The sequence below is a fragment of the Lygodium microphyllum genome, chromosome 11 (assembly GCF_053477565.2).
Source record: "Lygodium microphyllum isolate KBCC chromosome 11, Lygodium_microphyllum_v1.1.10, whole genome shotgun sequence".
NCBI classification, from domain to species: domain Eukaryota; kingdom Viridiplantae; phylum Streptophyta; class Polypodiopsida; order Schizaeales; family Lygodiaceae; genus Lygodium; species Lygodium microphyllum.
This window is the reverse complement of record NC_141145.1, coordinates 64,346,002-64,922,717: the sequence shown is the minus strand read 5'-3', so window position 1 is coordinate 64,922,717 and position 576,716 is coordinate 64,346,002. Positions and strand designations below refer to the sequence as shown.

At 42.6% G+C, this 576,716-nt stretch overlaps 1 protein-coding gene across 5 annotated transcripts; it reads right to left on the bottom strand.

Annotated features, from left to right (window-relative positions):
* Positions 1-249,579: 249,579 nt before the first annotated feature.
* LIG6 (DNA LIGASE 6) lies at positions 249,580-500,884 on the bottom strand. Of its 5 annotated transcripts, none has more exons than XM_087687656.1 (21): positions 497,850-500,879; positions 484,095-484,212; positions 483,336-483,417; positions 456,385-456,487; positions 451,048-451,144; positions 450,793-450,895; positions 435,050-435,169; positions 386,991-387,038; positions 365,235-365,332; positions 330,851-330,916; positions 324,273-324,432; positions 324,061-324,168; positions 319,959-320,008; positions 319,843-319,877; positions 319,443-319,504; positions 308,442-308,603; positions 250,984-251,072; positions 250,734-250,833; positions 250,435-250,552; positions 250,152-250,352; positions 249,581-249,990 (listed from the first exon to the last, which is right to left on the bottom strand). In XM_087687656.1, the coding sequence occupies exons 1-20, from the start codon at positions 500,620-500,622 to the stop codon at positions 250,165-250,167; spliced, it is 4,680 nt and encodes a 1,559-aa protein (XP_087543782.1). In that variant the 5' UTR covers positions 500,623-500,879; the 3' UTR covers positions 249,581-249,990; positions 250,152-250,164. The 5 variants fall into 5 exon arrangements, 3 of the variants coding, with proteins under 3 accessions (XP_087543783.1, XP_087543782.1, XP_087543784.1); XM_087687658.1 differs by having other exon boundaries at positions 249,584-249,990; positions 500,139-500,872; XM_087687657.1 differs by lacking the exon at positions 330,851-330,916 and having other exon boundaries at positions 249,580-249,990; positions 497,850-500,880.
* Between the last annotated feature and the right edge of the window lie 75,832 nt (positions 500,885-576,716).

The window sequence follows — 576,716 nt, the reverse complement described above, 5'->3', positions numbered from 1 at the left end:
AGTTTTTTCCATTTTCCTTGCATCCTCCATCCATTTTGCATGACCTGTCATGTGGTTTGATGCACCTGAGTCAACATACCACACATCGTTGCTTTCTTCTACACTTGTCACAGAATTGTTCATGTGCTGCACCATAAACAAATGCTCATTTCTGTCATCACCCTATCTACTAGAAGATGCATAATTCCCTTGTTGCAATTTCCCATGCATGATGTCATTTTGCTTTTTATAGCAGTCTTTAGCCATATGACCCATTTTACCACAGTAGTAGCATTCAACATTGCTGTTTGCATTTTGGCCTCTTTGCCATCCACCACGACCTCTTTGGCTCCCCCTGCCTCTAGAGTTACCACGTCCTCCTCCATAGGATTGGTTTTCTTGAGTTTGCTGCATATTCTGATTTCTACCACGGCCTCCAAATCGGCCTCCTCTACCTCTGCCTCTACCTCTTCCAACATTTGAGTAGAAGATAGCTTCTTTTGAAGTTCCTCTTGAAGAAGATGCACCACCATTTCTCTGATCCTCAGAGATTAGAAGAGCAATCAACTCCTCAAAATCAGGAAATCTTTCACGGATGGAAATGGATGTTCAGAACTGTGCATAATCCTTTCCTAGACCATTCAAGGTCACTGAGACTAAATCATCATCTTTCATTGGCGACCCAATGGAAGCAAGTACATCTGCAATCTTCTTCACCTTCATGTGGTAGTCATTGATGCTCATACTTTCTCTTTGCACATTGTGCAACTCTTGCTTGAGCTGCATTTTCCTGGCTTGCGTATTTGTGCTATACATTTTTTACAAAGTATCCCATGCCTCCTTTGGCGTACTTGCATCCTGAATACGCACATTCATAGAGTCTAAAATGCTTATAGACAGCCAATACATAACTTTCTTGGCTCTCTCATGCCATGCTTTAAATGCCTGCATTTGCTTTGATTGGGAACATCAGGAAGAACTGGTTCTTCTTCATTTCCTCCAACGAATTCCCAATATCCTTTTCCGATAAGGAAATTCGTCATTCTAAACTTCCATGCTTGGAAGTTGTTCTTATCAAGATTTTCAGTGACAATCTGTAAAAGAGAATCAGGCACCATTCCAGAACACTACAAAAAATTCTATCACTGCAAAGAACACAGCTTCAGCCTCACAAGGGCAAATCTGCAAAATTGACGAAAGTGGTATTTGACCACACAGTCACTTTCTAGTGACGATTTTGCATAAGCAGAAGCCAAGGATGATTCTGTAACTCCCAATGTCTTTGTACACAAGCATACGATGCAATTTCTGTGGTAACTTTTCACCGACCTGTAGAATAGTGGTTGCACAGCATAAAACAGGGCCTTTTCCTGAGTGCGTGCAGAAAACTTCCGCCTCCAAAACAGGCCCTGAAATGGCCTCAAATAAAAAAAACAGGGTCACCATGGGCTAAAGCCCTCTCCTGTAGCATATACTGCCCTCTTGCTTCACCGCGAAGGGCGTCTCAACCTAAGACAATGCACTCTTGCACTTTCTGGCTGTGCTACCTGTAGAGACTTGCTCCCAAAACAGAAAATGAAAGCAACACTGCTCCTCTTACCAGAACACTGCGAACTTGGCTTGCTTTCTTGAGCTCCTTACCATGAACAAGGCTCTGATACCATGTCAAGATTTTGGGAGAGAAGGAAAGAGTCTCACTTGTAGCTTTCTTGCTTGCATAATGGGGGAATACACACAAGGGTGCAGGCTGAAAACAGTTTTCCTCTTCTTAGTTGTGGAAGCCAAAAAGAACTCAAGTACAAAAGAAATAGAAGAACCCTATATATGGGTTTCAAACCAAACTCAACTAACTAAGGTGGCATACTAACTGAGCCACGAACTAGAGTAGATAAGGGTAGCTGTCATCTAGCTATTATTCATGGGTGGTGTACCAACCGCATCTGCAACTAACAAGTCGGTGACATAAATTGCACAACGGTCACCCTGGCATATCACGAGTGGAGCTCGATATCTCAACAATGCTAAGTTGCGTGAACTGGTTGTCAGGGAGTGGGGCAGGGCTCATCCTCGAAAGGATAGACCATAAAGGGGAAAGGTTTATAGGAAGGGATGGTACCCTATCCACACCCTCAAAGATGTTGGTCACAGCTTCCTACGGTGGTGACGAGGGTTGCATGCTCTCCGCTTGGAGGTGGGAATGGTCACACAACTTCTAAATGTGTGGTGAGAGGAGGACCTGAGAAGCTTAGCCCGCTGAACCCAACTCTTCTCCCTGCGCTTGACTATTATTGCTTGTGTGTGTTGATAGTGTCTATACAGGGTCACAAAATGCATTGTTTATGTATATACATATCTATGAATCCATGTCACTTCACAAGGATAAAAGCAAATTTTAGAACTCCGGATTGTATTGGAGCATGGCACACGCATCTAGTACTCGTGGTAGCTTACTCAATACCGATAGATATTTTGCAACATTGAGTAGCATGGAACCTTGTCCGAGTCTATTGGCAACATGTAACTCCTCCTCATCAGTGAGAACCTTATCAAACAGAGAGTTGTCTTGGCTAGGTTCAACTAAGTCCGCTCCTCGAATGGTAGTTAGCACACTCGAAAGGAAGTTGGTGCCACATAGGTTGGGTCTCATTGAGACGCCATTTGGCCAATCCCTCCTCTAAGACTGTCATGATCTGGGCTCCTAGTTCGCCGTTGCAATGCGTTTTTCACACCAACATTGCTCAAATTCACTTCGACCCTCTGATAGTCGCTTTAGTTGCTCTATCTCTAAGAGGTTTGGTTGGCAGAGCACATCATTGAATGTGATAGTTAAGTGTAGTTCGTCGGCTTCCTCATTAGAGATGAGTCACATGCGTTCATACAGGAGCCTATTATAGTGCTCGTCAAGATGTTCTTGCTCTTCCCAGGATAAGGGTAATGGCAAGTATTCTTCAAGCTACTCTTTAGGGAATGTGCACATGTCTGCGAGGACATAGACACGTGTGAACACTTTGAGCTTAGCATCCAACTCGGTTAAGCATTCTATGGCAGTTCTATGTTCAACGAGGGCTTGCTCGGTTGCTATCTCATGCAAGGTTCTAGGAGTTTGCCTAGGCTTTAGCGTAGTTGGGGGCTCAGGCCTCAACGAGCAAGTTTGGCCAACGCTAGGATTTCTTATGCTCTTAGAGTTTCCATGTTTCTCCTGAGGCTTTGTCATTGCATCATGGTTCTCCTTAGATGTGAATGGTATAAATTTGTCACCTTGTTGTGACAGCGTTGTATCTACTCTTGAGTGGTCAATGTGAGTTCTATTGTCGGTGGATTGAGTATTGCAAGCAGCCATTGATGGTAACGACTGCTTTGATTTTTTAGAGCACATGGATGTGTCTAAGGTTTCACTGCTATTAGGAGAGGCATCAATTGGACTCGATGCTTTATTCCTCAGCTCTCTAGTGCTCTTCATCTCAATGTTCTTGGGGTCCGCAACCACCTGCAATTGCTGTTGTTTTCGTTGTTTTCTCCTCTTTTTTCTTGGTCAGTGAAGGTGTATCTCTCAACGACTCAGGACCCTGGACCGGGTCAACCATTGATATGCTTGGTTGGGCCTCATCATTCTCTTTCTCTAGTGTGTCCTTATGGGACATAGCCGTGGCCTGCTGAATAGCCTCGCCAGGTTGTGAGGGTACAACTATCTCCCTTTTGGGAGAGTCTAGCTCTTCAGCCAATTCCCTTGTGTTTAACTCCTCCAGCCTAGGCTTTAGGCACTTTGGAAGTGCTGGAGTTGTCAAGGAAGTTGGTTGCGACACCTCCTCCACAGGTAAACTACTAAGGACACGTTTTGCAAGGGACATTGTCATGGCCAAGGGTTGTGACTACTGTAAACCCTGATTGGAAGTAGTAGCAACTAGTCCAGTGGGTTGGCTACGCTTGGTGGATTGCGGTGTCAAGTCCCTAGGGTGATCAGAAGTGGTCGTGTCTTTTGTTGCCCTTTGACCATTCATCTGTGTAGAGCATGAATTGATCTGGTCACATTTGGTTCCACAAGAATATCCTTGGGTCAAGAGCTACGGCTAGTGTCATGTCCCACCTCTTGGATATTTGGAAGCTTTGATGGAGATAGAGATTGGGAGTGAGCAACCACCATTGACGACCGCTATTGTGCTTCCTGTGTCCGTTTGGAAAAAGAGAATATAGGAGATCTAGGACTCTTAGGTAGACTTGGCATTGAATGATTTGCTTGAGGCTATTAGACGATTGTGCCATTTGCTTTGTTGAATGATCAACCTTGCTATGAGCAATGTTGTGCCTATTATGCTTGTTATCCTCTTGGGAAATCAAAGGCTCTTTGGGCACTAATGGCTTTTGTGCACGCTCAATGGTTACATATGACATTTGCTTATTAAGCATGCTAGATTGAGGCTCTTTCTTTCAAACACTCATGTCTGGTTTCTTGCCTCGAGACCTGGAGTTTCTCTTAGATTTCCTTTTGTGCTTCATTGCTTTTGATGCAATTTTGCCTTCAGCTGATAGAGGTGGTTTAGCAAAGGATTTTGGTACCCAAATCCATCGATTACCTTCATAATACCCTTGAGCACATAGCAACGCATTGGATATCCTTCGCGGCGTTGTGTTGACCCTCCATCGATGCCTGTGTCTATAATGCTTGGGCTTCTTTTGGGGTCTTCTACGATATTTGTAAGTCTAAAGCCCGTCCTTGGCCTTGTCTCTTGACCTTCTTGTTTCAGGCATGGTGTCACTCACTGGTTCTCATTGTTTGACCTATGCTTGTATCAACTCTTCCAACAAATCCTTGCTCTCGTTTTAGTAGGTTTGACTGTTATGTCAACACCTTCCTTGACTTTCCCTCGAGGTTTGATGAGGTCACCCTTGCTAAAGGTTGTGACTATCCTCACACCCAGTAGTGTCACGTGTATCCTCTGTGCTACATAGTCGGCCTCACACTTGGTCGCCCTTTTGAAGGGTCTTCCTAGGAGGGTTTCTTTCCCACAGTTAGCACTATTTGGAGGAACATGAAATAGGATAGGAAAGCTTTCTGTTTCAATTGTCACAAGGATTTTGCACTTCCTTATGAGTGCTTGTGGGTGTCCCCCGTAAGGGCTAAGAGTTGCATTAGTCGGTGTGAGCTCTGGTTGGCCTAGTAGGGTCCATGATTCATAGGTCAAGATATTAAAATTTGCTCCTTCATCAATTAGAGCATCGATAGTATGCTCTCTTTTCGCGGTGAGTTTGACCCTAAGATAAGCAGGTGGTACTATGTCTTCGTCTTCCAGGTCTTGGCTTGTAAATTTAAGCCTTCTGACAAATGCCCTTGAGTCCCCAACTCCATGACTAGATGTGGATTCTCCACTAATGTCTTGGATCGTCAGTGCAGTGCCATTCAAGGAGCATCTATTGTCAGGACTGTCATGTCTAGTCATCTTCACATTTGTAGCTTACTAATGTTGCATTTTGCTCTGAGTAGACACGATTCGAACACAATGTCTTTGTGTTCTCATGGTGTGGCCTTTTTGCCCTTGATGGCTAGTTTGGCCCATTGATGTTCTAGGGTCTTTGTTTCTCTCTGTTCGAGTATGGGCTTTTGGTTGCTCTTTCACAAGTGAGGATCCATGCTCGTGTAGAGCCATCACTACACTAGGGTATAATTTGGAGGACCTGTCACGTCGCGTGTTTTCTCTCCAACCTACTTGGGGGAGGTGCGGAGGGAGCAGACCCCCCTCTGCGGGGGTCTAGGGGGGGCAGTCTCCCACGACCTGTAGGGCCATTACAGTAAACTCCATGCAAAATTTGGAGGACCGTTTATAGCCAAATTTTTAACTACTTGCTCTAAGTTTCAACCTAGTGATGGATCTATGATGTACCTTTAGCTCTATGTAGCCTTCGGGGTCAATTTCGGGGTTTAGATGCGTCAAAATTTGTGTCCTAGATACCTGTCCAATTTTGACAGTTTTCTATCTGATTCTCAGACGTCCGATTTTCAAGAGTTTGATTATCAGAATCGGACATCCAATTTTGGGTTGGTCCGATTGGCCTAGTGGTCCGATTTTGGTCACATCCGATTCTAGGGGTCGGATCAAAAAAGTGGTCCGATTTTTGAAGTGATCCGATTCTAGGACTCGAATTGGACAAGGTGGTCTGATTCTAGTAGTCGGATGGGTCCGATTCTGGGAGTGGTCCGATTCTGGGAATCGGATCGAAAAAGTGGTCCGATTTTCGGAGTGGTCCGATTTTCAGAGTGGTCCGATTCTGGGATTGGTCCGATTCTGGGAATCGGATCGGAAGGGTGGTCCAATTTTTGGAGTCGGACGGTTTTTGGAGAGGTCCAATTTTTTAAGTCAGACGGTTTGACTCTAGAGATAGGGCAATCCTATTTTGGGACTTGGACAAACTGGTCCAACTGCACAGCCGACGACCTATGAGCTGCACATGACACCTCTAGGTTGACGTCTACTTCACTGAATCGTGTCCTGCCGCCTAATTAGATGCAAAGCCACAGAGGGAAACGCCTGACGTACTTGAAAATGGTGTGGCACTCAAATTGATCAGCACGCTGACGATCTCCCTACAAGTCTCTCTCTCTCTCTCTCTCTCTCCCTGGCCCTCAAGCTCACTCTCTTCTCAGAGGGCAGGATGTCAAATGTGGCCTTTCCAGGTTCCCTGGGCCTCTTATTGCCCCATTCTTGCCTGCTGTGACCTCAGAGGTTAGTCCCTCATACTCTTCCAGCCACAAATCCGAATCTGCGCCCCTATTTCCCTGTTTCAGCATGTTATACAACAAAAAACCCTACTGTTTTCCTTCTTTTTTCCTATCCTAACCTTAACCTAATGCAGCAAAAATCAAAACCAGAGATGGAGATGGATGGTCCTACTCCAATATTCAATAACAAATCAAAAAACTACTTGCTAAGGAGATCGAATACCTCTTCAAACTTCCTCGCTTCCTACCTATCTATCTCAAGCACCGATTCAGGGAAAACCCTACTCCAATGCTCGATTCAAAGCGCCCAAGTGCTCAAGGCTTGAATCCGTTGGTCCCGACAACGGAACCAAAATGTGGGAGCTTTCGCTCAACCATCAAGACCCTCAGACTGCTTATTGTTTCAAGCATTCCAAGCGGAGCACTAATGGCTACCTCTCACATAGCTGATGCGCAATGCCTACTTTACGGGTGTAGTGAGCTTACTTCCATGTCGATCGAGTTACCTCCTCTCCCGTGCACTTCGGTAGCTCCACGATCCAAGTGCAAGCTTCAAGCAAGCTCCATCCTCAAGCTCCGCGCTCCAAGCTCCATCACCATGAGCAAGACAAGAGAAGAGAAGAAGAGAGGAGAAGATGGAGAGCTTCTCCTCCCCGGTCCCTCACCCTCACACACTCACTCCTCACACTCTCACACTCCCTCTCTCAAGCACAAGCTCAAGCAAGCAAGAACAAGAAGAAGAAGAAGAAGAGGAGAGCCACTTTTGGCCACACACAAGAATGAGGTTCTCATTCACTTTTCAACTTTATATACAAAACCCTAAATCCCTTTTGGGCAATCATCCCCTTATCCCCTTTTTTACATGGCCGGCCGTGGCCTAGGCCCTTTTTCCCATTGTCCTTTTATCTTCCTAGCTTCCTTTCCACTGCCCATCTACATTTACAAATTGCATGGGTGAGAGCTCGGCGCTCCTTAAATTAAATCATGATGCGCTTGCGCTCTTTTACAAAAGTAGTGACTTGCGCTTTTCCTTGTGCGCCTTTCTCCCTTATTTAGGACTTTTCTCCTTGTGCGTCTTTGTCTTCCGTTTCACTTTGCCTTGGCCTTTGTCTTTTGCTTTAGCTTTTCTAGATTTTCCATCTTGTTCGTTTGAAGGTTAACACATAGTATCAAAAAGAAAACTCTTGAATGCATAGCATCAATATGCCTAGTTGTTATCAACATTGATGGTGTGAGAATTCTTTGCTATAGGGTAGCACAATGATCTTTAGGGACATGTTTTGTGAGGTTGAAATATTCCTAGATCATTATATACATCATTAGAGGATCTTGTCATATTTATTATTTATGTTTGAGATGGTCTATCTTGGGGCCAATCCTTGGGATGTAGGAGAGTTGTAGGAGCCACAAAATTGGTTGGGTGTGCTCTATTTGTGTGTATAATGAGGTGTTAGTCACTTATATGTATGGGATACTCCCTCTACTTGGGGTCAGATGGACAATATATTGGACTATAAGTTGAAACTCATATCTACAAATACATTCGTTAGATAAATCATTTCATAGAATCTACATGCTCCTATTTGTGAGGCCATGGGGATTGTTTGGTGTGTATAGGAGCTTGACTAGAGCCTTAGAGCAATGTTAGGATTGTTTTTTATCCCTACAAGTGGTACATTTTCTAGAGCAACTATGCCAAAAAAGTATTGAGGCAGATCCAATTTATCCTGATAGAAACTATCAAGCTGAGATTCAATGTCAAGAAAGAGCTAAAAGGGATAGACAGAGGATAGAGATCCTTAAGAGGTATTATCCTAAGTGCAACAATCTGATATCACTAAGAGTGAGAGATCTTATTGACCCAATTAATATCTTGGTTAGACCATTAGGGGGAGGAAACTCTAGCATTCCCGTTTCCCCAAAAAGTCAGTCTACTCTGAGTGGAAGTGTAAACCCCCCCCAAATAGATATGAAGCCTTATATGTTTGAGTAGAGTTATCTCACTCCAGTAAGGCAATAATAACCTGGGCCAGTGAATCGTTGTTTAAATGATGCAAATCCTCAGGTAAAGGGCCCTGAGAAAATCTTACAAAGGGAAAATCCCACCCTAGAGAAAGTGCCCAATAGGGTTAGTCTGGTAGAGGCACTTCCATGACCTTAGTATATGCAAAGCCCTCTTAGATCCAAAGGTGTTTTAGAGGAGCCCTTGGTTAAGAGCAAGCATAAGTCAAAAGTGAAGGAGGTTGTTAAGGTTGTCAAAAATCCCAAAGAGAGGATGGTATGGCAAGAAAAAAATTGTTGCAAACTTCTATGAATTCATTCTAGTAATGCTCTATGTGAAGTCAACCAAATGTGAACTTGCTACAATTAATATAGTTATTACCTAATGTTCACAGCAAGGAATTCAAGAAAGCCCTATGAATGAGTTATGGTGTAGAACCCACTATTGTCAATTGAGTGGGCAATGAATGGTGGGAACATGTGGGCAAACATTGCCCTAGGGTTTAGGTTTATATTGATGGCATCTTGATGAAAAGTGTTGCCTTTTGAGCTAATAGAGACTCTTTTTGAGAAATTGATGCATCTAAGGAAGGAAAGTCTAATCTTTCATGTTGAACATAATGAATGGTGCTCACTGGTTGTGATAAGGAAGAAGAAGAATAATCAAATCCACCTATGCATAGATTTTAAGGAGCTAAATAAGCAAATAGTAAAGGACCACTACCCTTTTCCCTTTATTCACCAGATTTTAGATCAATTGGCAGGGCAAAAACTGTACTCCGTCGTGGATTTCTTTGCATACTATAATCAGATGGCCATAGTTGAGGAGGATAAGTTGAAGATGATGTTCATTACAGTATATCTCCCCTAAAGAACTTAAGGTTATTATAGATTATTTGGGAGAAGCTACCATAACTCGTAAGCAACTCATTGTTCTATGTAAGTTCTTTGAGCATTATCATGAGTATTGCATAGCATTAAATCCTCGAAAGTGTGTATTTAGGATTCCTTACAACTTATTATTAGGTCACATTGTGAGTGCAGTTGGCTTTGCCACCACTAATCCTAAGAAGGTAGTAATAATTGTGGCCATAACCCTACCTACCAGCTAAAGGAAGTGAGCCCTAAAGTGGAAGCACAAAGTGAAAGCAAAAGCTATGGTGGAAGAAGCACGAGAGAGAGAGAGAGAGAGAGAGAGAGAGAGAGAGAGAGAGAGAGAGAGAGAGAGAGAGAGAGAGAGAGAGAGAGAGAGAGAGAGAGAGAGAGAGAGAGAGAGAGAGAGAGAGAGAGAGAGAGAGAGAAGATGTGGGAACTCTAACAGTCATAATGTGTGAGTCTTTTTTTAATTCAAATATCACTAAAAGAATAAGGAATAAAGTAACACTAATGGGTGATTGCCACTTGTAGTGTATAGATGTGCAGATAACTAATACCTGGTGTGGATACTATTAGTGTAACTAATATATGAGTGGCTAGGCATAGGTGTCTTTATCCCCAATGACTTCCCAATTAAAGGTGAATGTATCCCTTATGAGTAGAGAATAAGAAAAAAGTGACAAAGTACAAATGTATATAAGTACAATAGGATGAGGAAAGATCTCATCTCATCTAACATCCATCAATTCCTAAGGAAGGCAAAACGTTCTGCTAAGAGACTTTAGTGAGCAAATCTACTAGATTTTGGCCCGTTGAGATCTTAACAAGCTCAATGGACTTATCCTCAACAACCTCTTGAATAAAGTAACATACCTCAATGTGCTTCATCTTCATATGAAAGATTGGATTCTTGGCCAACTGAATAGCACTCATAGAATCTGAATGTAGTGTAGGAACCTCATCAGTAATGCCAAGGTCTTACCACCAAACAACCCTAACCAGAGAGCCTCTTTGTAAGCCTCAATGGTTGCAACATACTCTGCCTCTCTAGTAGTAGATAGGGCTATGCATTTCTACACCGTGGATATCCAAGAAACAACACCTTCAGTAAAGGTGAATAGATAGCTAGAGGTGGACTTTCTACTATCTACATCTCCTGCATAATCAAAGTTAGTGTATCCCATGACTCATGTATCCTAGCCACACCATACTAAATGCACATATTTGCTATGTTCTTCACATACTGTATTATACCCTTAGCAACATCCCAATGTTCTTTTCCTCTAGATGTAGCCATATAGTATACAATAACTCCCACTACAAAAGCTATGTTAGGGCAGCTGCCTATCATGGCATACATCAAACTACCCACTATGGATGAATAAGGGATCTTGGCCATCTTGGTCTTCTCAGCATATTGTAGACAATTGGCCTGACTAACCTTCAGATGAGAAGGTAAAGTACAATCAATAGACTTAACATCCTAAGATAAAACCACTCAAGGACCCTTCTAGATGTATTCCTGTGATAAGTAAAGGAGTCTCTTAGAAGGATTGCCCATAATGTGCATCCCAAGAATATATGAGACATGTTCCATGTCCTTTATCTCAAATCTCTTCTTGAGCTAACCTTTCAAGGTATATAGCTCATCATGAGCACTCCCAGCAATCAACATATCATCCACATAGAGAATCAAGATCATAAGTCTGCCACCATTACGAGCCTTCTTCATATATAAACACATATCCATATTACTACGAAAATATCCCTTGAATACATAAAAGCATAAAACTTGTGATACCATTCCCTAGGTGCCTACTTAAGATCATAAAGGCTCTTTCTCAATCTGCACACTAGGTCCTTGTGCCAGGTTTCGCAAATCCCTAAGGTTGCTTCATGTAAATCTCATCGTTGTCGTGATGCTATGCAGACACAGTGTGAAAAAGCATGGAATGCATCAATATCTGTCTTTCTTATTGATCAAGAGAGTCAATGTGATCTAATTCATTAGTACTAGTGTGAGTGGCATGAATGGTCCAAAATACTAGATTTTTGGATAATTTTAGCTTATTTTTATATTATTTATTGTAAAAATGTGAAAATTTTAGAAAAGCTTCTAGATTAGGATGGCATGCAAAAAGCAAGTTGCTTTTACAATCAGTTATGAGATTTTTCATAAAAAAGAAAGATTGGAGAAATCGCGGGGGTTGTAATTGCTGTTGACAGGCTAAAAATTGCACTTGGAACTAGAAGAAGAAGAAGGAGTAAACTAGGACATTCTGGATCAGGTGTTCTAGGGTTTTACCCCCTTTCAAAGCCAACAGAGCCATCAAATTTGTGTTCCGAGGAGCAAAAAATGAGCTATTATTTTGATCCACATTTTTGGTCTACGAAGGAGCTCCACTAGATCTAATGCCTAGAGATTATGCCTAACAAAGGATTTCAGGTTCTATTAATACATATTGATTCAATTCATTGTGCTTTGAATTTGATGTGTTTACCTCTTGTCTATTATTTTTCTTCTCTTCCATCTCCTATCTCTACTTCCTTCTATCTATGATCCCCGCTAGATACGACCTTTTGACAAAAACCCCTCCAACATTGGTGAACCTAACGCGTGAAAGGTCGTCAGAAGGAAAGACAAGATGGGAGAACCTTTGAGTACAATTTCTATTGATGTTTTGCAACAGGTGCAAAATATGAATATGCTTATGTAGATACAACAACAACAATAAGTAATGCAGGCTTCTGCTGCAAACAGAAAGTGTTGTGATGAATGCTTTGCAAGCAGTTGAGCGTGAGATAAAGGTATTGAATGGCAGTAATGTATCTACATATGTACATACCTATGCTCAAAAGATGGAATTATTTGGAGTGGCTCAACTTGCATGGAGCCATTATTTTGTATGTGTTACTATACATGAACTGAAAGCACGAATTATTGAATTATACATGCAGGATGTTGACTAGGTAGCTTTCAAGAAGACACTCAAGGAAGAATTTTACATTGAAGATACTAGTTTGATTATGCGCAAGACTTGTCAAGAGTGGGTTTTACAACCCAATAAGGGTCTTGTGGCTACAGAATTGCTAAGATAATTTGAAAGTCAAATTGAGTAGTTGGATCTTGCAAAACAACAAGCTCTTACAAGTCGGAAAATTGAATTGTTTCTACAGGTAGCTGAGATCCTGAGCTTCAAGAGAAGCTTGATGATTTGCTAGAGGATCAGACTATAGAGACAAGTTTGAAAACAGAGTGGAGACATATCAAGGAAGTTGTTACTGCACTTGTGAAAAAGCATAGAAGAAGAGAAATATTACACAGCTCTAGCCTGCCCACTATTATAGGCAAGACAATTGATGTATCCAATAAGCCACCCACTTCTGTAGCTAATCCTATGGTTGTACCTTCTATTGTTCCCTCTGTTAGGGAAGATGTCTTGGATGAATTGGTCAAATGCGCATATGAATTATCTTCAATTGAATGTTACAAAATTAGATGAAAAAGGACAATACAAAAGGGGACGGATAGCAGCCCCTAATCCAGGAAAAAGGTGTATGTGGTGTGATAGTTTGCAGTATGAGAGAAAGGATTGTGCTGCTTATCAGAAGGCCTTGGCACGACAGCTCATCTTTTGGAAAGATGGCAAGATCCATGCATAAGAAATGGGATTGCCTCTTGATTTTAATTTTGGAAAGGGAGGTACACAGAAGTTGTTGGAAGACTTGATTGTCCAAAATGCTTATGCGGCTATATATGCTTCTACTTTTGGTCTACAATTGGATAGAATGCATGGCCAAGTGATGGTCGGTTCCAAAGGCTTAAATATGAACACATGCTTTACATGCAACTGAAAAGAGAAAGGTTACTGATAGTGAAATGTCTCATGCAGGGCAAGACATTCATGACATAACTGGTTGGGAATCACCGGTACATGCATATTCAGTGTATGCATATTTAGCAAAGGTACAAAATGCGAATATACTTGTGGAAGAAAAATGAAAGAGAGATGAAAATAATGTAGGGAAATCTAAAAGAATGATAAGAAGAAGTATGTGGATCAAACTAAAGCTACAAATCAACCACCTCTTGAGCATGTTATGGAAGAGGGTCAAGAGAAAAAATAGGATAATAAACAAGAGGGAAAAAAGAAGGGCAAGCAACCAAGATATAAGTTATAGTCTGACATTGAGACTGCCATAGATCTTAAGAAGGTTCTTGAAGAATGAATCCTAAACAATCAGGTGGAATTCACCTTGGGAGAGGCACTTGGCATTGCCAAGCGAGAATTTCATGATGAGATCATTGACGTAATTAAGAGGAAGGCCCAGTTTCTTGGTGATACCACTAGTGCATTGCTACAATTTGAAGAGGAAACTAGTTTGTTGGGTATTCCAATTGAATATAAGCATGAAGTAAGTACTAGATTATCTATGGATGATGCTACTAATCAGTAGACATCATGTGAAAAAGAGAAAAAAGTGGCTGAAAATGCATTGTCTTGTAGCAATATGCATGGTCGAGTAAGGCAGGTGCAACAATATGGGGAAGAGACTCTAGGATTTATTCCTCGAAGTCATTACACAAGAAATCATTGGGCCAGGCTACCACTGAAACAGTAGTGAAAATAGGGGAACGTGAGACTCCTTGTGTTGCTTTGCTTGACCATGGGTCTGAGATAAATGTCATTGAGAGTGGATTGTATGAAAATGGTGCATGGCTTGTAGACACTAATCATGGTTAGCGTATGAGGGCTGCAAATAATTCTTTGGGAGAACTCTATGCTGCATGTCCTAATGTAAAAGTGACGATTGGTGATGTACAAGAAGAGAAACACTTCTTTGTGCAAGATAATTCCTCATATGCAGTGAATTTGGGACAACCCTATATTATAGGAGTGCGTATGGAAACAAAGGTGCTTAATGATGGTTCTGCTTATGTAAGAGTTAGAAGCAAGGATGGAAGGAAAGCAGTTTCATTTCTTATTGTTTGTATTAATCATCCTAGAAATCGGGATATGCTTTGAGAGTCTCCTTTGCCTCCAAATGCAAGGGAATTCAAAATCTTGGATTTTCATTAAGCACTGCTATAATGCGGGGCTACAGTAGTGCTGTTTAGAGGATGTACTCGCCTCTTGATGGAATGAAGCATGTACTTACTATTGGTTATTCTTAGTTTACAACAAACAATTCATGTTGGTTTAAGCCTATGGAAGCTATGTGCAAGGCTGAACGCATATCTATGAAATGGGCTATTAAGGAACTGAAAGCATTGGGACTATTAGTTGAAAATGAAGACATTTCATGCATCTTTTATGGGCTGAATATTAATGACACTATGGCTGAAATTTCAGCAACTATACATGTAAAAGGCATTGGGTACAAAGAAGCTTCAAAAGTTTCGAAGCTTACTTGGAGTTGCAGAGATGCAGTTGAGCTTGAGGGGGAGTGTTGAGATGACAAGCTCAACACATGCAGACACTAATGATGGACCGCTTGGTTAGATGGGTCCACACATCTACACTTAGCACGTCGGTGGTCATTATGACTGTCACAAGGCCACTGACACATTACTTATTATATTCAGGTTGTTACACCTATTTATAGCTGGCATAGTTATAGCGCCAGTCGACTAGTGTAGTCAGTTATGCATTGTTTGACTTAGTAGGCCACTTTCCTTTATATTGTATCTTATCTATACTTTGTGTACATTGTAAAGTGTGTGGAAGAAGAAGAAGAAATAAGCAAGAAAATGTTTTTGGTCTCCATCTCTCTTCTTGTCTCTTGAGTGAGCTTCTCCTTGTGCATTCTATGTGTGTTCGGCGCAGCATCTTGAGAAAGTCCCCCCACCACGCGATTCTTAATAGGCAGTGTGACTAAATCCACAATCCACTTAAAATGAAGAGACAATGGATATGTGGGCTGCAATCCATCCCGATGTCTCACATATGAATACGTTTGACATGTTGTACATGTTTCCACAAAGTGAGCAACATCCTTATACATACCCTACCCCACCAATATCTTTCTTTGATCTTTGCAAAATTACCCCAAACACCTCTATGACTAGACCATAAGCTTTCATGAAATTCTTGCATAACATTTACTTGTGAAGCTTTGTCACCCAAAACTCGTAATGGCATACCCTGTTTCTTTTTAGCATGTTTCCATAAGTATCCATCTTTTAAGAAAAACACATAGGCTTTCCTCTTTATCTTCTTAAACTCCTCATCAGACCATTCATCTCTCTTTGTTAATGTACTGAGATATTGATCAATCAGTCACTCTCATGCATATTTGTCTTCTAGAAACACTACACGAGATGTAAAACATTTAAAGTGTCTTCTCTTTGTTGTCCAACCTTCTGTTAATGCTGTAGCAATACCTTGCATTGCTAAATTCACTCTTACTACATCATTTTTAGCCACAAGAAAGTCATATTCTTCCTCCTCATCCATCATCCCTTCTTCATTCTCATAATATGCTCAAGATAACATGTCTGCCACTAGGTTATGTCTTCCTACAATATGCTGGAATTCAGGGTTCAAATATTCAATGTATGCAATCCACTGGAGCATAGCAATGTTTGAGGTAGCACAACTAGTAATCATACCCAATACCAGTAAACAATCGATCTCAATGACTACATGAGCACTCATAAAATACTTGCTATCACATTTAAGGGCTGTCACAATTCCCTATAATTCTCTTTTAACCTGTGGATACCTTCTCTGTCGTTCAGTCAATACTTTAGCACCAAAACATATTGTAATATTTGCCCTTCCTCATCATCTTGCTCAATTTCCCATCCAATTCCAAGTGGGGTTGTATCAATAGTAATAATGATAGGCTTTCCATGTGAATAGTTAGCCTTTCTCAATGTAGGAGCATATTTTCAGAGCTACTTCAATTTCTTCATTGTTTTCTGATGCTTCCTTTCCTAATGAAATCTCTGAACTTTCCTCAAAAGTTGATATAGAGCATCATCTACATGTACAAAGTGAGGAATCCATGTCAAATAGAACACACATGCACCCAAGAATCTACGCACATTTGATACATTCGTGCATACATCTTGCATTCTATCAATCGCATCTATTTTTGTTGGTGATGGTCTTCGCCCATAGGGCCCATACATATGCCCAACAATCAAAGCCTCTTCAACTCCAAAGACAGACTTTTGTCCAGAAAGAGTTGAATGCACCTCTTCTAGACGCGTCAAAATCCTCTCACAATCCACAATATGTTATGCAACAAATTGTATGCACCCATGAGCATCCATCTTTTCATTCCTTTCATCCCCACTGCACACCCTTTGATTGGAACATCATCCAAGAAGGTCATTGTCAATTGTGGTATAAAATCCCTGAGTATCCTATTCATAGCATTTGTAATGTGTGTCACTGAGTTTGGTGCACTCTGTGTGGGAGAGTACGCATTCGTCCTAAACCCAAGGGAGTCTTCATGGTTGTCATATCCTTGCTTTCAATTGCAAGTTGAAATTGATCATACCCCAAGTAAAGATCACCCAAAGAATAGACTGCTCTACTTGCAAAAGCCTCTGCAAATTCATCAACCATAGGACCTGCACCCACACTTCTTATGGTCACTTTTTTAACCAGTTGCATGTCTTGAATAATTCTCAAAGCCCCATTCTTTTTGGGCACAGTAAACCAAAAATTTGAGTACGTGGCTGAAGAGGGCTCTAAGATCTTCATGTAAATCTTTTCATTTAGCAAATCCATCATCTTTGGCAAGTAAGCTTTAGGCACTGGAATAGGCCTCAAGTTCCATGGTATATATGGCACAATAAATATTACCATAGGAGAGACAACATTTGGATCCACACAACCTATTTCAGTTGGCTAAAATGCAAATGGCTTTCCATGCCTAGCCAACATCTGCATAAAACAGTCTCTCTCAGCAAGAAAAAGAAACCCTTATGCACCAACTGAGATGTTTCAGATGTTTACGACCTATATCTTTAGGATTTCGTAAGCTTGGCTGCCTTGACACTTTTTTATACAAACCCTCACTTTCTGGTGGAAGTGAAGATGTCAGCTATCTGATCCTGTGTGCTGACATACACCAAGTCAATCTCACCTACTAGTACCTTCTCTCTCACAAAGTGGTAGTGTACCTCAATATGTTTTGTCCTGGCATGGAACACAGGGTTCCTAGCCAACTGTATACTACTCATGTTGTCACAATAAATGACAACTGGACCTTCCACTTGCACATCTAAATCAGCCAATAACTTTTGCAGCCATATTACCTCACATGCTGCAATAGCAGCACCTCTATACTCGGCCTCTGTACTCGACAAAGCAACTGTAGATTGCTTTTTGCTACTCCAAGTAACTGCTGGACTACCAAGAGAGAACATGTATCCACTGGTAGATCTTCTATCAGATATACTACCAGCCCAATCTGCATTTGTGTATCCAAACACCTGTACTTTTGTACCTACCTCATAGAAAAGTCTATAATGTAATGTGGACTTCACATATCTCAATATGTGTCTGACTGCATCCAAATGTGGCTTTCTAGGTACTTGCATAAACTGACTCAAAAGACCAACAGCGTAGCTCAAGTCTGGCCTTGTAATGGTCATGTAGATCAAACTCCCCACTATCCTCCTGAACATAGTAGGGTCTTCTATCTCATCCCCAACATCAATACTCAACTTTACATTCTGCTCCAACGGGACTGAAAGTGGTTTGCATGCTATCATACCATACTTGGACAACATATCCAAGCCATATTGTCTTTGGGACAGCCATATATCATCATCACATCTGATCGCCTCAATGCCAAGGAAGTACCTTAGCTCACCTAAATCCTTCATCTCAAACTTTTTCTTCAAAAATTCCTTGACTTCAGCAATCCCAATATCACTATCACCTGTAATAATCAAGTCATCCACATAGATGACTATGATGACCAAACCTCCATCTCCCTTTCTCACATAAAGTGAGTGATTAGCATCAGAAACATAAAAGCCAATATTGACAAGTTACTCTTTGATCTTGTCAGACCATGCTCTAGGTGCTTGCTTGAGCCCATAGAGCGCCTTCTTCAACCTACACACATACGTGGGATGCTCTAAATCTTTATAACCTGCTGGTTGGCTGATCCATATACACTTCTTCCTGCAAATCACCATGCAAGAAGGCATTCTTCACATCCATTTGCTGCAACCTCCAACCTTTGGTTGCTGCCAAAGCAATCACACATTTGACAGTTGCCATCCTAGCAGCTTCCAACCTTTGGCTGTTGCCAAAGCAATCACACATCTGACAGTTGCCATCCTAGCAACTGGACTAAAGGTTTCTTCATAATCTATGCCATATGTCTGGGCATAGCCTTTTGCAACCATCCTAGCTTTGTACCTACTAATAGAACCATCTGCATTGTGCTTAATCTTATAAATCCACTTACATCCAATAGCTTTCTTGCCCTTTGGCAATGATACTAGATCCCAAGTCTTATTGGCCTCTAATGCAGCCATCTCCTCATTCATCCCTGCATCCCAATGAGTATGACCAACAACATCCTCAAAACAAGTGGGCTCAACATACTCAACTAGTTTCACCATATAAGCATAATGGTGAGCTGCATAACCTTCAAAACCAAATCTTTTAACAGGATATCTAACCTTGCTAGATCTGCGTACCACCACCGGATCACTCAATGAAGCCTTTGCATTACTATGAGCTCTCTGTACACCTGGTGTCCTGATAGAAGGAATACCAAGCTCATCATCCAAGCTCTCTGAGCCACTGAAGTCTCCATCAAGAACTACATCAATGCCATCTGACACTTTATTCTTTCCTTTGTCTTTACCTGTAGTGCTACTAGATGCACATGAAGATGTAGAGCTACTCCTTCGTCTCCCAGACCAAGGACTACCAGATGATGTCTCTGGTCCACTAAGAGTCCGTGATTCTTGCTTTTCAGCCTGCACATGAGTGTCATGATCATCATTGTCATCTAATGCATCACCACTAGATGCATACCAACTACTCATTTCATCAAAGATGACATCCCTACTCACTCTGAACTTACATGTGACAAGGTTATAACAACGATACCCTTTCTGCTCTAAAGAGTATCCAATAAAGACACATTTTTCTGCCTTTGGATCAAGCTTCTTCCATAGCTCGTCTGGCACATGAACATATGCAACACAACCAAATACTTTCAAGTGTGAGACATCAAGATTCTTACCTGTAAAACATTCTTCGGGGGTCATACCATGAACTGTTGCTGTGGGAGTTCTGTTCATAATATAAACAACAGTATGAACAGCCTCAGACAAAAAATGCTTAGGCATATTCTTTTCAGCCATCAAGGCACGTGCAACTTCTGCAATATGCCAGTTTTTCCTTTCTGCAACTCCATTTTGTTGTGGGGTATACCTGCATGTGAACTGTCTTTGAATCCTATGAAACCTCAGAAAATCACTGAACTCATTTGAGAGGTACTCTCCCCCTCCATCTGACCTCAAGCACTTTACTTTCAAGCATGTTTCTCTTTCAACTGCAACCTTGAAAGTTCTAAAGTGCTCAAACACTTCACTCTTTTCCTTCATAAAATATACCCACAGCTTTCTAGAACAATCATCAATGAATGTGACAAAGTATGAACTGCCTCCAAGAGATACATTTTATATAGGCCCCCAAATATCTATATGCACAACATCAAGGATATTTCTGCTTACATCTGTGTCATGTGAAAAGGGTTGTCTTGCCTGCTTACCAAGCTGACATGCTTCGCATACCTTATGAAATTTTGCAACTCTAAATGTAGGCAAACCTGTAACCAACCCTTTGGACTGCATTAATTTCAGCCTTTGTACATTTGCATGTCCAATGCGTTTGTGCCAAATTTCAATATCTGCAACAACACTTTTCCTTTGGCATACATAGCAGCATTCATACTAGGAATTCCAGCATCCAAAGTAAACATACGTCCAACTCTACTTCCCTTTGCAACCAACCTACACTTGTCATTGAAGTCTTCTACAAAGCAGCCCTTTGCATTAAATTTGACTTGCAGCCCTTACTCTACCATCTGACCTACTGACATCAAGTTCTTCGTAATAGATGGCACATGTAATACATCTGAAAGACTCTTTGTCTTACCATCATGCAAGGACAAGGGAGCTTTTTCAATGTGTGAGATTGGGTAGCATGAATCATCACCCGTCTGCACATAACCTGTATTTTGCAAATCCTGCATCTCTCCAAACCATTCTGCATGGCTGGTCATATGATTGGATGCACTTGAATCAACATACCAAACATCATCATGTGTTCCCTTTCCTGTAACAGCATTCAACATATGCTGCATAACAAACAGACGTTCATTTTTGTCTTCATTCTTGTCAAGATTGTGGGAGAGAAGGAAGGAGTCTCACTTGAAGCTTTCTTGCTTGCACAATGGGGGAACACACACAAAGATGGAGGCTGAAAACAGTTTTTCTCTTCTTAGTTGTGTAAGCCAAAAAGAACTCACGTACATAGAAATAGAAGAACCGTATATATGGGTCTCAAACCAAACTCAACTAACTAAGGTGGCATACTAATTGAGCCACAAACTAGAGTAGATAAGGATAGCTATCATGTAGCTATTATTCATGGGCGGTGTACCAACCGCATCTGCAACAACTGACAAGTCGGTGACATAAATACACAACGGTCACCTTGGCGTATCACGAGTGGAGCTCGATATCTCAACACTCCCCCTTGAGCTCAATCCCAATTCCTGCACACCAAGCAGGTCTCTGAACTTGCGCAGCTTTTCTACGCCCAATGCCTTCGTGAATATGTCAGCTACCTAGTCCTCTGTGCTGACATAAACTAGATCAATAAGACCTAGTAAAACCCTCTCCCGCACATAGTGATAATGCACCTCAATGTGCTTTGTTCTAGCATGATAGACTGGGTTATTTTCCAAGTGTATACTACTCATGTTGTCACAATAAATGACAACTAGCCCATCTGTAGACTGATGCATATCATAAAGTAGCTTATGCAACCAAGCTACCTCATATGCAGCCATTGCTGCACCCCTATACTCAGCCTCTGTGCTAGACAAGGCAACTGTAGCCTGTTTCTTGCTGCTCCAAGTGACTGCATCACTCCCACAAGAGAACGCATATCCACTGATAGATCGTCTATCAGAAATGCTACCAGCCCAATCAGCATCAGTGTATCCATGCAACTGTATCTGAACCCCAGTCTCATAAAATAGTCCATACTGCAATGTGGACTTCACATACCTGAGTATGTGTCTAGCCGCATCCAAATGCGGTTTCCTTGGAGCCTGCATAAACTGACTTACCAATCCAACAACATAGCTCAAATCTGGCCTGGTAATAGTCATATAAATCAAGCTTCCTATTATGCATCTGTACATAGTAGGGTCTTCCAGAAGCTCACCTGCATCTGCGCTCAGCTTCACATTTTGCTTCAAAGGAACTGAAATAGGCTTACAGCCTGTCATCCCATATTTGGACAGCATGTCCAATCCATACTGCCTCTGCAAGAGCTGTATCCCACTTGGTGATCTAATCCCCTCAATGCCCAAGAAATAACGCAGCTCTCCTAAATCCTTCATCTCAAACTTCTGCTTCAATAGCATTTTCACATGAAGGATATCTTCATCACTGTCACCTGTCATAATCAAATCATCAACATAAATGACAAGTAGTATAATACATTTCTTTGTTTTTCTCACATAAAGTGAGAAATTTGCCTTGGAAATCTGAAAGCCAATAATGACAAGATACTGTCCTATCTTGTCAGACCATGCTCTAGGTGCTTGCTTCAAGCCATACAAGGCTTTCTTCAATCTGCAAACAAACTCAGGATGAACAACATGCACATAACCTGGTGGTTGCTCCATATAGACCTCTTCTTGCAAATCACCATGCAAGAAGGCATTCTTTACATCCATCTGATGTAAAGACCATCCCTTTGATGCAGCCATAGCAATGACTGCTCTTACGGTTGCCATCCTTGCAACCGGACTGAATGTTTCTTCATAGTCAATTCCATATGTTTGTGCATACCCCTTGACTACTAATCTTGCCTTGTATCTGTTCACAGAACCATCTGCATTGTGTTTTACCTTATAAACCCACTTACAGCCAATTGCATTCTTACCTTTAGGTAAAGGTACCAATTCCCATGTAGTATTTGCTTCCAAGGCATCCATTTCTTCATCCATGGCTTTCTCCCATTTTTCTTTTCCCATGGCTTGCTCAAAAGAAGTGGGTTCTGGTTCCTGTATCACTTTGACCATATATGCATAGTGAATGGCTGTAAATCCATCATATTTCAGCCTATCCACAGGATACCTAGCCCTCGTAGACCTGCGCAAAATAGGTTCACTCCCAGGTGCTCTCAAAACATCTCTGGTCTTCCTTACTCCAGGTGTAACAATAGAAGGAATACCCAACTCATCATCAATGCTCTGTTCTGAGCCACTGGATTCCCCATCCACATAAGAGTGACCTGCATTCACATCAAACATGGGCTGATCAACCTTCTCTTTTCCTTTTTGTGATACCTGTATACCACTATCTGCATTGCTTTGAGAAGATTCTCCTGATCTCAATCTGCCTGTCCATGGCAAAGAATGTGAACCACTGCTAGAGGACGCTCTAGGTCCACTAATATTTTGTGACTGCTGCTGTGAATTCTGTGCAGCATTACCATTTTGTGCATCTACATCATCAATCACATTTACTGGTTTATACCAGCTACTCATCTCATCAAAAACAACATCTCTGCTCACCGTAAACTTACAAGTAGAAGGGTTATAGCATCTATACCCTTTTTGCCGCAGAGAGTAACCAATAAAGATGCACTTCTCAGCTTTTGGATCCAACTTGGATCTCAACTCATCTGGCACATGTACATAGGCAATGCAACCAAAAATTTTCAAAAAAGAAATATCTGGTTTTGTACCAGTATACCTCTCCTCTGGAGTCATCCCATGTATTGATGCAGTGGGAGTCCTGTTCATTATGTAGACTGCTGTAGAAACTGCTTTAGCCCAATAAAAATCTGGCAGGTCTTTTTCATTGAGCATGGCACAAGATACCTCTCCAATATGGATGTTTTTCCTTTCTGCAATTCCATTTTGTTGTGGGGTATGACTGCATGAATATTGTTGCTTTATGCCATGCTCCTGCAGGAACCTTGCAAACTCATTTGAGAGGTACTCTCCCCCTCCATCTAGCCTTAGGCATTTTATTTGCAGACCTGTTTCTTTTTCAGCCATAGCTTTAAGAGTTTTGAAATGCCCAAAAACTTCACTTTTCTTTTTCATAAAATACACCCAAACTTTTCTGCTATAGTCATCAATAAAAGTGACAAAATAATGATAGCCTCCAAGAGATGCAGCTTTAGTAGTCCACACATCAGAGTGGATTAATTCCAATGGCTTCTTACTCTCTTGAACATGTCTAGGAAATGGTTTCCTTGCCTGTTTTCCAAATTGACAGGCTTCACATACCTTATGCATTTCTGCAACCTTGAATTTAGGCAATCCTGCAACAATATTTTGGGCCTGCATTGATTTAAGTCGCTGTACATTAACATGACCAATGCGTTTATGCTAGATATCAATATCTGCAACTATACTGGTCCCATGTGCAAACATTGCTGCACTCAATTCAGACATGTCTACATCCAACGTAAACATTCTGTCCTTCTTCTTTCCTTTTGTATCAAGCGACCTTTATTTTTCATATTCTCAACAAAGCATCCATGAGGATTAAATCTGACCTGCAAGCCCTGCTCAACCATTTGACCAACAGAAACCAGATTCTTGGTGATATTCGGGACATGAAATACATCGGACATGTATTTCTTTTTCCCATCCTACATAGACAAAGGAATTTTTCCAATCTGCACAATAGGATGTGCAGTATCATCACCAGTCTCCACAAATCCTGGTTTTTCCATTTTCCTTGCATCCTCCATCCATTCTGCATTACCTGTCATGTGGTTTGATGCACCTGAGTCAACATACCACACATCATTGCTTTCTTCTGCACTTGTCACAGAATTGTTCATGTGCTGCACCATAAATAAATGCTCATTTCTGTCATCACCCTGTCTACTAGAAGATGCATAATTCCCTTGTTGCAATTTCCCATGCATGATGTCATTCTACTTTTTATAGCAGTCTTTAGCCATATGACCCATTTTACCACAGTAGTAGCATTCAATATTGCTGTTTGCATTTTGGCCTCTTTGCCATCCACCACGACCTCTTTGGCTCCCCCTGCCTCTAGAGTTACCATGTCCTCCTCCATAGGACTGGTTTTCTTGAGTTTGTTGCATATTCTGATTTCTACCACGGCCTCCAAATCGGCCCCCTCTACCGCTGCCTCTACCTCTTCCAGCATTTGAGTAGAAGATAGCTTCTTTTGAAGTTCCTCCTGAAGAAGATGCATCACCATTTCTCTGCTCCTCAGAAATTAGAAGAGCAATCAACTCCTCAAAATCAGGAAATCTGTCAAGGATGGAAATGGATGTTCAGAACTGTGCATAATCCTTTCCTAGACCATTCAAGGTCACAGAAACTAAATCATCATCTTCCACTGGCGACCCAATCGAAGCAAGTGCATCTGCAATCTTCTTCACCTTCATGTGGTAGTCATTGATGCTCATATTTTCTCTTTGCACATTATGTAACTCTTGCTTGAGCTGCATTTTCCTGGCTTGCGTATTTGTGCTATACATTTTTGACAAAGTATCCCATGCTTCCTTTGGCGTACTTGCATCCTGAATATGCACAATCATAGAGTCTAAAATACTGATAGACAGCCAGTACATAACTTTCCTGGCTCTCTCATGCCATGCTTTGAATGCCTACATTTGCTGTTGATTGGGAACATCAGGAAGAACTGGTTTTTCTTCATTTCCTGCAACAAATTCCCAATATCCTTTTCCCATAAGGAAATTCGTCATTCTAAACTTCCATGCTTGGAAGTTGTTCTTGTCAAGCTTTTCAGTGACAACCTGTGAAAGAGAATCAGACACCATTACAGAATACTGCAAAAAGTTTTGTCACTGCAAAGAACACAGCTTCAGCCTCACAAGGGCTAATCTACAAAACTGACGAAAGTGGTATTTGACCACACAGTCACTTCCTAGTGACGATTTTGCATCAACAGGCAACAAGGATGATTCTGTAACTCCCAATGTCTCTGCTCACAAGCATACGATGCAATTTCTACAGTAACTTTTCACCGACTTGTAGAACAGTGGTCGCACAACATAAAACTAGGCCTTTTCTTGAGTGCGTGCAGAAAACTTCCGCCTCCAAAACATGCCCCGAAATGGCCTCAAATAAAAAAAAGAGGGTCGCCAAGGGCTAAAGCCCCTTCCCGCAGCATATACTGCCCTCTTGCCTCACCGCAAAGGGCGTCTCAACCTGAGACAATGCACTCTTGCAATTTCCGACTGTGCTACCTGTAGAGATCTGCTCCCAAAACAGAAAATGAAAGCAACATTGCTCCTCTTACCAGAACACCGCGAGCTTGGCTTGCTTTCTTGAGCTCCTTACCACGAACAAGGCTCTGATACCATGTCAAGATTGTGGGAGAGAAGGAAGGAGTCTCACTTGAAGCTTTCTTTCTTGCACAATGGGGGGAAACACACACAGAGATGGAGGCTGAAAATAGTTTTTCTCTTCTTAGTTGTGTAAGCCAAAAATAACTCACGTACATAGAAATAGAAGAACCCTATATATGGGTCTCAAACCAAACTCAACTAACTAAGGTGGCATACTAATTGAGCCACGAACGAGAGTAGATAAGGATAGCTATCATGTAGCTATTATTCATGGGCGGTGTACCAACCGCATCTGCAACAACTGACAAGTCGGTGACATAAATACACAACGGTCACCCTGGCGTATCACGAGTGGAGCTCGATATCTCAACAATTCTGTCGTGAAGATGATGCATAGTTTCCTTGTTGCAACTTACCACTACAAATATAATCTTTCTTAACATAACATTGGGCTGCAATATGACCTGTTTTGCCACTGTAGTGACACACAATACCAGAGTTGTTAGAACCTCTGTTCTGCCATCCACCTCTTCCTCTAAAGCTCCCCCTGCTTCTAAAGTTACCACGACCTCCTGAAACTTGCATATCGCCAAATTGCTGATTCAATTTGTTTTGTTGGTTGTCACTACCACGTCCTGTACCACGGCTTCTTGAAGAGAACCTGCCACGTCCCCTTCCTGAACTGGAGTAGAAAGCTTGGACCTGTTCACCACTTTTTTCAGATGTCTCACTCTGCATGTTGATCTCTTCAGTGATCATAAGGGAGACGAACTCATCGAAATCTGGAAATGGCTTTTTGACATATACGGAAGTTACAAAAGACTTCCAAGCCTTTTCATTAAGTCCACCCAAGGTAGACGACACCAAATCATCATCATCGGGAATTGCATCAATCGCTACCAAGGCATCTGCAATGCTTCTTACTTTCAGTGCATACTCATTGATAGGCATCTTCCCTTTCTTCAATGTATTCAACTCTTGCTTGAGTTGAATCTTTCGTGCCTTTGTATTTACGAAAAACATACTTTCAAGTATGGTCCAAGCTGCATATGAATTCTCTACATTTCTAATATGTCCCAGCATATTATTGTCAATTACTGTAGACAGCCAATACATGACCTTTTTGTCTTTTGCATTCCATTCCTTCTGTGCCTTTGTCTCTTCTGCAGTTGGAGGATCACTCACCTCTGGCTCCTTTTCTTCACCTAAAAATAACTCGTAGAGGCCTTTTCCAATAAGGAAGTTCGTGACACGGAACTTCCATGAAGGGTAGTTGTTCTTGTCGAGCTTCTCAATGATGGGGTTTCCACTGTTCTCTACCATTATCACAAAACTGATACCAAACAACAAGCAAATCTTCTGCAATCTTTCACAACATGTGCACAGCACTACACTAAGCAACCTTTTTCACTGATTGCTCAATAGCACATGTAATCTGCAACCTGTTTGCAGATAAACCTTATGTTTGCTTCCTGCAAACACCTAAAAAATTACAGATTCGCAATCTGTAACCTATGTACCCACTTTTGGTCAATACAACTGAAATCACAGTGTACCCTGAAACTGCTGTCCGCAACCTTGAGGCTCTAAAACAGGGCCTGAAATGGCCAAAATAAACAGCGCTCTTTGCACACACCAAGTCTAACTGCAATCTGAGATTTTTGCTCTTCCCTGCTTCTGGTGCCTCCACAGGCACTGTCCAAGAGAAAGAGTGGAAGAATGAGAGAGCTTCTTACCCATGGCTTGCTTGCTCGAACCTTGCTTCTTCTCCTTCACTTTAGCCTTCAAAATCAGCCTCTCTCAGTGGTGCGGCTCTGATACCATGTCAAGAATTGCATGCTGGGGGGACTTGCTCAAGTTGCTGCGTCGAACACACACAAAATGCACAAGGAGAAGCTCACTCAAGAGACAAGAAGAGAGATAGAGGCCAAAAACGTTTTCTTGCTGATTTATTCTTCTTCTTCCACACACTTTACAATGTACACAAAGTATAGATAAGATACAACATAAAGAAAAGTGGCCTACCACGTCAAACAATGCATAACCGACTATACTAGTCGACTGGCGTTATAACTATACCAGCTATAAATAGGTGTAACAACCTGAATATAATAAGTAATGAGTCAATGGCCATGTGACAGTCATAATGGTCACTGACGTGCTAAGTGTAGACGTGTGGACCCATCTAACTAGGTGGTCCATCATTAATGTCCACATGTGTTGAGCTTGTCATCTCAACAATGCCCAACTACAGGTCTTTGGCAAATGAGATATCTTGTACTTTCGCATGAAGATTGACTAATCAAGTGGAAGGGAGAGCTCTACGTACTAAGAAAATAAATGCAGTGTGTACTTTTCTCTTAGAAGAGATCATTTGTCGATATGGCTGTGTGGAAAAAATTACATCATATATAGGGGTGAGCTACATGCAGAAGAGGCTCATAATTTCTTTCCACAATTGGGGATAAAGTTTGCTTTAACTTCAACCTATAACCCTGAAGGAAATGGAAAAAGTGAAAGAGGTCATCCACCTATTGTGAAGGCATTGGCAAAAGCATGTGGAGAGAAGGTAAAAGAGTGGCCACGATTGCTCCCTTATGCCTTGTGGGTTGACAGAACAACTCATAGTGCTGTTACAGGATATATGCCTGTAGAATTTATGTATAGTCAAAAACCTATCATGCCAATTGAAGAGATGACAATCACATGGAGTGTGCTACCTTAGGAAGAAGAGTTGAATCGAGAGGATTTGTTGGCCTTACGCATTAGACAGTTGGAAAGAAAGTCAGAAGACATAGAGGCAACAATTGCAAAGTTAAGGGTAGCAAGGATACAGAACAAGAAATGGTTTGACAAAAGATATAGATTGAGGCCAAGAATCATACAAGATGGGGATTGGGTTTTGGTTTATGATAGCAGTTTAGACAACTAGCATAGTATGTGGTAAGACAGGTGTTTGATAATGCTACTTATGCATCAAATGAGCTGGATGGGACAGCCATAAAACTTTCGGTAGTAGGAAAAAGGATTAAATTATTCAAGAGGCAAGAATCTAATGCCTATGAGTTGCCAAAATTGGAAGAAAATAATGGCCATGATATAGGGGCTAGTCAGGAAGATATGGAAGCTGAAGAAGCAAAGGATATGGTTGTAGAGGATAAGGAGGACTCAAAATCTAGTGACAACTAGGTTTTTTGGCACATACCGGAGGATGTGCAGGTTTAGAGGGGGTGGATGTCGTAATGCTATGTGGACACAGTGTGAAAAAGCATGGAATGCATCATCATTTAACTTTCTTATTGATCAAGAGAGTTAATGTGATCTAATTCATTAGTACTAGTGTGAGTGGCATGAATGGTCCAAAAATACAAGATTTTCTACCAATGTTGGCATATTTTTTATATTTTTTATTGTAAAAATCCAAAAAAGTTAGAAAAGTTTCTAGATTGGGATGACATGCAAAAAGCAAGTTTCTTTTTCAGCTAGTTATGAGATTTTTCATAAAAAAGAAAGATTGGAAAAATCGCACGGGTCACGATCGCTATTGACAGGCTGAAAACTACACTTGGAACTGGAAGAAGGAGTGAACTAGGAGATTCTGGACTAGGTTTTACTCCCCTTCCAAAGCCAATGGAGCCATCAAATTTGGGTTTCAAGGAGCAAAGAAAGAGCTGTTATTTTTATCCATGTTTTTGGTCTATGAAGAAGCTCCAGGAGATTTAATGCCTGGAGATTGCTTGTGAGTAGTGCCAGACAAAGGATTTCAGGTTTTGTCAATACATATTGATTCAATTCATTGTGCTTTGTCTTTATCATTTTTACCTCTTATCTATTCTTTATCTTCTCTTCCATCTCCTATCTCCACTTCTTTCTATCTCTGATCCCCGGTGGATACGACCTTTCGACAAAAACCCCTTCAACATCATGCAAGTCCCGTAGAGAAAAGTTGTCTTGACATGCATCTACTAGAGATCCAAGCAACCAAATCCAATACCAAGTGTAGAATAGTCATCTTTACAATAGAAGAAAAGACTTAATCAAATTCTATACCATGCTCCTACTTGAAACATTAGTAATCAATCTAGCCTTATATGTTGGCTTAGGATATCCAAGGGTGCTTTTCAACTTGCATACCCACTTGCATGGCAAAGCACACTTTTCACTAGGAAAAGAAACCAAATTCCATGTATGATTTTTTTATAGTGAGTCATCCTCTGACTACATGACCCTCTCTCGAGAGTGACTATCACCTCTCCGCATGGCCTCATCATAGATAAGAGGATTACCAACATCTATCACCATAACACAATCCATAGAGAGTTCAAACTATGTAATTTGTCATCTATCTCTATTAGACTACCTCAAAACAAGCTATGGGGGAATGTACATCCTATGGAGCATCAAGAACATGGGCGATGGGAGCATAAGCCACCAACACCACTATTGTAGGTTGTCTAGCTAGCTGTAAAATAGTAGGAGACCTCTTAAAATATCACCTTGTGAACCTCAATGATATGCTCACGCTGCTTATACCTTTTTTCTCATGAAAAATAACATCATGGCTATGCACAACCTTCCAAGCCTATGAATCCCATAGGTGATAGCTCATCTCACCTATATCTCCATAACCAAGAGAGATGTATTTCCTAGACTTAGGATCCATCTTATTGTACTTATCCTTGGGATAATGGTAGTAAGCCTCACAACCAAAGATACACAAATGAGTATATGAGGGAGGTTTGCTAGACCAAATCTCCTCCACAACCTGATAGTTAAGAGTAGTATATGGGGACCGATTTATCAAGTATATGGCAATAGTAACTGCCTCAGCTCAAAAATACCGTGATAAGCCTGGGTGACTTGATCCTGAATTATCCTATTCATGCACTCAGCTATACCATTCTAGGGTGGGTTGTATGGGGTGGTCAATTGGTACTGAATACCCCTTTCATTACAAAACTAGTTAAAGACTTGATCCTGAATTATCCTATTCATGCACTCAGCTATACCATTCTAGGGTGGGATGTATGGGGTGGTCAATTGGTACTTAATACCCCTTTCATTACAAAACTAGTTAAAGGCTTTGGAGACATACTCACTCCCATTATCAGACATGAGGTATTTCAGCCTATATCTTGACTAAAGTAAGCTAATACTAGAATATAGCTAAGACTTCCAATCGTTACTTATTAATAGGATATTCCTAGACCTTATATGTATAGTCATCAATGAAGGTAATGAAATACTTTATGCCATCTAATGACTTGCAGGGCATGGGACTACATAACAAGAGTTAAAGGCTCACCCATGCATGTCATACCAAACTTCTTATGTGTATTACATGTCTGCCAGCCATATAAACAATTATCACAAGACTCAAAGAACTTATAGTCAAGGGAAAAAAGATACTACAAATGGGTAAGTATTTTTATTCTTATTAAGGACATTAGTCCAAGGTAATGATGTGTAACGTGTCCACCTGTTCACTCATAGGACATGTCTTAGCAGCCCATCGGGAAGAGAGTCCAAATAGTGCCGCCTGGCACTCCCACGGAATGTCATGGGGTTTGAGATCTAGGTCCTCCCGAGTCTACCACGTAGCAGAAGCATTCCGACTGTTCCCACTTAGGACCGACCTGAATCAGGGTTTTCCTAGTGGTCAAATTCCTAGAACGGTAGCTAGCGTCGAACCCCAGGTGAACTACTTTATGCAGAAACATCAAGGTCGAAGAGGATTCATGCCGCACTTGGTTCAAGGAGAATGGGAAACGAGAGGGATGCAAAGCTCGACCTCTCTGTCCATAAGGCATAGTCCCATTCCATTCCCCTAAAATAGCATAAATCGGTACTCTAGTACTCTAGATTCTAGATCATCGTTCCTTGCTGTCAAATTCCTTCGAGAAAAGTTCCCAGCCAACTGGGACCACCCTTCCATAGGATGAATCCATGGTTGCATCCACTGCACTTTCCTCGGGGTTACTTTAGTTATCTAATTACCTACCACATTTATTTTGACATGCAAAAACAACTTCCTTAAATAGCCAATTAAGCATGGATTCCATCATGTAATCTTAGCACTAACATAGAAAAACGATGTCAAATAAGTTCCTTTTCAGCAATTGATCTTAATTATCAATCTTTGGAATACATCATATAATCTAGACCAAAGGCTAATCCATAAATCCGCCCGAAGAAAATTCCATAATCCGCCTGAAGGCAATCCATAGTCCACCCGGAGGCTATTCCAGCAATCCTCAGGGATCGCTATTCCAAGTTTCTACCCATAGACTAGTATGTGGGCCTTGAGATCCAATCTCAAGTCATGTCGGCCCCTTGTGTAGGACCCGAAGGCAAGGGCTTTAGGGCCAGAGCCCCCCTGGCACCCAAGCGTCCTCCTGCTCCAAGTAGCACCCACGGAGAGACCTCTCACGGTGGGTTCGGTCCACGTACCCGGCACGGCTAACAACCCCCTTGGATAACTGATACTGCCTCTTCCTCCAGGCCTTCAACCTGAAGCATTAATTATTTTTTTCCCAGCTTTAGTTCATTGAGCAAAGAAGTACAAACAGCGCTCCGAACTGTACAAACACAATCAATCCAATGGTCGTTTGTTTGGCCAACTGCTAAGGTGTGAATCCTTCTCTCCGAATGCATCCGACATTCGATCCGAGATCAATTGTGACTTAGCAAGATCCCCAAGGGTTTCATTGCTTGTTTACCCTTTTAACCTTGGGTTAGGGTTTATACCCTATTAACCCAATTAACAAACACCTCAGGTCTCCTTATATTAAGGTCAACAATTTCCTGGGCAACCTTGTCGCCCTAACTTGATTGGTCAATTTCTTGCTAGGCAATTTATAACTTCCCTAACTTGGCAAATCAGCCCAAGGAAGGGTGATGTAGTGGGATGACCACTCATCCTTTTTGCAAGTTAGACTTGCACTTAGACTCGCCAACCTTGTTCCAAGAAGTGGCAATTCTACTTTGTGATTTAAACACATCCTGCGATGTTGCAACTTGTTGCATAGGTGTCGCATGTGGCTTATGGGGTTATTTCTCCCCTCGCACGGTATTCCTTGGTCAAGGATACCTTGGTCAAGATGTAGCTGATGGTATTCCTTGGTCAAGGATACCTTGGTCAAGATGTAGGGTTTGGGAGTCTTCTTGACCTAGCCCAACCCTAACCCTACTAGGCTGACAACGTTTTGCCCTAGGGTTTCTAAACTCAATCAGAAGTATTAGGCTGATAAATCCTTCGGGTAAAGACCCTAGATCATTCTTGTATAGGCATTCAGCTAGCCCTAACATTCTGTGAATGTGGGCAGGATCTTTGGGATTGGAAGTCTTGTCTTGGCATTCCAAGTGTGATACTAGGCAGAATTTTAACATGGCTTAACTCTACCTAGTGTATTGAGGTGATCATTGCTTGAGTTACACCTTTGCAAGCGAATTACCTAGTCGATCTAATGGTCTTGTGACAAGAGGTGATCTCTTCTTAGAGATGCAAATACTTTATCCTAAAAAGATGTAAATAATTTCAAAATACAACATTTCATGCAATTATGCGGTTCATAGACTTTTTCCTTCTAAGTAACTATGAGATTTACAATGACCATTTCTTTTCTTTACCTAAACTATAAAGATTAACAATTTAGGGCTAACTCGTATAAACCCTACGTTGAATTTCAACAAGAACTATGCTCATAACCCTTCGCTTAATGCATTGAATTCAAGCTTTAATATGAAATGCATCTTTTTCTAAAACGACTTCGATAAAAGAGTTCATGCATGAGCGAATGTCACAGGACTATTATTGACTTAATCTGTCCTACAGCATTTAACCCAACCTAGGATGTAATTAACATTGCATGCAATATGCATGGTACATAAATCCCTTTCATGCAATGCAACTACTTTGACAACATTTTATGAATGTCAACGATTATTTCCTACGAATCACATCTAGGAAATCATTACCTAAATACATTGTGCGCTGTTCTTTTTCACGAGGAAAACAAGGATACATTTTGACAAATCCACCTTTTTACTTATGCAATATGCGTTTAGGATTTTCAAATTGGAAGTGCAAGCAATTTGAAATGCACATCATGCAACTAATTCTTGTACGTTGGCGAGCAATTAAAATTTACAAATATGATTAAACTTGCGCATGAGAATTAGACATGCCTAGTGCATTCTTTTCATGCGGAATCAACTTTTAAGAACCTGGGCATGAGGATTCGCAGCGTTGTCCATGCATGAACTTGGGTTGGAGGCTCCCGCGTGTGTGCCTTGCATCTTTAGCTTTGGAGCCATCGATGACGTAGATCCTTGACTCCGCAAACTTGTCCTTGCCTTTATGCAATCTCCGAAATTCCTCCCGGCTTTGGCAAATCAGCCTGAAAACCCGTCTACTCCCCCTCGTGCAGGAATTACCTTTACAAGATGTGGTTTTAAGAAACCCGGAGAAGGCCGTGTGTACAAGGCTTATAGAAGCCTTGTTTAGAAGCTTCTATTTCACAATAGAATGATGTGGAGGGGGAAAGAAATGATTGGTGGAGAGGATGATGGGCAGGGCGATGACGATGAGGAGGATTACAATGGTGATGGTGGCCATTGAGTGGCGCAGCACGGTAGCAGGTGGCATGCGTGGCATGGTGGATGGCGATGGGCTGGGGCAGCACGACAGCCCACGATCCTCTCTCTCTTCTCTCCCATCCCTCAAGCTTGGGGAGGGGGTGGTTTTATAGGGCTAAGGGGGGGGGGGGGGGGGGGGGAAGATTGCCACACACGTGGCTCTTCATGCCTCCTCCCTCCCTCATGCACTCCACCACTCTAGCTTCACTCCCTCTCACACTCCTCTCCCCTGCCAAAAATTTGCACAAAATTTAACCATTATCCATTTACCTTTTCCCGTGAAGGGTGTTCTCATGTGGCCTACGGGTTTTTAGCCTCGGCCTCCTACGCTCGATGCAGTGAGGTGTTTATTGAAGCATGCGGGGTAAACACTTAGCCGCCAACATTATTCCGTTGCGGGAGATTACTTTGCACTGCTTTGCATGAGATGTGTGGGGTTTTAGGGTCGATTAATATTTCAGGAGGAAATATTATATTCTCTTCCCCTTAGAGGAATCGAGATGTCCTCATCTCGAGAAGAACTGGGGGTATTGTCGTTTGAGAGTACTTTCATCCATCCAAGTGGCATCCTCTTTGGGATAATCTTTCCATTGGACTAGGTATTCTCTCAAGGTTCTGGATCTCAATTTCCTCTCCCTAACATCCAAGATCCTGTCAAGCTATAGCTCAAGGACTCCTTGGCTAGGCATTACAATTTTTTGATCATCAAGCACGTGACTAGGGTTAGGTACATACTTTTTCAATAGACTGATATGGAATACATTATGAACTTTTAGATTCTCAAGGAGTTGAAGTCTGTAGGCATTAGGCCCTAGGCACTTGAGAATCTTGTAGGGTCCACAATACCTTGGACTTAGATTTTTGTATTTCCCTAAAGATAGGGAACTCTTCTTGGGACGTACGTGAATGAAGACCATGTCACCTTCAACGAAGGATCTGTCTTCACGTTTTAGGTCCGTGTAAGCCTTTTGTCTATCCTTGGCGGCTTGGATGTCCCGTCTTATTGATTTGATTTGGTCATCCATGTCTTCTAGCATCTGCTTTGAGGCTTCAACCCTCAAGGTTGGATCCGAAAAGTTTAAAGGACTACGACTTTCGTGCCCATACAATGCTTGGAAAGGAGTCATCTGAATGCTTTGTTGGTAGGAAGCATTGTAGGAAAACTCAACCAGTGGCAAATATTGAATCCACTTTTTGGGTTTCTGACAGTAGTGTGCCCTTAGCATATCCTCAATGACTTGGTTGACTCGTTTCATTTGACCATCGGTTTCGGGATGGTAAGTTGTACTGAAAGAGAGTTGAGTCCCAATGGCTTCAAAGATAGCCCTTCAGCAATGTGATGTGAAGAGAGAGTTACGATTACTAATGATTCTTCTGGGCAACCCATGCAATTTGAATATCTCCTTGATAAATAATATTGCAATGTCTGAGGCTTTATAGTTTGTCTTAACAGGGATAAGATGTGCAACCTTGTTGAGCATATCAACCACAACCATAATGGAGTTGTATCCTCCCTGAACTTGGGGTAGGCCAACAAAAAAATCCATAATAATGAATTTCCATTTCATTTGGGGCAAGTGGTTGCAACTTCCCTAGCATTTTGACATGTTCAGCCTTAATGCACTGACAAGACAAACATTCCATGACATATTTGAGAACGTCACCTTTGAGCCTTTCCCAATAGTAGCTCTTTCTGACTGCATTGAGGGTCTTGGCATAGCTGGGATGTCCTGAAAAAGGGGAGTCATGAGCTTCCCAAAGTATCTTCTGTTTGAGTGACTGGCTTGCCGATATACATAATCTCGTTCTATAGTAGACAAGTCCATTATTGATAGAGAATTCTTGATACTTTGCCTATAGCTTCGGGTCTTGATCCTTGATGGGGATCTCCCTTAGCAATTTCTGATAGGTTGGATCATGGCATGCCTCCTCTCTAGCTAGCTCAAGTATTGGGTTGTTTGGCATGGATACCTTTGTGGCTAGAGATCTAGTTGTTGATGGATTTTGCAAGATTAGAGAATTTAGAAATGCCTTGCGACTGAGTGCATCGGCAACTACATTATCCTTTCTAGGCCGGTATTTGATTTCAAAATCATATTCCTCCAGCACTTCAATCCATCGACGCTGCCTCATGTTGAGCTCATTCTGGGTAAAAATCGACTGAAGACTTTTATGATCCATCACTAGGGTAAACTTGTTACCCAGCAAGTAGTGTCTCCAAAGCTTAAAAGCATGGATGACAGCTAACAACTCTAGATCGTGGGTAGCATAGTTCCTTTCGTGGCTTTTCAATTTCCTTGAAGAGTATGCTATAGGATGACCTTCCTCCATAAGCACACATCCTAGGGCAAGTGTGCTAGCATCCATTATAACTTAAAACTCCTTGCTAAGATCTAGAAGTTTCAGGATAGGTGCTGATACCAAGCTTTGCTTTAGTTTATCAAAGCTGGACTGTGCAGTATGTAACCATACAATTGATGTTTGCTTCTTCAGTAGATCGGTCAGTGGCACTACAATCAAAGCATAGTTTTTGATAAAGACCCTGTACCATCTTGTCAATCCAAGAAAACTACATATTTGGAGTAAATTGTTGGTGTTGGCCACTCCATAATGTCTCTGACCTTGGTCAGATCCACTGTAATTCCTTCCATTGATACAATGAATCCCAGATATTCAATCTATCACTTGAAAAATGCATACTTCTTCTTTTTGGCATAAAGCTTGTGTGCTCTCATTGTTTCAAGGACAATGAGAAGCTGGGGTTCATGATCTTCTTCCTGTTTGGAGTGGAATAGGGTATCGTCAAAGAAGACAAGTACGAAGTCATCAAGATATGGCCTAAAGATATCCTGCATTAGCCTGTTGAAGGTAGTAGAAGCATTTGTTAGCCCGAATGACATAACTAGGAACTCAAAGTGTCCATATCTTGTGTTGAATGCCGTCTTTGGGATATCTTCTTCCTTGATCCTTATTTGATAATATCCAGACCTAAGATCAATCTTAGAGAAGATCTTCGCACCTTGAAGATGGTTAAGAAGTTCATCTATTCTTGGAATGGGGTATTTGTTCTTAATGGTCAATTGATTCAACCCTATGTAATCAATACATAGCTGAAGCGTTCCATCTTTCTTCTTCTAGAACAGCACCGGAGCTCCCCATGGTGAACTGCTAGGGCGGATGTAGCCTTGGTCTAGCAGCTGCTTGAGTTTCTCCTTCAGCTCAATCACTTCCGAGATGGACATTCTATATGGTCTCTTTGCGATTGGTGTAGATCCTGGTGCTAGCTTGATCACATGATCAACTTCCCTTTGAGGAGGAAGTTCCGTCAGCTCTTCAAGAAATACGTATGCATACTCCTTTAGCCATTACGGGATAAGGGAGGTATATCTAGCAAGGGATACACAGCTATTTACAAATCTCTTTACAGGAAGATGAAGGAAGCTAACCTACAAGTATCGATATTGCCAAACCCAACATCACTCAAAAGAATACGAAAACAAGTGAATGATCAAGTTTTACAACTCCTAGGAGCTTCATTTCATATGGAAAATGTGTATCATTTGGCACCAAGGGAGGGGATGGTTTACAATAGATAAAACAATATATTTTACAACTTGGAGGCCCTACAGTCATACTCTATTCAATTATTTGAGGTGACATATGATGAATGTAATGGTCTCTTGAAATTTGTACTCAACCTCAATGAGTGCTAGATTGTGAAGGATAAAAAGCTAGAATGGGTCACCATCACCTCGATGATGGATAGGGCACTCGATCCAAAAATTTCAAAGCACAATAAAAAATGGTTTAATGTCGAGTATAAGAATAATATATTCTCTCTAGGGTCCATTGAGGTGAGTAATATATTTTAGATTGGAAGTTTACTTATGCTAATACTATTATTGTGTCACATGCTTATAATATGTGTGTATTCTCGGTTATGTCCAAGAATTTTGAAACCTTGCATTGTATTTCTAAGAGAAGAATTCAAATATTGGGGAATTGTCGTGGGGACAAGTGCCAAATGACGAGAATCTAAGGTGAAATTTAAAGCTCGATGGAAGCGAAAGATGCATATCTGACAATTTTAAGTGGTTGTGGAAGACATGAATTCAAATTACTTCAAAAGATGGACCTTGCAGTGGTTGTAGATTTTTCATAATTTTTTTGAGTACCAAATTGAAGTAGGACAAGTTCCAAGTAGTTTGAACTTCAAGACAAATGAGTAGAAATTTTTGGATCACAAATCAAGCACTGAACACGGAAACTGCAAGTAATTGAAAATTTTCAGATCACAAATCGAGCACTGGACACGAATTGGAAGAGGCATGGCCTTTGGCCTTTGGCCTTTGGGGGGTTCTTGGGCCCCAAAAAATTTGACAACCGAAGGGGGGGGATTTTGTTTTCAATGAATGCATGTAGAATGGAGGTGCCATGACGTTTTGGAGATGAGGGGGGTTGTGGGGTTGAAAGTAAGCCTATTGTTTGACCGTACAAGCTTGCTTTACCATTTTTCACTCTCAATCACCTGTCTTCACATAGGAAATGATGGCCTAAAGAGAAAGAAGAGAAATCAGTCTTTCTCTCTCCTCCTCTCTCCTCTTAAGGGATGTTCATGTGGGTGATTCTTTGAAGAGATTGGAATAAAGACAGGTTTTTTCGGATCAGACGGGATCATGTGTATGCTAAGGAATGATGGCCAGAATGGTTTGATGATCCATGTAGTGTTTGATGGTGGCTGCTCGAAAATGAAATATTAATTTTCAAAACCTAAGAAAAGGTGGTAAGCCATTTTTCAATGAAAATTCGAATCTTTTATGACAATTTATGATGCAATTCTTGTTCAGGTGCAACAAAATTTTGTTTAATGCTTGGTTGCAATATTTTTGAGGATTGCGTGTCATAAAAATCAGAATTTGTACTCGTAATCATGACTTATTAGTTTTTGAAAATTTAAAAAATCATATTTTTTAAAGAAAAATGGCATTTCCATCTTTTCACGCAACCAAATTGTGTTCATGTGGGGTAAAATTGAATGTCAAGATGGATTATAGTGTGACTTAATTTGTTAACTTAGAAAAATTTGAGAAATATAGCAATTTATTTAAAATAAATCAAGAAAAATAAAAAATGGATTTTATATGAAAAAATAGATTTTATATGCTAGAAAATTATGCAAAATTATAAATGTATATGTGGATATTTGGTAGGATTGAAGCATGAGGATTAGCCTCAGTTTAGCCGTATTTCTATGTTAGAGTATATATGTATTGCTTTCCATACAAAAAAATATACATTGAAACATTCTACACCTACCACTGTTAAGCATAACATTAAACAATAGGGAACGGGAGGGTCATGAGTGCCAAATATAGGCTGAAATTTGATTTTTATAATATATTTTACATATAGGATACATTTATTTTAAAAGTTAAAGGGTTCAGTAGCACCAATATGCTCGAGGCTATCCCCTATGCAATATAACAAATACGCTAGTAGTATAAAATTAAGAAAAGAATTGGTTGTGCACATCCATATTACTGACTTGATTAAATAAATGATTTGTGCACTCATGGGTATTCACCTTTGCATTGCATTCCATATACATAGTATCAAATAAGTATTAGCTTCTGGATTGCATAGCACTTGGTTTCATAAATGCTAACCCACTTGAGAGTGTAAGAAGTCCCAAACTATAGGTTTAGTACGTTCATATCTTTGGGGATTAATTTAGTGAGGATTATATTTTATCTCCTCAAATGATTTTTATAAAGAGAGATCTATATATCGTACATGTTATATATTTGAATAGCGCATCTTGGGGCCAATCCCCAAGGTGTAGGAGAGTCCTAGTGGGGCCATAACAATCAAAACCAAGGGTTGCTCCCTGTGTATGTAATACAATATGTATAAGCTAGATTAGAGAGTGTATCCTCCATACGCTCCTATGGCTGCAAGGCCGTAGGGTGTTTTGGTGAGGCATAGAGGCATGGCTAGAGCCTTAGAACTAATGTTGGGTCCCCTTTTTTGTCCCGACATGTGGTGCATTTGTCGAGTGCTACTAATAAGTAGTGGTTTTCGAATCTTGGTTAATAGGGACCAATTTTTCAATGTATGCCAAAAGGCAGAGAAATAGATCCAAAAGATCGTCAAAAGCAATTGGCACAAATCATTAGGAGGTATTCTCCTCAATGGAGCAACTCGATATTTCTACAAGGGAGGGTCTTAGTAACCCTAGTCCTACCACAAGTAGCTCTTTAGGAGGAGGAGGAATCTCTAGTACTTTCCCTCTCCCAATAGGTTAGCCCACTTTGACTGGGTAGTAGTTTCATTAGTACAGAGACCCTTAGCAAATCCGATGGTCATGATTGTGCAACCTATTGCAATTATTACAAGGACGCCAAATCGTCCAGCCACTTAGGATTCCATCTACCCATTTTTAATGGGTTGGAAAATGAAGATGGGGGGCTACACATTAGTGAGTTCCAAAAGTTAATGTTCAACTATTGAATCCAAGATGAGGGACATATGATATATGTTCTTTAATATGACTTTAAAAGGAAGAGTTTTACTATGGTATCATAGCCTAGAAGATGGAACCATAACTACACTTGATCTATTTTTTGCGGCCTTCCAAAGAGAGTTTTCCCCTGAAAGAGGTTATCAGTATGGGCTACATGTTCTTAATGGAACACGTCAAGAACCTCATGAGAATGTTCAAGTGTATGCCAAGAAACTAAAGGAAAGAAGGTAAAAGCTAAGAAGGAGGCACCAAAGCCTATTCAGCGGACCAAGAGAAAGAATGGTCTGGCAAGAAAAGAGTTATCATAAATTTGATTTAGCAAGTTTTCTTTGTGAGGTAAAGCTTGATGTGAATCTCCTACAGTTGATCAAGTTATCTCTAGGAGTGCATAAATAGTTCAAGAAGATTCTTTGCAGTGGGTCTATCATTGAGCCCTTTGGAATAGCTCGGGTGGGAGGTGATTGGTTCGAACACGCCGAAAAGCATTGCCCAAGGGTAGCAGTATACGTTGATGGCATATTAGCGGAACATGCCATTGTGGATATGGGATCCTTGATCAACATTATGAGTTCAAATTTGATGGAAAGATTAGGATTGGAAATCCAAAAGGATGTCTCCACAATTCTCCAAATGGATCATGAGAGCTTAAGAAGACAACGTGAAGGTTGCATTAACAAAGTCCGCATGATTGTTGCTACTATGGAATGCATTGTGGACTTTAGGGTTATCAAGTTTGTAGGGCAGCCAAGCTATTAAGTATTGTTAGGAAGGCCATTGATCTTACAATCCCGTTGTCAAGTTGATATACCCACTTATTGTCTAGTTTTTGGTAGAGGTTCTTGATGTGTGGGAACGGATGAATATCCTGAATCTCCTCAAAGTGAGAGTACATTTATTGTCATCAGAATTAGATGCATTAGAGGATCCATCTAGTAGTGGGACTTCATCAAGTGACGAATCAAAAGAGGGGCCCAGTAAAAGGATATCTACCAAGTGACTCTAAATGAGCCGATATAAGCTTAAGATAGAACAAGAGATGCAAATGTGATTGAGTTGGTGAACCTCGGTACATTGGGAGATCTATGACCAATTAAATTAGGGTCTATTCTCATTCTAGAAGAAAGAAAGGACTACTGTCCTTGATCCAAGAATTTCATGACATTTTTTCCTAGAGCTATGATGAGATGAGGGGTATTCCTCCCAGTTTAGTTGTGCATACCATTCTCTTGAAGAAAGGTAGCTGCCCCTATGCAACAAAAATTGAGGCATATGCCTTTTAAGCTAAGGGACGAACTATTTGAGGAGTTGTAGAAATTGCGAAGGCTGGCCTGATATTTTTTTTACAACACACGGGGTGGTATTCATTGGTAGTTATCAACAAAAATAAGAATAATCAATTTCGACTTTGTGTAGATTTTAGAAAACTCAATAAGCAAACAATCAAAGATTACTATTCATTACTACCATTTATTGACTAGATTTTGGATCAAGTAGCGTAGGTAGGGATATCTATTCATTTATGGAGTACTTTACTGGATATAACCAAATGGCTATTATAGAAGAAGATAAGTTGAAAATGACATTTATTATTATATTCGAAACCTTTGCATATCATCTTATGGAATTTAGGTTATGCAACGTGCCAGGTTCTTGGTGGCAACATACAGTTGTGCTAATAAGCTTTTTGGTGATATTTGCATAGAGGAGTTGAAAATATTTATTGATGATCTAAGAGGAGCCACCATAAGGGAGAGACAATTGATTATTTTAAGAAAATGTTTTGAGTGTTGCAAGCAGTTTTGTATTGCTCTTAATCCAGGAAAATGCATATTTGAAGCGCCCTATGGGTTGCCGTTAGGACATATGGTTGGCTCAGCTGGTATTACGATTAATCATGAAAAGGTAAAGATTATTGTCGCTATGAGTTCACCACATACTCCTAAATAAGAACATAGCTTTTTGTCATCTGTGGGATACTATCAAAGATTTATCAATGCACTGGTAGAGAGGACATTGCTATTGATGAATCTACTATCCTTTAACTATCGGTTTGTTTGGAGTGACCTATATCAAGTATCCTTTGAGGATGTAAATCATGAACTAGTGAAAGCACCAATCCTGAAAGCATGCAAAAGGGGCGAGGTCTTCCATATATTTTCAATAGCCACAATGTATAGCATTAGCTATGTTGTTTAGCCGAGATTTGTGGGAGGAAAAGTGGTATCATCCAATTGCATTTACTAGCCATAAATTGGGGATATCTAAGACTAATTATACCTACATGTAGAAGTTGTGCCTTGGGATGGTATTTGTGACAAAGAAATTCAAGCATTACATTCTCTATGAAAAGGTGGTATTTTATACAAAGGTGGAGGGGCTAAGGATATTGATGAATAAGTTATAGCCACGTGATCGTCTAACAGAATTGCTGATCACCTTGCAAGAATTTGATTATGAAATTAGGAGTAAGCCACTGAAGTTGCAAGGAAACTTTGAATGACTTGTGGATCTCGAGGAGTCGAAGGACATATTGGCTGAAGTTAGTGATCTTAAGGGTCTATTCAAAATTGATATGCCCTCCATCCCATCTTGGGATGCTACCATAATTCATTATCTATCTAAGGAGATGCTGGAGCTACTTTATCAAAGTCTAAAAGAGGAAAATTAGGCAAAAAGCCTTGAAATTTACCTTGATCGCAGGAATACTATATTGGCAAGGTGTGGATGATGTTTATCACTAATGTGTCCTACTTGATGAGGTCCCATTTATCTTGGAGGAGTGCCATGACTCTGCTTATGGAGGACACTTTGTTGGATGGTTGGCTGCATAGAAATCTTTGAGAGCCAAATATTAGTGGCCATCCATTTTCCAGGATGCTTTTGTGTGTGTCAATAAATGTGATACATGTCAGAGACATGACAGTAGGGAGAATATGAATCACCCACTAACTCCTATCATGGCTATACTACCATTCAAGAAGTGGGATATCAATTTTGTTGGACATATACATCCTTCGTCAACTATGTCGAAGCATTATATCATTGTGACAATAGACTATTTTGAGACTACTTTACAAAGTGGTCCGAAGCTTGAGATAGGATGAAGGATAATGCCAAGGAGACAGCTAGTTTTATTATGGAAAAAATTGTTTGCCATTTTGGTCCACTGAAAGAATTAGTGTCTGATCATGGGACACACTTTTCTAAACAAGGTCATAGAAGCCTTGACAGAAGCCCTAAAAATTAAACACAATAAAATTATCCCATATAATCCCCAAGTGAATGGACAAGTAGAGAGTACTAATAAATAGCTTGTGGGGATTTTATCCAATACAGTATCCGAGGGGGTAAGCACGATTGGGATAAGAAACTTCATGTGGCTATTTGGGCATATAACATGACATTCAAGAGAGCAACATGCCACACCCCAGTCAAGTTGGTATATGGGGAGGAGTGTGTCCTACCCTTGAAAATCAAGTTACCCACTATGAGGTTTTCTCTAAATCATTCATTGGGTGAGGCAGAAGCATTATAAGCAAGGTTCATTTCTCTTATGCATCTTGTTGAAATACAATTGCAGACTTTATTACATCAAGAAGTAGGGAAGAAGAGGATGAAAGCAATCCATGACCTTCAAGCTAAAAGGTATAAATTTGTTAAGGGTTAGTTGGTGCTATAATATGATGCTCGTTGCGTGTTATTCCTTGGCAAACTAGAACCTAAATGGGATGACCCATATAAGATCATTCAGATAGGAACGAATGGCTCTATAGTGCTTTTAGTAGATTTACAAGGGGTAGATTTTAAAAATAAAGTGAGCTTTAATAAGTTGAAGCCTTACTATGTGTAAGGGCTTATGTCATACTTGGTGCCTTTTTAGGTCTTCCAAGATCTAGCTTAAAGGGTAGTACCAAGAAAATCGGATGGGAAAAATCATTTCACATCTTGAACATCCGTATTTAGAGCAGCATTGCCACCAAGATCAAGTGATTTAGTGAAGTAAAGGTTATCATATCATTGAGTGGCAAGATAGATCTTTCACTTAGGATATTAAGGTCTATTGCCACCATTTTCATAGGGTTCTTGTTAGCGTCTCTATTGAGTTTGGTGAGGAAGGAGGGATTGTACTTGTTATACATCCTCTCTCTTGGCTCTCAGCTTTGGCTATCATAAGTACGAGTAGACTGATCGGTACGGTGCGGCCTATCAATGAAGAATGAGTCTATACTCTATATTTTGACGGAGCTTCTCGAGGGCCCACTAAACATGAGAGTGTGGGGGTGGTCACTAAAGATCCTCGGTAGAGAATTGTTATGAAAATGGGAGTATATTTAGGAAAATATTTTACTAATAATATGGAAAAATACAATGTCTTATTCATGGGGCTGAATATATCCATCGTTTATTAGTGAAAGGTGACTCACAACTAGTGATCAACTAGCTGAATGGGACGTATAGTATGAGAGATCCCATTCTGTAGATGTACCATTATGCAGCCTTGGATAGCAGGTGCCCCCTCTTTACCCCCCCTCTCACTACTATATAAATAGGGGTAGAGCGTCATGTGAAGGACACACAACAACCCATGCAGAAGTCCCTCTGATGCTACTAACGTGATGAAGCTCTGCCACAATCAAATGACTCTCTCTCTCTCTCTCTCTCCAACCCTACACAAGGAAGCGTTGCCCGAAACCATCAACCTCTTCCATGGCTCCCAAAAGATGTCGAGGCGTTGAGCAAGATCATGCTCAGAGAGCTCCCCAACACGAGAAAATGGCCACTACTACTGAGGAACACAATGCTAAAGCACAAACGGAGATTAACCCCGAACCCATCCAAACCAAAGGACCAGCCATCCCACTACAAATTGAGGTTGGGGCCATAAATCATAATGACTATGGATGGCCGAATGAAGATAATCAGGTATTTGATCCCTAAAAAATGGAATCACTTTGTGAATTCCCTGGTCAATTATTTTTTATTTAAATATGTCTTTTTTAGCTATGGTCCCAAGGAGCTCTTACAATTATCTTGAGATATTAGCCCATGACTACTATGGGGACTTCTTACTGACATGTTCTATTTTGACCAGTGATCGTGGCTAGTTTGGGTAATGAGTCAAGTAGCACTTGATCACCTTCATGTTTTGTTGTGGATGCATAGGATCATTCATCATCATATTTATTGAACACCCCTTGCCATGTATGTAGGGGGTTGGCCAATAATTTGATGCACTTAGGGTAGGGCCTGAGCAACCCATATCCTTGGTCTAGTGTCGTGCTTCAATAGAGTGATCTGGGGACCAAAGATTTGTTTTCAGCATTAAGCTACTGAATGATGTGGTTAATGTTTTATTTCATTAGGCCAAGAGGGCCATGTATTTGTTTAATGCATGTGCAATTAATATTTTCTTGTTTTAGTGTTGTACTAGAAGATAGATTTGATGGAGTACCTGTAGCAATCCTCTTAATGCAGTTATGCTTCTTGTGGCCAAGTCTAGGTGATATCCTTCCTTTATGAGTTCTTTCCCTTTATGCTAAATGGTCATGTGTATGTGGGGATGACTATTCTAAGAACTATTTTAGAATATTATCCTAGTGACCCTGTTCTGCTAGCCTACTAGGCAACTGTTTCTGGGATTTTCTACTAGTTGTGATGCAACTAGACAAGCCTACCAAATAAAAGAAATAGAAGAAACAATGCATATATTTGAAGACTATAGTATATGAAGGTGTATAAAAAGGGGTTCTAACCCTGAACAAAAGGAAATGAAATGAAATGAAAGAAAAATCAAAGAACAAATAATCATCACCTTCTTGTGAAGGCTTAGTAGGTTTCTGTGGGGATAAGTAAGACCCAGGGCCTGATGCCTTGTCTTCCTAGGGGTAATATCTAGTTGAACAAAATAAATAAGGATGGTTGGAGAGAAAATAAAAGTGGGCGGAAGGAAAAAATGATTTAGTATCGCCTCGTGAGGGCTTGGTAGGTTCTTGGGTACTAAATGAGGACTTGAGGCTAATGTCCTGGTCTCCTTGGGTCACTATGCTTAGCTCCTCTTTTTTACATACTAGAGTATCAAGTCCAGAAGTATTAAAAAGTGATGAATCAAAAGTATTTGGTCAAGCTATAGGAGTCCTCGCCTAGTAGGAGCTCCTAGTCCGCTTGTCCTAGGGTAGGCAGGTAGTTTAGACCACCACTTAGGATGACTTCTCTTATAGTTCTTTTCAACCTGTTTATGTGTTGGAGTAGTTGGTTGGCGACTAGCTTTGGATATCTATCAGATTATACTGGCCTATCCCTTGTGGATCTTTATGCTTTGATTTGGTCAAGGGGTAGGATGAGAGGTGTATTTATGTTGCGTTATGTATTTTGCTTTGAAGCAGCTTGATGCTTTTTATAGTTTTTATGTGCAGATCAGTCTGTGGATTCGACAGGTTGAGTCACCCTATCCTGTGGTTGTCCATGAGAGTGAAGTTTAAACACCAAGAAAATGCCAAAAAACTGCCAAATTACGAGAATTTAAGGTGAAAGTTAAAGCTTGAAAGTGGAATACGTAGATCCGAGACAATTTTAAGTGGCACTGGAAGACATGAATTCAAATTACTTCAAAAGATAATCCTTGCAGTGGTTGTGGACTTTTTATACTTTTTTTGAGTACCGGATCAAAGCAAGACAAGTTCCATGTAGTTCATGACTTCAAGATAGATAAGCAAAATTTTTTGGATCACGAATTGGGCACACCGGACAACACGGAAGCTACAAGTAATCGGGCAATTGGGAGGTCAAATTAGTTGGAGGATTGGAAGAGGCATGGCCTTTTGCCTTTGGGGGGGCCTTGTGCCCCCAAAAATTGAAGACTTGGAGGGGGAGGGGGCCAAATTTTCAATGGACACATGCAAAATGGAGGCACCATGAAGTTTTGGAGATGAGAGGGTTTGTGGGGCTAAAAGTAAGCCTATTGTTTGATCATACAAGCTAGCTCTACCATTTTTTCGCTCTCAATCGCCTGTCTCTACACGGGAATTGTTGGTATGAAGAAAAAGAATAGAAATCAATATTTCTCTCTCCTCCCTGTCTCTCCTCTTATTTAAGGGATGTTCATGCAAGTGATTCTTGTAAGAGCTAGAATGAAGATCAGTTGTCCGAGGCTTGCGCCAGATCATGATGGGATCATGTGGATGCTGGAGAAATGGCCATCATGGATTGAGGATCAATGGTAGGTTTGGTGGCTACCCAAAAATGCAAATATTAATTCTGAAAATCTGAGAAAAGGCCATTTTTCAATGAAAATTCAAATCTTTTTTGACAATTTATGATGTAATTATCCTTTATGTGCAACAAAAATTTGTTTGATGCTTGGTTACAATATGTTTAAGGGATGCGTGTCATAAAATTTAGAATTTGTACTTGTAATCATGAATTATTAATTTTCAAAAATCCAAAATTTGTATTTTTAAAGAAAATTTGTGTTTTAATCATTTTGGACAATCAAATTGTGTTCATGTGGAATATGTCAAGATGGATTGGAGTGTAACTTAATTTGTTGAATCATAAAAATTAGATAAGTACATCAATTTATTTAAAGTAAATCAAGAAAAATTAAAATAAGTATACTTTATATGAAAAAATATATTTTATGCTCCAAAAATTATGAAATTTTATAAATGTGTTCATGGATGTATGATAGGACTAAAGCATAAGGGTTATCTCAATTTAGCCCTATTTCTATATTAGAGTGTGTATTTATTGCTTTCCATACAAAAAAAAATACATGAAGCACTCTCTATACCTACCACCGTAAAGCATAACATTAAATAGTAAGGAGGGGAGGGGTCATGAGTTCTAAATGTAGACTGGAATCTAGTTTTTATAATTCACTTTACATATCAAACATGTTTATTTTAAAAGTTAAAGGGTTTAGTAGCATGAGTATACATGGTATTGTCTCCTATGCAACAAAAAAAATACACTAGTAATATCAAAATCATGAAAAGAATTTGTTGTGCACATCTACGTTGCTGATTTGATTAAATAAATTATTTGTGCATTCGTGGGGGCATTTACCTTCGCATTGCATTTCATATACATGGTATCAAACAAGAATCATCTTCTGGATTGCATAGCACTTGGTTTCATATAAATACTGATCCACTTGAGAGTTTGAGAAGTCCTAAGATATAGGTTTAGTACGTTCGTCTCTTTGGGGATTAATTCGGTGAGGATTATATTTCATCTCCTAGAATAATTTTTATAAAGAGAGAACTTTATATCGTATGTGTTATATGTTTGAATAGCACATATTGGGGCCAATCCTTAAGGTGTAGGAGAGCCATAGTGGGGCCACATCAATCAATTGAGGGTTGCTCCCTATGTATGTAATACAAGGTGCTAGGCACTATTATGTTTGGGTACTCCTTGTGAGGAGTTGGAAAGGGATTCATTGGACTATAAATAGTATGAACATATGTATAAACTAGGTTAGAGAATGTATCCTCCACACGCTCCTATGGCTACAAGGCCGTGGGGTATTTTGGTGGAGCATAGAGGCTTGTCGACTAGATCCTTGGAACTAGTGTCGGGCCCATTTTTTGTCCTGATAATTATCCACAAGACAAATATACCCCAAATCATGAGTGAGCAAAGGAATGGAAAAATTTTGGACATGGAAGGATTTGGAAGATTCAAAGTAGAGTGGCATCTAGCAGGTGATTTGAAGACCCTAAAGTGCATGTATAATGTCTCAAAAAAAGTGGCAATTCGAAGAGCTCATGAATATATTGCATATATGCTCCAAAGGAACTTGGCAGAAGGAATTGGAAAAAGGCACTTGATACGCACCTTAAATATCTAAGTTTGAGAGCACTTTTAGATATTTCATTGTCTCAAATCCATATCTACAACACAATGCATGGCCTATGTAGGATCATTCACTACAAGATACAAGCCTTATACCGATGTTTAAAGCGACGAAAATGTTCATAAAGAAAATTTCCCCCGTCGTCGCAAAAAACGTCGGTATTAGCGATGCCATAGAATAGTCGGTATCAATGTCGCTATTTGCGTCAATATCAGAGTCGCAAATCGCAAATGCGATGGTGATATCGACTGTAATATTTCCGCAATGAAATATTAACGACATTTGATCCCGCGCAAGAGCAATCTCGAATAATCTCTTGTGACAAAAAAAACCTTGGGCTAAGTGTCCCTCCGCGTGCATCAATAAACACCAGCCCCACGTAGTGTATAAGAAGCCGTGGCTAAAAACCCGTAGTTCACCGTGGGAACACCCCTTCATGGGAAAAAAAGGAGATAATACTTTTTGCAAATTTTTTTATGCATTAAATCCCTCCCCTTCAGCTGTTGCATGGTGGGGAGAGAGAGTATGTGTGAAGCTAAGTGGTGGAGGTGCATGGGGAGGAGGCATGCAACCTGCCACTTGTGTAGCTATCCACCCCCCCCACTCTCCCTTAGAGCTATATGAACCCCCTCCCAAGCTTGAGAGGGGGAAGGACATTGTGCTGTGGAGCTGCCTGCCTGCATGCTGTCGCCGCCAGGACTGCTGTCGCCGCCGCCTGCTACTGCGCCCCATCGTCTTCATCTTCACCCTCATCATCATCATTGTCGTAATCTTCACAATCATCTCCCCATCCACGTCATCTGCCTATGTACAAGAACTTGGAAGCTTCTATTGAAGCTTCCCTAGGCTTTGTTCACCCTATGTCCCCAGTTTTTTTTAAAAACTGTGTCTTGCAAGGCCTGTGTCCTGCGAGAAAGAGGAGATCTCGGACAGAGTGACTTTGAAACGTGTAAGTGAACCAAGGGAGAGTTGCTAAGGCAAAATTTACTGCATCAATGGCTCCTAAACAAAAGGCGAGAGGAGCACACGCGGGAGCTTCCACCCCGAGTACGAGAGTGGACAACGCCCCGACTTTGAATACCCAGGTTTCAAAAATTAATTTTGCAAGAAAAGGATGCATTAAGCATGTTTAATCCTCGTAGGCAAGTTTAAATACATTGGAAAATTTATATACTCGCTCAAATTACAAAATTTAGTTGCATGACGAGTACTTGCAATTGCTTGCACTTCCATGGTCAAGGGTAGTCACATTTTTAAAAGTGGGATGTATAACTTAAAAGATGATATCATGCTGAGACCGCATCATTGTCGCATCGCAAAGGATAGAACACATAACACATAATGCACTTATGTAATAAACTCTTAGCTGTGACTTGTATATAAAACAATCATAGACGTCCATTAAATGATGTCCGAATAGTTGCAATGCATGGAAAGGATGTATGTACTTTGCAAATCGCATGTGATGGTAGTTACATTCTAGGTTGGGTTAAGTGCTAAAGGAAGGATTAAATCAATGATGGACTCATGGCATTCGCTCATGCATGGAGTTCTTTTGTCAAGTTTGAATTTGGGAAAGGATGCATCTTTATTAAAATATTAAAGCTTTGAATTCGATGCATCGATGTAGGGTTTATAAGAGTTAGCTCTGAATGTCAATCATTATAGTATAGGGCAAGGAAAAGAAAGATCTCTAGTTGCATAAAGGAAAAAGGTATATGGTTTTGAAATTGTATATTCGCATGGAATGATACATCTTGCAGTTACTTCCATCTTTTAAGGAAAGTCTTGCGAACTCTAGAAGGAAGCATTTGCATCTTTAGAGGAAAGATCATTTTTAATCGTGGGTTGGTTAGATCAACTAAGTAATTCACGTGTAAATGAGTAACCTACATGAAACTCATAAAGGTGTGATTAGTTAGCATATGACGATCACCTCAATGTTCTAGGTAGGGTTAAGCTATGATAAAATCCTACCTAATATCGCACTTGGGATGCGATCTCAAAGGTCCTACCCACATTCTTGAAATGTTAGGATTGTCTATCGCTCATGCAATAATGATCTAGGGTTCTCACCCTAAGGATCAGTTGACCAAATGCTAGACCTCTATAAGGAATTTAGGAACCCTAGGGCCAAAACATTATCGGCCTAGTAGGGTTAGGGTTGGATTGGGTCAAGAGGACTCCCAAGCCCTTATCTTGATCAAAGGTATTCTTGATCAAGAAAGACCGTACGAAGGAAGATATAATCCCACAAGTCAGATACTGACACCTATCTCGTGCAATAAGTTGTAATGTCTTATGCTCTTATGTCTAAATCACAAAATAGTATTGCCACTCCTTAGACCAAGTTTGGCGAGTTCTAAGTACAAGTCTAATTTTCTAGAGGATGAGTAGTCATCCTGCTACATCACTCTTCCTTGGGACTGATTTGCCAAGCTAGGGAAGTTACGAATTGCCAAGAAAGCAATTGAGCAACCAAGTTAGGACAAGGGGGTTGTCTAGGATTTATTAACTAAGACATAAGGATACCTAAGGTAGTGACAATTTGGGTCAATAGGGTATAAACCTTAACCCAGGGAAAAAGAGTAAACAAGTAACTCAGCTTATGAAACCCTTTTGGGATCTTGCCAAGTCGCGATTGATCCTGGATCGAATGTTGGATCTATTCGGAGAGAAGGATTCACACCTTAGCAGTTGGCTGTATAAACGACCACTGGAATGCTCGTGATTGTACACTTAGGAGAACTGTTTGTACTCTTTGCTCAAGAAAATAATGCCGAAAAAATAACTAATGCTTCAAGTTAAAAGCCTAGAGGGAGAGGCAGTATTAGTTACCTCCGATTGTCTGCCTAACCCTATCCAAGGGGGTTGTTAGCTGCACCGGATACGTGGACCAAACCCACCGCGAGGTCTCTCCGTGGGTGCTACTTGGAGCAGGAGGACGCTTGGGTGCCAGGGGAGGCTCTGGCCGTAAATCCCTTGCCTCCGGATCCTGCACAAGAGGCCGATGTGACTGGAGATGGGATCTCGAGGCCCGCATACTAGTCAACAGGTGGAACTTGGAATAGCGATCCCTGAGGATTGTTGGAATAGCCTTCGGGCAAGTTATTTGATGTATTCCAAAGACTGATAAATAAAGATCAAATTTTGAAAAAGGAACTTGCTTGACATTGTTTTTCTGTGTCAGTGACTAAGTTACGTGAAGGAACCAGTGGTTAATTGGTTAATTAAGGAAGTTGTTTTTTCTTGTCAAACTAAATGTGGTAGGTAATTAGATAACTAAAGCAACCCGAGGAAAGTGCAGTGGATGTGACTCTGGGTCCGTCCTACAGAAGGGTAGTCCCGGTTGGCCAGGAACTTTTCTCAAAGGAATTGACAACGAGGTAATAATGACCTAGAATCTATAGAGCTAGAGTCCTGATTTGTGTTGTTTTAGGGGAACGGAATGAGACTATGCCTTACGGGCAGAGAGGTCAAGCTTTGCATCCCTCTCGTTTCTCATTCTCCTTGAACCAAGTGCAGTATAAATCTGCTTCTACCCTGATGTTTCTGCGTAAAGTGGTTTCGACGCTAGCTACTTTCTAGGAACTTGACCATTAGGAAAACCTTGACTCAAGTCGGTCCTAAGTGGGAACGGCCAAATGCTTCCACTTTGTGGCAGACTCGGAAAGACATTGATCGCAAACCCCGTGACATTCCTTGGGAGTGCTAGGTGGCACTTTCTAGACTCTCTTCCTGATGGGCTGCTAAGATGTGTCCTACAAGTGGAAAAGGGGACATGTTACATCAACGCAAATAGCAACACTGATAACGACACTTTGCAATGCATGTTGTGATGCTAATAGCAACGTGTGCAGTAAATTTGCGATACTAATAGCAACAGTAACAGGGAAAAAAAAATTGTGGCAAGATAGCTTAGCACTATGTGCTTTATTTGGACCATACAAAATAGTTCCAGTAATGTGTACAATGTTCGTGTAAATAAAGGCAAAGTGTACTTGATTCATAACACTGATACATAAAATAAATACATGATTGCATAATAAAAGCGACAATACAATCATGGCAAGATACTACTACTGCATAGAAAATGCCTACACAAATCATGTAACCAAAAAAGAAGAGTGTGTGAGCTCCAGGGATCCAAGGGCAAGCTATAGATCCTTGCCATCCGAAACCTCATCCCACCGCAAAGGAGCATCGAACAGACTTTGCAAAAAAAGAAAAAACTATACATCAATTCACCATACAATAATGCATTTTAATTAGACTTAGTAACTATGGACAAGAAAGATAAGTGACTTACATGGCTGCCACATCTATGCAATCAGTCGATCAATGCAATGAGACCATGTCTCTCCACATATCGAGTCTCTAGGCCGGTGGGATCACGATTTGTAATGGAGTGCTACAAAGAAAATAAAATACAACTATTAGAAACACGATTGTCAGTACAAGGGATATTGCAAAAAAATAAGCAAGTAGAACAAAAGAAAAACTTACAAAGTCCTCCAGATATGTCATGTGGCTGCCACTCCCAGGATGATGGACCACTCCTGCCTCTAGTTGTGCCCTCACCACCTTGAGCTGTTGTCTCCAACGTCCTGGAGAATCTATAGCCTCCTCCTTGAGTCGGTGCCAATTGTCCACTTCTAGCCACTCGGGCTTTGAGGCTCCACTCTTAAGTGCCTTGCATGCATCCAATTGTTTGTGTGACATGTACGCACACATGGACTCCATCATCCAGCCTGTGGAAAACCTATCTGCTATGGCAGGTACTGGAAACTCCTCATGCAAGGGATGCTACTATGTAGTCCTTGCTCCCCTCCGGTATGTTCTTCCAATGATCCAAGACATTGTGCCAAAAAAATTGTTGACACAACTCTCTCATACGAGCCATCACCCTCCTCCCCTCATCATTCATGATGATGGATCCTATCCTATCATCTACAAGGTATCCATACCCCTTTGGGGTATGCCTAAGATGTGTAATTGAGTAGGTGGATGCTCCAAGTATGAAGTACCCTATGGTCCCATGTCAATCTCTCCTGACACAACTCCGCATACACTGGAAGGTCAATAGACATGTCACCACAAAAGTATGAGTCCATCTTGTTCTCAAAGAATTCTTGGACTCATGTATTTCCATCATTGTTATCTGATTCTGGCTCCTCTACATGCTCCAAGCTTTCAGTGTCCTCCACCCCTTGCAATATCGACCCCTCTATTTTCATACTGTCCTCATCTACACTTGGAACATTGCTTTGATCATATACTCTTGCACTTCAGGGAGCTGAAGGTATAATATACCACCATCAAGGGTGTCGGGGGTTTGGATAGAAAATTACCTATTCAAAATTACATACAAGAGAGATTTAACTTTTATGACATGTACCATGTCGTAATACAATTTAAAAAAACATGAGTTTATGCATGTGTTCACAATGGGCCGGTAGCACAAACGTGTCATTCAAATCCATCCAGTTTTTTTCGAAATCTATTTTGAGAAATCCAGATGGACCTCATCGAATTGTTGCTCCAACTCCTTCAAGTACCACTTTGAACCACTGCACACATCAAATAGGATCATGGAGAAGCTACAATAATCCGCCATGACAATACTTTGCAAGTTTCCAAAACAATCCATCTCATCTATAACCATGTTTGGATCAGTTGCTCGTCGTTGGCTCTCTTGCTCTCGAACTTTGTCATGATACCACAATCTATTGTGGAGCGCATTTTGTCAATACTCTCCACGTGGAAATACCGTCCCTGCGACCACATCACACTATATATTTTGTACTGTACATTGAAACACTCAATTATTTGTCGCATATAAAATATAGATATGACAAACCCTAAACTTATCATCTTTGGACTACATCCCCTCGATAATTTCCACTCCTTAGTTAAGACCTCCGCCCCTTCGCGAGACATCGTGATCAAAGCTCCATGCAACCATCGCATTGACATAAACCGCAGCATCTTCTCTATGCCCTCAGGATATCGAATCAGTCAATGGCGTGTACTACGTCAAAATTCAAATCACGCTTCATCCCAATTTTTCCTAGCTTACTGGTATCTAGCGAGCCACGTCTCCATGGAGACATGGTGCAACATACAAAAGTGATTCACTTTCTCCTCCATTGCAACATCCATTCTTTTTTCTATCCCATTTCCAACCACCACATCTCTGATTAGTCTATCATCGTCCTTCGACCATAGCATACTATTTTCTGAATCCACCATTGGTGGCCATTGTGAAATATGCACTAACGCCTCAGACACCAACCAACCTTCAACCATGCTACCTTTTGGCCGAGCTCGTTGTCGCACAAAGACTTTTAGGGTTTTCATGAAGCACTCCAAGAAGAACATCCATTGCGTATGGACAGGTCCAACAATCTCCACTTCATCTATAAGATGCACAAGAAGGTGGATTTGTATCGTGAGCATGTTGGTAGGTAGGTATTTCTCAAAGATATAGACTGTCTCCATTGCTCCCCGCCTTGCAGATTCAATAGAGGATGCCTTAATCTCCTTCTGTGAGATCCATTGCACTAAAGTTGACAACCAGTAAATCTCCCTGCGTATTTCTTGAGTAAGGTATCCTGCAATCACGATCGGTACAGTAGTACAAACTGCCACAAACAAGGAAGCATTATGAACAATGACTACACTCCAAATAGCAAAATATGCAGGCCACTTATAATCCATTTTTAGTACAAACATGACATATCTTATGCCAATCATGGGATTTTAGCCCTGATAATTGGTCGTCTTTAGAAAATGCGGACCTGAGAGAACGCATCATACCCGTCGGAGTGCGAATAGACTTGACTATTTGCTTCACAATGCACTCTTGTTTAGTTAACAAAACCCAAGGAGCGCGAGGTAGCTGCAAGCAACCATCAGCACTCGACTGCGGCCAAAGCTCCTCCATCTTTCCTACCTCCTTCAAATCCATTTGATGTCTCTCTTTCCTGTGATGTGGTCCCATAGTAAGCTGCCCATATTCTTGAAAATATGCATGGGATCCAACAAGTGGTTGATCTGTAAGTGGGTCCAATATGGCAACTCATAGAAAATTGAGAACCGTTGCATTCCATTTGGATGTGACTTCGTATGGACCATTTTTAGCTCGTACCGGCTTTGGGCATTCATACGTACTGGAGGTTGTCCAAGAAAACCTTCCCTAAGTTCATGACCCTCTGGCAAGAAAGCGGCGTGTCCTTGATATACCATATTCTTCATGGATTTTGACCTTTGGGAGTCTAACTGTGGCCCACACAATGGAAATGCATGATAACTTGAGGTAACCAGACCTATCTCAACACCTCTATCCAATGAATACAAACTTGAACAAGCTATGATAGATATTACCAACGGGAATAGAAGCCTACTTACCTGAGCACTCTCTGAATCCCGAAAAGTCATGCATGGTCCACATGAGAATGGCTCAAATATTGGCGGACCGCCTCGATCATCGCACATGCTCATATCTTCCACGGTGACCCCCTCCTCCCACAAAATCTTAAGCTCATCAACTAATGGAGAAAGATACACATCCATATCTTTGACTTTGTAGCGGCCAAGAATGAGCAAGCCAAGGATGAGATGTCATTTCTTCGTAGAAAGCCATGGAGGGATATTGTAGTTGACAAGGACTATAGGCCACACACTATAAGAAGTTGAGTGCAAACTGAATGGATTTACGCCATCCATAGCAAGATCGAGTCGAAGATTCCTTGGCTCTCGAGCAAAGCTTGGGAAGATAGAGTAAATGTGGCTCCATGTGCGTGAAACCACTGATATTCATTGAACTCCATATGTGCTACACATGCCACATTGTCAAGCTCACCATGCTGGATGTACGAAACATGTGGTTTATGCGGGGGATAAGCAAAAAGTGTCTAAGAACTTTTTGAGGGATGGTTTGCCCTTGCAAGTCCTATCGATATCTGTGAGAACCACACTTTGGACATGTCTTCATAGTCTCATATTATCCTCGAAACAATATGCAATCGTTGGTACATGCATAGATGCTGTTGTAGTCCATGACAAGCTTTTGTAAAATATGTCACGCATCATCATGAGACTCAGGCACGGTATTTGTAAGTTGTAATATATAATACTTTAGGAACCTTTAAAAAAATCATAAAACACCTTGAAAAAGCACAAATGTTTTTTATGATAGCGCCAAAAAGAAATCAACAAAGTGTACATACAAGGTACCTGAACAACTCGGTCACACTCGCATCGCTCCACCCATATTTTGCTTGCAACACCATATTGGGGAATATGGGTATTTCCCATAAGTTTGAGACATGTGGTCAAATCTTTGGATTTGTCATAACTTGAACACTATAACTCCAAATTGAGTGCTCTTTAGCTCAATATATTCCATTTTTCAAGCTTTTTCCAATGATAGGTCACATCATATGGTTTTGAGAAACTTATGGACATGTTATCTGGGTGCCACCTTTTTAGTATTCAAAAAATGAGAATTGGGAGATTCCCAAACTCACTAATATTGTGTTTTGCACACTTAGTAGTACAATCAATGTCTTCAGGCAAGATACTTGGCACCCATCATATAATGGTATGGATGCTTCCTCTCTAAGCGTATCAGATGTCTTGACATCCATGGGCATCAATGCGTCGATCATTGCCTCCATCTCAGACTCCAAGATTGTAGGAAAGTCTGGAATGATGCCTGTCTCCTCTAGTATTGACGGTATAGATTGGGTAGTACCTTCCAAGTGGTGGATTGGCTCAAGCACTCCATCCATCACACACCCATGAACTCTTCTAACTAGCTGCAAAGGGCGCACTCCTCCTTGGGACGAGACGTCACCTCCCTAGATAGGAAATTGTCCAACCACACCCAATGTTTTTGTATATGATATTCAATTAGCTTGTGAATACAATGTATGATTGATATACACTTTTCTTACCATTTGCTCAAAATCTGAGATAGCTTGATCAATGATCTCTGATTGAAACTCGCCGAAGTGTCGTACATGTTCTCGCATAGGTGTGGAGAGAGAGAGAGAGAGAGAGAGAGAGAGAGAGAGAGAGAGAGAGAGAGAGAGGTTTGGTTGGTTGCAGCAGAGCTTTGTCACATCAATCAACAGAGAAACTTTTGCACAGGTCGTTGTTGTGTCTATGTGTGTTCTTGATGCTAGGGTCTACCCTTGTTTATATAGTAATCAAAAGATAAAAAGAGGGTGTTATCTATTTAGCATTGTTGATTATTTCATTGATAACATCAAGGAGGGGCTCCATTTCTGTAGTGTGAGGATACCAATTTAATGAATATATGGGCGAGCACCACACATCTCATCGTCAGGTAGTGTCACTCCAAGGCTCATGACCAAGGCGATGACCAAGGCATAGACCTTGGCATCTTGGCCTTGGCATACTTGGCAACGGGCTACAAAGGCTTCATTGGCACCATAGGCTATACGTAAGAAGCTCCCATTAGCTTTATAGGAAAATCTTCCCAGGAGGTCACCCATCCCAGTAGTGTCATCATCCAAGTGCACTTATTGCCAAGTGACTATCCACTAGGCTAGTTCTTTTTGTTGTTCTATACTATAAACATAGTCGTAATAAGGTAGTCTTGGGAGGGTCTCCATAGTCTTTCGTCCATGAACTGGCATATAATACCTCATTAATAATAACAATTATCTTTATAATGAGAGTCAGTTTCATAATTAGAGTTACTTTTTAAAAATGTGAAACATAAATCAATTTTCTTTAGAATGTATATACACATTAAATTAAACTACGTAATGGGGACATTACATGACCTAAAAGAGATGTCTAGAGTATGCTAAGAATGGACAATGCCCTAGTTTGCACCAAGGATGGAGTTAGCCGAGCCGACATTCTAGACCCCGAGGTCAAGCTACAAGGTGAAGAAAACCCATGCTTTGTTCTCTAGTGAAAGGTACAACGCTTTAATGAGAAAGATTGGGTGCCATTGCTAGAGAGCCTCGTGGCCAAGTCCTCAGACAAAGTGAATTGGAATGGGTATGTGCAGAAAACCATTGAACCTTTAGCAAAGGCACTAGCCATAGATGCAAGACCTAGCAAGCGGGGATTCCATGGCTTCCACAACAAGGAAGGCATGAAAGAAACCACTGGCCAAGGCCCGAGCATAGGATTTGGAGGTTTTCTATACACAATTATTTAGGAGGTTGTTGGAGACCTTGAAAAACCTAAAGCAGTATAAGAGAATCCAAATCACTCCCCTGCCCATGAATCACCAGCTCAATCATCACTGTAGATGTAAACTCTAGTCTCCTTCCCACATGAAACCTAGGAGACAAAGAAGCAATAAGGTTGCAAAGAGAAGAAGCTGAGCAAGTTGCAAGAAAGAGGAAGTAGCTAGAGGAGGAGGAGGAGGAAGTAGCTAGAGAAGTGGCTCTTGAGACTGTCAATTGAGGAGGCCTCCTACCCTCCTTGAGAGCTAACAGAGAGAAGCCCAAGGGAAGAACCAGGACCAACAAGCAGCACTGTTGCAGAAGAGACTACTCAAGAACGCGTTGTGATGGGCAAGGGAAAGGCCCCACTACACCCACAATCTCCAATCTTTATTGTCACACCTACCGCCACTCAAGAGACCTCAGAAGTCCAAATGGACCAAAGCAATGTGGTGGTTTAGGTGCAATAATTTTTGCTGAGCTAAAGAAATAGCTAGGCCTAATGCCCAATGGTGGAGCTCCTATGATAAGGACAAAGAGGCCGCTCATAGGAGATGCTGAATCTAGAAATGGTTGAAGGGGCCATATAGATCTCTAAGAGGCTAGGAAAGTAGTGGCAAGATAAGAGAGTTAAGAAAAGTCAAAGGTTATGAGTCCTAACCTAAATGGCATCAAAAGACCTAGGACAACAGTTTTGAGGCATGGATGGCCTTTTGTAATACTCTCCCATATGAAAGGAATGACCCCACCTACATGCCTTGCCCAAGGTGCCACGGTGTGGATTTTGACTAGGGGAAGCGTGGAAAGTATGACTTTCCCTTAATCTATAATGTCAACACCTCATTTTTGGAGCCCAAGATCTCCAACCTTCCATCACTCACTTATTAGATGAATTCATAGCATGCCCTAATCACGCCTTCCTTACCACCTGTAATTACCTTTGTCTCTTGCAAATCCTATTAAAATGGAAGCGAGTACCACAGAAAGAGTGCTTGCCACCACTCTACTTTGACATCAATGCTAGAATAGATAGTTGTGCAATGACTCGTCTCATGGTGGCGGCCACCCTCTTGCCAGTATTTTGCATGAGTCTCTTAGATGATATGAGTGATAGTAGGTTCTCAAAATGTAACCATCCCTTCCTCTCTACTACCCCACTCAACCTAAAGATTAATCAAAAGGAATACATGCTAAGCCTAAATTCCTTAGCAAATCCCTCAGGCCCCCTGGTGAAGCTCCTAAGGAGTATGAGGATGACATGTAGCTTGTCTCCTCCTACTTGTATCAAAAAGAAAAAAGAAATGAAAGGAAAAGGAAAAAGAAAACAAATAAATAAGAAGAAAATAAAAATAAAAGTGAGAATGAGAAAAAGGAAAAAGAATAAATGAAGTCCACTATAACATCAAAGTGCCACAACCATTGTACCTAGGGGTTCTCAAGTCAGGTGCATCCAATGGCCTCAATCGGCCCCCCTTTTGTTCCCCCACTTCACACTTATGACTCATCAAGGGCAGGACACACCTAGGGAGGTCACACTTAGACCTATCTCCCTAAGCAACACCCACCACACCTTTCCTTTTGTAATATTCCCAACATAACACTTCATATTAAAAAAATGAATTTGGGCTTGAGGCGTTTTAAAAATTACTCGTTGAGCTATCACATAAGTGACTGCATGTAATTTCTTGATATCAAGTCTCGCATTAAATCAATTTCACAATCCGACATGAGAAGACGCCTCAATGTTCCCAGTCAATAAGAAGCAAAGATGCCTTGTAAATAATATTACGACAGCTTGATCATAATTTTTTCCACATTATATTTGATTTAGTATTCCCAATTTCATTTAATGCATCAAAGATCGCATTGATTTTATAACCGCTAGACAAATCACAAAATCCTTAATCAGTAGACAAAGAACGTGCAAGAACGAGCATGATATTGAGTAAGTTAAGTATCAAATAGTATGGCATGACATTATAAACTAGATAAGTCATGAGGTAACTTGGCCAAAAACCATGAGATGAAGTCATTTTAAAGAAAAAAATACGTTTTTGAAAAAAAAGAAAAAAAATGACTTTTTGACGTCTGAAGGGAGAGAAAGAATTTTAAAATCATCTCCATGTCACCATCCAACAGGTTGGCAATCAAAATGCATTTTTTATAAAGCTTACTTAGCTCTTGACAAGTAGCCAAAAGAATAAGTCAACTGTATGCTCCCCCTCATGGTTATAAATACACCCCCTCTCCTTCACAAAGAAAGCAAGAAGGAAGACCTCCTAATGATGGAAAAATTTCTCCACTTCTCTTTTCCATTGTAGCTTGAGCTTGGAAGGAGGAAAATACCCCTCTTCTACCTCATTTTCATTCTCTCTACCCCTTGTTACGCCTTCCTACCATACAGCTAGATCGCTAAGCAAAATGCTGGCAAAAAAAATTTTAGATGACCACCAACTCTCCCTAAACTACCACATTAATTTCGCCTGACATCCATGGCTCCACGAGGTCACAAAAATTCAAGAAGCCCATTTGAAGCAAGAGAAGCAAAGAATGCGGCCAATGGAGAAAAAGATTTGGTAGGAATTGGCGAAACCCCCATTACTACAAACCTGATAGAGGTAACATCTCATTGATTTGGAAAAAAATATTTTTTAATAAGCTTATCGCTATATTTGGCTTTAAATGATTATAAATGCATTCTAAAGAAAATGCATATGAACTACCACTTAGAAAAATAGCCTAAGTACTATAATAATTAACTTTTCAGTGAAAACACTCTTTCACTTGAAAAAAGATTATATGCTTGTCATTAAAAATTTATTGTAATTATGTTTTATTTCATGATATTTATTGTTATTTCATTAATGATGCATGTGATCATAATAACATAAAAAATGTAGTCGGTGTTAGGGAAGGGAATATTTTATAAATTTTTCCTGAAAGTGGCTATCTCCATTTCATTTTGCTAATGATAAATAGATGCATATGAGTTTTATAGTAATCTATAAAAAAATATTTAGATAATATCATAAAATAATCATGGTATTAAATCAACAAAAAATTGCATAAGAAAATATATACTAGATGCACATAAATTACATGTGTGAAAATATAATTCAATGTATGAAATATGAAAGAAAATTTACACTTATGATTTTTGCATTGCTTAGAATAAATTTTTCATAAAAATAATCAATATTGTACTTAGGACATAACTAAATGAAAATTGATGTTTCTAGATAATATTGAAAGTTCGACAAACAGTCAGACATTGTCAATTAAACCATAGAAAATGAGTAGAAAAAAATAAAAATTATTTTCCTGCTAAAAATACATGTAATTTTAATATTAATGATTATATTAGCGAGAGTATCAATATCATGAGTTGATCCACGTATGAGTCAGCGAGGAATCTTACCTAAAATATCAAGAATGTTGAAGCAAAAATAACTATGAAATACTCAAGAACCCTGAAACTATCAGTATCAGGAAATTAACTAAATATTGGAAGTCTATAAGACTTGTTGGACATTGATAAGAATTAGTCGATATACAAATTCTAAAGTCTAAACAAACATGGAAAAGCATTTGAAATCCTACTGAGCAACCTAGGTTAGGACAGGGCAGTGCATGAATTGCCTGTCATAGATATAAAGGTCCATGTTATCTTTTAGGGCAGAAATACTAAATTTTTTCATAAGGATAAAATAGACTTCAGATTCGCGAAATAACTTGTGGATCTGGAAAAAGAGTTGCAAGTAGGAAGAAAAACCCGAAGAATAAGATGGGACCTTAAAAGAGAAATCCTAGACTTGGATGGGGCTACTTCCTATGCTAAAAACACTTGTTGTTTCTTTTTTTATTTGTGCATGCATTAATGGTTGCATAGGAAAGATTGATTCTGCTTATAGCAGTTATATCTGATTGTAAATATATATTCAGGATAATAAGAGAAAAGATCATGTTATGCCTCCCCCACAGCTAAGCGTGGAACCCTGCTCCAAGGGGGATTATTTTGTATCGCGCCGAGGAGCTTTAGACCAGCCCCGACGGGGAGAGGTCACTCGATGATGAATCTATTATAGGTAGGAGGAGGCGGGAGCGCCAGGGGGGCTCTCACTGTAAATCTCTGGATCACTTCTAGGAACTACCTAATCCTCATGAGAATTAGGATGGGATCCTGGAGTCCCCACTACAGGTGAAGGGATAGAAATCTTGGAGGATTTGTTTTCTTCTACATAGATATAAGGGATTTTCCAGTGAATAGAGGTTTTTCTTTTGCGTAGGCATAAGGAAAAAGGCATTGTAAATAACTTCGTGAAATATGTTTTGCCAAAAGACTGTTTTATCTGCCTTTGTGTTGTGCCGTAAAAAAAACGTAAAGGAACCTATGATAATGGGTTAATCAATGAAGTTACTTTCATATGTCATAACTTAATGTAATAGGTAATTAGAAAACTAAATAAAACAATTTGTGGGAAGTGGGTGGGCGAGATCCCTGATGGATACGTCCTATGGATGGGTGGTTCTGGTAAGCTAGGAGCTTTTCTCAAGAGATTGAACAAAATGTTAATTAGAAAAAATTAGGTAGAGCCAAGTGTTGACTTACCTAGGGTCGTATCTTAAAACCTTGATCACTAATTATCTTAGGGGAAAGATGCGACGGATGTGCCAGAACTGCGTTAAGGTTAAATCCTAACCAGTTGTTGGAAAGAAGCGTTGCAGTCCATGAACCAAGTGTAACTACGATCACTCCAGTCGGACAAGAAGCCCTTGTGGGACACCTTCAATGAAGCTAGTTGGTGCATCGAGACCTCAGTTGTCAAAATAGGACCCCAAGCTTGTAGGTTGATCCTCATGGGGACGATCGATACCTTTTGTTATAGGGTGGACTCTGGGAAACCTAGACGATAGACCCTGTGCATTCTCGCAAGTGTCGAGCAAAGTCGTGTAGGATAGTTTCCCAATGGACCAATAAAACGTGCTACCAGGGAATTTTTAGGTAGACATGTGACACATGGTATCAGAGCATAATTGAAATTAAAAATATCCATGGTTTTTAATACCAATTTTTCTAAGGAATAATGAGCATGCTAATTGTTAAGGGATAAACTTTGGTAGAATAATGAAGCTTGGAACTAGTATCTTATTTTTTGAGCAATGTACACATCTGTGTTGAACTCCACGGATGACGAGTAGAGAAGAGAAATGATGAGGATATTCGATCGCCTATACAATCCATCCCCCATGAATCACGAAAGAAGATGGTTTTGGGATGAGCGTTATTGCTACATCGAGGCTGCAACATGCAAACTAATCTGAAACGCCTTGAATGGATGGAAAATTTAAAAGTAGTTGAGGCATTTATCTTTTGTCCATCCAGAAGGAAACCACTTATGTCTAGACCTTTATGTCTATGACAAGGTACTGAAGGTAATCCCAATCAACAGCATTATAATCCAAGGACATCGCAAGTATTGAGATTTTCGTATCCATCTTTTTCGAGATATGTCATTTCCATAGTATAGGTTTTTGGACATAGACAAAAATTGGCCTACCTTTTTCTACATGAATGTACTTGATATCCATCCCTGAAAAAGAAAGATATAATGATATCATGTTTTGAAAATGTACATAGCATGCAGTCTATCCTATCGATGCTGATGTATCTCTACTTGTAAACATATGTGCCATTTGTAAATATCCCTTACTTGTAAAAATCATAGCATATGGCTACTGATAATAAAAGATAAAAACGACTAGATTTTGTAAAAATATAGTGCTCTTTGGCCCATCATTGTTTTACAAAACTAATAAGGTATACTAATGTGGAAATGAAGCTGAAAAGTTTAAAGCACTAAACTAATTTGTGAAACTTATGATAACCCACAGTAATACAGCTATTGCTAGTCTGACTGAAATTCAGGAGAAGAAGTATCTCCTTAAGTAGGTTAAGAAACTAGAATTCGATGGCAAGGGCAAAGACATTGAAATCAAGGCAGAGATTTGGATTGAGTCCATGGAGGACTACTTTAATGTCGCAGGAACTACCCTTGCTAATCAAGCTATGATCGCCAAGTTGAAATTGACCGGTGAGGCACACATGTGAAAACAATGGTGTAAAGACCAAGGACTTGCTGAGATAGCTACTACTTGTGAAAGAAGCTATGTGTGGTTGATATTTGCCACCAGATTATTGCACACTAAAAATGAATAAGTTCTTTAACTTAAGATAGCTGAGAATGAGTTTAGAGGCATATTACTCAAAGTTTATCTCAATGCTTAAATATATGTCTTCCATGACTATTGCTCAGCAGGTGTCTAAGTTTTGTCATGTATTGAATGATCCACTAAACATATGCATTGAATCTATGTGCCCAACTAATTTGCAAGATGCTTTGATTCACATAGCTTCTCTTGTTCAAGAGATTCAGTCAAAGCCAAGGAATAATAGACTTTGGAATCAAAACAAAGGGACTTCACAGGGCTATTTTAAGCAAGCCCAAGGTCAGCGTTCGCTTGGTCAAGGAAAGAGGGCCAAAACAAATGCTATGGGGAACTTCATACCTACAGGAAGTAATTTAGGAGTACCTAGGTGTTTCCACTGTAATGAGCTAGGTCACTTTAAAAGATAGTGCCCAAAGCTTGGCCAAATTCCTCACCAAGGAAAGTACAGAGGTCAGAACCAAGCTTCAATTGCAAAAGGAAAAGCATTTGATGTAATTCTTAAAGAGCTTGAAGAATAAGGAAACCCCACTATGGAAGCCAATATGGAGAGGGCATCAGTTCATGCCACCCTCCACAGGAAAGGCCCAAATTGCCAGTTTTCAGTGATTCAAACACTAGCAAAATATCAGAGTAAGTCGATTGACTATGGAAGCACACACTCATTCATGTCACCAAAGTGTGCAAATAAATTAGGTATAGGCACAATATCTACATCTAGGTTGCTTGTGGAACTTGCCAATGGAAAAGAAATCATGTCTACTCAGCAAATTTGCAAAGTGACATTTATCTTGGGAAGTAATCTCTCTAAAATGGGATTTAGGATTATGAATTTAGGGGCCTATGAATGTCTATTGGGTATGGACTGGCTAATCCCCAATAACGCACATATTCAGTGTAGGAAAGGCCATGTGACTTTTCAAAACCTAAAGGTGGAAAAAGTGATGGTGAGGCAAGAAAACCCAAGGTTCAATTAGCCAAATCATCTTGCATAACAAAAGGGTTAAGAAAAGTATTACTTGTGTATCTCGTAAAATTAAATAAGGTTTAGTAGAATAATCAAGGCAAGGGAGAGCCATATTGGCTGAAGGAATATGATGACATATTCCTAGAAGAGCTAACTAAATTACCACATTGAAGAGAAGTTAATCACGAGATCAGACTTGAACCAGGAGCCACTCCAATCGCTAAGAATCCTTATAAAATGTCTATCCCTAAGGCAATTGAGATAAAAGAGCAACTCAAGCAATTATTGGATCAAGGATACATCAAACCTGGTAATTCCCCATGGGGAGCCCCAGTACTGTTTCAAAAGAAAAAGGATGGAACTCTTTGCATTTGCATTGATTACCGAGGTTTAAACCAGGTAACAATCAAGAACAAGTATCCGATCCCAAGAATAGACGAGCTACTTGATAGGCTACAAGGGGTGAGAATCTTTTCCAAGATTGATCTCCGATCAGATTACTACCAAATAAGGATCAAGGAAGAAGATATCCCCAAAATTGCCTTCAATACCAGATATGGTCACTTTGAATTTCTTGTAATGTCTTTTGGTCTAACTAATGCCCCTACTACATTTAATAGATTAATGGAGGAAATTTTTCGACCTTATCTTGACGAGTTTTTCCTAGTCTTCTTTGATGACATCCTAACATACTCCAAGAGAGATGAAGACTATGAGATACAATTGTGCATTGTGCTAGACACAATGAGGATGCACAAGCTCTATGCGAAGAAAAAGAAGTATGCATTTTTCAAACAATAGATGCAATATCTCAGATTCATATTATCTGCTAAAGGAATCTCTGTAGATCTAGTCAAAGTTAGAGATGTTCAAGAGTGGCAACCTCCAATGATAGTTAAGGAAGTGAGAAGTTTCTCAGGGCTAACTGGATGGTATAGAATTTCCATAAAAAATTACACCCTAATAGCTGCACCTCTCATTGATTTGTTGAAAAAGAAAACTGCTATTGTGTGGACGTCGATTGAGCAAGGCAGTTTTGAGTAGCTCAAGAAAATTTTGGTAACAACACCCATTTTAAAGCTACTTGTGAGAGTTTGAGGTCATAATAGATGCAAGTTCTCTTACACTAGGTTGTGTGCTTATGTAGCAAGGTCATCCAATAGCCTTTTCCTCAAGGAAACTAAAAATCCATGAGAGGAATTACACCAGCCATGATCTCGAGTTATTAGCTGTGATCCATGCTCTCAAATTATGGTGACACCATCTTCTTGGAAGCAAGTTTACTTTGGTCACTAACCACAAAAGTCTCAAATGGATATTTACTCAACCAGAACTCAACATGAGGTAGTGTTGATGGATTGAAGTCTTGCAAGAATTTGATTTTGAAATCAAGTGCAGACCTAGAAAAGAGAATATGATTGCCGATGCATTAAGTTGTAAAGATTTTCTAGATGCACTTATCATAAAAGAGCCATCTAAAGGAGAGACTTTAGCTACCATGATATCAATGCCTAGCAATCTAGTCATTGAGCTAGCCAAGGAAGAGGTAAACAAGGATCCTAAGTATCAGAGAGAAATCCTAGTTAAGGACACTGATCCTAAGCTCACAGTCAAATACCAAAATTTCACTATGAATGATGGACTTGTCTGTTTCACGACAAGGCTCTACATTCCCCTCAATCAAGTATTGAAAAAGAAGATATTATGGGAAGCCCATGACTCTGTGTTCTCAGGACACCCTACCTATGCAAAAACTCTTAATGCAGTCAGGAAAAGTTAAAATTAGGAAAGAATCAAGCATGATGTACTCAGATATGTTACTAAATGCCTAAGTTGCTAGTGGGTGAAAGTTGAGCATGCCAAAATGCTAGGCAAGCTCTAGCCACTTGACATTCCACATATGAAATGGGAGTTCATCAATAGGGATTTTGTAGTTGGCTTACCTTCTATTCAAGGAGGGTATAATTCAATCATGGTGATTGTGGATATTCTGACAAAGGTCACTCATCTTATCCCAATCAAAACCAACTACAAAGCTTCAAATATTTTATGACTATTTGTGAAAATATTTAGGCTTTATGGATTGCCTAAATGGATCATTAGTGACCACGACTCTTTGTTTATGTCACATTTTTGGAGAAGTCTATTTGAAGCAATTGGAACTCAGCTTTGCTTTAGCACAGCTTACCATCCCCAAACTAATGGTCAAATAGAGCGGTTTAATCAAGTCATTGAAGATATACAGCTTACCATCCCCAAACTAATGGTCAAATAGAGCGGTTTAATCAAGTCATTGAAGATATACTTAGAGCTTACTATTCCTGAGAACCAACAAGGTGGATACAATATTTGCCCTTAGTAGAATTGTTCTACAATGCGTCATATCACCAGAGTATTCAAATGACTCCATTTCAAGCATTAAATGGGAAAGATTTTTTGATACCACTGAATTTCTCTGATCCAACCCTAAAGGTTGAGGCTTTTAAGAAAATGTTAGAAGACATGGATGATCAATTTAAAACTATCAGACAAGACATCCAAGCTGCCAAAGACTGCCAAAAAGCTTATGCTGATCTAGGATGGCAAGAGCGAAACTTCCAAGAGGGAGACATGGTTTTCATCCGTGTATGCCCAAAGAAGAATTCTCTATCATTGGGAAAGTTCAAAAAGTTGAGTCCAAGGTATTGTGGACCATACAAGGTTCTCAAATGCCTAGGAGATAATGCCTATAAGCTACAACTTCCTGATCATGTGAAAGTCCACAATGTATTTCATGTTAGTCTTCTGAAAGCTTATGTGGCAAATCAAGATCATATTCTTGATGACCGGCAAATTGTAATGCCTATTCAAGGAGCCCTTGAACTAGAGCCTGATAAGATCCTAGATGCAAAAGAGAAACCTCTGAGAAACAAAACCATTAGAGAGTATCTTATCTAGTGGAAAGACTATCGTGAGGAGGATGGTACCTAGATAGAAGAAACATCTCTCAAGAAAAACAACTTCCCTAGTTCTTTTCGAGATGAGAACATCTCAATTCCTCTAAGGAGGAGATGATGTAATATTCCCACCACAACACTTCATAACAAAAAAATGAATTCGGGCTTGAGGCATTTTAAAAATTAATCATTGAGCTATCACATAAGTGACTACATGTAATTTTCTTGATATCGAGTCTCGCATTAAATCAATTCCGCAATCCAACATGAGAAGATGCCTCAATGTTCCCAGCCAACAACAAAAAGCAAAGATGCCTCATAAATAATATTACGACGGCTTGATAATAAAATTTCCTGCATTATATTTGATTTAGTATTCCCCATTTCAATTAATGCATCAAAGATAGCATTGATTTCGTAACCGCAAGAAAAATTGCAAAGCCTTAATTGGTAGACAGAGAACGCTCAAGAACAAGCATGATATTGAGTAAGTTAAGTATCAAAGAGTATGACATGACTTTATAAACTAGATAAGTCATGAGGTAACTTGGCCAAAAACCATGAGATGAAGTCGGTTTGAAGAAAAAAAAACATTTTTGAAAAAAAATGACTTTTTGACTCTTGGAGGGAGAGAAAGCATTTTAAAATCATCCCCATGCCATCATCCAACAGGTAGGCAATCAAAATGCATTTTTTATAAAGCTTACTTAGCTCTTGACAAGTAGCCAAAAGAATAAGTCAACTGCATGCTCCCCCTCATAGTTATAAATATACCCCCTCTCCTTCACAAAGAAAGCAAGAAGGAAGACCTCCTAATGATGGAAAATTTTCTCCACTTCTCTTTTCCATTGTAGCTTGAGCTTGGAAGGAGGAAAATACCCCTCTTCTACCTCATTTTCATTCTCTCTACCCCCTGCTATGCCTTCCTCTTGTACATCTAGATCACTAAGCAAAACACTGGTGAATTTTTTTTGGATGAGTACCAACTCTCCTTGAACTACCACATTAATTTTGCATGACATCCATGGCTCCACGAGGTCGCAAAAATTCAAGAAGCCCATTTGAAGCAAGAGAAGCAAAGAATGCGGCCAATGGAGAAAATGACACGGTAGAAATTGACTAAAAATCTAATAGAGGCAACATCTCGTCAGTTTGGAAAAATTTAATGTTTTATAAGCTTATTGCTATATTTGGCTTTAAATTATTATAAACACATTCTAAAGAAAATGCATATGAACTGCCGCTTAGAAAAATAGCCTAAGTAATATAATAATTAACTATTCAATGAAAACACTCTTTCACTTGGAAGAGGATTATATGCTTGTCATTAAGAAAATATCGTAAGTATGGTTTATTTCATGATATTTATTGTTATTTCATTAATGATGTGTGTGATCATAATAACATAAAAAAGGTAGATGGTATTAGGGAAGGAAATATTTTATAATTTTTTTCTAAAAGTGACTATCTCTATTTGATTTTGCTAATGATAAATAAATGCATATGAGTTTTATGATAATTTATAGAAAATCATTTCAATAATATCATGAAATAATAAAGGCATTAAATCAACAAAAATTTACATAGGAAAATATATACTAGATATACATAAATTAGGTGCGTAAAAATATAATTCGATGTATGAAAGATGAAAGAAATTTTGCACTTATGATTTTTTCATTGTTTAGGATAAAGTTTTCAAAAAAACAATTAGCATTGCACTTAGGACATAGCTAAATGAAAATTAATCTTTCTAGATAACGTTGAAAGTTTGACAAATAGTCAGACATTGTCGATTAAACCATAGAATATGAGTAGAATAAAATAAACATTATTTTATTACTAAAAATACATGCAATATTAATACTAATGATTATATTAGTGAGAGTGTCAATATCATGAGTTGACCCACGTATGAGTCAGCAAGAAAACCTTACCTAAAATATCAAGAATTTTGAAGCAAAAACAACTATGAAATACTTGACAATCCTAAAACTATAATTATTAGAAATTTAAATAAATATCGCAAGTCTATAAGACTTGTTCGACATTGATATGAATTTTTCGATACAAATTCTAAAGTCTAAATAGACTTGGAAGAGCATTTGAAATCCTGTTAAGCACGGGCAAGGACAAGGCAGTGCATGAATTGCTTGTCATAGGTATAAATTCCTAAATTATCTTTTAGAGTAGAAATACCAAATTTTTTCATAAGGATAAAATAGACTTCAAATTCGTGAAATAACTCATGGATTCGGAAAAAGAGTTACAAGTAGGAAGCGAAACCCTAACAATAAGGTGGGACCTTAAAAGAGAAACCCTAGAATTGGGTGGGGCTACTTCCTATGCTAAAAACACTTGTTGTTGTTTCTTTTTTTATTTGTGCATACATTAATGGTTGCACAGGAAAGATTGATTGTGCTTACATCAGTTAGATCTTATTGTAAATATATAATTAGGATAATAAGAGGAAAGATTGTGTTCTGCCTCCCCCACGGCTAGACACGAAACCTTGCTCCAAGGGGGATTTTTTTTTGTACCATCGGGGAGCTTTAGCCTTGATGACGAGAGGTCGCTCGGAGAGGAATCTGTTAGCAAGAGGAGGAAAGAGTGCCAGGGGCTCTGGTTATAAATCTCTCAATCGTTCCTAGGAACTGCTTGATCCTCACGCGAATCAGGATGGGATCGTGGAGTCCCCAGTACTAGTGAATGAACAGAATTCTTGGAGGGTTTGTTTTCTTCTGCATAGATAGAAGGGATTTTCCGGTGAACGGAGGTTTGTCTTATGCGTAGGCATGAGGGAAAAAGCATTGTAAATAACTTTGTGAAATATGTTTTACCAAAAGAATGTTTTCTCTATCTTTGTGTTGTGCCATAAAATTACGCCAAAGGAACTTGTGATAATGGGCTAATTAACAAAGTTTCTTTCATATGTCATAACTTAATGTGATAGGTAATTAGAAAACTAAAGAAAACAATTTGTGGAAAGCAGGTGGGTGAGATCCCTCAAACAGATCCATCCTACGGATGGGTGGTCCCTGTAAGCTAGGAGCTTCTCTCAAGAGATTGAATGAAATGTTAATTAGAAAAAATTAGGTAGAGCCAAGCATTGACTTACCTAGGGTCAGGTCTTAAAACCTTGATCACTAATTATCTTAGGAGAAAGGTGCGACAGTTGTGCCAGAACTCTGTTAAGGTTGAATCCTAACCAGTTGTTGTTGGAAAAAAGTGTTGCACTACATGAACCAAGGGTAACTACGATCGCTCCACTCGGACAAGAAGCCCTTGTGGGACACCTCTGATGGAGCTAGCTGATGGATCGACACCTCACTTGTCAAATTAGGATCCCAAGCTTGCAGGTTGATCCTCGTCCAGCCGGCCTGGTACCTTCTGTTATGAGGTGGACTCTGGGAAACCTAGATGATTGACCCTGTGCATTCTCGCAAGTGTCAAGCGAAGCCGTGTATGATAGTTCCTTGATGGACCAATAAAACGTGTTGCCAAGGAATTGTTACATAGGCACATGAAACCTTTACACAAATCGGATCCTCAAGCATGGATAACACCCTAAACTTTGACCCAACTCCCACTTTCACTGGCATGGACACAATGCTTTGCACGACAAGGTAGACACACCCCCCAGGTAGTGGTCCTTCTTTTCCAGAATTTGACCAATGCAAAAATCCATCAACTTTGGAGACCTTGTTACCTCCTTAATCTACTCTCGGTCTCCACGACCTCAATCATTTTGATATGCTTCTTCTCCGTTCCCAATCTCCGCAATGCCCCATCATCGACCTCCATGACAACCCTTCCACCACTCGAGCGCTCATTAACAAAGCCCATAAGTGCCATGGGATTGGCACTAGGAGGGAGTAATGTTAATCCTAGTGTAAGAAAGGGAAAAAAAAGAAAGAAAAATAAAATTTAAAATATAGGGCAAAGTGGAAAAATGTGGTCAAACAACACAAGGAAGAGGGAAAAAGGCCAAAAGCACAAAGACACCTTAAAAACCCAAGGTGAGTGCAAAAATGGAAGAGGCGCATTTTAAAATATAAATGCACCCCTAAATCTTTGTAAAAGAGCACTAGATTCCCTCCTGTGCAATTTTTAAAGAGGAGATGGGCATGGGTGAAGCCACTATGCAAATAGAAGGGAATAGGAAAAGAGAACCTAGGCTAAAATCGTCGGTCATGTAAAAAAGGGATGGGTGCCCAAAAGAGATTAGGGCATGTATAAAATCCAAAAAGTGATTACAAAATCTCATTCTTATGTGTGGACAAAAGTAGGTCTCCTCTTCTTCTTCTTCTTCTTGCTCTTGCTTGCTTATGCTTATGCTTGAGAGAGAGTGTGAGAGAGTGTGAGGGAATGAGTGTGTGAGGGTGAGGGACCGTGGTGGAGAAGCTCTGCATCTTCTCCTCTCTTCTTCTCTTCTCTTCTCTTCTCTTCTCTTCTCTTCTCTTCTCTTCTCTTCTCTTGTCTGACACACACATCAATGGAGCATGGACCTTGGAGCTTGAGGATTGAGCTCACTTGAAGCTTGCACTTGGATCATGGAGCTATCGGAGTGCTTGAGGGAGGAGGCAACTTGATCAAGCATGGAGGTAAGTTCACTACACTCATAGGTGTGAGAGCTTGTATGGCTATGTGAGAGGTAGCCATTGCACTTGGCTTGAAATGCTTGAAACAATAAGTGGTCTATGGGACTTGGCGGTCAAGTGTGAGCTACCATAATCACTTCAAGAAGTACTACCCTCTAATGCATCCATTGCATGAGCCTCCAATGCTTGAGCCACCTATAAATGTAAAAGTTTCCACTATCACTGAGAGATAGAGGATGAGGATAGGAAGTATTAGCACTTGCCTACTTGTGCATATTAGTCACTGGCCACAAGATACATGCCTTTGATGCACTCATTAATAAGGAAGCTAACTTTAATATTCTTACACATGACCACCATTGGACCCTCATTGGTTAGCATCCCTAATTATAGCCTACTAATGCTAAACTCAGCCCATTTAGGGAGCCTTCCTACTTATTGTTGGAAAAGTTCAAGTTAGCGGTCTCTATTGAGATTGAAAGCCTACCAATGCTCTTCTACGTGTTGCTTAACACTAAAACCATTGGTAAGGAAATAGTGCTAGCACATACATTCAAGAAATAAGCACATTTCAATATCGATTATGAATTGCAACATATTTAACTTTCCATTGGTAATATTCAAATAGTAATGGCTTTTAGCAAGGGCAACGAGAGTCTGTCCAAGCCCATAGTGCCACTGGTACAAGAACCTATTGCCAAGCTTAAGGAGGGAAGTCGTGACTTGTTCCACCCCACCACAACAAACTGGCAACAACCCCCAGTAAAGGTACCCAAGTCCATTGATCCGCAACTCAAATGGGTACCCAAATGACAATCGCCACCATCTAGGAGCCAACCCACAAGAACTCATACTTCTAAAACCTCACACTCTAGACCTACAAGACAAAGTTGGCACTACAGAAGCAGACAAACAACCAAGTCGTGATGGGTTCCCAAATCCATATCACGACTACTTTGAATGCAACCAATGGATTTGGTCGCCCAAGGCCATGGGTGGCATGCATGTCCCCCCTCAGACGTTACCTTTCGATCCATCTCCACAAGATAGTAAGCCAGCTAGGAATGAGAAATCAGTTGACCCAAAAGGTCTCAAACCCGTAAGACCACAATAGGTTTACCAACCAAAATTGCAGCCCTCTACACTGAAACTAACTTAACTTGACACTTCTAGTGTCCCAACTATCCCCCAAGTGGAAATCAACTTACCAGTTAAGCCATAAGACCAACTCATTGTATAAGTGGCTGACCACCACCCTCCTGGTAACCAATCCATGAAGCAAGCATCAATTATTAAGTTATCTAGTCTAGTCAAAACTCAACCTCTTGCAAGCCTTAGGCCCTCCTATGAGGGGAGATCTATTTTTACTTTGGGCTTGGACCTAGCCACAAATATGGGGGGTGACCTACTCACTTGCATCAGATGCTTGGATGCCACCTTCATCATATTTGCTGAAAACTATGAACTGTTGGATTTAGTCTCTGATAGGAGCCATTAGCAATGGATGTATGCTCCTTGCCATGCACTTGGGAAGAGTATGAATTCATGTTTTTCAAGGTTCCCATGATAGCCAAGGAATTGACTGCCAAAAATGAGATTTATTAGAAGCAAGCTCTCAAACAATGGCCTTGATCACTTCCTACAGCAAGAGCAAAGTTTTTGCAACAAACTAGGTGCTAGAAGAGCTAAAAAAGCTAGCAGAATTTGACTCATCCTTCTTGCGAAAATGGTATGTTCTCTGTCTCCAATGGGAACAAGAGGGCTGCCAAATTATGACCAACATTGAGTAGAGACATGCAATCAAAACCTTTTAGTAGAATCCAACCTATGTGCCTCCCACCTCGTTTAGGGTCTTGTCCATTGCTTGCAATCAACCATTGGAAGATCATGTTAGGGCCCACCTCTATTTGGACCATATCCTCATAGAGGAAGAACTACACATCGCTAATAGTAGAATGAACTCTGGTGACTTCCTAATTGATTTCTTAACCTACATAACACGTGTAGGCATTAACCTATATGACATGGACCATCATACCCACTTAGAGCATAACCCGTAGTTCTATGATTGGCTCATGAAGAAGTAAAACCCAGCCAATTGGTGTTGTTGATTCTATTAACCCTTCATTCTCCAATCCTAGGAAGGATCTTCATCATTCCTAAGGGGTCCCCAACCCCGATATTAGACTGCATGCAAAAATTATCCATGCATTGTTTTCAAGACAGATGTACAATGCCTTGATGATGAATAGGATCAAAGTGCTGCTACTTGAGAGCCTTACAACTAGGTTCTTGGATGAAGTGAATTGGAATGGCTACATGCATAAGATCACCAAGTCTTCAATAAAGGTGCTAGTCATGAGCCCTAAAACAATAGGTGGAGAATCTTCAGCTTCCATAGTGAAGATACGACAAGAAAGAAACCAATGGCCAAAGCAACCAACATAGGGTTTGAGGGCATGCAAGCCGCCATAATCTAAGAGGTGGTGGAAGATGAAGACAGGAAAGAAGTGGTGGAAGAAGTTTGTGAGCACTCACCAGCCCATGGGTCACCAGTGTATTCACCCATTAAGGAAGAAGCAAAGTGAGCTATAAACAAGAAGGAAGCTCACCTCCAAGCCCAATGACAATAGGAGGATTTGAGCAAAAGAACCATCAATGAGCAAGGGGAGGAGGGATCTGTCCCATCAAGCCATGGAGGAAAGGAAAAACTCATGTTGAAAATTCTAGGCAAAAAGAAGGGAGCTACAATGGAAGAGGACAAAGAACCTGCACAGAAAGAATCAAGGCAGCTAGAAGAGGAACAAAGAAGGAATCAAAGAGAGGAGGAGGAAAGGCTCAAAAGAGAAGATGATGAGCAGATGTCTCTCGCCATTAGATTCTCAATTGATCAATCCTCCCATTCATAAGAGCTGGCTAGGAGGAGCCTAGAAGATGCACCAAGGACTAGCTTTGCAGTAGTAGAAGCAACTCAAGGACCTCAAGTGGTAGGTAAGGGGAAGGCTCCATTATATCCAACATCACCTATCATGGATTCAATGAATACCACCATATAGGAAACTGTAGAAGCCTTAGTGAACCAAAGCAATGTGATGGCATGGGTGCAGTACACCTAGTCAACACAGTGCAACAACTTGGCCCAACGCCAAGTGGAGGAGCTCCAATGCCAAGAACAAACAGACCAGTGGTTGTGGATGCAAAGTCAAGACCTAAAGAAACCCAAAGTAGAAGCCTCAAAAACATCCATACCCTTAGCTATGACAGTGCCAAACAAGTTGCGATGAATATGTAAAAGAGTTGCTAGCCCAATTGGAAAAGGCAAAGGAAGAGAGGAAGGTAGTGTTGGTAGAGATGGAGGCAGAAAGAGAGGCATTCTTAGCTTATTAGCTAGAGAAGACGAAGTAGATAGCCACCCAAAAAAGGCAAATAAGTGACCAAAAGGATATGTAAGTGAAAAAGGAAGAATAGAGTGCAAAAGAGCCCCATGATACAAAGACAGGGGAGGAGATAGGGCTAGAGATGGATTTCTCAGCTCTCTTACAACAAAATAAGAACATGGCGGAGATAGGGATGGAGATGGATTTCTCAGCTCTCTTACAACAAAAATAAGAACATGGAGGAGCACCATAAGCAATTGAGGAAAGTTAGAGGTGAGGTCATTGAGGAGCTGGAAAGAGTAAAGACCCAAAACTATATAGAGTTTTGTAAGGAGAAACATCAAAAGGAACAGCTTAAAGAACTACATGAGGCCAAGGAATAGATATACAAGGTGTCATCCAAAAGACTGACAAAGGTGGAAAACTGACTCCATGTGCCACTTCTAGAGCAAGAAAAACTAGAAGAGTAGTTTAACTGCCTCTAGATAGCAAAAAGAAGAGATGCTAGAGATTTGGAAGGAGGAGGAATAGATGATAATGTCACTATCTTAATGTCAAAGTTAGAGCATCGAAAGGATGGAGGAGAAGGCCAGGGATTGGGAAGAAATGATTGCTACTAGAAGGCTCAAGGACCTTGCCAAATGCCTTGCCTTGGTAGAAAGTATGAGTCATGGCACTAACAAGGGCACAAGTAGTGGATGCAGGTATAGAAGTCTAGTAGCAAGCCTTCATGAATACCCTGCTGCTATGCATGTGACCCCGGCTAAAGGTGAGGACATAATAGAAGGGCTGAAAATGAAATCATAAGAAGAGCCCTAAGGTACAGTCTCCAGGAGCACACCCTCATAGCTAGCACTTGCCTAAGCACAAAACATCAACAATAGTACTTAAGGAAGATTGATGGGCTCTTGACAATGGAATCTTGACAAAGGAGCTAGGAGAGTTAGGGTTCAAAGAGCAAGAGTAGTTGACATAGTGCCAACTGAAGAGCCAAGAGAACTAGTGTAGGAAGGGGGGCCATGCCATGATGAGGAAGAGCAACCACATGAACCTAGCCCACCACGGCGCACAATATGCCAATTCAAGATCTTGAGGGAAACACCATTCCAAAAAGGGTGGTGGAAGCAAGAAGGAAGAGAAGAGAGATGGTGGAACAATCACAAAGGAGGCTAAGGGCCCAACGTAGAAAGTTCTTGAGGTCCAAATCCAGCAGGAAAAGAATGCTATCCTGTAAAGTAGGCCCAAGAACTAGCTGTCTAGAAGTAGCAGAAGAACAAACACCAACCTTTCGAATTATCCTTCCATTACCCTCGCTTCTCCTTAGACATGGTCTTGTCTCTAAGAGTGGTGAAGATGGTGATCAGGCTCACCCAATGACCCAAAAATAGATGGACAGAGGAAAGAGTAGGATACCCTACAAGGTGGCAGGACTATTGGTAAGATAAGGTTTGGGAGATCCCAAAGACCATCAGTAGATACAAAGCCCAACCAAAATGGCAGTGACATGTCTGGGGCTCAAACCTTGATTCTTGGATGGCCTTCTATAGCACCATATTGGAGGAGTGCAATGATTCCACCTACATGTCATATCCACAAAGAATAGGGGTAGATTATAAACCGAATGTGCATGGCATGCATTATTTCCCAAAGATCTATAATGTGAATGCAAGGAATCTAGAGGAGTGCTTAATTTTCACTAAGTGGCACATCTGCCCATCCATCACACACTTCCTTAATGAGTTGTCATCCTACGCCGACCCCACATTTATCACTACCTATAATTATCTTAGGGTACTTAGGATTTTGCTCAAGAAAATCCCACAGTGGAAGAGGCCTAGCTATCACCATTTTTTTAAAATCTCAAAGTAGGAATCAATAGCTACGCAATGGCTCTTCGTCTTATGATGAGGACCATGCTCCTACCTTCCTTTTGTATGGCAATCCTTAAAGATATGAATGATAGCCACTTCACCAAGTGCAATCACCCCTTCTTGTCCAACAACACCCCTAATGTACGTATTAACATAAAAGGCTACTTGCAGAGTAGACCCTTCCTTACCAAGTCTCTTAGGCCTCATTGCAATGTAGCTCTTGAAGAGCATTAGGATGATGTCTAGCATGCTTTCTCCTAATGTATTAAATATTTTTTTAAAATGAGAAAAATAAAGAAAGAAAGAAAATAAAGGACAAAGACAAAGCACAAGAAAAGGAAGAAATGGATTTTTCATATACTATCAGAGTGCCACAAACACTACACCTAGGGACAGTTGTATCCCTAGCTCCTTTCCCCACTTCACACTTAGAGCATATCAAGGGTAGGACATACCTAGGGATTTTACACTTGCCTACGGTTATAGACCTATCTCCTTGAGTCACACCCATAGTACCTTCTCTTGCACCATCTAGGTCCTCGAGTGTGGGACTACACCACAAGCATATGCCTGAGGTTCGAACCAACTCTCAATTCCATTGGCATTGATACCATGCACTATATGGTGAGGTAGGCATACCCCTAGGTAGTGCATTTCCTTTTCCTTTTCAAGTACATTCGATAACCCACAACCAACCACCAACCTTGGAGGCCCTCATTACCCACTCAATCTCTTCTTAGCCTCCACAACCTCACACCCATTTTTCTATGCTTATTTTCCATGGCTAATCTCCCAAAAGCCCCATCATCAATCCACATGGTGAACCTTCAACCACCTGAGTCCTGATCACTCAATGTGACTCTTGAAGTTTCCACATCTTCTCTCTTTCTCTTGCTCTTGTTCCTTCCACCATAGCTCTTACTTTTGCTTGCATGCTTTCACTCAAGGCTCACTCCCTTCAATTATTATCAAAGCCATTGCATCATCATTGAGGAGCTCAACCTAGAATAGTTTTGAATACCTACAGATCAAGGTTTCAAAAGGACAACCATGGTTTAGATTGGAGTGGGAGTGGTCCAAATTGGTGCTCTTCTCCTTCCTAATAATTAAAAGGCTTGTTGCCAAGCCGTCCCCTAGATACATTGAGCATTGCTTTGGACCCACTTGTGGATACCATAAGTAGGAACCCCTCCATCATTAGTCGGTGTGTTTGTGCCTGTTTGGGCACAACATCACTTATCTCCTTGGTAGCTTGGAAACCTCTCCTGCCTCTCATGTGGCATCTAACACTTGGTTGGCCCTTGGTCTTGGCCCTTGGGCAATCATTATTGGCATATTGACATTTATTATTGGCTCTTGCCATTGGATTTGAGCTTCCCCATTTTAGCCATTGACTGTGTATTTACAACAGTTTTGTTTTCTTCCACTTGTGGACACTAAGTATTGAGCTTGCCTTTACTTATGTGATTCTCCCAGGGCTTGACATTGATGCCCGAATGGTAGCTTGATGCATGGGGATTCTTTTGGGCTTCCATTGAGCTTGCATTTTCCTAGTTTGACTATCATTTTATTATTGTAATATAGTGGATAATAAGTAGTTATTTGGTAAAGATTATGCTTATTGTGCTTTAAAGCTACTTGGGTACCACATATTGGATGTATCAATATTTTGATTGTCATGCATGCCTATGGACATGTTTATGATATTCTCTTAAGGTGAGATTGGAGCTTGGATCCTTTGACATTGGAAATCATTCATTTCATTGGATACTATTGAATGCTACATTTATGAGCTTGAAGATCTTTACAAGGTTTGATTGTCTTTACTTATGCTACATGTATCTTGGATGTATGGATGCTATTCACTAGATGTATTGAGCTTGTTGCTTAGTTGGAATTTGACTTTTGTTCAAGTGGAGAGCCGCTTTCTTGATATTTGGATGTTACATAGAGCATTTGGATTTATGCAGTTGATCTTGAGCTCATTTCATTGAGATTGTGGGATACTTACTTTATGCTCTCTAGATGCTATATGGATGTAGCTTTTGCCTAGTGGGCTGATTTTATATTTACTTTGAGCTAGCACCTACCTTTTCCAATAGTGTGTTGTTAGTGATGTATACATATTGCTTGGCTATTTACTAAGATTCTATTACATTTTCTCAATTAGTCATGTATATGGCAATTCTCTTTTGTTATCTGTGAGACCTACTAAATGCATAACATTTATGCCTATGGGATGCATCTCTATCTAATACATTGAGGTTGATAGTTTTTTGTATTAGTTGCATATTTTGTGACTGCTAGTTGATCAACATACCCAAATTGTGTAGGATATCCCTACAGTCCCTTCCTTCATGCAAAGGCAATTGTTTCAACTAGTAAATTTGAGATGCACGACTTTGCTTGTCATAAAGATCCTTCGCTTTGATTAAAAAATTATATGTAGTTTAATTTTGAATCACAACATTGTATCAAACTTTCTTAGAGAGTGATAAAATGATTGTGGACTTGCTTAGCTCATCTAGTTCATCCCAATCCTTGGATACAATGTTTTTGGGTTTGGCACCCTCATTTTTGAGTGGTCTAATTGCAATTTTTGCACTAAAACCTACCATGTCTGGATCTTCTAATAGCTATAGTTGGTCCCATCTAGTTTCTCAATATTGAAGATAGCACTATTGTGAGATCAACTGTAATGAGACCAAGCAAGTGCATATAAGGGCAAAACAAGTTGCTAGAATATCCTACAAGTCAGTCCCAAGACCACTACTCAATCAAGCTAGAAATGAGAGGTACTAACAAAATTATGAGCTATCCACAAAGTGTACTCAATAAACTATCAAGACAAGGTAAACAATGCATAGAACCACAATTACAATATGTTATAAATAGAGTACATTAGTAAATGTTGTCCTTGATAAACTTACAACATTTGAAAGAGTTTCATTCCATCATGAGTAGTTGTTTAGCTTTGTAAGAGATTGAGTTGAAGCATCATTTTCATCCTTTATTTCTACTTGGTACTTTACCTTGAGTCATGGGACACTTTTCATATAGCTCTATGTGGTAAGGATGTGCTGAAATTATAAGATGTTGAGAGTGCCCTCTTGATAAAAGAGGTGAATAGAAAGAATGTAGATGCTTCCCGTACATCACATGCATGGCCTATGAGAGCGTGTAAGGATGGAAATGGCCATGGTAGAGACTCTCAAAGGCCTCAGTCTAAGGCATGTGGATAGTCTTACAATAAGTGTCGTGGCTATAAATCCCATCTTACTTTTCATTATTTTGGGAAAGTAGGTCATTTTCGGCCATAGTGCCATAAAATGTGTGAAGACAAGTGCAAGGAAAAGGGAAAGGGTAAAGTGTAAGAAAAGAATATTGATTGTAGAGCTATTTCTCGCAAGTCTAGTGTCAAGATTCAAGAGATTAATGTGGTGTAGCCTTGATATATCTCATGATCTTATATCGGCAGCCTCTTTCTTAGATGCTTCACAGCTAACTCATGCTTTCTCAAGATATACTCAGTATTTTTTTATAGATTCCCCTCATAGGGAGTGGTTTCACTTCTATTGTAGTATGACTGGATCTATCCATTTGGGTAATGGCATGGTATTGGAGATAGTTGGTATTGGTGATGTCCAATTGATTTAAGCAACATGTTTACTCTTCATCATGTATGTCATATATCAACTCTGACAAAGAGCCTTACCTCTATTGGAACCTTGGATGATGTAGGTTATATTGTCTCTTTTGGTGATTCCTCATAAAATATTACCCATGAAAATCTTATTATTGCATGTGGTGCTAAGTCTAGTATCCTCTATTCCTCGCTTGTATCTAGGTTAGTTGACTATGTTTTGGTTTTGGCTACTGTTCCACATGTATCTCTTTAGCATCTTTTCCTTAGGCCCATATCTTTAAAAGAAATGAAAATGCTTACCAATTTACAATATGTTTTTCCCCTAGACTATAAGTATTTGACTCTTATGATCATTGTTTATATGGAAAACAGACATGTATTACACATAAGAAGTCTAGTATGAAGCACATGGGTGAGCCTTTGACTCTTATTCATTTAAATGTATGTGGTCCCATGCCATGTCAATCGCATTGCTAGGTGGTGCGAAGTACTTTTTCACCTTCATTGATGATTACTCACATAAGGTATGGGCTCATCCTATTGAGAAAAAATTGGATGTCTTGCTTACCTTTTATCATTAGCTTAGTCTTATTGAGAACTAGTTCAAGTATAGGCTAAAATGCCTAATATCCAATCATGGGGGTGAGTATGTCTTGAAAGTTTTTGAGCAGTTTTGTGATGATTAGGGTATTAAGCATCAATTGACCATTTCTCCTTATACCCCTCCCTACAATGCTATTGCCGGTATGAATAGGACAATTCAGGAGAGAGTCTAGCTAGGCAAACTTACCATAATACTTTTGTGCCAATGCAATTACTTAATACTACTAGACACTTTATTAATAGGTCTCCTTGTACTACTATTGATTGCCAAGTTGTAGAGAAGTTTGGATTGGGAAACCTCGATCATATACACATTTGTACCTCTTTGGTCATGAGGCATTTTGTTATGTTCCCAAGGACAAGTGTAATAAGTTGAATCCTAAGTTCCTAGAATGCATATTTCTTGGTTATAGGGATGTAGGTGAGATGGGCTATTGCTTATAGGATCCGCAGGCTTGCAGGGTTATGCATAGCCATGATAAAGTTATCCATGAGGAAAAGTTGCATAAGCATCCTAAGAAAGTAGTTGAGGTATGCAAGGTGACCTTTTAGGAGGAGCCTCCTACTCCTATATAGTCAGAGAGATAGCCTATAGTAGTTGATCTCTTGTGGCCCAAGATCCACATGTTGTGTAAGATCAAGCTATTTTGAGATGCTCTGTTAGAGCCAGCAAACATCAACTAGAGTGCTTTACACCCTCCATGGATTACATTATGGTGATAGATGTAGGCGAGTCTCTCTCTTATCATGAGGCCATGCACAAATATGATAATGACTCTTGGGACAGGGCTATGTAGTCAAAGTTTGACTCCTTACACACAAACTATATGTGGGATTTTGTTTCTTTGCCTAATGGTAAGAAGACATTGTCATGTAAGTGGATATATAAGTTAAAAAGTATCATTGGTGGATGCCCCAAGCCAGCTTATAAGGCCAGATTGGTGGCTAAAGGTTTCAAGTAGGAACATGATGTTGACCTCGAGGAAGTCATTTCTCCCATGGTCTAAATGATAACCCTATGCTTGGTATTGGCATTGGTTACTCAACTAGATTTGGTAGCTAAATCAAGACCTTTATCAGATGGATGTAAAGACGGCTTTTCTACATGGGGACTTGCATGATGAGATTTATATGTAGCAGCCTAAGGGCTTTGAGGAGAAAGGCTAGGAATACTTAGTGTACGAGTTGCAAAAGAGCCTTTATGGCCTTATGCAAGAACTTAGGGAATGATACCACAAGTTTGATAATTTTATGCATTCATAAAGATATATCTATAGTGGTATGGATCTGTGCCTATACAAGAAGAAGGATCATGATGGAAGCCTTATGATTTTGGTACTCTATGTGGATGATAAGCTTATTGCTGGGAATGCTCATGATGAGCTAGATGCCTTGAAATCTTAGCTCAAGAAGAGCTATGAAATGAAAGACATGGGACATGCATCACATATTCCTAGGATGCGCACCATGCATGATCACTCTAAGGAGATCCTTTATTTGTCACACAAAAGGAGTATATTGAGAAAATCCTTGAGCGGTTTCATATGCAAGATGGTAAGCCTATTAACTATATTTTGCCTTCTCATGTGAAGGTTAGTTAGGCCCATTGTCCACAATCTAATGAGCAAAAGGTCGAGATGGCTAAGATCGTTGATGTATGCCATGATAGCCACTTGTCTTGACATAGAATTTGTAGTGGGAGTTCTGACAGGCTATATGGCTACACCTGCAATAGATGGCAGTGGGATGTTGTGAAGGGTATTATGAGGTACCTGAAAAAGTTCAATAGTGTGAGTATACTCATAGTGTTATACCCTATGCAATGAAGTAAATGTGTTAGTATGAAAAGCATAAAGAGAACTTTTTGTGCACTGTCACAATGCTATTTTGAATAAATAAAATGGTTGAGCACTACAAATCATTCACTTTTTCATTTCATTCATTGCATAACATTGGAAAAATATATCCTAGATGCATAGCACATGCTTTTATGAATGTTGACCCACGTTGAGTGTGAGAAGTCCCAAGCTCTAGGGTTAGCGATTCGTTTCCTTTGGTAAACTTATTCAGTGAGGATTATACTTCATATCATGGAAATATTTTTATAAAGAGAGGAGTATGTATCATACGTGTTGTATGTTTGCACGGTGCATCTTGGGGCCAATTTGCGAGGTGTAGGAGAGTCAAAGTGGGTGGCAGTAGTCAGTCAAGGGGTACTCCTTATGTATGTGCTATGAGATGCTAGACACTGATTTGTTTGGGTACTCCCTGTGAAGAGTTGGAAAGGGATTCATTGGACTATAAATGATACAAACAAGTGTCTAAGTTAGATTAGTGTGTGTAGCCTCCAGATGGTCTTAGTCCCAAAAGATTGTGCGTTTTTTGAGAGTTACTAATAAGTAGCACTGTCTGAATATTGGTTAATAGGGACCAAATGACTAGTGTATGCAAAAAGGTAGTTAAATAGATCCAAAAGATTGTTAAGCCAAGCTTTGAAACCAAAAAAGAATTGAAAGGGCTAGATGGAGGGCCAAAATTATTAGAAGATATTCTCCTCAATGGAGTAGTCCAATATCTTTACAAGGAAAGGGTCTTAGCAATCCTAGTTCTATGAGCAGTTCTTTAGGTGGAGGAGGAAGCCCTAGTACTTCCCCTCTCTGAGTTAGTCAGCCCACTTCAAGTGGGGTTATAGTTCCAAAACCTTTAGTGAATCCGATTGTTGTCATGGCACAACCCATTGCAATCCCAAAAGGGATGTTGGATCTACTAGCTGCCTTAGGATTCCATCTACCCATTTTTAATGGATTAGTAGAGCAAGATGCAGAGCTGCAAATTAATGAGTTCCAAAAGTTAATGTTTAACTATCAAATTTAAGATGAGGGACATCTGATGATGTTCTTAAATATGACTCTGAAAGGACAAGTTGCAATATGGTATAACAACCTGGAAGCTAGAACCATTACTATAATTGATCTATTTTTTGCAGCCTTGTGAAGAGAGTTTGCCCTTGAAAGAGGTAGTCTGTAGGATTGGCTATATGTTCTCAGATGTAACATGCCAAGAACCTCACAGTAATGTTCAAGGGTATGCTAAGAAATTGAAAGAAGTGTTTTGTAAATTACATACTTATATTTCCATTCAAGTTGTTGCTCAATTACAATACTTTTTGCATGGGCTGGACGTTAATATCTAGGTGGAATTGAGCAATGTTGCTCTTGTCAACATTGATACGACTATTACACAAGCAGAGGAGGTAGAGTCACAATTACAAGCAGCCTATGCCTCTAAGGAAAATTTAAAATTGAGTTTAGGGCTCAAAAATAATTTGGCATTGACTAGTGGAAGTCCCATGACCAATTTGAATGGGAGAGGAAGCATAAGTCAAAGTGTACATATGCTACCAACTTCCTCTAATGTGACTATGACAATAGTTAACCATATGGCTCCACTGAATAATGAAAGACAAATGATAAACCCTAATGTCATTCCAATTAATTAGTAGTAGTAGCCAATCTCTAATTAGCTTATTAGACCGATTGAATGGCAAGTGGATGATCATAGCTATGAGTCTAGTGTGTCAAATGTTCTTGGAGAAGTTGGGGAAATGATGAAGCATTATACCGACATGATAATGGAACAATACAGACAAACAGCCATCAATGTTAATTTCCTAAATAAGAAACATAACTTGATAGGAAGTCGATTCCCTAAAGAGGGTGGTCCATCAAGATGTAGTTGTAAGTGGTGTGGTGGTCTCAACACTTTCTAAGGAACCACCCTAATGTCGAATGTGACATATGTAGGAAGTTCAACCATTTAGCTAGTACTTGTTGGAGTAAGACTAGCTCTCTTTAGCAAGGAATTAAGCAACCATGTCTAATAAATCATTGAGCAGAAGGGAACAACCTTCAATGAGATGAGGGACCAAAACAAATACTGCGAATAGAAAAAGCTACCATCGAGGAGCTACCCAGTGGTAGTGGTGTTAGCATTATCGAAGCTGCGCGTGTTAATGCCACCAAGGCTTCCAATTTGCAAGCCATTACAAGAGGACAAAAGGCTAAAGAAGGTGATAGGGATAACATAAAATTTGTCAAGAAAAACCCTAAACAGGATGATAAGGGGATACAAGTCCTTAATAGGATGTGGAAGTCGATCCTCTAAAAGCTGTTGATGATGGAAAAGCCAACCCCAATAAGGAGCTACCAAAGAAGAAGGCAAAAGCTAAGAAAGATACACCAAAGCCTATTCAATGACCAAGAGAAAGAATGGCCTACTAGCGAGAGAAGAGAACCATTGTTGCTAGCTATCATAAATTTGATTTAACGAGTTCTCTTTGTGAGTTAAAGCAAGATGTGAATCTTGTGTAGTTGATCAAGTTATCTCCAAGAGTGCCCAAAGATTTCAAGAAGATTCTTCAATCTAGGTATATCATTGAACCCTTGGGAATAGCTCAGGTGGAAAATTATTGGTTTGAACATGCTAAAAAGCATTGCCCAAGGGTAGCAACGTACGTTGACAGCATATTATTGGAACATGCCATTGTGGACGTAGCCTCCTTCATTAATTTTATGAGTTCAAAATTGATGAAAAGATTAGGATTGAAAATCCAAAAAGATGCCTCTACAATCCTTCGAATGGTTGTTGATAGTTTAAGACAACCTCAAGGTTGCATTACTAAAGTCCAAGTGACTGTTGCCATGTGGAATGCATTGTGGACTTTAGGTTTATCATGTTGGCAAGGCCAAGCTATCAAGTATCAATAGGAAGGCCATGGATCTTGAAATTTGACTATCAAGTTGATAATCCCATGGGTCATTTGAATTTTGGCAATTTTTGGCAAAGATGCCTGATGTGTGATAATAGATGCATATCTTGATTCTCGTCAAAATGAGAGAGTACATTTATCTTTATCAAAACAAGATGCGTTAGAGGATCCACTTGGTAGTGGAACTTCATCTAGTGATGAATCAAAAGAGGGATCCACTACCGAGGATTCCTACTAGGTGACTTTAAATAAGCCAATAGAAGCTCAAGATAGAATAAGAGACACAAATGTGATTGAGTTGGACCTTGGTATGTTGGATGATCCACAGCCGATTAAATTAGGATCTATGCTCAATCTGGAAGAAAGGAAGGACTACATGTCCTTGATCTAATAATTCCATGATATTTTTTCTAGGAGTTATGATGAGTTGAGAGGTACTCCTCCTAGTGTGGCTATGCATATTATTCCCTTGAAGGAAGGTAGCCTCCTTGTGCGACAAAAAGTGAGGTGTATGCCTTTCGAGCTAAGGTATAGACTATTTGAGGAGTTGCAAAAATTGCATGAGGCTAGTCTGATATTTTTTGTACAACACACATAGTGGTGTTTTCTAGTAGTTATCAAGAAAAGGAAGAATAATCAAATCCAACTTTGCATAGATTTTAGGGAGCTCAATAAACAGAAGGTCAAAGATTACTATTCGATGTCATTTATTAACGAGATTCTAGATTAGTTGGCGAGAAGAGATATTTATTCATTCATGAAAGCTTTGTTGGATATAACCAAATGGCTATTGTAGAGGAAGACAAGTTGAAAATGACATTTATTATTGCATTTGGTATCTTTGCATATCATGTTATGGCCTTTGGGTTATGCAATGCACCAGGTTTTTCGCAATGTACAACTTATAAGACTTTTGGTGATATTTCCCCAAAGGAGTTGAAAATCTTTATTGATGATCTGGGGGAAGCCACCACAAGGGAGGGACAACTCGTTATTTGAAGAAAATATTTCAAGCACTACAAGCAGTTTTGCATTACAATTAATCCAAGGAAGTGTGTCTTTGGAGTTCCCTATGGATTACTATTGGGCCATGTGGTGAGTGGGATACTATTGAAGATTTATTAATGCACTAGCAAAGAGGATGCTGTCACTAATGAATCTACTATCTTTTAACTATTGGTTTGTTTGAATGACCCATGTCAAGTCTCCTTTGAGGATATAACGTAGGAATTAGCAAAAGTGCCAGTCTTGAAAGCACCCAAAAGAGGCTAGGTCTTGTATATATTTTTAGTAGCTACAAAGCATAGTATTAGTTGATTGCTATTTAGCCTAGATTTGTGAGGAGAAGTGGTATCATCCAATTGCATTTGCTAATTGTAAATTGGTGATATACGAGGTTAATTATACCTATATGATGAAGTTGTGCCTTGGGATGGTATTCACGAGACAAATAAATTTAGGCATTACATTTTGTTGAGAAGGTAGTATTTTATATGAAGATGGAGGGGTTGAGGCTATTAATGAATAAGTTGCAACCGCCTGATAAAGTGGTTAATCACTTTGTAGGAGTTTGATTATGAATTCAAGACTAAGCCACCAAAGTTGCAGGGCATCATTGAATGTCTTGTGGATTTTGGGAAGCCAAAGGAAGTTTTGGATGAAGCTAGTGACCTTGAAAGTCTACTCAAAATTGATACGGTCTCCATTCCATCTTGGTATGCTGCTATGACACACTATCTATCTATAAGAGAAACTGGAGCCACTTTATCAAATGCTAAGAAGAGAAAAATTAAATAGCATTCTTTGAATTTTTCATTGATTTTAAGAACATTATATCTGCAAGGGGTGGATGATATTTATCGCCGATGTGTTATGCCTGATGAGGTTTCATTTATCTTGGAAGAGTGTCATGACTTCGCCCTTGTGGAGGACACTTTGCTAAACGGTTGAGTGTCCAAAAAACTTTAAGAGCCAGACATTGGTGGCCATTCATTTTCTAGGATGCATTTGCGTATGTCAAGGGATATAATGTATGTCAAAGACATGATAGTAGGGAGAATAGGAGGCAGCCCACTGACTCCTATCATGGCTATATTACCATTCAAGAAGTGGGGCATCGATTTTGTGGATCCTATTACCCCATCATCCTCTATACAAAAGAGGTATATCATAGTGGAAATTGGTTATTTCCCAAATTGGTTAGAAGCATGAGCAACAAGGAAGGATGATACAAAGGAGATTGCTAGCTTTCTACTTGAGCAGATTATCTATTGATTTGGTCCACCAAAGGAGTTAGTGTTGGACCGCATAACACATTTTTTGAATAAGATGATTAAGAGCATGGTTGAATCATAACAAATTAAACACCATATATGACACCTTATGATCCACAAGCAAATGGCAAGTTGAAAGTACCAATAGAGAGCTAGTGGGTATTCTATCAAAGATCATACGAGAGAAAAAATGAGATTAAGATAAGAAGCTATATGTGGATGTGTGGGGATATAATACGACCGTTAAGTGAGCTACTAGCCACACCCCATTCAAGTCAATTTATGGTGAGGAGTGCGTACTACCCCTAGAGATGGAGTTACCAACAATTATAAGATTTGCAATTAATCGTTCTTTAGGGACTGAAGATGTACTCTTTGAGAATTGTATGACTCTAACACACCTCGATGAGCTAAAATTGCAGAGTCTGTTACATCAAGAGATAGCTAAGTGTCGGATGAAGTAGCTTCATGATTTAAAAGCAAAGAAGTACACCTTCAAGAAAGGGCAAATAGTTTTATACTATGATGCATATAGGGAGCTGTTTCCAGGAAAACTAGAGCCTAAGTGGGATGGTCCCTAGAAAATAGTTAGAATTAGGAAAAATAAGTCCATAACATTACTAGTAGATTTGCAGAGAGTTGAGTTTAAAAACAATGTTAATCTAAATAAGATTAAACATTATTATCTTTAGGCACACTGATGAGATAATTGTCTTGCAGGTCAAGGCTCGTGGACTATTTTGAAATCTACAAGAGAGATTAAAAGTGCATGCTGATGGGCCAGCTAATTTCCTACTTAAAACACCCATACTTGGAACAAAGATACCATTAGGGAATACTTGTCTAGTGAAGTAAATGTTATAAAGTGATTGAGCAAGAGGATGATACATTTTTTTGGGAGATCAAAGTCTTCTGCCATCACTGCTCAAGGATTTTGATGAGCATCCATTTTGGATTCAATGAAGAAGGTGGGATAGGTCCTTTGGTTCATCCTTTGAATATGCTGAAATTTGACTATCATAGTTATGAATAAAGGAGCCAAGATGCATAAACTTTTATGGACATATACATTATATTTTGATGAAGCATCCAAGGGTCCCAATAAGAAAGGGAGTATTGGGGTAGTCATTAGAGGTTTGCGGCATAGAATCACAATGAAATTAGCTACCTACTTTGGGGTAGGATTTACTAATAATATGGCAGAATATAAAGCCTTAACCATGGGACTCAATATTACTAGGAAAGGTGGTATTCGCCAATTATTAGTGAAAGGGGATTTCCATTTGGTTTTGGATCAATTGAATGGGATGTATATAATATGGAATTCCATTCTTCGTATGTATTATCGCACTATTGATGAATTTGAGAGAGTGTCTCTTTAGCTGGTTCCATGACATTGGAATTAGTTTACCGATTCCTTGGCAAATTATGCTTATGAAGAATACTTCTTTTTCAACTGTGGTTCTAGTTTAGATATCTCCATTGATGATGAGATAGCACTTGATCAATTATGGGGACTTTTATCACAATATGCTTTATATGGCAAGTGATGGTTAGCATGGGTAATGCAAAGAGTAGTTGAAACCCACTTACCATTGTTATCCTGGACCCATAGGGTAGTCAAACAACATTTTGTGCATACACCTCTTGATGTATATACATGAGGTATGTGTCATAATCTAATACATCTAGTTTAGGGCTAGGAGGCCTCTTTTCTTCTTAGAATGGGGCATCTTGTTGTATGTTAGTACTACTCCAAGGAGGGGTACCATATAAGCTATATTAGTTTTTACTTTAGGCCAAGAGGGCTGATTGTTTTGGATATATAATGATCTATTTCAATAAGACAAGAGGGCCATGTTTAGTGCATGCATATTTAATGGTTCTCTGTCTTAGTGTTGTATCAAATAGGTTTGACAGCATGCTTGGAGGGAACCTCTTACTGTGCAGATGCTTCTTGTGGCCAAGTCTAGGAGGTGATGTCTTTCCTTTATGAGTTATTTCCCTTTATGCTAAATGGTTCTATATATCTGTGGGGATTTTTCTTTCTTTGTTGGGGACGGATGATGAAGGCATGAAGTCTCAAAGTTTTTGTTATGTATGTTTGGTAGGAGGCCCAAGTAGTTATCTTCCCCCTATGAAGAAAATATCGAGCACTCTAAGAGTTGTTTTAGAAGGTAGTACTAGTGACCTTGTTCTACTAACCTACTAGGCAACTAGTTTTCTAGGTGTTTCTATTAGTTGTGAGGCAGCTATAGCAAAGTCTACTAAATCAAGAAAGAGAATAAATAATGAATTATTTTGGAAAAACTCAAAATATGGAGGTGTATAAAAAGGGGTTCTAACCCCTACACAAAAGAAAAAGAAATGAAATGCAAGAAGCATCAAAGAGCAGATAATCATCACCTTGTGAAGACCTCGTAGGTTTTTGGGGATGAGTCACTCGGGCTGATGCCTTATCTTCTTGGGGGTGAAATCTAGCCGATAGAGATTAATTGAAGATTTGGTTGTCCACGCATTAAATTTTCATATATCAAACATGTAATTTACCAATATATCTATTTTATGAAGAAAATTTACTTGTTTTTGACAATTTATGGTCCAAATGAAGTGCATATGTAATGAAAATTTGTATGAAGCTTGTTTGACATGTCTTTGAGGGTTGCAAGTGATCATATGCAGAACCCATATTAAATGTGGTCATTTTTAATAATTCAAAGAACTGAAATGTACTATTTAAGTAGAAAAATAAGAGTTTTCTTCATTTCGGGTGGGAAAATCATGTTCTTATGGAATGAAATGAAAGGTAATGATGAATCTCAATAATCCTAATCAGGTTGAATTAGAAAATTAAAAAACAATAGCAATTTATTAATAAATAAATAGAGAAAATAGGGTTTCAAATTGAAAAAATAATTTAATGTGCCAAAAAATTTACAAAAATTACCAATGTGTTTGTGGATGTATAATGGGTCTAAGGCATGAGATTTAGCCTCAGTTTAGGCTTGTTTTTGTGTTATAGTGTTGTGTGATTTTTCACATATCAAACAAGAAAATGACATGAAACACTCTCTGCACCTACCATCTCAAGCATAACATTAAATGGTAGGGAGAGGAGGTATCATGAGTGTTGAATATAGACTAAAATCTAAATTTTGTGATGCAATTTACATATAGGGCACATTCATTTTGTAAGTTAAAGGGTTTAATAGCATGAGCATACTTAGTATTATTCCCTATGCAATGAAGCAAATGAATTAGTATGAAAAGCATGAATAGAGCTATTTGTGCACCATCACAATGCTATTTTGAAAAAATAAAAGTGTTGAGCACAATGGATCATCCACTTTCGCATTGCATTCGTTACATGGTATTGGAAACATATATCCTGGATGCATGGCACCTACTTTTATGAATGTTGAACCACATTGAGTGTGAGAAGTCCCAAGCTGTAGGGTTAGTGATTTGTTTCATTTGGGAAACTTATTCAGTAAGGATTATACTTCATCTCTTGGAATAGTTTTTATAAAGAGAGGACTATGTATTGTATGTGTTATATGTATAAATGGTGCATCTTGGGGCCAATCTCAGAGGTGTAGGGGAGCCGAAGTGGGCCGCAGAAATTAGCTGAGGGATGCTCATTGTATATGTGCTACAAGGTGCTAGAAACCAATCTATTTGGGTACCCCTTGTGAGGATTTGGGAAGGGATTTGTTGGACTATAAACGATACAAATGTGTGTCTAAGTTAGATTAGTGTGTGTAGCCTCCAGACACTCATGGCTACGAGGTCATGGGTGTTTTGGTTGAACATAGAGGCCTAGCTAGAGCCTTAAAGCCAGTGTCATTTTTGGTCCCAACAATGGGATACACTGACTCTAATTATGTAGGATATGTAGATACTGGAAAGTCCACTCTGGCTATGTCTTCACCTTTGCTAGAGGTGTTGGTTCTTGGATATCCAAGGTGTAGAAATGCATGGCTCTCTCTACTACCAAGGCCGAGCACGTTACATCCCCTGAGGCTTGCAAGAAGGCTCTCTGCTTAGACTATTAGACCTTAGTATTACTCACGTGGTCCCTGTACTACTTTTGGATTTTGATCTTCCATTTGAAGACAAATCATATTGAGGTCCATTACCACTTTATCTGAGAGGTCATTGAGGACAAGTCCATTGAGCTTTCCAAGCTCTCAAGTGACCAAAACCCTATAGATCTACTCACCAAAAGTCTCTCTGTGGAGTATTTTACCTTCCTTAGAAAGTTGATGGTGGGCTTTGGATGTAATGAGGTATTTCCTCATCCTATTGTAGTTATATTCATTTTTATTTTGTCACTTTTTTTGCTTTCTCTCCTCACTAGGGATACATTTTCCTTTAAGTGGGAGGTTGTCGGGGATTAAGGCACATGTGCCTAGTCACCTATATATTAGTTACACTCATAGTACTCGCACATCTATACACTACAGATGGCGGGTGGCCATCATTTTCATTTCAATCTTTATTCTTTTAGTGACATTTGAATAAGGGAAGGCTAGTTACACATTATGACTTAGAGTTCCCACATCTTGTGTCTCTCTCTTTCTTGCTCTTTCTTCTTCCAACATAGCTCTTGCTTTTGCTCATGTGCTTCTACTTCAGGCTCACTTCCTTAAATTCATTGTAGAGACCAACATGTAGGAGAACACTACCAATACACAAAGGAAACATGAGGATGAAAAACTTGACTAAAAATGCAAGTTGCAAAAGCCTATCCAAAATGAAACATGGCCTATTTGAGGAAAAAAATGTGCTACCTTGCATATTTAGTGAAGGTAAATGTTGGGTCTTGATACATGTTAATGATGCACAACTAGTTGTAGATAGGACAAATACTCCTCTTTGAAGACTTAGACTCCCAACTCGGTGAATGATACAATGTGAGAGTGCATAGTAAAAAGGAAAGAGAAAGCAAAGAGAAGTAGGAGAGTGAATCAATTTAAGAATGAATGACCAAACTAGTTGAAATGGCTAAAGGGTTGGTGAATTTGGTTGTGGTGGTAGTTGAGAAAAATTGCTTGAATGGATCCTAGGATTTCTTGGAATAATATTTTGACATAGGGTTTTGGAATTTCCCTTGAGGAGTCCACCTTATAGAACATGTAAGATACCACGTGAGTTCAAAAGAAAGGGTATTATATTTAGTAAAATTTATAAGATTATATTTACAAAAGGGGTTTTTAAATTACAATTTGAAAAAAAATCAGTAAGTTTAGTAAAGTAAAATGGATCCTTTTAAGACCTTATAGCATATAAAGAAAGGGTGTTTCTTAATATCCTTTGAACACATGTTATATAGATAATTTCTTACAGGTGGACCCCCCGGGGAATTGCCTATGGTAGCACTTTCAATCTCTCTTTATTGCATAGGCAATGGCTCATTATCATTCCCCTTAGGATTGGTGGCCTAAACAATGGCACATGGCTACCACTCTTCTACTTGGGTGATAAAGGTTTGGACTAAAGAGAATTGGGGAATTCAATTGGATTAGCAACTATCATTAGTCATTGCTCATTCACATTTAATCCTTTTATTGCCTCCTTGCTAGACTTCTCTGGGTTGTAAGAATTAGTATCAATGGGGCTTGTTACTTTTGTCCCTTCTTTTGAAGAAATGGCCTCTCAAACCCTCTCAAATTCTCTTGCAAGTTACTAACCATCTCAAGTTATTGCTCCTTTACAATACAATGCTTTGGGTTCTTTCTCTAATAGATGAGGACAGGCTTTTCTTTAATTGGATTAAGTGGTCTTGATTCTAAGATTGGCTTAGTCTTCGACCTATGTTTGCATTTAGGTCTAATTCTCTTTCTTTGAAGCACATTGAAACCCTAGCATCAATTAATAGAGTTGTTCCTGTGGGTGGTCTAGATAGCCATAACCATTGGTTTCTTGCATAGTCCCCTTAAGGGAAATAAGGTCTTAGGGACCCATTACTTCTTTGTGCTAGCTCTCCTTTGACGTTTACAATCGTATATTATGAGTCATCTCCTTTTTTTTTTGGGAGCCTTGGTTGTGATGGTCTCAAAGGTCATTATTGTGCTTGTCTTGTAGCATTAATCAAGCAACTTATCTTGCACATCAAACAAATCTTCGAGTACTTTGTATTTTCCTCACTACAATTTTGATTTGACTTAGGGGCTCATCTCTTGCCATTTCTTTGGGAATGGGTGAGATTGCCTAAAATAAAAGGTGTGATTATCTTAACACCTTTGGGAGCATCAAGTGTATTTGTTATAACTTGTAATCGATGTCACATTTAGTTCCATATTTGAAAGATCATCCAAGTAGGACTTTCTTCCCTAAAATATTTTGATTAGGTAATATGTAAAGCAAGGTTGGCACGCTTTCAACCTTAATAACCATGATAATTTTGCATTTACATCAAATGGTGTACATGGATCCTTTGTAAGGACAACTATAGTGTATGTGCTTGGCTTTTCAATCTTAGTGTTTGTGCCATGAGATAGGAGATTACAATTTTCTCCATTGTCAATGAGGGAATTTGTGATGCATTCTCCTTTTTGGCAACTATTATGATCCCAAGGTAAAAAGTTGGTATAAGCTCTTTGCGTCATTCGGGACAACATTGGTAGCTTCAATTTTCTAGACTAAATGTTGTGTCCCATTGCTCCAGCCAAAACCACTATTGATTTCTTAGTTCCTAGAGTAGTCCCAACATATGTGCATGTTGTCATACTCATAGCATCTTAGGCTTGGGGGGTCACTATGTATAAATCCTATATATCATATGTATTCATGGGATGTTTTATATATCCATATGCAACCTTTTTTGTGACATTTTCTTGACCCTATTGTGACTTTTTACTATCACTAATCTTTATTGCAATCATACTTTTTTCATAGAAGAATTTAATAGATCCTTATGTAATATATACAAAACACTATTTTTATCATAGAATTGATCAGAAACTTGCTTTTAAAGCAATACAAAAGAGTCTTAATAGTTTTAGTAATGATAGATATAATCATAGGGCCTCAAACCTTCATGTCTCCAAGATTGGGGCAAAGATGGATGAAGGCATGGGTCTCCAAGTGTTTTGTACTTGAATGGATCTCCATACACAACAACAATATTGTGGATATGTCTAATGATGTCTAATTAATCTACTAGCAATGCGAGCAACAACTTAGCTCTATAGACACAATTGCTCAATATGTGTTTGATGACATCAATACTGTATGTTTTCCAAGACGAAAGCAACTAGTAAGGTAGCATGTTCCAACCACAACACAAGTGTAGAACCTCCAAGCTAACCTCTAGTAGTGAAAACACAAACTTTTAGTATAGGCAATAATATAGGGGATTTCTAGAGAGGGACTAGGTGGCCTATTGAAGTAATAACTACAAATTTTGAGAGTGCTAGAGGTAATAGGTAAACTAGAATTAGATATGCATGTAACCTGCCAGCTATCCAAGCATGTTTTAGTGGTCCATTGAGAAACGAATCTAAGAGTCACCACCCGGCACTCCCAGGGAATGTTTTGGGGTTTGTCGCCTAGAGTCCACCTCGCAACGGAACATTCATGGCCAAACTCACTAGGATTGACCTAAAATCTGGGTTCCTAGGGCCAAGGTCTCCTAACAACTTTCTAGTGTCGGGTTTTGGACATCCTACTTTATGCATAGATACCAATCCAAAGCAGATCCATACCACACTTGGTTCAAAGAGAATGGGAAACCAGAGGGATGTGCCAGTCAACCTCTCTGCCCATAGGCCATAGTCCCATTCCGATCTACTAAAATGGCATGAATCAGGTTCTAACTTAACAATACCTAAAGTTGAATGGCGATAAATCCTTGTGAGAAGCCTCCCAGTTCTCTGGCACCACCCTACCATAGGATAGACCCGTTGGGGGTTCCATCCACCCGCTTCCCTCAATAGGCATTCTTTACTTATCTTATTAGGTCCTATCACATTTATATGTGACATTTAAAATCATCTTCCTTAATTAATCCTTTAGGAAATAGGGTTCGTTCACATAATTTATAGCACAGACACGAAAATAGAGCAAGCAGACCTTATGACAAACAAGTTTCTTAACTTATCTTCAAGTTAATCATTGTCTCCTACCCATATAAGAGAAATTATGTATCCCTTCTGTCCAATAGAACTATCCACTCCAAATCACATAGCACCAAAATTTCCATCCTTTATCTAGAATAGGATCTTCCAATACCCTAGATGTTCGGCTCACGGCAGTCTACAATTCCGTTCCGGTCTAGGCAAGGGGAGTCCAGAGCTCTGCTAACCCCAAGAGACTTAGGAGTGAGACACAACTTTCGTAGTTGTCCTTTTCACCACTCGACCTTCGGCTTGTGAATTGAGCAGTGCCCTCTTAGGGTAATCTACAGATGCAATCTTGGAGATGATCCATCTGTGCAAAATATCTTTTCTTAATTAAACCAATTAAGAATCAAGCATAATCAAGACAATCAGCCTAATATCATCTTCCAGTAAAACATTCCTTTATTTCCCATGGCTACTTGTCATTACTGACCTTTGCTATGCTTTTACCATCAAACACAAGCACTTGGAATATTTATCCAAATCACAATGCAACAATCAATTGATTGTAAAAAGCATTTAGGGTGTTGTTCAATCAACCAACAAAATTAATTGTATTTTTTTCCAAACAATACAAGAATAGACATGATAATAATTTCATTGCATATTTGCTCTCACCCTTGGGATCAAAGAGCAATTCTATGCAAATTTTACTTAACACTTGTATGCACAATTCTAATGTTATTCCTTTTACGATTATGCTATTCATAACCCCTGACCAAATGCTCTATCAACGAATAATTCATACGTAACTAAGTGCAATTCACTTCCCTTGATACATGCACTTTGCAAACTCCATCTTTCGAATATGTGAGAAGAGGTCTATCCCTTTCCATGACCTATTCTTGTACATCATAGTATGGAGCCTAATGTATGTCATGTGAGAATCAAAGCAAGAATCTATCAATTTAGGAATACATTACTTATGAACGAAACCGCGGTTGGGTTGGTAATGATGCCCTAGCTCGAGGCTCCATTTCTTGTTGAGGGATTTCCATCTACGCGTAACATTTTTTGCTTAGGGAGCCATGATCTTCTTCTCTTTTAAATACGACTTGCACAAGACTTCAACACAGCCACTTGCTCGAGAGGAGGGAAATCGGGAAAAATCAGCTTGGGGAAAAGGAAAAGAGAGAATGCGTGTGGCCACCCTCTAAGGAGGGGGAAAGGGAGGAAGAACCTTCTCTCTCTCTCTCTCTCTCTCTCTCTCTCTCTCTCTCTCTCTCTCTCTCTCTCTCTCTCTCTCTCTCTCTCTCTCTCTCTCTCTCTCTCTCTCTCTCTCTCTCTCTCTCTCTCTCTCTCTCTCTCACTCTCAGAGCCTCTCGGGGTCTCCTTGTGCTTCCTTGTGCCTCCCCATGCCTTATATTTATAATGAATTAGAGAAGAGGGAATGCGGTTGAGAACAAGAGTTCTTGGTGGAGGGACTCTTGAAAAAAACCATTGATCCGATGCCTAATTCATAAATTTGATGGTCCCATTGGCTCCAAAAGGGGGGTAAAACTCCAAGAAACTTGATTAGAAAGCTTTCAGATCACTCCTTCTTTCTCTCTCTGTTTTCAAAGTGCTATTAACTGCATGTAGACTATGATCGCGGTGCATGCAATTTTGCCAATCTCTCTCTTTATTTTTTTCTTTTTATAAAATCTAAACTAACTAAAAAATTGAGCTTGCTTGAGAATGGAGCTTGCTTGAGAATATTACAACAATGCTCCATTCGAAAGTTGCTTGAGAAAATCTAAACTAACTAAAAAATGGAGCTTGCATGGAAATATTACAACACAACAATCAAATAGGTATGCAATAGCTAAGGAGTGTCCCAAACTAGCAAGGCATTGAGAATATAGTAGTAGGGTGGCTCGTAATTAGATCACCCAACATTGTAGTGGCTGTGGATAGCAAGGCATCACTTCAACAAGGCTCCAATAGTTCATTCAAGGGAGCTCATCATTTTCACCATAGGTTGTTGTTAACCCTCAGACAAACAAGGTGAAAAATCTGAAAAACCCTCAGACGAACAAGGTGGAAAATCTGAAAAATCTAAAGTAGAAGACAAGGCCAAGGAAAAAGTGAAATGGAAGACGAAGGCACACAAAGAAAAATATGGAAACACAAGAGGTGCAGAAAAGTCCTAAATCAAGGAAAAAGGCGCACGAGGAAAAGCGTGAGTCTATAGTTCTATAAAAAAGCACAAGGTGCACCATGATTTATTTTAAGAGTGTCGGGCTCTCACTTGTGAAATTTGTAAATGTAGATGAGCGATAGGAAGGAAGCCAGGCGGATAGGAGAAAAATGCAAAAAAGGGCTGGCTATGTAAAAAAGGGGATAAGGGGATGGCTGCCCAAAAGGGATTTAGGGTTTTGTATATAAAGTTGAAAAGTGAATGAGAAGCTCATTCTTGTATGTCGCCAAAAGTAGCTCTCTTCTTCTTCTTCTTCTTCTTGTTCTTGCTTGCTTGAGCTTGTGCTTGAGAGAGGGAGTGCGAGAGTGTGAGGGAGTGAGTGTGTGAGGGTGAGGGACCGGGGAGGAGAAGCTCTCCATCTTCTCTTCTCTTCTCTTCTCTTCTCTTGCTCGTGGCAACGGAGCTTGGAGCGTGGAGCTTGAGAATGGAGCTTGCTTGAAGCTTGCACTTGGATCATGGAGCTACCAAAGTGCTCAGGAGAGGAGGTAACTCGATCAGACATGGAGCTAAGCTCACTACACCCATAGAGATGGATAGCGCATCAGCTATGTGAGAGGTAACTATGTGCTCGTCTTGGAATGCTTGAACAATAAGCGGTCCATGGGTCTTGGCGATTGAGTGTGAGCTCCCTCCCACATTTTGGTTCTGTTTTCGAGACAACGGATTCAAGCCTAGAGTGCTTGCACGCTTCAAATCAAGCATTGAAGTAGGGTTTTTCCTGAACCGGTGCTTGAGTAGATAGGTAGAAAGCGAGGGAGTTTGAAGAGGTATTCAATCTCCTTAGCAAGTAAGTTTTTGGTTTTCTAGATTTGGAAAAGTAGGATGGAGTAGTGTAGGTATTTCCTTTATGATTTTTGCTTGCATTTAGGAAGGATAGGAGCAAAACATTGGAGCACATAGTAGGGTTTTTTGTGCAATATAACATGCTGAAACAGGGAAAAGAAGGGTTTTTTTTTTGGGTTAAATAATGGTAAGGGGAGCAAGACTAAGGTGAATTCAGGCCCAGGTAGAGTTATAAGAGGTTAGGAGTGGAAAGGAAGACCACATTTTGCATTGCAAGGTTTTAGGAGAGCTAGAGAGAGAGGGAGAGCTTCATTACATGGACCTACTTAGATCTTGTTGTCAAGGAGCTCTTTGCCCACTACAAGTAATTCCACACCTTCTCCTACATGAGTAGCTAGGATGTGGAGGTGCTTGACTAGTAGGAAGGCCTCGATCAGTGGTGGGTGTGACAAATTTGGTGCAAGTCCATTGAAAAACGTGTCACGTTTGGCCCATCCGAGTGATGGTGATTCTGGGCCGAGTCCCAGAATCAACCCTCAGCCCACTTGACTTAGACCACCTAACCACTCGGCCCACTTGACTCAGACACTCATTGCTCGGCCCGTCCGAGTCAACCATTTAGACCAAACGGATATTTGGCACTTGTCCCTTGCACATCGACCCATCCAAATATACCATTTGGCTCTGGTTGGATTCGGCCCTTGGCCAACTTGATTCAGTCCAAACCAGCTCGGCCATTTCCACTCGGCCCTTTTTGACTCGCCTCGTTCGAACGATCGACTTGGCCCGATCGAACAATTGACTCGGCCCACTAACCTAACCCGACCCTTGGCCACATCCATTCGACCATCTGAGTCGCATACTCATTTATTGTTCCTATTTGGCCCTCGGCCATCCAAATCCACGACCCTTGCAATTCAGACGAGTTGGGCTGAGTTAGATTTTTGCAAATTTTTTGGATAATTCTAGCGTAAGGAATAGGAAAATTTGCAAGACGTAGTTGCTTAGTAGCTTGAGTAGGTTGTTGAGAGAGCCAATGCCTTAACGGCAACCAGTGGAGTCGTAGACCCTGAAATTGACCCAGAGACCATACACAGCCAAAAGGAACATCATAGATCTATCACTAGATTGAAATCTAGAGCAAGTAGTTCAAAACTTGGCTACGAATGGTCCTTCAAATCACACACGATGTTTAGCTTAACAGCCATGTGGGTTGGGGGGGACGCTCCCCCCCAAAACCCTTGCAGAGGGGGCTCTGCCCCCTCTGCACCTCCCCCAAGTAGGTTGGAGAGAAAAGGAACGCCGTGATAGGTCTCCAAATTAGATCCTAGTGTATTAAGGGCTCTGCACAAGCATAAAGTCTCACTTGCAAAACAACACCCAGAAGCCCATACCCGTGAACAAAAAGCCTAGAACCTCAATGGGCCAATCTAGCCAACAAGGGCAAAAAGGTCATACCACAAAAACATGTATATGTTGCATTTAGACTACATCTAGTCAAAGCGGAATGGAACAACATCAAGCTACAACTGTGAGGATGACTAGAGATGAAAGTCCTGATGATAGATGCACCTTGAACGATACTACACAAATGACCCAAGACATCAGTGGAGAATCCACATCTGGTTGTGCAGTTGGGGACTCAAAGACATGCATCAGAAGGCTTAAATTTATGAGCCAAGACATGGAAGATGAAGATGTAATACCGCCTACTTGCCTTAGAGTCAAACTCACCACAAAAAGAGAGCACACTGTCGATGCTCTCATTGATGAAGGAGATGATTTTAATATCTTGACCTATAAAGCATGGACCCTACTAGGCCAACCAGAGCTCACGCCGACTAATGCAACTCTTAGTCCTTACGGGGGACACTCACAAGCACTTATAGGGAACTGCAAAATCCTTGTAACTATTGAAATGGAAAGCTTGCCTATCTTATTCCATGTTCCTCCAAATAGTGCTAATTGTGGAAAAGAAACCCTCCTAGGAAGACCCTTCAAAAGGGCGACAAAGTGTGAAGCTGATTGCGTAGCACAAAGGATACACTTGACACTACAGGGTGTGAGGATAATCACAACCTTTGGTAAAGGTGACCTCATCAAAACCTCAAGGGAAAGACAAGGAACATTCCAACATGCCATGCAAATCTAGTAATGAGAGAAAGGACTTGTTAAAATAGTCGATACAAATGCATGTTGAACAGAGAGAACCAACGAGCAAGGCCATGCTTGAAACCAGAAGATTAGGAGACAATGCCAAGGGCAAGCTTTGGACTTACAAATATCATAGAAGACCACAAAAGAACATAGAGAACCAATGAGCAAGGCCATGCTTGAAACCAGAAGGTTAGGAGACAATGCCAAGGATAGGCTTTGGACTTACAAATATCATAGAAGACCACAAAAGAAGCCCAATCCTTATAGACGAAGGTATAGATGGAGAGCCAGCACAACGCCGCGATGGATGTTCAAAGCATTGTTACATGCTCAAGGGTATTACATAGTTAACCAATGGATTTGGATATCAAAACCCCCTGCTAAACCACCTCCGTCAGCTAAAGGCTAGGACGTATCAAGGGTGAAGAAGCACCAAAGGAAATCTAAACAAAAAAACAAGTCTCGAGTCAAAAACATTGGAGTGACCGAGCCCCTCACGAGTGAAATCAAGAAACCAATGAGACTATTCAAGGGGTAGCTCCTCAGCCTAATGTGCTTAACAAGTGCATGCCATATGTACCCGTCAAGTGTACACAAAAGCCACTAGTGCCCAAGGAGCCTTTGATTTCCCAAGAGGATAACAAGCGTCTTAGGCGCAACATTGCTCATGATAAGGCTAATTTCTCAATGGAGCAAATGGTAGGGTCGTCTAACAGCCATGAGGAAGTCTTTCAGTTAGTACCAAGCCCACCTAGGAGCCCCAAAGCTCCCACACCCTCTTTCCCTAACCGGACACAGAAAGCACTCCAGTAGTCGTCAAGCGCAGCTGCTCAATTCCAATCTCTATCTCCATCTAAGCTTACAAATGTTCGAGAGGTGGAACATAACACCACCTTGAGCTCTCAATCTAAGGATATGCTTGTGCAATCCATTTTGACTAGCTCAATTGATGTTTGATTTGCAAAAGTGAATGCACAAAGGAAAAAAAAAGACATGGCTACTTTTAATCTGCTCAAGGACTTGACATCATAGTCTACCAGCCTTTGGCCATGATGATGCCTCTTGCAAGATGTGTCCTTAGCGATTCACCAGTTGAAGAGGTGTCACAATCAACATCCTTGACACCTCTAGCACTACCAAAGCACCTAAAGCCTAGGCTTGAAGAGAAACCTCTCGAAGATGTGGCGAAGGAAATGGCACATCTTACCAATCAACCTAGCAAGGCTGTCCAGCATGTCGCACCTACGTCCCATATGGATGCACCAAAGAAAGAGAAAGTTGAGGCCCAACCAAGCACATCAACGATTGACCTAGTGCAAGGTCCTGAGTCTTTAAGGGATACACCTTCATTGACCAAGAAAAAAAGGAGAAAACAAAAAAAACAATGGTAGTTACAAGTGGTTGTGGACACCAAGAAGACGGAGACCAAGAGCATGGAAGGGCTTGGGAATAAAGCATTGAGTCCACCCACTAAGGAACCCATTGCCATCTCTCCTAACAACGGTGAATCCTCAAACACATCTGTGTGTTCTAACAAGTTAGAGCAACCATTACCATCAAATATTTCTTGTAACACTCAATCCACCGACAACAGAACTTACATTAACCAATCAAGAGTGGATACAACACTGTCACAACAGGCTGACATAACTATGCCAGTCACATCTGAGGGAAACCATGACACAATAGCAACAAAGCCTCAAGAGAAACACGAAAACCCCAAGAATAAAAGCAATCCTAGTGTTGATCAATCTTGCTCATCTAGGCCCAACCCCCCAACCATGCTTAAGCTTAGAAAAACTCCCATAAGCTTGCAAGAGATAGCAACCGAGCAAGCCTCCATAGAACATACAAGTGTCACAGAATGCTTGGCTGAGTTTGTTGCTAAACTCAAAGTATTTGCATGTGTCTATGTCCTTGCAGACATGGGTGCATTCCCTAAGGAGCATCTTGAGGAATACTTTTCATTTCCTCTATATCCTGGGAAGAGCAAGAGTATCTTGACGAGCACTATGACAAGCTCCTACATAAGCATATGCAACTCATCTCTGATGAGGAAGCTAACAAACTATGCTTAACTATGACATTCAATGAAGCACTTTGCCAACAAAATCTCTTAGAGATAGAGAAACTTAAGCAACAATCAAAGGGTTGAAATCAATTTGAAGAATGTTGGTTTGAAAACCGCGCTACAATGGCCAACTAGGAGCCTAGATTATGCAGCACTCTCAGAGGAGCAATTGGCCAAATGGCCATCTCAAAGAGACCCACAACCTATGTGGTGCCAATTTCCTTCTGAGTATTGACTAGTATTCGGGGTATGGACTTAGCCGGAACTAACCAAGAGAACTCTCTGGCTGATAAGGTTCTCATTGAGGAGGAGCTACATGTTGCGAGTAGACTCAGACAAGGTACCATGCTACTCAATGTTGCAAAATATCTATTGTTATTGAGTAATCTTCCACGAGTACTAGATGTGTGTGCCACACTCCAGTACAATCTTGAGTTCTACATTTGATTTTTATCCTCACGAAGTGGCATGGATGCATAAATTATACATTGATAAATGAACAATGTGTTTTGTGACTGTGTTTTTAAAAAAAAGCAAAGCGAGCACACACATAAGCAATGATAGTCAAGTGTAGGGAGAAAAGTTTGGGTTTGATAGGTTGAGCTACTAGGGTCCTCCTCTGGCTACACATCTAGAAGTCGTGTGACCATTCCCGCCTCCAGGTAGAGGGCATGTAGTCCTCATGACCGCCATGAAAAGCCCTGACCAACAGCTCTGAGGGTGTACACAAGGCACCATCCCCTTCTACAAACTTTCCCCCATTTCCAATCCATCCTTCTAGGGACAAGCCCTGCCCCATTCCATCACAACCAGCCCATGAAACTGGGAGTGAACAAAGATATGCTACTGGCTGGAATACGCCCCACAATCAAGGTAGGACAAACATCATCACGAAGGTTGTCCCTCTACAATGACCACTGCATGCCTCACCTCACCCTTCCTCATCATATGTGCTTAGTTATCCACTTTTTAATCCCTTTCATGCGAAAAATTCTATTTTGCCTCAGGGACTAACCCTTGATTCACATTTTTTAGGTTCCCCCACAATAGCCATCATGGAGCACACAGTGCAATTAGCCTACAAAGAAGCTCTCCACCCATAGAAGAGAGCATACTGCACAAGCATCTCCACCAAAATGCTATGTGCCTGCCCTTAAGAGGTATGCAAAGAAATGAGGCCTTGAGCGACACCACCTAGGATGCAGGCCAAAAACTCCCTAGGCCAAGGGGACAAAGGCTCAAGGGAACACCTGAGGGGTGGCAACCCCTACCACTATGCAGGCCCTCACCAAACTCTTGAGCACCAAGTGCTCAAAGGAAGAGAGGGAAGCTAAAAACAAGAAAGAATTTGATGAATTATTTAAAAGCATTCCTGAAATGGCAGTGGCTAGGGACTACACCATTTGGGTCCTAGCCGATATCTCTCCTGCTCTACCTGATAGGAGCCCCTTAGCAGCACATCCCCAATTGCCGACCACCCAAAATCACCCCGCCTCATACACATAGAATAGCCCTTATATGTATAAGCGACATGCCAAATGCCATCGTGCCATACTTTTTTGTCCTTAAAATGGTTAAAGGGGCAAGCTCCCCAACTGTACAAACCTCCCTTTCCTACTACTAATACATGTCATGTCTTTGCAAGCGTTGGTGATATGCATTGTAGTCGACACCCTAGGATTTAGATAAAGTAATATATTTTTGTGTTGCATCTATTCATTATAAATGACGCATGTGACTTGCATATACTCTCACGAAGTGTCAAGTGGATGCAAGATTACACAAGTTGTTGTACGAAAGTGTTCAATGTCCAAGTCACCGCATGACCACCAACCTCACCAAGAGCCATGACGAAAGCCTCACTGCCGAAAGCAAAAATCACCCTTAGCGACTGCCCACGTCGCATGGCCCAAAGCATGATCATTGGCCACTCTTTCCTTCTAGGGCCAAACTTTACGCTTGGATCATGGTAGTTAAAACTTCAATGGTACACTGACATCGAATGATAAAAATGTGTTAGAAAATCTCATGTGTATCTCCTCATCTCAACAACGGTCCCCCCTCACAATGAGGCTAGTACCACAAGCATGGGTGTACTATCCATCTTCACAACCTTGAATATCGACATTTCTTAATCCAAAGGAAAGGCTGATAGCCTCAACACATTGCAATGGTTGTATTCATTTTATTGAGAGAGAGAGAGAGAGAGAGAGAGAGAGAGAGAGAGAAAGAAAATTAAAAAAAGAAAAAAGAAAAGAAAAGAAAGAATGAAAGAAAGAAGGAAAAAGAAAAAGGCACTCACGATCACAGCACAGCCCCTAGGGGTCCTCAAATTAGGTGCATCTAGTGACCTTGGTCGGCTAGCTCCGTCTGTAATTCCCTAGCCCCTTTACACATCCCCCATAATTTTTCAGTGCACATCAAAGGCAGTACATGCCTAGGGAGCTTGCCTCTAGACTTGTCACCCTGACCCACTTGCACGATTTCTTTCTTGCATTCCACTTCCATACAATTGCAATCGATTGTGGTAAGCAATGCACAAACGGCCATGGAAAGTACACCATACTCATTGAGCAAGCCCAATAGCTACCAACTACCAAAAGTTAGGTGTCAATGTGTTCAATTATGCTACATTGTGTTGTCGCACCGCCAAGGATGTCTCATACACCTTCTTGTGTACTTCTCCTCAACATTCAAAACTTTGCTTCATCCACATGTTGCTACGAGGAACCAGACTAGCAGTTTTCTAACAACGTAATATCTAAGTATGCACGTGCACTCACATAATATCTACACCACAATATATACAAAATTTGACCTGTCTCCCAAACTAATCAAACTCCTTCTTGTGCACAATAAGTAGACTAGCACTACCCCCAAGGAGAGACCACATCTAAAGGTTTTCAATTGTAGGTATTGCAAACTCCAATGATAGTACCGTCGGCTCCTCATCAACACTCCACTCTAAATTATTATCCTTCATCATCCTACAAGCCCACCAAAGAATCATTGCCTGCCCCAAAATCCCCTAAACATCAATACCTTTGCCAACCCATGAGTGCAACTCCCAACAAAAACTGATCCTATCCCCAATTTAACAACCCTATCACCAACCAAGCTGGCCAACCAAGTGCCCCCAACCACCTTCATCCGCACCACTACTAAAACTCCTCCAAGGCCAACCACCGCAGTCCCTTCCACCCATGTCTTCTTCGGTGCATGCCAAAGCCTACTACCTACGACGGTGAGTTCCATGGGACTGGCACTCGTCTACGAGGGGGGTAATGTTAACCCTCAGACGAAATAGGTAGAAAATCCGAAAAACCCTCAGACAAACAAGGTGGAAAATCCAAAAAATCTAAAGAAAAAACAAGGCCAAGGGAAAAGTGAAACAGGAGATGAAGGCACGCCAAGAAAAATATGGAAACACAAGAGGTGCAAAAAAGTCCTAAATCAAGGAAAAAGGCGCACAAGAAAAAGTGCAAGTCTATACTTCTGTAAAAAAGCACAAGGCGCACCATGATTTTTCTTAAGAGTGCTGGGCTCTCACTCGTGCAATTTGTAAAGGTACATGGGCGGTAGGAAGGAAGCTAGGAAGATACGAGGACAATGGGAAAAAGGGCCCAGCCATGTAAAAAAGGGGATAAGGGGATGACCACCCAAAAGAGATTTAGGGTTTTTGTATATAATGTTTAAAAGTGAATGAGAAGCTCAGTCTTGTGTGTGGCCAAAAGTAGCTCTCTTTTTCTTCTTCTTCTTGCTTGCTTGAGCTTGTGCTTGAGGGAGGGCGTGTGAGAGCGTGAGAGAGTGACTGTGTGAGGATGAGGGACCGGGGAGGAGAAACTCTCTATCTTCTCCTCTCCTCTCCTCTCCTCTCCTCTTCTCTTCTCTTCCCTTCCCTTCTCTTCTCTTCTCTTCTCTTCTCTTCTCTTCTCTTCTCTTCTCTTCTCTTCTCTTCTCTTCTCTTCTCTTATCTTCTCTTCTCTTGCTTGCGACAATGGAGCTTGGAGTGTGGAGCTTGAGGATGGAGCTTTCTTGAAGCTTGCATGTTGAATCATGGAGCTACCGGAGTGCTTGGGAGAGGAGGTAACGCATCGTGAGAGGTAGCCATTACTGCTCGGCTTGGAACACTTAAACAATAAGCGGTCTGTGGGTCTTGGGAGTTGAGTGTGATCTCCCTCCCACAGTCGTAATCATTGCTATCCATGCCACCACACCTTGGGAATACATATTTTCAAACACTCCTCCATGAGCTTCTCTTATCAAGCCATATTTTTCATACATGGCTATCCACAAAATGATCATTATTATCCAAAATTTCCATGGCCTCATGGTTTCATGGAATGTCTCAAAGGATCCTAAGGTGCTTCAAACTTCATGCAAAGAACATACATGGAAGCATCTATAGACAAATTGCATCCATTTAAAGCAACCAATTAGTTCCTTATCACACCCTTGTTTTAGAGTACCTTGCAATTGACAAACTGTTGAACATTTCTTTAAATGGAAAAACCATTGAAAATAAGTGAGCCACATTTGTCAAGTGGGATTGTAAAAGGATGTCTTAAGTATGATAGTAATTTTTGGAATATCAAATGAATATACCAAGTTTATGGAGTTCTTTACTCTATACTATTTTAACAAAGAAAAAAAAGGGTCCTCTATGTTGTAAAAATATTCAAGGATGTAGAATAAAAGTGGAATCCTCAATGAAACTTTGTCTATTTCATAGTGAACTTGAAGAATATAACATGTAATAGTTCATTCAAAAGAAAACTTGGGTTATACCTTTCATGGAAGGGTGGATGGATATATGTAGGTATCTTAGAAGCATTTAGTTTCTATTATAGGTGAAACACCATATTGGGGAATATGGGAATTTCCCATAAGTTTGGGACACGTGGTCAAATCTTCGGATTTGTCATAACTTAAACACTATAACTCCAAATGGAGTGCTCTATATCTCAATAGATTCCATTTTTCAAGTGCTTTCTAATGATAGATCAAATCATATGGTTTTGAGAAACTTATGGGCATGTTATCCGGATGCCACATTTTTAGTATTTAAAAAGGAATAGGGAGATCCCTAAACTCACTAATATTGTGTTGTGAGCCTACTCTTCCTCATCATCATCACCATTCTAATCAAATAAAAACATCAAGGGTATCTTATGATCAAAATATCAGTTTCCTTTTCTTTGCTTTACTAGATCCTTCACTTAGCTCTCTGCTTGATTCACTAAACCCTTGTAAGAAGCTAGAAAGAAGATATATTTTAGTGTGGAATTATTAATACCTTGTCACACTAACAAAGCTATAAAAGGAGTGAGACATTTAAATTTTCAAAAATTTTGACATTATTTATTACATTTATGGTCTCTTACTTCACCTCCTTGTTCATAGCTTCTATGCATCAATCTTTTCTCTCTCCTATGCTCTTCTTTCTTTCACATCTTAGTTCTCTTCTTGACAAGTGGTATCATAGCATAGGCTTTTGGTCCATTTGATTTTCTCATTTTCAAAAATATTTTCTCAAATTTTCCACCATTGAATCTTGGATAGCAAGTACAAGAGACACATGGCAAGTACTTGCAGGAGTTCTACTTGGATGTGAGGTGCCTTCCCATCATCTTTCCAGGCACTCTTTTAGCGGTCTATCAAGAAACGAATCTAAGCATCGTTGCCCGGTACTCCCAGGGAATGTTCTGAGTTTTGTCGCCTAGGGTTTTTCGAATCTGCCTTACAACGGAACGTTCACGATTGAACCCACTAGGATCGACCTGAAATTCGGGTTCCTAGTTGTCAAGGTCTCCTGTTAGCATTCTAGCGTCGGGTTTTGGATATCCTACTTTACGCAGAGATACCGAATCGAAGCAGACCCATGCCGCACTTGGTTCAAAGAGAATGGGAAACGAGAGGGATGCACTACTCAACCTCTCTACCCATAGGGCATAGTCCCATTCCGGTCCCCTAAAATGGCATGAATTGGGTTCTAACCTAACAATACCTAAAGGTCGAATGACGATAAAAACTTGTGAGAAGCCTTCCAGTTCTCTGGGACCACCCTGCTGTAGGAGGACGGACCCATTGGGGGTTCCACCCCACTGGCTTCCCTTAATAGCTTTAGTTTTCTAACTAGGTACTACCACATTTATGTGTGACACTTAAAGTCAGCTTCATTAATTAATCCTTTTAGGGAATAGGGTTCGTTCGCATAACTTATAGCACAGACACGAAAACAGAGCAAAGCAATCTATTGACAAACAAGTTCAATCAAGTTCCTTAACTTATCTTCAAGTTAATCTTTGTCTCCTACCCATACAGGAGAAATTATGTATCGCTTCTGTCCAACAGATGTATCCCTTCTACCTTGCAGAAGTAACTGGTCCAATTCACATGGCACCACAAACTCGATCCTTTATCTAGAATAGGATCTCCCAACATGCCCAGATGTTGGGGGCCACGGAGGTCTTCAACTCCATTCTAGACCTACCAAGGGGTGTCTAGAGCTCCAACTGACCTACAAGCTATCTAGGAGCGAAACATCATTCACGTGGTTGGCCTTTTCACCATTCGACCTTTGGCCCATGAATCGAGCAGTGCCTCTTGGGTTAATCTGCGGTGCGATCATGGAGGTGATCCACCCATGCAATATATCCTTCCTTAATTAAATCCTTTAAGAATCAAGCACAAATAAGGCATTCATCCCTAATATCATTCTCCAAGAAAACATTCCTTTATTCCCATGCCGACTTGTCATCACAGACCCTTGCCATGCATTTACCATAAATCACAAGCACTTGAAATAATCATCCAAACAACAACTAACAACCAGTTGAATGTAAAAGCATTTAGGATGTTGTTTGATAAATCAACAAAACCAATTCCATTCTTTCCAACCAATGCAAGAATAGACAATATAACATTTCCATCGTATGTTTGCTCTCCCCCTTGGGATCTGAGCAATACTATGCAAAAATGTTTCTTAACACTTCCTTCCTTCGGTTAGGGCATATGTTAAGGGTTCAAACACTTTTCATGATGTAAGTTCTATAAGTCACTTACCTTGATTGATAATCAAATCCTGAATTTGGATTGGAAAAAGTCATCGTTATTTGACGGAACTCAAGACATCTTAGTTTTAACCCTTATGATTAATTTCTTGTACTAACTCTAGGCAAGTCATGAGGCAACTAGAAAATTATCCTCATATATCAAACATGTTATAGGCATAACGTGTGAATACTTAATAAGATAAGTGCAAGATGATCTCAAGTAATTAGACTCCAATAGGCCTTGCATTGAGCTAGAATCTAGTTTTTTTAAATATTTGGGCTCTTAGGCTAAGTACTTTTAAAGTATCTAAACTTTAAACTAGTACTCTCTATTCATGATTCTTAATGTCATATTCTTTTAGCACTTATGCTATTTATAACCCTTGATTATACTTTAATCTAGCACTTGCATGCCCAATCTTTTTATATTGTTCTTTTGATGACTATACCATTCATAACCCTTGGTTAATTCTTCCTTGTAATTGCTCTACCAACAAATAAGTCATATGTGACTAGGTGCAATTATCTTCCCTTGATATATGCACTTCACAAACTCCATCTTCCAAGTAGGTGAGATGAAATTTATCCTTTCCCATGACCTATACTCGTGCATCGTAGTATGGGACCTAACGTATCTCATACTAGAATCAAAGCAAGCATCTATCAATTTGAAAATACATTACTTATGATCGGAACTGCAGTTGGATTGACATTGATGCCTTTGCCCGAAGCCTTGTTGCTGGTTGCACGATGTCATTGGCACGTGACATTCTTCGCATGGAGGCCATCGTCCGCAAGTAGTCTCAAGAGATTAAGAAGGTGGAATAGATTCAAGATAGGAGAGCATAAGAGAAGATGGTTAGGTCGAGGATCGAGATAGAGGGAATTGAGCTAATTCTCTTCCTTGCAGCCTCTCGGGGTGACTCTTCTCTCTCTCTCTCAAGCTCTCTTTCAAGCTCTTCCTCACAATCTCTTGGAGGGGTATCCTTCTCTCTACCTCTCTCTCATAGCCTCTCGAGGTCTCCTTATGCTTCCTTATGCCTCTCCCATGCCTCATATTTATAGTGAATTAGAGAAGAGGGCTTGTGGTTGAGAAGTGGAGCTCTTTGTGGAGGGGAATCTTGGAAAGATTAGTGATCTGATGCTCATATCATAAATCTGATGGTTCCATTGGCTCCGAAAGGGGGGTAAAACCCCAAGACACTTGATTAGAAAGCTCTTAGTTCACTCCTTCTTTTCTCTGTTCAAAATGATGTCCACTGCCTGTGTACTACGATTGTGGTGTGCGCGATTTTGCAAATCCTCTTTTTTTTTTCTTTTTATAAAATCTCTAAACTAACTAAAATATCACTTGTGTTTTCTTTTAAATGACATCCAATTCTAAAAATCTCCATATCTTTTTTTAGGATAATATCTAAAATAACTAAAATATACTAGTTTTGCCCAAAATCTAAATTTTTGGACCATCCAAACTATACACATTAACCTAGTGATTAATATAACTCATAAGTCTCGTTCACATTGTAATTTACGTAAAGGGTGGCTACGGTCCTTTTCAATCCGAGAAAAATATCAGATTTATAACTCTCAATTTTTCTAAATCAAATATTTTAAATTAAATAAAAATATTAATAATTAACATTAATTAGTTTTTACCTTAGTTAGTCTTTAGTTAGTAATCTTACTAACTTATTAATTGACTAACTAACTTTCAAACTAACCAACTAACTTTTATTGTGAGGAAATATTACATTGGAGGAGAGACTAATCTTGGAGCCTTGAAAAAGATCTTGGAGAGATTTAGCTAAATTGTGGCTAAAATGGCAGCTTATGCATCCATTACAAGCTAATTTGAAGGTAACTTGGTAAAATGGGGGTTAACCAGACTTAGGAGAGGGACAATTGTGGTTACTTTTCAAAGAGAGGGTTCTCTTTCCCCTTTTTTGAAGCTTCCATGTAGGTCTCATGGAGTTCTCAACCAAGATCCTTTCCTACCTCTCAAGCCTTGGTCTATCCCAGTCGTTATACACTTGAATCTTCTTCTAATATTCATTCTCAGTAGTAGTAGGAGTACCAAAATTGCAAAGTGCTGAGCAATAGGGAGGAGCACCAAATAGCCCCAAAAATTGCGACACAATTTTTGGCATAATTAAGGAATGATCACTCATATTGATGGTCATCATCAAGCTTGAGGATTTAGTGTTGGTCTTTGGCAAGTAAAAGCTCAAGTAAATTGCTAAGATTGTTAGCATTCTCTTCTTCTCCAACTTTTGAGAAACCCTAGCCATGGAAACCATGAAAGCTTCAGTCCAAGCTTCAACTTCTCTTAAATTCCTTGAAGATTCTTCATCATTTCAGCCTTGGGATTCATTCTAGTGAAGATTCCTTGAAGAAATTGCAAGGATTAAGCATGATTGGCCAAGATTCAACTTCAAGAGCTTCCATGGAGTTAAGATTTGGAGGAAATGCATTCAATGCTTCAATATCAAGCTTTTGAGATCTCAAGATTGCTTCTATGCATCCAATGAACAAGGATTGAAGGTTATTTCAATAACATTGAGCAATTGGAGGCTTAATCAAGCATTTGGGGATCATTCAAGCCTTCATCAACAAGCTATGCAAGAGGTATTTCAATTAAATTCTTGATCTCTCTCATATATCCAATTGTCCATTTGATTGAGAGATTAAAGAATTGAAAATTTCCCATCAAATTTCAGCACATCATTGGTTAAATAGGCCCGTTCATGGAGTGCATTGGACACTTGATTCAAATAGTGAATTAGAAGCTCTTGCTTGAGTTTTTGGCATAACATTCAATTCTATTTGTTAATGACTAATTGATTAATTAAATTGCTCACTCTAATCCAATGATTTGGTGATGATTGTTTGATTCATGGAAAATTATATCATAATCCATTGTAAAGGGTAAGTCAATAGTGAGTCATTACATAGTAAGATCCTCTCCCTATTAATTTTTCCAATTTCAATCCTATTACATCTCATGGAATGAGCTGAATGAAAATTTTAGTAATGCATATCATGTTGATTGATTAGAGTAGTATGTCACTATAGTGTTGAGACTCCCACCAAGGAAAAATATGGATGTCAAGGAGATAGTGGGATAATAGAGAGGTAAACCTTAATAAAGATCCAAGGAATGCAACCAACCGACCCAAGGAGAACTTTGCCCACCTCCAGGTGATTCAAACCTTGTGTAGGGAGTCTATCCTACTGTTTTATCCCTCACACAAGTACCACAAGTGAAGAATTGAATATTCAAGCACTCTCAAAGATTCAAGTATCTTGAAAATCAAAATAGGGTAAAATAGGTCTTTTACACGTGTGGGAGCACTTAGTCAGCTGCCAAGACTCATGGACCACTTATTGTTTCAAGTGTTTCAGGCCAAGTGCAATGGCTACCTCTCACATAGCTGTGTGCACTCTCCCACCTATGAGTGTGGTGAGATTACCTTCATGCCCGATTGAGTTGCCTCCTCCCATGAGCTCTTCGATAGCTCCACTATCCGATGTGCAAGCTCAAGAAAGCTTGATCCTCAAGCTCCAAGCCCCATTGCCATGCGTGAGACAATAGAAGAGCAAAGAAGAGAAGAAGAAGAGAGGAGAAGATGGAGAGCTTCTCCACCATGGTCCCTCATCCTCACACACTCCTCAAGCTCTCCAAGCTCCATTGCCACGCGTGAGACAATAGAAGAGCAGAGAAGAGAAGAAGAAGAGAGGAGAAGATGGAAAGCTTCTCCACCATGGTCCCTCACCCTCACACACTCACACACTCACTCCCTCACACTCCCTCTCTCAAGCACAAGCACAAGCAAGAAGAAGAAGAAGAAGAAGAATAAGAATAATAATAATAATAATAATAATAATAATAATAAGAGAGATAGTTTTGGCAACACACAAAAATGAGCTTCTTCATTCACTTTTTGCCTTGTGTACATGCCCTACCTCCCCCTTGGGTGCCCACCCCTTTTTTACATGACTAGCCATTTTAGCCTAGGTCCTCTTTCCCTATTCCCTGCCTATATACAGTGTTCCTTCACTTATGCCTATCTACCTTTACAAATTGCACAAGAAGGAGCCTGGCACTATTTTAGGGTACACTTTTATATTTAAGATGTGCCTTTTCTTTTTTGCACTCACCCTAGACCTTTAGAGCTACTCCTATTCTTTTGGCTTTTTTCATTCTATTTTTTTAATGGCCCGCCTTTTTCTACTTGCCGTATATCTTTTGATTTTCTGTTTCACTTTCTTAGGAGGAGCCTTCTTCAGCTATCTTATCTTCTAAGAGGCTAAAGAAAAAACATTATCAAATTAAAGTTATCTAAATGTGACGATAATAATAATAATATAAAGGGTCATATGTTTCTTTTAAGAAAAGGTGGGGTGGAGTGCACTGCTAATTATATACCTCTCTCTCTCTCTCTCTCTCTCTCTCTCTCTCTCTCTCTCCTTTCTTCCAATATACACACGTTCTCTTCTTATTGTAACACCTTTAAGTGAACAAGAAATCAATTAGTAAGGCTTGACATGTTGAAGCCCTATTATTTTGACCAAATGCTCACTATCATATTTAGCTCCAAATCAATGACATTATAGTGTTACAAGTCATTACATTCATGGCCTTTGCTAACTTACACTTAAGTGATCCTTACACAAGCAAGAAAAAACCCATAGCTCGTGATCTTGTGTTGGTCAAGTACTCCAATTGCTTCATGGAAGACTTACCACTAGGTCTTTCCACATGATATTTTGGACAAGCTCAAAAGATCTAATATCTTCACCAAAATAGATATAAAATCTAGTTATCATCAAGCTAGGTTTTATGATCTTGATATCTTCAAAACCTCATTCAAGACTTAATTAGGGCACTAGTCTTGCCGTTTGGTTTGATTAATACACCAACTACCTTTAGTCCAATGATGGATCCTAAATTCTTACCACATCAAGGTAAGGTAGTAGTTTTCTTTGACGATATCATGCTAGGACTCAAGAAGAATACAAAGAGCATCTACTTAGTGTTTTCTCTCTTACATGAGAATTAAATTTTTTTTATGAAAGGATTTGATTTACATGCATAACGAAAGGGAGATGGTAGAAGATATGGAGTCTCAATCCTCCTCCTTCTTCTTCTTCTTCTTCTTCTTCTTCTTCTTCTTCTTCTTCTTCTTCTTCTTCATGATGCACATAATGAGTATCTCCCAAAGTGGATAGATACTTTGATGTTAGGAAACTTTATACACAACCTCTTTTCTACTTTAATACAAACATACGAAATGACTTGACCAAATATTTCTCAATACTACCTCTTAAGCTCAAAATGAGCTTGTAGATATAATATCCCAAGTTCACTTTAAAGCACTCAAACTTATCTTTACCTCTAATACTTTGGTAAAGATATCTATGACTTGGTCATTGGTTTGGATGTGTCCCAATGTGTACCAAGTTTATCTCTCCATTCATGACTTTATCTCTGATGAAATATCATAGTGCACTTCAATATGCTTTATTCTTGCATGATAGACTAGGTTCTGTGCAAGCATGATGCTAGCATGTTGTCACAATACATAATAAATACACTATCTATTACGATCCTCATATCACATAGAAGTAGTCTTAGCCATGTCTACTCATGTGCTATTGAATGCTATTCCTCTATACTCGGCTTGTGTGCTTGACAAAGCGACTATGGATTGCTTCTTGATTTTCCAACTCTCCATGGTTGAAAAAAAATGAGAAATTATAACCACTGATGGATCTACTATCCATAATACTTCCTACCGAGTTTTATTTATGTATCCAAATATATTAGGCTTGATCCCTTTCTCATAGAATAAGCCATGGCTAACTATATTCTTGACATACATCAACAATCTATTTACTGCATAAAAGTGCAACTACTCCCAGTGAATAGCTCAAGTCTAGTCTTGTTATGGTTAAGTAGATCAAGCTATCCACCATCTTCCTTAACATAGTAATGTCCTCAACCTACTATCCATTATCACAACTATCTTTATGTTTTGGTCCAATGGCATATCAAGTGGCTTACATGATATCATCCTATACTTCTCTAACAATTCCAATGAATATTGCCTTTACACTATCCAAATTCCATGTGAAGTATCAATCACTTTAATGCCCAGAAAGTACCTCAATAATCCAAGATCTTTGATATCAAAATCCTTATGTAAACCATGCTTTAATTCAAAAATTTCTCTTTCAAGTGTACATGTTATTGTAAGGTCATCAACATAGATCACAACAACCACCATTGATGACCCCTAAATATGTGCAAAAATAGGCACCAAAATGTGCTCAACATGGAAACATCTTTTATGAAATGGCATTTGGCTTTTGTACTCTCTTGTAAAAAATCAAATATGAAGCAATGTAAAATGTGTAGTCCAAAAGAGACACACTATAAAATATTGCTAGGAAAAGGAAAGGTCAAACCCTTTTGTCTCATTCCAAAAATTGAAAGGTCCTTAGACCTACCATGTATGCAAATTTGAATTTTATAATGCAAGAAAAGGAAAAGGGTGGTTGTAGCCGTGGGATTTGGGGAGGTGGGAGGTTGAGGTGGTTACACCCTCTCTCTTCCTTTATCTTCTCCTCTCACAGTTCATTTCTCCCTCTCTCATTTTGGCACAACACTTGCCTTCTTGTTCTTGCTTCCCTCTCTTGTGCTCCTTTGCAATATCTAATGGAGAGTGAGGAAGAGGAAGAGGGTGAGGATGGAAGAATTGTTCAATTTCTTGTGTGCCTTCCTCTTGTGTGTTTGGAGAGCATGGTTTTTGGTGAGAAGAAGGAGAGTTTTCTTGCAGGTTTTGTGGCCAGCAAATGTATTTGTAGCCTCTCTTGGCCGGTTTGTGGTTCTCATGGTGCCGTGGCAGGGTGCTCTTCAACCATTCCATTATTTGTGTGTCTAACATAGAGTGAATCATTAGTCATGATTTGTTGAAATCCCAAGCTACATAGAAACTTGTTGATCCTCTCACATCAAGCTCTAGGTCCATGCTTCAACCCATGAAGTACCTTACTTAGATTGCATACATAATGTAGATACTTAGGTTCACATATCCTTCTAGCCATTCCACATATACTTTTTATTTCAATATTCCATTCAAGAAAGCATTCTTGATATCCATTTGATATTAATTCTAGCCATAAATTGAAGCAAAGGTGGTATTTGATCTCACTGTAGTCATCTTTGCAACTAGACTAAACATCTCCTCATAGTCCAGTCCATATGTTTGTATACATAATACTTTGTAACTAATCTTGATTTGTATCTTTCCAATGAGCCATTTGACTTGCACTTGACTTTATGAACCCACTTGTAGCCAATTTCTTTCTTTCCATAAGGCAACTTAACTAAATCCCAATTCTTAGTCTTGTTCCATGCATCTATTTTCTCATCCATTGCATTCTTCCAATATTTTCTTTCAAGACCTTTTTTAAAGCAATTAGGCTCTACATCTTACACATAAGATACCACCAAGCATAATGTATCTTCATAAATTCATTGTATAGCAACCTATCAACTAGATGTCTTTCTCTTTCTAATCTTCTCAAAATTTGAGGTACGCTAGATGGTATCTCAACCATTCTTGCATGTGGTGTTACATGCTTCCTTGAACTCTTTATATCTAGAGTTCTAACATGAGGTATCCCAAACTCATCATCCATAGACTCATCCTTTGAACTCTCACCTATAGGCTTCTTTTCTTATACCATTTTCATATTCTTTTATACACTCATCAACTTGCCACACCATGGACTATAACTTTCACTACTTTTTTGATGGTCTTGAGGACCATAAATGTCCTCAATATGCTGATTTCTTTGAATATTATTTTCTATAATTATTTCCATAACTATCATCATCAATACATTTATAAACATTCATCTCAACTGTAGCTTTACATCTATACCATGACTCATATTCACCAAACCTTGCATCCTTGCTTATGTAGACCTCTCTAGTGACATGATCATAGCATTTGTAACTCTTCTTCTCTTCTAGATAGCCAAGGAAAGTACATTTGATAGCCTTTGATTCTATTTTACTCCTCAAATCATCAGGAACATGAACATACCATACACATAGCATACACTACCAAACACCCTGAAATATGCAAATATTGGTGTTCTTCCATACATCTTCTCATACAAGGATATGTGATGTGTCAATGCTAAAGGAGTCATATTCACAATATGAACTAAAACATGTACTACTTCAAGCCAATAAGTAAAATGCATATTCATTTGGTTCATCATAGCTCTTGCAACTTCTGTAATGATCCTATTCTATCTTTCTGAAATAGCATTCTTCTATGGTGTATATCTACATGTCTCATATCTCTTAATTCCATGATCTTTGAAATAGTCAAAGAACTCATTTAATAGATATTCACCTCCATTTAATCAAATTTCAAGCACTATATGTAACTCCCAAATTACTTTTCTACCATAGGTTTGAATTTCAAATACTTCTCAAAAGCCTCACTTTATGTTGCAAGAAATATACTCATATCATCCTATTGAAATCATTAACAAATGTAATATAAAAACTGCAATCTCTCACTCAAAGAAACATTTTGACATGGATCCCACATATCTAAATGTATCATTTACAAAGGATATGCATTAATTATTTCCTTGTTTGGAAATGGGAGTCTAGACTATTTGCCAAGCTGACATGCCTCACATATATGATCATAGTTGACATAGCCTTGCAGAAGGCCACAAACAACCTATCTAGACCAACCTTTGTAAATTAGCATGCCCGATTTTCCTATGCTATAACTCAATATCCTTGTTTTGTCCATGTCTAGTCTCCATATACATAGAATGTTATATGATAGGAGTACTTGCATCCAAAGCAAACAACCACCCTTTCTTTCGGCTACAAGTAATCAACTTGCTAGGTTTTCCATGTCTAAACTCTTTAGTGAAGAAATCATATTTATTAAGCCTTACTTGTAGCCTTTAATCAACCATTTGTCCAACTAAAGCCAAATTTTTAGTGATGGTAGGCATACTCAAGACATCTCCAAGCTTATTCTCTATCCCATCTCTAGTCACTAAAGGTTTACTAAAGGAACACTACCAATGTGAGTTATCTTATGCAAGGTATCATCTCCCATAGCCATATACTCCTCACTTTGCATTTGTTACTTCCTATCAAACCCTACTACATGATGTGTCATATGGTTTGTAACTCATGAATCAAAAAACCAATCATTCTCTCTAGGGGTATGTGTCATGCTACCAAGTATATGCTCCATAGCAAAACTATGATCTTTATGTGATGAACCACCTCTAGAAATATAGCATGTGCCTCCGTAACCATCTTCATAATGACTGTAATGTGTTCTTTTACTTTCTTTAGACATAACATTATACTTATGGTAGCCTTCTTTCTCAAAATGACCAAACTATCCACAATAGTTACAAGTGACATCTCTACAAGGAATAGACCATTCTTTACCTTTGTATTAGCTATGATCACAAGAAAATCTATCTTTATGGCCATATGAAGGTCCTCTAGCTATAGATTATCTATCATGACCTCTCTAATGGTAAAATATACTATCATGACTAGCATTTTTTTCATTGCTAGATGCATTTAAGGCCCAATTTTATTTCTTTCATAAGCAACAAGGTAAAAAACTTCAAAGTAAGCTACTTCTCATAGAAAAACAAGTGCTAAGGGACTTATCTACCAGGACAAGTCCGTTAAAGGTAACAAAAAACCAAATCATCATCATCCACAAGTGCATTAATTGAAGCAAGGTCCTATGCAAGCTGCTTTATCTTTGTAATATAATCACTAATGCTTCAATTTCCACACCGTACATAATGCAATCTCTGATTAGCTATATCTTCCTTGTCTCTATGTAAGTGCTATACATTTTCTCAATAATATCCCAAGCATATTTACATGTCCTATCTTTCTTAATGTGCGAGATCAATGTCTCTGAAATACATATACATATCCAATGTAAAACCTTATTGGTTTTACCTATCCATTCTTTTTAGGCCTTCTTTTATTCCCTTGTGGGATCTTTAGGAAGTTCAAGGCATACATACATCATACATATATCTAACTATTTCCCAATATATTTGTACATCATACACACATGGCATACATCAAATTCTAGTAAGAAACATTGAAAACGGGCTCAAACAGTGCCCATATGGTCCAAAAAGTATTAAAATATGGGTCTACGACTGACAGATTTTCATGCTATTTTTCTTCATTTTTTTGTGCAAGAATGAAGTCCAAAACAAGTTCATTTGACAACATTCCTCAAATTGGCACCCAAAAGTGACATAAAAACTATATTTTAGTCCTTAAAATAGCTAGTTCTTTCCTATTGCAATGTGAACAAAAAAAAATTGAACCAATTCACCAAAATAGCTAGTTCCATATTTTTCTAATGTAAAATAAATTTTGAAAATAACCAGTTTAGTTTTCTCTAATGTGAACACCCCTTAATAGCATCAATTCAAGACTTTTGAGTATGAAATGGGCTAGATTAAAGGGGGCTAAATAACAAAGGTTTATTAAATCTTATCAAATAGTTCATTTAGCCTCATTGTGGCTCTTTTTGAGAGGCAATGATCATGTGAGGCCTCTTATGTGCATTATCATAATCAAATCAACAAAGAACCTCCTCTTCTCCTACTTGATCTAGTTCATGAGCTTAAGCTCTATTGTAATCCATAAGTAATGTCTTAGAAATTCTTCTCATTCTCTTCTTTTTTACTGTGATATAGTCCCCCCCCCCAAACATGCTTCTGGGCAAGCGTAAGTAGGCCCCTAGCTCAAGCAAGCCCCATTGAGCTTAAGCAACCCTTGAGCTTCAGGCATACAATACCTAAACCAATTTGAAACCAAAAGCAACCAAACCATTATTATAATCCATTTTCGCATCCTTCAATGGCATCCCAATTACATCTAGAGCAAGGACTAATGCCTCAAATTTAAGCGACAATGGCTCTTCAAATCTATGTACTTGTTTTAGTTTAGCAAACAACAAGCTTTGAATTTGATGGAGACTTTAATTCATCACACTCCTCAATTCGACTCTTGACTCCCATACTCTCACTCTAATACCAACTGAAAGGATTCGATTTAGATGCACAACGGAAGGAGATGACACAAGATATGGAAGCCATTCCATCTACACACAAGATATGGAAGCCATTCCATCTACACACAATACTCTCACTCTAATACCAACTGAAAGGATTCGATTTAGATGCACAACGGAAGGAGATGACACAAGATATGGAAGCCATTCCATCTACACACAATGATTATATCCCAAAGTGGGTAGATATTTTGACTTTATGTCACTTTACCCATAGCATATTTTCATACCAACCCTAAGAATAACAATTTCTTTGAAAGGACAAAGTGAATATCTGAAGTGTATCATTTTTAAAAATACACTAAGATTGATCCCCAAAAGATAGAAACAATTATTGATTGGCTCTATTGGAAAGACATCTACAAGCTTAGATTTTTCTTAGATCTATGAGCTTAGATTTTTCTTAGGTCTATGAAGTTTCTATCAAAAGTTTATTATGAACTTTACCCACAAAGCTCATTCATTGACTAAGCTTCTTTGAGAGAGGCTTAATTTTACATGGGAAGAGTATTACACGATCACAATAGCTTTCAAAAACTCAAAGAAACTATGACTCATGCACTAGTTTTGGCCTTTCCCAAGTTCTCTAGACCCTTCTTTATGGTTGTTGATGCTAGTGGCCAATGTTTTAGGATGGTTGTCATGCAAGGTAGCTACCCGATTGCATTTTGATCTAGGAATCTTTAGCTAGTCATAGCCAAATACTTGACATATGACAAACAATCGACTTCTATGTCCACACTTTCAAACTCTAGAATCATTATTTGATGGGCTCAAATCTCCTTATTGAAATTGATCAGCAAATCTCTCCTTACCTAGCTATTGATCTTTCACTATTATATCAAAGATCTACTTTTCCTGATAGGTTTAATCCTAGATATAATATTAACTTGGGAATAAAAATGTATCAACTAACATATTGAGTCAATATCCTCTTATAAAAAATATCTGAGTACTTCAAGGCTACATAGCCCCATTTCCATGACTACCATTGTCATGGTTTTTGTTGATGATGCCCCAACCCCTTGTCAATACTCATGCTGCAACTAGGAAAAACCTTATTTATTGGTTAGATGCCCCATGCCCTTAGAATATGCCTCCTATTCCAATCTCAATAGCAAATTCCCCTTGCCCTCCATACTTGATCGCCAAGCCCCTTTCTTTTACCTTTGGAAAACTTCCCTCCTATGCATGTATATCCCTGAGCAATGCCTTCCCAATAATGGAGCTTTCTTGATGGATGAAGAAGAGGGTCTAGCCCCAATGATTTCAAAGCATATGAAGAAGAAGTGGAAAGAGGGAAAGAAAGAAAAAAAGTGGATGATATAGAAGATTCGGAATCAAGAAGAGAAGGGCTCAAGATTTCCTTCCAAGCAAAGATGGAAAAACAAGTTGAGGATGTAGAGACAGAGAAGATCCACTTCCTTCTATATCTTTGATCCAATCCTTGTCATAGCCCTGTGAACAAGTCCCACCTCCTTCCCTTGATATCACTATCCTCTCCACTAGTCCTCCCACTTCCTCCCTGAATTATATCATTACACCCTATGTGGGGAACAATGCCTAGCATCAAAACCCTGAGGTCTGGTAGGTGTAATGACCTTGTATTTCCTATTCCCTTTGCTTTGAACCCTCCAAAGCTACTAAAAAGGCTAAGCGAACCCTAGACAAACTCTAAATACAATAAGGATGCAAAAATAATGAGACAACTACTTACCATAATAATGTGAGTTGCAAAGGAGAAATCATGTACCTACATCCCTACAACCATAGAGTCCCATTCCATGGAATTAACACAATTTAATAAATACGTCACTTCAACATAGTATCCAATCTCTACGTTGAATCCCTCCCTATTTTCTAGCTAACTTGAGAGAGCCATCAGGACACGAAGTGCAAGCAAACTAGAAGAGCAATCACAAATTGTACTTCAAGCTAGAAGAAATAATGCAAGAGATGCTACACCTCTTGCATCTAAAAATAGAGAGTGAACATGAGATAGATACCCTCCAAAGTCAATTGTGTCAAGGCCCTCCTCATACCATGTGCCATCTCCCAAAAACTGCTATGGGTCCAACACCACATTCAAAACAAAGAGAGAGAGAGAGAGAGAGAGAGAGAGAGAGAGAGAGAGAGAGAGAGAGAGAGAGAGAGAGAGAGAGAGAGAGAGGTGATGAATCCTAATATGGGAGAGAGAGAGATAGAGGTGATGAATCCTAAATGAGAGAGAGAGAGAGAGAGAGATCCAAATGTCCTAGCACCCACATTTTAAGCTTGGCCACTAACATCACTGCATAAGAGAGACCCATTGAGAGAGAAAGTGATGATGACTCCTATTGAGAGAGAGTGCGTGTGTGTGTCTATCCTACCATGCCAACTTATCCCACCAAGATACTTTGGCTTGAAGCACTTAACGAGATTTAGGCTTTCTCTCTCTCTCTGTCTCTCTCTCTCTATCTCTCTCTCTCTCTCTCTCTCTCTCTCTCTCTCTCTCTCTCTCTCTCTCTCTCTCTCTCTCTCTCTCTCTCTCTCTCTCTCTCTCTCTCATGTAAAAGATGGCTAGATGTGATAGCAGCTAAAAATCATAATTAGTTGCATGAGCTGAAGAGCTATGGGCAGGATGTCGAGCACCCATTGGAGCATGATTTGAAGGCATGAGTTGAAGCAATTCTATGGGAAACATGTCTAGTGGCCATTAGAGCACAATTTGATGGTGTTGCAAGGTGTCCATTGAGCTAAAGCAGGCCACCCACAACATTTTGACTCATCATTGCTTCTTGAAGTGGTAGCAGCCACCCAAGGATGTGATCAATTTGCTACTCTTCTATGGTGGTGGTATTGCCTACAACACATACATGTACCTCCTACTTATGGTCTTAGAGAGAGAGAGAGAGAGAGAGAGAGAGAGAGAGAGAGAGGGGAGGAGCACATGACCTACTTAGGAGAGAGAGAGTCTCTCTCTCTCTCTCTCTCTCTCTCTCTCTCTCTCTCTCTCTCTCTCTCTCTCTCTCTCTCTCTCTCTCTCTCTCTCTCTCTCTCTCTCTCTCTCTCTCTCTCTCTCTCTGTCAAGTTGCAAGAGATCAAGTGTAGGGGATGTGTCAAAGCTTGGGTATAGGGAGCTATGAAAGCTTATGTAGGAGGATATAGATGAAAGGAGGTGGGGACATAGGAAAGGACTCAAGAGATGGGGAGCCTAGTGTGAAGAAAGAGAGAGAATGTGTATACAAGAAATAGAAATGATGCCCCTATAGCTAGAGCAAGAGGAGAGAGAGAGAGAGAGAGAGAGAGAATATCTCCTACTTCTTGCCAAAATGAGTCTTTCAAACTTGATTGATCTCTTTCAAAACTTTTCGAAGCACAAAAAGCTTTCCTCAAGTCCGAAAAAGCTTTTGGTGCTTTGAAAAAATAGGTTTGGTAAACCTTTCATTGATATATAAAAAGGGTAATAAGTAAAGAAATAATAACAATAAGAAGGCTCTTTAATAATAAAAGTAGGTGGCTAGTGGAACATCAGCAATTGTGAAGGGCCCTGACAAGAGAAATGATAAAGAAGAAGACAATAAGTACATCAAAAGAGAATGGGATCATATTGCTTGCACTATCCTACCCCTTGTCCATCATGCCTATTGTTCACCAAGGATCAATGACCTCTTATCCATCATCATCCCCAATAATCCCTTTGATTTTATTCCAACATCACCCTTCTCTCTCAACCTAGGCACATGAGAAAGTTTCACTAGAGAGCCAACATCATTTCTACTTGATGAGGGCTACTAGAAACATGGGCACATCTAGGGCGATATTTGCCCACCTCTTGCATGAGTTTTCTCTTAGTTATGGGCACATATTGGATCTCTACTGTTGGTGCAATGGTTAAAAGGTGGAGAGGAATAGAGGTAGTTGTACATGATTGGCTATTCGAAAGCTACTTTACTCTGCCTATCGGTACATAGAGGTATCGTTAGTTAGAAGGCTAAGGTTAGGTTTTTGATATCCCTTTCGATTGGAAAAGTGGAGGGACCAATTGCCAACTCTAGAATCCCTATGAAAACCTTGCTAGAAGTCCTACATGTGCCCAATGTGTGTATCTTCATGCCCTCAATGCCCTTTGGTAGACTCAAGTGTGAGACCTTGATCCTCCAAGTTTGTGCACTCCACAATTTTATCTTCACCTATCCCTCCACATTGTAGAATTCTTCATCTCCCCAACTTTGAGAGTGATTTGTAGAAATTACAAAGTGTGATAGACAAAATTTGAGCAAGGAGTAGAGAATACAAATCAAATATGAGAAGAATAGAAACTATTTTAAGTTCAAATGAATTGATACAAAGATGGCTATATCCACTCATGTGCTTCCACTATGAAGCTTAGATGATTATCCAAATAAATGATAAGTGAAGAGCTTACAAATAGCTAGAAGAACTCTAACTGGGTGAAAGATAGATTGATCATGGCTTTGGAGAGGTCTTCCTTTTACAGTTAGGGAAGGTAATCTAGTCGGCCTATCCAACCATATAATGAATCTTCCCTAGGTTAGTGGCAAGGGAATATTCCCTTGACTATCGAGCCAAGGGCATTGCCCTCAAACCCCCATCAAAGGGGCCACTAGCACCCTTGAGCCCTCTAGCTAAGGGCTGCTTCAATGGTCCCTAGACCCCAAAATAGGGGTCTATGATAACTCCCACACCTCACAAGTCGATGCATTGTGTCTTCAGTTGCTACACCAACATAAGTACTCCATCTAACCCAAAGGCTAGATCCACAAAGGGTCACCTTTTTGCAATCCGATTGCATAGACCTCATCTGTCATACAAGTCAAGACCCAACTACACACAAGGCTTGCGCTCATAATGGGTGCCTTACAACTTAGAGCACCATGGATCATCAATGGCGCCTTACGAGGGTGGGGGATTGAGCATATCTAACATGATTCCCCTACACGTAGCACCATAGTTCCTTATTTCTTCCCTATCCTGAATGCCCCATCTAATCCTAGCTCTTAACCTTAATTATAACCTTAGTAAGACATTCAATTTACTAACCTTCATTTCCAAAGAAAAATTAACATCGTAAAGGAAATCTCATTGAAAAATTTTAAAAGAAAAATTATATAATACAAAAATAAACACATAAAGGTTTACCAAAAGACATAAGAAACTATATAATTAAAAGTGTTTTCCTAAGTTGTACCCTCTTTGCCTACTTATCTCCCTCATTAGCCTTACTTCTTTATTAAAGATTTCCATCCACCTCATTATCAACATCATTGATTTCCCACATGACCCCAACATGTCCCTCCCCCCCCCCCTCCGAAACAAAAAAGGATCTTTGTGGATATACAACACATCCACATTAACCTTTTAAATAAGGCTTAAAACAATTACTATAGAAACATAGCTTGTAGGAAAACTCAAGGCATGTTTCCATGCTTTCCTCTCCCCCTAGCCAAAGATTCCTTTATCATGGAATATCTCCCAAGTCATAGTTGAGAGGGAGTCATTATTCTTCCTATATTGTGCAAAAAAGTTGTTCATATGATTCCTTATTAGAGATTGAGCCCTAACTTTTGGAAAATATGCAAGTTTTACAGTGTGTGAGTGATTGAGGCATGATTTTTCTTACTCTAGAAGTCATGGTTGTGGAGTCCCTATACCCTACCATGGCTTGTTTTCATCTTCATCAAAATCATTTTACAGTGTGGAAATGATTGAGGCACAATTTTTCTTACTCTGGTGGTCATGGATTTGGAGTCCCTATACTCTACCATGGCTAGGTTTCATCAAAGTCATTTTACTAACATTTTCATAAATGTTTTGTATTTAGCAATGGTTGTTCTTCTATATGATTCTTGAGGATGCTTCACATCTCAATGTAGGAGAAAATGATGACACCCAAAGAAGCAAAAAATAATTACACAAAATTCCTATCATAAAATATATTTTTATATTTTATAGAAAGAATAATAATCGCATTGTTGCAAAAGCACTAATATAGACTCTACAAGAGGGGGCCACATCCATCATAGATCAATGATATGCATATGAGTATATGAATGTGTATTCATAAGAGCTAGAAAGAATCAAAACATAAATACAAATCCTTATAGAATTCAAGCATTTCAATTTTCAAAGAAATTATAGAAATATGAAGAGTCACATGTATTCCTTGGAAAAAGATGGAGTAGAGTGCATAGTTGATTATATGCTCTCTCTCTCTCTCTCTCTCCTTTCAACATACACACATTCTCTTCTTTGTGTAGTGCAAAAATTCTCTCTCTCTCTATCTCTATGCAAAAGTTCTATTTTTCTCATTATTCTTTCCTCTTTTCTTTTGTGTAATGGGGATAGATATGTCTAATGAAGATAATAAGTCTATTCATTATTAAGAGTGAGATTTGTGTTTTCTTTTATGCAAAAAGACCAATGGCATAGCCATGTATATAGATTTTGTGTGAATTTTTTTTATTTTTTGTTCATTTTCTATTGTGGGAAGGTTGTTGTTAGCCCTTGGTCATTGTTATTTCTTTGTAGGTTACAATAGCTTGGATAGCTATTCAGTATCATCTCTCAATTAGATGAGTGTTAATAGGAAATATGGAAGTCAAAATCAAAGTAAAATGCAAGTTGTCGAATTTATTTTTTGAAGGATTATTATTTTTGGAGCTTTAATGTATTATTTTTTGATACATGTACTACTTCACAAACATGTCACTATTATGGTCGTATTACTTTATGAGTCATCTCGTGTATATTTTATTATTGCCTACAATGGTATTTTGTTGAGATGGAAAGCTCAACACATGTGGACATTGATGATGGACCACTTGGTTAGATGGGTTTGTACATAGCACATCAGTGGTCCTTATGATCATCACATGGTCACTATCTTATCACTTAATATATTTAGTTTGTTGCACCTACCTACAACTGGAATAGTTATAGCACCAGTCAATTAGTTTAGTCAACTATACACCATTTAACTTAGTAGGCCACTTTCCTTTATATTGTATCTTATCTATACTTTGTGTACATTGTATTGTGTAAAAAAGAAGAAGAAACCAGCAAGAAAATGTTTTGGTCTCCATCTCTCTTCTTGTGTTCTTGAGTGAGCTTGCTCTTGTGTGTATGGTGTGTGTTTGGCACAGTAGCTTAAGCAATTCTCCCCACCACCCAATTCATGACATGGTATCAAAGCGGTGCCACTAAGAGAGGTTGGTTTTGAAGGCTAAAGTGAAGGTGAAGAAGTAGGGATTTGAGCAAGTAAGCAACACGTAAGAAGCTCTTCCATTCTTCTAATCTTTCTCTTGGATAGTGCCAGTGGAAACACGAGATGAAGGGTAGAATGAAAATCTCAAATTGCTACTATTTCAGGCCTCTTTTTAGAGCTGCAAGGTTGTGAATAATAGTTTTAGGATATACTACAATTTAAGTTGTGTTGACCAAAAGTAGGTGCATAGATTATATATTTTGAATCTGTGAGTCTTGAGGTTTTTTTAAGGAAGATAATACAAGTTCTATTTGCAAACAGGTTACAAATAACATGTAATATTGAGTAATCAATGCTATATTATTATGCAATTGTTGTGAAAGGTTGCATAAGACTTGCTTGTTATTTTGTATTAATTTTGTGATAATGCCAAAGAATAGTGAAAATCCCATTATTGAGAAGTTGGACAAGAACAATTATCCATCATGGAAGTTCCATGTCATGAATTTTCTTATTAAAAAAGGCCTTTACCAGTTCATTTTAGGTGAAAGAAAGGAGCTAGAGTTGGTTGACCCTACAATTGCACATAAATTCAAGGCGTGGAAAGAGTGGAATACAAAGGACAAAAAGGTGATGTCTTAGTTATCTGTAGTTATTGACAACACTATGTTGGGGGATGTTAGAAATGCAGAAACTTTACATGCAGCTTGGACAATCTTTGAGAATATGTTTTCAATAAATGCAAAGACATAGGAGATTCAACTCAGACAAGAGTTAAATATGTTAATGAAAGGAAAGATGTATGTAAATGAGTATGTTTTGAAAGTGAGAAGCATTGCAAATGCCTTAGCAACTATTGATGCAATGCCTAATGATGAAGATTTAGTATCATCTACTTTGGGTGGCCTTTACAATGAAAAGTTCTAAAAACCATTTGTCACTTTTGTATATGTACAAAAGTAATTTCTAGTTTTTTATGAGTTGGTCTCTCTGATGATCTCATTGAAGAGATCAACATATATGGTGAATCATCTAAAAGAAGTGGTAAATAGGTCCAAGCATTTTACTCAAGTTTAGGAAGAGGATGTGCAAATCCTCTTCAACAGGTAGTAGTATAGGACATGGTGGTGATAACTAGCAAAATAGATTAAAACATGAGTTTGGTGAAATGCAAGTTTCAAGAGGCCATTGCCGTGATGCTATGCGGATACAGTGTGAAAAAGCATGGAATACATCATTATCCGACTTTCTTATTAATCAAGAGAGTCAATGTGATCTGAGTCATTAGTACTAGTGAGAGTTGCATGGATTATCCAAAAATACTAGATTTTTTGATAATTTTAGTCTATTTTTTATATTATTTATTGTAAAATTTTAAAAAAGTTAGAAAAGCTTCTAGATTAGGATGGCATGCAAAAAGCTAGTTGCTTTTTTAGCTAGTTATGAGATTTTTCATAAAAAAGACAGATTGACGAAATCGCGTACGTCACGATAGTTGTAAATAGGCTGAAAAATGCATCTTGAACTGAAAGGAGTGATCTGGGAGATCCGTGAACAGATGTCCTACAGTTTTACCCCCCTTTCAGAGCCAACGGAGCCGTTAGATTTGGGTTTTGAGCAACAGAGAAAGAGCTGTAATTTTGATGCACGTTTTATTCTACGAAGAAGCTCCAAGAGATCTCATGCCTAGAGATTGCTTCTGAGTAGTGCAAGGATTCCAAGTTTTTTTAATACATATTGATTCAGTTCATTGTGCTTTGTCTTTGTCGTGTTTACCACTTGTGTATTCTCTTTCTTCTCTTCCATCTCCTATCTCTACTTCCTTCTACCTCTGATCCTCGGTGGATTCGACCTTTTGACAAAAACCCCTTGGACACCATGGAAACTTTAGAGGTAGCAAGAGATCTAGAGGAAGAGGTGGATGGTGAGAACACCTAGAAACAATGCCTAACATTGCAAATTTTTAAAGCAAAATTGTATACATTGGCACATTGTTACCAACTTTTTCCATTAATTTAATGCAAATGTAGTCAAGCTTTTGTCTTTGGAGGACATGCCTCTACAATCCGACAAGTGGAAAATCTTGGTTCGAAGGAATTTTGTGCTAGAGGGTGGACTTAGGAAAATACCAAGTAGAACTCGATAGTTTTATCTAATACAAAGGGACTATTTTTTAGTAAGTGGTGTTAATGACATGGATATAACAATTAGTGGACCATGAGTATTTGAGTTAATGTGATAAGATACTAACATGCTTACTTATCCATGAAGAAATAAATGCAAATCAATATTGAGTTGTAGTGATCATCCGTGCACTTGCCACCAATTTGATGTGCAACTTAGAGATTGGAGTTTGGAGAAAAAGGGTCACTTGCATTATTGTTTATAAATGTATTTACAACAAAAATGTGCAATAAAAAGGTCAATTGTTAGTGGAAGAGGAAGAGGAAGGGGAGAGGAAGCCCAAAGGTTGCCAATTGGAGAAGAGGAAGGGGAAAAGGCTAAGTGGAAGAGGAAGAGGAAAGGAAGAGGAAGTCCAAAGGCTAATTAGTAAAGGGGAAGGAGAGGAGTTAGAGGAAGTCGGAGAGTCATGAAAAGAGGGGGGAGATACCATCCTATAAAGAGGGAGAGAGAGCAAACTAAAGAGAGAAGAGGGTATCGTCATCAAGAAGGGAACACTAACATCCTGAAGGAAGCACCATCAATTGGAGGAGGAAAGAGAGTGAAGAGGTTTTCAAGCCATCCAAGCAAGAGGATTTGAAGAAACAATTGTAGTTGGAGAGGGCAAGAAGAGAGAATTGAAGCCCATGCCTCTTCCATAGCCATCGCTATATCTTCTCCTTCTACCTCCATTTTGGAGCTTCAATACTCTCCTCCCCTCTCATATAAAACCATGGAGGCTAAGCTCTTAAGCTTGAAATTAATCAAGATTAAGTCTTAAAAAAAGTTACAAGTGGCTATTCCCATGGCAACAATGCAATTGGCCAATGGATCTCTTGGGAGAGGGGAAATGATGAGCTCGCTATTGGGAACAACTAGATAGACTCCCCTTGGATGGACTGCAAAGGACACGGTTCCCAAAGACGCAATTGCGATTCTTAACTCGTTTAACAAAAAAAAGCAATTCTAAATAAATATTTCTTTGGTTTGGAATTTTTGAAAATGTATTTGGAGCTTAATTTCAACTTTGGATAGTTTTTAGAATTTATACAGGTCTGATTTTTATTTCAAAAATCAAAAAACCGTTACAAAGGCTTAAAAATGGCATAGATAAATTTTTATAAACTATTTTCTTAAACCATTATGAGATGTGATATTTGTTTTGTAAAGTATGTATTGTTGAAAGTATTTTGAATTTTTTTTCAAAATTTTTAAAATATTTTTACTATACCTTAAAAATGAAAAATAGTTATTTTTTAATGAACATCTCATTATTTTTTAATAAAAAACATATTTTTAATTCAACAAAAATCAGAATCTTCTATAGAAAACCTAAGAATATAGTTGTGGATGTTTTATGAAATGTTCTTGGAGTTAGAAAAAAAAAAGATGTTATTACTTTGAACATTATTAATATAAAATATGATGTGTCTAACTTTATGCAAATTAAAAGTATTGACGAGATATTAAGTTATACCAATATTGGACAAGGAAAATATTTTTAAAATAAAATTAGAATTTATGGGCTTGAGAAATGTTAGTTGATTTGATAATGAAATGAATTAAATAGAACTATTGGTCAATGCTCTGAAGTTAATTCTCGAAGGGATAAAAATCATAGTTTTAGTATTTTAGTGTCCAGTATAAAGATAGAGACGAAGTGCAAGATTAAGTAAACTTACTGAGTTTTCAATATTAGATTAGTTGGACTAATATGAATGAGTGACATAATTTTTTAGGAAGGCTAGAGTAAATCATAAAAATTAGTTACCAATATCACTTATTCAGTGCAACAACTCCTAGGAGTTAGCTTGACAACCTGGGTAAAAGTGGCTTGGTCTTTGGCCACAGTCAAATGGCAGAATAGAGATTCTAAAAATTTTGGCATTATTTATCATTGTTGTGGCAAAACAGATCATATTGCAGCAGCCCACTATTATGCTAACAAGGATAATATCCATAGTGGTAAATTGTAGTAAGCAAAGTATGCATTATCTTCATGACAGAATGAAGACAAAAATGAGTGTATGTTTGTTATGCAGTATATCATGAATACTGTAACAAAAAAGGGACCACATGATGATGTATGGTATGTTAATTCAAGTGTATCTAATCATATGACCAATCATGCTGAATGGTTTAGAGAGATGCAAGGTTTACAAAATCTAGGTTATGTGTAAGCAGTCATGGCATCCAATTTCACACATTGGAAAGGTTTCCTTATCCTTGTAGTATGATGGTTAGACAAAATCAATCAAATGTATTGTATGTACCATCTATCACAAAGAACTTAGTATCTTTTGGTTCGATGTTAGAGCAAGGATTGGAGGTTCAATTTAATGCAAAAGACTTTTTTGTGAAATATTTTAATGATAAGTGTAGGTTGCTCGCAAAAGGAAGTAGAGTTTGCCACATGTTCACCTTAGATACAGGAATTTCTCCTATGAATGTTAGTATGTATGCTAAAGGCAAAGGAGTGGTTACAAACATTGAAATATAGCACAAGCATATTAGACATGCAAATGTACAAAGGTTAAAATTAAGGCAGTCCAAAGGATTGCTTATTACAAGGTTCCCTACTTTTAGAGTTAAAAAATTTTATGAATTATGTGAAGCATGTAAATTTAATAAGCAAAAAAGATAACCTTTTTCACATGATAGAGATGTGAGTAGGAATATACTTGATGTTTTGTATATAAATGTCTAGGACATACAGAAAACATATCACTTGGTATATTTTGTTACAATTATTGATGATTATTCAAGAAATATATCTATATATTTTATGAAGCAAAAGAGTGATATATTTGAGGACTTCAAAACCTTCAAGGTTATTGTTGAAATAGAAATAGGCTTGAAATTTAAGTGCTTAAGGTCAGATGGATAGGGAGAGTACCTCTCTTGAGGTCTCATGGAATAAAGAGACAGTTTACTTGTAGGTATATCCCACAGTAAAAGGGGATTGCAAAAAGAAAAAATTGGCATATTATGAAGTTGCATGTCCATTAATGTTTGAAAAGAATATGCCAAAATATTTTTGGTATGATGTTATTCATACTATTTTCTATATTATGAACGCAACTTCCATAGTTATAGTTCATGGGATGACTGATTCTATAAGCAAGAAGCCTGATGTGTCACACTTACAATGTTTTATTATATTGCATCTGTTCATGTGCTAGTTAGATGAGTTGCAAAAGAAGCTTGATCCAAAGGCTAAAAATTGTATTTTTATTAGATACTCTTTAGAGTACGAAGGATATTGTTGCTATAACCCTATCAAAGTGAGTTTAGAGTGAGCAAGGATGTTATTTTTTATGAGATGAGCGGTTGGTATGCATCTAATAGTGATGCATTCGATGAAGATGGTCATGATACTTATGTGCAGAAAGAAAAGTAAGAATTACGGAGCCTTAGTGAACCAAAAACATCATCCAATAGTACATCTATAGTTTGGTCTAGGAAACAAAGGAGTAGTCCTATATCTTCAAGTGAATCTACTAGTGTTGCACGTAAATACAAAGGGAATAAGAAAGTATTAGATAGTAATAGTGCATCTACTAGTTATTTGGGATTCAAAGGAGACTCCAATGGTTTAGAGAGTTTAAATGATGAGCTTGGTATTCCTTCAGTCAAGACATTGTGTGTAGAGAGCACATGGTAATGTAAAGGCTCCACCTAGTGATCTAGTGGTACAGAGGTCAAGCATGATCAAATACCTTTTTAAAAGATTTGGTTTTGAAGGTTATGGAGCTCACCAATATGCTTATATAGTAAAGGTGGTTAAGGATGTTGAGCTCACTTATTTAATGATGTTATTGGTCATGCTCATTGAGATGCAATAAAATGAATGAGGAGATAGATGTATTAGAAGCCAATAAGACTCGGCATCTAGTACCATTGCCTAAGGGCAAGAAAGCTATTGGCTATAAGTGGGTTTAAAAAATCAAGCATAATGTCGATAGTTCTATTAGCAAGTATAAGGCTAGGCTGGTTGCAAAAGGCTACGCTCAAACATATAGCATAGATTATGAATAGATATTTAGTCCAATTGCTAGAATGAAAGCTATTAGATGTGTGATTGCTTTGGCAACAACCAAAGGCTGGAGTTTGCAGCAAATGGATGTCAAGAATAGCTTATTGCATGGTGAATTTCAAGAAGAGGCATATATGGAGCAACCAATAGGTTATGAGGATTTAGAGCATCCCACATATATGTGTAGGTTAAAGAAGGTGCTCTATGGGGGCCGAAAAACAAGCACCTAGAGCATGGTCTAACAATATCAAAGAGTATCTTATCAACATTGGATTTTATGACTTGGATGCTGATCACTCAATTTATGTGAGAAATGGAGATGTAGGTCTGATCATCTTAGTCATCTATGTGGATGACCTAATTATTATAGGTGACAGTGACATTTGGATTGTTGAAGTTAAGGACCTTTTGAAGAAAAAGTTTGAGATGAAGGACTTGGGTGAGCTTAGGTAATTTCTTAGTATTGAGATGATCAGATGTAACAATGGTATATGGTTGTCCCTAAGGTAGTATGACTTGGACGTGTTGCCCAAGATTCTTAGTATTGAGGTGATAAGATGTAATGATGGTATATTGTTGTCCCAAAAGTAGTATGACTTGGACATGTTGTCCAAGCATGGTATGATAGCGTGTAAGTTTCTTTTAGTGCCATTGGAGCAAAATGTGAAGTTTAGTGTTGATGTTGGAGATGAGATAGAAAACCCTACTATATTCAAGAGGATAGGACGAAGTCAGATTTACATAACTATCACAAGGCCAGATTTGAGTTATGCTATTGGACTTGTCAATCAATTTATGCAAATGCCTAGGAAGTCTCATTTGGATATAGTTAGACATATATTAAGATATGTGAAGTTCACTTTGCATTATGAACTTTCTTATGAGGTAGGTAAGAATATACATGTGTTTGGATAATAGATGTAGATTGGGCTGGTGATAGAAGATATACTAGTGGATTCATGTTTTCCCTTGGTAGTGCAACAATTTTGGATGTGTCATTCACTATGACAACATGAGCAACATACAACTAGTTAGGAACCCAGAGTTTCATGCTAGAAGAAAACACATTGAGGTGCATTATCACTTGTGAGAGAGAAGGTAGGAGAGATTGACTCAGTATATGCCAATATACAAGATCAAATAGTTGATATTTTTACAAAGGCATTGGATATGCAAAGAGGCTTAAAATTTTTCAAATCTTACTTGGAGTTGTAGAGATACAATTGAGCTTGAGGGGGAGTGTTGAGATGGCAATCTCAATACTACGCACAGACATTGATGATGGACCACCTACTCACATGGCCATTGACTTATCACTTATTATATTTAGTTCATTGCACCTACCTACAAGTGCATAGTTAGAGCATTAGTCAATTGGTATAGTCAGTAATGCACTATTTGACTTAATAGACCACTTTTCTTTATGTTGTATCTTATCTATACTTTGTGTATATTGTATTGTGTAAAAAAGAAGAAGAAGAAACCAACAAATAAACATTTTGGCCTCCATCTCCCTTCTTGTATTCTTGAGTGAGTTTTCTCTTGTGTGTATGGTGTGTGTTTAGTGTAGCAGCTTAAGCAAGTCCCCCTACTACATGATTTATGACATATTTAATGTATCCATAAATATTGTGCCGGACGAGTACATGCAAATACAACTGTAATAGAATAGGCTAAGTGAGAGATGGATATTAAGGCTCACTTTGTGTGATTTTAGAGCATTTTTTATGAATCCGTAAGGCACTTTCAATGGAAATGAAAGATTTAAAGCTTCAAAGTGACCATTTGTGCAAAGTGTTAAGGCCTACAATGCAAGTTATTTTAAAACTAGAAGTAAACTAGAGTGCAAAATCAAATCTAAAAATAAGGAAGAAGTGTCTATTGGACATTGATTCCATGTGTTTGAGGCAGAATTTCATACCAAGAGAGCCTTGGAACATGGAATGGACAGCCTAGGAGGCTAGAAAAGGGCCAAGATTTAAAGGAGTGTGGACCAAATTTAATGGGACATGCGCCAAAGGCTGAAGGGGAACTTAATGTATGGAATTTTTTCATACATGAATCATGGATAGAGAGGAGCATAGATCAAATTTAAAAGTGGGTGCCATATTTTTTGGATTTCGATGATTCTTGCACACGAGATATTTTCCTTTTGTTGTGAAGAATTGAAGAATGGATCCCCCCCTCCATCCTCTATGCAATGATGTTAATCTTGTGGCTTGATTTGAAGGAAATAAAATGCTCATTTTTATGATCCTTTTACTTTACTAAACTTACGAGTTTTCTACAATTGAACTCACATGGTATCTTACACATTCTATAAGGTAGACTCCTCGAAAGCTAGTCACTCATGGTTGTAGGGCCATGGGGGTTGATTGTGTGAGGTCTACACCAACAGTGAGCTTAAAGTGTGTGAGAGTTAATGTTGCCCATTTTAGGTCCCACAAGTGGTGCATTTGTTGAGAATCTTTAGGATTCTTGTAAGGGCCTAAGACTTGATTTTTTAGTATACGATTCTTTTTTCAGAAGCACAAAAAGAGCTATTAAGATAATAATACGATTAGGGGCTAGAGAACTCTCGAATTAAACAAGAGCAATGTGAAGAATGCATAACGAAATACACAATTTTTTTCTAAATATTCCTTAGATTGTACTAGTTCTGTATCCCTTAAAATTAGGGATCTTATAGTCCCTCATTGTAAGGGCAGACCCAGCAAACACAAAGGTGATAGTTTACCCTTAATACCTAAAGCTAGGTGATCTGCTCCTTCAAGGACTAGCCAAAGTAGTGGATCAAACCTAGCATCTAATGGTGCCAATAGTAGCACTGTAGTTGTCCTTTTTAAGCCTATTTATATATCCATAGGGATGGCACAACCACCCTTAATATCCCCTCAAGCAATTCCAATTCCAATTGGCATGACAACTCTGCTTACTTTAGGGTATCCGCTTTCTATCTTTAGCAAAAGTCCAAATAAAGATGCAAAATTACATATTAGAGACTTCTAAAAACCTATGTTTAACTATCGAGTCAATGAGGAAGTACATCATTTGATGTTCTTCAATATGACTTTGAAGGAAAATGCAGCCTAGTGGTACTACCAAGTTGTGAAAAATTCGATTGCTACTATGCAAGCATTCTACACTCCATTTTGTAGGGAGTTCTCTCCTAAAAATGAGAGTTAATATTAATTGTATGCCCTAAATGAGACTCAGTAAGATTTCAATGAGAGTATAAAAGCATATGTTCAAAAGCTAGGTGAAGTTTTTTGTACTATTCAATTACTCCTAACCACTCAATTGTAGTTTGTTGAGATAGCAAGCTCAACACATACATACATTGATGATAGACCACTTAGTTAAATAGATCCACATGTCTACACTTAGCATATAGGTGGTCATTATGATCCTCACATGGGCACTAACTTATCACTTATTATATAAAATTTATTGTACATATCTATAGCTGGCATAGTTATAGTGCAAGTTTATTAGCACTATTTGACTGAATAGATCCCTTTCCTTTATTTGTATATTATTTATACTTTGTGTATATTATATTATGTGAGAAAGAAGGAGAAGAAACTTGCAAGAATTTTTTTTGGTCCCCATCTCTCTTCTTGTGTTCTTAAGTGAGCTTACCCTTGTGTGTATGGTGTGTGTTTGGCGCAATGACTCAAGCGAGTCCCCCCACCACGCAATTCATGACATGGTATCAAAGCAACACCACTAAGAAAGATTGTTTTTGAAGGCTAAAGTGAAGGAGAAGAAGCAAGGAATGGGTAAGATTCAGGTCTCCTATTCTTTTACTCTTTCTCTTGTTGGATAGAGCCTATAGAGGCACAGAAAGCAAGGTAGAGAAAAAATCTCAAAATGCTATGAGATTTGATGTGTGAGTAGATCATTGTTTATTATACACGGAGTAGCCGCTTAGTGCTAGTTGCTACTTTTTTGGCTATGTGAGGCCATTTCAGGCCCCATTTTACATCAAAGGTTACAGATAGTAATTTCAAGGTATACTACGATTTCGGTTGTGTCGATCAAAAGTTGATGCATAGATTACAAATTTTGAATCTATAAGTTTTGAGGCATTTATCAGGAAGAAAACATAAGTTTTATCTACCAATAGGTTGGAAATTACATGTATTGTTGAGTAGTTAGTAAAAAAAGCTCATTCATATATTACTATGCACTCATGAATGATTGTAAAATACTTAATTGTTGTTTTGTATCAGTTTTGTGATAACGATTGAGAACAATGGAAACCCCATCATTCAGAAGCTAGACAAGAATAACTAGCCATCATGAAAGTTCTATGTGACGAACTTCCTCATTGGAAAAGGCCTCTTCGAGTTTGTTTCAAGTGAAGAAAAGGAGCCAGAGTTAAGTGACTATGTGCCTGTAGAATGAATTAGAGACATGGAAAGAATGGAATGCAAAATACAAAAAGGTGATGTATTGGCTCTCTACAATCATTGATGACATTATGTTGAGACATATCACAAATGCAAAAACTTCACTTGTAGCTTGGATAGTTTTTTAGGGCATATTTTCAGTAAATACAAAGGAATGAAAGATTCAACTCAAGCAAGAGTTGATTACTTTGAAGAAAGAAAAGATGTTAATAAATGAGTATGTTTTGAAAGTGATAAGCATTCCAGGTGTCTTAACAACTATTGATACAATACCTGATGATGATGATGATTTGATATCATCTACTTTGAGTGGTCTTAATAATGAAAATACTTGAAAATTGTTTGTTACTTGTGTGTATGTACACAAGCCATTTTCAACTTTTGATGAATTAGTCTTTTTCATTATAACAAAAAAGATCAATATCGAGGGTGAATCATCTAAAAGAAGTAGCCAATAGATCCAAGCATTTTACTCAAGGTTAGGAAGGGAACATAGTAGATCCTCTTTAAGAGGTTGTGGTATGGAATATACTAGTGATAATATCCAATAAAACAGGTTTAGTGAAATGCAAGTTTTAGGAGGCCATGGAAACTTTAGAGATAGGGGAAAATCTAGAGAAAGAGGTGGATGGTAGAACAAAGGCTTTAGCAATTCTGGTAATTTTTATCATTATTATGGCAAAAAAGGTCATATTGTAGCCCATTGTTATGCTAAGAAGGATTATATCCGTAGTGGTAGATTGTAGCAAGAAAACTATGCATGGTCTTCACCACACAATGAAGACAAAAATGAGCATCTATTTGTTATGCAACACATGATAAACACTATTACAAGAAAGGAGACACATGATGATATATGATATGTTGATCCAGGTGTGTCTAATCATATGACCAATCATGCTAAATGATTTGGAGAGATGCAATATTTACAAAATCAAGTTTATGTGCTAATATGTAATGATTCGTATCACCCAAACAGGCCTAATTTTCTTCATTTGAATGAGGAGGGGAAGGGGGTCGGATGGATTTGCTCAAAAATTGGTAGCTTTGCATGTATCCTTTTAGATTCATGTGGACGTGGAGAGAAGTGGTGGAGAGGAAAGGTTGATTGCACCTAGTGAATTGGCTGTCATTCATATCTTCTAGGAGGGCTAGGAAAAAAGAGGGGAGGAGACTAGCCCTCATCATAAGACGAGCCACGGCGCAGCTGTCAATAGAGTTAGGGTCAAAGAAGAGGGGAGGTAGGCCACGCTCTTGTGGAGTCGAGTCCTGCTTAAGGAGTAGCTTAAGTAACCTAAGGTAATTACAGGTTGTTACAAAGGCGGTGTCAGGGCATGAGGAGAAATCTGCAAGAAAGCGTGTCGTAGAATCATCTAGCTTTCGAAGTTAAAGAGAAGGGCATGCTCGAAGGATACTACATTAGAGTTATAAATAATAGGGAAGTCGTACTGCCCGTGGAGGGTGGCATCAAAATCCACACCTATCCTTCGAGGATATGCCATGTAGGTGGGGTTGTTCCACTCGAATGGCAGGGTGTTACAAAATGCCATCCAGGCAAGCATACTGATGTCGCGTACTCGCCTCCTCCACAGGGGTTGGCCTTTGTAGCCCTGTACAGTGTGTGGAAGTTCAAAAACTTTGTTCTACCAATAATCAGCCGCTTCTGTTCCCCAAGAGGTTTTTTCTCACTCTTCTAGCCACCTTTGCGCCAACCGGCCACCAATCACGATCACCTCATCCATCACCTTGAGTGGCAAGATGGTTTGGCTCTCAGCTATTTCCTAGCTTCCTCTACTAGCTTTTTGCGTCTTTCCCTAGATGCGGCTTGTCTTTCTGCAGAGACGGGTCCTCCTGTGGTGGCTCTTGAGACTGCGGCGAGGGGGGTTGTGGGACTACATCCTCCTTGAATCGGTTTATGTTGATCTCAAGTTCTGCTTCCTCTCCATGCCGTTCTCCCTGTGGTGCTTCCTCTTCGAATCCGAGGGCGTCGATTTCCTGGGGGGTTAGGCAGCAATAGGTATTTTCGTTGCTCGTCCAAGCTCAGCCTAACCTCCGCAGGTTGGGGTGGCATCTACAATCCAGCATGTAAGGCTCTGCGTGCGATGCTGAGCTTTCTTTGTGTCACCTCCAACGACTCTCCTTGCTCTGAGTGGGTGGTGTCCATGATGGTGTCGAGGAAGGCTTTTTATTGGGCACCAAAGGCCACTTGGGTAGCTTCCGCCTTGCTCTCTGCAATGATTTTCTCCTTCTCTACTAGAGCAAGGCACCGTGCCAGTGTCTTCACCCTCTTTTCATTATGCACAGCCCACTCCTCTGCTCTCTTGTTCATTTCCTCCATGCTCTCTCCTTGCTTCAGGGTTAGTTTCTTCTTGCTGCTCCTCTATGTCTTGTTTTCTCTCCTCATCTCTGGCATTCATCTTAGCCATAAGCGCATCAACCTGAGAAAATTTTGTAATGAGCTCCTGGTATTGCACTATCAGGAGCTTGTACACTCTTTGCATCTTCACTAGCTCCTATGTTTCGTTCTCGAGCTGCTATCTCTAGTGCTCCTCCCTGTCATCCTTAACCTTTATTTCTTGTTTGAGATCTGCGATCTCCCTTTATTGCATGTCTATCATCCTCATTTTATCCAGCTGAAAGGTGGCTACTGATTCCTTCTCAGCTGCCAACTCAGCCATGGTTATCTTGCGTTCCTCCTTAGCTTTCTCCAATTGGGAGAGCAGCTCGGTGACGTACTTGTCGTAGTTAGCCGATGGCATCATCGTTGTGCGGATGGGTGAAGTTGAGGCTTCCACCTTTTGCCATTTAGGATCTTGCCTGGATTCCGCATCAGTAGGCTGGCCTCTTTTGTCCTGTGGCCGTGGTTTTTGTGCTCTGTCCCTGGGCCATCTCTTTGTTGATGAAGTATTGCATCCATGCCACAAAATTTGACACGTCGGCACTAGTCGGGATGCTAGGGGTGATGGTGGTGGGTTCAGTGGAAGGCACTAGGAGAGTAGGAATTGGATGAATTGGGGCCTTGCCCTTGCCCTCAGTGTGACTGCAGGTGGCACGATCTCCGGCATCTATGTGCTAGATCCTAGCCCTTCTTCTCTATGTGGGCTCAAGTTCCCCAATTCATCAGCTGGGCTTTGTTGCTCGATGGACCGGCGTGTGGCTTCAGCCAGGTCCTCTTCCTCCTTCCTTCTTAGTTCATCCTCTTCCTCATCAGCCTTTCTTCTCCTTTCCTCCTCTGCTTTTCTCTACTCTTCCTTCTTTTTCTCTTTTTCCTTTCTTTTCTTCTCCTCTGCTTCCTGTTTCGATGCCTTCTTTGCTTTTTGTAATTCTTCTTTCTCCTTCTCTTCCTCCTGTCTCTTCTTCCTCTCTCTCTCCTTGGCCTCTTTTAGGGACTCTTTCTTTGCCCTTTCCAAGTCTTCTCTCTCCTTCTTTCTGCCTTTGTCATCCTTCTTCTTTCTCTACGTTGTCTTCTTTTTGGGCTTCTTGGTTGTCTTTTTGCTTGTCTGTTCTTCCCCTTCTTCCTCTGTCTCAGTTCTATCGGTGAACCTATTCTTGTCTTGGTGAGGAGGCGACCTTTCTGGCTTTTCTCCTTCTCCTTCTTCTACATCTTGTGCTTCCTTCACTGCCTCCTAGATGAGCGCAGTCAAGACACCTCCATACTTGATGAAGAGGCTTTGGAGGAGGCTTTCTTTCTTTCTGTAGCTTTAGAGGCTGGAGATTCTCCTCCTACTGGCACACTTCCTAGGGCCAATGCTTTGGCTGCCTGGTCGATTGTTTTTCGCACATACCCATTCCAGTCCACTTTATCTAGGGTATGGGCTGCTACATTCTCCAACACAGGTACGCTAATTCGATGCATCAGTGAGTTGTAGCGCTGGCTGGAGATGAGCACATGTATCAACTTTGCTTGCATCCTGGCTTCTGCGTCAGGGATATATTGGATGCTTATGCCGTCATTTGTGAGCACATATTCCCTCTTCATTTTAAGTATGGCATAAGCATCCCTTTTCTATTTCCTCTCCATCTTTGGCTCCAACCCCAAAGCCTTCTCCACCAAGGCTAGGTCTAAGCGAACATGTACCTACTTTTTATTTTCTCCTCTGCCCACTGTCACAGTGCCACATTCTTGATCTGGGTTGTACATTCTGAGGAACTCCATGCACTTCAGGTGGTCTGGCTCTTGCGATAACTTTTCAAGATACTTCATGAGGTTGCATTGTTCAACCACCCTCCTAGCTGCTTCTTCCTTGGCCACCACAACTTCTACATTGTGGATGGTTCGAAACTTAAGCTAGATGAAGGCGTGGTTCTCTAGGTAGATGTGGTACTGCTCTCTTTCCTCGTCGGTGAACGGGAGTCGGTGGGCACGGTCTTGCTATGACATTTTATGTTCATGCCATAAATCGTAACTTTCATTAGTGCTTTTCACATATTAATTCGTTGATTGCTGGAAAAGAAAAACTCTATGCTTTTTGAATGAATTCATTAAGAAGCAATGTAGATTTTTCTTTTCAGACTTGGACATTTTGCCCTTTACTTCAAAGTTTTCATGCCCATTTTTCTACCCCATCCATTTTTTCATAATATATGTTTATGTTTTTCACTGATTTGCTTTGATTTACCCCCTTTGATTCATTTCTCATCTAATTCATTTCACCTTACCCCCTCCCCTTCCATCTTGAGAAGAATCCTTCCTAGGATTGAGGGTCAAAAGGTCAAGGGCTTTCGGCATGTTGGTGTAGGAGTTACTTGTGAAGGAGCCAAGTATAGAAATTTGGATTGTATTCCAATTGAGCTTCACAGTCCAAATCAAAGGGTCAAATTCCCACGTGCATGATGTATGTGAGAACATCTGTAAGGAAGTCACCAGAGTCAACATGGCTAGCAATGTGTAACTCTTCCTCAGTCAACAAGCGATCGAGGTAGGGGTGTCCTTTGATGTGTTCTTCCATGGGTCGGCCCCGAAGAGTGGTTAACACTCTATACGAGGTGGGCGCGATGTAAGTGGGATCATACTCTGCTATTTTGATAGTGCGGCATTGCTCAGCATTGGTCATTATGCGACATCCTTCAACTTCCCATTGCAACCTAAGAGCGTACCACTGCCTCAAGAAAGGTGATCTAGTATCAGTGAGTTGTGATAACTCCACGATTTCTTGGTCAGTGATAGAAAAAGTGGTTCGTGGATCGTATGACGTGATAAGGCGATGTTTCATGGCTTGCTTCTTAGAGATTTTGCTATAAAGCAACTCAGCACAGCAGAGCGAGAAGCTTTTGCGAACACAAATTCAAAGGTTTCCCAAGAGCAAGGCATATTTTTTACTTCAGTTGCAAAGAGTTCTTCTAATAGACCTAAGTCCAAGCAGTTGTAGCTTACCGCAAGTGATACGAAAGTGTCATCTAGTATTTTAATACAATCCACCACGTCATCCTCAGTGTCCTCAGCGAGGTCAACGACTAGCGCTAAAAAGGATTTTCATTCATAGGAGGGCGTAAGGCTGATAGGTGGTTGAGGTTTGACAGAACAAGAGCTTTTGACAACGAAGATGGGTGGTTGGGAGGGTTTGTGAGTTTGTGGTTGGGCCGCTTGGATATTGAGTGGATTAGGAGCAGCCACGATGGACGGGCTGTTGCATTCAAGTTGGAGTTGGGGAGGCGGATTGACTTCGACGGGTGATGACTCTTGTGACAGAGCCTATGATTTGGGCCGGTAGGCTTGTGGGACTCTCTTGGGCCTAGGCGTGGATGAGGTGGATGGTTGTGGTTCAGGAGAGCACTACGGCTTGTGGTTTTGAGGGTTTATGGACATGGTTTGATCAAGCTTGAGGGTGGTGTATGAATGGTGCCTTTGGCCATGTGGGCCTTAGGGATCCACAGCTAGGTATTTCCCTCGTAGTAGCCTTGCGCACGTAAGAGGGCTTCAGGAACCCATCTTTGCTTAATCATGCGGCACTTTCTGTGACTGCGTCTTGGCCTCCTAGGTTTAGAGTTTTTGGTCTTATGAGGATAGGAGCATCGACTCCTAGGCGGTGATTGCAGCTGCTTAGGCTTGTTGAGATATCAAACTCCACTCGTGATATGCCAGGGTGACCGTTGTGCATTTATGTCACCTACTTGTTAGTTGCAGATGCCGTTGGTACACTGCCCATGAATAATAGCTAGATGACATCTATCCTTATCTACTCTAGTTCTGGCTCAGTTAGTATGCCACCTTAGTTAGTTGAGTTTGGTTTGAGACCCCTATATATGGTTCTTCTATTTCTATATACTTGAGTTCTTTTGGCTTACACAACTAAGAAGAGGAAAACTGTTTTTCAGCCTCCACCTTTGTGTGTATTCCCCCATTATGCAAGTGAGAAAGCTACAAGTGAAACTCCTTCCTTCTCTCCCACAATCTTGACATGGTATCAGAGCCTTGTTCGTGGTAAGGAGCTCAAGAAAGCAAACCAAGTTCGCAGTGTTCTGGTAAGAGGACCAGTGTTGCTTTCATTTTTCTGTTTTGGGAGCAAGTCTCTGCAGTAGGTAGCACAGCCGAAAAGTGCAAGAGTGCATTGTCTTAGATTGAGACGCCCTTCACGGTGTAGCAAGAGGACAGTATATGCTGCGGGACCAGGCTTTAGCCCTTGGTTGCTCTGTTTTTTTTATTTGAGGCCATTTCGGGGCCTGTTTTGGAGGCGGAAGTTTTTCGCAGGCACTCAGGAAAAGGCCCTAATTTTGTTGTATGACCACTGTTCTACAGGTCGGTGAAAAGTTACCGTAGAAATTGCATTGTATACCTGTGCATGGAGACATTGGGAGGTACAGAATCATACTTGTTGCCTGTTGATGCAAAATCGTCACTAGGAAGTGACTGTATGGTCAAATACCACTTTCGTCAGTTTTGTAGATTTGTCCTTGTGAGGTTGAAGCTATGTTTTTTGTAGTGACAGAATTCTTTGCAGTGTTCTGTAATGGCGTCTGATTCTCTTTCACATATTTTCACTAAAAAGCTTGACAAGAACAACTTCCAAGCATGGAAGTTTAGAATGACGAATTTCCTTATGGGAAAAGGATATTGGGAATTCGTTGCAGGAAATGAAGAAAAACCAGTTCTTCCTAATGTTCCCAATCAATAGCAAATGCAGGCATTTAAAGGATGGCATGAGAGAGCCAAAAAAGTTATGTACTGGCTATCTATCAGTATTTCAGACTCTATGATTGTGCATATTCAGGATGCAAGTTTCAAAGGAGGCATGGGATACTTTGTCAAAAATGTATAGCACAAATATGCAAGATAGAAAAATGAAACTCAAGCAAGAGTTGCATAATGTGCAAAGAGAAAGTATGAGCATCAATGACTACCACATGAAGGTGAAGAATATTGCAGATGCACTTGCTTCCATTGGGTCGCCAGTGGAAGATGATGATTTAGTTTCTGTGACCTTGAATGGTCTAGGAAAGGATTATGCATAGTTCCGAATATCGATTTCCGCCCGTGAAAGATTTCCTGATTTTGAGGAGTTGATTTCTCTTCTAATCTCTGAGGAGCAGAGAAATGGTGGTGCATCTTCTTTAGGAGGAACTTCAAAAGAAGCTGTCTTCTACTCAAATGCTAGAAGAGGTAGAGGCAGAGGTAGAGGAGGCCGATCTGGAGACCGTGGTAGAAATCAGAATATGCAGCAAACTCAAGAAAGCCAGTCCTATGGAGGAGGATGTGGTAACTCTAGAGGCAGGGGGAGCCAAAGAGGTCATGGTGGATAGCAAAGAGGCCAAAATGCAAACAGCAATGTTGAATGCTACTACTATGGTAAAATGGGTCATATGGCTAAAGATTGCTATAAAAAGCAGAATGACATCATGAATGGAAAATTGCAACAAGGGAATTATGCATCTTCTAGTAGACAGGGTGATGACAGAAATGAGCATTTGTTTATGGTGCAGCACATTACCAATTTTGTGACAAGTGCAGAAGAAAGCAACGATGTGTTGTATGTTGACTCAAGTGCATCAAACCACATGACAAGTCATGCAGAATGGATGCAGGATGCAAGGAAAATGGAAAAACCAGGATTTGTGGAGACTCATCATGATACTGCACATCCTATTGTGCAGATTGGAAAAATTCCTTTGTCTATGCAGGATGGGAAAAAGAAATACCTGTCAAATGTATTTCATGTCCCGAATATCACCAAGAACCTGGTTTTTGTTGGTCAAATGGTTGAGCAGGGCTTGCAGGTCAGATTTAATTCTCATGGATGCTTTGTTGAGGATATGAAAAATAAAGGTCGCTTGATAGCAGAAGGAAAGAAGAAGGGCAGAATGTTTACGTTGGATGCAGACATGCCTGAATTGAGTGCAGCAATGTTTGCACATGGAACCAGTGTAGCTGCAGATATTGATATCTAGCATAAACACATTGGTCATGTTAATGTAGAGTGAATTAAATCAATGCAAGCCCAAAATATTGTTGAAGGATTGCCTAAATTCAAGGTTGCAGAAATGCATAAGGTATGTGAAGCCTGTCAATTTGGAAAACAGGCAAGGAAACCATTTCCTAGACATGTTCAAGAGAGTAAGAAGCCATTGGAATTAATCCACTCTAATGTGTGGACTACTAAAGCTGCATCTATTGGAGGCTTTCATTATTTTGTCACTTTTATTGATGACTATAGCAAAAAAGTTTGGGTGTATTTTATGAAAAAGAAAAGTGAATTTTTTGGGCATTTCAAAACTCTTAAAGCTATGGTTGAAAAAGAAACAGGCCTGCAAATAAAATGCCTAAGTTCAGATGGAGGGGGAGAGTACCTCTCAAATGAGTTTGCAAGGTTCTTGCAGGAGCATGGCATAAAGCAGCAATATTCATGTAGTCATACCCCACAGCAAAATGGAATTGCAGAAAGAAAAAACAGGCATATTGGAGAGGCATCTCGTGCCATGCTCAATGAAAAAGACCTGCCAGATTTTTGGGCTGAGGCAGTTGCTATAGTAGTCTACATAATGAATAGGACTCCCACTGCAGCAATACATGGCATGACTCCAGAGGAGAGGTATACTGGTAGGAAACCAGATATTTCTCATTTGAAAATTTTTGGTTGCATTGCGTATGTTCATGTTCCAGATGAGTTGAGATACAAGTTGGATCCAAAAGCTGAGAAGTGTATCTTTAATGGTTACTCTCTGCAGCAAAAAGGATATAGATGCTATAATCCTTCTACTCGTAAGTTTACAGTGAGTAGAGATATTGTTTTTTATGAGATGAGTAGTTGGTATAAACCAGTAAATGTGATTGATAATGTAGATGCACAAAATGGTAATGCTGCACAGAATTCACAGCAGCAGTCACAAGATATTAGTGGACCTGGAGCGTCCTCTAGCAATGGTTCACATTCTTCACCATGGACAGACACATTGAGATCAGGAGAATCTTCTCAAAGAAATGCAGGTAGTGGTATGCAGGTATCACGAAAAGGAAAAGAGAAGGCAGATCAGCCCATGTTTGATGTGAATGCAGGTCACTCTTATGTGGATGGTGAATCTAGTGGCTCAAAAGAGAGCATTGATGATGAGCTCGATATTCCTTCTATTGTTACACCTGGAGTAAGGAAGACTAGGGATGTTTTGAGAGCATCTGGGAGTGAACCTACTTTGCGCAAGTCTACCAGAGCTAGGTATCCTGTGGATAGGCTGAAATATGATGGATTTACAGCCATTCACTATGCCTATATGGTCAAAGTGATACAGGAACCAGAACCCACTTCTTTTGAGCAAGCCATGGGAAAAGAAAAATGGAAGAAAGTCATGGATGAAGAAATGGATGCCTTGAAGCAAATACTACATGGGAATTGGTACCTTTGCCTAAAGATAAGAATGCAATTGGTTGTAAGTGGGTTTATAAGGTGAAACACAATGCAGATGGTTCTGTGAATAGATATAAGGCAAGATTAGTAGTCAAGGGGTATGCACAAACATATGGCATTGATTATGAAGAAACATTCAATCCAGTTGTAAGGATGGCAACCGTAAGAGCAGTCATTGCTATGGCTACATCAAAGGGATGGTCTTTACATCAGATGGATGTAAAGAATGCCTTCTTGCATGGTGATTTGCAAGAAGAGGTCTATATGGAGCAGCCACCAGGTTATGTGCATGCTATTCATCTTGAGTTTGTTTGCAGGTTGAAGAAAGCCTTATATGGCTTGAAGCAAGCACCTAGAGCATGGTCTAACAAGATAGGACAGTATCTTGTCACTATTGGCTTTCAGATTTCCAAGGTAGATTTCTCACTTTATGTGAGAAAAACAGAGAAAGGTATTATGCTGCTTGTCATTTATGTTGATGATTTGATTATCACAGGTGATAGTGATGAAGATATCCTTCATGTAAAAATGCTATTGAAGCAGAAGTTTGAGATGAAGGATTTGGGAGAGCTGCGTTATTTCTTGGGCATTGAGGTGATTAGATCACCAAGTGGGATATGGCTCTTGCAGAGGTAGTATGGATTGGACATGCTATCCAAATATGGGATGACAGGCTGTAAGCCTATTTCAGTTCCTTTGGAGCAGAATGTGAAGCTGAGCGCAGATGCAGGTGAGCTTCTGGAAGACCCTACTATGTACAAACGCATAGTAGGAAGTTTGATTTATATGACTATTACTAGGCCAGATTTGAGCTATGCTGTTGGATTGGTAAGTCAGTTTATGCAGGCTCCAAGGAAACCACATTTGGATACAGCTAGACGTATACTCAGGTATGTGAAGTCCACATTGCATTATGGACTATTTTATAAGACTGGGATTCAGATACAGTTGCATGGATGCACTGATGCTGATTGGGCTAGTAGTATTTCCGATAGACGATCTACCAGTGGATATGTGTTCTATTCTGGGAGTGATGTAGTCACTTGGAGCAGCAAGAAACAACCTAGAGTTGCCTTGTTGAGCACAAAGGCTGAGTACAGGGGTGCAGCAATGGCTGCATGTGAGGTAGCTTGGTTGCATAAGCTACTTTATGATATGCATCAGCCTACAGATGGGCCAGTTGTCATTTATTGTGACAACATGAGTAGTATACACTTGGCAAATAACCCAGTCTATCATGCTAGAACAAAGCACATTGAAGTGCATTATCACTATGTGCGGGAGAGGGTTTTACTAGGTCTTATTGATCTAGTTTATGTCAGCATAGAGGATCAAGTAGCCGACATATTCACAAAGGCATTGGGAGCAGAGAAGCTGCGCAAGTTTAGAGACCTGCTTGGTGTGCAGGAATTGGGATTGAGCTCGAGGGGCAGTGTTGAGATATCGAGCTCCACTCGTGATATACCAGGGTGACAGTTGTGCATTTATGTCACCGACTTGTTAGTTGCAGATGTTGTTGGTACATCGCCCATGAATAATAGTTAGATGACAGCTATCCTTATCTACTCTAGTTTGTGGCTCAGTTAGTATGCCACCTTAGTTAGTTGAGTTTGATTTGAGACCCATATATAGGGTTCTTCTATTTCTATGTACTTGAGTTCTTTTGGCTTACACAACTAAGAAGAGGAAAACTATTTTTCAGCCTCCACCTTTGTGTGTATTCTCCCATTGTGCAAGTGAGAAAGCTACAAGTGAGACTCCTTCCTTCTCTTCCACAATCTTGACAAGGCTTCCATTGAAATCTAGGCTGTTGAGCCTTATGTTTTGCTACTATGGACTGTGATTCCTGAATTCTGGGAGGTGGCGGCCGCGCACTACCCCCCTCCTTAGATTTGGTTATGGAGAATTCTATGGGTGGCTTTGCGGATAGTGATGAAGTCGCGCAGCCCTTGCTGAAAGCTATAACAATGCGAACATTGCCTATTGCGAGGTGGATGCGCTGCGACTCATAATCAACATTGTAGTAAGTCTACTTTTTGAAAGTGCGCCCTAGCAGCAACTCCGTGCTTGTGTCTTTAACATTTGGCAACACGTAAAAAATCATTGCGACAGTCTTAGACTCGATAGAAACGGCTACTTTTCACTTGCTGAGGAGTGCGTAGGAATGGGCCCCATATGGGCTTAATTTAGCATTCGTGGGCTGAAGTGGGGGTCTGCCAAGTTTGGTCCAATGATTGTGAGTTAGGACATTGAAGTCTACTCCCTCATCGATTAAAGCATTGAAAGCGCAGGTTTGTTTTGCAGTGACCGTTATATGGAGGTATGCGGGCTCTATGGCTTCCTCATCCTCGTCATCAATCTCAGTGATTGTGGCCACTCGTACTTTGACAGGCGGTTCTAACATCAGGTGCTCGTGCAAAGGATGGGTGGGAGGGTAGTACTTCTTGACACAACTGCCATTGAAGAAGCCTATTCCCTCACCGTCTAAGGTTTCGAGTTCAACATTGCCTATGCGGCTGATCGCACGAACTTTGAAGGGTCCAAGGCCTTGAAATTTCATTTTCTGTTTATGTCCCTTAACGGAGTAGAGGAGCACTAAGTTGTCCTGTTCAAAGTCACGCTACTTGACATGCTTGTCAAACTAACTCTTGCGACGGGCCTTCTCACATATAAGTGCATGGGTGGCTAGAAGACAGGTCTTTGATAGGCGTTTAAGCTCAACCAGGTGTTGCGTCCATGCCTCCTTCCCTTCCCATCATTCTTGAAGGGCTATTCTCAGGCTAGGCTAGAACAAATAATTCTAAGGGTAGGATTTCTTATGTTCCATAGGTCAGCTTGAACAGGGTTTGACCGTGACAGCCATTTTATAAGCTGTACGGTAAGCCCACAAAGCTGCCATAAGCTTGTTGTCCCAATCGCTACGTGAGGCTGAGACTACTTTGGTCAGGACATTGATGAGAATCTTATTCGTGGATTCTGTCTGACCGTTCGCTTGAGGGTAGTATGGCGATGATTTGCGATGGATAATGAGAAAGGTGGACAGGAGTTAAGCTATCACTTCGTTGATGAAGTGCGTGCCTTGGTCACTGACCAGTTCGATGGGGCAGCCGAATCGCGAGATCACTTGCTCCCATAAGAACTTGGCAATCATCCTAGCGTCATTTTTACGTGTGGCTCTTGCCTTTGCCCATTTCGTGAGGTAATCCATGGCCACAATGATGTACTTGGCTTGTGAGTACTGCACCGCAGGATTGATGGGTCCTATGAAGTCGATTCCCCATTTTTCGAAGGGTTGTCGAGCAATAATTGGGATCAACTCCATCAGATCCTTGCGAATCAGGACTTTTGTCCATTGGCACTTGTCACAATGCTTGACGAATCGCGTGGCATCGCGAAAAAGCGTGGGCCACCATAGTTGAGACTGCAGCACCTTCCGTGCTATTGTGTCTCCGCTAAAGTGTCCTCCCACAATGCCGCTGTGTGCCTCCAAGAGCACATCGTGCATCTCATGCTCACATATGTATCTACACAGCAATCCGTCTTGCCCCAGCCTATAGAGTTAGCTTGCAATCAGCTGATAGGGCTGGATCTTAAGGATTAATCGCCTAAGTCGGGCTTTTTCTATTGGTCGCTCGGGTAGTCCATGCTCAAGCACTTGGACTATGTCATCTACCCAATATGGCGTTAGATCAGCCTTAAATAAATCTCTCTCGCTGGATAGGTGGAATAGATGGGCGTCGAGTAATTCATCAACGATGCCTTGTCCAGCGGCTTCTCCCGTGGGAATGCGTGACATATGGTCAGCCATGTAGTGCTGTTTTCCTTTCCACACAACCACGGAGAAATCGAATTCCAAGAGCAGAAGGAGCCATTGAGCTATGCGTTCTGTAGCACAAGGTTTGTTTACTAGATAGAGCAGGGCTTGATGGTCCACAAAAAAGATGAAGGGTGTGGCCAATAGATAATGCCAAAATTTCTTCACAGCGAACACCATGGCTAATCCCTCTCTTTCTATTAATGAGTAGTTCATTTCCATCTCAGTGAGTTGTTTGCTAGCAAAGCTCACTGGATAATCTAAGTTGTGCTCACTAGGTTAGCACAACACTGCCCCCATGGCAAACTTAGAAGCATCGATGTGCACGTGGAAGGTAATGGTCCAATGTGGGGCTCCTAGAATTGGCGCTGTGGTTAGAGCCTTTTTCAACTCTTCGTACGCTCGTTGGCATGCCTTGGTCCACTCGAAGACAATCAGCAGCTTGTACAATGGTCTGGCGATCAACGCGTAGTTCAATACAAACCGTCGATAGTACCCCGTATGGCCTAAGAAGCATTGAACTCCCTTGTAATTAATTGGGGGTGGAAGGTCAACAATAACCCTGACTTTCGAGAAGTCAGTGGAAATTCCGTTCTTTGACACCACGTGCCCTAAGATGCATCCGTGCTTTACCCAAAACTAGCACTTTAAGGGGTTCAAGGAGAGAAAAAGAATGGAAAAATCCGAGTGTGTCAATTACAAGAAGGTGAACACTGCTATAAAGAGGGACAACTATCCATTGCCATACACTGAGCACATGATTGAGAGGGTGGCACGCAAGGAAGCCTACAATTTTCTAAACGGCTTCTCAGGGTACAACCAGGTGCAAGTGCATCCTGCGGACATGCACAAGACCGCCTTCGCCACAGAGTGGGGCGTCTTTGCTTACATAGTCATGCCCTTCGGGTTGACTAATGCCCTTGCCACTTTCCAACGCCTCATGTGCACCATCTTTAAGGACATGCTTTGTAAGGAGTTAGAAGTCTTTGTTGACGACCTGTGTGTCCATTCGACCTGGATCGAATATTTAGACAAACTCCGCGCAGTCTATGGGTGATACCCAGTCTGTGTGCTCAATTTCGTAAATGAATCCTGCTCTCATCAGCTTGTCAATTTTCTCATTGACAGCATGAGCATGTTTTGGATTCATAGGGTACGGTCGCTACTTGACTGGCATTGCGACTGGCGTCATGGGTATGTTGTGAGTCACGATACTTGGATCTACTCCCTTAAGCTCTTCCAAGGACCAAGCGAATACGTCTATATACTCTCGCAAGAGAGCGACAAGACTAGTTTCTTCTTCCTCACTCAAGTCATCAGCAATGAAGACTGGTCGGGGTGTTTCCCCTTCTTGGGCCAAATTCACCTCCTTGACCTTGGCTGGTGGTCTCTCGATTGGTTCATTGGTTTGTCCTTGACGTTTGGCACCTAACAAAACTACTACCCTATCCCCTTTTTTGAATTTTGTGAAGCGCTTAGGGAGGTCTTGTGGTTTTCGTTGTTCTTTCGTTCGTGTATCCCTGGGTTGTTTTACCTTTTCCTACCTTAACTATCTGCACCTCAGGTGGACGGGTAGGTCCCCCTTTGTGCCTCTAGTCGTGGGCGGCCTAGGGATTTCTGGATCACTGTTCGAACTAACCTCTGACTCAGAGTCAAACTCCTCGTCTTCGCTAGAAGAGGTAGTCTCCCCTGGTGGACATAGCTCAGATGGTGATTCTGTCCTAGGGACTCGTGTTCTGGCTGGGCTATGTTGAGATGACAAGCTCAACACATGTGGACATTGATGATGGACCGCCTGGTTAGATGGGTCCACATCTCTACACTTAGCACGTCGTGGTCATTATGACTCACACATGGCCACTGACTCATTACTTATTATATTCAAGTTGTTACACCTATTTACAGTTGGCATAGTTATAGCGCCAATCGACTAGTGTAGTCAGTTATGTATTGTTTGACTTAGTAGGCCACTTTGCTTTATGTTGTATCTTATCTATACTTTGTGTACATTGTAAAGTGTGTGGAAGAAGAAGAAGAAATCAGCAAGAAAACATTTTGTCCTCCATCTCTCTTCTTGTCTCTTGAGTGAGCTTCTCCTTAAGCATTCTGTGTGTGTTCGGCGCATAGGATCTTGAGCAAGTCCCTCCACCACGCGATTCTTGACATGGTATCAGAGCCACACCACTGAAAGAGGCTGATTTCGAAGGTTGAAGTGAAGGAGAAGAAGCAAGGTTCGAGCAAGCAAGCCACGGGTAAGAAGCTCTCCCATTCTTCCACTCTCTCTCTTAGATAGTGCCTGTGGAGGCACCGGAAGCAGAGTCAAGCAAAAAATCTCAGATTGCAGTGAGATTTGGTGTGCGCATAGAGCACTGTGTATTTTGCAGATTTTCCCTTTAGGGCTCTTCCGCAGTTATTTTGGGCATCTGAGGCCGTTTCAAGCCCCGTTTTAGAGCGGCAAGGTTGCGGACAACAGTTTCAGGGTACACTGTGATTTCGGCTGTTTTGACCGAAAGTGGGTGCGCAGGTTACACATTGCAAATCTGTAATTCTTGAGGTGTTTGCAGGAAGCAAACATAAGGTTTATCTGCAAGCAGGTTGCAGATTGCATGTATTGTTGAGCAGAGAGTGAAAAAGGTTGTCTGGTGTATTGCTGTGCACTACAAGTCAAAGATTGCAGAAGATTTGCTTGCTGTTTGGTATTAGTTTTGTGATAATGGCAGAGAACAGTGGAAGCCCCATCATTGAGAAGCTCAAAAAGAACAACTACCCATCATGAAAGTTCCGTGTCACGAACTTCCTTATTGGAAAATCCTCTACGAGTTTGTTTCAGGTGAAGAAAAGGAGCCGGAGGTGAGTGATCCTCCAACTGCAGAAGAGACAAAGGCACGAAAGGAATGGAATGCAAAAGATAAAAAGGTCATGTATTGGTTGTCTGCAATAATTAACAATAATATGCTGGAACATATTAGAAATGCAGAGAATTCATATGCAGCTTGGACCATACTTGAAAGTATATTTTCTGTAAATACAAAGGCACGAAAGATTCAACTCAAGCAAGAGTTGAATACATTGAAGAAAGAGAATATGTCTATCAATGAGTATGCACTAAAGATAAGGAGCATTGCAGATGCCTTGGCAACCATTGATGCAATGCCCGATGATGATGATTTGGTGTCGTCTACCCTAGGTGGACTTAACAATGAAAAGGCTTGGAAGTCTTTTGTAACTTCTGTATATGTTAGAAAGCCATTTCCAGATTTCGATGAGTTGGTCTCCCTTATGATCATTGAAGAGATCAAGATGTAGAGTGAGACATCTGAAAAATGTGGTGAATAGGTCCAAGCTTTCTAATCCAGTTCAGGAAGGGGACGTGGTAGGTTCTCTTCAAGAGGCCGTGGTACAGGATGTGGTAGTGACAATCGGCAAAACAGATTGAATCAGCAATTTGGTGATATGCAGGTTTCAGGAGGTCGTGGTAACTTTAGAGGCAGGGGGACCTTTAGAGGAAGAGGTGGATGGCAGAACAGAGATTCTAACAACTCTGGTATTGTGTGTCACTACTATGGCAAAACAGGTCATATTGCAGCCCAATGTTATGCTAAGAAAATTAATATTCGCAGTGGTAAGTTGCAGCAAGGAAACTATGCATCATCTTCACGACAGAATGAAGACAAAAATGAACATCTGTTTGTTATGCAGCATATGCTGAATGCTGTTACAGGAAAGGAAACACATGATGATGTTTGGTATGTTGATTTAGGTGCATCCAATCATATGACTAGCCATGCAGAATGGTTTGGAGAGATACAGAATTTGTAAAATGCAGGTTATGTGCAGACGGGTGATGATTCATACCACCCAATTTCACACATTGGAAAAGTTCCCTTGTCCTTGCATGATGGTAAGACAAAGAGTCTTTCAGATGTATTACATGTGCCATCTATTACAAAGAACTTGGTGTCAGTGGGTCAGATGGTAGAGCAAGGGCTACAAGTCAGATTTAATGCAAAGGGCTGCTTTGTAGAAGACTTCAATGACAAGTGTAGGTTAGTTGCAAAGGAAAGTAGAGTTGGGCCTATGTTTACTCTAGATGTTGGAATTCCTACTATGAATGCTGCTATGTATGCTAAAGGAAATGGTGTTGTTGCAGATATTGAAATTTGGCACAAACGCATAGGACATGCAAATGTACAAAGGCTGAAATTAATGCAGTCCAAAGGGTTGGTTACATGTTTGCCTACATTTAGAGTTGCAGAATTTCGTAAGGTATGCAAAGCATGTCAGTTTGGTAAGCAGGCAAGACAACCCTTTTCACATGACAGAGATGTAAGCAAAAATATCCTTGATGTTGTGCATACAGACATTTGGGGGCCTGCACAAAATGTATCTCTTGGAGGCAGTTCATACTTTGTCACATTCATTGATGATTGTTCTAGAAAGCTGTGGGTATATTTTATGAAGAAAAAGAGTGAAGCATTTGAGCACTTTAGAACTTTCAAGGCTGCAGTTGAAAGAGAAACAGGATTGAAAGTAAAGTGCTTGAGGTCAGATGGAGGGGGAGAGTACCTCTCGAATGAGTTCAGTGATTTTCTGAGGTCTCATGGGATAAAGAGACAGTTCACATGCAGGTATACCCCACAGAAAAATGGGGTTGCAGAAAGGAAAAATAGGCATATTATAGAAGTTGCATGCGCCTTGATGGCTGAAAAGAATATGCCTAAGCATTTTTTGTCTGAGGCTATTCATACTGCTGTTTATATTATGAACAGAACTCCCACAGCTGCAGTTCATGGTATGACCCCCGAAGAATATTTTACAGGTAAGAAGCCTGATGTCTCACACTTGAAAGTGTTTGGCTGCATTGTGTATGTTCATGTGCCAGATGAGTTGCGGAAGAAACTGGATCCAAAGGCTGAAAAGTGTGCCTTTATTGGATACTCTTTAGAGCAGAAAGGGTATCAATGTTATAACCCTGTCACATGTAAGTTCAAAGTGAGCAGGGATGTCATCTTTGATGAAATGAGCAGTTGGTATGCATCTAGTCGTGATGCATTGGATGATGATGATGATCATGGCACTCATGTGTAGGCTGAAAAGTAAGAATCACGGACTCTTAGTGGACCAGAGACATCATCTAGTAGTCCTTGGTCTGGGAGACTAAGAAGTACCTCTACATCTTCATGTGCATCTAGTAGCACTACAGGTAAAGACAAAGGAAAGAATAAAGTGTCAGATGGCATTGATACAGCTCTTGATGGAAACTCCAGTGGCTCAAAGAGCTTAGATGATGAGCTTGGTATTCCTTCTGTGAAGACACCAGGTGTATAGAGAGCTCATAATAGTGTAAAGGCTCCATTGAGTGATCCGGTGGTACGCAGATCTAGCAGGGTCAGATACCCTATTAAAAGATTTGGTTTTGAAGGTTATGCAACTCACCATTATGCTTATATGGTGAAACTAGTTGAGGATGTTGAGCCCACTTGTTTTGAAGATGTTGTTGGTCATACTCATTGGGATGCAGCAATGGATGAGGAGATGGCTGCATTAGAGGCCAATAAGACTTGGGATCTAGTATCATTGCCAAAGGGCAAGAAAGCTATTGGATGTAAGTGGGTTTATAAGATTAAGCACAATGCAGATGGTTCTATTAGTAGGTACAAAGCTAGGCTGGTTGCAAAAGGCTATGCCCAGACATATGGCATAGATTATGATGAAACCTTCAATCCAGTTGCTAGGATGGCAACTGTCAGATGTGTGATTGCTTTGGCAGCAGCCAAAGGTTGGAGGTTGCAGCAAATGGATGTGAAGAATGCCTTCTTGCATGGTGATTTGCAGGAAGAAGTGTATATGGATCAACCAGCCGGTTATGAAGATTTAGAACATCCCACGTATGTGTGTAGGTTGAAGAAGGCACTCTATGGGCTCAAACAAGCACCTAGAGCATGGTCTGACAAGATCAGAGAGTATCTTATCAATATTGGCTTTTATGTTTCTGATGCTGATCACTCACTTTATGTGAGAAAGGGAGATGCAGGTTTGGTCATCATAGTCATCTATGTGGATGACTTGATTATTACAGGTGATAGTGATAGTGGGATTGCTGAAGTCAATGATTTTTTGAAGAAGGAGTTTGAGATGAAGGATTTAGGTGAGCTAAGGTACTTCCTTGACATTGAGGTGATCAGATGTGATGATGGTATATGGCTGTCCCAAAGACAGTATAGCTTGAATATGTTGTCCAAGTATGGTATGACAGCATGCAAACCACTTTCAGTCCCGTTGGAGCAGAATGTAAAGTTGAGTGCTGATGTTGGGGATGAGATAGAAGACCCTACTATGTTTAGGAGGATAGTGGGGAGTTTGATCTACATGACCATTACAAGGCCAGATTTGAGCTATGCTGTTGGTTTTGTGAGTCAGTTTATGCAAGTACCTAGAAAGCCACATTTGAATGCAATCAGACGCATATTGAGATATGTGAAGTCCACATTACATTATGGACTTTTCTATGAGGCAGGTACAAATGTACAGGTGTTTGGATACACAGATGCAGATTGGGCTAGTAGTATGTCTGATAGAAGATCTACCAGCGGATACATGTTCTCTCTTGGTAGTGCAGCAGTTACTTGGAGCAGCAAAAAGCAATCTACAGTTGTTTTGTCGAGTACAGAGGCTGAGTATAGAGGTGCTGATGTTGCAGCATGTGAGGTAGTATGGCTACAAAAGTTATTGGCTGATTTGGATGTGCAGGTGGAAGGTCCAGTTATCATTTATTGTGACAACATGAGCAGTATACAGTTGGCTAGGAACCCTGTGTTCCATGCCAGGACAAAACATATTGAGGTACACTACCACTTTGTGAGAGAGAAGGTACTAGCAGGTGAAATTGACTTAGTGTATGTCAGCACACAGGATCAGATAGCTGATATCTTCACGAAGGCATTGGGTACAGAGAAGCTTCAAACGTTTTGAAGCTTACTTGGAGTTGCAGAGATGCAGTTGAGCTTGAGGGGGAGTGTTGAGATAACAAGCTCAACACATGCGGACATTGATGATGGACTGCCTAGTTAGATGGGTCCACACGTATGCACTTAGCACGTCGGTAGTCATTATGACTCACACATGGCCACTGACTCATTACTTATAATATTCAGGTTGTTACACCTATTTACAACTGGCATAGTTATAGTGCCAATCGACTAGTGTAGTCGGTTATGCATTGTTTGACTTAGTAGGCCACTTTCCTTTATGTTGTAACTTATCTATACTTTGTGTACATTGTAAAGTGTGTGGAAGAATAAGAAGAAATCAGCAAGAAAACGTTTTGGTCTCCATCTCTCTTCTTGTCTCTTGAGTGAGCTTCTCCTTGTGCATTCTGTGTGTGTTCGGAGCAGCATCTTGAGCAAGTCCCTCCACCACACGATTCTTGACAGGCTAAGCCTGCTTGTTCAAGGTCTATGGCTCCTACATGTTCCAACCAGGCGTGGTCACATTCCATGTGCATGACCCCTCGCTCTATCCTAAAGATATTTCTTTTCTGCGGCTTGGAGTCTACTCATATTTGCTCTATTTCTTGTCCTTCAGTGTCGTATTCTATAGTATCTACTTCACCCTTAGTTTCATCACTGAAGGATTGGCAATCTTTGTATTCATCGTTAGAATCCCCTTCATCAGAGTGCTCGTCATCTCCTAGGGCTTGGTACGCCTCTTGTCGTTGTTCAGGGAGTAGGGCCCAGTTACACATGAGGTTTAAGTCATGCACTCTGGTCCATTGCCACTTGGATTCACCTAAGAGATCATGGAGTGGTTTGAAGTTTGTAGCTGAATTGCCAGCTAGCTTGTCTATCAAGTATTCCAGCATCTCTTGGAGTTCCCTTTTGTTAGTTGGGACTTGGAAGTTGACAAGCTTAGGCTTTCCCCAAAGGGTTTCTGCCATCGTGCAGACTGGTACGAAGAGTGTGTCGCTAGGCTTGCCGATCATTTTGATGGTTTGCTCATACGCCTCATGATCTGAGAATGGCAAGTTGATTGTAGCAAGAACGTGCATCCAATCCCGCTCATCCTCTGGGCATGGGATATACTTGGTCAAGGGCCCATAGGACTCCTTGACCTGAGTGTTACCCTTCAGCATAGCAGAGATGGCGTCTAGGTCGACTGGTGAGGTCTTCCAAGTATCCATCTCTATCCTTACGGCATCCATTCTATTGCCAAGAAAAATCAAACCGTTACCCCAATCTTCGATGACTCTAGCATTGCGCATCCAGGATCGGCCTAATAGGATATCGTAGTCCACTCCCTTCATGACTATAAAGTCAACAGAGAACTAGACGCCTGCAATCTTCACTGGCCAATTCTTAAGTATCCTGAATGGCTTTACTCTCATACCGTTTGCTAGTGTGATATTAAACCTAGCAGTTTCGACAGGCGGGTTTTCCCAAGTCTGAAGCACTGGATGGCTAAGCACACCAACCCCAATTCCTGTGTCTATGATTCCCTTTCTTGTTGTGTCACCTAGGGCTAGGACCGGTAAGACTGTGTGCATCTCAGAACCTTCCAAGAAGGCATTGACGTGCAAGGATTTAGGCACAGAGTGCAGCATCAAACTCGGTATTTGCATTTCTGTGTCGTGGTCTTGAGGGTCTGCCGTGACCTGCTCTCGTGACCCTTCGTTAAGATCTTGTCATAGGGTAGGATGCTGCCTAAGTAGATCTCCTATGCTAAGGTGTTACAGGGGTAGTCACTAGCGTGGTCAGGAGATTGTTGGATATTCGTCTCTCCCCTAACCTAGATTGTCCTGGCCAATGGCCGTGACTGATCTGCGGCTCTGTAGCATCAAGGCTTGGTCTTAGCGGCACTATTTGTGGTGCGGTTGCTTCTGTCGACTTAAGTTAAGGCAGTGATATTGGCGTGCTTACACTGGAGAGATCATCGATCTCGTCCTCTATGATGGGCTCAACATCCTTGATATGCTCTTGGGCCTCCTTCACCCATTCCTTCACCTTTTCTATGGCCTCTAACTGTCGCTTCAGATGCGGGTATTCCCCTACCTTAGCGCTTCCCTTTTCGGCCGTCTTAGGGCTGAAGTCTCTACCTCTGCGTCTGAAACCTTCTTTCTAGCAAGCAGAGTCGTAGCACTCTCAGTTTTTAGTGCGACTTTAGCTTCTGATCTCTTTTTTTTTCCGCCTGTGGCTTTTCTTCCCTATCGGGGCTGCATCAAGATTGATAGGTCATGGCAAAGATATGCCGGCCTATTTCGTTTGGGCTCGGGTCATGACCCACAATGGGATAGGTGTGGCCTCCCCATCAAGGTTTTCGACACCAAACAGCCCCAATGGGATAGATGGTACGTTGGCTAAGCTAGAAGATGGCTTTTGCTTTGGGCAATCTACGAAGAGACGGGTGATTCTGCACTTTGTGCACCTTTGGTCAGCCTTGTCTCTGTTTTGCTGCTCTCTTTCAGGGCAACGTGATGAGACATGACCAGGGTGACCACAATTCCAACAGATGATTGGATCCTGCGTCTGCCCTCTTAGGCCTCTACCTCGTCCTCTTCCTAACGCCATCACCGGCATAGGTCGATAGTCCATGAGGACAGTGTTGCCCTCATCTTCATGCAAGACGTAAGGGTATATGTAAGTTTCTTCCTTACTTGGCTCTTCCACGTAGTGGATTGGGGCATCGCTTGGTGGATGGGTAACGTAAGGACCAGGCAGTCTAGGGATGCCCGTAGGATTTATTTCCATCCTAGGAACAGCTGGCTTCATATCGTTAGGCACGGGAAGGGGCAATGGGGCTCCCCTTCCAAAGAATGGCTACGCCTATTCGCTAGGTAAGGCTGGCTGTAGGGTTGTGAGTACGGAAGTCTTCTTGGTAATCTACAATGCACGATGTCATGGCCAAACCTACTACAGTTAGCACAAGGTCTTGACCTAGGGTGTTGACACTCGGCCGGTAAGTGATTTCCGCCACGGTACACGCATTGGACGTGCGGGCGCATTGGTCATCTCAACATGTCTTGCAACTTGGCTAATTCCATCTTGACATCAGCCAAAGCCGTGGTCTGTCTTGGTGGCCTTCCCCTTATCTTGGGATGATGGGATTGATCACTCACGAGAGGCTGACGCTCTCTCTAAACCTCGAGAGTTGGTCTCCTCCACGTTCGAGCTCCTGGGCTAATCATCGACTCTGATGGCTTCCTCAAACACTCTAGCTATCACATCTTGCTATAAGCTCGAATTGCCTGCCAAAGCCTTATATAACTCCTCGTCTCGAATTCCGATGATGAATATAGTCAAAACTGCTCTTTCAGTTGGTTGCTCGCCCAGAGGGATTCTCTTGAAGAGACTCCTTACATGGGTTACGTAGTTGCGAATGTCCTCCTTCTCTTTCTGCTTGACATTCATCAAGCGTACTAGTAGGTTATCAGAGTATCTCAGCTCGGCAAATCTCTTAATGAAGAGATCCTTGAGGCCATTGAAGTTGGCTCACTCTACAGCATCTAGGCTCGTATACCACGTCCTACCCTTGTCACCTAGGCAAAGCTCGAATGCTTGCGAGCATTGAGTTAGGTCGTTGAGGCTGTTGGCTTCGCAGACTTGCTCAAACTGCTCAACAAAGCTGTATGGGTCGTCATGGGGTTGGTACTTGTCGAGTTACTTGGCAACGATCGGTATTTTGGACTGGCTCTTTGAGCCTTGGTTCGCCCCTAGTCTTGCGAGCAGCGATGTCGCTAGTGTCACAGCACTTTGCTCTGTAGCCGTGTTATCTAGCAGTCACTTCATGAGAAGCTTGCTCAACATCAAGTCTCCCTCTAGGGCTCTCTCGTGATCTGTTCGGTTCCTACTTGCTAAGTTCAACACTCGCTGCACCTCACGCAACTCCGTACTTTGCCTTTGGCTTCTAGCCTGCTGATCCCTATTGTATTCGACTATGCTTTGCAATGCTTTGCGGGCTAGATTTCTCTCCTCTTCTAGATCTGCGATGATAGCGTCTGCTGTCCTACCGTGGTGCTCATACCGGGAGTGTGCGTCGTGACTGCTTACCAGCTCTGCTCTACTGAATAGCATCTGGGAAGACGTTCAAATCGAGTTTCTCATTAGACCTACGGTCTGAGCTTTCCTCTGCCATTGTCGAGTTGTCTTGCTCCACCAAGCTGTCGATCAGGTTCAGTAGACTTGTTAAATCCATGTCATTGGTGCCCCTTGCTTGGTCCTAATCTGCGCTTTGATGGTTTGTCTATGTCTTGGGTCCTCTCCTATTGTTGGGTTCCTTGAGTGGTTTATCTGAGTGAGTTCCTTTAGTTATTGAATACAAACCTCAATTTATGATCACTCAGTGCGTGTGTCATTTCTCGTGCACTTGTGCTCAATCAGTCTTTCATCTTAAGTGTACTTCAAGTGTGGAAATTCAATGTGAGTGCAACAAGCAATTCCTAAGCATCTTATGCACTCTCACTTGTTTCGGGCCTAATAGGCTTGTAGATCAATTTTCTGGCCGTTTTGTCAAGGTTCAAGGTTTTTCTCATATGTTGCCTTCTTCGTTTTCAGTCAGTCAGGTCTTATAGCTCAGCGGTTCGCATCTAAGTTCTTGGGGTCTTGCAACTGCCTACTTCTAGCTGCTAAGCGACTGCGCACTACGATTTTTTCCTATTACGTGTGCCAGAATCAAGTTCTAAGCACCCGAAGGGTTTCGATAGTTTACGCTACTGCATTTTAGCCGAGTCAGGTCAAATTTCTGAAAAATTTGATAAAATTTTGCACTTGGACCAATTGTTCCGAATTGCAAGGTCCGAGTAGGTCACTCGGACGGGCCGAGGCACGGGGCCGAGGGCCAAATTTCAGGGTTTGACTCGGACGGTTTTGATTCGGACGGGTCGAATGGCGAATTCGAACAAGGTGATTCAAACGGGCCGAGGCACTTGGGCTGAGGGCCAAATGTGGAAAGTGGCAGAGGGCCAAATTTGAGACTCGGATGGGTCGTTCGAATGGGCCGAATGTGTCACATGGCCGAAAGTTTGACTCAGATGGGCTGAATGAGTGGACTCGGACGGTTTGCCTCGGAAGCGGTCCGAGGGCCAACTAGGGTGGGCTGAGTGGGCTGAGTGACAGGGGTCGAGGGCCGATTCTAGGACTCGGCCCAGAAAAGGCCACTCGGGCGGGCCGAGTGCGGTGCACGTAAACAGTGCGAACACAAATTTGATCAATTCACAAGATTTAAGCAAGCACAATGGCCATGCACTTCCAGATCCTATCTAATGGAGTAGAGAGAGAGATTCATATACCTGAATGGGCAGGTAAGCACGTCGGTGATGCGATCAAATCGATTCAAGCTAGAGCTCTCTATCTCTCTCTCTCTCTCTCATTGAAATGGCACAAATGAGCTCTCCCTTGGCCTCTTGGCTCCTATACTCTTCCCGGGTGTAGTGTTGATGCCCCCAATCACTCACTTGCCAATCTTAGGCATCACTAGCGAGCGTTTTACCAATTTTTGCACGATTTTTGCCCTGTTTTGCCCTGTTTTGAAACAGTAAACCCTACCTTTCTCTGGTTCGATTTCCTAATTCTAACCTACACTAAATGCAACAAAAATCGAAGGCAAAAAACTGAAACAAATTCTCCATGTTTTCCAATCATCAAACAACCAAAATATCCCAAAATACTTGTTTTGAAGATCAAAAACACCCAAACTTCCTACCTATCTCAAGCTCCGTTTCAGGGATGAATCCCCTACTTCAATGCTCGATATGAGGCGCGCAAGTGCTCAAGCTTGAATCCGTTGGTCCGGCAACGGAACCAAAATATAGTGGGAGCTCATGCTCAACCGCCAAGACCCACGGACTGCTTATTGCTTCAAGCATTTCAAGTGAGCTCTAATGGCTATCTCTCACCTAGCCAACGCGTCGTCGATCCTACGAGTGTAGTGAGCTCACCTTGATGCCAATGTGAGTAGCCTCCTTCCTCGCACACCTCGGTAGCTTCATGATTCTTAATGCTAGCTCAAGCATCCTCAAGCCTCCTCCATCTCCAAGCTCCATCCTTCATAGCCGCGCACGCGAGAAAAGAGAAGAGAAGAGAAGAGAAGAAGAGAAGAGGAGATGGTGAAGAGCTTCACCCTCTTGATCCCTCACTCCCACACACTTACTCCCTCACACTCTCACACTCCCTCTCTCAAGAGCACACACAAGCAAGAAGAAGAGAACAAGAGAACAAGAAGAGAGCTCTTGTTAGCCACACACCAAAGAATGAGCTTCCATTCACTTTTTGAACTTTATATACAAGCCCTAAAATCCCATGGGCACCCATCCCCTTTTTTACATGGCCGGCCATTGTGGCAAGGTCCTTTTTCCATTTCCCTCTTCTAGCCTTATGCCTCTAGCCTATGCCCGTCTAATATTTTACAATTGACATAGGAGGGAGAATAGCGCTCTTTTACAAGAGTTTTCTAAGTTTTTTGAGGTGCCTTCCATTTAAAATTGTGCCTTTGGTCTCGGCTTAGCTTTTAGAGGTCGCATGCGTGTCTTTGCTCTTCTTCCATGCTTTTTCCGCTTTTTCCTTCATTTTCCGCTATCTCGACTTGGGGTTAACAAAGGCTATGGGATGGAAAAAGTCATTCCTTACCTTGAGTATCCATACTTAGAGTAGTGTTACCACCAAGGTAGAGTCATTTGGTATAGTAAGGGTTATTACATTATTGAGTGGCTAGATGAATCTTTCACATGGGACATCAAGGTCTATTACCCTCATTGTCATAGTATTTCTTTTAGTTTCCCTATTGAGCTTGGTGAGGGAGGAGGGATTGTACTTGTCACACACACAGAGAGTCTTGGATGGAATTTGACTTATTATAAGTACACATAGGTTGATTGGTATAGTGTGGTACATCAAAAGCCTTGGTCTATACATTGTATTTTGATGGAGTTTCCTAAGGGCTTTCCAAGTATGCAAGTGGAGGGGTTATCATTAAGGACCCCCATTGTAGAGTGATTATGAAATGGGAGTTTATTTAGGCATCACTTTCACTAATAATATAGCAAAATACAAGGCCTTACTCATGGGGATAAATTTAGCTAGATATGGTGATATTTTTCATTTATTGGTGCAAGGCGACTCACAGTTGGTGATCAACCACTTGAATGGGACCTATAGTGTGAGGGACCCCATTCTACAGATGTACTATTATGCAGTCATGGACATGCTTGAAATCTTTGAGTCAATGAATTGTTAACTAATTCTCCATCAATGAAACTAATTTGTGGATTCCTTGGCTAATTATGCCTTTGTTAAAGATGTGTTTCTTAACTATGGTCCTAAGAGTCTTCTAGAATTACTCGCTGCTATCAACATAGGCCTCCTTTGGAGATTACTTGTTAACATGTCATACTTTGGCTATCCATGGTTAGTATTGGTAATGAATGAGGTAGAAATTGATCAACTTTTGATCCTTTCATGGATGCATCAGATCATTCAACATCATATTCATCAAACACCCCTTGCTATTTATGTAGGGGATTTGGCCAATGACTTGGTGTATCTAGTGTAGGGCCTAAGTAGCCCACGCCTTGGTCTAGATTTTGTTCTTTAGGAGAGATTAAGGAGATCAAGGGTTTAACTTAGCTTTTTTTTCTAATGTTTTTTATTTCTCAATATATTTCATTAGGCTAAGAGGGCCAATTTCCTTCCCTTGGTGCACATGTTTTTAAGCTGTGGACTATTGTTTGAGTTTGGTTTTGTAGGCTAGTCCAATCCAGCCCAAGATGGTGTTTTGTGCAATAATGTGGACTGTTCTTCTATATGACGTGCCTCTATCACCTTGTCTCTTGTTTTTTTCTACTTTATGTTTTGAGAGGAAGGGGTAGGGATCATTTGTATATCATCTTCTTTAGATTTGAAGCTAGGACTTGGGCTCATGATTGAGTGTCCTTGATGAGTGGAATGTCTTGATTGTGAGTTTCTTGTTGGAATGCACACATAGGATGAGCTGAGGTGTAACAAGCAAGATACATAGAAACTAGGGGTTAGACACCCAATCACACTGATCGGAGTATATAAGGTGTAAGAGTCCCAGATTAGGGCAACTAGTGATTATGAAGAACATACTCTTCACCTTCATCTTCAGTTTATATGGCTTCCTCCTTCTTCCTCCCCTCTTTTCTATCTTTCTCTCTCCTCTTTTAGTCTTCCTTTCTCTTCTTCTTGCTCTCTTTCACTCTCTTCAGCTCTTTCTCCTCTCTCTTCTCAGCTTCATTCATTACAAGTGGTATTAGAGCATGAGGATTTGGTCCTTTTCTTTTTTCCCCTTTCTCCCTTTTCAAATCTCAAAACCCTAGTTACTGAGGCTATAGGTATAGGTACAGCAAGCAAGACTACAATTGGTCTCATCAAATTTTAAGGGTTCTAGGCCAAGTCTAGAGTCTCATGGGTTAGAGGAGAACAAAATCTCAACTACTTTTTGCTTCAGCCCTTTTTTCTCTCCTCTTAGGAAAATTGCCATAGCCACACAATAGAGAAGAACCCTTCTTTTCCCTTAGAGCAGCCATGGAAGTGCCTAGTTAAAGCCCTAGGAGTCATCCTCATTTACCCCTGAACAAGGGCAATACCTTGTGAAGGGTTACAACCAGGGAGAGAGCCAAGGGAACATCTCGTAATGTACGGTGCATTTTGCACTATTGTTCCGTGCTCTTGCTACCCTCCCCTAGCTCAAACCCAACCCTCCTACACCTCCCCCATGGCATTGATAGTCCTGCTTGCTTCTCTTTGACTAGGTCTAGACCTCCTTGCTTAGCATTTGAACTCCCACCCCCCCCCCCCCCAAGCATGGCTCAGTTTTTTGCTATACTCTGCCATGAAGAGCCATTGAAGCTCAACCCTAGCCTTGAATTCAATCCACAACATATGGAAGCTTAGCTTCTTCAATTGATCTTTCAACCTCTTTTTCTTTCCCTTACCCGAATTGAAGACATGGAGCTTAGCATGCATGGGATTCTTGTGGGCAGCCATGAAAGCTCCATTTGAATCTTTCCATTTTTGAAGTTCAAACTCAGGAACAAGCACGGGATCCCTCATCATCAGTAGAAGCATTTGAATGCTTGAAGTCTTCATCCATGGGAATGCTCCAACCAACCATGCTTTCGTGATGGAGCAAATGGGCATCATGATGGTCAACCATCTTCCCAAGCACTGAAGAGGTATGCCAATTTGATCTTAATCTCTCATATTTATCCACTTGCTAAGCTTAATCCTTTTTTTGGAGAGATTAAAGATTACATAAGCTTTATTAGTTCAACCCTCTTTGTATGCACGAGTGTATTGAAAGTCAATACTCTATTTGCCTCTTAATGCATCATAACTAATCATTTGTAATTGCTAACCTTAACCCCTCTTTATCTTGTGTGCCTTGGATAAATCTCAAAGAGAATCATAGACCTTTGTAAATGGGTAAGTAGCAGCAAGTGAGTCATTGGACTGCCACCATGATAATCCCTATCCAAGCTCTTGTTCATCCTTGCATCTCATGAAATGGCCCAATTTTTCCTTTCCATGTATACTCTAGCTAAGGAAAAATGCCAATGCTAGGCAAGGTGGTAAGACAAAAGAGAGGTGACCCTCCCTTACCACACTGAAGACCTTGAAGGGCTGCACAACCTACCGCTACTAGGAGGGAACTTTGCCCACCTCCTAATGCTCCAGAGCCCAATACTTGTATGTAAGTGTAAGTACTCTCCCATTATCACCACCTCTTGTGATGGAATGATCCCCCTTGGTTGGTGGTGGACACCCTTTCAATGCTAATGGCACCCATGTATGACACTTGAAGTGCATGCAGTCAGAAGAGATGTATGGCAGTAAACTTCACTTATGCATTGATGACAAAGTAGATGGAAATGCAATGATACTTGGGATACTGCTCAGTATGCTCACGATGCTATTCATGTTGTTGGTCAAGCCTGTCAATATATAACTCCTTCATATAGTGCTTTTGCACTAAGGGAAAGACAGTGTTTTTGGTCATAGTCAAGCAGGACAGTTATAAAGATCCAATCGCAAAAAATTATATATTGGACCTGGGAGTAAACTCTATATCTCATCTCAAATAGGGATTTGTCCCCTCCAGTTTAAATAAAAAATCTCCCCAATTGGAGATATGATCTAAAAGTTATGCCCATTTTTGTGCACTAGGGTGATGGTATGTTACTAATGGCTAGCATGGCAATCATGGGCATGTAGCATGGGATAAATTCACGACATGGTACGTATGGGTAGCAAGGTATGTATGGACATCATGGGATATATGGACCGGCACGGTTTCATGGGCAGTAAGGCCCTCATGATCTACATGACAAGATTATCCTCATTAAGTACAATGGGAAATCTCCCTCACCATCAAAATTGGAGGAATGGACATCCAATTTGGAGTCCTACTTCAATATCTACCACCGCACTGATGATCAGAAAATTATCTTTGCTTCCCTCCACTTGGAAGGATTTACCTACACATGGTGGTACTATATCAATCGAGAGAATCATCAGTTCATTTATTGCAAAGAATTTAAAATGCATATGGTTCAAGTATTTGTGTCCCCTGTGGAAAAAGAGCATTTGGCAAGGCGATGGTACACTCTCGACCAACGTAATCTCACTATACATGAGTACACCAATCAGTTTATGAACTTGACCATGTATGTGAATAGAATTAGCGATGATACTAAATTGCATAAGTATATCTATGGGTTGGAACCGAGCCTATCTCGACAGATGTCCTGGCCCAAAAGTCTACCACACTATTTGAAGAAATTGAATTGACTGAGAGATATACAAGGAAGCACTGTAAGAATGAACATTTTCAGCAAGGTTCTAGATAGCCCCATATCCCTTCAAGATCACCCCCATACGGAGGTGATTTCCAAGGCATCCCTAAGAGGCAAATGAACATTTTCAGCAAGTTCTTGCTAGTCAAGAAAAAAGATCGATCTTTCTGCATGTGCATCGACTTACTACAGAGACTTGAACAAAATCACAGTGTAGATCCACTACCCTATCCTATGGATTGATAACTTTTCGGACGAGTTGAAAGGGGCTTGCTTTTTCACTAAGATTGATTTACGCTTTGGCTACCATCAGATTCGTACGAGGAAGGGAGATGAGATCAAAACAGCCTTCAGTACTGATCATGGGCTTTATCATTTTCTAGTGATGCCTTTTGGGCTGACTAACATCCTTGCCACATTTAAGAGCCTCATGAACAAAATTCTTCAACCCTTTTTATTCAAATTTATGCTTGTTTTCTTTGATAACATCCTCATTTACAACAAGTCACAAGAGAAGCACTTAGCACATGCCTGAAGGGTATTGGACATATTGAGAGAGCATCGACTCTTTGCTAAGGAGAGCAAATGTATCTTCATGCAAACATCTGTGGAGTACTTGGGACACATTGTGAGAAAAAATGGCATACATGCTAACACAAAGAAAGTGCAAATTGTTAGGGATTTCTGGCCCATCCCATCCATCACCACTTCATTGCATGGCTTCCTTGGTCTCTCTTTATTCTATAGACACTTCATTAAGCACTATGCCACCATTGCAGTACCTTTGATTGATTGATTAAAAAGTGTATCATTATTTTGGGATGCAACTGCTGATCATAGCTTCAAGTAGTTAAAGGATGTGCTTACTTCCGCCCCCATCCTTATTTGCCTTGATTTCTCTAAGATGTTCACCATTTACTGTGATGCCAGTGGCAGGGGTATTAGTGCAGTATTACTAAGAGAGCATGGTGTGATTGCATTTGAGTGCTGCAAGCTTGATGATAAGAAGATCCAAATGAATGTATATGACCATGAGATGTTGGCCATCCTCCATGCTATCAAGAAATGGCACCACTATTTGTCTGGTAGTCGCTTCTAAGTAAAAAGTGACCATTGCATCCTTTAGTACTTTGTGACTCAGTCCACATTGACTCCTAAGAAAAGGCGATGGGTGGCAACCTTACAAAACTATGACTTTGATATTTCTCACACTCATAGCAAAGATAATATAGTGGCCGATTCTCTCTCTCGGATGTGGGCATGCAGAGTATCCTCTATTTCAGAGTTGCATAGTGATTTGATTGAAGAGCTTCAAGAAGTTTATTTGTTGAATGATAACTTCAACCACATCTTTCAAAAATTACAGCATGGGGTCATGGTTGAAAACTCCCAATATTAGCTCAAGCATGGCCTTATTTGGTCGCATGCTAAGATCGTCCTCCCACACACTTCCCCCTTCACACAAAAGATCATGGAAGAGACTCATTCTTGTCCCACTACTAGTAATTTGGATGTTTTCAAAACATATGATAGGATTTCCAAGAGCTTTTACTGGAAGGGCTTATGGAGATATGTCAAGGACTTTGTGACCAAATGTGTCCCATGCCTACAGAACAAGGACAATACACTCAGGCAAGATGGCCTCTTGTAGCCCCTCCCTACTCCTAAAGGGAAATGGACTCATATCACAATGGACTTCATCATTGGCCTCCTGTGACCAAGAAAGGTTGGAGCAGTATCTATGTTGTAGTTGATCGCCTCACCAAAGCTGCCCACTTTATCCCCACTAAGACCCAATACACTGCCTCTCTGGTGGCCGCACAGTTTATGGAATATGTCTTCAATTTGCATGGCTTACCACAAGTCATAGTACACGAAGGGTACTCAAAGAAGCTCAATAGCAACTAATAACATTGACATAGCATCCCCAAGTGATTTGGCATCAAATAGACATCTTGAGAACATAAGTGACCTCTAGACAATGATGTAAGGGCCATCCCAATGTGTATCATAGCATGTTGCCCATTAGTATATAGCCAATGTAAGATATCTTTTAGCTCAATAGGAGTATTCTAACCCTTAATGCCAATGATAGAGGGATGCAAATAATGCCTAGTGATTATTCAAGTATCCCAACAAGCTATGAGCTACCATGTGTGATGTACAAGGAGCCTGAAGAGTATGTGTACATCACGCCGGTTATCGTCCTATTACTACTGCCTATGTTGCCCACAATAGGGCCCTAAAAAAATCTCAATGTGGTTAGGGGAAGTCTTGGAGGAAACCTCAACAAGCCTTTGATCATCATGGGAAGGAGAAGAGTATCAACTCATACCTCTCTAAACTAAGCCATGGTTGCCATGAGACATGTGAACTATAGGTATTCTCCATAAGCTAAAGTAATGCCAAGTTGAGCTCCTAAACACCAATACAATGGCTCTAATACCAATTGAAGAGAGTAAGTCTAGAGTGGAAGTATGTGAGAAAAAGAAAGAGCTATGGTAGAAGAAGCAAGAGCAAGACACACACACACACAATGTGAGAACTCCAATAGTCACAATGTGTGACTAGCATTCCCTTATTCAAATGTCATTGAAAGACTAAAGAATCAAGTAAAAGTGATGGGCTCCCACCACCTACAGTGTGTAGGTGTGTGGGTACTGTCAATATAACTAATACATGGGTAGCTAGGCACACACACATTTACACCCAACAACAAGAGGGCCCCAAGTAATAAAGCCTCAACAAGCCTTTTTTTATCACTAGGAGGGAGAAGAGCACAACTCATACCTCTCCAAGCTAAGAGCCATGGCTATCCTTAGAACCTTGACATATATGTATTCCAAATTGAGCTAAGAAATGTAGGATTGAGCTCCTCAATGATGATGCAATGGATCGGATACTAGTTGAAAAGGAGTGAGCCAGAGTGGAAGCACGTGAGAAAAAGTAAGAGCTATGGTGGAAGGAGCAAGAGTAAGACACACACACACACACACACAGAGAGAGAGAGAGAGAGAAGATGTGGGAACTCCAATAGTTACAATGCGTAACCAGCCTCCCCTTATTCAAATGTCACTAAAAGAATAAAGAATGAAGTGATAGTGATGGGTGCCCATTTTCATTGTATAGGTGTACGAGTAGTACTATTAGTGCAAGTAATACATAAGTGTCTAGGCACAACATGCATGATTCTCTACTTGTTCTTTTTCTTTCCCCCATAATCTAGTTTTGGCTTCTTGGTCAACCATGTTTTGCAACAACCGAGGGAGTGTAACCTAACCTTAACCCTATTTTTGGTATATAAAAGGGAGGGAGGTCTCAATTCTATTCATCCTTTTTTATGCATCCATGATATGAAAACTTTGTTACTATAACTATTGAGCATTCATTCACTTCTATTATGTTATCTTATCTTCATTATTGAAAGTGAAAAAGCAAAAGTGGAGAGTTGTGTTGAGTAAGGAAGTGGGGGAAGGTGAAGCTCTACATTTTCTTCTTTCTTTTCTTCTTCTTCTTCTTCTCATTCTTTGTAAGAGGTTTGAGTTGAGGTTTTGAGATTGTGAGAGTGTAAATAATCTAGCAAGGTGAATCACTTATGCATTTTCTTTCTCTCCTTCTTCTCTATCTTCTTCTCTCATCATGGGCATGCTTGCTGGTGGATATGAAGAAGCAATGCCATTGGATTGTGTTTCTTGGATCATGGAACCATCTTCAAGACTTGAAGCTTTTAGAATACAAGGCAAGAATTTGATCATTTTTACTTGTGACTTGCATGCTTCAAAATGTGCACAGCTAGGGAAGATTTGGTTGGAGAAAGAGAGAAGAAAGAAATTTCAAGCTTGGAGGAAAATTAAAACATGAGAAAACATCAAGGTTTAAAAAAAGAGAAAAAAATATAAAAACACACAAAGAATCTCAAACTCTTACATCATGGTGGGCATTGGATGTTTTAACCAAATTGGATGAAGAAGGAGGGAGCAAGGTATTTCAAACACGATAAGGGATTTTAGAGAAGTGACCACAAAGGTTTGCCTAATGTTGGCTACCAAAGGAAGGAAGGGAACATCACTATAAAAGGACAGGTGTAGTTTTAGATTGTTCTCTTCATCCCTTACAGCAAAGGAAAGAAATAAGGATGCACTCTCTTCATCTCTTACAAATAAGCACGAAAACCATGGTAAGCATCACACACTTGATTCTTCTTTCATCTCCATACTACTATCATTCAACATCTTATGCTTTTATTCAATCATGTTTGACGTTTGTGAAGGATATAATTTCTAACTTGCTCATTAGCCTTCTAGGACCCTTGTTGTTTTACCTTCATGCAATGGTCATGATGGTTGACCTTCGAGTATTAGCCATGATGTGGCTTACTAGTGTTTGCTATCTTTATCACTAGTTGACAAAAATATGAGTACTACATTAGCTTAAGCTGGTAGCACAATCAACTATATTTTACATGTGGATGTGCATTAATTCCTCATCATCATCACATGGATCAAAAATATATACATATCATAAGCAAGGTTGAAGCATTGATGTGTTTATTGGAGTTGTTATTGTGAGTGCATCCATAACATTGTTAAGCAATTGACCAAGAGTAAGCATTCCAACAAACGTGGTTCCAATGATAATTGTGCTTGTCCTTGATGTGAGTGCTTGCTCACACTTCACCAATCACCACCATTTAAGGTAAAGATGGGTGTCATTTCCTAGTAGTGGTGTTGAAACATGATGCCTTATGCTACTAGAGTAAAAACATACTCTGTTGATGGACATAGACATTGTTCTTGCTCCAATAAGCCATAAACCATTTGTCCCAATAATGGAACCAAAATGTTGAGCTAAATGCACAACATTTGAGACTTTGGATATACTTTTGTTCTTTAAAAAGCTACAACTTTCTTTGGCAACAATCTCTCACATTTTATTGGTCGGTACTCCACTCTAACCAACCATATATCCTCATCTCTAACACGGGAGAGCAAAAACACACATGTAGCTTCAAGGTGTAGTAAACTCAATAACTTACCTTTCCCCCATTATAATTCGAAAGATTCAAGGCTTGAAGATGGTTCCACAATCCAAGCAACACAATCCAATACTATTTCACCTTTGCATAGACCACCAAATATGCCTATAATGAGAGAAGAAGAAAGAGAGAAAGAAAATGGAGAAGGAATTCATCTCATTGGATTTCTCACTTTCTTGAAAATTCACAATCTCACACACATTCTCAAACTCAAAAATCTTAAGAAGAACATGAAGAATAAGAAAAGAAAAAATATGATATAAAGCTTCACCTTCCCTAAGTTCCTTGCTCAACTAATAAAATAGAAAAGGGAATGAATGCTCAACAATTGCATTAATAGAGCTTCTGTACCATAGATGTATCAATAAGGATAAATACAATTTAGACCTCCTTCCTTACATAGATGAAGGATGGATTTTAGGCCCTGGAACGTGCCTAAAAATAGGAGAAAAATATGGAAATGCGGGGGAAAATGCTCAACCACGAAGGCGGCAGCTCGACCTAGGACGATTTTAAGCATTAAGTGCTTGATGGGCGCCCGTGCGACACTCCGTGAATTTTCATAATTTTTCCGTGCGCCCGTGCCAGTCAGTGAAGCTGCAAGCCTGTCCGGGATGTTGAGACGAGCTCACAGGAATTTTCAGATCGAAGTTCGGAGTCCGGGTGCGGAAGATGGCCCGAAACCGACCGGGGTGCCCAAGAGGGGGCCCAAAAGGGAAATTTCAAAAGGTGTAAAGGAGGGGGGGTGACCTTTGGCACCCCCCCCCCCCCCCCCCCCCCCCCCCTTCAAAAAATCGTGGATATGGAGGGGGGGTGGCGGCTGAAAACAGCCGCCGAAAAAAATGCGCCCCCCCCAATCGATTGCAGGCTTGCAAAGCAAGCCATAGCTATGAACCCCCAGGCCTGATCAAGACATCGTGCCGAGTGAATCGCCGGTCTCCGCTCCCGCAATGGTGGATTGGTTGGAGAGAGAGAAAATCAGTCTTTCTCTCTCCTCCCTCTCTCTCCTCTTAGCCCCCGTTCGTGCTTGAAGGAATAGGATGGAGATGGACGACCGGATGGATGCCGATTCTTGACGGGATGAAAGAGCAATGCAAAACCATTGTAGATTGCTGATTCCAAGCAGAATTCATGGCTGGAAATCAATCGTGGGACGTGCCAAATTTAATGAAAAACCCGCAAGACACGGTAATAATTGTTTTTACAAAGAAAATGGTCTTTTGATGCAAATTTGGTTGATAAAAATGTGTTCATATGGATTGAGTTTTGAGTATGTCGTGCTTTGAGTTGTTTTCTAGCTGTTCATCATTTAAAAATCAGAAAAACATGTATGGGATAGCAGAAAATAGAAAACCGAGACACGAAAAACCATAAAAATGAAGGAAAATAGGGTTTTGGGCTAAAAATGATGCAATAAATTAATCCACACCTACTGAAATTTCTGTTTCTGCTGAAATGAACTAAGGGCCACAGCCCATAAACTGAACTTAATTTTTAGCAATTAAAAAAATGGGAGAAAATGGGAAAATTTGCAAGAAAATGATGGAAAAACTCTAAAAAATAGGGAAAATTTATATTTTGGGCTTCGGAAAATTGGGAAAATTATGAATAATGTTCGTGAATGTATAATAAGGCTGAGGCATGAAGATTTTCTTCAGATCAGCCTTGTTTCCATGTTTTAGTTTGTTGTTTTCCGCTTTTTATATGAAAAATAATGGGAAAATCCTGTAAAATGACATGCAACGAAACAATATTAAACCGGGGGAGGGCAGGGTAGTTGAGAAGTGTTTAAATACTGGTGCAGTTAATGATAAAGTTGCTGATTTCCATTGCATAAGCATTTAGGACGAGGAATTAATTAAAATTAAGGCCTAGTAGCACGAAGAACACTTCGGTGCTAGGTCTTGCAACGAAGCACAATCGTTAGGAAGGAACCATGAAAAGGATGTTTTGCACTTGTGCACGATACTGTTTTGCTAAATGTTTGAGCACTAGGCATCCACCAAATGCATGGAGCATGAAAAAGAATTTAAAAGCATCAGTGATCAGCTCCTGGACATGCATTGCAATTGGTTTATGAGGACATGACCTACGTTGAGAGGCAGTGAGATACCCATGCTGTAGGCTAGTCGTGGGATCCTAAAGGGGAAATCAAATAAGGACAATGGTACATTCCTGGACACGCTTATTGGGTACCTTGAGCGACGTTTGTGCGAAATGTCTAAATGTTGAGCGACTCATCGAGGGGCCAATCCCCAAGGTGTAGGAGAGTCGCAGAGGGTTGACGGCATTCAGCCGTAGGAGGAACCCCATGTGTATGTGATTCGAGCCTTTTGGCTATGTGAAAGGGACTCCCTCTGAGGAGTAATATTGGGTTAGGATCAGTTGGACTACAACATATTACAAACGCAATGTGTAGGAAGACAGAGATTTTGATAGACGCTCCTGGCCGCGAGGCCGAGGGGTTTTCTTGTGCATAGTGACGAGGTCCGGCTAGTGCATGAGCCAGTGCCGGCCCGTTTTTAGGTCCATCAGTGGTGCGTCTGCCAGGAGCCGCTTAAAAGTGGCGGTTCTCGAATCCTGGTTGTTTAAGGACCAACTAGCAGTTTATGCCAGAGGATACTGAGATTGATCCGTTATTTATTGATAAGCATCGTCTAGCAGAAATCCAAAAGCAAGAAAGAGACGAAAGAGCTAGGTGACGTGTTGAAATTTTTAAGAGATATTCCCCTAAGCGTAGCGGTGCTGAACCCTTACGAGGGAGTGGATCCAGTGGTCTTAGGACCACAAGCAGTAAGTTAGGAGAAGGTGGAAGCTCTAGTGCTCCCCTTCCTTCGATTAGCCAGTCCATGTCAAGTACGGGAGGTGTAACTCCACCGTCCCCTATTCCTAGTGCAAATCCAATCCTCGCCATGGCGCAGCCTATTGCAATTCCAGCAGGAACGACGGATTTGCCGGCTCTAGGTTACCCGCTACCCATTTTTAATGGGCTAGTTGAGGAAGATGTAGAACTCCACATTAGGGAGTTTCAAAAGCTGATGTTTAACTGTCGCATTCAAGAGGAAGGACATTTAATGATGTTCTTCAATATGACTCTCAAAGGAAGAGCCGCTATATGGTATCATGGTTTAGAAGCCGGAACCATATTGAATATTGATTCATTTTATGGAGCTTTTCGAAGGGAGTTTGCCCCTGAAAGGGGTGGGCAATATTGGTTGCGTGTACTTAACGTGACCCGCCAAGAACCACACGAAGATATTCGTGCTTATGCGAAGAAGATAAAAGAGGTTTTCCGTAAGTTGGACACCTCTATCCCTATCCCCGCAGCTGCCCAATTGCAATATTTCCTACATGGTTTGGACTTTAATATCCAATTGCAGTTGAGTAGTGTTCCCTTGGGGGATATAGATACTACCATTACACGAGCACAAGAGGTGGAATCCCGACTACAAGCAGCCTATGCTTCTCGAGGCAATTCGAATATAGGTTTAGTGCTGGGAAACAATATGGAAATAGCTAATGGCAGTAGTGGTCAAGGGATAGCGATGGCTAACCCTAATGGGAGAGGGAACATGATGCAAAATGTGCCTTTATTACCAGCTCCCCCGGCATGTCGATGCCTACGGGCAGTCAAATGGCTTCAAGTGGTGGAGGCCAGGCGGTCAATCCTAATACCATGCCTGTGACTCAACAACCTGTGCCTAATCGAATTGTTAGGCCGATTGAACGACATGGTAATGACCAAGGCTATGAGTCGAGTTTTTCCAATGTTCTTGGCGAGGTTAAGGACATGATGAAGCATTATACCGACATGATTACGGAACAGTATCAACAAATAGCCGTTGATGTCAACTTCCTTAAAAAACAACAAAATTTAATAGGAAGTAGATACCCAGAGGAGGGTGCACCTTCGAGGTTTAGTTGCAAATGGTGTGGTGGGCAGCACTATCCAAGGAATTGCCCAAATGTTAAGTGCGACATTTGTGGAAAATCTGGCCATTTAGCAGCTACTTGCTGGAGTAAGATCAGTTCCCTCCAGCGAGGAAGTCGGCAACCAGGGCCTGTTAATCATCGTGCCCAAGGAAATGATTCCCAGCCAGAAAATGGGCCTAAACAAATACTTCAATGACCAAAGACTACAATAGAGGAGCTACCAAGTGGCAGCGGGGTTAGTTTGATTGAGGCTGTACGCGTTAATGATGCTGAAACCTCTAATCTGCGAGATGTCCTTACAAGAGGTCAAAAGGGTAGAGAAGCCAACAAGGATAAGCCTGTCGACGGAAACCCTAAACAAGGCGACAAAGGAACGCAAGTTCTGGATCTTGCCATGGAAGGGGGACCTTTGAAGCCCGTAGAAAGTAGAGCCGATAAGGAACCACCAAAGAAGAAGGTGAAAGTTAAGAAAGAGGCAATAAAGCCAGTTCAGCGACCTAAAGAGCGGATGGTTTGGCGTGAAAAGCGAGCTCTATCAAACTATCATGAATTCGATTTGGCGAGCTCTCTTTGCGAAGTCAAGCCGGATGTGAACCTCTTACAGCTTATTAAGCTTTCCCCATGAGTACGCAAGGAATTTAGAAAGATCCTACGTACCGGGTATATTGTAGAACCTTTGGGTATTGCGCGAGTTGGTGATGACTGGTTTGAGCATGCTAAGAAGCATTGCCCAAGGGTTGCAGCCTATGTCGATGGGATATTAGTAGATTATGCCATTGTCGACACGGGATCATCTGTTAACATTATGAGTTCTGAACTGATGGAAAGGTTGGGTCTTGCGATTCAGAAAGATACCTCCATAATTCTCAGAATGGCAGATGACAGTTTGAGACAGTCGGAAGGCTGCATTACTAAGGTCCATGTCACTATTGCAAATGTAGAATGCATGTTGGACTTTAGGGTGATTCGTTTTGCAGGGCGGCCAAGTTACCAAGTATTACTTGGACGACCTTGGATCTTGCAAGCGGACTGCCAAGTAGATATACCCGCTGGTCGACTGATATTCGGCAGAGGTGCCCAGCGTGTGGTGGTTGATGCTTATCCTGAGTCCCCGCAGAGTGAGAGAGCTCCTCTATCTTCTACAGAATTGGAGACATTAGAAGATTTATCTGGCAGTGAGGCATCATCGAGCGATGAGTCCAAAGAGGGATCCACCACGGAGGACATCTATCAGATCACTTTGAACGAGCCGATAGAGGGCCAAGATCGTATAAGAGATGCAGATGTTATCGAGCTAAACCTTGGTACGCTTGATGATTCGCGGCCAATCAAATTAGGGTCCATGCTCAGTACAACAGAAAGGGAGGACTATGTGGCCTTGATCCAGGAATTCCGTGATATCTTTGCCTGGAGTTATGATGAGTTGACAGGCATTCCTCCTAGTCTTGCTGTTCATACAATTCCGTTGAAAGAGGGCAGTCGTCCTGTACGGTAGAAAGTAAGGCGTATGCCTTTCGAATTGAGGGACGGCCTGTTTGAAGAGTTACAGAAGCTTCGAGAAGCGGGTTTGATTTTTCCTGTGCAACACACGGAATGGTGTTTGCCAGTTGTGATTAGAAAGAAGAAGAACAATCAGATCCGTTTATGTGTAGACTTTAGGGAGCTGAACAAGCAGACAGTTAAGGACTATTACCCGTTGCCATTTATTGACCAGATTTTGAATCAATTAGCAGGTAGGGAGATATATTCGTTTATGGATTGCTTTGCAGGATATAACCAAATGGCAATTGCAGAAGAGGATAAGTTGAAAACAACTTTCATTACTGTATTTGGTACTTTTGCGTACCATGTGATGGCCTTTGGTTTATGCAATGCGCCTGGTTCGTGGCAACGAACAACAGATAAGACATTCGGTGACATATCTCCTGAAGAGTTGAAGGTGTTTATTGATGACTTAGGGGCTGCCACCGTGAGAGAAAGGCAGTTGATCATTTTGAGAAAATGCTTTGAGCGCTGTAGATAATTTTGCATCGCCCTAAACCCACAGAAGTGTGTTTTTGGAGTACCTTATGGGCTATTGTTGGGTCATGTGGTCAGTTCGGTAGGAATTGCGACAGACCCCGAGAAGGTCAAAGTTATAGTTGCCATGGGTCCACCACGCACTCCGAAAGAGGTTCATAGCTTTCTGTCTTCGGTTGGTTACTATCGTAGATTCATCAACGCCTTAGCAGAAAGAACGTTGCCGCTTACAAATTTATTGTCCTTTAGCTGTTCGTTTGTATGGGGTGACCCTTGTAAGGTAGCATTCGAGGACGTGAAATAAGAGCTAGCAAGAGCGCCCATTTTAAAAGCCCCTAAAAGAGGTGAGGTGTTTTATGTATTTTCGGCAACCACCATGTATAGTATCAGCTGCTGTTTAGCCCAAATTTGGGAAGAGAAGTGGTACCACCCAATTGCTTTTGCCAGCCGGAAGCTGGGGGTATCCGAAATCAATTATACTTACATGGAGAAATTATGTCTAGCGATGGTCTTTGGGACCAAGAAGTTCAGGCATTACATTCTCTATGAGAAAGTCGTGCTTTATACGAAGGCGGAGGGACTTCGACTATTGATGAATAAGTTACAGCCGCCTGATCGTTTAGCGAAGTGGTTAATCACTTTGCAGGAATTTGATTATGAAATCAAGAGTAAGCCACCAAGGTTGCAAGGCATTGTGGAATGTCTTGTGGACTTTGGGGAGCCGAAAGAATCTGTGGCTGAAGGTAGTGATATGGAGTGGTTATTTAAAATAGATACGGCATCTATTCCCTCCTGGTATGCTGCAATAACGCATTATTTATCAACGAGAGAGGCGGGATCCGAATTATCTAAGGCTGAGAAAAGGAAAATTAAGCAGCAAGCGTTAAAGTTTGCCTTGATCGTAGGTACATTATATCGGCAAGGGGTTGATGACATCTATCGCCGGTGTGTGATGCCTGACGAGGTGCCATTCATTTTGGAAGAGTGCCATGATTCTGCTTGCGGTGGCCATTTTGCTGGACGGCTCACAGCACAAAAGGCTTTAAGAGCAGGTTATTGGTGGCCTACCATCTTCCAGGATGCATTTGCGTATGTTAAGCGATGCGATATTTGCCAACGACATGATAGCCGAGAGAATAGGAAACGACCACTCACCCCTATTATGGTGATACTTCCATTTGAGAAGTGGGAAATAGACTTTGTGGGTCCTATTACTCCGTCATCGACTATGCAAAAGAGGTACATCATTGTCGCAACTGACTACTTCACAAAGTGGTCAGAAGCACGTGCAACAAGGAAAGATGATGCTAAAGAAACTGCTAGTTTCCTTTTAGAGCAGATAATATGCCGGTTTGGTCCGCCGAAAGAATTAGTGTCGGACCGCGGAACCCATTTCCTGAATAAGGTGATTAAAGGTTTGACAGAGATGTGGCAAATCAAGCATAACAAGACAACCCCATATAATCCGCAAGCCAATGGGCAAGTTGAAAGCACCAACAAGCAGCTTGTGGGCATCCTGTCCAAAATTGTGTCGGAAAAGAAACGGGATTGGGATAAAAAGTTATACGTGGCAGTGTGGGCCTATAATACGACCTTCAAACGAGCCATTGGCCATACCCCGTTCAAGTTAGTATATGGGGAGGAGTGTGTCTTGCCTTTAGAGATTGAGCTGTCGACTATTCGGTTTGCCATCAATCATTCTTTGAGTGATGAAGACGCTATTTTTGAGCGCTTGACGACACTGGCACATTTAGATGAGCTTAAGTTGCAGAGCTTATTGCACCAAGAAGTGGCGAAGCGCCGAATAAAGCAGCTACACGACCTCAAAGCCAAGAAATACACCTTCAAGAAAGGACAGCTTGTTCTGTATTATGACGTACGACGAGAATTATTTCCAGGCAAGTTAGAGCCCAAATGGGATGGGCCCTATAGGATCGTTAGGATAGGAAAGAATAAATCTACAGTATTGTTAGCTGACCTTGAGGGGATAGAATTTAAAAATAAGGTTAATCTTAATAAGATTAAACCTTATTACTTCTGATTGCACTAATGCTATGACTGCCTTGCAGGTCTAGGCAAGATCGATCAAACATCTGCAAGGAAATCGTGATAGAGGTTGATGGGTCATCTAATCCCTTATTTAGAACACCCATATTTAGAACAGAGGTATCATCAGGGAAAGCTCATTTGGTGGAGCAAAGGATACAAGGTGATTGAGCAAGAAGGTGGGACATTTATTTGGGAGATCAAGGTCTTCTGCCATCACTGTCTACAAATATTGATGAGTATCCCTGTTGAATTCAATGATGATGGAGGGATGGAGCCTACAGTCCACCCGTTGAATATGCTGAATTTCGATTACCATAATTACGAGTAGAGTTCTGGATGGAGGGATATGTAAACCCTTTAAGGACGTACACCTTGTACTTTGATGGGGCGTCCAGGGGTGCATGCAAAAAAGGAAGTGTAGGAGTTGTCATCCGAGACCCCCGACAACGTATTGTCATAAAGTTAGCTGCTTATCTCGAGGTGAATTTTACCAATAATATGGCAGAATACAAAGCCCTGATTATGGGTTTGAATATTGCGAAGAAGGGTGGTATCCGCCAGTTGTTGGTGAAAGGGGACTCTCAGTTGGTTTTAAATCAACTCAATGGGACATACATGGTACGGAATCCCATCCTTTGTATGTACCATCATACTGCCGTAGCCCTGCTAGACGAATTTGATAGAGTGTCTTTTCAGCTGATTCCACGGAATTGGAATCAGTTTGCTGATTCATTGGCTAATCTTGCGTATGAAGAGGACCTCTTCTTTAATTGTGGCCCTTGTCCCGATATATCTATTGATGGTGAGACAGGACCTGGTCGTTTGTGGGGTATGCTTTCTGAACATGCCCTCTTTGGCAGATGATGGTTGATTTGGGTGATGCAGAGGGTAAGCGAGACTCATCTGCCTTTATTATCTGGGACACATAGACTGATTAGACGACATGTGATGCGAACACCTCTTGCGATATACGCAGGAGGGATAGGTCATAATTTAATGCACCTAGTTTAGGGCTATGCGCCTTTGTTCCCCTGGGAATAGTATGCTTTGATGTCTATCATGGTTGTTTCCAGGTGGATGTTCTGCATAGTATTGTTTTATTTCATTAGGCCAAGAGGGCCGATGCAGTTTTGTAGTAGAGTGTTTGATTTCATTAGGCCAAGAGGGCCATTTCCCTGTCTAGTGCGGGTGCGTTTAATTGGGTTTTGTTTAAGTGTTGTGCTGGACAGGTTTTGTGTTTCGTGGAATTTGATGGAGCCTGGAGGAGCCTTTGCTGCAATGGAAGCTTCTTGTGGTCAATCCAGGTGATATTTCTCCTTTACGAATACCTTTCTTTTCTGTTATATGTGTATTTGTACTTGTCGAGGGGATCCATTTTTGTTGGGGACCGGCAACCAAGGCATGAAGTCCCAGGTTTAGGCTGAGTATATCTGAAGGAGGTCTGACTAGTTGTTGCCTCCTGTGAAGGCATTGCCAGACATTGAAAGATCTGTCCTAGAAGGCAGTTCTAGTGACCCTGTTCTGCTGACTTGCTAGGCAGCCGTTCTAGGAGTCCCTATTAGTTGTGAGGCCGATAGAGAAGCCTGCCAGAGGAACAAAAAAATGATGATAAAAAGGGGAAAAACCCTGAACACCTAAAGAGAAAAATATAAATACGAAGGTGTGTAAAAAGGGGTTCTAACCCCTCAAAGAAGAAAAGAAAAGAAAAATCTTAAAAGCAGCTGATCATCGCCTTGCGAAGGCCTGGTAGGTTCCTGGGGACGAATCAGACCCGGGGCCGATGCCTTGCCTTTCCTGGGGGTGACATCTTGCCAAAAAAAAAAAAATCATGAAGGTTGGAGTGAAAACAAAAGTGGGCATCAGAAAAGGATTACGTGTCACCTCGTGAGGGCTTGGTAGGTCCTTGGGTATCGAGACAGGTCCTGAGGCCGATGCCCTGTCCTCCTTGGGTCACTACGCTCAGCTCCCTCCTTTTTACACGCCCGAGTATGGAAATAAAAAAACCTAAAAGCTGAAATGTGATATTAAAAAATAAAAAATAAAAAAAATTATATATATATCTTTTGATCAGGCTATAGGGGTCCTCGCTGAAGAGGAACTCCTGGTTCTGTTGTCCTTAGTTAGGTAGGCAGTTCAGACCACCACTTAGGGCAACCTCTATGATGGTTCTTTTAGTTTGGCCGTGTTGGAGCAGTGGGTCAGTGACTGGCTTCAGGCTTTCTGGCAGATTATGCTGGGCCTACTCCTCGTGGATTTCATGCCTTGGTTTTGTCAGGGGTAGGGTGAGCATTGTGCTGTGTTTTATTGCATTTTTGTTTTGTAGCAGTTTGATGCTCCTATGGTTGTTTATGTGCAGATATGTTCGTAGGTTCGACGGACTGAGTCGTCCTATCCCGTGGTCGCCAATGAAGGATGGATTTTAGGCCCCGGAACGTGCCTAAAAATAGGAGAAAAATATGGAAATGCGGGGGAAAATGCTCAACCACGAAGGCGGCAGCTTGACCTAGGACGATTTTAAGCATTAAGTGCTTGACGGGTGCCCGTGCGACACTCCGTGAATTTTCATAATTTTTCTGTGCGTCCGTGCCAGTCAGTGAAGCTGCAGGCCTGTCCTGGATGTTGAGACGAGCTCACAGGAATTTTCAGATCGAAGTTCGGAGTCCGGGTGCGGAAGATGGCCCGAAACCGGCCAGGGTGCCCAAGAGGGGGCCCAAAAGGGAAATTTCAAAAGGTGTAAAGGAGGGGGGGTGACCTTTGGCACCCCCCCCCCCCCCCCCCCCCCTTCAAAAAATCGTGGATATGGAGGGGGGGCGGCGGCTGAAAACAGCCGCCGAAAAAAACGCGCCCCGCCCCCCCCCCCCCCCCCCCCCCCAATCGATTGCAGGCTTGCAAAGCAAGCCATAACTATGAACCCCCAGGCCTGATCAAGACATCGTGCCGAGTGAATCACCGGTCTCCGCTCCCGCAATGGTGGACTGGTTGGAGAGAGAGAAAATCAGTCTTTCTCTCTCCTCCCTCTCTCTCCTCTTAGCCCCCGTTCGTGCTTGAAGGAATAGGATGGAGATGGACGGCCGGATGGATGCCGATTCTTGACGGGATGAAAGAGCAATGCAAAACCATTGTAGATTGCTAATTCCAAGCAGAATTCATGGCTGGAAATCAATCGTGGGACGTGCCAAATTTAATGAAAAACCCGCAAGACACGGTAATAATTGTTTTTACAAAGAAAATGGTCTTTTGATGCAAATTTGGTTGATAAAAATGTGTTCATATGGATTGAGTTTTGAGTATGTCGTGCTTTGAGTTGTTTTCTAGCTGTTCATCATTTAAAAATCAGAAAAACATGTATGGGATAGCAGAAAATAGAGAACCGAGACACGAAAAACCATAAAAATGAAGGAAAATAGGGTTTTGGGCTAAAAATGATGCAATAAATTAATCCACACCTACTGAAATTTCTGTTTTTGCTGAAATGAACTAAGGGCCACAGCCCATAAATTGAACTTAATTTTTAGCGATTAAAAAAATGGGAGAAAATGGGAAAATTTGCAAGAAAATGATGGAAAAACCCTAAAAAATAGGGAAATTTTATATTTTGGGCTTCGGAAAATTGGGAAAATTATGAGTAATGTTCGTGAATGTATAACAAGGCTGAGGTATGAAGATTTGCTTCAGATCAGCCTTGTTTCCATGTTTTAGTTCGTTGTTTTCCGCTTTTTATATGAAAAATAATGGGAAAATCCTGTAAAATGACATGCAACGAAACAATATTAAACCGGGGGAGGGCAGGGTAGTTGAGAAGTGTTTAAATACTGGTGCAGTTAATGATAAAGTTGCTGATTTCCATTGCATAAGCATTTAGGACGAGGAATTAATTAAAATTAAGGCCTAGTAGCACGAAGAACACTTCAATGCTAGGTCTTGCAACGAAGCACAATCGTTAGGAAGGAACCATGAAAAGGATGTTTTGCACTTGTGCACGATACTGTTTTGCTAAATGTTTGAGCACTAGGCATCCACCAAATGCATGGAGCATGAAAAAGAATTTAAAAGTATCAGTGATCAGCTCCTGGACATGCATTGCAATTGGTTTATGAGGACATGACCTACGTTGAGAGGCAGTGAGATACCCATGCTGTAGGCTAGTCGTGGGATCCTAAAGGGGAAATCAAATAAGGACAATGGTACATTCCTGGACACGCTTATTGGGTACCTTGAGCGACGTTTGTGCGAAATGTCTAAATGTTGAGCGACGCATGGAGGGGCCAATCCCCAAGGTGTAGGAGAGTTGCAGAGGGTTGACGGCATTCAGCCGTAGGAGGAACCCCATGTGTATGTGATTCAAGCCTTTTGGCTATGTGAAAGGGACTCCCTCTGAGGAGTAATATTGGGTTAGGATCAGTTGGACTACAACGTATTACAAACGCAATGTGTAGGAAGGCAAAGATTTTGATAGACGCTCCTGGCCGCGAGGCCGAGGGGTTGTCTTGTGCATAGTGACGAGGTCCGGCTAGTGCATGAGCCAGTGCCGGCCCGTTTTTAGGTCCATCAATAGACCAGAATAAGAATTATGGTTTGGGTTAGACCCCCTTAGTGAATTAGAGTTTTCTATGTTTTGTTTTTAGGGTGTCCCTGATTGTGAATTACAATTTGCATCCCCTTTTTGGGTATCCTTCCCACTTTGTGGGAACTTGGTTGGTACTTCCTTAATGCACGCTTCTACCTTAGCCTAATTAGACCTAGTTTATGCTATTGCAATTATATTTTCATGTGTGCAACTTGAACAACAATTGTGAGTACATCAAATATAATTGCTGGTAATAATACAATGTGCATGGGTTTGAGCTCTCGACTCTCACAAATTAATATAACCATAATAATGACATGTCCATGAGGCTGACTTACAATTCAAAAGCTTCCATCTATCAAGTCTACTTGACGGTAGTTGGTGGCTACACAAATTCCACCATTGGAACCAATTGAAATACCTACTTATGGTTTCCATCAATAATTCTTGCAATGATAACACGATTGTGTTTTTTGTGAAGAAACACAAGGATTTCAATATTAAAGTAAACATGTGGAGCTTTCAAGCCCTAAAGTTCTCCCAACTTGCCAACTTGGAAACTATTATCAATAGGTATCCTAGGACTAGGGAGTTGGTGGCTAGTTGTGGACTTGGAAACTATGCTAAGACAAGTCACTGCCCCATTCATTTTGACATGTACTCTGATGTCATCCAAAACTATAGTCTTGAGATTACAATAGCTTTGATTGGGTACCACACCCACTTAAAGGCTAGTATAAAAAGCTTTAGGCATCCAATGGGAATCAATGAAATATAAACAACTATTTAAAACCTCCCTATTAGACCAAAGGTGGAAAGATAGACATGATGTCACTCTGGATGGATTGTTGTTCTTGGCCATTGAGGAGAAGGATATTGGAGCCATCACATAAGTCTTTTGTCACTTATTTACTTTCAAAAAATCCAATACTCATGGAGGAATGACACCCAAGGGCCTTATGGAAGTTCTACTTAAGGAGAATTTGAATGATTTTTGGTTGGATCAATTTTTGAGCCTGTGACAAGGTACAAAAGACTCTTCCCAAAATTTCTATGACAAGCAGCTCACAACTTAGGCCAAGTTGTGCATAATGAACTATGGGTTTGCTCTCACTAGGGTCATCACTACAACTTTATTGGTAATTCTCTCACTAAGGCCATCACTACAACTATGGCAATGCTCTCACTAAGGTCATCACTATAACTTTGGGAGTTCTAGAACCAGCTGTGAGTGTTGATGAAAGCATGGTCACCTAACCAATCCTACTTGTTCAATGAGGTAAGCTTCTACAAGTGAAGGCTAGAATTTGTTCAAGGTTCCCATGAAGGAGCACAATTTTTGGGCCAAATTAAGGACAAAAGACAAAGACAAGAAGTAGAGCCAAGACTAGAGAGTCTAAGTAAGAAAAAGACTCTAAAAGACACTAAGAAGGGAACACACTAACAAGAGCTCCATGACACCATTAAGGAGTTTCTAAAAGAGCTATAACTTATGAAGAAAATTTTCTAAAAGGATAAGGGAAACATGATCATAGTCTAGTGGGAATCTTATGAAGAGCAAAAGAGAAAAAGAGAAAAAGAGAAAAAGAGAAGCATCCATTCTACGATGGGTTGAGAAACAACTTACTTAGAGAGCAAAAACCTCTTGCAAAGGGAAAGAGACAATTGTTTAGGATTGGATCGAGAAAAATTTAGATATTCATGGCCACTCTCTATTTCTATGTAGGCAAAGATCACTAAGTTATATCACAAATGAGTTCATATATAGAAAAGCAACAACAACTTAAAGCGTCTACTACTAGGTCATAGGAATGCATAGGGAGAATACCATGAACTCTAAGCACTCTAAGTACTTCAAAACACTTATGTGAGGAATTGAAGTAGGATAAGAAAAAAGCTATCCAAGAGTGATTAGAAGTGCAAAGGAAGTATTAGGGAAAAACTAATCACCTATCATTCTTAAATTGCTCAGTTCAACAACTTCGTGACATACAGGCCCCAATTAAGCAGAATGGCAACAAACTAGAAGAGTTGAAAGTGAAATTATAAGAAATTTAATCTTTGTAATATTTTCACACAATGAAAGTTAGTTGGTTAGTTCGAAAGTTAGTTAGTAAATTAATAAGTTAGTAAGATTACTAACTAAAGTTAAAAACTAACTAATGTTAATAATTAATGATTTTTATTTAGTTAAAAATATGTGTAAAAAAATCGAGAGTCATAAATCCAATGTTTTTCTCAGATTGACAAGGACCATAGCTACCCTTCACGTAAGTTACAACATGAACAAGACTTTTGAGCTATATTAATCACTAGTATTAATGTGTATAGTTTGGATGGTCCAAAAATATTAGATTTTGGGCAAAACTAGTATATTTTAGATATTCTAGATATTACCTTAAAAAGATATGGAGATTTCTAGAATTGGATGTCATTTAAAAGAAAAGACAAGTGATGTTTTAGTTAGTTTTGGAGATTTTATCCAAAAAGAAAAAGAGAGGGATTTATGAAATCGTGTGTGCCGTGATCATAGTCTACATACAAAAAATAACACTTTGAACAGAGAAAAGAAGAATGAGTGAACTAAGAGCTTTCTAATCAAGTGTCTTGGAGTTTTACCCCCCTTTCGAAGCCAATGGAACTATCGAATTTATGATCTGAGCATCAGATCACTGATCTTTCCAAGATCCCCCTCCATAAAGAGCTCCACTTCTTAGTCACAAGCCCTCTTCTGTAATCCACTATAAATATGAGGCATGGGGAGGCACACGAAGCATAAGGAGACTCCAAGAGGCTGCAAGAGAGAGGTAGAGAGAAGGATACCCCTCCAAGAGATTGTGAAAGAGAGCTTGAGAGAGAGAGAGAGAGAGAGAGAGAGAGAGAGAGAGAGAAGAGTTACCCTGAGAGGTTGCACAATTCCCTCTATCTCGACCCTCGACTTAATCATCTTTTCTTACGCTCTCCCATCTTGAGTCTATTACACCTTCTTAATCTCTTGAGTCTACTTGCGGACGATGGCCCCCAAGCGAAGAATGTTACGTGTGGATGATGGCAATCCCATAACCAACAACGAGGCTTCAGATGAAGGCATCACTGTCAATCCAATTGCAGTACCAGTCATAAGTAATGTATTTTCAAATTGATAAATGCTTGTTTTGATCCTCGTATGAGATACATTAGGCCCCATACTATGATGCACAAGAATAGGTCATTCCATCTCACTTATTCAAAAGATCAAGCTTGCAAAGTGCATGTATTAAGGAAAGTTAATTGCACCTAGTTGCATATGGCTTGTTCGTTGATAGAGCAATTACAAGGAGGAATTAGTCCAGGGTTATGAATGGCATAATCATGACATTAAAAATTATACATACAAGTGTTAAGTAAATTTTACATAGATTCACTATTTGATCCCAAGGGGAAGAACATATATGCGATGGTAATGTTATCGTGACTATTCTTGCATTGTTTGGCAATAATACAATTGGTTTTTTATCAGTTGATCCAACAACATCCTAAATTCTTTTACATTCAAGTGGTTGTTAGTTTGTTGTTTGGATGATTGTTCCAAGTGCTTGCAATTTATGCTAAATGCACGGCAAGGGTGTGCAATTACAAGTTGCCATGGGGATAAAGGAATATTTTCCTAGAAAATGATATTAGGGTTGGATGCCTTGTTGTGTGGATTCCTAAAGGATTTAATTAAGGAAGGATATATTGCACAGTGGGATCACCTCCATGATCGCACCGTAGATTAACCCAAAGAGGGCACTACTCAATTCATGGGCCGAAGGTCGAGTGGTGAAAAGGCCAACCACAGAAATGATGTTTTTCTCCTAGAAAGCTTGCGGGTCAAGTGGAGCTCTAGACACCCCTTTCTAGGTCTAGAATGGAGTTGAAGACCTACCTGGCCCCCAACATCTAGGCATGTTGGGAGATCCTATTCTAGATAAAGGATTGAATTTGTAGTGCCATGTGATTTGGACCAGTTACTTTTGCAGGGCAAAAGGGATACTTCTGTTGGACAGAAGGGATACGTAATTTCTCCTGTATGGGCAGGAATCAAAGATTAACTTGAAGATAAGTTAAGAAACTTGTTTGAACTTGTTTATCAATAGATTGCTTTACTTTGTTTTTGTGTTTGTGCTATAAGTTATGCCAACGAACCCTGTTCCCTAAAAGTCTTAATTAATGAAGTTGACTTTAAGTGTCACACATAAATGTGATAGGACCTAATTAGAAAATTCAAGCTATTAAGGGAAGCAAGTGGGCGGAACCCCCGACGAGTCTGTCCTATGGCAAGGTGGTCCCAGAGAACTGGGAGGCTTCTCACAAGATTTTTTTGTTGTTTGACCTTTAGGTATCGTTAGGTTATTACCCGATTCATGCCGTTTTAGGGGACCGGAATGGGACTATGCCCTATGGGTAGAGAGGTTGAGTGGCGTATCCCTCTCATTTTCCATTCTCTTTGAACCAAGTCTGCTTTGGCTTGGGTATCTTTGCGTAAAGTAGGATGTTCAGGATCTGACGCTAGAATGATGTTAGGAGACCTTGGCCACTAGGAGCCCAAATTTCAGGTCGATCCTAATGGGTTCAACTATGAACGTTCCGTTGCGAGGTGGATTTGGGAAACCCTAGGTGACAAAACTTGAAACATTCCATGGGAGTGTTGGGCAGTGATGCTTAGATTCATTTCTTGATAGACCGCTAAAAGTGTGCCTAGATAGCCGATGGGTTAGGCACCTTACAATCTTTGAGTGACATGATTATTTTGCATGGGCATAAATTACAAATCTCATAGTGCAACTAGAGTAAGAGATAGCATGGATAATAGCTCTCACTAGAGATTATCATAGGCTCATTAGACTCAAGCTCAAATGAAGGTAGCCTTCATTGGATTGCATAAAAATTTGGGACAACTTTCATTGGTGTAGTCTATCAAGTAAAGGAAGGATCTAATAAAGCCAATAAAGAAGTTTTGTAATAATTGGCCACTCACCTTGCATGCTCCCTTCACTAGGAAACCTAGTTTAAAATTCATGTAGTAGCTTATAAACATACATTTTCTTTGCAACAAGAGCTCTATTAAAGGCCATACACACAACAACTTCTAGCATAATAAAGGATGTGGAAGCACTAAATACCCAATTGGGTCTTGCTATAAGCACCTTGGTAATACTTGACTTTAGTAGAGAACTCATATTTTTTACTTCTGATCCAAGAAATACTAGGACTTCTTGCATGACATTGGCCACATTGATTGGGAGCTACAAGATATTGACCTAGGGCAATCAAAGTCTTTTGAACCGAATGGTTTGTAGCTTTGCTAGTCTGATTATGACATCTCCTTTTGACTACATGGACCCATTAGATTTTAACAAATGTGAGGAAGGAGTTGAGGTAGTATCCATGAGCCACCACCAATAACAATAGATTTACATCTAATGCTCAAGAGCATTATGATGCGAATCTTGCAAGTCCTACTTCCTTCTACACAAAGACTGCTAGATCATCGAGTTCACATGGAAGGAGCAAAAGCATAGATGGAAGGCCTAGATTAGGCCTTACAATAGCAGTGCAAGAAGTAAAAATTGAATTGACTATAGCTTTTGACTTCAATCTATACAAGGTAGCAAAATCTCAAAAGACCTTGCCACTTGACATTATGTAGAAACTCATAAAATTTGGAGAAAATATAGCGAAGAAGTGATTGGAATAGCAAGACTAGTTGGCCTTTAAGGAAGCTTTCAAAATTTCCAAGACTAGGAGCTGAAGATATTATATCATGAAGAAACCTTGAGAAGTGTGAAAAAATCAACTATAATAGATGTATGGTATTTTTGAACTAGATGAGCTAGTTTTAAGTAGCTTTTGTTACTCCAATTAGTGGATAAATGTGCTTCATTGCCATATCTAAGAGGATATAAGTGGGGCTATTGTGCTGAACAACATGGTGGTATAAGTGTCCAAAGATTCCCACTTTTAATGCTCCATAACCCAGCAAGGTTGATATTTTCCATTTAAGAGACCTACAACAATCTTTCAATAGCTTCATCAAAATGTTCATAAGCTACCCAATTCTTTCATTCATTATCACTTGTAAGTAGTTGTGCTAGTTACTCAAGGTCTTATAGTAGCCAAAAACTCCTTACGAGAATGGACTACTTCCTTTATTCTTTCATATGAATGTAGGAATTCATCATGTTTCCATGGCTTGACTCCAACTACACATTGTACTTTTTCCATCTTACTACATAGCTTTTTCTAGAGGATATATTGGACTATTGATTTTCTCAGTGTGCCCATCCATCCTATCTGGAGTTTTCGATTCAAATTCAAGAGTTGCTCAAGTCATATCTTCTCAATAAAGGATATCTATCATGCACCTTGTAACTACTCCCTATAGGAGAGTAGCCATTTATATCATCATCATTCCAAAAAGAAAAAAAGCGACACGGAAAAAAAGAGAAAAAAAGAAAAAAATGAAAGAAAAAGATAGTAAATTCTCCAAGTTAGTTAGACATACACATATTTATTGCACCTAGGGTTCCTTAAGTTGGATATGGCCAATGGCTTCAATCAAGTGAATCTATCTTTAATCCCCTAGCCCTTCCCTCATTACATAGCCTCATGGCACTTCGTGGACACAGTATCTCAAGTTCACTTAGAAGACTCATCTCCCTAGTCTTCATACCACACAATTTCACCAATTGAGTCCTAAAGTATGGGATGACACTTTAGGCTTCCCTAGATTTTGACCCATCTCCTAGTTGCACTCATGCATACTTAAATTGCTACATTACTAAGCTAGACACACCCCTTAAGGAAAGCATCTGTTGGCTTGTAGGCTTTTGTAAAGGACCATTTGAAGACCCATTAGTGATGGGACCTCAAATGGGCCGGCACTAGCTATGGCACTAGTCGGGACCTCATGCTCGCAACAGACAAACACACCCTCATGGCCTCGCAGGCCAAGAGCGTCTATCTTCTGCTAAAGGATGAATTGTCCTAAAGTCTAATCTATGCGTTTATAGTTTTGTAGTCCAACGTTTCCCTTTCTATGAACTCCTCAGAGGGAGAACCCATACACCTTGGCAATAAATGCCACAATAATCACATACATGGGAGGCAACCTCTTGGTGGAATCACTGCGGCCTCACTGCAGCTCTCATACATTGCAGGGATTGGCCCCTTGATGCGCTGCTCAACATATAGAACAAACAAACAAACTCCACTCTTTCACTTCCAAAGTACTCCAGGAGATACCATGTGTCCTTACCAAATAATCCCCCAGGAAACAAACGTCTATCCTACGGCTTAGGATGCCTTTCCACACTCAAGCGTGGGTAATTGTCATTGAAAACAGGTATTATGCATCCAGTCTTTTTTTTCTAATACCATGGTTTACATGCACATGTAAAGTGAATGGTCCTAAAGTGCTCAAACATAATTTTCAATCAGACACGTGGTGTGCACAACCAGGCTTTTCAATGCTCATTCACTAACTCATTGCGGTGATATAAGGATAGCACCGAGACAACACTCGTGCTACTATCCTTTTAATTAAAATACAACGGCCTCTATGTCATGATATGCATCAAAAAATTAGCAAAAATCAGCACGCAAATCACACCATTCAAACATCCCAATCCCTTAGGTTTAGGTATTTCCTACATTGCACAGGTGTAGAGGTTCATTTTGTCATGTTTTGATGTATAAAAGGCAATAAATCACAAACTTTGACAAGGAGATAGGGCAAACTGAGGCTAAACCTCATGCTTTGCCACTACCACACATCCACAAACAATCATTATATTTTTCCTTATTTTTCCAAGATGTATATCTATTTTTTCCCTTATTTTCCTATTTTCTTAATTTATTTGGAAATAAAATATGTTATTTTTTGATTTTTCTTATTCCAATCACTTCAGAATACTAACATTCAATTTATCTTCCATTTCCCCACCATGGGAACACCTTTCACCCACCCGAAACGGAAAAACTATCATTTTACCGCTTAAAAACCGCATTTCGAATTTACGAGAATTAAATAAAGCACGTAAATCATTGCAAAATCAAATTTTTTTGATAAAAAGCAATTAATCATGATGCAACCAGCACATAAACAAATTTTCATCCAACAAGAACATAATTATCATAATAAACTATAAAAAATCCTTCATTTTCTTCAAAAAAATGGTCATATCGTGTTTTTACATAATTGAAGACGCCTTGAATGACTACATAACCAACAAATGGAGCCTCCATTTCTCTCAATCCAATGCTGTACATCAATCTTCAGCATCTCCATCAATCTCCATCACCATTTCCTTCATTCTCCCTCTCGATTCCTCCTTCAAGATGGTGCACATGAACAACCCATAGGGAAGAGAGAGAGGGAGGAGAGAGAAACACCAGATTCTGATCTCTTCATCCAGACAGTCGTATCTCACGCGAAGACCGGCGATATGATCAGCCAAGAGGGAGAAGTTGAGGCCCAATCTCTATTAGATAGGTTGCTTTCAGCCCGACATTATGATCCATGAGGGGAGCGCGCATTTTTCAGCGCCTGCTCATGCCATCTTCCACCACGATTCTTCACATTTTTTTTCATCAAAAAATTGGGGGGGGGAGGGGGGGGGTTAAAATCCCCAAAGGGCACCTCCCCTTTTGGTCCTCTCAATGTCCACCTTTTCAAATCTTGGCCAAGTTTTGGCCTCTTCCTCGTCCAGACTCCGTTTCAGCCTCTGAAAAATCATGCGCATCCGTCTTGACATCTTGCACTAACTTGCAACTCTTAGCAAACTGTACGATAGTCAAAAAAATTATAAAAAATCCGCAAGTGTCGCTCGGGTGTCTTTTAAAATCCGTCTTTCACTTGGTGCTTAAAATCATCCTAGCTGCAGCTGCCGCCTTCGATGTTAAATATTTTTCCCCTAGATTCTCAATTTTTTGGCAAATTGCGGGCTCAAAACTCCGCTCTCATTGGCGACCACGGGATAGGGCAACTCAGCCCGTCAAATCCCACAATAGATCTGCACAAAACAACCAAAGGAAGCATCAAGGTGATACAAAATAGGTACATACTAAACCACATCACAATGCACACCCTACCCCATGACAAAACCAACACATGAAATCCACAAGGAGTAAGCCTAGCACAATCTGATAGAAGGTCTGAAGCTAGTCACTAACTAACTGCTCCAACATGGCCACACTAAAAAGAACTATCAAAGAAGGCGCCCTAAGTGGTGGTCTGAACTACCTACCTAACTAAGGACAACACAACCAGGAGCTCCTACTAGGTGAGGACTCTTATAGCTTGATCAAGAAGTATTTTCTTTTTAGCACATTTCTTCTTTTAGGTTTTTATTTCCCCCATACTCGAGCGTGTAAAAAGGAGGAAGCTGAGCGTAGTGACCCCAGGAGAATAGGGCATTGGCCTCATGTCCTGTCTCAGTACCCAAGAACCTACCAAGCCCTCTCAAGGTGACACCTAATCCGTTTCTGATGCTCACTTTTATTTTCGCTCCAACCTTCCTTACTTTCTTCTTTTCTAGCGAGACGCCACCCCTAGGAAGACAAGGCATCGGCCCCGGGTCTGAATCATCCCCAGGAACCTACTAGGCCTTCGCAAGGCGATGATCAACTGATTATAAATTTTCCTTTCTTTTCTTTTTTTATTTTTATAGGGGTTAGAATCCCTTTTTACACACCTTTGTATATATTTATTTTCATTGAGATATTCAAGGTTTTTTCCTCTCTCTCTCAACATCATTTCCTTCTAGCAGGCTTCTCTAACTGCCTCACAACTAACAAGAACTCCTAGAATGACTGCCTAGCAGGCTAACAGAACAGGGTCACTAGGACTGCTTCCTAAAACATGTCTTTCGATGTCTGGCAATGTCTTTACAGGTGGCAACGACTACTCAGACCTCCCACATACATACCTAACCTAAACCTTGGGACTTCATGCCTTGGATGCCGGTCCCCAATCAAGAAAAGAAAATCCCCCACAAGTACATAGACGCATATAGCATAAAAACATGGTACTCGTAAAGGAGAGATATCACTGGGATAGGGCTACAAGAAGTCTCCCGTGCGACATAGGCTCCTTCTAAGCTCTTCTTTGAACCTGTCTAGCACAAGACTAAAACAAGAAACCATTAACCGCACCTGTACTAAACAAACAACTGGCCCTCTTGGCCTAACGAAATAAAGCATTTCTCTACAAAAATTGATCGGCCCTCTTGGCCTAATGAAATAAAACATTTAAAACCTCGCAAAACTGGCCCTCTTGGCCTAACGAGATCAAGCAGAAGAGCATCTACACATCCCTCCCCGAAATAGTACAGACATACAATAATATGCTCCTTTTCAAGGAGGAAAAATAGGGCTCGCAGCCCTAAGCTAAATGCATAAGGTTATGACCCATCCCTCCTACGTATATAGCAAGAGGCGTACACATAACATGTTGTCTAATCAGCCTATGGGTCCAGGATAACAACGGTAGATGGGTCTTGGCTACTCTTTGCATCACCCATATCAACCATCGCTTGCCATATATTGCATGCTCTGATAACATTCCCCACAAGCGACTGGGTCTTGTCTCATTATTGATAGCAATATCCAAACTAGGACTACAGTTGAAGAAAATGTCTTCTTCATAAGCAAGGTTTGCTAGTGAATCCGCAAACTAATTCCAATAATGTGGAATCAACTGAAGAGACACTCTCTCAAACTCCTCAAGCAGGGTCATCGTAGTTCGATGATACATACAAAGGATGGGATTCCGCATTGTGTATGTCCCATCTAGCTGATTCAAGATCAACTGGGAATCCCCTTTTACTAGCAATCGCCGAATACCACCTTGTTTGGCAATATGCAGTCCCATAATCAAGGCTTTATACTTTGCCATATTGTTAGTGAATCCTACCCCGAGATAAGCAGCTAACTTCATCGTAACTCTATGTTGGGGATCTCGGATTACTACTCCAACACTCCCTTTTTTATTAGGGCCCCTAGATGCTCCGTCAAAATATAATGTGTACGTCCACAATGGGTTTACACAGCTTGCCATCACGAACTCCTCTATTCATAATTATGATAGTCAAAATTTAGCATGTTTAGAGGATGAAATGATGACTCCATCCCACCTTCTTCATTGAACTCAACAGGGATACTTGTCAACAGTCGCAAGCAGTGATGGCAAAAGACTTTGATCTCCCACACAAAGGTTCCGTCTTCTTGCTCAATCACTTTCTATCCTTTGCTCCACCAGATAAGTTTCCCCTGATGGTATCTTTGCTCCAGATATGGGTGCTCCAAATAAGGAATTAACCACCCCATCAACCAGCTTTAAGCTCTTTTGCAAATCTCAAATCAGTCCCAGCATGGACCTGCAATGCATTTCTTCGTGTTAGCATACTTAGAAATAATAAGGTTTAATCTTATTAAGATTAACCTTATTTTTAAATCTACTCCCTGTGTAGATCAGCTAGTAGAACTGTAGACCTATTTTTTTCTATCCTGATAATCTTATAGGGGCCATCCCATCTAGGTTCCAACTTCCTTGGAAACAGCTCCCTACGTGCATCGTAATACAAAACTAATTGCCCTTTTTTAAAGGTATACTTATTTGCTTTAAGGTCATGCAACTGCTTCGTTCGATGTTTAGCTACCTCCTGGTGTAATAAGCTCTGCAATTTCAGTTCATCCAGGTGGGCTATGGTCGTGAAATGTTCAAAGAGTACATCCTCATCTCCCAAAGAGTGGTTGATTGCAAACCGTATGGTTGGCAACTCGATTTTGAGGGGTAACACACACTCTTCCCCATAAACTAATTTAAATGGAGTATGGCCGATAGCTCACTTGAACGTTGTATTGTACGCCCATACTGCCATCTACAACTTCCTGTCCCAGTCTCGTTTCTTCTCAGAGACTATTTTAGACAAGATACTCACAAGCTGCTTATTAATACTTCCAACTTGCCCATTGGCTTGTGGATTATAGGGGGTCGTTTTATTGTGCTTGATTTGCCAAGCTTCAGTTAGGCTTTTAATCACTTTATTCAAAAAGTGGGTTCCACGGATCCGACACTAATTCCTTCGATGGACCGAAACGGTAGATAATCTGCTCTAAAAGGAAACTTGCAATCTCTTTTGCATTGTCCTACCTCGTCACCCGCGCTTCTGACCATTTTGTAAAATAATCAGTTGCTACTCTAATGTACCTCTTCTGGGTAGTAGACGATGGGGTGATAGGACCCACAAAGTCAATGCCCCACTTCTCAAATGGAAGGATAGCCATGATAGGCGTAAGTGGGCATTTCCTATTCTCTCTACTGTCATGTCTTTGATAGGTATCACATCTCTTAACGTACTCAAAGGAATCTTGGAAGACGGACGGCCACCAATATCCAGCTCTTAAAGCTTTCTGTGCCGTCAACCGTCTAGCGAAGTGCCCTCCACACGTAGAGTCATGGCACTCTTCCAAGATAAAAGGAACCTCATCATGCATCACACATCGGTGATATATATCATCAACACTACTGATATAGTGTTCTTGCGATCAAGGAAAACTTCAAAGCCTGTTGTCTGATTTTCCTATTTTTTGATTTTGATAAACCAGCTCCATTCTCTCATGTTGATAGATAATGCGTGATAGCAGCATATCAAGATGGGATAGAAGCTATATCAATTTTAAACATTTCTTCGATATCACTTTCTTCAGCCAAAGTCTATTTCAGCTCCCCGAAATCCACGAGGCATTTCACAATCCCCTACAACCTCGGTGGCTTACTCTTAATCTCATAATTGAACTCCTACAAAGTGATTAACCCCTTTGCCAGACGATCAGGTGGTTGTAGCTTATTCATAACCAATCTAAGCCCTTCTGCCTTCGTATAGAAAACTACCTTCTCATAGAGGATGTAGTGCCTGAATTTTTTAGTTGCAAAGACCATCGCAAGGCACAACTTCTCCATGTAGGTGTAGTTAATTTCTGAAATGCCCAATTTTTGACTAGCAAAAGCTATCAGATGATACCATTTTTCCTCCCAGATTTGGGCTAAACAACACTAATACTATACATGGTGGCCTGCTGAAAATATATAAAATACCTCGCCTCTTTTAGGTACTTTTAAAACTGGCGCTTTTACTAGCTCCTGTTTCACATCCTCGAAAGCTACCTTACAAGGGTCGCTCCATATAAATAGACAGCTAAAGGATAATAAGTTCGTTAGTGGCAATGTCCTTGCTGCCAAGGCATTTATAAACCTCCTATAGTACCCTATCGATGACAGAAAGCTATGTACCTCTTTCGGAGTGTGTGGTGGACTCATAGCGGTTATAACCTTGATCTTTTCAGGGTTAGTTGCTATCCCCACTGAACTGACCATATGGCCTAGCAATAGCCCATAAGGCACTCCAACGACACACTTCCATGGATAAAGAGTGATACAAAATTGTCTGTAGCGCTTAAAGCACTTTCTTAAAATAATCAACATCCTTTCCCTTACAGCGGCTACCCCCAAGTCATCGATAAACACTTTCAACTCAATCTGGGGAGATGTCACCAAAGGTCTTGTCTACTGTTCATTGCCATGATCTAGGTGCATTGCACAATCCAAAGGCCATCACATGGTATGCAAAAGTACCAAAGACAGTAATAAAAGTTATTTTCAAGTTGTCCTCTTCTGCAATTGCCATCTGGTTGTATCTTGCAAAGCAATCTATAAACGAATATATTTCCCTACCTGCTAATTGATCCAAAATCTGGTCAATAAATGGCAACGGGTAGTAATCCTTAACCGTCTGCTTATTCAGCTCTCTAAAATCTACACATAGTCGGATCTGGTTGTTTTTCTTCTTCTTGATAACAATTGGTGAACACCATTCTGTGTGCTATACAGGGAAGATTAAACCAGCTTTCCATAACTTCTGTAACTCCTCAAACAGCCCGTCCCTCAATTCAAAAGGCATACGCCTTACCTTCTGATGCATAGGAGGACTACCTTCTTTTACAAGAATAGTATGAACAGCCAGGCTAGGAGGAATGCCTCTCAGCTTGTCATAACTCCAAGCAAAGATGTCGCATAATTCTTGAATCAAGGACACATAGTCCTCCCTTTCTGCTGAACTGAGCATGGAACCTAATTTAATTGACCGCGAATCATTCGACATGACAAGGTCCAACTCAATCACATCCGTGTCTCTTATCCTATATTGCGGCTCTATCGACTCGTTTAGAGTTATCTGATAAATATCCTCCATAGTGGACCCCTCTTTAGATTCATCAGTGGATGATGTTTCACTACCAGATGGATCATTTGCTGTTTCTAATTCAGTAGAGGATAAAGGAGCTCTCTCACTCTGAGGAGACTCAAGGTAAGCATCAACTATTACTCGATTAACACTTCTACCCAGAACCACTCGACCGGCGGGTATATCAACTTGGCAGTCTGTTCGTAAGATCCAAGGCCTACCTAACAAGACTAGATAGCTAGGACGTCCTGTAAATCTTATCACCCTAAAATCCAAGAAGCATTCTACACTTGCAACTGTAACATGGACTTTAGTAACGCAACCTTCTGGTTGCCTTAGACTATCATCAGCCATTCTAAGAAGGGTGGAGCTATCTCTTTGGATGCCTAGACCCAACCTCTCCATCAACTCTGAACTCATGATATTGACGGAGGACCCAGTGTCTACGATGGCATGCTCTACTATAGTTCTATCCACATATGCTAGAACCCTAGGGTAATTCTTTTCAGCATGATCAAACCAATCTTCCCCTACTTGTGCTATGCCCAAAGTTCTACAATATACCCAATACGCAGGATCTTCTTGAATTTCTTGCGTACTCTTGGAGATAATTTAATCAAGTGTAAGAGGTTTACATCTGGTTTGACTTCGCAAAGAGAATTTGCTAAATCAAAATCATGATAGGTAGCCAAAGCTCTCTTTTCTCACCAAACCATCCTTTCTTTTGGTCTCAAGACCGGCTTTGGTGCTTCTTTTTTAGCTCTTTCCTTCTTTCTTGGCACTTCCTCATCCTTCTTAGGATCGACTTTTTTGTCAACAAGCCTTAGAGGTCCACCTTCCATGCCAGGATTTAGGACTTGCGTCCCCTTATCCCCTTGCTTAGGGTTTTCCTAGACCAGTTTTGCATTATCTTTATCACTCTCTTTAGCCTTTTGGCCTCTTGTCACAGCTCATAGGTTAGAGGTTTCAGTGCCATTCACGTGTACAACCTCGATAAGGCTGACTCCATTGCCTTGTGGCAACTCTTCTATAGTGGTCTTTCCCCATTGCAGTATTTGTCTTGGTCCATCATTTTGCTGGAGGTTATTACCTTGCGCTCTATGATTAACTGGACCTGGCTGTTTACTCCCTTGTTGGAGGGAACTAATCTTACTCCAACAAGTAGTGGCTAAGTGGCCCGACTTCCCACAAATATCACATTTAACATTTGGACAGTTTCTAGGGAAATGTTGTCTGCCACACCACTTACAGCTGAATCTTGAGGGACCACCCTCTTCAGGGCGTCGACTCCCTATCATATTCTGCTGCTTCTTCAGGAAATTGACGTCAATAGCTATTTGTCGATATTGTTCAAAAATCATGTCAGTGTAGTGCTTCATCATATCCTTAACTTTGCCAAGGACATTAGAGACACTCGACTCATAGCCTTGATCGTCTATGCGTCATTCCATTGGCCTAACAATTTGATTGGGCATTGGTTGTTGACTCATAGGAACAACATTAGGGTTCAAAACTTGGCCTCCAACATTTGGTGGAGCCAACTGACTAACCATAGGCATAGTCACATTGGGAGAAGCTGGCAGAAAAGGTACATTTTGAACCATGCTTTCTCTCCCATTAGGGTTATTCATAGGCATCCCTTGACTTCCATTCATCAATGGTAAATTGCCTCCAGGTACTAGACCCATGTTAAGATTTATTCGAGAGGAGTAGGCCATTTGTAATCGTAACTCTACTCCTTCCGCCCGCGTGATGGTAGTGTCTATATCAGCCAAAGCCACACTGCTCAATTGTACCTGAATATTGAAATCCAATCCATGCAAGAAGTATTGCAATTGGGCAGCCGGCAGAATATGAATGTAAGTTTGTAACTTACGAAACACTTCCTTAAGCTTCTTGGCATAGGCTTTCACATTCTCATGGGGGTCTTGGCGTGTTACATTCAAAACATGCAACCAGTATTGGCCACCTCTTTCAGGGGTATATTCTCCTTGAAAAGTTGCATAAAATTGGTCGATTGTGGTTATGGTTCCAGTCTCTATGCTATGATACCATACTGCAGCCCTTCCTTTTACTGCCATGTTAAAGAACATCATGAGATGTCCCTCATCTTGGATGCGGTAATTAAACATTAGTCTTTGGAATTCACAAATGTGAAACTCCGCATCTTCTTCGGCTAACCCATTAAAGATGGGCAAAGGAACTCCTAAAGCTGGCAAATCCGACATCCCTGCAGGAATTGCAATGGGTTGTGCCATGATGACAATCGGATTGACAATAGGAGTTTGGACTGATGGGATCACACCCCCACTTGAAGTGGGTTGACTTAGTGGAAGAGAGGAAGAACTTGTGCTTCCTCCTGCACCTAAAGGACTATGTGCAGCAGTTGGGTTACTAAGACCACTGCCTCTTATGCATATCGGGCTACTTGTTTGAGGAGAATAGCGACTTACAATCTCCAACCGCCGTCTAGCCCTCTCCGCACGTTCTGCTTTTTGTATTTTGGCTTGACGGTCCTTGTCAGAGGACATAAATCAACTTTTGGTCCCTAAAAACCCTAAATTTGAGAATGACCACTTGTTGGCAGCTCCCGGCAGATGCACCACTGATGGGACATAAAATGGGCTGGCACTAGCTATGGCACTAGCCGGACCTCATGCTCACAATAGACAAACACACCCTCATGGCCTCGCGGGCCAGGAGTGTCTATCTTCTGCTAAAGGACGAATTGTCCTAAAGTCTAATCTATGCATTTATAGTTTTGTAGTCCAACATTTCCGTTTTTATGAACTCCTCAGAGGGAGAACCCATACACATTGGCAATAAATGCCACGATAATCACATACATGGAAGGCAACCTCTAGGTGGAATCACCGCGGCCTCATTGCAGCTCTCCTACATCGTAGGGATTGGCCCCTTGATGCGCTGCTCAACATATAGAACAAACGAACAAACTCCACTCTTTCACTTCAAAAGTACTCCAGGAGATACCATGTGTCCTTACCAAATAATCCCCCAAGTTAAGTAAGTGAGTTCATTACACCTCAAAGCTAATCTTGTATTCTTACTTACTAAGGTTGGAGAGGAGAATGCATGGTTAACTACAATAGAGTGTCGAGAAGACAAGGTGAGAGATTATCACCAAAGTAAGTTGCAGTTGATAGAAGAATAAAAGTACATCTAAAGCCTTGATTGTTGTGCATTTACCTAAATAATTAGTGGCTTGGCTCACCCATCCCTCATTGGAGTTTGTTGGAGTGATCCATTCGAGACCTCTCCCCTCCTTTTGGCCTATGGTGGCCTCTTGTTGAATTAGGCTTTCACTCGGAGAGGGGATCTTTCTCCTTGGATAGCATTCTTCATGGACAAACTTACATCAAAATTGGCACACATCCTCCTACCCTCAAGTTAATTAAATCTGTATTGGCATTTTTCCATATCGAAGACATGAGAGGAGGTGTTAGCATATATGTATCTCTTGTACAATCATCTCGTACCTATGAGCTTCAGCCTGAGTGAGAAGAGGATATTTGGAGCTCTCACATTGTCATTTTCTATCTTTTTATATTTTCTTTGCACTTTAGATAGAGGACACATCAGTGCATTTTCTTTTAAGAACTGTAGGTTGTCTTGGGTGTCCACATTTTATGCATAGCTATACTAGGAGTAAAGGTGCATGTGCCTAGCCACCCACATTTACTCACTATATACTATACCTATACACCTATACACTATAGGTGATGGGTGTCCCCATCATTATCTCTTCATTCTTTATTCTTTCAATGACTATTGAATAAGGAAGGGCTGATCACACATTGTGATTGTTGAAGTTTCCACATACCATCCTCTCTCTCTCTCTCTCTCTCTCTCTCTCTCTCTCTCTCTCTCTCTCTCTCTCTCTCTCTCTCTCTCTCTCTCTCTCTCTCTCTCTCTCTCTCTCTCTTTCTCTCTTGCTCCACCCACCATAGCTCTTGCTTCCACTTGTATATTTCCACTCGGGCTCTACCTTTCAACTGGTATCAAATCTTGGACTCAAGGAGTTTCAATTATCATTTGCTCCAACTTGTGAAGAAGCTTTAGCTCAAGGTTTCATGGTAGCCATTGTTTCTTCCTCCCATGGTATGCATCGAGTCTTCCCTTCTCCCAGCTTATTCCAACTTTCTCCATCTTGTTGAAAAGATTTCTAACACTTAGCTTAGCCTTGCTGATTATTTATTGAGCTGAGGGATGTAGCCATTCTATCCATTTTGAGTAGATATAGAGCATGCTACAAAAGTCGTGAACAACTATGGCAACCCAATAATAGCACTTTTGTATTTTGGCCGTAACTTTTGCATACAATATTGGATTCAGGTGTTCTATAGATAGAAACAAAGAGCACGAAAAGAGCTATAGATATCAGTACTTAGAAAGTTAATTTTGTACATTTTTTTAGTTTTTTTAAACAAAAAATAGAATAGTTCTAATTTCAATAGCAAGCATTTGATTGGTTTATGCTCTATATGTGCTTATAGGGAATGATTGCAATGTTCGGATGATGCATTGATGCTCCAAAAAGGATTTTGGTGGATAACAAGCATACAACTGTGATCTTCATGCTTTGAATGCCTATTGTGCCTACATGATCTATCGAGTATGCTACATATCTACAGTGATGTTTAATATTGATGTGTGAGCCTAGATACGATTATGACATGCTTTGATACTTGTATTTGAGCTACCAAGTTTGATGTATTTAGGATTTGGTCAATTGCTTTGAGCTTCAATGCTTGCTCACTTATGGGTATTGAAGCTTCATTGGACACTACACTTATGCTCCCAAATGTATTTGTAATGTGCTTCGGCTTTTGAGATGCTTTGATGTAAATGTCTTATGCTTTGCTTGCTCATTTTGCATTTTAGATTTACTTCTAGTGGGAGACTTTTGTATTTACTTGCAAAGCTCGGTTCCTTGATTTGATTTCATTTGCTTTGGACAACGAGACTTACCTCTATCAACATTTTGTCAGTGATGTATACATGCATATTAGTTAAGTATCGAGCACCATTGCTCTTTGCTCAATTAGTCATGCATTTGACTGATCTCTACAACTACACTTTAGATCTTCTACACACATTATGTATATGCTTATGAGATGTATGGTTTACTAACACTTTGAGTAGATAATACTCTTTGGTTCTAGAGGTGTACACTTACTTCTAGTTGCATTCTTTGTTTTCTGATTGGAGAGCAAACACTCCGCTTTGGCATTCTATTGATTGCAATTTGTGGGGAGCTATATAATATTTTGTTCCTATCCTTTTGCCCACCCTCTTAGATTAGTTTTGGGGTTGTTTTGTTGAATTTGCAGTAGCCCATCCTCTTATCAATGTAGACATATGTAGTCATTATGGAAGGTTCATGAAATAGTGCTATTTTCAACATTGAAAAGCTTGATGACAATAACTTTTGATATTGGAAGACACATATATAGCAAGTCTTGTTGCATAAGAGGCAAGTGAATCCATTGAAGTTAGAGGGGGTGAAGCTTGAGCTTTATGATATAATAGATAGTTGGGCATAACTTGATGAGCTATGGAAGTCCACTATCATTTTTTCACTATCAAAGCATGTATAATTTAATGTCATTGACACAAATTAAGGGTGGTGCTTATGCATTATGGAAAATATTTGTAATCTTTGTAACAAACATCTCAATTGTATTGTTGAATGTAATATACTAGTTCTCATAGCAAGTCAAATAACTGGAAATTTATGAATTACATCATACTTGCAAAGAAATATAGGAAATACACCATGTTTGTAAGGAAGCCATAGCCAAGGTAGCTAGGCATGAAATAGTATTGCCATGGAAGGCTGAGAATCATAGATGTAAGTTGCAACATGAATACTCACCTCATGTCAAGGTGAGACATGGTATGCACCCCATATCTTGGTGGCTAAGAGCATGCAACCTCTTAGTTGGTGGGATGAAGGAACCTCAAAGCATGCATTCTTTGAAAATGACAAAAAGATCCCTCACAAGTTACATCTCCCCCTTTTATACTTAATCCCTTAACCTAGTTTAAACTAAGGTGACTTATGCTTTATTACAGTCAAAGAAGCTTGTGGACCTTTGCATGAAGGAGACTATGGCTATTTCTACTAATTTGAATGAGTTTCATTCCATTTTTAGTCAGCTTGTATTGTAGGACATTCAATTTGAAGATAATATCAAGTATTTGCTTTTGCTTGTTACACTGCCTAAGTCACGGGGCACCTTTCATACTACTATGAGTGCTCATCCCCTTGAGAGTGGTTTTAAATATAATGATGTAGAGAGTGCCCTATTGATAGAAGAGGTAAATTAAAAAAATTTGATGCAATCACAAATTCTAGTGCATTGATTGTTAGAGTCATAAATGATAGCAATAATAAAAATAACCATGTAGAAACTCTCAGCCACCCAACAAGGGTAAGTATTAGTCTCGTGGGTAATCTCATAGTAAGTCCTATGGATATAAGTCCTCTTTGACATGTCATTATTATGGATTGCATGGCCATATTAGGCCATAGTTCTATAAAATGTGCAATGATAGGCATAATGAGCAAGGTAAGGAGAAAGTGTAGGATAAATGCAAAGTTTGATGATTATAGCATTGTCCCTTAGTAAGTCCAGCATGAAGATTGAAAAGCTAAATGGAGTGCAACTTGAGCCTCTGGATGATGGATATATCTCAGTTGATTTGTCTCTTCATGCTACTTAGTTGATCGATGCTTCATCTACTTACTCTCAATGTTGGCTACTTATTTTGGGGGTCATCTTTCCATATTACCTCGAATTAGGATTGGTTTCATACGTATCATAGCATTACAAGTTTTATAAGATTTTATAAGGTTGGAAAATGACATTGCATTGAATATCACTAGCATTGGGGATATAGTTTGATTCAAGCGGCTCTTTTGTTTTATATGATGTACATCATGTACCAGCTTTGACCAAAAGCCTACTCTTTGCTGGATAGTTAGATAATGTAGGATATCAAGTTTCCTTTAGTGATTCTACATTGGAGATTACCCATGGTTGCCTTGTTTTTGCTCAAGGTGCCAATCTCTACCCTATGTTTGTATCTAAGTCTATTGACTATGTATCGGTTGTGATCAATTTACCACATGTTATTAAATGTATCATCACCTTGGGAACATGTCTTTGAAAGAAATGAAAGTTTTGACTTGTTTATAGTATCTTTTGCTTCTTGATTATTCACATTTTGATTCAAATGATCATTGTCTTTACAGTTGACAAACTCTTAAAGATAGAAATTTTGTAACTTGCACAAGAAGTCTAGCTCTATGCACATGGGTGAGCCTCTAGCTCTTGTGCATTCCAATATATGTGGTCCCATACTCTCTTAGTCATTGGGTGGCACGAAGTACTTTGGGACATTTATTTATTATTATTCATGCAAGGTCTAGACTTACCTTATTAAGCAAAAATCGGCTATTCTGGCTACATTTCAGCACTTTGTTGCTCTTGTTGAGAACAAGGGTAGGTATAAGCTTAAACACCTAAGGTTTTGATAGTCAAGGTGAATATGTCTCTAAGGAATTTGAGTAGTTTTGTGATGATGAATGTGGTATTAAGCATCACTTGACTGCCCCATACACCCACCTTAGAATGGTATTACTACAGAGTGCATGAACATGACTATTCAAGAAAAAGTCTATGGTATGCTTAGTTAGGCAGGCATACCATAGTATTTTTGGGTTGAGGCAATCACTCCTATTGTGTATCTCATTAATAGATTCCCATGCACTACTCTTGGGTTAGAAAACCTTTGTCATGTGCTCATTTTTTGAGGGTCTTTGGATGCAAGGATCTCTACCATGTTCCCAAGGACAAGCGCAATAAGGTGGATTTAAAGTCTATGAAATGTATTTTTATTGGATATGGTGATGTAAATGAGATTGGCCATTACCTTTGGGATCCAAAAGCTCAGAAGATTATCTGCAGCCATGATGTGTTTCATGAAGAGAGGATCCATAAGAAGTTGGGTAGGTAGTTGAGATACATAGGGTAGTCTTTTAGGAGGAACCTCCTATTATCGTACAACTAACCCTAGTGAGACAACCTGCTGTAGTTGTTGATGATGTAGCGGTCCATAATCCACCCATTGTCATAGTGCTAGATAGAAAGGTTATGTCGTACAAGCCTCATAGCTAGCTTTGAGGTGCTTTGCCACTAGAGCTTCATGTCCTCTTAATCACTATGAGCCCTCTTTGGATTATATCATGGTGATAGACTTTGTTGAGCCACTTACGTATAAGAAGGCTGTACGCAAAGGTAACTCTCATTCTTGGGAGAGGGCCATGCAGTCTAAGTTTAATTTGTTGCAAAAAAATTATACATGAGACCTAGTCTCCTTGCCTGATGGGAAATGTGCATCGCCATGCAGTGGGTGTACAAGTTGAAGAGTATCGTTGGTCACCCTAAGCTAGTATACAAGGCTAGATTGATCACAAAGGAAGTTAAGTAGGAGCATAGTGTTGAGTTCCATGTAATCTTTTCTCTTATAGTCAAGATGACTACCCTACGCTTGGTTTTGACCTTGGTTGCTCAATTGGATCTATATCTCTATCAGGTGGATATTAAGATTGCTTTCCTGCATGGAGGCTTGCATGATGAGATTTATATGTAGCAGCCTAAGGGATTTGTGAAAAAAGGTAGGGAACACCTTGCATGCAAATGGAAGAAGAATCTCTATGGCCTTAGGCAAGCATCTAAGGAGTGGTGCCATAAGTTTGATGCTTTTATGAATTTGTAGGGGTATTCTTGTAGTGATATGGATTTTTCTTTATACACAAAGAAGTCCAACATTGGTAGCCTTATTATTTTGGTGGTTTATGTTGATAATATACTTATAGTAGCTAGGAGTGCTCATGTTGTGCTGGATGCTTTGAAGATTCAACTCAATAACAATTTTGAGATGAAGGACATGGGATAGGACTCACATATACTTGGTATGCACATTACATGCAATCACTTTAAGGGACGACTCTACTTGTTCCTAAAAAAGTACATACATAAAGTACTTGAGCAGTTTTATATACAAGATGGTAAACCTATTAGTTATCCTTTACCTTCTCATGTGAAGGTTACTTAGGCCAATTGTCCACAGTCAGATGATGAGAGGGCTGATTTGGCTTGGATGTCTATCTAGGACATAAAAATACATGGCCTTGTCTAGGACTGAGGGTGAGTACATTGTAGTCTCACTGAGGCTTGCAAGGAGGCTCTATGGTTCGAGACTATTTGGTTGTAGATATTGGTATGCCTATGAATCCTATATTGCATTCAGATTCTATGAGTGCCCATATTGATAGCCAACGCTACATGTTGGGATTGATTGTTGTATTATATATTTCAACCATATTGTAATATGCTTATTCCTTCTCTTGTGTTGATTCATTATCATTGTCTCTCTGTTAACTTTCCTTTCTGCTATACATGGAAGGTGGAGGCCAAGTGGAAGCACAAGCAAGTAGAAGCAAGAGAGAGGTGAGCTATGGAGGAAGGAGCAAGAGAGATAGAGACATAGGATGTGGGAACTCCAATAGTCACAATGAGTTACTAGTCTTCACTTATTTATTACATGAAAAGAATAAAGAATAAAGTGATAGTGATAGGTGTCTACCACACCTGTAGAGTGTATATAGGTATGCAAGTACAGTAAGTGTAGTGAATACAGAGGAGGCATAGGCACATGATGCTTTATCCCCAACAACCTCCCACTTAAAGGTGAATGTGCCTTGAGTGAGGAGTAAAAATAAAAAAGAAAAGTATAAATGTACTAAGACAATGAGGTATAGACATCATCTCATCCAACACCCATCATCTTCCCAAGGAAGGAAAAACAATCCACTAAAACTTTTAGTGAGTAGATTTGTAGGATTTGTATTTGTAGGTATCTTGAAAAGCCCAATGGACTTTCCTCAATGACCTGTATGATAAAGTGGTAATGTACCTCAATGTATTTTGTCTTCGCAAATAAAAGACCGAATTCTCAGCCAATTGAATAGCACTCATAAAATCCAAGTGCAGTGTAGGGACCACATCACTAATACCAAGGTCTGCCACCGAATAACCTAACAAGAGAGTCTCCTTGCAAGCATCAATGGCTACAATATACTCTACCTCTCTAGTAGATAGGGTCATGTATTTCTATACACAGGGCATCCAAGAAAAAATACCTCTTAAAAAGGTGAAGACATAGCTAGAGGTGTGGACTTTCTACTATTTGCATGTCTTGCATAATTAGATTCACCCCATGACTCATATCTTGGCCTCCATAACATATGTACAATATCCAATACCAAGTCATTACCATGATTTGATGATGAAAGATCATGTCATGCTATGATAGGAGTGGAACCACTCTCGATGAGAGGTAATAGAAAATGAAGCTCCTAAATCAATCAACCAATATTGAGCATAAGCAGATAAGGAATTAGTCAACTATGAAACTTTAAGAGAATAAGCTGCAAGTATGTAATCACCATCCGAATTAGGTTGCACTACATTAATGTCTTCCATCTTGATGTTGGACTTACTAGAGATAATGTTGTGACCATCATTCTTTTCCTACACTTTGCCATTTTCCTTACGCTTTTATCACACATTTATGGCACTCTAGCCGAATATGACCTAGTTTCTCACAATAATGACAAGTCAATGTGGACTTAACGGCCATGAGACTTACTCCAAAACTATCCACGTAATTGAGAACGAGACTACTAGGTATATCTGCCAACAATCGGGATATGTAAGAGTAAGTAGCGATGAAGATGCATACAATTGGTACTAAGATCTATCATAATCTCAATGTGTAAGAGAGAGATACATCCAATGGGCAAAGACATCATGCATGTAGTAGGTCTCAAGAATATAAAAGAGAATCGCCAAATGCACAACCGACTGAGCAAGGGTAATGAAGCTCAATACATAGCCAAACAAGGTATATAAAGCACTAACATCACTCTAATAGAAATAGGCGCTAGATCTAAAGCATGCATCAAATTAGTGCATTGAAAAGTAGCTGCATCCAAGAAGTATTAAGAGAGGATATACATAATTCAATGAGTCCCACTATCTCAATAAAAGAAGCTTATGCTCAACTGCATGAATCCAAAGATCAATGGAAATATCCAAGTGCCAAGTGACTCCTATTGGAACAAAACCAAATGCCAATTGATCAAGACAAGTTGAATACATCATGTACATGACATCCATCCAAGATACATGAAGCATAAGTCGAGGAGCATAAAACCCAATAAAATCTTCAAGCTTGTATTATGTAACAATCACTATAGCAACCAAAGCATGTAAGCACACCTAAGGTAAATTTCACCAAGCTCAAAATTTAAGCTTAAAAGCTCTCAAGATTATATCCAAGCATGTAGCTCAATGCTAACCATCAATGCATGGCTATGAGTACCTGAATAGTATCAAGTAGCAATAAGCATAATGTTTTCCTAATAAGTGATTGGTTGGCCTATTACACTAGTAAAATCCCTATGTAACTTGAGGTATTCCATCTCAAATTAGGGCCAATAGCACTTCAATGCATGATCATAACATCCTTAAAAGCATTGGGGTACCAAATAGGCATCAATAGGGACATGCAATAGCTCCAACTCTGAGAAAAGAAACTAACGCGAGTATGTAATAGTAGGTCTATTTGATTATTCAGCTAATGGTTGAAGTAAGGAAGCTTCAAGTGATGCCAAAACACAATCCAAGTGCTAAGAGCCACATGAGTTGTTGTGTACCACTGTCAAGCAAGGAAGTAGCCTAAGAAAATAGGTGCAAATAGCACACTATTTGCTACTATAATGGTTGTGGGTTATATCCACAAAGGATCACTTAGTGGATACTCAAAGAAGCCTTCACATTCTGGGGAAGTGGCCAAGGCTTGTCCAATGATTGCCAATTAGAGAAGGGAGTAAATGAGCTATTGATGTGTGGTAAAGACTCAAGGATAAGGTCTATTGAAAATGGTGTGAGTTTTACTGAACATACTTTTGTGTTTACTAAACCAAATGGCTACTATGGAGCCTCAAGCAAGCCTCAAACAAACCTCCTTACTACTTCAAAGAAGCCAAAGAAAATCAAGAGCAAGCTGGTAAAGAAAATGGTTCTCTCTTTAAGCTCAAGACATGGCTACCAAGAATGTGAATTGTAGGGATCCAATTTAGGCTGAAGGAATGTTGCATGAAGCCTCTCGTGATCAATGCTCTGATACAATGTAACGTACCCGTGCCCAGGCATGCTTTTAGCGGTCTATGAAGAAACGAATCTAAGCGTCACTGCCCAACGCCCCCATGGAATGTTCTGAGGTTTGTCGACTAGGGTTTCTCGAATCCGTCTTGCAACGGAACGTTCATGGCCCGAACCCACTAGGATCGACCTAAAATCTGGGCTCCTAGTGGCGAAGGTCTCTTGACAACATTCTAGTATTGGGTCCTGGACATCCTACTTTACGTAGAGATGCCCAAGGAAGCTGACCCATACCGCACTTGGTTCAAGGAGAATGGGAAACGAGAGGGATGCACTACTCGACCTCTCTGCCCGTAGGGCATAGTCCCATTCCAGTTCCCTAAAACGGCATGATTTAGGATTCTACCCTAACAATTTCTAAGGTCAAAGACGGTAAAACCTTGTGAGAAACCTTCCAGTTCTCTCGGGCCACCCTGCCATAGGACAGACTCGTTGGGGGTTCTGTCCACCCACTTCCCTTAATAGGCATTCTTTAGTTATCTAATTAGGTCTTATCAAATTTGTATGTGACATTTAAAATCAACTTCCTTAATTAAACCTTTTAGAAATAGGGTTTGTTCGCGTAATTTACAGCACAGACACGAATACAGAGCAAGCAATCTATTGACAACCAAGTTCAAACAAGTTTCTTAACTTATCTTTAAGTTAATCTTTATCTCCTACCCCATACAAGAGAAATTATGTATCCCTTCTATCCTACAGAAGTATCTCTTCTGCCCTTAGAAGTAATTGGTCCAAATCACATGGCACCACAATTTCTATCCTTTATCTAGAATAGGATCTCCCAACATGCCTAGATGTTGGGGGCCATGGAGATCTTCAACTCCATTCTAGACCTAGCAAGTGGTGTCCAAAGCTCCACCTGACCTGCAAGTTGTCTATGAGAAAAACATAATTCCCATGGTTGGCCTTTTCACCACTTGACCTTCGGCCCATGAATCGAGCAGTTTTCTCTTTGGGTTAATCCGCGGTGCGATCATGGAGATGATCCACCCGTGAAATATACCCTTCCTTAATTAATCCTTTACGAATCAACCACAACAAGGCATTTAGCCCTAATATCATTTTCCAAGAAAATATTCATTTATCCCCATGGCAACTTGTCATCACAGACCCTTGCCATGCATTTACCATAAGTCACAAGCACTTGGAACAATCATCCAAACAACAAACAAAGAACTAGTTAAATGTAAATGCATTTAGGATGTTGTTCGATCCACCAACAAAAAACCAATTGTATTCTTTCCAAACAATGCAAGAATCGTCACGATAATATTTTCATTGCATATCTACTCTCCCCCTTGGAGTCAAATAGTGATTTTATGTAAAATTTACTTAACACTTGTATGCACAATTTTTAATGTTATTCTTTTTTACGATTTTACCATTCATAACCCTTGACCGATTCTCCTTTGTAATTGCTCTATCGACGAATAAATCATATGTAACTAGGTGCAATTAACTTCCCTTGATACATGCGCTTTGCAAGCTTGATCTTTTGAATATATGAGATTAAATTTATCCTTTTTGATGACCTATACTTGTGAATCATAGTATGGGGTCTAATATATCTCATACAAGAATCAAAACAAGCATTTATCATTTTAGAAACACTACTTACGACCGGTACCGCAGTTGGATTGACAGTGATACCTTCACCCAAAGCCTCATTGTTGTTGGTTGTGGGATTGCCATCAGCGACATTCTTCGCTTGGAGGTGACAGTTCACAAGTAGATTCAAGAGATAAAGAAGGTAGAATAGATTCAAGATAGGAAAGCGTAAGAAAAGATGGCTAAGTCGAGGATCGAGATAGAGAGAATTGAGCTAACTCTCTCCCTTGCAGCCTCTCGGGGTAACTACTCTCTCTCTCTCTCTCTCTCTCTCACATGCAATCTCTTGGAGGGGTATCCTTCTCTCTACCTCTCTCTTGTAGCCTCTTGGCGTCTCCTTGTGCTTCCTTATGCCTCCCATGCCTCTATATTTATGGTGAATTAGAGAAAAAGAGTTGTGGCTGATAAGAGGAGCTCTTTGTGGAGGGGGATTTTGGAAAAATCAGTGATTTGATGCTCAGATCATAAATCTGATGGTTCTATTGGCTCCGAAAGGGGAGTAAAACCCCAAGTAATAAACTTCTAAGTAATAAACTTGGTTAGAAATCTTTCAGATCACTCATTTCTCTCCTTGTTCAAAGTGCTGCCTACTGTCTCTAGACTGCGATTACGTCGCACACTATTTTGCCACACTCTCTTTATTTTTTTCTTTTTATAAAATCTCCAAAACTAACTAAAATATCACTTGTTTTTTCTTTTAAATGATATCTAGTTCTAGAAATCTCTATATCTTTTTAGAATAATATCTAAAATATCTAAAATATGCTAGTTTTGCCCAAAATCTAATATTTTTAGACCATCCAAACATTACATATTAATATTAGTGATTAAAATGGCTCATAAGTCTCGTTCACATTGTAACTTCCGTAAAGGATAGCTACAGTTCTTATTAATCCGAGAAAAATATCAGATTTATGACTCGATTTTATATATATATATATATATATATATAAATTGTTAGCTATTAACATTAGTTAGCTTTTACCTTAGTTAGTCTTTAGTTAGTAATCTTACTAACTTATTAATTGACTAACTAACTTTCTAACTAACCAACTAATTTTTAAAGGTGTGGAGATATTACATATAAGTTGAAAGGTGGAGCAACCCAAAGTGGAAGTAGAAGCAAGAGAGACAAGCTATGGAGGAAGGAGCAAGAGAGAAAGAGATGAGATGTGGGAATAAGTCATTGAAAGAATAAAGAATGAAGTGATAGTGATGGATATCTACCATGTGCACCATATATGTGTGCATATACTATCAATGTAGTGACTATACAAGTGGTATAGGCACAAACACCTTTACCCCCAATAACACTCTCACAATGATAACATCCCTTGTTAGACATCTCCAAGAAAACGAACTTTTCTTCAAGGGGAATCTAGTATATTTTTTGAATCTTGAATCAATCTAATGAAATATGAACAAGCACAAAACTTTCCCTCATACTTTCCACCAATTACTATATGCTATTGTGGTCATGTTAACATACATAGAACCCAACATTATAAGAAGCCACAAAATCTTACAATCATTATGAGTTTTTCATAGAATCTTCATTGCTTCAACAGAAGGACATCAATATCTTTTGAGGTATATAAAACTAGATGTACGCTATAATAATAGATTGAATAATGCATGGTCTAACATTATGGAGCCCAATGGAGAGCTTCTAATCTTACAAATTTTCTCTTAGTTTTTATAAAACCCAATCTAGTTGTTGAGGAGAAACATTACATTCAAAGGGCTATTCCAAATGTTTGAAAATTAGCTGTGGTTGCAAAAGTTATCTTGGCCATAGCAAATCATGGCAATCACAAGATTTCATTGGTAAAAGTTTGAATTTTTTGAATTAGATTTGAAATCTTATAAATAGTCCAAATGCGAATAAGGTATCCATGATTTATAGATGTATATAGATAATTTTATGGCATGAAAAAAACCCATTTGCATATTCCTATTTTCAAAAAATATTTTTCACTTAATAATTACAAGACATACAACAAACCTCTACGCATTGACAAGTAGCCACATTTGTGACAAACATAAAAGTAATTGGTTTCATATTAAATGTCAATATTTTTATATAATTACTTTTTTGGTGCAACATTAACCAAACCATATTTCCATTGTATAAGTAGCCTTGTTAGAGATTTCCATTTCCCAAAACTTTTAAAGAATCATCCAATTCTATATTCCTAAAATCTTTCCAATTTGATAGCTTGAAAAGGATCAACAACTAGAGATAATGTATTCAAAAATTGGATGCAAGGATCAAAAAATTCAAATGTAAGAGATGGCATTGAAATAAACACATTTATAACATTTTGAGCACATTCTTATGCCAATTGTTGCAACTTAAAAGTAATCTAGTAGCAACATTCTTTTCGACCAAAAGGATAGATTGTTTCTTCCAATCTAGGTGCATGCCAATTTTTGGAAAAACCTTTTAAGAATCCCCTTAAATCACAAAAGGATTTTGTCTAGATCTAACATCACATTTTTGAAGCTTATGTTGTTGATCTAGTTGTATTACATTTGTTACATGGGGTAAAATGTTATGTTTTACCAAATATAAAGAATGAAGGTGACTAACTTCTTTCAAAATTTTAGTTTGATTTAGCCCAATATAGTTTTTATCTCTTCTCCCATATATGTGTACCACAAATTTCATAATCCTCTTGAACATGTAGTAATATGCATTGACTAACCACTCTAACCATGTTAGCAAAATGTAAATCCAATATATAATTATCATTTCTACATAACAATCTTTGTTGTGAAAGATAGTTGTCATTCAATTACATATAAACAAGCCCAACCACATAGGTGCATGATTTGATACTTTTAGAGAATGATATATACACCCTTTGTATGCAAGATTATCACATTGTTACACGCAAAAAATACCATCTATGAAGCCTAGCCTAATGGTTGGTTGATGCATGATGATAATTGAGACTCAGAACACTTGACACTAGGGATTTCTAAATATTTACCACATGATGTAAACTAATCAAATTATTTCATTAATGTGATTTTGTAGCAATCATTTCATAATTATGAGTGGTGTTATCATGGTGTGATGAATTATTAAAATATCCATAGAATAAGACATTATGACATACTCATAATTACTCTTCAAATGCATCCATCCATGCTAGGCTAAAGTTTGGGAAGCACAAATTGTTGCAAATTTATAAATCTCAACTTACAACATACATCGAGTCACTATCATTTGCCTTGTGGATCATTACAAGGAACAACAAGCTGCAAATCATGCATTACAAACATGTGCACATGCACATACACATACAGGATATGTGGCAAACGATACGTGTTGAAATCTCCATGCCACTATAAAATGTGTTTCAAAGTAGTGGACGATGAGAAATGATATTTCTACTTTAGATCATTGAAGTTGAAAGCAAGTGTGACTACAATAAAGCTACAACAAAAGACATCTAAAGGAGGGCTTTATTGTGCAAAGATCTACTCTCCATTTAAGTTGCAACTAGTTTTAGGCTAGGATTGGATTTTCACAAAGTTGTAACATGATTGTAATCATGGAGATATAAGTGTGATTACAAAGAAACTTGATTCAAACCTAAGGGAACATCACATTATCATTTAATGATTACATATACACGTGTGCACATGCATGCAAATAAACATGTTTGTGCATGCATATTTGATGAGTTTGTCTCTTTGGGACATTCTTTTACAATAGAAGCTCCAACATAAGCATACACCTCACACACTAGTTGACTGAGCCAAGGGTTAAAAGATGCTCACAAAGTTGGGAAACTAGGAGATCCTAAAGGTACATGTTTTCACTATTGATTTCTACCTTGCCTTTGAAGTGCATGGACCACAGAGTACGAAGCTTCTATGGATGTAGCAATGCAAGTTAAGAGAGAGAGACCGTGACATAGTATATGTGGGTATAAATATTGTACCGCTAAGAATTAGGTAAGGGTGTGTGTGTGTGTGTGTGTGACAATATAGTGCCCTAATGGACAGGCACAGGCACAATGGCCCTTTATTCCCAACAACCTCCCCCCTAAAGGCCATGTGCCTAAAGGTAGAGGAAGAGAATCAACTAAGTCTAAGTATGTACAAAGCTAAAAATCTATACCTATCCAACTCCCATAATCTATATCAATAATGAGCAAACCACTCAGCTAGAAAACCTTTCATGAGAAGGTTTACAAGGTTATTACTAGCATGTATCTTGACTAGCTCAATGCTCTTGCTGCCAAGTACTTGATGAAATGATACTTCACATGTATGTGCTTTGTCTTTGCATGAAAGATAAGATTCCATGCTAGCATGATAGCACTATGATTGTCACAGTGAAGAATAGGAACCTTTGTAATAGCAAGATCTTCAACCAGACGTGAAAGCCATCGAGCCTCTTTGCATGCCTCAGTGGCAGCCATATACTCTGCCCCTGTAGTAGACAATATAACACACTTCTCTAGCTTGGATATCCAAGAGACTAATCCCCCTAAGAGGGTAAATACATGAAGGATCTTGGTGTGATGCAAGAATATTCCCTTTGATCTATGCTTGAGTATTCGCATTCCAAGAATATAATTTGCATCACCAAGATTCTTGAAATGCAGATACTGAGGGATAGATCGAAGGGGCTTCTCTATCTGTCCTAACAAAAGTATGTATCCAAGATTTTGCAACATTTCAATATGGAGAGGGAAAAGCAATTGATGTGTTCCTCTATAATGTGTACAAAAGCCTTGCAGCCCAACACTCTCAGGTGAGGATATGAAGGTGGTTTCCCCAACCACTCTTCTTGAGGGATTCTCTCCCCTCCCTCCACAAAGACCTGTTCAATGACCGATTAATCAAGTGAACCGCTGTCATAATAGCCTTTGCCCAAAAGTCATGGGATAATGCAGCATGAGACAACATAGTATGAACCTTATCCTGAATGGTCCAATTCATACGCTTTGCAAATCCATGTTGGGGTGGATTATGAGGGGTAGTGAGCTCTCCCTTTATCCATTTACTGTCACAAAAGTCCTGAATCCAGTTTGACTCGTGTGTCTCAATGAGCCATGCCACAAAGAAACACTCAGTTGCTCGATTGCGGCAATAACATGGCTACTCACACTCGATACACGTAACGGATACAAAGTATCACTCTTTATACATCTAGCAATGACCCTATATCCCTTATAGATCTTTCATTTTCCATAATCAAAGGTGGTATGATAATCATCATCGTCTAGTTGCCCTATGGTAATCAAGCTTTTCTTGAGTTGGGATACATGCCTCACATTTTGAAGAGTAAAGAATGAACCATGCTGAAACAGTAGCTGCACATTGCCAATGCCTACAATATCACATTCATAGTTGTTCCCTAATTAGTAGACAACACCATATCTACCCCCAATGTAATTGCAGAATCACTCACAATGAGGAGTAACATGAAATGAGACACCAAAATCCAAGATCCAAGTATGCATGTCATCATCTGTATTTGCTACCAAGGCATGTGCACTAAAGTAAGAAGAGACAAAGTATATGTCATTACCACTATCGCTCTCATAGTAGACTACATTCACTTCTTCTATCTTCACATTGCTCTTCTTTGTTGGCTGACTATCATTCTTCTCATCCATGCTATCATCACTCTTCTTACCCTTCCATTTCTCTTTCTTTCATTTGTAGCAGTCACGCTGGAAGTGACCCTTCTTGCCACAATGATGGCACTCTACATCTTTCCCACGATATTTACTGCATTCTTTGCTTTTAGATTTCCCCTTCTGTTGAGACGTGCCTCTAGCATGCAAAGCACTGGAAGACTTGTAGGATGTATTGTTTTGTCGATTCATCTCTTCCATACCCAAAGCACTCTCTACATCAAAATACATTAGCATAGCATTTGTGTTGCTCATGGCTGCTCCTTGAAAGTATCCCAGCTTTCAAGTAGAGTACATAACAAGAAAGTGGCCTTAAACTCATCATCAATATTGAACTTCAAGGTAACCCGTTGGCTGAAAATGGAATTAAACTCACTGAGGTGTGTAGACATGGCTATACCCGCTTTCATGTGGAGATCTCTTAACTTCTTCAACCAATAAACTTTACTTGCAGCACTCTTTTGAGTATACAACTCAAGTCTCTTCCAAATGGCATAGGCAGAATCCAATCTTTCTATGTTAAATAACAAGGCATCAGAAACTGAAAGTTCAATGGTTGAACAAGCAAGTGCATTGAGCTCATCCCAATCCTCTTTTTTCATGTCCTCTGGTCTTGCCCCCTTTGTCATGATAGGCTTCACTTGCTTCTTCTGCACCAAGATGTTGTAACACTGCTTTTGCCAGACTGCAAAGTCATATGCCCCTTCAAGCTTCTTGATGTGCATAAGATGACTGCTGTCACTATTGCTAGCTATGATTGCAGCTCAAAATGACAAGAGAACAAGCCTAATCCGTTACACAAGAGGTGCAGAAAACCAACTTGTAGTATGCTTCCAAAATCTCAGTTCTGGTTACTGATCATATTTCAGCATGGTGACATTTCAGACCAGTAGCATGCATATAGACATCACCAAATAGCAGCACACAAGTCTAGGTACAAACTCACTGCAAATGGTCTTTTGACTGTTTACAGTATATAGTAGCAAGATATCTACACAAACTGATCTGTTTTCAGCTCAAAAAATGAGGGATAACACATCCAATCACTGCTCAAGCATACAACCCCGTGAAAATCACTTGTAGATATAGCACCTTCTATCTTCAATTTCTTACAGTCAAGACAACCTTTCCCAAGCTCCAAATCAAGTATAAAACATCTCCAAGATCACTTCCAAGTGATTAGCAGTCCTGGTATTTTTTTTTTCCAGTAGAATGTGGCTGATTATATTACTAAAAAAAAACTGATTACAACGGAGTGCTCATGCTCAACAGAGTAAACTGGAGCTGATGCAAAGTCACCACTACATCATGTATACAAGCCTCTCAAGGCGGTCTAGGGGGGATGGGGGCAAGAAGCCATGGGGGAGGGGTATATCGCCAAACGGGACTGCTTGCCTGCATCACGAAAAATAGGGCCTGGCCGCCCCAGGTACGCATGAAGTGACCACGGAGCTCCTGACGAGCCCTGGACTCACCCTGCACTTGATCCCATCGGCCGCGGAGGGAGTGAATGATGGAGGTCCATAGCTTTGCTAAGGTTGCAGGTGCTGTGAGTCTCTCACCGCGCCGAAGGCCACCTGGCATCGCGCCTTCCAAATGTGCCAACCGGTAAGACTCCCTATGATCTCCCATATCTCTGAGTGGTCTGCTGTGGGCTCTAGTACCTGTCGGATAGATAGAGCTTCCAAACCAACCACTGTGCATGGCCTTGCCTCGATCATGAAAATCGTGTCCTGCATCCTGGCCTCGAACAAAAGGCAACGGCCTTGACTAACTGCCTGCCAACAGAAAGCTCCCCATTAAATATACCCGAGGTTGGGGGCTATACGTCGAAGGAGACGGCATGCTCCTCTCCACACAAGCTGCGCCTCCTCACAAGACCAAAGGCACTGCTTTAGGGTTTCTAGAAACTGCTGTGTGCAGCGCTTACAACCTCCCTCCTTCTACATCTGGGCAAGCCAGCTTCCCACTGCCAATCCTCCATGTGCCACCAACCATAAAAAATATGACACCCGCCTTGGCCTCCAGCTATCCCATAGGCGGCGCCAGAAGGTCCGTCGGAAGGGCTCCGTGATGCTGTGCTCCGGCCAGTGCCTGCTATGTGACGGTGCCCAGTCCATATCCTCCTGCATCAGTACATGTCTACCAATCCTGGCAGCGTATTCTAGGAGCTTGGGTGGCTTTTTTGCAACCGCAGAGGCCGGCCATAGCCACTCTCCTGGGTCCCACTCCAGCTCATCAAGTGGTCTACCCTCCCAGATCCAAAGGCGCCACTCCTTGAGCTCCATCCAGAAAACATAGGGGTCCAGTCACCAAGTCTTCCCTTGAAGACCCACCCCCCGAATCCTTCTCCATGCAAGGCAAGGGTGGCAATCCCCTCATCCTGTTACCCTCTGTCAAGGGCCAGACGTCCCCTCTCCTGAACGGTAAAGAAAGTCTCCTGGGGGACGCCACCCACTCTACCTACCACTTGAAGAGGGATGCCTGTTGGAGAGAACCTGGCTGCCCATACTTCCCCGGCCTCTATCGGTTCTCGTATCGGGGGGGCAAGCCACTCCGGAGGTATTGCCGCGTCTATCTCTCTTCTTCTCAACTCCACTCCTCTCGTGCATCCTGATACTCGCTGTAACATCTCCTTGTTTGCCATCCTGTACACCTCCCGCCATGTCTTGATGGAACGAGCCGGGTTGGCCTCCCACCCATCCCACTGGATGTGGGGGTGCTCGCCAATCAGTGCCACTTCCCTATCTTTGACCTGGAGGTTCCACATCACTGGCTGACGGTCTATTTCCTCCTGGCAGCTCGAGGGGACTCTGGATTAGGGCCTTACAAAGACCCTGCCACACGTGGAGTAGGCTCCGTAGGAAAGGTGATCTGGGCGGGGTAATTTGGGCTGAAGTGAAGATCCATCTCAGGGACGGCCTCCACTCCCCGCCAAGCCTCGGTTTACAATCCTGAAGACCCTCCTACAGTAAGACCTTCCAAATCTGCCCACCTGGTGTGAGACCGCGGACAACTAGCTTGCCCAAGAGGGCCCTACTCGGATATTCTGGGTCTATGATTCCAAGCCCTCCCTCTGATCGATGTCGTATGATGGTCGCCCACATCACCTTGGCCTTGGAGTCTCTGGAGCCATTAGACCCCGACCAAAAGAAATTCCACACTAGGCGGTGAAGCTGCCCTACGCACGATGAGGAGAAACACCAACACGAGGCAATGTACCAGGCCGTCGCTAGAAGAACTTGGTTAACCACCAGTGCGCTCGACGGCTAGTGAGAGGCGAGCCGTGCTCCAGTAGGTCAGTTTCCTCCTAATAGACTCTAGAACAGGAAGAAACTGCTGAGCAAGAGTGATATCAAGTCCCACCTGAAACCCTAGATATCGGACGGTCTGCCCTCTACTCACCCATCTAAATCCCAAGTGGTCTCCCCACTCCGTGTTGGAGTCCGGGTCTGTGAGGAAACCAACCGACTTTCGCCAGTTGATTTTTGCACCCGTTGCAACACAGAACACCTCAAGAGACAGCCTCATTCTTTCCAGCATCACCTCATCGTCCTCTATGTAGAGTCCTGTGTCATATGCGTACTCTGAGTCTAACAACTCAGTCTCCTCTCTCACTGGAAGTCGGAGGCCGCGTAGTCCACTCACACGTGACCTCAAGAAGTGGAACATCGCCTTTGCGAAGAGTAGGAACAGGTATGGGGCCAGGGAGCAGCCCTGTTGGACCGACTCTCCAGCCGGACCTCCTCCCCTCGCCTTCCGCCTATGAGAACCCTGCTGGTGGCTGATCTGTACAGGCCAAAGACCCCGCGAATGCAAGCGTGGGGAAATCCTAACTTCACCATGGTATCCTCTAGGAAATCCCACTCCACCCTGTCGTAGGCTTTCTCAAAGTTCAATAGTAGTACTGCCAGTCTTTGCCCACTATGCTGAGCCCACTCTATCGCCTCAAAGAATGTAAATACATTGTCTAGGATGCTCCTATCCTGGACAAAGCCTGTCTATGTGTCATGAATGATGTCTGGAAGCACATGGCGTAATCGTCTACCAATCATCTTTGCCAGAGCCTTATAGGTCACTGACAATAAGGTGATCGGTCTCCACTGGGATAGCTCCAACCGGTCTCCCCCTTTGAGGAGGAGGCTGATAAGGCCTGCTGAGAGCCTCCCTGGCATCTATCCTAAGGTAAATATCTCTTGGAAAGCCCTCAGTAGGGGATCCTTCACCACCTCCCAATAGGTCGTGAAGAAGCCCTTAGAGAGGCCATCCTCCCCCGGGCATTTTTGCCCATCCTATGTATGGAAAGCCTCCTCTAGTTCCTTCTCTGTGAAGGGGACTAGGAGGGCGTGTCCTGTCTCCTCTGTGACGAGGGACGGGATGTGATCCCATACCTGTTGTCTGCATCTTTGTCCTCTAATTGAAGTTGTCTCCTACTGGAAGAGGCGTGTGTAATAGTCGGTGGCAATCTCCATCACCTCATCAGGGCTAGAACGGGTCCTCCCATACTGGTCCCTAAGGCTACGTATCTGCTCTCCCGCGGTGCGGGGCTGGTGCACCTGGAAGAACTCCTTGCACATCGTGTCTCCCTTCCGCGCCCAGAAGGCTGCTGAATTGCGGAAAGAGAACTCCGAGTGCATGTCCTCTAGGCCAGTAATGGCTGCACGCGCACGCACCTCCTGTGCGTGGAGGGTGGGGTCCCCTGGTGCCTTCTGCAACAATCTTTGCGTAGCTGCCACGTCCCGCCGGAGTGCTCTCTCCTCCCAGCAATGCTGCCTGGCCTGTAGGGCTGCCTCTTGGCAAATTTTGCTTGACTCGGCTAGGATCTCTGCAACCTCCTCTGCTATCTTGTCCGTCCTCACCCACTCTCTGGTCCAGATCTGCTCTATCTGTCTCGACACCTCCTCCCTCCTATAGATTGAATCAGGGATCCGACAGGATCGTGTATCTAGGGCGGATGTTGGGGGATTAAGTGCCAGGAGAATCGGGCAGTGATTGGATAGTGTGGTGCCTACCAATTGCTCAATCTGGCCTCCGCGAGAACCTCCCCACTCTCCCACATAAAACCTATCCTACCGCTCCAACAAGGCTCTGCCTAGCCGCCTATAACCCCAAGAAAAGTCCAATGACCTCTTCCTCCTGTGGAAGGCAGGGTCTTTCCAGGCATCACGTGCTCCGACTGCAAGCAAAAAGACCTCCCATGCCTCCTCCTCGTCCCCAACCATGCCTTGGTAGTTTCTTCCCCTGCCCTGTTGGTCCTCCAAAGCCTCCAGATTGTTGAAATCTCCTCCAACAATCCACGAGTCCACCTCTGGGAGTCCATCTACAATTTCCACCTAGAACCTGCTGCGTGCCCTAACCTCCGTAGGGGCATAGACATTGAGGACTCCAATACACGAGTCCCCAATATCCAGTCTGATCCATAGAGCCCTTCCTGCCACTATCGTCCTGTGGTCTCGTACACGGGTAGTGAGATTCGGACCAATAGATGTGCATACGCCTCTGCTCCTGCCGTGGGCACCTATGGCTTGCTCCCAATAAGTATGCGAGCTGCCCAGCAATACCTTCCCAACCCGCTGAGCCTGGGCGAGGGTGAGCTTGTGCTCTTGCAGTAGCAAGATGTCTATCCGTCCAGCAAGGGCAGGCTGCAGCTCCTGCCGGACAATCAACTTCCTCGAGCCACGCGCCCCACTGTAGTGGAGACTGTTCACATTCCAGGATGCAAGGTGTAGGCTCATGGGGAAACCTGTGACTCACCGAACAGGCATCTATTCGGCGTGGAAGCTACAAATGAGAAAGAGAGACTGCGAAGCATGCAGGTACGTTTTGCCGCCGGTCTGGATGGTGAGCTCCAGTCCCCCATGGTGGCCCTCGGCCGGACGATAGAGGTAATAGATGCTCTAGGTGGTACTATCAGTGCATCTATTAGCCATGCTGAAAACTGCGACTCTGTACACTGGTAGAAACGGGCCGCCTGTGCCGCGGGCCACTCAATCACATCCCTCAGCGATCCCCACTGTGGGGGGGCTCGAAAGATAATGCTCAAATGCGGAACGTCGGCGCCAGTCCACCAGTTAATGTCCATCATGCAACCTGGCCACTGTTGTGCGAACAGTGCTAGTCCATCTCCCATCCACTGGGAGATGTGATCTGCCACCTGACTCTTCAATTCCTCCTCAATCTGTGTAGTCGTCCACTCCTTTGAGAAGGAAGACTGAAAAAAGAAAGCGTAGTTTGGTCCATCCGGTGGTGCTAGTAGGTGGACCTTGCCCCTCCTTCACTTACGAACCATGAAGATCCCCACCTCTAGAGGTAGTGGAAACTCTCCGCGCTCTGCAACTCGTAGGTAAGACCACGGGCCACTGCGAAAAAACTCTTGTGGCAGCAGCTGTGCCTGTCTCGAGAAAGTATGGCGGGTAACAGGGGCAGATGAGCTAGTAGCTGTGTGGACGGGGGGGGATTGCTAGTGTGCAGAGAAGGTAGGTGTGTGTGGCTCATCACCTCCTGTGGGAGGAGGGGGAGTGGGTCTTGGGGGGTTCACCTGACCTGGGTGCGGGTCAAGGGGAGTGCTCGGTAGGAGGGGTGATGGGGGTGGAGTGGATCGCACTATGGTGGGATGGCTAGAGATGCATGGTGGGTGTGGGGAGGGGGTGGTAGCCTTGGCAAGGGGGGGCTGTGGGCCGTGGTCAATGGAGGGAGGGGGGGGATGGGATCTGGGGGGGGGGGGGGATGGGTGAGGGGCCTATGAGGGCTTCGGCAAGGCAGTCTGCGGCTCATGTGGAGAAAATGGGAGGGATCTGTCAAGAATCGCGTGGTGGAGGGGGTTGCTCAAGATGCTGCGCCGAACACACACAGAATGCACAAGGAGAAGCTCACTCGAGAGACAAGAAGAGAGATGGAGGCCAAAACGTTTTCTTGCTGATTTCTTCTTCTTCTTCCACACACTTTACAATGTACACAAAGTATAGATAAGATACAACATAAAAGGAAAGTGGCCTACTAAGTCAAACAATGCATAACTGACTACACTAGTCGACTGGCGCTATAACTATGCCAGCTGTAAATAGGTGTAACAACCTGAATATAATAAGTAATGAGTCAGTGGCCATGTGAGAGTCATAATGACCACCGACGTGCTAAGTGTAGACGTGTGGACCCATCTAACCAGGCGGTCCATCATCCATGTCCACATGTGTTGAGCTTGCCATCTCAACACTCCCCCTCAAGCTCAACTGTATCTCTGCAACTCCAAGTAAGCTTCGAAACTTTTGAAGCTTCTCTGTACCCAATGCCTTCGTGAAGATATCAGCTATCTGATCCTGTGTGCTGACATACACCAAGTCAATCTCACCTGCTAGTACCTTCTCTCTCACAAAGTGGTAGTGTACCTCAATATGTTTTGTCCTGGCATGGAACACAGGGTTCCTAGCCAACTGTATACTGCTCATGTTGTCACAATAAATGACAACTGGACCTTCCACCTGCACATCCAAATCAGCCAGTAACTTTTGCAGCCATACTACCTCACATGCTGCAACAGCAGCACCTCTATACTCAGCCTCTGTACTCGACAAAGCAACTGTAGATTGCTTTTTGCTGCTCCAAGCAATTGCTGCACTACCAAGAGAGAACATGTATCCGCTGGTAGATCGTCTATCAGACATACTACCAGCCCAATCTGCATCTGTGTATCCAAACACCTGTACGTCTGTACCTGCCTCATAGAAAAGCCCATAATGTAATGTGGACTTCACATATCTCAATATGCGTCTCACTGCATCCAAATGTGGCTTTCTAGGTACTTGCATAAACTGACTCACAAGACCAACAACATAGCTCAAGTCTGGCCTTGTAATGGTCATGTAGATCAAACTCCCCACTATCCTCCTGAACATAGTAGGGTCTTCTATCTTATCCCCAACATCAGCACTCAGCTTTACATTCTGCTCCAACGGGACTGAAAGTGGTTTGCATGCAGTCATACCATACTTGGACAACATATCCAAGCCATACTGTCTTTGGAACAGCCATATACCATCATCACATCTGATCACCTCAATGCCAAGGAAGTACCTTAGCTCACCTAAATCCTTCATCTCAAACTTCATCTTCAAATAGCCCTTGACTTCAGCAATCCCACTATCACTATCACCTGTAATAATCAAGTCATCCACATAGATGACTATGATGACCAAACCTGCATCTCCCTTTCTCACATAAAGTGAGTGATCAGCATCAGAAACATAAAAGCCAATATTGACAAGATACTCTCTGATCTTGTCAGACCATGCTCTTGGTGCTTGCTTGAGCCCATAGAGTGCCTTCTTCAACCTGCACACATACGTGGGATGCTCTAAATCTTCATAACCTGCTGGCTGATCCATATACACTTCTTCCTGCAAATCACCATGCAAGAAGGCATTCTTTACATCCATTTGCTGCAACCTCCAACCTTTGGCTGCTGCCAAAGCAATCACACATCTGACAGTTGCCATCCTAGCAACTGGACTGAAGGTTTCATCATAATCTATGCCATATGTTTGGGCATAGCCTTTTGCAACCAGCCTAGCTTTGTACCTGCTAATAGAACCATCTGCATTGTGCTTAATCTTATAAACCCACTTACAACCAATAGCTTTCTTTCCCTTTGGCAATGATACTAGATCCCAAGTCTTATTAGCCTCTAATGCAGCCATCTCCTCATCCATTGCTGCATCCCAATGAGCATGACCAACAGCCTCCTCAAAACATGTGGGCTCAACATCCTCAACTAGTTTCACCATATAAGCATAATGGTGAGCTGCATAACCCTCAAAACCAAATCTTTTAACAGGGTATCTCACCCTGCTAGACTTGCGTACCACTGGATCACTCAATGGAGTCTTTGCATTAACACGTGCTCTCTGCACACCTGGAGTCCTCACTGAAGGAATGCCAAGCTCATCATCCAAGCTCTCTGAGCCACTGGAGTCTCCATCAAGAACTGCATCAATGCCTTCTGACACTTTATTCTTTCCTTTGTCTTTACCTGTAGTGCTACTAGATGCACTCGAAGATGTAGAGGTACTCCTTAGTCTCCCAGACCAAGGACTACCAGATGATGTCTCTGGTCCACTAAGAGTCCGTGATTCTTGCCTTTCAGCCTGCACATGAGTGTCATGATCATCATCAACATCCAATGCATCACCACTAGATGCATACCAACTGCTCATTTCATCAAAGATGACATCCCTGCTCACTCTGAACTTACATGTGACAGGGTTGTAACAGCGATACCCTTTTTGCTCTAAGGAGTATCCAATAAAGATACACTTTTCAGCCTTTGGATCCAGTTTCTTCCGCAACTCATCTGGTACATGAACATACGCAATGCAGCCAAACACTTTCAAGTGTGAAACATCAGGCTTCTTACCTGTAAAACATTCTTCGGGGGTCATACCATGAACTGCAGCTGTGGGAGTTCTGTTCATAATATAAACAGCAGTATGAACAGCCTCAGACCAAAAAAGCTTAGGCATATTCTTTTCAGCCATCAAGGCGCGTGCAACTTCTGCAATATGCCTGTTTTTCCTTTCTGCAACCCCATTTTGCTGTGGGGTATACCTGCATGTGAACTGTCTCTTTATCCCATGAGACCTCAGAAAATCACTGAACTCATTTGAGAGGTACTCTCCCCCTCCATCTGACCTCAGGCACTTTACTTTCAAGCCTGTTTCTCTTTCAACTGCAGCCTTGAAAGTTCTAAAGTGCTCAAAAGCTTCACTCTTTTCCTTCATAAAATATACCCACAGCTTTCTAGAACAATCATCAATGAATGTAACAAAGTATGAACTGCCTCCAAGAGATACATTTTGTGTAGGCCCCCAAATGTCTGTATGCACAACATCAAGAATATTTCTGCTTACATCTCTGTCATGTGAAAAGGGTTGTCTTGCCTGCTTACCAAACTGACATGCTTCACATACCTTCTGAAATTCTGCAACTTTAAATGTAGGCAAACCTGTAACCAACCCTTTGGACTGCATTAATTTCAGCCTTTGTACATTTGCATGTCCAATGCGTTTGTGCCAAATTTCAATGTCTGCAACAACACCTTTTCCTTTGGCATACATAGCCGCATTCATAGTAGGAATTCCAGCATCTAGAGTGAACATACGTCCAACTCTACTTCCCTTTGCTACCAACCTGCACTTGTCATTGAAGTCTTCTACAAAGCAGCCCTTTGCATTAAATCTGACTTGCAGCCCTTGCTCTACCATTTGACCGACTGACACCAAGTTCTTTGTAATAGATGGTACATGTAATACATCTGAAAGACTCTTTGTCTTACCATCATGCAAGGACAAGGGAACTTTTCCAATGTGTGAAATTGGGTGGCATGAGTCATCACCCGTCTGCACATAACCTGCATTCTGCAAATCCTGCATCTCTCCAAACCATTCTGCATGGCTGGTCATATGATTGGATGCACCTGAATCAACATACCAAACATCTTCATGTGTTCCCTTTCCTGTAACAGCATTCAGCATATGCTGCATAACGAACAAACGTTCATTTTTGTCTTCATTCTGTCGTGAAGACGATGCATAGTTTCCTTGCTGCAACTTACCACTGCGGATATCATCTCTCTTAGCATAACATTGGGCTGCAATATGACCTGTTTTGCCACAGTAGTGGCACACAATACCAGAGTTGTTAGAACCTCTGTTCTGCCATCCACCTCTTCCTCTAAAGCTCCCCCTGCCTCTAAAGTTACCACGACCTCCTGAAACCTGCATATCGCCAAATTGCTGATTCAATCTGTTTTGCTGGTTGTCACTACCACGTCCTGTACCACGGCCTCTTGAAGAGAACCTGCCACGTCCCCTTCCAGAACTGGAGTAGAAAGCTTGGACATGTTCACCACTTCTTTCAGATGTCTCACTCTGCATGTTGATCTCTTCAGTGATCATAAGGGAGACCAATTCATCGAAATCTGGAAATGGCTTTCTGACATATACGGAAGTTACAAAAGACTTCCAAGCCTTTTCATTGTTAAGTCCACCCAAGGTAGACGACACCAAATCATCATCATCGGGCATTGCATCAATCGCTGCCAATGCATCTGCAATGCTTCTTACTTTCAGTGCATACTCATTGATAGACATCTTCCCTTTCTTCAATGTATTCAACTCTTGCTTGAGTTGAATCTTTCGTGCCTTTGTATTTACAGAAAACATACTTTCAAGTATGGTCCAAGCTGCATATGCATTCTCTGCATTTCTAATGTGTCCCAGCATGTTATTGTCAATTACTGCAGACAACCAATACATGACCTTCTTGTCTTTTGCATTCCATTCCTTTCGTGCCTTTGTCTCTTCTACAGTTGGAGGATCACTCACCTCCGGCTCCTTTTCTTCACCTGAAACGAACTCGTAGAGGCCTTTTCCAATAAGGAAGTTCGTGACACGAAACTTCCATGATGGGTAGTTGTTCTTGTCGAGCTTCTCAATGATGGGGCTTCCACTGTTCTCTGCCATTATCACAAAACTAATACCAAACAGCAAGCAAGTCTTCTGCAACCCTTGACCTGTAGTGCACAGCAATACACCAGACAGCCTTTTTTACTGTCTACTCAACAATACATGCAATCTGCAACCAATTTGCAGATAAACCTTGTGTTTACTCACTGATAAACACCTTTGAACTTACAGATCTGAAATCTGTAACCTGCGCACCCACGTTCGGTCAATACAGTCGAAGTCACAGTGTACCCCGAAACTGCTGTTCGCAACCTTGCGGCTCTAAAACGGGCCCTGAAACGGCCTCAAATGCCCAAAATCTCTGCGGGAAAGCCCTAAAGGGCTTATCTGCAGAATACACAGCGCTCTTCGCGCACACCAAATCTCACTACAATCTGAGATTTTTGCTCTGCCCTGCTTCCGGTGCCTCCACAGGCACTATCCAAGAGAAGGAGTGAAAGAATGGGAGAGATTCTTACCCGTAGCTTGCTTGCTCGAACCTTGCTTCTTCTCCTTCACTTCAACCTTCGAAATCAGCCTCTCTCAATGGCGCGGCTCTGATACCATGTCAAGAATCGCGTGGTGGAGGGGGTTGCTCAAGATGCTGCGCCGAACACACACAGAATGCACAAGGAGAAGCTCACTCGAGAGACAAGAAGAGAGATGGAGGCCAAAACGTTTTCTTGCTGATTTCTTCTTCTTCTTCCATACACTTTACAATGTACACAAAGTATAGATAAGATACAACATAAAAGGAAAGTGGCCTACTAAGTCAAACAATGCATAACTGACTACACTAGTCGACTGGCGCTATAACTATGCCAGCTGTAAATAGGTGTAACAACCTGAATATAATAAGTAATGAGTCAGTGGCCATGTGAGAGTCATAATGACCACCGACGTGCTAAGTGTAGACGTGTGGACCCATCTAACCAGGCGGTCCATCATCCATGTCCACATGTGTTGAGCTTGCCATCTCAACAGGATCGGTCCTACCGGGTGGGGCGTGCAGGGGGGGTTTGTGGGGTGCTCTGCCGAAAGGGGGGGGCTCGTCTGCTATCACTCTGCTGACGAGGTTGGGCCTAAGGGGCTGGCTGTGCCCCCCTTTGCCGTCTCCTTCTCTGTCACCTCTGGACCCTTGTGAAACCGTCAGCGTCCACCTGCGGACCTGTGGGCGGAGCCGCCTTGGCTCCAAACCGTGTGCAAACTGCTGCCTGATGCCCAAAGTCGTGGCAGCGCAAGCACTGTCCCGGTTGCCCAATCACAATGACGAATGCCCGCCTGACTCAATCTCTAGGAACTGTGGGATATCCTTGACCTCCACTGCCACACGTATCTTTGGGACCCCTGCCGCTGTCACTGCATCCGCAAAGGACGTGGGAAGGACAGTGCCGAAGAGCCTCCCTAAGTCTTCCACTAACTGGCGGTACTCAATCGCCAAGCCGGGGAAGAGGAGGGTGACTGGGTGCCGAAGAAACCTGTTGTGGAGTGCAAACGCTTCCACCGTGAAGCCACTGTACCAAGGGACCATGTATATGACCCCCTTCGTGGATGCATAAGGTGAACTGGCGAGTAGCTCGCGAGCTGCATCTGCCGAACTGAGGCGGACCATGAAGATCCCTTGGCCCAACAGGACCGCCTCCATGATCTGCGCCGAGCCGATGCTCAGCGTGGAGTGGAGCTAGTCCAGAAGCTGGGCCCTAGCTAGGGAATGTCCTACTACCTGACCATAGATTGTTGTTTCCATTAACTCCAGCTCCTTAGCTCGGACGGCTAAGAGCTGCTCCTCAAAGAGGACTACGCGCAAGGTGTTCGACTGGGGGGCACTCGGTGAGTATGCCGGCGTCTGACCAAAGGTTTCCATTGCCCGTCCCTTCTGGGAGAACCTACCTATTGCGCTGCTATGCTGCTGAATGGGGAGTTGCTATAGGGGGAGGGAGCAACTGGAGGGGAAGGGGGAAGAAGGGGGGGGGGGGTACTGTTTTCAATGGCGGCGGTGTTGCAGACTGATCGCGGGCCAAGCCTCCCGTCAAGGCAGCACTCGGGGGGGGGGACGGCCGACAGGCGGCCGTTGCACAACTTAGCGAGGGCACGCGAACAAACAAGGGAGGCGGGAGCAGTGCTGGGATGGCCCCAATCAGTCGGACAATGCGCAAGATAGTTGGACAGCGGCTACGACCAGTCGGATGGCTTGACCGAACAGCTGGCGCGACCGTCGGACAGCGGGCGAGACAAACAGACAGATGGCGCGATCGAACGGGCGATCAATTGGATGGCGCGTAGTCGGGGCGGGGGGCAAGTAGCGTGACGTGTTGGTTGAGTAAAGATTAGCAGTCCTGGTATGCATGTACATTGTTTCACTAGTACCCAAGAGATGACCCAAATGCAATAGGTATACCATAAGCCTCTACTAAGGACATTCAGCTTTGCTATAACAACAATAAAAATGACAGGAAAACTTAGTATAATCTTTGTTAAAACCAGGCCAAATGCATCTTAGACCCAAGGCATATCATCTCCTAATGTAGTAGCACCAATACATCACCATTCGGGCATCTGGTGAACCATATATGAGCTTAAACAATGAAGCAAATGACTTCTCAAACCTGTTAATCACAGACTCGTTGTATACAACAGTGAATTCACTATCAAATGAAGCTATTTTAGTGGCAAAATTAACTCCAAATCCATCCCATAATATAGGCATAGCATCTCTTAGCATTTAGGCATCAATCGACGACCAATAAGCATCAAATGTCAATGACAACAAGCATAACATCAAATGTTAATGTTGCTGCCCTATTTTACACTATCTGTAGACTGTTATAATAGTCAAGAACTGAAAGAAAACAGTCCCAAATGTAAATGCCAAGAGAAGATCCAATGCACAAGCATAAAACCAAGCATTTGAATGCTCTAACGAGCTGCCAATGAAGCCCATATGGAGTAGGAAAGCTGATAGAAACTGAATGTTTGCTGGAAACTAATCTACTGATGTCCACATGGCTGCGCCGATAGGTTTGGGAAGGGCTAGGGGTTGCTCTTGATGTTGAGGAAGGTGAGGAGGGTCCTCAAGAACCTAAACAAGCTCCTTGTTGAAGCTCAAATGCAATGGTGTGACCAATGCTTCCCAAGAAGCAAAGAGCAATGACTACCCTGATGTGAACTGGATGCAATGTCTTTTTCAAGAGACACAAATGCATTGCTTGCTCAATCTCTTGCTCTAGAATGCCAAGCTCTGGTACCAGTTTGAAGTACATGGACCATGGAGTACGGAGCTTGTATGGATGCTGCAATGCAGGTTGAGAAAGAAGGAAAGAAAGATCTATTAACGCCTCTAGAAGGCTAGGATGGCATATGAGACCAAAATCGATACAATTGGTATCATCATCTCTCATAAGAGAAAAACAAAATTATATATAGTATAGTATAGTATAGTGCCCTAATGGGCGGACATGGGCACAATGGCCCTTTATTCCTAACAACCTTTAGGGATAACTTACTAGACATACTAATGTTGATAAATCATGATTGGCATCATGCACAACTACTTGTGCATAAATAGAGCCTGGACATATTAATCATGTGGCATCAATTATGCGTTCGACAATTTTCGCTTTCTTGGCACTCTGTTATTTCTTCGGTTCCCTTTTCTGTCATATAAATACCTTTTGTACTTTCGAGTCCTATTGCACTTTCGAGTTGTGTTTTGTTGTTTTCATAATCATTACAATTACCCCATATATATATATATATATATATATATATGTATGTATGTATGTATGTATGTATGTATGTATGTGTGTGTGTGTGTGTGTGTGTGTGTATGTGTGTGTGTGTGTGTGTGTGTGTGTGTGTGTGTGTGTGTGTTGCAGTAATTCATACTTGACAGACATGTCACCTGTAGAGATGACCTGTAGGGTTTGACATGCAGTGATAGACCTACATGCAAACTCCATAGGGGGGGGCAGGCAGGATAGGAAGGGGTTTTGTACAGGGCAATGATGGGCTGGAAGGGTGCATGCAAGTAGACTTGTAACAGGCTCTAGATTTAGGATGTGAACAACGGACCTGTGTCCTGCAACCTGTTGACCTTCCTGCTACATGTGAATCTAAATTCTTGAGAGAGAGAGAGAGAGAGAGAGAGAGAGAGAGAGAGAGAGGTGTGCAGCCTGTAGATGTGACCTACAGGTAGGGTTTCAGGCACAGGTGGAAACAGCTGACAAAATAGCCTGTAGATGTGACCAGGGACTGAGGATGAGACATATGTCACATGTGCAAACAACAGACAAAATAGAGATGATTTGAACACTTGATCAACAGACAGAACAGAGATGAATTGCAACCTGACCCCGGGACTCAAGACATTACGTATGTAATCCTATGTTTGAGCTGAACACCACCTTCATCGATGAGGTGGTGGATGTCTATGGGCTGAATATAGGTGAGGACAAAATGGTTCCAAATTCTGACATTGAACATGCTGAGCCAATTGTGAAGCGCTCCAAATATGTTGAGGCCACACCTACAAGTGGGACAAATGCACTGCCTTGTGGGGAATCACAAACATTGTGTTGTGCTCTAGCATGACTGGTCAAACTTTGTCCTGTGCTCAAGTAGTTGGGCAGGTCCCAAGACTTGGATTGGGAGCATCTTTTGGATTTTGCCAACACATTGCTTGGGGAGTATGTGCAACAGAATCAGAATAATTACCATGAATTTGATGAGAATGATGTTCTTGTTACCACGGTGGACACAAAAGAAGATGCTGCAGTCGTTTTCTCCCTTTCATGAAAAAGGGGTCATCATGTTTTTTACCACCAGAATTTCTATAATGTCTTCTCTATGATCATGGTTTGAGGGGTGAAAAAGGACTGCATTGCGGACATTTTGTCAGCCCAAGGGGGGTGGGTAGGGGGGGGGGGGCGGGGGGGTTTATGAGGTCATGCTTAGATCCCCTCATCATCATGATTTGCTTTCAGGTAAGCTGTCATTGTTTTATGATATTTGATTGGTGCAAGTTGTTCCATGGAGGCCAATGGCAGACTTTACTGAACTACTAAAGCAACAATGCCCAGTCTCTCAATGGAAGTGGAGGGTTTCCCAGCTATGTATTGGCCACTTTTGCTTGCTGCCATGTCTAGGGTTGGCAAAGTGTTGGTTCCTCCAAGTACTCAAGGCATCAACAAAAACAGAATGTGCATGCTCTAGGATACCTCTCGCAAGTGTCCCACTTGGCTACGTGTGAAATTTCTTGGTATGAATTCCTTGCACTTTCCATCTTAAATGGGGAGCTTTCGCGGGACATTGCTTCAATTGTGGCTAACTAGGCCATTTATTGGAGAGTTATACGAAAAGAAAGAAGCAACAAGACATGCAAATGATGTGCTTGTTGTACAAGAGGATGGTCCTACCTCACATATGCATATAGTCACCCATCCTGTGGAAGAAAATTGGAACAAAAGAAATCAACTGCTTTCATCCCCTTCTAATGATACCCATTGCTGGCAAGAGTTGCGTTTGAAGAAGAGTAAAATGTCAGATGATGTTCAGCACATTGGATCCTTAGATGATGCAGACATGTTTTGCATACCTATGTGCACCGTAAGGATAAACCTTTGCCCCACAGTACTGGTACAACTCGCTTGAGCACTAAGACAACCTATAAATTAAAGGCCTGACAAGAGTCACATGTAATCCCCCCGTGTCTAGCTTTTGATAAATGTGGTAAAGTGATTACTCCATGGGATGACAAATACCTGCATTGTAGTACAATTGATGTGGATCAATCCTCGATTTCTAAAGTTCCTACTAATGGAGCAAATGCTATTTTTGTGTTGGCAAATCGTTTGGATGAGGATGTTTTTGCTGTCCTGGAAAATAAAGCCACAAAGAGGCCATTGCAACCTCAAAATTGATTTCCTCTCTATTCATAATGAAGTTGGCTACATGGAATGCCCTGGGAATTTGTTCCATAGCAAACAACATGCTATGCAGAAAACCTTGCGCTCTAATGCTTGAGATTCTGTGTGCAACCGAGCATAAGAGTCATGAAGACATAGAGAGAACCCTACACTGTCATGGCTTCAAGCTTTTCTGTGGTGGTGTTTCTATAGGAACACATTCGAGTGGATTGTTAATTGTCTGAGAGGAATTTCACCTAGTCGTGATTAAGAAAGATGCTAGGTAGATTCATAGTTGTTGAAATTACTTATGGTGGTAAAGTACTATGCCTGGTGGACCTGTATGCTCCCAATGATGTTTCTAGTTGTTGTTAGTTTTTTTCCCAAGAAAATAAATTTCTATTAATAGCACCTTGGTGAATAGCCTGAGGTAAAATACAAAGTACAAGAAACTCTATGAAGAGTAACTAAGTACATCATAAATACAATGGTTGTGTGAACAACCAATTTGGTGGATTGTAATGCCAAACCATATGAGGGACAGTGTGGAAAAAAGTGCTTGAACCCCATGTCCATAGAAAAGCCTCTTTTCTGTTCCTCATTCTCTCAGAGCTACCCTACATCCTCTACCATCACCCACAGAGAGTGTGAATGATCTTTGTCCGGAACCTTAATAGAGTCTCTGCTATGGATACATCCAGAAGGTTGATAGCATTGTTGCATCTCACAGTCCAAATATACCAGGCTATGATACTGGCATCAACTCCCATCTAGGGCAATGTCCTTGGGTCCATTATGCCTGTGAGTAATCTAGAGTGAGAATCCCGCTTGGATCCTGTCCAATGATGAGAAAAGTGTAGCTCCCTAGAACATCCTCATTGGGCCTCTATCTGTGACCCATGCTACAACCCCCCACATAACCACCATGGTCTCAGCTGTACTTTGAAATACCATCCTGAGGGCTCTCCTCCAAACCTCATGAACTCTTGGGCAGTCCCATAGGCAATGTCTCTGTGTCTCCACTAGATCATTGCATCTTGCACATGCTAGTAGGTCCTTGCCGTATCCAAGCCACGTGCTAACTACTTAGCTCCTGTGAGCTATAAGCGATAGGAAGAGAGAGATCTTTCTAGGCCTCAAGATATCATGTAGCCTCCTCCAAAAGTCACCTAGGAACTCCTCTGAGATTCCCTCTATGTGGCAATGGGAGGAGGCTACTAGCTATGCTCTGATCATGCTCATTTGTATTCTTCTCCCCAACCTGGTAGTGTAGCCAAAGAAGGCCACATCCCAAGATCTAAGGAACGTATCTCTCCACACCTACTCTCTTGGATCGCACTGTAATCTCTATAGATGTCTCCTCTTGTAAGCCTAATATCTCCATCCATCAACCAAGCACGTGGCTAGGTCCGGGTCAATGTGCCACTTCCTCTCAAAGTGAGCCACTACTCTGATCCTCTGTCTGGAGCATCCAATGAATGCTGCTTGGTTGAGGTCCCCTCATTGGAGACGGCCATCCTCCTCAACATAAAGGTAAATATCCTATCTCTACTAGTTGCAAACTGCTAGAAAAATGTCCCCTCTAGAGAAGAGACCGATCCAAGTCTAAGAGGTATTTGTATCTATCCGCCAATTTGGTGGAACTCCCTCCTTCATGGCCTCAATCATAACTTTGGCTACCCTGGGCCCCTATAGTCTTTGTCTTTGAGCCTCCTATGGTATCTCCTGGAATGCAGACCACTCTTCCATGGATAAAACAACTTTTAAAAAGAATCTCTCCCATGATAAGTATGACCTCTATCCAAGAGTGTGGCTAGAGTCTAATCTCAAGAGGTTATTGAAGAGAAGAGGCTGCCTTCTAATTTCTTCGGTAGTAGAGGAGGGTAGTTAGTGGAGCCCTAGTAGTACAGATCTCCAAGCTTTGATGATAGTAGCTGCGAGCCTAACCTCAAAGCTCCTCCCTAGGTCCCTGGTCCTGATCTCTTGAAAAATCCAATGGTTGCTAGGCTGCCAAGGTCCTCCGTGTGTAAGTATCATAGCTTGTAGCCTCCCTATCAGAAGTTTCTTCCAAGGCTCCTGACCTGGAAACAGACCTGTAACAATGAGCTAAGCCATCAAGGCTTTGCTTTGGCTGTCTTGGTCTATGATCCCCAACCCTTCCTTTCTATCTAGGCTGTATGATGACGTCCCGAGAAACCTTCACCGTAGCCGAGCTTCTATCTTCTCCAAACCAAATGAAGTTCTTGGTAAGGCACTTAACCTGGCTGATGCATGACTTGGAGGATGCCCAATAGGAAGTAATATACCACATAGTCACAAGGACCTAGTTGGTGATTACTACTCTCCTTGCTAGTGAGAGTCTCGTTGAGCTCCAGTAAAGAAGCTTTTGTTTTATGCTCAAGAGAAGAGGTGCTAGTTGCTACTTTGAGGTAGTGTCAATCCCCACATGGAATCCAAGATGATATCTCACTACAATCCCACAGGGAACCCATGTGAAATCTTCATGTGGTTGCCACTCTGGCTGCCTAGTGTCACATACCCAAAATCCATCGGACTTGTGCCAATTAATTATGGCACCTGCTGCTCTAGAAAATATCTCTATGGCTGATACAAAGGCTCTAAATGGTGGCAATTGCAAGAGTGTCTTTCTCTTGGAAGACCTAGACTAATCATGGGTAATTTTAATGTGTATCGATCCATTTGATTCAACTTCTCGACATGGACTTATGGATGGGCCTAAATGCTAAGATTGAAACACTTTTGCATTAGGAATACTAAAACAAAATCTATGGTCTTGATTATCTTCCCTTGACCATGGTTACACCTTTCATTCAATGCAACACTTGGTAACCTAGAGCCGTCTGGATCAGCTCTATATTATGCATGATAACTCTTTCTTGCCAGAGGTTTTGGAAATCCAGGTTTTATAGGGTTATGTTTTCTCTGATCACTTCCCCTTCTCAAGATGCAGAAGCATCATGTCCATCCTTTTTCATGACTTTTAAGAAAAATGCCTTTGTGCTTTAATTACTCTTTCCTCCCGCATGAGATATTTGATGGCTATATGCAACAATTATTACATTAGTTCTCATTGGATCTTCCATCTCAAGGGGTAACCTCTTTTGACCTGTTGATATGCAATGTGCAAATGGTTCCTAAGAAATATGGAATACATCATGCTACCCTTCACAAGAAAAGGTTGCAAGCCACCAAGAAACTTCTAGCTTTGGTGCATTATCTAAATTCCCTTTTGGTTTCTATCTCTGCAAGATTGACACAATTCATTGATACCTCCAAAAGAGATCCTATCACCAAGCTAAACTTATTGCATTATCAAAGGGATTGTAGGATAATAATTGTCAGTCACATAAAATTTATCGAGGTTTGCATGCTTTCTTTGCTAGGGAAATGTGGTCAGCCTGAGTAATCTTGAACGTGAAATGGTCATAGATCCTCAAGCAATTATTGTACATATATACATGACTATTTTATGAACGTGCTTGAATCACAATCCTCTATTTTGGATACACTCATAGTGGCTCACTCATTGTTTCATGGTTTGGTCAAAGATCAAGCCTTTCTGAATGTTCTTGACATGTTGGATGTGAAAAAAATACAATATGAGGTGATGGAAGTTTTGTTGCATTTGTCTAAAGATAAAAGCCATGGGTGGGATGGTATAACATGTTCTTTGAGACCTATGCAACTCAATTGGCTGCACCTTTGATAGCCTTATGTCAGCAGGTTCGGATGACCAAAAACATGCTACTAGACTAATTCCCAATGTGCCATCCCCTTCAATTTTGAGGCATTGCTGGCCGATATCCTTGATGGGCTCTATGTACAAAAATTTTATCAAAGTCTTCACTAATAGGTTGCAAGAATACCTTCTGGATTTTGTTCACCTTAAATAGTATGGATTCATTAAAGGAAATAGTATTCTACACAACATCTTGAACGTCCAAAAGGGGATAGACTATGCTTGCTATAGAAAGTAGGAAATGGTGATGCTTCAGTTGGATTTGGGAAAAGCTTTTGACCACTTAGAGTGGTTCTTCTTGAGCTAGCTAATGTAGTGCATGGGATTTGGTCCTAGAATGGCTAGACTTAATAACACCATTAGTGTGGAAATGGTGATGCTTCAGTTGGATTTGGGAAAAGCTTTTGACCACTTGGAGTGGTTCTTCTTGAGCTAGCTAATGTAGTGCATGGGATTTGGTCCCAAAATGCCTAGACTTGTTAACACCATTAGTGTGGATTCCACCTTTAGAGTTCTGCTCAACGGTGGAGTAAGGAAATCCTTTCCTCTTCGCCAATCTGTTAGGTAGGGTTTTCCATTGAGTCATTTGTTTTTTGCTTTGGCTACTCATCCCATTTTTACAATGTTGGGCCTAGTGGCTAATGGCGAGGTGGTCGAACTCTCACTCCCTTCATAGGAGCAATTGATTGACCAAGCTTTGGTTGATGACACTTTCATGTTTCTCAAAGCTCACTCCGATAATATACGAAGAAAAATGGATACATGGGACTTGTTTGCCCTTCCTTTGAGGCTTCGCATTAATGCCTCGAAATCAGCCCTTATTGATTGCCTTGAAAGTGATCTTCAGGCCTTGCATTGGCAAGGTGAAGTTGTGCTTACAAGCATTGTTTTCAGGCATTTGGACTATCCTTTGGGGATGCGTGTCTCATCTAAAATGCTAATGGACAAGATATCCTCAAGCATTATGGAGAAGTTCATATATTGAAGATCACAAGCTTGGCCTTTCTACGTGAGATTGAAAATAGTTCAAACCATCATGATACCAATGGTTTTATATTATCTACTCTTACTTCCTTGGTGAAAGTCTTATCTATGGGAAATCACTCAACCCATTTGATTCTTGCTTTGGAAGAAGGATTCTACGCAAAGTGGCATATCCTAGATCTCCTTGAGCCATGTTTGAACTCCCAAAAGAATGGGAGGTGGGGCTGTTCTCGCTTTGGCGACAAATATGATTGTTCTTTGTTGGTCACAAGCTTTATGTGAGGGTCAATAGCCCTGTTCTTTGATTGCCATGTTCTTCCTTCAGACTTAGGGTATTAAGAATGGAAAAGGTAATTTTTGCTTCATGGTGACATGTGGTTAATGCTGAACAACCTCTTCATCCTAAGTTTCCCATGCTATTGAATCATTTGGTCCATTCTTGGAAATCAGTCCTTGCTACATCTTATTGGCACCCATCCCAGGATTGAGAGCCGGCAAACTCCTTGAGAGCTAAAGTGCTAGCTATTTGAAAACTTCTCATGTGGCAAGGCAAACAAGAACAAAGACCGATGTTGAATAGAATGGCTCACCTAGGACTCGTCACTGTTTCTGATACTCTTCTATCTACAAGTGGGGCTGTCATGTCTTTAAAACCAGTTCCACGCTACTTTCATATTCCTAGAGGCTATTGTCATTTGTGGGACTCCATTTTAACCTCCTTATGCACTATGTAGACTCTCCCCCGTTTGGACCAAGATACCCCATGGCAAGATTGGATGATCAATGGTTTGCTGCATTTGGGACGTGCTTTAGTCAATTAGATATACCACTTGCTTATACACGATAAGGATTGGCTTGCCTGAAGGACAACACCAACTGGGGTCTCTAGAAAGTTCAAGCATGGTGGAAATCTGTGGTGATGACATGTTGGCTTGAAAAAACACCTTTCAAATACAAGGTCTTCATTTGGTGAATATTGATTGGTACTCTTCCTCTTTTTGCCTTTGCACTCTCCAAGCATCAGATTTCCAATGGTTGCTGTTTCTTTTATCACACATTTGCGAAAACCCATCGCCATCAATTCCTTTCTTGTGCAATAGCAAGGAAGGTTTGGTCATTGCTATCAAATATTTGGTCCCAAGTGGTCTGCCTATTGATGCTTTCAAAAGACTAGCTCTTTGGACATTCAAAGTTCTTGGATCCTATGCAAGCCAATATTAAAGTGCTCTTTTACTTTTTATGCTTTTGGGGTTGTTAGCTCACATGGACTGCGAGGAATGCATTCATCTTTGATTCTTCATCAGGAGTGCACAATTAAATAGTTTGCTTGAGAGGCTTTCTTCATTGGCAGCTCAACATGATTGAGTTGGTGGATATTCTCCCTAGACACAATCTGATTTCCTGGCACACTGCAGTTTCTTCAGCCCCTTAGCAGGCCATCTAGTTTCTATCTACTTTTGATCGTGCTGTATTTTTGTACTCTTGGTCATGCTGTATTTTTGAGATAATGTTTTGGTAATTAATAAAATGAGCCATTATGAAAAAAACACTTTCTTGATACCAGGCACAGAAGGCCTGTGTTCTGCAGATGGCAATAACATAACAATGTTGTTAAGGCAAAATTGAGCTTCACTCTCTCTTATAAGGTACAGTATCAATCATTCAGAGGCTTACAATCGCACATGGCCTGTGCTCTTGAGAAGCCTTTTATATTACAATTTTGTTGAAGCCAAAGCCGAGCTCACTTTGTTGTATGGTACATTGGTAGGCGCAATCAGAGTCAGAAGCAGCAAGCAGCAAGGTATGATCCTGTTGAAGCACATGCAACACCTGTACATGATCTAACGTGATGCTGTGGCTGATCTCTGATTGTATATGGTATACTTCCTGGCTCTTCAACTCCCATAAAGCTGCATTAAGAAAACAGAAAATGCACTGTCAATCCCATCATCAAGCTCAAAAAGAATCAGTTTTTCACAGTTTCATGGTGAAACGAGTCCAAGATTTCATTATTACTTGTACTGTCATTTCATTACTACTTATACAAGTCTAAAGCATCAGGAGTAGGCACCTTTGCTTGTTATCTACGTTGCTGCTACGTCAAGCTTTCTTGTCTGCTGATGAAATAGATTGGCGATTTCTGATGGTGAAGTTGCATCCTCAGGCTTCTTATCGCTTCGTTCCTTGATAAAGCGCGGAAACCTCAAGGATATACCTCGAGAAGTATGAACCAGTCCTACTGCGGCTTGGTGCACTGGAGAGATTGTCAAGTCTGTATTCATCCAGACAAAAGTCAGAGCTCGACTTTAGTGGCGCTAAAATTCAAGTACACATATTGGCCCATAATTTCATACCTGCACCCCGGATCTCCCATACAAGCTCTGGAGAGAACCAGACTTCAGGTTCCTCCAGTGTCTGATAGTATGTTGGCTTACGTTGAAGGATGCGCTTGTCAGAATAAAACTCTTTCATCTATACAAGCAGAAATTGTACAAAGTTGCATCAGGCTATGTGAAAGTTTATTGACGAGTGCAAGTGCACAGCCTCCAATCCTCATTGTTATGTTAATGAAAAGACAAATCCCTGTATCATATGATCCGTAACTTTTCTTTATTCCTATAAAATGATCAGATCAAATGCACTGATTAGTCACCTGTTTGTAGAAAGCATCTGTAAACCCAGACATGACTCGGCACACACTTTGATATTCTTCACGATCAGGATCATAACAAGCTAGTAAAAAAGGGCTGTACCTGGAGCCATCATATTTATATGCATACCACTAAGTACTGATATTGTAAAAATGTAAGCTCTGGCTATGATGCCCCTGTTTTACAATGCACATGACCTAGTCATTTTCTTTCCAGTTATCTGACAAAATACAGAACACAAACATGTCATACCAGCCAGCTTTACGGCCATTTCCATACCAAGCTCCAATTGGAACCAAGTCCAACGTATCATGTAATCCCTCTACATAGTCTCTCTTGACCTGGCATATTACATACATAAAAACAGTTCAGACAAGTTGGAAACATCTGTACCATAACAGAATCATACTTGGGCCTTTTTGCTTATATCCCTGTGCAGTTTCTACTTTTGCCCCCCCAATCATAAACTATTGAGAAGATTGACAAAGACAAAAATGTTAGTCTTCTACTAAATTGACGCTGGTAGCAGCCACAACTTAAAACTGATAATGAGGTCCACCCATAGACACATCTAATAAAGATTTTCTTCAAATTTGAGACACTACCATCACACTTATCCTATCATGTGTGAGCAATGAACACACAAAGTACCACTTACATCCACTAATATTACAGTTGTTCGATATACACTGAGAAAAGCACAACTGCTTCAATTTGCTGCTATCCTCTAGCATTCTTATTACTATGTAGACAGCCAAAATCACATGTAGATTTTGCAAGAAGCTGCCCATTTTTGAGTCATGAACACCAATAACATTATATAATTCCAGTAGCCTTTTCTGAGTCATAAGGTGGCAAAACCTTGCTCATGAGCTATTTAAACACCAGTATCAAGAGCCTACTCTTACCAGGTAATGCTAGAAATTAGAGCTGCTTCATTATTATGAAGATATAGCAAATTGAATGAATTAGTCATCACTAACAATGGTGCAGCAGTAAGCCAGGTTTTGCACTTCCTATCAGCTATTGCCGTACTTCATAACCCTATTTAATGAAGCTCTTTTCTGGAATATTACCAAAAGAAATGGAAGGTTAAACAAGATCTGGTATTTCTCTAATCTAATTTATCTTAGACAAAGGTCTTATTAATACAAGCTAGGCTTAAAAGCATAGGATCTGCTTTTCCTGTTAACTAAAAGCTCCAGAATAGCCATCCAGCAAGATTTGTATTCTTCTTCCATGGAAGTAAGAGTCGGTACATCTGTATTGCACTACAGCAGTTCTCCCTACCTACTACAGGATGACACAGAGTACTACCAAGCATAGCTACCCTCAATGGAATGTGAGACTTCAACAGACCCAGAGCCTCATACCACAGGGTGGGACACAAACATCTATAACCTACATGGTATAACAAGGAATAAGCATTGGTTGTTGCCAAAGATGATGCATGAACGATCTCTATACATATAATTGATACTATCTGAAAGAAAATAATTCTGTTTCTCACTGTTACCAGCAGTGAACACAGGAATAGTAATATGAACTCAATAGAATTAGAAAATTTGTCACAAGCTTTCTTTGAAAAACTTTCAATGTAAACACTATTCTTCATGGCACTCATGTCGACTTGAAGAGCCACAAGGGATTGTTGTACTTTTATTTGAAACTGAGCCTTCAACAACAAACGGCTTCAATCCATGCCTGGAAAGCCATCTTCTAACTAATATTAGAAATTCACTTCTTTTAAATTTCCATGTGTTTCTTGGAGACACACAAAAACCTTTCTTAAATCTATGACGTCAAAACCCAGCCTTAGTTTTGCTAAATGCTTTTGCTTTGAAACATGGTTGTGTCAAAATCACAGTGCCTAGGGCTGATTTGCATTAGTTAAAGGTCATAATATATGCCATGCTTTTGTCAAACCTTACACCACAAGGAAAGCCTTGTATTTACCCAAAGTTTTATCAACTTTAATTTATTCCTAAGGATCCACTTAGTCTCGATAACGTTCTTGTGGCTTGGATAATCCACCAAGGTCCCAGTCTCATAACCCTTCCTCTTTAAATCATTGCAATTGTCCTCAATTGCATTGCCAAATGCATCAAAAGCAAAATAGTGGATTGGAATTTCCACAAGGCATCATAGTTAACACAACATTGCGCATTGTAGCTCAACCATCCATATGCCCAACACGTGTTGAAAATTACCAGCCAATCATAATATAACATAAGACTCACAAAGAATCTTAAAAACATTGCCCGATTATCATATGACATAGCTTTTTCTCATGAGCTCTACTCATCTGGCAAAACCAAACCATAGCATAGTATAACCAAGCATAAACCATGGCTAAAACATCAATGGCATCATACATATGGTGTTATCCATGGAACCAAATATAAACCATTGAAAACTGAGCATAATCTGATCATAACCTGATCACTTGCTGATCTAAGAACTAATCACAAATTGTTGCAAATGTGACCCCCTAATTGATCACAAACTCATTGCAAAAACTGACTAGCAATCCATGCAAAAACTGATCCGAAAAGTGACCATAAATGGTTCTCGAGTTGATAAAAAACTAGGCTAAAATTGATCAAAAGATTTATCTCAAAATTGAGGCGAAATTCATGGAAAATTAATCATAAGCTGATGCAAAAGTATAGTTCAAGTGCCCGGGTGAAACTCATACTCATCTGTATACATCTCACAGTGACTAGTACACTAAGTAGTGACCTCATGGCAAACATACTATCAAGGCAATACCTTGGATGAATATTGAATACATTTGAGATCCACTACATACGAGAGTTGTCCATAACTCGAGTGGAAGTGCCACATCCCCCTTGCGCATCAGGCGCAATACTCCGAACCCTTGCTCTGTTGAACCTGACAAAGCCCGAACTAAAGTTGGCTCTAACTGAAAGGCATCTAGGTAAAGCTGCAACAACTAAGGATGGTCTGCCAAGTCATCCTCTTCCATCCATTGGTGAATAATTCTAAACTTTCACCAAGTATCTCCTGGAAACTTTACCTTTGATCTTTGTTTCCTTATATGTCAAAATCTACTTGGGTAATCTCATATCCTCTAACACATCATGAAAAGACCTCTGACAAATCCTCTGACACATCCTCATATTTCAGCAAACATATCCTCTGACACATCACCATGAAAAGGTCTCAACAAACTGACATGAAAGGCATTGTGTATCCGCTAATGTGGAGGTAATTTTAGCCGATATACCACATTGTTGATCTTCTCCAACACCTGGAAGGGTCCATAGTATCTTATACTCAACTTCAGATACAATCTTTCTCTTCCTTTCATCTTTTTCAGCCTTGCCTTTTCAAAATGTAGCAATACATTTTGAAAATGTATTGGTTGATTTAAGTAAGTCCTCCATTGTAACTAATGCTACCGCCGTCCCACCCCCGCACTGCCCCCACTTCTCCCGCCCTGTCCCCGTGGTGTGCTACATGTCCCCTTCTCGCCAAGCAAACCACACCTCCTCTCCCTCCTTGCCACTATTTCCCTTGTCATTCGATCTCTCCTCGTCTCCAAGATGCCCCTTGATCTCTTGATGACTACTGCAAGTCTCCAATGAGCCGCCGCCACCTGTGACAAACGTCGCCTCCATTCTTCCATTCCGGCATCTGCTACCCCGCCTACCCCGCCACTAGTGCTTGTAAATAGTGCCAGTCTAAAGTAATCGGTCCCCGTTGCTCCCTCCATCTGCAACAACATCCATCCCTCCCCCCCCGCCCCGATATCACATCAACTAGCTCGGTAGGTTCTCAGTAGTGACACGCAATGGAAACCTCTGGTCAGGCGCCGGTGCATTCTGCGCGAGTGCCCCCCAATCAAACACCTAAGTGTCCTCCTTTCTGAGAAACAACTCTTATCCGTCCATGCCACAAAGCTGGAATTGAAAGAAACAACAATCTTTGGTGTCGTAGGATACTCTCTATCCAGGGCCCAGCTTCGGGATTGGCTTCACTCTACGCTACGCATTGGCACAACACAAATCGCGGTGGCAGTTCTCATGGGTCAAGGGATCCTCATGGTTCGACTCACCCCTACGGATGGTGCCCGTGAGCTAGTGGATTGCCCATCTTATGCCTCCACGAAGGGGGTTATCTATATGGTTCCTTGATACAGTGGCTTCACAATGGAGGAATTCGCGCTCCACAACAGGTTTCCTAGACACCCAGTCACCCTCCTATTCCCAGGATTGGTAGTAGAGTATCGTCAGTAGTGGAGGACTTTGGACGGCTCTTCGGCACAGTTTTTCCCCTCCTTCACGGATGCAATGGCAACCGTAGGAGTCCCAAAGGTATGGGTGGTTGTGAAAGACACAAAGAACATACCTAAGTTTCTTGAGATTGAATCAAGCAAACACTCTTTCAAGTAGCATGTTATTGTGACAGGGTAGCTTGATCAGTGCCTGCGATGCCATGACTTTGAGCATCAGGCAACAGATTGCACGCATTTCAAAGCCAAGGCAACTCAGCTAACAGACCTACAGGTGGATGCTGACGGTTTTACATGGGTCCAACGACGACAGAGAGGGAGACGGCAAGGGGGCCCCAATTAGCCCCTCACACACAACCACGACAGCAAAGAGCAGGAGGGCGAGTGACGGGCCCCCGTCAAAGCACCCCGCAACACACCCCCCCCCTCCCCCCCCCCCCTCGTCCCATCTAGCAAGATCATAGGCCTCCATCCCCACTGCCCCCTGAGGTGTCATAGGCTATCCCACCTGAGATCCCCCAGCCTCCATGCCCATCCCCTCCTCATGGATTGCCCCCTGACCCTATCCCTAAGCCTCCCCCTTCCCCGCGGGCACTTGCCTCCCCTTATACCCACCTCATACTTTCAATCACCCCACCATCCCTCGCTCTTCCTCTTCCCCACCATCTCCCCCACCCATCAGCCCCCCTGATCCTCACCCAATACATGTGACCCCCCCCCCCCTTCCCCCAATCCATTTTCCCTCTTTCCATAGGGGGTGACAAGCCTCACACGCCTATATCTTATCCTGACCAACAGCCCACCCCCCCTCCCTACACAGCCACTAGGCTCATCTGGCCCAGTCGCTTGTCACACTTTCCCTCAACAGGCACAACTGCTCCCACATGAGTTTTTCCGCAGTGGTCCATGGTCCTATTTGAGAGTTGCGGAGCGCGGAGAGTTTCCACTACCTTTGGATGTGGGTATCTTCGTGGTCCGCAAGTCAAGGAGCAGCAAGGTCCATTTACTAGCACCAATGGATGGACCAAATTATGCTTTTTTCTTTCAGACCTCTCATTCAAGAGACTGGATGATGACACAGATAGAGGAGGAAGTGAGGGGCCAAGCTAAAGACCACATCTCCCACTGGTTGGGTGAAGGAGGGCTAGCACTATTCTCCTAACATTGGCCAGGGTACATGATGGACATTAACTGGTGGGCTGGAGCCGAGGTCCCACATTTGAGTATCATTTTTCGAACCCCTACCCAATCGAGCTCACCGATGGATGTGATTGAGTGGCCCCTCGCACAAGCTGCCCACTTCTACTAGTGCAAAGAGTCACGCCTCTCAGCCTAGGTGATAGATGCCCTAGTGGTACCGCCTAGAGCATCTATTACCCCCATGGCCTGCTCGAGAGCCACCATGGGGAAATGGAGTTCACCCTCCAAGCCAGTGGCAAAGCGCATTCGCATACCCCGTAGCTCTTCTTTATCAGTAGCTTCCACACCGAATAGATGCCTCGTTCGGTTAGTCAGAGGTTTCCCCATGAGTTACACCTAGCATCCTGGAACGTAAACAACCTCCACTACAATGCGGCACCTGGTTCCAAGAAATTCATTGTTTGGGTAGCAGCTGCAACCTACCCTTGCTAGACAGATCGACATCTTACTTCTTTTGGAGCACAAGCTCATCCCCGCCCAGGCCCATCGGGTAGGAAAGGTACTTCTAGATAGCTCGCACACCTACTGGGAGTACTCCATCGGTGCCCATGATAGGAGTAGAGGCGTATGCACCTCTTTTGGCCTGAGCCTTACTGCCTGTGTGCGAGACCACGGGACGATTGGGCAAGGAGGGTCATATGGATCAGTTTGGATTTAGGGGACTCATGCCTTGGAGTCCTCAATATCTATGCTCCTATAGAGGTTAGAGCAGGCAATAGGTTCTGGATGGAGATTGTGGCAAGACTTCCAGAGGTGGACTCTTGGATTGTTGGAGGAGACTTCAACAACCTAGAGGCCTTAGAGGACCAATAGGGCAGAGGCAGAGATTACTAGGGTATGGAAGGGGAGAAGTAGGAGGCATGGGAGGTCTTTCTCCTCACGGTAGGAGCATGTGATGCTTGGCGGAACCAGCTTTTCACGGGAGGGAGAGGTCGCAGGACTTCTCTTGGGGATACACGCGGCTCTGATCACTACCCGGTTCTCCTCACACTTGATGCTCTCACTTCAGCCCTTGACACGCAATCCTGTCGGATCCCTGACTCGATCTACAAGAGGTAGGAGGTGAGGAGGCACATTGAGCAACTCTGGACTAGGGAGTGGGATAGGAGGGACCGGATCGCAGAGGAGGTTGCAGAGGTCTTAGCCGATTTGAGTAAGATCTGCCACGAGGCAGCCCTATAGGCCAGGCAACAGAGCTAGGAGAAGAAGAGAGTACTCGAGACCTAGCAGCCACTCAGAGACTACTCCAGGAGGCACCACGGGATCCCACTCTCCACACGTAGGAGGTGCGCGCACGAGCAGCCCTTGCCGGTCTTGACGACAAGCACTCTGAGTTCTCCTTCCGTACCTGAGCAGCCTTATGGGCACGGAAGGGGGACACGATGTACAGGGAGTTTTTTTAGGTGCATCAGCCTCACACCTCAGGAGATCACATTCATAACCTTCGTGGTTAATACGGGAGGATTCGCTCTAACCCACATGAGGTGATGGAGATTGCAACGGACTTCTACAAATAGCTTTTTCAGTAGGAGAGCCAGTCTCAGCTAGAGTACAACATTGTAGACAATAGGTCTAGGATTGCATTTCGTCCCTCATCACAGAGGAAATGGGACGCTCCCTCCTAGACCCCTTCACAGAGAAGGAGTTAGTTGAGCCCTTCCATGCAGAAGATGGGTAAAAATGCCCAAGTGAGGATGGTCTTTCTAAGGCCTTCTTCACTACCTACTAGGAGAGGTGGTCAAGGACCCCTTACTACTAGCCTTTTAGGAGATTTTCAACTCAGGACCGATGCCAGGGAGTTTATCAGTAGGTCTTTTCAGTCTCTTCCCCAAAGGGGAAGACCGGTTGAAGCTATCCCAGTGGAGACCGATCACCTTGTTATCAATGGCCTATAAGGCACTGGCCAAGATGATCAGTAGTCGACTTTGCCCAGTGCTTCTAGATATCATTCATGACACCTAGACAGGTTTTATCAAGGATAGGAGCATCCTAGATAATGTCTTTACTTTCTTCGAGGCGACCAAGTGGGCTCAGTATAGTGGTCAAGGATTGGCTGTACTTCTCCTGGATTTCGAGAAGGCCTATGATAGGGTTAACTAGGACTTCTTAGAGGGCACCATGGCGAGCTTGGGCTTCCCCCAAGCATGGATTTGTGGGGTTTTTGCACTTTACAAATCGACTAGACACGGAGATTGAGACAGACAGTCATTACGCGCAGTGAGAGAGACAAGGAGAGTGCGAGAGAGCAGAGTATAGAGTGAACACGAGTGTACCACTTTAGGTTTTAGATAGTGTTAGATATGATCAATGCCCCACCCTCATTAGGTGCTACCAATGATCCATGGTGCTCAAAGTTGTAAGGCCCCCATTATGAGGAGAAGCCAAATGTGAGCCCGGACATTGGTTGAGTCCTGACTTGTATATCAGATGAGGTCTATGTGACCGGATGGCAAAAAGGTGACTGTTGTGGGTCTAATCTTTGGGTTAGATGGAGTGGTTAAGCTGGTAGCAACTCGAGGCACATTGCATTGAGTTGCGTGGTAAGGGAGTTAAAAGGGGCCCCTATTGTGGGGTCCGGGGGGCCGCTGGGCCCTATTGTGGGGTCCGGGGGCCGCGGAAGCGGCCCCTGGCTGGGGGGTAAAGGGAATATTCCCTGGCCGACTAGTGGAAGCTCATATGGTAGGTCGGTCAGCAGGCCGACCTAATGACCTTCGCGGGCTATAAAAGCTAAACCCCTTCGTAGCCATCTAACACTCATCTTTCACCCAGTCAGAGTTGTTGTTCCAGCTAGCCTTAAGCTCTTCACCTATCTTTTGTCTAGATCGCCATCTAAGCTTCACACAGTGGAAGCGCACGGGTGGACAGAGCCATCTTTGTATCAGTTGTTTGGAGTTAAAGAATTTACTGATTCTCCTCTTATCTGTTGTGTACTCTCTATCTCTTTCTCAGATTCTGTTCGCTGCGCCGTGTAATATTTTACAGATAGATATATGTATGAAAGTACAATGTGCCTAAGGGTGTGTTCACACTTGTGCACATATAAAAGGCACGATGGCCCTTTATTCCCAACAACCTCCCACCTAAAGGCAATGTGCCTTAAGAGAAGAAAAAGAATCAACTAAGTCTAAGTATGTACAAAGCTGAAATAAATATATCTATCCAACTCCCATCATCTGTCGGCAATGAGCAAACCGCTCTGTTGGAAGACCCTTCGTGAGAGAAGGTCTGAAGGATTATCATCTGTATGCACTTTGACAAGCTCAATGCTCTTGCTGTCAAGTACATCTCTAATGAAGTGATACTTCACCTGTATGTGCTTTGTTTTTGCATAAAAGACAAGATTCCATGCTAGCATGATAGCATTTTGACTATCACAATGGAGAACAAGTCCGTCCTTGATTCCAAGCTCTCCCACCAGACGTGAAAGCCATAAAGCCTCCTTGCATGCCTCAGTGGCAGCTACATACTCTGCCTCTGTAGTAGACAATGCAACACACTTTTGTAGCCTGGAGATCCAAGAGACTACTCCTCCTGTGAAAGTAAACACATACCCAGAAGTGGACTTCCTGCAGTCTGCATGATCAACATAGTTTGCATCTGTAAAGCCAACAACAGATGCTTTCTGCTTTCCAAAGCAGATGCACAACTCCTTTGTGCCTTTGAGGTATCTCATAATACCTTTCACTATATCCCAATGCTTCTTGCCAGGGGTTGCCATGTATCTACTAACCACTCCCACTGTAAAAGCAATGTTAGGACGTGTAGCAACCATAGCATATATCAAACTGCCAACAACTGAAGCATATGGTATCTTGGCTATTTCAGCCTTCTCATCATCAGATGTAGGGCTGTCCTCTGTACTGAGTTTCACATATGGAGGCAATGGAACCCCAATTGTTTCCCCCCCCCCCCCCCCTCCATATTGAAACGCTGCAAAACATTGGAGATATACTCATGCTGAGAAAGACAGAGTAAACCTTTAGATCTATCTCTGAGTATTGGTATGCCAAGAATGTGATTTGTATCACCCAGATCCTTCATGTCAATGCTGCCATGAAGACTTTGCTTCAATGAATCCAAGGGTATCGTTGCCAGCAATCAGCATGTCATCGACATACAAAACCAAGATAATCAGGCTGCCATCTGTTGCCTTCTCGGTATATAAGCAGTGATCCACTTGACTTCTATGAAAGCCTTGGGATTGCATGAATGTATCAAACTTATGATACCATTCTCTTGGTGCTTGTTTCAGCCCATACAAACTCCTTTTGAGTTTACATACCATTTGTTCTCTCCCTTGTTCAACAAACCCTTCAGGCTGCTGCATATATATGTCTTCATGCAGATCACCATGTAAAAATGCAGTCTTTACATCCATCTATATGAGCTCCATATCCTCAACTGCAACTAAGCCCAAAATGGTTCTCAATGTAGTCATCTTGAAGAGATTCCATCTCTGACAGCATGGCTTTATACCATTTCTTGGTGTCCTGTCTGTCCATTGCTTCCTTGAAGCAAGACGGTTCACCACAGTCTGTCAACACGACATACTCAGCCACATTAATTGCACCAAGAACAAATCTGTCAGGTTGTCTAGTAGCCCTAGATGATCTCCTAACCCAATGGTCATTGTTTACTGGCTGTTCCTACAAATTTCCATTTTCAGCATGCTGTCCTGGCATTTCAGCCTGCAAATCAGCATTTACAGCTTGCTGTCCTAGCTGTTCCTGCACATGTAATGGCTCATTTTCATGGGCAATAGCTGGCTGATCATTTCCAGCATCATTTCTTGCATTTACAGGTTGATTTACAGCAGGTATTTGCTACTGTACAACGGGCACATTTTGCTGTCCAAAAGGTATTTCTTCCCGGAATATAACCCTACAGACCTCATTAGTCTTTTCGGGTTGTTTGTGCATGCGATCTTCCCAGAAGATAACGTCATTGCTACGTACTATTTTCCTTTTCTCGAGATCCCACAATTTATACCCCGTTTCACCCTCGTCACCATATCCTAGGAAAATGCATTTACAAGACTTTGGCTCAAGTTTGCTGCGTTTTTCTTTACGAATGTGCACAAAAGCCTCGTAGCTAAACACTTTCAAATGAGCATATGAAGGTGGCTTACCCGACCACGCTTCTTCGGGAACTCCACCCCCCCCCCCCCCCCCCCCCCCACCAAAGACCTGTGAGGCATCAGAAACTCTAATTGCACACTGCTAAAACCTGCAATCTCACCTACATAGTTGTCCCCAAGATGGACAACACCATGTCGACCCCTTATATATATGGAAAACCACTCACAGTGAGGGGTGACATGAAAAAAAGCACCTGAATCAAGAATCCAAGTATGCATGTCATCATCTGTATCTGCAAGTAGAGCATGTGCACCAAAATGTGAAGAGACAAGAGTACATCACTCCCACTGTCACTGTCATGAGTGACTACATTCACCTCTTCAATTTTGACACTACTTTTCTTAGGCTGACTGTTCTTTTTCTCTTCTTTGCAATCATCTGTCTTCTTGCCTTTCCTTTCTCTTTCTTCCATTTGTAGCAGTCACGTTTAAAGTGACCCTTCTTGCCACAATGATGGCATTCAACATCTTTGCCACGTGATTTACTGCGTCCCTTGCCATCATGTTTGCCCTTTTGCTATGATCTGCCCCTAGTATGCAAAGCACTAGAAGACTTGCTGGATGCATTGTTCTGCCGATTCATCTCTTCCATAAGTAGAGCACTCTCTATATCAGTATACAAAAGGATCACATTAGAATTACTCATAGCAATCTTGAATGTATCCCAACTCTCTGGTAGAGTGCAAAGCAAGAAAGTAGCCTTAAATTCCTCATCAATCATAAATTTCAAGGCAACCAACTAGCTGAAAATGGAGTTAAACTCACTCAAGTGAGTAGACATTGCTGTACCTTCTTTCATACGCAAATCCATAAGCTTTTTCAGCCAATACACTTTACTTGTAGCGCTCTTCTTTGCATACAGTTCTTCCAGTCTAGTCCATATAGCATATGCAGAGTCCAAACCTTCAATGTTGAAGAGCAAGGCATCAGAAATCGATAGCTCTATGGTTAGCGTGCAAGCTCATTCAACTCATCCCAATCATCCTGATCCATGTCCACAAGCTTTGCCCCTTTAGTTTTGATCGGCTTTGCCTGCTTCTTTTGTAACAAGATATTGTAGCACTATTTTTGCCACACTACAAAATTATGTGCACCTTCAAGCTTCTTTATATGCATCAAATTACTGCTGTCATTGCTGCCAGCCATGGTTTTCAGCTCAAAAGTGACCAACCAAAAAAAAATGCTGGCCCAAATTATCACCCAAGTGACCAAGGTACAAACAAGTACCAATAAGCAATAAATGACCATGCAGAAGTAGGTACAGATTTCAGATCTGTAATTCAGTTTTCAGAAGCACCAATCCAAGTGCTACAGCATTATCCAACTGATTACAGCTGTTCCAAAAGGCATGTTCATCACTTTACATGAGAAATCCCAAAATTTCAGCTGCAAATTCTATTGAACGTGTACCCACGGGCATAAATTTTGACACGAACGGTCAAAAGCCCCAAAATTTTGTGCTCAAATCGTCAAACATGCATTTCCTCTGTCATGCATAGGACTGTCCAATTTTGCCAAAATAAAGAAATTTCAACAAAACTTCCAAATTATACCAAGTGTTGATGTCCAAATTGCGCCGAATTCAACCTGCATGTACATAAAATGACCAAATGCTGCACAAATTTTGCCGAAATCACAAAAGCCCCAAATTACACGGGGTCCAATGTGCCTCAATGTCGAGAAATTGGGTCAATTTGAGCCCAATTTGTGCATGTACATGAAAAGCCCCAAATGTCGAGGACAAAATATCACCAATTCCTGCAATTTCTGAGACAAATATCACTATTGTATCTTGCGCACATGAAATCTGAACAAATCCCCAAATTTTCCAACTTCTGTGTGCACTAATTTCAGTGAAATTGAAAGAATTTCACTAAAAATGTGAAAAAACCCTGAAATTTCCGGGCAGATGTGCACCGACTTTGCAATTTCTGAGTCAGATTGTCCACTTTTGTGTTGAGATTCCTAGATTTGAGAAAAGCCCCAAATTTCTGAGTCAATTTTGCACAAATCTGAGATCTTGTGCTTATGTGCGCGAAGCCCTGTCAGTGGGGAAAGAAATTTTCAGAGAGAAAAGAGTTGAATTTGTTTTTTGGGGAAAAAAAAAAACTGTCAGCCGTGCGATTTGACACACACCCGCTGGACACGACACACGCCCGCTGGACACGGTGCCTGTTCGCCATTCCGTGACCGTTGTTGGCGTGGCCTATTGCCCGCGTGTCCTCCTTCCGTGACGCCTAGTCACTGGCGTGTACTCTCGCCCGCGTGCTCTGTATCTGTGGCGCCTAGTCATTGGCGTGTCCTCTTGCCCGCATGCTCTCCGTCTGTGACGCCCGCGTGCTCTCTGTCTGTGACGCTTGGTCCACGCCTGTCGCAGAGTCACTGCCTGCAGCTTACACCTGTGACTCTCCTACTCACCTTTGAGCTCTCGCTTAGCCTGACGACCGTCAGCAAAACCTTACGCTCTGACACTAGTTTGAAGAAATCGACTAGGCACAGAGATTGAGACAAACAGTCATTATGCGCAGTGAGAGAGACAAGGAGAGTGCGAGAGAGCAGAGTATAGAGTGAACACGTTTTTGGGTACAATGAGGAGTATACCACTTTAGGTTTTAGATAGATATATGTATGAAAGTACAATGTGCCTAAGGGTATGTTTACACCTGTGCACATATAAAAGGCACAATGGCCCTTTATTCCCAACACCGGCAAGGCTGCCCTCTTGCCCCGTATCTATTCTTACTCTTTGCAGAGGCGATGTCCTACTTCCTTCGCTCGTGTGAGCGGGCTACATGGGCTTCGACTTCCGGTGAGGGGGGAGACAGAGGTGCTAGACTCAAGAGTATGCATAATCTGCCCTTTATATAGAGGATGATGTACTGATGTTGGAGAGAGTGAGACTAGCTCTGGAGGTATTTTGCACTATAACTGGAGTGAAAATCAACTGGCGAGAGTCAGTGGGTTTTCTTACAGATCCAGACTCTAGCACAGAGTGGGGTGTCCACTTGGGGTTCAAATTGGTGTAAAAGGGACAGACCGTCTAATATCTAGGCTTCCAAGTGGGACTCGTCACTCCTGCCCAACACTTTCTTCTAGTTCTCGACTCTATTGAGCAGGAGCTAACCTGCTGGAGCACTGTCCACCTTTCCTTAGCGGACCGAGCCCTAATGGTCAACCAAGTTCTCCTAGTGACGGCTTAGTACATAGCTTCTTGTTGGTGCTTCTCCTTGTCTTGCTTGGTTCACCTTCGCCGCCTAGTGCAGAATTTTCTTTGGGCCAGCTCAGACGGTTCCAAGGATTCCCGGTGTGCAAGGTGGTGTGGGGGACCATCAGCCGGCATCGGTCTGAGGGAGGGCTTGGGATCATCGACCCAGAGTTCCAGAGCCTGGCCCTTTTGGACAAGCTAGTAGTACGTGGTCTCACACCAGGTGTGCAAACTTGGAAGGTCCTTCTACAGGAGGGCCTCCAGGAGTGCAAACCGAGGCTAGGTGGTGGTTGGATGTCATCCTTGAGATGGATCTTCACGATTGCCCACATCACACCGCACAGATCTTCCTTCTTCCCCGCAGCTAGCTTCAAGTGTGGCAGGGCCTTCGCAAAGCCCTAGATCAAAGGACACCAAGATGCTAGGAGGAGATAGACCACTAGTCCGTGGTCTAGAACCCTTAGGTCACAAATCAGGACGGGATATAGATTGGCGAGCGCCCCTACATCTAGTCGGCTAGCTTGGCTAGTACTATCAGGACGTGGCGAGAGGTGTACAGGATGGCGCGGATCAGGTGGAGTTGCAGCAGGCATCGCGATGTCAGTGAGGAGCTGAGGTTGCCTAACCTTAAATATCCATTTCATCTTGAATTCCTTTGTGCTCGCATTGACTAGCGACACCCTCACTATGGTCGATCCATCTTCATCAACTACTAAGTTGTAGTACAATGACAGCCTAGACTACAATGACATTCCTAATTATAGGCAAGAGGATTTAGGAATGCAAGGCTTGGCAAGGTATTAAGTGATGACTCACACAATTGAGGTGTAGCTCCCATCCACTAGTATTCATCCTTTTCAGTATCAATGTCAAAGCTACTTGCCATATTATATGCTACTCACAAATATTGGCATCTCTTCATCTTAATTAGAATTGCAACATTTGCATGCCTCCCATCCACCAATAAAAACCAAAACTACAGTATGCTCCCACATGCTAAACTACAAATGCCCTTAATGCTTGCTCTGAGCAGTGCCATGGCTTTTTGAAGAAAGAAAGCTTGTAGCTTTGATGTTTATTACAAAGGCATCATATGAGAACCATTTCATGGCCCACCAATGACACAAATAACACCTCATATGAATACAAACAACACAAGCTTTCATATGAAAGAGGGAGATGAAATATGGTATCTTGATTAGACTTTGGAGCAACAAAAAGCTAATTAGGAAGGAGAAATAGAAACAACGCTAATGGGCAACATCATAACCTGTGCTAAGAAAAAAAATGCCATCACTTGATAAAAAAGAAATGTAAATCAAAGTGTAGAACCAAAACCACTGAGGAGACTACACTAGTCGAGTTAAAAACCAAAAATCTAGATCTTATGAATTAGTGAATGACACTTGAATCTACCTTGACTAGGGCACAAGAAGTTGAGGCAATGTGAGTCTACAAGAGAAGCCAATGGTTTCTAAAAGACCAACAAGACATAGGAAATAGCCTCCTCCTAACGATGCTTTTCAAACTAAAGAGGGAATCCCCATGAAGGAGACAAAAAATCTACCTAGTGTCACCAAGCAATAGCCCAAGGAAGTTGCTAGTGCCTTTGAGTGCCTAAAGTCTCCCAAAGGCAAGGCCCCTTTATCATCTTAGAAGAAAGAAGAATCCTAGCAATAGCAACCTAATATGCTTGCCCAATCCAAGGAAGTAGATCCCCAAAAGATAGTGAAAGACACTACCATGGAGGCTAACAATCCTTTTCTAGGCATGTGAAGAAAGTCAATTGGAGGGTCCAAGTAGTCATCTCCACACAACGAGAAGACCAAGCTTCCAAGTTTCAAAAATTGAGAAAACCTTGATAAGGAAACCATAGGAGTATCAAAAGTAGACACGACCCTAGTTATCTCTAGTTTAGTTGACTCAACGATCCCTCAGGAGTGGCTTGATCCCCCGATCCGAGAGCCGGTGGAGCTTGGTGAGGTGTGGGCCGCTAGATTCTCATCGACAAGTATCCCCTTACAGGTGGTACATAGAGTGGGTGGTGCCCCCTATGGGGCCTTCTTCACCGTGCAGGATGGGGAGCGTTTGGTCCTTGACAGAGGGCAGCAGGATGAGGAGATTGCTGTCCTTCCTTGCAGGAGGATTTGTGTGGTTGATCTCCAGGGGAAGACCTGGAGAGACTCGACCCTTATGTGTCCTGGGAGAAGTTCCAGGAGTGGCACCTTTGGATATGGGAGAGCACGCCACTTGATGAGTTGGAGTGGGACCCTAGGGAGAGTGGCTATGGCCAGCCACTGCAGTTGCCAAGAAGCCATTGAGGTTCTTGGAGTACACAGCCAAGATTGGTAGACATGTAATAATGCAGGAGGACATGGATTGGGCACCTTCGCATAGCAAATACTCGGCGGAGCACAGCATCACGGATGCCTTCCGTCGGACTTTTTGGCACCGCCTGTGGGACAAATCGAGGCGGAGGAAGGTGTCGCATTTTCTTTGGCTTTTGGCACATGGGGGTCTAGCTGTTGGGAGTTGGTTGGTTCAGATGCAACAAGATGGAGGTTGTAAGCGCTGCCCACAACAGCACTTGGAAACTCCAAAGCACTGCCTATAGTCTTGTGAGGCAACACAGCTCATCTGGAGAGCAGCTTGTCGTATTCTCCGCCTTGTGGCACCTAGCCGTGGATGTATCTCATGGGGGGATTTTTGCTAGTAGGCACTCAACCAAGGCCGTCACCTTTTGTATGAGGCCGGAATGTAGGACACGATTTTTATCATTGAGACTGGGTCTTGCGGAATGGTCAGCTTGAAGGCTTTACCCAGCTGTCAAGTATTGGAGCTCACAACAGAGCACTCTCAGGTATGGGAGATCATAGGAAGTCTTACAGGATGGCATTTTTGAAAGGCACGGTGTCAAGAGGTTTTTGGCGGAGAGTGTCTTTCAGTACATGCAACTTTGGCAGAGGTTTGGACTTTCATCATCCACTCCCTCCGCGACCGGTGGGACCAGGTACAATGCGAGTCTCGAGCTCGTCAGGAGCTCCCTCTTCACTTTCTATGCACTTGGGGCGGCCATGACCTGTTCTTCACATGATATAGGCAGGCAGCTCCAAATGGCAATACACCCCCTCTCTCCCCCCCCCCCCCCCCCCCCCGTGGCTTCTTGCCCCTATCTCCCCCCCCCAAACTGCCTTGAGCGGCTTGTATACATGATGGATTTGTGATTTGCATAAACTCCAACTAGTCTTATCCTTACTTTGCAGAATAGGTGGTACCTTCTTGCAATCCTCCACCACCTCAATGAAGCTTTGCCCGTAGAACTATGCATAGTGTTGTTAAAAGAAAGCTCAACCAAGGGCAAATACTACTCCCACTATGTCTTGTGGTCTGAATCATAACGTCTCAAAAGATCTAACACTAGAATTTACTTCCTCTAACTCACCATCTATCTGCAGATGGAAGGATGATGAGAATTTCAGTGTGATACCCATATTCTCAAACAACCCCTTCAAAAATAAACTGGTCATCTGGGGGGTCTCGATCACTAATCATGGACTTTGATATATCATGATACTTAAAGATGAGCTACAAAAACATCGTGCTATATGATTAGCCTTTATTTTCTTCCTCCCTTGAATGAAATGGGCTTGTTTGCTAAACCCGTAAATGATAGTCCATATCCCATCATTCCCTGTAGTCATAGGAAGCTAAAAAATAAAGTACATTGCAATGCTCTACCAAGGCCTATCTGGAATAGGCAAGGGCTACAACAAACCCCCCGACATCTTTTGGCTATCATGCTTTACCTTTTGGGATACAATGCATGCCTTAACAAATTGTTATACACCATGTCTCAAAGCTGGCCAATAAAAGAAATACTCCACTGCCTTGACCGTGGCATCAATACCTCTGTGTCCTACATATGGAGGAGCATGACTTTCAGTAATAAATCTAGAACTTAACTACTTTGTGACACAATCATCCATGAATCATCAAAAATCCATCTCTTAGTACAAACTGGTCATGCCTTTGGCCATTGCAAAGCTGATCATAAACATTAGCAAAGTCCGAATTAGCAACATATTGCTCTTTCATGGCATCCAACTCAGTGTGATAAACCATACTAATGGCTGAAATTTGTGGCTTAAGTAACAGTGCATCAGCCACAACATTCTTTTTACCATCACTATGTACAATCTGAAAATGAAACATAGAGAGAAAATTTGCCCATCTCATATGCTTCTCTAATAACTATGCCTGCGTCAAAAAGTACCTCAAAAGTTTAATGGTCTGTCTGCACTATAAAATCAACCCCCAACAAATAATGTTTCCACATACACAATGCATGAATTACAAGCAAGAGCTCTTTCTCATAGACTTGCAAATTCTTTTCTGCAACGTGGAGAATTAGGATCTCATAAGCCACAACTCAGCCATCCTGCATAAGAACAGCCCCAATGTTGTTACCAAATGCATCACATTGAACTATAAATGACTTCCTTATATCGGACAACATAAGCATAGGATTTGAAGTCTTCGCCTTTAACTTTTCAATTGCTGAAATGTCCACTGATGTCCATCTAAATGGTACATTCTTTTACTGCAAGGTATGCAATGGTGATGCAATTTCAACAAACCTGTGTACATACTTCCTGTAGTAAGAACATAAACCCAAGAAGCTGCGGATCTCATGCACATTCCTCTAAGGTGGCCATGATCGTATTGTCTTGATCTTTGCAAGGTCCATGGAAATACCATCAAGCGATACAATATGTCCCAAAAAGTGGATTTCATGCAAGAAGAATTCAGTTTTCTTATCATTGATAACTAGCCTATACTCACGCAGTTCATTAAACACAAGTGTTTTCTATGCTCTGCCTCGTTCTTTGAATAGATAATCATGTCATCAAAGAAACTGCCCACAAATCCTCTATGTAGCCTGAAGATACGATCCATCATCTGATTAAAAGTGACAAGAGTATTCGTAAGTCCAAAAGACATAACAAGAGACTCATACAATCTAAAAGATGTTCTAAAAGTTGTCTTAGGTACATCTTCTGATCTAATGCGTATTTGATGATACCCACTTTTCAAATCTATACGGCTAAATATGGCTTTTCCTTGCAATCTATCCATAACATCATCAATCCGAGGAATCGGAAAGCTAATCTTTATTGTGATCTTGTTCAAAGCACGATAATCAATGCACATATGCCATGAACCATCCTTTTTTTGTACCAAAAGGATTGGAGAACAAAAAGAAGATGAGTTGGGATGAATCAGCTCTTTTTCTAACAGCTCATATACCTGTCTCATAATCTCCTCATGTTCGGCTAAACTGACTCTGTATGGTGGCTTATTAGGTGGACTACTTCCAAGGATAATATCTATGCCATGATCTTCTGGCCTTTCACGCGGTAGCTGCAAATTTGGTAGTGTCTCGGATAAGCAACCAACATACATTTTCAGAAATGACATGCAATTCTTCTCTAACTTAGACATGTTTCCAACATTCTCACTATCATCTTTATTCTTAGCAAAAACCAAGCACTCTGAAAGATGATTTTTTATTACTTTAGAAACGGAAACTACAGATACAATAGGGACAGATTCACCTTTCAACTTTACATCAAGTGTGAGTACCTTTCCCTTATGTTGAATAGTGATCTTTTTTGGATCAAAATCAATCACTACATGCATCCAGTGACACCATGGCATACCAAGCAATACATCACAACCTTCAAGTGGAGCAATGAAGAACTCTTCCCTGTCCACATATCCTTGTATATGCAACCGAAGCTTTCCAATGAGCGGTGTGACAGGCTCTACATTGCCTTTACATGATATTCCAACTCCCTCCATAGATCTCATCTCATCCTCTTTAAAGCCTAGAAAAGAGGCTATGATAACAAAAATCAAGTTGGCTTGTGCTATCATGGGTACGTCAAATTTTGAGATGCTTTAATCTTGCTAGTAACATTTGATTAAGTTATTAATCAAAAGTGCAATGTTGCTTAGCACATGTGATGCACATGGCAGTTATTTCATGGGAACGGGCCAAGGACCCCGAGGATGCAGTACGTATTAAAGGCAAAAGTTATGTTAAGTTATGCCAACTGGGTTTTGGTCATTAGTTGGTGCCAGGGTGGACCCTAGGACAATTGTTTGGCCATTAAGTGTCAGTGGTGAAACTAGGGACTAGCATTAATTAATTAATTAATGCTAGCCTAAGGGCCAACAAAGGTTGGGAACCACTCCAAGTTGCAAATGGCCTAGCCAATTTCATTACAGATGGGCATGTTTAATTTTGAGCAGGGTCAAAATGGCTGAAATTAATTTTCAGAATTAATTAATTCTGAAAATTTAATTTAATGGCTGAAAATGCATTAGGAAGGCTGCCACTTTTCTTTTTGCAAATAAGGTGTGGCTAATTATATTACTTCAGAAAAAACTGGAATACAAAGAAGTGCTCATGCTCAAAAGACCAAGCTGGAGCTGGTGAAAGTCACAGATACATCATATATACAAGCCTCTCAAGGCGGTCTGGGGGGGATAGGGGCAAGAAGCCATGGAGGCGGGGTGTATCACCATCTGGGGCTGCCTGCCTGCATCACAAAGAACAGGTCCTGGCCGCCCCAAGTGCGCATGAAATGACCTCGGAGCTCCTAACGAGCCCTGGATTCACCCTGCACCTGATCCCATTGGCCTCAAAAGGAGTGGATGATGGAGGTCTAGAGCTCTGCTAGGGTCGTCTGTACTGAAAGTCTCTCTCCGCCGAAAGCCACCTGACGCCGCGTCTTCTAGATATGCTAACCAGTAAGACTCCCTATGATTTCCCATACCTCAAAGCGGTCTGCTGTGGGCTCCAGTACCTGGTGGATCGTGTCCTGCATCTGAGCCTCATACAGAAGGTGACGGCCCTAGCAGACCACCTGCCAATAGAAAGCATCCCAAAAGATACATCCAAGGCTCGTTGCTATGCGGCGCAAGAAGCGGCACACTCCTCTCCACACGAGCTGTGCCACCTCACAAGACCAAAGGCAATACTTTGGGGTTTCCATCGACTACTGTGTGCAGCACTTACAAACTCCCTCCTTCTGCATCTAGGCAAGCCAACTTCCCACCGCCAAGCCTCCATGTGCAACCAGCCATAAAAAATACAATACCCTCCTCAGCCTCTAGTTGTCCCATAGGCAGCGCCAGAAGGTCCGTCAGAACGGCTCCGCGATGCTGTGCTCCGCCTAGTGCCTGCTACATCACGGCGCCCAATCCATGTCCTCCTACATCAGTACATGTCTGCCAATCCTAGCGGTGTACTCCAAGAACCTCGGTGGCTTCTTGGCGACCGCACTGGCCGCCCAAAGCCACTCTCCCGGATCCCACTCCAGCACTTCAAGTGGCCTTCCTTCCCAGATCAAGAGGCGCCACTCCCTGAGCTCTTGCCAAAAGACCAACAAGTCCAGCCGCCATGTCTTCCCTTGAAGGCCAACCACCTGAATCCTCTTCCATCAAAGGACAGCTAACCCCTCATCTTGGTGCCCTCTTTCAAGAGCCAGACGCCCCCGTTCCTGCACAGTGAAAAAGGTCCCAAGTGGAGCGCCACCCACTCTTCCTGCCACCTGTAGGGGGATGCATGCTAGTGAAAACCTAGCGGCCCATACCTCCCCGGGCTCTATCGGCTCTCGAATCGGGGGAGCAAGCAACTCCTGAGGTATCGCTGCATTTATCTCCCTTCTCCTCAGCTCCACTCCTCGCTAGCAGCCTGATGCTTGCTTCAGCAGCTCCTCGTCCGCCATCCTGTACACCTCCCGCCATGTCCTAATGGTACGAGCCGAGCCAGCCTCCCAACCAGCCCACTGGATGTGGGGGCGCTCGCCAATCTGTGCCCCTTCCCAATCCCTGACCTAGGGGTTCCAAATAACCGGCTCACGGTCAATCTCCTCCTGGCAGTCTGAGGGGCTCTGGATAAGGGCCTTACGGAAGCCCTGCCACACACGTAGCAAGCTGCGTAGGGAGGATGATCTGGGGGGGGGGGGGGGGGTGATTTGGGCTGACGTGAAGATCCATCTCAAGGACAGCCTCCACTCACCGCCAAGCCTCGGTCTACAGTCCTGAAGACCCTCCTGCAATAGGATCTTCCAGGTCTGCCCTCTCAGTGTGAGGCCTCGGACAACTAGCTTACCCAGGAGGGCCATACTCTGATACTCTAGGTCCATGATCCCAAGCCCTCCCTCTGACTGATGTCGTATAATGGTCACCCATGTCACCTTGGCTCTAGAGTCCCTGGAGCTGTCTGACCCAGACCAAAGGAAATTCCGCACTAGGCGGCGAAGCTGCATTATGCAGAAGAAGGAGAAGCACCAACACTGGTTAACTACCAGGGCTCGGCCGGTTAGTAGGAGGCGAGCCGTGCTCCAGTAGGTCAGCTTCGTCCGAATAGAATCGAGGAGTGGAAGAAACTGCTAGGTGAGAGTGATGTTGAGTCCCACCTGGAACCCTAGGTATCGAACGGTCTGTCCTCTACTCACCCATCTAAATCCCAGGTGGACGCCCCACTCCGCGCTAGAGTCCGGGTCTATGAGGAAACCAACCAACTTTTGCCAGTTGATTTTCGCTCTCGCTGCAAAACAGAACACCTCAAGAGCCAACCTCACTCTTTCAAACATCAACTCGTCATCCTCTATGTAAAGCGTTATATCATCTCCATACTCTCAGTCTAACAACTCGGTCTCCTCTCTTACTGGAAGTTGGAGGCCATGTAAACCGCTCACACGTGACCTGAGAAAGTGAGACATTGCCTTTGCAAATAGAAGGAATAGGTATGAGGCCAGGGAACAGTCCTATCAAACCGATCTCTCCAACCGAAACTCCTCCCCTCGCCTCCCTCCTATGAAAATCGTGCTAGTGGCCGATCTGTAAAGTACGGAGACCTCGGAAATCCAAGCCTGGGGGAAACCCAACCTCACCATGGTGCCCTCAAGGAAAACCCAGTCCACCCTGTCATAGGCTTTCTCAAAATCCAAGAGTAGTATGGCTAGTCTCTACCCACTGTGTTGGGCCCACTCAAGCACCTCAAGCAAGGTGAATACATTGTCCAAGTTGCTCCTATCCTGGACAAAACCTGTCTGTGTCATGGATGATGTCAGGAAGCAAGGGGCGTAGTCGCCTACCAATCATCTTTGCAAGTGCCTTATAGGCCACCGCCAGTAAGGTGATCGCTCTCCACTGGGAAAGCTCCAACCAATCTCCCCCTTTGGGGAGAAGACTGATAAGGCTTGCCGATAGACTCCCTGGCATCTATCCTGAAGTGAAAATCTCCTGAAAGGCTAACAGTAGGGGGTCCTTCACCACTTCCCAGAAGGTAGTGAATAAAGCCTTAGAGAGGCCATCCTCTCCCGGGCATTTCTACCCGTCCTGTGTATGAAAAGCCTCCTCTAGTTCCTTCTCTGTGAAGGGGGCTAGGAGGGAGTGTCCCATCTCCTCTGTGACAAGGGACAAGATATTATCCTAGACCTGCTGTCTACATCGATGTCCTCTAGCTAAGGTTATCTCCTGCTGGAAGAGGCGACTATAGTAGTTAGTGGCAATCTCCATCACCTTGTCTGGGCAAGAATGGATCCTCCCATACTGATCTCAGAGGCTGCGTATCTACTCTCCTGAGGTCGAGGCTGGTGCACCTGAAAAAGCTCGCTGCACATTGTGTTCCCCTTCTGTGCCCAGAAAGCTGCTGAGGTGCGGAAAGAGAACTCATAGCGCTTGTCCTCTAGGCTAGCAATGGCTACTCGCGCATGCACCTTCTCTGCGTGAAGAGCGGGATCCCCCTCGTGACACCTATAATAATCTCTGCGTGGCTACAAGGTCTCGCCGGGGTACTCTCTCCTTCTCCCAGCTCTGCTCCCTGGTCTGTATGGCTGCCTCTTGGCAGATTCTGCTCGACCCAGCTAGGGCCTCTGCAACCTCCTCTACAATCTGGCCCCTCCTGTCCCACTCTCTAGTCCAAATCTGCTATATCTGTCTTGTCACCTCCTCCCTCCTGTAGATCGAGTCAGGGATCAGACAAGATCGTGAATCTAGGGGAGATGCTGAGGGATCTAGTGTCAGGAGAACCGGGCAATGATCGGACGACATGGTGCCCGGCAACTGCCCAATCTGGCCACCCCAAGAGCCTCCCCACTCTCCCACATAAAACCTGTCCAACCGCTCCAATAGGGCTCCACCTAGCCGTCTGTATCCCCAAGAGAAGTCCAGCGACCTCTCCATCCTGTGGAAGGCAGGGTCTTGGCAAGCATCGCGTGCTCCTACTGTCAGTAGAAACACCTACCATGCCTCCTCCTCCTCCCCAGCCATGCCATGGTAGTTTCTCCCTCTATCCTACTGATCCTCCAAAGCCTCCAGGTTGTTGAAGTCTCCTCGCAACAATCCAAGAGTCCACCTCTCGGAGTCCTTTTGCGATCTCCACCCAGTACCTGCTGCGTGCCCTAACCTCCGTAGGGGCATACATATTAAACACTCCAAGGCATGAGTCCCCAATATCCAATCTAATCCATAGCACCCTCCCTACCACTATCGTCTTGTGGTCTCGGACACAAGTGGTGAGACTCGGACCAATAGAGGTGCACACGCCTCCACTTCTACCATGGGCACCTATGGCGTGCTCCTAGTAAGTGTGCGAGCTGCCTGGGAGTACCTTCCCTACCCGTTGGGCCTAGGCGAGGGTGAGCTTGTGCTACTGTATAAGTAAGATGTCGATCTGTCCGGCCAGGGCAAGCTACAGCTCTTGTCGAACAATCAATTTTCTGGAACCACCTGTCCCACTGTAGTGGAGGCTATTCACATTCCGGGATGCAAGGCATAAGCTCATAGGGAAACCTATGACTGCCCAAACAGGCATCTAATCGGTATGGAGGTTGCTGATGACGAGAAGGAGCTATGAGGCATGCAGGTACGCTTTGCCGCCGGTTTGGATGGAGAGCTCCATTCCCTCATAGTGGCTCTTGACCGGACCATAGGGGTGATAGAAGTTCGAGGTGGTACTATAAATGCATCTATCAACCATGCGCAGAGTCAAGACTCTCTGCACTGGCAGAAACGAGCCGCCTGTGCCAGGGGCCACTCGATCACATCCCTCCGAGCCCTCCACTGTGGAGGGGCTCAAAAGATAATGCTCAAGTGAGGGACCTCGACACCAACCCACCAGTTAATGTCCATCATGCAACTAGGCCACTGTTGTGCAAACAATGCTAGTCCTTCTTCTTCCATCCACTGGGAGGTGTGGTCCCCCACCTGACTCTTCAACTCTTCCTCTATCTGTGTCATCGTCCACTCCCCTGAGTGAGAGGGGTGAAGAAAAAAAGCGTAGTTTGGTCCATCCGGTGGTGCTAGAAGATGGACCTTGCCCCTCCTTGACTTACAAACCACGAAGATCCCCACCTCTAGAGGGAGTGGGAACTCTCCACGATCCACAACTCTCAAGTAGGACCATGGGTCACTGCGGAAGAACTCCTGTGGCAACAGGTGTGCCTATCTCGGGAAAGTGTGACGGGCGGCAGGGGTGGAAGAGCTGGTGGCTATATGGTAGGGGGAGAATTGCTGGTGCGAAGAGAATGTAGGCGTGTGTGGCTCATCACCTCCTGTGAATGGAGGGGGGGTAGGTCTAGGGGGGATCGCCTGAACCAGGTGCGAATTAGGGGGGATGCTCAGTGCGGGAGGTGGTGGGGGGGAGGATGATCGAGGGATGGTGGGATGTACGGAAGTAAATGGCGGTTGTGTATGTGTATGTGCGTGTTGGGGGGGGCGGGGGGGGGGGGGGGATGTAGAGGGCGGTGGGTGTGGGGACTCAGGAGAGGTAGTCTGTGGCACGGGTGGTGGATGGGGGGGCCTGTGGTCCTGCCGAGTGGGGCGGGTAGGGGGGGCCTGTGGAGTGCTCTGCCGAGGGGGCGTCATACGCCCTCCTACTCCCTACCGAGGCTAGGTCTGAAATGTTGGCTACACCCCCCTTGCTGTCTCCCTCTCTATCATCTCTAGACCCGTTTAAAGCCATCAGCGTCCACCTGTGGGCCTGTCGGCGGAGCCATATTGGCTCCGAAACGCATGCAACCTGCTGCTTGATGCCCAAAGTCGTGGCAGCGCAGGCACTGCCCTAGCTGCCTCATCACAATGACCTGCTACCTCTAGAAACTGTGGGATATTCTTGACCTCTTTCACCGCCACCTGTACTTTTGGGACTCCTGCCGCTGTCACTCCATCCGCGAAGGATGCGGAAAGGATAGTGCCAAAGAGCCTACCAAAGTCTTCCACCAACTGGTGATACTCTATTGCCAGGCCAGGGAAAAGAAGGATGGCTGGGTGCCGGAGAAACCTGTTGTGGAGTGCAAACGCCTCCACAGCAAAGCCACTGTACCAGCATAGTCGGGGCGGGGGGATAGCAACGCGATGTGACGGGCGTGAACCTTAGAAAGACTGCCACTTGGCAAAATTTTCCCATGCAACTAGGGAGAAGGTAGTTGGAGAATGGTGGAAGCTAAATTGCAGCCATTCAGAGCTTGTTAGAGGGAGAGGAGGTGATCACATTTAGCTCTGAGAGGCGACGACAACTGATCGCGCGCCACAACAGGACAGGGGGCAGCAGGTTTTCTCTTCCGTCTCAAGAGAGGTGGCGGTAGAAGAGGAGGGCTTGCCAACCAAGCTGGTGTTTTACCCTCCTTTTGAAGCTATTGGTGCCATCAAATTTGTCATCAGAGCTACGAATCAAAAGATACATTTCAGCTGATTTTCTCTCTTTCTACAGTATTCACTCATCTCCTCCAGTCTATGCTCAAGCATTCTCAGCAATTCTCAGTCATTGGTAGCAGAGTACAGCCAAATTTGGTGGACAACAGAGAGTTTACTGCTGTAAACCCTAAATTACAGCAGTAATTAGGGTTTAGCAGCCAACTTGGGACCATGCCATCAGCCAAAGGCATTGTGCACTAAAATCAGCACCGGAAATTCCTGGAATTGTGAGGATTTCAGATGCCAGCCCATCTATTGTGAATTTTGGGCAGCATTTGACCAGTTGGGATTCCATTAGAGCAAGTCTTGGGTGAAAATCAAGGGGCAATTTGCCCGAATGCTTTGCTGATTATTGGAACAGCAAGGGGCTTTTGAATCAGCCAAGGAGATCGTGAAATCTCGGTTTGTAATTTATCCATCAGCAATTGAAATTAAAGAAATACCGAAAGGGGCGCCGGTGTTGGGGCCAACACGGTGTCCACTGTCCAAGTTTATGAAGGTAAAGTGAGCATTTCAGTTTATGTTCATTTGCTGACTGCTGTAATTAGGTGCTTAATCAGGTTAAACCACCCTATCCAAGAAGGAAGGCTGGTTTCATGTGCACCATTATCAAAGAAAATCAATGCATGTTGATCCTTAATTCTGCCCCATGCTTTGTATAGCTCAGTAGCATCATCATTGGTCTGATCATTAACAACATCGAGCACCTATCCTATTCATGGTTTGGGCACCAATCTCCCTAATTTTCTGATTTTCCAGCTTGCTGCCTATTGGGACAATCCCTTGCAATGTGACCCTCCTATTCACAAATAAAACATTTATTTGCAGCCATCAATTCCCTACATTATGCCAATGTTTTGGAGCCCTTTCTTTGCTGTTTTGGCCACTTTTTAGGCTGTTTTTCAGATTTTCCCCTTTTCTCAGCCTTAAACAACTTTTTATTCGGCTTCTCTCCACTCTCTAGGAATCCCGAATCCTTTCCATGCAGCAAAGCATCGGCTGTAGCAGCAGTCTCTATGAGCTGAGACAAGCTAGCCACCGTAGATTTAATGCAAAAATCCCTGATTCCTTTGGGCAGCCCATAGACATATTTTCCCACTTGCTCATGAAAGGGTTCAGGGCGATAAGAAGTAATAGGCAACATTTAACATCCCAAAACATCTTATTATATTGCTCCAAATTCTTACATTCCTTAGCATCCACCTTATTCCAAGCTGTCATGATGTCCATCTCAAAGGTACTTATCATCCAATTTGATGCAAACATTTGCTTGAATTGTACCCATCTTGATGGTACTCTACCTTGGATCAAAAGATTGGACCACCAGAGTAATGCATTCCCTTTCAAGAAAGTTGTTGCCTTTTGAATCTTCAAGGACTTTGTGAAGTTCTCCCATGAATAGACTGCATCAAACTGCTAAATGAAAATCAAAGCTTTCAGCCTATCTTGTACACCACTGAAGGACTTAAACTTCACTACTTTTTCTTCGTGAAGATAATTAAATCAAGTAGTAAATATTTACATCAAACCATCAAGTCAACAATCTCTCTGTATCTCTTACTTTCTGTTACATCACACCATCAGGTCATCCGAGAAAAGGCGGAGGAAATTGCCATATGCCAGGGATGGAAGTCCTCCGTAGAAAGCAAATCAGAACGATGGAGAAGAGCTAACTGCCAATACAACAGGCCCTTAAGCCTCACAATATGCCGCTGAACATTATAGGTGGAGTCAAACAAAAAAGCATTCCGAATGGTCCAGCTATGCCAACAGCCCCAGTATCGAAGAAAGTGATACATAAGCTTCATATGTGGCTGTGCGGGAGTAGAGTATTTGGGGCGTCCAAAAACCCAATCAAAGGGGCACAGGGTAATACCAACCACCCCTCGCCAAACAGCCGACAAAAATAACCAGATTTTCTTAGCGACGGGGCAAGAAATAAATCAGTGGTGGGCGGATTCCATACTAGTGGTGCAAAAGAAACAGGTGCCATTGGAGATTCGTCGCTTGGAAAGAGCCGAAGCAAGCGGAAGACCCCCAATCATCACTCTCCAAAGAAAGACTTTATATTTAAAGGGTGTCTTATTCAACCAGCCCTCCATCACAGTTACCCTCCACCATGACCGGGATTTACGCAGTCCCCATAAAGCATTCGCTTTAGGAAGTAGCCATTGATGATCTTTAATCAGAAGATGATACACTTGGTTAGCAGAAGCTTTGCTCAAATTCAGCCGGCCTTCTAGGTCCCAATCCTGCCAGGGATGACCCGAAGCAAGAGCAGGAAAGGGTTGTCTGCTCTGGAGCACCGTCAAAAGCTGTTCCCATAAAGGCCTATATCCACGAGGGATCCTGAAAAGCCTCCTAGCTGTACGAAACGATAAAAGCACATTGCGACTGGCAAGGGTGGCATCCGCAACCGACGACAAGCCCAAACGTGCCATCCGGTTGAGTTGTGGTCTAAGCTCATGTTTACCTTCCCACGAAAGTAAACGCGAGACTGCCAATAATTCCAATTGAAAAGAGTTAGTAGCCACGCGATCCTCCGTTGGATGCCACTGAGCCTTTTGAAGGACGTGTTTCCAGGAACATACCAAATGAGTAAGCAGCGATGAAGAAGAACTGGAGAACCGCGAATCAGCGTTAAGAACATTCCACCAAGAACTCCGGATTTGGGTATTGCCATGCAGAAGCCCATGGCCCTCAAGGAAATAACGGGCTATAGTGACCCACGGATGATGATCCAAGCACATGGCGCGGAAAAGAGACCAACGAAGTGCCTGCATGTGAGTTTGGGCATCTAAAATAGCTCCGCCACCCATGCGTTTGGGGGTGCACACATGCGACCACGAGATCTAGGAAATACCTCCATGCAATGAGTCCTTCTTCCATAGCATGAATGGAATAGACTGAGTAAGAGCATTCAGAGTCGTAGTAGTCCAGGGCAACAATGGCAAGAAATATGTGAGCATAGGCAACATAATTATCTGGGCTACTTTGAGGCGAACATGGAAGGGCCAGGCCTGAGACTTCCAATACATAAACTTAGCCACCATTTTCTGAGAAATCCACTGTAGAAGCTGTTTTGGGGGAACATCAACACCCAAAGGGTATCCAAGATGCCGGACAATGGAGCCACGAGGAACGACCAGACCCTGCCAGTCCAAGGACTGCAAATCCGACTCCGTGCAGCTTAGAATGGCTGATTTGAGCGCATTGATACGAAGGCCTGACGCCTGACCAAAGAGACCCCAAACATCCAAGGCTTTTCGAAGGTTATCCTTGTCCGCACGCAAAATCATAAAGGTATCATCCGCCAGGGATTGGCTAATGAAGTGCTGTCCTGTGGGAAGCGACAGTCCAGCCAACTGAGAAGAGGCGGCCATATGTGATAACATGGAAAGAACTGGATGTGTCACAAGGGCAAAGAATAAAGGGCTCAAAGGGCAACCGTGTCTGACAGAACGGGCGAGGAGAAAGGGCTCAGTAACACCTCCGTTGAGCATGACTCGCGACGACGCCTCAGCACTAATGGTGTAGATTAGGCGAGACATCCGAGCACCAAAGCCCATAGCAGACATAAGTTCAGCAACGAAAGACCAGTCCAGATAGTCAAAAGCCTTTTCCAGGTCCAGTTGAATCAGTACTACCTCCTGATTAGAATGCCTGGCATAATCAATGGCCAATTGGGCATTCAAAACATTGTGTAGAATATTTCGGCCCTTAATGAAACCATACTGGAGAGGGTACACAAGGGCCGGGAGATGCTTATGGAGCCGATTCGCCATTACTTTGGAAAAGATTTTGTACATTGAACCCATCAAAGAAATTGGGCGCCACTGCATCAACTTAGATGGCGAAGGAACTTTGGGAAGCAATTTAATAAGTCCTTGTTTCCATGAGGGAGGCATGATTCCCGTTTCCCACACCTGCTGAAACAACGCCTGCAATGGTTTTGCCAGTTGGATAGCGAAAGCTTCAAAGAACTCACCCAGACTTTTATCTTTGGGCAAGTGTAACAAGACGTCCATAACCTCTGCCTCACCAATATCTGACTCCATAGTAGCTTGCATGTCCTGCGGAAGCTGATTGCGGACCAGGTCATAAAAAACCAAACGGGCTTGAGTAGTTTGGGCTGAAGGTGGAGAAGCAGAACCAAGAAGGTCACGGAAATAATTCCTGCACATATGCACAATAGTCTGTGGATCCAGGATAAGGTGGCCTTCCGCATCCTCGAGTCTTGTCATATTCTCTCGAGCAGGAGAGGCGTGGAGAGCCCGAAAGAACTTATGGGTCTGACAGGCACTATCTTGCAAAGTCTCTGTCAAATGTTGCAATTTGGCCTGTTGATACGATTTTAACTGGCAAAACCAGCAGGTCCTCCGCTGCCTGTCGACGACGCCGACAAAGAGAGGCATGATAGATCCCATACTGCCGAGCAACCCGCTGCACATTAGAGAGCAATCTTTCAAAAGACGCAGTGCCCTGAGAAGAACAGTCCAAGAAGAATCTGTCAAGCAATTGCTGCATATAGCCCTGAAAATTGCATGCTTCAAGTAGGACGAGTTGAAACGCAAAGGGAGTCTCTCCAGAAATTGCTTGAAAGGTGCAATGGGTTGTGCAAGCAACTCGAACTGCAGAGGGAAATGGTCTGACAAGACATATTGCTGCAACACTTTTATTTCGAGCATCTCAGGCAAAAAATCATCATTCTGCATGATATATATACGGTCCAACCGCAACCATGTTGTTGCATACTGGCCCGCATCTGAAATGTGTTGCTGCTCTGGGCATTCGGCCATAAAGTGCCCCAACTCTCCACAGGAAAAGCAATGGCCTGCAAAATTGCCCCATTTCAGACGAAAGTGTAACGGATGCATGCCAGAGCAATTGAGGCGTAACCAAGCAGGCCGTTTCCGTGCAGTATCCCATAACTTGCACAAGCGGTTGCGATTCACAGCTCGGAGACTGGGAGGGACCAGAACCGTGCCCACAACGGCCATAGCATCCTTCAATAGCGGCCAATAAACAGCCGGAGAATTTTCCACTTCTACCCACACAGGGCATTCACGTTGCAGGAGGCGCTGAAAATCTGCCATCGGACGCCATGGAACCACATGAACCAACCGACGATCAAAAAACAAAGGCAGTTTAGACAGGAGAGCAGCACGGTGCGTCTCAGTTTTCAAGAGGACCTCAAAAAAACCTCGGGACCCAACAAAAATCTCTTCAACACATTCTCCTTGTAGCAGACTCTGCAGCCATTGGCGAATACGGGAAAGCAGCGGGATTCGACCAGTGAAGAAGAGTATCACCGCGCGATCATAGAACACCGAAAAGGAGCGCAGGACAGTTTTTGGGTCGACGGTAGCTTCCAGAACATCGTCAGGTGTGGAGTCAGAAAAGCCTTCCTGATTGTGTTGAACATATTTGCCAAGCAGAGTGTTGGCAAATTCCAGCAGATGCTCCCAGTCCATCTCCTGAGAGTCTACAAAATCCGAAGCAACCTGCGCATAGGAACGATCCTGAATAACACCTATTTCTTCCGAGGTATGCTTGGTACATTTACCCGCAGGCTGGAGGTCAGGACCCGGGGAGATCTCTTCAGTGCACGGAACCATATCCTCCGGTTCCTTAGCATCAGAATCCGAGCCAAGTGCTGCCACCGTTTGGTCTATGAAATCCAGATCAAACCAGCCATCTTGTATGACGAGCTGATCGCGAAGGAGGACTGACGCACAGGGCAGATGACTGTCGGCTGAGTTAGAAAACGGCACCCCGGTAAGCCTGTTTCGCACACGGCGGAGGACGACCCTCAGGACGTCACACGATCAGGTTGCAAGCGTTAAAAGTCGGGGGCGACCACCACGGTGGCTGATTGGCGAGGGCAGCGTCCGACAGGCGAGGGGGGCGACCGACAGGCGAGGGCGGACAGCAAGCGTGGGCAGAAGCCCTGGCGCACAAAGGCGAACGGGCGTGAATCAGACGCAGAGCCCGCAGTGCACGCGGGCGACAGCAGGGCTGGACGCGCAGCGGACGGGTCATGATGCAGGCGGCAAGCCTGTGGCAGACGTCACACGGGCGGGTACAGGCGAGCCAGTGGCAGACGTCACGCGGGCGGGTACAGGCGAGCCTGTGGCAGACGACACGCGGGCGGGTCGCCAGATGCAGGCGGCGAGTCTGTGGCACGATATGCAGCCGACAGGGCAGAACGGAAGACTCGATGAAGCAGAGCAACGCGCAGGGGCGAGACAACCAAGGCGCAGGGCCACGTGGCGGAAAGGCGACGGAAGCGCAGCCGACGAAGGACAGACCCAACAGGTCGAGCAGGACGGAGCAACGTCAGGGGCCCTTGGCGATAGGTCAACAGGGCGGCAGCAGGGCACGACGCACAGGCGACGACCCCATCTCCATCGCGTCCACTCCAAAACTCTCTCTCTCTATCTCTCTCTCTTTCTCTCTCTCTCTCTTTCGCTTGGCAAGTAGGTTTTTGGTTTTTGGATTTGGAAAGGTAGGTTGGAGTAGTGTAGGTGTTTTCTTTATGATTTTTGCTTGCATTAAGATAGGATAGGAGAAAAACATTTGAGTGCGCAGTAGGGTTTTCTGTTGTTGTATAACAGGCTAAAACAAGTAAAAGAAGGGAAAAAAAATGAACTTTTGGGTTAAATGTTGGTAAGGGGAGTAAGACTAAGGTGAATGTAGGCCTGGGCAAGGTAATAAGAGGCCAAGAGTGGCAAGGGAGACCTCAATTTGCATTTCAAGGATTCAGAATAGCTAGAGAGGGAGAGAGAGCTTGATTGCATGGACCTGGTTCGATCTTGCCGTCATGGAGTTCTTTGCCCAGTAGAGATACTCCCATACCTTTTCCTGCATGAGGAGCTAGGATCTGGAGGTACTCGACTAGTGGGAAGGCCTCGATCGCTAGGCGTGATGAATTTTGTGCAAGTTGGTAAAAAAGCGCATCGTGTTCAGCTCGTTCGAGTGATGGCAATATGGGCCAAGTCCCAAAATCGGCCCTTGGCCCTCGGCCCTCTCGTATTCGACCATTCAGCCACTACCACTCAGACGCCCACCGCTCAGCCCGTCCAAATCGACCATTCGGACAAACGCACAATATTCGGCCAACTTGATATTCGGCCCTCAGCCCAATCCCGCTCGGACAAGTTGACATTCGGCTCGGCCGAATTCACCCTTCGGACCACTTTGTATTCGGTGCACCCGACTTAGCCCTCGGCTATTCGACCCAAACCCATTCAAATGAACCACTCGGCATTCGGACCAGTTACATTTAGCCCTCGCCTATTCGGACGGGCCAAATCGGACATTCAGCCCCTACAATTCGGACCTGTTGAGACAAATTTGGATTTTGTCAAATTTTAACCTACAAACCTTGAAACTAACCCAAAGACCATATAGAGCCAAAAGGAACATCATAGATCTATCACTAGATTGAAATCTAGAGCAAGTAGTTCAAAACTTGGCTATGAACAATCCCTCAAATCATGCATGGTGTTTAGTGTACCGGCCCTGCAGGCCGGAGGGAACTGCCCCCTCCCCGCCCCCCCCAAAGACCTACGTAGAGGGAGCTTTGCCCCCTCCGCACCTCCCCCAAGTGGGCTGGAGAGAAAACACACGCTACGACAGGTCTTCCAAATTAGATCCTAGTGTAGTAATGGTTCTGCACACACATAGACTCTCACTTGCAAAACAACAATTGAAAGCCCATACTCGAACAAGAAAAAACAGATACCCTAGAACTTCAATGGGACAATCTAGCCAACAAGGGCAAAAAGGCAACACCACATGTTGCATTCGAACTGCATCTAGTCAAAGCGGAATGCAACAACATCAAGCCGCAACTGCGAGGATGACTGGACATGACAGTTCTATCGATAGATGCACCTTGAATGGCACCGCACAGATGATCCAAGACATCAGTGGAGTTTACATCTTGTTACATCAGACCATCAGGTCCTCAAAGAAAGTGACGAAAGACTATTAGGAATATGACACAAAGAGAAAATCACACTACTGGTGTAGAGCGAACAATGGCCAGACAATGGGCAGCAATGTCAAGAAGAACCAGGTTAGTTGATATCATAGAAGAAATTTGCCATAGCACTAAACCTCGAATACGGGCCACATGACCATGGATGCCCGAGACGAAATAAAAAAGAAAGGCATTTGAGTTCACCAAATATGCCATAAGGCAATCCATCTAAGGAACTAGAATAGGCAGGAATAATCAGAATGCAAAGAAGGCACGGAGGGCAGCTTTCCACCCTCATCATAGTCTTTTGCTGCCCCTTTGGGTGTGAAGTTGTCATACACTGGCTGCTGCAAAAAGGGTGCATTTGCTGAATTTACATCAAAACTTCACTACTTTTCCACCCTCATCATAGTCTTTTGCTGCCCCTTTGGGTGTGAAGTTTTCATACACTGGCTACTGCAAAAAGGGTGCATTTGCTGCATTTACATCAAAACCAACGCCAAACGGAGCATTTATATGACCAACATTCATTCCTTGAGCCCCATAAGCATTCGGGGGTACAGAAGCGGTACTAAATATGCTACTTTGTGCCCCAGGCATCTAGCCAATGCTGCTATACATAGAGTTTTGCATATTTCCAGCCATGCTCAAATACATTGGGCCTTGCACACCATGCATTGGTTGTTGCATACCATAGGGATTTGTGCCATACATTCTTGTATGTGGTCCTTGTCCATCCATAGCATGAAAATTTGTGCTTCCACCAAAATATCTTGGCTGCCCCATCATAGCATGCATGTGTGGCTATCCAAAATCCATTGGATTGGCACTTCGGTGATGGCCTTGCATTTGCATTCCTTGCCCCATAAGTACCAACTGTTTTATTTCATTAGCATCTTTGGGAGCTTCAAATGAAGTCTCTGACATTATCTTTAGTGCATCGTGCTGTCTCGAAAGGTGTAAAAGGCGTCTTCTTCTTCTTGCATTTGTTGTTTTTCTTTGGAGCATTCAAAAATCAGGTAAATTGAGGATCCTTTGACGATTCAGCAAAGAGATTTGCTGTTGTGCTCATCCAATTCTTGAACTAGTCAATCAAATTCCTCTTCACTTTGCTAGTCATCAGCCTCCTTATGCCTTGAAGGCCATGCATCTTGCCCAACAGCAACATTTTCAGCTTGCTATCCATGGTCTGCTAAGCCTTGTCCAAGGTCAAGCATTGCATTTCCTTCATTCCCATGTGAATGTTCATACTGAAGGGCATCATCACTGCTTGAGTCCATCTCACTGTATGAAGACATATTGCTGTAATTTCTCAGCTGAGAGTAAAAATCAGCACTAGCACAAAGCTTTGGCTTGCAATCACGTGCCTCGGGCCCACCAAATCAAGGGATTGAGTGGTAATCCCAGTGACGAAACCATGTAACCAGCCTTCCTCCTCGAATAGGGTTGTAAATAACCTGATTAGGCACTATTTACAGCAATTAACAAACTCACAAAACTGAAATGCACACTTTACCATATAATCTTAGACACTGGACACCCTATTGGCCCCAAAACTGAAATTCACACTTTACCATATAATCTTTAGACATTGGACACCTTATTGGCCCCTTTTAGTATTTATTTAACTTAACTGAAGAAGAAGCAAGGTTGATGTGTACGTAATGTACATAATGTACGGTACATATTTGTACATTGTTCTATAAAGATAAAATTTTTGTGTACGTAAAAATACGTATCATTGTAAAAAATATCAATCTATATGGCATTTCACATCAAAATAAACATAAAAAGATCCAAATACATTTTAAATTGTGAGAGAGACCTACAAGACAATCTAATAAGGTCTTTGCTAATACGCATTTGATTAGTAATCACAAAACCCTTGCCGCACATTGTAAACTTGTAACTCCAAAAATCAAACATCAGATACCAAAATCAACTTTCAATCAAAGATCAATCTTCAATCACCAATCACCACTCTTAGCTCTATATAAACTGATGAATCCGTGTTTACACAACAAAAGTCTCGACTCTCATCCATGTTAAAAGGCTGCAAATGCATCAAAACAAACTGAATACAATGCACATACTACATAGCAAGCTGCAACACTACATCATAGAAATGTCCTCAAAAGGCCCATAAGGGCTAGTCCAAAGTCTAGATTCCACAATGAAACGTGATCTAAGAGTCAAAACTCCTTGCCAAATGATGATGATGACGATGCACCAGAAGAGAGAAAGTCCCCATCTGTTAGGGCATTGCTCTCGTCGTCATGCGCAAGCTCTGCCATCACGGGCACATGTGATGATGTCAGTCCTCCCCTCCCCTTGCCTGCGCCAATCATCCTCCTTCCCATTCGACAACCCTCCCCCCGCCCGCGTTCGACAGTCCCTCTCCCTCCCATTTTTCCACCTTCCGTTCGCCAGTCCTTCCCTCCCCTCTCGCCAACCCTCCCCCCCCCCCCCCCTGTAGCCGCCTCCTCCTCCGCCACCTAGCTTGCAACCCCCCCCCCCACCCGCTCTGTTTGACGCGCCACCCTCGACTGCTTGGCCCTGCCCTAACAGCTCGCGCCCGCCCCGTCTGGCCGCTGGCAGCATGCCCCTCCGCCCCGCCCGTCGTCCTTGGACACACCTCTTCCATCCGCTACTAGCGTAACCCGATATCCACGACGTCCAAAACCCCCCCAAACCCCCCCCCCCCCCCCCAACCCTTCAGTTGCTCCCTCCATCTGCAGCAACTTTCCCCCTTAGGTAGTACCACAACGTGACTGGTAGCTTTTCAAAAGGGACGTGCAACAGAAACCTCTGGTCAGATGCCGGCGCACTCAACGAGTGCCCCCAGTCAAACACCTTGCGCGCCGTCCTCTTTGAGGAGTAGCTCCTAGCCGTCTGCGCTAAAGAGCTAGAGCTAAATGAAACAACGATTTATGGTCAGGTAGTAGGACATTCCCCCTTCGAGACCTGCCTTCACTCCATGCTGCGCATCAGCATGGCGCAGATTGTGGAGGCGGTTCTAATGGGGCAAGGGATCTTCATGATTCGGCTCAGCTCCACATACGCAACTCAGGAGTTACTTGCCAGTTCACCCTATGCGTCCATGAAGGGGATCATTTACATGGTCCCTTGGTACAGTGGCTTCACTGTGGAGGCATTTCCACTGCACAATAGGTTTCTTCGGCACCCGGTCACCCTTCTCTTTCCCGGCCTGGCGATAGAGTATCGACAGTTGGTGGAAGACTTTGATTGGCTCTTCGGCACGGTCCACCCCGCGTCCTTCACAGACGCAGTAACTGCCGCACAAGTCCCCAAGGTACGGGTGATAGTGAAAGAGGTTAAGAATATCCCACAGTTCCTAGAGATTGAGGCACGCGGACACTCCTTTAGGCAGCAAGCCATTGTGACTAGTGGGCAGCCATGGCAGTGACTACATTGCCATGACTTTGGGCACCAGGCAGCAGAGTGTATGTACTTCGGTGCTAGGGTGGCTCCGCCAACAGGCCCACAGGTGGACACGGACGGTTTCACACGAGTACAAAGACGACAGAGAGGGCGACGGCAGGGGGGGAGCAATGCAGGGAGCAAATGGGCGAGCGACGCCCCCTCGACAGAGCACTCCACAGCTCCCCCTGTCCGTCCCACCCGGCAGCACTGCAACCCCCCACATCCACCACCCACGCCACAAACTGCTTCGCCTGAGTTCCCACAGCCCCCACACCCACCTCACTCTACATCCCTTGCCCCCCCCCACTAAACCCCCCTTTACAAGGCCACCAGTCCCCCCATACACCCGCCATGCATCCATGTCCATCCCACCATCCCTCGATGGACACCCAGTTCAGGTGGTCCCCCCCAGTCCCACCCCCCATCCTCCCACAGGAGATGATGAGCCATACACACCTACTTCCTCCTCACACCAACAGTCCTCATCCTCCCATACAACCACCAGCTCATCCGCCCCTGCCGCCCGTCACACCTTCCAGAGACAAGCACAACACTTGCCACAGGATTTCCTTCGAAGTGGCCCATGGTCCTACCTGAGAGTTGCGGAGCACGGAGAGTTTCCACTACCTCTAGAGGTGGGGATCTTCATGGTTCATAAGTCAAGGAGGGGCAAGGTCCATCTACTAGCACCACCGAATGGACCAAACTACGCCTTTTCTCTTCAGTCCTCTCACTCAGGGGAGTGGACAACTACACAGATAGAGGAGTTGAAGAGCCACGTGGCATATCACATCTCCCAGTGGATGGGAGATGAAGGATTAGCATTGTTTGCACAACAGCGGCCTGGGTGCATGATGGACGTTAATTGGTGGGCTGGTGCCGAGGTCCCACACTTCAGCATTATCTTTTGAGCCCCTCCACAGTGGAGATCTTCGGGGGACCTGATTGAGTGGCCCTTGCCACAAGTGGCCCATTTCTACCAGTGTACTGAGTCACGACTCTCAGCATGGCTGAGAGATGTATTGATAGTGCCACCTGGAGCATCTATCACCCCTATGGTCCGGCCAAGGGCCTCCCTAGGGGACTCGAGCTCGCAGTCCAAACCGGCGGCAAATCATACTTGCACGCCTCATAGTTTCTCCTCCTGATCATCAACCTCCACCGAACAGATGCTTGTTATATCAATCACAAGTTTCCCCATGAGTTTACACCTACCATCCTAGAATGTAAATAGCCTCCACTATAGTGGGGCACGTGGTTCCAAGAAGTTGATTGTTCGGCAAGAGCAATAGCCTACCCTGCCCGGACGGATCAACATCTTGCTTCTACAGGAGCACAAGCTCACCCCCACCCAGGCCCAACGGGTAGGGAAGGTCCTACCAGGCAGCTCACACACTTACTGGAAGTACACCATAGGTGCCCACGGCACGAGTGGAGGCGAATACACCTGAATTGGCCCAAGTCTCACCGCCTCTGTACGAGACCATGCGACAATAGTGGCAGGGACGGTTCTATGGATCAGATTGGATATTGGGGACTCGTGCCTTGGAGTGCTCAATGTCTATGTCCCTACAGAGATTAGGGCACGCAACACGTTGTGGGTGGAGATCGAGGATGGACTCGCGGAGGTAGACTCCTAGATCGTTGGAGGAGGCTTCAACAATCTGGAGGCTCTGGAGGACCAGCAGGGCAGAGGCAGTAACTACCACAGCATCGCTAGGGAGAAGCAGGAGGCATGGGAGGTTTTTCTGCTGGCAGTCGGAGCACGCGATGCCTGGAGAGACCCTGCCTTCCACATGAGGGAGAGGTCGTTGGACTTCTCTTCGGAATACAGGCGGCTAGGTGGAGTTCTGCTGGACTGGTTGGACAGGTTTTATGTGGGAGAGTAGCGAAGCTCTTGTAGAGGCCAAATTGAGCAGTTTGCAGGCACCACGTTGTCCGCCCGGTTCTCCTGACACTTGAACCCCCAACATCCGCCGTAGACACACGATCTTGTCAAATCCCTGACTCCATCTATCGGAGGGAGGAGATGATGAGACAGATAGAGCAGATTTGGGCCAAAGAGTGACGCAGGAGGGACCGGATAGCAATGGAGGTTACACAGGTCCTACCAAAGTCGAGCAAAATCTGCCAAGAGGTAGCCATACAGGCTAGGCAGGAGAGCTAGGAGGAGGAGAGAGCACTCCGGCGGGACCATGCAGCCACGCAAACACTATTGTAGGAGGCACCAGGGGACCCCACCCTCCACGCACAAGAGTTGCGCACACGAGTAGCCATTGCTGGCCTAGAGAACAGGCACTTGGAGTTCTCTTTCCGAACCTCAGCAACCTTCTGGGTGCAAAAGGGGGACACGATGTGCATAGATTTCTTCCACGTGCACGGGCCTCGCAACGCAAGAGAGCACATACGCAGCCACTGGGATTAGTATGGGAGCACCCGTTCTAGCCCAGACGAGGTGATGGAGATTCCCATCGGCTATTACAAGCCCGTTTTCCAACAGGAGAGCTTCAGCTAGAGGACAAGATGTAGATAGCAAGTCTGGGATCACATCCTGTCCCTCATCACAGAGAAGATGGGATGCTCCCTGCTAGCCCCCTTTACAAAGAAGGAACTAGAGGAGGCTTTCCATACATAGGATGGGCAGAAATGCCGGGAGGAGGATGGTCTCTCTAAGGCCTTCTTCACTACCTACTAGGAAGTGGTGAAGGACCCCCTACTGATGGCCTTCCAAAAGATTTTCACCTCAGGACAGATGCCAAGGAGTCTTTCCGCAGGCCTTATCAGTCTTCTCCCCAAAGGGGGAGACCAGTTGGAGCTTCCCCAATGGAGACAGATCACCTTATTTGTCAGTGGCCTATAAGGGACTAGCAAAGATGATTGGTAGGCAACTACGCCCTGTGCTTCCAGATATCATCCATGACACTCAGACAGGCTTTGTCCAGGATAGGAGCATTCTAGACAATATATTCACCTTCTTTGAGGCAACAGAGTGAGCTCAACACAATGGACAAAGACTAGTTGTACTACTCTTGGATTTCGAGATAGCTTATGACAGGGTGGACACGAATTTCCTAGAGGGCACCATGGTGAGGTTGGGGTTCCCTCGGGCTTGGATTAGTGGGGTCTTTGCCCTATACAGATCGGCCACCAACAGGGTTCTCATAAGTGGAAGGCAAGGGGAGGAGTTTCGGCTAGAGAGATCGGTTTGATAGGGTTGCCCCCTGGCCCCATACCTATTTTTGCTCTTCGCAGAGGCAATGTCTCACTTCCTTAGGTCACATGTGAGCAGATTACGCGGCCTCCGACTTCCAATAAGAGAGGAGACTGAGTTGTTAAACTCAGAGTACGCAGATGATACAACCCTCTACATAGAGGACGATGAGTTGATGCTAGAGAGAGTGAGGCTAGCCCTTAACCTATTCTGTTCTGCAGCGGGAGCGAAGATCAATTGGCGAAAGTCAGTTGGTTTCCTCATAGACCCCTACTCTAGTACGGAGTGGGGTATCCACCTGGGATTTAGATGGGTGTGAAAAGGGCAGACCATCCGGTACCTAGGGTTCTAGGTGAGACTTGACATCATTCCTGCCCAATAGTTTCTTCCTGTCCTTGATTCTATTCAGAGGAAACTGACCTACTGGAGCACGGTTAGCAGCCTCTCACTAGCCGAACAAGCCCTGGTGGTTAACTAGGTCATCCTAGCGATGGCCTGATACATCGCCTCGTGTTGGTGCTTCTCCTCATCGTACGTAGTGCAGCTCACCGCCTAGTGCAGAATTTTCTTTGGTCAAGGTCTGATGCTTCCAAGGACTCCAAGGCTAAGGTGGCATGGGTGACCATCATACGACATAGGTCAAAGGGAGGGCTTGGGATCATAGACCCAGAGTACCAGAGCATGGCCCTTTTGGGCAAGCTAGTTGTCCGCGGTCTCACACCAAGCGGGCAAACCTGGAAGGTCTTATTGCAGGAGGGCCTCCAAGATTGTAGACTGAGGCTTGGCAATGAGTGGAGGCCGTCCCTGAGATTGATCTTCACGTCAGCCCAGATCACCCCCCCCCCCCCCCCCCCCGATTACCTTTCCTTCGCAGCTTACTCTTCATGTGGCAGGGCCTCTATAAGGCCCTAATTTAGAGTCTCCTAGGCTACCACAAGAAGATAGACTTGATCTAGAATCCCTAGGTCAAAGATCAGGAAGGGGCACAGATAGGTGAGCACCTCCACATCTAGTGGCCTGGGTGGGACGCGGTCTGGCTCGTACCATCAGGACATGGTGGGAGGTGTATAGGATGGCGGATGAGGAGGTGTTGCAACGAGTATCAGGCTGCAAGAGAGGAGTGGAGTGGAGAAGAAGGGAGATAGACACAGCAATAGCTCTAGAGTGGCTTGCTCCCTTGATACGAGAGCCGATAGAGCCCGGAGAGGTATGGGCAGCTAGGTTTTCACCAACAGGCATCCCCTTTCAAGTGGCAGGTAGAGTGGATGGTGCACCACAGGATACTTTCTTCGCTGTTCACGAGGGAGAACGTCTAGCCCTTGACAAAGGGCAACAAGATGAGGGGATTGCCACCCTTTCATGGAGGAGGATTTGGGTGATGGGTCTTCAAGGGAAGACATGGCGATTGGACCTCTATGTTTTTTGGAAGGAGCTCAGGGAGTCGCGCCTTTGGAACTGCGAGAGCAGACCACTTGATGAGCTGGAGTAGGATCCAGAAGAGTGGCTATGGCCAGCCTCTGCAGTCGCCAAGAAGCCACCCAGGTTCCTAGAGTACACTACCAGGATTGGCAAACATGTACTAATGCAAGAGGATATGGACTGGGCAGCGTCACGTAGCAAGCACTGGGCAGAGCACCGCATCACGAAGCCCTTCCGAGGGACCTTCTGGCGCCGCCTATGGGATAGCTAGAGGCCAAGGAAGGCGTCGTATTTCTTATGGCTAGCGGCACATGGAGGCTTGGCGGTGGGAAGTTGGCTTGCCCAAATGCAAAAGGAGGGAGGTTGTAAGCGCTACACACAACAACCTCTAGAAACCCCAAAGCAGTGCCTTTGGTCATGTGAGGAGACGCAGCTTGTGTGGAGAGGAGCATGCTGCATCCTTTGCCGTATAGCACCCAACCTTGGATGTATCTCATGGGGAGCTTTTTGTTGGCAGGCAGAAAGCCAAGGCTGTCACCTTCTGTATAAGGCCGGGAACTAGGACACGATATTCATTATCTAGGCAGGCTCATGCGTAGTGGTTGGTTTGGAGGCTCTACCCATCCCCAAGTACTGCAGCCCACAGCAGACCGCTCAGAGGTATAGGAGATAATAGGGAGTCTTACTGGACAACATATCAGGAAGGCGCGGTGTTAGGAGGCTTTCCGCGGAGAGAGACTTTCAGCACATGCGACCTTAGCAGAGCTCTGGACCTCCATCATGCACTCCCTCCGCAGTCGATGGGATCAAGTGCAAGGCGAGTCCGGGCTCGTCAGGAGCTTCGAGGTCACTTCATGCGCACTTAGAGCGGCCAAGGTCTATTTTTCGTGATGCAGGCACGCAGCCCTAGCTCACGATATATCTCCCCCCCCCCCCGGCTTGTTGCCCCCATCCCCCCTAGACCACCTTGAGAGGCTTGTATACATGATGTATTGATGACTTTGCATCAGCTCCAGCTAGTCTGTTGAGCATGAGCACTCTGTTATAATCAGTTTTTGGAGTAATATAATTAGCCACATTTTTACTTGAAAAAAAAATGACTTAATTATATTGAAATGTGTCAAAAGACATACGACATCAGACAATTAAATATTCCTCTGCTTGGGTATCCCCAAAGCACGATAACCTCACACGAGCTTCACATTAGCTCGGCAATACACTAATCGCTCCAGCTGAGCGGTACTAAGTCGATTGCGGATCTTCATGTGAACCAAGGAGTAGGTGCTCCAATTGCGCTCACAACCCAAGCACTAGCAGAACAATCCTATGATCACGAATCACGATACGATTTTGGAGTCAAAACCCTTAATGAATTAAACTTTAAAGATGGATGCAATTGTGAAAGAGTCAAGAGTACCTGCGAGAGGATTCGGAGAGCAAGATGAGTCAGCTTTGGAAGACCTCATCTTCCATAGCTTTGCCACCATCTGAGAGAAAATTTCATCGCCTCCTCTCTCAAAACCACTGCTTTAGCAAAGGATGGTCCTAGATTGTTCATAAAACTCACCATCTCTACATCAACCTCAAGTTGCTCATCCTCGTCGTACATTATGTTGATGTACTGGTCTTTCTGCGTGAGCAGAGTGCTCTCACTAAACAGTTCTAGGGGGGAGAGGGACTCGGCAGGGAGCGAGAGAGAGACGAGATTAATCATGTAGTACATTGGCCGCTCGCAGTTGAGAGAGAGAGAGAGAGGGTACAGTACGAGACAAAGATGCATCATGAGGGACCAAGGCCATGAGTGAGAGAGCTTGAGAATTACCTTGTTGCAATGTGCACAATGTGTAGATACAGAGCGAAACAGAGCGCTATAGGTGAAATTCCGAAATAAGTCCAAATTCGTACGTTGAAGGTCAAAAAGGGGTTTTCAAAAAAATAAACGTACGGATCAATCCGTACGCGTACAGATCCGTACAGTAGGATCCGTATGGTACGGATCGATCCGTACGTACATACGGCTGCAATCTTCAGAAGAAGTTGATGTACAATGGGATTCTCCCAATCCCTTTCAGTATTGTGACTTCCCTTCCTGTCTAAAATGACCAACAAGTCTTCAATATGATTTTCCCCTTCATTCGGGCAATCAATTGGCTTTCATCCGCTTTGATGGAGATGGAAAATTCCCCAAATTCATTCGTTTGCTGAACTCTCCATCTGAATTTAACTAAAAACAGCTTCAACCCCATTGAATCCAAGGCTTGGAGCTTCCAATTTCTGGCATGCTTCCTCAGATTGCTACTAAACCCTAATTTCTACTGCAGATTAGGGTTTAGAGTAGAGAAATCCGAAATTACTCAACCTTTGGTGATCTCAATGTTGTCATGTTTGGAGCAAGGCTATAGAAAAACTGCAAGATAAGAGAGAATGATGAGGAGATAAAATTCAAACTTTCTTCGCGAAGAACTATGCTCATTGTCTTCTATGATAATCAAGTCCTACATACAAAACAATGATTACGTAATTGCCATCTTACCTAAACAAATACAAATTAGCATAAGAAGCCCTTTTGGTAAACTTAATGTTTTTGAAAAATCTATCTATTTTTCATACAATCATGCCCTTAGGACATATTTCAACCCATACAATGCCTTTCTAAGCTTGCAAACCTTATTTTCTTGATCAAGCACCTCAACTCTTGGTGGCTGGGCCACATATACCTCCTCCTTGAGGTGTTCATTGAAGAATGCAGATCTCATATCTATCTCAAGACAAGCCACTTGTCATGAGCAATCAAATAGTGATCATCCATAGGAACATGGGATGTTATACAAGAATGGCATTGGGGATGGGATCAAGAGCAGGGGGGATGGCCAAAACCAAGGAATGGGGACCAGTTGGGTCAAAGGAGGGGGGACAGCATATTAAGAAAAGACATTTTCACATATAAAACAATTCTGAGCTCATCAATTGGACTTTACTACAATGAAATACATAAAGGAGCACAACTTAAGCTTTAAAAACATCAGTTTTCATTGTATTTTATTAGCATATTGCGTGTCTGTCCAATGTCATGATTCATGTGTCTAGACTTCAAAGACAAGAACTAAAAACAAATGTCAAAAAGACAATATAGTGAAAGTAGCTATTGGCAATAGGTCATGACATCAAATAGGCAACTTATTGCTAGGATGTAACCAGCCATAAGGCCACATACAAAATGAAACTTCAACAAGGATTAAGCCCAAATCTAGAGTGAATCATCATCATCATTTGCAGGAAACTGAGCAGCTACAGCTCTCAAAGTGCTAGCATCGTGATCATGGGTGTCAGGAACAGTCTCTAGAAAACGAGCATGCTCCTCCTACTCCATCTCCCACTAGGTAAATGGAACAGCCTATGATATAACACTTTTACAAAGCATCCTCAAATTAGCACTAACAAACACTAACTCATTTGCCTTTTCCACTCCAAAGCGATTCCTCTTCTTGGAGGCAATACGACTATAGGTGCTCCATAATTACTCTAAGCAAGAGGAGCTCAATGTCTGGCTCATGTGGATAGCTAGCTTTTGCAACTCTAACCCATCTAATTCAAAGTCCTCCCACCACAAGGGTGCCCCAAGCCTATAGTGGTCCAATTGAGCATGATCAAGGACATAAGAGCCTCATCTTCTCCTATAGGTAGCAATATTATTTCTTTACTTAAACCTAGTATCTACATTAGGCACAATGTGCTCTAGAATAAGCCTCCAATGGAGATTGACCACCACATCATTTCTTGATTCTTATCCTGGAACTCACGGTCCACAACAAAGGTGGCTGAATGCAAAGGTGAACTATAGACATTTCACCTCTCAACAAAGATTATGTATGTCCTCATATTTCCGAACCTCAAGTGCTAAATCTTTTAACTTCTTGATCATCCTATCCATAGCCTCATACACTTTGCCAATGCATGGTTGCATATCGTCAACAAGTCTCAAGAAGTGTATAACAAGATATCATGGTCAAGACTCAGACATCGAAAATCCATGATCTAATGGTATTGTTGGATCAAAAGGTCCAAGTCTAGTACCACGCGATCCCAGTGATCTAGTGTAGGACCCTTTGCATACCAAACATAGTAAATTTGGCTAGTAGGTACCATGTGGAGCCTCATTGCAGCCTTCCAATATTTATTATAGGAACTACAACTCATTGCAGCCTTCCAATATAGGAACTACAACTCAATGAGGATTTATTATAGGAACTGCAATGAGGATTTACTATCCAAATGGTTTTATTATCCAATGAGGATTTATTATAGGAACTGCAATGAGGATTTCTTGAGGGCAACCCAACCTAGATATTTATTATCCAACGAGTATATGAGATTCCATCTTTATTCTATAGGGCTAGATGGATTCAAAGTGGGCAAGAGATGTTGACCACATGCAGCTAACACCAAGATATTGCTTCACTTTGGGTGCAAGGATATCTCTTGGAGTAGTAAGAAGCAGCCCACAAGTTGCACTATCATCTACACAAGCCGAGTATAGAGCGAATCTTCTACCACATGTACAAGCATGTGGCTTCGAAGTTTATTAGGAGAACCTTGGCTATCCTGAAACATGTGCTACTACACTTCATTGCCGCTATGAGAGTTGCATTGCTTTGGCATGAAATCCTATATTCCATCCTCGATCAAAGCACATTGAGATACCATGCCATTTCATTCGAGAAAAGCTCTTGGATGAGACTATTGATGTGGTGTATTGCAAGATGGGGGATAACTTGGTAGATTTGTTTACCAAGGTTGTTCCGCCATCTAGGAGGGGGTGTTAGTGGCACTGTTATTCAAGGAGGAGCTACCACAGATGATCCAACTAGTAACTCCCCGCCATCACGTCGCAAAGCTGCCACCTCGTTGCAAAGCGCTAGTCCCCCCCCCCCCCCGGCCCTGCGCCAGTTCCCCCCCCATCTTGCGCCAGTCCTGCCCCCCCCCCAACCTTGTGGCCACTTGCCCTGCGCACCCCGCCCGCCTCCGACCTATGCCCACCCTGCGCCCGCCGCTTGCACCCCGCCCTCCCCCCCCCCCCCCCCCCCTTGCACCTATCCCGCCCGCCCCTCGCTCTGCCTCTCCCCCTGACCGCCCACTTTGGGTGCAAGGATATCTCTTGGAGTAGTAAGAAGCAGCCCACAAGTTGCACTATCATCTACACAAGCCGAGTATAGAGCAAATCTTCTACCACATATACAAGCATGTAGCTTCGAAGTTTATTAGGAGAACCTTGGCTATCCTGAAACATGTCCTACTACACTTCATTCCGGCAATGAGAGCTGCATTGCTTTGGCATGAAATCCTATATTCCATCCTCGATCAAAGCACATTGAGATACCATGCCATTTCATTCGACAAAAGCTCTTGGATGAGACTATTGATGTGGTGTATTGCAAGATGGAGGATAACTTGGTAGATTTGTTTGCGAAGGTTGTTCCGCCATCTAAGAGGGGGTGTTAATGGCAGTGTTATTCAAGGAGGAGCTACCATACATGATCCAACTAGTAACTCCCCACCATCACGTCGCGAAGCTGCCCCCTCATTGCGAAGCGCCAGTCCTCCCCCCCATCTTGTGCCGGTCCTACCCCCCCCCACCTTGCCCCCTCTCTCAACAATCCTCCCTCCCCCCACCCTACGGCCCCCTGCCTTGCGCCCCCCGCCCGCCTCCGACCTATGCCCACCCTGCGCCCCCCACTTGCACCCCGCCCTGCCCCCCCCCCCCCCCCCCCCTTGCGCCTATCCCGCCCACCCCCCACTCCGCCTATCTCCTTGACCGCCCACTGCCCCCCCCCCCCCCCCCCCCACGTGCTACCCCTGCCCCCCCCCCCCATCTTGAGGCCTAGCCAAGCGGTCACACCACCAATTTGAAAACAACAATGCCCCCCCCCCTTCCTCGCCATCGACTCCCTCCCCTCCTGTTTCTCCCTCCCCCTGCAGCAACTCCCCCCCACCCGTAGCACAGCAGCGTGATAGGCAAGTTCCCAACAGGGACGTGAAAAGGAAACCTCTCGTCAGCAACGCATTCTGCAAGTTCCCCCCAATCAAACACCTTGTGCATCATCCTCTCCAAGGAACGGCTCTTAGCTGTCCCTGCCCCAGAGCTAGAGTTGAAAGAAACAACGATCTTTGGTTAGGTCGTTGGACACTACCCATCGAGGGCCTAGCTACGGAATTGGCTCCACTCCACGCTGCGCATCGGCACAGCATAGATCGTGGAGGCAATCCTCATGGGCCGAGGGATCTTCATGATTCAAATCACCTCTACGGATGCAGCTCGTGAGTTAGTGAAGAGCTCGCCCTATGCCTCCATGAACGGGGTCATTTACATGGTTCCCTAGTATAGCAGCTTCACAATGGAGACATTTGCGCTCCACAATAGATTTCTCAGACACCAGACACCTTACTTTTCCCCAGACTGGTTGTAGAGTACCGCCAATTAGTGGAGGACTTTGGACGGCTCTTTGGCACAATTGTTCCTACCTCCTTCGCAAATGATAGCTGCAAGAGTCCCAAAGGTATGAGTGGCCGTGAAATACAAAGAATATACCAAAGTTCCTAGAGATTAAGACAAGAGGTCACTCATTTAGGCAGCAGGTCATTGTGAATGGGCAACCAAGGCAATGCCTGCGATGCCATGACTTTCCACATCAAGCAATAGATTGTACGTGTTTCAAAGCCAAGGCGACTCTGCCGACAGGCCTGCAAGTGGACGCTAACAGCTTCACATGGGTCTAGAAAAGATAGAGAGGGAAACGCCAAGGGGGACCGCAACAAGCTCCTCAGAAGCAACCTCGACAATAGCGCAGGAGGGCGAGCAACGCCCCCTCGACAGAGCACTCCGCAGCCACAATCTACATCACTTGAGATTCCACAGCCCCAATACCCACACCCCCCCCCCCCACCTCCCATGCCCCCCCCCCACTAACCCTAGCCCACAGCCCTCCCCTTCCAAGACCACCGGCCCACCCACCACGTACCTCTGACCATCCCACCATCCCTCGATCCGCTTCCCACCACCTCCCTTGCCGAGCACCCCCCCTAATCCGCACCCGGTTCAGGTGATCCCCCCCCCCCCTAGACCCACCCCCCCTCCGCCCACAAGAGGTGATGAACACACGCCTACGTCCTCACACCAGCAGTTTTCCCCCTCCCACACAGCCAAAACCCATCTGCCCCTGCTACCCGTCACACTTTCCCGAGACATGCATAACAGTTGCCACAGGAGTTCTTCCGCAATGGCCCATGGTCCTACCTAAGAGTTGCAGAGCACGGAGTGTTCCCACTACCTCTAGAGGTGGGGATCTTCATGATTCGTAAGTCAAGGAGGAGCAAGGTCCATCTACTAGCGCCACCGGATGCACCAAGCTACGCTTTTTTCCTTCAGTCCTCTCACTCACGGGATTGAACGACGACACAGATAGAGGATTTGAAGAGTCAGGTGGCGGACCACATCTCCCAGTGGATGGGAGAAGAAGGACTAGCCCTGTTTGCACAGCAGTGGCCTGGTTGCATGATGGACATTAACATTTAGGCTGATGCCGAGGTCCCACACTTGAGCATTATCTTTCGAGCCCCTCCACAATGGAGAGCTCCGAGGGATGTCATCAAGTGGCCCCTGGCACAAGCGGCCCGTTTCTACCACTGTATAGAGTCAGGACTCTCACCATGGCTGATAGATGCTGAACTGACAGCCTTATTGCACTATCATATTATATATGAATAAAGAATGAGCGGTGACATTGTACACAGGCAAGCCTAGAGGCCTTTTACCCCAACATGTGTGGCATCTTGGAGGAAGGGAAATTCATTGAAAATGGTTGTTGGGCGCCAAGAGGCTTCTTCCAGGGGTAGGCCTGGCAAGTTGATGAGGTATTCTTTAATGGATCGAGACCTAAGTGCTTATCTCACTGCTGCCCAATGATTGCCTCAGGGGTATGATGAGTGATGCCTTCTTCATCTATGGGGGGAAGTTCTTCCACATAGACCACTGAGGAGCCCATGAAGGGTTTCGGCTAGCTGACATGAAACACATTGTGGATTTTGGTGGTAGGGGGAAGTTCTAAGTGGTAGGCTAAGTGTCCAACTCTCTTCAGAATCCAGTATGGGCCATAAAAGCGATGGGCTAGCTTGTTACTGCTGCCCTCTTTGAGAGTGGAGTAATGAGACTTGGGCATTTTCAAAAGGACCAATTCCCCTTCCTAGAATTCCAAATGCCTTCTTTTCTCATCAACATAAAGTTTCATGTGTGTTTGGGCATGCCCCATAGTTTCTCCTTCTCATCAGTAGCCTCCACACCAAACAAATGCCTATTCAGTCAATCACAAGTTTCCCCATGAGCTTACACCTTGCATCCTGGAATGTGAATAGTCTCCACTACAGTGGGGCACGTGGTTCCAGGAAGTCGATTGTTTGGCAGGAGCTGCAGCCTGCCCTTGCCGGACGGATCGACACCAAAAGCACAAGCTCAATCCCACACCCAAGCCCAGCAGGTAGGGAAGGTACTCGAGGGCAGCTCACACACTTACTGGGAGCACGCCACAGGTGCCCACAACAAGAGTGAAGGGACATGCACCTCTATTGGCCCGAGTCTCACCGCCCGTGTACGAGACCACGGGACAATAGTGGCAGCGAGGGTTCTATGGATCAGATTGGATATTGGGGACTCGTGCCTTGGAGTTGTCAATGTCTATGCCCCTACGGAGATAAAGACACGCAGCAGGTTTTGGGTAGAGGTCGCAGATGGACTCCCAGAGGTGGACTCCTGGATCATTGGAGGAAACTTCAACAACCTGGAGGCTTTGGAGAACGAGTAGAGCAGAGGCAGAAACTACCAAGGCATGGCTCGAGAAGACCAAGAGGCATGGGAGGTCTTTCTACTGGCAGTAGGAGTACGCGATGCCTGGAGAGACCCTACCTTCCACAGGAGGGAGAGGTCGCTAGACTTCTCTTGGGGATACAAGCGGCTAGGTGGAGTCCTGTTGGAACGGTTGGACAGGTTTCATGCGAGAGAGTGGGGAGGCTCTCATGGAGGCCAGATTGGGCAATTGGCAGGCACCACGTTGTCCGACCATTGCCCGGTTCTCCTGACACTTGATCCCCCAATATCTGGCCTAAACAAATAATCCTGTTGGATCCCTGGCTCGATCTATAGTAGGGAGTAGGTGACGAGACAAATAGAGTAGATTTGGACCAAGGAGTGGGGCAGGAGGGACCAGATCACAAAGGAGGTTGCAGAGGTCCTAGCCGAGTCGAGCAATATCTACCAAGAGGCAGCCATACAAGCCAAGTAGTAGAGCTAGGAGGAGAAGAGAGCACTCTTTGCAACCACACAAAGATTATTGCAAGAGGCACCAGGGGATCCCACCTTCCACGCACAAAAGGTGTGCGCACGAGCAGCCATTGCCGGCCTAGAGAACAGGTGCTTAGAGTTCTCTTTCCACACTTCAACAACTTTCTGGGTGCGCAAGGGGAACACGATTTGCAGGGAGTTCTTCCAGGTGCACCAACCTCACACCTCAGGAGAGCAGATACGCAGCCTTCGAGATCAATATGGGAGGACTCCTAGCCCAGACAAGGTGATGGAGATTGCCATCGACTGCTACAAACGCCTTTTCCAGCAGGAGACATCCTCAGCTAGAGAACAGCGATGTAGACAATAGGTCTGGGATCACATCTCATCCCACGTCACAGAGGAGATGGAACGTTCCCTCCTAGCCCCCTTCACAGAGAAGGAACTAGAGGAGACTTTCCGGACATAAGATGGGCAGAAATGCCCAAGAGAAGATGGCCTCTCTAAGGACTCCTTCACTATCTACTGGAAAGTGGTAAAGGACCCCCTATTGATGGCCTTCCAGGAGATTTTCACTTCATGACAAATGCTAGGGAGTCTCTCAAGAGGCCTTATCAGTCTTCTCCCCAAAGGGGGAGACCGGTTGGAGCTTTCCCAGTGGAGAGCAATCGCCTTATTGTTACTGGCCTATAAGGCACTCGCAAAGATGATTGGTAGGCGACTACACCCCGTGCTTCCAAACATTGTCCATGACACAGAGGCACGCTTTGTCCAGGATAGGAGCATCCTAGACAATGTATTCACCTTCTTTGAGGCGACAAAGTGGGCTCAGCACAATGGGCAGAGACTGACAGTACTACTCTTGGATTTCGAGAAAGCTTATGAAGGTGGATTGGGATTTCCTAGAGGGCACCATGGTGAGAGATCAGCCCGGCACGGCTACCCCCTAGCTCCGTACCTGTTCCTACTCTTTGCAGAGGCAATGTCTCACTTCCTCAGGTCACATGTGAGCGGATTACATGGCCTCCACTTCCAGTGAGAGAGTATGCACATGATACAGCACTCTACATAGAGGACGATGAGTTAATGCTGGACAGAGTGAGGCTGGCTATTTGAGGTGTTCTGTTCTGCAGCGGGAGCAAAGATCAACTAGCGAAAGTCAGTTGGTTTTCTCACAGACCCGAACTCTAGCACAGAGTGGGGCGTCCACCTCGGATTTAGATAGGTGAGCAAGGGGCAGACCATCCGATACCTAGGGTTCCAAGTGGGACTTGACATCACTCCCACCCAACAATTTCTTACAGTCCTCAATTCTATTCGGAGAAAGTTGACCTACTAGAGCACGCCTCGCCTCTCACAAGCTAGCTGAGACCTAGTGGTTAACCATGTCCTCCTAGCGACGGCCTGGTGCATCGCCTCATGTTGGTGCTTCTCCTCATCCTACGTAGTGCAGCTTCGCCGCCTAGTGCGGAACTTCCTTTGGTCTAGGTCATACAGCTCCAAGGATTCCAAGGCCAAGGTGGTGTGGCAACCATCATATGGCATCGGTCAGAGGGAGGGCTTGGGATCATAGACCCAGAGTATCAAAGTATGGCCCTCTTGGGCAAACTAGTTGTCCATGGCCTCACAACAAGAGGGTAGACCTAGAAGGGGTCCTATTGCAAGAGGGTCTTCAGGATTGTAGACCGAGGCTTGGCAGTCAGTGGAGGCCATCCCTGATATGGATCTTCACGTCAGCCCAGATCACCCCCCTCCCCCCCAAATCATCTTTCCTACGCAGCTTGCTCTGCATGTGGTTGGGCCTCCGTAAGGCCCTAATCCAAAGCCCCCGAAGCTGCCAGGAGAAGATAGCCGATGATCTCGAACCCCCAGGTCACAGATCGAGAAGGGGCATAGATTGGCGAGCATCCCCCACATCCAATGGGTTGGTTGGGAGGCAGGCCTGGCTCATACCATTAGCACATGGCCGGAGGTGTACAGAATAGTGGATGAGGAGGTGCTGCAGCGAGTATCGAGCTACAAAAGAGGAGTGGAGTTGAGAAGGGAGATAAACGCAGCAATACCTCAGGAGTGGCTTGCGCCCCCAATACGAGAGCTGATAGAGCCCGAGGAGGTATGGGCCACTAGGTTTTCACCAACAGGCATCCCCCTACAGGTGCTGGCAGGTAGAGTAGGTGGCACTCCACCTCAGACCTTCTTCACCATACAGGAGGGGGGGCGTCTAGCTCTTGACAGAGGGCAACAAGATGAGGGGATAGCTATCCTTTCATGGAAGAGGATCCGGGTGATTAGCCTTCAGGGGAAGACATGGCGGCTGGACTCTTTTGTCCTCTGGCAGGAGCTCAAGGAGTAGCACCTTTGGATCTGGGAGGGCAAGCCACTTGATGTGCTGGAGTGGGATCCGAGAGAGTAGCTATGGCCGGCCACTGCAATGGCCAAGAAGCCACCGAGGTTCCTTGAGTACATCGCCAGGATTGGCAGACACGTGTACTGATGCAAGAGGATATGGATCGGGCGCCATCACATAGCAAGCATTGGGCGGAGCACAGCATCACGAAGCCTTTCCAATGGACCTTCTAGCACCACCTATGGAATAGCTGGAGGCCGAGGAGGGTATCGTATTTTTTATGGTTGGTGGCACATGGAGGCTTGGCGGTGGGAAGCTGGCTTGCCCAGATGAAGGAGGGAGGTTGTAAGTGATGCATAGAGTAGCCTCTGGAAACCCCCAAGCACTGCCTTCGGTCATGTGAGACGGTGCAACTCGTGTGGAGAGGAGCATGCCACATCCTTCGCCGTATAGCACCTAGCCTTGGATGTATCTCATGGGGAGCTTTCTACTGGCAAGCGGTCAACCAGGGCAATCACCTTCTGTATGACGCCCAGATGCAGGACACAATATTCATTATCGAGGCAGGGTCATGCACAATGGTCAGTTTGGAGGCTCTACCTATCCACTAGAGACTGGAGCCCACAGCAAACTGCTCTGAGGTATGGGAGATCATAGGGAGTCTTACTGGTTGGCATATCTAGAAGGCACAATCTCAGGAGGCTTTCAGCGGAGAGAGACTTTCAGTACAGGCGACCTTAGCAAAGCTCTGGACCTCCATCATCCACTCCCTCCACCGCCGATGGGATCAGGTGCAAGGCTAGTCCAGGGCTTGTCAGGAGCTCCGATGTCATTTCATGCGCACTTGGGACGGCCAGGACCTGTTTTTCATGATGTATGTAGGCAACCCCAGATGGCGATACACCCCCCCTCCATGGCTTCTTGCCCCCATCTCCCCTAGACCGCCTTGAGAGACTTGTATACATGACGTATTTGTGACTTTCATCAACTCCAGCTAGTCTGTTGAGCATGAGCATTCCGTTGTAATCAGTTTTTTTGAGTAATATAATCAGCCACATTTTACTTGCAAAAAAATTTAGGGGTGTTAGAAATCAGTTATCTACTCCCCTCGTTTCAATGTTCATTCACTATAGATTTTTGTGTTCTACTATCTCTTTCTCTCTCCCTCTTCTCTCTATATTCATTTTCTTTTAGTCTACTCGTACACTTCTACATTCGCTGCACTAACAACTTGGGGGGCTAAACTCAGATGCATCTCCTAGCCAGCTCCTTAATCATCTTTGCTACCCTTGCTACTGCATTTGGTCACGCAAATTCATGATCCATGTAATGAAGACCTCCACTACTTCTCCATCAAAAAGATTTTCTGTTGCAAGCTGATTCTCCAAGTTTTGAATTCTAGTCTAGTTTCGTCTCAGTAAATCCCAAGTTTAGCTAGCCTTGGATGTGTGTTGAATAAGAGTGACAACAGAATCACATGAGCTAGTACTGAGAATGCATTTGTGTCTCTTCTTTCCCAAACATAAAGAAGGGTTGGATTAGGTGGGATTTGGTTGCTAGGATTGCATGGATCCACTGTTGCGGTTGGTTCAATATCAATCCCTAAAATTGCATCCAAGAGCTCATATGAGACTAGGATGGCACTGATTTTTAAACTTCCATGAGATATAGTTTGTTCCATCAATTTTACCATTAGTGAAGGTAGGTGGACGAATTCACTAGGTTTACATCCGTACAACCACATTGCTAGTTTCTCACTATTGCTGTCGATGCCAATAGTTGACATCACTTCTAGCCCTTTCAAGCACAAAATTTGAATTTGCTTATATTTAGATGTTACTCAGAGTCCTTGGCACTCTGATACCATGTAAGAAAACAAAGCACAATGAAAGATAACAACAAACACAAGTACAAGAGAGAATAGGAGAGAACAAAAGAAAAGCTTTTCTCTTTTACCACACAAATACAATTGATGGGCTGAAGACTCTCTCCACCCATGCGCTTCTATGTCCTTAGATGGTGATCTAGACAAATGTTGGATGGAGGATAGTGAGTATAGATGATATGTAATGACACGCTCAATAGCTATGTTGTATTTATATATACAACAATCTCACAAAGAGGTCAACATAGGAGGTGAGAAAAAGATAGATCCATAAAGTGGATGGTACATGAATCATAATGTGGATGCTAGGTGGATCTATAAAATAGATGGTAGGTGAGGAAAAGGTGGATCTATAAAGGAAGATCCATAAAGTGAGAGGTGGATGGGTAAGGTTATTGAAAAGTTGGATATTAAATATTCTCCATCAACATATAGAATATCAAATGTCCTCCAACACGCTTCCCCTTGACTCACTGCTCACATGGTTCACCTTAACTCACCACCCATATGGTCCATTCCACCCACTCACCACCGCTTGGCAATATTCTAGGGAAAATTTCCCAAATCCCCATAACTCGTCACTTGGTGTATATAACCACCTTCATGAACTCTTTCCCACTTGATCCAATGTTCAAGTCCATATACGCCATCTAATAATCATTTCATCTTCAAGGTTAAGACCCCTTTCAATGTCAAAATTGTAAGCCCTGCCAATGACCAATGCCCATCATGGCTTCTCGTCATTAGGGGACCTTACAACATTGGACACTTGCTGCACAAGCAACTAAGAGGTGGGTATGTGAGGGACTTCCAACATGTACATGACACACGTTTCCTAACAATGCAATCACTAGATTCCTCGTTTGTTCTACATTAGAACACGTAAGTTGATATTGCTAAGTGATGAAAAGCTGTCCATATACAAGGTGGATCAATCTTCAATATGTTTAGTTCCCTTTCTTTAAAGGATCTCACACATTGAGGGCCTTCTATTTTGTGGATTGCAATAAAGAATGTGCAAGTTTTTACCTCTTTTCAAAAAAGCAATCTTTAAACATTTGTATGCAAGGCACTAAATTTGGATTTCTCATCTTGCTACAAATATGTAAAATTATTAGGCGTGAGTAAACTCACCAAAGTAATGGATGACACATTCTCTATTTGTTTTAACACATGCCAACCACCCCCCCCCCCCCCCCAAAAGAAAAAAGGAGAGGCAAAAACATATGTGGTTTAAGTTTCTTATTGCTCATTGTCTCACAATAGGAACGCTTTCATTATCCTACAAAGATGGAAAAATATGAAACTTGGACAAAACTGCTTAAATGATACATGTCACAATCAAGTCGTTTCAACAAAACATGTGCATAGTAATCATATTCTTGAAAAGTACAATTAAGCTAAGAAGTTGGAAAACATATTTAACTGATACATAACATCATACCACTCTAGCACAGCATGTCCATGATATTAATACCCTTGAAAACTGCAATCAAGCTTTGAGTTGAAATGTAGCACCTTTAGCCATGAATCAGAGCGCTTCGAGGGAACATAAGATGAGACTTGATCAAGTGCTTTAACCATGATTCCTTCACAAGATGCATTAATGGCTTCACCTAGAAAAGACTCAAGTCTCACAACGGCAGTTGAGTTCTCTGGCTTTGCCTCATTTTCTTGAATCTACAATCGCCAATACCAATGGTTGTCAAGAAGCACAAAACAATAAAAGCAGCTTTGAGCAATAAAATGAAATGCCACAAAGATTACAACCATAAGTTTTAAAGGTAAACAAGTTGTCTGTTCTGGCTTTCACCCAATCGTCTAATCAAGAAAATGTGTATAAAATAAGAAGCGAGAACTTCAAACATACAAATTTCTTGGTTGAAAGTGTACACTTGCAAGGCTGACTAAAAAGCACATAAATGCACTTGGACAAGGAACCTCATATCAACAAATACTAGGAGATCCTTTTACCTATCAGAATTTGAAAACCCAAAGGATTGAAGAACAAGTTCGAAATTCATATTACATGTGTGTGTACATATGGGCAAGGCACAAATGCATGCCAAATGGAGGACTCCACCATCAACATCTACTATCTCTTGAATGCAGAAAACTTTCACTAAAACCTTCTACTTTTATGGAGATGCCTATCACAGGCTTTGTCAAATGGCAAATCAATACCATGTAGATAAATTGTCATTGAATGTTATGGGAGATGTGTGCCAACCACTGAGAACATGCCTTCTCACAACTCACAACTTTCCAAATACTACATATGGCAAACATTTCTGGCTTTCAATACGTATACTCTCACTCTATCTTTCAGTTCAGCAAGTACACTCTACTCTCTTGGAGCGACTGACTCACTATCACTATCTCGTTTCTCTCTCCTGGATTGCTAGTCTTGTTTTCTCACAGTTGGTATCACAATAACTTCTACATGTGAATTGTGAACAACTACCATCAACCGGTGTCACTCCACCAAGGTCCTATTGCAGCCAGCCAATGTTCAACCCACCAAAAAGGAGGAAGAGCCGCCAGCAAATCCTTCAGCCCATCGCAATTGGGCCACTTGTCAATGTGCTCCAAACATAGCCACCACTACCACAGCTAAGCCACCTATCAAGCAAACACCGCCAACACCACCTGCCTAGCTCCGCCAGCCATGCTTGCGTATGCCAAGCACTATGAGCTCGTCGCCAACAACTAAGCACCGCCCGCCAGTTCTGGCAGCTGCCACCCTCTGAAATGCCTGCACTTGCGCATTGGTGTCATTTTGCCCAATACTCCAACTCATCCCAACTGTCCTTCACCAATCTGCCAGGCAGTTGCACCTTAACCCAAATTGCGCCAGCTAAAATTTGCTTGTCCTCACCTCCATCTCTGCTCACGCCCACCAACACACTCGCCACTCTGCGACACCACCCACCACCTTGCCGCAACGCTGCCAAAACCACTAGCGTCTAATCAGCTATCACTTGCCCTGGTTTATTGCCAGCAATCCCCCCCCTCCTAGGGCCTCTACTTAGCAATGCCTCCACCCATGCCCGTTGAGCCCGTTGAGTACTACCACCAAATCCCAAAGGTCTTGATGATTGTGCATGCATCCTGCGGCACCCATGTTCTTCATTGAATCGGCTTTCCACGTGCACCTTGACACTCAAAGAGCGGACATTGCATAATTTTCTTGAAATTTGTGCAAAAAATTTGGGGCATTTTGGTTGAGAGGCTCCGCCATGCATCTCGAAAAAAATATCAATTGTTGCTCCCTATTGGCACACATCTCAAGGTGACAGACTATAGAAATTCGAGTTGTAAGGTAGCAATTTCTTCAATTTCTTTGAAATTTTAGGAAGAAATTTGGGGCTTTTGCCTTGCACACACTCTTCTTTGATAGCATTGCACATGACAATGCTATCGAAGTATTTGGCTGCAATTTTTCTTCATAACTGACCGTATGTCATGTCAATGAAATAATGATCATAGCAGCATTCTTGGTGTTCACACTCACGAGGGCGAGCTTGATGGCTCCAACTACCCATTGTGGAGTTTTGTGGTCCACAACCTTCTTGTTGTGAAGGACTTGTGGGGCTATGTTACATGTGACTCACAACAACCAAGAGGTCTCACACCAAGGACACCTCAATGTCACACTCGAGGACAGGTTGCTGGTGTTGTTGCTGTTGTTGCTGCCCCTTCTATGAAAGATCAAAGGAAATAGGATTCAAAGGATGGTCAAGCACCTTGTTTGATAGCATTGTCAATAAAAAGGGCCATCATTCTCCACATTCGGTCTTGCAAGACCTCAAAATCAGCATGGGACATACGTGGGTGTATGTTTGTACCCTATCTCACTCGTATCTTCACAAAGAGTTTGCAAATGTAAACATGGACAAGGTTAATAGCGTGATGGATCACCTTACTCATGTAAAGGATTTGCGTGATGTTGACGACATTATTCAAGATACTGAATTGGTAAACATCATATCAAACTCTCTTCCAAAGTCATATCTTGGTTTCCACAACTATTTGATGTTGGAGAGCCTTTTGTTGCAAGAGGAGCAAAGTCGAAAGAATGTTGCATTATGTTCAAGTGATGTGACTATGCTTTCCAAGTTTCAAGGCAAGGGTAAAACTAAGAAAAATGCAAAAAATCAACAAAAGGGCAATGCAAAATAGCCATCAAACAAGGCTACCCAAGACTCAGATAAGTCTAAAAAGAAGGGAAAATGCCATTATTGCAAGAAACCCGGTCACTATATTAATGAATGCAAAAAGAGATTGGTTAAGGAGAAGAAGAAAGACTCAAATTTGACAATCCAAGAGGCATCAGCCAGCAAATCAACAAATGGTGATGCTTCAATCAACTTGGTAGAGGAGGATTTGCATTTCTCGCGTGCAATTACGATTTTTCTATGGTTGATTCAACATTTAATGCTATTGAAACGCAGCAAACACGGTATTTTGACAGTGGTGCATCAAAGCACATTACTTCTAGGAAGTGCTTGTTTACTTCTTTTCTTTCAGTCCCCCCTTGCTGGTAGCATGTCACATGTGTTGGGAAGCACCCTCACTATTACTAGTGCATATGGTTCTGAATTCACACATCTAGATATCTTGTTTACACTTGCCATTACAAAGAACTTATTGTCTATTTTTGCCTTCAATAAGCAAGGGTTTCAGGTCATCTTTGAGGATGCCAACTATATTCTCAGAGATAGAGAGATGGACTATGTACTCACATAGTTCAACACCCTATACAACAGTTTATACTTGTTAAACACTTATGATCGAAAGTCCCATGATGCTCTCACAATCACAAGTCTTAAGTCCACTATTATGTAGAATGCCGAGCTTTGGCATGGCCACTATGGACATAATAAGCTTTGGGAGTTTGACGACCCTTCAAAGGTGTCATATGGTAGATGCATTGCCTCCAATGTAGACTCCATCTCCTCATGCATGCGAGGGATCACTTTGATATTTGTGGTCCCATGAGAACACATGCACTTAGGGGTTGTCTTTACTTTGTTACATTTATCGATGACTACTCATGGTATACATGGATGTATGGCTTGAAGGCCAAATCCGATGCATTCATGTAATTTAAACATCTTGTGGCAAAGCTTGCGCCTGAAATGGATTTAAAAGTGCAAACACTTCCAGTAAGCTCATAAGCATATGCTCATCACAATCATCTACTTCCATTATATCAACCAAATGTGCCCCCCTTGCATCATATCTTACATATCTGGCAGCCCTTCTAGTGTGCTCAGGTAAAGGGGCATCCATTTTACTCTCATAGAGAGTTTGTGATTGTAAGCGCCCCGAACAACGTAGTATACTTAACAATTATGATATTCGCTTGTTTTCGAGATTTAATATGAAAGAGAATGAACACTTAAAGCTGAAAATGAAAATTACTCACAAAATTACAGCCATGAAAATGTAAAAGTAATGGAGACAAGATTGAGGGTTGAAGATGGTCAACCCCCCCCCCCCCCCAAGGAATGTATTTCTGCTCAACCCAAGTCCCTTAGGGAAGAGCTCAGTTACAATCAACCTGAGAGTGAGGAGAAGTAATTCTCACTCTCACAAGATCATGCAAAGATGCACAAACACACATGCATTATCTATTATGCAATGATAAGAACTGATTTCTTTACAGTATGAGAGAAGAAAGAGGGGAAATCAGCCTTTCTCCATCGTTGATCAGCAATACATGGATAGGGCTTGCTTCTTGTTGCTAAAATGGAAGAAAGAGCTCGAGAAGGAGGTGCTTTAATGAATTTACAGGCTTGCTGTCCTGTAAAACAGCAATGATAGAAGAGGGAATATGGAGAAATTTGATAATGGAGAAGTGGGGGATGATGATGGGGATGGATGGGGCCAGTTTCTGGCTATCTGTGGGTGTTGTACATGAGTTTACAGCAAAGAAAAATGATGCTGAATGAAGAAAAACGAGCTCTTATTTATAGGAGAGGGAAGAGCTAGTACAAAAGGGGAAAGTGGAGTAGCACAAGACAACTGTCCAGCCACATGTCATGAGATATGACAAGTGGTGGGACTCTTGGAAACTTGTGTGACAAGTGTCTTGACACTTGTCTCTTCTCTATGGCCTTCCTTTTTGGACTGAAGACTGTCAAGAATAGAAACAACCAAATTTAGTAAGCACAATCAAAGTACAAAATTCACTATTTTTAGAATGACATCCCTATTTTCTAGGACTAGCATTTTTAGACTAATTCGAGGCTCCTAAAATTTAGGGACCTCCTAAAATTTAGGGACCCCCCAATATGGGTGGCATATGGAAGCTTTTTCCGTGTACATCGCAAAAACCATATCAGAATCTTCATGTGACGTTTCTATGCAAAGAAATGTGCATTTCAAGCTTTCAGCCCACACATGCACATTCTACAAGCATTTCATGATCATGCCATCTTGTTGATTGTAACTGTCTGTTCTGGCAGATCTAGCCCACACTTCAAGGTATCAATCCTTTCTGTGTGCGAGTCTAATCCTGATATGCATGAGTTCTGGTCACAGGCGCCCAATCGGGCCATAAAGCTGGAAGTGTGAACTATCTTTTCTCTAACCCACCGTGTGGGTCCACCATAACCTGTGACCACTTATCAATGGCCAGCTCCAATGCACTTTTCTTTATATCTAATTAGTGCAAAGGAAATAAATTTAATAAATCATTATATAGATATATTAATGAAAAAGAATACAAATTTTGTTTCTATAGAGTCGTGACAGCCCTCTGGCTTTTATTCAACTGTTCTCAGCTGAAAAGCTTCTTGATATGGCTGAAGAATGTCTGGGTAATCCTTCATGAATTCCGGTCAAAATTCATCTTTTCCAAAGCTCTCCAATAGATACTTTGGACCCTTCAAAGTGATTGAGATAAATGAACTTTCTTATCGACTTGAGTTTCCTGCTCATTGGAAAAAATACACAATGCTTTTCACGTAAGTTTGCTAAAACCTTACATAGGACCAGAACCAAAGGAACCCATTACTGAAGATCCCCCAGAAGTTGAAGAAACTGAGCAACTCTTGGAACCTGAACTAATTTTGTTTCACAAGGATCGAACCACGAGAAGTGGCCTTGTGACACGAAAATTCTTACTAAAATTCAAAAATCTACCCACAACAAATGCACAGTGGATAGATGAAAAATTCATGAAGGACTACCCAAACATTCTTCAGCCATATCAAGAAGCTTTTCAGCTGAGAATAGCTGAATAAAAGCCACAGGGCTGTTACAACTCTATAGAAACAGAATTTGTATCCTTTTTCATTAATTTGTCTATATAATGATTTATTAAATTAGTTTCCTTTGCACTAATTAGATATAAAGAAAAGTGCATTGGAAATGGCCACTGATGAGTGGTCACAAGTTATGGTGGACCCTCGCGGTGGGTTAGAGAAAAGATAGTTCACACTTCCACCTATATGGCCGATTGGGCGCCTGTGACCAGAACTCACACATATCGAGGTTAGACTCGCACACAGAAAGGATTGATGCCTTGAAGTGTGCGCTAGATCCACCAGAACAGACAATTACAATTAACAAGATGGCATGATCATAAAATACTTGTACAATGTGCATGTGTGGGCTGCTTGAAATGCACATTTCTTTGCATAGAAAAGTCACATGAAGATTTTGATACCGTTGTTGTGATGTACACGGAAAAAGCTTTCATATGACACCAATATTGGGGGGGGTCCCTAAATTTTAGAAGGCTCAAATTAGCCTAAAAATGCTAGTCCTAAAAAATAGGGATGACATTCTAAAAATAGTAAATTGTGTACCCTGATTGTGCTTACTAAATTTGGTTGTTTCTATTCTTGATAGTGTTCAGCCCAAAAAGGAAGGCCATAGAGAAGAGACAAGTGTCAAGACACTTGTCACACAAGTTTCCAAGTGTCCCACCACTTGTCACATCTCATGACATGTGGCTGGACACTTGTCTTGTACTACTCTACTTTCCCCTTTTGTACTAGCTCTTCCCTCTCCTATAAATAAGAGCTCGTTTTTCTTCATTCAGCATCATTTTTCTTTGCTGTAAACTCATGTACAACACCCACAGATAGTAGAAACTGGCCCCATCCATCCCCATCATCATCCCCCACTTCTCCATTATCAAATTCCTCCATATTCCTTCTTCTATCACTACTGTTTTACAGGACAGCAAGCCTATAAATTCATTACAGCACCTCCTTCTCGAGCTCTTTCTTCCATTTTAGCAACAAGAAGCGAGCCCTATCCATGTACTGTTGATCAACGATGAAGAAAGGCTGATTTCCCCTCTTTCTTCTCTCATACTGTAAAGAAATCAGTTCTTATCATTGCATAATAGATAATGCATGTGTGTTTGTGCATCTTTGCATGATCTTGTGAGAGTGAGAATTACTTCTCCTCACTCTCAGGTTGATTGTAACTGAGCTCTTCCCTAAGGGACTTGGGTTGAGCAGAAATACATTCCTTCGGGGGGGGTTTGCCCAGCTTCAACCCTCAATCTTGTCTCCATTACTTTTACATTTTCATGGCTGTAATTTTGTGAGTAATTTTCATTTTCAGCTTAAGTGTTCATTCTCTTTTATATTAAATCTCGAAAACAAGCGAAAATCATAGTTGTTAAGCATACTACGTTGTTCGGGGCGTTTAGCGTTTACAATCACAAACTCTCCACGAGAGTAAAATGGATGTCCCTTTACCTAAGCACACTAGAAGGGCTGCCAGATATGTAAGATATGATGCAAGGGGGGCACATTTGATTGATATAATGGAAGTAGATGATTGTGATGAGCATATGTTTATGAGCTCACTGTTAGATGATAATGAGCCTACTTCCTTGGATAAAGCTCAACAAGATGTACATTGAATGCAGGCCATGCAAGAGGAGTTAGGCTCCATTTCCACTAACTCTACATGGGATCTTATGGGTTTTACCACCTAGCAAGAAGACCATTGGCAATAAGTGGGTTTTTAACTCAAACTAAGGCTAATGGTATAATTGACAGGTAAAAGGCACAGTTTGGTAGCAAAAGGCTATGCGCAGAAGAAGGGCATAGATTATGAGGAAACTTTTGCCCCTACATCACCTACGAGTACAATGAGAGCATATTTGGCAAACAAAGGGTACGAAAAAGGCTAATTATCATTCTTTCTGCAAATGATATGCTGCTCAATGGACCTACAAACGGAAACATTGCAGATTTTGAGACTAAATTAAAACATTAATTTGCTATGCCAAACATGGGCTGTGCACACTACTATTTGGGGATTTAGTTCACCCAAAATCAGCACGGTATCATCATGTCACTATCACAGTATCTGAATAAGCTGTTACATAGGTTAAATGTGCAAGATTACAAACCTATGTGCACTCCTATGGAGCCAAGCTTAAAGCTATCTATGCATGATGGTGAAGAGATGCATGATGTTGCAATTTACAGCCACGCTGTTTGCTGCCTCATTTACCTTTGCAACACACATCCCGAAATTTGGTATATGCAGTATCTCAAGTGAGCACATATATGCACAACCCACAAAACATACATTGGCAAGGTGTTAAGAAGATCTTCAGATACTTGCAAGGTACTCAGCCACATGCATTATTATTTCCCAAGGGGGAGACTTGCTCTTACAAGCTTACAATGATTTAGATCTCTAGGAGTCTAAGTCACTTGCTCAAATTTAATCTGAGTAATCTATTTGTGAGCCCCCCCCGTCTCTATGCAAAGCGGCATGCCAATGAGAGTGAAGATGTCTCTGCAGGAATGGACCCAAGATGGCAATGGAAGTAGAAACATGTGCTTGAGTGTAAATGAGTGAAATCAAAGACCCATGTAGTTGCATGTACTTAAGTCCATTCACTGCATAGGAGATGTACAAGGGCACCTTGGACCTTGGGTCTATGGGGCACAAAATCATCCAGCAAGCATTCATGTGAAAGGCCTTCAACAACACATATCTCTTCAATGAGATGAAAACGCCCATGGTATTAAAGATCTAAGGTTATCCATAGCCTACTTAGCATTCCTTAATACACCACATTGAATAAATTTCCATAAAGTAACCAACTGATTCCTCACTTAAAAGATATTATCTCTGCAATCAGCCCCATTCATGCAAGAATTTCAGGCAAACTGTCTACAACCTCATTAGTTCAGTAGCAAGGATTGAATCAATTCTCCTTCTTGTTGAGTCCATTTCACAATGCATTCCAACTATTGCAATCCTACTGAGTAATACAAGCTTTCTTTACTTCAGTTTCATTATCTCAACCACTCTCTTCTATTCATTGGTCTTTGACACACTTGCAGTAGTCCAATTCGACTTACGATCAATGCAGTGCTAGTTGATTGACTACATTAGTAGTGACTTTATGCAATGATAACTAGTTTGTGGTCCCACTTTTCCAACATTGTAACACAGCTAGTATTTGAGCTCCAATTTGTGCGAGTCCTCAATTGTGCATACAAAGATTAGGAGTATCTCAACTCAATTCAGTATATCCTTATTTCACAACTAGCTCCAAGTGATATATCCTTGCTTGGTGATGCAAACAAGCTTTGACAAAACCAACTACCATGCATGGAAGTTCAAAATGCAAGCTAGTTATTAATACGAATTCATGGAGTATTGACAGAGGTAAAGAAGCAAGACCAACACATGGAGGCTACTTATTGGGGCTCTTCCTACTGGAAATGTGCTGCGTGCTCATAAGATCTCTGCTGGGCGATGCAAATTCTGTACTACATGTGATGAGACACTGCTTGATCTTTTTGTCTCCTGCCCTGTTGCAAGACAGATTTGGAATTTTGTTTTCCGTGTATAGTCCTCGTTGACTCGACACCGGATTTCAGTTCATTTGTGGATTTTGGGGAAGATGATCTCCATGACCTCTTTGAATTCAGATTATTCCTGCCTTTTTCATTTCCTCAAATGGACAGCCTTGTGGCATATTTGGCGTACTCAGAATGCTTTCATTTTTTATTCAGTATCTGGGATTCATGGTCACGTGGCCCGAATCCAGGGTTTAGTGTTGTGGCAAATCACCTCTATGGTGTCTGCTGACCTGGTTCTTCCTAATATTGCTTCTCCATGGCTGGGCACTGTCTACTCCACACCAGCTGTGCTTTCAGTGTGATATTTCTGTCTGTGTAGACTTTCCTTCATGACTATTATTGTCCGTTATTTCTAAGCCGACCTGATGGTCTGATGTAAAATATTTACTACTTAATTCAATTATCTTCACGAAAAAAAAAAAACCAACTCAAGCTCAAGGCCTTATCAACATCAATGTCAATGATAGTATGGTTGGCTATATCATAAATGCAGCATGTGCAAACCAGATATAGGACATCCTATCAAATATGCTATAAATAAAGAGTGTTATGAAGATTAAAGATATTCAAGACGAACTAATGGCATTGGGACATAGTGCCAAGATGAAGAGATTGCAAAAGTTATTCATAATGGAGTCAATAATGAATATAACCTTCATTGCTATGAGGGAAATTTTTCCTTCACTTGAAAACCTTCAAGCCCTCCTTATCCAAGCAACAAAAAGATTATAAGAAGACAAACCAAGAAGAAAACAAGAATCGGCATTGATAGTCTATAAAGGAAGAGGAAGATTCAACTTCACAAGTAGAAATAGAAGAAGAAAGGCCAATATCAATACCACAATGCAGAAGCTTTTCAGAAGAAAATGAAAGTTCTAACCCATGGCAACCATGACGTCAAGCAGAAGAGGAAGATATGCGGATTCACAAGGAAGAAGCTCTTAGCAGTTTGGTCAGCTCATGAATGAGTCTGGGCATGTGCAGCTGTGGCCTGGGCATTGTAGTCTATTTTAGATCTCTTTTTGCAAGGTTATATTAGTGGTGCAAAACGAGCCCTCTAAGAATCCCTTGAATTGGTGTCTCTTTGATGAGGTAATAGGATTAATGCAAATTAAGTTTGTTGTTGGTACACACTTCTCAGTGGCACAATCCAGATGGCCACATCATTCAAAGAGAAACATAGTTAAACATTTGGCCTATCTGTTGGACTTCAACAAAGCAGTACAGGTAGCAACACACATGTTACATCCCAAGATTACAGCAAGATGAGACAGTAAAACTTGCAGCTGGTGTGGCCTCTTCCTGCACCTCATCTGTTCCAGGACGTCACTACCTATTGGAGCAGCTGTCTGGAAGCAATTCTCTTTTCTGTTTACCAAGAACCAGGAAATCATTGTAACCTTCTGATCCTACTAAGATCCTTTAGGAAGGATAAACATGAAAGGTTCCAATGCTTATATCATACGGTGGTGAAAACTTCAGGTACTTTAAGGCCAAAAGTTTTTAGTACAGAACCTCAGTTCACAGTTGAAGATAAGACATTATGAGACCTCAGATATCAATGCCTAAATCAACACGATCATCAGCCTTATTCCAAACTTCAGTCATCTCAGTCCTATAATAAAAAACTAAGATGAATGTTACATCCTTGACTTACCGTGATTTCTTTGGCAAAATCAAACCAACCAGGCTGACTCTCAACAAAGCAATCACGCATGTCTGCACAGTCAAGCGAGCTCATACGTTATAACATCTTGGCCCATGCACACCCCACCCCCCCCCCCCCAAAAAAAAAGAAAAAAATCCCCCCATAAACAAAGAAAAAAAAGGGCCCAAAAAAGAAAACAACAACAACAATGACGACAAAGATTCTATTCAATTTGACCTCAGCCATGAGCCACCATTATGCAAATACACCAAACCCCCATCAAAACATGCTATTAAAGGAATAGGCAGGTGTGACAGCCACACAAGTTGTCTATAGTCAAGGAACAAGGGCTTGTACAGATGGGCTCCAAAAAACTCCAATCAGGAGGAACAAGAGAAATTTCACTTACATTTTCGCCTGTCTCGCAATGATTGCTTTACAAGTCTGCAAAAGAGGCACACTTGAGGACATATAAAAACCAGCTTCAATTTAACTAATTTTAAAAATTTGTTAAGAGATACGTACGATTTTCCATTTACGTACATTACATCAAATACAAATATGCAAACATCCACCTGCACCATGTAAAGCCAAATTCTCAACACCCCCTCTTTACAACAAAAGTTTATCAGACATTGATATCTACCATTCTAATTTGGTAAAAAGAATTACCTTTTCTAGCTTGTTAAAACTACTTTCATAAAATATGATTCTAAAGCTGTTTCATTCTATAGGATTTGGTAGCTTGGAGGACAAAAGTAGTCTAAGCAACAACAATAAGATGCAAAATCTAGAACGCTTGATTAGAATCTCAGCATATGCATGAAGTCAAAAAGAAGCCTATCAAGTGTGGCTAAATTACATTACTTACAAGAAAGACAACAAAGTGCTAATAGGTTGGCTAGAACTGAATGTAAACCAAATCAATTGGATACAAGGTCCCTCACGGAGGCCTGTGGGGAAAGGATAAAGAAGCCAAGGTGGGGACAGTGTAAGACCACCAGGGGTTACCATCCCATAGTGTGAAGAACAGGCTGTGGTAAGACCAAGCATGAAGGATTCTATTGAACTTCCTCTAAATGGGAAGAGCCCCCATGAAGCTGCTCCCAATGGCTTCAAATGGAGTGGATAATTGGCAACCAGATCTCCATTAGAGTAGCACATACTGAAAGGCTCTCTCCACCAAGTGTTATCTAGCCACAGGTCTTCCGAACGGGCCATGCCAAGAGGCTCCCAAGAAGCTCCCACACCTCCAATCGTAATACTAAGGGTTCCAGTGTCTGTTTGCTTGAGAATGCATCCAAATCGGCCAATACACACGATCAAGCATCAATGATGAGGATCGTGTCATCCATCTCTGCCTCATAGAGTAAATGGCATCCCTAAGTAAATGTCATCTCTGAGCTTGAAGAAACACACCAGCACCACTCCCTTGGCCCCCATTCATCCCTCTCATATCCACATCTGCCACTCCTAGACATCAGCCAAGCAAGGTATTAGTCTAGCTTCCATGACTTCCCTGGCAGCCCTATGACTCAAATCCTCCTCTAAGGGAGGTTAGAGAGTGCTAGACCACCCTAGCACCATCTATCCAAGGGTAGCCCACAGAGATGACTGCACTATCCTGGCTGACAAGGAAGCAGCACCTGTGGATGAAGATGTTTTGTGGGGGGAGTGAAATGCAATCCTTCAACCAGTGGGATGTCAGAGTAGACACCGTTGACGAAGCAAAGAAATGGAGGGAGCAAAATGCAGTCCTTGAGGGTTATCGCCAAAGGAGGAGATGACCAGCAGCCCAACTGTGCTGTGGAGGCAGAAAATCAACAGGGCAGCCCGCTGAAGATCAAAATGCAGCCATAGGTGATGAAACTAGGCTCAGAATCAGCAAATGTGAGGTCAGCTGAATTAGACAACTGCTATGGAGCCACATATGGAGCCGGGCGGCTGCTGCAACTGCAAAACACAGGCCTGCACAGCCTGTAGATTGAGTCACCAGCATGAAGAAGTGGTCACCTTACTGTACAAGATGGCTTGGCAATTAAATGCACTGTAGCAGATGATGGTGATGATGAGAGACAGCAAGACTACTGCTCTAGCTGCAAAAAACACAGGACACTAGACAGCAATCAGGGCACCTCAGCCTGCAGCAGGAAACACAGGTTTGGGCAGCAGCTCTAAACAAGGCTGGATGCTCGGCAGCAGCCAGCTGATCAAGATGGCGGGTGGGCTGGGGCCCGGGGGGTTTGAGGTGATTTTGATTGTGGTGTGTCCACTCTACCTACCTACATGGGAGATACACACAGGTGAGAAGCACCAACAAGGAGTGATATACCAGTCACTAGCAAGACCTAGTTGACCAATAGAGCTCTACCAGGAGTGAGAGATGAACTATGCTCCAATATGTCATCTTCCATTGGTGGGATTCAATCACTCATATGAACTACTAGGTGGTGTGATATCAAGCCGAAAATAGAACTGAAGGTATCCCATTTTTCTATCCACTGCCCCACTGCAAATTCCCTCCTATTGCATATGAAATTTGAAGCAACCAACAACCTATTGCTAGACCCCAATAACTCATCATCCCAAGGAAGTATGAGATCCCCCTCAGCCACTAGCTATCCCATAGGCATATTTGGGAAGTGTCTTTGGAACCTAGGATCACAACATTAGGGAGAAAGTGGCGATCCTCAAGGCATCATCTCTGGCATGCCAATTAGTTGGAGACTGCCACCACTCCACGTTCAGAGTTCTAAAGGACTCCATTCAGCCAGCTCTCACAAGCACCCCAACCATGGTTACATGAGTTGTACTCCTTGACAGGGGGCAGTTCAAAGTTCAGTTAAGTTCATCCAAGCAGTCAAAGGCAGCACTTGGAACCAACCAGTTTAAGATATAATTTTCACTGGCCTACTTTGACAAATGGGGTAAGGGGAAGTACTTATCAAATACTCAGGGACAACACTGCCATTACCATCCTTTTCCCAAGTCTTCACAACTACTTTACCCCTTTCTGTGTAAGATTGGCATCACTTATGTCCATGCATGATCTTTGTTGATGTGGTTTGGAAAGGCCTTCCCTAATACCCATAGATTCGGTTTGTTGTCTGTACTGATTATATTGACACCTTCCTTGGACCATTAGGATTACCTCCATTCATAGAGGATACCTTACCCAATCACTTGGGACTCGTCACTCCAAGTGCCATGCTTTGGCTACAAGATGATGAGTTGCCTACTAGCAGACGGCCCTCAGACAGTGTGGAGATAAACCCCCTTTCTTTGGCCCCCTACTTGTACCTACGTTTTGCAAAGGTGATCTTGTAATCCTCCACTCTCAAGCCATTGGGTGGGAGCCTTAGAGTGCCAATGAAGAACCAAAATTTTTGGATTCTAATCATGCAAATGACACCACTTTGTATGTACAGGATGATATTGTGATAAATGACACCACTTTGTGCGTGGAGGATGATATTGTGATATTAGAGAGGTCATTGGCAGAGCTATTTTGCTCACTGGCAGGGGTAAAGTCAATGTATGCAAGTCAGATTGTGTCTCATAGATGTGAGTTCTAACAATGACTAGAAAGTCCACCCTAACTTTAGATCATGAGTAGGGGAGAGATAATCAAACACCTCAGGTTTTAGATGGGTCATGACATTGTGGCTGTGCAACAGTTTACCTCCATGATTCATTCCATTTGATGGAAATTGACTCATTTTGGAGCATGGTGCACCTCTCCTTAGCAGCTGAGTTGGGGTGATAAGACAAGTTTTGCTAGCAATGGTCTGGTAAATTACGTCTTATGCAACTTCTCAGCAACTTGTAGAGCTGACCTGAATTAGTTGGTGGTTCAGAACTTTCTTTGGTCTTGGCTCCAATGGGTGGAGGGATGACTGAACCAACATGCCATGTGCCTTTCACACCTACATAATGTGCTTCAAAAAACATGAATTTGAATTTTTGAGGAGGAAAAAAAGAATTTCCAAAAGCAAAAAGATGAGCATGTGAAGTCTCCAAAATCATGAAAACGCTTAGCTTTTCTTGAATAATGTAGTATGGTGGAATTTCCTTAGGCTCATGGATAGGAGTGTTCAGCCAGAAAGGGCACGCACACAAAGACAGAAGAGAAGGTGGCTGGATGGACCGGCCAGCTAGCCAAAGGGAGGCGGGTATACCAGTAGAGCGATGCAGAATGATGACAGTGAGGTGGGCTAAAGGTTGAGAAGGAGGCCAGAGGTAAGGCAGTGGGAAAAAATGAAGGCATGGAGGAGCTGCAAGGGCCAGAGCACAAGAGACATGAGGGTCTACACATGACCAACAGGGTGGGATTAGCTCAATCATTTTTTGCAGCCTTAGTCATGTTTATAAATTCTGATTTGGATTACTAATCCTTGTCCTTATAAATGGTGCATGTTTTACTTAGAAATGCCTTTTTCACCAATTGAATTCATACACTTTCCATCTGGTGACTTCCTATATGCTTTGGCATTATATGCCACCTAACTGGCTCTTTTCACAGCCCTTATACTAGACATCTTCTACTGAGAACAGCCAGATTGGAAGATGTGTATCCCTGTGTTCAACAGCATTTATTATTTATACATTGGGGGAGCCGTATGTATACCTTGATGCTGTCAACAGCAATAAGGGACCCACTTCGACCTCTTTCTCGTGTACTTAGATGCTGAAATGCCATAAGCTTGTTCTCATTCCCTCTGTCAACAGCAACTATCTGTTCAACAAAAAGGCATGTATGCACACATAGAGCATGAAAACCAAAAACAACAGGAGATATCACACGAGCTATTCATTTTTAGAAAGATTTGCAAACTCAACCTCAGCATCCAAGATTAGATCGTGAATACCAGACTGGAGGGACCTCCGAACAATATCAACCACATCAGGAAAGCGTAATGTGGTATCCTCACAATTGCGGGAAAAAATTCTGATTGTATTATCCTGTTTTATATGAACCTGCGCACGTTGTCCATCATACCTATGGAAGAAACAGACAAAGATCCTCCTTATTACAGATCCTGAGACAAAACACACTTTTTGTGTTTTTCTGTTACCATAGGATTCAATTAAAGAAGGCTATGCTCAGTGTGAGCACAGATTAAAAAACATTGGCTAACAAAAGAGAATGTTTGATCCAGATCAATACTTTGAAGCTTATAGAAATCAAAAAGTTTTTGCCAGGACACGGTTCTACCAAAGGGCTGCAGCTGTAGAGCTACAGAGATTGAAGGAAGAGTTTGTACTTGTATAGGAGACCATTGACTCTTGTGCAGGATTGGGGCAGCCTGCTCCAGAGGAGAGCCATTTGAGTCTTGGTGAGAGTTGATGGGCACTTATTGGACAATATTGTCCATTTTTACCACCTAATAGTCAACAAGATACAAGACACTTCTGGAATACCCTCAATCAAGCTTTTAGCTTGAGTTGGTCATCAGACAGTAGGAGGAGATTTTAATAGGGTAAAGGCTTGGAGGAGAGGAGGGGAAAATGCATTGACATTATTGCAATACAGGGATAGGCAGCCTAGGAGGAGTTCATTTCCCTGATCAGGGGTGGAATGCTTTGTCCATAGTGAGTTTGGCAAATTCACAGGCTCCCCCTACAGTTCTCTAGGAGAGATAGAGCTGCATAAGAAAATGTCTTCTCAAGAATTGACAGATTTTGCATGATTGGGAATGTGACACAAGGGTGTAGTTGGCATTATTTCTAGCACGACTCATTCTAGACCCCTCACCTGTTCAGATCATTTTCCTTGAGAGAATTAAGAACTTTCAAAATAAAGTAAATACACACTTCTTCCACACTACAGGGCACATACACTCTAGACACAAAGTCTGGAGACTAGGAGAGCAGAAAGATCCGTAGCTCAAGGACCACAGGAGGTTGGACAAGTGACCACGTTATTACATAGCACTACTCCACCACTAGACCCCCCTGGATATGAGAGAGAGAGATGGTTTGCAAAGCACTAAGAGGGTGGCCATTGAGCACATGACCAGATGATAGTCCTTTCTATGGAGGACCTTGCAAAAGCTTTAGCTGCTTTGCAATCAGGCAAGTGCCAGGTCCTAGGAGATTATGGGTTTGCATCGAACTGTTTCATATAGCTACTTAGATGTTCTCAATGCAGACCTTCTCGATGTTTCAAAGGTCATGGCAATAGGAGCATGCTACAGAGACTCTTTGAAGGATCTGATGACTTGTATGAGGGATGTTGCAGACACTAGGCTTGCTATAGAAGGCCTTGAGTTGCTTGGGGAGAGAGGTTGCGCCCAATAGATCCTTTGCATGCCTGAAGCATGCCCCTTCCGCTTTCCACTTTGCATCCCAAAGAGCCAGATTCTCCCTCGAAGCTGACGTTGGTGCCAACTCTTTGAGGTCCTCCAACATCTTGGGTGTGTTTCCTAACAATGTGTGGCATAAATACAAACTCTTCTCAATGTTCCAAACACCCTCGGCAACCAAGTGACCAAGGCCGCACCACTGCAATAGGGAGCAGATGCTTGCACATCCTCCGTTGCAAAAGTTTACAAGTGCGACCTCATTGCCATTGATGAACACTATCTGTTTATGTGTCTCAAGGATAGAACTTGCACTAAGCAAATGCAAAAGGCTTTTTTTAGATTTAGCATAATCTTTATGACACCAAATTCTTGAGTTTCTACAGTAAATGAGAACAAGTATAAAAATAGTGACTTACAATTTTTTATCATGTTTTATAGTGCAAAAACAATGCCTTATAATGTTCCATAACAAAGGAAAACAAGTGTATGAAATGATAAAGGACAAATGTATGAAATGAATTTCTATAACTTTCAATTTTATTTTTCAACTACATAATATAATAGATTTTGAAAATACCACGTATAATACATTAACTCGTTCCACATTGAGTTAAAAACTATAATTTTGTGTGTCACAGAGAGAGAGAGAGAGAGTGTGTGTGTGTGTGAGAGAGAAGCCATATTTCTATTTTTTTATCAAAACAACTCAATTATATGACATTTATGAAGACATTTAAACTTGCACGATAACAAACATTGATTTCATGTGTAGTTAGTGTTCACATTTAAGACTGTTGTTATTCATATTTAAAACCAAACACACGCACATATGCACACACACACACAGTGTCATTGGAATTGCTATAACATTAGGTGCTCGTATTATTGGTGTTGGTTATATATTGTCGTTGATATTCACATTTCAAAAACCAACACACACACACACAGAATATGTATACATACTCCTGCCCATCACGCCACGTTTGCTATTCCACCCCCCCGGCCTAATCCCTCACACCAGCCCGCCCACCGCCTCCTGTCAACCAGCCATCGCCTGCTCCCTACCGTCCACCAGCCCGCCGCCTGTCCCCTCCCATCCGCCCCACCTGATCCTACCTTCCCGCCTGCTCCTGCCCGTCGCCATCACCTGCTCCCCCTCGCTCACCCACCTGCACCTAGCCACCGCCAGCCCGCCGCGTGTCGCCTCCTCCTTCCCTGCAGCGCCCACCCCACCTGTTTCTGGCCGCTGCCAACCCGCCCGTCGCCTACTGCAGCGCGCCCCCACCTGTTTTTGGCCACCACCAGCCAGCCCGTCGCATTCTCCTGCCCTGCAGACCACGACCGCCACCCCACCTGCTCCTAGCCGCCCCCAGCCCGCCCGTCACCTGCTGCTGCCCTGCAGCCCCCGGCCCTGTCTGATAGACCCACCACCCGCGCTTCCCCCCCCTCCGCGCCATCGACCTCCCCCCCCCCCCCCCCCGGTTCTACTTGCTCCCTTCCCTTGCAGCAACTCCCCCCTCCGGTAGCACTGCAGCGTGATAGGTAGGTTCTCAATAGGGACGCGCAATGGAAACCTCTGGTCAAACACCGGCGCATTTTGCGAGTGCCCCCCAATCAAACACCTTGCGCATCATCCTCTCCGAGGAACAGCTCTTAGCCGTCTGTGCCACAAAGCTAGAGTTGAAAGAAACAACGATCTTTGGTCAGGTTGTAGGCAACTCCCCATCAAGGGCCCAGCTGTGGCATTGGCTCCACTCCACACTGCGCATTTGCACAGCGCAGATCGTGGAGGCAATCCGCATGGGCCAAGGGATCTTCATAGTTCGACTCACCTCTAGGGATGCAGCTCGTGAGTTAGTGGGGAGCTCGCCCTATGCCTCCACGAAAGGAGTCATCTACATGGTTCCCTAGTATAGCAGCTTCAAAGTAGAGACATTTGCGCTCCACAACAAATTTCTCAGACACCTTGTCACCTTACTATTCCTCGAACTGGTGGTAGAGTACTGGCAGTTAGTGGAGGACTTTGGACGGCTCTTTGGCGCACTTCTTGCCTCCTTCGCAGATGTAGTGACAGCTGCACGAGTCCCAAAGGTACGAATGGCCGTGAAAGACACAAAGAGTATAAGAAAGTTCCTAGATATTGACGCAGGAGGTCACTCCTTTAGGTAGCAAGTCATTGTGACTGGGCAACCAGGGCAGTGCCTACGCTGCCACGACTTCGGCCATCAGGAAGCAGATTGTACGCGTTTCAAAGCAAAGGCGGCTACGCCAACAAGCCCACAAGTGGACGTTGACAGCATCACACGGATCCAGAGACGACAAAGAGGGGGACCACAGGGGGGGCTGCAGCCAGCTCCTTAGACACAGCCTCGACAACAAGGTGTAGGAGAGCAGGGGACACCCCCTCGGCAAAGCACTCCGCAGCCGCCCCACCCGACAGGACCGCAATCCCCCACAACCACCACCCACGCCACAGCCTCACCTAGAATCCCACAGCCCCCACACCCACCATCCCCCACCTCCCACGCTCCCTCCACTGACCTTGGCCCACAGGTCCCCCTTTCCAGGACCACCAACCCCCTCCCACACCCACCACATATCTCCAACCATCCCACCATCCCTCGATCCTCCCCCCCCCCCCCCCCAAACCACCTCCCCTACCAAGCACCCCCCCTGATCTGCACCCGGTTCAGGTGATCCCCCCTAGACCCACCACCCCTCCTTCCACAAGAGGTGATGAGCCACACACATCTACATCCTCCTCACACCAGCAGTTTTCCCCCTCCCACACAGCCACCATCTCATCTGCCCCTACCGCCTGTCACACTTTCCCAAGACAGGCACAGCTGCTGCCACAGGAGTTCTTCCGCAGTGGCCGATGGTCCTACCTAAAAGTTGCAGAGTGCGGAGTGTTCCCACTACCTCTAGAGGTGGGGAACTTCGTGGTTCGCAAGTCAAGGAGAGGCAAGGTCCATCTACTAGCACCACCGGATGGACCCAACTACACCTTTTCTCTTCAGTCCTCTCACTCAAGGGATTGGACGACAACATAGATAGAGGAGGAGTTGAAGAGTCAAGTGGTGGACCACATCTCCCAGTGGATGGGAGAAGAAGGACTAGCACTGTTTGCACAGCAGTGGCCTAGTTGCATGATGGACATTAACTGGTGGGCTGGAGCGGAAGTCCCACACTTGAGCATTATTATCCCATCCCCTCCATACTGGAGAGCTCTGAAGGATGTGACTGAGTGTCCTCTGGCACAAGCGGCCCATTTCTACCAATGTGCAAAGTCACGACTCTCAGCATGGCTGATAGATGCATTGATAGTATCACCTGGAGCATCTATCATCCCTATGGTCTGGCCGAGGACCACCATGGGGGACTGGAGTTCGCCGTCCAAACCTACGGCAAAGCGTACTTGCATGCCCTATAGTTTTTCCTCTTCATCAACAACCTCCACACCAAACAGATGCCTATTTGGTCAGTCGCAGGTTTCCTCATGAGCTTACACCTTGCATCCTGGAATGTGAAAACTCTCCACTAAGTGGGGCACGTGGTTCCAAGAAGTTGATTGTTCGGCAGGAGCTGCAGACTACCCCTGCCGGACGGATCGACATGAGGAGACAGACTCAGCATTCAAAAATCATAGTTAGATAGGGCTGCCCAGTAGCCCCCTTCCTCTTCTTATTTGTAGCACAGGCCATGAGCTCCTTCTTGAGAGAGATCTACATGAGGAGACAGACTCAGGATTCAAAAATCATAGTTAGATAGGGCTTCCCAGTAGCCCCCTTCCTCTTCTTATTTGTAGCACAGGCCATGAGCTCCTTCTTGAGAGAGATCTATAGGTATCAAAGACATCAAGTTACCCATCCTCAAGTTTAAGGAGCGTCTGGATGTGGACTTTACAAATGACACATCAATCTATCTAGACGGGGATGAGAGTAACTTTAAGGCCTTTCTATCAGTCATGGAGATATTTTGTAGAGCAATAGGTGCCTTAATTAATTGGCACAAGTCCTATGGATTTTGGGTCTATGAAACTAGGCAACCACAGTGGTAACCACATAAGGATTTCATGTGGGTTCCCTGCAAGACCGCACTAAGATATCTTGGATGCCATGTGGGGATTGACATTATTGCAGAGCAACAATTGGCACCTTTTCTCTTGAGCATAAGATAGAAGCTTCTTTAGTGGAGCTCAGCAAGACTCTCACTACCAGGGAGAGTAGTGCTTGCCAACTAGGTCCTTCTTGCCACTGTGGTACACACAGTTGTCTTCATACATCGTACAATATTATTTGCACCGTACAATCCGTACGGTACTGTGCGGTACGTATCCACATGAATCCGTACATTAAAACAGGCCCTTTCTGGCCACCTCATCTATGCATCCTGCATCCCGCGTTCTCACCTGCGGCCCTGCCTTTAATCCTGCACATTCCGCCTGCCTGCATGGCACTTTTTTTGACCGTTGAACCCTCTTTGACTGTTTGAACTTTGACCCTTCTCTCATCTACAAAAGGTGCTCCTCTCCTCCATGCTTCCACACCAATTCAACAAGCATTTACCATTCTCATCTTCCTCTCTTGGATCTTGAATGGACTTGTGATTTGTCATTATCATCTCCCATCCCCTCTTTCCCGCACCCTATCAAAGCATTTGTTATTCTCAAAATCTCATATCCCATCCCCTCTATCCCGCACCCTATCAAAGCATTTGCCATTCTCATCTCCCATCCCTTCTCTCTCACTCTTCCTCTTTCAACTTTACCCAAAATAGACTGCGCACATAAAAGTATGTATGCATTAGAATCTGGAACATGGCCATAACTTACAGTCCATACTCCAACAAAAAATTTGAACCCAACCCCTTTCTAGACCCTACCTTCCCTATAAAGCCTCATATTTCACCTGCAAGTCATTTGAAATGTGTCACAAAGCCAATACTCTTTCAATATTTAGAACTTAAATTAAACAATATCAGCAAAGCCTTACAAACACCAGATGTACCACCTTCTTACATAGTGTAAGTGAAATAATTTACGTCAGTTCCCATTAAAACACATCTATGAAGACATTCTATCTCTGATCTGCAAGGGGAAATTTTATTTACTTGAATTCGCATGTAAATGCCTCCCCTTCAAAGCTCTTCAAAACATCCTGAATACAGTTTGTGATCCTACAAAAACATCTAATGATTAAAATACAGCAAGTCTAAAGATAAGCTAGATCCCTCCCTCTCTTTTATTTTCTTTTTAATGGGCAATTCTTTTTTTTCGTAATGGGTAATTATATTAATTATGAAAAAAAGCACAAGATAACAAGATCAAAGAGTACAATGGGGCTCTAGCAACTCACTCTCTCTCTCTCTCTCTCTCTCTCTCTCTCTCTCTCTCTCTCGTAAAAGGTAATTGTATTAATTACGAAAAAAAGGTACAAGATTACATGATTACATGATTACAAGAGACACGAGGGCCCTAGGCCAACGTGTGGGAAATCCCCGTACTAATGCACGAAAAAGGTTACACCAATCATGGCAACGACCCAGAGGCAATTGCCATATGCCAGGGAAGCAAATCCTCCCGAGGGAGCAAGTCGGAGTGCCGGATAAGATCTATCTACCAATGCAAGAGCCCTTTAAGCCTGGCAATATGTCTCGATACATTAGAGGCCGAATCAAAGAGAAAAGCATTGCGCATCGTCCAAATGTGCCAGCATCCCCAGTATCTGAAAAAGTGAAATAAGATCTTCATATGTAACTGTGGCGGTGTAGGGTACTTTGGGCGCACAAAAACCCAATCGAAAGGAGTTAGTGAAGACCCCACCACTGCGCGCCAGATTTGCGACAAGAGTGACGAGATATTCTTGGCGAGCAGGCAAGAAAGAAATCGATGTCGGGCCGATTCCGCAGTAGTGGTACAGAAGAAACAATTGCCATTCGAGATTCTACGCTTGGAAAGGGCCGAGGCAAGAGGAAGACCACCAATCATTACCCGCCAAAGAAAGACCTTGCATTTGAAAGGTGCCCTATTCAGCCAGCCCTCTCTCTCTCTCTCTCTCTCTCTCTCTCTCTCTCTCCGTAATAGGTAATGGTATTAATTACGAGAATACAAGTACAAGATTGTGAGAGCTCTCTCTCTCTCTCTCTCTCTCTCTCTCTCTCTCTCCATGAGCAGTTCCACACTGCACTTGAAGTGCATCTAGATTGTATCTAGTCTACATACCATTTTGTACCTACTCACCTAGTTCACTGTAACACTAGATAGTAGCTTTATTGGGACTTGGAAAACTTCCCACACATTTTGTATGTAACCTTTTGGTTTCGTAGGCCAACTTGGCCTTTTGTAGACGTTAATATAACTTTCTTTCTTTCTTTCTTTCTCTCCATAAATGATAAATTTACATAAGGCCTTCTGGCCAACCAAACAGAAAGGATACAAGTGTCACATCAGGTCTTCTACCCAGCCATGAAAGTGTCAAAACCAAAAGGCTATTTTTAAAATAACAGACAACTATCATGCAGGCTGTAGAATCGGAGTGGAGTGAACAATATCCAGCCAAGGAGCAGCCACATGAGGACCAAGTCTGCTGAAATCATGGAAGAAATCTGCCATGAGAGTAATCCTCGAACATAGACCACATGACTACGAATACTCGAGGGTGCATTGAAAATAAAGGGATTACGGGTACGCCAAATGTGCAGGAGGGTTGTCCATCTGCGGAATTCAAAACCACAAGGATAATTTGAGTGCAAAGAAGACAATGAAGGCATCTTGCCCAAAACCCAAGAACGGATGGGTGTGCGCTGCTACTATCTCTCTCTCTTTTCGTGAAGATAATTGAATTAAGTAGCAATATTTACATCAAACCATCAAGTTGGCTAAGAAAAATAGACCAAACACAAATCACCAAGACTGTAACAAACAAATATCACACAAAAAGGACAGCTGGTGCGGAGTGAACAATATCCAGCAAGGGAGCAGCAATGTAAGGAAGAACCAGATCATCTGAAACCATAGAGGAGATCTGCCATAAAACTGAACCACGAACACGGGCCACATCACCATGGATGCCCGAGGCTAAGTCAAAGATAAAGGTATTCTGAGTACGCCAAATATGCCACACAGAGGTGTCGATCTAAGGAAATGGAAGAGGCACGAATAATCTGATTGCAAGCAGACATAGAAGTCATCCTTCCCATTATCCACAAACGGGTTGATATCCGCTACTGAGTCACTGAGAACCACACATGGGAAACAAAACTCCAAATCTGTCGAGCAACAGGGCAAGAGACGAGGTGACATGGCGAGACAACCCACGAACGGCCGCCAATCGTGTTCTGTGTTGGGGTGATGTGGCAAGGCTGCCAAGGGCCGCCACAAACCGTGATGACCCTTCCTCGTGGTGACATGGCGAGACTGCTAACAGACGGCCGCCAACCATGTTTTGTGTTGGGGTGGCGTGGCGAGACTGCCGACTGCCACCAACCGTGCGTTGACCTTGGGAAAAGCTGAGGCGAGTTCTTCCACCGCCTGTCAGCCCTTCAGGATTGCCTTGTCAACCCTACCGTCAACCACAACACCTGCTCGCCAACTACCACTGCCGCCAACTCCGTGTTCCTACTGCTGCCTCACCTTACTGTCGCCTCCTATCACAACCGCCTCGTCTATCCCACCACAGCCGCCTCCTTGGCTCACAGCAATCGCCCTGCCTACGACGCCTCAACCTGCTTTGCCTACACTCCTCGCTTCACAATCATGGACACCTCCTCAACCTCCTCATCTCCCTTCTAGCCTTCATAAGATTCCTTGCACAATCAACCTCCATCTCCCCTTCCCCCACATAACCTCAATAGGCAAACCAGTAGCTATACCCTATGCCAACAGACCACAAAGCACCCACACCACCGACACATGGAGCTAGCGTATTGCCCGAGATTGCACCCGGTCCTCCACCATCCCCAAGAGGTTCTAGTGCAGCCCCCCGCATACACTTGGCTCATGCCTTTCCAGCACCAATCTACTTTGCTCTCCGGGCACAAAGTTCGCACTTAGGGAGAGAGTGTCAGCCCTAGAAGCATCATCCTTGGCCTGCAGAATGGTTGGAGATCCTCCGGTACCCCAGCTAGGATCATGCTAGTGGTGCCCCTTGGAAAGGGATGCTTCAAACTCCAATTCAGCTCACCTGAGCAGATGGAGGCAATGCTCGCTATCAGCCCGCTTGATGTCAAGACCTCAATAGCATACTTTGACAAATGGATCGAGGACCGGGACTATTCCTTGCTTGGAGATGGCACTGCCATCACCATCCCTTTTCCTGGCGTTGATGAATATTTTAAGCTATACCTTTTTGAGTTTGGCACTGCATTCGGCCACATCATACAGAGGGATAGGACTTTTGCTGACGCAGGCTCAAAAGGCCCACATAGATACCCTTCGGTCTAAGAGATAATACCCAAAAAGTCTTTGCACTGCCTTCCCTAGACTATTAGGATTCCCTCTGTCACGAGAACATGAAAATTTGATGCCTTGCTTATGTTTAATTGACATTTGATTAAAGGAATTAATCAAATGTGCAATTAAAAGATGCACATGTGAGGTGCAAGATACTTTTTTTATAGTTGAAGGCCTCAAGGACCCTGTGAAAAAGATGGGTGTCAAAGGTAAAAGTTGTAATAAGTTATACTTGTTAGATTCTAGGTGAATTTTGGTGTCAGTTTGCCCCTAGGACCATTAATTGGCCATTAAGTGTCAGTGATACTAGGGACTAGGCATTAATTAATGGATTAATGCATGTCCAAGGGTCAGTTAATGCATGGGACCACTTTGGGTTGCAAATGGCCTAGCCAATTATTTTTTGGATGGGCAAGGTCAATTTTCTGGGCATGGACAAGGGTCAGTTAATGCATGGGACCACTTTGGGTTGCAAATGGCCTAGCCAATTATTTTTTGGATGGGCAAGGTCAATTTTCTGGGCATGGTCCATCCAAAAAATAATTGGCTAGGCCATTTGCAACCCAAAGTGGTCCCATGCATTAACTGACCCTTGTCCATGGTCCATGCCCAGAAAATTGACCTTGCCCATCCAAAAAATAATTGGCTAGGCCATTTGCAACCCAAAGTGGTCCCATGCATTAACTGACCCTTGTCCATGCCCAGAAAATTGACCTTGCCCATCCAAAAAATAATTGGCTAGGCCATTTGCAACCCAAAGTGGTCCCATGCATTAACTGACCCTTGGACATGCATTAATCCATTAATTAATGCCTAGTCCCTAGTGCCACCACTGACAATCAATTTTCTGGGCATGGATTAAGGGCTGATTTAATTTTCAAAATTAATTAATTCTGAAAATTAATTAAATGGCTGGAAATTGCTGAAAATGGATTAAGAAAGCTGCCACTTGGCAAAACTTTCCCAAGCAAGTGGGGGAAAGGCTAAATAGGGCTGAAGGGAGAGGGAAATCTCGTTTTTTCATTTTGGAGTTGTTGGGAAGAGGTGTTGGATTGTTGCTGCTAGCTTTTGGGGCCATTTCCCAACCATTGGAGACCATTTTGGTGATGGAGATTGCATATTCTTGACCTTGGGAAGCTGGCAATTGCTGCTGATGCACTTTCTCCTGAAGATCACAATCTCCGATGCTCCTATTGTTGTTGGTGCATCCATTTGGGGCTGGTACAGTAGGGCAACTGCTGATTTTGATCAGTTCTTCGCGACAAATCTCAGAATTTTCTCTCTCTATAGCATTCTCCCATCTCCTTCAGCCTATGCTCAGCCATTCTCAGCAATTCTTAGCCATTCGGAGGAGATCTCAGCCATTTTTGGTGGGCTGATCTGTAATTTCTGAAGTAAACCCTAATTTACAGCAGAAATTAGGGTTTAACAATCACCTTGGGATCCGTGCCAGAGATTGAAGGCTTAGAGGACTGAAATCAGCTGCTGATAATTGAAGATTATCAAGGGATTTCAGAAGCCACCCCATCCCGAATTGATTTGGGGCAGAGCATTTGGCCAGCCAAGGGTCAAATTGGAGAAGAAGTCCTACGTGAATCAAGGGGCAAATGACCCAAAAGGCTTGCTGGTCATTTATGACAGCAAGAGCAATTGGTTAGCAGGAGGAGATTGAAGAATCTCAAGTTGTACTCCTTCCAATTGAATGAAAGCTAAAGAAATACAGCAAGGGGCGCCAGTTTTGGGGCCAACAGGGAGTCTATTGTCCAAGAATGTCATGGTAAAGTGTGTATTTCATTTCATGTGCATTTATTTATTGCTGTAATTAACTCTTAAATCAGGTTATCACCACCCATTCCAAGAAGGAAGGCTGGTTTCACCCTCCATTCACACGGGCTTTCGTATCCAACTAGTCTCTTATACAGGCCTCCCTAGTCAGTGCTTTGCTTGCACGATGATTGGACATCTCGCAGTTGAATGCCCCAAGACACGCTGACACCAGACCTCCTCCAAGGATGAGGGAGGTGGTAGACCCGAGACGTGTCAAAGGAGTGATGCAGAGCACTAGAGACAGCACAAGGCTAGACAGAGGAGGAGACTTCGCCAGCGAAGAGAGCGCGCTGCTGAGAGGCAAGGACACGAGGGTCTAGAGTCGAGACGGTGGAGAGTGATCAGGGACCTCAGACCATCAACCCATGCAAAGCCACCGCAATCCCCCCACTACTCCCATAGACGCCCCTCTGGATGCCTTAGAGCCAGAGGTCCCACAACCACTGATAGGGGCAGCACTGCATATGGATGTGATTCAGCCCACAGAGGCAATGACACTAGTAGCTTCTCAGTAGCTACAACAGGCTACAAATACGCCACAGTCCCCAAGAACAACGCCTCATTAAGTTGAGCTTCCTGAGCTTAGCCCATCTCAGGTACCCGACACAGTAGGTAGGGGAGGCCATGATGGCCCAAGACAGTGAGCAGGAGGTAGAGGACTCAGATGACTACTCTGAGGACTTCCCCCCATTACACCCTACAGTAGAGATAGCGGAGAGGACACATGATTGGGTATATACTAGGAGGCAATAGATGCAGGCATGGGCTATACAGCCACGCCAGTCTGAGAGGTTGAGACACACTCCATGAGGATACTCTCATGGAATGTACGAGGCTTCAGAGGTTGTCACTTTAGGCAGGGCTGGAGACTCATGCGACAGGATTTGCACAGAGCTCTAGTTGGAGGATTGATTGATTTTCTTATGTTACAGGAGCACCATCTTTCGGCAGACAGGATATCCTCATGTTGCGAGAAGTTGTTGCCAGGTCAGAGACACACTTACTGGGTAGTAGCTGTAGGTGCTACCGAGATACAGGCTGGAGTATGCATATGTGTTGGGGAGCAGTGGACTCAGTCGATACACGGCTGGGGTATTCTGATTCCAAGGAGAACCATGTGGGTCTCGGTGAGTCTCTACCACAGGTTGATCATCACTGGATGGTAGGGCATGACTTTAATATGGTGGAGACTCTTGAGGACAAGACAGGCAGATGCACAGAAATCATTAGGGGAGGAGAGCAAGCTGCTTGGAGGAGTTCTTATTCCACATAAGAGACTAGGACCCATGGTTCACAATAGAGTTTACCAGGACCACAGGCTCACTTCAGTTCTCCAGGGAAGACAGGGCGATAGGAGCCAGGGCTTTCTCTAGGATTGATCGATTATATGTGGATGACTAGGCCTGCAAAGACTGACAAAGGCGGCCTTACAGACAACAGACAAGCATGACTCTCTTGAACCACTCACCAATTCAGATACTTCTTTTTTAGACAGTAGCGGGACCCCATTCCTGTCAAGATTCCAAAGCACTTGTTTTATGAGGATGATCTAAGAGACACAGCAGAGTTTCACAGGACCTCAAGCTCACTTCAGTTCTCCAGGAGAGACACAGCGATAGGAGCCATGGCTTTCTCCAAGATTGATCGATTTTATGTCAATGACTGGGCCTGCGACAAAGACGGTCTTACAGGCATCATACCTAGTGTCATGAGGACATGTATTTTTAAAACCTCAATTAACATGTGGATTAATTTTTAATCACATGATTAAGTAAACATTGCACATGTGAGGTGCAATTGGGATTAAAGTAAATTTACGAGCCCAAGACCCGAAGAAATCACGCGATGTCAAAGGCAAAAGTTGCTATAAGTTATACTGCACATGTACTTTGTGGTATCTGGTGCCAGTTGTTTGTGGTATCTGGATGCATCCAAGGTACTGCGCTAACAGTATATTTGCCATGAGATCACTACTTAGTGTACTAGTTACTATGCGATGTATACAGATGAGTATGAGTTTCACCCGGGCACTGGAACTATACTTTTGCATCAACTTATAATCAATTTGGCATGAATTTTGCCTCAATTTTGGGACAAATTCTGATCAGTTTCAGCTCATTTTTTGATCGACTTGAGAACCGTTTATGGTCACTTTGTAGATCACTTGTACATCAGTTTTTGCACTAATTGCTGGTGAGTTTTTGCAATGAGTTTGTGATCAGTTTAGGGTCACATTTGCAAAAATTTGTGATCAGTTCTCAGATCAACAGGTGATTAGTTTATGATCACATTATGCTCAATTTTCAATGGTTTACATCTAGTTCCATGGACAACAGCATATGTTATGATGCCATTGATGTTTTACCCATGGTTTATGCTTGGTTTTCACTATACTAAGGTTTGGTTTTGCCAGATGAGTTGAGAGCATGAGAAATGGACATGTCACATGAGAAACTGGCAACGTTTTTGAGATTCTTTGTGAGTCTTATGCTATGTTATGTTGGCTGGTAATTTTCAGCATATGTTGGGTAAAAGAATGGTTGAACAACAGTGCGCAATGTTGTGTTGACTATGATGCCCTATGGAAATTCCAATGTCATACTTTGCTTTTGATGCATTTGGCAGTGCAGTCAACCATGATTACAAGGATTTCAAGGGGGAGGGCTCTCATGAGGACATGTATTTTTTAAACCTCACTAATCATGTGGATTAATTTTTAATCACATGATTAAGTAAATGTTACACATGTCAGGTGCAACTAGGGTTAAAGTAAATTTATGAGCCCGAGACCCGAAGAAATCACGGGATGTCAAAGGCAAAAGTTGCTATAAGTTATGCCGCACAGGTACTTTGTGGTATATGGTGCCAATTGTTGACCTAGGTCATTCATTTAGCCATAAGTGTCAGTTGGTGACATTAGAGAAGTGGCTACCTAACACCAATCTGATGGTCAAAGATGGCGCAGAGACACTTGGGAGTGGAAGATGCCTAGACAATTTAATTATAGACCAATCATATTATTGTTCAAGGCACTGAAATAATTATTATATTAATTTTCAGTATTTAAAGACTAAAACTTAATATTTAATTATGGCTAATGCTAGAAAAACCATTTGGGAAGGGCTACCACTTGTCAAAAATGCCCATGCAAAACTAAAAAACGTCTTTAGAGGCTAGGGAGAGGTATTTTTAGTGGATTCAACCTTCAAGAGAGAGGGAGGAGATGTTACTGGTCTGATTTGCAGCCATTGGAGAACCTTCTGAGGCAGGCACGGGCTGGAGAAGACCAATCAACAGCAAGTGATAGCATCTACAGGCTGTTGTGACAAGGCAGCAGCAGTAAATGATTGATTTTCTTCAATTCTTTGCATCTACAAGCTGTTGTGGCAGGGCAACACCTGCATTTGACTGATTTTCAGTCATTCTTCGTGACAAAACTCTCAATTTTTTCTCTTTACAACTTTCTCTCTCATCTCCCACCCATTTCATAGCCTTGCTCCGAAGATGTCAACATTTGGATCCTTGGAGCCTGAGAAATTGCAGATTTCTCTACTTAAACCCTAATTTCTAGAAATTAGGATTTACCAGCAGCCCTGGAAAGTGTGCTAGAAATTGGAAGCTCCAAGACTTGGATTCAATAGGGCTAAAGGTGAATTTCAGCTAAATTCAAGTGGAGGACTAGCCAGCCATTGAATTTAGGGCATTTTCATTGTCTATGAAGTGGGTGAAGGCCAATCAAGTGCCTGAATCAAGGGGCAAATCAAGTTGAAGACTGGCTTGTCAATTTGGATAGCAAGGGGAGTTTGGACTGTGAAGGAGACCGGGAAAATCCCATTGTAAATCAACTTATTCTTCAATAAAGCTAAAGAAATACCAAAAGGGGCGCCAATTTTGGGACCAATCGGGTGTGCATTGTCCAAGATCGGTAGGTAAATTTGTATTTTCAGATTTGCATTAATTGTTTGCTGCTATAATTAAGTTGTAATCATGGATTTACCACCCATCCACGGAAGGAAGGCTGGTTTCACCTAGCACAACCCTCTCGGACCACTCACCAATTCAGATACTTCTTTTTGAGAGAGTAGGAGGATCCATTCCAATGTCAAGATTCTAGAGCACTTGTTTTATGAAAATAATCTTGGAGACAAAGTCACACAATGTTGGAGATCTAGACCCTTCTTAGCTGGACGGGCAGCTAGTGACTTGGATGAGAGCCTACAAGAGATTAGTTCCCTCTTCAGAGAGGAGGCCACAAGGAGGAGACAAAGCCTTCTAGAGAAGGAAATAGCTGCTAGGGCATCAACGGTTGCCTTACAGAGGGAGGAGGAGAGATGGCCACGATGCAGATGGATAGTTGAGAGGATGCATACCGCCAGGGCAGAGATTGACTCAATGAAGGAAGCTAGATCAGAGTACACATTTCACGCAAGAGCCTCTTTTTGGACTCGGTCTGGGGACAGGGTTAATAGGGATTTTTTTGGCACCACAGGGCAGGGCCTAAACACTCTAGACATGGTGTTCGGAGACTCAGGAGAGCTGATGGATCCATTGCACAAGGCCCTCTAGAGGCAAGATAGGTGGCCACACAATACTATACATCCCTACTAGGATTCACCACTAGACCCCCTGGATATGAGAGAGATTAAGAAGCAATTTGGCAAAGCACGCAGAGGGTGGTTACAGACAGGAAGAGCAGACATTTCATGGCCCATTTTACAAAGGAGGAGTTGGAGCAAGCACTTCCAACACTACACTCAGGCAAGTGTCGAGGCGAACTAGATAAATCTTTATTTGTGAGCTACTGGGATCTTATCAAAAAAGGCCTTCACTCAGCCTTTCATGAGATTATGGCATCAGGGACTATGCCAAAGAGACTCTCTAAGGGGCTGATTCATCTTATCCCGAAAGGAAGTACAGAAAGATTGGAGATCACAGCGTGGAGACCGATCACCTTGCTTGGAACTTCTTATAAGATCCTCGCAAAGGCGATTAGTCTCAAGCTGGCACCATTGATGGCAAATATTATCATAGTTGCACTCGTACGTAGTACGAACCGGTTCGTACTATACGTTTTTTACCGTACCGTACCGTACGAATTCGTACCAAAGAACAAGCACTTTTTTTTTCTTTTCTTTTTTTTTGGGGGCGTGGTTATTGTTGTTGGTGGTGGTTTGGGTTGTTGATTGTTGTTGTTGTGGTGGTGGTGGTGATTTGTAGCCTTGATCGATCAACCAAGAAAGGGGATGGAAGCTTGATTAGACTCCTCATACATGTTTTGTTATGATTTATCCTAGAGCCTAAGGCCATACATAAGGTATTCAAGCAGTTCCAAACGTTTCTAATTGATGTCCGATCATTTTTCACAATATGTTAGTGTCATCAATAAATAAATTCAGCACCATTTGAGAATCATCAAGTAGCTTAATCCTATTGATTTTACCTTTGTTCACAGCTCATTTTGCACCACCCAACCCAAAGCATTAGTACACATTGCTAATAAAACTAGGCCAAAGGATAGCTTGGCCTAATGTATCTTCTGAGAGTACACGAATTAGTGAATGTACCATCGGTAGCTACTTTGGCCTTAGCAATGACAAACAAAACCATAACAAAATTCATAAATCTTTTACCAAAACCTTTGGTGGTTTGTTTGGTAACTGTTGGTCTCACAGGTCGTTTTGGCCTCTTGTAGACGTTAATAAAGCATCTCATGTCATTATATCCTTTGGCCTAATGTACCTTCTGAGAGTACACGAATTAGTGAATGTACCATCGGTAGCTACTTTGGTCTTAGCAATGACAAACAAAACCATAACAAAATTCATAAATCTTTTACCAAAACCTTTGGTGGTTTGTTTGGTAATTGTTGGTCTCACAGGTCATTTTGGCCTCTTGTAGACGTTAATAAAGCATCTCATGTCATTTCATCTCTCTCTCTCTCTCTCTCTCTCTCTCTCTCTCTCTTTTTTCGTAAAAGGTAATTGTATTAATTACGAAAAAAAAATACAAGATTACTTGATTACAAGATACATGACGACAATGCAAGTCATCATGCGACGAGGTGCTAAGTACTACAAGTTACAATTTCATGGCAAGGATGCGGAGGAAATTGCCATATGCCAAGGACGGAAGTCCTCCGTACAGAGCAAATCAGAACGATGGAGAAGAGCTAACTGCCAATACAAGAGGCCCTTAAGCCTCACAATATATCGCTGAACATTATGGGCTGAGTCAAACAGAAAAGCATTCCGAACGGTCCAGTTATGCCAACAGCCCCAGTATCGAAGAAAGTGATACATGAGCTTCATATGTGGCTGTGCGGGAGAAGGGTATTTGGGCTGGCCCAAAACCCAATCAAAGGGGCGCAGTGTGATACCAACCACCCCCTGCCACACGGCCGACAAAAATAACCAAACCTTCTTAGCAACGGGGCAGGAAATAAATCGGTGGCGAGCGGTTTCCATAGTAGTGGTGCAAAAGAAACAGGTACCATTGGCGATTCGTCGCTTGGAAAGAGCCGAAGCAAGCGGAAGACCCCCAATGATCACTCTCCAAAGAAAGACTTTATATTTAAAGGGTGTCTTGTTGACCCAGCCCTCCATCACCGTGACCCTCCACCAGGAGCGGGATTTACGCAATCCCCATAAAGCATTCGCTTTAGTAACCAGCCATTGATTATCTTTAATCAGGAGATGATACACTTGATTAGCGGAAGCTTTGCTCAAAGGCAGCCGGCCTTGTAGGTCCCAATCCTGCCAGGGATGATCCAAAGCAAGAGCAGGAAAGGGTTGTCTGTTCTAGAGCACCGTCCCGAGCTGTTCCCATAAAGGCCTATATCCACGAGGGATCCGGAAAATCCTCCTAGCAGTACGAAAGGAGATAAGCACATTGCGACTGGCAAGGGTGGCATCCGCAACTGAAGACAAGCCCAACCGTGCCATCCGGTTGAATTGTGGTCTAAGCTCATGTTTACCTTCCCACGAAAGTAGACGCGAGACTGCCAGTAATTCCAATTGAAAAGAGTTAGTAGCCACGCGATCCTCCGTTGGGTGCCAGTGAGCCTTTCGAAGGACGTGTTTCCACGAACACACCAAATGAGTAAGCAGCGATGAAGAAGAACTGGAAAACCGCGAATCCGCATTAAGAACGTGCCACCAAGAACTCCGGAGTCGGGTATTGCCATGCCGAAGCCCATGATCCTCAAGGAAAGAACGGGCGATAGCGACCCACGGATGATGATCATCCGAGCACACGGCGCGGAAAAGGGACCAACGGAGTGCCTGCATGTGAATTTGGGCATCTAAAATAGCTCCGCCACCCATGCTTTTGGGGGTGCATGCATGCGACCACGAGATCCAGGAAATACCTGCCTTCAATGAGTCCTTTTTCCAGAGCATGAAGCGAATAGCCTGAGTGAGAGCATTTAGGGTCGTAGGAGTCCAGGGCAACAATGGCAAGAAATATGTGATCATTGGCAACATAATTATCTGGGCTACTTTGAGGCGGACATGAAAAGGCCAGGCCTGAGACTTCCAGTACATAAACTTGGCCATCATCTTCTGAGAAATCCACTGCAGAAGCTGCTTTGGGGGAACATCAACCCCCAATGGGTATCCAAGATGCCTGACAATGGAACCTCGAGGAACAACCAGACCTTGCCAGTCCAAGGACTGCAAGTCCGACTCCGTGCAGCTTAGAATGGCTGATTTGAGCGGATTGATACGAAGGCCTGACGCCTGGCCAAAGAGACCCCAAACATCCAATGCTTTTCGAATGTTATCCTTGTTCGCACTCAGAATCATAAAAGTATCATCTGCCAGGGATTGGCTAATGAAATGTTGCCCTGTAGGAAGCGACAGTCCGGCCAACTGGGAAGAGGCGGCCATATGTGATAACATGGAAAGAACTTGATGCGTCGCAAGGGCAAAGAATAAAGGGCTCAAAGGGCACCCCTGTCTGACAGAACGGGCAAGGACAAATGGCGCAGTAACACCTCCGTTCAGCATGACTCGCGAAGACGCCGCAGCACTAATGGTGTAGATCAGACGAGACATCCAAGCACCAAAGCCCATCGCAGACATAAGGTCAGCAACAAAAGACCAATCCAGATAGTCAAAAGCCTTTTCCAGGTCCAGTTGAATCAACACCACCTCCTGATTAGAATGCCGGGCATAATCAATGGCCAATTGGGCATTCAAAACATTGTGTAGAATATTTCGGCCCTTAATGAAACTGTACTGGAGAGGGTGCACAAGGGCAGGGAGATGCTTATGGAGCCGATTCGCCATTACTTTGGAAAAGATTTTGTACATGGAACCCATCAAAGAAATGGGGCGCCAGTGTGTCAACTTGGATGGCGAAGGAACTTTTGGAAGTAGTTTAATAAGTCCTTGTTTCCATGAGGGAGGCATGATCCCCGTTTCCCACACCTGATGAAACAGAGCCTGCAATGGTTTCGCCAATTGGGTAGCGAAAGCTTCAAAGAACTCATTGGTGAGACCATCCCAACCCGGACTTTTATCTTTGGGCAAGTGTAACAAGACATCCATAACCTCTGCTTCACCAATATCTGACTCCAGAGTAGCTTGCATGTCCTGGGGTAACTGATTGCGGACCAGGTCATAAAAGACCGAACGGGCCTGAGTAATTTGGGCTGAAGGAGGAGAAGCGGAACCGAGAAGGTCACGGAAATAATTCCTGCACATATGCACAATAGTCTGTGGATCCAGGATAAGGTGGCCTTGTGCATCCTCGAGTCTGGTCAAATTCTCTCGAGCAGGAGAGGCATGGAGGGCTCGAAAGAACTTGTGGGTCTGACATGCACTGTCTTGCAAAGTCGCTGTTAGATGTTGCAATTTGGCCTGCTGATACGATTTTAACTGGAATTCTTTAACAAGATCGGCCACTCGCAGGGCCAGTGCAAGCAGGAATGCATCATCCGGAGTGTCCATCAGCAGAGAGCGAACTAAAAGCAGCAGGTCCTCCGCTGCCTGTCGACGGCGCCGACAAAGAGAGGCATGATAGATCCCATATTGCCGAGCAACCCGCTGCACATTAGAGAGCAATCGGTCAAAGGAGGCAGTGCCCTGAGAGGAAAAGTCCAAGGAGAATCTGTCAAGCATTTGCTGCATATAGCCCTGAAAATTTGTATGCTTTAAGTAGGAGGAGTTGAAACGCAAAGGGAGTCTCTCCAGAAATTGCTTGAAGGGGGCAATGGGTTGTGCAAGCAACTCGAACTGCAGAGGGAAATGGTCTGACAAGACATATTGCTGCAACACTTTTATTTCAAGCATCTCAGGCAGAAAATCATCATTCTGCATGATATATATGCGGTCCAACCGCGACCATGTTGTGGCATACTGGGCCGAATGGAAAGTAAAGCCTGGAGAAGACGGGTGTAGCCAGGACCAAAGATCTTGCTTAAGAACGGCAAGAGTCAAGTCGTGCCACATACGACTTTCTGGCGCATCCATGACCGAGTGCTCCGATGTCGACTGGGAAGAATTAACACACATATTGAAATCCCCCATGAAGAAGCCGCGTCTGCCAAGTGACAAGGAAGTCTGCAAAGTCTGCCAAAGCTCCCGGCGAGAGAACGAATCATTCGGAGCATAGAGGCCAAGTAACCATAGGATTTCCCCTTCAAATAAGATTTCGACCACCAAAAAGCGGCCATGAACATCATTTTTAATAAGAACCGGCTGATATTTGGCATGTACAATCATGAGCACACCCGAATAATGCATGGCCTGTGTTCCTGCATAGAACAAACGAAAGCCATGGCAATCCACAACTTTACCGGCGTCACTGTGAGTCTTGTGCTCAACAGCACACAGGACATCCCACTGATTCTCATACAATGCAGTCCACATGGCATGTTGCTTGTGGCGAGAACAAATGCCTCGCACATTCCAGGTGGCTATTTTCATGTGTATACAAAACACAATCAGGTACGAGGCACAGCTTGCCTTGATTTGACTTTGTCGGCGAGAATGTCCAGGACTCCCTCATCCAAGAAATCTGCCAACACCGCAAAAGAGTTCTGAGGACCAGATTTGGAAGTCGAGGGCATATCGGCTTGCTTGGGGTTGGAACGTGGGTAACGACGGTCCCACGGAGTAATGACGTTGCCTCTGGTATCAAAAGCCAGCTGTGCAGGTGGACCCTTGAGACGATCCGAATACATTTTCCTGGCGGGCTGGTGGCGGGGAGCTGGCGAAACCATAGCAGGAGCAGAGCGCTCTGACGACATCATTTCCTTCCTGCGCATATATGTTCGCATGGAATCGTGTGAGGTAGAAGGCCCAGTACTCTCCATGCCAGTACCAAACCTGTTGCCTTTTTTGGCGCGTACTTCAACCCAATCAGTAGCACGGGAATCCAGACCCGAAACCTATTGTTTACCTTTGGCCAGAACTTGGGGCGGGTGGGTAGGGTCCAGCGGCTGAGCATCACACACCATATCGTCCATGGGCGGAGCAACATGAGCTGTATCTGAAACGTGTTGTTGCTCGGGGCATTCAGCCATGAAGTGCCCCAACTGTCCGCAGGAAAAACAATGGCCAGCAAAATTGCCCCATTTCAAACGAAAGTGTAACGGATGCATGCCGGAGCAATTGAGGCGTAACCATGCAGGCCGTTTCCGTGCAGTATCCCATAACATGCACAAGCGGTTGCGATTCACAGCCCTGAGACTGGGAGGGACTAGAACCGTGCCCACAGCGGCCATAGCATCCTTTAATAGCGGCCAATAAACAGCCAGACAATTTTCCACTTCTACCCACACAGGGCATTCACGTTGCAGGAGGCGTTGGAAATCTGCCATCGGGCGCCATGGAACCACATGAACCAAGCGACGATCAAAAAACAAAGGCAGTTTAGACAAAAGAGCAGCACGGTGCGTCTCTGTTTTCAAGAGGACCTCAAAAAAACCCCGGGATCCAACAAAAATCTCTTCAACACATTCCCCTTGTAGCAGACTCTGCAGCCATTGCCGAATACGGGAAAGCAGCGGGATGCGACCGGTGAAGAAAAGTATCACCGCGCGATCATAAAATACCGAAAAGGAGCGTAGGACAGTTTTTGGCTCGACGGTAGCTTCCAGAACATCGTCTGGAGCAGAGGCAGAGAAGGTTTCCTGGTTGTGTTGAACATATTCACCAAGCAGCGTGTTAGCAAATTCCAACAGATGCTCCCAGTCCACCTCCTGAGAGTCCGCCGGATCCGAAGCAACCTGCGTATAGGAACGATCGGGAGTAACGCCTATCTCTTCCGGGGTGAGCTTGGAACGTTTGCCCGCAGGCTGGATGTCAGGACCCGGGGGCAATTCTTCAGTGCACGGAACCATATCCTCGGGTTCCTCAGCATCAGAGTCCGGGCCAAGTGCTGCCACCGTTTGGTCTAGGAAATCCAGATCCAAACCAGCCATCGTGTATGACGGACTGATCTCACAGAAGGACTGACCGACACTCTCTCTCTCTCTCTCTCTCTTTCTGCGTACAGAGCAGAGGGCACGCGATTCCGGACGCTGCCTCTCTGACGAAGGTCAGGTTTAGGGTTTCAGAGGAGCTGGGAAACAGGGCATCTCTGCAGGATGTGCGGGCGGAGCCGGGGCAGGGGGAGGCACACAGGCGAGGTGGTTTCGGCGGGGCCTTCAGGCGACAGCGGCGGCGGGATCTGCAGGCGACGGCGACAGCGGCGGGGCCTGCAGGCGCAGGCGACGGGGCTTGCAGGCGAGGGCGACAGAGCCTGCAGGAGGCGACAGGCCTGGCAGGCACGGGCGTCGACAGTTGATGTTGCGCTGCCACAAGACGGCGCCCGCGTGCAGAGGGGCGCTCACAGGCAGGCAGGCAGCGACGCGACAGGCGCTTCAGACGTCGTTCGAGGGCGCAGGGGCAGGACGCGGACCGCCGCCATTCTCTCTCCTCTCTCTCTCTCTCTCTCTCTCTCTCTCTCTCTCTCTCTCTCTCTCTCTCTCTCTCTCTCTCTCTCTCTCTCTCTCTCTTTTTCGTAAAAGGTAATTGTATTAATTAGGAAAAAGGTACAAGTTAACATGATTACAAGATACACGATGGCTCTACCCCATCGTGTGTACACACTGACTCTCTACAAGAACCAGATGACCAAAGAGTTACAAAGTCATGGCAAAGACATAGAGGAAATTGCCATATGCCAGGGACGTAAGTCCTCCCGAGAGAGCATATGAGATTGCTGGAGAAGATTTCTCTGCCAATACAAGAGACCTTTAAGCCTAGCAATATGCCGCTGAACATTATAGGTGGAATCAAAAAGAAAAGCATTCCAAATGGTCCAGTTGTGCCAACAGCCCTAATATCGAAGAAAGTGAAACAAAATCTTCATATGTGGCTGTGTCGAAGTGGGATATTTGGGCTGCACAAAAACCCAATCAAACGGGCGTAGCGAGAAACAAACCACCGCTCGCCAAACGGATGACAAGAATGACTAGATTTTCTGAGCGAGGGGGCAAGAAATAAAACGATGACGGGCGGATTCCACAGTGGTGGTGCAAAAGAAACAGTTGGCGTTGGAGATTCGACGCTTGGAAAGAGCTGAAGCAAGCGGAAGACCACCAATCATCACCCTCCAAAGAAAGACCTTATATTTGAAGGGTATCTTGTTCAGCCAGCCCTCCATCACAGTTACTCTCCACCATGACCGGGATTTATGCAATCCCCATAGAGTATTAGCTTTAGTAACCAGCCATTGATGATCTTTAATCAGAAGATGATACACCTGGTTAGCTGAAGCCTTTTCTAAATTCAGCCGGCCTGCGAAGTCCCAGTCCTGCCAAGGACGATCCGTAGCAAGGGCAGGAAAGGGTTGTCTGCTCTGGAGCACCATCAAAAGCTGTTCCCATAAATACCTATATCCACGAGGGATCCTGAAAAGCCTCCTGGCTATACGAAACGATATCAACACATTGCGACTGGCAAGGGTGGGCATTCGCGAACGACATTAAGCCCAAACGTGCCATGCGGTTGAATTTTGGTCGAAGCTCATGTTTACCTTCCCACGAAATTCACCGCGAGACTGCCAGCAATTCCGATTGAAAAGAATTAGTAGCTAAGCGATCCTCCGCTCGATGCCACTGAGCCTTCCGGAGCACCAGTCTCCACGAACACACCAAATGGGCAAGCAGAGACAAAGAAGAACTAGAGAACCGAGAATCGGCATTAAGAACATGCCACCAAGAACTCTGGATTTGGGTATTACCATGCAGAAGCCCGTGATCCTCAAGAAAATAACGGGCTATAACGACCCATGGATGATGATATGAGCACATGGTGCAAAAAAGAGACAAGCGCAGTGCCAACATATGAGTTTGGGCCTCTAAAATAGCCCCTCCATCCATGCGTTTGGGGGTGGACGCATGCGACCAGGAAATCAAGGAAATGCCTGCATACAAGGAATCCTTCTTCCATAACATGAAATGAATAGACTGACTAAAAGCATTCAGTGTAGTAGTAGTCCAGGGCAGCAATGGCAAGAAATATGTGAGCATTGGCAACGTAATTGTCTGGGCTACTTTAAGGCAAACATGGAAGACCAGGGATGAGACTTCCAATACAGAAACTTAGCTGCCAGTTTCTGTGAAATCCACTGTAGTAGCTGATTTTGCAGCAATTTGGTCAAAGTCATAGCAAGGAGATTCTCATCCAGATTATTCCATCAAAGACGGTTACCTTCTCATGAACAATCGCCTTTGTGTCACTCTTCCTGTTCGACAAAAGGTACTTAAAGAAAGTCATGAACCCCCTTATGCAGGGCATAGAGGGAGGGCAGCCACTCTTAAGTGCAATTGAGTGCTACTTTTATTGGCCAACATTACCAAGAGATACACATAACTTCATTGAGGCTTGTCTAGTATACCAAAAATCCAAGTATAATAGGCTGAAGACTCCAGGATTGTTGCAACCTCTTCTAGTGCCCAAAGATCCATGGGAATCTATCACAATGGATTTCATCTCAGGTATTCCAAGAACACCTCAAGTTCATGATATGATTTGGGTCATAATTGATTGATTCAACAAGCAATCACATTTTATTCCATGTCATAAAACATTGAAATCTGCACAAGCTGCAAGACTTTTCATTCAACATATCTTCAGATTACATGGTATGCCTTCTGAGATCATTTCAAATAGAGAGTCCAAATTCACAAGTAACTTTTGGCGTGCTTTATTTGAGAATTTGGGAACCACTTTAAAGTTCTCCTCAGCTTTTCATCCTCAAACTGACGGCGAAACAGAGGTGATGAATCTCACTCTTTTGGATATGTTCAAAGCTTATGTTAGTGAACATAAGTCACAATGGGAGAAATCTCTTCCATTATTGGAGTTTGCTTACAACAATACAGTGCACTCATCCACAGGGAAAGCTCCAAATGAAATAGTACAGGGTAAAGTGATTCCTCCTCCAATTATTCGCACTAAAGATAAGATTTTTGCTGCTCATGAGTTTGCTTCAAATTTAAAAACAGCAATGGATCGAGTTCGAGCCACTATCAAAGTTGCCCAAGAGCGACAAAAGAAGCAAGCAGATAAACGAAGAAGACCTTTCGCTTTTGAAAAAGGTCAATATGTCTTACTAAAGTTTGATAAAAGCAGGCTCAAACAAGGTTCCGGTCAAAATTCATCTTTTCCAAAGCTCCCCAGTAGATACTTTGGACTCTTCAAAGTGATTGAGAAAATAAATGAAGTTTCTTATCGACTTGAGCTTCCTGCTCATTGGAAAATACACAATGCTTTTCATGTAAGTTTGCTAAAACCTTACATAGGACAAGAACCAAAGAAACCCATTACTAAAGATCCCCCAGAAGTTGAAGAAACAGAGCAACTCTTGGAACCTAAACTAATTTTGTTTCACAAGGATCGAACCACGAGAAGTGGCCTTGTGACACGAAAATTCTTACTAAAATTCAAGAATCTACCCACAACAGATACACAGTGGGTAGATAAAAAATTCATGAAGGATTACCCAGACATTCTTTAGCCATATCAAGAAGCTTTTCAGTTGAGCACAGCTGAATAAAAGCCAGAGGGCTGTCACAACTCTATAGAAACAGAATTTGTATCCTTTATCATTAATTTGTCTATATAATGATTTATAAAATTTGTTTCCTTTGCACTAATTAAATATAAAGAAAAGTGCATTCGAGCTGGCCACTGATGAGTGGTCACAGGTTATGGTGGACCCACGCAGTGGGTTAGAGAAAAGATAGTTCACACTTCCACCTATATGGCCCGATTGGGCGCCTGTGACCAGAACTGACGCATATCACGGTTAGACTCGCACAAAGAAAGGATTGATGCCTTGAAGTGTGGGCTAGATCCGCCAGAACAGACAGTTATAATCAACAAGATGGCATGATCATGAAATGCTTGTACAATGTGCATGTGTCGGCTGAAAGCTTGAAATGCACATTTATTTGCATAGGAAAGTCACATGAAGATTCTGATACCGTTTTTGCGATGTACACGGAAAAAGCTTTCATATGACACCCATATTGGGGGGGTCCCTAAATTTTAGGAGGTCCCTAAATTTTAAGAGCCTCGAATTAGCCTAAAAATGCTAGTCCTAAAAAATAGGGATGTCATTCTAAAAATAGTGAATTCTGTACTCTGATTGTGCTTACTAAATTTGGTTGTTTCTATTCTTGACAGTATTCAGCCCAAAAAGAAAGGCCATAGAGAAGAGACAAGTGTCAAGATACTTGTCACACAAGTTTCCAAGAGTCCCACCACTTGTCACATCTCATGACATGTGGCTGTTGTGCTACTCCACTTTCCCCTTTTGTACTAGCTTCTCCCTCTCCTATAAATAAGAGCTCGTTTTTCTTCATTCAGTATCATTTTTCTTTGTTGTAAACTCATGTACAGCACCCACAGATAGCCAGAAGCTGGCCCCATCCATCCCCATCATCATCCCCCACTTCTCCATTATCAAATTCCTCCATATTCCTTCTTCTATCACTGCTGTTTTACAGGACAGCAAGCCTATAAATTCATTACAGCACCTCCTTCTCGAGCTCTTTCTTCCATTTTAGCAACAAGAAGCAAGCCCTATCCATGTACTGCTGATCAACGATGGAGAAAGGCTGATTTTCTCTCTTTCTTCTCTCATACTGTAAAGAAATTAGTTCTTATCATTGCATAATAGATAATACATGTGTGTTTGTACATCTTTGCATAATCTTGTGAGAGTGAGAATTACTAATTAGCCTAAAAATGCTAGTCCTAAAAAATAGGGATGTCATTCTAAAAATAGTAAATTCTGTACTCTGACTGTGCTTACTAAATTTGGTTGTTTCTATTCTTGACAGTATTCAGCCCAAAAAGGAAGGCCATAGAGAAGAGACAAGTGTCAAGACACTTGTCACACAAGTTTTCAAGAGTCCCAACACTTGTCACATCTCATGACATGTGACTGGACACTTGTCTTGTGCTACTCCACTTTCCCCTTTTGTACTAGCTCTTCCCTTTCCTATAAATAAGAGCTCGTTTTTCTTCATTCAGCATCATTTTTCTGTGCTGTAAACTCATGTACAACACCCACAGATAGCCAAAAACTAGTCCCATCCATCCCCATCATCATCCCCCACTTCTCCATTATTAAATTCCTCCATATTCCCTCTTCTATCACTGCTGTTTTACGGGACAGCAAGCCTATAAATTCATTACAGCACCTCCTTCTCAAGCTCTTTCTTCCATTTTAGCAACAAGAAGCAAGCCCTATCCATGTACTGCTGATCAACGATGGAGAAGGGCTGATTTCCTCTCTTTCTTCTCTCATACTGTAAAGAAATCAGTTCTTATCATTGCATAATAGATAATGCATGAGTGTTTGTACATCTTTGCATGATCTTATGAGAGTGAGAATTACTTCTCCTCACTCTCAGGTTGATTGTAACTGAGCTCTTCCCTAAGAGACTTGGGTTGAGCAGAAATACATTCCTTGAGGGAGGGGGAGGGGGAGAAGGGGGGGGTTGTTTGCCCATCTTGAATCCTTAATCTTGTCTCCATTACTTTTACATTTTCATGGCTGTAATTTTATGAGTAATTTTCATTTTCAGCTTTAAGTGTCCATTCTCTTTTATATTAAATCTCGAAAACAAGCAAATATCATAATTGTTAAGCATACTACGTTGTTCAGGGCGTTTACAGTGATTCTCACCCCAACACTGGTAGTGCTTACAATTATAAGTTTGTTTGTTTTCAGCCCTTGTATTGAATGCTTGAGCATATTTTTCTTAGAGTCTCAATGGATCAATCGAGTGCTATCCTTCAAGCCATTCAAAGTCTTAGAGAGGAGAATCAACAAATTCGTGAGCAACTTCTCAAAGTAGAAAAAGTTGAGAATCCCAAAGAATTCAAGGAAAGAAGCCCATCTGCTTCAAGGAGACAAAGCCATACCAATGAAAGGAGCCGATCAAGAAGTCCAACTACTTCTAAGAGGCAGTCCTATTCTACTTCAAGACAAAGAAAGAGATCGCGTCGAAGCTCATCCTCTTTTTCAAAGTCATCTGGCGCCTACTCTAATGGACCCTCTTCTAGTGACGAAGAGTCACACCCTTCTCGTGGAAGACCTCATCATCGTCAAAGGCGTCGACATTCTTCACCCTCGTATCCATCTTCATCCCCATCAAGCACTTCATCATCTTCAACCTCAAGATCCGGGCATGGACGAAGGCATAAGAAGAATAAGAAGACTAAGTCACTATCTCAACTTAAAAAGAAGATCAAGTTCAGTATGTATGATGGTTCCCGAAATCCTGATCTTCTTCTGAAGTTTATTTGTCAATTTCAAATTTTGTATGGTCGTGACAAGTATAAAGAAAAAGAAAAGATTAAGTTTGCAACTTTACATTTGACCCCGACTTAGCCCATACTTGGTAGACGGGGTTGGAATATGATCATGCTGCCCCAAAATCATGGCGGTCCTTTGTTCGATGATACAAAGCCAATTTCTTCCTTTTCATTTTAAAAGAGATGTAAAAATGGAATGGGATCGGCTTTGACAGAGGAAAAATAAGTCACTTGGTGACTATACCAAGAGATTTTGGGAGCTACTTTTGAAGGTCCAACATTTCAAGAAGATCAACAGTTCGGAAAAGCTTAGGAAGTTTCAAGGAGGTTTGCATTTTAAACTTTGTACTGCTCTTAATCATTATCATTGTTCTAGTCTCAGGGAACTCATTGACCATACTGAGACATGGGAAATGGAGCACAATGGCAACAAATCATTCCAAAAGAATGATAAGAAGAGAGTGGTTGATGATGAGGAGTATTCAGCCCCAAATAAAGGACAAAAACAGCGGCAAAAGCAACCATCAAATCAAAAGAAAATGAAGCCCTATGCACCTCCTAATGCTCCTCAATTTCACTCCAATCTATACCCACAAGCAAAGCAACTTTCCAAAGAAAAAAAGCAGCACTTCATGAAAGAAGGAAAGTGTTTTAAATGTGGACAAACAAGCCACATAGCGAAGCAATGTCCAAACAAAGGACAAAGCAAGGTTTCTAACAACAAGCCTAAGTCGCCAGCGAAAATCAATGCTATCAGTGATGTAGTTGCAAACACAACTCACACTCCAGAGATGCGCAAAATTATTAAAAGCTTGGGAACAGTTGCAAGGTAAGCAAGCACTATTCTTGATAGATCTTGGGGCGAATGAAAATGTCATTTCCTTGCAATTAGCTGAAGAGCTTGGATTAAAGAATGAAGAGATGGACACTCCGGCAGAAGTTCGCCAAGCTTTAAATGCCAATGAAGGTAACACAATGAAAACTGCGACACCCTACATTGGCAAGCTCAAGTTTCAAATTCAAGGCTACAGTGACGAAGATACCTTCTGTATCGAAGACCTTGATGGTTGCGATGTGATTCTTGGCATGCCCTGGAGTCATAGAGTAGATTCAACCATCTTCTCTCAGAAAAAAAAGGTAGAACTCACCAACAAAGGCAAGAAGTACGAGATCCAAGCTGGAGTTTCTGGAGACACCATACCTATGGTAAGCCATATGCGAGTATCTAGAGCAATTAAGGATTGTGTTCAATGTTGTTTGCTTTATGTCACTAATGTAAAAGATAATATGAATGCTGAAAACTAAGAGCGACTTCAGCTCTTGGAAAAGTATAAAGATTGTTTTTCGGAAGATCTTCCTTATCAGCTTCCCCCAGAAAGGTTAGAAGACCATCATATTGATATTATTCCGGGCAGTTCTCCTCCTAATATAGCACCATACCGTGTGAGCCGTCCTCAACAAAAAGAATTCAGAAAGCAAGTCGAAGGCCTACTCAACCGTGGGCTAATTAGGCCAAGTAGCTCACCATTTTGTTCGCCGGTTCTTCTTGTTCAAAAGAAAGATGGCACATTCAAGATGTGCATTGATTATCGAGCCCTCAACAAAATCACTGTGAAGAATCGGTTTTCTATTCCCAAAATTAATGACATTTTGGATCGTCTAGGAGCCTCAAAGGTTTTTAGCCACATTGATCTAAAGAGTGGTTATCATCAAATTAGGATAATACCACAATATGTACACGAAACTGCTTTCCGCACTTCATACGGTCTTTATGAATTCTTGGAGGTTCCTTTTGGATTAACCAATTGACCATCCACCTTTAATCGAATGATGGAGCACATCTTTAGAGAGCATCGACAATATGTCGGTACTTTCTTTGATGATATTCTTGTCTTTAGCAAGAATGAAGAGGAGCATCATCAACACTTGGAGATTGTTCTACAATTACTACAATAAAATCAACTCTTGGTAAATGGTAAAAAGAGTAAATTTTTCATGTATAAAATAAATTACCTTGGGCATGTCATCTCTTCTGAAGGGATTCAGATGGATCCTAAAAAGATCAAGATAATCCAAGAATGGCCTCATCTTCATGATGTACATAAGGTGCGATCGTTTCTTGGCTTATGCTCTTATTACCGCCGCTTCATCAGGCATTTTGCACATATGGCTTCTCCACTTCATGACCTTACAAAGAAGAAGACCTCTTTCCAATGGAAGGAAAAAGAGAAGGCAGCCCTCACAAGGCTGAAAACAACTCTTACTTCTGGACCTGTTTTTATCATTCGAGATTTGGTAAAACCATTTGTGGTGGAAGCAGATGCTTGCATTGTATTGGTGCAGTCCTAAATCAAGAAGGCCATGTCGTAGCCTTTGAAAGCCGCCGTCTAAATGATGTGGAGAAAAGGTATGACATTTATGAAAATGAGCTCTTAGCAGTGGTTCATGCTTTGAAGTAATGGAAACATTATCTTTTAGGCAATGAATTCCTTATTAAAACTGATCATCAAAGCTTGAAGTATTTCAGGACTCAAAAGCATTTGCAAGAGAAACATGCAAGATGGAAAAATTTCTTGTCTATGTTTCATTTTCAAATTATGTACACTCCAGGGAAATAAAACGTAGTTGTTGATACACTTTCTAGAGTGGCTCGCATTGCAACTATTACAGCGGCTCATCATGAAGATTTTCAAATGATGAAGAATACTTATGATGAAGATACTGATTTTGCAGCAATTTGGTCAAATTTACAGCAAGGAGGTTCTCATCCAGATTATTCCATCAAAGACGGTTACCTTCTCATGAACAATCGCCTTTGTGTCACTCTTCCTGTTCGACAAAAGGTGCTTAAAGAAAGTCATGAACCCCCTTATGCAGGGCATAGAGGGAGGGCAGCCACTCTAAGTGCAATTGAGCGCTACTTTTATTGGCCAACATTACCAAGAGATACACATAACTTCATTGAGGCTTGTCTAATATACCAAAAATCCAAGTATGATAGGCAGAAGACTCCAGAATTGTTGCAAAATCTTCCAGTGCACAAAGATCCATGGGAATCTATTACAATGGATTTCATCTCGGGTATTCCAAGAACACCTCAAGGTCATGATATGATTTCGGTCATAATTGATCGATTCAGCAAGCAATCACATTTTATTCTATGTCATAAAACATTGAAATCTGCACAAGCTGCAAGACTTTTCATTCAACATATCTTCAGATTACATGGTATGCCTTCTCAGATGATTTCAAATAGAGACTCCAAATTCACAACTTTTGGCGTGCTTTACTTGAGAATTTAGGAACCACTTTAAACTTCTCCTCAGCTTTTAATCCTCAAACTAACGGCCAAACAGAGTGATGAATCTCACTCTTTTGGATATGTTCAAAGCTTATGTTAATGAACATAAGTCACAATGGGAGAAATCTCTTCCATTTTTGGAGTTTGCTTACAACAATACAGTACACTTATCCACAGGGAAAGCTCCAAATGAAATAGTACAGGGTAAAGTGATTCCTCCTCCAATTATTCGCACTAAAGATTTTTGCTGCTCATGAGTTTTCTTCAGATTTAAAAACAGCAATGGATCAAGTTTGAGCCACTATCAAAGTTGCCCAAGAGCGACAAAAGAAGCAAGCAGATAAACGAAGAAGACCTTTGGCTTTTGAAGAAGGTCAATATGTCTTACTAAAGTTTGATAAAAGCAGGCTCAAACAAGGTTCCGGTCAAAATTCATCTTTTCCAAAGCTCCCCAGTAGATACTTTGGACCCTTCAAAGTGATTGAGAAAATAAATGAAGTTTCTTATCGACTTGAGCTTCCTCCTCATTGGAAAATACACAATGCTTTCATGTAAGTTTGCTAAAACCTTACATAGGACAAGAACCAAAGAAACCCATTACTAAAGATCCCCCAGAAGTTGAAGAAACAGAGCAACTCTTGGAACCTGAACAGATTTTGTTTCACAAGGATCGAACCACGAGAAGTGGCCTTGTGACACGAAAATTCTTACTAATATTCAAGAATCTACCCACAACAGATGCACAGTGGGTAGATGAAAATTTCATGAAGGATTACCCAGACATTCTTTAGCCATATCAAGAAACTTTTCAGCTGAGGATAGCTGAATAAAAGCCATAGGGCTGTCACAACTCTATAGAAACAGAATTTGTATCCTTTTTCATTAATTTGTCTATATAATGATTTATTAAATTTGTTTCCTTTGCACTAATTAGATATAAAGAAAAGTACATTGGAGCTGGCCACTGATGAGTGGTCACAGGTTATGGTAGACCCACGCAGTGGGTTAGAGAAAAAATAGTTCACACTTCCACCTATATGGCCGATTGGACGCCTGTGACCAGAATTCACGCATATCACGGTTAGACTCGCACAGAGAAAGGATTGATGCCTTGAAGTGTGGGCTAGATCCGCCACAACAGATAGTTACAATCAACAAGATGGCATGATCATGAAATGCTTGTACAATGTGCATGTGTGGGCTGAAAGCTTGAAATGCACATTTCTTTGCATAGGAAAGTAACATGAAGATTCTGATACCGTTTTTGCGATGTACACGGAAAAAGCTTTCATATGACACCCATATTGGGGGTTCCCTAAATTTTAGGAGCCTCGAATCAGCCTAAAAATGCTAGTCCTAAAAAATGGGGATGTCATTCTAAAAATAGTAAATTCTGTACTCTGACTGTGCTTACTAAATTTGGTTGTTTCTATTCTTGATAGTATTCAGCCCAAAAAGAAAGGCCATAGAGAAGAGACAAGTGTCAAGATACTTGTCACACAAGTTTCCAAGAGTCCCACCAGTTATCACATCTCATGACATGTGGCTGGACACTTGTCTTGTGCCACTCCACTTTCCCCTTTTGTACTAGCTTTTCCCTCTCCTATAAATAAGAGCTCGTTTTTCTTCATTCAGCATCATTTTTCTTTGTTGTAAACTCATGTACAGCACCCACAGATAACCAGAAACTGGCCCCATCCATCTCCATCATTATCCTCCACTTCTCCATTATCAAATTCCTCCATATTCCCTCTTCTATCACTGCTGTTTTACAGGACAACAAGCCTGTAAATTCATTACAGCACCTCCTTCTCGAGCTCTTTCTTCCATTTTAGCAACAAGAAGCAAGCCCTATCCATGTACTGCTGATCAACGATGGAGAAAGGCTGATTTTCTTTCTTTCTTCTCTCATAATTTAAAGAAATCAGTTTTTATCATTGCATAATAGATCATGCATGTGTGTTTGTACATCTTTGCATGATCTTGTGAGAGTGAGAATTGCTTCTCCTGACTCTCAAGTTGATTGTAACCGAGCTCTTTCCTAAGGGACTTGGGTTGAGCAAAAATACATTCCTTCGGGGGAGGGTTGCCCATCTTCAACCCTCAATATTGTCTCCATTACTTTTACATTTTCATGGCTGTAATTTTGTGAGTAATTTTCATTTTCAGCTTTTAGTGTTCATTCTCTTTTATATTAAATCTCGAAAATAAGAGAATATCATAATTGTTAAGCATACTACGTTGTTCGGGGCGTTTACAAAAGCGACAATCCAGCCAACTGAGTAGAAGCTGCCATATGAGATAACATCAAAAGAACTGGATGAGTCGCAAGGGCAAAGAAGAGAGGACTCAAAGGGCATCCCTATCTGACAGAGCGGGCAAGAACAATTGGCTTGGTAACGCCTCCATTGAGCATGACTCGCGAAGACGCTGCAGCACTGATAGTGTAGATCAGACGAGGCATCCGAGTAGCAAAGCCCATAGTAGACATAAGTTTGCAAAGAAAGACCAGTCCAGATAATCAAAAGCCTTTTCCAGATCCAATTGAACCAATACGACCTCCTGATTAGAATGCCTTGCATAATCAATCGCCAGTTGCGCATTTAATACATTGTGCAAAATGTTTCTGCCCTTAATGAAACCATATTGGACAGGATGCAAAATGGCAGGAAGATGCTTATGGAGCCGATTCACCATTACTTTGGAAAAGATTTTGTACATAGAACCCATCAAAGAAATTGGACGCCACTGTTTCAACATAGACGGCGAAGGAACTTTTGGAAGCAGTTTAATTTCTTCCCATGAGGAAGCATAATCCCCGTTCCCTAAACCTATTGAAACAAAGCTATCAATGGTTTCGCGAGCTGGGTGGCAAAAATCTCAAAGAACTCATTGGTGAGACCATCCCAGCCAGGACTTCTATCCTTGGGCAAGTGTAGCAGAACATCCATAACCTCCGCCTCATAAATATCTGCCTCTAGAGTAGATTGCATGTCTTGCGGAACCTGATTGCGGACCAGATCATAAAAAACTGAAGGAGTATGAGCAATTTGGCCTCAAGGAGGAGAAGTGGAACCAAGAAGGTCGAGGAAGTAATTCCTACACATGTTCACAATGGTCTGCGGATCAAGGACCATTTGACCTTCTGCATCCTAGAGTATAGTCATATTCTCTCAAGCAGGAGAGGCATGGAGAGCTCGAAAGAACTTATGAGTCTGACAAGCACTATCTTGCAAAGTCTCCGTCAGATGTTGCAATTTGACCTGCTGATAAGATTTCAACTGAAACTCTTTAATAAGATCAGTCAGACGCATTGCCAGTGATAGCAGAAATACATCATCTGGAGTATCCACCAGCAAAGAACGAACCAAAGCCAGCAAGTCCTCCACTGCTTGTCAACACCGCCGACAAAGAGAGGCATGATGGATCCCATACTACCAAGCAACCCGCTGCACATTAGAGAGCAATCTTTCAAACGAAGCAGTGCCTTGAGATGAGAAATCCAATAAGAATCAATCAATCAATTGCTGCATATAGCCCTGAAAGATTGCATGCTTCAAATAAGACAAGTTGAAACGCAAAGGGAGTCTATCCAGAAATTGCTTGAAAGGTGCAATGGGTTGTGCAAGGAGCTCAAGCTGTAGAGGGAAATGGTCCGACAAGGCATATTGTTGCAACACTTTCATTTCGAGCATCTCAGGAAGGAAATCATCATTCTGCATTATGTATATGCGGTCTAACCACGACCATGTTGTTGCATACTGGGCAGAATGGAAAGTAAACCCTGTAGAAGAAGAGTGCAGCCAAGACCAGAGATCTTGCTTAAGAACGGCAAGAGCCAACTCCTGCCACATACGACTTTCCAGCTCATCCATTACCGAATGCTCTGATGTGGCTCTCTCTCTCTCTCTCTCTCTCTCTCTCTCTCTCTCTCTCTCTCTCTCTCTCTCTCTCTCTCTCTCTCTCTCTCTCTCTCTCAAGCATACATGCCTCTTATTTGTATGATCATTCATGTATGATGTATCCACTCCTATGTATGTACTTGTAAGTTGTAGCGCATGTTGCGCATGCGGCATATGCCATAGAGGTTTTGGTGTGTTACCCTCAAGTATTCATCTTATATACTCCAATAGCATTGCTATTTAGACTTTAAACATCTGTTCTATCATCTATAGTTCAAAATAATGAAGTTAATCTTTTTTTTCGTACTAATATCGTACCATACCTTATAAAATCTTAAGGTACCATTTAGTACCATATTTTATCGTACCGTACTTTTCGTACCTGACAACTATGGATATTATACACCCCACTCAAATCAGCTTCATCTGAGAGTGCAACATCTTGGACAATATCTTCACCTTCTGGGAAACCACAGCTTGGGCACAATGCGGAGGATGGGCTTTCCAAAGCAATGGGTCAAGGGTGTAGCAGCTCTCTATTCTTCAGCACATAGCCAAGTCATGATTGGAGGGGCAAGAGGAGATAGATTCAGCATCCATAGATCTATTAGGCATGGATGTCCACTTGCTCCGTTCTTGTTTCTATCTGTAGCAAAGGCCATGAGTTCCTTCTTCAGAGACAAATCTATAGGTATCCAAGGCATCACGCTGCCCATCCTTGAATTTGAGGAGCTTCTCGATGTGGAGTTTGCTGATGATAGAGCAGTTTGCTTGGGTTCAGCATCCATAGATCAGTTAGATAGGGATGTCCACTTGCTCCATTCTTGTTTCTATTTGCAGCAGAGGCCATGAGTTCCTTCTTGAGAGACAGATCTACAGGTATCGGAGGCATCAGGCTGCCCATCCTTGAATTTGAGGAGCTTCTTGATGTGGAGTTTGCTAATGATACAGCAGTTTACTTGGATGGTAATGAGGGCAACTTTAGAGCCTTTGTAACAGCCATGGAGACATTTTGCAGAGCATCATGAGCACTAATTAATTTGCACAAATCCTATGGATTCTGGGTATGCGACACTAGACAGCAAGAGTGGCGACCACGTGAGGATTTCACATGGGTTCCTCATGGGACCACTGTGAGATATCTCGGATGCCATGTGGGGATTGGCATTACCTCAGAGCAGCAGATAGCACCCCTTCTTTTGAGCATCAGACAGAAGCTTTGTATTAGAGCTCGGTGAGACTCTCATTGGCAAAAAGAGTAGTGGTTTCCAATCAAGTTCTTCTAGTGACCGTGCGATACATCACTTATTGTTGGGCATTCTCTAGGTCATGTATTGGCCAGGTGAAGCACCTCATCAGGAACTTCATTTGGTCAGGAGATGATGGGAGTCCAGCTAGAGCAAAAGTGGCTTGGGATGTCATCATACAGCCTAGATCCAGAGCAGGATTGGGGTTCATAGACCGAGATAGTCAGAGCAAAGCCTTATTGGTCAAGCTCATTGTTAGGGGTCTACTTCCAAGTGAGGAGCCCTAGAAGAAACTTCTGATGGCGAGGCTAGAGGACTTGACACCTACACATGGAGGACCATGGCAGCTCAGCATTCACTTGATATTTCAGGAGATAAGCACTAGAGATTTAGGGAGGAGCTTCGAGGTCAAATTTGCAGCCGCCAATATTAGAGCTTGGAGATCTGTATCTCTAGGGCTCCACCAGCTCCCCCCGACTACTATTGAAGAGAAGAGGAGACAGTCTCTTCTCTTTAATCATTATTTGAGATCAAAGTCATGCCACACCATTGGTCAACAGACACACTTATCATGGGGGAGATTCTCTTTCAAAGTTGCTACATCAATGGGGGAGTGGTTTGCATTTCAAGAGTTACCACACGAGACCCAAAGGCAGAGATTACATGGTCTTAGGGGAGCCAAGGCTATGATTGAGACCATGATGGAAGGGGTTCCACCAGATTGGCAAACTGAACAGCTTTCTCTGAGACTTCGATTGGTCTTTTCTCTAGAGGGCATATCCTTCTAGCACTCATTGCATCTAGCAGAGACAGGACATTCACTTTCACAATTGAGGAGGATGGCTGCCTCCAGCAAGAGGACCTTGACCTTACAACACTCGGTGGCTGCTCCAGGCAGAGAATCAGAGTAGTGGCACACTTGAAATGGCACATAAACCCAGACCCAACCACTTGTCTTATAGATGGATGGACATATTGGACATATCCCCTTCTTTGGCTACACTACTAGACTGGGACGAAGGATACAGATGAGCAAGATTAGAACACACCCTGCAGCCACCCCTCATTACCATAGAGAGGGAGTCTCAGATGAGTTCCTATATGACTCTTGGAGGCAGCTACATGATAGCTTCAGGCCCAAGAAGATCTCTCTCTTTCTACGGCTTCTAGCCCATAGGAGTTTAGCAATTGGCACTTGGCTTGGATATTGTAAGGACCAAGTGGCATGCGCGCAATGTGGTGAGCCAAAGGACACACAGAGACATTGCCTAAAGAGACTATCCGAGAGTCTAGGAGATTTGGAGGAGAGCTCTTAGGATGGTATTCCATAGTACAGCGGAGTCCATGGTGGCGACATGGGGGGCTATAGCTTGGGTCATAGACAAAGGTCCAACATGCGGCTATGAGGACACTTAGGGGAGCATTTCTTTTCTCATCATTGGATAGCATTTGAGCAAGATCCCTACCCTAGACTACTCACAAACACAGTGGACTCAGGGACATTGTCACAAATGGGAGCTGATTTCCAGCATTATAGCTTGGTACATATGGACTGCGAGATGTAGCCAGGTCATTGATCTTCAGGATATACATCAACACTTTTCTTGAGCCACCCAAAGATCGGCAAGATTATCAGGATGGACCTCACCTAGCTAGACATCAGGAGAACATGATTTGCACCAACACATGAGTTAGGGACAAAGATGGCTTTCTACATAGAGCATCTTCTCCACACTACAAATGACGAATTTATTGTCTACCCAAAATACATGGACACCCACCTCTCACATGGGATTAGATGCATTATAAGTCACTTGTGTAACTCTTCACACCGGTTAGAGATTGAGACTAGCAAATACAGATCCATACGCCCAAAACAGCGCATATGCCAAATATGTCAACTAGAGCTAGAGACAAATGGCCAACGATTCCATCTGAAAAGAGTTAGCCACCAAGCGATCCTCCACTAGATGCAAGTGCACCTTTTGAAGAACGAGCTTCCATGAGCATACCAAATGAGTCACCAAAAAAAGAGAAAGACCTCTAGAAACGGGCATCAATATTAATATTGTGCCACCATAAAGCCCTGAATACTGATATTACCATACACAAGACCTTGTTCACCAGAAAAATGCTGACGACAAAGACGTACAGGTAATGATCAAATAGTGCGAAAAAGTGACCAACAAAAAGCCACCATACGAGTCTCATTATCCAAAATAGCCCGACCTCCCATGCTTTTCAGGGTGCAAACATGGCTCCCCAAAGTCCAAGAAATGCTTCCATGCAAGGATTCATTTTTCCATAACATGAAACAAATCTGCCTGGTAAGATCTTGAAGGTAGTTGCAGCCTAGGGCAAAAGCGGCAAAAAACAAGCATGGGTAACATCATGCTGTATGCAACTTTACAAGGAACATGGAATGGCTAAGAATGGGGTTTCCAATGAATAGTCTCTAATTTATCTATACATTTGCAAGATATGATAATACATTGATAGACTTGAAGGATAGGGGTCTGGTCTTGGACAATTTTACTATCTTTACCACAACATGCTAATGACATTGTGCTAATATGAGATACTCCACAGAACTTTCAGCAACAGCTAGATACATTGCATGTCTTTCAAGAGGTCTGAGACCTAACCATGAAACTTGCGAATCTAAACCAAGTGGATTGGACAATCAGTGTCTCAATGTGTATGTAGTGGGGAGATAATGGAGCTGGTCCAGAGATATGTCTATCTATGGGTCAGTTGTGCAGGAAAGCATTCAATATAAGGAGAGCAGCAGAGTACAGCAGGACATTCAGTATGAAGACAGCAGCAGAGGTCACAAAGATGCTTATAGACTCTTTAACATTCAAAAAAGCCACATCACTAACAGATAGACATTAAGAAATATAAATGTACTTGGGCAAAAGAATTAGCGCCATGATACATACCTTGCTAACATTGGTTTAACAGGTACTCCAGGACATATAGTGATATTCTCACGCACTGCATCTACTCCATCACGTAGTAAAGCTGGAACAAGAATGTTCTGCTTACATAAAACAAAGTCTTTACAAACTATTTAAGTCCTCAAAAGAATTGCAGCAGATCAAAGCATTCTAATCTAGAGTTTCGCCTATTGAGTGTATGGATTTCAACTTAGGGCTCCAATACCTGTCATGACTTGAAAAAGAATTGATCAAAAGTATCAAAAGGTTTTCTGCAGGATATATATGAATCACATGCTAAAATTTACTTTACAAATTTGCAAAATGCTCACAATTACAGTAAATACTAAGCTTTAAATATCAAATCCAAGTCTCAACCGAGTTTTCAGACTTGGATTGGTGTGTCAACTAGAGGAGACATCTTTATTGGCCTGATTGGGACTAGCACAAAACATGTGCGAACCATCTCAGTAGCAGGGGATGGGAGACTGATGAGGGAGGATTTGGATTAGAAAGAGTACACATGCTGCTATCACTGGAGGATCAAAGTGGTGGCTCACAATGGTAGAAACTGGTAGTTAAACCTAGACCTGATGGCTTGTCTATTGCACAGATGGAGATTCTGGACCTATCAAAGGCAATCACTTCAAAGATTACAGTGGGATCCACACGACTATGTATGAAGAGGCCCCTTTTAGTACATACCTATAGGCATCCCCTTCTTTGGATATACCACCAAACTAATGAGGGGGGTTCAGCTCAGCAAGATTGAAGTGGTGCCAGCCACTTCTCAACATTGGACCAGGTAGTGCATCTCATCTATTATTGGTAGACTTCTCAAGGAGATTACACAACTGCTACAAACCTCGAAAGATCCCTCTCTTCCAATGGTCAATTGCTCATAGGAGTTTTGCAGTTGGTGCTTGATTAAGCTAGAGAAAGGCTCCTATGACTTATGTTGGATGTGGCAAACCAGAGGAGACAAGCGGCACCATCTACGGGATTTCCATAGAGCCCAAGGGGTATGCAAGAGAGCTTTGAGATTGGTCTCCCACTGCACAATGAAATCCATGATAGTCACTTAGGGGTCAGTAGCCTGGGTCACTCACCAAGGCCCGTCCTGTGGTTACAAGGAAATCTAGGGCAGTCTATCTTTCCTCATCCTGGAGCACACATCAGAAAGATTCCCACCCTTAATGTTTCGTAGACAATTGGATTGAGGAATAGTGTCATAGATGGGAGATGATTAGCAATATTATTGCTACAGTCATCTGGAATCACCAAGATGCAATAAAGATAGTTCACACTCTTCCTGGGAGATGGCAGAGATTATAGGGTGACTCCAGGCGCATAAGCAAGAGAGATATTTTTCAACAGATGTGGATTAATGAACATTATTCCATCTAGAGTCACATGTGATCGGACATTTTAGATCACCAGACTGACTTTTTTACTTGGTCCATGTATTTTGGCATCTATATAGGGCTTGTAATGTACTTTTAACCTTCAAGTTCATTTCCTTAGGTGTTCATGAATATATAATTCTATCTTCTTTGAAACATAAGTGTATCTACATTGTCTAAGAAAATTTACAATCTAAAGACAAGTAGTGACCAGGTTATCCATTAGGTGGTGGTGTGCATTCACAATACTCAAATAAAGAGTTATTGTGGTTTCAAGATGAAAAAATCAAGATGTAGGATAGCATTCTTTACATCCATTGGATGTAAAAACTATCCCTTCACTACAACTGAAGCAATAATACATCACATAGTTACATCCTTGCACATGGTTTGAAGGTCTCCTCATAGTCTATGAAATATATTTGTCACCCACATAACCTTTTGCTGCAAGGCTAGCCTTGTACTTGCTAATTCATCAATTTGAGATATGCTTCACTTTGTAAACCAACTTACATCCAACAGTTTTTTTGTCCTCAACATGACTGTACCAAACTCCACATCTTTATGTTGACATTTCACGCAACTATTTTCTCATCCATAACTACCTCCTGGATGTCTATGACCAACAATCTCCTCAGAACATGTGAGCTCTAGCTTTCACCATATACATAAAGCTAAGTTGGATATCCATCAAAACCAAGATCAAGTATCTTACCCTAGTAGACCTATCACACCAAAATCACTTGCTAGTGTCCTTGTACCTTGTGTTTTTATACCCCAAGGTTATGGCTAGAATCTCAAACTCCTCATCAACACTACTTGAAATTGCATCAAACATGGAATGTAATTTATACACATCAGGACCACCGAGTGATTGGTCCACCTTTCCTTCTCCCTTGTGTGTAGCATGTGAATTGGCTCAATTTTGAACCTTTTCCGCATTTTCATGTGATCCTAATCCCCCAACCACACCAAACTCTCATAATACTTCATGGATTGACCACATTATTCTTATTATCATGTTCAATCCAGTCATTGGTTGATGTATACCAAGTAGCTGTTCATTTCTTAAAATACAACATTCCTCCTTACTCTCATAACTCGTGTGACATGATTGCAACAGTGATACACTTTCCACTCAAGTGGCTACCTATGAAACACATTTTTTAAGGCTCCAACTTGATCCTTGATTCATCTAGAATGTGTAATATACCATGCATTCAAACACTTTAAAACGTGATAAATCTGGCTTCCTACCATACTCCTCCTTAGGTGTCATACTATGTATTAGAACAATGGAGGTTCTATTCATTATAAAGAAACTTATATCTACAACTTTATCCTAATAATAACATTTAAGTATATTCTTCTCACCCAACATAGGACAAGTTCTTGCAATATACCTAGTTTCGTTTCCTCCACACCATTCTAATTGGATACATTCATAGTTTTTTTGTCATTGGGACATGTATTTTTAAAATATCCCTTAAGATATGGATTAATTTTTAATCACATGGTTAAGTAAATATTGCACACGTGAGATGTAATTGGGTTTAGGATAAATTTACGAGCCCAGGACCCAACGAAATCACAAGATGTCAAAGCCAAACGTTGCTAAGTTATGTCGCACTTGGTGGTATCTGGTGCCTGTTGTTGGCCTAGGTCATTCATTTGGCCATAAGTGTCAGTTGGTGACACTAGGAACGTAGCTTTTAATGGTACCTAACGCCTATCTGATGGTCAAAGATGACACAGAGGCACTCAGAAATAGAACTTGCCTAGCCAATTTAATTATTGACAAGTGAGATTATTTTTCACACCACCGAAATAATTATTAGATTAATTTTCAGTATTTAAAGACTGAAAATTAATCTTTATTTATGGATAATGCTAGAAAAACCATTTGGGAAGCCTGCCACTTGTTGTCAAAAATGCCCATGCAAGACTGAAAAACGTCTTTAGAGGCTGTAGAGAGGCATTTTTAGTGTATTCAGCCTGCAAGAGAGGGGAAGAAAATACAGCAGGTCTAATTTGTAGGTGCCAAAAATTGGAAACTCCAGGACTTGGATTCAATGGAGCTGAAGCTATGTTTAGCCAATTGATTGCCCAAATCAAGGGGCAAATCTGATTGAGACTTGCTAGTCATTTTGGACAACAAGGGGGGTTGGAATACTGAAAGGGAGTGGAAGAATCCCATTGTGCATCAACTTCTTCTTCTTCAATTAAGTTAAATAAATATCCAAAGGGGTGTCAGTTTTGAGGCCAATACGGTATCCAATGTCCAAGATTATATGGTAGAGTGTGCATTTCAATTTTATGAATTTGTTAATTGTTATAAATAGTGCTTAATTAGGTTATTTACCACCCTATCTCAGGAGGAAGGCTGGTTACATGGTTCCATTGCCGGTATATCACTCAATCCCTTGATTTGGTGGGCCTGGGGGACTTGATTGCAAGCCAAAGCTTTGTGCTAGTGCTGATTTTTAATCTCCGTTGAGAAATTATAACAATATATCTTCATACAGTGAGATAGACTCAAGCAATGATGATGCCTCTCAATATGAACATTCACATGGGAATGAAGGAAATGCAATGCCTAAGGCTTAGACCATGGACAGCAAGCTCAAAATGTTGTTGTTGGGCTAGATGCATGGCCTTCAAGGCATAAGGACGCTAATGACCAGCAAAAGTAAAGAGGAATTTAATGACCACTTCAAGAATCGAATGAGGATAGCAACAAATCTCTTTATTGAATTGGCAAAGAATCCTCAATTTATCCGATTTTTTAATGGACAACAAAGGCAAGAAGAAGAAGACATCTTCTACACCTTCGAGACAGCAAGATACACCGAAGATAATACCAAACCCTTCATTTGAAACTCCCAAAGATGGTAATGAAATAAAACAGTTGGTACCTACGAGGCAAGAAATGCAAATGCAAGGCCATCACGCAAGTGCCAATCCAATGGATTTTGGATAGTTGGGCATGCATGCTATGATGGAGTAGTCAGAATATTTTGGTGGAAGCACGATTTTTCATGCTATGCTTGACAAGGACCACATGCATGAATGTATGGCGCAAATCTTTATGGTATGCAACAACCAATGCATGGTGTGCAAGGCCCAATGTATTTAGGTATGGCTGGAAATATGCAAAACCCTATGTATGGCAGCATTGGCTTGATGCCTAGGGCACAAAGTAGCATGTTTGGTACTGCATCTACATTCCCGAATGCTTATGGGGCTCAAGAAATGAATGTTGGTCATGCGAAATGCTCTGTTTGGCATTGGTTTTGATGTGAATTCAGCAAATGCACCCTTTTTGCAGCAGCCAGTGTATGACAACTTGATACCCAAAGGCATATCAAAAGACTAACATGAGGATGAAAAAGAAGTGAAGTTTGAGTGCTTAAGCGGTATACAAGATAGGCTGAAAGCTTTGACTTTCATTCAACAGTTTGATGCAGCCTATTTAGAGGGGAACTTCACAGAGTCCTCGAAGATTCGAAAGGTAGCCACTTTCTTGAAGGGGAATGCTTTACAATCGTGGTCCACTCTTTTGATGCAAGGTTGAGGCAATATATTATATGATCATGGCCACCTTGGAGGAATGTGCATGAGATCCGTAGCTTCTTCGGTTTATGTTCTTACTACAGGAAGTACGTACGTGGGTGTACTCAAATTGCATCTCCATTGCATGCCTTGCAAAAGAAGGATGTGCCGTTTAGATGAACAACAATGCAAATTTCAGCATTTGAAAAGTTGAAGGAAAATATGACTTTAGATCCTCTGCTTGTATTGCCCCATCTAAGGAAGTCATTCATAGTTCAATGTGATGCATGTGGTAACAGCATTCGGGTTGTTCTTATGCAAAACGGCCAAGTTGTGGCTTATGAGAGTCAAATTCTCCACGGTGCAAAAAAGAATTTGTATGTCTATGAAAAGGAGCTCTTGATTGTAATTCATGCACTGTCTACATGGAAGATTATTTGTTGGGGGCTGATTTTACATTGCAGACAAACCATCAAACATTGAGGACTTTCTAACGCAGACAAAGTTGTCAGAGAAGCATATGAGATGGGCAAATTTTCTCTCTATGTTTCATTTTCAAATTGTACATATTAATGGTAAAAAGAATGTTGTGACTGATGCACTGTCACGTAAGCCACAAATTTCAGCTGCCAGCATGGTTTATCACACTGAGTAGGATGCCATGAAAGAGCAATATGTTGTTGATTCAAACTTTGCTAATGTTTATGATCGACTTTGCAATGTTCAAAGGCATGAACACTTTGTGCTAAGAGATGGATTTCTGATGATGTATGGACAATTGTGTGTCACAAAGCAATTAAGGCCTAGAGTTATCATCACTAAAAGTCGTGCTCCATATACCGGACACAGAGGTATTGATGCCACGGTCAAGGCAATGGAGCATTTCTTTTACTGGCCAGCTTTGAGGCATAATATAGAATAGTTTATTAAGACATGCATCATATGCCAGTCAGAAGGTAAAGCATGATAGGCAAAAGATGTCGGGTTTGTTGCAGCCCTTGCCTATTCCAAATAGGCCTTGGCAGAGCATTGCAATGGACTTTATTTTTTAGCTTCCTAAGAAACCTACAGGGAATGATGGGATATGGACCATAATTTGCAAGTTTAGCAAACAAGCCCATTTCATTCCAGTCAGGAAGAAAATAAAGGTTGATCATATGGCATGATTGTTTTTGTAGCATATTTTTAAGTATCATGGTATGCCAAAGTCGATCATTAGTGATCGAGACCCCCACATGACTAGTTTATTTTGGAAGGAATTGTTTGAGAATATGGATACCATAATGAAATTCTCATCATCCTTTCATCCGCAAACAAAAGATCAGTCTGAGGAAGCAAATTCCACAGTGTTAGATCTTTTGAGGTGCTATGTTTCAGACCACACAACACAGTGAAAGCAGTATTTTCCCTTGGTTGAGTTTGCTTACAACAACAGCATTCATAGTTCTACGAGCAAAGCTCCATTTGAGGTGGTTGAGGGTGGCAAGAAGATACCACCTATTCTGCAAACTAAGGATAAGATCTTTGAAGCTGATCGTTAAGTGGAAAACTTGGACGAAGCCTATGCAAAGATAAAGAAGGTACTACCTATTCTGCAAACTAAGGATAAGATCTATGAAGCTGATCATTACGTGCAAAACTTGGATGTAGCCTCTTCAAAGATAAAATATGCACTTCAAAGGTCGCAAGAAAAGCAAAAGAGGGCAACTGATCGCCACAGATATGCTTTGCAGTTTGCAAAGGGTGATTATGTATTGCTGTGTTTTAAAAAGGCAAGGTTAAAAAGATGAAAGGAAGAGAAAGATTGTATGCGAAGTTGAGTATGAGATACTATGGGCCCTTCCAAGTGTTGGAGAAGATCAGCAATGTGGCATATCGGCTGAAATTACCTCCACATTGGCGGTACACAATGCCTTTCATGTCAGTCTGTTGAAGCCTTTTCATGGTGATGTGCCAAAGGAAATGTCTGCTGAAATTCAGCGTGAGGTTGAGGAGCTACATGAGATTTTGGTACCTAAGCAGATTTTGGCACATAAGGGAAAAAAGAAAGTCGAAGGTAAAGTTTCTAGGAGATACTTGGTGAAATTTCAGAATTATTCACCAATGTATACCAAATGGATGGAAGAGGATGACTTGGGAGACCATTCTCATTTGTTGCAGCTTTACCTAGATGCCTTTCAGTTAGAGCCGACTTTAGTTCGGGCTCCATTAGGTTTAGCAAAGCAAGGGTCCGGAGTATTGCCTGATGCTCAAGGGGGAGGTAGCACTTCCACTCCTTCAATTATGGACAACTCTCGTATGTAGTGGATCTCGGATGTATTCAGCATGCATCCAAGGTACTCTGCTGACAGTATGTTTGCCATGAGGTCCCACTATGAGATGTATGCAAATGAGTATGAGTTTCACCCGGGCACTTGAACTATACTTTCGCATCAGCTAATGATCAATTTAGCATGAATTTTGCCTCAATTTTAAAACTAATTTTAATCATTTTCAAATCAGTTTTTACCAGCTTGAGAACCATTTATAGCCACTTTTGGAATCAGTTTCATACCAATTTTTACATAGAGTTTGTAATCAATTTGGGGTCACATTTGCAGCAGTTCGTGATCAGTTCTCAAATTGGTTCCAAGGACAACAACATATGTTATGATCCCATTGATGTTTTAGCCATGATTTATGCTTGGTTATGCTATACTATGGTTTGGTTTTGCTAGATGAGTTCAGCTCATGAGAAATAGACATGTCACATGATAATCTGGCAATCTTTTTGAGATTCTTCGTGAGTCTTACGTTATGTTATGATTGGTTGGTAATTTTCAATCTGTGTTGCACATATGGAATGGTTGAGCAACAATGCGCAATGTTATACTAACTATGATGCCTTGTGGAAATTGTAATCCACTATTTTGCTTTTGATGCATTTGAAAGTACAATCGAGGACGATTGCAAGGATTTTAAGGGGGAGGGCTATCATGAGGACATGTATTTTTGAATACTTAACATGTGGATTAATTTTTAATCACATGGTTAAGTAAATGTTGCACATGTGAGGTGTAATTGGGGTTAAGAGTAAATTTACAAGCCTAGGACCCGAGAAAATCACAAGATGTCAAAGGTAAAAGTTGCTATAAGTTATGCCGCACAAGTACTTAGTGGTATCCGGTGCCTATTGTTGGCCTAGGTCATCCATTTGGCCATAAATGTCAATCGGTGACACTAGGGAGGTGACGTTTAATGATACCTAACGTCAATTTGATGGTCAAATATGACACAGACACTCGAAAATGGAAGTTTCCTAGCCAATTTAATTATAAGCCAATCAAATTATTTTTCACGGCACTGAAATAATTATAAGATTAATTTTCAATATTTAAAGACTAAAAATAATATTTAATTATAGATAATGCTGGAAAAAACATTTGGGAAGCTTGCCACTTATTGTCAAAAATGCCCATGCAAGACTAAAAAACGTCTTTAGAGACTAAAGAGAGGCATCTTTAGTATCTTCAGCCTGCAAGAGAGAGGAAGGAGATGTTGCTGGTCTGATTTGTAGCCATTGGAGAACCTCCTGAGGTAGCCATGCCCAGGAGAAGACCAATCAACAGCATGTGACAACATCTACAGGCTGTTGAGATAGAGTAACAATAATAAATGACTGATTTTCTTCAGTTCTTTGCATCTACAAGCTGTTGAGACAAGGCAGCAACTGTGAAAGTAGAGGATCGAGATACAGCCAGATTCAGTAGACAGTGTGAGAGTGAGAGAGACAGAGTTGAAGCATGACACCCACCAAAATAGACTAAATGAGTGTAATCTGAAAGTACAAAGTACAACCCTTAAACCTAGGGTTGTAGGGGGGTGTTCACACCCGACACACACTAAGTGCCTAAATGTGTGTAACATAAGCACATAAGTACATACGATAATAAGACCATAAGTCTGGGGGAAAAAACCTCTCCTACCGAGAGTAAAAAGTGCCCCAGTGTCCTACTGATCACCGACACTCCCATATGAGCGTAGGCGTAAGTAAGGCGTGAGTAAAATACCCAACAAACCCCCTTGGAGTGAAGAGTGATCAAGAGTACAAGAATCATCCGCCACCAAAGGATATCAAATTTAAAGCATCGCGAAATGCTTCAAATTTGTCACGAGGAAGAGCTTTGGTGAAGATGTCTGCCACATTACTGGTGGTAGGACAATAGACAAGGCTGATATCACCTGCATGTAGCCTCTCTCTGACAAAGTGATAGTGAATCTCAATGTGTTTCGTGCGAGCATGAAACATTGGGTTCCGTGCCACTGCAATGGCACTCTGACTATCAGTGAACAAAGGAGTAGGCTCAGTAACAGATACATCCAAATCAGCTAGCAAGCGTCTAACCATATGCATTCAACTGTGGTAGTGAAAGCTGCCTTGTATTCTGCTTCACATGACGATGTGGCAACAGTGGATTGTTTCTTGCTAAGCCAAGAAATGCAAGAAGTGCCAAGAAAGAAACAATTGCCACTAGTAGAGTGGCGGTATCATAATCACCAGCCCAATCAGAATCACTGTAAGCATGTAAATGCAGTGGTCCCCCCTTGGCATAAAGCAACCCAAGAGAACGAGTACCCTGCAAGTAGCGGAAAACACGCTTAACAGCTTGCCAATGTGACATACGTGGCTGATGCATATACCTGCTCAAGGCTGAAACTGCAAACTGTATGTCCGGCCTAGTATTGCATAGATAGAAAAGGCATCCAACTGCAGGAGCATATGTATGTATATCAAACAAATCACTGTCATCATGTAATGACAGTTTCAGTCCAGGTTCCATGGGAGTACAAACTGGCTTGCAATCCTGTAAGCCAAATTTCTCAAGAAGCTGCCCAATATACCTTGACTGTGATAACCCAATACCTCGAGCAGTATATATGAACTGGATGCCCAAGTAGTAATGCAAAACTCCCAAGTCAGACATGTCAAAAGTTTGCTGCAAATTTTGTTTGAATGCTGAAATCTGATCAGCATGTGTTCCAGTGAGCAAAAGGTCATCAACATAAAGACATAAAATCAGCATAGATCCCCCTTCTTTACATACGTAAAGGGTAGACTCAGATGAACTGTTTAGAAAACCCTGACCAAGCAAGAAAGCATCTATCTTTTCATACCAAGCTCTAGGAGCTTGTTTTAAACCATATAGTGCCTTTTTTAGCTTGCATACCAAATGTTCTGAGCCTTCAATTGCAAAACCAATGGACTGCTGTACATAAACTTCCTCCTGAAGTTCCCCATGCAAAAATGCAGTCTTGATATCTAGCTGATGAACTGTCCAACCATAATGTGCAGCCAAAGCAATCATAGACCTGATGGTCGTCATACGAGAAGTAGGAGCAAATGTCTCCTCATAATCAATGCCCTTTTTCTGTGCGTAGCCTTTAGCTACCAGCCGTGCCTTGTATTTATCTATGGATCCATCTGCTTTTCTTTTCAATTTGTAGACCCATTTTGTTCCAATGGCTTTCTTCCCAAATGGCAAGGACACCAAATCCCAAGTGTGATTCTTAGTAATAGAATCTAATTCAGCTTGCATGGCTGCCTTCCAATCCACACTGTGTTCTGCATCCTCATAACATTCATGCTCTTCATTATCAAAAGTACTTGCTGCCATAATAAACTCCACAGTATGTGCTGAATCATGCAAACGAGTTTGCCTTCTAGTACGACCAGCCATGGGTGCATCCAAAGGACTATCTTGCATAGTCTGCAAATACCATCTAGGTAGCTGTCTAGCATCTTGGCTGTGTGCAAGCTCTTGCTGAATTTCTGTTTCAGCATTATGCTGAGTATTCCGATCAGCCAATGGCTGAATTTCTGCACTTTCCATAGGAGCAGCTGGCTGAACATTAGGTTCATTTTGTGAACCTCCAGCAGAATCACCAAAAGTAATGGGCAGCAGCCCTTCAAAAACATCACGGGCAGCCTGATATGTGTCCAAACCAACCAAGGATAATTCTGATGTTTCATCAAAAACAACATCCCTGCTGACAAAAACCTTCTTAGTAACGGGATCATAGAGTCTATAGCCTTTGCTCTCATTGCTATATCCCATAAAAATGCACTTAACAGCCTTGTTGTCCAATTTTCTTCTAAGTACCTGTGGAATATGGGCATAGGCAAGACACCCAAAGGTACGAAAGTGACCAACAGAAGGTTTACGGCTGTTCCAAGTCTCAAATGGTGTGATGGTCTTCAAGGCTTTGGTAGGGCATCTGTTCAAAATATGGCAAGCACACATGACTGCTTCCATCCAAAAACTATGAGGCAAGCTCTTTGCCTTCAGCATACATCTGGCCATCTCCATGAGTGACCGATTTTTCCTCTCTGCTACCCCATTCTGCTGTGGAGTATAAGCTGTAGTATACTGATGTACTATGCCCTTCTGCTGCAAAAAAGAATTCAACATAGAGGACATGTATTCCCCCCCTCGGTCCGAACGGAGAGTCTTAATGTGGCATCCAGATTGGTTTTCAACAAGTGCACTGAAAGCCAAAAATGCATCATACACTTCTGACTTCTTTTTCAAACAATAGACCCAGCAAAAACGTGTAAAGTCATCAATGAATGTCACAAAATAATAACAACCATCCAATGACATGGTCTGCATAGACCCACAAACATATGAATGCATCAACTCCAATCTGGTTGTTGCCCTGAAAGCAACATCACGAGGAAATGAGAAACGATGCATTTTCCCCAAAATGCATCCCTCGCATAAGTGCTCAGGAGGTCTCTCCAAGAGAGGTAAGCCATCCAGCATCTGAGTACGCTGTAAAAGCATCAAGCTGCCAAAGTTTACATGCCCTAAACGAGCATGCCATAACTCCGCCTGTATCATAGCAGGAGTAAGAGTGGATGTCAAGTATGCTGACTGATCTACTGAAAGAGCATCCAACTCATATAAACCATGACACAAAGATCTTGTCAAGACCAATGTCATGCATTCTTTTTCTCGAACCATGCAACGGTCATCATCAAAAGTGACCTGCATACCACAACGTGCCAAAGAAGAAATAGAAAGCAAATTCTTATTTATTCCAGGCACAAACAAAGCATCCTGCAAGCGGATAATAGAGCCATCAATGGCTGTGAGCTGAATCTCCCCAATACCACGAACAGGGTATGATGCATTATTGGCACACTGTACCGATTTCCCAACGGGAGGTGCACTAACTGAAGCAAACAAATCTCTGCGAGATGTAATATGTCTAGAAGCACCACTGTCAAAGTACCAAGTGTCAGCATCCTCTGTAGAGCTAAGTGCTCTATCGGCCCAAGAGATGTCATAACTGCAAGTGTAAAAACAATAGTCCCTGTCCACAACAAAGGACGCGGACTCACTAGCAGTGGAAGGAGTAGTAGAAACAGACATTCCTGACTCCTCCTTCTTCTCTTTGGCAATGCGCTTTCTGCACTCAGTGATATAGTGACCAGGCTTCTTACAATAATGACATTTTCCTTTCTTTGCTTACGTCCCCCCTTGTGACTGATTCTACGATGTGCCCGAAGTGCCAGAACTCTGTGGAGCATTTTTCACCTTATTGTTCTTCCCTTTCTGTCGTGCCACAAAAGCCTGCTCAGAGACTATAGCATCCACACCACTATTTTTCCGTGTTTGCTCCTCCTCTAGAAGCAAGCTAACCAGCTGAATAAAAGTGAGTGGGTGCTCAGCAATCCTCATTGTGAGGTTCAATGCAATATGAAAAGACAAGTACGAAGGAGGTAGGGAATTCAAGGTGGTGGATATCAACTGTGCATCCGAAAAATACTCATCTACATTCATGAGCTGCTCCCTCAAGTCCTGAATCTTGTTTAAGTGATCCTGTATAGAATCACCTTCATGCATCTTCAGAGTTTCCAACTCTTTCTTCAAGAAAGAGATCCGTGTCTCATTTTTTCTTGCAAACATATGCTCCAAAGTCAACCATGCATCTCGTCAAGAAGATGCCGAACAGATATGAGGTATGATGGACCGCTGAACTGCCAAAGCAATCAGCGACAAGGCCTGTGCATCACGGGTATCCCAAGCTTTTTGAGCTGCAGTTCTTGGAGGAAGTGGCTGAGGTGGAGCGGGCTAAGGTCCCCGTTGTCCACGTGCGCCATGGGGAGGAGGAGTAGCGGGAGCTACAACTCCCAGCCGAGTTTCCTCTCCACTCACATAATCCCATAAATTCTTGGCCACTAATACATTTTTCTTCATAAATGACCAAAGGGAATAGTTGTTTCCGTCCAGTCTATCCTCTTTGGATACATACGTAAAAACATCACCTCCCTGATTTGCCATGATGACAAATTTCCAAAAACAATATGAGCAATGTCAAAGCAGTTCGAACTGGAAATCTGCAAATTTCCAGAAATTGCAGCAAATACTTTTCTGCAATTGATGTGCAAGGGCGTACTCTGTCAGAAAACTGTCCTTTACTGCACGCTTCCCAAGGTGCAAACAGTGCAGTGCAACACTGTTATGAATAAATCCCCAAAATTTTTGCCAAAATCTCTGTCAAAAACAGTCATTCTGTGACTGTATCAGCAGTTTAAATGCATCTGTCCTCCAAATACACAAAAGCCCCAAAATTTCTGACCATTCAGTCCAGAAATTTGCATGAAATTTATTTTTCCAGTAGATCTGTGCCAACCGCGTGTGAACCGCCGCTTCCAGAATTTTATTCTGGGCTGGAATAACAATAATTTTGAAAATTTTACCTGGGCGTGAAGCACGTCGCGAGCTGCTGACGTGACGTAGACTGGTGGGAAGGCGGGAGCAGGTCGTCTGACGGGCTGACCAGTCGTGATGGGCAGGCGGGCTGCGCATGGACAGGGCAGGTCGCGAATCTGACGCGTGTAGGCGGGCAGCAACTCTGACGCGGGTCGGAGAGCAGTTCGTGGTCACGAGCGCAGAGGAAACTTCGTTTCCAGGAAACGGGCCCTGGCGGATTGGTGGTGCTGCTCGCGAGCTGACGAACGACTGCTGACGGGCAGGGTACTGGTGAAGGCTGACGACAAGCTGTACTGTGCTGAGGCAGCACTGAGGAACAGCGCCTGACTGCTGACAGGACTGACGACAGGCTGTACCTGTGCTGACGTGACGTCTGACAAGGTTTGACGTCAGGCAGCGTCAGACCCTGTGCCCTGGAGACACGTTGCATGGAGCTGTGTGTCAGCGGCCTGGAGCAGGACTAGCGTGTGCTGCAGAAGCTGAGTTCAGAGCTGCGCTCTGATACCAAATGTGAGAGTAGAGGATCGAGATACAGCCAAATTCAGTAGACAGTGTGAGAGTGAGAGAGACAGAGTTGAAGCATGACACCCACCAGAATAGACTAAATGAGTGTAATCTGAAAGTACAAAGTACAACCCTTAAACCTAGGGTTGTAGGGGGGTGTTCACACCCGACACACACTAAGTGCCTAAATGTGTGTAACATAAGCACATAAGTACATACGATAATAAGACCATAAGTCTGGGGGAAAAAACCTCTCCTACCGAGAGTAAAAAGTGCCCCAGTGTCCTACTGATCACCGACACTCCCATATGAGCGTAGGCATAAGTAAGGCGTGAGTAAAATACCCAACAGCAACAGTGAATAACAGATTTTCTTCAATTCTAGAAAGTCTGACTTTTCTCTCTCCTCATCAGTTTCTCTCATCTCCCAACCTTTCTATAGCCTTGCTCCGAAGATTATAGCATTGAGATCACCAGAGGCAAAGAAATTTCAGATTTCTTTGCTGCAAACGCTAATCTACAGCAACAGAAATTAGGATTTAGAAGCAACCTTGGGAAGCATACAAAAAATTGCAAGCTCCAAGACTTGGATTCAATGAGACTGAAGTTGTTTTTAGTCAAATTCAAGTGAAGGGTCCAGCAAATCATTGAATTTGGGACATTTTCCATCGCCATCAAAGCGGGTGAAGGCCAATTGATTGCCCGAATCAAAGGGCAAATAAGATTGAAAACTTGCTAGTCATTTTGGACAGCAAGGGGAGTTGGAATACTAAAAGGGATTGGAAGAATCCCATTGTACATCAACTTCTTCTTCAATTAAGCTAAATAAATACTGAAAGGGGTACCAGTTTTGGGGCTAATAGGATGTCCAAAGTCCAAGATTATAAGGTAAAGTGTGCATTTCAGTTTTGTGAATTTGTTAATCACTGTAAATAGTACTTAATCAAGTTATTTACCACCCTATCCGAGAAGGAAGACTGGTTACATTTTCTCATACATTTACTATACAACAAAGGCATATGGATATGGAATTATGTAAAAGTATTATTCACTAATAGAGTTCTCCCTTTCTAATTTATTAATTATTTAATATATATGTTGCATAATAAGAATTTTCCACTAAGGCCACCTTTAATAAGCATAGTGTACATTTTTCTTTTTTGCCATATAAAGAAAAAACTATTAGTAATAGCTTGGAGAAAAACCCCCGAGTTAAAATACAAAGTGCAAGGAACTCACAAGAGAGTGTCTAAATATACTACAAATACAACAGTTGTCTGAACAACCAATCTAGTGATGAATTGTATTCTCTCTTCTATATGCAAAGAGTTGAAGTGTTTATCACCAGTGACTGTTTGAAGCTTCTCTATTCAATGTAGACTTGTTTTCTAGGGTTGCATGCAGGCTGTGTACAACACTTCTCTCCATAGAGGGCAAAGAGTTTGCCGTAGGCAAAAGTCTTAGTCCGCATACATAGTGTGCTTTGAAGAGATTGTGCAGAAATTTATCATTTCAAGGAAAATATGGTCAATTGTAGTATTTATTTATTACAGGTCTTAGTTGGTGAGACCAAATTGTGACTTAATGAGCACACAATGCTGAACTAATCTATGAAGAGCGGATACAGCAACAAGATACTGGTAATAGTCTATTGGCACTCTACACTGAATGCATCAAGCTATAAGCTAACCCTCCTGCATAAATAGCAAGGGGTGTCTGATGAATATGGCGATAAAGGATTCTATGCATCCATAACAGAATAGGAAGGTGCTCAATTGCTACCTCACTCATAATTCAAACTAGCCATCAACAGCCAAAATAGGACATGTAAGCAAGAAGACCCCGAAGTAGTGATGGGCTAACATTACAAGGTAATTGTAAGAGCTCTCCCAGACCACAATTGAAAAAAATATCTTCAACGAAAGCATAATTGGGCAAACGCAAGTTTCCTAAGTAAAATTTCAGATTTTTGCATTCTATTGTACGGCTCTTGTAATCTTAAGGAAATATTGCAAGGGGGACCAAGGTTTGGGCCAATCTGTGTTGTGTGTCTCTAAGTAAGAGCATATTAGCTCGCCTCTATTCAGTGTGTTGATAGTTTTATTGCAGATTTCTTTTGTCAAGACAAGAGATTTCTATTAATTACACCTCCAAGAAATCCCTTGAGGTAAGAATACATGAGTACAAGGAACTTTGTAAAGAGTGTCTAAGTACATCGTGATTTATGAGTTTTATTGCAGATTTCATGATTAAGGTTAAGAATTTTGCACATCAAGTTTATGATTACTGCCCTTAAGTTTTCTAAAGGCCAGTTTCATGGTTCCATTGTTGGGATCAACTTTACCGAGGGGGTGAGTATATGGTTGCTCAGGTGCAAACACTTAAATCAAATCTCAGCAATATGTGTTTTAGATGCATCAAGTATTTTCATTTGTTCATGGCTTACGATTACTGCTGGATGTGGACCATATAGAATGGCCATAAATGGAGTGAGCAACTCATTAAGAAGAACATATAAGTGAAAGTACAAGTTGATGCATGTTAAGTGCATGTTTGGTTGAACTGAGTGTATGCAATGACTAAAGGTGATTAAGGCATCCAGTGGAGCATGATGTTTGTGTAAAGTATGTGGATTCATGCTTGGTTTTGTTTTTGGCTAGCACCGTTAATGTTTTACCGCTTGGTTTTGAGCTTTAACTAGAAGTTTTGTTAAAACAAGCAAGTGACATGAGTCAGAGTGATGTGACAATGTTTCCTAGTTGTGTAGAATGATTACTTCTTTGCAAAGGCATAATTGAGGGTGTATGCTAGTATCATAAGAGGTGTCTTTGCTCAAAGATTCTTTGCCCTGCTTGCTAGGTGCACCAGAGAATGTTGCCATTTGTGAGTATGGGAAATTATACTCAAACACAAATATGGTTGTGGAAAGATCACACGTTAGAGCAATTGCAAATATGACACAGTCTGCTATTGCGCAGTTTTTTACAGCTTAACAGATCCATGTGCTCATTACGCTGCATGCTTTAGTGGTGGACTTGAGTTAAGGCTTTTGCATATGTTGGTGTCTACACCCAACATATTGATTGTGGGTGTGAGTTTCAAGACAAATCACGCAGATGATATGGGGGTGTGTCAATCTGTCACTATGACGACTTGGCATGCATGCACCTCTAAGAAGAAAAACATATGCAGGTGTTGAGTTGGACAGCCTTTAGGTATGCCTTCTGTGCAAGTGCTTCTTTGCAGAATTTCAATCTTGGGCAAGGTGCTGAATTAGTTGGATGAGGCAATAATTTCAAGCAAATAATTCAAGGACAGCAAACTATTTCACCATCATCTAAGCATCCAAGATACTTTGGAAGTGGTTCAGGATTGAAAGCTAAGGCTGTCTAGGTTTTTGCCTAGTAAGGTGTGCTTCAGAATCACAGTGGTTGTATTCAAAGTGGGATGCAAGAAGATATGTTGGAGGCATTCAGGCCACAAAATGAGATGTACGGGAACTTCGGCTGTAGCCAAGTTTTCATAGTAGAATGCATGGCAGTTGCATGGCATTACAAGTATGCAAGGTGTCATAAGAGAGTTCCTTATGATGCATGGTCATCTTTGATGTTACAAAGCAATTGAGGCCTAGAGTTGGAGGGTCTCAATATATTGATGCTATAGTGAAAGAAGTTAAGCCTCGCCAGCTTTGACACAAAAGATGGATGCTTTTGTAGGGGATTTGCATTGTATGTAAGAAGGGACTGGGTTTGTTGCACCCATTTGCTGGTTAAGGATAGATAGTGGGAAAGCATAGCTATGAGTCTTATATTGAGACTTCCTAAAGCACCAGCAAAGAATGATAGTAAGTGGAATGTTTTATGGAGATTCAATAAGCAAAAGCATTTCATTCCATTGAGGAAGTAGATAAAAGCAGATCATATGGTTGGATTGTTCCATAAGAACATCTTGATGTTCAATAGGATACTTTTGTCTATCATCAATGATATAGATCCACATGCATGAGTCGAATTTGGAAAGCAAGATTAACTCTCCAAAAGACTTACGCAAAAACATAATGCAGCCATAGAGAACACTTGGATGTCATTGCAGTGGATTAGAGTTTGCAAAGCATGACTCCTTCTCTTGTCTGTTTTCCAAATAATCACCAACGTAGCTTATAGACTTTAGCTATCAGATCATTTTATGATCCGAAATGTTTTCAGTGTCAGTCTTCTTAGACCCTTTCAGAGAGAGGTGCTAGAGGCTGGATGAAGTTTAGCATAAAGTTGAGGAACCATATGGGATTTTGGTTCCTGAACTGACTTTGACACAAAAGAAAGGGAAGTTTCTAATGAGCTTTCAACAATATTGACCAATGGATGTGAACTGCATGGAGGAGGGTGACTTAGCAGATTCACCTCTGTTGTTGCAACAATACATCAGCAGCAAATGCATGAGTTTCTTCCTTCATTGGGGCCAAAAAAAGTTATCAGCATATGAGGCCCAATGAGAGATTGTGTTCATATATTTCAGAACTGCAGGATTCCTTATATCAGTCGACATTTTACTAAACATTTATGTTCCTTGCAAGCATCAAGCAAAAGATCGCCAATCTTTTATACACCACTGATTTCACATTCTCACCCTGAACTAAACATGGCAGAAGAAACAAGGCTGAAAACAAATAATATTGTGCCTCACTTTCGGCAGCAGAAGCAGCCAATCAACGAGGATTGTACTCCCTCCTAGCTGATTAGTGAAGAAAAGGCTGGCATGCAGCAAAGGTCCTCCAGTTACACTGTCTCATTATCATCATGATTTTGTGGTGTAATGCTTTCCAAGAAGTGCCATGCATTAAGACTCTCAATCAGTTACCATGTTGGAAAGGGTGAGCCACAGGCATCCACATTATGAAATCATGATTCACAACCTAAGTCTTGTCAATCTTGGATGCAGATACTATGTAAGGGCATAGCAGTTGGAATGAATCTGGTCCATTGAAGAGCTGTGCATGTGAGGAATCATTAGCAAAAAAGAGTGCTGGTCTGTGACAGCCGCATTGATCACACATGCAGGTCACAAGTGGTTCGTGTAAAGGCTCGTCTTTAATTTTAAAGAGATTCCATAACAGGTGCTCACCTTGAGGGCCAATCTGGTGTCATCTACTGTGGAAGAGCACTCTAGCTCTCAGGTTCTCTGTATCGCTTATTTTCTTTGCAGAATTGAATAGTGTTTGTGCTGTCAGTTTATGTTCATTGCCCTATAGATCAGATTTACAGGCCAGTTTCAGGTACCTTGCAAGCATCATAGTATAAGATGGCTGATCTTTTAGACACCATTAATTGCAGATTCTCACAATGAATTGAGGATGATAAAAGAAACAAAGCTGAAAACAAATGATATTGTGCCTCACTGTGGGCAGAAGCAGCAGCCAATGGAGGAGGATCGCACTCCCTCCTAGCTGATTAGCAAAGCAAAGGCTGGCATGCAGCAAAGGTCCTCCAGTTATGCTGCCTCATTATCATCATGATTTTGTGGTATAATGCTTTCCACTTAGTGCCATGGATTGGGACTCTCCATCAGTTACCATGTTGGAGAGGCTGAGACCCAATGACAAATTGTTTTTATATATTTCAGAACTGCAGGACTCGTTATATCAGTCTAACATTTTTGTAATGATTATGAACCTCGCAAGCATCAAGTATAAGATCACCAATCTTTTACACACCATTGATTTCAGATTCTCGCCATGAACTAGGCATGGTAGAAGACACAATGCAGGAAACAAATGATATCGTGCCTCACTTTGGGCAACAGAAGCGGCCAATCGAGGAGGATTATACTCCCTCCTGGCTGATTAGTAAAGGAAAGGCTGGCATGCAGCAAAGGTCCTCCAGTTACACTCTCTCATTATCAGAATGATTTTGTGGTATAATGCTTTCCAGGTAGTGCCATACGTTAAGATTCTCAATTAGTTACCATGTTGGAGAGGGCACGCCACAGGTATCCACATTATTGAAATCACAACCTAAGTCTTGTCAATCCTGGATGCAGATAGTGTAATATTGAAAAAAAGACAATATCCTTGTAGACTATGGCAAGACATCTCTATCAGCCAAGCAGCTATATCTCAGGTGAAAAAAAAGGCACGTCCATTTCTAAGAAATAAAGCCATAAAGTAACCAAAACTCCTAAGCATGGAGACAATGCTGCAATCTCCAAAAAAGAAGAACCACAATACTGTAGGAGGCCTACAGGTGCAGGATCTTTAGAAAGAGCTGAAGAATATTGGAAGAGAGAAATGTCCAGATGATTAAAGGGGCCAGGGGCCATGAAATAAGCTTCAAAAGGATTCTAAGGGTTTCCACAGTAGACAGCATGGTGCACAATGCTAAATAACCTATAAGTGCCAAGAGAAGTCCAAAGCAAGCAAGGCTGGGTTAGGAGATCTATACCACTTCTAATGACTATCTTCTGGTGTCGATCAGCCACACTGATCCTCTGGACAGTGCAGTCAATGAATAATTGGTAGCCACTAAGCAGTCAATGAATAATTGGTAGCCACTAAGAAAACATTGTAAGCTCATCCCAGCTTGGTGACTTTTCCTTTCAACAAATGTATCATAGTTGAATCAAACTCTCCAAATATAGAGGAGATCTATACCACTTCTAATGACTATCTTCAAATGTCAAGCAGCCACACTGATCCTCTGAACAGTGCAGTCAGTGAATAATTGGTAGCCGTTAAGAGAACATTGTAAACTCGTCCCAGCTTGGTGACTTTGCCTTTCAAAAAATGTATCATAGTTGAATCAAACTCTCCAAATATATGGAGTTATACAACATGCTTTTCATGATCCAATATTGGCTCTAATACTAAATAACTTGTCATGTTGTTGTGGTAAGTCAAACAAGGTAGATCCCAAATGCAGATCAGAACATTCCCAATCACTGATCCGCTACTCTCTTTTAAGTTCATCCATTTTGATCTTTCCATATCATATCTTCCCTTTAAGAAGAAAGAGAGAATATGCATCTTCCACATGTATGAAGCATTATGTCCAAAGTATTGGTAAGACTATGAATTCTCACATAATCATCCACAAGCCAACAATCTCCACCATAAAACAAGAGAAGCAACCTTTCTCTGTTTTGCAATAGGGTGGCTCTTTCATTGTATCTATCTTGCCAGCAAAAAGATACTGTATCCACATAGGAAAGTCAAATCCAATACTTAAATTCTGACTCCACTGTTGGCCCACTGGCAGATCTTGTCACCATGCAAGGCAGTAAACAATAGCATCAATAACATTTCAAACGCCCCATTAAAAAAATGGAGCCTTTGAATACCCTAGGGGATGACATATTTATTCTTTAACTTTTAAACGTGTCTAGGACTTTCTTCCAAAAGTGTTTTGAAGTCCAAATCCTACTCATGTTCAAACATTTTCAAAAAGGTGTCTAGACAGGAAACCATTATTATAAATTGCCCTACATCCAACATCAGAGATAAAAGTCTCTCCAGGAAAAATGTATTAAGGTCAGTTATGAGGGACAAACCAAGTTCGGTGACAAATTGTATGCCTCCACAATTGTAGCAGATGCATTCTGGAACAAGTAAACAGATCAATAAGCACAATAAGAAACATCACAGAGCTTAGATCATGATAAGTATCTATACACATTAGTTTCCTCAAGTCTTCTTTCTGCTAGAATTAATTACAGAGTTTTGGCAGTTAAAAAGCAACTACTGTCCGATCCATAGTTAAATAAAGCAGAACGAAGGTCACAATAACGGTACGCAGCCTATGAGATGTTAAGGATGTCCCTTTGGAATTGAAATGGTTCAATGAGACTTGATGCCTGTTATTTTGAGGATACTTTCCATGGGATAGACATAGCTATGTATACAAAGACACATCAATGTGTAAGTTCTAGATTACCGGATGTTGTGGGATACAAATGGGAGGGTGTTTATAGGCCTTAGCCTCCTAGGCCAAGGGAAACCAAAGGGTTGGGTGGGGTGGCTATTTTTTATCATGAGAGCCTCCAAGACATGATCCATGTGGTGTCATGAGATACGCAGGCTAGATATATGTGGGTAAGGCTAAGGATAGGGTGCCCAAGGGATCTATATGTTGCAATATGTTACTTCCCACCTGCCTATTCAAAATTTTCCCCTAGGGAGGGATCACCATTTGAAGTACTACATGAGGACATTATGCGGTATAGAAGCATTGGAGACATACTACTATTGGGAGACTTTAATGCTTGAACAGGAAGTGAGCAGTCAGCCTTTTATGATACTAAACATGAGATGCTTAAGAGTCGGCATTGGAATTAGGGCTTGACAACACATCTCAAGATAAGGACATGATAGCATATCGATCCCATTTGCTAGCATTAGGAAGTGCTCATGGATTAGCTCTATTCAATGGCTTATCAAGATGGCCGGAAGCTGATGCTTTCACTTGTTGGAACAACAAAAAGGGAGCCAGCATTGTGGACTATGTAATGCACTCGCCAATGTTAATTCCAGAAATTAAGCATTTTGAGATATCTGACAAGCCGGTTGGCCAATCTATCAGCCGACCATGCAATCCTAAAATTCACCCTAGCATGTGGTCAAATATAGGAAACATGCATACAAGTACACACATTTCTGCACACTGAGTTTATAGAGCAAACTTCGCATATCTATAGTGATGCAATACGAGATGGCTTAAGCCAACTAGACCAGCATGAACCACTAGAGGATGTCACTAAATCTCTAGCAAAGGTTTTACATACAGCAACTACAGAGGCATTCCCATGTAAGATGGGCTCTAGTGCACCACGCAGATGCACTACCCCTCAGAATGCTTGGTATGATAATGAGTGCAGACAAACTAGGACCCGCCTATAGAGGGATGTTACACTAGGGACATGCACACAAGCATGCACGGAATGTCTTCTATCGTCTTGTGTGAAAAAAGAAGAGGGATTATCTAGCCAAAGTTCAAACTAGAGTTTGAGATGTATCAGCTCTTTTTGGGCAAGGACAGTAAGAAGGCATGGAGGAAATTTCATGGTAGACAAACCCCAATTCAGTAAACATCACCTACGATATGGCATGAACATGCTAGTGCACTGCATGATCTTCCCTTACAAGACAAGATTCCCTATCCATCAAACTCTAGGCCAACACAGTGTGGATTCTTTACGGAAAAAATGGTGGAGTATGTCATTTCGAGGTTAAACAATGAGAGAGCACATGATCAAGATGGCCTTGTGGTAGAGCATTTTGCACATGAATGTTATGCATTCGCCCCTATCTAGTCAAATATCTTCAATAGAGCTGTATGTGAGGGTTTTCCAACAAGTTGGAGCGACCACACAATAGTGCCAATTTTTAAGAGTAGAGATCCATTGGTTGCTAACAACTACCGCACTATTATGATTGGCTGTATGCTAGCAAAGATATATGCCTCTATTGTGGAGCATGAGTTGAGTTGATGGGCTGAAACAAAGGGGATATGGTCTGTAGGACAAGCTGGCTTCCACAAAGGATACAATACATTTGACCATATATTCACGCTGAGGGCCTTGATTGAGGAGGGACAATCACTAAGGCAAAAAATCTATTGTTGTTTCATGGATTTCCACAAAGCTTTTGATATGGTACCACGTTCAAGACTCATACAGAGGTTGCGAACCATTGGGGTCCCAAAGTATATGCAGTGGTGTATTTATACATTGTATGAGACAGTGACATGTAGAGTATAAGTGCCTAGAGGCACAACAGACTCAGTGTCTAGCACAGTTGGTGTAAAGCAAGGTTGTCCGCTCTCTCCTTTGTTGTTTGGATTGTACATTGACAAGATTTCAAATTACATACAAAGATGGGGTGGTATGGGAGCCAACTTGGTTGGGGTATTGATCCCAATTTTGTTATATGCAAACGATATTGTGCTCATCTCAAATTCACCGGAGGGGCTACAGCGACATATGGAAGCATTGCATGTGTTTTGTGAAGAGAAAGGCCTCAAGGTTAATCTTGAAAAGACTAAAATTATGGGCTTTAACACCTCAATAGCTTGGGTGACACGCTCAGAGCATCACTTTATGTATGATAGTCAGTCTATGGAAATGGTTAGACAATATATATACCCTAGGGTCACTTTCAAAGGACCATAGTTTTCATAGCAGGAGACTTCAGAGGCTAGGCTTACATGGACATATGTAGCTTTGGGCACTCTAGAGCAATAGTGTGCACACATACAGTTCCAAGAGCCCCATACCAAAATGTGGCATACTTTAGTTATGCCCACACTACTCTATGGAGCAGCCATTTGGGGCCCGAGCCTTTACCATACTAGACGAGCACCTCTCATTGGACTATAACGGTCCTGAAGAACAAGATTATGATGGCTATGAACATATGGAGAGACCACTGGTCATGATGATACCATGTATGATAAGGCCGAAAGCCTTTGTACCACAGGAGATCATCCAAGCAAAGTTGGGTGCAGCACCCATGGTAGTGGAGGCACTATTCTAGGCAATCACCTTCCTACAAAGGATATGGTAGCTCCCTAAAGACTGATACCCTAGGCTAGCTCTAGAGTCTTCAAGACAGCTTGCAACATGAGGAGATAGACAATGTTGGTATGCACATATGAGCATGTGGTTGAACTTCAATGGCATGAATATAGACAAACTGCCACCATTCGATTATAGCCTTGATTGTCCCACTTTGAGTCTCAACCGTTCAAAGTTGAATAGAGTGATGAGAGCAGACATCACTAAAGTGGAGACAGAGAGGACTTGGTCCAAGTCCCCTTTCCCATTAGGCACAAAGATGGCACAATACCAATGTCACTTCTTGCAACTTTTCCATGATGGTTTCATAGTGAGGCCAAGATATATGGATGCTCAACTTTCTCACAGGCTTCGAGTTGCTATTGGACAGATCCGCACCTCATCACGTCAGTTGATGATTGAAACAGGTCAATGGAGCCATGTTGCAGCAAATGAGAGGATGTGCCAACTTTGTGGATGGGAGCCAAAGACAAAGGAACACTACATTTGTAGATGCATTGTATACTATGATATCCGAGGCCGCTACAATTGCCTCTTTAAGGAGGGCTTTGGACCACTGAGACACGTGATGGACTATGAGGACCAAAGACGTCTGGGCCTTTTCTTATTGGAGCTCCAACGGCCTAGAGCAACACTATTACGGGATCGAAGGCAACCCCAACCACATATACCCCTCCAAAGAGTAGTTACGGAATTTTTTAGTATAGCTGACCCCCCCAGCCACTACCACCTTAGACACTACATTATTACGGGATCAAAGGCAACTCCAACCACATCCACCCCTCCAAAGAGTAGTTACGGACTTTTTTAGTATAGCTGACCCCTCAGCCACTACCACCTTAGACACTACATCTCCTACTGATAGGCGCTATTAAGGGACATCATCAGATGGCATCATAGTAGACAGATCTACAGCATTATGTAGGGCACAATGCTCCAGGGTACCTACTCGACAACGTAGGCATGCTTATATACGACACATTCGCATCATGATTGCTTGTTCAACATAATATTGTTTTCTTCTATGATGAGAGATGATGATATCAGTCCTATTAGTTATGGTATCATAGGCCATTTTGGCCTTCTAGAGACATTAATATATCTTTCTTTCTTTCTTTCTCTCTCTGATAGATTGGGAGCGGAGGGATCTAGCCGAGGAGGGATACTGATACCAATCTTACTATATGCGGACGACATAATTCTCATCTCCAGTACACCCAAAGGGCTACATCCCCAATTGGAGGCACTACGGGCCTTCTGCCAAGATAAAGACCTCACCATGAACTTGGGAAAGACCAAGGTCATGGTGTTCGACACTTCAACCCAATGGATTAGACGGTCAACACCCCCCATCACATACGGGAGGGAAATCGTGAAAGCGGTTCAAAGATACGTCCATCTGAGGATTACATTTTCAGGACCGAGATTCACTTTGAGAAAGGCAGCAGAAGATAGATTGACACGAGGCTATGCAGCCCTCGGATCCATGGAGAACCAATGCACCCGCATACAATTCCAAGAGCCCCATACAAAGCTCAGGCTATTTGACACTCTTGTCACACCAACACTCTTGTACGGGGCTCCCACATGGGAATCTTGTCTCTACCACATATGAGAAGGGCCACACAAGACCAGCCATTGCCTCAAGAGGAGGCCACCTATGAGGGATGAGAGTAGACGGAGAGACCCCTGGTACTTATGATCTCACGAATGATCCGGAGCAAGCCCTCTGTGCCACATGAGATCATCAGAGCAGAGATGGGGGCACCGCCCATTGTAGCTGAGGCCCTCTTCCAAACAATGGCCTTCTTGCACTAACTATGGGACTTGCCCCACCCCAGACTCGCGCTAGAGTCGTCCAAACAGCTAGCACTGCAAGGGGACACTAAATGCTGGTATGCCCGAACAAAGACCTAGCTACGGCCACATGGCCTACACATGGACCACCTCCCCCCACTACAATACAGCCTAGATTGCCCCCACTTGGAGCTCAGCTCTGGGAGGAGGTGAACCGTATCATTAGAATGGACATCATTCAACTGCACATAGCCAAGACATAGGTGACTCTTGCAGAAGACCTAAGGACAAAGAAAGCTTTCTACCACGAGCACTTCCTGCACATATCTCCGGATGGCTTCATTACCCGCCCAAGCTACATGGACTCACACTTGTCCCATGGAGTCAAAAGCGCCATCAAACAGATCCGTACATCTTCACAACAACTATGAGTCGAGACAGGTAGATACGGGGCCCACCCCCTCCCCCTAGAAGATTGGATCTGCCAAATCTACCAGCTCAAGCCAGAGATAGAAGAACACTACATATGTAGGTACCCAGCATACTACAAGATCCGGGGATACTTCCACTACCTGTTCAAAGAAGGATTCCGGCCACTCTCTAAAGTGATGGATTTCAAGGACCAGAGATGCCTTGGGCTCTTCTTACTGGGAATACGGTGCCACACAAAGACCACCTCCTCCGAACCTCGAAGCAGAGACAAGGAGCCGCCCAATGCCTACTCACAGAATTCTATCGAGAGCCAACTACCATCCCCACTCCTAGGCCCCCACCAACCCCACTAACCTCCCGACCACGAGAGACCACCCTGGCCATAGCCACACCAAGAAGCAAAGCCCGGTGCCAACATCCAACCAGCCCCCACCCCCGTAGGAGGCACATGTCGAGGATACAAGGGATACTACACCGCCACCGGAGGGCCTTGCCCGGCCGATTCAGCCTCTCGATGTTAGATAGACCCATGTGGGACATTTTAGGATGACCAAGCTCCATGGGCAGTTCCACGCCATACTTGGAACACATATGAATTGTACCCAGCCTATATACCATTCTATACCTACTCAATTAGTTTATCATAGCCTTAGATGGTAGCTTTACTGGGACCTAGAAAGTTTCCAAGACATTTTGTATGTAACGTTAATATAACTTTCTTTCTTTCTCTCTCTTTTGTGGATAAGTGTATATTAATGTTGAAATATTTACGTCCAACATTCAAGCCATCCAAACATAAGGTACATAGGTCTTACATTAGGCCTACTGGCCAGTCATGAAAATCCTATCAAGCACAAGTCAAAGGATAAAGGCTACTATAAAATAACACAAAGATCATGCTACCTATAGAACTGGACTAGAGTGAAAAATATCCAACCAAGGAGCAGCCACATCAGGAAGGACCACATCTATTGAAATCATGGAAGAAATCTGCCATAAGATTAATTCGCAAACACAAACCACATGACCATCAATACCCAAGGCTGAGTCAATAATAAAGGCATTATGCATACACCAAATGTGCCAAAGGGCTGTCCATCTGAGAAATTGAAAAAGGCAAGCATAATCCAAGTGCAAAGAAGACAATGAAGGCATCTTGCCCAAGACCCAAGAACGGATGGGTATCCAGTGTTGACAAGTCACTAAGGTCTACAAATGGAAAACAACGCTCCAAATCTATCTCACCAAAGGCCACGAGATGAAGAGATAAATCAGTGTCACATCACTAGTGCAAAAGACACAATGGCCCCACGAGATCTTGCGGATCCGTAGAATATCCCCAGTAGGCAGGCCACCAATAAGCAGCCTCCACACAAAAACTTTCCCCTGACAAGGAATCTTGGACCTCCACGATTGAAGAAGTCTATCCCACCACTTCTCTCTGCTATCCCAAACACACCAAACTTTATTTGCTTTCTCAGTGACCCATTTCTTGTCCTCTACCATCTTGTGGTAGATCCAATTAGCCAACCTTTTCTAAGTATCATCTAGTGTCACCAACATCCATTCCTACCACAATGAAGCAGGCTGAAGAGTAGGCAATGAATCAAACTGCTGAAAATGGTCTTGCAAGGTCGACTAGATCTATTTATAGCCTTTAGGCACCTGAAAGTGCTTGTGTATGTGCTGGAAAGAAAAGAGACAGGACTTCCTAGGAATGACAGCATGTACCGCTTGCATCCCCAATCAAGCCATCCAATTAAATTTATCTCGCTGCAAATCTTTATCTTGCCAATGAAGAAGACTAGATCTGGCCACCACTTCTACTTGCAAAGAATTAGCCACCTACAGAGGTCAGGAGAACGCCAAACTATAAAGCAAAGCATCTCTTGCCAAGAGGCAATCAAATGAGTCAAAAGAAATGACTATGATTATTTTAGAGGCCTTGTAGAATTCAGCACATGTGACCAAGATGCAAGGATAATCGTGTGATCATGGGACATACCCATCTCCTCAATGAAAAATTTTGCAATATCAATCTAGGGATGGCTCTGCACACATAGAGCTTGCAAAAGTGCCATTCAAAGAGTGATCATATGAAGATTGACACCTAATAAAGCAGCTCCCCCCAACTGTTTTGGAGTAGTAACATGTTGCCATGATATCCACACCTCAACCAAATGATTGCCTTTCCTTTTCCACAACATAAAACGGATGGCCTATACCAATTCCAAGCGAGACTTCTTGGTCCAAGAAAGCAAGGGTCAAAAATAAGAAACCATACTAATTATGAGAGATTGAGCCACTTTGAACCACACATGAAGAAGCCCGCCTTGAGAATAAACCTGTCATGAATATGGGAGGCAAGGAAGCAATGCTCAAGGAGGCACATCCACACCAATGGGATATCCCAACAGCCAGGTAATGTCACCTTTAGAGACAAATGCTCCCTACTAGCACAATTCTTGTAAATTTGTCTCCGTACAAGAGATCAAAGTTGATTATTGAGTATTAATGCAAACACCCAAGGCCAAACCAAGCAGAATGCAAACTGCCGTTGCCCAATTGGCATTAGTTTGATCAGCCTTGAGAAACATAAAACAATCATCTACCAAAGATTGACCCAAAAGTTGAGAACCACTATGAAGAGATAGACCAACAATCTCCCCATCTTTGGCCAACCAATCCACCAAAGAAAGCATGGGGTGAGTGACTAATGCAAACAATAAAGGATTGAGAGGGCATCCTTGACAAAGAGAATGAGATAAAGCAATCTTTTATGTGACTCCCCCATTAAGTGTAACATTTGCCACTGCATATTGACTAATAGTGTCAATAGGAAAACTCGTGGGGATGAAGCCCATGGTAGACATCAATTGCTGCAAAAAGGACTAGCTGACATGATCAAACGGCTTTTCAATATCTAACTAGATCATAATTACCTATTGGCCAAACGCTATAATCAACCCCATTTGAACATTCAAAATATATGCATGAGGTTCCATCCCTTAATGAACCCATACTTAGGGGAATGAATTAACTGTGGAACACAGTCTGCAATCTATTTGCAACGACTTTGGAAAAGATTATTTATAATGTATCCATTACTAAAATGGGCCTCCACTACTTCAAAGTGGATGGGAAGTGTGGAAAAATAGACAAATGATGTATGCTCCAAGAAGAGCTGTCCTGAATCCCATATGCACAGTGAGGGAAGTGGAACAACCCAAACTCTATAAAGCATTGTACTTGACTATCACTTTTATATGAAATGAATACAATGTCATGATGCTTTGTACTTTCAATTAAGTGTCTTGTCATTGTCGATCCTACACAAGATTGTGTTTATGAGTCCAAGCTTCTATCTTGAAACTTAATTCACTTGTGTAATAGTTTGTCTCTACTTATCCATGTCATTATGAGTTTGGTCTTCATCTTTCATTCACCATAGCTTGTATCATGCTCTAGATTCGTATCTTATAACATGGTATCAGAGCTCAGTCGGGCATGGCTTAGCTCATATCCATCTCTTCCTAGCTCACGTTGAGTGCTGGATCTTATCTCCAACTTCATTTGCAATTCTACCTTCAATAAAGCTTCCATGGCAGCCATAGCCAACAGTACCTTCAAAATATCTCTCTCCACAAGCCAAATTTCTCTAGACTTCCTTCTAGAGAAGTGTTTCCCTTCTTCCAGAGCTCATCCCTTGCACCTTAATCATTGACATTGGGCAACTATTGCCTCAGCATTGCCTGTTTTGAAAGTTGCTACCATATCTGTGTTTGTGGACAGCAACACCCACCTGACTTAGAGGAGTTGTATCTCCACATAGAGGCCATATCTCTCCAAGGTCTCTTTTAGAAAAACATTCTTGAACTCCAGGTGCTCCTAACTGGCATTACAGTGAGGCATTGGCCCCCAGTTGCTCAGCATTGCACGAATTTGAAGATGTTGGCTGATCTGCGCCTGGTTTCGTTCGAACAGTCGATTCTCTCTCCACGCAATGTGATTCCCGCCAAGACCATAGGGCTTTTGTAGAGCTTGAAGAGAGCTACATTTCCATTAAAAAACTTTTGAAATGATCCACTATAGCTCATGAAATTAATAAAAAAACCAGACCTTGGTCTAAACCCTAATCCAGGAAGCCATAGCCAAAGCTTCAAAATTTGACATTCTTCACAATTTCTTCTCATTAAAGTCATCAACACTCATTTTAATCACTGACCAATACTCTGTGAAGTTCATTACAATTCTGGAAGTGCCTGAGAAAGCTCAGAAGTCATCCACGAAGTTCATGAGAGAAAGCAGATCAAGTAGCAACTAGTATCCATTAATACTCAACTAGTGTCAATTTGACACTGATTCTCTTGTGTCTCTTGACACATTAAAATACAATCTTTTGTTGGTTAACTAAACTTTAGCAACATGGCAAAGCTTGAGCAAATAGATAAATTCAATGGTGAAGGATTTCATGCCTGGAATGAGAAGACCATGTATCACTTGATGCGAAAGGACTTGTGGGACCTGTTTGAAGATGATGCAGATAGCAAGGGGGAAGATGATGAAGACAGGTTCGTTGAAGAAGACCAGCTCAAAACCAAAGAATGGAAGAAAATAAATAACAAGGCACTTGGCATCATTGCCTGGGAACTAAGTGATGATGTGCTACATCATATATCTGGCATTAGAAATGGTAGAACCACTTGGGAGAAACTTGACAGACTGTTTGGTATCCAAGCAAAGAACTCAAAGGTAAAATTACTCATGCAATTTTATAAACTAGATATCAAAGACAATGCTTCTATGACCACACACATTAACAAGTTCAAGAGCCTGAAAACCCAGCTTGCAACTCTTAAGAAGAATATTAATGAAGATGAAGCAATAGCCGTACTGCTTGCAAGTGTAAACAAGGATCCATATGAGAACCTTGTGTCCACTCTAAGGAATGTTTCCACTCTCTCACTCAAAAATATTGAGCACTCACCGCTTGATAAAGAAAGCAAATTTAAAAGTAAAGATGTAAAAGAGACCAGCTCAAGGGAAAATCTCCTATACACCAAAGGAGCTACTGGACCCAAAGGAAGAGATCGAGGCTTCAACACCCACAACAGAAATTGGATGCAATGTCATTATTGTGGTAAGACTAGCCATATTGCCAGTGAGTGCTTTCACAAAAAAAAAGCACAACATATGCAGAATGACCACCATCAAGGTCAATTCATAAATGAAGAAGAAAAAAAAGATACTTCTGCTGCCATCAACAACTCTGATAGATTATTCTAAGGAATTTGGTTCCCATAGTGGATGTAAAAACCCTACCAAGATGTAAAGATTCAAGCCTTAACTTGACTAGGTTGCCAAAGAGCTAGTCTCCTGGTCCATGTACACATGCAGGGGGTGCAAAAGCCAGCAAGGGTAGAGACTCATCATTTGAGGGGAGGTGTTGAAAAATAGACAAATAATATATGCTTCAAGAAGAGTTGTCCTGAATCCCATATGCACAGTGAGGAAAGTGGAACAACCCAAACTCTATAAAGCATTGTACTTGACTACCACTTTTATATGAAATGAATACAATGCCATGATGCTTTGTACTTTCAGTTAAGTGTCTTGTCATTGTCAATCCTACACAAGAATATGTTTATGAGTCCAAGCTTCCATCTTGGAACCTAATTCACTTGTATAACAGTTTGTCTCTACTTGTCCATGTCATTATGAGTTTAGTCTTCATCTTTCATCCACCATAGCCTGTGTCATGCTCCAAATCCTACTTGTAACAGGAAGAAACCTTGGGCAGTAAACGAATAACTACAATTTTCCAATCTACAAGCATCGATCCAAATCTTCAAACATGTTGGCAAAGGCGAGTCAACACGCCCTTAAGTTGTTCCGCATTGGTTGTAAACAACTCATTAGGGAGGCCATCCCTACCCGGCCTTTTCCTACACGGTAGATGGCACAGCACATCCTCCACTTCTTTCTCTATAATATCTACTTTCACTAATTCCTTCCATTTAGGCTTGACATGATTTCGAAGCAAGTCACAAACCCAACAAAGATCTGTAGAAAGAATAGAATCTCCTACAAACCCAAGAATAGAATATATTCATCCGGGGCGCCTTTTCCTTCCTTTGTACTGTGCCCTTTTGGCTATCTCCTTTTTCCATTTTCCCACTCCTCTGCTCCATTTTCCTGCTGCTCTGTGCTATGGTAAACATTACCCCCCTCTTAGCTAAGTGCCAGTCCCATGGCACTGTGGTGGGGAGTAGTGGGGTAGTTGGGGTTATTGCTAAGTGGAACTGGTGGGTAGATGACCACAATCAAAAGGTGTTGTTGTGAATGAGAGGTGATGGAGTTTAATTAACGATGATCGGGAGAGATTCTAGCGTGCTTTAGACTTCATGAAGATGCTCAGCATTTCTCACACAGTTGTAGCTCCCATTCTGCGACGGCTGATAAAGGTTTTGCATGGGCATCTCTAATCCTATTCATTGCCAACCGGCTATTGAGAACTATGTAGCCATGCATCCCGTGCTGATCCGAAAGCACTTAATCAATAAGCAATCCGCAGGTCTAGGGGTTTGAACATACATTTGGAGAATATGAGGTTCCAAACTCTATGCCAATGGTGGGTCCAGAAAGAATAGAATCTCCTACAAACCCAACAAAGATCTGTAGTATTCAAATCTGGATGATGAATGTGGTCTCAACAACCATTTCCCCTTGTTCATTTATCAATCGCACAATATTCTCCAGCGCATATTTCTAATGCATACGAGCAAAAAAGTGATGAATCTGACAATTAGCATCATGCAATGCATCCAAACGAGCCCAAATTTTTAAGCTAGCATATTCTTCCCCTTGTAGAGCTTGAACTCTACATTTTAGCCATTCGGAACAAGTGGCCAAATCATTAGAGTTGTCCCCAACTTATTGCATACTAAGCAAATGTCCCAACGAAGAGTGCATATACTACAATTCAGCACAAAAAACAGAACCATGCTGAAAACCTTACTATCGGAACAATGCATGTGCATTATCCCTAAAAACAGGCCATGTATTAATGCCCCCAGGCAGAACCCACGTGCTAAACTAACCAACCAACCATTGCATGAACCAACAAACTAATCATTCGATAGAAAAGATTGATTGAAATACAAAGACAAGCAAGCAAGAAGAGCCTTGAAGGCATACACCGATCAATGAACCAAGTCCAAAACCAAGGGGTAGTTGTCATGACAACATGTATTTTTGAAACCTCACTTAACATGTGGATTAATTTTTAATCACATGATTAAGTAAATGTTGCACATGTGAGGTGCAACCGGGATTAAAGTAAATTTGCAATTCCGGGACCCCAAGAAATCACGGGATGTCAAAGATAAAAGTTGCTACAAGTTATCCCGCACAGGTACTTGGTGGTATCTCATGCCACACTTGTTGGCCTAGGTCATCCATTTGGCCATAAGTGTCAATTTCGTGACACTAGAGAAGTGGTGTTCAATGGTACCTAACGCCAATCTGATGGTCAAAGATGGCACAGAGACACTCAGGAATGGAAGTTGCCTAGCCAATTTAATTATTGGCTAGTCAGATTATTTTTTAGGGCACCGAAATAATTATTAGATTAATTTTCAGTATTTAAAGGCTGTAAATTAATATTTAATTATGGAAAATGCTAGAAAAACCATTTGGGAAGGCTGCCGCTTGTCAAAAATCTCCATGCAAGACTGAAAAACGTCTTTTTAGAGGCTGGAGAGAGGCATTTTTATAAATTCAGCCCGCAAGAGAGAGGGAGGGGAGACTGCTGGTCCGATTTGTATCCATTGGAGGACCTTCTGAGGTTGCCAAGGGCAGAAGAAGATCAATCAACAGCAGGAAACAGCATCTACAGGCTGTTGAGACAAAGCAACAGCAATAAATAACTGATTTTCTTCAGTTCTTTGCATCTACAAGCTCTTGATTGATTTTCAATCATTGTTCACAACAAAACTCTGAATTTTCTCTCTCTACAGTTTTCCTCTCATCTCCCAGCCATTTCTCAGTCTTGCTTCGAAAATCTCAGCATTTGGACCCCTAGAGGCTGAGAAATTTCAGATTTCTTTGCTGTAAACCCTAATCTGCAGTAGAAATTAGGGTTTAGCAACAGCCTCGGGAAGCGTGCCAGAAATTGGAAGCTCCAAGACTTGGATTCAACAAGGCTGAAGCTGTTCTTAGCCTGTTCAAGAAGAGGGACCAGCAAATAATTGAATTTGGGGCATTTTCCATCTCCATCAAAGCAGGTGAAGGCCAATTGATTACCCGAATCAAGGGGCAAATCAGATTAAAGACTTGCCGGTCACTTTGGACAACAAGGGGAGTTTGAATTGCGAAGGGGATCAGGAGAATCCCATTATAAATCAACATTTTCTTCAATAAAGCTAAAGAAATACCAAAAGGGGGTGCCAATTTTGGGGCTGACCGGGTGTGCATTGTCCAAGATCAGTAGGTAAATTTGTATTTTCAGAATTGCTTTAATTAGTTGTAATCAAGAATTTGTAGGTAATTTCGTATTTTCAGAATTGAATAAATTGTTTGCTGTTGTAATTAAGTTGTAATTAGGAATTTACCACCCATCCACGGAAGAAAGGCTGATTACAGTAGTGATCCAAAAGGGCATGATGCCTCTCCACCCACATATCAATCTTTGTTAGAAGGAAGTAATCACTCTGGCAAATATACATTCTATCCCATCAAGCTCAGGTTTCCGAATGTTGAAGACATCGATATATAAAAGCAGACTCATGAGGATGTAACCACAACCACATATCCTATTTCAAAGCCAAGGTAGCCAAAGCATCCCATGCTTAATGCTCAAGGCCATCCAACACAAAGTGAGGAAAAGTCACTTGTTCTAAGGATACACAAACATTAAAGTCACCCACAACAAGCCCCTAACAAGCCATGGACAAAGACTGCAAATCCTCCCAAAGCTAGGGACAATCTCTATTAGGTACAGACGCACCTACCAACCACAAGACCTCCACCTCAAACATAATCTCCACCACCAAGAATCTTCCTCGAACATCCTGACAAACCAATGAAGGTTGTATCAAGGACCAAACAGTCAACATAATTCTAAAATTAGGAGGAACTTGGCCACTAAAGAAGACCGTAAAGTCCTTATAAACATATCTAGAACTGGCCAATGAGTCTTGCTTATGCTCCACCACACAAAATACATCCCAATTGCTAGCAAAGACTGTCCTCCACAACCTATACTACTTACTAGGCAAGGAAGCCCCTTTTGACATTCCATAAGGCAAGTTTCATGAAGAACAAGAGAGGAAGATCTACTTGATCACCACTTTCCCTTTTGCATCCACTAATTCAGCAACTTGAAATATTTGCATTTCACTCTGTGGCCGGGACTGATGTTGCTGAGCACGGAATGCATCTTAGGAGGGCAAGATCCTTCCACGAGCATCAAACCTCAAAGTAGAATCTATAGCACCTTTATCAATCACTCTTGCTACAAGTACCGAGAAGATTGTGATTAAGGTTTTGAGTAGAATCCTTTACCCTTGCATTGAAAAGTTTGAGTGATATAATCATAGGTCGAATGCATAGGAACTGAATCAACTTCCTATTGAGCATGTCATCTGACCATACAAACCCAAGGAGCATCCTTAGGTGTCTAATTCTAACACACAAGACGTGACTTAGCAACAAGCCCAATCTGAACCGAATGTATTTAGACTTTCTGTGTTGCCTCAAAGGTGCCAAGGGAGGAGTGGAGTTCACACTCCTGCATATCCACCTAAACATCCAAAACACTTTGCAAAACCTCTAGAGCATGGACACATTCAAAAATGAAGTCACCCGACTAGCCACATTTGAAACAATGTCTGGTAGAAGTTTCCCATTTTAGCTTGAAAACCAACAATGCAATCCTGGTGCCTCAAAACAAAGTTTATTAGGTCAAGGTTTGCATGTATCCCAAAGCATGCAAGCTCTATTTTTGTTCCGAAAAACCAAACAAGCTCCACCAAGACCTAACCTAGAGATCTCAAAACAAGAGGAATAAACCGCCACAGGTGAGAAGGGAAATTAACCACATCCACCCAAATCCGGCATGCCTACCTAAGAATATCTTGAAATTTCTCCATGGGCCTCCAAGAGATAGCATGACCAACTGACCATCCAGAAATAGACAATACGCTACATTATGCATGCCCGAGCATCTAAAGAATGAGAGAGAATCTCAAAACACCCTTTAGGGCCATCATAAATCTCCTCTACAAGAGGGGCTTGCACTTGCCCTAAAGCATCAATCTAACTTCCATCATCATTCAAAAGCATGGAGTGCAACCATGCTCGAAAACAGGGAATCAAAGGAACCCTTCCCGTAAAATAAAATATGGCTGCCCCCTCATGGAAGCTTGCAATCTGTTGTAATATGATTTCTCTCCCCATGACCACCACCACAAGATTACCATCCGATAAAGATCTTGCTTTTCCGTCATTTGCATGTGCGTAACCATGCATGAGGTTATTTGCACTAGTAAGCATATACTAAAGAGTCTGATTTATCTACGAGGAAGGGGTACACAACCTGCTGAGACATGCCACCTTCACACTTGTCCTCTTGCTCCTACAAAAGAGGGCAACCAACCTACTGTGGGGGTTCCAAAACAGTCAAATCTGTAGGTTCCTTCGCTACCTTGAGATGTTTACCCACTACATTGCCTTCAGCATCTTCATTGATATCCTCAGCCCAAGATTCCGAATCCGAATCCAAGTCATCTTTACCTTCTACCCCAGCCAAGTGCTGATCCAAACAATCCATATCGATGCCACAAGAGGTCTCCATTACTATCTCTCTGTGTTTTCCTTTGAAGGTGCTCCCTCTCTCAACGTTTGTTACTTGTCCTTGTCTCTCTCTCTCTCCATCTTTGCAATTTCCACATGACTACCAGTCCAAATCAGGGCAAGGCTGCAACAACACAGTTGCATGTCCTTGTGCGCTAAAGAGATGATGACCTGCAGATTAACTTGGATGGTTGTGGTGGTGAAGGAAGGAAGTGGATTGCTGAGTGAGGCTGCCCCTCCCTCCCGCCCCCCCTCTCTCTCTTTTTTTTTTTTCGTAAAAGATAATTGTATTAATTACGAAAAAAAGATACAAGATTACATGATTACATGATTACAAGAGACACGAGGGCTCTAGGCCAACGTGTGGGAAACCCCTGTACTAATGCACGAAAAAGGTTACACCAATCATGGCAACGACCCAGAGGCAATTGCCATATGCCAGGGAAGCAAATCCTCCCGAGGGAGCAAGTCGGAGTGCCGGATGAGATCTATCTGCCAATGCAAGAGCCCTTTAAGCCTGGCAATATGTCTCGGTACATTAGAGGCCGAATCAAAGAGAAAAGCATTGCGTGTGGTCCAAATGTGCCAGCATTCCCAGTATAAGAAAAAGTGAAATAAGATCTTCATATGTAACTATGGCGGTGTGGGGTACTTTGGGCGCACAAAAACCCAATCGAAAGGAGTTAGTGAGGACCCCACCACTGCGCACCAAATTTGCGACAAGAGTGACCAGATATTCTTGGCGAGCGGGCAAGAAAGAAATCGATGTCGGGCCGATTCCGCAGTAGTGGTACAGAAGAAACAATTGCCATTCGAGATTCGACGCTTGGAAAGGGCCGAGGCAAGAGGAAGACCACCAATCATTACCTGCCAAAGAAAGACCTTGCATTTGAAAGGTGCCTTATTCAGCCAGCCCTCCATCAGCGTTGCCTGCCACCATGACAACGATTTCCACAGTCCCCAAACAGTATTAGCTTTCACACCCAGCCATTGGTGATCTTGAATGAGAAGATGATACACCTGATTAGTAGAGGCCTTTTCCAGACTCAACCGGCCTGCAAGGTCCCAGTCCCGCCAAGGACGATCCACAGCCAGGGCAGGAAAGGGTTGCCTACCCTGAAACTCCGACAAAAAATGTTCCCATAAACCACTGTATCCGCGCGGGATCCTGAAAAGTCTCCTAGCAGTCCGAAACAATGCGAGGACATTGCGAGTGACAAGGGTAGCATCCGCAATCGAGGTCACACCTAAACGGGCCATGCGGTTAAATCTCGGTCTGAGCTGCTGTTTGTCTTCCCATGAAAGTAATCTCGATACTGCCAACAATTCCAACTAAAAGGAGTTAGTCTGCAAGCGGTCCCCCACTAGATGCCAACGGGCCTTTTGGAGCACCACTTTCCAAGAGCCGACCAAGTGCAGTAACAGAGAGGAAAAGGGACTGGAAAATCGAGAGTCAGCATTAAGGACATGCCACCAGGAGGCCCGAAGTCGTGTATTACCATGGCGTAGCCCACTGTCCTCAAGAAAATAACGAGCTATATTGGTCCACGGGTGATGATCCACACACATGGCACGAAAAACAACGAAGAGCCAGCATATGAGTTTCTGCATCCAAAACAGCTCTACCACCCATGCGTTTAGGGGTACATGTATGTGACCATGAAATCCACGAAATACCTGCCTGCAGTGAATCCTTCTTCCATAGCATGAAACGAAAGGGATGAGTGAGAGCCTTCAAAGTAGTAGGCATCCACGGCAGCAATGGCAGGAAATACGTTAGCATTGGTAGCATAATTGTCTGAGCCACTTTGAGGCGGACATGGAATGGCCACGCTTGCGACTTCCAATACATAAACTTCACACCTAGTTTTTGTAAAATCCACTCCAGGAGGTCCTTTGGCCGTACATCCACCCCCAATGGGTATCCAAGATGCCTGACAATGGAGCCACGGGAAACCACCTGGCCCTGCCAACCTAATGACTGTAAATCAGGCTCCGTGCAACTCAGTATGGCTGATTTAAAGGCATTGATGCGAAGACCAGAGGCCTGACCAAAGAGCGTCCAAACATCTAATGCCTTTCGAATGTTGTCCCTGTCCGCCCGCAAAATCATAAAGGTGTCATCAGCCAAAGATTGGCTAATGAAGTGCTGGCCCAAAGGAAGAGACAATCCTGCCAGCTGAGCAAAAGCCGCCATTGAGGATAACATTGAAAGGACCGGGTGAGTCGCCAGGGCAAAGACGAGAGGACTCAAAGGGCAACCCTGTCTGACCGAGCGTGCAAGGACAAATGGCTCTGTAACCCCACCATTGAGCATAACTCTTGAAGAAGCCGCAGCACTAATGGTGTAGATCAATCGAGACATCGGAGTACCAAAACCCATAGCAGACATGAGATCTGCAATGAAAGACCAGTCCACATAGTCAAACGCCTTTTCCAAGTCCAATTGAATCAATACCACTTCCTGATTGGAGTGCCACGCATAGTCAATAGCCATTTGCACATTTAAGATATTATGCAGAATATTGTGGCCCTTAATGAAACCATATTGGAGAGGATGCACAATAGCTGGAAGGTGCTTGTGAAGCAGATTCGCCAGCACTTTGGAGAAGATTTTATACATCGAGCCCATCAAAGAAATTGGTCTCCAGTGTTGCAGCATTGACGGCAAACGGACCTTTGGAATCAGTTTGATAAGGCCTTCTTTCCATCAGGAAGGCATGACCCCTGTTTCCCAAACCTGCTGAAACATGACCGCCAATGGCTTCACCAGCTGCGTGGCCGAGTTCTCAAAGAATTCATTAGTGAGACCATCCCAACCAGGACTTTTATCCTTAGGCAGGTGCAACAAAACATCCATAACCTCCTCCTCGCAAATATCTGCCTCCAAAGTGGCTTGCATATCAAGTGGAACCTGCTAGCGGACCAGATGATAGAAGACCAAGCGAGCATGCGTAACCTGGCTAGAAGGCGAGGGAGAAGAACCAAGAAGTTCCATAAAATAATTTTTGCACATATTGGCAATGGTCTGCGGATCAGTGACCATGCGACCTTCCGAATCCTGGAAACTAGTCATATTTTCGCGAGCAGGAGAAGCATGCAAGGCGCGAAAGAACTTATGAGACTGGCAGGCACTATCTTGCAATGTGTCAGTCAAGTTATGCAACTTGGCCTGCTGATAAGATTTCAACTGAAATACTTGAAGAAGATGGGCCAAACACCTCTCCAATGACAACAGAAAATCATCATCTGGGGAATCCAGGAGCAAGGAACGGACCAAAGCCAGTAACTCCTCTGCTGCAGATCGACGACGGCGACAAAGCGAGGCATGATGGATCCCATACTGCCGAGCAACCCGTTGTACATTAGAGAGCAAGCGTGCAAATGAAGGCAAGCCCTCAAAGGCGAAGTCCAATAAGAACCTCTCAATCAATTGCTGCATATAGCCCTAAAAAATTGGATGCTTCAAATAAGAGGAGTTGAAACGTAAACGGAGCCTATCCAGCAACTGCATAAAAGGTGCAATAGGTTGTGCCCGTATCTCAAGCTGGAGGGGGAAATGGTCCGACAATGCATATTGCTGCAAGACCTTCATTTCCAGCATCTCGGGAAGAAAATCATCCCCCTGCATGCTGTACATTCGGTCCAACCGCGACCAAGTAGTTGCATATTGTGCGGAATGAAAAGTAAACCCTGAAAAAGAAGGGTGAAGCCACGACCAAAGATCTTGCTTAAGTACGCGCAAAGCAAAGGAATTCCACACCCGGCTTTCCGGCGTATCCATTACGGAATGCCCTGAAGTGGACTGAGAACAGTCAACACACATATTGAAATCTCCCATCAAAAACCCCCTTTGGCCAAGTGACATCGAGCCCTGCAAAGTCGACCAAAGATCCCGTCGGGATGCGGGATCATTCGGAGCATAGAGGCCCAGCAACCATAAAATCTCTCCTTCAAATAAGACTTCGATTACCAAAAAGCGGCCCTGCATATCATTTTTAACAAGAACAGGCAGGGATTTCTCATGGACAATCATCAGCACGCCTGAATAGTGCGTAGCATGTGTCCCTGCATAAAACAGACGGAATCCATGACAATCGACAACTTTTCCTGCTTCACCGTGACTTTTATGCTCAACTGCACACAATACATCCCACTGGTTCTCATGCAAGACAGTCCACATGGCATGTTGCTTATGGCGAGAGCAAATGCCTCGCACATTCCACGTGGCTATCTTCATATATCTTCAAAATAAGGAAGTCAGGAACGAGGCGCCTGTTGCCTGGATTTCACCTTTTCCGCGAGAGCATCCAGGACACCCTCATCCAAAAAATCAACCAATACTGCAAACGAATTCTGGCGACCTGCTTTAGAGGTAGAAGGAAAATCCACTGCCTTGGGAGTGGGGCGGGGATAACGCCGATCCCAAGGTGTAATCACATTACCTTTTGTATCAAACGCCAGCTTAGCAAGTGGGCCCTTGGGACCGTCTGTATAGACTGTCCTTGTAGACTGATTACGGGGGGCAGACGGGGACATAGTACGCGCAGCATGCTGTGAAGTGAACATTTCTTTCCTGCGCATATACGTGCGCACGAAATCCTGCGAAGCATTAGGCCCAGGATCCGCCAGGCCTGCATCCAACTTTTTACCTTTTTTTTTACGTGCCTCGATCCAATCAGTGCTACGGGAATCTAAACCCAGGACCTGTTGTTTGCCTTTATCCACGACATTAGGTGGCTGAAGGGCCTCCTGTGTCGGGGCATCAAGCACCGTGTCGTCCTTAGGCAGCACAACATGCGCATCCTCGGAATACGGTTGTCTTTCAGGGCATTCGGCCATAAAATGCCCCAATTTACCACATGAAAAGCAGTGTCCTGCAAAGTTGCCCCATTTCAAGCGAAAATGCAAAGGATGCATGCCAGAACAATTGAGGCGAAGCCACGCAGGCCTTTTCTTGGCCGTGTCCCATAACATGCATAAACGGTTTTGATTCATAGCCCTGAGGCTTGGAGGAACCAGCACTGTTCCCACAACTACCCTCGCATCCTTCAACAATGGCCAATAGACCGCCGGACAATTTTCCACTTCCACCCACACCGGGCATTCTCGTTGAAGCAGACGCTGGAAGTCGCCCATAGGGCGCCATGGTACAACATGGACCAAGCGGCGATCAAAGAATAATGGCAACTTGGACAGGAGCTAAGCTCGATGTGTTTCCGATTTCAACAGCACCTCATAAAAGCCGCGAGGTCCAAGGAAGATCTCCTCAACACACTCCCCTTGCAATAAATGGTGCATCCACTGGCAAATATGTAAAAGCACTGGGATCCTACCAGTGAAGAAAAGTATAACGGCACGGTCATAAAACACCGAAAAGGACCGCAAGACTGATTTCGGCTCCACCGTGGCTTCCAGCGCATCATCAGTTCCCGCGTCAGAAAAAGTTTCATTATTATGCTAGACATAATCGCCAAGCAGAGTATTGGGGGCAAAGTCCAACAAATGCTCCCAGTCAATCTCCTGTGAATCCACAGGATCAGAGGCAACCTGTGCATAGGAACGTTCCTGAGGACCCACTGGCTCGTTAGAAGTATACTTGGAGCGTTTGCCCGCAGGCGGCAGTTCAAAACCCGGAGGCATCTCCTCCGTGCACGGCACCATATCCTCCGGCTCCTCTGTATCGGAATCAGGGCCAAGGGCTGCCACCGTCCGGTCTAGAAAATCCATATCCAGGCCAGCCATACTGTTGTCTTCTCTCTGAACAAGCAAGTAGGAGCAGGCTGCGGCTAAGCCTGTGCTCGGTGACCACAGGCTTCAGACGGCAGGCGCAAGCAGACAGGCACAGGTGGAGGAGGCGGCCACAGACAAATATAGGCGGATGGGTCTTTAGGTGCGCGGGCAATCGTCAGGCCATCGCGAAGCAAGCGCTCGTCAGGCGCGCTCGTCAGGCACGCAGTCATTAGTCGTCGCACGGGCAGTCGTCAGGCATCAGACGGCAGTCAGGCGCACTCGTCAGGCGGCAGTCGTCTCTCTCTCTCTCTCTCTCTCTCTCTCTCTCTCTCTCTCTCTCTCTCTGGGTGTGTGTGAGCGCGCGCAGGGCAAACAGTGTGCCCTGCACACAGCAGGAACAAGCGATAGGAGACTGAGATGCCTGCTGGTGGCACACAGGTCCCAACCCCACAGGAGTACAGGGGGCGTAGGATAGGTAGGAAGAGCTGGGCACAATTGATTAGGGTTTAGCTGTCTCTTTGCCTCGCTGATGATCCGTCTCTCTCTTCTTCTTCTTCTTTTTCGTAAAAGGTAATTGTATTAATTACGAAAAAAATACAAGATTACTTGATTACAAGATACATGACGACAATCTAAGTCATCATGTGAAGAGATTCTAAGTGCTACAAGTTACAACGTCATGGCAAAGATGCAGAGGAAATTGCCCTATGCCAGGGACGTAAGTCCTCCCTAGAGAGCAAATCAGAATGCCGGAGAAGATCCAACTACTAATACAAGAGGCCCTTAAGCCTGGCAATATGCTGCTGAATATTATAGGCGGAGTCAAAAAGAAAAGCATTCCGAACGGTCCAGTTATGCCAGCAGCCCCAATATCGAAGAAAATGATACACGAGCTTCATATGTGGCTGTGCAGGAGTGGGGTATTTGGGCTGCCCGAAAACCCAATCAAAGGGGCGCAGGGTGAAACCAACCACTCCTTGCCAGACAGCCGACAAAAATAACCAGACTTTCTTTGCGATGGGGCAAGAAATAAATCGGTGGCGGGCGGATTCCACAGCAGTGCTGCAAAAGAAACAGTGGCCATTGGAGATTCGGCGCTTGGAGAGAGCCGAAGCAAGCGGAAGACCACCAACCATCATTCTCCAAAGAAAAACTTTACATTTGAAGGGTGTCTTGTTCAACCAGCCCGCCATCACAGTTTCCCTCCACCATGACCGGGATTTACGTAAACCCCATAAAGCATTCACTTTGGTGACGAGCCATTGATGATCTTTAATCAGAATATGATACACTTGGTTAGCAGAGGCTTTGCTTAAGGTCAGCCGGCCTTGTAGGTCCCAATCCTGCCAGGGATGATCCGAAGCAAGGGCAGGAAAGGGTTGTCTGCTCTGGAGCACCCTCAAAAGCTGTTCCCATAAAGGCCTGTAACCACGAGGGATCCTGAAAAGCCGCTTGGCTGTACGAAAAGATATAAGCACATTACGACTGGCAAGGGTGGCATCCACAACGGAAGACAAACCCAAACGGGCCATCCGGTTGAATTGTGGTCTGAGGTCCTGTTTACCTTCCCATGCAAGTAAACGGGAAACTGCCAGCAACTCCAATTGAAAAGAGTTAGCAGCTAAGCGATCCTCCGCTGGATGCCACTAGGCCTTCTGGAGGACGTGTTTCCAGGAACACACCAAATGAGTGAGCAGCAACGAAGAAGAGCTGGAGAACCGCGAATCAGCATTAAGAACATGCCACCAAGAACTCCGGATCTGGGTATTGCCATGTTGAAGCCCCTGGCCCTCAAGGAAATAACGGGCTATATCGACCCATGGATGATGATCCGAGCACATGGCGCGGAAAAGCGACCAACGGAGTGCCTGCATGTGAGTTTGGGCATCTAAAATAGCTCCGCCACCCATGCGTTTCGGAGTGCACCCATGCGACCAAGAGATCCAGGAAATACCTGCATGCAATGAGTCTTTCTTCCATAGCATGAAACGAATGGACTGAGTAAGAGCATTGAGAGTCGTAGTAGTCCAGGGCAACAATGGTAAGAAATATGTGAGCATTGGCAACATAATAGTCTGGGCCACTTTGAGACGAACATGGAAAGGCCTGGCTTGAGATTTCCAATACATAAACTTAGCCACCATTTTCTGAGAAATCCACTGCAGCAGTTGCTTTGGGGGAACATCAACACCCAAAGGGTACCCAAGGTGCCTGACAATGGAGCCACGAGGAATAACCAGACCCTGCCAGTCCAAGGACTGCAAATCCGACTCCGTGCAGCTGAGAATGGCTGATTTGAGGGCGTTGATGCGAAGGCCGGACGCCTGACCAAAGAGGCCCCAAACATCCAATGCTCTTCGAAGGTTATCCCTGTCCGCACGCAAAATCATAAAAGTATCATCCGCCAGGGATTGGCCAATGAAGTGCTGTCCTGTAGGAAGTGACAGTCCTGCCAACTGAGAAGAGGCTGCCATATGAGATAACATCGAAAGAACTGGATGTGTGGCAAGGGCAAAAAATAGAGGGCTCAAAGGGCATCCTTGCCTGACAGAGCGGGCGAGGACAAATGGCTCAGTAACACCTCCGTTCAGCATGACCCGCGAAGACGCTGCAGCGCTAATAGTGTATATGAGACTAGACATCCGCGGACCAAAGCCCATAGCAGACATAAGTTCAGCAACGAAAGACCAGTCTAGATAGTCAAAAGCCTTTTCCAGGTCCAGTTGAATCAGTACGACCTCCTGATTGGAATGCCTGGCATAATCAATTGCCAGTTGAGCATTCAATACATTGTGTAGGATATTTCGGCCCTTAATAAAACCATACTGTAGAGGGTCCACAATGGCCGGGAGATGCTTATGGAGCCGATTCGCCATTGCTTTGGAAAAGATTTTGTACATTGAACCCATCAAAGAAATTGGGCACCACTGTGTCAACTTAGATGGCGAAGGAGCTTTTGGAAGCAGTTTAATGAGGCCTTCTTTCCATGAGGAAGGCATGATCCCCATTTCCCACACCTGCTGGAACAAAGCCTGCAAAGGTTTCACCAGTTGGGTAGCAAAAGCTTCAAAGAACTCATTAGTGAGACCATCCCAACCCGGGCTTTTATCCTTAGGTAAGTGTAACAAGACGTCCATAACCTCTGCCTCACAAATATCAGACTCCATAGTAGTTTGCATGTCCTGCGGAAGCTGATTGCGGACCAGGTCATAAAAAGCCGAACGGGCCTGAGTAATTTGGGCCGAAGGGGGAGACGTGAAACCGAGAAGGTCATGGAAATAATTCCTGCACATATGCACAATAGTCTGCGGATCCAGGATAAGGTGGCCTTCTGCATCCTCGAGTCTGGTCATATTTTCTCGAGCAGGAGAGGCATGGAGCGCTCGAAAGAACTTATGGGTCTGACATGCACTATCTTGCAAAGTTTCCGTCAGATGTTGCAGTTTGGCCTGCTGATATGATTTTAATTGGAATGCTTTAATAAGATCAGCCACCCGCATGTCTAGTGCAAGCAGAAATGCATCATCCGGAGTGTCGACCAGCAGAGAACGAACCAAAGCCAGTAGATCCTCTGCTGCCTTGCGACGCTGCCGACAAAGAGAGGCATGATAAATCCCATACTGTCGAGCAACCCGTTGTACATTAGAGAGCAATCTTTCAAAAGACTGATCCCTCTCTCTCTCTCTCTCTCTCTCTCTCTCTCTCTCTCTCTCTCTCTCTCTCTCTCTCTCTCTCTCTCTCTCTCTCTCTCTGTGGCTCTCTCTCTTGCTCGCTCTGCAGGTCCCGCAGACCTGCAAAATCAATGCACCACCCAACTGCAGCAACAGGACTGCAATGGAGAACCAAGCAAACACTCGCACATGACCTGGGGTGCCGGATAACACGTGAAACACGGGGGAGGCGTAAACGTGGCTGCGTCAGCCCCGCACGCTGACGCAGAGGAGTCTACCACAGGCGGAGCAGACGTCAGGCAGGGCGGACGACAGGCGGGGCAGACGTCAGTCAGGGCGGACGTCAGGCGGAGCAGTCGTCAGGCAGGGCGGTCGTCACGCGAGGCAGCGTTCGACAGGAGGGGTAGACACCAAACATCGATGCACGCGAGCAGACGAAGTCGCAGCAGCCGTCCAGCGAGCAGGCGTGAACGAAGGCATGAATGGGCATAGGTACAGACGAGCGGTGGTACCTACAACAGTCGTGGCCACGAGAGGGACTTGAATGAGAAGATGATACACCTGATTAGTAGAGGCCTGACACACCTAAAAGGTGCCCTATTCAGCCAGCCCTCCATCACCGTTGCCTGCCACCATGACTGTGATTTCCGCAGTCCCCAAACAGTATTAGCTTTCACACCCAGCCATTGGTAATCTTGAATGAGAAGATGATACACCTGATTAGTAGAGGCCTTTTCCAGACTCAACCAGCTTGCAAGGTCCCAATCCTGCCAAGGATGATCCACAGCCAGGGCAGGAAAGGGTTGCCTACCCTGAAGCTCCAACAAAAGCTTTCCCCATAAACCACGGTATCCGCGCGGGATCCTGAAAAGTCTCCTAGCAGTCCGAAACGATGCGAGGACATTGCGAGTGGCAAGGGTAGCATCCGCAATCGAAGTCACACCTAAACGGGCCATGCGGTTAAATCTCAGTCTGAGCTGATGTTTATCTTCCCATGAAAGTAGTCACGATACTGCCAACAATTCCAGGTGAAAGGAGTTAGTCTGCAAGCGGTCCCCTACCGGGTGCCAACGGGCCTTTTGGAGCACCACTTTCCAAGAGCCGACCAAGTGCAGTAACAAGGCGGAAGAGGGACTAGAAAAACGGGAGTCAGCATTAAGGACATGCCACCAGGAGGCCCGAAGCCGGGTGTTACCATGGCGGAGCCCGCTGTCCTCAAGAAAATAACGGGCTATGATGGTCCACGGGTGATGGTCCACACACATGGCACGAGAAAGGGACCAGCGGAGAGCTAGCATATGATTTTCTGCATCCAAAAGAGCTCCACCACCCATGCGCTTAGGGGTACATGTATGTGACCATGAAATCCATGAAATGCCTGCCTGCAAGGAATCCTTCTTCCATAGCATGAAACGGATGGGATGAGTGAGAGCCTTCAAAGTAGTAGGCGTCCATGGCAACAATGGCAGGAAATACGTAAGCATTGGGAGCATAATTGACTGAGCCACTTTGAGGCGGGCATGGAAGGGCCACGCTTGCGACTTCCAATACATAAACTTCGCCGCCAGTTTTTGTGAAATCCACTCCAGCAGGTTCTTTGGCCATACATCCACCCCCAATCGGTATCCAAGATGCCTGACAATAGAGCCACGGGAAACCACTTGGCCTTGCCAGCCTAATGACTGTAAATCAGGCTCCGTGCAACTGAGAATGGCTGACTTAAAGGCATTGATGCGAAGCCCAGAGGCCTGACTAAAAAGCGTCCAAACATCTAATGCCTTGCGAATGTTGTCCCTGTCCGCCTGCAAAATCATAAAGGTGTCATCAGCCAAAGATTGGCTAATGAAGTGCTGGCCCAAAGGAAGAGACAACCCTCCCAGCTGAGCAGAATTTGCCATGGAGGATAACATTGAAAGGACCGGGTGAGTCGCCAGGGCAAAGAAGAGAGGACTCAAAGGACAACCCTGTCTAACTGAGCGTGCAAGGACAAAGGGCTCTGTAACCCCACCATTGAGCAAAACTCTGGATGAAGCCGCAGCTCTAATGGTGTAGATCAATCGGGACATCCGGGTACCAAAGCCCATACCAGACATGAGATCTGCAATGAAAGACCAGTCCACATAATCAAACGCCTTTTCCAAGTCCAATTGAATCAATACCACTTCCTGATTGGAGTGCCGCGCATAGTCAATAGCCATTTGCACATTTAAGATATTATGCAGAATGTTGCGGCCCTTAATAACCATATTGGAGAGGATGCACAATAGCGGGAAGGTGCTTGTGAAGCCGATTCGCCAACACTTTGGACTAGATTTTATACATGGAGCCCATCAAAGAGATTGGTCTCCAGTGTTGCAGCTTTGACGGCGAAGGGACCTTTGGAATCAGTTTGATAAGGCCTTCTTTCCATGAGGAGGGCATGACCCCTGTTTCCCAAACCTGCTGAAACATAACCACCAATGGCTTCACCAATTGCGTGGCCGAGCTCTAAAAGAATTCATTAGTGAGACCATCCCAGCCAGGACTTTTATCCGTCGGCAGGTGCAACAACACATCCATAACCTCCTCCTCGCAAATATCCGCCTCCAAAGTGGCTTGCATATCCAATGGAACCTGCTGGCGGACCAGATGATAGAAGACCGAGCGGGCATGCGTAACCTGGCTAGAAGGCAAGGGAGAAGAACCAAGAAGTTCCATAAAATAATTTCTGCACATATTGACAATGGTCTGCGGATCAGTGACCATGCGACCCTCCGAATCCTGGAGTCTGGTCATATTGTCGCGAGCCGGAGACGCATGCAAGGCGCGACAGAACTTATGAGACTGGCAAGCACTATCTTACAATGTGTCAGTCAAGTTATGCAACTTGGCCTGCTGATAAGATTTCAACTGAAATACTTGAAGAAGATGGGCCAAACGCCTCTCCAATGACAGCAGAAAATCATCATCTGGGGAATCCAGGAGCAAGGAACGGACAAAGCCAGTAACTCCTCTGCTGCAGATCGACGACGGCGACAAAGCGAGGCATGATGGATCCCATACTTCCGAGCAACCCGCTGTACATTAGAGAGCAAGCATGCAAATGAAGGCAAGCCCTCAGAGGCGAAGTCCAATAAGAACCTCTCAATCAATTGCTGCATATAGCCCTGAAAAATTGAATGCTTGAAATAAGAAGAGTTGAAACGTAAAGGGAGCCTATCCAGCAACTGCATAAAAGGTGCAATAGATTGTGCCCGCATCTCCAGCTGGAGGGGGAAATGATCCGACAACGCATACTGCTGGAAGACCTTCATTTCCAGCATCTTCGGAAGAAAATCGTCCCCCTGCATGATATACATTCTGTACAGCCGTGACCAAGTAGTTGCATATTGTGCGGAATGAAAAGTAAACCCTGAAAAAGAAGGGTGAAGCCACGACCAAAGATCCTACTTAAGTACGTGCAAAGCAAAGGAATTCCACACCCGGCTTTCCGGCGTATCCATGACCGAATGCCCTGAATTGGACTGAGAAGAGTGAACACACATATTGAAATCTCCCATCAAAAACCCCCTTCGGCCAAGGGACATGGAGGCCTGCAAAGTGGACCAAAGATCCCGTCGGGATGTGGGATCATTCGGAGCATAGAGGCCCAATAACCATAAAATCTCTCCTTCAAATAAGACTTCGATAACCAGAAAGCGGCCCTGCACATCATTTTTAATAAGGACAGGCTGATATTTCTCATGGACAATCATCAGCACGCCTGAATAGTGCGTAGCATGGGTGCCTGCATAAAACAGACGGAATCCATGACAATCCACAACTTTTCCTGCTTCACCGTGACTTTTGTGCTCAACTGCACACAATACATCCCACTGGTTCTCATGCAAGACGGTCCACATGGCATGTTGCTTATGGCGAGAGCAAATGCCTCGCACATTCCACGTGGCTATCTTCATATATCTTCGAAAAAGGAAGTCAGGAACGAGGCGCCTCTTGCCTCGATTTCACCTTTTCCGCAAGAGCATCAAGGACGCCCTCATCCAGAAAATCAGCCAGTACTGCAAACGAATTCTGGCGACCTACTTTAGAGGTAGAAGGGAAATCCACTGCCTTGGGAGTGGGGCAGGGATAACGCCGATCCCAGGGTGTAATCACATTACCTTTGGTATCAAACGCCAGCTTAGCAGGAGGGCCTTTGGGGCCGTCGGTATAGACTTTCCTTGGAGACTGATTACGGGGGGCAGAAGGGGCCGTAGTACGCGCAGCTTGCTGTGAACTGACCATTTCTTTTCTGCGCGTATACGTGCGCACGGAATCCTGGGAAGCAGTAGGCCCAGGATCCGCCAGGCCTGCATCCAACTTTTTACCTTTTTTGGGACGTGCCTTAATCCAGTCAGTGCGACGGGAATCCAAACCCAGGACCTGTTGTTTGCCTTTATCCATGACATGAGGTGACTGAAGGGCTTCCTGGGGCGGGGCATCAAGCACCATGTCATCCTTGGGCAGCACAACCTGCGCATCCTCCGAAGACGGTTGCCTCTCAGGGCATTCAGCCATGAAATGCCCCAATTTACCACATGAAAAGCAGTGTCCCGCAAAGTTGCCCCATTTCAAGCGAAAATGCAGAGGATGCATGCCTAAACAATTGAGGCGAAGCCACGCGGGCCTTTTCCTGGCCGTGTCCCATAACATGCATAAACGGTTGCGGTTCATTGCCCTGAAGCTTGGGGGAACCAGCACTGTTCCCACAACCGCCATCGCATCCTTCAACATTGGCCAATAGACCGCCAGACAATTTTCCACTTCCACCCACACCGGGCATTCTCGTTGAAGCAGACGCTGGAAGTCGGCCATGGGGCGCCATGGTACAACATGGACCAAGCGGCGATCAAAGAATAGTGGCAACTTGGACAGGAGCTCAGCTCGATGCGTTTCCGATTTCAACAGCACCTGATAAAAGCCGCGAGGTCCAAGGAAGATCTCCTCAACACACTCCCCTTGCAATAAATGGTGCATCCACTGGCGAATATGCGACAGCACTGGGATCCTGCCAGTGAAGAAAAGTATAACTGCACAATCATAAAATATCGAGAAGGATCGCAAGACTGATTTGGGGTCCACCGTGGCTTCCAGCACATCATCCGTTCCCGCTTCAGAAAAAGATTCATTTTTATGCTGGACATAATCGCCAAGCAGAGTATTGGCAAAGTCTAGCAAATGCTCCCAGTCAATTTCCTGCGAATCCACAGGATCAAAGGCCACTTGCGCATAGGAACGCTCCTGAGGACCCATTGGCTCATCAGAAGTATGCTTGGAGCGTTTGCCAGCAGGCGGCAGTTTAGCACCCGGCAGTTCAGAACCCGGAGGCAGCTCCTCCGTGCATGGCACCATATCCTCTGGCTTCTCTGCATTGGAATCAGGGCCAAGGGCTGCCACTGTCCGGTCGAGAAAATCCATATCCAGGCCAGCCATACTGCTGTCTTCTTGCTCGCTCGCTCTCTCTCTCTCTCTCTCTCTCTCTCTCTCTCTCTCTCTCTCTCTCTCTCTCTCTCTCTCTCTCTCTCTCTCTCTCTCTCTCTCTCTCTTTCTTTTCTGTACAGCGGCGCTGTCCAAGGGCGGATTCCACAAGCACAGCCGATGAAACCTGAGCTTTACCTGTCAGCCTCAGTTGTGGCCTGTCCCAAGAACGCGTGTGGCAAGGCGCAACCCTAACAGTGCAGGGGACTGAGGGTGGAACACAGGGCTGGCAGACGACGGCAGAGTGGGATAGTCGAGGGCCCAGGGCAAGGGCCTCGCCAGCAGAAACCCTAACAAAGAGGGCCAACGGGCGAAACGCAAGTGCAGAGCCCACAGCTCAGGCAGGCGATAACAGGGCAAGGGACACAGTCGATGGGCCTACAGGCAACAGGGTGGGGAACTCAACCGCAGGCGACGGGCCTGCGGGCGACGGCGGCTTCAGAGGCAAGCGACGGGCCTGCGGGCGACGGCCAGATGGCGGCTGCAAACGACTACGATCAGGCGCTGACGAGGGCGGGCTTCAGAGGCAAGCGACGGGCCTGCGGGCGACGGCCAGACGGCGGATGCAAACGACTACTATCAGGCGCTGACGACGGGGCAGCAGGCGATGGCGACGTTGCAGGCGACGCATCTCTCTCTCTCTCTCTCTCTCTCTCTCTCTCTCTCTCTCTCTCTCTCTCTCTCTCTCTCATGATGGGTAATTATATTAGTTATGAAAAAAGTACAAGATGGCTCTAGGCCATCATATATGAACCCAGTACAATGGATTCCGCAAGTGCAGGACCAGCTGCAAGAGGCACCCCAAGACTAGACAAACAAAAAGGATCAAGAGTGTTGGCAGGATTTGGCTACGTGAGCTTGGGCCTTTCTGCCAATGTCTCCAATACATAATCTCCTAGCACCGCAAAGGGATTGGGCCTCTGATGTTCAGCCCAGAAGGAGGAAGGCCCATCTACAAGGTGGGAGGTAAAAGTTGGATACTCGCAATCCCATGGCATGATGACTCAACCAGCCGCATCAAAAGCTAGTTGAGCTAGATGATCACGGGCACGTTGTTGTGGCTCTAGCTGTTTGGGGGGTTGTGGATCCTTAGTCGTAGTAGGAACTCAAGCAATAGGCGTATCAAAACACTTGTCTCGGCGATGCGAATAAGTGCGTTCGGGGGGTTGTGGATCCTTGGTGGTAGTAGGAACTCAAGCAATAGGCGCATCTAAAGAGGGAGAAGGGTCGGCAAGTATTGTGGGAATAGGGACCACCTTCGCTTTACCTTTATTCTATTTAGCTTCTGACCATCCTTGTGTCTCCGGGATTGGCGAAGGGGCTGGTTGCTTGACTTTAGGTTGGCTAGGTTGAACAATCTACTGCCTGCCAAACAAGGTGCTGCACTTTGATCTTTATCCTTAGGCTAATCCACAAAGTACTTTTTCAATATCTGGATTTCACTCTTCAGATGTTGCACATAAGTCTAATGATGTTGTAGGGCCATCGAGACCTCTATCAGCGATGGGCCCCCCTCTTGGAGAGCAAGATCCGGAGTATGTTCCATTTTTTCAGACTCTTCCGTCCTCTCCGGTGCAAGGTACTTTTGATTTGTCTTTTGTGCCTTTTTCTTTTACCTCTTCTATTTTGCAATATACTGGTAGAGATCATGTGGAACCAGTCTGTTGACTACAGAAAAGGTCCTCTAGAGGACCAATTCTTGTATGTTAACACACATCGCGGGGATTATAAGAAAAATCTAGGTAGCTCTTCTTCTGTCCTTCCTTCTTTTCCATCTACTTCACATAATCAGAATGAATTTGGTGTTTCTTTCACTTCATTACATGGTGTATCATCATCTTCACAGTTTCATTTTCAGTCTTTAAATGATAAAAATGAACAAAAAGAATCTGCACCTCATACACCTCACTTTCAAAACCCACCCATCCCACCACATTCTTCAACTGATTCACCACTTCCATTTACACCGTTTACATTTCCATTTCAGACACCTCATATCGCACCGCACATCACACCGGGGGATTAAGGAAACATAGGCACATCCTTTAGGGCCTCATCCTTCCCTCAGTTGGGTGGTGTTCCACCTACCTTATACACACTTTCGGGATCATTGCAGCCTGGGTATCCCACTCAGTCTCTCCCGAGTGTGGATCAGTTGCCTCCACAGTTTGCCTCCATGGCATTGCCTAGTGGACCTTCTGGTCATAATGCCGTGTCCCAGCCTTACTTTGGACAAGGCTACTATGTCCCAGTGCCTCCACCTACACCGGCACCTTATGGAAACATTCATATTCCAATGCCTCCGCATCAATCGGCACTCATTGGACACTCACAGCCTACTTCTGCCTACCCACCTCTTCCCCCTCCTTCTTACTCTTATAAGACACTCTCACCTCCACCATCTTTCCCACCATTATCTTACTCCACCCACCCGACACGTCATGGTTCTAGCTCATCTTCTGTCAAGAATGCATTTAATGACAAGACTCGTTTTAACGGGTCACACTTTACTACTTGGTCGAATTTGATGAGACATGTCCTTGATTCCAGAACCTATGGGATTTAGTGCAGGGGTTGGAACCCCAACCCGATCCCGCATTTGTTCCATACGAGGTCGTCCGCTCATGGAAGGCTAGGAATGCCTCCGCTATTGTCGAGCTGATACAGGGCTTATCGCCAGAGTTTCATTCTCAACTTCAGCATTTTGACTTAGCGTCAGAGTGATGGGCACACTTGACTGACTGCTATGCGGCTCGAGATAGCTTCAGCTTTTCAATCACTGATCAGGATGACTTGAAAGTCAAGTTGGCTGAGTATCGGCGTCTCCTCGCTGAATTCTCCACTACAAGAACTCCCAAGTCCTCTGACGATCAGGTCACATTGTTCCTAAATAAACTCCCCAAGAAATACTTCAATTTTGTGGAAGGAATAGTTTCAAAGCCTACCATGCCTACATTCTATAAATTTGAGTGTCAACTATTGCGTTATGCATGGTTGTTCGATCAATTTCATATGAATTCCTCTTCAGAGGGGGCTCTTCTTACTCATTCTCAGAAAGGGCAACAAGGGAAGGCCAAACCTAACCAAACCTCCACTCAAAATCAAAATCAAAATCAAATTCAAAAGCTAAATCAATCTGGGGATTCTCGAGGAAACTCCCAATCACAACTCAAACCTGGGTGGCAAAATGTACCTTAAAAGAATAGGTATTGTAAACATTGTCAAAAGGCTGGCCATTTTGCCGACGAGTGTCGATCAAAGGCACGAGGCACAGCACCAAAACCTAAGTCTCAGACCCCCGCCCCTCAGTCGAGCAACTCCCAACAGGGGAGGCAAGGTGATGGCAAGGGGCAGTTTAAAGGTCAGACTCACACTGCCACCACACAGTCATCTCAGTCGACAACATTCTCAACTCCAGAGGGCTTGTCTGACTGGTCTGCAGAGGCCCATATCGTCTCCATAGAGACATCAGATGCGAGTCTCATCCACATCTGTGAGTTGCCTCCCGACGAGGTTACTGCAGAGGCCCACTCATCACAGCCGAGCACTTCAGCTCCAGTTTGGATTGTGGACAGTGGAGCTACACATCACATGACTCCTATAGAGGACATTTTCCGTACCCGCACCCCTACAGCCGGGCAGGTCCGTGTAGGAAACAACTCCTCCATCAAGATTCAGGCTTAAGGTTGCGTCAGTTTTGCCACTGACAAGGGTACGGATCTGGCTTTGCTGGACAATGTATATCATGTCCCTCAGCTTGGGGCAAACTTGTTATCTATTCAACAGCTTTGCCGGTGGGGGCGAGCAGTTTTCTTTACAGCGACCACAGTCGAGGTCCTCGACTCTCTGACTGGTTTCGTGATTGCTCACGGTGAGGCACAACCTAATGACCTATACCACATGACACACTTTCTGACCGAGCCGACCGCCGAAGGCTCCATGTTCCATAGCTTCCAGGCCTTAGACACATCTCGGGAGCCTACGCACAATGAGCGTCTTTGGCATTTTCGCTTAGGGCATCTTGGTTATGACTCACTTTATGAGTTGTCATGCCGTGAGCTGGTTGAGGGCCTTTCACGCCTAAAGCTAGCTCGAGATATCTGTAAAGCCTGTCAGTTCGGGAAGCAGCACCGTATCCCATTTCCTCAATAGTCTACACATAGAGCTAAGGAGCCTCTTAGATTGATTCACATTGATCTTTGTGGGCCGACATCCACTGCTACTTTGAACAGCGCGCTGTATTTCTTTTTTATAGTGGATGATCATTCTCAATACATGTGGGTGTACTTCCTCAAGCATAAGTCAAATGCTTTCACATATTTTTTTGCTTGGGTGCTGCTAGTTCATAACCAAACTGATCGTCGTGTTAGGTGCATGAGGAGTGATAGCGGTGGTGAGTTTATCTCCCACGAGTTTTCCGAGTTTCTACAGAAGCACGGGATTTCTCGCCAGCTCACCTCTACCAACTCCCCCTCTCAGAATGGAGTCGTAGAGCATAGGAACCGCACAGTCATGAAAATAGCACGCTCTATGCTGTTCACCGCAGAGCTTCCTGAGCGCATTTGGGTCGAGGCTGTTAACACTTCGGTGTACATCCTCAACCGGTGCCCGACTTCGACTCTTCCTCAGAAGACCCCATATGAGGCATTTTTTGGCTCTCGGTCTGTTATTTCCCATTACAAAGTCTTCGGGTGTCGTGCGTATACACACACGCCTGATGACAAGATAGGTAAGCTTAATCCCTGAGCTAATCTCCTTATTTTTGTGGGACATTCCTCTGAAGCAAAAACCTATCGTTCAGTTGTAGGAAAACTTCTTTGGTTAATTCACACTAGACCAGATTTAGCTTACCCAGTTAGCATACTCAGTAAGTATTTCACAGCACCTAGGATGTCACATTGGATTGCATGTCTTCGTGTGTTGCGTTATTTGCGGTGTACTTTTTCTTATGGCCTGACATATGGTTATGGTTTATGTTTGCAGGGGTACACTGATTCTGATTGGGCAGGAGATCTTGACATCCGGCGTTCGCATGACGGCTACCTCTTTACCTTGGGCACGGCTCCCATTTCTTGGTCCAGCCGTAAGCAAGAGACAGTGGCGGCTTCCACGGCCGAGGCTAAGTATCAAGCTCTCTTCAATGGCACCACCGAGGCCATCTATCCGAGGAGTTTACTGGCGGCGCTTCATTTTCCATGTGACTCTCCCACAGTTGTCTACTGCAATAACCAGAGTGCCGTTGCCCTTGTGGACAATCCGATCATCACACCACAGACACGGCATGTGGGAGTCCACTTCCACTTTTCCAAATAGCAAGTTGAGCTAGGCACTATTCGCCTAGAGTTTGTGCCTTCATCAGATAATTCTGCAGATATCTTAACCAAAGCGGTTAACCGGCCGGTTCTTCAATACCTGCTACCCAGGATCGGCTTAGGTACACCCTCCCCTACTTCTTCAACTTGACGGGGAGAGGGTGCTTCCCTCTTGCTTTCCCTTCCAGTTTGAGAGAGGGCGGCTTCTACTCTTGATCGTGACAGTGATGATGCTTACAGTTTTTAGACATTACATTCATTTATTCTTTTGTATTGTATTATGGACATTTGTAACTTCATCTGCACTGTCAGGATGACATGATTGTAAAAGGACACTTGGACAAGTGAACAATTCTTCTGCGAGGGCACTGTTCAAGTAGCACCGTTGCATAGCATATTGCATGAGCATGACATTTTGCATCTCCCTTTGCATTACCCCATGCATTGGCATTCTCTTCATGTCAACGTGCATCTATGCGCATTTATCCCTTTTCGGTCTTTTGGACTGGTCGACTCTAGGATCCACCATATTCATAGCATAACACATGGCAGTTCTCCTAAAATGTAGTTTCCTTACCCTTTCTTGCTTGCTTGCTTGTTTTGCTTGTCTTGCTAAGCCCACTATCCTTTTTTGTCAAGAATCGCGTGGTGGAGGGGGTTGCTCAAGATGCTACGCCGAACACACACAGAATGCACAAGGAGAAGCTCACTCAAGAGACAAGAAGAGAGATGGAGGCCAAAACGTTTTCTTGCTGGTTTCTTCTTCTTCTTCCACACACTTTACAATGTACACAAAATATAGATAAGATACAACATAAAAGGAAAGTGGCCTACTAAGTGAAACAATTCATAACCGACTACACTAGTCGACTGGCGCTATAACTATGCCAGCTGTAAATAGGTGTAACGACCTGAATATAATAAGTAATGAGTCAGTGGCCATGTGAGATGCATAATGACCACCGACGTGCTAAGTGTAGACGTGTGGACCCATCTAACCAGGCGGTCCATCATCCACGTCCACATGTGTTGAGCTTGCCATCTCAACACTCCCCCTCAAGCTCAACTGCATCTCTGCAACTCCAAGTAAGCTTCGAAACTTTTGAAGCTTCTCTGTATCCAATGCCTTCGTGAAGATGTCAGCTATCTGATCCTGTGTGCTGACATACACCAAGTCAATCTCACATGCTAGTACCTTCTCTCTCACAAAGTGGTAGTGTACCTCAATATGTTTTGTCCTGGCATGGAACACAGGGTTCCTAGCCAACTGTATACTGCTCATGTTGTCACAATAAATGACAACTGGATCTTCCACCTGGACATCCAAATCAGCCAATAACTTTTGCAGCCATACTACCTCACATGCTGCAACAGCAGCACCTCTATACTCAGCCTCTGTACTCGACAAAGCAACTGTAGATTGCTTTTTGCTGCTCCATGCAACTGCTGCACTACCAAGAGAGAACATGTATCCGCTGGTAGATCTTCTATCAGACATACTACCAGCCCAATCTGCATCTGTGTATCCAAATACCTGTACATCTGTAACTGCCTCATAGAAAAGTCCATAATGTAATGTAGACTTCACATATCTCAATATGCGTCTGACTGCATCCAAATGTGGCTTTCTAGATACTTGCATAAACTGACTCACAAGACCAACAGCGTAGCTCAAGTCTGGCCTTGTAATGGTCATGTAGATCAAACTCCCCACTATCCTCCTGAACATAGTAGGGTCTTCTATCTCATCCCCAACATCAGCACTCAGCTTTACATTCTGCTCCAACGGGATTGAAAGTGGTTTGCATGCAGTCATATCATACTTGGACAACATATCCAACCCATACTGTCTTTGGGACAGCCATATACCATCATCACATCTGATCACCTCAATGCCAAGGAAATACCTTAGCTCACCTAAATCCTTCATCTCAAACTTCATCTTCAAACAGCCCTTGACTTCAACAATCCCACTATAACTATCACCTGTAATAATCAAGTCATCCACATAGATGACTATGATGACCAAACTTGCATCTCCCTTTCTCACATAAAGTGAGTGATCAGCATCAGAAACATAAAAGCCAATATTGACAAGATACTCTCTAATCTTGTCAGACCATGCTCTAGGTGTTTGCTTGAGCCCATAGAGTGCCTTCTTCAACCTGCACACATACGTGGGATGCTCTAAATCTTCATAACCTGCTGGCTGATCCATATACACTTCTTCCTGCAAATCATCATGCAAAAAGGCATTCTTTACATCCATTTGCTGCAACCTCCAACCTTTGGCTGCTGCCAAAGCAATCACACATCTGACAGTTGTAATCCTAGCAACTGGACTGAAGGTTTCATCATAATCTATGCCATATGTCTGGGCATAGCCTTTTGCAACCAGCCTAGCTTTGTACCTACTAATAGAACCATCTGCATTGTGCTTAATCTTATAAACCCACTTACATCCAATAGCTTTCTTTCCCTTCGGCAATGATACTAGATCCCAAGTCTTATTCGCCTCTAATGCAGCCATCTCCTCATCCATTGCTGCATCCCAATGAGCATGACCAACAGCCTCCTCAAAACATTTGGGCTCAACATCCTCAACTAGTTTCACTATATAAGCATAATGGTGAGCTGCATAACCTTCAAAACCAAATCTTTTAACAGGGTATCTCACCCTGCTAGACCTGCGTACCACTGGATCACTCAATGGAGTCTTTGCATTAACGCATCCTCTCTGCACACCTGGAGTCCTCACTGAAGGAATGCCAAGCTCATCATCCAAGCTCTCTGAGCCACTGGAGTCTCCATCAAGAACTGCATCAATGCCTTCTGACACTTTATTCTTTCCTTTGTCTTTACATGTAGTGCTACTAGATGCACCTGAAGATGTAGAGCTACTCCTTAGTCTCCCAGACCAAGGACTACCAGATGATGTCTCTGGTCCGCTAAGAGTTCGTGATTCTTGCTTTTCAGCCTGCACATGAGTGTCATGATCATCATCATCATCCAATGTATCACCACTAGATGCATACCAACTGCTCATTTCATCAAAGATGACATCCCTGCTCACTCTGAACTTACATGTGACAGGGTTGTAACAGCGATACCCTTTCTGCTCTAAAGAGTATCCAATAAAGACACACTTTTCAGCCTTTGGATCCAGTTTCTTCCGCAACTCATCTGGCACATGAACATACGCAATGCAGCCAAACACTTTCAAGTGTGAAACATCAGGCTTCTTACCTGTAAAACATTCTTCGAGGGTTATACCATGAACTCCAGCTGTGGAAGTTCTGTTCATAATATAAACAGCAGTATGTACAGCCTCAAACCAAAAATGCTTAGGCATATTCTTTTCAGCCATCAAGGCACGTGCAACTTCTGCAATATGCCTGTTTTTCCTTTCTGCAACCCCATTTTGCTGTGGGGTATACCTGCATGTGAACTGTCTCTTTATCCCATGAGACCTCAGAAAATCACTGAACTCATTGGAGAGGTACTCTCCCCCTCCATCTGACCTCAAGCACTTTATTTTCAAGCATGTTTCTCTTTCAACTACAGTCTTGAAAGTTCTAAAGTGCTCAAAAGCTTCACTCTTTTCCTTCATAAAATATACCCACAGCTTTCTAGAACAATCATCAATGAATGTGACGAAGTATTAACTACCTCCAAGAGATACATTTTGTGTAGGCCCCCAAATGTCTGTATGAACAACATCAAGGATATTTCTGCTTACATCTCTGTCATGTGAAAAGGGTTGTCTTGCCTGCTTACCAAACTGACATGCTTCACATACCTTCTGAAATTCTGCAACTTTAAATGTAGGCAAACCTGTAACCAATTTCAGCCTCTGTACATTTGCATGTCCAATGCGTTTGTGCCAAATTTCAATGTCTGCAACAACACCTTTTCCTTTGGCATACATAGCAGCATTCATAGTAGGAATTCCAGCATCTAGAGTGAACATACGTCCAACTCTACTTCCCTTTGCTACCAACCTGCACTTATCATTGAAGTCCTCTACAAAGCAACCCTTTGCATTAAATCTGACTTGCAGCCCTTGCTCTACCATTTGACCGACTGACACCAAGTTCTTTGTAATAGATGGCACATGTAATACATCTGAAAGACTCTTTGTCTTACCATCATGCAAGGACAAGGGAACTTTTTCAATGTGTGAAATTGGGTGGCATGAGTCATCACCCGTCTGCACATAACCTGCATTCTGCAAATCCTGTATCTCTCCAAACCATTCTGCATGGCTGGTCATATGATTAGATGCACCTGAATCAACATACCAAACATCATGTGTTGCCTTTCCTATAACAGCATTCAGCATATGCTGCATAACGAACAAACGTTCATTTTTGTCTTCATTCTGTCGTGAAGACGATGCATAGTTTCCTTGCTGCAACTTACCACTGCGGATATCATCTCTCTTAGCATAACATTGGGCTGCAATATGACCTGTTTTGCCACAGTAGTGGCACACAATACCAGAGTTGTTAGAATCTCTGTTTTGCCATCCACCTCTTCCTCTAAAGCTCCCCCTGCCTCTAAAGTTACCACGACCTCCTGAAACCTGCATATCGCCAAATTGCTGATTCAATCTATTTTGTTGGTTATCACTACCACGTCCTGTACCACGGCCTCTTGAAGAGAACCTACCACGTCCCCTTCCTGAACTGAAGTAGAAAGCCTGGACCTGTTCACCACTTCTTTCAGATGTCTCACTCTGCATGTTGATTTCTTCAGTGATCATTAGAGAGACCAACTCATCGAAATCTAGAAATGGCTTTCTGACATATACGGAAGTTACAAAAGACTTCCAAGCCTTTTCATTGTTAAGTCCACCCAAGGTAGACGACACCAAATCATCATCATCGGGCATTGCATCAATCGCTGCCAATGCATCTGCAATGCTTCTTACCTTCAATGCATACTCATTGATAGACATCTTCCCTTTCTTCAATGTATTCAACTCTTGCTTGAGTTGAATCTTTCGTGCCTTTGTATTTACAGAAAACATACTTTCAAGTATGGTCCAAGCTGCATATGCATTCTCTGCATTTCTAATGTGTCCCAGCATATTATTGTCAATTACTGCAGACAACCAATACATGACATTCTTGTCTTTTGCATTCCATTCCTTTCGTGCCTTTCTCTCTTCTGCAGTTGGAGGATCACTCACCTCCGGCTCCTTTTCTTCACCTGAAATGAACTCGTAGAGGCCTTTTCCAATAAAGAAGTTCGTGACACGAAACTTCCATGATGGGTAGTTGTTCTTATCGAGCTTCTCAATGATGGGGCTTCCACTGTTCTCTGCCATTATCACAAAACTAATACCAAACACCAAGCAAATCTTCTGCAATCCTTGACTTGTAGTGCACAGCAATACACTAGACAGCCTTTTTCACTGTCTGCTTAACAATACATGCAATCTGCAACCAGTTTGCAGATAAACCTTGTGTTTACTACTGGTAAACACCTTTGAACTTACAGATCTTAAATCTGTAACCTGCACACCCACGTTCGGTCAATACAGTCGAAGTCACAGTGTACCCTGAAACTACTGTCCGCAACCTTGCGGCTCTAAAACGGGCCCTGAAACGGCCTCAGATGCCCAAAATAACTGCGGGAAAGCCCTAAAGGGCCTATCTGCAGAATACACAGCGCTCTTCGCGCACACCAAATCTCACTGCAATCTGAAATTTTTGCTCTGCCCTGCTTTCGGTGCCTCCACAGGCACTATCCAAGAGAAAGAGTTGAAGGATGGGAGAGCTTATTACCCGTGGCTTGCTTACTCGAACCTTGCTTCTTCTCCTTTGCTTCAACCTTCAAAATCAAGCTCTCTCAATGGAGCGGCTCTGATACCATGTCAAGAATCGCGTGGTGGAGGGAGTTGCTCAAGATGCTGCGCCGAACACACACAGAATGCACAAGGAGAAGCTCACTCAAGAGACAAGAAGAGAGATGGAGGCCAAAACGTTTTCTTGATGGTTTCTTCTTCTTCTTCTACACACTTTACAATGTACACAAAATATAGATAAGATACAACATAAAAGGAAAGTGGCCTACTAAGTCAAACAATTCATAACCGACTACACTAGTCGACTGGCGCTATAACTATGCCAACTGTAAATAGGTGTAACGACCTGAATATAATAAGTAATGAGTCAGTGGCCATGTGAGATGCATAATGACCACCGACGTGCTAAGTGTAGACGTGTGGACCCATCTAACCAGGCGGTCCATCATCCATGTCCACATGTGTTGAGCTTGCTATCTCAACACTTTTTTTGCCTTTCCACATATTCACCACATGATTGGCACATACACTCACTTTTATCATCCTTAGGCACTTATCCTCGTCAATGCAAGGGATTGGCTTGCTAGTTTTGCGAATAACTTGGGTTTAAAACTCTCTTTATCTTTTCCTATCTGTCACTTAATCGGCTGCTGCACCTATATTACTTATGTATTTTCAAAACACTTTTCAAAAAAAAAAAAAAAAACAACAAAACAAACAAGTCCATTGTTAATTCCATCCACCTTTGTAGGCCTTGGTAGGCCCTTCGGCAACCTTCGACCACCCTTGGTTCGATGCCCTGACCTCTCTGGGGTGATCACTTGGGCTCCCTTGGTAAGATATCCATCGCCTCTGTAGTCTTGGTAGGCCATTGGGCAGGCGACGTGCAACTTTTCTCGGATGCCCTGGCTGCTTTGGGGTGGGACGCCTTGGGGTAAATCAAAATTTAGGCTGGCTTACTTTTCTCGCCCTATTTTGGGCCTGAGAGAGGGTGTTGTGCTAAGAAATGCACTTAGTCACTTAAACAGTCCCAAAACATGCTTATTTTAGGCTTATTTTAGCCAAAACCCTAAAACGGAGAGCGGATTGAGAAAGGTAGGTGGGCGAGGATCTAGAACCATAATTTTCTATAAATTGGTAGCCAGCCCTCCACTCTTTCACAATCTCGTTTATGCAAGTTTCAGGTGTTACCAGCTTGCTGCCCACAACCCGGTCACAAAGGACGTCTCAACCCTTGCTGTCCATCACTGTTCCCTACAGTCTGGCGCCTGTTTCCAACCCTCCACACGTTGATTGCTGTTGTTTCTGCCTGGCGACTGACTGTTGTTCATTTGCACTGCTATCGTACAGCCTGCCACGCCAGCAAACTATTGCGTTTGCAAGCTCGAGCTACCACCCTGACAATTTTCTCTCTCCTGTCCGCAGTCGCTGCAGTCTTTCTCTCTCCTGCAGGCTGTCCTGCCTGCGTTTTCAATCTTTCTCTCCGACAGGCTCCGTTTTTAGTCTTTCTCTCTCTTGCAGGCTGTTCTACCTGCGTTTTTAGTATTTCTCTCCTGCAGGTCCGTTTTTAGTCTTTCTCTCTCCTCACTGCTGTCTACATCAGATCCAGCTTCTCATTGCTGCGTTTGCTGGTGTTTGACATCCGGAGGCTGCCTTGCTGCAATTCGGGATCCATTCAGAGTATGACACACTCTCTAGCTCATTACCCCTGCCCTATTCCTAGAGATACAGGAGTTCAAGGTTCAGTATTCATTCACTGCATAGTGTGTTTGCTGCATGAGCATCGTATTATTAGTAGTCATATCATTTCATTTATTCACTGTGTTCATTGTCTCTGAGTTACTCTAACCCTAACCCTAACTGTATTCTTTTTATCAGTCTGTACTCTGTCGTACGGTTTCTGTTTATGTTTCTATGTTAGGGTATTTTTCTTTACACCGAACACAAGAATCATACTCTTATGGAAATGACTAGATGCAGGTTGAAAAGCAAAGGGTTCTCTCGTAGATTTTGGCTTAAAGGCCTTATGCATGAAAATCATGTTTTGAATCATGCTCCTAGAAAATCATTGAAGACTATTGCACCATATAAGGCATGGTATGGCAAGAAGCCTAGTGTGGATTACTTTCGCATATTTGGTTGTATTCCACATGCACATGTACCCAAAGAGCTTTGTGGACAGCTTGATGGCAAGGCAATAAAATGCATCTTTGTTGGATATAGCATAGAAAGCAAAGGGTATAGTCTGTAGGACCCTTCCACATGCAAGGTTTTTGTGAGTAGAGATGTCATATTCTCTGTTCAGTACATATGCCTATTGAATTTGAAATGCCAGCCACATTAGACTCTTTGGATGTATTTAAGGGTCTTCTTCCATATGTTATTGGTTTGAAGGCTGATTTTGATGCAGAAAATCAACCATTACAGCAAGCTAAACCTGCCCCACTTGGCCAAAATCAATCTCTAGCTGATCCAGTTCCTCCTAGGGTAGTAGATGACGAAATTCTGCAATAAAGGGCTACTACACATACAGCCAAGTTAGTCCCTAGATGGATATTACAAACTCTAAGAGGCAATCGTACAGATAATCCTTTGCCTCAACATACGCATTCGGTGCTAGAAATGCAAGGAGGCACATTTTTTTGATAGATGTCATCTCATTGATAATGAGGAAGCATATACTTTTTCTAGTACTCTTTTGGATGAGGATGAGCCTACATGTTTTGAGGATGCACGACAAGATGTGCATTGGGTGCAAGCCATGAGTGACGAGATGTGCTCTATTGATTAGAATAACACCTAGAGTCTTATTAATTGCTTCCTAGCAAAAGGCCCATTGGCACACATTGGGTTTACAAGCTGAAAAGGAAATCTGATGGGTCTATTGACAAATACAAGGCGAAGTTCGTTGCGAAGGGATATGCTCCAACAAAAAACATTGACTATGAGGAGACATTTGCTCCTATATCTAGGATGACCAACATTAGATGTGTGATTGCTATGGCCACGCATTTCAATGGGATGTACGGCCAAGAGCACAAGGTTTGAAAGCTGAATAAAGCATTGTATGGCTTAAAACAGGCTCCACATGCTTGGTACTCCAAGGTAGATGGATTTTTTACTGCATAGGGGTTCCAAAACAGCCCAACTCAACCCATCCTCTATGTCGAGAGGGAGAGGGGATTTGATCACCACCATTCTTTACATAGATGATATGCTGCTTACTGGACCGAATGAGAGAAAATTTGCAAATTTCAAGGCTGAATTGCAATCTACTTTTGATATGTCAAGTATGCGCCTCCTTCACTATTTTTTGGCAATTCACTTGACCCAAAACGATATGGTATTGTTATGTATCAATCACAGAAGCATGTTCAAGTTATTTTAATATGAATTTCATTTATAGTTGTATCATAGTATTTGTTTCTATTAAATATGTAACTTCAACAAGTGGGAAAAAATTTCTAAATTTCAAATTATTACATGGATTATGAAACTATCTAACCAAAATGTTAGAATAAGATCTATTTTAATATAATCTTCGTATATAGTTATCCATAAATGATTTATTTGTGTTAAATATGTAGTTACATTTTAATATGCATGATTTGGTACGTTATATTTTTCAATTATTTTATTTAACATTATATTATTATTAATTTTTACAAATGTTAAATTTAAATCTCCTAATAAGATAGTATTGATATTAAGATCTTTCGAAAGATAATATTCAAGTATTTAACACAAAACTTCTTCATTTGTGGCAGTTTGTACTACCGATCGCGATCGCACGAGGCCTCACTCTAGAAATATGCTCCTCCATTGCAGCATCCATCATTTTTTCTACCCCATTTCCAGCCACCACATCTCCGTTCAGTCTATCATCGTCCTTCAACGACCATAGCATACTGTTGTCTAAATCCACCATTGGTAGCACTATGAAATATGCACTATGCCTCCGACACCAACCAACCTTCAACCATGCTACCTTCTGGCCGAGCTTGTTGTCGCACAAAGCCTTTCAGGGTTTTCATGAAGCGCTCCAAGAAGAACATCCATCGCGTATGGATGGGTCCCGCAATCTCCACTTCATCAACAAGATGTACCATGAGGTGGGTTTATATCATGAGTATACTGGTAGGCAGGTATTTTTCAAAGAGACGGACCATCTTCGTTGCTCCCCGCCTTGCGGATTCAATAGAGGATGTCTTGATCTCCTTCTGTGAGATCCATTGTACTAAATTCAACAACCTGCAAATCGCAAGATTGTAAACCTTGAAACTTTCAATGAATGATGGCGATGATCTATCAAACGTTGCGATTTACAGCCCGACTGTCAGTTGCCTCATCTAGCTGTGCAACACTTGTCCAGACACACAGTATACAATATCATAGGTGAGCAGATACACAACAGTCGAAGAAACAAGCCTGACAGGCATTGTGATAACTACCATGGCATACAAGACACACAGCAGCCTGATGTGACCGTGATCATACCTCACAGGTAGTAATATACTATTAACAAGATACACATGACTATGCACAAATGATCATGAGCCAGGCATACATCCAATATGCAGCATCCATTAAGGAGGCCACCATCCATAGTTGCTACAGGAACTGTAGTAACAGCCACAGAGATGATTGTAAGGTGGGCTACTTAAGGCTCAACGCAAACGACGCAGAGATAACCCGTCCATGTCAGAGATGAAGTACCATCTATAAAAAACTATAACAACTATGGCAATGGTTATCATAGGATCTAGAATGGCAATGAACTGAAGGCCTATGCAAGCAACCAAGGTAAAGTGCAGGAGCGGGATACTATGCTAAAGGCTTACAGAAAGGGTAGCCTGATAACAATGTCAGCTCATCAAGCCATTAGACTATGGTTACGAACCATGAGGGGGCAAAGATAGGTAGGAAGATGGCAGGAAGAGAAAGGAGCATGCAGACCATCAGATTCGAAAGGAGGAGCTTAATAAACCAAAGTGCGTTAATCATAGGCGAGATGGCAAAAAGAGGAGGGGAAAAGGCCCACTGGAAGAAAAACCATCATATCTATTCTCAAGTCAAGATTTTTGCAGAAGTACTACTCAAAGTATGCAAGAAACAAATCGCACCAAAGTGATGAACAACTAAACCCCATCGGAATACCTCAAGATTGTCTCTTAATTTTTTCACCGAGAACGATGAAGGTATTATTAGTATTCCAGGAATTGAGATGTAGATGGTCTTGCAAAGATAAGGATGGATGTTGCAAGTCCTTTTACACCGAAGGCTGGAATCATTCTTTATGCAAATGAAGTCTTGTGTTCTCGTCTAAGTTCTTATGTTTTAGTCGTGTTCATGAATTCTGTGTTTTCTTAGTGCAAACCCTAGCATCACTCCCCAAGGGAAGCACTCAAACTAGGTGATTTTGGAGATAACCATGTCAGAATTGCAGTAGAATCAGGTGCATGAGTGAGCAAGGAAAGACATGAAAAGCACATAGGCACTCAATGCAATCTCCCATGAATGAATGAACAGCCTGAGTACAAGATCAGCCTGCAAAAGGTGCTCAAGCACTAGCAATAGGGCTGATGAAGAATGAAAGAAACTGAAAGACTGAAATGCTGAAATGGCTAAGAATAAAAATATTTACAACTAAACGGCAGGCCACCATATAAAAGTAACAACATCATCTGAGTAGCCAGCTAAAAGTTTCTGCCCCAAATGGCAGACAACCATATAAAACTGACAACTTCAGCAAAGAAGACAAGTGCCTGCTTCTCCTAGAGCAGTGCATGTCAAACACACTCCAGACTCAATGCAAGCTTGAATGACTTTTAAAATCTAGATTTAGCCCCTATGTACTTCTCAGTGTCTACTACCAAAGTATGATAAGCTGTTTTGTCTGTACAGATATTGTAAGAACTTAGAAGCAACCTGTAGATTTGACTTTAGCTCATCCGCCTTCCCTTCAAATGAGGAGCTTTGTAACATTGTTGCATGGGCAAGTGCAGGTAAAACACTCCTCATCATTGCCCCAATCCTCATATTTTGAACCTGAAAATATATTGAAGGAATTCAGGCAAAATGAAAATACAGCCAAGGAATAGAAAGGACAAGGCAAACAAAATGGTCAAGCACAAAACCTCACCCAAATTACAAAGAACCAGTTTATTTTGTTAACTTAAAACTGGGTTCCGGATTGTAGGCTTATTTTTCTTTCATATAGCTAATGTGAAGTACAAAACAAAAGAAAAAAGAAACATCTTGGCATTGGATTTTACCAATGGGTACTATTTTAACACCAATCATGTTCTTCATCAGAATGCACCCATAACAGTAGCGCTGCAAATCAGTGTTTACTGAAAGGGAACCTTCACGTTTGCACAATATAGCTAGAATTTATGGTGGAACCCTCCCAAGAAAGGTAGTATAAGGTCTTGTTCTTTTTTCACGAAGAACCCATGCTCTTTGTTATCTCTTATGCCTAAAAGATAATAATGCTAATGAGGACCAATTACACATCATGGAAGTAAAGGCTTGGTCTGATTCCGACTTTGCAACCCAAGGCTATGAGAAGCACTCTATTCCATACCAAGACTGCAGTAGCAAAATGCCACCTTTTACAAATATGGGAAGTACACAATTGGTACCCCCAACAAACCATATCATGTATTAAGGATTATAACTTCTCATGACACCAAAGACCAACTTGAATGAATACATGGGCTTCTAATGAACATCTGCTAACTGTTATTAAGGACCTCTGCAAATGGAAGCTACCTAAATCCTATTTGGGGATTTTTAATGATACTGCTGCCCAATACAAATTATCATCAGTACAAGAGGCACACACATTATTTTAACTCAATATTGCCAGTATATCTAGGGCCTCCTAAGCATTAAGAAATCAATGTTATCAGTTGTCTGACCTCAGAAAGAAGCATTGTTCAACAGCAACAGGTGAACAAAACGAACACAAACACTCCTGTTTCATCTGAATACATCTGAAATCCACAAGCCATTTTGCTTTTCAGTTTGAGCAATGCAGAGCTTTTGTATAGAAACATCCAAGGTTTTGAATGGTATTAAGGCTTCATTCTTGGTCTACTATGACTTCCACTTTAGAAACTATTTTCTGTTTTTTTTTAAGATTCCTTGCATGATTATCATTATCATCAAGAATTATTTTAACTCATGAAACTTACACAATTTTATTACAGATGCTACCACTACAGCAGTGCCATCACACCATCCACGAGTCTCAAGGGTCACAACTCCATAGAGCACAGCACCCACTACCCCATTGATGTGCCCAACATCCTTACCTCTAGCAGATTCGAACCATCATCACTCACCATCAAAGATGAGCACCTCCTGTTAGTGGACTCAATGTCTTGGACCAACACGACAGACATTCTTGCCTCAAGGAAGATACATTGTTTCTGGAGTCATATTCATCATAGTGGGATCCTACCTAAGGATCAAGAGATCATTTTGTATATGATGGTAGCCTACACTTACAGTAGTCATAGTTAGTTGTTTTCATTTTCATTGTTGTGCTCTAGTCAAGACAACTGGTCAGATGTATTCATTTCTGTGTCTGATAGGCTGTTTTGGCCTTTTGGAGGCGTAAACACATCTCTTTCTCTCTTTTTTTCCATAATATGTAATTGTACCAATTACGAAACAAGCACAAGATTACAAAATTACAAACGCAGGGTGGTTCTAGGCCATCATGCAAAGACCAAATAGAACAAATTCAACTAATACGAAAGGAGTACAAAGAGCACGCCAAGACTAGATCAAGAGTCTAAACAAGCTTTGGTTGCGTGGGCCTAGGCCTTTGCGGCCAATGTCTCCAAATACAGAGTCTTCAAAGAAGCCACCCAGTACTATAAAGAGATTGGGACCCTAGTGTGCTTGGCCCACAAGGAAGAAGGCACATCTATAGGGCGGGCAGTGGAACTTTAATACTGGCGATCCCATGGGGCGATGACTCTACCAGCATCATCAAAAGCCACCTGAGCGAGAGGTCACACGCATGCAGCGAAGACTGACTAGATTGCTGCTTTTGCAGCTGTTGTTGGGGGGCTGGCAGAGTTGTGTCAATTTCTTTAGGATAGGCTCATGCCTATCAAGACTCCATCCAATTACATGTCTAAGGATTTGTTCACTACCTCTAGAAGAACGGTGTTTAAAGGAGTGGTTATTGACTAAAGTTCGTATCTTTGTACAAAAATGGATCAATATTTTATCAAGGTCACTAGGGGTAGTGTGATTATATCACCTATGGGTCGTATTTGTATGCTTTTCTAACATACTCTACCCCTACCAAGGAAATTCCACGACCTTCTAAAAACCTTCTAAAGATTCCTCCTCCTACATAGTGGGAGTGGGAACTAGAGCAATAGGCACATTGGAGGATTTATCCTGATGGTGTGAATAAGTGCAAAGATTCCTGGGAGGGCAAGGAAGGCTTAGTAGGTGTTGTGGACAAGGAAGTTTCCTTTGCTTTTCCCTTGTTGCATCAAGCTTCCATCCATGCCTATGTGTCCGGATCTAAAGAGAAGGCAGGCTGCTTGCCTTTAGACAGAGAAGGCTAGACAATCCGTTGTTGGCCAGCCATCATCAAGGAGAGTACGGTGCAAGGGAGGCAAATACGTGCTAGGCTCATGCAAAGACTACAGAAGCTGGAGGTCTCAATGGAGATGAGATGGGGGATACTAGCACTGTACACGTCTGTTACAGGACTTATCAAATGAGATGACACACTATTCCAAACAAGGAGAGTCTCTCTTGGTAGGAGATTTTAATGCCAGGACACAAAGCAAACAATGTGATGTTGGGTTTTATTCACACCTGCACTCATAGAGGAGTGTCAATGATCCACAGTAGAACACTAGGGCACTTTTTAACTCTCCTTACGAGAGGCTTTTTCCTGCATTTACATTATTTTCTATTTTGTGTGTTTATATTACACAATTCCGTCACTTACTGTACTTTACACCTTTTGTGTTTACATTGTGTGTTTATATTACACAATTCCGTCACTTACTGTACTTTACACCTTTTTGGGTGTAAACGCGCTTTAACAATCATAAGGTCTAGGGGTTCTACTTTGTACTTTCACTTACCCACTAGGGAATTGCATTGTGTGTCGTATTGTGTCTTCACTCTCACTCTCTCTACTATCTACTATGTACTTTCAGCTGAGAGCTTCCATCTCCGATCTCACATTTCATATCAGAGCTCAGGCTCGGCACAGTCCAGCTTCCCACTCAAGGCTCATCAACCTCTGCCCCCACCTCATCCAATTGTAGCATAGCAGCTCGCTGCCTGCAAAGCTGCCACCAATAGCCTTGTATCAAAGCTGCAACAAACCAGGCCTGACACCCTATAGGCTTACCCACCTGCAGCCAATCTCCTTTTACCTTCAATGTTGGCAGCCTGGTGGGGCAGGAGGATGCTGAGGGCCAGGAGAGGAGCGGGAGGATGCTGATCGGTGTGGCAGACAAGGACAGTGGCATTAACTAGAAAGTAGGCGGGCCTATAGGAGCAGGCCAGTGGTGTAGTAGGAGGTGGTGACGGAGGAGGCAGGCGATGCTGCAGGTGGCGATGGCGCTGGAGACTGGTGAGACGAAGGCGCAGGTGGACTTCAGGCTGCGCTGGATAGACCAGGCGGAGTTGGTGCTGATGGCAATGGGCGTGCTTTTGGGCACACAAATTGCAGAAATTTCTTGGGATTCAAGTCAAAAAAATTTAGCAAACATTGGCACATGGTATGTTGCTTATGGTATGTTGCTTATGGCGAGAGCAAATGCCTCGCACGTTCCACGTGGCAATCTTCATATATTTTCAAAAAAAGGAAGTCAGGAACGAGGCGCCTGTTGCCTCGATTGCATCTTTTCCGCGAGAGCATCCAGGACACCCTCATCCAGAAAATCAGCCAATACTGCAAATGAATTCGGGCGACCTGCTTTAGAGGTAGAAGGGAAACCCACTACCTTGGGAGCAGGGCGGGGATAACGCCTATCCCAAGGTGTAATCACATTGCCTTTTGCATCAAACGCCAACTTAGCAGGTGGGCCCTTGGGGCCCTCGGAATAGACTTTCCTTGAAGACGGATTACGGGGGGCGGACGGGGCCATGGTACGCGCAACCTGCTGTGAGGTGACCATGTCTTTCCTGCGCGTGTACGTGCGCACGGAATCCGGGGAAACATGAGGCCCAAGATCTGCCAGGCCTGTGTCCAACTTTTTACCTTTTTTTTGTCGTGCCTCAATCCAATCAGAGCTAGGAGAATCCAAACCTCGGACCTGTTGTTTACCTCTATCCATGACAGTAGGTGGCTGAAGGGTCTCCTGTGTCTGGGCATCAAGCACCATGCCATCCTTGGGCTGCACAACCTGTGCCTCCTCAGAAGACGGTTGCCATTCCGGGCATTCAGCTACAAAATGCCCTAATTTACCACATGAAAAGCAGTGTCCGGCAAAATTGCCCCATTTCAGGCGAAAATGCAAAGGATGCATGCCAGAGCAATTGAGGCGAAGCCACGCAGGCCTTTTCCTGGCCGTATCCCATAACATGCATAAACGGTTTCGGTTCATAGCCCTGAGGCTTGGGGGAACCAGCACTGTGCCCACAACCGCCATCGCGTCCTTCAACAATGGCCAATATACCGCTGGACAATTTTCCACTTCCACCCACACCGGGCATTCTCGTTGAAGCAGACGCTGGAAGTCAGCCATAGGGCGCCATGGTACCACATGGACCAGGCGGCGATCAAAGAATAGTGGCAACTTGGACAGGAGCTCAGCTCGATGCGATTCCGATTTCAACAGCACCTCATAAAAGCCGCGAGGTCCAAGGAAGATCTCCTCAACATACTCTCCTTGCAATAAATGGTGCATCCACTGGCGAATATGTGAGAGCACTGGGATCCTGCCGGTGAAAAAAAGTATAACTGCACGGTCATAAAACACCGAGAAGGACCGCAAGACTGATTTTGGGTCTACCGTGGCTTCCAGCACATCATCCGCAGCCGCAGCAGCAAAGGTTTCATTATTATGCTGGACATAATCCCCAAGCAGAGTATTGGCAAAGTCCAGCAAATGCTCCCAGTCTATTTCCTGCGAATCCACAGGTTCAGAGGCAACCCGCACATAGGAACGGTCCTGAGGACCCATTGGCTCGTCTGAAGTGTGCTTAGAGCGTTTGCCTGCAGGCGGCAGTTCAGAACCCGGAGGCGGCTCCTCCGTGCATGGCACCATGTCCTCTGGCTCCTCTATATCAGAATCAGGGCCAAGGGCTGCCACCGTCCGGTCGAGAAAATCCATATCCAGGCCAGCCATACTGCTGTCTTCTCACTTTCGCTCGCTCCCTCACTCTCTCTCTTTCTCGCTCTGTGCAAGTCCCGCAGACCTGCAAAATCCGAGAACCACCCGGCTGCAGCAACAGGACAGTGAAACTTCAACACGGCTGCAACAGACTTCCACGCTGACGCAGCGCAGCCGACCACAAACGGAGGGCTCTCTCTCTCACTCTCTCTCTCTCTCTTCTCTCTCTCTCTCTCTCTCGCTCTCTCTCTCTCTGTACAGGAGCAGATCAGATCACGGATGTGTGCAAGGTTGCAGTCACGTGCTGCCAGGTTAGGGCGCCCTTTCTCTGTCGCGGCACAGCAAGTGCAGAGGGCAGGCACCCGCGGGCAGCAGACGAGGAGCAGACGGCTGACAAGGCAGCTGACGAAGGGTACCTGTTGTGGTCGCGAAGGCAGGCGGAATCGAACAGAATACTAGGCGGCGTCTGCAAACTGGTCCGCAGGTCGGAGGATCACGGGGGCGATATGAACGACGAGGCCAGCTGGATTGCGGACAGGTCTGGGGACGCCCAGGACACCAGAGTCGCAGCGCGTGATCAGGGGGGCAGCAGATCCGCCATCGCGAAGCAGCGCGCCGACCTCTCTCTCTCTCTCTCTCTCTCTCTCTCTCTCTCTTTTTTTTCGTAAAAGGTAATTGTATTAATTACGAAAAAAGTACAAGATTACTGGATTACAAGATACATGATGACACAAAGCCATCATGTGAAGAGGTTTTCTCTTTCTCTCTCTCTCTCTATTTTCTGATTACAAGATACACGAGGGCCGTGTGGGGAAGCCCCATAGTAATGCACTGAAAAGGTTACACAAATCATGGCAACGAGCCAGAGGCAATTGCCATATGCCACGGATGCAAATCCTCCCGAGGGAGCAAGTCGGAGTGTCGGATGATATCTAGCTGCCAATGTAAGAGCCCTTTAAGCCTGGCAATATGTCGGGGTACATTCGAGGCCGAATCAAAGAGAAAAGCATTGCGCGTGGTCCAAATGTGCCAGCATCCCCAATATCTGAAAAAGTGAAATAAGAGCTTCTCATGCAACTGTGGCGGCGCGGGATACTTCGGGCGCACAAAAACCCAGTCGAAAGGAGATAGCGAGGACCCCACTACCGCGCGCCAAATGTGCGACAAGAGTGACCAGATATTCTTGGCGAGCGGGCAAGAGAGAAAACGATGTCGGGCCGTTTCCGCCGGTGTGGTACAGAAGAAACAATTGCCATTCGAAATGCGACGCTTGGCAAGGGCCGAGGCCAGAGGAAGACCACCAATCATCACCCGCCAAAGAAAAACCTTGCATTTGAAAGGTGTCTTATTTAGCCAACCCTCCATCAGCGTTTTCTGCCACCATGACAGCGATTTCCGCAGGCCCCAAACAGTATTAGCTTTCTCTCCCAGCCATCGGTGATCTTGAACAAGAAGATGATACACCTGATTAGTAGAGGCCTTTTCCAGACTCAGGCGGCCTGCAAGGTCCCAGTCCTGCCAAGGGCGATCCACAGTCAAGGCAGGAAAGGGTTGCCGACTCTGAAGCTCCGACGAAAGCTGCTCCCATAAATCACGGTATCCACGCGGGATCTTGAAGAGACGCCGAGCAGTCCGAAACGATATGAGGACATTGCGAGTGACAAGGGTAGCATCCGCAACCGACGTCACGCCTAAACGGGCCATGCGATTGAATCTTGGTCTGAGTTGATGTTTATCTTCCCATGAAAGGAGTCGGGACACTGCCAACAATTCCAGCTGAAAGGAGTTAGTCTGCAAGCGGTCCCCAACTGGGTGCCAACGGGCCTTTTGGAGCACCACTTGCCACGAGCCGACCAAGTGCAGTAACAAAGAGGAAGAGGGACTGGAAACACGAGAGTCAGCATTAAGGACATGCCACCAGGAGGCCCGAAGCCGTGTGTTGCCATGGCGAAGCCCGCTGTCCTCAAGAAAATAACGGGCTATGATGGTCCATGGGTGCTGATCCACACACATGGCACGAAAAAGGGACCACCGGAGAGCTGACATATGAGTGTGTGCATCCAAAATAGCTCCTCCACCCATACGCTTAGGGGTACATGCGTGTGACCATGAAATCCAGGAAATGCCGGCCTGCAGTGAATCCTTCTTCCACAGCATGAAACGGATGGGATGAGTGAGGGCCTTCAAAGTAGTAGGCGTCCATGGCAACAAAGGCAGGAAATACGTTAGCATTGGAAGCATGATTGTCTGGGCCACTTTGAGGCGGACATGGAATGGCCACGCTTGCAACTTCCAATACATAAACTTCGCCGCCAGTTTTTGTGAAATCCAGTCCAGCAGGTCTTTTGGCCGTACATCCACCCCCAATGGGTATCCAAGATGCCTGACAATGGAGCCACGGGAAACCACCTGGCCTTCCCAGCCTAAGGACTGTAAATCAGGCTCCGTACAACTGAGAATGGCTGACTTAAGGGCATTGATGCGAAGCCCAGAGGCCTGACCAAAGAGTGTCCAAACATCTAATGCCCTTCGAATGTTGTCCCTGTCTGCCTGCAAAATCATAAAGGTGTCATCAGCCAAGGATTGGCTGACGAAGTGCTGACCCAACGGAAGAGACAGCCCGGTCAGCTGAGCAGAGGCTGCCATGGAGGATAACATTGAAAGGACCGGGTGAGTTGCTAGGGCAAAGAAGAGAGGGCTCAAAGGACAGCCCTGTCTGACCGAGCGTGCAAGGACAAAGGGCTCTGTAACTCCACCATTAAGCATAACTCTGGAGGAAGCCTCAGCACTAATGGTGTAGATTAATCGGGACATTCGGGTACCAAAGCCCATGGCTGACATGAGGTCTGCAATGAAAGACCAGTCCACATAATCAAACGCCTTTTCCAAGTCCAATTGGATCAATACCACTTCCTGACCGGAGTGGCGCGCATAGTCAATAGCCATTTGCACGTTTAGGATATTATGCAGAATGTTGCGGCCCTTAATGAAACCATATTGGAGAGGATGCACAATAGCTGGAAGGTGCTTGTGAAGCCGATTCGCCAGCACTTTGGAGTAGATTTTATACAGGGAGCCCATCAAAGAGATTGGTCTCCAGTGCTGCAACTTTGACGGCGAAGGGACCTTTGGAAGTAGTTTGATAAGGCCTTCTTTCCATGAGGAGGGCATGACCCCCGTTTCCCACACCTGCTGAAACATGGCCACCAATGGCTTCACCAACTGCGTGGCCGAGGTCTGAAAGAATTCATTAGTGAGACCATCCCAGCCAGGGCTTTTATCATTCGGCAGATGCAACAAAACGTCCATAACCTCTTCCTCGCAAATATCCGTCTCCAAAGCGGCTTGCATATCAACTGGAACCTGCTGACGGACCAGATGATAGAAGACCGAGCGGGCATGCGTCACCTGGCTAGAAGGCGAGGAAGAGGAACCAAGAAGTTCCATAAAATAATTTCTGCACATAGTGACAATGGTCTGCGGATCCGTGACCATGCGACCTTCCGAATCCTGGAGTCTGGTCATATTTTCGCGAGCCGGAGACGCATGCAAGGCGCGAAAGAACTTATGAGACTGGCAGGCGCTATCTTGCAATGTGTCTGTCAAGTTGTGCAGCTTGGCCTGTTGATACGATTTCAACTGAAACACTTGAATAAGATGGGCCAATCGCCTCTCCAGAGACAGCAGAAAATCATCATCAGGGGAATCCAGGAGCAAGGAACGGACCAAAGCCAGTAGGTCTTCTGCTGCATGTCGACGACGGCGGCAAAGCGAGGCATGATGGATCCCATACTGGCGAGCAACCCGCTGCACATTAGAGAGCAGCCGTGCAAATGAAGGCAAGCCCTCAGAGGCGAAGTCCAATAAGAACCTCTCAATCAGCTGCTGCATATAACCCTGGAAAATTGAATGCTTCAAATAAGCGGAGTTGAAACGTAACGGGAGCCTATCCAGGAATTGCAGAAAAGGAGCAATAGAGTGTGCTCGCATCTCAAGCTGGAGGGGGAAATGGTCCGACAACGCATATTGCCGCAAGACCTTCATTTCCAGCATCTCGGGAAGAAAATCATCCCCCTGCATGATATACATTCTGTCCAGTCGGGACCAGGTACTTGCATATTGTGCGGAATGAAAAGTAAATCCTGAAGAAGAAGGGTGTAGCCACGACCAAAGATCTTGCTGGAGTACGTGCAAAGCAAAGGAACTCCACACCCGGCTTTCCGGCGTATCCATTACCGAATGCCCTGAAGTGGACTGAGAAGAGTCAACACACATATTGAAATCTCCCATCAGAAACCCCCTTCGGCCGAGTGACATGGAGCCCTGTAAAGTGGACCAAAGATCCCGACGGGATGCGGGATCATTCGGAGCATAGAGGCCCAACAGCCATAAAATCTCTCCTTCAAATAAGACTTCGATCACCAGAAAGCGGCCCTGCACATCATTTTTAACAAGGACAGGCTGATATTTCTCATGGACAATCATCAGCACGCCCGAATAGTGCGTAGCATGGGTCCCTGCATAAAACAGACGGAATCCATGACAATCCATCACTTTCCCTGCTTCATCGTGACTTTTGTGCTCAACTGCACACAGAACATCCCACTGGTTCTCATGCAAGACGGTCCACATGGCATGTTGCTTAAGGCGAGAGCAAATGCCTCGCACATTCCACGTGGCTATCTTCATGAATCCTCAAAGAAGGAAGTCAGGAGCGAGGCGCCTGCTGCCTCGATTTTACCTTTTCCGCGAGAGCATCCAGGACACCCTCATCCAGAAAATCAGCCAACACTGCAAAAGAATTCTGGCGACCTGCTTTGGAGGTAGAAGGGAAATCCATTGCCTTGGGAGAGGGGCGGGGATAACGCCGATCCCAGGGTGTAATAACATTTCCTTTGGCATCGAATGCCAGCTTGGCAGGTGGGCCTTTGGGGCCATCGGTATAGACTCTCCTTGGAGACTGATTACGGGGGCCAGACGGGGCCGTAGGACGCGAAGCCTGCTGTGAAGTGGCCATTTCTTTCCGGCGCGTACACGTGCGTACGGGATCCTGGAGCGCGCTAGGCCCAGGATCCGCCAGGCCTGCATCCAACTTTTTCCCTTTTTTAGGACATGCCTCAATCCAATCAGTGCGACGGGGATCCACATTCGGGACCTGTTGCTTGCCTTTATCCATGACACGAGGAGACTGAAGGGCTTCCTGGGGCGTGGCATCAAGCACCATGTCGTCCTTGGGCAGCACAACCTGCGCCTCCTCCGAAGACGATTGCTTTTCAGGGCATTCGGCCATGAAATGCCCCAATTTACCACATGCAAAGCAGTGGCCCGCAAAGTTGCCCCATTTTAAGCGAAAATACAAAGGATGCATGCCCGAACAATTGAGGCGAAGCCACGCGGGCCTTTTCCTGGCCGTGTCCCAAAGCATGCATAAACGGTTGCGGTTCATCGCCCTGAGGCTTGGGGGAACCAGCACTGTTCCCACAACTGCCATCGCATCCTTCAACATGGGCCAATAGACCGCCGGACAATTTTCCACCTCTACCCACACCGGGCATTCGCGCTGAAGCAGACGCTGGAAGTCGGCCATGGGGCGCCATGGCACAACATGGACCAGGCGGCGATCAAAGAATAGGGGCAACTTGGACAGGAGCTCCGTGCGATGCGATTCCGATTTCAGCAGGACCTCATAAAAGCCACGAGGTCCAAGGAAGATCTCCTCAACAGACTCCCCTTGCAATAGATGGTGCAACCACTGGCGAATATGCGAAAGCACTGGGATCCTCCCAGTGAAGAAAAGTATGACTGCACGATCATAAAACACTGAGAAGGATCGCAAGACTGATTTGGGGTCCACCGTGGCGTCCAGCACATCATCCGTTCCCGCAACAGAAAAAGATTCGGTATTATGCTGGACATAATCACCGAGCAGAGTATTGGCGAAGTCCAGTAAATGCTCCTAGTCAATTTCCTGCGAATCCACAGGATCAGAGGCCACTTGCGCATAGGAGCGTTCCTCGGGACTCATTGGCTCATCAGGCGTATGCTTGGAGCGTTTGCCAGCGGGCGGCAGTTCAGAACTCGGCGGCAACTCCTCCGTGCATGGCACCATATCTTCCGGCTCCTCTGCATCGGAATCAGGGCCAAGGGCTGCCACCGTCCGGTCAAGAAAATCCAGATCTAGGCCAGCCATACTGCTGACTTCACACTCGTCCTGGCAGAGGGCGAGCTAGGTTAGGTGAGGTCGATCCTGCACAGGGATGGATTGCTGGTCCCCAGCTGCACGCAGGATCCAGTCAAGCCCACGCTGCCCTGGGGGAAGGGGGCCAGACGGCACGCAGGGCCGGGCGGCGGCGAAATCACAGGGCAGGCAGGCGGGTCAAGACGAGGGGTCAGGGCGGCGCGCAGGGCGGCGCCAAGCCCACCCGTCAGAGGGGCGGCGATGGGGCGGGGCACACAAGGCCAGCCGGGCGCAGGCGGGCTCGACGAACGCACGGACGGACGCAGGGAGTCGCAGGGTGAGGCGGGCGCAGACGGAAGCGGAGGGCGGACAGGTCAGACGACCAGGGCGACGGAGCGTATGCACGCCACAGGCAGCGGGCCCTGCGGCGCAAGCCCAGGCAAGGGCACGCGACCCTTAGGCAGCCGACGGGGCGCACTGGTACAGGCGAGGGTTTGCGCAGGACGATGCAGGACAGTCACGACAGGTCCCGTAACGCGCCATCCTCTCTCTCTCTCTCTCTCTCTCTCTCTCTCTCTCTCTCTCTCTCTCTCTCTCTCTGTGTGTGTAATAAGTAGTTATACTATATCAAGTCATAGAATGACTATAAAAGTCAAATCATAGAAGAGATCCAAAATCACAGCAAAGAAGTAGAAGAGATTGTTGTATGCCAAGGAACTAAATCCTCCCTAAGGAGAAGACCAGCATGCTGAATAACATCTAACTACCAATGCAAAAGACCCTTGATTCTAGCAATATGTTCATGGATGCCAACAATAGAGCATTCTAGGTCACCCAATTATGCCAACAACCCCTAAATCTCAAAAAGTGAAACACAATCTTCATATGTGTCTGCGATGGATGGGATAGTTTGGCCTAGCAAAAACCCAATCAGAGGGATGCAATGATGGGCCAGCCACAACTATCCAAATATCAAATAGGAGAGTCCAAATTTTCCTGGCCAAAGGGCAAGAAATAAACCTATAACATGAGGATTTCACAATCATCATGCAAAAGTAGCAATAACCATTCAATATTTGGCGCTTTGAAAGAGGCGAGGCAAGGGGCAATCCACCAATGATCACTCTCGAAAGAAAGACCTTGCATTTAAATGGTGACAGGGATTGAAGTTCTTTTCTTTCATGGCCTTTTCTTTTTCTTTTTTTCCTTTTTTTTCTTTGTTTTCTCTCTCTATCTCTCTCTTTTTTAAGGCTTGGGGATGACTCAGAAGGGAAGAACAAGAGCAATCTTGATGAGGATGAGACGCTGATCGAATTGCAGAAGAAGACCAGTTCAAAACAATCTTCACCACAGAATGGGGAACCTAGGCTTACAGGGTGATGCCATTTGGGCTTTGTAACACCCTTGCTACCTTTCAACGAGTTATGATGGTCGCATTCGAAAATCACTTGTATGGTTTCATTGAGGTATATCTAGATGATTTTTGTGTCAATAACAAAAGACAAACCACCCACGCACACCATGCAATTAAATTTGAGGAATCCTCCTATTTCCCATCGCTGGAGGAGAAGTTGTGACACAACCAACTCCTCCAACTGAAAATAATTGACCACCAAGAGATCCTCTGTGAGATGCCAACACAGCTTTAGAAAAACTAGCCACCAGAAACAAACCAAATGACTCACCAAAAGGGAGAAGTATGCTGAATAGTGGGTATCAGAGTTAAGAATGTGCCACTACAAAGCATGCATGCTAGCATTACCATATACAAGGCCTTAGTCTTCCAAGAAGAAGTAGACAATAAAGACCCATGGGTGATGATCAATGCACATAGCTCTAAAGAGCAACCAGTGAAGAGCCACCATATGAGTCTTTGCATCCAGAATAGCCCCATTACCCATGCTTTTCGGGGTACATGTATGACTCCAAGAGATCCAAGAAATTCCAGCATGCAAAAAGTCCTTCCACAACATGAAATGGACATGATTCATGAGTGCACTCAAGGAAGTAGTTTTCCAAATCTTGAATCTCAACGACTTTTTTTTTTTTTTGGCACTACCAATGTGGAATCCTCTTGTCATAGACTTATTTCATGCCCTTTAGCTAGAAAAATCTAGACCCTCCTTTTTTATATTTGGAGAGTTGTGGTTGGGCTGACACTATGCCCCTCTGATTGGGTTCTTCGCTAAGGGAAAATATCCCACTCTGGTGCAACCACATATAAAGATATTGTTCCACTTTCTCAGCTTTTGGGGCTGTTGGCACAACTCGGTCACCCCGAATGCCTTCATTTTTGGCTCATCCTTTGGTGTCCAAGGCCATATTGGTAGGCTGAAGTGTCTTCTACATTGCAATTAGATCTCATTCAGCATGCTGGCCTTCTTCCTAGGGAGGACTTGGTTCCTTGGCATACGGCGATCACGGAAATTTATTCTATTTCTGTGCCATGATCTTTGTATTGCTCATCTGATTTGAAACAATATAACTACTCACAACGGTTTTTTTTTTAAAGAGAGCTGAGACGATAAAAAGGGCTTGAAAAACGGCTGCTAAGGGGAAAAAGGTGTGGATCCTGGAAGAAAGAGGGAAGAGCAGCACGCTGTATAACAGAAAAGGCAGGGGGAAAATATGAAGGCTGGAGAAAGCAGGAGTTAAGGAGGTGAGAGAATGCAGGCAACTGAAGGCTGCATGGGCACAGGCTGGCACTAGAGGGCTGGAGGGCCTACACAAGGCTTGGAAGAAGCAGGAGGCAAGGATGCAGACAACAAACGCTAGAATGCAGGTGAGGAGGTTATACGGCAACTGGGAAGGAGAAGCACAGGCTGACGGCAGCCTGGGATAACAGGAAGCACAAGCAGCAGGCACGCTCAATGCTGGAGGGATTCCATGAAAACCGGGAGGAGGTAAGGAGGAGATGGCAGGCTGTGAAGGCTGGGGGCCGCCAGCAGCCTGAGTGGTTTTTGGTGGCAGCCAGGGAGCAGACACTTGGGTGGCAGGTCAGCCCAGTAGACCGGTAGGAAGATCAGCACTCATCTCTGTGGTATTAGCAAAGCTTCAACAAGATACCACCAAAAAGGAAACCCTTTGCTTCAGTGCAAGCTTACTTTTCCACATTTTCTGGGTCTTCAGCATGACTCATCTGATTTATTCATGTTTCAAGGCCACTGGCGATTGAGCTGCAATAATTTCTTTCAAAGGGGTTTTGGGGAAGCCTGGCTACAAATGACAGAAGGAATACTGGTCTTCTTCCGGAAGCTCATTGCTGATGAGCCAATGCCACCTCAGCGAACTCACAATCCCCAAATAACAAGGGTTTGGGTTTTGGGTTGTCTAGCAACAGATGGTGTGTTGCCAAGGCTTTCATGTTTCAGCTGCCACCACGGCTGCTGTTGTAATTGGTTTGCACATTAATATTATCAGATCAAACTTTCTTGCCAGAACAAAAGGGGGGAAGCCTAACTCCTGCCCCAATCCATTTAACTGACGATGGCGTGAACAACAAGAGGGATCACCAATGTCTACTGCAAGGCATTCTGTATTTATGCCAAAGATGCCTGGACTGCATTCCCAAACCCTATCTTCTTGATCCCAAGAGTCAATTGAAAGCACCTTTTGTCTGTATGTTGTGGTCTCTGAAAGGATGACATTTTGAATCCTGTGTGACACTGCTACCTCTCAATAGGAACTAAAGTCTACAGGTGAAAGGGGAGAATTTAGCGAGTTGAATTTCCAATTCCAGTTCCAATTGTTAGCTAGCCGGCATAAATGTTCACTGATTGCTGGGTGCAGGGAGACAAGCAGGAGGATAATGCTAATACAGGAAGCCAAGCAGACAAGGTTGCTAAGTTCAGAGTACCAACAGGTTAATTGGTCCATCTAGATGTATTTCAGGAGTAAGAAAATTTGTGTTACTCTTTCTGTGGATGCATGCCACTCAAACTTACACTAGCACCTTATATAAATACACTGCAAACACCTTTCTAGATTACAAAGCCACATAACATCAAATTTCAAAAATAGCAGGCCATTCCACAAAATAGTGTATTCTGTAATATCATTCTCCACGGGTTAAGAAGTTCCAAGACCTTGAAGGGATAAATCTTGTGGGAAAAAATCAAAGTCATGTGTGCAAGAAGAACATGTAATATCACTCACAGCATTACCAGAGTCCTAACAAGATATTTCATTTCTTTCTCCCTGCAAGCCCGCAACAAGCCCACAATCATGTCCTTCTTACGATTGCTACTCCCACTTCCTGCCTCCTTGCTTTGTTACAATGCCAGCAGGTTTTTCAAGGAAAAGTCAATATATGGCACACTAACAAACTGAGTACATTCAAAATAGCACAACTTTGTTGGCCCAATTGAACCTATCAAATCCCATAAGCCCCAAATTACTGTATTTTTCCTCAAAAATACCTTATTTGCAGAAGTGTTGAATAAACTTGCTCTATAGAAAGAGTTTGTGGAGCAATCAACAGAGTTTGTGTTTGATGACATGCTTGGGCAACATCCCCTGGTAAAAAAAAGAGATCAGTACTAATTACAACAAAGATTTAACTCTACCACTGGATTATTACGGTCATCTCCTTGCCTTTTCTATACACAAGCAATCAGAGTGGATGCATGAAAACCAAATGGAAGAAGACGATAACAATTATTAGTAGTAATAAATGCTTAAAGACACTAGGATGTCCGTTTAACAGCAATACAAAGATATCCAAAGTGATAAAGGAATCCCTGAGGGCCCATCAAGCCAAGCATTGCCATGCAAGCAAGATAGAGCAAAAGGGCATGACACGTGCCATAACATAGAGCAGACAACACCTAATTTCTTCATACAGGTACCCACTAATCTTTGACTGCAGCCATAAGCTGGTAATCACTGTGCACTATAGCATTGGAGAAGCATGAACAAAAGAGAAAATACAACAATTTAACAAAGATATGAATGACAAAAAAACTGAAGACAGCATGCTGCAATAAATGTTTCGGTGATGACATATAGAACCTGCTGCTGTAGATGACTGGAGATGCTAGAAATGGCACTTTCAAACGACTGTGTAAGGCCTTATATCCACATACTGAGCTGCAACATGCATGCAGTTTCAACCTGCCTCACATGTACAGATGACCATGTCAATGCTCACTACTAAGTTGAGGAAGAGAAACCATTAACAAAATGATGATGCCATGATTGCAATCCATTCATGTAAGGAATGGTTTTGTATGATCTATTCCATATGGCAATACTGAGCAATCGGTATGGTTTCTGTACAATACTGCAGGTTTGAAACAGTAACCATTCCTGGTCAAATAAAAGGCTATTTTATTAACCATTTTTGCAGATACCTTTTGCCCATTTTTAGTCTCTTTTTGGGAAATGTGAATTTCACATCTCTCTCTAACTCAAGTCTTCTAGCTCAGTCTTCTTCATAAGAAAGGCTCTTCTAGCATTTGCACTCAGTCTCTAAAGCCTTTTCATCTACCTCAATCTTCAAGGTTCTACGTCTAGCACTCACCTCTTCCTCTTTCTCTTGAGTCATCCTCTCTCTCTCTCCCTCTTCAACATCATCTACCTCTACCTCTACTCCTTTCTCTGTTGCTTCATCTACCTTTACTCTTCTTCATTCCCTTACCCTTCACCTACATCTACCTCTATCTCCATCTCTACCTCCACCCCTACCTTTTCTAACTCATTCTATGCCATAGTGCCTAAGCCTTTGCATTGTATGACTCAAACCTTGAGAAGCCTTCCAACAAGTTGAATAGTTACCAATAAACTTGCAAGTTTAGCGGAAAGTCATATACAATTAATCACTTGAGCACTAGCCGATGAAATCACAGAGAAGTACTCTCATTTCAAAAAAAAGTGGCAATGTTTCTTCTATTAGCATTGTGCTCACAGCATATCCTATGTGCACTGGCCCTTGATTGGCTTGCATATGCATGCACCCTTGTGTATGTCGCCACGTTATGGGTGACCTTACAGCACTTTTAGTGGTCAACCTCTTTTCTAGGGGGATGGTATCCCATTCTATCACACCATCTACACATGTATCTTTCCTCACATTCATTTATCATGTTGCTAGGGGGATTACAGAGAGTTGGGAGCACTAGAAGCAGTACACCCCTAGAGTCATGTGCTTCTACTTTTGGTATGCTTCCATCTCTAGTCTACGACATTGTTTCCATTGCCCATCATTGAGGTCTCCTGTTCACTCTTTATTCATGCGTTCTTTGAGTTCCCATCTTGCATGCTTATTGCTTCTACTTCCATTTGATGCACATTATCATATGATACTAGATGTTGGCTCTCCGTTTGTTGCATTTGAGGTATGTATCTTTGATAACCTTGTTCTTGAAGACAATAATGTCAGCAGCAAGCTGTGACATTGATTTTGTTTGCACTTGACTTGTTTCAATGTTCATGGCCTTTGTTGTTTGCTGCCTGCAACATGTGCCTTTTAGCCAGCCACATGCGGCATCATTCATTGACATGCTTGCAGTGATGTTTTAAGCCAACAATGTTGTTGTTACTGTTAGTGTTGGCATGATCACTAAGTTGCCTAACTGTTGTGTTCATCCTGCAGTTAATCCTGTGTGGCCATATATTTTGACTCTCAAAGTGTTAGTTCACGTGGACTCTGGAGTCCTTTACAGGCTGCTTTTATGCTTGGTTTCCACTTCATATGTTTTGTGCTCAGCTATGTTCTAATTCTCCCTTTCTTCACACTGCTCATACCTTAAGAGACAGTTTCTGCAATGTTTATCAAATGTTATTACTAAACTTTGTCCAATGTTGTGCACATCCTTCATTTACATGAGGTGTTGTGACGTTCGTAGGATCTTGCCTTGTGTCACTTGCACTTTGTTTTTCCCGCTAATACTATTGAACATGAGCATTGATTGTTGGCTCATCAAGGACCTCTTAGTGGCTCTAGGTATCTCTCCTATTCTCAACTTCATTTCATGGGTTTCTTCTTGCATATCATTTTTTAATCAAGGCACTTCTATTTGTTGGCTTTATGTACCACTTACCATGGTTTGACCTTGTTCCTTTGAGGCTTTCTTTGAAAGCTGAGATTCAGTTTGCTTGGACCAAGGCCGATTACAAAACTTCTACCTTGCCTCTAGCCAATGGGCACACAATACACTTGACCAATCGCTATGTGGCTCAAGTTAACACTCTGAAGTTAACACTCTCCATATCAATTTAGACCATTTGCTCTAAGAGTTCAAGATCACTGACCAAGATGGCTTAAACTTCAAACTCGTGGAATATCAACAATTACTTGCCAAGTTTGCTACGACTGGCCTTCCCAAGTTTGATGATAACCAAGTAATGTTGTTCTCAATAAGTTCTCATCTAAATATTTCAATTCCTTACAGCGAATTTTTTCACAATCCCAATTACTCACTTTCCATGAGTTTGAGATGCAAATTGTTGTGTCACCCAAGGGTGCGTGCACCTGTGTTGTGGGAGAGGAAGCCTACACAAAACCTACAACTATCCCAAAAATTGACCCCAAATGATTGGGCGTGTCGTACTGGACAGCATGGATCAGACTAGTCATCCATCCATCGGACATGGACAACTCGGACCTGGCCACATCAATGAGAGTGCTAGACTGATGAGCAAGGAGAAGAGAATACAAGCAATGATTAGAAGATGAAGACAAGGAAGAAAAAGTGGATGAACGAAGCGATAACAAAGGCACAATGCGGCAGCCACCCATATAGGTGGAAGGGAGAGAAACCAGCCAACTTGCTGGCCTAAATGTTAATCTCAAATTAAGGGCTAATTTTTCTTAGCTCTCATACAGCCCCAAAACATTCTCTGGACAAAACTTAATCAAATAAAAAACTCTGGAGCTTTTAGTGGAAAAAATGACTCGAAAAATTCTATATAAGGATATAATTCCAACCACTCTTTGACTCCACAACATCATCAACAAACTGGTGACCTGATTGTTGCTGCTCACATCACCACTCCTGTTGGTGGCATTATCATGTTGGTGCTGCATGGTCACCTTTGATTGCTCCCACATGTCAAGAACTGCTGCGGGTGGCTAGTACAATCCTCTACCCCTCAAGCATCCATTGTATCACACCTAGCATGCTTGGTTTGTTCATTGAGTTCATTTCAGCATTCATTCTCTCACTTCTCCATTGAGCTCATCTTGTTTATTGTGTTCATGCACCCCGTGTTTTCTCTTAAAAACCTAGTGTATCCTCATGTGGCATCCAAATTACAGCATTTCAGTTTTTTTCCTTAAAAATAATTTATTAATGTCAAGTATCAATATGCCGCTTAATGAATGATGAATAATTAAGTTTTACGATGGACTATCATGTCTCTAAATGTGTGCTACCCTTTCAACATACACAACCTTCTTTTTGTTTTTTGTGAAACAATGTGAAAGAATCATATTCATGTGCAACAGGTGTTATATTCTATGTGAACAGAAAAGCATATATGGTTGTTGGTCCATCTCATGAAAAGAAAGACTGTGAAATAGAGACTACGATAGTGATATCAGTCAAATAAAGACTGCTGCGGAATCAATCGAATGATGCCCAAAGACGGCAACAAAGGTATGAGTGCAAGATTTCCATATAACCAACAATGACTGATATACACAAACACAAACACCAGTAGACACCAAGCTATCGACAAGACGTTTCACCCCTGAAATGTTGAGTTTCAGCTTCAAATGTTTCACCTTAGGGAAAGTCTCAAAAAGCAAATCACCAGGTCAAACGATTGAAAAATACATATGAGATAGTTCTCTTTATCAACCATGAGTTACAACTTACACATTCATTTCATGCAAATCCTTTCATGTCAACAAATGATGTCTTCTTTTTTGGGTTTTTAAGATCAGTAGGGATGGTATCCTATATACAGTGTGCAGAAACCCTCAAAAAAGCACGAATCATCAATTTTTTTGGTTTAAAAATCATGTATTAGTCAGCAGTCTCACTCAGGGTGTTTCACCTTTCCATGAAGCATTTTTGTGCTTAAACCCGTTCAAGGTTACCATGGCACAATCGATAAACATTGATATACATCTACAAACATACATATGTACATATGTGCATACGTATGTTTATTTCATTACTTATACCAATACCATGCTCAAGCTGCCTTACAGCAGAGAAGACTCCAAGACATTGCATTTACGTTGTTACAGAGCTCGAGAGATGTGGAGGAGAGCCCTCTGACTCCACTCATGGAGAGATTATAGTGACACATGTCATTGTGACCCAACTCCACTACAAGTTGTATGGTCACTTTTTTTCATTCTTTAAAGTCATAAACCTATTAAATGTGAGTGGTCTAACCCATCAACTCAAAAAAGACCTCTTCCTCTTTAGCTATCTAGAATCTTTGAACCAAGAAAGTCAACTGGCTTGCATCCAAAAGACACCATTGTTTAACTATACATGAATGAAAGGATGCTCAAATGATCAATATTGTTATTCTAAAAGCATTTGTTTGGATTGCGTGATCTAGACCACAGCTTTTGAACAAAGGTGAAGGATCCAATCAATAGCTTTTGAAAATCAGAGCTAACCTTGTATCCCTGAAGCTTCAAGTATGACATCAACATTATTTACACAGCTAGCAGATCATGACAACATAAACTTAATGCGAAATCTCCTTGCCAGCACCCACCCGAAACAAACATTTCAAATGATAAAGAAAATAAGTCACAAGTATTGCTGTTGGGCATTAGATCTGACACACACCTAAATCGCCCATTCTATTATACATTTCCTTCAACTTGGACCTAGATACACCAGTGACCTCCACAATTGCAGTGGTAACAGTGCTCCCACCAATATTCAGATCCTGTTTCAACAAGTATGCAGTTGAAAGGTTGTAATTTCCAAACAATCAAGCAAACACTATTATCACTACAAGCAACTAGCTTTAATAAAAACGCAACTACTCTTATCTATGATTCAAAAAAAACAGTCAAATCTCTTAAAAGCATACTCTCATCAGATCCAATTTATAGTAGTTTGATTTTATAAAAAGGGATAAACACACCATTGCAAGTACACCAGCTACGTTGAAAACCCTTCATAGAAGGTTGAATTGCATTGCTACATATGGAAACACTATCACATAACAAATATTTTAATGACTGAAGGAGTTGAAAGTGATGACTATTTTTTGTTTGTGCAGTAAGCCATTAAGATAAAACAACTCAAACGAGAAAAGGGATTCCAACAGCAGAAATGATCTTCTGACTCATATACTGCAGCAGTTGTATTGCATATAGACAAGCGGAAATGGCTGCTCAACAGTAACTCTGCCAATCCCAAGTACAGTCCAGCATTTTATGTACTTCTATCCATTGAACATGCCCAACTGCTCTATCCAAGACAGACCCTCCACTCAATCTCAAAGAAATCCCAAACCAGTACTTCCACTCAGCCTCTAGAAATTTTAAACCATGAACCTCTGACACCATGAAGTATGAATGATGATCTAAGTGCCATCCATGACTAGTTGGGTCTAAATGCACACTTAAGAAGCATGATTAGAGTAATGAAGACAACTGCTCTATCCAAGACAGACCCTCCACTCAATCTCCAAGAAAACCCAAACCAGTACTTCCACTCAGCCTCTAGAAATTCTAAACCATGAAACTCTGAAATCATGAAGTATGAATGATGATCTAAGTGCCATCCATGACTAGTTGGGTCTAAACGCACACTTAAGAAGCATGGTTTGAGTAATGAAGACAAGGAGAAGAGGTTGCCTTGAATAGGCTCTTGAAACAAATCTGACCTAATCACTTGTCACAACCACGAGTCCAACTTAGCCCCTAGTCCAACAAATCTGGCCACTACGTTGACCCATTCAACCAATTTGACAAGCATGTGCACCTATCTAGTAGACACATGCCCATATATCAAGAGCCTTGGCCTAGCATTGGTCTAGTTATATATATTTGGAGACATTCCGGAACTATAGGGTGTCCACCCATTGTTAGCATTGAAGTCGAGGGGAGGTATGTGTGTCCTATGGTCTCATGTGGTACTTGTGCTTATTGCTTGTATATTGATATCTTCACACCTTTCTATCATCGTCCATTTGCATCTTGGTGATCATGCTTGTAAAAGGGTGCTTGGGCAATGTAAACAATTCCTCCATGTGAGGGCAATGTCCAAGTGGTACTACTACATTGTGCATAGCATTTTGTTTGAGCGTAACACTTTGCATTGCCCTTTGCATCACCCAAGCACTGGCACCGTGTTAGTGTGAACCAAAGTGCTTTAGATGGGGAAAACCTTTGAAAGCAAGGCACCCATCTAAGATGAAAACTCCTTACATTGCATAAGCATGTCTCCCTTTTAGCTTGTCACAATGATCAACTTGGATCCACCATATTCACAATAAATCATCATTATGACAGTCTACTTTGGCAAATACTTATGGCAGCTACTACTTTGACTATACTTCTTTAGCCTACCTTGCCTTGCAACAATTTTCTTTATAGAGGATGTAAAAAATGTTGAATTTTAGTATTCATTTATAACCTTTTTTTAAAAATTAATGTAACATCCATTAAAATTTCAGCTGCTTGAAAGAAGACATTAATTCCGTCTGCAATCATGGTAGGCCCTTGGGCAGCCCATCGTGGCACCCTTGGTCCAATGCCCTAGTCTCTTTTAGGTGAGACCTTTTAGGTACAAAAGAGGGTGGAGATAAATCTTACCATCAAGCACAATTTTTTTGGGTTTGCGAGGGAATGTTGAGCCCCTAATATTAGGGTTTCCACCAATACATAATTATCATTCATTAATCCCTAATTGGTTCTCCTCAAAATTAAAAGAAGTTGTACACAACAAAAGAGGGACAGAGAGGAATGCATTGAGTGGAGGGAGAACAAGAATGAACAATGTAAAATGAATAGGCACGAATGTAAAATGAGGGAATGAGTGAATCAATCTTGTGTACAAGTGAATATGTGTAAAAATATGGCCAACCTGAAAATAGGGAGAATAGTCATGAGAATAGGTCCAAAAACCCACTGGCAAAACTCAATGATTCCTATAAAGAATTGCAGTCTACAGATCTCTGATTTCACTGTTCTTACTGTCTAGCATGTCCAGAGTTCACTATTCTTACTATCCAGCAAGTCCAGAATTCATTGTTCTTACTATTCAGCATGTGACCAAAACTCAATGATTCGTGTGCAGCATTACAGTCTGCAGATCTTTGAATTCACTGTTCTTACTGTCCAGCATGTCCTGCATTTTCTTTGATGGAATCAGCCCATCGTGCAAAGCATTTCATCTGAGAATAGAGAGAGAGTTAATCAAAGGAAGCAAGCTCTACCTCCGTACTTGAGTTAGAGATGTAGAAGTACTCGCCATAGCTGATTTTCTTGCAGCAATTTGCCCTCAACTCCTCAAAACTTCATTCTCCCATCTGCCCCTTATGCCTATTACGTTTTTTTTAATGCTCTCTCTCTCTCTCTCTCTCTCTCTCTCTCTCTCTCTCTCGGGAATTTGTGCCACATGGCATACATATAACAATTTCCCCATTTAAACCTTCTGGTCTAAAATTCTCCATGATCGGTGCAAAATTTGACCTCGGCATAGACCAAAGAATAAATCCTCATGCAAAAACGAAGATAATAACGCGAACAGACTCTGGGATCCAAAAATAGTAGCTCCCTAAATTTTAGGGATAATGTCCCCTGCATTCCTGAAGTATCACCACCTAGTGACATACCCCCTCTTAAAAGAAGCAAGCGATCTCGATTGCATGCCATGCATGCTAACGGATGACACAAGGCGATAACAAGATTCTTCATGTTATTAGTGCCATCGCATGTATCACTTGCTAACAGATGACACGGAGCAATGGTAGGAGTTTCCCCACTACCATTTGGGTCATTGCAAGTTCAAGTCTCACATAGGTGGAGGATTACATTCTATATCCAACTATGATTACTAGGAGCCTTTCTAATATACATGTTTTCGGATGCAACATAGGGCGATAGTACGTATGCGCGAACTATTAGTGTCACGACATGCATATTCATTCAACTGAAGTGTAACAAATACAACTTCAAAGCACTGAGATTTCATTCAATAATACACATGTTAATGCTAAATGTAAACCATACATTGTGCATTATTCAATGAGATGCAGTATTCAACTGTACAATAGAGAATGTACATTGCTTCAAAAAGCATTCTAAGTCACTGTAGATTCCAGTAAGAAAGCTTCTTGATAAAGTTGCAATAACTGAGGCAAATCTGCCAACTTAGCCTCTTCCATCCATCTGGCATCCATTGGTAAATAGTTCTTAAACTTCATCAAAAATCTTCTTATAACTCTACCTTTCACTTTCCTATTCTTACGTGCCAGGATCTGCTCAAGAACTAGAATCTCATCTAATTCCTCTACTTCAGGCTGTTTCTCTTCAACCATATCTTCTGGCACTTCACGAATAAAAGGCCTCAATAGGCTCACATGGAATGCATGATGAATTTTCCAATTCTCTAGCAATTTCAACCTATATGCTATGTCATTGATCTTCTCTGAGACTTGAAAAGGGCCATAGTAACGCATACTCAGCTTTGGAAACAAACGTTCCTTGCCCTTTTGTTTTCTCAAACGTGCCTTTTCAAAACGCAATAAGACCCAATCATCCTTTTTGAACAAGAGCTCTCGACGATGACTATCAGCATCTCTTTTCTGTTTAGCTTGTAACTTTTCTAGGGCTTACTTGACCTTTTTATATACTCTTCCCAATCTTTTACATAACGATCTGCTTCACAGATGTTATCTTTTGTCTTCCAAATAAGAGGAATTTTCTTTTCACCCTCCACAATCTCAAAAGGTTCTTTGCTAGTAGATGAGTGCACTGTATTATTGTATGCATACTCAACCAATGGCAAGTAGTGTTCCCAAGAAGTCTTATGATCTGAAAAATAACACTTCAGTAGATCTAAAACAATCGAGTTTGCTTCTTCAGAGTGTCCATCAGTTTGTGGATGGAAAGAAGATGAAAATTTCAGCATAGTGCCCATGTTTTCAAACAATGCTTTCCAAAACAAGCTAGTCATTCTTGGGTCTCTATCACTCACAATTGACCCTTGCATTCCATGGTACTTGAAGATATTTTGCATAAATATCTTTACCATGTGTTTTGACTTAATCTTTTTCCTTACAGGAATGAAATGTGTCTGTTTGCTGAATCTGCAAATGATAGTCCAGATTCCATTATTCCCTGAAGAAGTTCTTGGAAGATAAAAAATGAAATTCATGGTAATACTTTCCCATGGCCTTTCACGAATAGGCAGTGTTTGCAATAACCCTTGTGCCTTCTGTCTATCAAATTTGAGCTTTTGGCATACAAGGCAATATGTGACATATGCATCAACATTAGACCTCAAGGTTGGCCAATAGAAGAAAGTCCGTACCGCTTTGACTGTAGCATCAATATCACAATGTCCTGGACACAATGGAGCATGACTTTCCAATAAAACTTTTGGCCTTAACTGTTTTGCAACGCATAGTCTTCCGTGCATCATAAAAAAGCCTTCTCTGAATACATAATGATCATGATGTTGCCCATTGATCAATTATTCATAAATTTCAAAGAAATCTTCGCGATTAGCATACTCCTCTTTCATATCATCCAATTCATGGTGATAAGGAATTGAAATAGCTGACACCTGTGGTTTGCGAGATAAAGCATCTGCATCTACATTCTTCTTGCCTTCCACATGCACTATGTGAAAATGAAACATAGATAGGAAATTTGCCCAACGCATGTGTTTCTTTGACAATTTAGCCTGTGTAAGAAAGCATCTAAATGTTTGATGATCCGTTTGCACTACAAAATCAGTACCAAGCAAATAGTGCTTCCAACTAGAGAGTGCATGGATCACAGCCAATAATTCTTTCTCATAAATTTGGTAAGTCCTTTCAATGGCAGAAAGTACTCTACTCTCGTATGCCACAACTCGGCCATTGTGCATTAATACAGCACCAATGTTGTTTCCACATGTATCACATTGCACTATGAATGGCTTAGATAGATCTGGCAAAATAAGTACTAGATTTGTAGTCATTTTCCCCTTCAAACATCTAAATGTTGATTTCTCTTTGTTAGTCCATTGCCATTTGACATCCTTCTTTTCAAGCGCATGTAAAGGAGAAGCAATCTTTGCAAAGTGTCTTACAAATCTTCTAAAGTAAGAGCATAGGCCAAGAAAACTGCAAACATCATGAACGGTTTTCAAGTTTGGCCAAGAGACAATTGCTTCTATCTTTGCAGGATCCATCTTCACACCATCTCCATCTTCACACCATCTTTAGAAACTATGTGCCCAAGGAAGTGAATCTCTGCCAAAAAGAATTCACTCTTCTTACCATTAATGAGTAATTTGTTACGCTTAAGCTCATTAAAGACTACAACTAGGTGTTTTCTATGCTCCTCTTCATTCTTTGAAAACATAATTATATCATCAAAGAATGTGCCAACGAAACTTCCATAAGGGCGGAAAATTCTATCCATCATTTTGTTAAACATAGCAAGAGCATTTGTCAATCCAAACGACATGACTAAAAATTCATAGAGACGAAATGCCGTTCTAAAAGCAGTCTTATGGATATCCTCTAGCTTGATTCTGATTAGATGGTACCCACTTTTCAAATCTATCCTGCTAAACATTCCTACTCCCTGTAATTGATCAAGAATGTCATCTATCCTTGGAATCGGACACCTATTCTTGATCGTGTTCTTATTCAAGGCTCTGTAGTCAATACACATTTTCCAAGAGCCGTCCTTTTTCTGAACTAACAACACAGGTGAACAAAATGGAGAACTATTGGGTTGAATTAGTCCCTTCTCTAAAAGCTCGTTAACCTGTGTCATAATCTCTTGCTGCTACGCCACATTGACCCTGTACGGTGGCCTATTGGGTGGACTAGTCCCTAGAATAAGATCTATGGTATGATCTTCAGGCCCCTCAGGGGGTAACTCTCCTCGTAACAAATCTGAGAAACAGTCATTGAATTTATCCAAGAAAGCCCTTCTACTTTCATCTAGTCAAGACACATTACTGTCAACTTCATTATCTTGCTTTGCAAAAACCAAGTACGTAGAAATATGATTTTTCATTACAAAAGTAATTACAGAAGCAGAAACAACTGGGACAGACTCTCCTTTAAGCTTCATATCTAACACGAGTCTTGCCCCTATGTATAAGAATAATCATTCTATTGTAAGTATCCAAGATAGTGTGCTCCCTGTGGCACCATGGGATACCCAACAGAACATCACAGCCCTCTAAAGGCATATTATGGAACTCCTATGTGTCCACATAGCTCTGAATATGCATACAAAGTTTGCCAAGAATGGGGGTGATAGATTCAGTATGTCCTGGGCATGCCCAATCAACCTGTCCAACTGGTCCCATTTCCTCGGGACGTATACCTAGCTTACCTACCAATGCTAGTGAGATAAAATTTGCACAAGCTCCAGGATCAAAGAAAATAAGCACTATGGAATCTTTGATCTTTCCCCAAGCTCTGCACAATTCTGTAGCATCATCACCTGATTGATCTCCCACTATATCAGGCACTAAGCCAATGCTCAGCTTCTTTTTACTTGCCGCATCTTTATCCTCCGTATGTTTAGAAGATTGCTGTGGGCTCTTAGAAGCAATATGGCCTTTATGTTCACATATAAAGCATTTACCAGCCATCATTAAATCTTTTCTTTCTTCAAATGATTTGCCAAAAAGTGGCCTCTTCTATCCTTTACCCTGTTTCAAAGAAGTCTAAGGTTGCTGCTGAAATCTTTTCTTCCAAAAAGACTTCTTTGTAAAGTTGGTCTTTTCTCGAAATTCCTTCTTCTTCTTGCCAAGATCCTGCTTAAACTGAGAATCCTTCTTTCCAGTGCCTTTAAAGTTGTCAGCTTTTTCTTTCAACAATGCATTTGCCACACCAGCATTTTCAATTAACTGTACCATATTTGTAAACCTAGTCCTGGTACAATAATCCCTGATGGCTTTGGGCAAGCCGCAATAGTACTTTTCAATTTGTTCTAACAGGGGCACTGTCCTGTAAGAACTCACGAGCAAAAGTGCTTCCCAAAATTTCTTATTGTACTCTTCTAAATCCGTACCATTTGTCACGTCCAAATTTATGCCGTGCAGTCATGACATCTACTTCAAACGTGTTAGTTAACATGAGGCTGCAAAGAACTATTTAAAATGGACCCAAGTGGCAGGTGCATGTCCTTGCATCAAGTTTCAACAATATGTTCCACCACTGCAAAGCATTACCTTTCAAAAAAGTTGCAGCCTTTCACATCTTAGAAGTCTCAATAAAATTCCCTCTTGTGTAAGCTGCATTAAACTGCTGTATAAATGTCAAAGCTTTCAACTTATGTTGCATACCACTAAAGGTTTCAAACTTTATTGCCTGACCACCCTCTTTATAGTCTTTAGGCTTTGCACTTTTTAGTGTCAAGTTGTCATAGACAGGTGGCTATAAAAAGGGGAGTTCCTCATACGCATTATCAACATTTATTTCACCTGTCTTATCTGCCATATGTCCACTAGGCTGAAAAAACCAGCAGCTGCATTTTGTACTCCAGGCATCGAATCAGAACTCTGCAGAGTTTGATAACTGGGGTGTAGACCAATATTAGCATAAAGTGGGTTCACTGCCTCAAAAGGCATCATTCCTGGTGGCCCTCTAGGCAAGTATCCCTAATAACTAGTGGGTAATCCAGCCATTGCTGGAAAATTTGACCCACCACCAAAGTAACCAGGATAGGTAGCAAACTGAGAAGGAATAGTCTGCTGTGGTACTTGTGCATTACTGCCTTGACCATTCACTCCCTGGTCTTGTGCTCATGCTTCTTGTTTCACTGGACCTATCTCCATGTTTGGTGTCTTTTCCACATGCTCACGCACATTAGAAGCTTGCCTTTTTTAGCGCTCCATGGTATGATGTGATGACTCAGCTTGAGAATCTTCATTATGTGACTTCAAAATTTTTTGCATCCAAGGATTCTTTACAAGTTGTTTGAAAGAGCTAACCATACTGAGGAGTTGTGCCATAAACAAGTCCTGTTCTTGCTCCTCATCCTATGGTTCAATGTCAGTTCTAGAAGGCGCTGACACCTGTGCACCAACACTCTCTCTTCGGTGTCTACGAGCAGAAGAAGAACTCTCTTCTTCATGAGGGAGCTTTCCTTTGCCTTTATCCATGTCTGCCATCTCTCTAGTCCTGTAATCTCTATAAAACCTGTGTGTATGGCCTTTTCACCCAAAATTGTCCGAGCTTAAATTCTTACAGAAAAGAATTCAAATCCCGAGGATGGAACCATGGAACCGGTCTATGACTCACATAAAGCGGTAGTTCCTTCAATTGACACATGGTCTTTATACACACACACACATAAGCAAAGACCTCACTCCCTCGCTCAACACCAAATCGGCCCGAAAGACTGGTGTCCCTCTCAGTATTTCTTTATCAATCAAAAGATGAAAAATTACAAAAACGATAATGTTCCAAAATACATAACCTGTGAACAGTTGGTTTTTATCTCTTCTAAGTAAATCCCAACTACATAAGAACAATACAACATGTCCAGATCAACATCCCTTTTAGAAAAGCATTTCCTGTGACCAAAACTCAATGATTCTTGTGCAGAATTGCAGTCTGCAGATCTCTGAATTCACTGTTCTTACTGTCCAGCATGTCTAGAGTTCACTGTTCTTACTGTCCAGCATGTGTAGAATTCACTATTCTTAATGTCTATCACATTGTTCTTGCTGTCTAGCATGTGCAGAACTCACTGTTCTTACTGTTCAACATGCAACCAAAACTCAATGATTCGTGTGCAGAATTACAGTCTGTAGATCTCTGAATTCACTGTTGTTACTGTCGAGCATGTCCTGTATTTTCTTCGATGGAATCAACCCAGCATGCGAAGTAGTTCCTCTTAGAATAGAGAGAGAGAGTTGATCAAAGGGAGCAAGCTCTACCTCCGTACTTGAGTCAAAGACGTAGAAGATGCCATTCCCCACACAGCTTCGCGGCAGTCTACTTCACCGATGGAGCTCGTATCTACGGATCTATGTGGCCCTATGAAGAATGAGTCCCTTCGTGGGAGCTCGTACTTCATGCTGATCGTGGATGACTATAGCAGGATGACTTGGGCCTACTTTTTGGCATTAAAGTCAGAAGCTTTCTCGCACTTCAAGGATTGGCTTCTCTTTGAGGAGAACCGATCAGGCCGGCAGTTGAAGACCTTGCGATCCGACAAGGGAGGTGAATTTGTGTCTAATGAGTTTGCTCGGTTTTGTGCAAAAAGAGGAATTCACCAAGAGTTTGCCAATACTAATACTCCTCAAGAAAATGGTATTCTTGAACGGAAGAACCGCAGTGTGATCGAGATGGCGCGCACCATGATGAAGCACCGACAAACCCCTCAGGTTCTGTGGGCCGAGGCTGTGGCTACTGCAGTCCACATCCTTAATCGATCCCCTACTTCGGCCGTGGAAGGGATGACTCCATTTGAGGCTTATTTTGGGACAAAGCCAGAAATTCTTACTTTCGGGTCTTTGGCTGTGATACCTATGTTCACATTCCCAAGGCTCACCGTGATAAATTTGAAGCGGCTTCCCGAAAACAGGTATTTGTTGGCTACAGCTCTCAGTCCCAAGGCTACCGACTATATGATCCCGTCAAGCGGGATGTGTACACTAGCCGTGATGTGCGGTTTGTGGAGGTTCCGGCTACTTCAACGGGTGAGGAGCATCCCGTTCTTGGAGATCCAGGGGAGAGTTGGGCTCCTTCTACAGTTCCATTGGAGCCCGTGCCTTTTGATTATGATTCTGTTTCTCTGACACAGAGTCTATAGTTCCACCGGACACCTCTGAGGAGTTACCACCGGTGGATATTTCAGAGTCTTCTGTTGATGGAGAACGTCGAGGGGAGGTTCGGCCTCCTCCTCGCTGGGCCCGTGACACACTCCGTGATTCAGGGATCGAGGGGGTTCCTGAGGAGTGGGGACCGCAGGATGGTCCGCGGCGGTCACGGAGACACCAGGCACATTCTACGGAGCTTGTTTGCTCCAACTATTGTTTACTGTCCCGTGTTATGCAGGATCGAGAGCCCACCTCCGTGAAGGAGGCTTTACAGTCCGCCCCATGGAAGAAAGCTATGGAAGCCGAGTTGGAGGCTATTGAGAGGAATGGCACTTGGTCACTCGTGCCTCGCTCCCCGAAGAAGAAGGTGATTGGAGTCAAGTGGGTCTTCAAGACCAAATACCTCAGTGATGATACTTTGGATAAGCACAAGGCTCGCCTTGTTGCTAAAGGTTTTGCACAGCGCCCAGGTATTGACTGTCATGACACTTTTGCCCCCACAACTCGTATGGCGACCATTAGAGCTGTTCTTGCTTTGACTGGCCATAGGAGATGACCTGTTTATCAGTTGGATGTGAAGTCGGCCTTCCTGAATGGTGATTTGAAGGAGGAGATCTATGTGGAGCAGCCTCCTGGCTTTGGTTCTTCAGATGGGAAAGTCTACAGGTTGAAGAAGGCCTTGTATGGCCTCAAGCAGGCCCCACGTGCATGGAACGAGAAGATTGATTCGTTCCTCCAGTCTCAATTGGGATATCAGCGGTCCAAGGCCGATCCGCAGCTGTATGTTCACACTTCCAAGGATGGTTGTGTGTTGTTTGTCTTATATGTTGATGATTTGATTGTCACGGGTGATGCTGCACAACAGGTCCAGGAGACGAAGTTAGCTTTACATCGGACGTTCGAGATGACGGATTTGGGTCTACTCCATTTCTTTTTGGGCCATGAGATTTATCAGTCTCAGAGGGGGATCTTTATCTCTCAACAAAGATATGTACAGAAGCTTTTGGTGTCTTTTGAGATGGAGGATTCTCGGGCCCTCTCTACTCCTATGGATCCGAACTGGAAGGCCACTTCCCATTCCGCTTCTCCTTTGGCGGATGCGGCCCGCTATCGACAGTTGATTGGGTCCTTGATTTGGCTTCTCAACACCAGGGTTGATCTATGTTTTGCTGTTGGGCTCTTGGCAGGGTTCATGAGTGAACCGAAGACGGTGCATTGGCAGGCTGCTCAGAGAATACTTCGGTATCTGCGGGGGACGTCTGATTTAGGGATTCATTACCCCGCAGGGACAGATGGGTCAGATCTTTTACTTGCAGGTTGGAGCGACTCGAATTGGGCCAGTGACGTGGATCACAGGCGGTCTACTACAGGTTACTGTTTTACTTTGGGTGCAGGTGTTATTTCATGGAGTAGCAAGAAGCAGCCCACGGTAGCCCTTTCGTCTAGTGAGGCGGAGTATCGGGCCGCGTCTTCCACCACATGCGAGGTTGTGTGGCTTCGGAGATTATTGGAGGAGCTTGGGTGCCCCCAGACTCATCCTACATTGCTGTGATGTGACAATGAGAGTTGCATTGCCTTGGCAAGGAACCCTGTTTTTCATGCCCGGACGAAGCACATTGAGATCCAGTACCACTTCATCCGAGAAAAGCTTCTGGATGAGACCATCACTGTGGAGTATTGTAAGACGGAGGACAATCTTGCGGATTTGTTTACGAAGGCGCTTCCTCAGGCTCTACTTCGGAGACATTCCAGATCCCTCAGGCTTCTGCCCTGCCCCGGCTCTGAGAGGGGGTGTTAGAGATCACAGCCAGGCAGGAGGCAGAGTGCAGTCGGACTGCACAGTCGAACTGCCACGTGGCAGTCCGACCTGTATAGTCAATCGGCTGCATTTAATGCAGCCGACAGGGTATTTCTGGCGCCCTATTTTCTGGCAGATCTCGGCTATTTATACCCGACGTTCCCAGCAGTCTTACACACTTCTCTGACGCAGATTACAAACCGGTGACGCGCAGATTCTGTCTCTGTTCACAGATTTCAGACAGCAGACAGTGCAGACTGCAGCAGACTTCGAGGTGGACAGCAGATTGCATCGTCGAGGTGGAGACACGCAGTCCAGCGCACTGCGCCCGTGTATATCTTTGTATTCAGCATTCTTTATACAGCAAATCTTCATCGTCCACTATCTCTTTCTCTCTCTTCTCTCTCTGCGTTCTCTCTCTCTCAGTCCTATGCTTCCGCACCGCTGCACTCTGACAGATTGCTGCAAGAAAATCAGTCATGGAGAGTACTTCTACGTCTCTGACTCAAGTACGGAGGTAGAGCTTGCTCCCTCTGATCAACTCTCTCTCCATTCCCAGAGGAAATGCTTCGCATGATGGGCTGATTCCATCAAAGAAAATGCAGGACATGTTGGATAATAAGAACAGTAAATTCAGAGATCTGCAGGCTGTAATTCTGCACACGAATCGTTGAGTTTTGGTCACATGCTGAATAGTAAGAACAGTGTGCTAGACAATAAGAACAGTGAATTTTGCACATGCTGAACAGTTAAGAACAGTGAACTCTGGACATGCTGGACAGTAAGAACAGTGAATTCAGAGATCTACAAGCTGCAATTCTGCACAAGAATCATTGAGTTTTGGTCACAGGAAATGCTTTCCTAAAAGTGATGTTGATTTGGACATTTTGTACTGTTCTTGAGCAGTTGGGATTTACTCAGAAGAGATAAAAACCAATTGTTCACATGTTATGTATTTTGGAACATTATCATTTTTGTAATTTTCCATCTTTTGATTGATAAAGAAATACCGAGAGGGGCACCGGTCTTCGAGGCCAATCTGGTGTTGAGCGAGGGAGTGAGGTCTCTGCTTATGTGTGTGTGTATAAAGACTAGGTGTCAATTAAAGGAACTACCACTCTAAATGAGTCATAGACTGGTTTCATGGTTCCATCCCCGAGATTTGAATTCTTTTCTGTAAGAATTTAAGCTCGGACAGTTTTGGGTGAAAAGGCCATACACACAGGTTTTATAGAGATTACAGGACTAGAGAGATAGCAGACATGGATAAAGGCAAAGGAAAACTCCCTCATGAAGAAGAGAGTTCTTCTTCTACTCATAGACACCGAAGAGAGAGTATCGGTGCACAGGTGTTAGCACCTTCTAGAACCAACATTGAACCACAAGATGAGGAGCAAGAACAGGAGGGACTTGTTTATGGCACAACTCCTCGGTATGGTTGGCTCTTTCAAACAACTTGTAAAGAATCCTCGGATGCAAAAAAATTTGAAGTCACATCATAACATGGAGCACTCAAAAAGGCAAGCTTCTAATGTGCGTGAGTATGTGGAAAAGACACCAAACATGGAGACAGGTCTAGTGCAACAAGAAGCACGAGCACAAGACCAGGGAGTGAATGGTCAAGGCAGTAATGCACAAGTGCCAGAGCAGACTATTCCTCCTCAGTTTGCTACCTATCCTCATTACTTTGGTGGTGGGTCAGTTTTTCAAGCAATGGCTCGATTACCCACGGGTTATCAGGGATACTTGCCTAGAGGGCCACCAGGAATGATGCCTTTTGAGGCAGTGAACCCACCTTATGCTAATACTGGTCTACAGCCCGGTTATCAGACTCTGCAAAGTCCTTATTTAATGCCTAGAGTACAAAATGCAGCCACTGGTCTTTTTCAGCCTAGCGGACATATGACAGCTAAGACATGTGAAATGAATGCTGATAATGCACGTAAGGGACTCCCCTTTTTACAGCCAGCTGTCTATGACAACCTGACACCAAAAAGTGCAAAGCCGAAAGACTATAAAGAGAGTGGTCAGGCAATAAAGTTTGAAACCTTCAGTGGTATGCAAGATAAGTTGAAAATCCCATGTTTCATTTTTAGCTAGTGCTGCATATACTTCATTCATGGCAGCACACCAATTTTCATATGTAACTGCCTCGCTGAACTTCATAGGCTCTCTGTAACCTGATACTTTAGTCATATATCTGTAATGTCTGGCTGAATACCCATTGTATGCCATTCTATCAATTGGATTCCTAACCCTTTCAAACCTTCTTAGGTTGTGGTTCACTATGTGTTTGCCTCTCATGAGGTGGCACATACCTACTTTGTCTTACACCAGAAGGCATCATAACTAATGGTATGCCTTTATACAACAGTTTGATGCAGCTTACACAGGAGGGGATTTTACTGAGACTTCTAAGGTGTGGAAGGCTACAACTTTTTTGAAAGGTAATGCTTTGCAATGGTGGAACATATTGTTGATGCAAGGATATGCACCTGCCACTTGGGTCCATTTTAAATAGTTGTTTGTAGCCTCATGGTTAACTAACACGTTTGAAGTAGATGTCATGACTGCATGATATAAATTGGACGCAGCAAATTGTACGGATTTAGAAGAGTACAATACGAAATTTTGGGAAGCACTTTTGCCCGTGAGTTCTTACAGGACAGTGCCCCTATTAGAATAAATTGAAAAGTACTATTGCGGCTTGCCCAAAGCCAACAGGGATTATTGTACCAGGACTAGGTTTACAAATACGGTACAGGATTATTGTACCAAGAATAGGGTTGCAAATATGGTACAATTAATTGAAAATGTTGGTGTGGCAAATGCATTATTGAAAGAAAACGCTGACAACTTTAAGGGCACTGAAAAGAAGGATTCTCAGTTTAAGCAGGATCCTGGCAAGAAGAATAAGCAATTTCCAAAAAAGACCAACTTTACAAAGAAGTCTTTTTGGAAGAAAAGATTTCAGCAGCAACCTAGACTTCTTTGAAACATGGTAAAGGATAGAAGAGGCCACTTTTTGGCAAATCATTTGAAGAAAGAAAGGCTTTAATGATGGCTGGCAAATGCTTTATATGTGAACAAAAAGGCTATATTGCTTCTAAGTGCCCACAGCAATCTTCTACAGATGCGGAGGATAAAGATGCGCCAAATAAAAAGAAGCCGAGCATTGGCTTAGTGCCTGATAAGGTGGGAGATCAAGGAGGTGATGATGCTACAAAATTGTGCAGAGCTTGGGGAAAGATCAGAGATTCCATAGTGCTTATTTTCTTTGATCCTGGAGCTCGTGCAAACTTTATCTCATCGGCATTGGCAGCTAAGCTGGGTATACGTCCCTAGGAAATGGGACCAATTGGATAGGCTGATTTGGCATGCCCATGACATACTGAACCTATCACCCCCATTCTTTGCAAACTTCGTATGCATATTCAAAGCTATGTGGACACAGAGGAGTTCCATATTATGCCTTTAGAGGGATGTGATGTTCTGTTGGGTATCCTATGGTGCCACAGGAAGCACGCTAAAGGAGAGTCTGTCCCAGTTGTTTCTCCTTCTGCAATTACTTTTGTAATGAAAAATCATATTTCTGCGTACTTGGTTTTTGCAAAGCACGTTAATGAAGTTGACAGTAATGTGTTTGTACTAGATAAAACTAAAAGGGCTTTCTTGGATAAATTCAGTGATTGTTTCTCAGATTTGTAACTAGGAGAGTTACCCCCTAAGAGGCTTGAAGATCATACCATAGATCTTATTCTAGGGACTATTCCATCCAATAGGCCACCGTGGAGGGTGTTGGGAAACCCTTCACTCTTCACCCGCAGTTTGCATTTTTTGCGTTTAGTGTTTGCAGCCCCAAAAAGGGGCGCCATCCTAGACTAAGTGTGCCTATTTATAGGCCACTCTCTCATTCATTCCTTACGGCTGATTCATTTAGTCCGTCATCTCTTCTCTCCAGCCTCTCCACTACCCTCACACCCCTTCAGGAGGACATTGTAGTTCGTGGTTCGTGGCTATCATCATCATCTTCCTGTGCTACGGCACCCTTGTTCCCTTGTATCACACTCACTCCATGATTCAATTCTTCATCATTCAATTCATCAGAGTTTCTTTTCTCTTCTCTTCTCTTCTCCATGTTGCCGAGTTCACTCCATGTTCCTCCCCGCCAACCCTACTATCTCGCTGGTATGTCATCTTTTGACATGGTATCAAAGCTGGATCTGCTCAAACAGCAGCAAAGATCCTCCACTCCAGTGAAAGCTAAGACCGGTGGTAGGTTCGACATCCACTTCTCTTCTTCTTCCATTGTATCAACATCTCGTTTTTGCAGATTTCAAGTGTTTCAGCTCGCTGCCCACACCCCGTTTGCGGAGGACATCTCAGCCAAAGCTATCCATTGCTGTCTCCATTAGTTGGCGCCTGATTTCCAGCCCTCTTCACGCAGTTTGGAGCTGATTTCAGTCAGGCGACTGCTGTTCCTATGTAGACCTACTACCGTACAGCTTGCCACGTCGTCATAGTCATGCTGCCTACGTTTTCAGTCTTTCTCTCTCTTGCAAGCTGTCCTACTTGCGTTTTTATTCTTTCTCTCTCCTACAAGCTGTCCTGCCTGCGTTTTTAGTCTTTCTCTCACCTATTGCCTACGTTTTTAGTCTTTGTCTCTCCTATAGGCTGTCCTGCCTGCTTTTTAGTCTTTCTCTCTCCTCACATGCATTTTTCTACTAGTTGCAATCTCTTACTGCTGGTCATATCCTCCCACTAGCAGCTTACTTCCAGCCCTTCCACTACCCTCACACCCCTTGAGGTGGACATTGCGGTTCGTGCTTCGCACTGCCCTCACATCCCTTGAGGTGGACATTGCGGTTCGTGGTTTAGGGTGGTTGACCTCTTCCTCTTCAGCAAGGCACACTGGTATCCATGGCTTCTTTACCAATAGATGACCAGACTACTGGGTGCTTCTACAGTGGCATCATCGGACACACGACCAATGCTTGTCGACTTCGACCTTTGCTCCCTACCCCTCCGGAGTATATGCGTCTTCTACCAGGCACTCCTTGTGCCATCTCTCCTTTCTAGGCCACAAAGATTGTTCTGCATCAGCTATCGGAGTACTATGCTCAAGGCAATAAGATGCATCCGATGCACACTAAGTTCTTTCGAGCACATGGAGGATCGATTGGTGCTACGACCTCTTGGAGATCATCGCAATGCTAACAACAGTCTTCTCCCACTTGTTTTCAGATATAGTGGCTTCCACGACCTACGGATCTACAGTCCGCTCCATCGAGAGACAATGATTGTTTGATATTGTCTCCTCGTTAGTCTGCTCCTTCAAGAGACAGTGGGTGCTCAACTCCTTCCTCTTCTTCGGCTACCCAGTCTGCTCCACTAAGAGACAGCGACTGTTGCCCACCTCTTGCTCATTTTGAGCCCCACCCTTCCTCACCCTCGACTACTTAGATTCGAGAGGCTACCTTTGGGAGCTCTTTGGCACCCCAAATACCTTCTTCGACACGATTGGCGGTACTTCCTTCGTCATCAAACATTTCGGAGTCCGTGATCCATGAGTTTGAATTCCCTATCTACTTCAGAGGGGAATTCAAAGGGAGATGTTATTTCTTTGCCCTTAGAGGGGCATCTACTTCTTCTTCGACTTCAACAGGGTCCCCTCCACCTCCCACCTCAAAGGGGGAACCTACTCCACATGAAGTTCTTCACCCATCCTCTACTTTCTTGGGGTGGCTGTCTTCGACCAGTCATCTCTTCTACTGATACCCAGGATCTTCAGATACCACCTAGATCGGGACCTCGGAGGTTCAGCCACCACGACATGGTGACGAGGCCTTTGAATTCCTTTCAGCATGGATGCATGGAGCTAGTGGCTTCTCTCCCGAGGTTGAGTTTCGGGTTCTCCAGTTCACTCTATCTACTATTCTTTACTGCAAGTTCTCTTTCTGATGGAAATCTTGGGTCTTAGGGATCCTCTACATCTTCTTCCTCCTCTTCTCTTCTTGCCTTTGTCACTTGGTAACCATGGAGCCACCTCCCGAGATCGAGGACAAGCATATCCTTATGGTTCTCGGCACCACACAAAGTCCGACATTCCTCCTATGCATTGCATGTTTTCATCTTCTTTGTACTAGGGTGCTTGGGCAGGTGAACAATTTTCCCACGAGGAACACTGTCCAAGTGGCACCTACTGCATGAGTATTCTTTAGCATTTAGCATGTAGCATTGCATCTCCACCTCACTCTTCTCTTGTTCCCCTTTTTCGGCTTGAGAGGGGGTGTTGAGAAATCCTTCACCTGCAGTTTGCGTTTTTTGCGTTTCTGCGTTTTGCGTTTAGGGTTTGCAGCCCCAAAAAGGGGCGCCATCCTAGACTGACTATGCGTATTTATAGGCCACTCTCTCATTCATTCCTTACGGCTGATTCATTTAGTCTGTCACCTCTTCTCTCCAGCCTCTCTACTACCCTCACACACCTTCAGGAGAACATTGCGGTTCGTGGTTTGTAGCTGTCATCATCATCTTCCTTGTGCTACGGCACCCTTGTTCCATTGTATCACATTCACTCCATAATTCAAGTCTTCATCATTCCATTCATCAGATTTTCTTCTCTCTTCTCTTCTCTTCTCCATATTTGCCGAGTTCACTCCATGTTTCTCCTCGCCAACCCTACTATCTCGTTGGTACGTCATCTTTTGACACAGGGTCAATGCGGCGCAGCAGCAAGAGATTATGACATAGGTTGATGAGCTTTTAGAGAAGGGACTAATTCAGCCCCAGTAGTTCTCCGTTTTGTTCACCCGTGTTGTTAGTTCAGAAAAAGGACGGCTCTTGCCAAATGTGTATTGACTACATAGCCTTGAATAAGAACATGATCAAGAACAGGTGTCCGATTCCAAGGATAGATAGCATTCTTCATCGATTACAGGGAGCACAAATGTTTAGCAGGATAGATTTGAAAAGTGGGTACCATCAAATCAAAATCAAGCTAGAGGATATCCATAAGACTGCTTTTAGAACGGCATTTCGTCTCTATGAATTTTTAGTCATGTCGTTTGGATTGACAAATGCTCCTGCTACGTTTAATAGGATGATGGATAGAATTTTCCGCCCTTATCTAAGTTTCATTGGCACATTCTTTGATGATATGATTATGTTTTCAAAGAATGAAGAGGAGCATAGAAAACACCTAGTTGCAGTCTTTAATGAGCTTTAGCATAACAAATTGCTCATTAATGGTAAGAAGAGTGAATTCTTTTTGGCAAAAATTCACTTCCGTGGGCACATAGTTTCTAAAGATGGTGTGAAGATGGAGATGGTGTGAAGATGGATCCTGCAAAGATAGAACCAATTGTCTCTTGGCCAGACTTGAAAACCGTTCATGATGTCTGCAGTTTTCTTGGCCTATGCTCTTACTACAGAAGATTTGTAAGACACTTTGCAAAGATTGCTTCTCCTTTACATGCGCTTGAAAAGAAGGATGTCAAATGGCAATGGACTAACAAAGAGAAATTAGCATTTAGATGTTCGAAGGGGAAAATGACTACATATCTAGTACTTATTTTGCCAGATCTATCTAAGCCATTCATAGTGCAGTGTGATACATGTGGAAACAGCATTGGTGTTGTATTAATGCAAATGGTCGAGTTGTGGCATATGAGAGTAGAGTACTTTCTGTCATTGAAAGGACTTACCAAATTTATGAGAAAGAATTATTGGCTGTGATCCATGCACTCTCTAGTTGAAAGCACTATTTGCTTGGTGCTGATTTTGTAGTGCAAATGGATCATCAAGCATTTAGATACTTTCTCACACAGGCTAAATTGTCAAAGAAACACATGCGTTGGGCAAATTTCCTATCTATGTTTCATTTTCACATAGTGCATGTGAAAGGCAAGAAGAATGTAGACGCAAATGCTTTATCTCGCAAACCACAGGTGTCAGCTGTTTCAATTCCTTATCACCATGAATTGGATGATATGAAAGAGGAGTATGCTAATCACGAAGATTTCTTTGAAATCTATGAACAATTGATCAATGGCCAACATCATGATCATTATGTATTCAAAGAAGGCTTTATCATAATGCACGGAAGACTATGCGTTGCAAAACAGTTAAGGCCAAAAGTTTTATTGGAAAATCATGCTCCATTGTGTGCAAGACATCGTGGTATTGATGCTACAGTCAAAGCGGTACGGACTTTCTTCTATTGGCCAACCTTGAGGTCTAATGTTGATGCATATGTCACATATTGCCTTGTATGCCAAAAGCTCAAATTTGATAGACAGAAGGCACAAGGGTTATTGCAAACACTGCCTATTCGTGAAAGGCCATGGGAAAGTATTACCATGAATTTCATTTTTTATCTTCCAAGAACTTCTTCAGGGAATAATGGAATCTGGACTATCATTTGCAGATTCAGCAAACAGACACATTTCATTCCTGTAAGGAAAAAGATTAAGTCAAAACACATGGTAAAGATATTTATGCAAAATATCTTCAAGTACCATGGAATGCAAGGGTCAATTGTGAGTGATAGAGACCCAAGAATGACTAGCTTGTTTTGGAAAGCATTGTTTGAAAACATGGGCACTATGCTGAAATTTTCATCTTCTTTCCATCCACAAACTGATGGACACTCTAAAGAAGCAAACTCGATTGTTTTAGATCTACTAAAGTGTTATTTTTCAGATCATAAGACTTCTTGGGAACACTACTTGCCATTGGTTGAGTATGCATACAATAATACAGTGCACTCATCTACTAGCAAAGAACCTTTTGAGATTGTGGAGGGTGAAAAGAAAATTCCTCTTATTTGGAAGACAAAAGATAACATTTGTGAAGCAGATCGTTATGTAAAAGATTGGGAAGAGTATATAAAAAGGTTAAGTAAGCCCTAGAAAAGTTACAAGCTAAATAGAAAAGAGATGCTGATAGTCATCGTCGAGAACTCTTGTTCAAAAAGGATGATTGGGTCTTATTGCGTTTTGAAAAGGCACGTTTGAGAAAACAAAAGGGCAAGGAACGTTTGTTTCCAAAGCTGAGTATGCATTACTATGGCCCTTTTCAAGTCTCAGAGAAGATCAATGACATAGCATATAGGTTGAAATTGCTAGAGAATTGGAAAATTCATCATGCATTCCATGTGAGCCTATTGAGGCCTTTTATTCGTGAAATGCCAGAAGATATGGTTGAAGAGAAACAGCCTGAAGTAGAGGAATTAGATGAGATTCTAGTTCCTGAGTAGATCCTGGCACATAAGGATAAGAAAGTAAAAGATAGAGTTATAAGAAGATTTTTGGTGAAGTTCAAGAACTATTCACCAATGGATGCCAAATGAATGGAAGAGGCTGAGTTGGCAGATTCGCCTCAGTTATTGCAACTTTACCGAGAAGCTTTCTTACTGGAATCTATAGTGACTTAGAATGCTTTTTGAAGCAATGTGCATTCTCTATTGTACAGTTGAATACTGCATCTCATTGAATAATGCACAATGTATGGTTTACATTTAGCATTAACATGTGTATCATTGAATGAAATCTCAGTGCTTTGAAGTTGTATCTGTTACACTTCACTTGAATGAATATGCATGTCATGACACTAATAGTTCGCGCATACGTACTATCGCCCTATGTTGCATCCGAAAACATGTATATTAGAAAGGCTCCTAGTAATCATAGTTGGATATAGGATGTAATCCTCCACCTATGTGAGACTTGATCTTGCAATGACATAAATGGTAGTGGGGAAACTTCTACCATCGCCCCGTGTCATCTGTTAGCAAGTGATACATGCGATGGCACTAATAACATGGAGAATCTTGTTATTGCCCTGTGTCATCCATTAGCATGCATGGCATGCAATCGAAGTCACTTGCTTCTTTCAAGAGGAGATTATGTCACCAGGTGGTGATACTTTTTACACTTGCTTTTCTTATTTACTTATATAAATATTTTATTTTTCTTTTCTTTTGTTGTTGTTACTTCTTACCCCCTGAGTTCTCTTGGAATAAGCCGAGATCTTTGCATGGCCAGAAGAGACAGCCATTGGGCCAAATTAGACTAATGGTTTGTCTGAGCCTTAGGACTGGTTCCATATTGAATGGGCACTGAATAACAGAATGCCAGTGGTTTGGGACTGTGTGCTTAGCCACTGGAGATGGTGCAGGACAATGAGCCTGTCCAAGACAAAAGATGCACGTGTGAGAATACTCACGGAATAAAAGTCACCGTAACTAAGCCACTTTACACTTGCTCAGAATAACTTCAAGGATGCAGGGGTCACCATCTCTAAAATTTAGGGAGTTACTATTTTTGGACCCCAGAATTTGTTCACATCATTATCTTCGTTTTTGCACAAGGATTAATTTTGTGGTCTATGCCGAGGTCAAATTTTGCACCGATCATGGAGAATTTTAGACTAGAAGGTTTAAACGGAAAATTTGTAAAAGTATGCCATGTGGCACAAATTCCCAAAAGAGAGAGAGAGAGAGAGAGAGAGAGCATTAAAAAAAACGTAATGGGCATAAGGGACAGGTGGGAGCATGAAGTTTTGAGGAGTTGACGGCAGATTGCTACAAGAAAATCAACCATGGCGATACTTCTACGTCTCTGACTCAAGTACGGAGGTAGAGCTTGCTCCCTCTAATCAACTCTCTCTCTATTCTCAGAGTAAATGCTTTGCATGATGGGCTGATTCCATCAAAGAAAATGCAGGACATGCTGGACAGTAAGAACACTGAATTCAGAGATCTACAAACTGTAATTCTGCACACGAATCATTGAGTTTTGGTCACATGCTGAACAGTAAGAACAGTGAATTCTGCACATGCTAGACAGTAAGAACAATCTGCTGGACAGTAAGAACAGTGAACTCTGGACATGATGAACAGTAAGAACAGTGAATTCAGGACATGCCAGACAGTAAGAACAATGAATTCAGAGATCTGTAGATTGCAATTCTGCACAGTAATCATTGAGTTTTAGTCACAGAAACTGCTTTCCTAAAAGGGATGTTGATCTGGACATGTTGTACTGTTCTTATGCAGATGGGATTTACTAAGAAGAGATGAAAACCATGTCAATGCCCCGAACAACGTAGTATGCTTAATAATTATGATATTTGCTTGTTTTCGAGATTTAATATAAAAGAGAATGAATACTTAAAGCTTAAAATGAAAATTACTCACAAAATTACAGCCATGAAAATGTGAAAGTAATGGAGACAAGATTGAGGGTTGAAGATGGGCAAACCCCCCCCCCCTCCCCCCGAAGGAATGTATTTCTACTCAACCCAAGTCCCTTAGAGAAGAGCTCAGTTACAATCAACCTGAGAGTGAGGAGAAGTAATTCTCACTCTCACAAGATCATGCAAAGATGTACAAACACACATGCATTATCTATTATGCAATGATAAGAACTGATTTCTTTACAGTATGAGAGAAGAACGAGGGGAAATCAGCCTTTCTCCATCGTTGATCAGCAATACATGGATAGGGCTTGCTTCTTGTTGCTAAAATGGAAGAAAGAGCTCGAGAAGGAGGTGCTTTAATGAATTTACAGGCTTGCTGTCCTGTAAAACAGCAATGATAGAAGAGGAAATATGGAAAAATTTGATAATGGAGAAGTGGGGGATGATGATGGGGATGGATGGGGCCAGTTTCTGGCTATCTGTGGGTGTTGTACATGAGTTTACAGCAAAGAAAAATGATGCTGAATGAAGAAAAACGAGCTCTTATTTATAGGAGAGGGAAGAGCTAGTACAAAAGGGGAAAGTGAAGTAGCACAAGACAACTGTCCAGCCACATGTCATGAGATGTGACAAATGGTGGGACTCTTGGAAACTTGTGTGACAAGTGTCTTGACACTTGTCTCTTCTCTATGGCCTTCCTTTTTGGACTGAATACTGTCAAGAATAGAAACAACCAAATTTAGTAAGCACAATCAGAGTACAAAATTTACTATTTTTAGAATGACATCCCTATTTTTTAGAACTAGCATTTTTAGGCTAATTCAAGGCTCCTAAAATTTAGGAACCTCCTAAAATTTAGGGACCCCCCAATATGGATGTCATATAAACGATTTTTCCGTGTACATCGCAAAAACCGTATCAGAATCTTCATGTGACTTTCCTATGCAAAGAAATGTACATTTCAAGCTTTCAGCCCACACATGCACATTGTACAAGCATTTCATGATCATGCCATCTTGTTGATTGTAACTATCCGTTCTGGCAGATCTAGCCCACACTTCAAGGCATCAATCCTTTCTGTGTGCGAGTCTAACCCTGATATGCGTGAGTTCTGGTCACAGGCGCCCAATCGGGCCATATAGGTGGAAGTGTGAACTATCTTTTCTCTAACCCACCACGTGGGTCCACCATAACCTATGACCACTCATCAGTGGCCAACTCCAATGCACTTTTCTTTATATCTAATTAGTGCAAAGTAAACAAATTTAATAAATCATTATATAGACAAATTAATGAAAAAGAATACAAATTCTATTTCTATAGAGTTGTGACAAACCAACTGTTCACCGGTTATATATTTTGGAACATTATCATTTTTGTAATTTTGCATCTTTTAATTGATAAAGAAATACCAAGAGGGACGCCGGTCTTCGGGGCCAATCTAGTGTTGAGCGAGGGAGTGAGGTCTTTGCTTATATGTGTGTGTGTAAAGATCAGGTGTTAATTGAAGGAACTACCGCTTTATGTGAGTCATAGACCGGTTTCATATGTCTTCCTCATTACTCACAAACCAAAGTTTGTTTTGAAGAGTCTCTTCTGAACGAGCATCCCCCAAACTAACAAAAAATACAAAATCAGTTGGCATAGGATCTGAAATAATAAGATTCATACCTGGTATTGGAGAAAAAAAGTATTGTGAAAGTGATGTGCAATCCGAGCCAAGTTTTGCTTGTGGATGGTCAATTCGTAGTGGAGATTCCAAAGGTCCTGCAAGATTATTAGTTCTATGCACCAAATCTAAAGGAGAAAACTCAAGCTTACCTTCAATCTCCTGTTGAGCCCTATATATAAAGATGAGATTATACTCAACGGCACCTCTGGACTCCATGGTAGTGCAATGATTCTCCGCCCATGTCAAATCAAGCAAAAGCAAGCTCGCAAGCCCACTCCTAATCATTTCTATCCATGTTTGGCTATGGAAACTGGAGTAGTGTTGTGAATGTGTTCGAAGTCATAAGAGTACTTAGATCTGATACCATGTGAAGAAATGCTCTAAACACAAAAAACACAAACCAATCGTACGACAAAGCACAGACTGATAAACATAGAACACAATTAGGGTTAGGGTTAGGGTAACTTAGAGACAATGAACACAATGAATAATAAAGTGAATGAATAATTAATATACAATGCTCATACAGCAAACACACTATGCAATAAATACTGAACCTCGAACTCTCGTATCTCTAGGATCAAGAGAGAGGTTATGAGCTATAGAGTGTGTCATACTCCGAACGGATCCCGAATCGTAGCAAAGACAACCTTCGAGTGCCAAACACCAGTAAACGCAGTCAAGGAAGGTTGGATCTGATGCAGATGTATAGGAGAAAGAAACACTAAAAGCGCAAATACCTGAGGAGATAAAATTTTGAGCAACAATTGTTAGATGCAAACGCAGCTTGTGGAGAAGAGAGAATATCAGGGCAGTAGCCAAAAACTGTAAACGTAGCCTATGGAGGAGAGAAGATCAGGGCGACAGCTCTAGACTGCTGGCAATAGTACCAGATGTTGACATCAACATCCAATGCAACACTTAGATAGTAGACAACAGCTCCAGGGTACCAAGCATTAACTACAAACAGGTGGCAAAAGCTGGAATCAAGTGCTAGATGGTAGAAGATGGCTGAGGGAAACTCTGACCACGAATGTCCTCTGCGAACGGGGTGTGGACAGCAAAGATACGGCTTTTAAAACCTACAAAAACGAGATTAAAAAGTGTGGTGGGCTGCATGCCTATTTATAAAAAGTTTGGGGCACCCAAATTAGGGTTTTGCATGTGGAACACAGTCTCTCTCTACGATTGCGTTTCTTTTTAAAATAAGAAGATTTCTTCATTAATTAAGTGTGTTTTGGGGTTATTTAAGTCAAGCTAATGCATTTTAAGCTAAACCAGGGGGGGGGGGTTGGTTTTGTGGGGTTGTACATGGTGTCAGCCGAAGACAAAGAGCCACTTGTAGAAAAACCATCAATAGGATCATCAAAGGCCAAAGCCTGATCAAAGATCACGTCCTTCCTCATCTCAATCTTTCATTTCTTCAAGTCGTAGAGCCAACCCTTCATGGTCATGCTCCACACAATCAAGACCACCCCTCTTAAGGCTTCTGATCTTGTATTCCTCTCTATACTTTGAGCTTTCACCCCTGGTTCAGCTTCTTCAGCAGATTGTGTTGATTCATTGTCTCTTATACCTCAGTCGTGCAAATGTTCCTATATTCATTCGTTCATTTTTCACTCCACATACATAAGCATTCATCTATTTTCAAGGAGTTCATGTTCTTTGTGCACTGAGTTAGGCCTTTTGTTTTCACATCCTCTCAGAACAATACCTAATTATGATCTAGATCCAAGTCAAAGACTTCATGGCACACCTAAAACTCAATCCCTACCATCTTAGCTCTAACTCGGACACTTGGAAAAAAGATAGATAAATCTTCCATTCTTTCTTTCTCAATTATCTTTCCATGCTGTTACCATCAATCAAAAACAGACCTTTGTTAACACTGCTAACACGATCACACATGGGTCCCAGCTAGTTACAAGGTAGCATGGACAGTTCAATGAGTCAATATGAATAAATCATTCTCTTAGCTTTACAATATAAAAGGTAGCTAAATGACTGAGACATGTTTGTTACATCTGCACTACTTAACACAAATCTTTTCAAGGCCTTGATTGACGTCTTGGCTTGACAAAAATCAATTCCATCGGAAATACATACCACATTTTCATAATCAGGTGCAATACGGTTTGTTGAGAGATACACAGCAGGAAGAACTGCCCCAGGCGATAACACAAGTAAACTGGAAGAAGAGGGAGCATCATAAACCAACATTAATCCCTAAGGATGATATAAAACCTGAACAACGGTCAGAAACTCAAAAGAAGACAAAACCCAGAAGTTAAAACTTCCGACAGAGGAAGCTATTTAATAAAGCCAAACATAGCACTAATTTTTCAGGAATCAAGGTACAAGAAAGCCTATTATCTTAGCACACTGACTGCCCAAGAATGTAAGATTTGGAAGTTAAAAATTGAGTGGAAAGGTGCAATAAGCCAACATTAATTCCTAAGGATGATATCAAAACCTGAACAAAGGTCAGAAACACAAAAAAAGACAAAAACCCAAAGTCAAATCTGCCAACGAGGAAGCTATTTAAGAAAGCAAAACATAGCCCTAATTTTTCAGGAGTCAAGGCACAAGAAAAGCTATCATCTTAGCACATCAACTGCCCAAGGAGATAGCATTCAGAGGTAAAAGATAAAGCCAGAAACTTAACATGTGCAAACGTGCTAAAAGCCAAAACAGATCCAGATCAACCAACATTCTCGTCATATACCTAGGGTAAACCCTGACCTCAAAGCCAAAATTACAGAGGAACCACTGATAGGGGTAAGTCCCATATTTACTAAGAAAATAAGCATAACAAGAAGAAAAACTGCTTTGCAAATACAGAAAAGAATCAGAGCAAAAAAAAACCTGCGAAACATGTTGCAAAGCATTGTTGAAGTCTTTAAGCGCCCACTTTCTTGCTCAATCAAGTCATAAGCTCGAGCAAGGTGCAGGTAAGGAGCAGGTTCATTATGCCTCCAGCATGCTGCATAAACAAAAGCAGAGCAGTATATTTGTGTTCATCATCTTGGTTGACAATGAATTGCACAACCTGTTACAGATGAAAGCAGCCTTAGGATTTAAAATAGACCATAACTTGTCAGTATGCCACACTTTTTTTAATTCTTTTTTGTAACAAAAATGAACCAGCCAAAACATGAGAACACACTACTCAATGAGAGTCATTGACCATAGAAGTACTCTATAGAATGCCAATTAATCTTAAGTTTTGTTCTTATAATATGTCCATGTTTAAAGAGAGTCGCCAGCTGAAATATGAGAACATTGTATTCACTGAAGTTTTCAGGGGCTTGCTGAAATCGTGGGCCTTGTTTATCAGCATACCATACAGATGCATTTTGTTGTGGGAAACCCTGCTGCATCTGCCGTAACTTACCACATATTTACCAAATAGAATTTTCATTGAAATACTCTCCTCAAGGTTGTAGGAAAGCCTGATGCATCTGCTGTGACTTACCACAGTTACCATCATGGAGGGATGGACTAGGTGCTGTGAATCCAGAGATTATAGAAACTTACCAACTAAATATCCAAAGCTTTTCTGCTGCCACGCAACAACATACACATGAGGTGTCAACCTGCTACGGTACACTCGCTACAGTACGCTCTTTGCTCCTATGCCCGTTACCTTGCTCTACCACACACCCTGTTTCTCTGCTCACCGCCTCTTCTCCCCATTTACCTAGGCCCTGTCCGTCCTTACCTGAGTGCTCCCTTCTTGCCTGTCTCCAGCCTTTCTGCTACTGCTACCTCCCTCTCCTTTCCTCTTTTGCACATTACACTGCCTCAACTTCCCACTCTTCCCTTTTTCACTGCTTTCAGCCTTCTTTTTGCTCGACTCCTCAGCCATTCCCGCTCAGCCTCCTCCCAAGCCCATTTAGCCTTCCCCTTTCTTCTCCTCGCTTACCCTTCCTTAATCATCCACCCCTTCAGCTGCTAAGCAAGGCTTAAATTGGGCCAAAAATAAATGTCCATTAATGGCCAATTTTATTCAGCTCTAGAACAGCCCCAAAAGGATTAAATTAAATCAACTGCAAAAAGCTCTGCTCAAGTAGTCCACAGCTGCCCAACTCTACACAAAGGAATCCAGGAGAAGGCATCCTTTATGCCAATCCCCATAATTCCACATAAATTCCATTATTCAATCATTGACCTTGTGTGCCATACCTTCTGCACTAGTGTTCAGCCTATGCACATAGCACTACCACCCACTGTTGCTGCTGCAACATCATTCCAACCTGCCACAACCACCCCTGCTTCAGCCCCCACAGATGCCTACTACTACTGCAATGTCACCTATCTCATCCCTAACACTGCTGCAACCCAAGACATAGCTACTGCTGCCCTCAAGGACAACTTCAAGTGATCATTCCTCCAGTCCTCATGCTGCTGCCCTCTAGGACTGCTTCAAGTGGATATGACTTACTACTCCAACCATTAAGTGAAGGTTACATTCCATACACAGTGCCGTAGAAGAGATACATTTATTACATCATTAAGTGCACAAAAAATTACCTTTATAAAGGTAATGAGATTTGAGGGGGGGACACCCCCTACAAAAGCTGGATTCCTTCCCTGTGGAAACATCCTTCAGGGGAGGAGGGAGAATATTAATTTTTTTCTTAAAAACACCAGAAAAAAACAGTGCAAAGGCTTGCAAGGGGAGGCCATGCCCCAGTTACATGGTGCCTACATTGGGCAACCCCCACCGCAGCGGCTCCTCCTTTCCCTAACTATTTATGGGAAGCTCTATCTATAAGCATTTCTTATATTCATACCATTCATCTCCTAGTTGTCAGCTCTGTCAAAGTTTGACAAGGACAAAGGAGCTGTGGCAGCCTTGCATGCATTTCCATTTCAGTTTCCAACGGGATCATTCAGTCTCCAACGGTGCTCACACTTGCTATGAGGAAACAGAATATTTCTGAAACTCTGAAAGTGCATTGCAGTTTGTGCCACGTAGCAGGCTGGCAGCAGCAGCCTTTACGGTGGTTGATAGGTTACTTATCATCAGCAGCAGGTCAGCCTAATTTTTCATCTCCTTTTGCAGCTGGTTGGCCAGTTTTGGAGTCCTCAACTACAAATAACTGCTGCCCATTGCCAGCCCTCACATTCAGCATTTTTTGCCTCCTCTCTCCCTTTCACAGCCTGCTTTCTACTGCCCAGTCTAGCACCCTCACTAACACACCAATGGGGTGTAGCAGCCCCTAAGGAGACTACATGTTAGCTCAATGAGAGCTCAACAATCAAGGCATTGAATGGAGACTCTTATCCCTTCAATGGTTGGATGTACTATCAGCTCATCTATCTCTTACCCAATTGGCTCATACTCTAGCTCCAAACTATCCAATTTCCTCTCGCGCTACTCTTACAAACAAGAAACCAAAAGACTCCAAACTTTTAGTGAACTCACCTACTTACCTTTGTTGTGTTGTAGTCCGAGAGCACCAAATGTCATTGATGGCCTCACAATCCATGTGTTGGGCTCCAAGCCATCTCCTTTACTTCTTTGCAACCACTTTGTGTAGCTCCAATGTTGAGAGAAAATAGAGAAGAAGGAAAGGATGGAGAAGAGCCTCTGTGTGTGTGTGTGTGTGTGTGTGTGTGTGTGTGCGCGCGCGCGCGCGCGTGCGCACGCCGCCCTTCCCCTCTCCAAATCAGAGCAAAGTTTGCTACACACCCATGATGTTAGAGGCTCTTTTCTAGACCATCAGTTGTATCCACACAATGTGTGCCATGCATCTAGATAGACTACCTAGGAGAGCATTCAAGGCCACCTAGCAACTATCCCAAGAAGACATGAGACCTCATTGTATGCACACATTGAGTAATGGCTTACAGGATATGGGATCAACATGGTCCACCTCCCCCCCCTTCCAATACAACCTTGACTCTTTCTCCATACACCTCTCCGACTCTCAAAGAAAACTTGGTCATACAACAGCATATCTATCAGCTACACATACAACACACATGGATCTCATCATGGCAACCCCTTCCCATGAAGATGTCCTACTACAAAGACCACTTCATGAGGATCACAGTAAATGGTTGTATGAGACTTAGGTTTGTCAACTTCGTCTAATCCTTTTGAGTCATTCCAATGAAAACCCTCCCTTGTGTTTCCTTTTGGCCTGCAACACCCAGACAATGACATGTTTGAGTATGTAAATGTAGATCAAGGAGACTATCAAAGCAACCTTACTTCCACAAGTATATCTAACACTTTTGTTTCATTTGAGCATGGTGTTGGTAGTCATTTTTCTCAAACTTTTTCCATCCCCCCATCCTTTAATCTCCTCCTCAGGCTACCCATGCGGTTACCACACCCATGCCTAGTCAGCCCATACCAACTTTTGGATCCACGATGCACGCATCTCACATTCATGGTGGGCACTCTAGGGTTAATCTCGATGTATACTCTACTCCCACACCCTACCCACCCTATCCATCCTATTCCTCCTTAGCACTACCACTCCTGTTGCCATGGCTAAGAATGCCTTCACTGATAAGACTTGTTTTAACCAGCCAAATTTCACTACTTGGCCTAGCTTCATGTAACAAGTGCTTGAATCTGAAGGTCTTTGGGATCTAATCATTGGTCTAGAGCCTATGTCGACCCTCAATTGGCTCACCTTGATCACATCCATCAATGGAAAGCTCGAAATACTACAGCCAATATTAAGTTAATGCAAGGATTGCTTCCTTAGTTCCATTCTTAATTACAACACTTTCCGCTCACATCTAAGCATTGAAGTCATCTACTTGACCGCTATGTGGCGGCGAGAGATTGAACCCAGCATATCAATCTTGACTTTGAGCTTCAAGAGTTTTCAATTACAAGGATGATCTCAAAGTCAAGCTAACCAAATATAGGCAATTACTTGCCACTGAGTTCACCAATATTAGCTCACCAAAGTCAAATGATGATCAAATTACATTCTTTTTAAATAAGCTACCTGAAAAATACTTCCACTTTATTCAACACGTCATTTCATTACCCCACTTGCCAACCTTCTATGAGTTCGAATGTTAGTTCTTACGTTATGCGAAGCTACATGATCAAGTTCACAAAAAGTCCTCCCTACATTATTATTAGAGAGGGAATTAGTTGCCTCTTCTTTGCAAGAGAAAACCAAAGGGGATAAGAACTCCCAAGATACAAAGGCAACACAAAACAAGGGTGATACCCCTTCCTTAAATGGAACAAAAAGACCAAACCATCAAGAAATGACTGAGCAACCAAAGAGGCAATAGGGTTTGTGGGGAGAAACACAAAGTGTATCGGCAAATATTGAGATCAGAAGAGAAAGTCAGATGAACAAGATGATGAAGGAATGAAATAATGAAGTGAATCTGATACAAGGGTTCCGTAGCATGAAAGACGCCTTGGAGCAATAAGACTGTCGAAGAAGCCTTTGGATTTGCAAATACAATAATGATGAGGTGTCACCTAGAGCAAGGAGATTGTCGTCAAAGGGTGAAGAGCCTCTAAATTTGCAACGCAGGGATGAAGACTCGTGCCTAGAGTAGGGAGACAACCAAAGAAGCCTCCAAATCTACAAACACAAGCCTAAAGAGCTGACACCAACAAGAGTCGTCCAAAGGCACAGACTACAAAGCCCAAATCAAGGCAACCTCTAGAGATCACAAGGGATGAAGGAAATCCACCAAGAGATGGAGAAAGGTGCTAAGCTACCCAAATTCAAGCTACAATGGCCTCCAAATTTTATACTAGCTAGAGGAAGAGGTTACCAACACTAGAGGAAGCACCAAGATGTCAAATGCAATGACAAGGCCTGGAGATGATGACACCAACTGTGACATTAATGTGACATTAAAAGGGATATTTAATGTCACATTAAGGTCATAAGTGGAGAATGTGACATTAAAAGAGATATTTAATGTTACATTAAGGTAAATTTAGGGGAACATGCACGAGAATGACCGTCCGGGCTCTTGGGCGCCCGAACGGGGTCAAGGGGAGCCTAGAGAGTAAGGGAGTCCAGAAATAGTAGGACTCCAGCAAGTTGACGGCTGGCAAAGAGATAAGCTTGAGGGCCAGCACTTATCTAGGCGTGGCTGGGAGGTGAAGAACACTTGTGCTTCCATCAGTCTGAAGAAATCTATCTCCCGTAATCTAACATTGGTATCAGAGCCTATGTTTCTGATCAAACAAGAATCTGTCAGGCCGTCAGTCAAGAAGCGGGCCATCAGTCAGAAGTGTCCTGTTTCGTCGCGAGTGAAAGCGTGTCATCTGCCCTGTCCCGTCGCGTGCCGTCACTTCTGCCCTGTCCCGTCGCGTGAGAATTGACGAAGCCGTGAAGAAAACGGAGAAGACTCGTCACATTGGAAGTGCAGCGCCACGTCACGTAAGTGATATTTATCATTGGTCAAACGTTACGAGACCCATGGCAGAAAACGTTACGGGCAGAAACGGGCAGAAAAAAATTTAAAAAAAACGTAAAGACCAGCGCGAAGACCAACCAGACCAGGCGTGCAGCAGCCAGCATCCGCGAGGACCAGGAGTAGAGTCGCCAGCATTCGCGAGGACCAACCAGCTCAGATGAAGCTGCCAGCAGCCGCGAGAAACAGATCAGAAGTGGAGCTGCCAGTATCAGATTGCTGTTGACGGATAGGACTGCTCCTGAGGCGGATAAGACTGCGACTGCTGTGAGACAAGCAGAAAACTTCATACACAACGGAAGCTACAGCCTTCATACATAACTGAAGCCACAGCCTGCCATAAAATCAGGGAAGTATTTTATCTTGTATGCAAATTTCTTATTTTTGCTTTCCAATTCCAGTGTATTAATGGCAGAAAAAGGGAAAGAAAGGGTAATGGAAAGTCCTAGTTCTGGGGATCAACCTATGGCAGATCCCCATGAACCAGACATACAAGAAGAACAATGGGAAGAATTTTTTGCCACGAGAGAGCAATTTGATGATCTTTCTGCTCGTGTGCAAACTCAGGGGGTTCAAATGGAGTTTTTAACTCAAACACTTACTGAAATAAAATCTCAACTAACTTTATTGTTGGAAAGAGATAAGAATAAGATAGAAATCTCGAATGTCCCATCTTCATCGAAAGATTTAGATGTGACTATGCGAGATCCTAAGGAACCCCAAACCTACCATAAATTGAGGGATAATCCGGTTTTAAAGGATATGAAACCACCTCAATTTTACGGGGAGGAAAAAGATAGGAATAAAGATACAATCTTTAATTTCCTCCAAAAATGGGAAGATTTACATAAATTAAAAAACACCCCACCACATCTCCAAGCATTGGAGGCCAGTTTAACTTTGGGGCCCAAAGTATATAAGAGGTGGCGAACTTTAAAGGATGCGAATAAAATACCTGAAACTTGGGCTCAATTTGAATCCGTATTTTTAAAAGAATTTCTTCCTGAAAATGAAATGGAAAGAAATTGGGAAGATTGGGATTATGTCAGACAAAAGGGACGACCCCTACTGACATATCTGGAGGAATATCGTGAGATAATCCTCAAACTGGAAGGAATTGATGAATTCCAAAAAACAAGAGGATTCATTAGGGGACTGGATAAAGCCTGTAAAAAGGAAGTAAAACGGAGTTTACCTAAGACGCTTGAAGAGGCAATTAAATTTGCATTAATTTATGAAGATAGTACGCGTCCAGGTACACTCACCAGTCTCACTGATATGGAGTCCAAGTCTAAGGAATTAGAAACCTCAAAATTTGTGGGCAAATTTAAAAGAAAAATGCCATTTTTCAAAGGTAAAAAACAACCTTTTGAAAAGAAACTATATATGAGGCCAAAGCTAAGTCCTGATGACTTTGATAAGGCCAAAAAACAAAAATTGTGTTTTAATTGCCTATCCCCTAACCATGCTGCTTGGAATTGCCCTCAAAAGAAAAAGGGGGAAGACAAAGAAAAGGATAAGGGCAAGGGAAAAGAAAAACAAATCCATGTAGTGCAGACCTTAGAATTAACGGGCCATGAAAAGTATAAATCTTTAGAGGTCTTGCACATGGATGTACAACATAAGTGTTGTATGTCAACTTCTTTGTGGCAGCCTACCTTTGGGCCACATGATTTACTTAGAGTACATGGATTGATAGCTGGAAAACGGGTTAGAGTCATGATTGATGACTCTGCCACACATAATTTTATAAATTATGCACTTGTCAAAAAATTGAAACTTCCCCAACAAAACAGTGAGCATCAATACGTTGTGCGTATGATGCAAGGCCAAGACAATAAAATATGGGATACAATGGTATCCAATTTGGAAATCGAGATTCAAGGATATAAAGATAAGCTTGATTTCCAAATAATGAACATGGAAAGAGCTGACATTGCTCTAGGGAGGGAGTGGCTATGGGGATTGGAACCATCCTTAAAACGTAGCTATCACCATAATACACTGGGATTGGAACCATCCTTAAAACGTAACATGGAAAGAGCTGACATTGCTCTAGGGAGGGAGTGGCTATGGGGATTGGAACCATCCTTAAAACGTAGCTATCACCATAATACACTAGAATTTGAAAGGGATGGTAAGACTTTTGTCATTCAAGGTGAACATGAAGTATCTAATAATCCTTTGCTGTGTTCTACTGAAGTTCAGAAGCTGATAAAGAAGGAAGTTTGTGAGGTATATATGCTATGGTCTTTTCCTGTACAAAATACTTTTACTTCCTGTAATATAAAGCAACAATTTTCTTATGTTTGCGAATTGAATGTAAATAATGAATTGAACAGTTTGTTAGATGATTTTAAAGATGTGTTTCCTTCTGATTTACCTAGTGGCCTTCCACCAGATAGGGGTGAAATAAATCACCCAATTGATATAAATAAGGATACACACCCAATTTCAAAACCACCATATAGGTTAAGTGAAACACAGCATCAAGAAGTTGAAAGACAAATTAAGGATTACCTGGATAAAGGGTTTATTCAACCCAGTAATTCACCTTGGGCTTCACCAATTTTATTGGTAAAGAAAAAAGATGGTTCTATGCGACTTTGTGTTGACTATAGAGCACTTAATAAAATAACGGTGAAGAATAAATTTCCTATGCCTAAAATGGAAGATCTTTTTGATCAATTGCAAGGGGCAAAATTCTTCACAAAGATAGACTTAAGATCAGGTTATCACCAAATAAGAATTAAGGCACAAGATATTTCCAAAACGGCATTTCGTACTAGATACGGGCATTATGATTTTTTAGTGATGCCTTTTGGTCTCACTAATGCACCAGCTACTTTTATGAAGCTGATGAATAGTGTTTTACGGCCCTATCTAGGACATTTTGTAGTAGTCTTTTTGGATGATATCTTGATCTTTAGTAAATCAAGAGAAGAACATTTGGAACACTTATTATTAGTATTCCAACTGTTAAGAACACATTCCCTTTATGCGAAGAAAACTAAATGTGAATTCTTTGCACAAGAGGTCAAATATTTAGGGCATATAATCTCGAAAGAGGGAATCAACATGGATCCAGAAAAAGTAAGGGCAATTATTGAATGGCCACCTCCACGGCTTCCTAGGTTTATCTGGATTTTATCGTAGATTCATTCGAGATTATGCCAAAATAGCTGTTCCAATGACAGACCAACTTAAAGGGAAAGGGAAAAGTTTTAATTGGGGAACAGACCAAAATGAAAGTTTTCAAAAACTTAAGGTAGCTATTGCTACAGCTCTAGTATTATTAATAGTGGATCCCAATAAACCATTTGTGGTTGAAGCTGATGCCAGTGACAAGGCAATAGGCGCGGTCTTATTACAAGAAGGTCGACCAGTTGCTTTTGAAAGCAAGAAATTAGATCGTGCAAAACAGAATTATTCTGTTTATGAGAGGGAGTTGTATGCAATAGTACATGCAATGAAGAAATGGAGGCATTATTTGTATGGTGCCAAACTTTTGATTTTATCGGATCATGAAAGCATTAAGTGGCTTAATGATCAACCAGATTTACATGGGCGTAAAGCCAGATGGGCCGAACTCCTCCAAGAGTTCGACTATGAAATAAGATATAGAAAAGGAAAGTATAATATAGTAGCTGATGCACTCAGCAGAATGCCCATCATTAATGAATTGAGTTTTACTCAGTTCACTTCCAGTTTGCTTGAATCTTTAAAAGGGAAATGCCAGGTTGATCCGGCATATTCCAACATATGGGAAGCAATAAAAAATGGGGATCCAAATGAAAGTGCTTCTACTGAGGAAGGAATATCTGAGGATGTTCAACTAGGAAATGGAGCATCAGGGGTTGCTCAAACTGGATTCAAGTGGAAGAATTTTACCATTGATAATGGTTATTTACTCTACAAGGATAGGGTATGTGTCCCGAAAGATATAGAAATAAGGCGCCAGATACTCTTTGAGTGTCATGATACCCCTAGTGCGGGACATCCAGGAGTTAATAAGACTTATAGTCTTATTAAAAGGCAGTTCTATTGGCCTGGAATGAATAAGGACGTCCTTGACTATGTGGTCAAATGTAATAAATGCCAGGTTAATAAAGCTGAAAAATTAAAAATGGGAGGACTTCTCCATCCATTAGAAATTCCTTCGGGAAAATGGGAGAGTATCTCCATGGATTTTATTATTGCTTTACCTAGAACACAGAGGGGGCACGACTCTGTGTGGGTAATTGTGGATAGGTTAACCAAAATGGCTAGGTTTATTCCAACTTCAACTGATGTTAAAACACCAGAATTGGCTAGATTGTTTGTAGAGAACATATACCGATTGTATGGCCTTCCGGCAAATATAATTTCTGATCGGGATAGAAAATTTGATAGCCATTTCTGGCGTGCGGTATTTAGAAAATTGGATACTAAACTTAGCATGAGTACGGCGGATCATCCGCAAACAGATGGGCAAACTGAAAGGGTTAACCAAATTCTTGAAGATATGCTTAGGGCATATGTAAGCAAAAGGCAAACTAATTGGGAAGAGTATTTACCGATAGCAGAGTTTGCATATAACAGTGCCAAACACTCTTCCACTGGATATAGTCCATTTATGTTGATGTATGGCTTTCAGCCCAGAGCTCCTTTTGCAGTAGGACTGCATAAGGAAAAGGTTCAAGCAGCTAAAGACTTTTTGGAGGATATGAATAATATGTTAAAATTTGCTCAAGAAAATATTAAAAAGGCTCAAAGTCGAGCTAGAGCATATGCAGATCCTCACCGAAGAGACATCTCCTTTGAAGAAGGAGAATTGGTCTATCTTAAGGTGCCTGAACAAACTAAAACTATGAAAAAGGGACATTGTCCAAAGCTTTCACCAAGGTATTGTGGTCCTTTCATAATACTTAAAAGGGTGGGAGAATTGGCTTACAAGCTCCAACTACCTGCTGGTAGTAAAATACATCCAGTTTTTCATGTAAGCAAACTAAGGAAGAAGCTGGGTGATTTGGATAATCTAATCTTAAATGATGATATTGAGGAGTTATTCTATGACCAATCTAATCCACATGAACCAGAAAAAATATTAAATGTTCGTAATAGACGAACGAGGAATACTATTTATCAAGAATGTTTGGTTAAGTGGAAAGATTGTTCAGAGGAAAGCTCAACATGGGAGCGAGTAAGTACTTTAAAGAAAAGGTTTCCCGATTTACAGTTAGACCTTCCAAATATCGTTTTCGAGGACGAAAACGATTCTTAAGGGGAAGGAAATGTGACATTAATGTGACATTAAAATGGATATTTAATGTCACATTAAGGTCATAAGTGGAGAATGTGACATTAAAAGAGATATTTAATGTTACATTAAGGTAAATTTAGGGGAACGTGCACGAGAATGACCGTCTGGGCTCTTGGGCGCCCGAACGGGGTCAAGGGGAGCCTAGAGAGTAAGGGAGTCCAGAAATAGTAGGACTCCAGCAAGTTGACGGCTGGCAAAGAGATAAGCTTGAGGGCCAGCACTTATCTAGGCGTGGCTGGGAGGTGAAGAACACTCGTGCTTCCATCAGTCTGAAGAAATCTATCTCCCGTAATCTAACACCAACTATCGGTGATGACACCAGGTGATAGAGAAGCCACCTAGACAAACAAGTGTAAGTAATTGATGCTGCTTGGAGAGGAGAAACTAACACCGAGCTATAGATGCTAACACCAAGAGGTGAAGTGATATCGCTAAGGTGTGGATGATGACACCAACTGTGAAGGGGGAACCTATCAACATAAAACACAGCTCTATGAATGAAGGAGACTAGCAACTCGCAGTAAAAAGAAGTGGTGATGGTGAAAGGAGAGAGGAAAGACGAAGGTCTCAGGAATGAACAAAAGAAGTATGTAGTGGTTGAGGAATGAATGGGTAGTGCCAAATATATAGGTACAAACAATTTGGAGTCTCACCCACCACTAAAGTCTCTTGAGCAACACTCTAAGACTCCAAAAATCCTAAAAAGTATTTTCAGGGCTGGAAATGAAAACCAAAAATTGGAATGAAGAAGGAAAACTGTACGAAACGATGTGGTTTCTCAATACCCCCTCTCAAGCCTAAAAAGGAGAGCAAAAGAGGAGTGAGGTGAAGAGAAGAAGATCCACCCTATAATCTAAGAATGCCACCTAAAAGGAGACCTGTGAAGATAGTCAGGAGACCAGATGAGCGATAGCACTTGAAACACACAACTCCGGTGAGAAGCCACCGGCTCCGTTACACCATGCTAGAAGGAATACGAAGGCCTAGTCATAACATCATTGCTAAAAATCCAAGGGCCCTGATCCAAGATAGATCCTCTAGATGTTGGGTTTCAATGGAGGTAAAACTGCATGAAAGAGAGCCAAACCTCAGAAGTAAAAGATGATTTGTGAAGACTTCAAGAGGAGTAGGGTCCCCCTCTAAAACTGAAGGAGTAGAAGCCCCCTCTAAAGCTCAAGAAGTAATGGAAGCCCTTTTTGAATCCTCCTCTAAGGGAGACAGGGAATCCAAATGCTCATGGTTCATGGACTCCGAGGTCTCTAATGACGTAGAAAGTGCCACCAATCATACCAAAGAAGGCATCTGGAGCTTGGAAGCAACAGCTGAAGAATGCCCAAAGGTAATCTCTCGAATCTGAGTAGAAGATGGTGGGGTAGGAGGTGGCTCAAGGTGAGCCAAGGGTGGGGAACAGTCGTTGGTACACAGTGGAGTGGACTATGGAAACTCACACCGTGGAAGCCACTGAACCTAGGGCCTCCATCTGCTCATGAGGGCTTAGTGCACGTCAGATGCATCTTATGGCCTTGAGCATAGAAAACTAAGAGCCGATGTAGAACGATCTTTGTGGCCCAAAATGGAGAGGTAGCACAAGGAGTGCTGGTAAAAGACGCATATACTCCGGTAGGGTAGGGAGCAAAGGTCCATGTTGACAATCTTTGATGGTGTGATTGTTCTTGTCACACTAGATGCACCCAATAAACAAGCCATCCATTGATAGAGATGCCATGGTAAATCAAATGTTGATGTCAAACCCACAACCTGTCTTTGCCTTCTCAAATGCGGAGGATCTTCGTGGCTCATTGAGCACCTTTGGCTCTAATACCATGTCAAGAAATGACTGAGCAATCAAAGAAACTATAGGGTTTGGGGGGAGAAACACCAAGTGCATACGGCAAACACTGAGAATAAAAGAGAAACTTAGATGAACAAGATGATGAAGGAATGCAATACTGAAGTGAATCCAATACAAGGGTGTCACAGCACGAAAGATATCTTGGAGCAAGTAGATAGCCGAAGAAGCCTTTGCATCTACAAACGTAATGATGATGAGGTGTCACCTGGAGCAAGGAGACTACCATCAAAGGGTGTGGAGCCTTTGAATCTACAACATGGGGATGAAGACCAGTGCCTGAAGCAGGGGAGACAGCTGAAGAAGCCTCTGAATCTGCAATGCACGAATGAAGGCTGGTGCCTGTAGCAAGGAGACAGCTGAAGAAGCTTTCGAATCTGCAAAGGCAAGCCTAAAGATCTGATGCCACCTGCTGTGGAGTGATGCCTCTGGTGGAGGAGTCATCTGGAGGGCACAAACTGCAAAAAGCAAATCAAGGCAACCTCTAGAGATGACAACTAATGAAGGGAAACCGCCAAGAGATGGAGGAAGGTGCCAGGCTGCCCAAACGAAAGCAATAGTGGCCTCTAAATCTGACAACAGCTGGAGTAGAAGGTCGCCAACAGTAGAGGGAACACCAAGATGTCAAATGCAAGGACAAGGCCTGTAGATGATGATGCCAACTATGGGTGATGACGCCAAGTGTTGGAGGAGCCACCCAGATAGACAAATGCAAGTAGGAATTCTACAAGTTTCCACATTTCTCTTTGACATTGGCCTTCCTTCCCTATTGTACCTCCCCTTTGATTTGCATGATCATCATCATCCTTGCAAAAGGACTCTTGGGCAAGTGAACAATTTCCCCAAAGGAACATTGTCCAAGTGTAAATACAGTGGCAACATTTCAAAGAATAAATCAGTTTCTAACCTATCCTATGTCTTTTTGCAAATTACAAAGCACCAGTGACCCCAAGGAAACGACTGGTTTGTGAACTCAGATAGACTAGAACAACCTTTGGCAGTTTTAGTAAGTATGCAATGAGCTCTAATTCAGAAAAAAAATTACCATGTTCAATGGGCTTGTATTCAGATGTTGGTAATGCAACTGAACTCGTCTTTAATAATGGCCTGCTTTCTCTTTTAATGCACAATTGCTCATTGGCCCTCTGCAATACACCTGGGCCTTCAATGTTGTTGCCAGTTAATTGTAGATCTCTACATCCACTTGGCATTTTGTTAATCCCTTCTGTTGGTTGAGGCAACACAGTCTGAGCAGTTATTGTAGGTGTCTCTGCTTCTGCAAGATTATTATCCCTGTAGTAATTATCCAATGCAGCACCTACATCTCCACTAGCTTCTTGCAATAAATTAAGTGCTTTTTCCTTTGACAAAGCACCACCTAAAATTGAAAGCATTTGGTCTAAACCATCATGTAGACTGGGCTTTTGTGCACCCAAAACTTGACCTGCCCCTGACATGGCACAGGACTGATCCAGCTCCACAACCTGACTCTCTTCCAAGTTTAAAGAATGGGCTACGTCCCCAACATTTTTCTTGAAAAATGTGAGTATTGAAGATTGTGAATGGATGCTCTTCCGTCTGGGCACTGAAACAGTTGATTTCACTTTCTTCCCTCCAACTCTCAAGGGTGTCAATGTGTTTTTATTATGTGTTTCAATAACAGTACTATCAGACTGTGCAAGAGCTACAGAGTTTGGTTTTGATGAAATCTGTGAACCAGATATTGATGAAATCTGAGGGTAACCGTCTTCAGATTGAGAAACACTGTTCTTTGCTGACAGGGTGGTGCTCTCCTGAGTCTCAACATGGAGATGAACTTGCAGCTCTTCACTGTCATGAACCCCATGCTCAAAAAAGTTTGAAACAGCTAAATCTAAATCCCCATCTGCTTTGAGCAGAAGGTAACGTGCCTGCTGTGTGGTAACATGCATACCTAGGATGGCCCTTAACTGATCTTCTTTTCCTGCATCATGAATTGAAGCAACATTTGTAACAGGACTAACGAATGGTTTTTTCGAGATAACCACTGTGGAGATAGTTGGCTGTGGTTCAATAATGCTGAAGGTTTCCCTTTGCCTTTTCTTAGCTCCCTTCCCAAAAGCAGCTTTGGGAAGAGCTTGTGCATTTGGCTGAAAGTTACAAAACGTTTCAGCCTTTTGATTTGTATCTACCTGCAGTTCTATGGATGGCTGTTGTATGCCACAGTCTTGACTCCCCATTTTCAAGGGCGAAGTTTCCTCCATCTGTACATTAGACCTTCCTTTGAAACCCTTTAAAAACTTTTGTTTACTTGCGGTTTCATCAACTAGATTTCTGAAATGTTTCCTCATTGATGCAACAGCCTTCCCATCCATTTCTCCACCTTCAAGACCCACAGTGGGAATTATATCCTTTGGTCTTAAAAAGCCTATGTACTGCCTCAACTCCTGGTAATTTGAATGCTCACTGTATGGGACAAGGTGGATCTCAAGAGGTCCTTTTCTTCTCACTGAGAAAACCTTCTTCTTTAATTCATATGTCCATCCAGTAGGTACAAATCCTATAACACGAGAACAACCTGTCTCATTCAAAAGCTTCTCCATTTGTCGAAAATTTGGCCTGAAAAAAGGCCATGTCTCTCCTAAAAAGTTCCAGGAAACAACATGCACATTTGTAGCAGAAGGATCCGTGGTGAATACCTCAAAGTTGTCCAAATCTAAGCATTTTAATATGGCGTATTTCTTCTCATTCACGTATATCAAGCAGTTGCATCTTTTTGCCACTGCTAACAGTATTTTTTCCTTGCCTATGACATAGGTAGATATAAGAATGGAAATAGGACTTGCAGACTTAAATTCCCTCTGGTTAGAGATGTCCTGTTGCTCTGAAGCAATAATCCTACCATCGGAAGTATCTTCACTGTGCTTCTCACACTCCAAATCATAACTGTCACTGTATTCACAACATATCTCCTCCAACTCATTGTTATCTTTTTTGTCTGCATCAACCAGACAGGGTGTGAAACCGGCACTGTCATCTTCAGTATTTAAATTGCTTGGGATATTATGCAGCTTCACTGCTTCAGTGCCTGCAGTTGGAGTTTCATGACGCTCAGATGGAGAGCCAGCTGGAATACTTATTTCAGATTGTGTCCCTTTTTTTTGGAGTCGATTGGTAGTTGCGTCAGAATATTTCGAGCTGTAAATTGTGTTGGCAACGTAATCAATCGATTCAGCTTGAGAAGGGAAAACAAATCTAGGGTTGCAATAGGTGGTGTCGAGGAATACACCGTCAGCACCAACAAAATCACACAGGCTAGAATCTAGAGTCATCTCTGGAGAAAACCTCATGTCACCTGTATGGACATATCTCAAGTATTGGCCTTCTGGCTGAGGGACTTGGAAAAGCATTTGCACAGCGCCCGGACAATGGTTTGCTTCAATAAGCGTGACATCGCAGGAGTCAATCTGCACTATTTCTCCCAGCGGCAATGGGAAGACAAACGCCTGCGGCAGCTTCATGCATTCAACAACAAGCCGCGCAGTGATCTCCGAGCAAAAAATGATGCCCTTGTTCCAGGAAGAGCTAAGCCCTGTGTAATGATCACTGTGGAAATGTGAGAGGAAATAGGAGGACGACCAAGGGCCAGCAACCCGGAAGCCATCTACAATAAAACGTGTTCCTGGTATTCTCTTGACCGGGGGAAAGGTCGACGGGAACGCGGGAAGTGTTGATTGGGAACGAGGCTCAGACTTGTCCTCCGCATTTTCGAGATTGAGAGTCTGCAGAGCTTTCGGAAGAAGTTCAATGCTGCTGATGACTCTGCGCTCGCTCGTCATCTCTCGATAAGAGCCAAGCCTCGCTGCGTAAATCTTTGAATGCTGTTGATAACCCCGCGCTCGCTCGTCATCTCTCCATGAGAGCCAAGCCTCGCTGCGTAAATCTTTGTTGAAACTTTGGATTCGAGCTTAACACAACGCGGAGCTGAGAAGAACTCATGACCGCCATAGCCACGAGCGTAAGTAAGCATGTATCGCTTTGGTAGTGGTACTATTATTTATACGGTAAGGTGGTGGAATTATAATCATTCTTGCAGTCGCTCTCGCTATTGCTGCCAATTCTTATCGTCATCGGCATCGTTATCGTTACTACCATTTATATGGAGCACCCACCTCTCTCAAAATGACATCAGTCAAAACGATGTCCACCCTCCAAGATCACCTGATCTAATTCGTGCTAGTACTTGTGCAAGCACGAGTGTTTACTATCATAGTGCTGCCAAATTTCGTATCAAGTCCTTCGCTCTTGTAATGCCCCTCTCTCTTTGACACACAAAACATTGGATATCGTTAGAAAAAGTATAAATGCTAAGAGCCATTTAAAATTACTAAATTTTTTCAAACAATAATGATACAAGATTATATGTGGAAGGAACCATCAAATAAAAGTAAATTTAGTAGAGTGAAACGAAACTATGACACTACATGAAGAGAAGGTAAGGACCATATTACATCACGTAAATCCATAAACAATTCATTTCCATAAGAAAAATTTGCATGTGCATTTATTATATGAAAATATCGTCCAATGTGGATTGGTGATTCAAGGTGAGCTGTAGGAATCTATTGTGATCATAGGATGTGGTGCAAGTACTTAGTACAATCATAAGACATGGTCCAAGAACAATTGGTGCTAAGCTTGGCACTACACCATGATGCACACATAGTATTCAGATAGCAAGGAAAAGCCCTTCTCCCTCTAAAATGAGTGATATGGTGCTAGACTCCTCGCAATGGTCCTGACCATTGTATAAGTGCTAAGAGGATTGATGTACTATTTGTAGGTTCAACATTCCCACTTAAATTAATCATGTGTGAAAACAACTCATATTCTTTGTCCATGTAATTTATCTTAGAGAGAGAGAGAGAGAGAGATCATGCATTGAAATGATTGCAAGAAAGAGGCCTCATTTCAAATAATAAGGCAACCTGGTGATCAAAGCAGTGCTGTTAACTGTATGGCACAATTTCTTTTTTTCCTATTTGATTTCTTTTTGTGGGGGAGGGGATGCATGGCAAGGCTTAGAGGCAAGGAACTTAGCAAGTTAAGATCCCCATGAATGTTAAGGTGGTGACCAAGATGTTGGACACATGCATGTGAGATAGAGAGTGGAACAGTGAGGAAATTTGGTTGAGGATGACATAGCTTAGTTAGCACATCTACTCAAAGAGAGAGAGAGAGAGAGAGAGAGAGAGAGACAATGATGATATGGTAGACTACTTCATCGACACAAATTTGGAATCTGCAACAACAGCAAACCATCCTCCTTCCTTCTCACACCCAACTACAAAGCCTTGCAAGATGTCGGCAGGTGTAGTGAAGTGCCAAAGCAAAGAGGAAGCACTGCTACTGCCACAAAATCAAAAGACAACCTCTCTCTCTCTCTCTCTCTCTCTCTCTCTCTCTCTCTCTCTCTCTCTCTCTCTCTCTCTCTCTCTCTCTCTCTCTCTCTCTCTCTCTCTCTCTCTCTCTAAGCACCACGACTAATGATGATCAATGATACATGCACTTCATGGACAGATGCTACCACCACTTCAAGCTCCAATAAGTTTTGCAAGGTCCTATAGGTGAGCTTTCTAGAGTTGAAGCACTGCTTCACGGGCCATTATCTCCCTCAAGGACACGCGTTCCCTCAGTATTTCCAAAATTAAATTTTGCATTGAGGGGTTCCTTCCACACAACCCATTGAGGAAATGGCACTTGGCATGGCAAAAAGATAATGGAACAGAAAAGTAGATTGCATTCTCCTCTAGAATTAAGGTGCTTTGAGAGAAAGAGAACATGTGGTTTGAGAATGAGAGAGAGAGAGAGAGAAGAGGGGGAGTCAAAACCACTTATTTAGTGGACCCACATGCGTTAGCTCACCAATCACATTCGATTGATACACGGAGATAAGAAAGTAAAGAACAAGATATTTTTTCTCACAATAAAGTTGAATAAAGTCATTTTTTGCTCTTAGACTTTCTCAATGTATGCCACATAGGATCTTGTCAAGTTTAGTGTCATGTTTGCTATATCGTAAAATAAGAGATAGTATAAATATGACTAGCATTCCTTGCGCATTCGACTATGCCCACCCTCCAAGATCATTGAGCCTAATATAAATACGACTAGCGCTCCTTTGTGCAAGGAACATTAAACCACGTGTGAGATGCAAGGCAACTTTGCTTCCCTCACTTCTTCCCTCACACACACACACACTCTCTCTCTCTCTCTCTCTCTCTCTCTCTCTCTCTCTCTCACTCTCTCTCTCTCTCTCTCTCCAAATTTTTCTACTCTCTTCAAAATGTTTTAATCTCTCTCCAAACTCTCTCTCTCTCTCTCTCTCTCTCTCTCTCTCTCTCTCTCTCTCTCTCTCTCTCTCTCTCTAACTTTTTGTCGGGGGTTAAAGGCCACCTATGCTTAACCACCCACATTTACTATATACTTAGTTCTGCATGCATGTACACTATAGGTGGCGCCCACCTCACTATTACTTTATTCTTTATTATTTATTATAACAATAGAATAAGGGAAGACAAGTCACACATTGTGACTATTAGAGTTCCCACATACAGTGTTGCTCCCTCTTCTTGCTCCAACCTCCATAGCTCTTCTTGCTTTTGATTGTGCTCTCGTTCTTGCTCAGCCTTTCAACTAGTATCAAAGTAGGCATTCATTTCAACATGGAAAGAGAGTTTCACTTGGAACCAATCCATTTGAGGTAAAATAAGGTTCACCTTCTTATCAACGTGTTCCAAGGACCTCGCAAGACTACCCAAACATTGACAAGTGCCTCATTGAGGCCAACATTAACATCAACACTCCCCCAGGTTGTTCACGTGATTGTACATGTTTCTTAGCTACTCCTACTTCTAACTTACAGCTCATACCTGAAGCTCCAATCTTGCTCTAGCCATTGGCAACCTATTGGGCATCTTTTCCAGTACTCGGACCAAGTCTTGAGCATTATTTGAAGAGGTATAACTCAGCCATTGCTTCATAGTTGTGGACAAACCTATTGTTCATGGTTTTGGATAGTAACTATTTGATTATTAAATGATTCACTAATTCTTATGGGGCAAGATTTTGATACATGGATGATGCATTGATGCTTGAAAAAACCATTTGGATCTATTAGAGCTCATATAGCTTCACCACTTGAGGGTTTATTGATGTAATATCCTATGGACAATAAGATACAACTTGAATGCTTATGTATTTAAGCATACATGCTACTTGGGGATATTACATGGACACTTGGATGCTTGCCACTGATGTACGTCTATGGTTATGCTCTTGTTGAGCTTTAAGCTTTGGTTTTGAGCTCAGTTGCATACTTACTTGTAGTGGCTACTTGGCTCATTGGTTTCTCGGTTAATGAGCTTGAAAATCTATTGTATATATATGCTCCCAAATATATACTTGATGTACTTCGGTTTCATGGTGCTAGGAGCTTTATGTATTGAGCTTACTTTGCTCCTTTAGACATCCTGGATTTGCTCTAGTGGGAGTACCTTGGCATTTCCTTGCTGAGCTTGGTTCATTAAAGACAATGTGAGTCTCTTATTTATGTACATGCTTAATCGGTTTATGCATACATTGTCTTTGTAGACATTTCATATTATGGGTTGATCTACTTTTGCTTTAGATATTCAGTACTTATTCTCATCAATAGGTTTTCAATGTTGGATACATGCTTGTTGAGTACTTTGGTATGTATCTATGTTCTTGACACATTTGGCTATTTAACAATATTTTGATACTTGGCAGTTTATGCTCTTTCTTGACATTGCTAGTTGCATTGTACATCTCTGTTGCTACCTAAATTTACTTGGCAATGGGAGCTTGTCACTCTATACTTTTGCCTATTGTTGCATACATTTTTACTATAGTTTTATGGACAACAATGCTAAAACTCAAATTTGAGTCATTTTGTTAAGAGTAGACACTTGGTTTTAGTACTTTAGTGCATTAACTTCATGGACATTGTATTCTCTTGCATTTAGTTTTGGACTGATTTATTACTATTATAGCAACTCATACCCTCTTTATTTGGTAGTCATGATGGCATATGCTTCAAATGCTTTTGGGGATATTGTTATTTTCATCATCAACAAGTTGGATGGCAATAACTTCAACTATTAGAAGACCCATATATGAAAAGTTTGGATTCAAAAAGAAGGGCCATTGAAAACGAAAGGGGTAAATCCCAAAGAGTGTGATCTAGAGGATTGGATTGATCTTGATGAGTTATGAAAGTCCACTATTATTTTGTATTTGTCAAAGCAAGTCTACCCTTATGTCATTGAGACTAAGGGTGGTGCTTGGCAATTATGGGAAAAAATATGTAATCTTTACGATAAGCAAAGCCTTGCTTTGCAATTATATTGGCTTAAGAAACACATGGGTCTTTGTATGAAGGAAGTGCTTACTACTATGTCTTCTCATTTGAATGAGTTTCATTTTATTTATAGCTAGCTTTCTTTACATATGATTACCTTTGAGGAGAATGTCAGGTCTACATTCTTACTTGGCACTCTTCCTAAGTCATGGGACACTTTTCACATTGCCATAATCACTAATGCTCTTGCAAATGGTTTTACACTCAAAGATGTAGAGGGTCCCTTGCTTATAAATAAAGTAAATAGAAAGAACATTGCTACAACTTGCATCTCTCATGCACTCACTATTAGAGGGCGTAATGATGGTAGAAATGGTAATGATCACTATAGTAGAGATACATAGTAGGTAGGTCAAAGTCTAGATGTCGTGGGCAAGGTCATAGTAAATCCCATAGTCCAAAGTCATCTCTTACATTTTCCTATTACAAGCAACAAGATTGTATTCAGCTACAATGCCATAAAATGCACTAGGATAGGCATGATAAAGGTAAGGAGAAGTGCTAGATAATGCTAAGACATTGAATGATTGTAGCATCACAAAGCCTACTTTCAAGATTGAGGAGATAGATGCATTGGAGTATAGTTCTAATAAGTACATATTGGCCACTTTTTCACCTAATGTCCAACTGACTAATACTAAGTTATCTTTCTCTAGGTATCGGTTGCTTGATTCGCGGGCTTTCTTTCATGTGACCTTGCATTGTGCTTGATTCTATCTCTATCTTCCTATGAGACAAATTTTATGTGACTCAAAGATGATCATGTTTATGATATTGTTGGCATCGATTACGTTCACTTGCAGTTTGCTAATGGTACTTCATTTATTTTGAATGATGTATGTCATGTGCTAGCTTTCACCAAAATCCTCATTTCTACTAGATAGTTGGATGATGTTGGATATCACATCTCCTTTGGTGATTTTATATGGAAAATCACTCATGGAAACCTCATTTTGGCTAGAGGTGCCAAGACTAGTAGTTTTATCCCTCACTTGCATATTGCACTATTAATTATATTTTGCCTATGATTGATCTTCCACATGTATCTCTTTGGCACCACCATCTTGGGCATATGTCTCTCAAAGGAATGAAAGCCTTGACTTGTTTACAATATCTCCCGTCCCTAGACTTTTCATGTTGTAATTCATGTGATCTTAGTTTATATGGCAGACTAACTCATAACACACATAAAAAGCATGGCTTGACACACATGGGTGAACCTTTAGCTCTTGTTCATTTCAAAAGTTTGTGGTTCCATGCCCTATCAATCCTTGGGTGGTGTAAGTATTTTGTTACACTCATTGATGATTATTCACATAAAGTCTAGGCTTATCCTATAAAGTAGAAGTCATAAGTTTTACCTACTTTTAAGTGCTTGCTATGGTATAGGGTGAAATCTCTCAGATTTGAAAATGGGGGTGAATATGTCTCATGTGCTTTTGAGCAGTCTTGTAATCAGAGGGGTATTAAGTATTAGTTGATCACCCCTAATACCTCACCCAATAATGATATTATAGAGCACATGAATAAGACTATTTAAGAAAGAGTCTACAATATGCTTAGTTAGACAAGTTTACCACATATATTTTGGGCTAAGGCAATTACTACTATACTTTCCTTGATTAATAGATCCTTTATCATTGCTCTTGGTGGTAGAGTTGCAGAGGAGGTATGGTTGATAAACCTCCCTCATATACTCATTTGAGAGTCTTTGGATGTCAGGCATTTTGCCATATTCCTAAGAACAAATGCAACAAGTTGGATTTGAAGTCCACCAAATGCATCTTTCTTGGATTTGGTGATGCATGTGAGATGGGTTATCATCTTTGGAATTTGCATGCTTGAAAGATGATCTGCAACCATGATGTTGTGTTTTGTGAGGATAACGTGCATAAGAAACCAAAGCAAGTGATCGAGGTGCATAGGGTGATCTTTCAAGAGGAACCTCTTGTTATCGTACAACCAACCCCAGTTAGATAGCTTGTTGTTGATTATGTAATGGCCCAGGATCCAATGTTATGTAACATTATGATGTTGGATAGAGAGGACAAGATGTACAAGTCCCCCCAGCTTTTCTTGAGATGCTTTACTAGATCATCACGTCCTTCTAATTGTTATGAGCCCTCTATGCATTATATCATGGTAACTGGTTTTGATGAGCCCCTTACCCATGAGGTGCCTATGAATAGAGGCGAGAGTCACTGTTAGGAGAGTTCTGTGAAATCTAAGTTTGATTCACTATAGAAGAATCATATGTGGGATTTGGTTCCATTGCCCAATGGAAAACATGTATTGCCATGTAAGTGGATGCATAAGTTGAAGAGCACTCCTGGTTGCCTTAAGCCATTATGTAAGGCTTGTTTGGTAAGGGTTTTAAATAGAAAAAGGGAGTTGATTTTGACAAGATATTCTCCCCTATGGTCAAGATGATTACCCTTTCCTTGGTTTTGGCCTTGGTTGTATATATGGATTTGGACTTATACCAGATAGATGTGAAAATGGATTTCTTACATGGAGACCTACATGAGGACATCTATATGTAACAACATAAGGGCTTTGTGGAAAAGGGTAGGGAACACGTAATATGAAAGTTGAGGAAGAGCCTTTATGGACTTAAGTAGGCACCTAGGGAACATATTACAAGTTTCATGCTTTTGTGCATTCACAATTATATTCTTGTAGTAGAATGGATCCAAATCTTTATACAAAGAAGACCCGTGATTGCAACCTTATCGTTTTGGTACTATATGTTGATGAGATGTTGATTGTTTGGAGTGCTCATGATAAGATAGTTTTTTGGCTTTAAGAATAACTATGAGATGAAGGACATGGGGCATGCTTCTCATATACTTGGTATGTGCATTACATGCAATCGCTTTAAGGGACTCCTCTACTTGTCAACGCAAAAGGAGAATTTCACAAAGTACTTGAGTGGTTCCATATGTAGGGTGGTAAGCTGATTGGCACCCCTTTACCTTCTCATGTGAAAGTGAGTCAGGAAAATTATCCCTAATTAGATGATGAGAGGACTAAGATAGCCAAGATCCCCTATGCATCTACATTGGTTAGCTTCATGTATGCCATAATAGCCACTAGACATGACATAGCATTTGCAGTGGGGGTTGTCGGTCGTTATTGCCAACACTTGGCAGGAAACATTAGGACGTTGTGAAGGGCATCATGAGATACCTTAAGGGCATTGCAGGCTTATGCCTTTTCTATAGCAACCAAGCATTAGAGTCATGGGTTACATAGACTCAGATTATATAAGACATGTAGATAGTAGGAAGTCAACTATGGAGGTGCTATTTCTTGGATATCTAGGATGCAAAAATGCATTACCTTGTCTACTACCAAGGATGAATACATTGCAACCACACTAAGGCTTCCAAGGAGGTCCTATGTTTAGGCCTCTTGGTATCACATATATGACTCCTACATTGCATTCAAACTCTAGGGCTGTTTAGTACATAATTTGATCATTTATACGAAGACCAAGCATATTAAGGTTCATTATTACTTTATCAAAGAGGTAGGTGAGGACAAGTAGATAGAGCTTATCAAGATCTCTATAGATGAGCATCCTATTGATTTTCTCACACTAAAAGTCTCCTAATGAAATGCTATGCCTTCCTTAGGAAGATAATGGACATAGGATAAGATGGCATCTATTTCTCATCCAATTGTACTTATATGTACACATTATACTTTATCACTTTTTTATTGTTTTCTTCTCACTCACGCACATTTTCCATTAAGTGGAAGGTTGTTAGGGTTAAAGGCCACTTATGCCTAGTCACTCACATTTGCTCTATACTTAGTACTCACACACTTGTATACTATAAGTGGTGACTGCCCATCATTGTCACTTTATTCTTTATCCTTTACTATAACAATAGAATAAGGGAAGATAGGATGCGCACTATGATTGTTGGAGTTTCTATACATAGACTTTCTCTCTCTCTTCTTGCTTCAACCTCCATAGCTCTTGTTTTCTACTTCCATTTGTGCTCTCGTTCTTGCTCACCCTTTTCACCTTCCACTTTTTCTTCTTGAATCTCCCCCCCCCCCCCTCTCTCTCTTTGATCAAAGTTCAACCAGGTGATCAGAGCTAATATATTGAGGATTGAGATAGTGAAGATATGTATCCACCTACCAGTCTCTCTAGAATCAATGATGGAGTTCTATTGGAGTCACTTCTTGTGTATATCAGATGATTGATTCACTATTCGACCAACATACATGGACACTCATCTCTCCCACAACATACAAATTGCTATCCGATAGATTTGTACCTCCTCTTATTGGCCACAAATGGAGACATGTAGATGGATAGATACTCTAGCAAAGGATAGGACTTGCCAGCTTTATAGCCAATAGCTTGAGATAGAGGAGCATTACATATGCAGATAGACCTGGCGTTACATTTGCAGTGGGAGTTGTGGCTTGTTATATGGCAACACTTGGTAGTCAACATTAGGACATTGTGAAGGGTATTGTGAGATACCTTAAGGGCCTTGCAGACTTGTGCCTTTACCGTGATAGCCAAACACTAGAGTCATGGTTACATAGACTCTAATTATATAGGACATATAGATAGTAGGAAGTCAACTTTAGGCTATGTCTTTACCTTTGATGGAGGTGCAGTTTCTTAGATACCTAGGGTGCAAAAATGCATTGCCTTGTTTACTACCAAGGCCTACACACACCAAAATCCAAAAAATTGAATATTTTCCTTTAAATTGCATAGTCTCGAGTTTTGCGTGTTTAGCAAAAAATTATTGTACGATTTATTTTTTGTGATTTCTTCAACACAACTGACAAATCTAAACATTGGCAATCAAATATGAGCATTTCTAACCATTTCCAACCAAAATTAATCATAAATTAATGAAATTGATGACTTACTCATAAAACTGCACATTATGATGTACGTATTTTGAAATTGAAGGTCCGCTGATGCTTTTCCATGGTTGTTGACAATCCATCCAACCTTGATTCACGTCCCTTTTCACTTCTGCATCATCGCATGACCAAAATCATTTACCTCAACCCACCCCCTTCTCTTTTACATTGATCCATGAGAAGAAACCACAAGAGGAGAGAGGAGAGCAGAGAGAAATATTAAAAGTAGATCTCTTTATAGAATGCGTCAAATTTGGGTTTGTTTCTCACACGATAGATGGCGAAGAATTCAAGCATCTTGCTACCCTAAGCATTCTCATGATCATCAACTACAAGAAAATAGTATTTTTAATGATTTTGGGGTGCCAAAAAAAAAAAACAATGCCTCCCACCCCCACGTTTTGGAAAATTGTGTCTTTTCATATCAAAAGCTTAAGCCAAGCTAGTTTAGGTTGTTGTTTTCACATTCCAGAGGAAGTGGCTTTTTTGATTTTGGTGGGGCAAACGAGCTCAGTTTCGAGATCTGTCTGGACGGCTGACTTCATAGCATCGAAATCTATAAACTTGGCCATTGTCACACACTTTTCGGCTCCCGAATCACATAGTTGCTTCATAATGCAAATCCTTGTGGGGATTAAATGGGGGTCAAATAGGCTCCGATCGACGAACTGAGACTTGTGTTGGGTTCTTGGCATCAAACTCCATCTAGCTAAACTCTAGCTCATTGATCCACCTCCTAGGCTCTTTTCGGCTTCAAAAAATGGCCTCTAAAATCAGCTCTCAATAGAAAAATGTGGTGGGGATTTTAGAGTGTAGTTGATCTCAAGGTTTGCACTCACATGGTCTTAGCTATGATTCAATTCCTAACAACTCCATGGATATGCCTGGTAGCAACTCTTCCGTGTCTCATGATAATGCCTCTGATTTGTGACTGTGGTATGGCCTCATCGAATGTGGTCCTAGTAGATGAGGTTGTCATGCTCGATGAAGTGAAATGGCTCTATCCAATGTGACTTCACAATTATGAATGGGGAGGTGTCTGGCAGGGTGGCTCTATCTCTGCAAGGCTAATAGTATTAGTAGGGTCAGATTTGTGAAACAAGTTTGTCGCTCCTCTACGTGTGGGTCCATTTGGGCGAGCTCGTATCCTATCTCACAATAATGTTATGCAGTGCCATTGAAGCTCCAAGAGGAAAATACCTAGGCATCTCTGGTCCTCATACTCCATGACATGATGAAGAGGTCCAAAACGATCACGGAAGAGGTAGTGGTATTGTCCTAGTACGTCATAGTATATTATATATCTGCATATGTAATGCTCCTCTATCTCATTCTCTTGGCTACAAAGCTGGCAAGTCCTATCATTTGTTGTATCCATCCATCTACATGTCTCCGTTTGTAGCCAATAGGAGATATGAACCTATCTAATAGCATCCTGTATATTGTTTGAGAGATGGGTGTCCATGTATGTTGCTCGAATAGTGAATCTATCATCGAAGAGACACAAGAAGTGGCTTCGATAGAACTCCATCCTCGATCCTAGAGAAAGTGGTAGGTGAATCTATATCCTCACTGTCTCAAACCTCAAGATATCGGCTCTTATCACCTAGTTTATCTTTGATAAGAGAGACAGAGAGAGAGAGGGGTGGGGGAAAGGGGAATATTCAAGAAGAAAAAGTGGAAGGTGGAAAGGGTGAGCAAGAAGGAGAGCACAAATTCAAGCAAGAAGCAAGAGCTATGGAGGTTAGAGCAAGAAGAGAGAGCAAATATGTACATGGGAACTCCAACAATCACAATGTGTGACCTACCTTCCCTTATTCTATTGTTATGGTAAAGAATAAAGTATAAAGTGACAGAGATGGGCAATGACTACCTGTAGTGTGTAAATATGTGGGTACTAAGTATAGAGTAAATATGAGCAACTAGGCATAAGTGGCCTTTAACACCAACAACCTCCCACTTATGGAAAATGTACATGAGTGAGAAGAAAACAAGAAAAAAGTGACAAAGTACAACTTATACATATAAGTACAACTAGATGGGGAATACATGTCATCCCATCCTATGCCCATTTTTTTACTAAGAAGGACATAACATTTCAATAGGAGACTTTTAGTGAGCAAATCAATAGGATTCTCATCTATAGAGATCACTACCTCTTTGATAAAGTAGTAATGAACCTTAATATGCTTGGTCTTTGTATGAAAGATAAAATTACATAGCAATTGGATGGCACTCATAGATGGCACTCATAGAGTGTGAATGCAATAGTAATTTTATATAAATAAATAGAAAAAATAAATAAAGATTAAAAACATAGTTTTTTTGCATCAAACAAATAAGAAAAAATAAGATTCATGTTTGTGAATGTATGGTAGAGTTGAAACATGAGGTTTAGTCTCAATTCAGCCCTATCTCTTTGTTAGAGTGCGTTTTATCACTTTTAAAAAAAGAAAATACATGAAAATTATGCCTTAAACCTACCAACGAATGCATAACTCTAAATAGCGGGGAGAAGAGGGTTGATGAGTGGTTAAAGTATGTTGAATTATGATGTGTCATGATGCATGTCATGTAGGGTTCATGATTGTCTAAAATTAAAAGGGTCTAGTAGCATGAGAAAGCTCGGTAGTACTAGCCCTAAGCAATGAAGCAGTCGTGTATTAGAAGAAAGCATGAAAAGAATTGTCTTTGCACTTCCGCGTTGTTGATTGTTAATGAATAAATTTGTTCGATCACAGTGATCATACACAACTGCATTGCATGCACCATATGGTATCATATCCTGGATGCATAGCACCTATTTGTATGAGTAATGACCTATTTTGAGAGTGTGAGGTACCTTAAGCTTTAGGGTTAGATATTTGGTTCTTTGGGAAATATTTAGTGAGTTTTATCTATCATCTCTTGGATCGATCAATTAAAAGAGTGGAGCTTGTTTCAAATGTGTTCTATGTTCATGGTGCATCTTGGAGCCAATCCTTAAGGTGTAGGAGAGCCATAGTGGAGCCACGGTGATCAATTGAGGGATGCTCCCTTTGTGTGTATTTACGTGGTGTATAACACCAACATGTTTAGGGACTCCCTTTGAGGAGTGGTGAGAATAATTATTTGCTAGACTAAAAATCATACAAACACAGAGTTCTTAGATGCTCCTGGTGGCTGCGAGGCTGTGTGGGGGTGGTTTGAGGTGAGTGGTAGAGGCCCAGCTAGTGCCTTAGAGCCAGTGTCAAGCCCATTTTAGGTCCCAACTTTTGTATATAGTTTTGTCAAATTTGGATTTCTTTTTCTTTCTACCAATGGGACAAATACTAGACATGGTTTTACTCTAACATAGTCCCATCCTAAAGTTATTTCTTAGCATTGTTTCATAGACCACTTACTTATTCTAATGTTATCTTCACCTTACTGATGAGATGACATTAGCCATGGATGTACTTTCAATTATGTCTCATAGGCTATCTTGGCTTTATGTAGACTCCAACATACCTTTCTTTCTTTCGTTCGCTCCCCAAATTGTAATATTCTTACTCTCCATAAATTTTTATTCTCTTCAACAATCTCTCTTTCTATGTAGTTGACTAGAATAGTGGTCTGATGCAAGAGTCTCAAATTGCAACTAATAGTAATAGGAGTGTTTGCAATGACTAACAAGAGCATCTATTACAGTGATTGAGGGAATATCTGTAATGATTGATGTGATATATGTGAAGTGACTAGTGGTCTCTGTTTGTAGTGATTGATAAGATAGTTTGCAATGATAGTTTGTGGTAGCGGAGGAGGAAACACTTAGAGAGTAAAATATGTTGATAATGTGAACGCAATAGTACATACTCTGGTACAAAATCTGGTGTAGCAAATATGGGTAAACCAACATCTCTAGGAAAATAGGGTGATACCCTATCCTTTTATGTCCAAAAAAACTTTACCAAAGACGCATGCATGATGCACCCACACCAACAAGCATTAAAATATGCTCAAATGTTGCACAATTATTGAAAATAATAGGCATGGAGGGTATTAAATCCTTTACACAAGCTGAATTTAAAGAAATGTATGCATCAATGTATAGAAAATACAATAGGAAATGAAAACACATATGCAAACATGCATTAATGAGTGGGAATATGGTAAATACAATGAAATAAAGGCTGAAATGACAAGCAATCATGTGAAATTGGATACAACTTGGAGAACGGAAATGGAAAATTGGAAGAAATATACAAATGCTTGCATAATCATCAAAGATGAAGAAAATTCTCAACTTAAATTAGAGCTAGACATATGTAAGTAAGACGTAGTGTCATATAAAGAGAAACTTGATGTACAAAGGCCATTAGATGATGCACCAAAACTAGAAAAAGAGATGGAATTCCTCAAGAAAGGCATGCACACAAGGGCAGATGTAGTTGAAGGCACAAGGAAGAAAATGGAAACAGTGAAACATATCATAATGGAAAATGTGGAATTTGATTGAGCTAGCAGAAAAGAACAAAGGGAGACATGCAAACAAAATAGAATTCATGAATGCAACCATAGAAGAAGAAGCAAGACAAAAGAGTTGGGCAGTACTCTGAATCTGTGTGGTGGGATGGGCCAAGAAAAGTAACCCATAAGAAGATGCAATTGCTATAACAGACAAAATGGGAGTAAAGGAAACACACATCTTAGATGAATGGCATGTTGGAGACCCAATAGACAAGAGAGGATGTATCCTCATGCTACAATTTGAGAATTTAGATAAGAAGAAAGCTTTTCTCACAAAACGTGGGGCTCTAAAAGGGGAAAAAATATATCTCAATGAGGACTTGACACCTACCCAACTAGAACATAGAAGGGAAATCATGCTCAGGAATTTAGAGGCACAAAAGGAAGGAAAATATGCATTGTATAAGATGGCAGAGTGATTATTGTAGAACATTAGTCACAATGACGGTGCATGGCCTATGACACACTTAGGATGTTAGTGTGAAATTGTAATGGAGCATTATGCCTAGGTGCCAAATATTGAGGATAGCTTTCAAAATATGAACATGGCCATATATACAGAAACACATCAATGTAAAGGGGGTCAATTTCATGGGTACAAATGGGAGAGTGCATTCCGCCCACATGCTAGAAAGCCTAGCAGCACTAGGGGTTCTGGAGGCATGTGCATGCTCTTTCATAAAAGCCTTAAAGATATAGTGTAAGTGATACAAAAAGATAAAGATGCATGATTTGTTTGGGTTAGGATGCACATAGAAAGGCCACGTAAGAATTTTCATTACTATATGCTATTTCCCCCCTACAAAACGAGGATATGCATCACAAGACGGATCATCATTTGATGTATTGTGCATAAATGTCATGAAATGTGCCAGCTTGGGAGATGTACTATTAATAGGGGACTTCAATGTAGGAATTGGGGTTAAACAATTTGACTTTTATACACATGATGATGCCATGTTTAAGGAGATTGATGTAGACAAGGTCATTCTACATATAGGATGTCCCTAGTTATAGAAATGAACATTTATGGAAGACACTTACTAGATTTGGCTAGTGCACATGGATTAGTCATTTTCAACATACTTTCATGTTGGCCAAGATAAAATTCCTTGACATGTTGGAATCATAAGTGAGGAGCAAGTATAGTGGATTACTTGATGGGATTGCCAATATTGGTACCAAACTTTAGAAACTTAAAGATGTCGCAGCGCCCCAATAGAATAGTAGCTCACCATGCCATCTTAACCTTCTCAATTTACGATGGAGGTATGAGAGATATATTATTGTATCCCTCCATGGCACCCTAGATACTACCTTACAAAGAAGACCTCACATACATATAGTGGCTATGTACATGATAGGATATCAATGCAAAATTGCGACAAAACATTAGAAGAATGCACAAGAGACTTGGTGGAAGCTTTGCATGCTTTAGCAAAGTATGCATTCTCATACACCATATCATCATGCAAACCTCCATGCTCTACAGCTCCCCAAAATGCTTGGTATGATGATGAATGCAGAGACATGTGCACATAGCTATAGAAGGAATTTGCATTGAGAAGCACTAGCAAACAAGGACATAGTCTTTAGATGCCTTGTATGAAAGAAGGAATGTGCTTACTTAGAAAACCTTGAGACTGAAATAGAATTGCTATTCTTGGGATGGGACAACAATAGAGCATAAAGAATGTTTCATGAAAGGAAACCCCCTATATAGATTACATCGCCTAATGCTTGGTTGAATTATGGGGGATAGTTGTATGATGTACAAAGACAAACACCCATACAACCCCCGCAAGCCTACAAGCCAAAAAATGGGCATTTTTCACCAATAAGATGGTCAGAGAGGCATTTTATAGACTACATAATGGAAAGGCACATGATGAGGATGGTCTAGTAGTAGAACACTTCGCACATGCATGCAACATACTAGCACCCATACTAGCACAAATGTTCAATAGGGCTTCTTGTCAGGGATTCTTGAGATTTGGTCAGACCATACTATAATTCTACTATTTAAAAGTGTTGATCCTTTGATCCCTAGTAAGTATAGGACCATCATGGTTGGCCACAAATTGGCTCAGATATATGGCTCCATGTTGGAACATGATCTTAGTGCTTGGGTTGAGGAGAGGGAGGATAGGAGACCATAAGGACAAGCTGGTTTTAGAGGTGGATACACCACATTGGATCTCATCCTCACACTCAAAGTGCTCATTTAGGAAGGATGGGTTCGAGGCAAGAAAATCTAATGTTTCTTTATAGACTTTTGTAAAGCATTTGACATAGTACCTTGAACATGTTTCATCCAGAGATGATAGGAAATTGGTGTGCCAAAAGGTATGCAATGGAGCATTTATGCATTGTATGAGAAAGTGATAGGTGTATACACACATGTAGAGGGATGTTGGAAAGAATTATCAACACCATAGGAGTAAAACATATGATGTCCACTCTCACCCACATTATTTGGATTACACATAGATGTGGTATTTGAATACGTTGATAGGGGAGGAGGGATTTGAGCTAACTTCGCTGGAGTATTTATATCGATACTACTTTATGCGAATGATTATGTACTTATCTCTAATTCACCAAAGGGCTTGCAATATGACTTGGATGCATTGCATGCTTTTTGCAAGGATAGAGACCTCACAATGAACCTTGGAAAAACCAAAGTGATGGTATTCAATACATTAGCAGCATGGGTGACTTGATCTATGTATTGGTTCACATTTGGAGGAGATGCACTTGAGCATGTAAGGGAGTATGTATACTTGGGAGTCACCTTTTCTTGCTCGAGATTTCCATTAAGGGGGGTAGTTGAAGCCTAATAAGCAAGAGGTTATGTAGCACTTAGGGGCCTTGAGAGTTAGCGCACTCATGTATAATTTGAAGGACCCTACACCTACTTATGGCTGTTTGACACCTTAATCACTCCTACCCCTCTATACAGAGTTGAAATATGGGGCTGTAGCCTATACCATGCATGACTGACCCCACTTATAGATCACATTGGCCTAGAGAGAGAACATTATGATGGTTGGGAGTGCATAAAGAGGTCATTGATAATGATGATATCACATATGATTAGGAATAAGGCTCTACACCACATCCTATCATGAGAATGGAGCTAGGTGCAACACCCATGGTTGTAGAGGAACTCTTTAAAGCAATGACATTCCTACATAGGATATGGGATCTCCCACATCATAGATACTCTAGATTAGCATTGGTCTCTTTCAAATATTTAGCAAAGGAAGGGGAGAATTATTATTGGTGCTTACAAATGACAACATGGATGACGAGCCTACGTGGACTAGACATCAATCGACTTCCCCCTTTTCCCATTAGGAGTTTCTACTAGTATCTTGAAAGAAAAAAGCTATAAAGTAAGGTCTTCAATATCCTTGAACGTTATTACTCTTTGAATCTTACTCATGTGTAGTAAAACAAATAATATGCAAGGAGAGTACATTACAACCTCCACACTTAAGAGTTTGCATTTATCTACACAATTCACTCAATGGCACCTTAACACGGCCATGCACAAGTCCTATCTACAAACCATTAAGGCACGATAATTGTAGGAACACCCATTTACCCCATAAGAACCACCCACATAGGAGCACCACTTTAGTCATAGGCACATCCTTATTCACTTAGGGTTAAGCTCCCCTATGAACTCTAATCTCTTTTCAATGGCACTCCTACCATAGATAAGGGAACATACTACTTAAAACCCTAGGTCATGCAAACACCTAGACCATACTACCTTCTTATATGCAATCATAGGTAGGGTAGGACAACTTGACCAACTCTGTCCTCAATTAGAGTCAACATTGATACATTTATCCCTTGGAAATCTTTGGTTTGGCACATAACCTAGACCTTAGGGCGTACATGCATCTTAAAATAGAAAAACCTGACCAAATCCACCTAAAACTAATCTTCAACATATCATCCCTAGAACTTGTAAACACCACTCTACGGAAAGGGATATCAGCACATAGAGTACATATAGGTTCCCCATGTAGACTTCCACCTTGCCTTAGGCTATTCGACTACCACTCATAGGCACCCTTGACTTAGGATAATGCCATTCATTAAAACTGTAGTAGGATCATCATTAGTTTTAAAAGCATAGATACACCCTTTGAAACACACATTCTTAACACTAACTCATAGTTAGCTACATGCATTCAAAACTCAAGTAGCAATCCAACTTACACATAAGCCATCACTTATGCGCATAATGATTGCACCATCTTAGAGTTAGTCATAGGCATATTCATGGTCACCCTAGTCCACCAAAACCTTTATCACACGTAGGGTTTAGGCACAACACCACCACACTCCTTAGTCAACCTTAACCCTAGGGTAGACATCAATAGTGAAATGCCTAAGTGCACACTATAGCCACTTAGATACTCACAAAATTCCCTCTTAGGTCTTATACATGGAAGCCCATCACAACTTTAGGCATATGACCTCACACTTCACACAATTATTAAGGCACTGCACTTCAAGTAGACATACATCACTCACTTTGGGGTTAGTTGCATACACCTTACTCTTAAGATACACAAACTATACTCATAGTTTGGTGCATATACTTCACCTTGCATTAGTTAGTGTACCCATACTTAGGATAGGAACTCACCTCTCTTATGTCCATTCAAACGATAATAGTCTTAGGTTAAATTACACACAATTACATCTTACTTTTAGGCGCACTCCACATCACACTCTTAGACACCCCATTCACCACTCTTAGGTACTCCACCCATAGTCAATAGGCACTTCATGAAGACATAAACATCTCACTTTTAAGGTTATTTGCACACACCTTATGCTTAATATATGCAAATCACACTCATAGTTTGGTCCAAATACTCCGCCTAGCTGCCCGTGTATTACTACACTGACAGTCACCGCCACTGCACACTGCAGGTGGTGGCGCTCGTCACCGTCACTTTATTCTTTATTCTTTTAGTGACAATTTGAATAAAGGAAGGCCTGGTCACACATTGTGACTATTGGAGTTCCCATTTCTTATCTCTCTCTTTCTTGCTCTTGCTCTCCTGCCATAGCTCTCGAGTGCAAGCTTCGATCCTTCTCACCTTTTAACTGGTATCAGAGCACGGCTTCCCGACTCTTGAGCTTGGCTTGTGGCATTCTCAGCTTCCCATTGACTCCCCACTCGCATTGGGTCTCCTTCCAGGCAGAGCTCCCATCACTCCCCGGCTTCCCGAGCTTCTTCCCAGCCTATTGAGGCACCATCAGGGCATTGACATTGAGGTATTGCTTCATTATTTCAGAGTTTTACTTCAGTCCACAGGTCTAGGTAAACCGGGTTTTCATAGGTTGTGGGCAGCCATAGCTCACACCTCTTGGAGATTCCTTCACCTGGATCTTGCTTCCAGCCTATCAAGGCTTGCTAAGGCTTGGTGTAGGCCTTCTTTGGCCCCCATTTGTGCCCCCTTTGGGCCCCATTGTTGACACGTGGAACAGCAGACCCCCCAGCCAGCTCACGTTTTTTTTGCACTTGTTTCAAAATTTGGCCCAAAAATCACTTCTTTTGTCATATCTCGGGCATTCACAACCCGATTCAGGCAAGGTAAGAGTCTAAGTTGGGGTTTTGGCACTCTCCGGACGTGATGGTGATGTCAGATTTGCCAAATTCTAATGACAGAATATTCTGCAATAGATTTCAGGTCTGAGACAGCAGGTATTTGTATGCCTATGGCTTATGTGATGCTTCTATTGATGTCTATTGATACCGGATCACTTGTGGATGCTATGCCTCTTATGTGAGATGCATTTGGAGCTGATTTAGCTCAGCCATTGACTATTTTGAACAATCCCAGATCTGTCCAAAATGAGACAGCCACATGTTACTTCAATTTTATGCTTACAGGTCTTGGCATTTGATGCCCGATTATGCCCTGCCTATACATATGGGAATGTATGCCTATGGTTTGCCTATGGATTTGAGCTTGGATTGAGCATTGATTTTCTTAGCTTACAGAGGTTATATACTGCTGGAAACTTCAGGGCTGAAGCTATTTATGCTACAATTGGGTTATGCCTATTGGTCACGGGGTGCTCCCGGCTACTCGGTATGATATCATGATGTATTTGGACTATGCCACATGTCTTGTTTGTGCTCCAGAATGCTGTTGAGTTGAGATTAGAGCTCGATTTGGGTTTGACTGTCACTTCTTTGTAGCTGGCATTTCATCTATGACATTGTTTATGCCTAGGCTACCCAGTACGAGTTATGATGTCTTGGTGAATGCTTTATGCTTTGGCTGTGGATGGCAGTTGCTTGAGCTTGTCTCGACATTCATTTGAGTATTCCCTTGATCAGTTGGACATTGACTTGGATTTTTCCGTTACGACTTGGCTTTTTCCATTACGACCTTGGATGCTATTGAGGCATTGTCTTGGTTACCTGTCTTTGGTACTTTGACTTGGTTTGCTTGAGCTGTTGAGCTTGTTTATACGCCTTTTAAGCCAGTGGGAGCATCTTGTATGCTTGACCGACATTGAGCAGGAGGATTATGCTATTTGAGCATTTTGCAGATACTTGAGACTTTGGGATCTCTTACACTTACATGTTGCATGGTTCATGCACTGATATCTTGGAATTGTTTTTGACCTGAGCTTGGGCTTTGCACTCTAGTGAGCATATACCTACTGGTATCAGGTCTTGCCCAGTGTTACGTATACTTTGCCTATTGTCCAGGGGATATGATGCTTTGGTGACATGTTTGGGTGTTTTCTCAAGGTCTTGATGACTGTTTGGTGCTGATTTATGCCCGTTTATGGCTGGTCATGTCTTGGCTGTCATTTATTGACTTGGTACAGTGATTTGGTCAATTGACTCTCATAGTACCCTGTTGTCATTTATTACAGCAAGTATATAACTCCGGACTGACATGGATTTTTCATGCCGAAATATTTTGAAATGATGTACTTTCATTAGTACTTGGTGGGCAACAGCTTTGGTTATACTTTTCTCGCCATTTTTCTCTCGATTTTGGTGATTTTTTGGTCATTTTCTGCAGTAAACAACAAGTAGTCTTAAACTATCTGCAGTCTTCCAACCTGCATTATGGCGAGTTCGTCCACTGATCATGCTATTTTCAACATCACTAAGGTTGATAGTACGGATTACTCTTATTGGAAGAGCCAGATTTGGTAGGTGTTGGTGTAGAAATTGCAGATCAAACCTTTGAGGTTGAGCGGACATCCGCCTACAACTATGCCAGATGAGGAATGGCTTGAGGTTGATGAGTTATGCAAGTCTACTATTGTATTATCTCTCACAGAACAAGTTCATTACAATGTATTTGAGGAAGAACAGAGTGCATGGCAGTTGTGGGATAAAATCAAGAATCTCTATGACAAGAAAAGTCCAACGAGTCAGATGTATTGGCTGAAGTAGCTTATCGATCTGCGCGCATGAAGGAGAATGTGACCATGTCTGATCACTTGAGCCAGTTCCATGCTATACTCAAGAACTTGACTTCGCAGGATATCACTTTTGCAGAGGATGTCACTCCTCTTTTCTTGCTTGGTACTCTTAATGAGTCATGGGATGTATTCCGCACTGCATTATGTGCCTCTACTGCTACCTTGAAAATATCTGATGTTGAGAGTGCTTTTTTACAGGAAGAGGTTAATCGTAAGAATTTGGATGCCTCTTGTGTGTCGTATGCTATGAGAGTTAGAGGCAGGAATGATGGGTATGGAAAGCATAACAGTGGTAGTGGCCGTGGATGGGATTCTAAAAAATCTTGGTCCAAGTCTCATGGGAAGTCACGTAGCAAATCCCGTGGTAGGAATGCAGATGTTACTTGTCACCATTGTGGAAAAAAAGGCCATATTAGGCCACAATGTCATGAACTGCGCAATGAAAGGCGCAAAGATAAGGGGAAAGACAAAGTGCAGGATAAGTCTTTTGATCATAGCATAGTGCCTATAAAGTCTAATGTTAAAATTGAAGAGATTAATGTTATGCAGCCTGAGGATGTTGATGATGATGATTATATCCTTGTAGCTTCTTCTAGTGCTTCGCAGATGACAGAGATACATTCTATGTATGCACAGTGTTGGCTCTTGGACTAGGGTGCGTTCTTTCATGTGACACCTTGTCGAGAGTGGTTTCATTCATACCGTACTGTTTCGGATTCTGTGCGCTTGGGTGATGATAGCTCTCTTGATATTGTGGGCATTGGTGATGTTAGGCTGCAATTTCCTTCTGGCAGTAGTTTTGTTATGCAGGATGTATATCATGTACCTGCTTTGACTCGCAGTCTCATGTCAGCTGGACAGCTTGATGACGCAGGTTATCATGTATCTTTTGGAGACTCTACATGGAAGATCACTCGGGGAGACTTGTGATTGCGAGAGGTGCCAAGGCTGGCAGCCTCTATCCTTTGATTGTATCTGCTTCTTCCCTTGATCATGTTTTGTCTATGGGTTCTATCCCACATGTATTTCTTTGGCATGCTCGTTTGGGCCATATGTCTTTGAAGGGAATGAAAATGCTTTCTGGTTTGCAGTACTTACCGCCCCTTGATTATGCATGTTTTGATTCATGTGAGCATTGTCTTTATGGCAGGCAGACTAGGTCTACGCATAAGAAGTCTGGTAGGCCACGCATGAGGGAGCCCTTGGCATTGGTACATTCGGATGTCTGTGGGTCCATGCCTTGTCAGTCTATGGGTGGTGCCAAGTATTTTGTTACTTTCATACATGATTTTTCACGGAAAGTTTGGGCTTATCCCATTAAGCTAAAATTTGATGTCTTGGCTGTGTTTCAGAGATGGCTTGCATTGGTTGAGAACCAGTCTGGGTATAGGCTAAAATGCCTAAGGACAGATAATGGGGGTGAGTATGTCTCACGTGCTTTTGAGCAGTTATGTGATGAGAGGGGTATTAAGCATTAGTTGACCGCCCCCGACAACCCCCCCAGAATGGTTTGGCTGAGCGGATGAAAAGAACCATCTAGGAGCGTGTACGTATTATGCTTAGCCACACAGGTCCCCTACAAACCCCCCCAGAATGGTTTGGCTGAGCGGATGAATAGAACCATCTAGGAGCATGTACGTATTATGCTTAGCCACACGGGCCTACCACAAAGCTTTTGGACTGAGGCAGTTAGTACAGTTGTGCATATCATAAACAGATCACCTTCTAGTGGTTTGGATTTCTAGGTTGCCAAGGAGGTATGGACTAGAAAACCTCCCTCTTATGCACATCTCCGTGTCTTTGGATATGAGGTATTTTGCCATGTGTCCAAGGACAAGAGAAGTAAGCTGGATCCTAAGAGTATCAAATGCATTTTCCTTGGTTATGGGGATGCAGGCAAGATGGGTTACCGTCTCTGGGATCCACAGGTGCGGAAAGTCATTTGCAATCATGATGTAGTCTTCCATGAAGACAAGATGTATAGGCAGCCTGAGAGAGTTGTTGAGATCCGTAGGGTCATATTTCAGGAGGAGCCGAGAGCTCCCACATAGCCAGTTGGACAGCCTACAACTGTAGAAGATGCTCATGGTCAGGGTGTTGGACAGGTAGTTGGGCAAGCCGCAAAACCTGCTGTGAGATGGTCTACTAGAGACAGACGTCCACTTGATAGATTTCAGCCCTTGATGCATTATGTCTTGGTTACAAATGCAAGAGAGCCTTTCACCTATGATGAGGCTATGCTGCACAGGGGTGACAGTCACTCCTGGGAGAGGACTATGCAGTCTGAGATAGACTCCTTGCATAAGAATGAGACTTGGGATTTAGTTTCCTTGCGTGAGGGCAAGAAGGCTTTGCTATGCAAGTGGGTGTACAATCTGAAAAGTACCCATGGATACCCCAAGCCGGCATACAAGGCTAGACTGGTAGCAAAGGGTTTTAAGCAGGAGCATGGTGTGGACTTTGATGAGGTCTTTTCTTTTATGGTTAAGATGACCATCCTGCGCTTAGTCTTGGCTTTGGTTGCTCAGCTTGACTTGGATTTATACCAGATGGATGTCAAGACGACTTTCTTACATGGGGACTTGCATGATGAGATTTATATGGAGCAGCCTAAGGGTTTTTGTAGAACCTGGCAGGGAGCACCTAGTGTGCAAATTGAAGAAAAGTCTTTATGGCTTGAAACAGGCACCTAGGGAGTGGTATCATAAGTTTGATGCCTTTATGCAGTCACATGGCTATAGCAGGAGTGCTATGAATCCGTGTCTTTACATGAAGAAAGCCCGTGATGGTTCTTTATTGATTTTGGTCCTCTATGTGGATGATATATTGATAGCAGGGAAAGCTCATGATGAGCTAGATGCCCTTAAGGATCAGCTCAAGAAGAGCTTTGAGATGAAAGATCTGGGATAGACAGTTCACATACTTGGTATGCGCATTAGACACGACAGGCATCAAGGACTCCTCTACTTGTCACAGAGGGAGTACATTCATAAAGTCCTTGAGCGCTTCCGCATGCAGGGCATAAAGCCTATTGGCTGTCTATTGCCTTCTTATGTGAAGGTATCACAGGCTGAGACAGATGAGCAGAGGGCCGAGATGGCCAAGATTCCCTATGCATCCGCAGTGGGTAGTCTTATGTATGTCATGATCGCCACTTGTCTAGATATTGCCTTTGCAGTTGGTGTTGTGGCACGCTATATGGCTACACCTGGCAAGAAGCATTGGGATGTCGTGAAGGGTATCATGAGGTACCTGAAGGGCACTGCAGATATGTGCATATGCTATGGCAGCCAGGATACAGGAATCGTGGGGTACACTGACTCTGATTATGCAGGACATGCAGATAGTAGGAAGTCCACTTCCGACTATGTACTCACCTATGTTGGAGGTGCTATTTCTTGGATGTCCAGGGTGCAGAAATGCACAGCCCTTTCTACTACAGAGGTCGAGTATGTTGTAGCCACTGAGGCTTGCAAGGAGACCATTTGGTTGGGTCGTTTGGTTGACCTTGGTATTGATGCTATCCCTACACTGCATTTGGATTCTATGAGTGCTATTTAGTTAGCCAAGAATCCCGGTCTTCCATGCAAAGATGAAACACATTGAGGTGAGGTATCACTTCATATGTGGGGTCATTGAGGACAAGTCTGTTGATCTTGTCAAGATCTTGACTGACCAGAATCCTGTAGATCTGCTCATGAAAAGCCTCTCTATAGAGTGCGCTGCCTTCACCAGGAGGTTGATGGACGTGGGATGAGATGACATCTTTCCTCGTCTTGTTGTACATGTGTACATCTTGTATTGTCATTTTCTTTTTCTTTTCACTCCTCACTAGGGAAGATTCGCCTTTAAGTGGGAGGTTGTTGGGGGGTAAAGGCGCCTCCGCCTAGCCGCCCATGTATTACTACACTGACAGTCACCGCCACTGCACATTGTAGGTGGCGGGCGCCCGTCACTGTCACTTTATTCTTTATTCTTTTAGTGACAGTTTGAATAAAGGAAGGCCCGGTCACACATTGTGACTATTGGAGTTCTAATTTCTTGTCTCTCTCTTTCTTGCTCTTGCTCTCCCGCCATAGCTCTCGAGTGCAAGCTTCGATCATTCTCACCTTTCAGTTAAGCACACCTACTCTTAGGATAGGAACTCACCTCTCTTAAGTCCATACAAACCACAATATTTTTAGGTCAAAGATATACATAGCTACAACTTACCTTTAGGCACACACCACATAATATTCTTAGACACCCCATTCAATACTCTTAGGCACTTCACTCATAGTGGATAGGCACCCACTAAGCACTAAGTTATGCATATGTTTTACCCACCCCATTTAGGTCTACATATGCTATAGGGTACACAAGTGAGGACACACTTAAACTTGGCATCAATAGGGCTCACTAGGTCATATTTCAACATGAGTAAACCCTAAGACCCAAATAAGTAACATGTAAGCAGTGACTTGAACTAACCAAATCTCCCTAGCTTACAAATCATTGAAAGGTATTGTTTGTGCATATAACCACTAGGTTTTCAAAAATAAAAAGCTCTAGTACAAGGACATCTACATAGGTTATTAAAAACATGAGTTGATTATGTTTAAATTGTAAAATCATAAGTAGCAATTGAAATTGATCCATAAAGAAAGCTTAAACTATAAGACTTGGGAAAAAGGAAACCATCATACCAAAATCGAGAGTTTTTGACAAGCATGAAACTAATAATAGACCCAATTGCATGGTCAAGCATGCTTGCCCTTAGGCAAAGGAACCAACTTCCAAGTAGCATTCTTGACCAAAGACTCCATCTTAAACTACATAGCCATCTTCTATTTATGTCTATCATTCCTAGTCATAATATTAGTGTACAACGTGATATCTCTCTCCACTATTTGTAACCATGTCATAATCTACTAATGGTGTGTATATCTAGCGATCTAGAGAGTCTCATAGATCATCTCAATGCTAGCTCAACCTAAGCCTCTAGTTGTCTCAACTGTATATCCTACCCAATGTGAGGCTATCCATCTAAGTGGCACTCCCACCTCGACATTTCCTAGCTATTCAAGCCTTGCATCATGTGGGACAAGTCATACATGTTGCTCATATGGATGTTATCCATCTTCCTAAAACACTACTTTTGTATATCTCAACTATCCTAAGGGTGTTTATGCATCTTATCCTCATTCAAGATAACATCATGGCTACACATTATCTTCTTATCTTTAAGATTGCAAGAAGGTGACCCATACCACTTGAATCTCCACATCTAAGAAAAATACATTTTTGAGACTTAAGACCAAGCTTGTTTTGCATGTCCTTTGAAATGTGCACATAGATCTCATGTCCAAACACTCATAGGTAATCATAAGAGGATTTCTTGGCTAGGCCACACCTCTTCACATATCTTCCCATCCAATGGCTTGCTAGGTGACAAATTAATAAAATGAATAGCTATCTAAATGGGTTCATCCCAAAAACCATAAGTGAGATTAACATTAGATAACATACCCAAAACTTTTTCCTATATGGTCTGATTTATGTTTTTAGCCACCTCATTTTGAGCTAGATTGTTAGAAGCAATCAACTCCTAGTTGATACCACACATATAAAAGTTTGGAATTATTAGTTTTCAAGAATTTGAGCTTCTTTCCTAATTGGTTTTCCACATAAGCTAAGAGCTTTCAAAATGTATCAAATACATCACTCCTCTATGAATAGGATAAGCTCATATTTTTCTAGTAGCATTGTCATGAATGTAATGAGATAAGATGCTAGTCCTGATGAAACTATAGTTACATGTCTTCATACATCACTATGTCCCAATTCCAAAGGTTTATATTTCCTTTTATCAAGACCCTTTTTATGTGACATTTTAGTTTGTTTGCTATACATACAATGCTCACACATTTTAAGATCAGAAAAGTTGAAAGATGGAAGATGCTACAATTGAACTTTAAAAAAAATGTTAATGATGTCTTTGTAAATGGTGATGCCAAAATGGTGTGGTTGGCTATTTAGTAAATACTATAATGTGGTCTTTCACACTAGATAGACATAAAGTATACAAAGTGCGAGTTTTGGCCTTATAAGCAACTACAACTGACTCTTGCACATATTCTAGACATGATCAACAAATACATCATAGATAGTAAACCACTCCCTATGAGGAGTAACATGAAATGATATTGCTAAATCAAGAATTCAATCTTGAGACATACCAACATTTATAGCAACAAGAAATGCATCCCTAGAGTGATACACATAGTACCTCCATCATCATTGTTAATGCATGTAATGTTTACCTCTTCAATTCCACTTTATTGCTATCTTCATCACTCTTTTTCTTGCCCTTGTTCTTGCTCTTCTACTTGAAGCATACCTTTTTGATCCGATTCCTATTGTTGTAATAAAAGCATTCCACATCTTTCCTTGTGTGTGAGAATTACATCTTGAGTTGCCTTTATTATGGGATTCCCGCTTGTACTTGACCTGCCTTTAATTGTAAGTGCAATAGATCTCTTGGAACCTATATTATTCTTTCTCCATATTAGCACTAGTCAATCCAATAGCATGTGCTTAGTTACTAGTTGTAAGTATAAAAGTATTCCAACTTTTAGCTAATGTAAAAAGCAAAAACATAGCCTTAGCTGAATCCTCAAGGTTAATATTTTGTATAGAAAAATGGATCACTTTGATTCTCATAGAGATTGTATAGCTTCTTCTAGACTACATAATTACCACCCTAAGTATCATTTACATTAGAGTAAGCTGATTTTGAGAGCATCAATTTACTTGTAGAGTATGCAATCTCACGCCCATACACTTATGTTCATGTTTTCAGGCCTTTGTTCATTGCATTTGATAGGCTTAACTTGCTTCTTTTGTACTACAATACATTGTAGATCTATTTTTTCAATATAAGAAGTTTGTGCCATCCAACTTCTCTATGTTAAACAATGCATTTTGTAAAGTAGAAGACAAGGCCATAACCATTGCAATATGTGCAAATCATTGCATAATCAAAATAATATAAACTACATAATCAAGAAGACTAGCAAACTACAACATGAAGTGCAATGCTTAAAACAAATTGAAGAGTGGACAATCAAGAAGACCAAAACAACATGATCACTCTTCAATGTATGCTAAAATTCTTCACATTTTTCTTATAGTTTTTAAGTTTTTAATCTCAAGCAAAATAGCCTCCAAATCACATGCATCTTGTTCTTATAATGTGAAAAATAGTTCTAGCTTGGTTGACCTATCCAAATGCCATAGAGGAGAGTTTTTTAATAGAATTGGTGCTTTCTTCAAATCATTAAAAATGTAAAAGAATTGATGTGAACAACTAGGCTACTCAAATACATCAAGATGGATCATATTTATCAAGAGCAACCTCTTGGAGCAATTAGATGAGCAGTGGGTCCATAGACATTATTATCTGTGCAACACACACACACACACACACACACACACACACACACACACACACACACACACACACACACACACACACACACACACACACACACACACACACACACACACACACACACACACACACACACACACACACACACACACACACACACACACACACACACACACACACACACACACACACACACACACACACACACACACACACACACACACACACACACACACACACACACACACACACACACACACACACACACACACACACACACACACACACACACACACACACACACACATACATCTTCTTCTTCTTCTTTGTTAGTGCACACAAGCATGCATTGAGCTCCAAAACAACCCCTTCTTTTCCACTTAAATTGGCCCCTTGATTTTAGGGCCCTTCTTTTCCACTTAAGCTAACCCCTTGATTTTGGAATAAAAAGCTACCCTGTGCTTAAGTAGCCCATGTGCTTGCATACATCAAATACATGGTCTGCACCTCTTGTTGAACAATCCAAAGACCAATTGAACTTCTATAAATCCTATTGTTACTGGCTATCTAAATACTTCAAAATTGAGCTTGGACAAACCTTAAATCAAGCCTCAATGGCCCCCTAAATTGTAGAGCCTATTTGACTTAAATGAAGAGCTTGTTGACAAGATTTGTACCTCTTTCAAATTTGGACAACAAGCACTGATATCACAAATAAGATTGAATCCTCAACCTTGTGGCAAAGTTTGACTCTTCACACTCCTTGTTCCAATTGTGAGCTTCCACAGAAAGAGGAAGCGATGGAGTGGTGGGATATGGAGTTAATGTAACGAGCAAGTGAGAGGGTGAAAGAGAGAGGAAGTACACAAGAAGTTTTTTGGGGTTATATGAGATTACCTTGACTTTGCATTATCTTTGCTTATATATGATGGTATAATGTATACTTGTGCAAGGGTGTTTGCTTGACCTTTGGCCATTGGCCTTTACCCTAATAGACATTGGATAGATCTAACATAAACGGTGTTCTTCCTAAGGCACTAAAAATTCATGATCTCCATAGGGAGAGGAGTAGATATGAGAAAGGGGTAATTAATGAATATTGCATATCAATGAGAGGTAACACAGAGCTAAGCATGGCATAAAACTTCCTAACTTTCTTCAAGAAGTAACAACTAGAGATCTCTTAGCTCATAGAAGTCATAAAGAAACCACAACCCTACCCCCAAAATGTGCATAGTGTATATTGTGGGGTTGACCATCTACCATCAGAATGCCTTAGACCTTCTCAAGTGTTCACTAACCATGGACACCTTAGGTATAAGGTTGCATATTGTTGAGCCATAAGAAAGCTCCTTCTCTTAGCTCCTTATGCAAACCTTGGATATCAACAAAAAAATTCGAGATCCATAGTATCCAATTCCCCCTAACCAAAAACCAATAGCCCAAAAGGGTAAGATTAATCCATTAGGTATAGTAGGACCTTTGAAGCCTATCATTACTCACCCTCCTAGTGATGCTCATATACATTACATCAAGGAACTTATCAAGGAAAAGCGATATACCAATCCCTACATCACATATGATGAAGAGGGAAATATGGCTCTTACAGAGTATCACCCTATTACAATGAAAATGCTAGGGCATGGTCACAAGAGGAATAGTCCAATCCTAAGAAACAATTGAATACTAGAATTGTGGACAACTTGGACATGTGCCCACAAAATACCCACATAAGTTAGAATATCATAAGTCTTGAGTGTGGCAACGCTCATATATACTCCAATTCCCTAAACAAAAGGCAAGCACAAGTAAGGCAATCATTCCTTTAGTGCTTCTGAGTCTTTTTGAAGTAGAGATTGATAAATGATGAGCACACCATATTGATTCTAGTGAATGCCAAAAGATGCGACTCATTATCATTGGATTTTCCATCACTTGCTGGATCCATTATAGGAAAAAAGAACTCAAAAAAAAGGACAAAGCATGATGGAGCTAACGTCACCTTAAAAAGCAAAGGCTTTATCATCTCATCAAAGAAAATAACATCAAGAGTGATGAAAGTTCCATTGTTGCACCCCTTATCGAAAGGGCAAGAACAAATCAAAGATTCCCATCTATTTAACCTTTCCAATGAGAGAGATTTATTCAAGGCTGATCTAATGCCATATTGGGCAGATGACATCGTCCAAGTGGTGCTGGAGCACGAACTACATGAGAGAACGATGGAAGAAGCACGACTTAGATGACTTATCCTCAAAATCCAACCTTATTAGTTGATAAGGCCAACTATATAGGCTAGGGCAAGATGGATTGTTGCGTAGATGTGTATGCGAGCATGAGATGCATGATGTGCTCGCAGAGGCGCACAATGGAATTGCTGGAGGGCACTTTAGCGGAGACATGACAACCGGCAAGGTGCTGCACTTTCAACTGTGGTGGCCCATGCTTTTTCGCGACACAACACAATTCGTCAAGCATTGTGAGGAGTGTCAGTGGACAAAGGTCCTGATTTGTAAGGATCAAATGAAGTTGACTCTGATCATTGCATGACAACCCTTCAAAAAATGGGGGATCGACTTCATAGGACCCATTAGTCCTACGGCATGGTATTCACAGGCCAAATATATCATTGTGGCCATAGACTACCTAACAAAGTGGGCAAAAGCGAGAGCAATACGAAATAATGACGCTAGAACGATTGCCAAGTTCTTATGGGAGTAGGTGATCTCACGATTCAGCTACCCCATCAAACTAGTCAGTGACCAAGACACACACTTCATCAATGAAGTGATAGCACATCTTCTATCCACCTTTCTAATTATCCATCAAAAATCCTCTCCATACTACCCTCAGGAAAATGGGCAGGTAGAATCCACAAATAATATCCTTGTAAACATCTTGACCAAAGTAGCCTCTACTTTGCGTAGCGACTGGGATAACAAGCTCATGGCAGCCTTGTGGGCTTACCGGATAGCTTATAAAACGGCTGTCAGCTAGACTCCCTTTAGGTTGACCTATGGGACTAAGGCAATTCTACTAGTAGTGTTGTTTGTTCCTAGCCTAAGAATAGCTCTTCAAGAACAATGGGAAGGGAAGGAGGCATGGACGCAATGCCTAGTTGAATGCCTCTCGAAAACTCGCCTTCTAGCCACTCATGCGCTCATATGTGAGAAGGCACGATGCAAGAGATGGTTTGACAAGCATGTGAAGTAGCATGACTTTGAATAGGGCAGCTTAGTGCTCCTATACTTTAACAAATCTCCTTGTATCCTTTAATGAATCTCACGAGCTGCCGCTCAGAGCAACCAAAGCTAAGGCCCAACAGCCTAAGCTTCAATGGAGGCCTAAACAACCGCAACCATCGCCTAGGAGTAGATACTCACGTCCTTGAAACATGAGAAACTCTAAATATAGGAGGCCAAGACACAGTTACAGAAATTGAAGCATGATCAAACCAAGATGGGTTCCTAAAGCACTCTTGCACGTGTAAGGCTACTATGAGGGAAATGCCTGGATATGGATCCTTAAGGCTCGAATGTCCCAAGGCACTACTCACATGTCGCCCTCAAGCTTGATCACCCCGAGCCCCATAAAACCTTAGAACCAGAAGCTACAGCGCTTCTAGGACTCGCCTCCTATAAGCTCACCCACGCATAAACCCAGAAGAGTTGAGCAAGCCTATGGGCCAAAACCACAAATGCCTTTACACACTTCAACCCCTACTAGTGCTAATAAGACTTGCCAAACCCAATCCAAGTGTAGCAGCCCATTTGTAGCAGCTACTACTCCGATGCTCATCCATGAGGCTCAATCACCACTTCATGGGCAACTAGCACCATTTTCCGCCAAGCCTTCTAGTCCCATCAAACCCCAACCACCTGCAGGCCTTAAACCCTCCTACAAGCGGAAATCATTCTTAACTCTGGCCGCAGACCTAGCCAAAGACACAGGGGATGACGTTATTGCTTGTCTTAGGCGCTTAGATGCCATGTTCATGTCGCTGGCTCTAAGTTATGACCGCTTGGACTTAGGCCTGTTGCAAGAGCCTTTAGCAACTAAAGTTCGCAGGATGCCTTGTTCTTGGGAAACATTCGAATTTGCATTTGTCAAAACACCCCACTCAGCTTCTATTGAGTTGCTATGCACTAAGATATCAAGAGAACAAGCCATCAAACAACGCCTCATTATGTCCTACGATAAGCACATGACTTCTTCCATCACTAACAAAGAAGTCGAGGAGTTGAAAGTGTTAGCTGACACCGACTCCCCATTTTTACGAAACTGGTACACTCTGCGATTGCAGTGGGAACTCGAAGGATGTCAAATCATGACCAATGCTGAGCAGCACCGTGCAATCAAGACATCGGAGTATGACCCAGTCGCACCCACCTCATATAGAGTGTTAACCACTCTTTGTTGGCCGACCCATGGAAGAGCACGTCAAAGGACACCCATATCTTGATCGTCTCCTGATCGAAGAAGAGATACACATCTCTAGCCATGTTGATTTCGGCGATTTCCTAATGGATATCCCCACTTACATCACACACATAAGTACCCAACCCTTCGATTTGGACTGCAATGCTTAGTTGGAGTATAACCCAGAATTCTATACTTGGCTCATGCACAAGTAACCCTTATATCTAAATGTTGAATGCCCTTGACCTCCTAACCTTCAATCCTAGGAAGGATTCTTCTCAATCTGGAAGGGGAGGGGGTAAGGTGAATCAAATTAAAACCAATCAAGATCAATTAAATGCATAAACACATAAGAAACTGGTGATGTAGGAGGAATGCCACAAAATCTTTGAAATAAAAGGCAAAAAGTGTGAAGGGAAGAATCTATGTTGGATCTTAATGCTTTCATTCAACAAACATAAAGTCTTTCTTTTTAGCAAATTATTATTTTTAAAAGCACTAATGGGAATTACATGAACGAAAGATGTCACAACAAGACCGTGCCCACCGACTCCCCTTCACAGAAGAGGAGAGGACCTAGTACGGCATCTCCTTGGCAAGCCGTGCCTACAGCCAACTAAAATTTTGAACTATCCATAACATTAAGGAAGTAGTGGCCAAGGATGAAGCAGCTAGAGGGTCATAGAGTAGTGCAACTTCACTAAGTATCTTGAGAAGTTCTCACAAGAGCCTGACCACACAAAGTGTGTGGAATTCCTCAGAACTTACAACCCATATCAAGAATGTGGAATTGTAACAGTGGGAAGGGGAAAGAAGGCCAAACAGGTACAGGTACCCTTGAACCCAGCCTTGGTGGAGAAGGCACTGGGGTTAGAGCCTAAGGTGGAGAAGAAGCAAAAAAGAGACATCTATGCCATGCTTAAGATGAAGAAGGAAGAGGTGCTGACCAACGATGGCATCAACATCCAAGATATCCATGATGCTAAAGCCTGCATGCAGGCAAAACTGGTGCACTCGTTGTTCTCCAGCCAGCACTACAATTTCCTCATGCACTGGATCAACGTGCATGTGTTGGAGAACGTGGCAGCTCGCACCCTGGATGAGGTTGATTGGAATGGCTATCTGGAATCGCTATGTGCGCAAGACCATAGACCAAGTAGCAAAAGCACTAGCCTTGGGGAGCAAGCCAGCACGCGGGGAGTCCCCAGCCTCCAAAAGGACTGAGAGGAAGAAAGCCTCATCCAAAGCTTCTTTCATCAGCTATGGAAGTGTTTTGATTGCCCTCATCCAAGAGGCAGTAAAAGAGGCACAGGATGTAGAGAAAGGAGAAGGAGAAACACTCGACAGATCGACCCCTCACCATGACCAAGAGTTGTCTAGTGACATGATTGAAAGTGACGAAGAAGGGGGAGAAAAGAAGGAACAGTCAAGCAAAAAGCAAGTAAAGAAACCTAAGAAGAGGATGACATAAAAGAAGAAGTAGGATGAAGGCTGCAAAAAGGAGAAGGAGGACTTAGAGAGAGCAAAACGGGAATCCCTTAAAGAGGCGGAAGAGAGGGAGAAGAAGAAGAAACAAGAAGTAGAAAAGTCGAAGGAAGAAGCCAAGAAAGCCAAGAAAGTGTCAAAACTGAAGGCCGAAGAGAGGAAGAAGAAAAAAGAAGAAGAAGAAGATACGTTGGAGGAAGAATCTAGGAAAGCAGAAGAGAGGGAGAGAAGGGCTACTGAGGAAGAGGAGGAGCTGAGAAGGAAGGAGGAGGAAGACATGGCCGAAGCCACACATCAGTCTATAGAGCAACAAAGCAGGGCAGACGACCTAGGAGCTTTGAGCTCGCCCAGGGAGGAGGAGCCAAGCTCAAGCGCTCAGGTGCCGGAGATCATACTACCAGTCGTCACACTGAAGGCAAGGGTAAAGCCCCCATCCATCCTATCCGGACCCTCCTAGTGTCTACCACCGAAGGGGCCACCCTTACCCCAAGCACCTCCATTAGTGCTGACGTCTCAAACTTTGTGGCCTGGATGCAATATTTCATCAATAAAGAATTAGCCCAAGGGAAGAGCATGGAAACCATGGCCACGGGGCAAAAGAGGCCGGCCACAGATGCCGAATCTAGATAAGATCCAAAATGCCATAAAGTGGAGGCCTCAATCACTCCGATCCACATGACGATGATGCCACCGGATAACTATGACGAATACGTTGCTGAATTGCTCTCTCAACTAGAGAAAGCTAAAGAAGAGAGGAAGATAGCTATGGCTGAATTAGCTACGAAAAAAGAGTCGTAGCTGCTTTTTAGCTTGAAAAGACCCGACAGATAGCCATGCAACAAAAGGAGATCTTTGATCTCAAATAGGAGCTGAAGGCTAAGGACGACAGGGAGGAAAGCTGGAGGCAGCGACTGGAAGATGAGAATCGGGAGTTGGTAAAAATGCAGAGGGAGTACAAACTCTTGATCATGCAACATGAAGAGCTAACCACAAATATTGATCAGATCAAACAAGGCATGGAGGAGTTTGCTGCCAAAGAAGAGGAAAGGAAGCAAGAGGAAGAACAACATCATAAGGAGATGGAGACCATGACTGAGAAGATGAACTTAGAAAGAAAAGAGCACGAGAGAATGAGCAAAGACTCATAGCTCTGGTGCAAAGGCAGGGGGAAGGCATGGAGAAAATGAAGAAAAGAGCCAAAGAATGGGCGGGACAGAATGAACGGAGGATGAAGATCTTGGCGCATCACTTGGCTCTCATGGAAAAAGAGAAAATCCTCACAGAGAGCAGAGGAGAGGTTGCCCAAGTAGCCTTCAACACTCAATAGAAAACCTTCTTGAATACACTAATGGATACCACTCACTTAGAGAAAGCGGACTCCCTCGAGGTGGCAAATAAGAAACTAATCATAGTCTGTAGGGCCCTGCAAGCAGAACTGCACATGCCGATGTCGTGGGGTTGAGCCTTGATGATCAACGGAAGTACTTATTGATGGCCGATCTAACCTCCTAGGAGGTCGATGCACTAGGATTTGAAGATAAAACACAGCAAGCAGACCGACAGAGGGATGAAGTTGAACTCCAATTTGATATGGGCAGATTTAAAGAAGAGGTGATCCCACAACCCCGCTCACCACATTCCTAAGAGCAGCCATCAAATTGACACATCTACAGAAAGACAAGCCGCCCTCAGGAAAAGGAGAAAGAAACTGGTGGAAGAAACTAGGAAACAAATGAGAGCCAAGCCAGTCGTGTGACCATCCGCACCCCTATCACCATGCCCAGATGACCTCCTAGTAGGTTTGCACATTGAATTAATAGTTTGGGAGTGACAGTAAAGGGACAAATAACCCTTCTCCTTTGGCTTCCTTTTGCCCAACAGCCTGAGGAGAGTCATGCCACTTAAAGTAGTGGAGGAAGTGATTGCGATTGGAAGTCGACTAGGCCAGTAATGGCTAGAAGAGAGAGAAAATAATCCCACTCTCTAGGGGACCAAAGAGGCTGACTTTTGGTAGAATAAGGTCTTTGAAGTGCCACATTCCATACAAGGCTATAACTGCTAGCCCATGTGGAGGAGACAGGTGTGGGACATTAGCATGCTCGCGTGGATGGCCTTTTGCAACACCTTACTCTACGAGAGGAACAACCCTACATTTATGGCGTATCCTCGTAGGGTAGGAGTGGATTTTGACGCTGCCCTCCATGGACGCTATGACTTTCCCATTATCTATAATCCTAACTGTGCCTCTTTTGAATAAGCTCTCACCTTTACCTTTGAAAGCCTAGATGTTTCCATGACCCGCTTCCTCACCGACTTTTCCTCTTGCCTCGATCCAGCCTTCATAACCACCTGTAACTACCTTAGGCTTCTTAAACTCTTACTTAAGCAGGACCCTACCCCATAAGAACGTGGCCTCCCACCCCTCTTTTTTGATCCTAATGCCATCAATAGCTGCGCCATGACACCCTTGATGATGAGAGCTAGACTTCTACCTTCTTTTTGCCCATCTCTTCTTGAAGATATGAACAATAGCTAGTTCACCCGATGTAACCACCCCTTCCTCTCCACCACTTCACTCCATGTTCGCATGAATCTCAAGGGATACATGCAGAGCTGGCAGTTTTTGAGCAAATCTATCCGGCCCCCTTCTCCACCTCACTCTGATGATGAAAGTTAGAAACTGATTGTCATCCTAGCTTAAATTTTTTTAAAAGAGAGAGAGAGAGAGAGAGAGAGAGAGAGAGAGAGAGAGAGAGAGAGAGAGAGAGAGAGAGAGAGAGAGAGAGAGAGAGAGAGAGAGAGAGAGAGAGAGAAGAGAGAGAGAGAAATAAATAGAAAAGAAAAGAAAAATAAAAGAAGAAAGGAAGGCAAGAAAACACATCACAAAAAGAAAAAGACATGGAAAGAAAGACTCGCATGAAGACACAACCAGGACCACACAGGACATGATCACTATACCTAGGGGTCCTCAAGTTAGGCATGTCCAGTGGCTTTGGTCGACCGGCTCCACTCCTAACCACCTAGCCTCTTTTTGACCCCCCACTTCATGCTTAGGGCACATCAAGAGCAGGACATACCTAGGGAGGTAACACTCGCCTATGGTTAGACCTGTTACCCTACGCTACACACACCGCATCTCCCTACTGCAGAATGGGGTCCTCAAGTGTGGGACCTTTTTTTTCTCTCTCCCTCTCTCCCGCTGCCGACTGCATGGCGGGGAGGGAGTAAAGAGAGAGAAGGTGGGGCATGCACCCCCCAGGTGGAGGGGTGGTGGCCGTGAACAGTCGTCTCCCCCCCCATAAGCCATCTCCTCCCCCCTCTATAAAATGCAGTGCCCTCCCTCCTCCCTGGTGGTCTTCGACGGTAGCAGTCCCCCCTCCCCCCCATCATCATCGCACAGAGAGAGAGAGAGAGAGAGAGAGAGAGAGAGAGAGAGAGAGAGAGAGAGAGAGAGAGAGAGAGAGAGAGAGAGAGAGAGAGAGAGAGAGAGAGAGAGAGAGGGGGGGGGGGAAGCTTTGGAGGGTTCTTCTTCCCCCCCCTTAAAGGGAGGTCACACACACCTCTAATATTGCTGAAAATAGACCCCTCCCCTTCATTATCTTTCTCCACCCAAGGAGAGGCGGCGAGAATTTTGCATAGGAGAGTGCAAGAATTCAATCTCTCGTACACTCATCTTCGAGTATGGCCCCAAAGCGTAGTTCCACAAGGATGGTCGGAAACCCCGCAAGTGTGGATGGTGGTTCGAATCAAGATGGCACCGCAACCGCGAACACTTTATTATGCATAAATACCACTGGAATCAAGACATCACTCCAAACCCAGGTTGCTCTATTATTAAATCATAGATTATAATTATCATGGTAAAAATCATATTCACATGCATCACATTAATTGCGCGATTGATAATCTCCTAGGTATGAACTTAGTTGTGATGTATGTAACAAATAAGATAATTTCCGTTGTAGGATGACATCATAATAGGTGAAATTGATTAGATAATTGCATCGTAAATTACCAAAAATGTATTACATGAATTCTTGCATAAAGTACATTGCTCCTTGCAAAAGTTCTTGCTTAAAATGCATTTCAGAGGACATTGAAAGAAACAGAGTGCATCTCTGTATCGCAAGATGGATTCTAGGGTACATGTAATAAACTGCAGAAAAGATTAAAGTGCAGCTAGACTCATACAATAATCACATAAAGTTATAAAGATCAGATCATTCAAGAAGTTATAGATTGTGTAAATAATTACATAGAGGATAATGTTAAGATTGCATGCATAGAAAATACCTTCGCATGTGTGGCATAAAATATCATATGGATTATATCAAAATTGTAAGCATTGAAAAGAAGGCATGGCATTATGTTGCGTGCATTAAAGTTGTTGGGAAAATTCAACATTGTTTGTAATTTACCAAATGGGACTGCGATCCATGAGCCCCATGTCAAAGCCCTTGGTGACTTCAAGAGGGATAGGTAAAAGCTTAGTGCATGTGAGCATTATTAAGAGGGCTTAAGAGGATTATACTTAAGACGGAGTAGGAACTCTTCTAAACAGAACCATCTTGATCAACCATGGTCAAGGGGATAGACAATCTTGACCAATTAAGATCAAAGATAAAGGTACATAGGTACTTCAAGGGATCTAGGAGATAACCAGCAAGTTGACCAACCGAGGACGACGGGGTCGTCCATGATCTATTTCAGAAGGAGACCTAAGGTAAGAATAATTAGGGTCGGTAGGGTACAAACCTTAACCCAAAGAAAAAGGGGAAAAAAGCAACCTAGCTTGCCAAGCCACTGTAATCTCGCCAAGTCGCGAATGATCCAGGATTGAATGCTGGGAGTATTTGGGAAAAAGGAATCACACCTTAGCAGTTGCTCGTACGAAGGACCACTGAAATGATCATGATTGTACACTTAGGTACATTGTTTGAACTTCTTTGCTCAAGGAAACTAATTCAAGGCAAATCGCTTAATGCTTCATGTTAAAAGCTTGGAGGGAGAGGCAGGTTCAGTTATCTCTGACTGCCTGGCTAGTCCTATCCAAGGGGGTTGATAGCCGTGCCGGGTATATGGACCGAACCCGTCGCGAGAGGTCTCTCAGTGGGTGCTGCTTGGAGCAGGAGGATGCTTGGGTGCCAGGGGAGGCTCTAGCTGTAAATTCCTTATCTCCAGATCCCACACAAGAGGCCGACGTGACTCGAGATGGGATCTCGAGGCCTGTGTACTAGTCTACGAGCAAAACTTGGAGCAGCAATCTTATTGATTGCTGGGTTAGCCTTCGAGCATGATACTTGATGTATTTCGGGACTATGATAAATAAAGATCAGATATTTGAAAAAGGAACTTGCTTGACATTGTTTTTTTTAATGTTAGTGCCTAAGTTGCATGAAGGAACTTGTGTTTAAATTGATTAATTAAGGAAGTTGCTTTTGCATGTCAAACATAATGTGGTAGGTAACTAGATAACTAAGCAAACCGAAAAAAGTATGGTGGATGTGACTTGGGTCCGTCCTACGAAAAGGTGGTCCCAGTTAGTTGGGAACTTTTCTCAAAAGACGTGATAACGAGACTGTGAAGACCTAGCGTCGGTAGAGTTAGAATCCTGATTTATACTGTTTTAGGGGAGCGGAATGGGACTATGCAAAGAGATTGAGCTTCGCATCCCTCTCGTTTTCCATTCTCCATGAGCCAAGTGCAACATAAATCTGCTTCGACTCTGTTGTTCTTACGCAAAGTGGTTCATCTGGAGCTCGACGCTGGCTACTTCCTAGAGACTTTGCTGATAGGAAAGAAACCCTGATTTCAGGTCGATCCTAAGTGGGAACGGTCGGATACTTCCGCTTGAGGCAGACTCGAGAAGACTTAGATCGGAAACCCTGTGACATTCCTTGGGAGTGCCAGGTGGCGTTTTCTAGACTCTCTTCCTGATGGGCTGCTAAGACATGTCCCACACGGACACGCCACAAGGTACTACAAAATGCGGCAAATCACCAAATTTGAAGGCCCCATCATCCACTTGACATCTAATTGGCTTCTTCATCAACCATCATTGCCAAAGCTTCCAAAGCATCTAAGTCCACATGTGGCCCTACCATCACCTGACCAACAACTTGCCAACTGCCTACCCTTTCCCAACAAATAGGTAGAAGTGCCATGGGACTGGCACGTGTCTCAGAGGGGGGTAATGTTAACCTCAAATCGAGATGGCGTAAAATTGAAGGAAAAAGTGAAAAAAGGATGAAAAAAGAGCAAAGGCGTAGAGGTGGCCCTTGAAACTAAGCTGAGGTAAAAAACACAATTTTAAATGAAAGGCACCTCAAAAAACTCTAAAAACTCTTGTAAAAGAGCGCCAGGCTCTCTCCTGTGCCATTTGTGAAAGAATAGATGGGTATAGGCTTAGGGTATGAAGCAAGAAGAGGGAATTAGAAAAAGGGACCTTGCCACCATGGCCGGTCATGTAAAAAGAGATGGGTGCCCATGGGATTTTAGGGTTTGTATATAAAGTTTAAAAAGTGAATGGAAGCTCATTCTTTGGTGTGTGGCTAGTAAGAGTCCTCTCTTCTTCTGTTCTTCTCTTCACCTTGCTTGTGTGTGTGCTCTTCTTGAGAGAGAGTGTGTGAGAATGTGAGGAAGTGAGTGAATGTGTGGGAGTGAGGGATCAAGAGGGTGAAGCTCTTCACCATCTCCTCTTCTCTCTTCTTCTCTCTTCTCTTCTTTTATCTTTTCTCGTGCGTGCAACTATGGTGGATGGAACTTGGAGAAGGAGGACGCTTGAGGATGCTTGAGCTAGCATCTAGGATTGTGGAGATATCGGCGTGTGCAAGAGAGGAGGCAACTCTTTTCGGCATCAAGGTAAGCTCACTACGTCTCGTGAGGATTAACGATGCATCAGCTAGGTGAGAGATGGCCATGAGAGCTCTTTTGAAATGCTTGAAACAAGAAGCGGTCCATGGGTCTTGGCAGTTGAGTGTGAGCTTCCACTATAGGGGTAAATTACGATTTGTTGCTTGAGCATCCTTGGATGCAAAATTTAAGATTCAGAGAGGATGCTTGGAAATTGTTCATCTACATCAAAACCACTCAATAAGGAAGTTTGTGAGCAAATGAGCCGAGGGAAGGAGGAGATCACTATTTCACATTATTGAACCTAGCACAAGTACCTTTTTAATGCCAATATTCATGATGAATCCTAAGGTATCACAACAACCCAAGAAAAGAGGGTTTTATATTCCTTCTAATCATCTTGAGCTTTGAAAAATACTTGCACAATGGCAATTCTATCTCATTGTATAGTTTTGAAGAGCTTCTAGAGCAACCTAATTGGAAATGGAACCAAACTATACATTTTTAAAATCATAATAACATGATGGTATCCTTAATGAGGGTAGAGGACTTTGATGCTAAGGTTGGGAACAAAGAAAAGAAAGAGTTCACGGAGTATGAAAGCACAGAGAACAAAGATAACAAGTCTATTGACTATGATACAAATGGAAAAACTATTGAGTAAATCCTAATAGATCCCAAAACCTCAAAGATTAAAGGACTACTTATGGATGTTGTAGTAGTTAGAAAAAGACCTAAGATGGAATGGCTTGACCATTTGGAGGTATTAGATTATGAATTGTTAAGGTATAAGCTTGGACAACTTGTTCTGACTCTTAAAGTACTTATGATAAAAGGAGTAGAGAATGTAGACCCTAACTCCCCTTGAGAGATAGAGGAATCAAGCTCAAAGTTTGAATGCAGTATGGATAACATGCTTGAGGATCCTTAGCTAGCCAAAGGGGGAGAGATGAAGAAAGAACTCATTGTTCACTTTAGATGGTAGTGGTTGAAGGGATTCTCAAAAAAGCAAAGACTCTAAAGAAAAGAAACAAAAGAAACCACAAGATCTTCCTAAGAGATTTATAAAATTCAAGAAGGGGGATTGAATCATCATGATGCTTTGTGCAAAGAGACAAGGTAAGTCTAGAAAATCAAATTGAGGGGCTTTCAAAGGGTAAAGAAGCAAACCTTGCCGAGTAGGGAGAAACACTAAGTGGTGTATTGTTGAGGACCTTCTAAAAGAAGGTGAGCAAAGACTCATTAGTTTTCTTAAAAAATTCCAAGGCATTGTTACAACTTTTTGCAAAGAAGGAAAATCCCCCGAGTCTATGCATTGTTAAAAAATTCCAAGGCATTGTTACAACTTTTTGCAAAGAAGGAAAATCCCCTAAGTCTATTCACCATCACTAGGGTATTTTGAGTTTGGGGGCAATGTGGCATTACTAGTTATATAAAATTTATGTGTGGACCAATCTAGATGATGACATGTGTGAGCTATATTAGAAATTCAGATCAAAATGAAAGTCTACTTTAGTTTGGTTCATGGTGGAAAATGAGAAAAGGACTTGCTTAGTCGCACATCATGTAGCAATTGAAGGAGCATGCTCTTGGCATGAAGCAATACGTGGATAACTATGATAGGACCAAGAGAGATCAAGCTATCTCAAGCATGTGGCAAAACAAGTCAAAAATAAACAACAATGACTTGTTGTTCGGTGCTATTTGAAACCAACACGTTGTATTGTGAGTGGTAATTGAAGAGAAACCCCTCACATAACCCAAGACACAAGACGAAAAGGAGCATTGGTATGGTTTTACAACTTGATGCTAGTCTTTGATAACCAAAATTTTGGCCTTGACAAGCATGCTAGAGACCTCAAAGCCTCTAAAAGACTAGATTAATAGACTTTATTATTCTCATAAATGCTTCATAAGAACTTAAACCAAACACCAAAGTTTTCCACCCATAAAACTTGCCATCATGAAATTCAAAGTCATGTAACTTACACAAGTGTGACCAATGCCATATTTGCATAATTTTCAGCTTATCTCTTATATAGTGATAATTGTCATCACACTCACAAAAAATCTCTTCACCACACTTCGATTCCAAGTGCATGCAAGTAACTTGTTCTTAATAATATCTGTACGATATCTTTGTAGAATAGATGTCTGCAATATTAGTTGACTTAATAGAGTTCTTTGGTAGCTAGATGAATACCTTTACCTGCTCTATTGAAGACAAGCCCATCTTATATAGCAATAGCATGTGTTGTAACAACATGACATAGTTCTCCAATCAAGAGCACAACCGACTCCTCTCCAAACACACTAAGTACAATCCTTGTTCTCTTCTCCGAAAAGGTTACCACCTTGTTGAAAGGTGAGAAGGATAGAAGCTTGCTTGGAAGAGCTATGGGGGGAGAGCAAGAGCACGAAAGAGAGAGAGACCAAATGGGAACTCCAACAGTCACAATGTGTGATCGAGCCTTCCTTCATTCAAATTGTCACTGAAAGAATAAAGAATAAAGCGACGGTGATGAGCACCCGCCACCTATAGTGTGTAGTGGCAGGTATTGTTAGTGTAGTAATACATGGGCAGCTAGGCAGAGGTGAAAGGTGAGAAGGATCGAAGCTTGCATGCGAGAGCTATGGCGGGAGAGTCAGAGCAAGAAAGAGAGAGACAAGAAATGGGAACTCCAACAACCACAATCTGTGATCGGGCCTTCCTTTATTCAAACTATCACTAAAAGAATAAAGAATAAGTGACTGTGACGGGCATCCGCCACCTGCAATGTGCAGTGGCGGGTACTGTCAGTGTAGTAATACATGGGCGGCAAGGCGGAGGTGCCTTTATCCCCAACAACGACCTCCCACTTAAAGCGAATCTACCCCAGTGAGAGAGAAAAAACAGTACAACATGTACACATGTACAACAAGATGAGGAAAAAGATATCATCTCATCCAATGCCCATCAATCTCCTGAGGAAGGCAAAGCGCTCGGTAATAAGGCTTTTCTTGAGCAAGTCTGTAGGATTTTGCTCAGTCGGAATGAAGTGATACCTCACCTCAATATGTTTCGTCTTCGTATGGAAGACCGGATTCTTGGCCAATTGAATGGCACTCATAGAATCTGAATGCAGTGTAGGCATAGCATATGTCATACCAAGGTCTGCAATCAAATGGCCTAACCAGATAGCTTCCTTGCAAGCCTTTGTGGCTGCAATATACTCGGCCTTTGTAGTAGAAAGAGCCGTACACTTCTGTGCCTTGGACATCCAAGAGATAGCCCCTCCAGGATAAGTGAAGACATAGCCAAAAGTGGACTTCCTATTGTTTGCATGTCTTGCAAAATCAGAGTCAGTGTACCCCATGACTCCTGTATCCTAGTTGCCATAACAAAGACATAGATCTGCTATGCCCTTTAGGTACCTCATGATACCCTTCACGGCATCCCAATGTTTCTTGCCGGGTATAGCCATAGAATATGCCACAACCCCAACTGCAAAAGCAATATCTGGACGGGTGGCTATCATGGCATACATAAGACTGCCCACGGCTGATGCATAAGGAATCTTGGTCATCTTGGCCATCTCAGCCCTCTGCTCATCTTTTTGTAGACAATCGGCTTGTGAAACCGTCATATGAGAAGGTAATGGACAGCCAATAGGCTTAACATCCTGTATGCAGAAGCACTCAAGGACTTTATGAATGTACTCCCTCTATGACAGATAGAGTAGTCCCCGAGATCTATTGCGCGTAATGCGCATACCAAGTATATGAGAGGCATGTCCTATATCTTTCATCTTAAAGCTCTTCTTGAGCTGAGCCTTAGGAGCATCTAGCTCCTCATGAGTTGTCCTTGCTAAAAGCATGTCATGCACATAGAGTACCAAAATCAATAAAGAACTATCACGGGCTTTCTTCATGTACAAGCACGGATCCATAGCACTACCACTGTAGCCCTGTGACTGCATGAATGCATCAAACTTATGGTACCATTTCCTAGGTGTTTGCTTCAAGCCATATAGACTCTTGTTTAGTTTGCACATTAGGTGTTCCCTACTAGGGTTTGCAAAGCCCTCAGGCTACTCCATGTAAATCTCATCATGCAAGTCCCCATCTAGTACAAGTCCAGGTCAAGCTATGCAACCAAGGCCAAGACTAAGCGTACGATGGTCATCTTGACCACAGGAGAAAAGACTTCATCAAAGTCAACACCATGCTCTTGTTGAAAACCCTTAGCAATGAATTGAGCCTTGTATGCCGGCTTGGGGTGTCCAGGCGTACTTTTCAGCTTGTACACCCACTTGCATAGCAAAGCCTTCTTACCCTGAGGCAAGGAAACCAAATCCCAAGTCTTATTCTTATGCAATGAGTCAAGTTGAGACTGCATAGCCCTCTCCCAAGAGTGACAATCACCCTTGCATATAGCCTCTTCATAAGTAAGAGGCTCTCCTGCATATGTAACTAGTACATAATCCATAGAGGGCACAAAATGGTCAGAAGGTTGTCTATCTCTAGTAGAATGCCTCAATCCAGGCTCTGCTGCCTGACCAACATCCTGTCTAGCATCAGCATGTCTAGCATCTAGGCCATGAGCATCAGGTGATGCTGCACGCTATCTAGCTGACCATGGCGGGCTGAACGGGAGCAGGTGGCTCCTCCTAAAAGATAACTCTGTGTGCCTCAACCACTTTTTCAGGCTGCATATGCATTTTGTCCTCATGAAAGATGACATCATGGTTGGGGATCACTTTCCGCGCCTGCGGATCCCCGCCTTGCAGATCCCATAGACAGTAACCGATCTCTCCTGTGTCTCCATAGCCAATGAAAATGCATTTGACACTCTTAGGATTCAGCTTATTGCATTTGTCCTTGGGCACATGGCAGAAGGCCTCATAGCCAAAGACACATAAATGATCATAAGAGGGGGGTTTGCCTGCCCATACCTCCTCTGCAAAACCTGAAAGTCAATGACACTGCTAGGTGACCTATTAATCAGATGCACTGCAGTAGTAACTGCCTCAGTCTAAAAGTGTTGCGGTAAGCTAGCCTAGCTAAGCATGCTACAGACCCTTTCTTGAATGGTCATGTTCATGTGCTCAACCATACCATTCTGGGGTGGGGTGTAAGGGGTGGTCGACTGATGTTTAATACCCCGCTCATCACAAAACTGCTCAAAAGCACGTGATACATACTCACCCCCATTATCTGACCTTAGATATTTGAGCCTTTTCCCAGAGTGGTTCTCTGCCAATGCAAGCCAACGCTGAAATGTGTCTAAGACATCGGATTTTCTCTTTATGGGATAAGCCCAAACCTTACGTGAGTAATCATCTATGAAAGTAACAAAGTACTTTGCCCCACCAAGTGACTGGCAGGGCATGGGCCCACACACATTTGAGTGCACAAGTGCCAAGGGCTCACCCATGCGTTTCTTACCACACTTTTTATTCGTATTTCTAGGCTGCTTGCCATACAAACAATGATCACAAGAATCAAAATGTGAAGAGTCAAAAGGTAGAAGATACTGCAAAGCACAGAGCATTTTCATTCCTTTAAAAGACATATGCCCCAAATGAGGATGCCAAAGGGATACATGGGGAATAGAACCCACAGACAAAACATGATCCAAGGTAGCTCTAGATACAAGTAAGGAATAGAGGTTGCCAGACTTGGCACCTCTTGCAAGTATAAGCTTGCCACGAGTAATATTCCATGCAGAGTCTCCAAAAGACACAAAATATCCTGCATCATCAAGCTGTCCAGCTGACATAAGGCTGCGGGTCAATGCAGGTACATGTCATACATCATGCAAAACAAAAGGGCTGCCAGAAGGAAACTACACCCTAACATCTCCAATGCCCACAATATCAAGAGACGTGTCATCACCAAGGCGCACAGAACCAGACATGGTACGATAGGTATGAAACCAATCTCGACAGGGTGTCACATTGAGAGTGGAGTTTTGATGTCGAGAAGTGCTTAAAAATAGCTAAAAATTACGAATATCAAGGGAAAAATATTCAACGTCAAAGGCGGCGGCTCGACCTAGGATGATTTTAAGCATTAAGTGCTTGACGGGCGCCTGTGCGACACTTCCAGATTTTTAGTATTTTCTCTGTGCACCTGTGCAAGTCAGCGGAGCTACCGGCCAGTGCGGGACATCAAGACAGATGCCCAGAATTTTTCGGATCGCGGATCAGGTGCCGGAAGCGGAAAATAAGTAAAAACCCGGGAGGGTGCCCAACAAATAGGCCACAAATGAAAGGGTGTCTAAGTAGGGGGCCAAGGGGGGTGCCTCTTGGGACCCCCCACCCCCCAAAACTCAACGAAAAAGGAGGGCGACATGTCGTGGAGTAGATCGGCGCAGAAAAAAATGGCGCCCCCCCCAAAAATCGATTTCATGGCTGCAAAGAAGCCATGGCAATGATAAGGCAGGGCTGGTACACTAGTCCTTCGCACCATATCGCTAGTCTTCGCGAGTCCAATGGCGAGCTGTGGAGAGAGAACAGAAATCAGTCTTTCTCACTCCTCCCTCTCTCTCTTCTAGAGGCAGATTCATGTGGGAAGAAGAAGGATCGATGACGGATGCTTGTCCAACCGAGATGGGATTGCTCTGTGATGCAAGAGGAGGGTAGATTGCTGATTCCGGACTGTCATGGACATTAATGGCTGCTGGAAATCAGTCCCGAGACATGGTAAATAAAAACCTGCAACCCGCAAAGAACGGTAATTTTATTTTTACAAAGGGCATTGATGTTTTATGCAATTTGCTTCATGAATATTTGTTCTCGTGGGCTGATTATGCATTATGTTATTGTTTGCTATGATTTTGATCAGTTTATGCTCAGAAAATCAGAAAATCATAAGTGTTATGACTAAAATTAGTGGTATAAAACCCATAAAACACGCACTTAAGGGGTAAAATGGGGGTTTTTTGTAAAATAAAGGGGAAACATGAGATATAACATTAATAAAACCTGAAATTTTACTGTCAAAGAATCTAAGGGCCACAACCCATAATAAATCTCAATTTCTAGTCATTTTTTGTTGGAAATAATAGAAGAAAAATACAAAAAAAGGTGAAAAATGGGAGAAAATTAGGAAACGATAAAATGAAAATTCCAAAAAATTACATAAGTGTTTGTCAATGTATAATGAAGGTAGAGCACAAGGTTAACCTCGGTTTACCCTCATTTCTATGTTTTTGTCCGTATTTATTGCTTTCTCTACAAAGAAATACACATAAAACAACTCTTACACCTATCAACAATTGCAAAACATTAAACGGTAGGGTGAGAGGGGAGTTTGAGCGTTAAAGTACAATCTTAAATCTGATTTATGTGTTACATCATGGCTATAGGACATTGTTTTCAAATAAAGGAAAAGGTAGCATGAGTGTAAGGTTCGGTGTCTCTCCTCGTTTCAATACATAAACGCTAGCATGGAAATCATGAAAAGATTGGTTTCGCACGATACACAATGCTAATTTTCTTTTGTTTGTGCACTAAACCATTCACATTATGCACTATGCATGGTTCATGGTATCGAAGGAAAATCTCTTGGACTGCATAGCAATTGTTTTCTTAGGAGTTTGACCCACGATTGAGAGTGTGAGGTTATCCCTTGCCGTAGGGTAGAGGGTCGATTTCCTAAGGGACTGTGAAGTGAGGAAGCATGGTATAGCTCTTGGAAATACGCGAAATATAAAAGAGAGGAGTTTGTGCTCGTACGTGTTATATGTTTAGTAGTGCATCAAAGGGCCAATCCCTGAGATGTAGGAGAGCTGCAGTGGGGCTCTGACTATTAGTCGGTGGAGTGCCTCCTATATGTGTGTGACGAGGCGTTATGCCTATGTACTTTGGGATCTCCCTCTGAGGAGTTTTAGGGAAATGTTGGACTATGAATTATAAACGCATGAATTATGCTTTAGGACAGGTTGTCCTTTAGCATTAGATTGACGCTCCTAGTCCGTGAGGCCGTGAGGGTGTTTGTGTGTCATGAGCATGAGGTCCGGCTAGTGCCATAGCCAGTGCCAGCCCATTTCAGGTCCCATCAATGGTGCGTTTGCCAAGATCCACTTATAAAAAAGTGGTGGTTTTCGAATTTAGGGTTTCTAGGGACCAAAAGGAAGTTGGTTTATGTCCTCTGACAAGGACCGTCAAGCTGAAATCCAGAAAGTAGAACGTGCTGAGAGGGCTAGACGGCGGTTAGAGATTGTAAGCCGTTATTCCTTTCAAAGGAGTAGCCTAGTACGTATACGAAGCAGTGGTCTTAGTCATTTAACTACTCCACCTATTCCATTAGGTGGAGGAGGAAGTGTAAGATCTTCTTCTCCTCCACCAAATCTACCCACTGCAAGTGGGGGTGTGAATCCGTCAGTTCAAGCTCCTATTACTAATCCGATTGTCACCATGGCACAGCCTATTGTGATTCCTATAGGGATGCTAGATTTACCAGCCTTAGGAGTTCCGTTACCCATTTTTAATGGGTTAGCGGAAGAGCATGCAGAATTTCACATTTGTGAATTTCAAAGATTGATGTTTAATTATCGCATCCAAAACGAGGGACATCTCATGATGTTCTTCAATATGACGTTAAAAGGAAGGGCTGCGGTATGGTATCACAGCATAAAGTCTAGAACCATAACCACCATCGATCAATTTTATGCAGCTTTCCGAGTAGAATATGCCCCTGAAAGAGGTGGCCAATATTGGTTGCGGGTCTTGAATCTAACACGTCAAGATCCTCATGAGAATGTAAAAGCATATGCCAAGAAGTTGAAGGAAGTATTCCGTAAGTTGCAAACTTACATTCCCATTCCGCCGATTGCCCACTTGCAATATTTTTTGCATGGGTTGGACTTTAATATCCAAGTACAATTGAGCAGTGTGGCCTTAGGAGATATAGACACCACTATTACGCGGGCAGAGGGAGTGGAAGCACGATTACAAACAGCCTACTCATCTCGAATGAATGTTAACGGGGGTTTAGTATCTAGCGGCAATCCATCATTGACGAATGGAAGTCAAGGGATGCCTATGACTAACCCTATTGGGAGAGGGAGTGTGGTTTCGAATGTACCTTTATTACCGGCTCCTCCCAGTGTGACTATGCCTATGGCAAGTCAGTTGGCTCCACCAAATGTTGGAGGCCAAGTTTCAAATTCTAATGTTGTTCCTGTGGGTCAATAGCCAATGCCAAATCAGATTGTTAGGCTAATGGAACGACGGGTCAATGATCGAGGCTACGAGTCGAGTGCATGTCCTTGGCGAAGTCAAGGACATGATGAAGCATTATATCGATATGATTTCCGAACAATATCGACAAATAGCCGTCAATGTTAATTTCTTGAAGAAGCAACAAAATTTGATAGGGAGTTGACGCCCTGAAGAGGGTGGACCCTCTAGATTCAGTTGTAAATGGTGTGGTGGACAACACTTCCCCAGAAACTGTCCAAATGTGAAATGTGACATTTGTGGGAAGTCAGGCTATCTAGCTGCTACCTGTTGGAGTAAGATTAGTTCTCTCCAACAAGGGAGTAAACAACCGGGCCCAGTGAATCATAGAGGCAAGGAAATAACTTGCAGCAAAATGATGCACCTAGGCAAATATTGCAGAGGGGAAAAACAACTATAGAAGAGTTGCCACAAGGCAATGGAGTCAGCCTTATTGAGGCTGTACGAGTTAATAATGCTGAAACCTCTAACTTAAGAGCTGTGACAAAGAGGCCAAAAGGCTAAAGAGATTGGCAAAGATAATGCAAAACCGGTTGAGGCAAACCCTAAACAACGGGATAAGGGGACGCAAGTCCAGTGTCCTAGCATAGAAGGGGGACCTCTAAAGACAGTTGACAGAAAAGGCGACCCTAAGAAGGATGAGGCAGTGCCAAGAAAGAAGGCAAGAGCTAAGAAAGAAGCACCAAAACCGGTCTCAAGACCAAAAGAGAGAATGGTTTGGCGAGAAAAGAGAGCTTTGGCTACTTATCATGACTTTGATTTAGCAAGTTCTCTCTGTGAAGTTAAACCAGATGTGAGCCTCTTGCAATTGATCAAATTATCTCCAGGAGTATGTAAGGAATTTAAGAAGATCCTACGTATTGGGTATATTGTAGAACCTCTAGGCATAGTACGAGTAGGGGAAGATTGGTTCGGCCATGCCGAAAAGAACTGCCCTAGGGTTCCAGCTTATGTGGATGGAATATTAGTGGAACATGCCATTGTAGATACTGGATCCTCCGTCAATATCATGAGTTCAGAGCTGATGGAGAGGTTGGGAGTAGGCATCCAGAAAGATAGTTCCACCCTTCTTAGAATGGCTGATGATAGTCTGAGACAACCAGAAGGTTGCGTTACTAAGGTCCATGTTACAGTTGCAAGTGTAGAATGTTTCTTGGACTTTAGGGTGATTAGATTTGCAGGATGTCCTAGCTATCAGGTTTTGCTAGGTAGGCCTTGAATTTTACGAACAGACTGTCAAGTCGATATACCCACCGGTCGAGTGGTTCTAGGTCGAGGTGCTAATCGAGTAATAGTTGATGCTTATCCTGAGTCTCCTGAAAGTGAGAGAGCTCCTTTATCTTCTATTGAATTAGAGACAACACACGATCCATCTGGTAGTGAGACATCATCTAGTGATGAATCTAAAGAGGGGTCCACTACAGAGGACATCTATCAGATAACTCTAAATGAGCTGATAGAGCCGCAAGATAGGATAAGAGATGCGGATGTGATTGAGTTGGACCTTGGCATGTCGAATGATTCGCGGCCAATTAAATTAGGTTCTATGCTCAGTTCAGCAGAAAGGGAGGACAATGTGTCCTTGATTCAAGAATTCCGCGATATCTTTGCTTGGAGTTATGATGAGCTAAGAGGCATCCCTCCCAGCCTGGCTGTTCATACTATTCTTGTAAAAGAAGGCAGTCGTCTTGTGCGTCAGAAGGTAAGGCATATGCCTTTTGAATTGAGGGATGGGCTATTTGAGGAGTTGCAAAAGTTAAGGAAAGCTGGTTTAATCTTCCTTGTACAACACACAGAATGGTGTTCACCAGTTGTTATCAGGAAGAAGAAAAAAAACCAGATCCGATTATGTGTGGATTTTAGAGAGCTGAATAAGCAGATAATTAAGGATTACTACCCGTTGTCATTTATTGACCAGATTTTGATCAATTAGGGGGTAGGGAGATATATTTGTTCATGGATTGCTTTGCAGGATACAACCAGATGGCAATTGCAAAAGAGGACAAGTTGAAAACAACTTTTATTACTGTCTTTGGTACTTTTGCGTACCATGTGATGGCCTTTGGTTTATGCAATGCACCTGGATTGTGGCAATGAACAGCATATAAGACCTTTGGTGACATCTCCCCAGATGAGTTGAAAGTATTTATTGATGACCTGGGGGCAGCCACTATAAGGGAAAGGATGTTGATTATTTTGAGAAAGTGCTTTGAGCATTGCAGACAATTTTGTATCGCTCTTAACCCATGGAAGTGTGTCTTTGAAGTACCTTATGGGCTATTGCTGGGCCATGTGGCCAGTTCAGTAGGGATTGCAACGGACCCTGAAAAGATCAAGGTCATAGTTGCTATGAGTCCACCGCGCACTCCGAAAGAGGTTCATAGCTTTCTATCGTTGATAGGGTACTATCGAAGGTTTATCAATGCCTTGGCAGAAAGAACATTGCCATTACAAATTTATTATCCTTTAGCTGTTCATTTGAGTGGAGCGACCCTTGTAAGGTAGCTTTTGAGGATGTGAAACAAGAGCTAGTAAAAGCACCCGTTTTAAAAGCACCTAAAAGAGGCGAGGTGTTCTACATATTTTCTACACAGTCACCATGCATAGTATCAGCTGCTGTTTAGCCCAAATTTGGGAGGAAAAGTGGTATCATCCGATAGCTTTTACTAGTCAAAAATTGGGCATTTCAGAGATCAATTATACCTACATGGAGAAGTTGTGTCTTGCGATGGTCTTTGGGACTAAGAAATTCAGGCACTACATCCTCTATGAAAAGGTAGTGTTTTATACGAAGGTGGAAGGACTTAGATTGCTTATGAACAAGCTGCAGCTGCCTGATCGTTTGGCAAAGTGGTTAATCACTTTGCAGGAGTTCGATTATGAGATTAAGAGTAAGCCACCGAGGTTGCAGGGTATTGTGGAATGCCTTGTGGATTTCGGGGAGCCAAAAGAGACTTTGGCTGAAGGAAGTGATATTGAGGAAATGTTTAAAATTGATACAGCTTCTATTCCATCTTGGTATGCTGCTATTACATATTATCTATCAACAAGAGAGACGGGAGCTGGTTTGTCAAAGTCTGAAAAGAGGAAGATCAAACAACAGTCATTGAAGTTTTCCTTGATCACAGGGACACTATATCGATAGGGTGCTGATGATATCTACCGCCGATGTGTGATGCCTGACGAGGTTCCTTTTATCTTGGAGGAGTGTCATGACTCTACATGTGGAGGGCACTTCGCGGGACGGTTGACAGCGCAGAAAGCTTTAAGAGCTGGATATTGGTGGCTATCCATCTTCCAAGATTCTTTTGAGTATGTGAAGAGATGTGATACCTGTCAAAGACATGACAGTAGAAAGAATAGGAAACGTCCACTTGCGCCTATCATGGCTATCCTTCCATTTGAGAAGTGGGGTATTGATTTTGTGGGTCCTATTACTCCATTGTCTGCTATCCAAAAGAGGTATATTATAGTCACCACCACTGATTATTTTACAAAATGGTCAGAAGCGCGGGCGACGAGGCAGGACAATGCAAAAGAGATTGCAAGTTTCCTATTAGAGCAGATTATCTGCCGCTTTGGTCCACCGAGGGAATTAGTGTCGGACCGTGGAACCCATTTTCTAAATAAGGTGATCAAAAGCTTGACTGAGGCTTGGCAAATCAAGCACAATAAAACGACTCCTTATAATCCGCAAGCAAATGGGAAAGTTGAAAGTACTAATAAGCATCTTGTGGGTATCTTGTCTAAGATAGTCTTGAGAAGAAACAAGACTGGGACAGGAAGTTGTATGTGGCAGTATGGGCGTATAATACAACGTTCAAGCGAGCTACCGGCCATACTCCATTTAAATTGGTTTATGGGGAAGAGTGTGTGTTACCCCTCGAGATCGAGTTGCCGACCATACGGTTTGCAATTAACCATTCTTTGGGAGATAAGGATTCCCTTTTTGAACGTTTCACGACTATAGCCTACCTGGATGAGCTGAAGTTGCAGAGCTTGTTACACCAGGAGGTAGCCAAACGTCGGATGAAGCAATTGCATGACCTTAAAGCAAAGAAATATACCTTTAAAAAAGGGCAATTAGTCCTTTATTATGATACGCGTAGGGAGCTGTTTCCAGGGAAGCTGGAATCTAAATGGGATAGTCCCTACAAGATTGTCAGGTTAGGGAAAAATAGGTCTACGGCCCTATTAGCTGATCTACAGGGAGTAGAGTTTAAAAATAAGGTTAATCTTAATAAGATTAAACCTTATTATTTCTAAGTATTCTAATACAAAGAAATGCATTGCAGGTCCATGCTGGGGATGATTTGAGACCTGCAAAAGAGCTTAAAGCCGGTGGATGGGGCGGTTAATCCCTTGTTTGGAGCACCCATATCTGGAGTAGAGATACCATCAGGGGAAACTCATCTGGTGGAGCAATGGATATAAAGTGATTGAGCAAGAAGACGGAACCTTTGTGTGGGAGATTAAAGTCTTCTGCCATCACTGCTTACGACTGTTGACGAGTATCCCTGTTGAGTTCAATGAAGAAGGTGGGATGGAGCCGTCAGTTCATCCTCTCAACATGCTAAACTTTGATTACCATAATTACGAATAGAGGAGTTTGTGATGGCCAGCTGTGTAAACCCATTGTGGACGTACACATTATATTTTGACGGAGCGTCCAGGGGCCCTAATAAAAAAGGAAGTGTTGGAGTAGTAATCCGAGATCCCCGACGTAGGGTTACGATGAAGTTAGCTGCTTATCTCAGGGTAGGATTCACTAACAATATGACGGAGTATAAAGCCTTGATTATGGGACTGTATATTGCCAAACAAGGTGGTATTCATTGGTTCGTAGTAAAAGGGGATTCCCAGTTTATCTTGAATCAGCTAGATGAGACATACACAGTGTGGAATCCCATTCTTTGTATGTATCATCGAGCTGTAATGACCTTACTTGAGGAGTTTGAGAGAGTGTCTTTTCAGCTGATTCCATGTTACTGGAATCAGTTTGCGGATTTACTGGCAAATCTTGCTTATGAGGAAGATCTCTTCTTCAATTGTGGTCCTAGTTTGGATATTATTATCACTGATGAAACATGACCCGGTCGCTTGTGGGAAATGTTATCAGAGCATGCAATATATGGTAGACGATGGTTGATATGGGTGATGCAAAGAGTAGCCAAGACCAATCTACCGTTATTATCTTGGACCCATAGGTTAATTAGACAACATATCATGCGTACGCCTCTTGCTATCTATGCAGGAGGGATGGGTCATAACCTTATGCATTTAGTTTAGGGCTACGAGCCCTGTGTCTTCCTCCTTGGGAAGGAGTCTATTATCGTATATCTGGATTCTTCCAGGGAAGGATGTGTAGGTGTTATTCTGTTTGATTTCATTAGGCCAAGAGGGCTAGTGTTGCGAGGTTTTGAATATTTTATTTCATTAGGCCAAGAGGGCCAGTTGTCTGTTTAGTGCAGGTGCGTTTAATGGTTTCTTGTTTTAGTTTTGTGCTAGACAGGTTCAGAAGAAGAGCTTGGAAGGAGCCTTTTGTTGTGTGGAAGCTTCTTGTGGCCCTATCCAGGTGATATCTCTCCTTTATGAGTACTGTGTTTTTGTACTATACATGTTTGTGTACTTGTTAAGGGGTTTTTCCGTTTCTTGTTGGGGACCGGCATCCAAGGCATGAAGTCCCAGGTTTAGGCTAGGTATGTCTGCGGGAGGTTTGAGTAGTCGTTGCCTCCTGTAAAGCCATTGCCAAACATCAAAAGACCTGTTTTAGAAGGCAGTTCTAGTGACCGTGTTCTGCTAGCCTGCTAGGCAGCCATTCTAGAAGTTCTTGTTAGTTGTGAGGCAGTTAGAGAAGCATGCCGAAGGAAAAATAATAATGATGTAAATAAAATCTTGAATATCTTAAAGAAAATAAAAATATACAAAGGTGTGTAAAAAGGGGTTCTAACCCCTATCAAAGAAAAGAAAAGAAATGAAAATTTATAAGCAGTTGATCATCGCCTAGTGGGGGCCTGGTAGGTTCTTGGGGACGAGTCAGACCCGGTGCCGATGCCTTGTCTTCCTAGGGGTGGCATCTTGCTAGAAGGAAAAAATAAGGAAGGTTGGAGCGAAAATAAAAGTGAGCGTCAAAAAAGGATTAAGTGTCGCCTTGCGAGGGCTTGGTAGGTTCTTGGGTACTGAGACAAGACCTGAGGCCGATGCCCTATTCTCCTTGGGTCACTACCCTCAGCTCCCTCCTTTTTACATGCCCAAGTATGGAAAATAAAACCTCAAAAAAGAAATGTGCTGAAAGAAAATACTTTTGATAGTTAGGTAGGTAGTTCAGACCACCACTTAGGGCAACCTCTTTGATAGTTCTTTTTAGTTTGGCCGTGTTGGAGCAGTCGGTCAATGACTAGCTGCGGACCTTCTATCAGATTATGCTAGGCCTACTCCTTATGGATGTCATGCCTTGGTTCTGTCAGGGGATAGGGTGAGCATTGTGCTGTGTTTAGTATGTATCTATTTTGTATCAGCTTGATGCTTCCTTTGGTTGTTTTGTGCAGATCTACCATGGGATTCGACGGGCTGAGTCACCCTATTCCATGGTCGCCAATGAGAGCGGAGTTTTGATGCCGAGAAGTGCTTAAAAATAGCTAAAAATTACAAATATCAAGGAAAAAATATTCAATGTCGAAGGCGGCGGCTCGACCTAGGATGATTTTAAGCATTAAGTGGTTGACGGGCACTTGTGCGACACTTTCGGATTTTTACTATTTTCTCTGTGCACCTGTGCAAGTCAACGGAGCTGCCGGCCAGTGCGGGACATCAAGATGGATGCCTAGGATTTTTCGGATTGCGGATCGGGTGTCGGACGTGGGAAATAAGTAAAAACCCGGGAGGGTGCCCAAAAAATAGGCCAAAAATGAAAGGGTGTCTAAGTAGGGGGCCAAGGGGGGTGCCTCTTGGGACCCCCCAACCCCCAAAACTCAACGAAAAAGGAGGGTGGCATGTCCTGGAGAGCAGATCGGCGCAAAAAATGCCCCCCCCCAAAAAAAAAGATTTCATGGCTACAAAGAAGCCATGGCAATGATAAGGCAGGGCTGGTACACTAGTCCTTCGATCTGTATCGCCGGTCTTCACGAGTCCAATGGCGGGCTGTGGAGAGAGAACAGAAATCAGTCTTTCTCTCTCCTCCCTCTCTCTCTTCTAGAGGCAGATTCATGTGGGAAGAAGAAGGATCGACGGATGCTTTGTCCAACCGAGATGGGATTGCTCCGTGATGCAAGAGGAGGGTCGATTGCTAATTCCGAACTGTCATGGACATTAATGGCTGCTGGAAATCAGTCCCAAGACATGGCAAATAAAAACCCGCAACCCGCAAAGAACGGTAATTTTATTTTTACAAAGGGAATTGATGTTTTATGCAATTTGCTTCATGAATATTTGTTCCCGTGGGCTGATTATGCATTATGTTGTTGTTTGCTATGAGTTTGATCAGTTTATGCTCAGAAAATCAGAAAATCATAAGTGTTATGACTGAAATTAGTGGTATAAAACCCGTAAAACACGCATTTAAGGGGTAAAATGGGGGTTTTTTGCAAAATAAAGAGAAAACATGAGATATAACATTAATAAAACCTGAAATTTTGCTGTCAAAGAGCCTAAGGGCCACAACCCATAATCAATCTCAATTTCTAGTCATTTTTTATTGGAAATAATAGAAGAAAAATACCAAAAAATGGTGGAAAATGGGTTTAAATGGGAGAAAATTAGGAAACGATAAAAGGAAAATTCCAAAAAATTACATAAGTGTTTGTGCAATGTATAATGAAGGTAGAGCATGAGGTTAGCTTCGGTTTACCCTCATTTCTATGTTTTTGTCCGTATTTGTTGCTTTCTCTACAAAGAAATACACATAAAACGACTCTTACACCTATCAACGATTGCAAAACATTAAACGGTAGGGTGAGAGGGGAGTTTGAGCGTTAAAGTACAATCTTAAATCTGATTTATGTGTTGCATCATGGCTATAAGATGTTCTTTTCAAATAAAGGAAAAGGCAGCATGAGCGTAAGGCTCGGTGTCTCTCCTCGTTTCAATACATAAATGCTAGCATGGAAATCATGAAAAGATTGGTTTCGCACGATACACAATGCTGATTTTCTTTTGTTTGTGCACTAAACCATTCACATTATGCACTATGCATGGTTCATGGTATCGGAGGAAAATCTATTGGACTGCATAGCAATTGTTTTCTTAGGACTTTGACCCACGATTGAGAGTGTGAGGTTATCCCTTGCCGTAGGGTAGAGGGTCGGTTTCCTAAGGGACTGTGAAGTGAGGAAGCATGGTATATCTCCTGGAAATACAAGAAATATAAAAGAGAGGAGTTTGTGCTCGTACGTGTTATATGTTTAGCAGCGCATCAAAGGGCCAATCCTTGAGATGTAGGAGAGCTGCAGTGGGGCTCTGACTATTAGTTGGTGGAGTGCCTCCTATATGTGTGTAACGAGGCATTATTGTCAAGATTGTGGGAGAGAAGGAAGGAGTCTCACTTGTAGCTTTCTTGCTTGCACAATGGGGGAATACACACAAGGGTGAAGGCTGAAAACAGTTTTCCTCTTCTTAGTTGTGTAAGCCAAAAGAACTCTCATACAAAGAAATAGAAGAACCCTATATATGGGTCTCAAACCAAACTTAACTAACTAAGGTGGCATACTGACTGAGCCACAAACTAGAGTAGATAAGGATAGCTGTCATGTAGCTATTATTCATGGGCGGTGTACCAACTGCGTCTGCAACTGACAAGTCGGTGACATAAATACACAACGGTCACCCTGGCGTATCACGAGTGGAGCTCGATATCTCAACACTCCCCCTCAAGCTCAATCCCAATTCCTGCACACCAAGCAGGTCTCTGAACTTGCGCAACTTCTCTGCGCCCAATGCCTTTGTGAATATGTCAGCTACCTGATCCTCTGTGCAGACATAAACTAGATCAATAAGACCTAGTAAAACCCTCTCTCGCACATAGTGATAATGCACCTCAATATGCTTTGTTCTAGCATGATAGACTGGGTTATTTGCCAAGTGTATACTACTCATGTTGTCACAATAAAAGACAACTGGCCCATCTGTAGACTGATGCATATCATAAAGTAGCTTATGCAACCAAGCTACCTCACATGCAGCCATTGCTGCACCACTGTACTCAGCCTCTGTGCTTGACAAGGCAACTGTAGGTTGTTTCTTGCTGCTCCAAGTGACTGCAGCACTCCCAAAAGAGAACACATATCCACTGGTAGATCATCTATCAGAAATACTACCAGCCCAATCAGCATCAGTGTATCCATGCAACTGTATCTGAACCCCAGTCTCATAAAATAGTCCGTACTGCAATGTGGACTTCACATACCTGACTATGCGTCTAGCCGCATCCAAATGTGGTTTCCTTGGAGCCTGCATAAACTGACTTACCAATCCAACAGCATAGCTCAAATCTGGCTTGGTAATAGTCATATAAATCAAACTTCCTACTATGCGTCTGTACATAGTAGGTTCTTCCAGAAGCTCACCTGCATCTGCACTCAACTTCACATTCTGCTCCAAAGGAACTGAAATAGGCTTACAGCCTGTCATCCCATATTTGGACAGCATGTCCAATCCATACTGCCTCTGCAAGAGCTTTATCCCACTTGGTGATCTAATCACCTCAATGCCCAAGAAATAACGCAGCTCTCCCAAATCCTTCATCTCAAACTTTTGCTTCAATAGCATTTTCACATGAAGGATATCTTCATCACTGTCACCTGTGATAATCAAATCATCAACATAAATGACAAGCAGCATAATACGTTTCTCTATTTTTCTCACATAAAGTGAGAAATCTGCCTTGGAAATCCGAAAGCCAATAGTGATAAGATACTGTCCTATCTTGTCAGACCATGCTCTAGGTGCTTGCTTTAAGCCATACAATGCTTTCTTCAACCTGCAAACAAACTCAGGATGAACAGCATGCACATAACCTGGTGGCTGCTCCATATAGACCTCTTCTTGCAAATCACCATGCAAGAAGGCATTCTTTACATCCATCTGATGTAAAGACCATCCCTTTGATGCAGCCATAGCAATGACTGCTCTTACGGTTGCCATCCTTGCAACTGGGCTGAATGTTTCTTCATAGTCAATGCCATATGTTTGTGCATACCCCTTGACTACTAATCTTGCCTTGTATCTATTCACAGAACCATCTACATTGTGCTTCACCTTATAAACCCACTTACAGCCAATTGCATTCTTACCTTTAGGCAAAGGTGCCAATTCCCATGTAGCATCTGCTTCTAAGGCATCCATTTCTTCATCCATGGCTTTCTCCCATTTTTCTTTTCCCATGGCTTGCTCAAAAGAAGTGGGTTCTGGTTCCTGTATCATTTTGACCATATATGCATAGTGAATGGCTGTAAATCCATCATATTTCAGCCTATCCACAGGATACATAGCTCTGGTAGACCTGTGTAAAGTAGGTTCACTCCCAGGTACTCTCAGAACATCCGTGGTCTTCCTTACTCTAGGTGTAACAATAGAAGGAATACCCAACTCATCATCAATGCTCTGTTCTGAGCCACTGGATTCACCATCCACATAAGAGTAACCTGCATTCACATCCAACATGGGCTGATCTACCTTCTCTTTTCCTTTTCGTGATACCTGAATACCACTATCTACATTGCTTTGAGAAGATTCTCCTGATCTCAATCTACCTGTCCATGGCGAAGAATGTGAACCACTGCTAGAGGACGCTCCAGGTCCACTAATATCTTGTGACTGCTGCTGTGAATTCTGTACAGCATTACCATTTTGTGCATCTACATTATCAATCACATTTACTGGTTTATACCAGCTACTCATCTCATTAAAAAAAACATCTCTGCTCACTGTAAACTTACGAGTAGAAGGGTTATAGCATCTATACCCTGCAGAGAGTAACCAATAAAGATGCACTTCTCAGCTTTTGGATCCAACTTGGATCTCAACTCATCTGGCACATGTACATAGACAATGCAACCAAAAATTTTCAAATGAGAAATATCTGGTTTCCTACCAGTATACCTCTCCTCTGGAGTCATTCCATGTATTGCTGCAGTGGGAGTGCTGTTCATTATGTAGACTGCTGTAGCAACTGCTTCAGCCCAATAAAAATCTGGTAAGTCTTTTTCATTGAGCATGGCACGAGATACCTCTCCAATATTGTTGTGGAGTATGACTGCATGAATATTGCTGCTTTATGCTGTGCTCTTGCAAGAACTTTGCAAACTCATTTGAGAGGTACTCTCCCCCTCCATCTGACCTTAGGTATTTTATTTGCAGGCCTGTTTCTTTTTCAACCATAGCTTTAAGGGTTTTGAAATGCCCAAAAACTTCACTTTTCTTTTTCATAAAATACACCCAAACTTTTCTACTATAGTCATCAATAAAAGTGACAAAATAATGACACCCTCCAAGAGATGCAGCTTTAGTAGTCCACACATCAGAGTGGATTAATTCCAATGGCTTCTCACTCTCTTGAACATGTCTAGGAAATGGTTTCCTTGCCTGTTTTCCAAACTGACAGGCTTCACATACCTTATGCATTTCTGCAACCTTGAATTTGGGCAATCCTGCAACAATATTTTGGGCCTACATTGATTTAAGTCGCTGTACATTGACATGACCAATGCGTTTATGCCAGATATCAATATCTGCAACTACACTGGTCCCATGAGCAAACATTGCTGCACTCAATTCAGGCATGTCTGCATCCAACGTAAACATTCTGCCCTTCTTCTTTCCTTTTGCTATCAAGCGACCTTTATTTTTCATATCCTCAACAAAGCATCCATGAGGATTAAATCTGACCTGCAAGCCCTGCTCAACCATTTGACCAACAGAAACCAGATTCTTGGTGATATTCGGGACATGAAATACATCGGACATGTATTTCTTTTTCCCATCTTGCATAGACAAAGGAATTTTTCCAATCTGCATAATAGGATGTGCCGTATCATCATCAGTCTCCACAAATCCTGGTTTTTCCATTTTCCTTGCATCCTCCATCCATTCTGCATGACCTGTCATGTGGTTTGATGCACCTGAGTCAACATACCATACATCATTGCTTTCTTCTGCACTTGTCACAGAATTGTTCATGTGTTGCACCATAAACAAATGCTCATTTCTATCATCACCTTGTCTACTAGAAGATGCATAATTCCCTTATTGCAGTTTTCCATTCATAATGTCATTCTGCTTTTTATAGCAGTCTTTAGCCATATGACCCATTTTACCACAGTAGTAGCATTCAACATTACTGTTTGCATTTTGGCCTCTTTGCCATCCACCACGACCTCTTTGGCTCCCCCTGCCTCTAGAGTTACCACATCCTCCTCCATAGGACTGGTTTTCTTGAGTTTGCTGCATATTTTGATTTCTACCACGGCCTCCTCTACCTCTGCCTCTACCTCTTCTAGTATTTGAGTAGAAGACAGCTTCTTTTGAAGTTCCTCCTGAAGAAGATGCACCACCATTTCTCTGCTCCTCAGAAATTAGAAGAGCAATCAACTCCTCAAAATCAGGAAATCTTTCATGGACGGAAATGGATGTTCGGAACTGTGCATAATCCTTTCCTAGACCATTCAAGGTCACTGAGACTAAATCATCATCTTCCACTGGCGACCCAATGGAAACAAGTGCATCTGCAATCTTCTTCACCTTCATGTGGTAGTCAATGATGCTCATACTTTCTCTTTGCACATTGTGCAACTCTTGCTTGAGCTGCATTTTCCTGGCTTGCGTATTTGTGCTATACATTTTTGACAAAGTATCCCATGCCTCCTTTGGCGTACTTGCATCTTGAATATGCACAATCATAGAGTCTGAAATGCTGATAGACAGCCAGTATATAACTTTCCTGGCTCTCTCATGCCATGCTTTAAATGCCTGCATTTGCTGTTGATTGGGAACATCAAGAAGAACTGGTTCTTCTTCATTTCCTGCAACAAATTCCCAATATCCTTTTCCCATAAGGAAATTCATCATTCTAAACTTCCATGCTTGGAAGTTGTTCTTGTCAAGCTTTTCAGTGACAATCTGTGAGAGAGAATCAGACGCCATTACAGAACACTGCAAAAAATTCTGTCACTGCAAAGAACACAGCTTCAGCGTCACAAAGGCAAATCTGCAAAACTGACGAAAGTGGTATTTGACCACACAGTCACTTCCTAGTGACGATTTTGCATCAACAGGCAATAGGGATGATTCTGTAACTCCCAATGTCTCTGCACACAAGCATATGATGCAATTTCTAGAGTAACTTTTCACCGACCTGTAGAACAATGGCTGCACAGCATAAAACTGGGCCTTTTCCTGAGTGCGTGCAGAAAACTTCCGCCTCCAAAACAGGCCCCGAAATGGCCTCAAATCAAAAAAACAAGGTCGCCAAGGGCTAAAGCCCTTGCTCGCAGCATATACTGCCCTCTTGCTTCACCACGAAGGGCGTCTCAACCTGAGGCAATGCACTCCTGTACTTTCCGGCTGTGCTACCTACATAGATCTGCTCCCAAAACAGAAAATGAAAGCAACACTGCTCCTCTTACCAGAACACCGCAAGCTTGGCTTGCTTTCTTGAGCTCCTTACCACGAACAAGGCTCTGATACCATGTCAAGATTGTGGGAGAGAAGGAAGGAGTCTCACTTGTAGCTTTCTTGCTTGCAGAATGGGGGAATACACACAAGGGTGGAGGCTGAAAACAGTTTTCCTCTTCTTAGTTGTGTAAGCCAAAAGATCTCTCATACAAAGAAATAGAAGAACCCTATATATGGGTCTCAAACCAAACTCAACTAACTAAGGTGACATACTAACTGAGCCACAAACTAGAGTAGATAAGGATAGCTGTCATGTAGCTATTATTCATGGGCGGTGTACCAACCGCGTCTGCAACTGATAAGTCGGTGACATAAATACACAAAGGTCACCCTGGCGTATCCTGAGTGGAGCTCGATATCTCAACAGTTATGCCTATGTACTTTGGGATCTCCCTCTGAGGAGTTTTAGAGAAATGTTGGACTATGAACTATAAATGCATGAATTAAGCTTTAGGACAGGTTGTCCTTTAGCATTAGATTGACGCTTTTGGTCCGCGAGGCCGTGAGGGTGTTTGTGTGTCATGAGTATGAGGTCCGGCTAGTGCCATAGCCAGTGCCAGCCCATTTCAGGTCCCATCAATGGTGTGTTTGCCGGGATCCACTTATAAGTGGTGGTTTTCAGATTTAGGGTTCACACATGAAAGGATGCACCTAAATCCAAGAGCCAGCACTACGCATACATAGAATGTATCTCAGAAGTCTGTAAGGCATTGCATGAAGAAGTTGCAAGTATGTAATCATCATTTGAATCAGTGGCCTGCGTGACATTAACCTCTTCTATCTTCACACTGGACTTTGCAGGTACAATACTGCGCTCAGAAGACTTTTCTTGCACTTTTGCTTTTTCCTTTTCCTTGCGCTTATCATCGCGCATTTTATGGCACTGCATCCTAATATATCCTGCTTTCTCACAATAATGACAGGTAAGATCAGAATTCCATCCATAGGACTTACTGCGACCATGTGACTTGGGCATGGACTTCTGAGAGTCCCTGCCCTTATGATCATTATCATACCGCCATTTCTGCCATCTTTAACAGTCAATGCATGTGAAGAGCGGGAAGCATTATTGTTTTTCCTGTTGATTTCCTCAGTCAATAAAGCACTCTCAACATCTTTGATTTTCAGCCCATCAAGCTTGTTTGTGCATATGGAAGTACGGAATACATCCCATGATTCAGGAAGGGTGCCAAGTAGAAATAACATGTGCAAGTTATCGTTGAACTCAATACCCTGTGACAACAGATTCTTCATGATAGCATGAAACTGACTGAAATAAGATGATAGGGATAGCCCCTCCTTCATGCGAAGTCCATTAACAACTTCATCCAATACATCTATGACGTAGGAATCTGCTGCGCATGAAGCTCCTGAATTTTCTCCCATAAGTCCCATGCACTCTAACTCTCATATTCAATAACATTATGATGGACCTCTTCTGAGAGTGACAAAATAATGGTAGAGTTGCATAGCTCATCAACTTCCATCCAAACATCATCATCGATATCCTCAGGTTTGACACCTTTGAAACGCAAGGGTTTAATCTGCAACTTCTGCACCAAAACTTGCCATATTTGGGACTTCCAATACCCATAGTTGGTACCATCCAACTTGGCAATGTTAAAGAGTGCTGTCTTTCAGATGACCAGCCGTAGTGTCCCAAATCAACGCAAAAAAGAAAAAATTGCAGGTTGTTGTAATTAGCAAAAAATGCACTAAAACCACTGCTAAAACTGGCTGAAAGAGTGGATTTACCAAGACAAGCACCTGTCCACCAAATATGACCAAGATAACATCAAATAGTAAGCATTACCCTCAGAGAAGTGCTCAAAATCTGCAAATTTCAGCTTGATGTAATAAATGACAGATTTCAGTAAATGAGAGCTAACTATGCCAAAAGTGGATCCCAAGTCAATCATATACTACCAAGACCATAACTAGCATCATGCGGGCATAACATAGGCAGATTACACTTGATAAGCATGAATCCAACACCCAAACATGTGATGAAATATTGCCAGTGAGTAGGCACACCCCCAGTCAACGGAGAAAAGTGTGCTTGCGACTACCAAGTCTTGACACAAGTAGGTGTCACCTCAAAAGGAAAGGGACCCAAGTCAAAGAGAGTTCATAAGCATTGGAAGGAACCAAGACATATGAACCATCCATCATCGCAAAGGGTAAGAAATCCCAAATAGTCTCAAAAGCTCAAATACCATAGACCACTTGCTCAATGTCTGTCAAGCATCCAAAGATGCTCCCACTGGCAAAAAAGCCATAAATATCAAGCAACAAAGCTCGAACAAAGCATGTATAGGCTCTAGTGACAAGTCTCCAAGATCAAGCATCAATGATACATCCTGAACATGTAGGCGGTAGAACATCCATAGACATCAAGTACATTCCAAAATAAACTCTGGCAAGCCAATAAATCTCCAAAATATGCTCTAGACAATTGAATGTCAAGCCCAAGTAAAGCTCAAATAGGATCGAAGCTCAAACAAAATAACTGACATAGGTAGGTGACATGAGCATAAGTGCATGTCCAAAGCAGTCAAGCATGGACCGATAAGTGCCAAGATACATCCAAGATAAATATCCAAATGCTATGGAAAGCACATCTTAAGCTCAACCAATGATTAAGAAGCAATGTCAAACTCTTTTCCAATCCGTGATGGTCAATACATCAATGTACATCTCCAAGACATGACCCGAATAGCATAAGCATAAGCATACATGAGTAGAATAGCTTCAACCCCCAACTGTGTATATCAGAGATTCATTGTGCAAAATTGAATATTTCAGCATCAAAATCAGCTCCAAAATGGTGGCAAATCAATAGGCATGCATCCCCAAATCAATAGGCATCAACCGACCGGGCATCAAATAGCAATGTCGGGCAAGCATAAACATCAAATGTCACTGTAGCACTATTATAAACAGCATGTGGACTATTATGATAGTCCCAAAATAGTGTCAAATCAGTCCCAAATCAATGTCAATGCTTAAACCTTCAATGCCAAGCATCAAAGCATGTTCATATGCCCGAAATGGAGCCTTTGCAAGTGCCCAATGCTGAGGAAGCGGGAGATGAGGAAGACCAAATTGTATATGCTAGAAACAGGTTGAAAAACTAGTGCAACATGATTTGGGGTTACTGCAATGCCACATGGCTCAAATGGCAAGTGTGGGGGGTAGGGTAGGCACCAATGAAGCCTAGGAAGAGACCTCAACAAGCCACCATGAAGGGGGAGCAAGATATGAGCTCCATGAACCTTGGGTATGGATGCCCTGTTGCCTACACCCTGTGGACTAAATAAAACCCAGTAAAAAATGAAGCAATACATTTGTGTGAATGCTCTGAGGGTGCCTCAATAGGCCGGGAGGAAGTTCAGGAAGCTGGGGAGTGACGGGAGCTCAAGGGAGTCGGCTATGGCTGCCGGGATGGAGACCCAATTTGAGTAGGGAGTTGATGGGAAGCTGAGAATGCCATGAGCCAAGCTCAAGAGTTGGGAAGTCAAGCTCTGATACTAGTTGAAATGTGAGAAGGATCAAAGCTTGCATGCAAGAGCTATGGCGGGAGAGCAAGAGCAAGAAAGAGAGAGACAAGAAATGGGAACTCCAACAACCACAATGTGTGATTGGGCCTTCCTTTATTCAAAATGTCACTAAAAGAATAAAGAATAAGTGACTGTGATGGGCATCCGCCACATGTAGTGTGCATTGGCGAGTCTTGTTAGTGTAGTAATACGCGGGCAGCTAGGTGGAGGTGCCTTTACCCCCAACAGAAGGCACCTTTATCCCTAACAACCTCCCACTTGAAGGCGAATCTGCCCCAGTTGAGGACTGAAAAGAAAAAGAAAAGACAATACAATGTACACATGTACAACATGATGAGGAAAAACATCATATCATCTAATGCCCATCAATCTCCTGTGGAAGGCAAAGCGCTCAATAGTGAGGCTTTTTGTGATCAGATCTACAGGATTTTTGTTAGTGGAGATATTGACAAGGTCAACAGACTTGTCCTCCACGACCCCATGTATGAAGTGATACCTCACCTCAATGTGTTTCTTCTTCGCATGGAAGACCATGGATTCTTGGTGAGCTGAATAACACTCATAGAATTTGAATGTAGTGTAGGTATAGTATCAATCCCAAGGTCATGAACCAAATGGCCCAACCATATGGCCTCCTTGTAAGCCTTAGTAGCTACAATATACTTGGCCTTAGTGGTAGAGAGAGTCGTACATTTTTGAACCCTGGACATCCAAGAGACAGCACCGCCAGCATAGGTGAATACATAGCCAGGAGTGGACTTTCTACTATTTGCATGTCCTGTATAATCAGAGTCTGTATAGCCCACAACTCCTATAGCCTGGCTGCCATAGCAAATACACATATTTGTTGTGCCCTTTAGGTATCTCATGAAACCCTTCACGTCATCCCAATGTTTCTTGCCAGGTGTAGCCATATAGCGTGTCACAACACCAACTGCAAAGGCAATATCTGGACGAGTGGCTATCATGGCATACATCAAACTACCCATGACTGATGCATAAGGGATCTTGGCCATCTCAGCCCTTTGCTCATCTGTTTACAGACAATCGTCCTGTGAGACCTTCACATAAGAAGGTAATGGATAGCCAATAGGCTTCATGTCCTGCATGCGGAAACACTTAAGGAGTTTATGAATGTACTCCCTCTGTGAGAGGTAGAGTAGTCCTTGATGCCTGCCATGCTTAATATGCATACCACGAATGTGAGAGGCCTATCCCAAATCCTTCATCTCAAAGCTTTTCTTCAACTGAGATTTAAGAGCATCCAGCATCATCAAGTTGCCCTGCAGACATAAGACTGTGTGTAAGCATAGGTACATGACGTACATCCTGTAATTAACAGAAAACTACTACCAGTAGAGAGCTGTAGCCGTACATCCCCTATGCTACGAATAGCAAGTGACATGTCATCACCTAAGCAAACTGAACCACAGACAGTGTGGTAGGAATGAAACCATTCACAGCATGGTGTAACATGAAATGAAGCACAAGAATCCAAAAGCCAGCACTGCGCATACATAGAGTCAACCTCGGTCAACAACGTAGCATCACAAGAATTAGCTGCAAGTATGTACTCCCCATTGGAGTCATTAGTCTGCATGACATTTATCTCCTCGATTTTCACATTGGATTTTGTAGGTACCATACTACGATTAGAGGACTTTTCCTGTACTTTGTCTTTCTTCTTCTCTTTGCGCTTCTCATTGCACAACTCATGATACTATGGGCGTATATGACCCTTCTTGCCACAATGATGACATGTCACATTAGCATTTCTCCCATGAGACTTGTTGTGTGACTTAGCACACGCAACTTAGACCTAGACTTCTGTGATTCTCTGCCACGGCCATTTCCACGGTCATTCTTTCCATTACCATCTCTTCCTCTAACAGTCAAAGCATGCGACACACGAGAGGCATCCAAGTTCTTATGGTTGATCTCTTCTTGTGCAGAAGAGCACTTTCTACATCAGGCAAGTTTAGAATAGTGGCATGAGCACATAAGGTATGCGTAATACATCCCATGACTTACTTAGAGTCCCAAGCAAAAACAATGGAGTAACCTCATCATTAAAGGTAATGCCCTACGAAGTCAAGTTCTTAAGAATAGCATGGAACTGGCTCAAATGAGCAAACATTGTCATATTCTCCTTCATGTGCAGGTCCATAAGTTGCTTCAGTCAATATATCTAACTTGCTAGACTTTTCTTGTCATAACTCATCAAGCTCATCCCATTCATCATCAATCATAGTTTCAGGTTGCTCATCATGCATCCTTAGTGGCTTGATTTGAGATTTTTGCACCAATACCTGCCAAACTTGGTTCTTCCAGTAGGCATAATTCGTACCATCAAGCTTAGTGATGTTAAAGATAGCACTATTAGTGGAAGAAGATGCCATACTACAATCCAAAATGGTGCAAACAGTTCAAAATTGCTTGTTGTTTTCTGTTGTAAACAACCAAAATACCACCAAAACCAAGGCAAAATGACCAAGAACTGATAGCTAATGATGTTGCGCACTAAGAACCATCAAAAGTACATAAAATCATGATAATTCAGCATGAAAATTCTGTGTCAGTTCATGCATAACTACTTGTTGTAATAAATTACAGCCAAGTACAATGAGACCAAACTATAGGCCATAATGCTTACAGATTACAACTCCCCAAAGACCTAAAAGTTCATAATGTATTCCATATCAGTCTACTGAAGAAGTATATACCTAACCCTAGTCACGTACTTGATGATCAACAAGTTGTAATGCCTAACCAAGGAGTCCTTGAGCTACAGCATGACAGGATCTTAGATGTTAGGGAGAGGCATTTGAGATCCAGGACCTTGAGAGAATACCTCATCCAATGGAAAGATTATCTTGAAGAAGATGCCACTTGGATGGATGAAAGTACTCTCAACCAACAATACCCCTAGTTCCTCTCGAGATGAGGACATCTCGATTTTTCTAAGGGGGAGAGAATGTAATATTTCCACATGAAATATTAATCGACACTAAACCCTGCACACCTCGTGCAAAAATACAACCCAAAGTAATCTCCCACATCGTAAAATGTTGGTGGTTAAGTGCTCAACCCATGCGCATGTCAATAAATCCTAGCCCACATGGAGCACAAGAGCCGAGGCTTAAAACCCGTAGCTCCCATGAGAACACCCCTTTCAAAGGGAAAAAAGGGGGATAATGGTTAAATTTTGGTAATTTTTTTAATTATTAACCCCCTCCACTCAGCTGATGCATGACGGGGAGAGGGAGTGTGGGAAGAGCATGAGATGGAGTGGTGTGGAGTGGAGAAGCATGAGGGAGGGGAGGCATGCAAACCAACCACGTGGATGGCTATTTCCCCACTCCACAACCTATATATGACCTCCCCCTTAAGCTTGGGGGGAAGGGAAGAGAGAGAGGAGCTGCCGCCCTGTGCCATGAAGCTGCCACATGCCATCTTGCTGCCGCCCAGGCTGCTGCCTCGCCTCCACTTGCACCATCATCATCATAATCATTATCATCATCATCTTCCTGCTCATCGTCATCCTTCCCCCTCTCCCAATCATCTTCTCTCTCCACGAAAGCTCCTGTCAAAAGCTTCTTTGGAAGCTTCCAATTTTAAGCTTCCTTAAACCCTGTTTTCCCGTGCCTTCCCAGGGTGCTTTAAACCTGCAACCACAAGGCCGTGTCCTGCGCAGAAGAAAAGATCTCAGGCAGAGAGGAGTCGATACGCAAAAGTAACCAAAGGGAGAGTTGTTGAATCAAATTATTTACGTCGTCAATGGCTCCCAAGAAAATGGCCAAAGGCGCACATGCGGGAGCTTCCACTCCGAGTTCGCGTGTGGATAACACCCCAAATCTTAATGCCCAGGTTCTTAAAAATTGATTCCGCATGGAAAGAATGCACTAAGCATGTCCAATTCTTGTAAGCAAGTTTAATCACACTTGGAAATTTTAATTGATTGCCCGATTTTCAAAGATTTAGTTGCATGATGTGCATTTGAAATTGCTTGCACTTCCAAGTTGCAATCCTATCGCATAGGCTAAAAGGTGGTTTTGTCTAAATGCATCCTTGATTTTTCTTGCGAAAAAGAACAGTGCGTAATGCATTTAGATAATAATCTCCTAGTTGTTATTCGTATGAGTTAATCATTGACGTCCATCAGATGTTGTCCAAGTAGTTGCATTTCATGAAAGAGATTTATGTACCTTGCAAGTTGCATGCGATGCTAATTACATCCTAGGTGGGGTTAAGTGCTGTAGGACGGACTAAGTCAATAATAGTCTTATGACATTCGTCATGCATGGATTTCTTCTATCGAAGGTTGTATTTAGGGAAGAATGCAATTTCATATTAAAGCTTGAATTCAATGCATTAAGCGAAGGGTTATGAGCATAGTTCTTGATGAAATTCAACGTAGGTTTTTATACGAGTTAGCCCTAAGTGTCAATCATTATAGTTTAGGCAAGGAAAAGAAATGGTCATTGTACATTTTATAGTTGCATAGAAGGAAAAAGTTTATGAATGGCATACTTGCATGGAATGTTGTATCTTGAATTTATTTACATCTTTTAGGAAAAATATTAGCGTCTCTAAGAAAAGATCACCTCTTGACGCAAGACAATAAGATCGATTTAGGTAAATCGCTTGTAATGGCATAACCCACATGGGATCCATAAAAGCATTAATAGTTAGTACGACATACACCTCAAAGTGCTAGGTAGGGTTTGGTTACGTTAAAAATTCTGCCTAGTATCGCACTTGGGATGCCAAGTCAAGACTTTCAATCCCAAAGGTCCTACCCACATTCATGGAATGTTAGGGTTAGCTAAAAGCCCATGCAAGAACGATCTAGGGTCCTCACCCTAATGATCAAACGACCAAATGCCAGATTTTCGCAAGGAAATTAGAAACCCTAGGGCCAAACGTTGTCGGCCTAGTATGGTTAGGGTTGGGTTGGGTCAAGAGGACTCCCAAACCCTACATCTTGACCAAAGGTATTCTCGACCAAGGAGTACCGTTTGATGAGAGAACTAACCACGCAAGTCAGATGCAACTCCTATGCAACAAGTTGCAACGTCGCACGGCTTTGTGTTTAAATCACAAGATAGATTTTCCACTCCTTGGAACAAGGTTGGCAGGTTCCAAGTACAAGTTTAATTTGCAAGAGGATGAGTAGTCATCCTACTACATCACCCTTCCGTGAGGCTGGGTTGCCAAGTTAGGGTAACTATGAATTGCCTAGCAAGCAATTGACCAATCAAGTTAGGGCGACAAGGTTGCACAGGATTTACTGTCTTAGTTTAAGGAACCTAAGGTGTTTGTTAATTTGGGTTAACAGCGTATAACCCTAACCCAAGGATAAAAGGGTAAACAAACAACAAAACGCTTGGGAATCTTGCCAAATCGCAATTGATCCCGGATCGAATGTTGGATGCATTCGAAGAGAAGGATTCACACCTTAGCAGTTGGGCAAATAAACGATCACTAGATTGATTGTGTTTGTATAGTTAGGAGCACTGCTTGTACTTCTTTGCTCAAGGAACTAAAGCTGGAAAAATAATTAATGCTTCAGGTTGAAGGCCTGGAGGAAGAGGCAGCCTTAGTTACGCCCGACTGTCTGCCTGACCCTATCCAAGGTGGTGGTTAGCCGCGTTGGGTACATGGACCAAACCCACTACGAGAGGTCTCTCCGTGGATGCTACTTGGAGCAGGAGGACGCTTGGGTGCTAGGGGGGGCTCTAGTCGTAAATCCCTTGCCTGCAGGTCCTGCACAAGAGGCCGACATGACTCGAGATTGGATCTTGAGACCCGCATACTAGTCTACAGGCAGAAACTTGGAACAGCGATCCCTGAGGATTGTTTGAAATGCCTTCGGACGGATTATGGAATTGCTTTCGGGTGGATTATGGGATTGCCTTTGGGCGGATTATGCAATAGCCTTCGGGCTGGATTATATGATGTATTCCAAAGATTGATAAATAAGATCAATTGTTGAAAAGTAACTTGCTTGACATTGTTTTTCTATGTCAGTGCTAAGATTACGTGAAGGAATCGGTGATTAATTGGCTAATTAAGGAAGCTATTTTTGCGTGTCAAACTAAATGTGGTAGGCAATTAGATAACTAAAGAAACCCCAAGGAAAGTGCGTGGATATGACCATAGGTCCGTCCTACGGAAGGGTGGTCCCTGTTGGCTAGGAATTTTTCTCAAAGGATTTGACAGCAAAGTAACGATGACCTAGAATCTAGGAAGCTAGAGTCCCGATTTGTGCTGTTTTAGGGGAACCGAATGGGACTATGCCTTATGGGCAGAGAGGTCAGGCTTTGCATCTCTCTTGTTTTCCATTCTCCTTGAACCAAGTGCACCATGAATCTGCTTCGACTCTGATGTTTCTGCGTAAAATAGTTCATCTGGGGACGCTAGTTACTTTCTAGGAACTTGACCGTTAGGAAAACCCTGATTCAGGTTGGTCCTAAGTGGGAACGGTTGGAATGCTTCCGCTTCGTGGTAGAGTCGGGAAGACCTATATCGCAAACCCCGTGATATTCCATGGGAGTGCCATGTAGTGCTTTCTGAACTCTCTTTCTGATGGGTTGCTAAGACGTGTCCTACAAGTGGATAGGTGGACAGGTTACAGTTGGTATCAGAGCGAACTAACGAGGATCTAATATTTACAAGAAAACTTAATGAGGGGAAGCAGAGCAAATGTTGCTGTTAAGAACTTTTCCTTACTTACTTATCGATGCTAGCCTATAGAGTCGCAAAGCAAGGAATAAATTCTTGGTGTTCTAGGTTATGTTTATGATTGCAATGCATGCTTTGGATTACTGACAAAGGCTAGGTATGATGAATATCCTTGACTGCATCTACAATCCTTCACCCCTATACGTGGAACGTAGATGGATGGGTGATTTAAGAATTTATGACATAGCTGCCCACCGACTTGCATACCTTCGGACCAACTTGAAGAGAATCAAGTGGATGGAGGACTTAAAGATCGTGAAGCTGTTCATCTTTGTTGAGGCTCACGCAAACACAACCCTACATGTCGACGGTCAAAATGTCAAGCAAAACACATATGTGTACGAGAAAGTGACTCGAATAATCCCTACCACAGAATCAAGGTGTTGGGACATTATGAGAAGAATGGGTATCAAAGGAAAGGATACCCCAAGCTTCCTATGACCTATCGATTCCTGAAAATCCATGACCCCAATCCATACTATTACTCAGTTCCCGTAGCTGAATATAACACAATCTTATTCTCCCCAAATTAATGTATCAGCTTGTTCCATCCTCCCAAATATAATTGTACTCAAAAGGGCTATGCCCATATGAATGAAATAGACTTTTTATCAATGAATGCCTTGACTGTGAGTATTGATAAAGAAGTTAAGTGATTAGGTCACTTGGCTAAAAGCTGAATTGGGCATGTAATGTAATGTGAGAAACGTTTAGGAAGTTTTTAACGTAAAGAATCTTAATGCCCAGGCACAACCTCAAGTGTAGATTCCTAGTCCGACCCCTACACCAAGTACGGCTATAATTCAAGAGAAGAAGTTTATTCTCAAACAAATCAAGCCACTAGAATTCGATGGTAAGGGGAGGATTGTCCAAATTGATGCCGAGATCTGGTTCTAATCCATGGAGGATTATTTCGAAGTAGCAGGTACTGCACCCGCTAACCAAGCTATGCTCGCTAAGCTGAAGCTTATCGGCGAAGCAAGACTTTGGTGGAAGCAATTGTGCAGAGACCAAGGGATATCGGAAGGGTCAGTTACTTGGGAGAAGCTTAAGAAAGCTGTGCGAAGCAGATATCTACCACCTATCTACCACATGCAGAAGATGAATGAGTTCTATGAATTGAAGCAGCTTGGTCTATCTCTTGATGCTTACTATTCAAAGTTCGTCTCTCTTTTGAAGTATGCGCCACAAATGGATATGACACAACAAGTGTCAAAATTTTGTG

Excerpts from the sequence above, each read along its gene's own strand:
- LIG6 (XM_087687656.1), bottom strand. The coding sequence starts at position 500,622 with ATGACGAGCGAGCGCAGAGTCATCAGCAGCATTGAACTTCTTCCGAAA. Across the intron at positions 451,145-456,384 it reads TAATAGAATGGGCGATTTAG|GGGATGTTGCCCAAGCATGT; the intron begins GTGTGTGTCAGA and ends TTTTTTTACCAG. Across the intron at positions 324,433-330,850 it reads GCATTTACATGCGAATTCAA|GTATGATGGACAACGTGCGC; the intron begins GTAAATAAAATT and ends TTTCTTCCATAG.